Here is a 576716-nt window from a genome sequence, read left to right as displayed (position 1 = left end):
TGACTAGACTGCGCATTTGTACGCATTCCTACATTTTTATGGATATACTTGAAGAAAGGGAATTTACGTAGAAATTTGTTTCATCTACCAAATATTATTATAACGAATACACTCTATTTTGAATATTTTATATAGGCATCTTTGCAAAAGTTTCTTTTTTATTAGATCTAGCAAAAAATGCATAAAATTCCGGTAATTTCGATATTATTTTTCCGAAATTTCTCATCACCTTGCTTTCTTTCCAATTATTTATCTATTTTTGCTTAAGATATACAAAAAGCATTTCTCTCGTCAAAGACGAGCTGATGGTCGAGTATCTTTGAACGCATTTTCCATCGGAGAAATTGGAAACGAGCGTCTCGTCTAAAATTATCATGCTTCGCTATGTCGTTTACGTTGCCACTGCAGAAAGTTCAGAACTTGTGTGAACAACCGACAGGTAATAGCACCGTGACGTCAGGCAATCCTAACGAGAGCAAACCAGCGATCGGTGGTTGCGAAATCTCTGACCAACGCGTAGCTTTCTACGTTCGGAATGAAAAGTGGTCACTGTTGTTTCGGAAAAACGTAGCTGCCTCGGTGCGATTGGAAAGTTAAAGACCGACCGATGTTGATCGTTACACGATTTCGATTTATTTAAATGTTAGTTTTGGAATACGAATAAACGTACGTTCATCGGAATTGGAAGCAATGTAAACGATATAAGTAACCATTTCGTCCCTTTTACGCGAAAACCACGAATATGCAAATTTTCACTTTTACGGCAACGAAGTATCGATATCTTTTTTCTTTCGTCCTTAATTATATGAATTAAAGCAAGGAAGCGTGGGATGAGAAAGGTGACATTTCGCGTATTGAACGTACACAAGCATTCGCCACCAAAGATCGACGAAACGGACTTTAACGCCGATATCAGTTCGCGAAGCGCGCGCACGAGGAAGTCTGGCTCGATGATAAGAAACTGGTCGCGTAAGTCTTTTGAAACGACAAACACGTCTCGAGTCGTTTGCCGAGCGGAAGCGGTCGTTTCTCATCGGCCGCGACCTCAATGTGTCGCGTTCGCCGACGACCCGCGCATGTGGGTCGCCTTTAGCCCACTTCGCGATAGTTCCAACGACACCAGCGACTCGTACCGATCCCACGTGGAAGATTCCAGGTCGTCACGCGTGTGTCGCGTGTTGGATGCGACGGTGACAGTACTTTTTGAATTAGAGCGACAACTCTCAATGCCGTTGACCCTATGTCTGATCATACGTCGAATTAGATTGGTGATTCTATTTCATTCGATTCTTTTAACTCCTCCCCCCGCCCCCTCCAATCTCTTTGTAATCACTTTAAGAAAAATTCGATTTCACCGTTTAAACTGTCTTGAATTCTAAATAAAAGCTAAAAGAAATGATCGAGCATGGTTCGTATTCCCTTTGTCCAGACGAGATCACGTATTTTTAATACGATAGCACAATGCGAAAAAAAAAAAGAAACGAAAAGGCTTGTATCGAGTGCAGAAACGCGAATTTCACGTCGTCCTTGACACGGGTCTACTCCGGCAGGGATGCAAACTGGCCTCTAGAAAAATAAGCTTCGACGAACCTCGACCCAGTTCAAACTTGTTACATCGCCGACAAGGAGCAGAATAGCGTCTTCTGCGGATCGTCTGCTGTGTTTCAATAATAACCTTCGATCTGCGTAACGATGGTCCACGATGCTCCTACGGAATGAAATTGAAATAAGAAACGGTTCGATCGTTACTGACAAGATGGTGTTAGCCGCTAAATGATGTTGAAATTCAAATATTTTACGAAATCTGAAATATCGAATGTCGATGCTCCATAGGTATGCACAATTTTTCACTTTTTGGAATTGTACAAATTGAGTAATTTACGTTCAAGCTTAACCCTTTGATCCAACGAATTGGAATATAATATCTTCGGTTACTTTTTCAAGAAAGTCGGTAAACGTGTCCCTTCGTTACTTGCTTCAAATTTTTAATTTACAAATATTTAAAGCAAGTATATTATCATCTTACATCGTCGTACTCGATCGCAAATTAAATTATTTACTCGTACGACTAGTGTAATGTTCAATGAAGTTCTAACCTAAATAGATCAGAGTTTCAACTAGGATTTTGAATTTCTCTTGTATAGGTTGTGTTCCATGTTATTTCAAAAAAAAAAAAAAAAAAAAAAAAGAAAAAAAGAAAAAAAGAAAAACAAGAAACGAAAATGTGGGAAATTAGTTGAAATAATACGTTATTTCGAGTTGTTATTTGTCTGGCTAAGTACTAATGAAAGAAAAGATCGACCGCTATCGGAGAAACACATCCACGTGACAATCAGCTGATCGGTCGTAGCCATTCAACTGCATAGAACCGAGGACCATTTGATCTTGACATTCTCTATAGCTGGCCAAGTTATCGACGTACGAGTCACGAAACAAGCAATGGGAACAGAATGTACGCGTTGGGTACGAGGGAAATATGGTATTAGAATTCTGGACAGAACAAGCATTCACGCTTGTTAAAGCTGTCGGGATTCCTCTGCGAGCGGTTGCGGGACGAGAAACTGGTCCCTACAAGGACAACGAGGTAAGGGGAACGTATGATTCGCCACAGGTCGTTTCGTCCACTGCTTTTCAGCAGGGCCCGTTACTTTTTACGCTCGCAGTTAAACGCACGCATGCAACTTGCCCTCGAGTCGAACCTTTTATGCGGAAAGTGTCAGTGACCTGGCCGACCATTAACCTATTCGCTTGCCCACTTCCGGTGCATTGTGCTACGCTTTTGGTTTTCGTTTATTCGCTGGAATCGGGATTTTCCCTGGTGACGCACGCTTCGACCGATCGTGTTTCGTTTTATTGGCGAAAGAAACTTCCTAAACAATGAAGGTAGTTTTTCGTTCTTACAGGGATTTCAGCGTATGTTTTGTAGATAAAGATACGGCGTGAAATTGGTAAATTGGCTATCCGTTTCGGTAAACGTGGTGGAAATAGCGTAGTAGTTGAGTGAAATTGGATCAACTAACTAAAATAGGTATCAGTTTCCGAGGAAAACGATACATACGTATATGTATAAATTTTCTCTTGTATATTTCGAGAAATGAAATGCTTTTATTGGTCTATATTAGCGTAATTAAATGGTAATACAACGCGGTTACATCGGGTGAATATACACGATGATGTAAACTATCCATATTCTATCGATATACGTTAGCCGCGCAGTAACGTAATATGTAGTACGTTGTCTTGATCGAGCAGAACGAGTTGCCTATAATTAATTAAACGCGGATGAATGGCGATGAGATTGCTTTAGGTCGTCTAGTTAACGGTGAATGTCGTCAGCGATGATTTTAATGTGTCACAGGGATTCGCGATAAACAATGCTTGTGTCATTTGACGTACGATGTCGATTTCATGAACGTTGCGTTTGACTTTTGACAAGGAATTTTTTCCCGATCAGACAATAATGTTCCCTATGTCGTGATTGATCGATTTGATATCATTTATAGTATACTTTGTTTTTTACAAGACAATGATATAAAAAGAGAATTATAAATATGCATTCGTACGGGATACGGGTAGATGTTGGACCGTTCGCGGAGAGACGCGTTTGCGGTGGATCGCGTCAACGAGAGTCGTAAATTCTCGTTACTATTCGACAATCCACGCCACGAATTGGTCGATCTCCTATTTCGTTTAGGATAATGGAGGTGGTTGACTGATCGTAACACTGAGGTAACAGGTTATAATATATACTTTATTCCAACAACTTTGTACATATAAATAGTTAGGCAACTTGCGTACAGACCTATTCTCAGAGGCGTATAAATAGTAAGTTAATACCGATGACTGATCAAGGAACGAAAAACCAGTCAAGACATTGACTGGTCAACGGATGAAAAAGTGGTCGAGAGATGTTGACTCTAAGGCTGACAAACCAGTCAAGTTCGGTGACGATGCTGTCCCAGAGAAAAACTATTGTTGGAGGTCGGTCGCCCCACCATCGGTCGCTTGCGGGTGGAAATGACCGTTGAACATGGGAAAAAGTCGACCTTTCCTGATTTCTTACCTGACTGAGCAATAACCATAAGGAACGTCTCGACTTGAATGTATTTTATAACATTTAATTATGTAAAATACATGTGCTTAGTTTTATGACAGTTCCTTAGGATTATTGCGGTCCGATTAATTATATTTGCACAGCTAGCTAGTGAATGCCTCGAACGTGGGATGGTTTCTTATTTATGTAAAGAGCCACCGGACGTAACAATAGACAGAGATTAAAGTTGTACAGGTATGTCGGGTTTGTCGGATTTGCGCTGGTTTTAGGGGCGCGTTGCGTTTCTTCATTAGGACAAGCCATTGTAGTTGTTCAAAGAGGTTTACATTTACAATGGTATATACAAGTGTTGATTTAACAGGGGCTAACAATTAAACATGATTGTTAGACACTCTTAAAGCGAAGACAATGTTCTTAGGTTCAAACGAATCCACGGTCAACGGGATAACTCTTTGTACAATTGGATATGTTTTGTAACTCAAAGTGACGTTAGCTGTGACGTACGGTATCTTTCAGACTGACTGACCAGACGTTGTGTGTAAACTCTCCAAGGTGATCATAAGAATAAAAGACTGACACGATCACACTTGTCAATTGCGTATTGATCGGGGTTATCGACAAAATTCCAGACGCCGTTACTAGGCCGACTCGCGTAGAGCCGTCGTTGCTCCTGCCCCGGGGCTTGTTTGTTAATACGGCGTGTGTCCCTCGATATTGGTACTTCTACTGTTAAGTAAAACGTTCATCCCGTGACCGTGGCTACGTTCGGTGACCAGTTGTGTCACCTCGACCCCAAGCACACTGTTATAATACTATAATGAACAGCTATAACGAACAGTTTAGACCAAAGTATTGGGAATCTCCCCAAAATTCTCTACATCTCCGACAGGTATCTACGTGTAATCATATTTCAATCTTGATAAGCCAACATCGATCGAAAGTTAACGTTAATTTTACCAAAAGCTTGTAAGTGTCGATAGTAATTTAAAAAAAGGTGGGGAGGGGAGAAGGAAAAATAAACTGAAACGAGTCGTTTCGTCGAGTTTGATAGTTGCGGTGATAAACCACGTGGCAGTCACGGACCAAACAGTGCTCGTGTGATACTTATCGCGTAACATTAGTGGACGTAGTAGTGGCAGGATAAATTGATCGAACCTACGCAACGTCGGAGCGTTCGTCTGGAGCTGAGATGATCGTCCGGAATATCGACGTCAACGTGGTTTTATCGGTAACGCTGACCTTACGAAATCGCGGAAAAGCAGTGTCGCGTGGGCGACGATAATTTATCGCGATAGTTCCGTCCACTGAACGGGAGAACGATTTATAGCCGCAGAAGCGTGTTTTAGATCCGGCCGAACTTGTTCTTTGCTACTGTATCAGCCATGTACCGCGACAGAGTTGAACGAAATTGGACGTCGCGTCGTGTCGCGTCGTGTCGCGTCGTTTCGCGTCGTGTCTCAAAAGCCAAGTTACCATAGGGAGTTGATAGGAACCGAGGAAGATTATATGTATAATGCGGCAGTTAGAAAGCAAGCCAATTTTCCGGATTTTTGTCCATCAGTGGAAAATCCGTAATCATCTATGTTTTTGAAAATGTAATATTTAATTCGAAATTATGGTAGTCTTTCATAGGAGAGCTGTAAAAGGAATTCTCTCGAATGGTAGACGTGGCATAAAATGTACGAAATAAAATTAAACGACACGAGTAAATATCGATAAAATTCTACTTCGAACCGTAAAGGAACATCTATCGAACGTTATCGGAAAATCAGAACAAATCGTATAATTTATATTTACGTTACGTTATGATGAAAATCACCATATAGCTAATCAGCTATAAAAACGCCATTCACGATACTTTTATTTATTTGACCGATGGGAAACGTATTCCTTTTAAACGTATTTTATATTCTTTCGTCAAACAGATTTTCTATTCACGATGAAGCATCTCGTCGGAAGTCAACGAGTCTAATTTCAATGTTCGAACACTCTCTGAACAAAACTGGGCTATCTCGCCACTCGAGCTCTGCTAAAACGGGTTTTACGACCGGCTTCTGGCCACCACCTTTCTTGCTTCTTTTTGCTTCTCGTTCGATTCTTCTTGCCGCGCCCTGTTCAATTTCAAGGCACTGGTCTCGTGAAAATTCTCTTTTCTCGCCCTTCCTTCACTGTCAGAGGCGTCGAGATTGCCTAACGCATAACGCAGTCCACTCGTTCGCACGCATCAAAAATATCTCATAGATGGGACAAAGGATCGTTTAAAAAAGTCTCCTTTCCTGCCACTTTTGCCAAATTTAAATTTACGTAAGATTGTCGTACGAATATTCTGACTATTCGCGATATACTTATTATACAGTTTCTTAATATAGAATATACCTGATTCGTAGCAAATCTCTTCTTTAATTTCTTTCTTCTTTAATGCGATTGATCATTGACGATAGCATAACGTTTGGAGAGCGCCTTTGATCGGTCTAATAAAAAGCTTGAATCTTCTTTTTTATTTTCTAGATTTATACACGATTTTTCTTTTCGCGTTCCTACGAAAAGTAGCTACCGAATGAATAATAGCTTGCCCAGGAAATCAGTGACGTAAAATCGGTCGGTAAAATACAGTAGTCTGTCTCAATACCGTTGGCCGTTTTATTCCGACATAAATCCCGTGAAACGAATTTCTTCGAATCTTTTCGCCTGGACACCAGCCAATGGCCATTAAGCCCAGTCCGCCTATTACGCGATACCGTGACTTTTAAGTAGTTTTTCCGATCTGTACGTCCGGGTATGTCCCGTGAAGTGAACGCACGCATTCGGGCCACGATATACGCACAAGCTGTTGGTCTCAGTGTCTTTGGTACCTGTTCACCTTCGCTCCAACAGGATGCCGTGAATTTGCAAACGCAGGTGTAATTGGCCTGTCCGGCCGATCCTGCGAGTACCCACTTGGACGCGATGATAAGACCCGTGTTTCCGACCACTTTCAAGATTTACGGTACTTTTTGGTGGTGGTTTCTCGTTTTCGCATTGTTTCCAGAGAAGATAAGTTTCCAGAGAAGAATGTATACGAGCGCGAAACGCGTGAAATCGATGCTATGCTAGGTTTTAAATTATGGTACTTTGGTATCGTTAACGAGATTTGTACACTTTGTCGAGAAACATTGAAAGGCAGAACAAAGATGAAACGTGGAGTGATTCGCGAATGTCGTTTAAAATCTTTTGTACAATACGTTCGATATATTTCACCGTATGGATACCGATTTAAAAGGATTTCCGCAACAAAAACTTGTTGCGCGAAGGCGGGAGGTCGTTGGTTAGCGACGATGACAAAGGTTCGAAGCAGGGAAGAAAATTCGCGAACGGCGCGATTACATAAATAAACGATGGTATCGCAGACCCGTTCGTCACGGTTCGCGACGAAGCAACTGGTCCGCGGACTTGAGCGATTCCATTCGCTGACAAAAGCCACGGTTTTGCAACCGAGCCGTGTCAAAATGTGCACGCGGTGCTCTTGATATAATCGCGCTTGCCTAACGTGAGAAAAAATACGGTCTCGTTGCGTAATCGGTGATCCACGCAGCGATTTCGACGAAAGCCTTATTTTTCTTCGGTAATCGCGAAAGAGTACAGAGCTTTCGGGGTTGATAACGGTTTTATGGCTATAGAAATATATTGGTAAATCGTAGAAAGTAATTTATGAGCAGATGTGAGATAAGGTGTCGATAATAAATATGTTGATTCGTAAAGTATCAACGTGTCTGTTAGCTAATTAAAAACTAATTTCAAATGAAAACCTTATCGTTGATTAATTCTATTATTTGTACATTATTTTATCGCATTTTTGATTAAACGAAGATAATACAGGAGCTTGAATAATTTATTCAAAGTTGTAAATAATATTCCACCGTATCCGACTAATGGGCGGTACATCCCTTTTAAAATTTCGCTAAAATCCTCTATCTACTCTCGTTCTTTCAATCGTTAGTCAGTTTTAACGATCCACTTTCCTCTAGGCATCCAGGAAGCGTTCAACGGCGCAAAGTCCAAAATTGAAAGAACGACTTTGATCGAAAAGTTGCAACACAACTAAGATGAAATATTAAAACTCTGACCGATGGAAGCCACGTACCAGTAGGTGCATTCGTTGTCGTCGAGCAACGCTGCTCGTATCTCGTCGACTTATAATTACTCGGGTTTTTACGCAGCGCAGAATCTCGGAGGACACCTGTGCAACTGGAACGAACATTCTCGGACAGTCTGGACCGCATCTCACAGAACTGGCGTTCGTTTCACCGATCTGCTTATTAGCTTGATAAAAACTCGTTAGTCGAGTCGTAGCCCGTCGAGTTTACGTGTGTGTACGTAAAGCTCGAGATAGAAGTCTACTTTAGAACGGGTTGCGCGTTCAGTTAGCGGTGAAATAACACTTATCCGTGTCTGTTTGTTTCCTTTTCACCGGATATGTATCGCGTTTGGTTCGGTCGTTGTTTTATTTTCTTTAAAATAATATATACTAGCACGAGAAAATTTGTGATATTGTTTCAGCGTGCTAATATTTCTGATGGTTTTTCGTAACATTTTGTTAGGATGAAAATTAAATATACCGGAGATAACGATGATTTTCAAAATTAATCTGCTGTTGGAAATCTGGTCAATTCTTGGATGAAGCGAAGAAGCTTAATCGGAAGTCTTAACTTGAACGATAGGTTCTATCGAAATTCCGAACATTCTCTTTTCGCGTAATTAACACCTACCGAGGAACGCGCCATTTTCTCTTCGAAATTTTCTAAAATATCAACCGAACAGGTGTCGTAATTACGAAAATCAAAATCTATTCTGTCGATAAAAGTTAAATAAACACGACGATAGGATTCTCGATTTATATTAGAATTTCACGATAATGAGATTTGAAAATTATTCAATTTCAAAACCTTGGGATACGTAATACGATATATTCCAGCTATTAAACGTATCTTCCGATTCTCGTTGTCGCTTATACGATTAATCTTTTTTGTTACGCTAATGGTTTGGTATTTTTCGGACTGTGCACGAATTTTAGAATAACTAATCCGTCATGTCGGACCATGATTTGCGTTTACCAGTCGACTCACGTGCAAGTCGTTACACAATACCGTTACTCGTTTGACGAGCAGCCTGGGAAACGCTATTTATCGTCAAATACGCTTTCATAGCTACGATACAATGAACCTGATTTTTCTCATAATCAAGAAAATCATACGCGTAATCGGAGGTCAATGAAACACGGCAACAGCTTTGCTTATATAGCTTCGAGAAAATGGTTCGCTTCGCTGTAACTTCCTGATGCACCAGATCGCCACTGCGCTCCACTCTTTTATGTATAGACTTTTTCTGTTCGCGATCTTCCTTCAGATATTACGCATATGAAAGAACATTGTCAGCAACGATCGACTTGTAACCGAATTGTATACTAAAGGATTACATAACGGTAAGTAATAATAATGATAAGAAGAGCATTCTTCCGTCTTTTTCTAGAATGCTTTTATCCGTGTGCCCATAGTCGTATCTCTAATGGATGCTAGATTCGGCAAATTCTCTGCAGGACGTGTCCGACAAACTCCTTCGTGATAAATCGCCTAATTTTTGACGGATTAAGCGCTAATCGTGTCACTAGCCTAATAACGAAATCTCTAACGAACAGAAAGAGCGATAGTTTAACTTTTCGCTTACAAGATGTAGACACGAGGCGTTTGAAATAAACTGCGATCAGCAACAGACTTAAGTCTTAATTTTCACGTATACTTACTGACTATGAATATCAGATCACTACGCTCACGAATTTATGTTACCTATATTTACAGACAAGGTTATCTTCCTATACACAAGTATAGAAGTTTTATCTATCGATAAATGCTTCGATTTCAGAATATCGCTTATAAAGAAATAAATAAATAAATTAAATTTAATGTTTAACGAATTGTTATACTCACGTTATACGACCGAACATTATAAAAGTCGAATCAAACGAGGAAGAGAGTAGGAAACGATATCACTGACACAAGTAAAATGCATCGTAATTACGTAAGTAACGAAACAACTTTTTCTTCCGCAATGAGAGAGCAGAGCAAAAAATTGTGAGTCATGTACGAAGCATCGTATACCAGTTAAAATGGAACCTAGTTTTTTTTTCTTTTTTTTTTTTTAGTTCAGCCAGGAATTATTTTCAAAGAATATTGATATATAAAAGTACGTAACAATCATCACGTTTATACAATAGGAGAAGAAAGTTTAGCATTTTATTAGTTACGTTACTTTGAACTTTATGAGCGATAATATATTACTCCGAGTTTTCAAATACCATACAATTTAGTTTAACACGGTTTAGATGTTATATATGTAGTACGAATATTTATTACGATTGTTATGTATTAGGAATTGCAGTTTTGCGATAAATGTTAAAGTAGAATCTTTCGTGATTTGTAGTAAAATGATTAAATCTAAAATGGATTTTGAGGAGAATTAAACTTAGTGTCATTACCATTTCTAACGAATTATATCGGTCATCCGATCCAAACTTTTTTTTTGAAACGAGAGACGACGAATAACCATCGAGCTGTTGTTTTCCTAAATTTAGTTTTAAAATATAAAACATATAATTTTAAAACGGAGCATTCACAAATCCCGCAAGCTAAATGAAAGACATTTGATAGACGACAGAACCATTTTTCATCATTTTCACGTAATGTATTCGCTATTTTCGTTACGTGACGAGCATCGACGTGAAATACCTATTGCATAACGCAAAACGTGAAAAAGGTATCGATCTCGCAGAAGTGAAATCTCTGACAGTAATAAATATCGTGCCTCTCGAGAATATCGTGATGAAAAAATCCGTAATAGGATAGGAAAAACAAAGTGACTCGAAAATAGGATACTATTGGCAATCAGACCGTTGAAACAATTCATTTTATACTAGAAAATTAAGATTAATTAAATTAAGATTAAGATGAAAGAAACGGACGAAAGAAATCTAAAGATTCTGGTTAAATGCTTATTATCTCTGTACCTCTATCTTTATATCTTCGCCAAATATTATTATTGGTTTGAAGCATAGCAGCACGAAATTAAATGAAAAAGAGTGGGGGAGAAAGAAACGAGAAACGTTTAATAGCCATGAGTTCAACGTAAATCGTTTGACGAAGAACGGTGTTAGCAAATACGGTGGAAAAGTGGGACAAGCTCGTAAATAATACCAGAAAACATGTAATTGAGTAAATGGAGTGATTTTTCCAGAAAGTTTGTCCTTTTTACGTACGATTCTCTGGCCGACGACTTTCTATCGAGGTTAACAGAGAGTACAGAGATATTGTCGTAACCGAGTCGACGCGACGTTATGGACGAGAAAGACGCGTCCGATCCGTTGACCTCGATGTCTCTTGGTCGTACAAGATGTGGACAAAGTTGTGGTGTGCAAGAAATCACCTCGTCTGTCACGGCCCTCTTTCGACCAAGAAATTACTCATTAGACCAAGTATATTTTAAGTAGCTTCGAATTTGGCCAGAAAACTTTGAATATTTCACGAGCACTTTGGAAAAAAGATCGATACGTTTTGTTCGAACTCTTCATAAATGTCTTACCGATATGAATATTTCAAGAGATAATATGTGATCGATAGTTTCAAGTACGATCGAACATGGAATTAAAATTATAATTTAACTTGTTTTCAAAGGTTATGTCGTAGAAAGCGTGTGCCAAATAATAAAAAGTAAGTCACTTTCATCGCTAGAGAGAGAGTGTTTTTTTGTTTTGTTTTTAGAAAATAACCATAGTAATGAACATTAAGACGTCGTTAGGATAGACCTCCTGTCGTCCAGTGGAAAACGAATTAACCGTAATTAAGCACGGCGACATTGGGTTAAAAGACAACGTGACGCAGAACAGCTACGGCTAACCTGCCATCACGACATCCGATAAACTTGCTCCACTTTCGAAAGGGCCGACACGACGTTTTGCACCCGTGAAACTGGTTCGGCACGAGTTAACTCGCTACACCTTTTATCATGCGCGGGCGCGCGCGCGCACACACACACACACCAGCATAACAATAGATCTCGAATGTACCACTCTTGGCCGTTCTCATTTTTCTTCTTTCTATCGACGACTAGGGATTTTCAGAGGTTTTTAAAATGCTGTATTTTAATCGCAGAATTACAAATATATATGGTAGATAATTAAATATATTATTACTACATTTGTTAACAAATAATTTAAACTTGATCTGACGATCGTCGGACACTTGTAAGCGAACGGCGCTGAATAGTACGATACGATCCAACGATATAAAGTCAACGTCGCTATATTATGAATGCGTAAATTTGTGATCGAAGCGTGCATCGATTACTCTTGTTCTCCGATCGAAAACCGACGGATGTCTGCGGTGAGCCAATACTCGCGAATACTTCGTTCTCGTGTCGCAAGTAATTGGATCGTCCTGAGAAAGTTCACTGACTTTCGGAGCTCGTGTTCGAATCGGTCACAGTTTCTTGCTTCGACCAAATGGAGCCTCCTTTTGACCCAGTCAGCATACGTTTCCTACCCACTAACAGAGGGTAAGAAATTGTTTCGTTGCTCGTATTGGACGTAGATACGCATTTTGGCTTGAGTTATTTCGCGTGAATGAGTTTAGACTCTTGATATTTCCTGGCGTGTGTTCTTCCCGCCTGCGCGAGATTTACGGATAGAATATGCTTCAGCTTATTTTGTTTCCCGATAAAACAAACCGTAGGATGATGATTAAAAGTAGCGCTATCTTAAGGTCATGTGTAAAGTATACGTCATCGTGGATGAGCCATCTAGCGTTCATTACCCGTTATAGCTACGTATTAATTCGACACGTCCATTTTTAGTGGTTACATTATTCTCCATATTACTCGATGTATTCGTCGTTGTGCTTGTAATATCGCTAGTATCGCTAGCATCGCTAGTATCGCTAGTATAGCAAACTAAATTACTACGTTTCTATAGAAGAATATATGTATTTTGTCATACGTTTTAGCACAACGCACTGTCTTTGGCACGTCTAACCCTTTCACCGCGACGATGTTATAACAGGGATCGCTCTCGGTACATACAATGGCGTTAGCACACCTGCGAGCCAAGTCTCGAAACGATCAACGGACGAGCATGCCGCATCATCAGCGCATCATCGCGATCGTTGGTGACTTATGACAAAACTGATTTCTCATGTTGCCACCCACCGTCCGACCGCGATCTTCGTTTCCCAAAAGCTGGTGCTAGCTTTCGCGAGAACCACGTGGCTAACCGAAGACGTCGACATCGAAACGCGATCGTGGCTTTTCCGACCAATTATTTCTACCGGCCTCTTAACAACGCGAGCTGTTTACCGAACCGTTTACCGGAGCCACGTCCACCTGTACCGTATCAAGCAATAACGCTGTTTGCGACACGATATCGACGCTATAGCGTGTACATCTCTCAAAGAGGAATATGCGAGTGTCTAGCGTCGAAGGTATCGACCATGATTTATTGTACGATGAAGATGAAAATAATAGAATAATAGATACCAAATATGCACGAGATTGCTCATCATCGTACGAACGAGATCAGAGACATGGAGCGCTTTCAAGCTTTTGGCCGGTACTGTATCAGCTCGTTCGCTCGTACGGCCATTTCTCGATGTATTATTTCGCTCACACAACGAGAGAAGGAGAAAGAGAGTTAGTTGTGTATAGCGTGGGGTGATGGTAAGACTCGTTCGCAGAATGGAACGAAGCGACCGTGTGAATTTATCATCGATCGCGAATAGAAAGGGAAAAAGGAGCGACTGCGGTGAGGGGAAGCAGTGGATCGGGAACCTTTTAGTCCTGACTTCTGGCTGCGGGGTCCCGTTCGATGATCCGAAACGACGCGACGTCTCTCAACGATTCGCTTTCGTTTCACGACGCTGCAGCTGCACCGCGGCGACGCGGCACGCTCACGAAGCACAGGCATCGTCGATCGCGAAACACTTTCACGGTGGCCTTTCGCGATTCCTTCTCGTGGGATCCTCGTGGGATCCTCGTGGGATCCTTGTGGGATCCTCGTGGGATCCTCGTGGCTTCGTCGAATCGAATCATCTCGAGCTCGAGCAGATCCTTCTTTCGATCGCGAGACACAGATAGCGGCAGGTACGGCGTGGTGGGATTGCTCGAGTCGTCGCACAAAATCCTTGACGCGCTTGAAATTGAAAGTGAAATTGTGTTTAGTAGCAAGGCGTACGATATTTCAATTACAGATCCTAGACAACGCTATTTCTTTTATACAGGGTGTTCCTACAATTGTTCCTACTATGTATTTAGCGCAGCATTTTTGCGATCTAGAATGATATTTATCAATTATTCTTTGTTTAAATTAAAAAATAAAATTGCGCGAAGAAATTTCAAACGATCAAACGTACACGTGTGTACATGCAACGAAGTGTGTAAAAAAAATATAGTGTAACCGAAATTTGTGAACCAGTGGTATCAACCGGTATATTCGGTAATTTATCGACTACCGTTATCTAGCCAAACGAAGATCGATGTATTCTCGGAATCGATTTTGCAGAAATCAGCTTCGGTGGCGATTTGCGTGCTCTTTGGGCATTGGCTCGTGTTTCTTTTCGCGACCGATATCTCGAACTAGTTACACGATTGCGTTTCTTCTCGTCACGCGCGTAATCGTATGACATAGGTACAACGACCCAGTTTGCTATCCTGTACGAGCTGAAACGCATTTTCTCAGACCGAGCGGATACAACGCGCGTCTACGTTGCGATACTAGATGTGAGATTGCGAGAGACTCGCTCGTACGGACTGTTACGGTTCATCGGCCAACAATGTCCCGATAAAACGATCGAAGCTGCTCAACGATTAGACGTTTTGTTTGGTTTAAACGCTGCAACGACGATATCTCGCTGGTTTTTATTAAGAATCATAGCAAGTTGCAGTCATTTGACTGTAATAACTGGCGAGACCCCGAACGTAAAAAAGGAAAAGGTATATAGCAGCGAGTAGGAAGAAACGATGGTCGCGTCAAAGCTGGTCAGCGTCGAAAGCGAGAGACGCGCAGTCGGACATCGAGAGGGAGAGTTTGATACGGGCAGAGCACGAGTTGCAGTTATACGAGGACGATAACATCTCCAGACGTTTCTGCCGAGCTCTCAGACGACACTCGAAAGCACGCTGCGTGCCGGCCACTGCTCGCGTCTCCTGCCTACTGAATATCTTCGGTTCTTCGTCACGCGTACGTCCTTGAAGAGGGCGAGTTGAGATGAACGCGGGACGAGTTATCCAAGGTCGCGTTTGCCAGCCACTCGAACGCGTTCTGGCCTTTTTCCATATCTTGCTCTCAGGTACGCGCGACAAAAGGGCTCGTGCGTGTTTGCGAAACACTCGGCAATTGCCTCTTCCGGCGCCAACGTACCGTTCCATCGCCTTCGGTAAAATATTTTCCACCGAGAATGCGTTACCTGCATTTGGATGCCACCTTGTCGCCACACGATCTCTGTCAAATACATGGCGGAGAAATTGTATAGCGGAAAACTGTGTGTACTTGTAGTTTCGGATCTGTAACTTGATAATTTACCAAATTATGCAAAATATATACGATTTCGAAGAAAAGGAAACAAACTTCTCCGCGGATTAATCCGTTCGACTGGATAAAAACATAGCGGATGAAACCGGGAGTATCTAATTCGAGATAACGTTTCTAGACTCGAACTCTCGTATGATCGTCGTTCGATGTTAATTTCCGGATGCCGTGATAGCCGTGTAGCGGCTGGAACGAAAGACAACGTCGAGTCAGACTCGGTGGTTAATTACCTTTATCGAGCGATTTTATTCGCTAAACACGCGTTACAAAACTTTGGCAGCTAAACGCATGGCGGAAGGAAATAGGCATGGCTGCTGATGTTGTCCCATAAGGAGACGCGGCCTGCCTAATTAACCGTTTAACAGGGTTAAGTGTGGATAATTACTGGGCCCGGAAGTGCAATGTCCCAGCAATTGAACGCGCCACCACACAAAATGTACAGTCAACAGCTTCGTATCGCCAGTTATATTTCCTTGAAAATTTCACCGATAACGAGCAATTTGTTTATTTTTATGCTTTGCTCGCTTTCTCGTGCAAAATCATCCGGTTAGATGCTTATCGGATACAGTTTGCTGGACATTGTTATAAAGAAACAACATCGGTCGGGTTGTTTTATTTTAATTATTTTCTGCCGCTTGTAGAATAGCGTTTCGTGCAATATAACGATATAACAATGCAACAAAGTACATATACCAGGCTATCTGCATAATTAGATATTAGATATTTCAAGCAGTTAATCGTTGTAGTTTCACCAGGAATAGGAGTATACCTACGTTCTCGGCACTTTAAGCTCAATTTCGTGAAAAAAGACATTTCTCAAATTTACACAGGTAAATTGCGTTGAATCGTAAATCTTTACTTCCTTTGTTTCTATTTATTTTATCTAGTTTGTTTTATGGTGTATGATAATTATAACTTTTGTTGTAGTTGTGAAATAATATAATGGAATGTAGACTATTAAACTTCGTAAAGACTAGGAAAAGTGACTGTTTCGTGGCTTCTCAGAAGCAGTTACGGTTCGTAGTAACTCGAATAACAAAAGGAAAACGAAAAAGCAAAACATCCTACCAGGATGTTCTTACCGTAATTTCCTGACGCTGCGCTGGTTTCTTACCTGTCTCGGCTTCGCTCGAAAGTGACTTTACTTTTTCCATACTTCTAGATGCAACCTGCACAGCGATCGAACGTCGAATTTTTCAACGATACCGTTCATTCTATATTGTTACACGACAGGATCCTATCTCGTATTGTTTTCTTTCAAATAGCAAGCCGAATCAACTGCATTGCAAATTTGGCGATTATAATTCCCTTTCTTTTTTGCTAAAAATTGCTATCTATGCGTGGTATATCTCTGATCTTGTATGTCTAATTATTATGAAAATGTTGGTCGAAGCGTGGTAAAATAAAAATGATAGAATAAAGCAAAAAAGGTTTGTGGGCCTAGTATCGAGCGAAACTGTCGATATGTACGATCGATATTTATCAGCGCGTTTATCCACTAAATTCGGAATTTACTAGCTTCGCGATAGAATCGAGACATTCGGTTTCGGTTTCGGTTACGGTTACGGTAACTATAGGAACGAAATATTTTATTTTATCACCGTAAACACACCTGTCGTATCGGCGAATTGCAAGCTGAACTTGTTCGAAGGAGAAATAAAAACAAATTACTGTAACGCTCGTAGAGCGAGAAATTTATACGCTCATGAGAAAAAGAGTGCTACGGATTGTTGGTTGTTGTACCGTACCCGGAGATTCTTTACGTTTCGTCGCTTCGTTTAGTTTAATTAGAACGAATTAATGGACTGACCCAAAAGGTCTTACGCGTTATGTAACCTAGACTGCGTGTTATTTAAAAAAAAAAAAAAGATGAAGAAAAGGAGAGCCGTAGGAAACGAAATTCTAAAAATTGAAATATCGTTTGTAAGTCGACTGTAAATTTGATATAATTTTTTAAATAGAAACGATTATAGTGGATGCGCAGAGCTAACATCGACCGACAAATCAGTATTATGTTCGCGATGCATGCACTTTACCATTCATGAACACTTACTGATGCGTTTTATGAAGTGAAAAAAGATTTCAACGCCTCCTCTTCATTAGGATCTTGATTTCCATTCAGACAACGAGCCGAGTAAAATATTCGTTAATTCTATGTGTTTTTCTATGTTCGGTCTTTGGATTTAACTCGGTAAATTTATTCGGATATTAGGTAAACATTTGCTTAATATCTCGATAAGTAACAGTTTACTTAATATCCGAAGCTATTGATTTAAAATATTATAATTCAATTTTTCTACCCATTTTAAATGAAAATTAAATTTCCGTCTAGAGTCATGTTTATCACAATATACAATGTAAGATTATTACGATTTATAATTAATTCCGCCGGTACTTATCGATTCAAGTACGTATAGTTTACGACAAATTAACTTATTAACCAAACGGAAACATCAAGACGACAAACGCGTCTTATTCTGTATAATATTTGATCCGTCGTAACTAATACCACGTTCCCAAGGAATTTCTTAGAAATCTCGACACGCAGTTATTACTTTTCCGTTTCTCTTCTCTTGTTGCAACGAAATTATAGTCGCTATCAGTCGTAGCTCGTACAAAGAAAGAGAGAGTGGTAATAGACGTCGGGTTTAATATCGATATCGATAGAAGCAGGAAACAGTGGCGAAGCGGAAACGGTTGGGAACGTTACGGTTGTGCAACCGCACTTCGCGATGTCATTAACCTGCAGGAAACTTGTGTTTCGCGAAACGCGACTTTGCGATTGCGATTTCTGGTCAAGTGTACAAGGTCCGACCAGAATCCCTCAACATTTTTATTTCTGTTTCCTCTTTGCTCTTCGTTGGGCCTAAATGTTGCAAAAATACTGTCTATAGTTTGTGTTGTTTCATGTCCGTACTCTATTATGCTCTGTCAGATGGAAAAGAAGTTAAATTATAAATCTAAATAGTATACCTTTCTTGACTAAAAACGAATATCTATGATAGATGATAGAAATTACTGCTGTTTTGCTTTCTTTTTTTTTCTTTTTTTTTTTTTTTTTACTGATTTACGTCTTGATAAAACGAACGAAGACGGAATTAACAATGGAATTTAATTTCGCTACCAAAGAATTATATACGAAACAAAATTTTAGCAAATATCTTTGAGAATCGACGATAAAAAGACAAAGTTCGATCGTTCTTTTCAGTTGGAAGTGTGCTTGACCGGAAGTTTAATCGGGCGTTCGTAACGTTCGTTTTGATTTCAGGCGGTGAAATTGGAGTCAGTGCATCCAGGAAGGACGAGATACCTGGTCGTAGTATCCTGCACTGGGAGGCAGGATGCGGAGGAGAGCTGCCTTCTTGGTATCGATTGTCACGCTAGGGCGACCGTTGGTCTTGTACTTCGGGTTCTGGCCGACACTGCCATTACTCTCGACGGCGACGGGTATGTTGGCTATTTTCGAATTTAACCCTGTATCTCTTGCTATCTTCCTGTCCGTTGCTTGCTACTTTATCGTCCAATCATCGCGATACATTCTTCCTACCTAGCTTTCGTTTAAACGAATCACACACACACACACACACACACAAGTTACACGATAAATTACAACGTGAAATTTAAATAAATTTATTCGATCAAAGTTCAAAACGAGTAGTCTTTTTCGACGGTATTTTAATTGCATCGATATTTAACAGATCGAAGTTTGAAAACGCATTACATATCGGCATGATAGAAATGCGTAAGACAACTAGACGATAGGAAACGAAGAAAATAAACTCTTGGGAATAAATTAAATCTGATAGTTGATTGACAGGCACGTCGATATGACGGAAAGAAATTGCTACTGAATGTTTTCAATTAGTTACAGAAGTAAGTACATGCGGTATATGATTTTATCCTGTTTTGTATGTGTATAGCCTGTTCTACACGGTTTTGTGTAAGTTTCCCTCATTCCCGATTCGTTGGAGGCACGGCGAAAGTACGCCGGATTTTACAGGTTATCAGATTTTTGCTCCAGCCGGCAGATAGTTCCGTACTTTCTCCTCCAGCTCGATATTCCTCTATTCCGCGTCGAATAAAAACGCGACGTAGCCGCGCGCGGACAAATCACTCGACGCCGCGCCGCGCCGCGCTGCGCCGCGCCAGCCTAACCCGCAATTAAAAGCTTGCCTTGCCATGCGTAACGGAGATTTTCGATCTCGCTAAAATCTGCCAATAAGGTATCCGATCGGTGAGCCGACCACTTTCTAACCGGTCGTACTCCGCTCGTCTCACGCGTGTTCATGCATGTGTGTGCGTACCCGTTTATGCAGTATAGTAGAAAAGTCTTAGGCCATGTGCGATAACCTTCTTGCAACGGCGAGGAAACCGATCATTCTTTTAGAAAACCTTATAGGAACCGCGTTCTTTCCATTACTAATTTTCGTGTCTGTCACGTAGTAACGATATCGTTTGCCGTTTCAACTTGGCAATTAAGTCGACGCAATAACACAGACATACCGACATACAGAGGTATTTTTATATTTACTCGTAAAAAGACAAAACGTATCATTTTGTTAAACGATCGAAGAATTTTGCGCGGTACTGTATAGATACGTGTACGAGTGTCCGGTTCCTTTCAGCTCAGGCAGTGAGTCATTAGCGTGGCATGCGGCCGTATGCGAACTCTCGGTAATTAGGCGAATAAACCGCGGCTCGAAACGGTACATCGGGCCGTGGATCGAGAAACGAACGCACCGCTCGAGCTACCGCGGAGCGGAAAGGTGAACGCGAAGGTCAGCACCGCTCTCTTTTGCACGAGACTCATACGTACGTACGTACGTCGGCTGTAGGGAAATGGAGCGCGTTACCGTAAGCCGTGTTAGAGCAGCAAGGTGCTTGACAGGTGAGCACCAAGGTCACGATGGAAGGTCGTGCTCCACGATTGCCAAGCCATTTTTCAGAGTTCGTTGGTTTCGTGATCTTGAAAGTGCCAGGATGCTCTTGCCGAAAATCATACCAAACGCAACTACGTTTGAACGAATTCCAATAGCACGAGATCATCTTTATATCGTTCCGACTTTGTATTTTTTTGATTTTTCACTCTCACTCTACTTCACTCTCGACTTCGCTCAACTACCAACTAACGAACCGAAGGGACGTAACAAATCTTCGATTACAAGAACACCCATCGCGATTAATAATTATGATTGTATAATTTTTCTGATGTCATATATATCGTTATATACGTATGTAATTATAGCCAGAATTATTAACTCGCTGGAAAACTAATCGAGTAAAAGCAAATGTTCACGATCAAAGTGTACGGAGTTTGGAATTTACCATCGTCGTAGCATGTTCATTCGGTGAAACAAAAGCCACTAACGATGACAAATTTCTTCTCGTTTGCTCCGTGTTTCTTTTGCTCGAGTATGCTATATAGTCGGTTCGCCTACACAAGAACGAATCTAAACGGTTTGAGACAGTGAATCACGCGAGCAATTCGCGGCAAATTAGCGATAAAGAGGCGGCCGTTCGCCAGAAAAGGATCGAGAACGAAAAGAAAATGAGCACAAGTACCGGTCAGCTCGCGTTCCTGCGTCGTGGATCATTTTTGTATCATCTTTTTCTCCGTTCGTTCTTTCCCCCTTTTCTATAAACGCTCGGCCGTCGCGGCAGTCTTTTTCCTTCTTTCTTCCTTTAATTTGCACGTGGCTCGATAAGTCCTTTTTCCATTAATTTCTAGTCGAGGCAACGGTCGTTGGTCGAAGAATTTAAGCGATTATCGTGTATCGCTTGTATCGTGCGCGAAGTTTCAAAGGTAATTGTGAAAGATTTGTTTAAAAACGTCGATCGCAACAGATATCGTACGAGTTAAGAAACGGCAAAAGTAACGTAAAGCAAGTCTCGTAAAAATATACAGCGTTGATGGCTGCGTTTCAAAGTACTTGCCGAATAAGAAACAAAAAATTCATAAGATTCAACGAGATTTGCCGCTTGAAAAGATTATTGTTTAAAATGATAGAGTCATTGCTTACGATATTTGGTAATATTGGCTATTATAATATTAACAAAATTCGCTTACGTTGAAACGTCACTTGTCGTTAGTTGTCAAATATCCTCTAACATTGCATAGACGACTGCATAGACTGACATTCCCTCGTTCGAAGCAATATGTCTTTCTATCGATACGTTTTCGACCGATAATTTTTTTGCAATTGACATTCATCAAGTGGTGAAAGTGGTCAAAGTGATCAAAACGAATCGAGAACGAATGTCCCGTCGAGCCGTAAAATTAATTCGGTGTATCGTTCTTAACGGCGTGCGTGGCCGTAATGACGAACCAGTACCGTTTCCTCGGGGAAAGCTGATCGCGGAATCGACATGGGTTTCCCGGAAACGTCGGTCGAGAACTTGTGCCTCTGGTCGGAATAAAGCGACGCGGCGGCGTGACGTTCACTTGGTCACCGATTTTGCACGAATCCCTCCGCTCTTTACATAATGCGTAATTAACGGTTATGTTGGATGTGTGTAACGCGTGTCGTAACGCGATGCAAGAGGGGAATTGCGTTACCGTTGTAATTTCGAGTTGAGAGTTTGCTCGACCGCGTGACCACGATTACAACTTGGAAATCAGGGCTCGGAGCTGTCGTGACGGAAATCATTTTAAAGTAGCAATAAACAGTATTTTAAAGTTGCAATCGGAAGGAGTAGACGGTACAAGCGAGTGAAAAAGCGTGCGTTGTTATGTTTGGACAGTGAGAGGTGATCTTTTTTTTTGTGCGACTCATCGTGCTCGGTTTTAATCCGAAGACGAGTTAATCGATTTATCGCTCTATCTCGTAGCATGTCGTCCGTTTCTCTGCGAGATAGAAGTCTAGATTGTACGTAGTACGGGCATATACGAAAAGCAACGCGTTCTTAGTTGGTTGCATTGGTTCGTTTTTAGAAATAGATACGCGATATTCGCCGGAAATGGCACCAACTTTAATACGAAAGTTATTTTTACGCGACAGAGATCCGTTCCGTTGTGCGTTGTTTAATACTGCACGCTCGCTTCGATCTACGATACGTGACCTCGGAATTATATCTGACTCTTTGTTAATCTTTCATAATCATTGCGAGCTACGTAACGAGCAAATTGTACGCCGCTTTAGGATACTCATGCAGCAACCTACGGCTAACTTTAGAAGCCCTTTCACTCTAAAAACGTTCTTTGTCTGTGTTACCACTCCTTGAAAGTATTCGAACGTGTAATTTGGCTTCTATCGCGCTCTGAATGTTGTGGTTTACCAAACTGGAAAACTCGTTTTTGCGGTGTACGATTTTACGAACGATCGTATATGAATCGAATTGGTTATGAATTATATTTTATAAAGCTAATAATTAGTGGCAATTAATAGCAGAGAGCTAACAATTGAAACCAAGGCTGCGTACAGTTACATTTCGCAGGTTTAACGAATGAATTTATTAGTTTAGAATTAGAAAGAAAGATATTATATATAATCGTGTAATTGCAAATTTTATATTTGAAATTCTAACGATATTTAATCCTGTAGCGCAGAAAGATAATTGACGTCTGAATTTATTAAGATGCTAACCTTCCCACTTCTTTCTTTCTTTCTTTTCTTTTTCTTTTTCTTTTTTTTTTTTTTTTTTCTTGCGTTAATAGTTCTCGTTTTGTTGGGAAATATTTTCATCCTATCGTACTATGAACGGAATACATTTTATTCTCGAAGGCTTTACCACAACGCGAGGGATAACTTTTGGCTCTTACGTTTCTGGACGATACCCGAATCATTTAAAAACGATCCCTAGCACCTGCTTCGGTAAGTAGAACGTCCCTGAAAGGTTCGAACGAAGTCTCGGTACGAAACGTAGGAATTATTACGTATCACATAACGAAGAAAATGTCCCGATTTTTTCTTTTTTTTTTTTTTTGCCTAATAAAGAAGAGTAATACATCTTCGTCGACAATTTTACAGGACTAAACAGGATTAAACATAGGACTTGGAAGATTTTCTTATCTTCTATCGATTTTGTCCAAAATTTCTTACTTTACGAGTGGATCCGCAATTTTCAGAAACTTTTACAGTGTAGGAAAATCGCGTTTCCAAAGCACGAGGGTTACCTGTAACCAACCGAGCTTGCTCGAAAATAACCAGCGAGTTTCGTAGAACGGAGAAGTTGGCCCGCTTCGGCGAGCAATAAAATAGCTCGTCGATACGATCGGCTGACCATCCTGTATAAGGTGAATGGTGTGACCCTCGATGCTTCCCGAAGGCACGCGTTCTGATTCTTTTTCTCTTTTTTCGTTGCAGAGGCTTCAGCGTCAGCGTCTGCGGTTCGCAGCACATCTTCAAGCCAGTATCGGTACAGGCGATGTGGTGAGTCGATTTTTTCGATATTTTACAGCTCATACTCCGTGATTAGAAAAGCGTGGCCTTAAACCGTCTTTTAAAATAGCGAAATAACGAAACGATTCCTTCATCTTGGAGTTGGACGATCGTTGTTATTATTAGCAGTTGTATCTTACCACGTTGGCAATGACCGTTTCGTCGCGGTTACGAATAGCTTCGCCAATTTCTCATTGTAATCGTAAGAATGTTTAATTCGATCGAAAAGTTGCACGCGCCGTTTCGAAAATAAACGACTCGGTTGAAGAGGAATGGTCTCATCGCGGTATACCTAATAGCCGTGACTAATAAATAACCTCGTATAATTACAACGGGATGGTCCGAGACACGACGCGACACCCACGGAAGACATATAGGGTCAGTCGATAGAACGTATGAAAGGGTTCGACCCACGTAGGTACGGGCTGCGATCGATGTTCTAAATGAAACTAATAATAAGCGCAGTCCTGTTGCACATGCAGACGTGTCTTCCGCTTTTTTCTTGCCAAGAGACCCATTCGTATTAACACGATTCACATTCAAAAAGAGAGTAAACGTTTTCATGGAACCGTAAATTAAGCTGTGAGCGTTGAGAAAATTGTTTGATTATTCCGACTGAATATCCCATTTTTGTCAACCAGATCTTTTTTTTTTTGCGCTTTATATCTTATCGTAATTTTAGTCACTCGTTGCATAGCTACAGGCTACAACTAAGATTGTAAGATCCATAATTATCAGGCAAGCCATGGAACGTACGCTTTTGCTTTTTTAGTATTTTTCGATATTCCTACTGCGTTCCTGCTGTATTTCTGCCGTGTTCCTGCTGTATTCCTGGTGTATTCCTGGCGCATTCCTGTTGTATTCCTACTGTATTCCTACAGTTCACTGTCGTACGAAGATAAACTTTTCCGACGAAGCCTCGAATTTATATCATAGTATGTACATACAGAATAATAATTGCGCCGAACTGTTCGTACTTTTATACTATAGCCTTGTGGATTTGACTCAAGATCAAAGTTAAACTACAGAGTTACCACGAAGATTATATCGCCTAAATTGATATCAGGCAACGGGTTACTAGGAATTTAGTAAAGAAATTAAGATTCGATCGACGTTGCTTTAGTGGTCTGGAAAAGAAATACCTTATAGACTTGGCGAGTCGATTATGGATGCTTTTACGACTAAACAGAAATGATAATGCCAGTTTGATAAAAATTCTATATAAAATTACTGCAACGATATTTCTGATGGTGCAATCCATCATTGAAAAAAGAAAGCAGAAAAAATAGTGTAAAATGTTTGCGAAGCTTTATAATGGTTAAATGCCTATTGTTAGAATAGATCGCAGAATCTGGGCGAAGAAAAATCGTTTGTCAACGGAGACAGGAGGCTGGAAAAGAAGAATCGAAGCGCAACCGAGATGCTATCGATGCGGAAGAGGATCGAACTGAATGGAAAGAAAAATGAAGCGTGGGCCGTGGCTTAATTGGTCGGTATCGCAATTGTTTTATGCAGGACTGGACGAAGAGGAACTTTCTTACCTGCCCAACCTCTTCCGTTCGCGGATTTTTCAGCGCGGGTGAAAACACGCTTGCTCTGCCCACGTGAATTCTCTTCTTGCGATTGTTTCGCTATAAACAATGACCGGGAAAAATAAATTTTCAGGAAATGAAAGTTCGAGACGGAAAATTACCCATAATTCGATCATTTACCGATGAACGAATCTTTTTTGTTTTACAATTTTCAAGTAAAATAGTCTTTGAGCTTTAAGCTATGTCGCTATGCGACAGTGTAACAAAGTTAACGATATTAAAGTTGATACTGCAAACTTTAGAACGACGAACCGTTTTAAACGTAAAGACTTTTAGTTTTCGCTGGTATAGAACATGTTGATTTGAAAAATCAGTTGGCTTCGTGTGGACACGATAAAGCGTCATTGACAAGTTGCAACAACCTTCGTGGCATCTATTGTCGGGAAACAGACGGCGTGAAGTTCGTCACGGCACCGGGAACTCCGTCGGTCTATCGTCGTTGATGTTGTCGTCGTCCTATTTTTGGAGAAGCCTCGTTGGACCCGACCATCATCGTGGTGGGGTTGCTCGCGACCATGGACCACCGGCCGCGCCATTTATGGGCGCGCTGCGTCGCGTGGTCACTTTGTATAATTCTACTTTGCAACCCCGAGATTACTCGCGTTCTTGTCACCCCAATTACTACAAACGTTATGCTCTGCTTTAACTTTCGACTCTGTTTTATCGAGCGTAACGTTATTATTAGTAGCAGCAACTCGTTCGATCGAACGTTTTCGATAGAATTTTAACAACGAATGAAAATTTATCAGTTTTTATTAGGATTAAAAAATTAAATAAACGAACGAGAAAATTGTCGAATTGTAACGAAAAAAAGTACGTATCGGATGGATCGTAAAAGTAATTTCATCCCGGGACGATAATTTCTCACTCACTCGTAAGGAAAGTTCTCTGCTGATGAGACACTTGCCTGACAAATTCTAGCACTTTCTCCCACGGGTCATGTTTCTCCGAGAAGTTCTTCGCCGCACAGATTTAAAGAGTCAATATATTTAACGAGTTCCAGCAACAAGTCAATCTTGCTCGAACAGATAATCGAAAAACCATGCGATCAAACAAATCGACGATCGTTACATCGTCTGCATAAACAAGATAAACGAAAGTTGGCGAACCACTTAATCTTTGTTCGGTTATTTGCAGTGAGTTTTCATTGACATATCGTGCATTTCAATTTTTAACTAATCAGTCGCAGGTATATACCGCTGTTATAAATCAAATCTTCATCGGATTTGTAAACATACTGAAATATATGGAATATGTGGAATACGCTATAATTTGCCATGTTTAGAGCTATTTTTAAGAAAGGAAGCACAAGAGATCGATGGATAGATCGGTCGAAAGAAGATTTAATAACCCGGTTATCTGTCCACGTATATCGGTCGCATACGTCCTCCACTCCCATTCTGCACTTCTATCTAACTACTATCGAGTTATCGTAGTGAGCACGGTTTATGGTCGAAACGCCATAGTTCTATCCAAATTCATATTCAAATAACGGTAAGAGATATACTGTGATTTGCCAAGGATGTACCACGATCGATGACTTATCAAGCTGGTTTGAAAAGCTAGCTTATCCGACAGATAAAAACGGGACGTTTTTAGGAAGATATAGGACGCATCGATCTCTTTCCGAGATGTTCTCATCGACTTTTCTTTGGCATGGCGCTACGGCTTGACACATAAATCACGAACGAGCTGTTAACCGGTCCAATAATAGACAATAATAGGCAAAGAATATTTTAATTAATGCGCATAACACTGCATAATCCTGTCGCTGAAGAGGAAAAGCTAGAATCGAGACTCGATGTTCTTTACGCCTAAAATTTTCATAAATTACATCGTTAGATCGTTTCGTAAGAAGAAAACACGTTGAATCGAGAGGCGTATTGAACGTCAACGAGGGATAAATAATTATCGCACCTCGCGATGGTATTTACATAAGTAATTAACGATCGTGAAGGAGGAGACTCGTCGAACTCGAAGGCAGGTGACTTATGGTTCTCTTGGCCCGTCTACTTTCACTGTACTATCGCTGCTGCACGTTGATTCACAATGCTGCATAGTACGTATCGGTACGTTAGATAATCTATGAATAAACGGAGCGACAGCACAGAAAGAAAGTGTTGCTTCGTCGAGGAATTTCGAGCTTCGAATGTATCGCGAATCAAAAGCGAGATTGTCGACGGAGAAAGAGATTCCTCGGAGCAGGAAAGTAGAGAAGGAACAAGGGAAAAGTTGTTCGGATCGTCGTTGTTGTATACGCTAGTCTGATATCTTTTAATATATTTTTCGACAGTTTTCGAAAGCACGTTTTAATGGAGGGAATATAGCTTGAAATTACAAGATAATTCGAATTCTTAAGATTCTTTCCAAGAAATTTCTGAAATTTCAACGAATCGATGTACAACGCGTTATTTTGTGTCGTTTCTGTCACGAGCAAGTTCATCGAACCAACAGAACAGATTTGAATTAACTCTACCTGAGATTCAATTCATACAGAAATCCCAAGCCTTGGTAAAAATTCTCAACGAACACGAAGTAGACCTCAATTATATTTTTATCGCGGTTAATTAAATTTCAGTTTGCATTAAATGTAATTCGAGCTTTATCGGCGCTTCAGATCTTCTGGATCTCTGGATTATTAAATATAATTATTCGTCTGCGAAAGGAATACCGTTTACTATAGAATAAAGGGAGAAAGAAAGATCGTAAGAACTGCGCTTTATCTGTTTTGCAATATTCCTCGTGATAGATAATTGTGGTTTAGCTTAGATACAGAGGATTAATGCCAGTTGTTTTTTTTATCAATTTATTTAAGCATTATTTAAACATTCGATTAACTTAAGTATTCTTTATCCAGCAAACGGATGTATGTTATTTCATAAATTTAATCTCTAGTTCATAATTATCGTTTTGTTATATTCACCATGGATTGATTACTTACTTTCATTACGTACTGCGATAAATATATATTTTACATTTTGTGGAGTATCTTTCGAAACGATCGCCAATACGACGGCCTAGTTTCTTTTAACAGTTATCCGCAGGATAGCCAGTTTGCTTTTGCTTAATTTTACGATTAGAACTATTCCGTACAATCTTGGCGTTTTTTCTCCTTCGTTTTCGCCGATAATGTCTAATTTCCTACCAAATATTTTGTATCGATGGCGGCTGCAATTAGCAGTGGCTCTAAACGAGTAGAAAATTGTTGGCTAATTACTTAGATCGTTAAACAAACTGCAAACACGGCATGAAATTTTATCAGATACTTTTAACGATCCTGTTGCTTATTATACAGGATAAGCATCGTAATTAGAACAAGTTGGTTTCCCCGTTTTTATTGGCATCGAAGAGGAAACGGTAAAAGAAGAGAATCTATTTAGGTATGGCCTAACGTCTGCTAATTTTAACCTTTGAGATAAATATAACGACGTAGCTGTGGAATGCTGTTTCATTGTACTAAACTTGAGATATTGTTTACGATATTTTACACGCGATTATTAGAGTAATGTATTCAACGAAGTTAAGATGACGCGATCAAGTCACCAGAGCCCGGTGAAATATTCTAAAGAAAGTAAGTGAAAAAGAAATGAAATATCGTCGGCGCTTAAGCCCTGTACTACGAAGAGCACGGTTTTATCTCAGTAAACGTTGGTATTAACTTTTTGTCGAAAGCAACCGTATACCTGTCGTAGAAAGAAAATTTGTCTCTTATAGCTCTAAACCTATTATCGTTAATGTGCGTATAAAAATCATGCACTTGGCGAAAAATACGCGAGAAACATTTCACTATCAACTCCTAAGAGTTATAGAGCTATAGAGCCATAGAGCTATAGAGCTATAGAGCTATAGATCTAAGTCTTTCTTAATCTTCTTCTTAATCTCGCAGTATTTCTCATTCTCGACTAATTCGAATTAACAGGCTGGCAAACTATGTGGCAATTAATAAATATCAGTGTAACAGCGTAACCGTGTAACAGACGGTTCGCAAATCGAGTACATAAATTGCCGTGAAAATCTCGCGCGTTTCCTGCAACGTTATTCATCGTTCAGCATCCAGGTAGCCACTTCTCCGAGAAGGCTTCCCCTTAGTCCGGTTTTTATTCTGCCAGCGCATAAAAGATGTCGAGTTTGCCGGTTTCCAGGTCGCCACTAACAGGTTTGGGCGTGGTGACTGTCCAGAGATAAGTGTGTTCCTCTTTCTCGGGCATGCAAAACGTTCCACCTTCGATTCTCATTAACCATAAACGTCGATTTCGATTACGGCTCTTATCCTTCGACTTCTTTATATCGTATCTCGACTTATTAACGCGACTATTCCTCCACTTTCTTCTTTCCCTTTCCGAATCCTCTTTTTAATCGGAGCAGGAAGAGCTTCTCGGATTAGCGAAGAATCAATGAACCTTGGCGAGTCTCGAACCGGTTTCCAGCCGGATGACGTTACAACGAAATGACACCTGGTTCCACGATAAGGAGCCAGTGATGGGATCAACTTCCATATAGATGGATAGTTATCGATGCGAGTCAGTTGCGATACAAATATTTTCCTTCGCGATACTCGGAGAGAATTCTCTTGTCCGGAGCAGGTTCGAGTCTGCTTTAAAGTCATTGTTTCCTCTTTTCAAACTATTCGTAAGTTATTCGAAACTTTCTAGATAAACACGAGGCTACTTGCAATGCGTGTACGTATGCATACTTGATTCCATCGCTAATAAGATCCACCGATATTCCATCCACTAGATATTCTCGATCTGGTCTGGTCGGACCTGAGATTTCATAGCTTCGGCCGAGCCTATCGTTGCTGCTTCTTTGTCGATTCGATTATAGGTTCGACGACCAGCGTGATATCGCGAGACGCAACTTTCGTCAGAGTCTCCTTTTTACGTCATCGCGAGAGACTCGTTCATACTGCGTGGCGTTCACCGATCTCTGCTGGCCGTTTTCACTTTTTGTCAGAGAAATCGCCGTGTCTGTCCCTGTACGCCACTGTACGTCACTGCACGCCACGGGTACGCCACGTACCGAATACCTCTTGGCGACCAGCGTACGAACCATGCCAGTTTCCCGTCCATGAAAAAAATATGGAAACTAACTTCATTCGGGAAACTGCTGGTCGTGTCACTCGAGCCGAGATGCACCGGAGGAAGATGGTCGAAATTTGTTTGTTGGAGATATCGTGTTGATCTGCACAGATGTTTTCCTACAATTAGAAATCGCGCGAACGAACTTTGAATCGTGCAAGTGCAGTTTGATTAGCCTGTTAACCGGATTCTCTGTTAGAAATTTTCCTAGACATGGAATTATCAGAGAATTATCAAGCAAGCGTCGATAGAGCCGAATTGGTTTACGCTACCATTCAGAAGTAAAAAATAAGTCGAACGAGGATTTTTGTTGGCTCGGTGAAACGACAGTGTCACGATCAGGCGCGATACCGAGAGGAACGATTTTTATCGGAGACCGTTCGGTGGGCGTGAATCGGCAACAGCTTTCGAAACTGGTTCCGCCTATCAAAGCGGCGGACGTCAATGGATAACAACAGGTTGCTGTACGTCGTATTATCAGAATAATACAGAACCGAGCCAGTGATAATGACAGCCGATGAAAACGGATCGGCACAATGGATCGTCGTTGATCGACGCCCATCGGCTGGCTCTGCCAACCACGGCCAACTCGCGCTCATCCATCCTCCTGTGACCACTATAGTGGTCTATGTCTACTACGCATATAGGTATATGCGTGTACCTACTCTATATGCGTATACCAGCTCTGATTAATAGACTGTGGATGTTTATGCAAGTTAAATACGCAAGGAACACACGATGCTTCTACACTTAAAATATCTATGCAGATATACGTGAAAAATACGCGCATGTTATATACGAGCGTTATACATATATTTAACACTGGATAATATCTAACTAACGTTTCGCAAAAACGACAATCGCAACATTTAGTAATAACGTTACTCGCAAGTAACTTTCGCACGTGAACTCTGTTAATTGAGAGGATTCTTTTGCCTGTACGAGTGTCAATCGCCGTGTATGTGGCTGAACTATGACGACGAACGATCGTGACGTTTTTCTTCCGCTGCGTCCGATGTGTTGCTAAAGTATCATCCTGTTATGATTACTTCCGTTTCATTGTTTGCCGCGTTTCAATTGAAATATCGATTGTATAGTCTAGCTGTGCGGACGATTGATCGCGTCGTTGTGTTTAACAATAACCTATTGTATAGATTCTTGTCGGATAAATTTTCGTGTTCTGTTCGTTAAAAACGCAAATCTATTACAGGTCTGTCGACGCAGGAAATACTTTTTAACGGTCGAGGGTTTCGTTTCGAGAAGAAAGAAGCGATAAACGTTGGTAAATTTATTCGTACGGTAGACTTCTTTGATTCCCGATAAAATCGGCACAAGCGATGATCTCGATGTCACGAGTATCGCTATAGAAGCGTGAATGGAGTAACCGAGTGATTAAATTTTAAATGACTGGCGGACGATCCTCAGGTTTGTTACGACTGGTGAGAAAAGTGTACAGCGTTTGCCTCGACAGTAAAGAGACTCGGGGTAGATCGTTATCGACGGTAGTTAATGCAGCGACTACAGGCATTGTTGATGTCACTGGCTGTTCTCGCCGCGTCCCCGTGTGCAATAACGCGCGTGTCACGCTATAATCGCTTCTATTCCTTTCACTGTCGTGACTACGACATAGAACAGGTTGGAGGGTTATAACACGAGGAATCGTGCACGCAGCTCGTTCTGCTTCGCGGAATAACCGCTCGTAAGCCGCGTTGTCACGATCTAGATCCATTCGCGGATCATTACATCGGATGATCCGGGAGAATAGCCATGCCATGCCGAGGCGATCGGACGGTGTGTTTCGTCGCTGCTGATGGACCTTCCTCGATGGACGCTTTACTCGGCTGTTTAATCTTCTATAACTATAAAGTATATGCGATTAAGATAGCAACTATCGGTCCTAAAAGTATAGAATTGCGCCAGTACACGTTGCATGTTCATTTAAGACGCAATATGTACTAAATATGTCTATTTTTTCAGAAAAATAACTACAAGTTATCTAATTTTATTTTACGATTTCGGTAGTACTAGTCGTGCCGCCTAACTTAACTTTTCGCTCTTAATTTGAGATGGTTAGGTTTTTTTTTAAAATAGCTATCGGTAATTAAGAATCTGATACATTCGGTCTAGATCTGAAACAAAGGAAAAGTACGGCAGTATTGGAAAGATGTTTCATCACTTCTGAGTTAAGTGGTTTCGATGCTTTCTCCACCATTGTAAACGATTCGAGACGATTCGAAACGATTCGACGCGATTCGAAACGATTCGAGACAATGTGATACACATGTGTACATATTCCGAACGCGCTGCTTCACTTTCGATAACCACGCTCGATCGTCTCTCGTTATCGCGACACGCGAAAGCTCAGCGACCCGTTATCCATTGTAAAGTGACGATCGGCAACAGCGGAGAAGCCGATCGCTGGCGACTTTCACGATTCTTTTAGCAACGGGCCGGCACGATTATTTCTGGTCGGGATTGTTCCACTTTTGCGACGCGCCCGCAAACTTCTCGCGCTGCGAAACACGAAGAACGAGTCCGGCAACGCTTTGAAACTCGGTCGAATTACTCTATAGCCTCCTTACGACGCTACGACGAATTTCCTTCGACGATCGGAGCACGAAACAACGTGCTTTATGATTTTCCTCGTTCCACGTATTTTATGATCGCACCCGATGATTGTTCGTTGTTCGGGCATTATGCGTGCACAGATTTCTAAGAAGGATTACAAAAAATGATCGACCTCGCTTACTCGTAAATTATGAATTTCATGAACGACTCTGAGCAAAAATTTAACAACCCACCAGTCTCGCTTATTAACTCTTTGTTTTCTGTACATTTATTTATTTATTTACGTCTCCATCGATACATCGTAGTTTTTGGTTACGTTCGATTGTCCTAAACCTAAAACAGTCTTAGATCATAAACGTAAAACCTGGGACCTACAACTTATAGACAGCTAACCTGTACGGTATGAACTCCTTAGTTAGGAATTTCGATTAGTTACTGCTCTTAAAAGTGCTAAATTTAATAAGAGCAGAGCTACATGCTACATACTCTCAAACTAGAAACGATCGTGTAGGAACCTCAAAGGTGATGGATTAATTCCTTCACCACGAGTTTTCAAATCGACCAAGATTTTTGTTCATTGTTCAACATCGCTGTTCCTAGACCCATTGATCGATAAAACACATCCAAAAAGAACCAGTCCAAGGTCAAACCACGAACAAATCAAGATTAACACACTTCCGCGATATGCATCGACGAGCAAAACTTTCCTTTTCAAGGAACGATAATTAAATTACAAAATGTTGGAATGCTTCTCAGACGTCCGTCGTAGGTTAAATCGAAGAGAAGATGGTAGATTCAGCGCGTTTCTCATAATTCAGCCATTGTTAGTATCAGCACTGGTGGTCACAGGTTGAACAAGTCCATATACCGTATGCGTGCTTCTAAAATGACTCACCTTCGCTTCGAAGATTGCACAAACGAAAAGCATAGTCGCAGGTGCGTCCTCTGGTGCATCGTGAGGTGCATCTGCCTCGTCAAACAGACTTCCATTGTTTCTTCGACGATAGCGAATGATTTATCGGAGATTATTGTTGTTCGATCGAATTATCCGATAAATATGAAATAGCAGACGCTGGAGGTGAAGCGAATTCTTGGCCACTGTTCTTACGTAATATTTGAAAAATGGTTATCCGAGCAACGGAAATAAACGAGCGAAACAGGTAAAATAAAAATGCGGATCTAACAGCCCGGTGACGATTCTGTAGCGCGCGTATAGACTTTCAAGAAACTTGTCCGCGAAATGAGCGTAAAACTCCGATTTCTTAAGAAGCGTCGATAACAAGAACGACGATCTGTGTGACAATTCCTCGAATTGTAAAAGACTGCGACCCACGCGCCTATAGTCCCCAACCAGTGGACTTGTAAAACTTCGCCCAGGTCAAGATCCACTTTCTTTTCCGCGACGAGAGATTACGCTCCTTTCTCCGGTTTCCGGTACTGACGATGTTGCGCGTTGTTGATGAGACTGGTCTCTTTTGAACACGCGAAAAAAAACCGCCGGCACATCGACACTCTAAATATGGCTGGAGTCGGTCGTTTGTCACGACCCCACCACTCGGCAAAGCCTGTCCTACGCATACTATTCTGATTTGCCAGATCCTACGATTCGATCGGAGCTTGTTCCGCCAGTCGACGGAACGTGGCCGTGCTAAGAAAAACTCGTCGAAATTTAGACTCTCAGCGTCTGTTGATCCTCGAGCTATAGACGTCTGGTTTCTCCGACTGCTCGTGGTCTTCCCAACAAACACCGGATATTCGGAAGTTTCCCGGCCATGTTTTCACAAGCATTTCTTCTATTTTCAACCATGGAATAATCTTTGAACAGATATTACGAGCTTCGTTTATGCGCGACGGCGAATCAGTTTCTATCACGTATACACGTGAGATCGACGAAAGACATAGTAGGCGACGTAATTTGCGCTGGATACGATTTTATAATCGTCGTAGCTTGCGATAGTTGTAAGCATACAAAACCGGCTGTGAAAGCTTCTAGTTTTTATCTAGAATTAGTTCGATTCAAGATTATAGTTGATTCGAAGAGGAGTGTGTTCGGAGGTTAGGAAAGCGAGTAAGACGCTGGAGCCGGAAGTTGGTTGATTCGACCGAGCTCGAGGAAGAGACGGGTCGATAAGAAGAGAGAGGATCGCTCTTTCGTTCCTAATGCCGACTGTTAGTTGGTCATCCGCGTTGCGACAAAGGATACGTGGAAAACTGATGCGAATTCAGCATCAGAACGGCTAGCTTGGATTTACCTGGAATCGAGCTAATCAACGTTGGAACAAAGCCGTTGGAACTAGTCTGAGAAAGGGGCAATGGACTCTTTAACCGGGGCGGTCCGATGACCTTGACGAGAATAACTCGCAAGGCCGGACATCAGCCTGAGAGGAAACATGGTGACGCGTGGTTCCGTTTACGTGGCGGTTCTCTTTGTTTTGCCTTTGATCCTCTGGGTCTTTGGAAACCACAGAAGAAGCAAGATCCTCGCCGACGTCCTGGAAGCCGCTAGGTAAGAGCCCTTGCGGAACTCTGTCGGGTTTCCTGTCATTGTTGGATTTCCGCGAAGGAATGTAGCCAGGGAACACGCATTGGTGATGCGTTAGCGAGATGTGGTGGATGAACGATGTTTCTGTAATGAACGTACAGCGTGTACATCGATAGCAACGAATGCGGCATGCGACGTGTTGTTTAACTCGGGTAGCACGATAGTACTGTGGATACTTCGGTGGATCGTAGGTAGCTATATTATAACAAGCGTGTCGAGATAAGACCGGTTAATTTTTAATCTCTTCGGAGTCGAATTCTTTTTACCCTTGAAATGAATATTTCTTCTATTAGATATTAACGATAGAAATGAAAATCCGCAGGAACCAGTCTTACCGTAAATAAGCGTATTTATCGCGTAACTGATAATTTGCTAAAGAACGATACCGCGTACACACAAGCATGCAACGGTTGAATAGTGTTTTTCTTCCTTTGCGTATACGAACACACGGTGTTCGTATAAAGCGTTAATTCGAGCGGAAAGGCGTAAATATCCGAATATAGGAAGCTCGGAAGGGTAACCGCAATTACATCGCTCAAGTCTCGAGTGATTTTATAAATAAGAAATTTCAGGCAACGCGTGACTCGCTCAGATTTATTATTTTTATTCCACTGGACTATTATGTCTCAGGTATTTCAGCGTGAACGCGATTCAGCATGTGCCGTTGCTCCGATATTCTTTGTCCTTTCGTACGCCGATCCGTTTTATGCTGCTCTTTCTCTTTCCTCTCCGTTGCTCTGGCAGCTGGCCAGCCGGGAATTCGCCCAGGAAAATATGCGCGTGTAACGAGACGTTCTTCTCGGGCTTGGTGCACTGATCTTTTTGCGATTATCGCCTTCTGTTTCGAAATTTTTTTTTTTTTTTTTTTTTTTTTTAGTAAAATAACGTCGATACGTGAAACGCAGACGTATCGGACGTACGATAGATTAGACAAAGGTATCAGTGAATTTCGAACGAGATAAAATTACGAAGAAGAATAATATTAAATTATCATAGATACCGAGGGAATAATATTACGAAACTGTAAAAGCAACGTTTGAGTAATTTTTAAATTGCAGCAGTAACGATTACGTTGCAGATGTGGTATGAAAAAATTGTACGTTGGAAAAAGTGCACGGAATATATCATGTGGAGATTATTCTTATTTAACGTTAGATATATCCAAGAAATTATGCGCGATTAAAGCTTTAATTGTGAAAACGGAATGCATCTACCCGATACGATAAAACACTCTCACTTATCCGCAACGAAGATACCCTGCTCTAACTAATTGCCCATCTAACGGTCTGCTTTGCCGTGGAAACAATTCTTCCACGATAAAACAGTGTTGCTCCTAAAACCTGTTTTCACCTGTTCTTAGTTGTAACTAGCTTTATAATTATGCAAATAGTAGTAGTAGCATTCAGTTGTCGGTACTTGGAATAAACTTGTCAAATCGTGCGAGAGCACTACGTTCGCCGAAACGATTCTCTAAGAATTCGAATCAAACTACCTGTGGAAATGTGGAAAGGGATCGAAAGACGGTTCTATAAATATATTCAAGTCCATTTCCTCAGTCAGCGTTAACAGGTTCGCGGTAAGTTGAATTCTCGTCGACTCTTGTCGATTCTCGTCGTCTCCGATCAATTAACCGCATAACGGATGGACGGCGACGACATCGAGTTGGATTCGTGATCGAGCAATCGAATCGTCATTGCTTGCTTCATCGGCCGTTCCATTTAGGATCACCCGATGACGCGACACATTATAATTACGATGCTACGCCTCGAGTCTCAGTCTCTACCGTGCTATCGTCCTCGCTTGTTGCGCAAACCGACAGAACGTCCACTTGCAATTAATCGATCGTCCGTGATTCGTCGTGCTTTTTACGCTACGTTTACCTGAACGTGAACACGTGGACGTCGAACGGTACCAACGTGTAAAGCATTCGTAAGTTTGACCAGTATCGGCGAATAGAAAATTCGATGACTCGAGGATTCTTAATTGCGCTATCGGTAAACACAAGTATGTTTTGTCATACCTCGTCGTTTCGATCATAAGCCACAAGCCTAAATTCACGTTACTTCGCGATAGAAATATCTCTGTATAAATAGCTTTTCTCTATTTCTATCGCGTTAATACGACGATCTATCAGTGTCTGACGTTCCATCTTTATCTTCGCACACAAGCGTAAGACGCGTAGAATTTCTATGCAGAAGAAAGATTGTGTTTTCGAAAGCCGCAATTGGCATCGGCCAAGCTGAACCAGGCTATCGACAGAATCGGTACCGGTTAAATGTGAACGCGTTACGTAAAATGTTTAATTATAAATACGCTTACCGTCCTCGTCGTTGAGGATCGTTGTCACTGTTGTCAGTTACGCAAAACCATGCGAAGGCTTGTTCTCGATCGACAGGGCGAGGAACGAATTAAATCGACCAGACCTCCGACGGTCTTGGCATGGTTCGCGTCGGAAGCGTAAAAAAGCCGGAAACGGTTTTATCTAATCACTGTGCAAGAAGTGGAAGGGAAAGGTCTACGCTTACTCGACGATCCAAGCGTATCGTATGCTATCTCTAGATACCGATAAAAATAAACTGCCTCTTAAGCGTACCTCGTGGTGTCTAAATTTAATTCTACGTACAACGAGACACGAAACTCGCGTTTTTCTGGATGATATTCTAACTTGAAGTCGATCCGTCGATCCGTCGATCCGTCGATCCGTTGATCCGTTGATTCATCTGCTTCGCAGACCCTACAATCTCGGTTCGCACTCAACGTCGTAACAGTTACGAAACGCTCGATACTAAGATCTTTAAGGCCACGTTCCCTTGGGGCTGTACAAGCAAAAACGTCTACCAAACGTAGGTACCGCGGATTTTCTGCGTTATCGATCGCTTTCACCGTTAGAACGATGCTTAACATAATGACGCAAGAAAGTATTAAGTATTTTTCAAATAAAGCAGTTCAAATGAGAGCTATTACTACCTTTATACCCAACTATCGCATTGGTAAATATTATAAATCTACATACGATACTTGCTCGTTGTAACACAGAGCGATAATTTTTACGTGTAAAACTTTTACGTAATCTCGGTGTTGGATATTCAGGGAGCGCGGGATTTCCAGCATTTTACAAGCAAGCTTCGATCGTTGAAAGATCTGTTGATTAGGAATAAACCACGCCGCTCGAGGCGGTCGTTTCGTTCGTCAAAAAACTGCTGATTGTTCGAAAAGTTACCTCACAAAGTTGCCTAAGAAGTTAGTTTATACCGAATAACAGATCACCAAGTTACGTCACGTTTCTTAAATATCTTGCAACATTCGTTCCGGGCTTGTGAATCGTGAGAGGATTTCTTCGGCTTCGGTTTCCCTATTACCTCAGATTCGCTTTGATACATTTCTTCGACTTTCCTCCGATTATTACATAAACGCTATACATACTACGCTTTTCGAAATGATCGAAAATAAGATGAGAACGCTTCGAGACAAAGTAATTTTGAAAGGCAAGGCGATTGGATAAAGGTGATATTTTCCCCAATTAATTATAGAAGCACGTTGTTTGTTTGCGTATATGAAACTCAGATAATGTTACGTACATTGTTCAAGTAAATAGAAGTTGGTAGACAACGAACGAACGAGGACGTAAAAGCAGTTACGAAGCAGTTACTCTAGCTCGAAATAAATTAGATAGAAGGACAACAAGGATGAAGGAGAAAACATACGCATGCACGCGCCGTCAGGTGCAAACAAATCGAATCGTTGGACGCTTAACCACGGCCAACTGGTTATCTTTATCGTAGAGAAACGATGCGATCGTCCGTCTTGTGCCGTTTATCGCGGCTAATCTGTCGTTAGCGGTTTCCTAAGGAGCGTGGTTCGTAAATTCTCCTACCAATCGCGTCGCAATACGATCTTCTTGGGTACGGTGCGTGCGCTCTTCCTAGATATCTGGATCCTCGGAACGTTATGACTTGGATTTTCACGGGAATTTCCGACCAGCCGGTTTTTCCTTTCGCCGTTTCATCGACGGGCGTGAGAAACGCGCGAACCTATAGCGAGAATGCTGGCAAAGAAAACCAAATCGCATTCTGGCTCTGGTAAAGTTCAGCTGCAGTCGTAAAGGATCGACTTAGCATCGGTTCAAAGAGTTTTATCCGCGATGAAGTTTTACGACGAAAGATTTGGAGTTTGATGGTCAATGACGATGGTCTTGCGCGATGCGTAATACTGTTACTTGAAAGTGTCTTTCGCGTTTGGTAGATTCGATAGATTCGACTAGATCGAACTTTTCTTACTGCCTAAGCGTGTGAATGTTTATACTCTTGTCTCTTCTCTTTCGATAAACATTGCTTTCGCTAAACTCGCCACATTCGTATTTATTCGAGGCTGTTACAAACACAGATTTAACATTTGCCTTATATCTTAGGTTAAGAAGAGCTCGACTCGATGAAAACTTATGTTGAGAGATTTATTAAGTTACGTGGATCGTCGCGATTCTTGAAGAAAAATAAATATGTAGTTAGGACTGGCGATGTGAATTTGCGATGCGATTCAATTATGTATATATTTATTTATTTATCTTATAAGATGCGTAAGGATTTCGTTCTGCAAATCGACTATTGGAAAATCCATCGAACGTTGGCATTCCTCGACATTTCGCGCAAACCTCAAAGTAGAAACTTTCTATTATTTCAAAAAAAAAAAAAAAAAAAAAAAAAAAAAAAAAAAAAAAAAAAAAAAAAAAAAAAAAAAAAAAAAAAAAAAAAAAAAAAAAAAAAAAAAAACCGCAATTCGCTGCGATTAAGGCGAGGGTAAAAAGACAAAGTATGTATATGCATCTAATATCAGCGGCCATTAATATGTCAACTTTGATCGCCACTGACGATCGAAACTTGTCAAAAGTTTACACGCGATTACATCGAAAAAAAAAAAAAAAAAAAACAATAGGAAAACACGCGTCAAACGACAACCTTCGAACTTTAAGAGAAAATTAAACGATCAACTGGGATCGTGTAAGAGGCGAGAAGAAGGAACGTTCTCTCTTCGTACGATACTTTTTGCTCTCTTCGTCCTACGGTCGAACGATCACGATGAGCGATCACAAAATTTCGTCATTTATCAAGGTAGCCAGACATCGTTGCGAACATTTGTCATTTGCGCGTTGTTACGTTTTCAATGCAAAAACCGGACTGCTGTTCGAGTAGAAATGTTCACAGATGGATCTCTCTTTGACTAGATACCGTCATCCAACGATACACCGGCAATTTTGTCATCCGTTTAACCGAGACTGAGTTCGATCCGAGGCTCCAGGAGTCTCCGATTCATCGTTCAAAGGAGAAACGAAAGGATCTTTCGCGATATTTGCGAGAAAATATTGATAATCAGTCGCGCGAGATTGATCTGGAATTATGCCGAAGATGGAGGAAAAGAATAAAAGCGGAAAAGAAGGGGAAGGGAAAGATAAAGATAGATGAAAAGGGAAGTTACCTGTTAGCTTTACTCTGCCGGGGCCAAATCAATATCGATATCAAATATTACGAAACAGCTGATATAATTGCTGCTCTTATCGAGCAATGTTCCTTTGTTTCGCCTGAAGCTTTGTGCACCGAGTAACTTTATAGCGCATATCTTAGATACTGCGAAGCTTTTACATATCATCTGGTTGATATGGTTTCCGTATTAATGACTTGATAGAAACACGCTGTTGTAATTTTATCGGTTACTATCTTAACCGCGAAACGATTACGTCTATCCGTTTAAAGCGTCGGTATTTTCCTAGCGATGTCCGTGAAACGGCAATGCATTCGCCGATACAGAGCTCTGAATAATATATTTAATCGTTAAAACACGATCTTCCTTATGACCGATTGCTTGAAAATGTAAAAATCGTAATTTAAAAGTTGCAGCGTAGAAAGTGTAAAAGTGCGTAAATGGAATCCAGTTATAGATGGAAGCTGACGCGAAATATTCCACTGTATCGAAGTAAAATCATACGAGTCGCGATACGAAGAACTAATTTCTTTTATCCCGAATATAACGATCTCGAACCACTGAGAAAGGAAAGACAACCAAGTATGTATTTGCTGTTGCCTGGAAGCGGAAGCGGTTTGCGTTCGAGATAAGTAATTCTCTTTGACCATTCGGTCTAAGCTTTGCTTCGTCACCGAAAAGTTGACGATGACTTCTCTCTCACCTCTTCGAGGGAATGCATGTATAATCCTTTCGCGATTACCGTGCTGGAATGTTATTTTCGATCAACGATAAGAGACGCGAAAATCCCTCGATCTTACCGCGATAAAACATTCCATCGAGTTTTCTGACTTTCTTGCAGCATATCGTGGTAAATGGTTTCATGATGGTGACCAAAGCTTTCCTAAACAAGGAGGCCATCTTTAAAATGCTCAAACCTGCAGAAGGATAGCAAGCGATTATAATAATTTGAAATTTTCATGCAACTTTTGTACAGGTCGGCCTTGCAGACGTTGCACAAAGTGTCGAGTAAGGCACGCGAACAGAACTACTTCCTGGGTGGGCTGTCACACGACTGGGTCAGTTACTATGAGCAACGAATCGAGAGCGATCGCTCGTGTCTTAACGAGTGGCATACTATGGACAACTTGGAATCTCGAAGACCACCGTCGCCGGACAGCGTACGCACCAAGTAAGTTCGTTAATTACCATCTCTGGTTACTTTATAGGACTATTTACGCCATACTGCTTATGTTAAAGCAAATTCGTACCTTTTTTCGGCTCGACTAAAAAAGTGATACCCCCGAGTAAAGATTTCTTTCGTCCCTGAAATATCGTAATGCGTATTTTACTTCGGACATTTTGGCCTTTTTCGTTTCTAAATATGTATTCGTTGGCGACAGACCCAGAGAAAGGGACGAGACTGAGCGCGTGATCCGATCGACGTTGAAGGAGATCATGATGTCCGTGGACCTCGACGAGGTAACCTCGAAGTACATTCGAGGTCGTCTCGAGGAAGACCTCGACATGGATCTCGGGGAGTTTAAGCCATTCATCGATCAGGAGATGCTCACCATTCTGGGTCAGATGGACGCGCCGACTGAAATATTTGACCACGTTTATCTAGGAAGCGAGTGGAACGCAAGCAACTTGGAGGAGCTCCAGAAGAATGGGTGAGTTCCTTCCTTCCTGCTATTACTCGAGATCCTTCCGTCCTTTTAGCTTTATCCGATTTGCAGTTGACCGTTCTGTCCATTTAGGCTTGCGCTGTTTACTCGAGAACGACCTCATTTTTCCAATTATAGTAGAGTAACGTTAAATTCGAATATATCGTAATAAGGATTTATCTCGTACAAGTATTCGTTCCATTGTTATCGAACCGCCAAGAACAAGTTTGGCTACGCTACGTACAGATTGATAATAATTCACAATTATCTCTGAATAATCTTTCCTGTACTAAAAATTCTTTAATATACAGTGTCAGGCATATCCTGAACGTAACTCGAGAGATCGACAACTTCTTCCCCGGGATGTTCACGTATTTGAACGTACGCGTGTATGACGACGAAAAGACCGATCTGCTGAAGCACTGGGACGATACGTTCAAATACATCACGAAGGCAAAGAAAGAAGGTTCGAAGGTGCTGGTGCACTGTAAAATGGGAGTGTCAAGATCTGCCTCGGTAGTGATCGCGTACGCGATGAAAGCGTATAACTGGGACTTCTCTCAAGCCTGGAAGCACGTAAAAGAGAAACGGAACTGCATCAAACCTAACAACAGCTTTCTGCTGCAACTGGAGACCTATCAGGGTATACTGGATGCGATGAAAAACAAAGAGAAGCTTCAGAGGTCCAAGTCGGATACGAACTTGAAGTCTCCTACGTCGACGAAAGATCAGTCGAAGAAGGAGGAAAAGTCTGACAACGTGGACAATGATTTGCAAACTGTATCGGGCTTTGAATTAAAAAAGACCAGCCAGAGGCCGAAAAGTTGGTCGCCGAATGTGAAAATTAGCGAAACCATGTTGCCTTCTGGTACGTTTACTACTCGTTTAATTCCATTTTATTAAATATGGCATGCTATTTTTATAGGTTATGTTTATATTGTAATCTCGAACTCGACCTGTTTCCGCTCCCTTTTAGTTCCCCTTTCGCAGTCCCTCGAAAGCATCGATAAGACAGGAAGTTCGGAAGTGACCAGAGAAGATCTGCTACGTTCCAACAACCAGAAGACCAGTATGTCGCAAGAAGCTCGGAACGTTTTGATGCCATGCGGCAACGGACAATCTTACAGCGTATCTCAAAACAAAATCGTCCACCTACCAGGTCCCTCGCCAGACACTCCGACCGTGAAGAACCGAATTAGCAAGTTAGAAACGCAGCAGGGTCAAAGGAGGAAAGGATTGGTGCTGAACCTGACGAATCAATTCGAAGCAGTCAGCAGCAAGCCGTCTTCTCCGAGTTCTGATTCAGACGGCGGGAAACCGTTGCCACAGAGTCCGATCTCCGAACTGAACGAGAATGGACTCGGTATGCAGAAGCCTTCGTCGGAAGCTTCGTCTACGGTGGCAGTGAAGCAAAGCGTGTGGGATCCCGGCGAGAAGCAAAGCAAGAGAACGGAAGTCGGTAGTAATAGTGAATGTCTAGTCTGGACTGCATCATCGTCCGATGCAACATGTACCAATTCGTGTAGTAACGCTAAGACTAACAGAGAAGTGAGTGCGGAGAGTGAGTGTATCGCGACGACCACGACGACCACGACAACGACAACGACGACAGTGTATCCTGGTACGTTAACGCGAAAGACCAAGAAGGACGGTGACCCGTTTAGTACGCACGTTGACCGAGTGTTCGATCGGGAAGAAAGGCAAGGCGAGCCGGTTACGAGAGACTCTCCGAGCCGACAGAGCTCTTGGAGCAGTTACGACAGTGCCGTAGTCCTCGACAACAATTCGGTGCACAGCTCCTGGGCCACGTTACCGTCGAGGAACAGTTCTTGGGGCTCGTACGACATGCGGCCTTCGGATCTGCTCGGATCCAGTGGCCTCTTCCCTTACGACAAGGAGGAGATACCTTGGCACCCAGGCACGGTGAAACGTACCAAGCAAAAGCTCGAGGAGAACACCAGCTCAGGGACGGTGAAACGCGTGTGCACGCAAAATTCCGACACGGAAGAGAAAGACAGATTACCAGTTGAGGAAGAATCGTACAATCCGGTACTTCTTCAGCATACCGCGTCGCCAACGCCACGAAGGAGGGATTCCTCGCCTAGCCAGGAACACGGTTTGAAGGTAGATCCTGTTAGAAATTCTCCAAGTCCTATCAGAGGAATAGACATCTCACCAGCGTCGATTCGTCAAGTTGGAAGACTATCGACGAGCGCTCCGGCGCCATCTTCTCTCTCTTCGGACTCGGACTTACCCCTATCCTTGAGATCCTGCAGGTCAGAGAGCGAAACATCCAGTCCGTGCGTGGTCAACACTACTCAGTGTCTTTCGGTGAAGCAACACAAGATGGTCTTGGAGAACCTGAGTAACAAATCTATATTTAACAAACGTTGTTTGTCGGTAGACGACTCGCCAGACGCCGAGTGTCCGCGAAGTACCTCCGGTATCGTAAAGAATCTCAAGAAAGAATTCGAGGCGAAGTCGACGAAGTTGGAAAAGAGTCCGGAGAACAGCTTCGAGAACGACTCGCCGATTACGGTCTGTCGACCGAAAAGGGACGTAAAGATCAGAAGTTTGCCCTCCTCACCGGTGATTCCCCACAACGAATCGAAGATTCAAGCCCCGTCCGAGGTCAAAGAGAAAGAGAAGTCGAGCGCCGACTCGACGACGGCTACTCAGGACAACTTGGAAGACAGGTCGGTGAGAGTTTTGGTTGGTAAGTACGAGGTGAAGCCCGAGTCCAGGAAGTCCTCGGAGATCCAGCTGCGTGTGCACAAAGACAAGGATTGGGAGTCGGTGGACTCACAACACAGCAACAAGTCGAAAATTGGTGTAGAATATAGTAGGAGGTCTGCGCCGATCATGATTAACAATCATTCATCTACTCCTCTGTTCAATGAAGCGCCGGAAGCACCTGGTAGGCCACCAGTCCCATCGGCTGGTGTTGTGGCAGCTAGTAAGAAGCAGCAACAGCACGGCAGGACGCATCCTCTTGCCAGGCTGCAGGTCAGGCCTAGGCACAGCAGTCCGGTTTACAACACCATGTAAGAAAGAAAAAAAGGGAAACGTTTACGCGTTTGGTTGTTTCTCTCTCCCATTGAGTCGAATCTAAGCGCTCGTACCTGAATGCATGGGTATGTTGCGTTGTCGTGGCCACGATGTGAAACTGTGTGATCTCTATTTGATGCCAACGAGTCGAGGATCGTTTCTCTTCGAGCTCGACGACTAAATCGACGGGGACACAGGATTTTTCTATAGATTCGTTTCCCACCATCTCTTCGATGTACAATTCTAATCTTTGCGAGAACGTCCTATACTATGCTGTGCGACGATACGACAGAGCACCCGTATTTTTTCGATGCTTCTTCAAACGGACACGGTGTACAAGCTTTTCGTATCTACCTGGCAGAGCCATGCTTTTTGTGCGTGCGTGCGTGTGTGTGCGCGTGTTGTGCGTGCGTGCGTGCGTGCGTGCGTGTGTGTGTGTGTGTGTGTGTGTGTGTGTGTGTGTGTGCGCGCGCGCGCGCGCGTGCGTGCGTGCGTGCGTGTGCGTGTGTGCGCGAGCGCCTCTGTGAGTGTGAGTGTGCGTGCGTGCGTGCGTGCGTGCGTGCGTGCGTGCGTGTGTGTGTGTGTGTGTGAGTGAGCGAGTGAGTGAGTGAGTGAGTGAGTGAGTGAGTGAGCAAAATCATTTGCGATGTTTTTGTATTCGTTAGCTTTAGTGTTATTGTTGGAGCAAAATTTACACGGTTTGTATTCTTTAATTCCTGTACGAGCAAGTATTAATTATTTGCGATGTCGAAGAACAGCCCGAATAATGAATAATAGCTTCTGAAAAACTACGTTTTGTCCAAATTTTTAGGTAGAAATTAATGTGAATTAGAAATTAATTGTATTTATCACCGCCATCCTATTTAAACGCTACATATTATGTATTCGTCCAGCAGAGTATGTTCGCGTGGAATATTTAATAAGCAGTTTGATAAGCAGATACATAGTTGATAAGCGAAGTGAAAATGAAAAAGGAAGAAAGACAAAAGAGAAACGACCAGTTTCTACGTTGGTATAGATTTCAAGGGATATCGAAAAGATACAAGTGCCTTGTCCTACCGTCAACGACTGTATACATATAATTGTAAAAAGGCACGTTCAAGGTCCTTCAACGTTTTATGTTCCTTCTTCGTCAGACGTGTCCTTGGCCTGCTCTTAATTAGTTCAATTATTTTTTAAGCTGGAAATGCAACAATTCTCGGAGGACGCGGAAAACACTGTTATTCCTACGACGTGTCGTCACCTAATAGACCTAATATGGGCTTGGAATCAAACGTGATGTGTTGTGTATGCGGGGATGTTGCGTAGAAGTTGGAGCCAGCGTGTTCTTGAATCGGGACACAAGATAGCGTCGGCTCCGGTCAGGCTGTGAACGAAAGGTCCGGGCCTCGCGTTATGTACTAAAATATCGCTCTGACTCCTTCTTCTGCTGTCTACGTTGTGATCGCCGAGGCGTATGCAAGATACAGATTCTATACATATAAAGAGACGCACCTCGGAACGACGACGTGTAACGTTTAAGCTGTACTAATTAGTATTTTAGAGTGAAAGATGTGATTAGAATGGTGCACAGTATGCGAGGAGAGACGAAAGTAATAACTCGCCCCCACCCTACACTCCCCTTTATCCCGAGGGGAGCTGCCTCGAATCGTTTGAACGATTTGATCGGTTCTTCTACTCTCTTTATACTCATGTCAGTTTGTATATCGTGTGTAAAGCATCGTCGCGCGAATCCAATTTCTTTCATGTATATTTCATTTTCGCTTTTCAATTCGATCGTCCTGTCTTATTTCTTCTTCTATTCTTCTCTTTCTGTTCCCATTTCCCCTCTTTATGCTCTTTGTTCCTTCTCCCCTTTTTCTTCATTGACCAGTGACGATAATTGTTTATCGAAGATTTTACCGTAATTGCAACTTGAGAAAGTACAATGAGAAACGCGGCTCGATATCAACGTTCGTCGTTCTTAGACATATCATCGGACCGTTCATTCTTATTTGCATTCGCAAAGCCATGTCGACCAATTTTATACTACTGTCCTAATATTGATGATGATGTTCATGATGATGATGATGAAGATGAAGATGAAGATGAAGATGAAGATGATGGATGATGATGATGTTCATGATGCTGGTGATAATGATAATGATGATGATGATGATGATGATGATGAGGTTGTTGTTGATGATGTTGATGATGATGTCGATGATGGCGGTGGTGGTGATGATGGTCATGATGATGATGATGATGAAGATGAAGATGAAGATGAAGATGAAGATGATTGATGATGAAGATGAAGATGATTGATGATGAAGATGAAGATGATTGATGATGATGATGATGATGATGATGATGATGATGATGATGGTGGTGGTGGTGGTGATGATGACGGTAATGATGATGATGATGGTAATGATGACGACGGTGGTGGTGGTGGTGATGATGATGATGATGATGATGATGATGATGAATGCGAGGCTCATTTTTTGATAAGATGCGCCGTGACCGTTGTGTGCGTAGAGATATATTTTATTATTGAGATAATTTTGCGGATAATTTTCTCATACGTTTGTTCTAACCTCTGTTCGTTCTTCCTCGGAAGAAACAGATCCGGGGTGTGAAACTATCCTGAGACCGAATGCTACTGAAAAACTGTAACACATTAAGTTAGAATAAAAATGTTACATTGCCAATGCTGTGCTTTACGACTGATATTCAGCACGAAACTGATTATTCGTTAGATCGTTTCCTTTTTCTTTGTGGCTTCGCGTTGATATTCTTCTCGAGCTGTGTGTACCATCGGTGGCTCGTATCGTCATTTTCGAAAATTTTTATCGAATATCGGTGTTCTGCGTGACGTTAAACACTGGAACGTACCAGTCGACTTAAATATTATTATTTTCGCTATCACGAATTATTTACTTCTAAAGAGTAAGATAACTGTTGAACGTCTTCAGGGACAGATATCCCTCGAGACGTTGAAATAAGAGTAACGAATATATTTCAGAGAAATGTCAAGAAAAGTAAGCTCTGGTATTTCTAGCGTCAATGTGCTAAACTAATTTGTATAATTTATACAATTCCGATACGAAACGAACCAAAAATTTCTCTTCATAAATTATCTTCGTGGTGAAAGAAATAAAGAAAATCTACGCTATTCGAATTATACTATTTCTTAAGCGCATATCTAGCATCTAGTGTCGTAATTACAAACTAGAAAAAGAAAACATCGATTCGCTTTCGTGGCAGAGTTTAATTTTCACGGACAAGACATAGAACGACCGAGGAAAGATGGACGATCAACTTGGTTGCGCGTCTATCTCGAATATCCGCTTGCCAGCACAGAACGCAAGTTGTGGTACGACGGAGATGGTCCTCGTTTTCTTTGCGTGCTTTGGGTTTATCGGGCCAATGTCCAAGCTGTACGTACCACCTCTTAAATTCCTGATCATCGCCAACGTCTGTCGAAAAAATAATCGTCGTCGTCATCATCTGCGTAACGAGTATACTCGACGGGAAGGGATATAGTCAGGTTATTTAAAAATACGACGTTTCGTTATCCGTACGAGTATGCGAAAGTTTCATGATGCGTTCGTTGATCATATCTTGTTTGACTTACTAATTGTCAACTTTTTTCTGCAAATTATTATGTAATTCTATAGGCTTGAATTTCAGGCCAGGATTAATCAAAATCTATTTGTAAAATATCAGATGCACGGAATGCTGGCACTTTGATTTTAGTTCAATTTTGGCAAAGTGATCATTTTTAAACATAATTTTAGATTTCATGCGACGAAGAGACCAAAACTATTTTCAAATTTATACCTGTTATCTTTTTTATGTTACGCGTTGCATAGATGTGCGAACGAAGTGTGTGAAACGAATGAAAGTGCCAGATTCCAAAAGTCTGAAATCTCGATGCACATTTAATGTTTTATATGCTATCGTATGCTACGTCTTATTATTTATTGCCGTATACTACAAAATATGGAATATCGACAGGAGGCTTTCGATACTTTGAAAACTTCCGATTAAACTTCGAAGACGCAACAGCCTTAAGAATCGAAGCATGTTCGAAGTGTTCCGATTTTATGCCGCGTGTGCATACACACATACATATGTGCATATTCAGAACGGATCGCTATGGTTCTGAGTTTAGACGCAGATTGATATTTTAATTTACGACTTGACTATATCGTTTCTACCGAAAGACTGTGCACTGCGAGCGAACGAAATCCGTATGAGAAATCTGTATTTACGGCGTGAGATCGCAAGTCGATCACTCTGAAGAGATTGGTATCCGTGCCACCGCAAGCGATGAACATGTTCGACACGTATTTGCCACAGTAGAGCAGGGAAGGATAGCTGTCGGGTTCCAAGGAAGCAAGCAACTTTCCGCTACCGTAGTCCCACAATTGTATGGGATTCTCTCTTTGCCACGCGCACGACAAAATCTGTTCGTAATATAGTTGTTTGTTAATAAAAAAGAAAAAAACGAAGAGAACACCCGCAACGTCTGATTCCTAAGCGAAAGATTAGCATGTGTAGCGTATTCTTTTAATAATTTGTAAAGATTCCTCTTACACGTTACGTTTTACTTTTCGTTCGAACACCTTTCATTCAGGTGGTAAACCAAGAGGTTAAGAATTACGAGCGAGAGATTGTTGCATGACGATGGCTTAATCCCGGTAGGGTGAGTGTTGGGTCAATTTGGCTCATTTTTTTCCAGTATGTATATAGAAATTTAATGTTACGCGTTGAAAAATTTGGCGATTCATTTGCTAATTCGAAAGATGTGTTCCTTTTATGTTTTTATACAAATTATATATTTCTAATTTAGCTATCTCTATAAACAGTATTAATGCATTTTTGCTTTCTTGTGTCGTTGGAACGATATTCAAATAATTTGTGGATAAAATTTCGAATTTTTGTATCCACTTTGACAGAATTACGGCGTATGATTTTGTAAACCGGAGAAAGACTATAGCTGCTTTTTCGATGCTATGTTACTGCCAAACATAATTGCACTCTTTGTTACGTAGAACTGTGGATTTTGGTGCGATAAATCAATTTTTCTCGTTGATCTGTACGTAAAACTATTGTTAAAATGTGATCGCTGACGAATAAATCGAACAAGAAATTACAGTAGCGCATATTTTTGTATGCGACAAAACAATGAGAAACGTCGATATTCGATTATATTCGAGAAAAGTACAATGTTACTGTCCGAAGAAAAGATGCGATATTTACAATACATACAAATTTTGAAAATACGTATACTGCCCTCTTTTAATGTTTTTCTACTCTCATCTTGGGTGAAAAGGAACTATAGAATCATCTTTTCTATATCAAGTAATATTAAATCAAACTGACCCACCGTTTACCGTACGAGAATTGACAAATGTAAAATATCGATTATCCGATATCGCGAATGATTTCCGACTCGTTGAAAAAGTAAACGCGACGAAAAGCGTATCGAGAGAGCGGATGCGTCGTTTCAGGACCAGAATTTGGTTTGAAGAGACGAACTCCTACAATTTTTATATATTTGCCGTGTGAATAAGAACGTGTTAAGGTGCATATATAGTTGGACTTTGAATTCTGGATATAAATACGTGTACCTCTCTTCCATTCCTACTGATATCGAGTCCATCGCCGCACATATGCACACCCGATATTCTCCTGAGTGCGTATGGTTGCCTAGTGTCCCAAAATTGAATAGTATTGTCCCAACCACCGCTTATCAGCTCATGTGCCGATCTGGGGTTGAAACACGCGCTGAACACTCTAGATTTATGACCGTCCATGGCTTCCAATGACTCGCTAGAATGCGATAAAAAGCAGGAAATAAATAAATAAATAAATAAATAAGAGAAGAGAACGTACGAAAAGGAAATATTTGTATGTGAAACTTCTATCGGGATTCGAAGAGATGCTGTAAATAGAAAGAGGGTGAAGCAAGTTGTAGCGAATATATAATAGCGAATTTAGCGAATACCGCTAAAAAGCTTGTTTTTCTCTACATAGATCGAAAAAAGTGTGTATGACTTGTAGTCGGTGATATTTTTCTATCCTGTTGGATAAAGTTGTACAAATTGAAACGTAAACGTAAACTGGAATCGTTCTAAATAACTATTAGCGAAACTACGGTTTGTAAATAGGAACGAATGTTGGCTATTGTCCGCGTGGCGGGTAATTGCGTTTAAGATGGTCGTCGAGTCGTTCCGTTTGTAAATGAAACGTAACTGAAGAGAACGCGAATAAAAGCGCACATTATCTTACGCGCGTTGTGCGTTACACGTGCGAAAACGTAATCACTTTTCCTTGTAACGATTATTTTATACCGTGATGAGAATATCGATAACGATATGCAAGATTTTAGTTCCTTTTTACCGATCCTCTGTTAGTACCGTTTCTTAGTAGTCTATTAGTACTACTGTACATATTAAGAGAAACCAGAGAAATGTGATCGTACGAAAGATTTTTCGTCAAGTGTCTTTGGAAGTTGTGGACCACTCGCGATACGAGTGACGAAGAAATGAATTTTATATCAAGTTAAATGTGTCGTAGCAGAGCGATCAATCTATCTGTTTAACTAGGAAATCTACTGTCAGTGGACACCTGGTGCGAGTTTATTTGATTCGAAGCGACCCTGAGCAGAGTTAGTCTTGATCAGGAACGAGCTACAATCACGTTTAACGAGATCAAGGTGACTTTGAAGTCTTCCACTCTCTAGGACGTTGTTACAAGACGTAGATCCGTCGAAACAAATTGATTTTGATCTAAAACGTTTGAATCGTCTGTAGAGATTGTCGTACCCGATGATCGACGAATATACACAGCTCTATAGCACTGATATATAATAGCATCGATTCTATATAGAACTGTTCGATTCGTTGTCATGTCTAAATTATCGCAGTCTAAATTATATGGTTGAAAGACGTTTTAAAAATAAGGAAAACCTTGAAATACTGTTTTTACATTTTGCTTTTCCACTGCAACCAAGACAATAATGATGAAATATATTTCAGTAATGATAGGAAACCTTGCGTGAAATACTCTTTCCTGCGTCTTGGTTTCTTCGTCGTAAAGAATAAGCTTCGCATCGTCGCCTAAAGTTAGGAACTTTGGCAGACGAAAATGGTAAGCTAAACCCAGCACCTGCCTCTTTTCCCGTATCGTGTAAAGACACTGTGAAGTTGGATAATGCCAGCATTTGACGCAGCCACTAGCATCTGGACCAACGAAATATGGTAAAAGGAGAAAGAACCGAGCGAAAAATTAATCCTTTATCGCTTCACAGCAATATAAAAAATAAACTGACAATGAGTACTAACAGGTTGCAAGGAGGGTACGCGAGATCGGATGAGATTTGTGGACAGGTCTGTGCTTAATCGCGGTCGTCGGACTTGGTTTCTGCATCATTTCAGTGTCACGCAGCGTCAACACTTCGTCCGATCTGGTTTTGTACAATTTTACCGTACCATCCATAAGGCCAGCGGCCAAAAAGTCATAGGTCTCCGTGTAACAAATGCAAAGAATATCTTGCCCGACCTCTCTAAAACAGTATCCTTTTATCGGCTAAAGTTTTATCGGTCGAAATATCGATAAAATAAACTTTGCATTGCTTAATTTTCGTTAATCCTGAAAACATTGCCAGATGGGCAATTTTTATTAATCGTTATTAAGGCAATTATTATTAATTACTCGACGTGTTGTTTGTGATTTCTTAAGAGTAGCGAAACGTTTGTTAACAAATGATTCTATAATCGGCGATCAGTTTATACCGAAACAAACGAATCTTTAACCACTAAATTTCGAAAAATTTCTGTTTAAGTTTAATTTATCACAGTAAGATCCCAAAGATGTTCTCTTAAATCGCAAATAAGCGCAATTAGTTTCAAACAACTTACTGCGTCTCTTTTATTTTTGTTTAAAGGAAATTTTGCATACATTTGTCTAACGACAGTTACGTTGTCATCCATATACATTCGTTCTTGATCCATTATAATTATTATTGCTTTCGGCAAGGCTGGCTCAACTTCATCGACGCTATTAATAACATACAGGAAACAAATTACCAGAAAATATAATAAATTGCACTGTTATACATTGTTTAGGTAAATAAATAGCGATCACGAATTTAAATAAACGATGTACTGTATAATAATATGCAGCACGCTGTTGAACACGATTTATGGATAGATGCTGTTGTTAAAGTGAAATAAACGTACCATTGCAGACGGAATTGAACTTAAAACTTTGTTTTCGACGTTCTATTCGGTGTCAAGGCATTCATGCTATTACATCGATTACGTATATTACTTTTAGACTCATCTTTTATTGCCATTTAACGAATTTGAGGCTATAATTTCCCCATATTAAAAGTGACGATCAGTTTTGGAAAACTTCAATCGCGTTCGGTTCAAAATCGTTCGTCCTTCGATTCTATAAATCCGATACGTTATATTTACAGTCGTTCCGAATCGTATAAAACGCAGCGTGGTATTCATAAACTATCACATTTCTTATTTCGTACGATCTTTTGTCATTCTAATTCTTGGATTCTTTAAAGAAAAGGTTTTCGAAGATATATAACGACCGTATACGGAGTTAATTCGAAAACGATAGATAGTAGTCACCTTTCTTATCGATATCGGATAAAAAAGTTTCCTAGTACGTCCGTTGGTATATATCACCGACTTACAATTACTAATTAGTCACTGGTACGTATGTAATTTCATTGACTAATCGACTCTCGTCAGAGGACTAACGTTTCTGGTGATTTTTCCTATGATTAGTTACGATGGTAACGTCACGTAACGTTTCGTGTCATCGAAAATAAATTTCAAATTTTAATACGCATTCGTAACGATATAATCTTCGTTACGTTTTCCTCTGACTGAACATTGAATTTGGCACTCACTCGTTCATAATACACGCATATAAATTTACCAGCTCGAAATACAAATATTTGCCACGTTTGATTATTTGCAAATATTTGTCCGATCGAATAGGTCAAACTATCGTTGATGTTTAGTTGAGTTTAAATCGAATATAACGAATATGAGTAACAGTTTTGCATTGGTGTTAAAAGTAGTTTTCAAAAAGTCGCCATCCAACGGATAAAAATAATATAAATAATACTATAACTACTATATTCATGTACAGAATATGATATGTATATTCTGTACGTAAATAAATAAATAAATAAATAAATATATATATATATATATATATATATATATATATGCACATATATAAAATATTCAAAATAACGTGCTCGACAAGTATGTATGTATATTTAGTGAGTTAAACGAATCTCTAAGTCGCGCTTCTTTAATTTAATTATAATCATAAAAGTACGAATATCTATAAAAATTCGGAGTTTAAGATAATAACATTAACTTGCCATAATCCTTTCGAAAGAATATATATACATATTCGAATAAAAGTAGAGAAAAGCTGAAGAAAAGCTATGATAATCCAACGATAAGGGAACTGTTAGTGAAATCAAATTAGTTCGTAATCCCTATGATAGGCGTCGCTAGCAAGCTTGTGAAAAAGAGAGACGAACGAAACACAGAGCGATCCACCAATCAGCACACAAATGCGCGCGGGCTCGAGGCTTCGTAGCTCTCTAGCTGTCAGTCGGTAAGCAGTAGCTTCCCTACGACTTTGTCCATGCCCATTGTCGTGAATGACCGTGTATAAAACCGCGTCTCGGTTGCACGTTCCCCGATCGTTTTCGTCAACTAAAAAGCACTCACAATGAGCAGTTGGAAGATCGACTCTGTCTCGCCCGCGTGAATGGTAAACAAGTTGCGCGGGTGATTGTGTTGTGTTCGAAGGGAGTGTCGTTAACCTCGAGCGGAGAGAGCTCGTCGAATTAGTGGTTCCCTCGGTAGAAATCGCGCGTAGATACCCGACGGAGCTGTCAGTCTCGCGAAGTTCGTTGCACGTCGGTCGTTCGATCAGAATGTCGGCGTCGGTAGCGTTCCCGGCGTCGCGACAGTGAGAAGAACACGTACGCGACAGTGAACCGAGTGTCGTCGAGAAAACAGCTCCAGGGTGAGCCGTGTCCAACATCGAGAGATTTAGAGACCACCGAGGAAAATGGCGGACCTCGAGGCGGTGCTGGCCGACGTCAGCTACTTGATGGCTATGGAGAAGAGCAAGAGCACACCGGCTGCTCGTGCGAGCAAAAAGATCATCTTGCCCGATCCTAGGTATATCTCGCGATAGTTGTCGATCTACCGTCGCGTTTTGCCCATACGACCACCTCGTCTCGTAGTCTCGATCGTAGCGATGGGAACGACCAACTCGTGAGCGGTGCTTCAAGTACTACGTGTATATACGGTAGAGTCGCGTTTATCCAAACGTGGAGATAGAACAGTTTAGATAATAGTAGAGGTTACCGCGATACAAATTCACTAGCTACCTCCTACCATTCTTCTTAGTTTAGATAATAAGAGACGATACGTGGAAAATCGAAATCGAGCACGCCCGTATAGTTTGTTAACGTTCGACCACGGACGACTAATGTATAAAACGTGAATGATATGGCTATGACGAACGAATCTATACGACACAAGAAAAACAAGCTTTTATCTACGATCAGTCGTAAAAGTCTATATACAACGTTACACGCCTTTTAGATATAAGAGATTATATTAAGAACGTTAGCTGTACGAATCCTTTGATAAATGTAACACGATTTATTCAGAGTCTCGAAGGCTTTGCTGTTGATTCGAATAGTAACGATTTATTCATATTCACCTTTGTTAAGAGAGGAACAGAAATATAGAATACAGTGTTACAAAAACTATACACACGTGTTGTATCTTCGCGAAATTATAAAAATAATAAACTTGATATTATATTAGTATTTTTCGTAGAATAACAATAACGTTCTACCATTATTATCTTATATATTCTTATCGTCTAAAGAACCAAGGGCTTTAAAATTTTCTGACGTGATCTTATCCGAATATTTTGGCGAGTCAAAGGTTTCAGTTTTTGTAATTTCTTTTCGAATAATCGATATCTAAGCGTAAATAATTTTGTAACAAAGTACGTTTTTGTTTTGTTCGGTAAGCCAGATACGCAAAGTTGGACAGGTGTACGTAAGCTATCGTGAAAGGCTGCGTATGTATCTAGACAAAAATTATTCAACTTACCCAAAATACACGGTTAAATCAGTTATAAAATTCTTATGAATAAACAGAGTTCTACCTACCGTAGTGCCGCGTTAACTGACCGAAATTTTGTTTCCTTAACCGGCCAGCGTTATTCCTTCCATATCGGTTCTTGAAACCGATGAAGCGAGCCTCTAGCATCGCGTATATGAAATAAACAAAAAAAAAAAAAAAAAAAAAAAAGGCCTCGTTAACTGACGTCCGTCATCCCCACGATTTCACGGGTATGTACCTTTACATCGTTCGTTTGTTAAGTCGTTGATACTCCGGTTCATTGTTGATAATCGTTCGGATATTTCATGCGATATATCGATACATATGCGTTAGATAAATAGTTTGAAATGGAAAATCCGTTTGCGATGGAGCTAAATGATCGTCAACGGTGTAGAGGCTGATGCACATTCAGAAATGATAATCGAGTTACACCCATCGCTACGTCTCACCACGTTTCCTGTCCCTCCCTTCTTCTTCTTCGAGCACTTCCTTGTCTGGTACAAGCCCAACGTCTCGGTTTCTCTTCGTTTCTTTGCGCATACGTAGCGACGCGATGCCTCGGTTCTTTGGCTTCGTTCGCTTCAGCGGCGCGCCATTCCAGAAATATGTTTACAAACAGTGGGCTGTGTCGATCGGAAGTGACGGAAGTAACAACCAAGGATGATCGAAATATTGTTTTTCCGATCGGAAGACGAAGAATTTCATTGATTAACGCAGCTTCGTCTTTCTATTTTAATTTAAAATCGCATCGCTTCGTACTATTTATTACGATACAGTGTTTAAGAAGCTACGCATGCGATCTATTATCATATTTACTCTTAAAATTTGAATAAAAGTCGATTTAGTCCGTAAATATGTCCACAGCGATGAAACTATAAAGACAACGACGAAAACGAATAACGGAAACGTGCAAATTCCACGCGAGCAACGAATAATCCAAACGCTAGACAATATTTTCTCTGATTCGTAATTTCGATAAGAATTCATTCACTTGGGTATTTCCTAAATTTAGATATAACCTACCAATGACATCGTTAATTTCCATGAACTTTAATTTAGGCGTATATGTGTATATATGTTCATGCACTTTTTATCATTGCCTAATCATTTATTACCATTGTAGGCAAACATATTACATACTACCGTTACACAGATACTGGGTTTCTAAGATAATTGGAGTAGCTAGAGATTAATAATTGTAACTAGAATTCCTATGTATATGCACATATATGATCCTACGATCTATGTTTACGATCTTTCGTTATTTTTTCCCGGAACATTTACAACCAACAGAAATACATAGAACCATTTTATGGACGTTTTGCCGGTTGATTTCCTTAGAAGGAACGATATTTTCCTTGACAAGGGAAGAAAATACTTGGATACAGGATGATCAATTCTAGAAATTGTCTGGCTCGGTAGTGGTGGGATGTTTCTCGAGGGTTGCGGTTTACCCTAGCGCCTTGTTTGGTTAGTCTCGGCAAAAGATAAGAAAATCTTTCTCGTATACCGTTCGAACTGTATATTACCAGGAATTCCATGTCGAACGTCACGAATGGAGCATCGTATTTCTTCGAAATATACGAGGAGATTAATTTTGTGCGACCTATCCTAATTCTTGAAATTACGATCTGGTCCTGTGAGGAGGTCTTGAAAGGAAATTTAAGGATTTTGATTAAGAATTACGCATAGTATCGTATTATTATCGTATTCTTTTCGTCGAATATATCGTGAAATAAAATTGTCAATTGTCAATTGATAACGCTGTCCTTCCGAGACCACCGTCGAGCATAAACAGCTCTTTTACCAACTAAGGAAAAAGGTGAAAGTGCCTAGTTATATCGGAGAAAGTTGCAGGTGGGAGCCTCGTCGCTCCGAAGAAGCTCTAAAGAAAAGATATCGTCGCTTCTCTTGTTTTTGTTGGTGGAAGGTAGTATGTTCGCCGAAATTGTCGGTACAAGCCCTCGGTCCGGTAATAGCGTAATTTATTGCGAAGCAAGATTTAGCACGGGATAAAGCATTTGAAAGAGGAAAGAAGTTTCTTGCGTGTGACAAGGAGAAGTTGACAAGGCCTTTTATCATCTGAGTCATTGGCGCGATGTAAAATTGGTTAAGGATGTAGTCAAAAACGTGTCTGTCTAACCGAATGAAAACCGTTTATGAGAGGTTGGGCAAAGGGTATTCTAGCTTTCAGAATCTCGTTTTTTCGCCTTAATCGTCGATCAGACTTTTAGATAATACCTATGGATAACTTACTTTGAGTCAACGAGTCAAAAGTTCTGGATCTCGATGTATTTACAAAATTAATGATTTTCGTTTGAAATCGTTTGAAATCGTTTGAAATCGTGTACTAATAACGAGCAACTAAGCTTCGATATTTCGTGTTATTAGCATTATCTGCAATGTTCAAGGTTTGGTTGCGTTCAATAACAGTCAGATATCAACGATTCGGCAATATTACAGTGTAATAGTAAAGACGTATTCCGACTTTGATGTTCCTATTTTTATCTGTGACTGCGTCATGTATCGTCGAGTGTTCTATACAGGGAATACAATTTTTTACTACATCGTTTTACCAATTGATTATTAATTAATAAGTAATTGCTCGAATCATCGATATAAAAAGGTGCTGCACGTAACTTTTCTCTGACATTTTTTTATCTTCGTTTATACTATACTTTCGAAATTTAAAAGCACGCACATATTTAAAAATCTTTCCTCTATAATTCCTCGGTAATTCCTTGATAATTCACTGTTTGTCACACGAAGAAAAATTTTCATACGATGTTTTAAATGTTTTAATGTGTGTCTACGTAGTACTTGGACGTTGATCGAAGTTTCGAAGACAAGTATCAATTCCTTTTTTCTTTCAATATCAAATGTAACGAAGCGATGAACGTACAGCAGTCTAGTTATTACAATGCTATAGTTGTTTCAATATTTGAAACTCGGATAAAGCTGTAAGTTGTATCCGAAAGAAGCATACGAAGAAGGATACGAAGTCGGTCCTTGAAGTTCTTTTTCATAATCACGATGTCGGCGAAGAGAATCAAATTACATAAATCGAACGAAGAAAGGTAAGAAATACGATTGACCGAGTAAAGTGTTTGTTGGAAGATATAAAATGTGCAAGTCAATATGTAATTTTAAACGATAGAAGATTGAGTAACAGTTCTTTATAAGTTCATGGAACACGTGTGGTGACGATCGATGTGTTTCTAAGAAAATACGATATAAAATCAGCTGATTACGAGGAAATATCGAAAACGCGTCATAATTAAATTCATAACGTTACTTTAATATTCGTCCAAACTCAACTATACAGAGAAAGAGAGAGAGAGAGATAACACTTAAAAGCTGCTGTTTTTTTATTTATAGCCGCGGTAAAAAGACCAAATTTTATCGTAAAATTGGATTTTATTGCAAATTCTGTGTATTCGATGAATGTGACGTACATTCGATAAAATATTTCACCACTAATTTAAAAGTGAAATGGAAACTGTTGCAAATAACGTAAATACGTGCTACGATGTTTCGGTATTTCGGTATTTCAGTCCAATTTGAATAATTCAAAAATATTCAGAAATTATATCTCTTACAACGAACATATCATAATTGAAATAAATAGTTTTTAAAATGGAAGTAACGTTAAAATTATGGACGAATATAACGTTCCCTGATATTTTTAAATTCTTTGCCTTGAACGGTAACGATAGGTATATCGTTTACGAGTAACTTTGATATTTTTAAAGTAATTTACATAAATTGTCCTTAATGCCCTTGATTTGATCTTTCGGTTAATATTTCCTTATCGCTTTTTCAATTTTTTCTTTTTTTCTTTTTTCTTTTTTTCTTGAGATCTGCATCTGTTCAAAGTAAAATATTAATTAAGAAAATAGGCAACTAAGAAATATCGCGGTTTTGACACTTAGAGAATACCATTTCGTTGGAAATCGATAACAGAAGATAAGAGAATTTACGCAAACCACCAGATGTAAATAAAATCTCAAAAGCGGCGGAACTTGGTCGCTCAACCTAACGTCGAATTAATTCAGACTCGTGTACTTACATATTCAGAAGTTATCCCCGTCGCTACTATGATTCATTGAATGCCATTTTTTTGCCTCTGTTCGTTGCTTGGTTTTCCCAGGTGAGTATTAAGAAGGCCTTTGAATGTCGGGAAGGCCAAGGACCTTAGAAAGGCGCAGTTGATGGCTTCTTTATGGTGTTGGTTCGCTTTGCTAATTCGTGCTAACATTTAATCCAAAGAACAATCGACCATCGTAAAAGAATACAAATTCTTGCAAATCACTCGTTAAAAACTCCTGTTTGTACGCCTTCTTATTCCATTTATTTTTACTTGATAGATTATGAGAATTTAAAAACCCGAGAGAGGAGAGAGAGAGAGAGAGTCGTTAATTTTTTATTTCCTTTTCGATTTTAAGTGTTTCCGCAGGGTTGTAACGGAAGAAGCGACTGCAATGTTTACGTGCACGGATAAATTTATTGCTGGCATAAAGTGTTTCTTTCTCCATGGGTTTAAACGTTTAAACGTTACCTTGCGTTTTTCGGCTGGCGAGGCAAAATCGATTATCGGATTAAATGCGTGCAAGTTCTTATGCGTTGCAAATGAACAAACATTCGTTCGGGTAAAGGGTAATCTACGAGAACAATTTGACTTTATGTAAGTAACGTGTAAACGTAGCAGTGATTTTACGTAATGTTTATATTATTTATCCTAGATACGAATTCGTTAAATCGATAGCACGCTAATCCGATTATATGTATCGAACGTATATTTTCATCTCTGTGTATACACTTGACTACATTGTATAAGATAAACGTATAATTTATTTACTTTATGGAAGGATTCCAAGTTCAAGATTTTCAAGTTGCAAAAAGTAAAAAAGTAAATTTAACTTTCAAATAGAATCATAAAGAAATTCCAATATATCGTATGGGTATACTTTTAGGCTGAAAGAAAATAGACATTGCATGGATTAGAATAACTTTGCTTTCCCCTTCATGGTGGCTTACTTTGGGAATACACGGTCTTCCAAACCTTTCGACAAAATGAATTCTTCAGAAATCAGATCCGTTGTTTCGAAAGGGACGCAACGCGTCGACGATAGGTAAATGTCCACGTGATCCATCGAAGGATAATACAACACGCGTTGAATTCGATTGTCTCGCGCTAATCGTATTACCGTTCCGCGAATGTCAAAGGGAGTGTAACGGCTTCCTGTACGAACCTTGATCGATACTGCACATCGATTATAATGTGCCAATGTTTACACTGCCGATGTTATTTTCGATCCGTAAAACACGGACGTTACGAAGGTACGCCGTGAATATAAGTCGATTCGATAGCAGGCTTCCTCTTTGCTGGCAGTTTGCCAGCGTCTATACCAAGATCTCGCGAGCCTGAACGAGCCTGAACGAGCCTGAACGAGCCTGGATAAGGCAAATCGACCTATCAGACGTACCAAGAATCCTTTAACAGCTTTTACATCTATTTTACACGTATTTATATCGCACGAAGCGAGTCACTGTTTGTGAATTTTTCACGCGTTTACATTTTTCTTTCTTTTTCTATTCCTTTCTTTTTTTTTTTTTTCTTCTTTTTTCTAATCTTGTTTCAATAGAAAAAGGTACGATATTCGCAAAACCTTAGGCACTCGTTGACTCGCTATGAATTTTTAAACGTTGCCGTCCTGTTTAACGTTTAAGATGACGCGTTTGAGATTCGTATCCGAAGCAGGTATGTTCAAATATCGAAGATCTATTCGCTCTTTAAAGATATATCTTTATGGAATGTGTTTTTTTACTCTTTACATTTCGTAAAGTAATTCTACTCGTAGAATTGTCGCGAACAAAGGTAAAGACGCGTTATCGAAGTATGTCTTGAAGACTAACACGCAGAAGAGTACGCTGAAGTTATTTTCATTTTTATCGTATAAGATAAACTACGGAAAGTCGTACAAATATAAAAATACCAAGGAGCGAAACATTGAAAACCGTCGATATTTATCCACGCTTACTATCGCCGTGTGTATTAGAAATTGCGAACAATGGAACGAAGAGAGGAAGAAACTATGCCATACCCTTCGTACTGAAAATTTTCAAACGATGAGAGTTTCGTTTAAAAATACAGCATTGTATAGGTTACAATTAAATATATTCGGTCTGGTCGACTGTGTCAAAGTAAAACGGGAAATCGAGTCGTATCGTAGTTCATAAAGCGAGAGAAACAAATTCCTCGAAATTCGAACGCGGTAATAATTTGCCATGCTTTCATAAAGCGGTTCAAATTTTTACGCACGTTGTTTGTACTCGGAGAAGTCAGCCGTATTTCTCGCGGTAGAAGTTGAATAGGATTATTTCGCTAACTAAAGCTAAACGATATTTCTTTCCTAACTTTCTCAATCGATGACAAACGTAGTCGTAGTTCGGAAGTATCTCGAGGATAACGAACATTCGTAAAAACAGATAAATTCTATTCGAAATAAAAGTAAAAAATCACAATTTGAAACGATAAATATAATTACTTGGTATAGCTGCGCAACGGTGTATAACGATATAGCGACCAAGTATAGTAGCATCGCGATAAGTTCTTAAACTTTACAGTCGGTCGTTCGAAAATTTGAGCCATTGCTATTACGCGTAATTCACTTACAGTTAGAACTTTGCTACATCGAACCGACGAATGTTGGAGTCATTCGACGATTGGAGCTTTACACGACGAACGAGGAACGCGCGCGTAGTTGCTGGAAAATTGGAAGCTCGCGGTTCTAAGAAATGGAGATTGGTACCATTAAAGAATCGGGCGAATAAGAATGGCTCGGATCTCTGATAAATCGTACATTCCACCTGGTTCTGTTAAACCTCGGACCGGTTCGCAACGATACGACAAAGCAAGACAACGCTCCCCTCCAATCAACCACTACCCCTTCCCCTATCGTCGTCTATCTATATATGACGTACGTATGCGTGCATGTGGATCTGTGTATCTGCGCGAGGCAGATGCGCAGAACTAGCACGTTGTTGAACGTTCGATCAAACGGATCGAACAAAAGCATTTGACGTGTATGTGCGATAAATGCGATCGATGTGTTTCTATCTATTTAACTCGAACGATAGAATGGTATAACTGTATTGATCGAGAATGACCCCGCCCCCCTCCCTCCAAAAAGAAGAAGAAAAGAAAAAAAAAAAGGGAAAAAATGCAGCAGGATTAAATCCTGTATATTTTACAGGGAACGAAGAGTTGGAAAAATTATTCGGCGTAAACTCGGCGAGCAGGCTGAATACAGCTCGCGCATTAAGGTAGACTAAATCGTAGAATATGGAGGCAAGTATCGCTACAGAGAAGTAGAGCGGCAGGTTTCAGAGTATTTACAAGTCCCGATCTAAATTTATGGCGTTTCTTTTTTATTCGGAACCTTCGGGTCGGCACGTGCTTACGAAATCGCACTTATTTAGGGGAAAATTTAAATATTTAGCGAACGTCAGAAGCGGTTCCAGCGAGTAGAACCGATACTGGTTTTCGTTTTCGTTTGGCAACGTTTGGACTAGCCGAGAGAATTGTTTTGATTGTTGGCCGCGCGTGAACATATACCAGTGGAACAGCTAAACGATTTCTGCTCACGGCGATTAGTGTCGGAACGATCCGATTAATTTCCATTCGTTTAAGATTTCTTTCTCCTTTTGTAATTTGTCTTCTCGTTCGATTTATCGAAAGGAACATACATTTTTCAAGATACTCGCTTGTCCCTTTCAAGTGCTTATCGGGAAAGTTACATCGATACAGCGAACAATCGTAATGATTAAACGGTTTTATCAAATAACGATCCATACTCGGTAAAGTGCAAAGGTATCGTCTTTCATCACGGTGGTAATCGATCATTCAGTCCAATAGAAACGTAGACTAAACATGTTAAGTACGCCTGAACGAGAAACTCTATTACACCTACGATATATATGGTATCCAGTCGTTATAGATATCCAATAAATGCCCATTTGTTCCGTTACAAGCTAATAACGAAGTTTCACGCTCTTGACGCTAAAGTCGCAAAGAAATTTAGTATGGTAAAAAGTAGCATTTATCTTTGGAAATCAAAGAGAGGGGAAAGAAGAAAAGAGACCGATTGATCGATCGAGAAATAGGGTCGAGAAATAGAAAGAGAAGTCGAATCTTGCATCGATTCGTGCGTGTTACGTTGAATCGTAGATACGTTACAGTTGCAATTGTACAAAGCTTTTACATAATACACGACTGATATTACGAAACGAACTTTTGTTCGACCGTTTGCGATTTCTTGTATCTGGCAATTCACGTTTTTCGATCTTGTTTTAATAATACACGATTTTATCCAGAAAGAGAGCGAAACGCGTTAAGCGATCGACAACCTTAAAACGGAGCCGGATAAGAGGCGGTCTGTGGTTATAAGCGCAAGATAACTTCATATCAAAAATGTTAACCAAAGGGAATTTCACCGTCGTCCGTATAGATACTTCTTTTATAATTTATACGATTAGTCCAATTTATAATATATACAATTAGGAAATAACAATTGTCCGAATTTAATCGTTACACCGCGTACTTTTTTCTGTTGCAGTGTGAGAAGCGTAATGCACAAATACCTGGAAAAGAAGAGGGAAGTTAACTTCGATAAGATATTCAATCAAATGTTTGGTGAGCAACTTTCGAGTATACTTTGTTGTTATCGTGGTGTTAACGTAATCGTGTGGTTCCATTTAGTGTCAATTTACGTCGAAATAACGATCGTCGACGAATTAACGCAGAAAATGTATTAACGCAGCCATTGAAAAAGAAAAAGAGAGAAAGAAAAGGAAACAAAACGGCTCTAGCCAACGAATCACAAGAGCGGTCATGGTATTTGGAATTAATGGAATGTCATGTAACTACCGATAGAAACAATAAAATGTATTCGTACAGAAGATCCAAATTAACGACAGAATAGATGGTAAAAACTTTGCGAAATCCTTTAATCTAGGTCGACTCGCGTTTCGTTTTTTTTTCTTTTCGTTTCTTTCCTTTACCAAAGCACCTTTGTTGGAATTATCAGATCCAGAGTTAACAAGGATTCATTGATTATATAAGAACAAGTCGACGAGATAAGAGAGCAGTCAGACTCCCCTAATTAAACCTTTAACTACGCCGTGCTTAGAAGGAAAAGTCGTTCGAGCTGTAGGTTAGGAGCGTTAAATTTCCCATCAGATTTTTACGTTTTGCATGCAAACGACGCGTCTTTCGTTACAATCCGTTTGAATCGCTACGAAATTTCCTTGGAAAATTTAGAGCAGCTTCGAGATTACCACTCGTCGGTTTAATAAAATTTTTCCGATACAAGTACGTTGTACGTAATTAATCGCCAGTTCGTGCGATCAGAATGTCAGTTACGCGGGGTTTCACAGTGGAAGGAATAGGAATATTCGATTTACAACACGAGACGACACGAGACGAGTACTGGATTTGCGTTCAAAACGGCGGGAAAAGAGAGGAAAATCAATATTTGCGGTGAATTTTTCGTTTTTTCTTTTTTTTTTTTTTTTTTCCTTTTCATCGTACAGATCATTTCTCGTTCCTCTAAGTATAGTTGGTCTGCAAATATCTCCGCTTTTAACGCGTAATTATAGCCTCGCAACGATAGTCATCCCGCAAAGAGAATTGAAAATCAATTTTACAACGCTCATTGAACTGTACGCTGATTGACCGACAAAACGTATTTCTTTCCATTTATTCAGATAGTAAGTTCCAGTGATCGAGCTATCGATTAAGTTCCCGTTGAAACGTAGAGACGATAAGAATTCTTACTTTACAAGAACCGTTGCTTTCGAAAAATCACTTCCTTGGCAAATTATAGTTCGTTTTTAACGTACAACGTATCGTTGGAAGGAGCTGATTTTACATTGTGTCACTGATTAAGCAGTTCTTCGTCCGTTAATGACTATTACAAGCCATTAAAATTTTTAGACCTTTATCTTTTTAAACCTCCCCATGTTGTTTAAACTACAATCGTATTAAAAAAAAAAAAAGTATTACACGAAAGGATTATTCGGCGAATGTAAATGTATATGTGTTAGCTCGTAAATACGTATTTACGAAGTGGACGACTAAATAAATAATCCTTCGTTGAAATTCTTAAAAGACATCTAAAGCAGAAGCGATACATTGCATGTAAATGAGGCAAAATCAGGGAACGGTAGTTTTGTATAATGTGGAGTCTAGCGTCTTTATTGGGATTCCTCCTTTCGTTGCAATTTAAAACGCTTCGATTTTCATTGCAAAAGGCTGCAACGTTATCGATCTGGCAGTGGTTTAAAATAAGATTCACCTAAATATAACATTTAATAAAAGAAAAAAAAAATGTAATTTGTATCAATATACATATTTTAAGAAAAAGTCTACGTATTTCTATTTACACTTTTTCTTTTTCCTATAATGTTAAATACACAGGAATAAAAATAGTTTTTTGCGTCAGCAAAGTTAAGGATCTCGTTAAGCCTACGGTTAAGCTTTCGGTTTAATTCGAAATAAAAAGGTTGCTCGAGCGAGTTTTAATGAAAAAATTTGCTAAAACGATCGCAAAGATCACGTTGGTCGAACCATCTACTACTGCTACTTTTATTTATTTTGTATCTACGCATCGTTGGATTCCTGTCACACGAAAGTGACACATTTTGGCAATTGGCAATCTTCGGAGCAATCGTCGATTTGCCTACGAAAATGCTACTTTGAGAGTGGAATAGTTTCTAAGATAAGTTATTATTTTTTATGATAAAGTTGCGCTACTTAATAAGAAAGATATAGAATGTCTCGATCCGAAAATTTAGTTTTAGTAGCCCATTTCTTACGTACGAATATCACAGATTATTAGCTAAATTGTACGAAATATCAAAACTGTGGATGGATAAAACAGTTTGAACTTTGTCAGCTTATACGTAATTGCTTCTTTACGCGAATTAACTTTACTTAATACCAAAACGATGAAAAATAACCGTTCGATGTAATTTCTTCACTCGTGTCACGTACGAAGGTTTGCAAGGTTCCAAACGTATTACGTTTAAAGGTTGGATGCATGTTGAAGTCGCGAAAGCGTCGAAAAGAAAAAAAGAACTGCATACATATGTAGATCGAATGACGTCTTGCTTCTTAATTACATTTTGTTTTTCTTCTTAAAGTGCCTGTGGACGACTGTGTTAGACCTCTTCACAGTTTTCTGTCCTAATTAGAAAACAAAGTTTCTCACGCGAATAGTGTCTGATATCGATGTCTTTGAAATGTAAATTTTTAGACATACCGCTACGAGGTAAATCGATATTTCAAATATTACGAGGAAATATATCGAGGAGGTGAATTAATAAAATAACGCTTTATTGGCCAGTCACGACTGTACTCGTGTTTGCTCTCGTGGATCGATTTGGGCAACTATTAAAATATGAAATTGCGTAAATTGTCGTTACATTATGATATTGTTCCTTGTGTCGGATATAATCTGTTTCAAATTACTCGTATTACATGTTCCGACTCAATTAAGATATCGAAATTTATCCAATTTGTTTTATTCGAACATGGAACTAGCCGGTGGCGTGCTTCAAAGCGTTAGTTTTTATTTTATCGCTACGTAAGGTAGCTGGTCAATAATATGTTAAAGGATATAGTCGCTAACAAGATAGCTAGATAACTAACGGATAGCAAATAACCGAATAACAAGCGAATAGTTTATACGTGCGTTAACGTAACCACTCTAATTTTACAGGCACGACTAATTAAAGTATTATTTTTGTCTTTACGATTATGTATCCGTTTTAATGTTAATGATCGCGTATAAATTGCCGAGAGCCAATTAAAATTTTGTCCGACGAATGATTTCTAAAATCAACAATTTTAACAAGTAATTCCAATTTCCAATTATTTTTAAACAAATTCTGTACTTTTTACATGTTGCAAACGATAATGATCTCTCTTCGTAATCTGTGTTTGCCGCGAGAAAATCAGATAAGTACACAATGCACGCGACAGGAAGTGTGTGCGTGCGTGTGTGTGTATGTGTGTGAAATAATTCCCAAATAATCACACAAGTGGCAAGTTAATTCGTAAAACTAATCCCTACGTGTTTTCCAGTATCAAAAATAAAACAAAGTTAAGTGCATGTCATAAGTCTACCAAGTGATGTAAACGATTATCCTTAAAAGCTAATAATGCGCCAATAAAAAACAATTAATTATTTACATATGTATATGTATACGTTTTAGTTAAAGCAGCTAAGGCGAAGTAGAGAGCGTGTAGCTTCTTTTGCATTCACCGCAACATGCCAAATCGATGCATGATGTAATCGGGGACTGAGGGAAAAAATTCGTTAAATTATCGATCGGATATTCTGTTTTGTTTTTCTTTTTTGGCCTTTTTTTTTTTTAATTTTTATAGAGTTTCTAAAAAATACGATTCTTTCATCGAAAAATGCCAAGATGACGTGCACGTGTACAAAACTTCATCGAATCACTTTCGAGAACAGCTACGTCGTAGTAAAAATTTCACTATTATAAACAAGTAGCGATAAAACGCTGCGTAATACGTTTGAGTTAAACCTATGTATAAGCATTACGTGTAGTATATTATTTATCTTGCTGAGAGTCTTGCCGAATGACCTAATCTAAAGCATTGCGTATAAATACGTGCACGGTATATCGAACAAATTGAAACGTGAATTTGCAGAATCCTTTCTTGTCGATTTATAGAACGAGTGCCTGTAAATGAGAATAGAATAAAATTGAAAGAGACCGACTGAGAAAATAACGTGACTTTCGTGTTCTCGTTCGTTAATGTTAAATATCTCTGCGGGAATTATACTAAAATAGGGCGATGATTACATACATACCGATTAAGCATTGTTCAGGACAATGCCGTTTCGAGCCCTTAACGAAATACATCCGTTGCTTAACGTCAAGTCTCTGTATACACGAAATCCGCTCTATCGCGCAATCGATCCCTGAGACCATTCGTTTCGAATAATTTCCAATCGTTATCTATACTTGACTATAATTGACATATGACCGACGTATAATTATACTTGACAAACGTAGATGCTAAAGGTAGTTTAGATTTGACTTAAATTACGTATTTTGCATAGTTCTAGCTTAGTTTAGCTTGGTCGTTGTCGCTGAGCTGTACCGTTGATGAAATTAATCTTTTTATCGAACTCGACGCCTCGAACAACTGCTTCGTACTTGGCAAAGAGTAGTACAGCTCGATAAGCTAAGAAATCAATCGGCCGACCGATCGTCGATATTATCACTGCTAATTAATTTGCGTGATAGGTAATTTTATTTTGCGATTTTTCAACGTTGTTCGCGCTTTTGTAGAAATCTTGCTTGAACGTAAAGAAGATTAACGCGTAAAATGTACTTTCGTAGATACAGCCGACAGGTAAAATTAATTGGACCGATGGAAAGTGAATTTTTTGGAAAGACGCGAAGAATCGATCGATCGAAGCATGCATTGTTTTTTCCCCCGTTACCTTGTGATTGCAGGTTACCTCTTATTCAAAGACTACTGCGAGAATGTGGCGGAGGAGCCGATTCCGCAACTTAGCTTTTACGAAGAGGTTCGTTTTAGCTCGCACACAAAACTATTTAAGTTGCAGTAGCGTGGTGGCACGCATCGTCATCTCCGACTCCATAAGGAATTTCTCATTTATGCATTGTAGATCAAGGTGTACGAGAAGCTGGAATGCCCGGAAGAAAGGAGGATACTTGCCAAAGAGATCTACGATAATTTCATCATGAAGGAGTTGCTGGCACACTCCCATGTGAGTAACATCTCGTTCATCGAATGTAGCTTTTACGTTAGCCAGGAGTGACGATATAGCAACGGCGTAAACGAAATCGTCCACGAATGTAACGCGCTTGTAGCCCACTCGAGATCGTACCTTAATATCCGAGAATAATTTTATTTCCAGTTCGAACCCCGATCCACGAGGATAGGTCTTTCTTTGAAATTTCCTGAAAATAGATTAGATTCACACCTAGCTGCTACGGTTTCACATATTTACGCAGTCGTATATCTGTTAATTTCTTTTATCTCGCAAGTACGATCATCTCGATTCTAGATCTAGACAAACTTTTCCAATTTCGTCCTACACATCGTCTCCATTTTGCCTGATAAAAGTTGTCGTTGCTCGCGCAAGGACGTAAGGACAGTGCCGGGCGAAAAAATTTGCCGATATTGTGAAAGCTTCCTCCTCCGACTCCATTGTGTTCGCTATTGTGTCCGAAAGTTTACCACGTTGCACGTTTATCCACCATCCCGATGATTATATTCTTTTATGTCGGCGAGCTGCAAGTTCCAGCACCCGAGATCCGAAGATTGAAAGCTCGAAACTTTTAAATCGAACAGACGTTGATGTATATTGAAATCGCGAGTCTTCGAATAAAGCTACAATTTGCGTTAGAGCCTCTCTCTCTCTCTCTCTCTCTCTCTCTCTCTCTCTCTTCTATTTATTCGTTTTCATCTTCTGTCTCTATGGAGATTACGCTATGAGTGTAGGCTTAAAGAAAAATGAGGCAAATTAAAGGATTTGGGTTCGTAGGTATTCATATTGAAATTGATTTCATCTCTGAATGAACATTTTCAGCGTTGCTTGGAGGAGTCGGGAAAACGTTTCCACCCGTGCATCGGTTCCCAAAGGAACTGCTTTGACGGCGTTCGCTTCGATTCTTAAAAACGTAACCCAGAAAATTCATAAATACGGTCTTGGTACATTGACAAACGACGTAATCCAGTTTTTGTTTTCGCAATTCTGCAAAGTACTTTTGAAAGCCGATTTAAAAATCTTAAACGTTCCCTAACTTATCCGCAAGCTTAAAGATCGATTTTCTTTCGCTTTTCTAAGCGGTATATCTCCTTGAAACGCCCGCGATTACCTCGAACGCGTGCGTTTAAGATGTTGATTGAAAAAGAAAAAAAGAAGAGAAAGGTAAACACGAGAAATATAGGCTTTTTATCCGTGAACTGGCGAGAAAGCGGCCGAAAATCGCTTTCTCTAAACGATGAAAAAGAGAGCCGCGTAAAAGATTGAACCGCTCCTCTGATTCTTCAGGCTCTGCATGAATGTTTGAATCCGAAAGGATCCGAAATAGGTCTCTTCGCGGCGGACGAGGGCTCCTAATCTCTGGCCCTCGATGTCTTCGCAAGAGCAACTATTTCCGTGGCTTTTTCACGCGACTTTTCCCCCGGTTAGTTTGCCCCTAATTTTAGCCTCGACTTTGATCGCTATGTGCTCACAATTTTCCCCTTCGACACGTTACGGAATCTTCTTCGCTGGCACAAGTTTCTGTCCATGCTAAAGCGAACGAAATAATCGTCTTCGATCGCTTCTACACAGTTATTTTCAAGCGTAGCGTTTAGTCGTTCGTTGTTAAAAGCGCAGCGATCACGTAAAATGCAAAACGCTAGTTTTTCCATCGTCCGAAGTATCGTTACGTGTCATTGGGACGAATAAAATACGCGATACAACTGCATTTATTGAAACCGAATTCGCACCGATTGAATCCGCTTAGATACGAGTTCCATTCCTATTGTCCACGTTTTAATAAGGCGTGATAGGCCTACATTATAGAAACTTTAGTTATACGATCCGCGTTTATAAATTATAACTTATAAGTTATGACCGGATATGTTTCTACGAGAACAACTAATAGAATGAAAGAGTTTTCAGCGCGCAATGTTTGAAACGTCGTTTAGAATTTACCATCGTGTTGCATATTGAGTAAAGGAAATCGTGGTACTGTCTTGAAAGTATATAGACGGATTTGAAGAAATCTTCATATTGTAACAATTAGAAGTCTATGTAAGAGGATATCGCATTTTACGAATGAAAATTTCTATGTAAATCTTGAAATGTCTTCGAGTTAGAACATTTGGAGGAAATTATTCGACGTATCGATGAATAAACCACGTGAAAAACCTGCGAATATATTACAAAAGTTATCGTTATTGACATACTTCCAAGAATTTCCTCTATATATGACTATCAAATTGGTCGTGTAAGATGTTTGATATCTATACATAGGCTGTAATATAGCATGCGAGGTGGTATGTCTAGTACGTATACCGACTTCTCAGAATCCCTCGTCTGTCAGTAATTAATGCGGCGGAAAATTGTTATTGCCGACATAGAAACATCGATTTAAGTAGCTTCGTTTTCTTAATTTTACTTGTTAGCATCGAACGAAAGCAAAATTCTACTTCAAACTCGTATATATTTCCAGACCAGACGTATCTTTTCCTAAATGTTTCGTTGTACCAAGTATTCCTGATGAAATGGATAGTAGTCTCCTTGTGTACGTAAAAGCAAAGGCGCGATATAATAAAACGCTTACGAAAGAATCGACAAAAATATTTCTACGTTCGTAGTAGTTCGCCTGTAAGCAGGCTATCCTTTTTAAGGGCACTATAGATAAAAGAGAAAATCAGTTTATCATTTTAATAGTACGGTAATTTTGGTTTCAGGAATACTCCGCGGAAGCGGTGTCCCACGTTCACAAATACCTTATGAAAAACGAGGTTCCTGTTAATTTATTCGAGGTTGGTTCCTTTTAACGTTTTATTGCCTTGCGATTGTAAATATGTGAGATTGTAATTAGAGGTTCCTATTTCACGAGAAAATAATTATTTGCTACCAATACGATGGTGTAACAATGCAGCACGATTTGATAATGATAACTAAATAAAAATAGAATTAATCTTAGAACACTAGTGTAGTGGGGTAGTACGTTTGCCACTCGATTGCCTTCCTGTAATTATTTCTCACAGATGTTAGTTTATTTATGTTATACACACATAACGTATTTTTCGCTAACAGCATCAGGGATACTGTGCGTATCTCTTTATAAAAAGAGAGGAGTAATCTTATTCTTACGATAGGCGGCAACAGCGTGTTTATTTTGACCGAAAAAAACGGACATTTCGCGTGTGAGCCGCCAACGCATTTAATAATGTGTATTATCGAAATCTTATTCAAATTAGAAATTGAATCCTTCCAGCCGTACATAGAAGAGATTTTTAATCACTTAAGGGGAGAGCCGTTCAAACAGTTTCTAGAGAGGTATGTCGGCCAGCTGGCAAAAGAGAAACAAGTCGTTGGAAAATTTTTAAGAAGTTCTGTTTCATATTTTCAGCGAGAAGTATACTCGTTTCTGTCAGTGGAAAAATCTAGAACTGAACATGCAGGTAAGCGAGAAAGCTCGTGATCGTGCTGTAATTACAACGGAATTAAAATTGCAATAAATAGCGGTTAATCGTAGAATGATAATTTATATTCATACCGTTGAACAAACTATTGTTTCAGTTAACAATGAACGACTTCAGTGTGCATCGAATAATAGGAAGAGGCGGTTTCGGGGAGGTTTACGGGTGCCGGAAAGCGGACACAGGGAAAATGTACGCGATGAAGTGCCTCGACAAGAAGCGAATAAAAATGAAGCAAGGCGAAACTTTAGCGCTCAACGAAAGGATAATGCTTTCGGCAGTCAGTACCGGAGTAAGCTTTACTCAAGGATGTAATATCCTAAAAATATGGTAGACTGTAAACCGTAGGATGTAGTATAGTAACCCTTCGCTCCATCTTGTCAAGTTTTTAATCATCCAGCGTGTTAAAAAGGACACGTAATGGAGATTCGCAAGAGCACACTAGAGGTGTCAAACTCTCGTCGTTTATCGCATCCGCCATAGGCGTGAAACAAGTCGTAAAATTAACGATAGTTCCAATTTCAGAGATCGATACTGAAAGACTTTCCTTCTATCGCTTTTTTTTCTTAAATCGATGATACATAGAGACATTATACAAACGAACCATGCGCTTTAACAAATCAGCTACATACGAACAGTATGAATATAATTCGCGAAAGAGAAAAGCGCAATTTTTAGAAGACAAAAAAGAGAAGAAAAAAGAAAGAAAAAAGAAAAAGCAAGAAATACTCGGATAGAGAAAATCGTCAATTATCGTTGAAAGCAATATCTCATATTTTATCCATAAATCTTTAAATCGTTTCTGAAAACGACGTATAAAATAAATTACTCGCCTACAGTCTAGATACTCTAAACGATAACGATTACTTTTCAGGTGGATTGTCCATTTATAGTGTGCATGACATACGCCTTCCAAACGCCGGACAAGCTCTGTTTCATCCTGGATTTGATGAACGGCGGCGATCTTCATTATCACCTTAGCCAACATGGGGTGTTTAACGAACGGGAGATGAAGTTCTACGCGGCGGAAGTGATATTGGGATTAGAGCACATGCATCGTAGGTACATCGTTTACAGGGACTTGAAGCCGGCGAACATTCTCTTGGACGAACACGGTCACGTCAGAATATCGGATCTGGGACTAGCTTGCGATTTTTCCAAAAAGAAACCGCACGCCAGTGTGTAAGTAACTGTGCACATTTGCGTTACAATCTCAGACGACTAATATTCTCGTCACGTATAATGAAAAATATTCCGTTGCAGAGGAACACACGGATATATGGCGCCGGAAGTCCTCTCGAAGGGGGTAACCTACGATTCCAGTGCCGATTGGTTTTCGCTTGGCTGTGTGTTGCATAAATTGTTAAAGGGACACAGTCCATTCAGGCAACATAAAATGAAAGACAAACACGAGATAGATCAAATGACGCTAACTAAGGTTTGTTACTTTCGTCCTACATTTACCTGACTATCCATACTTTGATTGCAGATCGATTTCTGATCGCTACATCGCGATTCATATTCCGTCGTTCTAACGAAAAGGTTAAAGAACTGATAAAAATTATTTTAGAACGTCGAGCTGCCGGAAACGTTCTCGCGAGATTTGCGCTCGTTGCTGGAAGGTCTGCTACAACGAGACGTAAATAACAGACTCGGCTGCCTTGGCGAAGGTGCGGACGAGTTAAAAGAACACGCGTTTTTCAGTGGTATCGATTGGCAACAAGTTTATCTCCAGAAATACACGCCGCCACTTATACCACCGCGCGGCGAGGTAAACGCCGCAGACGCCTTTGATATCGGCTCCTTTGACGAGGAGGACACCAAGGGTATCAAACTTACGGACGCGGATCAAGAGCTGTACAAAAATTTCCCTCTAACCATCTCAGAGAGATGGCAGGCTGAAGTAGCCGAGACTGTATTCGAGACAATCAATAACGAAGCAGACAAGGTACGAATCGTTCACTCGTTCGGCAATTTCCTTTTATCCTTCAGTTTTTCCCCTCGCCTTTCTTTTTCTAAACCATCTTTTCGTTTCTCGTAGTTGGAAAATAAGAAGAAAGCTAAGCAGAAGCAACGGTTCGACACGGATGAGAAAGGTACAATCATTGGTAGTTTATCCGTTCGATAATGTTTCAAATAAGGATAATCGTCATATCGAAAGGTATTTGTTACAGGATCTGATTGCATTTTACATGGTTATATTAAGAAATTAGGCGGCCCTTTCGCGAGTGCGTGGCAAACACGTTATGCAAAACTTTATCCTAATAGATTAGAATTGTACCCTGAGTCGACGACGAAGCCTGAACTGGTTTTTCTTGATCAGGTAAACGGATGAATAAATTTAATAGCGATGCTTGATGAACATGCTAATTAAATCTCGCGATCAAACGAGTGACATAAGATTGAAATAAGCGAGGCGAGGCTAGGAGTACGATTGCACGTAAACTAGATTCGTTAACTGAAATTATCGTATGATTCGAAAATATAGCCTTTAAAAACGTTATTTATATAAATACCGTAGTATTGGAAAGTTAGTTTTTTCATCAGAGGCAAAAGGATTTGAAATGTAAATATAATCTTGTTACGATCCTCTCTAATATCCTTCTCTTTATTCAGCTACACTTTTGCAATTTACTCATTAATATCCCTATGACTTTTAAATGTCTTAATATTTTGCTAATAAAATCTGAAATATACATGCATTATATATAGCGTTTACTTTCGCGTAGTGCACTAACAGGCATATCATCGTCATATGATATCACCGACGATTTAAATCTTAGAAAATTGAGAATAGTAACTATCACGCTTCTTCTGTTTTCTTTTTTCTTTTTATTAGATAGTATTTGTAAAAGCTGCAATCTGTTAATACGATCTTGAATAAACTGTTAGGTCGAGGAAGTTAGTGCGGATCTTCAGCACGTGAAAGGAGAACAATGTATCGTCGTCCGTATGAGAGACGCAAAAATAGTACTTACGAATCCCGTAAGTATATTTTTATGGCGTATCTAAAAGATGATTATTACTAGAGTACCATTATATTAGCCGACGATGTATAAAAACGATAGTTGTATCGCTGTAACTAAGAAATTTCATTTTCAGGATGAAATCAGTTTGAAAGAATGGGCATTGTCACTGAGATCCGCGCACAAATGCTCGATGGAGATGCTGGGTAGCATGGCAAAGAAAGCTGGTAAGATTTACGGGACTGAACGAGACGCGGTGATTCCGGCAATGCAGCGTTCGACGAACGGCAACTAGCCCATTGCTAAAACGTACACGCCGTCATCATACTCCAGTCCCACTGCCCCCCAGCAGCAGCAACTTTTTTTATACTGATAATCAACGCAGAGAGACGAGACACCTAGAAGAATGTTCAACGAGTGAATCGACCGGGTAATTGGGAGGCGATTCTTCCAATGTAGCCGGCAACTCGGAACCCGAAAGCCGGAACCCGATAGCCGGGACTCGGAACCCGGAACCCGGAACCCGGAACCCGGAACTCGAAACCAGTACTATCTCTAAGACTCGAAACAGCCCCAAAGAAAAAACTTCCCTTGAACGGCGGGTAGCGTCGCGCTGTATAGAGACTATAGGAAGTAGTGTCGTACGAATCGTCGCGTCGTTATATTTGTACGTTAGCTGTATGTGCAATGTGGCATAGGAACTAGCGACTGAACAATGCCCATCGACACCCACGCGAGCGCGCGCGCTCACGCAAAGAATCCACACGAGAGACATACATGCACGCATACACGTACACATGTACACATAAAGAACACGAAAATGCAACCGGTAGTGTATTATTGTTATATCAAATACGAAATACACCCTGAATCCCGATTATACTTCTATACCGCTCGTTTACTTAATTTATTTACTAATGCAGGACGATTTTATATTGTCGTTACGTAAACGGTAACGCACGCGCGCGAATTCGTTTATTTATTGCGTTGAAGGAAACAAGAGACAGACGGAGGAAGAACTCGATACAGTTTGTGTACATTGTCGGTAGTCTATCGAGGACACCTGTAATAACGAACAAAAAAAAAAAAAAAGAGTAAATAAATAAATAAAACGAAAACATCAATTATGTACGCTCGAGTGGATAAAGACGAGTTCGCTCCGGCAATAAAATTGTGCGACGAACGCAGATTTCACGTCTATATTTTTTCATTCTTCTCAGCCCTATGTCCAATGCACGGAAGTAAGTAGGTTTTAAGTGGATCGAGTAACTCGACACGAAATAAGAAACGTCTTCGACTTTACTTTCTTTCTCTTTACGAACAATTACGTTATCATCTAATATGTAATCTTTATATATTTCCAGCTAAAGGTAATCATAATAAAAAAAAGTAGACACGAAAAAGTTTTCACCATGACAAATATGAACAAGATTTGAAATCGTAATAAATAAACGCTAGGAAGTGACACGATTGATACGGTCGATATCATCACTATGGCCCGTATGTATTTGTGTTTACTATGAAAATATTGTATAAATTGTTTTATGTATTTTTACATGTGCATAATTTAATTACACCAAGTTTTATTTATACGAATACAAACAACGATTTATTATTGTTCGAAGATTCGTCTAAAAAGTTAAATGTTTAACGGTTTAATAAGTCCGTACGATAATATTGCAATAATGTTACAACAAATTTTTAATCATTAATAATTTAAAAAAATGTGAACTCTACGCAGTTGTATTTTATTTATTGTTTTTTAATTCAATTTTCACGATTGATTAGAAATTTCCTAGAAAATATAGCGTACGTAGAACATGTTCTTTATATTAATTTCTTAGACGTACTCTTAGTAACGTGTTTCATTTCCGATTTGCATAGTTTTTATCGCGTTGTCATAATTTTCTGAGATATTTATTAGGGTAACAAGAAAACGTATCTCTGACAGAAAGAAAAACAAGATTTATCGACATAACATTAAACGAAATATAAGATGAAATTCTTATTGTTGTCTGTTGTTTCCGGACTAGTCCGTTTATCATTTTCATGCCATTTGCGATATTACCGATTTAGCATTGAATAAGATCTTAGCATTACTAGTGGCTAGAATTGAAATTAATATAATGTTAATGCTAATACGTATCTTAGGAGAGCGAACTTTCTTACCGTTGGAGTATCGCTTCCAACGTTACCGATTCGCTATAGAATAAGATTACAACATTAGTAGCGATTGCTGTTAGTACTAAATGCCATTAATAATAGTTTCTAGATTCTAGATTCTGGATGTTTGGCAATTAGAAGCTGCGTGTACCGTGTTAAATATTTTTTTGCAACTTCTTGAAATTTATACGAAGAGTATTTAACTTGGTAGATATTTTCGTTATTAAATTACTCGAAATTTGGCATATGCGAGTAACAGTTAACGTAGCGTGCACTTGTTATAGCAGGATCGCTACAGAGGGATCGATTACGTTTCGGTTATTCGAGCAAGGAGATGAATAGTCGAAAGCAAATTATGATGAAACTTATTAAAATTAGTAAGGCGTGGACGTGATTAGGTTTGATTATGCCGAGCCATGCGCCTCTAGTTATTGCGTATGCCTGCCTTACACATTGTCTTCGTGACAGCTCTTGACACAAGTAATCACTGTACTACGTAGGTTCCGCTCTTTGAACCTACTCTAGGGTCAATGGGCGCATGAATTTTAAACATCGTCACTGGCTTCCACGCTCTAATTAGACCCTGTCTTAGATCTTTACACTCTACGTCACAGCTGTTTCCAGCGGTATCTTTTTTATCCTTACGTAGAATTTTTATCGGTCTATTTCGAAAAAGGTGGAAGCGCTAACGAACGAAATGGGTTTACAACACAGCTATGATCCAACAACACTATCGATAAATATATTAACTATATTAAATGCATTCCTTAGCGTGTAAACGAATAGTACTTTGTTCCAATAAACCGGGCAATATTAATTAGCGCGTAGAAAAAACAAAGTAGGATAAGGATACTTGTCGGAAAGACTGGAAACGGAAAGAACGGTTTATCGAAAAAATTGATGCATCCGTATATTATTTCGTAGCGGTTGCCTCGCTTGACCTCGTTCCATGATTCGAACGAGACCAGTATTATGGATCGTTATTAAAGAAACCCAGTTTACTCTTATGCGTCCTGCGACGAAACACCGCTGGACCGAACGAAGAGGGAAGGAAACGAAGTTGGAAGCTACGCGTCGAGATCGTTGTAGAAAAATGACCGGTTATTAACGCTGAACACTCGGCTTCGTACACACGGGTTACCTTAAGGGTGGAGATGGACGTCCGGCGATCGCGTTCCGGTCGTTCGAAAGGGTTTGAGCGTGAGAGCTTTTCATCGGGCACGGTAATTACCCCCAGCGGTCAGTGTCGACGGGAAAGCGAGGCTTCAACCCCCTTCTGGTTCGGTGTACCAGGATCCTGCATTCCCTCGTCGTTGCATTAAGCGGAACGGATTAACGAACACATTGAATCCGGTCGTATCGTTCGGTCTCTAGCTGCGATCACACCCCCTTCGGCTCGCGCCTCTTTTATCGCGTTTTCGATAGTAGGAGATGGGAAAAGGGTTCCGAAGTTGGTAGAATTTTCCACCCGGTTGTTTGACTTCATCCGCGCATAGTCATTGCTAATAAAAGTATCGCTACAGATCGGACTAGCGCATCGTTTGTTCAAGACATTTTATTTTAGTGAAATATATTTTGTTCGAACGAGTATTTCTTGAAATTATCTCTGAAATAAAATTTCAAAAATTATATCTCCTCTAGTTTTGTTAATCAACGGTTCCGATATAAACGAAACGACGAAATCCGGCAATATTCGAAGTTTCCAATAGACGTTGTCAAAAACACGCTGCACTTTTCTTGAAGGATTAGGGTGTCACGACTTGGAAATGCCAAAGCGAGGAATCTCTCTCTCTCTCTCTCTCTCTCCCTCTCTCTATCTGCCGTCGCCCCTTCAGTCTTTGCACCCTGGTCGAACACAGGTTGCGACGAACCTCGTGCAATGCGATTAAGTTCATTGTCTCCCTAATTAACCGGCAACTTGGGCCAACTCGTGTCGAGGAATCCCTTTCTTCTGTTTACAAATATTTAATTATACGGTGACACGCGCGGGATTGCAGAGAGGGCTCGTTCTCGTGTGTTCGCAGGACGCGTTTAAAGTAGATAAGTAAGTACCTAACCGAGATTAGCCGGAAGTTTGCACGCACTTGATTGCCCGACGTCTGAGAGTTCGACAAGAGCCCGAGGGATTAGCTTCATCGTCCTCCTTCACGACTACGCTGGTCGTCTAGTAGAACCTGATAAGCATAAAAAGTCGAGGCTTGGCCTCGTACAAAGTACAAAACGTCTGCATCGTCTTTTAAAGCTTGCACGTTAAGGTTTAAACTGGTTGTTCGATATCGCGTTGCCGATTAGCTCGTCATTGTTGTCGATCGATAGTTAAATTTTATTAATGTGGCCGGTTAGGTTGCAAAAATATACGTATACTTTTCTGTTGGAATGTTATAGAAAATCAATTCGATGGAAAATCACTCGTCGGTGCAGAAAGAAAGCCGCTAAATCGCAAGCATCGAAAATAAAATTTGTACGCGTAATCGTTGTCGTTCGATGATCTGACGAGCGGTCGGCGGGATCTGACGTAAAATTGGAAGGCAAAAGAGCGACGAATAGGAGGCAAAGACGCGTGCACGCGCGTGCATATCGATCGACGCACGATGCAAGCAATTCTCGGTGCGAATAAATTTCCCGATATCGTTTCAGGCAGCATAAAAGTCTTTCTTAAACGTAGTACACAGGCCAAATTGACTGCGCGATACCCGTGTTCCCGTTATTGCTTATGCGACTCCGTCGTTGTCGCAGGAGCTCGCAGTTAACAGAGTGGCTGCTAAGCAACAAATCTTCGTACGGCCGTTTAGAAAGGATAAGGGGCGGGTTAAGCGACACTTTAAATCAGGCTAAACAAATTTTACGTTCTCTCGTCTTTACGAGCTAACGAAACGTCGAGAGAAAGAATCGATAGTACGCGATGTACGCGAGCGTAGAGTCGCAAGGAAAGATAAAAGAAAGGGAAGAACGTGAGAGAGCGTGGAAGGAATCGGAACGTGTTTCGCGTTCCTGGCAAGACGCACAGAAAATTCAATTTTTTTATAAAGCAGCGTAGAACTTTTTATTTTATTACGCGTACCCAGATACCTCAACGGTGAATTAACTCGTCAGCGATCTTCGAATAACGTCAATCGCGATACTTGAACTCGTAACCGGCTATTTAAAACGCGTCGTTCAACCGGCGATCGTCGGAAATTTATCCGAGTCCAACGAGGGAACTTTTGCCGAAGTTAGCAAAGTTCGTAAACATTTCTCCGATTTCTGGCCACTGTGTCTTCCTAGTTACTTTAATTAGAATCCGCGTTCGCTGCTCGTACACGTACTCTAAAAAATTCAGTAAGTCGTCGGTAAGTGCAAGCGACTAAATCGGGACGGTCGAACTGACGCTAAGTTCAATCGCGTTTTAACTCTGCCCTTGATACAGTTCCGACGATACGGTTCTTGGAGGAAAAGAACGGAAGAACGCGAAACGAACAGGCTCTGGGAAAGTAAGTAATTGTCTCGATAGTCTACATAGAAGCGACCGATAATCGAGGAAATTGTGTATTTTCAAAACTGCGTTTCGAAGCGAACGCTCTCTCCTTGCTTTCTTCTCGCACTTGCTGCGGGCTACCGTTCGAACGTTAACGCAATGGTTAACTCGGCGAGGTCAGGTTCCAATCCCGGTTACGAACGAGTCACGAACGAGTCACGAACGAAAAGCTGCAGTCACGAAACCAACGATTCTCCATGCTGCTCGCGAAATCGTTATATTACTGCGTCTCGGGCTTCCCTCTGCGTGTAATACCTATATAATCGTATACCATAAACTAGGCGAACGTTACCAGGTTTTTACGACGTTTTCCTATCTAGCGTAAAAATGAAAAATCAAAGCTTCCGCGTGCCGTAGAAAATTTAACAAATTACGATGTACACCTGCTTTAAATATCTCGTAATATTATCCGTATAGCAATTCGATCACTCGAGAAAGGCAGAAAATTATAAAAATAACAATCTTCTCATTAGCGGCAAAGTGCTACACAGTGTCTAGATAGGTAACTTTAATAAAATATCAAACGTCTTTACGTAACGAGTCTCTATGAATCTAGAGCAATTAGAAATTTCCATCTCCAAATAAGAAATGACAAATTTGTACGGTAAAATTTCGCTTCGGCGAGAGTGAAATTTTAATTCAAAATTTTCCCCAGAAGACAGGAAATCTTCAACATCGACCACGATTCCTCCCAACACGTACTTTCTATAAAACAACCCTTAAACCGAATCAACGCAGCAACGACTGATCGATCGGAAAGATTTTATTTCGAAAAGACTCTATTTCGAAGAAAGAAGGGCTTAGCTGATTCGTTGTATCTCGGTGTTGGTAGGAAATTTGGCTTAAAGTTGCGCAGAGCGTTCTATGGCCGTCTGCCTGTTCCAGTATTAATGCTTGTAATGCATTTTGAACCGGGCGATCTTTGCGGATTCGTTTGTTCGTTCGTTCGCGCTCGTGACTCGTTGCCAGACGAACCAACGAAAATACCAGACCGAACGAAAAATTTAACGTCGCTGGTGGAAAGAAGCATTAACCGATTCGACGAATGGCCCACTCGTCTATCGAACAAAGCTCGTGGAAAGGCAGAAAGATCGAAAGCGCGTCTTGACACGAGAATGGAAGAATAGGCGACTCGTGGCCGTCGTCCAAAATCAACTTTATGACCCAGGAGAAATATTAATTTGTAGCTGCGTTAAAAGCATCCCATTCTGCTACGTTATATCGATCTTTCTTTCGTAGCGATGGCGACGCGCGTACGCGTTTCTTATGTTCTGGAAATTCTCTTTGATCGATGTAACGCAAACATTTTAGAATAGATTATTGTATTTGCTTCGAGATTGGAAAAGGTTACGTAACTTTTAAAGGGTCGATAGACTCGATTCTTTACAGGGAAAAGATCGCCGGTCGAAAATATAAATGAATTGTTGGAAATAGTAAAAACGAAAGAATGAAATCGTACAATTTGCCGTCACGGACTAAATTATACGCGATAGCGTAGATGAAACGTGTTTTCTTCTTCTTCTCGTTTATCTATCTTTTTTAAGCGGTACTTTGAAGATGTGCTAACTGTTTCAGTTTGATATATAGGGGTTGATTTTAGAAACTGGGTCGAGTTACTTTACTTTCTTTCTAAGGGAAACTGGGGAAAATTTGTGGAAGCGGAAGTTGCATGATTTAACGAAGACTATTCCGAGACACGAGACTTTCCTTAGGCGCGCTGGCCAACAGATCAGTTTCTTAATTTGTAGTTTGCAGTCCGACATCTTGTTACGTAATTATTTTATGTTGCATACTATTTTGAGCGTATGGTATATAAGAAGTTACATACGAACGTGAGTCGAACGGTATTTACGAATGTAATATAACGATATCGTAAAATCCTGTAGCTCGTCTACGATCGAAATATCGTAATCGACGAATAATTAAGTAGTCGTTTAAAGATTTAGAAACGAAAGTCGGATAAGAGGATTTGACTTTGCATTCGTTCCTGCATAGTAATAAATATTATATCGACAAATTTTCCGCGTCGAGTTATGCTAAACTTTCAGACATAATTTCCGTTGGATCGCACAGATGGAGCTCTGTACACGAGATCTTACTTCCTTCGCGCGATACAAACATAAGCGTCGAATGCTCGACGACGTTTTACCTAAACTAATCGTATTAGTCTTCCTTGTGCTATACCGTACTTAGACCATAATCGTTATTTCCTTACATTGTAATTTCGCTTACACAGGTACTGTAGATATCGTTTGGCCCGATCTCGACCGAACCTACGTCTCCCGTACGTCGCCCGTACGTCCACCGTACGTCTGCCGTGGTTGACTCATCGCTCTTTCGATAGGTTGATCGCGGGCGGGAATGGACCGTGCCATGGCTCCCACCGGTATCCACGGTACTCGTCTCCGGAACTTTGGTAAACGTCTTGCGAGACGTGATTTTCAAGGTTCGTCGAGTCCGTCATAAATGGAGCGAGGGAGGAACGTAGGCGGCGAAACGTGGAAGCGGGGAGAACGCTCGCGAAGAAACGCAGAGAAACGTACGGAGACGGGTCTAAAGATGAAAAACAACGGTCGACTCAAACCATCGGAGATACTAGTCGAGTTATTTTATGTATTCGTGTGAGTTACGTAGGTGTAATACGGTCGTGAACGCGTTACAGGAGAAGCACGGGGAGCAAGAGGCGAAGGCTGAGGCAGGACAGAGAGAAATAGGCGGAATGAGTTCATCTCCGCTAATGCAACGAGCTAAGTTAACTCGCACATCCTTCTTAACGTGCATAACCTAGCGATTATGCGAGGCACGCCGAGTCCGCCGACCGGCGAATATTCGAGTAATCGCTCCGCGATGTACGATCGTCGAAACCCGTATAGACGATGCCGTGTGTCATCGCTCGGACCAACCAGCGGAATTTCGAAAGTGACACGCCGCTCTATACTACGTTGCGGCTGAATTCTGATAACAGAGAGTTGCCCTTCTCTAATGGATTTTTCCCCGAAGCGGCGTATTTTACCCATCGAAAATTATTATTGCTCGTTTCGCGATAAATAGATTCCTCGTAAACAGATCGAAGAAAAATGCTATGAATTTTTAGGCACGCTTATTAGAAAACGTAGTATTCCGGACTCCGTTCGACTACGTTAAATTTCATTAGAATCTCGAAAACACGAACATTACGATGTTCTTTCGTTTGGAAAGCTTAGGAGATTGCTGTTGCAACGAAGACCGAGACCGAGAACGTATCGTCCCACCAACGCCTATAGTCCGCGCGAACCCGTTTCAACGCGTTTTCTTCTTTTTTCGATAATTCGCTCGTGGAAACGGAGCTCGAGTATAATTTAAGCGTTATTTAATTCCGCCGTAGCCCTGCCGAATAGCCGATTTGATGCACGTGTCGAGTTTCATTTCGGTGGATATAGGCTCGCGTTCGATCGTTCTCCGTTTTCCAACGGCTTCTCGTAAGATGCAAATTACGGTATCGCACGAAATATACAACATCGTTCCGAGCTGTACGTACGATGACACTTTATCCAAATCTCTGATGTTTCGCTTATGTAACTGCTATTTTTCTTTTTAATGAAATAGACAGCGAGAGATTCGTGCGATCGTAATTGTTATGCCGATTTAACTAAATCGAACGTAACTTGCACGATAGAGTTACTCACTCCAGTAATTCCTGTATTCCGTCTCGCAGACTTATTTTTACAAACGACTTTCACACTTGCACGATCGATCGTCCACCAAGAAGACGAATTATACTTTTTCCGCTTTCTCTTGTGTGTTTTTTTTCTTATCTCCGCTGTATGTACATGTATACGTACGTTGTGTTTCGGTCCTGGCAACCCGAATGGCTTTTCTTCGTTCAGGGTCCGTTTTACGCCACGTGCGAATGCGAGCTGCCCTGGGGGAAACGTACGCACGCATACACGCACAGCGTGTTCAGCGAATAAAAGACGATATGTAAAATCGTTAAATCCTCCTACGTAAAATTCTCCCATTCGATCTATGCGTTACGTCGTTGAAATATTTTGTACGATGCCGGAGAACCGTGGCTCCCGCTTCGGAAGTTTCATCGCTATGGGAAGGAAAAGATGCGCAGGCACCGGGTACGTCGAGTAGTTTATGAAAATATGGCAGCGCGATGCTCCGCGTGACCAATCGTTGATGCGGCTGAACAATGTTCCAGATAAATAATTTTTTCCTATTTATTAGAACGGGAATTACTAAGAAAATATCCATGCGTCGAAAATTTATAGTTATTCAGGACGAATAATTTATAATCGATTCGCGTCATGGCGATTCTGCGAATATCGTAGCAAAAATTTGACATCGCGGTAGAGAGATACGAGATAATTTCGCTGATATCTTTATACGTAGCTTTTTTGCTAGATTCTTTAGTTGTATTTTGCGTGTACACTGCACACTGTACACGTTACTATCGTCGAGTCCGAGGTCACGCTTCGTTTGATGGTTCCATGGATTATTCATCGGTGAATTGTATGCAGGAGGCACGTATTTTGACCGTTATGTTTCAGCAGGGGAATGATGTTGTTTCGTTTAAAGAGGCGAATTTTTTTCCTTTCTATTTCTTTTTTTTTTTTTCTTTTTGCACGAAACAGAAGCCACCATTCGTGAGTTCTCTTTATATTTTACGTAGTAGCGTTTTTTAAAAGCTCCGATAAAACGAAAACATTGATACAATTGGCCGGCTTTTATTTTCTACGTTATGACAGTTTAGAATAATATACGTCGTACATATAATATAATAACGTACCGGTAATTAAGTGGAAATAAAATTCCGATTAATGTAAAATTTCTCAAAGTCATGTCTGAAAGTATCATATCCGATTAACAGAGGTTAAAATCAATTTTATAGTTCCTTCGGTCTTTCATTAGCATCTCAGTTGAAAATTCGAAGCATCAACCGAACGAACAAACTATCCTACTTTCTCCTTTGAAATCTTCTTTATCCGATATTTCCGGATGCGAAAGACGACTAGTTTGACAATTTGCGAGCTCGAACACATTCCTACACCGAGAAAAACTACGTTCTTACGTTTACGACTTTTACTCAAAGCGCAGCTAACGCGGCGAATTTTCTCGGCTACGGCCAATTTATAACGAACGTCTAGCATCCAATTAATTTTACGCAGTCATCGCGTCGGTTCGATTCAGACTTATCCAGCTTTTTTAATTAAATCAATTACCGCTAGTTTAATGCGCAGGGAATTAGGTAAGCAAACCGCGTGAACGTTCTTTAAACTTTAATACACTCTTTGCAATTTAATAACCTCGCTGCCACATTTATATTAATTTTCACGGAGCTAATTAAGCTCGAATTGCATGACACGAGCGTGCAATACCATGCACGGTACGTACAATAATATGGGTTATATCTTAGCGACGCTTAAAAAAGGAAAGAACAGTAATAAATAAGAGGACATTGTATCGAACGAATAAAATTTAATATTTCTCGCTATACTGAGAAAAATAAATTTTTCATTGTTCGTGAAATCGGCTTGAAATATTATAGAAAGTTTGAAGTAGAAATCAATTACACAACTGCGAACAAGTCTTGTTCATACATTTTTTCACTTACACACGCTTTAAGCTCTTAATAAATGCGTGAACACTCGGTCTAATTCCAATACTCTTATTCTAGGAAATAGTTTACTTTTAGAATTAACGTTTGCGGATATGTGGAAAGCGTCGATTTTTTCAGATTCGCTGCTCTTCTATCGTGATTGCACTTTGACCTAATAAATTCGATTAAAGATTTTATCTAGCGTCCCCGCATGCGTTCTATATTTACGTGTATATTGTAACCGTCGAATCGACGGTTAATTTTAGAATTTTGTAATCGACGCTGTGCGGCATTTCACGAGGTTTGGACGCGTGTCTGGCCAAAGATCAAACGAAAACTTGATTTCAATGAAGCGCCGCCAATAAATACATGGTTACACGACAACGTAATTGTAAGCCAATCGGTCTCGAACGATGCATTTCACCGATTCCTAACAACGTCCTCCAATGAACCAATAAATCGCTACATAGGCGTCGCTTAAGAATTTAATCGACTTTTTAGACGGAAATTGGCCGAAATCCAACGATCAACTTCGAAGTTTATCCAAAATCTCCTGAAACAAACGATCGGTATGGCTTTACATGGTCGTGTAACTTTGTTCGTTTAAAGGAAACTCTTTTCTAAAGATACTAGTATATGATCGAGCTCTATCCCTACAGAAGAATTTCATGTCATATTCGTACCTTTAAATAAATTTCGCCATAAAGTTGAAACGAAATTTAATAGATATTGTAACAATGAAATATAATTATATCGAGAATCGTGCTTACTCTTGCTGTCGGAAATCACGAGTAATGCTTTACGTCCTTAGTTTATTGAGATAGCACTCGTTGAAATAAAAATTGCACCGGGAAACATTCGATTTTCACAGCAAGTCTCTCGTAAAGAAAGATTACAACGGGCAAGCTACAAGAAGGGAAATACAGTGTGAAAGGAGGTGTAGGTGGGTTACTCTGGAAGAGTATATAGAGTTCTGGACGCTAGCCATTTCCTAATTGTGTAACCTTTCTGGCGTCTAGCCTGGTAAAGGTCTAATAGGTCTAATAGGTCAGGTAGAACAGTCTGCTCCTGCATCTGTGACCAATATTCTGGCTCACCTTCGCCTCTACGAATGCAATTGCGCGCAAAAGAATTTTATTAACTATAGATACTGATACAGTTTTAAACGCGCGAAACGAGCGAACTTTTCACAAAGATTTAACGTTGCGTCGATTTTTTAAAAGATAAGGCCTATCAATTTCTAAAAAATTAATAAATCATATGAAACATGCGTAGACGAAATATGTACATTTTACAAAATTAGAAAACTCTTAGGTCAAAGAATAACGAGTACAGTTAGTCTTTTCGAATCTTTCGCCGTTCTATAATTGTTTTAGAATGTATAGCTTCTCCCGACAAATCAATTTCAGAGATATTTCTTCTCCGTGCACTATGCAGATTCGCTTTCTCTTACATCGCCATTTGAAAGATGTACGTTGTTGGTCATAGCCTCTCTACCTTCTTTTCCGGTGACCTATCAAAGACCTCGAAAGACCGCCTTTTCTAAATCTGCGTAGGAAATACACATACGTGCAAAGGACTCTGGTAAACGAAACAGTATATGCGACTCAATTTTGTGAATGATCGAATCGTTGTTTCGTATAAATTTTGATTAAATTTTATTTATGAAGTACGTTATTTGTCTACTTACAGTTTACACTAGAGTTTTTCCTATACAATTTAGATAAATATCGTGCACAACACGTTTATAATAATTTATCACTTTCACAGTTTTGCATTGACACATACATATATTCGATGACTGAATTTATATTTTAATTTTCATGAGTTCTCGGATGGGATTTAAGCTTTACACGACGAGGTCAACGAATCCGAAAATCCAATCGTCTCAAGAAACATCTTGGAAATGTTGAGAAAATCATAACTGAATCTGAAACCAAAAAAATATATCTCGCAAGACAAATAGGTACTGTACAAACACTCGCTGAGTAATTTAACGAAGATAGCAGTACATCACAGATAAAATCAACATCTTCACGACACATCTCGATTTCCAGTAACGCACCTTTACGGAAAGAACCAGTTCGTCAAACTTCTTTCCAAACAAATACTCCGTTTAACGACACGGCACTTCGTGAACAAGATATCTTTAACTTTCTCTGAAATATCGATGAGACTCTTGACTGAGGAGCGCCCGAACTAACCACGACTAACACGAACAAATCAAGGAAAACTTAAAGTTGCAAAGTAAACGTTCGAGACAGAAACGCCCCGTACAAAAAAATTACCTTTAAAGTATTTCCATGGTCTACAAATCGGATTTAATATTCCTTACATTTATATACGATCCACTATATATAGGAAAAATTTCGACAAGCACATACTCGATCAATTTTGGCCAGCAATAGAAACGATATTGACCAACTAGACCGATAGCCTTATATTTCTAATAGCGAAATCGCACGCTTTTGTGCATTGCATCGTTAAATATCCCATCCTTAGTCTTAGACTAAACTACCGCTTCGAATAGGTGTAGTCAATATTCGTGCATGGCTGTTAAATCGACGATCTATTTCATTGGCGACAAAAGATCGACGCCGGATGCCGTCTCGAGTCCGCGTCTTTCGAATTTATAGAGTATATCCGGCAAAGCAGCTTAATACCTACTCCTAGCGAATCTTGTCAACGTCGTTAGGAAAAAGATAAGATGGATCCGTGGCTGGAGTAGCGCCAAAACCGGTCTTATCGTAAAGAACTAGAGAGGAGACGCCGGCAATCCTTCTTTCGATTTATATTAAATGCCGCGTAGCCCCTGCGGTAACCTGTCTGCAAGAAATTATGCGCATGAATAAAGCTGCTGCCCAGCTATTTTTCGAGGGTTGATCGCAGCTTGTTGCTGTAACGTGCAAACGTTGAACGGCAAACGTCGTCCGACGAAGACCACCACCACCATCACCAACTGCATTGAAATTGAAAGAATCGACGTTGAGACTGGTCATGGTTCCTCTTTGAATATCTACTGGAACAAGAAGCAATCTGGAACCGATGAAAGGCTTTGGACCGGCCGCGGGACTAGTAGAGGTCACGTATGATCGGAATCTCTTAGGCGACAGATCTTTATATTTATCATCTTCTTGGCTCATTACCCGTGGAACTTGTTCCATGGCCTCTCTGATACCGGGAAAGACGTGGTGTATGTGTCGAAATTGTTCGAGGTGAATGTCGTTCCTTGTTCGAAGAAAGCAGAAACAAAATCGATGAATTAAAAGAGAATATCTAATAACAACATAATAATGTCTGAATATGATATATGTAATATGAATCAACGTTAATAAAAATTTACGTTATATCGAATCTTTAATAAACGGGGACGACAAAATATCGGAATTTTAAGTTTACCAATATTTCCAACAACATTTTTACGAGATTATCATTTTCGAGAAGCGGAAAAGAAAACCAATAAATAATCGATTTGAGAAACATCGAATCCAATACCATAGTTTCGATACGACGCAATATTGTAGCGTCGAAAATAAAATACAGCGACTGATGGTTCTCCATGCCCATCGTGTAATCGTATCCCAGCTGTTCTTCTATGCAGAAAAATGTCTCATCGGTAAACGCATCTGGATACGCGCCAGACATGTGCATGTGTGTGATGTTATTCCGCATTGATTTCCTGCTATCTGGTCGGCACTTAGGAAAATCCTTTTCGGATTTACATTTTTCATATTGTTAAATTATCTTATTAGATTCGATACACTTCAAGAGAGCAGAGAAAGTTTGAGCTATAATAATAGAAATATAAAAGAGAGAAAGAAAGTATTTTATACTTCGTAATGTTTAAAAATCTCGAATTAATTTTATTTAATTTATTAATTTCGAATTAGCGTCTAGTCGGCGTGACACTTAGGAAAATTGTTTCGCGATTAGGACGACGCGCAATATACCGCGCGTGTTTTATGTACCAATGCGAATGGCAATAATATTCGGAACGAATGTTTCTTCGACGTAACAATGACAGATACTCGTAAATCGAAGGTGGACATTGAAAATTGGCTACGCTATACTGGCACGTTAATACACGAATTAACTTAATTAAGCATACGAGAAAACTTTGTTTCTACATGTTGTTCCTATTCTCAACCGAATGACGATAAAAATGTAATATCATGCAGAAATTCGATAAGTTGCAGTTATATTGGAAACGTCGTTAATTTGTGTTGGTGAAATTTATACAAGTACATACTGATATATAGTCAAATTACTTAATTATAAGTAGTTTTGTACAAGATTACAGTTACATGTTCAATTGATATTTTCATAGGAAAGATTTAGAAGAACGATGCAACTGTTCGAGCCTATATAACTGCATGGATATGTGCGAGTGTGTGCATAAATTATCAGATATCTATATTTACATAACATAGAAGCCAAGCAGAGTTGAAAGAGTTGAAAGAAGGAGATACATATGTAGAAAGATTGATGTTGCAATAGTGGATTAACGTTCCTTCCAATCGTTTGATTGCGAGTAATTACTCCATTATATATGTCAGATAATTGTTAAATAATAGAACAGTATTAATTAGAAAGATAATTCAGAAACTATGATACAAACAGTATGAGAATTAAATAAAAATAAAATTAAATAAAACACATGAGAAAAATAGTAAGGAAATAAAATATTATAGATTCGATAATGGAAATTGGTAAAAGTAACGAAATATTGAGAAAGCCGTCTTAATTTAAAGAGCAAACAGAGAGTGTATAGAGTAACTATAGAGTATATAGAGTATAAACTCGATACAGTTATTAACGATAATTTTCTCTCGGTATAATTAATTCTCCTGATCCTAATCCCCAGACAGAGGGGAATGGAGAAAAAAAGTTAAGAGAGCCATTGTAGTTTCGATCGATGCGACGGACTTTCGTGTAAATATTCAGTAACCGCTCGTTCGTTTTATCATCGTTCCAGGAAAGAAAAAATTTAAAGGAAAAGGACGCGCATTGCACGGCAGACGGGATTCCTCAAGAATGTCCATCGTTTTCCTTCAAGAAGATTCTAGGGAAAACAACGTGCTTGGCGGACGTACGCTCGACGAAACATGAAAAATTCTCTTTCGCTGAAACTACGTTGACGAAAATTGATGAAAGATCAACCAGGTATCGTACAGTTACCATCGGAACGAAATAGGAATGATTTTGATGACACCGCGAATCTAACGGTACCGTTTTTTCGAATGCGCGTGTAAGGAATAAATGTAAACGGCTAAGTTAGTCGATAAAAAAGAAAAAGACGAATATAGAGGCGAAACGAAGGAGGGCGTAATACTGGCAAAGAAACTTCTAATCTGTTCTGGTAGAACTACTCTTACGTCGTAGAAGTTTGTTATTTAGTAAAGTAGACCGAAAAGAAGAGAGTGGAATTTCCTTAAAAAGTAACTACTTTTCTCATGGAACCAAGATTTCGTGGAAATTTTATCTCCGTTCACGTATACAAAAGACTATCGACACTATCCTCGTAGAGGCTAACAAGATCAGCGATGGTAGGACACGTGGTGAGAATAAATTTCGACAAAGACGTTCCGTCATCCAGCGTCATCGGGGTTCTAAACGCGTTTACGATAAGACTGACACGACGAGGATTCCTAGTAGAAACGGCCAGGACGCAACATTACTTCTATTCGTTTGTTCGTTGCTGTTCGATCGATCGTAATTTCCGTCAGTGACTCATGAAAGAAGAGGGACTCGAGCGCGTATATACATGCAACGATAGAGAAGAGACACACAGGGTGTGTAAGCAAGGGCTGACTAATCGTGAAGCTAAACTACCCCGCCCCCCCCTCCGTCCGTTGATTACGAGCCCGGTTTCTTAGAATCGGTCTCGGTCCTCGTCCTCGGTATTACCCACCATTTATAGAAGAATGCCAAATCGATGGATATTAAGAGAAACTTCTGACGGTTATTACCGTAGTATTTTGGTACACGGAGCAAATTGCCTTGCGTCATCGCGATACGCGCTAGATGAAAATTACTGTGCGATCGAACCGAGCGAACATACTATCGCTGTTGTACTATATTTTAATACGTAACGATTCCGCCTGCTTGACCCTCCTCGTGTCGTTCATTTATCGTTCAAAATTAAATGCAAAAAATACGATCGGTTGGCGGAAACCGGTTAAAACTGTACCGGATAAGATATACGGTGCTATAGTCAATTTTTTGTTATCTCTTTTTAATCCGAACTAACGTTGTATTTTTAGACGTACAGGGGTAAGAGATATCATTATCCGACGGGTAGGATAGATTCGAAAGGAATATCAGACGCAACGACAACATCGTAAAAGGACGAGATTTATTTCTTGAAAATTTTCCTTCTGCCACGAATCTTCGCTTCATTGCCAAACTAAACATCACGTCCCTCTTTCAATTCAGCTAACACCGTCTTCCTTTTCTTCCTCTACTTTTACTTCTACCCCTTCTTGTTCTTCGTTTTCTTCCGCTCGTTTCCGATGACAGGAGTAATTACATTTTTATGTTGTTTCGACACGAGACCGTACGTGACTGCAGCGAGATCAATTTGTCTCGAAGTCCGGCGTGTTCGCAATGGTAAATGTTATTTACTCGGAATAACGTCAAGAAAGTGAAGAGAAAGAAATATAGGGAGAGTAATGAAAACACGATTGTACGGCGCAACGTCTGCATCGGGCTTTCCTCAGGTTCGTCGGTCTTTTTATAAATATAGTACTCAAATATTTAGGTGTTTGCACGGCATAATGAAATTTCTTCGAGAATGATTGGCAATCGTCAATCGATAACCTCATTCTCTCCGATTCGTATTAAGACGAATTATTAGGTCACTCGTTCCGTTCAGAAACTTTTAATCTTACAGTTGATCATCGCGGTAATCTCAATCCACTATTATTTTCAATTATCAAATAAAATTAACAAAAAATTCTAGTTTATGAAAATTATGCAATTACGAAAATGTCCACCAAAGTATTATTAATTGCAATGTACCTGTTTATGATTTATGAAATGGAAAGATAGTTCTGCGTTGAAGCTCGCAGGAGATACCTATACGCAATAGTTTCGCAAATTTATTACTAAGTTTAAAGCATGTGAGGCATATTTTATCGCTAATTATTGGTCTTAGATTTTACGAGTGAACATCGTTGCCGATTTTCGCAATAAATACTCCAAGACCGCTTATTTCAGTGACGTTGATGCGCCTGGCCGACCGGCCGTCGCGCAAAATGTACTTCAATTAATCGATCACCTTCAACGTAATCCCGATTGACTTACAACTGGGTCGTTTATAATCCGTAACACGGCAAATGCTGTCGGATGATTTAATGTTTCGATACTTAAAATGATCGTACGAGCCTGTAGCACGTGATGTATCAAGAACATTTACGCCAGATCGCCATCTTGGTGCATGATACTGTAACCCTATGGTCGTGAATTCGCACGATGCGAAAATAGAACAGAGATACTAAGGCAAGTTGAGAAAAATACGATGCAGCTATTTTAATAAGGATGAAGTCGTACGAACGAAGCTGACGAAGACAAACGACAGCTCGTCGTTAATTCCATTCAACATTTTAGCATGGCGGAATAATTAAAATTAATGTACTCGGCGACATTAATGCAATACGTACTATTTCGCCTCGTGAACGTCGTTTTACGCTGGGAAAGCCGATCGAATGAAAATTACCCGTTAATGAATTAACAAAAGCTGTTGTTCTCGCTTTTCGGCATAATTACCTGTCTAATATTTTATAATTTTACGACCACGTACATCTTTTACTCGATCTAAACGTTGTTTCTTTTCTTTCGGTGTCATTACCTTCAACTCATATCTCAAAGTTGTTTCTGTCCCTTCGAACGGTGTCTTCCCGTAGATCTGTCGACTTTGTTCTTTAACTTCTCAATGCAACTCGAGTCAATCGAGCAATTGTATTTGCAATAACTCCTTTACACTTACGCAATTCTTACACGCGTTTATATAAATCTATTTAAATCTTCTCACAAGTCTATTTAAAACCTAAAATACTGAAATAATTGATGTTATTCACGTACCATCGTACTTTACATTTGTAATTTACATTTGACGCGAAATATGTATAATGTACGTATGTGTTTGTCAGCATCGTTCGTATAGTCGTTAAACTAGACAGATATGACTATGATTCGATTACTTATATACCTGATACGGAAGAAATATACTGGAGCGTGAAATTTCTTTGGTAACTCTCGTTACATACAAGGTTATGGTTACTACGGCGAGTGCCTGTCTCCCATGAGATGGAAATGGCACGACCTCGCGTTGAATAGCAGGCAATTTTATCGCTTGGAGAAGATTATGAGTCCAGCGTCTTCTCTGGTGAAGATTAGGCTGCTCGTGGGGGGTGTGGTGGCTGGGGTACGGTGGGGGGGGGGCAAAATATCGTGTGTGGAACGTATTTACGGTGCCAAGGAGCACGTCGAGTTATCCACGAAAGTCAGGTTAGCACGGAGAAGCCCTCCCCACAGCTTGTTATCTTATTGTATTGTTAGTATGCCGCGATGCGCCGTCTTGGAGCAGGTTTTCTTCCCCTTAATACGTCCTTCTCCCTTTTACACTGGTTCCCTTCTTGCTTTGTCATCGCTGTTTCTCTCTCTATGCTCCTCCCTTTCTTCCAGGGCTACTCGACCCTTTACTCTTGCGCGTTCTTTGCCAACACTCATCGCACTGCCAAACTATAGATCTTCTTCGTAAACCCGGGACAAAACTGTAAGAACCTATTAACGTGCAATTAAAATCTCTTCTTACGTTATTCGTCCTGCAAATATTCTTTGTCCGTCGAATGTTACAATTTACCGTTTATTTGTTAATATAACTAGTGTGATTTCTTTGGCTTGGTATGTAAAATGTAAAATGTAAAAAACATACAACAAAATTTAACAATATATATCCCCTTTACATTATATTCCTATATTATGGACAAAAAATAAAATGTCATTCGCTAAACTTTTGTCTTGTTTTTTTCTTCCTCTTTCAACTTATTTAATGTCTTTCCTTTTTAAGCTTTATTCAGAATTTTCGCGTCGTTACCGCAATATTTTATACAAGCAGTTTAAATGGAAAGAGGAAACAGATGATCAGATAGGTGAATAGACAGACATAGAGAAGAAAGAGGGAGAATGAACGTATGTGTATGTGTGTGGGTGGGTGTGTGCGTGCGCGCGCGCATGTGGCGTGACTGGCGAAAGAGAGGGACACGCGTTACCCGAGAGAACGAGAAGAGACGAACTGTCTTCATTATGCTAATGCCGTGCAACTACAGCTGACCGTGGCCAAAAATAGATGTAGATATCGTGGGATGCTGACTCGAACCTCGAGGGGGTTTTTATCCTCTCCTCACTCTGTCTTTCTCGTAGCCCTATGGCCATCCTTCTATTTCATTCTCTTCATTCGCTCAACGTTACGCTTGTTTCTCGATTCGGAAGATTCCCCGGCTTTGTCCTGCAATGAAATGGTTCCGAGGATGAAGATCGAATCGCACTTCTGCTATTCCTACTTTACGCCGTTGAAAATTTTGTCTCCCCCCTCTCACTCTGGTCGGTTCCGACTGGCGGTCGATTTCTTCCTTTTTGTATGAAAGCCGCGCTCATTAGCTTCACCTTTGCCGAGGAGCACAATGCTTCTACGAGGGAAACTTCCTTTTCAAAAAGCAATGATTAGTTACGTAATGATACTTGTTTTTCAGGGACGTTGTGAAAACCATTGGTCAGCGTCGTTAAATGCTTCACTTATCAATTTGCCAATGGTTACACGAGTCATAAAGACGATTCGTTAAATATTAAATATAAAATTATGATCTCTAACACTGATGAAAAATCACGAAATCACATCCAAATTCATCTAAGCTATTCTCACCTAACATTCATTTAAAATAACGGTACGCTAAATTAAAGGGAAAAGACTGCTATATCTAGATTCTATATGTCCAATAAATATGTATATCCATCGAAGAAATGTTTATATCAACTACCACGTTAGTCAAGCGTTAAGAAATTAAATTTTCATGATATGTAGAAATTGCACTTCTTTATTGACTCCTCTAAAATTAGCCGACGCTGTGTCCGCAATAGACTCAACCGCATTTCCGTTTTACATCCCGTTTACGTGGTTTGTGGTCACGTTGATACCGTTGTTACGGAGGAAACGCGTGGCTGCATTAACAATCTTCCTTCGTTATATTTTCGCTAAATTGCGAGGAGGTTTACACCGTTCTGTGTTCATAAAACAATACTGTAAAAGTGGCGCAGCGGCTTAGCACGTGAACATTAACGTAAACCGAATCACGCTCGTGCAATGGATATCTACCACCTACCACTGTCAAACGACGCTCGTACCGCATATAATTACCTTTCCAACAAACGTACGAAGAAGGGAGAAAAATGATTTGCGAGACTTTAACGTCGTTGTTCTTGATATTTTACCGACCGTACTTTCAATATTTCACGAAAGTTACATACAATCGTGCATGCAGATAAATTTCACCGTGTGATGGTGCTTCAAATAGGGGTTCCTCGTATTTTCGGTAACGCGGTGTCACTCTAAGGAAAAAGAAGCGACGGACACTAAGAGTGAGAAAGATGCCAGCGGACTGGTTGCAGAGCAGAAAAGAAGGAATAGAAGCTAGAGTAATGTAGCGAGTCAGCAGTTTTTGTTAAAAATTTATTCGGTTCAGTTTCATGAGAAATATCACCTTGTACCCCCTCGACGTTCCGTATCACACCTCAGCGGCTGCCTCCGGCCCCACTCTTCAGTCTTGCGTTCCACAATCCACCCTCCATTCGGCGCTTTCTTCTTCTATCTCCTCTCTTTCTAACTTTTATGTACACGTAAGTACGTATACCTGACTTGCTACGATATATCTACCGCCGCTAGAACGGGCTATTCATTTTTCAACGGTGCGAGAATATTCGATACGCATTGCCCCGGAACGATTTCGACAGAATTAAACGTAGATAACTGTGTTCTCAAAAATTACATTTCATGCACCGGTTTTACGATTGATGATTCGTCGCACGACTAATAGGACATATTGTCGTTTCTTATCGAGAGCCGATGGATATTAAGATAACGTGTTTCAAGTGCGACGCGTTGGATTTTCGTATTTTGGAAACGGAAAGTACGTTTATATGTAGGTAGCAGAATGCTTGGCTTATCAGAGTCTGCGAGGCGAGAATGGTGCGCTTCCGCTTCCGCCTTGTCGTTGGTATCGAGAATCCCTCAAGAAAGAGTTTCGAACCGGAGGTAAAATTCGAGTTTTATCCACTATTTATCGAGGTTATAATAGTCTACGTAGATAGGGATGCTATTAACGACTATCAATAATTGATCGATACTTATTGAAATATCAATAATATTGTCAAGATGACAGTAACTGAAGTAGAGTGACACGTAACATAATTTATCACTCAGTCCCTTTTTACATCAGAAATTTTTCTCATCGTAGAAGTTAATTCTTCGACATCGAAGAAAAAGCTTCTCGATATCATCGATATGTATTAATATCGTTACTAATAGCAACATTTTTAATTAGTGAGCATTTTAAGATACAAATGAGAATTCGTATTATGCGGCTGTTAGTTCCTTTTTTAGTAACAAGAGCGAGAAGGCAAAATATAAAATGAAAGTGAACCGAAGAACGAATCGTAACAATGGGTCATGATAAGTTTGTGTACGTAAAGTGTACGTGCAATGTACTGTCAGAGATATTCGTGCAAACGATATGCACGGTCCTTCTGTATCAGACACCAGGATCTTTTCCTGCTGTGAACCGTAACACACAGAGACCGTCGGTGTTGGTCTAAAGAATTTTCTACGGATCTCACTCGTTGCCTCCCTCGTACATTGTCACCTTGCCCCCTTCTTTCCTGTATGCCAGGAGAACGAGATTCAGCAGGTGTATAGTATGCGCCAGAAGTTCCTTCGTCTTTTTTTTTTTCGTTACGAAAATGCGCTTATTTACTTTGTTACTCGATGCATTTTCACGTAGCGTCAATAGGAAATCAAGCGTGACGTGTGAAAGTGATCTCTATCGAAGCGACGCTGTAGTACGATCGCTACATGGAAGAACCGGTATCGAAAAGAAGGATCGATTGTGAACTGTGAATCATCTCGCAACATAGTGATTTTTTTGTGAGCATGTCGTTCTTGCGTATATATGTATGATACTTATACAACTGGTGTATCTGTGCGAATGTTACGCGGTGGTCCAGATCTATCGTATCTAAGAATCTCTGCTCGTTGCTCGCAGTGGCATATTCAAAGAGCATTGCTATGGAATATAAAGAATTTTCCTTCGGATCTTACTACCCCTTACTTGTTTTTTCTTTGGTCGATCCTTCTCTTGCTCCGTCTTTTTTCTTGAGCGCGAGCGCATGGAGAAACAAGATTACGCTGAGGTATAGTACATGCGTTGGAAGTTCTGTTTCCTAGAGGCACAAACGAGAAGAGGAGAGAGAGAGACAGAGTGTGTGTGTGTGAGAGAGAGAGAGAGAGACGGGAAAGCAAAGAAAAAGTAAGAAAGAGAGATCGACTAACCCCCTTTCACCCGCGGCGAGCGTGATAGTCAGTGGGCGATGAGCGACCAAACCTAACCTAACTCCGTTGCCGGTTCTCTACCAGGGTAAGCAGTAAGCAGGCTGGGTCGCCAGGCGACGTTGGAGAGAAAGAGATAAACTAATAAAGAGTGTGGGTGGTGGGGACTAGATCGGCGCATGCGCGCCAACGATGCTTATTGAGCCATGGAGAGGGGCGGTTGGTGCCTCATCGTCGGCGGCGGCGGCGGCGGCGGTGGCGGCGGCGGCGGCGGCGGCGGCGGCGGCGGCGGCGGCAGCGGCAGCGGCAGCGGCAGCGGCAACGGTGGTGGCGGTGACGGCGACGTGGCATGGTATACGGCCGCATGGGTGCAGCGAGGGGTGAGACGGGTAGCATATTATGCGGAGGAGGGGATCATGGCTCCTCGTAGTCGGAGAAAGGAGAGAAAAGGAAGATAAACGATGGTGAAACAGAGACAAAAGGGGAACGAACGAGACAGAGGGAGAGAGAATGAGAGAGAAGGAGAACGAGACGGTGTGTGTCACGAAAGTTCGTACGTACGATCAAGCGAGACGAAGCCGGGTGATCCAACGAAGATAGGGCGAGAATGATAAAGCGAGGGGGTAACGGAAAGGGGAGTGGAGCAGTGAGAGAGAAAGCTTTAGGGGGTTGAAATTAGTGAGAGGGTGCATAGTTGTGCGATAGATGGTAGAAAGAGAAAGAAAGAAAACATAAATCTATTGCATATTAGACGAAGAACGAGAGGGACAAAATGTTGGAGAAAGAGAAGCTACGAAATGATGGTCGAGTGTGTGAATCGTGCAAGACCGTAGGTGTGATTAAGCGAGACAGACGGAGGGGAATACAGAAAAACGAATGAAATAGAAGGAGAAAGCGGCTTGAGAGAAGGAGAGAGAGTGAGAGAGAGAGAGAGAGAAAGAGAGAGAGAAGTAGGAGAAGTAGGTTTGTGTTGTGTGGTATAGAAAAGAGCGAGAAAGGTAGAAGGCGGGCAAGTAGTAGTGGAGGAGTGGTGGGACAGACGAGGTGGGAGCGAAAGGGGCAGGGTAGAGGGGGGGGGGGGGGAGGGGAGAGGGGGCGCTGGCATCGGACAGTCGGTGTCGCGCCAGGCCCCCGCTAGCGGCTAGCCAAGCAAGCAGCAAGCAGTCGCAATCCCGTCGCCTAACCAGCATTGCTCGCCTTACCTTTTCACCCTCTTACAAAATCGCATTCGAGGCTTCCGTCAGCTGCATATATTTGCCCCGTTCCATCAACCGGTCCCTCCGACGTCGTCCGTCGTTGCACGTCGTCGCCATTGCCGCCGCCACCGCCGCCGTTGCCGCTGCTGCTACTGCCGTCGTCATCGTCGAACACGCAGTACGTCGTCGTTATTGCTCTCGCAATCGTCGTTTAGTCGCGCGTGGTTTCTTAGCAGCGGCCGTACTGAAGGGAAAAACGCGAGCGAATATATAAAAAAAATACGGAATTCTTTTGTGATCGAGTAAGCCGATTATGAGTTGGAACAGTGCAGCAGTTCACAGCAAGCACGCATCATCCGGGCCAGCGTTGTTCAAGTGAGAAAACAAGTTTTCGTGGTTTTTGGTGTCGCGAGATCCGGCTGATCGACCGGAACTGTATGGTGAGAGTAGTAAAACGGAAAGTACCTTTTTCGCCGTTTCTTCTATCTTTAGTGAGGAAGAGAGCAAGTGCAGCGTCCTTAAAGGCTATTAAATTCGCAGCTCGTATGTTACACGTTCAAAGGACAAGCCGTGTCATTGTTGATATAAGTGCTGACAAATAAGATATATATATATACATATATATACATATCTTATATATATGTATCTACTATTGGTGTGTTGTTCGTTACCACAGTGAGAAGTTGCAAACTCCAGAAGAACCAACGAGAAGGCTCGCCGACCGCCTAACCTGTCACGGTGACCGACATCACGGCGAGATCGCGGCTGATACCTCCGCGTGTTCCGGCGCAAGGTAGTACAGAGCTCTCTCTATTTTACGATACATATGTATGTGTACGCGTACATCTATATACATATGTTCGTATATACGTGCAGCTATAGAGCAATAAGTCGTACACGCCATTGCCCGCGCGTGGGCGCTGTGCTGTATGCATTTGGACATATATTACGGTTCACGTCGTCATACCAATGACGTCATCGTTTCCGTAATTGCGTTTTTACGCCGTTGCGGAAACGATGATGTTACTGTTTCCGTTGTTTATGCTATTCAAGAGTACGTAGATTACTTAACGAAATTCATTTTACACGTTCCTCATGTCCGAGCGTTCATCTTGCTTATCGTGTTTCGATTCATTCGAATTAAAGCTGAGATTGGCAGCTGACTTGATCATTGCTCCATATTGCACGGGTTTTCGTTCGCCATACGGAGACGGATGTTATCATACGAAACATAACCTTCGAGCTGTAGGTATGTTTGTAATTATCGAAATACGCGCGTGCGTTATTGCTGTTTTCTTCGTTACCATTGCGACGCAGAAAAAAACGCGCGCAAGTTTGTGTGTTGTTATAGCTGTTAGTTTTAAACGTGAAATGATAGACAGGCATTTTGATCTGTCACGTTTTCGTCTGGGACGAATCATATATTGACAATCGTTTTAACGTTCCATTGTACATAAGTATTTTGCAAAACATATGAATTGAAGCCGTGTAATGCGCGTTACGTGCGTAAATGTGAGTCGACCGATTAACCACGTGTCATTAATTCCTCGTTTCTTCACGCTGTCGAAGTACGAGATTTATTTATTCAAAGTAACGGTTACTAGCGCGGCAAATTTTATTTGATCATATTTCGATAATGTCAATTCGGTTTTTTTTTTATTATTATTTTAATACTGGAACTACCAAGAATTTCTTGCATAATAATACCAATGAATTGATGAGAACTTTACAAGTTGTAGACTTTTCTTTTATAATTTTACAACTTTAATCAAATTCAATGGAGTAATTAATTAATTTGTAATTCATAAAGTATGCTTGTAGAAGTTAATTTCTCTCATTATCAAATTTGCCAACTTCTCACTTATGGCTTGTAAAATTTAATTAATAATGCTAGTTTACTTACGCAATAGAAATTTTATATATTTATAATACTTCATTTTTTGGAAGTTTGAATGTTCCGGTAAAGTGTATGGACGAAAGCTCGTTTCTTTTCTTGCTGTGATTTCTTTTTAAAAGTTTTATCTGTTAGTCGACGGTAGTTCTAGTATTTTAAATTGATGCATAGTTTGTCATTTTCGTCGCTTTCGTAACGCGAATAGTACGTATATAATTTAATGTTCCGGTGTTCGTGATCTTTGACAAAAGTGTTCGATGATGTAATTCCGTGAAATAATTCTTCCGCGGACAAAAATATTCCCGTGGACGTAGATAGGTCCGAAGCTTGGTTACCGATGTAGATGCATCACCTGTGCCATGCACGTTCCTAAAACAAGATAACGTGATGCGTGAGAAAAACACTCGCGAAATTCGTTACTTTAGATCTATCTAAGTATCTAGCTGGTGGCTGTGATAAATATTCTGACCACTATTTTTTTCACAAACAATATGTAAAATGCTGTTTGACCACTTTTCATGGCATTTTCGTCGCCATAATCGTACATAATCATTTCTCGATTAGAATTAAAATACTTTTTGAATATACCTTCCTGTAAACTGTTCTGAACTTCTGAAAAGCATGGACTACCAATCAAGCTCAGTTATATTTATATTTCATAAATATTTAGTTGCGTGGCAATTGACGGATGAAATAATCTACGTGCGATTAAAAATTTAGGTAGATTATTTTCTTAGGTAAATGAGTAGCCGGTTTAACTTTGAAAAGTGTTTCGGTTGTATAAGACACGGAGGCACTTCGACCCCCTCGCATTCCAGTAGAAACAGGTATATGACCTGTTATCCTTAGATATAATCTTACTTTTTCAAGATACTGGACTTTCGAAAATCGCTTGTCTTATCCCGACGTTTCTCTAAGTTATTTTATCACCTGCGTGTTTACTTCCAAATATGTAGGAGACAATTATATTTCGCGAATGTTTCACTTCCACTACTGGATATAAGTTTGAGACCAAACTTGCAATTGGATATCTTGTATAAGTTTCTTTAACTCGGAATGAAAGATATCGTTTGTTTTATTTATATCAGTCACATATCTTACGTATCTTGTAATTAATGTCTTATTCTGTTTCTAGATTCTTAGATATAGTTTCTGTTAATTTAATTAATGGTATATCTTCATTTATTTTCAAGAGAATTTTATTTCAAGAGAAATAATTGCAATCAAAATTCTATTAAGACTACGACATTATTAGCTTTTGCAATGCTTCATCTTAAACATTTTTCCTTTTGATCATTTCATTATGCTTAATAATAATAATAATAATAATAATAATAATAATAATAATAATAATAATAATAATAATAATAATAATAATAATAATAATAATAATAATAAATGCCATCATGTTGATTATGCACTTGAAAATCATTTGTACGAATTGGCGGATTTGCCAACTGAAGAATGTGCATTGTTTCGTATATATTTGTTTGTATTGTTCTCTCATTCACTTTAAATACTTCAATAAAGAAGTTAATCACGATACGAAACGATTATTGTAGCGTTATTCTATGTTATTCATTTTAAATGAATGGGACATATAGCTGTTTACTGATGAGGATTACGGTCTCAAATTTATACTGTGTGTAGTGTACGGCATTATAACATCATTACTTAAACAAGATTGCTTCAGGATAGTTGTTGGATTTGAGAAAAACTCAACTTTTCTATTAACCTGTTTGAAACTAGATTCAATGTGCTAATAAGTTTGTAATATATGTTAAGTTTTCTTTGATTACTTCCTGCTTGTTCTTGAAGTCATTGGAGTATTGCATTTGTAACGGCACAAATATTTTAAAATATTAAAAATGTTTTCAATATTATGCATTTTGTGACCCTTAGCTTGTAGAATTTTCTCTTTGATGCCATTACACATAAGGTGTTAACGCGTATAAAATTAATCTCATATTGAATGCTAAATAGGCTAAATAATGGTAAATGATATGAAGTTTTTGGGTAATAAATGGATGTTCTACTGTACCGTCGATAGTCGGAGGATTAATTAACGGAATACAAGGCGAATAGATAAATGATATCCCCGTAATAGGACATAATGGAAGGCAAATTTCTACGTGGCGTAAGGATGTCGAACGAATTGATGTGTAAGTGTGTGGAGTGCATCCTACACGTATCGGTGTGCGTGGCCTAACGCATCGAATTACAGTACCATCGTGGGCGTGTCCCACTAACATTCCGACCTCAGTGTCTTTTATCTTATTGAGTCTTACTACATACTACTCCATGCCGCGAACCCTTTTTAAAACGTGATGTCCTTGTTTACGACGGTCGCAGGAAGTCACACCTATGGCGTTGCCGTGTAGGCTGTATGCATGTCAGAGGATCGTTGCAGATCGAAACGAGTATGTAATAGGAAGAGTAATAAGATGAGTAATAGAATGCAAACTGCTCTGCGCTTATGGCTGGAACAATCGTTGCGCCGCGTCGCGTCATTTCTTTATATCCGTGTTTCTGATTTGCTACTTACAGTTCAGTTTGTTTTAGATGCTTGAATGATGTTAAAAACAACTCGGTTGATTGATGATTCGACTAGAATTGAAATTGAGCTAGAACCCGTGTCAGTTGTTCATATAGTATCCTAAAAACACTGGAGTTCGTTCTGATTATTTAGAACTACCTTAGAGTTACTGGCAATCGATACTAGAAATCTGGATTCTGTTCTGACTCTTCCTCCTTCTTCCTTATTCTCAAGTATCGTATAAGTATCTAGGATATTTTTATTCCAGTGTTGTACACCTACAGTTATATATAGACACACACACACACACACACACACACACACACACACACACACACACACACACACACACACACACACACACACACACACACACACACACACACACACACACACACACACACACACACAGTGTAAGTACATAATACAATATATCAATTTAAGTAATTTTTATGAATATGATTGCTTTGATAGTACTTATGTTAAAGGAATTGCATTTTTTTAATCGGCTTCAAGTATATCCATAAATAAATGATAGACATTTTTCAGTCGATTTTTCTGATACACCTTGACAGTTAGATTGACAGTGTCGACACATATTTGCAGCGCCGGAATTTTATCTTCGTTACGTCTCTATTATCTTCGCTGCGCACGTTGATGATTATGGCACGGTAATTTTTACTCATAAATTGATAAGCGATGCACTTGTGTTAAACCTGTTTATTGCACACAGTAAAATATTTGTATTTTCTTATCTGAACAAATTGTTGAATTGCATAAAGCGTATCACTAACTGTTACTATTTCATATTTCAGAGATATTATCTGTTTTATTGTTATCTTCCATTCTGATTATCGTGTTTGCCGTAGGTGACGATAGTTCCAACTTCAATTTCGCCTGCAGGAAGATTTAAAAATAGATATCATGTATTTGCTATTACGCTATGAATTTCATTTTATCATTTATTAGAACTACCAAGTTTCAATATACGTATCTTAACGTAGTTGTCGTGCACCCCTGTATCTTTTTAGTAAAAACAAACAAATCGTAAAAACAAGATATTTATGATGCGCCATTTTAACACATTTGGCAGTTTAGTGTTAAAAGGAAATTTCCAACGGAGATGATTGTGAATAGTTCTTCTAGAATCGGTAGGAATTACCCCATGACATCATCGTTCGTGATCACGATTCACGATATTAAGATACAAGAAGCGAAATACATAGAAGTAAAGATAGAGAGGGAGAAAGACAGAGCAACCGGCGTGTTATGGATTGTGTGACGTAACTGAGTCGAAATTATCTTGGTTAATAGTGTGTCAGAAGTTCTAGTTCCCCGTGAGCCGTTCGGCTCCACGCGTTTTCACGTTTTTGTCACGCTTTTACGGTCAAACCGTTCCCGAAAATAAAACACAGAAATTGTGTATAGAGTTACAAACGCGGTAGGGATCCCCGGCAAGGAACTTCTATTTATACCATTTCGTGTTGGTCGTGTGCCAAACAGAAAATCACATTTATATCAAATGTCGTTAATTTACAATCTCCACAAAACATCCGTGGACGAATTTTCGCTGGGTCGTGGCTGTGCAGGATCTATACGTAGTTGGCCCACGAAGTCGTAAATCGTTTCACAGATCGCCCGGTCGGTTACACGCGACGCCACGACGTGGCGTAAGGCGTAAGATATATGTCCTTCTAATCGCGGTATTTCTGCCTCCGTGTAGTCGCGCGACTCTTCTAGGACAACATAATCACCACAATTCCGCGGTCGGTACGGAAAACTTATCGACACTCGGTCGATCGATAACGCGGGAAGGCCATCTAGATTACGAACTCTCTACGTCCGACAAAATTTCGTTTTCGTGCAATATATATATATATATATATATATATATATGCATAGAGATGCTCGCGCACCAGTTGCGTCTATGTGAACTGCGAAAGCGTACGAAAAAAAAGACGTGCGCGATGACAAGAATCATCGTAGTCGTGTGACACGGTGAAAGTGAGGATATAGAAGCAGATACGTTGTGAGCGTATAACGTTGCATGCGCTTATTAGAAACTCATCAAAGAAAGTCGATGGGGAGGGAACAGGAAGAGGTAGTGGCGCGCGCAAGAAGTACACTTGCGAACGACAACGCAATTCGTGAGACATGGCATCGCTTTGCGTTAAAGGACAGGCTAGTCGTCGAGGCTGAAAGCACAAAGGGGGTAAGGAACAACGACAAGGGACGAACGTAAAGTGCAGGATGTATCAAAAACTTCAGAAGTATGTAATACTCGTCAAAACGAGCAAAATAGCGGTAGCAGGCGCGGGTTCAGGTATCACTAGCTCGGCAATTATAAGACATTTTTATATCGTTCGTTTAATATGACTTCTGTTCGACAAGGATTTCGATGCGTTTCCTCATAAAAGCACGCACGCGTTGAAAGATCACTAGCTTTCCCCTTGTCTTTCGATAATAGATGATAATCTTCGATTCATCGTGTCAATTTATCCAACGGTTAACCGGTTTACTGTACGCCATATTTTTCTAAATGGCGTGGCGGACAACACGATAGTTCGTTAGACTATTACAGGCTCATAGTAGAAATTTTCTTACAACTTCGGAACCAACGATACCTAGATCCACGTTTGATGATGTATTTTTCCTTCTTTTGACGAGCACCAGACGCCTTTGAAGTTTGACCACAATTTTTTGGAACACCCTGTATATATGTAGTATATAACGCGTTGCCAACGTTAACGACGAAAAAGAGAAAGGGAGAGAAAGCCCGAAGCCTTAAGGTCGATTTTAGTGTCTGTCCCTGAACATTTCTGGGCATTGCGTATATGTGTAGGCGGGGTGGGTGTGCCTCGTTTTAATTTTAGTCCCGTGACAGCCTGCTCCCGCGAGGGAGAGATAGGTGGCGTTGACCCGCCAACGTAACCTACAAATATTTCTCTCTCTCTCTCTCTCTCTCTCTCTCTCTTTCTCTCTCTCTCTCCTGTCATCAAGCCCGATCTATCGGTGTCCCTTTCTCTCCGGACCACTGGCGCGCATATGCCTCGAGCGATACATCAACGAAAATCCACGGGCGTTCTTACGTTCCCCTTTTTCGGACGCTTGAACGAACTTATAGTCTTACTACATTCCTTTCTCTCTCTTTTCAACCGAATCTTCATGTGTATCTCGGCCTGCGTCCCTCTTTTTCCTCGTGGCTGACCTATCTTTTCGCGTTACGTGTAGAAACCAATCGAAAAATTGCATCTTATGGAGATGAATTTTTATTTCACGTTTGGGATGTATGTATCTGTTTATTTTCAAAGCGCTACGAAACATAGTTTTATAGAAAATTAGGCTGTTGCGTGAAAAATTCGGTAGTATTATATGGCTAGATGTTTGTCGCTTACAAAATTACGTATTATGTGTACTTTTTTCTATTTTTTTTTCGCCTACTTCTCCAAAAGGTGTAGTAGTTATATGTATATATTTTCCCCCTTATTTCCCCCTTATTTGTAAATTTAGTTATTTTTCCCCATTTGCATAGTATAATTCAAATCGAATTTTTAATAAAATTATTATTCCAATTTGCGTTACTTTAGAGAAATCAACTAAAAAATTCCTTAACAAGTTATCCATAGGTTCGTATTCCTAAAGCTATGTATGTATATTTCGAGTTCGTAATAAATTTTGTCCCTAGTGATGCTATGTTTTTCGACGTGGCTTCGGAGCAGAAAAAAGGGAGTTCATAGGGGTGGGGGTGGAAAACGGTCGGGTTGTTTTTAATTTAAAAGCGGGCCGATCGTAATTCTGTTTTCCTACCGAACTAGCCGGGGCTGATGGTACATTCATTGCGATAGAATTTGATTTCGCAGAAAACGATAAATATTCAAGGGCACAGGGTCGAAACGCGCTCGCCTAGCTGGGTCGTTGCGCGCACGCGTGCACACGACTGTGCAGAATGTTCCCATGTGGAATTTCATCGTTGAGAGCATTTTGCTGTGACGGTACACGTATAGCGGCCGACTTCTCGACAATGAGTCAGAATGAATGATTTGCAAGCGTTGAAATGCATGAACGAGCAAGCCGAGCGCGACGTCCGATTGGACGACTGCCTCTCCGTAGTCGCGCCCTCGCCATCCTGCACGAATTTATGGCTTCAAAGCGTCCCGATGCATCTACTCTGTGGCGTCAAATTGCTTTCCAGCGGTTTTTTACCACCCCTCCACGTCCTTGTATATTGCGACAGTTTTATGTTTTATCTAATTATATTTTCCCGACCGACGATAGTTTGGTCAGGGCTGGGAGATGTGTACATTAACTTTTCTACTTTTTCACCCCTTCTTTCTACGATGTTGTTATAGGCTCGAATATTTGTTTCATCTGCAAATTATTTCTCGGTTTTCAACCTTTCGCTGTTGCCACTTTTTCATTTTTATTTCTATCGCCTTTCATCTTTCGAACGGTGGAAGACCCGGCATAGAAGAAAATAATAAAATTACATAAATAACTCTAATACAATGTTCGCACATCTATACCTAAATAAAAAATTTAATCTATCAGCCATATCCTTTAGCGTGTTACAATGACAAGGTGCTAAAATTCAATAAGCAATCGCGTTAAGAAAATATAGTAGAAAATTCAGGAACGATGTATCTCGTGACCCGTGCTGCCGCGTAGTAAAATTCAAATTAGTGTAACGTGTTTCGTGGGGTGTCCATCCCGACGAGAGAAACAGCTACCTATCGAAAGAATGGATTCGGTGTGAGGAAAGGCGACTCGATACGTTAGTTACGACGAGTCTCAACGTATCGTAGTATCGTTTTCACTAAGCTCGACGACGCAACCACCGTACCCCTCGACTGTTTCTCTAGGAATAGCCGTGTAATTACGCAGCGAATATTTCCCGTCGGAACGAGTTTCTATGCGCCGACCGCTTTTTTCAACAGAAAGCGACATCCCATTCACCCTATCCACTTTCGGAATCGAATCAGAGAATGGGATAAATTACCGAGAATCTCTTCTGTCTATGATATGAGACATGTTTTAGGAACTATAAGGAAACGAAAATATGGTTTTCTCTTTAGTAACGGATACCTAATTCCGTGGAAGACAAATTAAAATGTGAGCTTGTTCAGAGAGGAGTACATTTTTAGCAAAGGAAAATTTTCTTGGAAAATCGGTAATGCCCTCATTTGCGAGTCAATTTTGCTTAAACGTTTGACAAATTGTGTAGAGTGTCTGGTCATCTTTATCCTCGATATTTTTCGACTGTACTCTCTTTAGCTAGAATGTCATTGATGATGCGGGTTGCTGTCTAAATATTGTGCGGGTTAAAAAAAGAAATACAAAACATGCGTTAGAATCGATAGTTTATTGCGGATAGCGGAAGTTTATTGGGAAAAGTTAAGAAATCAGCTCGAAAATCTGTATAGCACGAACGTTAATAGAATAATAGATATATTTACTCGCATTTTCTACTTTTATACATTAAAGAAGAAATCAACGATAAACCAGAAATAACTCGTTAAAAAATGGGAAAAAATATATTAAGATAAGAGACCAATAATAAATTATAAATAAATTGCTTCATTTCGATCCGTTCGAAGAACTTGTGATTTATTTATAAGATGACATGATAAATTTCTGTTGCAATGTGAATTTCAAATCGATAGCAAAATCAGTTGGAAATATAATGTCTGTACGATCGGACAAACCACGTGGAACTTTCCACCAGTGTTATACGAAGCCAGAAATTTTTGCAATTTCGGAATTAAAAGTCGATAAGGACACATTCGTTTAGGTCAGTTTTAATCTTCGTACGAATGTAAGTGCACAATTTATTTTTTACTGAAAGGAAACGACACGCGAAGGTAGGTGTAGGCAATCCATAAGTAAAATAATTACTAAATTTGGGAAATTGGAAATCTGACTGACAGTTTGTTAGTTTTCCCGAATTATATCCGAACGATCACACGCTGACAGTCGCATTTTTCTTCGAAGGAATTTACCGCGGTATCTGCTCATGGACAAATACAAATTCAAAGGGTAGAGATAATTCTCCAGAGTTCACCGGTATTTCACGAAATGTGCGGTAACTTGTTAATTCATAGGCACTTAAATTCCGAAAATGTGGGTGTAAAGCGGAGCGTGATCGCGCGTGTGCGTGCCACCCACGTACATTACCGCCCAAAAGTATCTGGACGCTCGATTGCCTTTGTCAGTATACATAAGACGAGAGATTTTTCCTCAGAAGCCAAAGTGATTTTTTCAATAATTTTTTCCAAGTTTATAAACCACATCGGGCAATATATCGTAGTAGATACTTAAATTCTCAATAATTCGAACGACTCTGTTCGATAACTGCTTTAGTGTGAGCAGACGGTAACATATTTAACTAAAAAAATGAAGGAAATTATTTCAAGCAGGAGAAAAATGACGAATCGATTATTGCTGATTAATCGTAATATGTTGTTACTGAGCTTTTAACTGGAGTTTATAAAGTTTATTATGAGTAAAGAATTCATATAATAATTGAAATTTATACAGTCTGCTAACTCTACAAGGACTCGTTAAGTACCGATAATCGTTTAAATTTACGTATTGTCACCAGAAATTCGCCAAAAGCGTCCAGATATTTATGAACGGTAGTGTACACACATAGACGCAGACATACGTGAAATGGTGTAGGTTGGAACCGATGCCCGCGAATCGCCGATCAATATCGCCATTGTTTTCCATTCAGCTGATAATACCGGCGGCTTTTGGAGTATGGCGTTCGGTCTTATTGTAGAAGTTGGCTCGTTCAGCTTAGTTCCACGAGGAAACATTTCAGTTGTTTTCGCGTTAAATACTTAGCAAACCAGCGGGGCTATTATATTTAGTTCGGTAACTTTCCTTTCGTCGTAACGATTGATCGTTTCTGATTATATCGTAAGCGAGAAGCGTGCGCGCTAAATCGTACGCGTTTCTTTCCTCGTTACATCACTGCATCGCTTACTCGGAGGTTTCGGAAAACATCGAAAAGTTTAACACTTTTGATGACTTTGTTTTTCCATTTTTCTCTTCTTTGTAGTTGGAAGTATTTTACGCGAACAATACGCACAATGATGTTAACGAATGTAAATTTGAGACAAAAATACTGGTGGATGTATGGTAGCAGGGGACAAAGTGTGCATTGAAGTCTAACGCGGATGATATCATGGGTAATTGCTGGATGAAATCACCTGTTATTTGGAGAACTTGCGTGGATTTCTAGTTTCAGAATAGGACATTGCGTTGGTGCGATATGGGGTATAGAATAATTATCGGTAAAATAAGAAACAATTGCTACGAAAATCAAAAAGTAAATACATGCGCCGTCGTATTAATACCGTTAACAATTTCCTATAGATACGTTATATATAACAAACGCTTATCTCCTTATACAAGACGTCCTACGCAATGAATTTGGCGATAACGAGCCCCGGAATTTAACAAGGTGCGACTCTTTACGATTTGATTAATAGTAGAAAATATTATGGAAAATCTTAAACGATTGGATAGGAAGGAGTCCAAGCTGTGTAATTACCAGCAGATTACTCTAACTAACATCTGTTAGCGATTAAAGTCAATACAATGGCCTATAGGGACAGGTCGCGAGGTCGCAATAGACTCGTCTGAAATGTTTTCCTAGTGAAATCAAAACCGTCGAGGAGCACGCTTTTTACCTTTCCGTGATGTTTGACTTTTGCTAACCTTTTAAGAAGATTGTCGGGTTGTAGGTATACTTCTATAGAATTGTGTTCTTTTGTGCGGGGCCATAGAGGGAAGGTACTTTGCAGGGAAAACCTCTGTCTGCGGAGCAATAAAAGCTCAAGGTCTTGTTCCGATACCACTGGATCCTTTCATCGATCCGCATTCACCACAGTTGACACGTATTTCACGGTGAACCGTTCTGACAGGTGTTAGACAATCATCGATTATCTTCGGTGTGTTTGTTTTCTATTCAACCTGCGGTTTCTCGCTTCTCCAGGTTGCATTTTGCTTTCTTGTCCCTTTTCTCGGCGACCTTAACTCGGTATACGATAAGTCTAACAAGTAGATGTCTATATAAATCATTTATTTTATAAATATCTATGTAAAGCGTCTGTTTGAATTTCAGCTATGCGTTTTGTTTCTAATAAAATTTCGGCGGATGAAATTATTCGGAAATAATATCAAATCGGCATTAATATCAATCGATTAGGATATATCAAAATGTATATTCACAATTGCTAGAATTAACAACATCTTTGAAAGGAAAATGCGAGATCAAATTATTAAATTTTGTCTTTTACTTTCGTGGAAGCTCCCTTGTCCGCTTTTTGGCGAGTATTTGTAAAATAGACGGTAAATTCCACAGCCAATTACTTTTAGCGCGTTTATCAAGAATTTCGTACGGTTGGTAATCTCTTTAATGAAGGAACTTGGAATCGACGAATCGTCCGTGAACGTATGTCTGCGGATATCCTGGAAGTTTCTTGAAGTTTCTTGAAGTTCATCGATGCAGAAGAGCTCGTGATCGTCGCGCGAGACGACACTGTCGTCTTCGTGTTCCTATACATATATCCAGATGCCCTGGAATGCGGGGATGCATATGCAAAAACGAACAAGAAGAAATACTTGTTGTCGGCAGGAAGACATCAGACCGCGTTGGAATTCGTGCGGAGGTTTTAGACTTGCGTACACAGATGCACAGTATTCGCACAGTGAATGAGGAAGACGTCTTTCTCTTCGCTGCTTGACTAGGTGAATTTCAAGATCCTTCTAAAGAATTTGTTTCTCGTTCGTTTTTTCTAATATCCTCTCTTTCTCTTTTCTTGCCTCCTGGTGCACATACCGCGTTCAATAGAATGCAAACGTACGACGGCGGTGGGAACCGTCGTAAATATTGCTGCCCCCGAAAGTATCAGAAATAACGCTTCCACCTCGGCGACTCTGACAATCTAAAAATGTATTCCTCTCCTTGCGATTTTATTCTACCGTTTTGCTTGAAGCTTTCCGCTTCGGCGAAACGATTTCTTCGCACAGGCTTTCTTACAAACGATCTATGGACACAGAGTGGATCAATTTTTCCTTCGAACGGATTATAACGATTATTCCTTAACACGGTTTGACGATGTCGATGACACGATTTTGTAAATTATAAGATAAGGATAAGAATTTTAAAAGTTTGATTTGCAATATCGTTAAATCGAAGTAAATACTTGTAAGAAATTCTCTATTTCTAGCACACACTGATATTAATGATATATCGTTGGCACGTACGGCCGTCCTTTTTAGCCTCTTAGTCATTTTAGAAAAAATTTAATCGCAAGTCGGTTGTCGTTAATGCGTTAACAGCCCATTTACCAATGTTTTATCAGGGATTTTATTTCCTACCAAATCCGCTATTTATCTCGATTTCGAGAACTCGCGCGATAATTATCTCGATTGCCTGATCTAAAAGAATTTATTTCACCCGACTAGCTAACGATAAGTATCTAACAGGATAATTTAAATTTGTCCAGTTAAAGTATGATCGGGAATCACCTCGTCTTTTTCTTTTTTTCACTAACCTGAAAGCATTTTCGATTAACTCGCCCCCGATGGGAAATATTTCATGGCGGTACCGTCCCACGATCCCCGCTATCATAATCTCTATCCATCTAATTAACGATGTCGTTAATTTTACGGGCTACGTGTCGGTGTACACGCAGCGAAAGAACAGTTTTCACCTGTAACAATATCGAAACCGGTGCACCGTCTACCTCGCTGTATGCCCAAAATCCTTTTAGCTAATTTAATCGGTTCTAATTCCGTTACAGCCAGCGACAACTCTTAAGCTCGTTGCGTGGAGAGGGTACAGACCGGGATGGTCGTTTTCATTGTTTCATTCCGTTAATTCCAATTCCTCTCTTTTTATCCTTTTCCCTTCGTTTCTTTTTTTTTCCCCTATCCTGGACATGCCGATGACTGGGATATCAAAAATCCAATACCTGTAAACGATAACAGTCGAAATGTTTATTCCAGATTTTTCCCAGTAGAATTTAACGTTACCCAGAGCTTTGCCAAATAAAGATTTTGTCATTTATAACGTCACTATTTTTCACGGTATTTTATTTCTAAATTTTATAATTCTAAAATCTTGGTTCAGACGTAGATCGGGTTGGTCAGAGGGTTGATCGAGGCTGGGCGAAGGAAAAATCGTGGAACAAATTCGCACGGAGTGACCTACCGCGTGTGACGGCGTTGTTCGCTCGTTTCAGTCTGGTTAATCAGGAGCAGTCGATCGGAAAGGTTAAAAATTATTTTTCTCCCGTCCGCAATTTCTCTCGTTCCTCTTCATCCCCTGGCCTATTCGCCGCCCTTTATTTTTGTTCTCGCTCTCGCTCTCCGTTAGACGACGCGACGTCAACAACCGTGGTACTAGCATGGTTATCCGGATCAGTGGACGTTTACAGTCGAACGGAATCCCATAGCAAGCCGTGTTCAATTCTAGCAGAGGCATTATAAAATAGACACGAAACTATAGGTGCAAAGTGAATGCGCCTCGAAGGTGAAACGTCAAACTCTCGCGTGATCTGCATCAAAGGGGTGCAGTCGTTCGTGGGATGCGATTAACGAGTATTACCTTGTTTATTTGCGTTCTTTATGGATATCGAGATGAAGAGACTTTACGAGGTTCGATCAACGATCAAAACATTCGACGATATTCTCGACATTCTTAAAGGCACGTTAAAGGCTGATATTCGATTGACGCATTTCGTTTGCAAGTGAATCAGATATCTTATATTCTACTTTGATATGCATTTTTATGGGAGTACGAAAAAAAAAAAAAAAAAAAAAAAAGAAAAGAAAGAATACGCTACAACGATAGCAAATTTATGCGTGATAACCGTAGAAAGGCTCACCTGTCTCCTGACGTCGATGATTTTTGGATATCTGTCTGAAACCTATATAAACTGTAAACAAAGGATAAGAATTAGGTTTGGATTAGGCGTTATTTTATCCGGATGGCTCGTAGGAGCCGATAACCAACGATAGCGGTGCCACAGACGCACGACTAGGGGCAGAATTCGATGGCTAGTATCGATAGTATTTCGTGAACATCTCGGAAACTAAGCGACTGCAGACCTTATACGTATAGGAGAAAGTTGCTGAAAATATCGATTTCTACGACGTATCCAAAGATCATCGAAATCGAAGAATAGTCAGTCTTTTTACGGTTTCACCAATTTATCGTTCCATTTTAGATGATTTCAAATTGATCAAATGAATGTAATTACGCGTAGATGTTTTTATGCAAACTTACATTTCATAATTCAGGTTATTCCTCATTCCTGGACTTGAACGCGAATTCTGATTAAACTAAGAATATCAATGATTTGGAACACGGATGATACCCTAAATTCCCAGTTAATCACGAAGCAGTATCTAATTTGTCGCGATCCCTGTTCGTAGTTGGACGAAGCTGGTTGTTGTTTAGTGGGTGTAAGGTTTCGAACTCCGTTAGACTGTCATACAAAGGAACAATTAGGTATTCAGTAGATCGCACGAATTCGATGCAGACGTCAAGGACGTCCTTCGATGGTAGGACGAGTCGAATGCGCTGTGCGGCGTCCCCGACGACGTCGACGTCGACGTCGACGTCGACGATCACGAAAAGTCTGTGTGAGATATTGATTTGGTCGTCCCTCTTTTTCTGCGGTAGTCACGTGAAAGAAGTGGACGAAGCTCGAAGCCGCATTCGTGCACGTATATCGATTCGACCGAGAGAGGCGAACGAAGTCTTTCGAGAGCACGCGAAAAACTAGTCACGAGGCAGAGATACGTGGTATACCATGCCAATACGTGGTTGATACTCTTGATATTCCATTGCTCTTATCTTTGTTCGCAGTACCGGCTGTAACAGTTCATTCATAAAGTTATTTTATTATATTTTAATAATTGGCTGTTCCGTATCCGTTGATCACTACGATTGAGTCAATGGATCGAAAGGTCGTATCTGTTAACCCTCCAATTCTCACATACCTCAGATTATGACGCAATATGGGAAATTGGACCAATTTCTATCTCTATCGATACGAAACGGAATGTCTCGACAGTTTATTTCGAAACACGTATAAATTATTATTTCTTATTTTTATTGTAAATTAGAAGTCTGTTTGCCGTATTCCAGTGCACGTTTTAACGAAGAGATTTAATTAAAATGTTAGCAAATAGTGTATAAAAAATTGTAGGATAAGGGAACAACGATAGCCAGCTAGGAAATATCTTTTATCGAGTAGAGCACCAATCGATGCTGGTTAATAGGTTAATTTGCGAGTAATCTTTTAGATTGAATTAGCTGTGTGAAAAGGGGAAGCTACTCGTGCTAGTGCAATACACTGGGACATTTGTACTGAATATCGAAGTTCCACGAAGTACAGGTTGCTTGGACGTTATCGAGTATCTTTCGAAACGATAAAGTTCGATTATCGAACGATAACGGAAGTCTTGATAAAAAAGAAGTCTCGAACGAGTGTCGCTATCTTCTGTTACAGTAAATTCGTTTCGTTTTAGCTTACCTTTCATAAACATCTTTTCACTAGTTCGTCGATTCGACGCTAAAGACCGGACAATTGTTATCGTAAAGCTGAAAAAGTATATATATATATATGAAAGCAAAAGAGAAGCAGCGAAATAAGAACACAGAGAGAGTTCGCGTTTGTTCGTTACGCTGTATGAATAACGTTATACGAGTTTTAGTAGTTTCCTTGTTTCATCGTTTAAAATTATCGCGAAACAATAATTTAGCGAATTTGAACCTTCGCTTAAAGTTACTATAGAAAGGTATTTCGCTGAAGTTACCTATTTATTATCATCTATCGTTCGATATATCGCTGTGTTACGAAAACGAATAACATTGCGGCGTTCTAACGAAGAGAAAGAAGAGAGGAAAAACGACAGGAAGCAGCTTTTCGTTCGCAGCTCGAGGGCAATCTTATTAGCAAGTACCTCCTTAGGTTTCGTAGCAAGTTTCAAAATCTATCACAGCGAAAATTCGACATTTATTTGTACGAATATGTTTGTTAGATGTTACGAATAGAGTGGTTAGATGAGAAGTTTCGAGAGTTCCATACTAATACGATACTTTTCATAAAGAGTTGTCTTCTTGTTCGCATCGGGGATAGAGTTAACATAATTACTAACGGCGCGATCGTTTCGTCGATTTTTACTTAGGAAGCGATACGAGCAATTCTTTTTATCATCGCGTTGGAAAATGCCAGTGACAAGAAAATTCGACGAGATCTTATTTAATCGCGAGAAACTCGGGTACGATTGCCGCTGGTCGGTCAGAATCGACGCGTCGAATCGTTTCGAATGGTAACGATTTTCGTGGCCACGAAAATCCCCGCGAAAACAAACGGTTCGAACGAAAACGTTTTTCTTCCCGGCATTTTCTAGCGCGTTGAACGCGCGCATACGTCCCCATAACTCTTCCTGGGTAACATGAGAAACGAGTGGAGCGCCTCGGGCCCGCTTTTCGTAAGCGGCTTACTCGCGTGACGGAAAATTGTACTATGTTTCTCTCGCCGACCCTCTTCGGCCGTTTCTTTTTCTTTACCTTAACTGTTTCTGACTCGTACATAAAGCAAATGCTAGACCGTGTATAGTTGCCGACAGAGATGCCGAGCGAAGTCGTAAAGTTGATATCGTTGGTTTGTCGGCAGAGAATAGAAAGTCATCAAATCTGAGATATTTCGAAAGATTGATCAAAGACTCTGAAAGTTTAAAGATTTATAAGCTACGTTATAAAGGGGCAACAAATTTTTCGTTGTCGAGTGACCGAACGATCGGTATTCTCCCGCTTCAATTCTTTATCCGAGACTAATTTCTTGGAAAATTTACGCTACGCGTATGTCTGAAATTACCGTTCCGGTTCTCGAAACGCGTAAACTTAAATATCAGACCGATTTTACGACCTCGCTGTATCTCTTTCACCGACGATACGCTTACATCAATGAGAGGGCCGCCATTTAGTACTTCGATTTACGATCTCGCTACATCGATTCCACTAACTGTACTTACGGTAGCGTTTGCTCCCGAATCGATTACTCGTGTCGCGCGCGGCGAAAGTTTTCGTCGATCGGTCATCGCCGATCACGCGAATTCAATTTTTTTTTGCGAGATATTGATAAGAATCGCGAAATTTTGCCCGTTGATTACCTGCACTTACGCAATTTCATACCTGACGACTCAATGATCGAAACAGTATCCCATATATGTACTTCTTATTCTAATATTTATATCGTAATCGTACGGAATTCTGAACGTCACTCTTTTTATTCGATCGGTATACTTGATATTTCTTCTCGAGTATTGCACGAAATATTAAACGACAGGAATTGCGCGCACCAGACGTACATTTCGTTGTCTGGACGTGGTACGTGTCCATGGAATCGCGTTATAAACATTACGTTGAGAAAGCATCGTTAATTGATTGATAGAATTTTTATATCGCGACTATCTCTAATCTAATTAGCATTTATTTTTCGTTTCCTTCGCGCGAATGATGGAATTACACCCGATAGAAAAACCGTACGATCAGTTTCGTTTTTATCGTGACTCCATATACAATGGCGAACGAAAGATGATAGAATTTTAAATATAGATACGTATAAAATATCGTACAGAGATATATCAATTTTAAACTTTCTTTTGGCCGCCATTGCGTAATAAGTTATCGATCGACCAAGGATCGCGCGTCCTCGATGCCTTCACTTACTCGATTAAGCGTGCTTGCATTGGTAGTCCTGCGCTTTTTCTATTTTACCTTTGCCCATTCGCGGCCTCTGCTTTATCATCCATTTACACTTGGCCCTCTACACGTACATATACAAATCCCTACGAACATATATCCTTTGTCTATCTCTATCAATCTATCTATCTATCTATCTATCTATCTACGTATCTATCTATTTATTTATCTGTCTATCTATATCTATCTACGTATCTTTCTGTTCGAAAGCCAAAGCCTTTCACCGAGTCTGATCGTCACCCTTCCCACAACCCTCCACAAGCAGCCCCCAGAAACAAGAAGCATTTTAAGCCTTTGCATCCGCAGTAACGCGAGTTTTCGCTTTTGGTATGTTTCCAGAACAGCAGAATCCGGAGTTCGACCGCGGGAGGAACCAGGAGTGCGCCGAATAAATGACGTAAATCCGAGGAACGGAAACGCAACGTCACTCGCTAACTCGCAACCCCCCTTCCCCCTACCGAACCTCCCCCATTCTGTCTTTCTCTTTTACCGTTTCCACGTTTCTCCTATCCCACCCCCCTTCCCTTTGCCCGATCCAGCACACCACCACGGCCCGACCCTTCCATCGCATACGATCTCCACGATCCGACACACGACTGGACCCCTGACCCCCTGCCTCTTTACCCGCTTTGTCGCCTACCGCCTTCTTTCGTGCTTACTCTCAAATCTGCTCCAACCTTCGAGTCTTCTTCTCCCTCCGTTTCTTTCCAACGTTTCGCTCCGACGTTTTCCTCCCATCCACCGTTCCTCAGCAGTATCACGCCACCGTTGCTCCTTATCTCGCCCCCTTATCTCGCCCCTTCTCCAAGAAGCGCAACCGTGGCTAAGGTGATCTTTCCGAAAAATTCGAGAGCTCCGTTTTCTCTTACGGCCTACTACTACTAGTACTACTACTACTACTATTACTACTACTACCTCCTCGGAGTCGTCCTTCCTCGTCCAAGTAGACTACACACAAGACACGCGTTAGCTTCAGAACCGGCTTGAAGGACACCACGACCGGCTTTTTGACACACACACACACCTCTCTCTCTTTATATATATATATATATACATATTATATATATATATTATATTATATTATATATATATATATATATCTCTGTGCAACAAAACTCGAATGCAGCAACAATCAGCCTATATATTCGATAAAGAGCAAAATCAACGCGTTCCTAGAGAGCATACACTCGTTGGTCGACGTTTATAGCTTCTCGAAGGCTTTCAAGCTTTGCCCAAACTACTACTACTTGCTCTAGTTGCTAAAGCGCCCTCCAAAAAGCTCTCCGAGTGCATCGTGCGAAGATAAAAGGAAGATCGAAGCAAGTTGAATATCGGTAGGAAGAATCAAAAAGGAGAGAGAGGATCTTTCGTGCGCTAGCTTGTCTCTAGAGGCAAAGCAGGTCGACCGTGGCAGAAGCTCGACGCAAAACGCCTAAAAACGCAGAAAAGCCAGAGCGCCTAATCGCTGACAATATACACACATAAATATCACCATAAATATCTTCTACTTCACTACTTCTTTCTCACTGTGAGAATATCTTCCTCTGCCAACTTTCCTCGAGTAGAAGGGTGCAACGCGTTCCTCTTCCAGCCAACCGTTTCTACGTGAATCATCGAAAGAGTCGAGACGCGACAATCAACCTACACGTCTACCAAACTAGCTGGAATTACAAAGTCTCTCGAAAGAAAGAAAAAGGAACGGAAACAGCTCTCTTTCTCTTTTACGCCACCTGGCAAGCACACAGCTAACCGAAACTCGGTCTCTGCGTTACGACTGAACGTACTGCGATCGATAACAACTGTGTTTGATAAAGAGCAGCCAGGCGATAACGGTGTGTGCGTATGTGTGTGTGTGTGTGTGTGATCATCGGCGGTCTAAATATAGTTTAGAATTTCTCGTAGAACTGGCGCTGACAATCGCGAGCCTTTTACGCTACGCACGGTGTTCGATAATACGCGACAACGAATCATAGGCAATTAAAACGGAGCAGAGGAAATCGAGAAATTCAGAGAAGGAAAGGATAATCGAGAAGAAACGTGTAACGACGGGTTAATTCGCGCTCAAACATACGGATAAAGTAAAATCTTCGTTACGTCGTCGATTACGTCGTCCGGTTTCCGCGAGTTTTTAATCGTGATTCATCTACAAGGAAGATCGTCCGAGCTCTTGGAAGATCATCGACTCGCCGCAGGACTCGTTCATGGGACAATAAGATCGCATCCTACTGAAAGAAATACTTCTTGCGTAAGGTACCACTATTTACCATAGTATCGAAGCTCGAGGCACCTGCGAGCATTTCGACGAGCTATCGTGCGAATAGGTGTGAGCTTTTGAACGAACGTGGTCGAAAGAGCGCGGATATTTATGCATTTATGGAAACTTCACTTTTTCATCAATTCGATCACTTCCTTTTAGTCGTAGTATGCTTTTATTATAAAATCATTTTAGATAAATATCTGCACGGTCATTTGCTTGTATCGCTAACGAAGTGTCTCTTTCGACTCTTTATCTTCTGAATTACGTTCTACGTTAATACGTAAATATTCGTTAGAATCGGTACAACGTAAACGAATATATAAAATATCACGAGAGGAGCGCGTATTTCTAAAAAGGTTGCGTACCGTTCTAACGAAAACGATCCTTTAAACTACCATCGAGGCATAAAAGGTTAGATAACGCTTCTCCGACGGTATATCAAACTACTTTCGTCAACTTGGATCTCGATAAAATTGAATTTTCTACTATCATAAAATCGGCTCGTTTCGAGCATCGAACCTTTATACCCGTCGAAGTCGTTCCATTGATGAAAAGACAAAGGGAACGAAAGCGGACGCTTCGTAGGTTACGATTCATCGGTTGTGCACGCGAATGAAAGGCCTGGTGTGATTGAAAGCGGAAGCAATACGTGTCGTACCGTAGTCGATAGTCTGAAAGAACCAACACGCGAATCGAAAGGGAAAGCAAGAAAGAAAGAAAGAAAGAAAGATAGAAAGAAAGGAACGAAGGAAGTAAGGAAGAAAGAGGGAAAGAAAGAAAGAACGAACGGATATGAATTTCTGTAGCTCGTCGAAATTCTTGTAAGTGCAAATGAGCGCTCGCGAGTCGATTTGAATAAAAAAGCGAAACAATTGTATCCTTGGGAAGATTAGCCGGTGCGAGTGAACAAGATTAAAGAGTCGAGGCTACGTGGAAGAGCAGCATACGGACAGCCACGGTTTACGGAGGAAGGAGGATAAACTAGAGTCGGTAGAAAAAACCAGACTTTGTGTTAGTCCCTGCCTAAAGAAAGGAGTCCCGCGATCTTCCAGGGCCAGAAATTATGGCAATGGTCAACATGAATAACCTACTGAACGGCAAGGACTCTCGATGGCTTCAGCTAGAGGTTTGCAGGGAGTTCCAGCGCAACAAGTGTACCAGGCCTGACACGGAGTGCAAGTTCGCCCATCCACCAGCTAACGTCGAGGTGCAGAACGGACGGGTCACTGCTTGCTACGACAGTATCAAGGTAACGAACAACACATTGTGTATAATCGAGTTTCCACATCGGGTTACCTGATAATCCATCTTTTCGGCTACTCTCTGTGGCTGCTAAGCATTATCTCCTCTTCTATCCATCTCGCGCACACGTATCTATTATCGTAGGTACACGTATTTGCGTCACCTATAGGATCAGTGCTGTCCTTAATCAGGTTTTAATCAGGTCCAGAAAGAATCACGAACAGCCACGATTAAAATAGCCGATTTATATGTTGACGATTTATTTGTTATTCGAGTTGTTCGTTCCACGCTTGAGAAATCTTTATTCGTTATTCGTTTTTATATTTCCTTTGTATCGTGCACAAGTATACGTATATACTTTTTCTTGTATAATAAATGACGCGAAGAAGGATGATATTGGGTAAGTTTGCGGATAGCACTGACCTACGTGAATAATCACCCTATCGAACTCTCGAAACAGGTAGCTGCCATTTTTAGACTGTTTATATATGTGTGTTCTATATCCCATGCAATACGCGAATCGCGAATTTCATGGATTTTTAGACTTGTAACTCGTTCTATACGTATGTAGTCAATTTTATACGAATGTATTTGTATCGTTAAAGGATTGCTAAATTTCCCATTTACGAATTAGTATACCGCATAGTAGCTCTCTCGCGCTAATCGGGCGAGCTTTCTCGTTGAAATTCATCTCGGGAACGTTCAATTTCGCGTAACGAACAGGGACGACTTCTAATAAAGCTGTCGTTGTAGAAATGTCTCCAAGAAGAGCAAATACGTACACGCAGGAGAGAAAAAAAAAGGAGAGAAAAAAGATACGACTAGGGCGCGGCTCGATAGTCTCGTCGTCCCGTAGATATTAAATTCGAGGATTGAATTTGCAGTTATCGATAGCGACAATTACTCAACGCGTGATCGGACTAGATGAAAAACTGGCTCGACGACTTTGATGAATCAAAATTGATCTTACCGGCGTGGATCTGGCGCAAAAATTTGACATCTTTTTGCTAATAGTCCGACAGAGTTTACGAGAAGAGTTTGTCGCGATAATGATACGCGCGAACCAGTAACAGCGACGAGATAAAACGAAAGGAAGTATTCCGAGCGTACCCTCCGACTCGGTTGAACCTTGGTATTTCTTGTGAAATGTGTTTCAAAGTTCTCGGAATTGACTTCTACGATGTTATTCTAAATTGTACTTTCAGATCAAACAAAATTTTAGCGTCGTATATGCGAAGTTTTCTTGTTCGTTCGAAGTAGGAAGGTATTTAAACTGCAACCAGACGAGTAATGGCAAACGCGTCGTCATCGATTCTAGAGTTTCGATGGGGAGCGTTCGCTCAGAAACGACACGACTTGAGCGTAAAAAGCAGGAACGACTGTGTGCCGGTTTTTCCGAGTTGGCTTTACGTTCTCTCTCGCAGTCTGCGAAATTAAGTTGGATGATTAAACGGTTAGATTATTCTTGGTATCGGTCACGGGGACGATAGAGAACGGCGTGCTACGTACATCATCGTCGTACATCAACGTGCGACAGCGATGTATATGTACGTCGGTACGCGAGTGGTGCCACGTTGCCCGAGTCGTGGTTTAATTCTGGAAACCATTAACGTCGATGAAGACTCGGCTAAAGGTCCGCGTTGTTCGTCGATCCTCGGCCATCTCTTCGCATCGTTCGGTGCTCGCACGTTCTTACTCGATAGTGGCACTCGTTACGTTTAATTGTTTCGACCGGATAGAACATCGCGTCTATGCGGGCCTCGCGTTTAATCTGCCTTCGTGCCTCTGCATCGTGTACTGGTTTGTACTCGGCCACCGGTACACGCAAGAACTCGTCGAATTGTCTGGTTACTGTTTTTTTCTTCGATCCTTTTTCTATCGATGTTGGCGATGTCGATCGAATTTTGGAAGTATTTTATACAGGCTGTTCTGGCAAATGCGACACTGCGTTGGTTTAAAATTCAAAAGAATTAATCGAAAACGTAGGATAGTTTTTGAAGAGAACTTTGTTTTTCCTTCCGAGAGGATCGAAGCTCGTGATCGAAAGAACCGAAATATTATAAATACTTTATAATTATAGAATAACCGAAACAAGATCTCGTCGATGAACGTTTACCTATTATTCGACGATCTAACAGCGTATTCCATTTGTGGGATAGAATGCGATAAAATTGTTAGATACTTTCGTTTTACGAATGTTCGTTCGGTTTCAAATTATCCGATGGACTGTGTAAAACGCGAATGTAAATATATCGGCAGGAACAGCGATAGAAGTTGAACGAACCGTTTCTTAGAGCTCTCCGCGGAATATAAGAGAAACTTGTAGCTTAAGAGGCGCGAACCAATATTACTTGGAAGAAATATTAACGATAAACCATTGCATTAGGTAGACGAAGACTTTGGCCGAGGGTGGCAGCAGGGGGGAGACCATACCGACTTCTCCGCTATAACAGAGTCTACTCCTCGTTTCTTGCGCCGTTTAGGTGGCAGAAGCGCGGCTCTCCTTACGCTCCACCGATGAAATAAAGTCTCATTTTTCGAGCTGAGAATAAAAGGGGAACAGGCTATTGCCGTTTCGTACGTCTACCATCCGCGTTTAATGTTCGAGAGAGTATCGTACGGTAAAAGCTAGATTAATTTGCTGGAAGGAAGGAAATTGTGGCCGAAAATCGGGAGCTATTCTTTCGCGTACTATCGAGGGAATCGCAAAGGAGGTTCATGGCGCGTAAGTAACGATTCCCTTCGGACTCGTAGATTATCCTACGCGCATACGAGTAATTCACGCGATCGTGCCAATATCCGCGGATTCTTACAAGAGAGAGTATTCTCTCGTAAGAGATGCGTGGACCACCTTTTCTATCGGTTTACTATCAACGTCGGGTTAGTCGTCTCTGCTAATTCGAACAACGTCCATCCTGCATACGCGGTAGGACTGCGCGTAAATTCACGCTATAGGAGCTTGAAATTGAAAATGTTCCGATACGTTTGACCCAAGCATCGATCGAACCCCGATCTTCCGAGACACGCTGTGTACAGGACTACACGCGCGGCGAAACATTACGATTTGCCAGACCACATCCTCGTGAAATTCGTACGTTCGATTCCAATTAGACCGATTGGATGGGAGCGGGATATTAAAGTAGACCTGGGGCCTAATCGTGGTCGTTCTCCACTCTGCTTCGCCGGAATATACAATATCAGAGGTAGCGGGTGTAAGAGAGGAACCATTGCAAGAAGGAATATGACCGAGTTAGAGAGAACGGTTTCAACGATGTTCCCCCTCGATCGTCTCTGTCTCTCGAGGCTCTTCCTGATATTTCCGGTGCCGCCGGAGGACTCCCGCGAACCCTTCGACCACCTCCGAAGGGCCGACTGCCCGCTGCTGCCTCTTATTCACCTCGGCGTTATCGATTCCAATTACCTTAAAACTTTCGATTAATTTGACTGTCAAGCGTTTTACGCTTGTCGGAAAACGACATCGGGTGCCAGCCATTTCTTGGTTGCAGATGTCGCGGGCTCGACGTCGAAAACTCCTGCCAGTGCGACTGTTTTATCGGTTCGTCACGCCCCGCCGACGATTGGACTTTTCTTTCTTCCTTTATCGCTCGTTCCCTGCTCTGTGGTTCTCATACACGCGCGTATCTACCTACAAATGTACATACAGGGTGTTCAGTATCTTTAAACATTTTGCCCTTATACGATCTAAAACGATTAGGCGTTATAATTTTCGTGACGGTATGATTTTTCTTGACTGTGAATCACTCTGCAGGGTATTCATAGCGTTCTCTGTTTCTCTTTGCAGTGATACCAAATCTACGTAGTGTACGCATATCTGTACAAGCTGATTCGGTTTTTCCGATGTCGTTCTTTGTCAGGATAATATCTATAACGTAATGTCTACAAGATGATAATACCTATACTAACGAACATTCGTAGCTTAATCGTAATAACTTCGAGTTTGTTGCCACTCCCTTCGTATTTCCTACTTTTGTACAACTGCACGGTAAAATTTCATACCCATACGACATCCTAAACTCCTGAAAGCTTGATCGGAAAAAATTGGGATACCCTATATAAACATACGTCCACCTACACCATGAATAAAGTGGTGAATGTACACGAGGATACGTCTTTTTTTTTTCATTCGACCGTTTTCCAATTCGCATGCGTCCGGTACGTGGGACGATAAAGCCTCGTTCCCACGTTGATAACTCGCAGCCGAGCATACGAAATGGAACGACGCGTTTGGTGATCTGTGAACTGTTCGCCGAAACGATTCGTTCAGTCATAAATGCGAAAAAGGAATTAGCCGAACGAAGTGTAACTCGTTATATGCTGAACGAACGATTATTAACGACGAGATAATTTTCAATATATACATAAAGCGTTCTGTAATTACCAGTACAATCGGGGGAGCGGGGGGAGAGGGGGGAGGGGGGGGGGGAGAGGAAGGAAGTCAAAAATATGGAATAAAATCTGTTGATACCTGATTTCATTTGTAATAAAATTGTCTATGTTGTCCGATCTAATTCTGTAGAATTTTGTTTATAGGGTCACGTGAGATTAACTTTATAATCTGAAAGAATTACAAGCATCGTACACCATCGTTACGAGTATTCTACTTTACGCATTATGTCTGTTCTTCGAAGCAACAAATACATAAATTTGCGGTCTACTCGCGAGAATTGAGTTTAAATACACTGGAGTATATTCGCGACGTATTTGATCCTATCTCTAACGATCACATTCGATGATGTAATAACGTTAGGCAATCGGGTTGTACAAAGAGCGTTTTAATCGATCGAGATGTATTCCGGTTATCTTCGGGCGTAGTATTTCAGGTGGCTGCCACCTATGCGAATAATTCGTCGCCGGGAGACACGGTAATTCTGTCGCTATCCGGTACACGCGACCAGTGTGTATCGTTCGTGTCTGCAGACTGTTGAGAAGCCATGGGGCGCAGTGGCGCATCCTAAAAGTAACAAAGGATAAGATTATCGATCTCATCGCATTTTGAAAAATTTGTCAAGTATACATTGGATGTGAATTTTACTATTCAAGCTATAGTATAAGATAGAGATATTAAAATATACATTACGGGCAAATTTTCACTCTTGTAAAGGAAAATTCGCATATTCTTTCTAAGGTAAATCTATTGCCTCTCTAGATGCTTGTCGTTTCACTCGTTTAGTTTCTAGTCATAAATAATTATAATTAACTTTTGATAGGCACAGTATTTCCAAACTTATTGAGAAAAAAATAGTTCCAGACTTTAATCAGAATTGGCAATCGTAAAACTGAATGTTTAATAAGGTAATTTAAAAGGATAAAAAGGTAATTCGTAATTTTTCCACGAACAGTTAAAAATTTGCTCTTTTTTAAAACAATACCGTCCAAGATTCGAACGGTGCGGTTTATCCTTGGCCATGCGTACAAAGAACGGTACTTAAACGGCTAATGCACGACCATCGAACGCGTAAGAATACGAAGGAAGTGGTCGCTGGTGGTACAGAGACGCAACGACGTCGAACGAAAGGTTTTGTTCCGTGAGACGATTCCGCTCGCGAGTTACGTCGCGTCGTTTCGTATTTTAGTCCCGCGTTAACGGACGCGACAGGTGCCGGAGGGAAAGATAGACGAAGACAGAACGAAAAGAGAGTGCAAAGGAGGGAAAGAGAGAAACGACGAGACGGCGGTGGCGGCGCGGCGATGGTGACGGTAGCAGCTGTTAACTATGTTTTTCGTGTCTGCTACCGTGAAACGTCTCTCCTTCTCTCTTTTCTTCCTCTACAGCCCACCAATGCGATTTTCTGATCCCGACACGGAAATACGACGCTGTCGTTGGCCGGTGAATCCCGCAAGAATCTAAAGTTACTGTGCAAGCTCGACACCGGACCCGGGGAAATACATACTCCTGCATGCTGTGCACACCGCTCTGCGTCGATCGCGCCACGATACAATCCGGAAACATGATTTTTGGGACCTTGCCAGTTTTTACCGCCAGAATCGCTTTGATATCGGTTCTTTGATAGCGATCAACAATAGATACTCGTTACAGTGTTATAGAGAGATACCAGGTGACTACGGGTGTCTCGTTAAGTGGAATTTTTGGAAATTTAATCCTTTGGATTTCTTTCGTTTCGCAATGGCAACGAATAATTCTAGCTTTAAGCGTCAATCCCGCGGACAATCCTCTTTTGGTGTATCGCAGTTCGTAATATTACGTTACCGTATTTACCATCGAAAACAAATTTGTCACGAGAGAGACACGAATCAAAGGGACGATCGTTTAATTCCAACTACGTACCATTACGACTACATACGCGTGTACCAAACACGCGGAGAATGTTCCGTCGCGAAAGAACGGACATTCGTTCGACGATTGGCCACCGACGAAAGACACTTGTTAACTGCGTGCATCGGAGCAAGAGGTGAACGTTTTTCAGCCCCGTCTTTCGTTCGGGGTTAAAGGCCGACGCATCGCCGAAGTGCTTGACCTCCTTCCCGTGTACGGCACGCGAACTCCGACGTGCCACGAGTTGGTTCGATTCGTTCGTTGGCACCGCCTCGTGGATGCTGTGCGTTGTTGCAACACCATGAAAGAGAGACACGAAGCGAAAAAGAGGGATGGGTCGAGGATTTATATTTATCGCGGTGTACGCTTTCCCGTTGGTCGGTTTCTTTTTTTCACGGGCGCGCTCTGAATTTCAATTTCGGAGAATTGTCGCGTTAATGCGTTTTTAGGGATGGGGAGCAGTAGAGAATAGAAAATCGAAAAGTCTCGTGATATATGTTAAGGAGAACGATCAGTGCGGGAACAACTAGAGGGACGGAGAAGCGTGCAATGGCTCATAGCCCGTGCATTGTTAGTTTCGGAATCGATTCGAGTTGGGCGACATAAGGCAGACAGACAGACGGGGCCGTACAGTGCGCTGCAAAAGCCTCGGACCATTTACCAAACGGACATGTTTTCGTTTACGAAAGAATAGGAGGATACTTGCTGTTATTTTACGTCTATCGTTAGTTTTTAAGATGTATTTCGTTTAATTCGTTAAAAGAATCGATTCTAATATCGAGATTAATACTCTGTATTAATACTTGCTTGTTTCTCTCGGTAGAGGGGATCGTTCAAGGATTTTCTTAAATAACTCTTTAGGCTGATTCGTTTCTGATTATGCGTTAATTTGTTCGTAATATTTTAAACGATTCACTTACGTTTTTCATCCTCTTTCTTCTCCGAGTATTCTTTAAAAACCTTAGGTAACAGGAAAAGTTACGAAGACAATGCGCGAAGATTCTTTTCCGTCCAACACCGTGCGATGTGGTAATATTTCTTAGAAATATGTGATTAGTTACCGTTATGAGATCACCATGGCAGCTGGCCTATGCACGGTGTTGTAAATATATCGAAGAGACCGACCTCGACCAACCTGAGCTGAGAGACAGACAGTCGTGCGAGCAAGCAGGCAGACTGGCAGGTTCTCGTGTATTACTTCTAGCCCACAAACTACGTCTCTTCTCCTTCCCGATATTACCTCTCTGATATCTCGGAGTGCTCACCGGAATATCTTACGTAGGAACCGTCTCTAAACGTTTGCCATTCTAGCCGAGTGGAAATTCATTTAATTGCCTCGAAAGATCAAGAGCTCTTCTCTCTCTTTGGCGTATCTCTTACCTGCCTCTCTCCTACCACAGACTTTGGCGTTCGCCTTTTTCCTCTGTTTTTCTCTGTCTCATCCGGTCCCTAGAGAGACGCGGTTTTCACATGTATATATGTATACGTCTCTTTGTGTGTGTGTACATCGTCGAGTGGACACGCTTCTGTCGCTTTCACGTTTCTTTTTCACAGTCTCGGAAGATCTATAAAAAGAACAAGAGTGGAAAGAAAGTGATTCGACTTGCATGCTTTTTAACGTATCGTTTGGTATCGTTGTTGGTGGTTATCGCCTAATGGCGATGGTACACTTCCGATTGATCGAATTATTTCTCATTTTGCGTATGATATCGCAAGTATGCAAAACGTGTGGGAGTCGATTCGGATCGTCGGTAATACGATTGATTCGTAAAAAATTAATGTTCACCCGAGACAAGGATCGGGAACAGGCAACGAAAGTTTATACAAATTATTCGAAAAGATACGTCAAAATGATGAAAACATCTGCTGTTGCAAAACTTAACGTATCGAAATTTCGAAAGCAAAGCTCGTAGTATCGCAATCTTCGACGAAATAAACGAGCCGAAAAAGCACGTTATTCGTCGTCATAACGATCGTTTGTCAAAGAAGTCTCCCGTTGCACCTTTATTAACCAGTTCGTACTCATATTTTTCGATTCAGTGGTTATTCGAAAGAAGGGGACGCGCGATCGCGATATCTCTGTTGCGTCTAGCTGCGCACAGGCACCTTTCGATACCTGCGTACCTTTCGAAAGGGTTCCGGTGTGCCCGGTTATAGTCAGCTTCGGAAGCCAGATACCTCTATAGCTGGTGTATACGTCTGTGGTCGCGTAGGTCAGAGCGAATCGACCTGAGTGCACCGGGCTAAGGGCGAAGTTAAAAATCGTACAGGTGCGGTACCACCTAGGTTACCGTCTATCGCTTGCGCGTAATTTACGGCTGAACGGCATTAGCCGCAATGCCTGTCGCTGTAATAGAACGGTCGGAACGGTTGGCACCAAAGGTTACAAGGGGATGGAAGAGGTAACGTACTGCATGGTCGAAGGAAGAGTGGAGAGGCGGACGCGAGGCCATGGGATGGGTGGCTACCGTGCCTACCCGTGCACACACACGAGCGGTGAGCTGCACGGGCGTGCATTTCCGTGCGTGTGTGCTGGGGATGCAACTGGCCGGGAGGCAGGGGTAAAGAGGCGAGTTAGGGACACGAGGGTGATGGGAGGTGCGCGGATGGCATTCTGTGGTCAGTCCAGTATGTGCCTATATGCCGTCATGTGTTATCGATTCCTGGCCCGTAGCCCTGCTGCCTTCGGTGCCTATGCCCGTGCCAGACGATATAGTTGCTTTCCTGTCTTGAGCTACGCGAGATAAACCCTTCTCTCCGAGTCTCTGGATCGTACTCCTCCATCTTCTTCCGCCTCTTTTTTCTTCGTTTTCTATGAATCTGTCTTCTCTTTGCACCTCGATAAGAGCAATAGGAGCGTCTCAGATAGAACGTAACGTGTAAGTAATAAACTTTATCGCTCGACAATTCCTCTTTGGTACAACGATGTTCTTGGGTTATACGCAAAATGGTCGGATTTAGACACCAGGCCGCGGGCCATTTAGAGAGATAGCTGGAGTCTGTCTGTATAATTTTTGCGTCAGGTGTAGAGTTTACGTGTGTACGATATGGAGGGGATGACTATCGATTGGAGAGCATCGGGTATTCGTTCGAAATGGATGCCGCGTAATAAATCAAATAAATTAAGTCTCGACTGGCAGGTCGGCACACTTGTTACGTAACCAGAACACTCGATTCGAATCGGATCAAAAATGGCCATTACCCGCGTTTCGTCCGCTCAAATGAGTATTAACGTTGCATTAATTTGTTATGACACTTTTATCTCTTTCGCGAAAGATATATACACAGATCGTGGCGAGATCGGTGGTACGCTTCTTTTGAAAAAACAACGCCGAGACTCGGTCTCGATTCTCCTCGTCGACGGGATTGCGGCGTAGGAAGCAACTTTCCCCGAAGGAATTATCTATCCAGAAGGCTTTCACGATGCCAGAGTTTTGTCGTTCATAGTCGTGGTAGTCTTCCGGGTGTAAGCCGTATCCTTTTAGAAGAGCGTTACGACGTTTCACCGGCGCGGCGTTGCAGCTGGCTTCGTCAGAAGTCTGAGAACGCGCTAATGAAGTGCTGATCGCTGCTTTCTCAGACCCTTAGCGGAACCAACTACAACGACGGAGAAACTTTATCGTAAATTCGCTCGAGTACCGATCGGTCTTGCATCCGGAAGCTGACACAGAGTGACACAAAAGTAACGCCAGTCTAAATTTCGACGCTTCAAATGTGTTATCCGGGACGATAAGTTGAAAGTATTACGGCGTGTAACGGCAATGGCGAATTACTTTAATGACTGACATTTTAATATACCGAGTGGCCGTGAAACGTTGTTTCGGTGCGATGAGCGGAATTCTTTGCGAGAAAAGAAATCGTGAACAACGAAGATATAAATTTACCGTGACTACTATATTATATCGAACGTAGAAATGCGGCATCGACGAACAGTTTGTAGTTTTTTCTTGTTTTCTTTGTAAAAAAAAAAAAAAAAAAAAGAAAAAAAATAAGATAAGTCGTGAGAAAAAGAGGTTAATGGTGGAACGCGAACGAACGATCGAGAGGCAACGGCGTTTCAGAAGTAAATTCGAAACGCGTATGGTTTAGAGATGGCTACGAGTTCTATTCACGAGGGAGGAAAGTGTACGTGACTCGGGTGTATTTAAACGTTGCGTGACTCCATACGTCACTAGGTATTCGCGATTGTGACGCGCGTCCTCCATTTTTAAATACAATAAGAGACACACCGGTGCGTGTTCAACGGTTAGTTAGATAACATCGTTGCGAAACTTGATTGGACTGGTATCATCGATGAGACAACGCGTCGATGCTCTTTGAAATTCATTCGTGAGTCATCGATTATGACACGCGGTATCGTAAATACTGTTTCGGTGTTTTAGCTTTCGTTGCGCGTTCAAACGATGATTTCTAGAGTTTTGAGTATTTTTATGGATAAAGTAGGTAGACTCGCTGTTTGTGTTAACTTTCACGCTGCATAAATTTGTGTATTTTAGAATATGATTCATTTCGCCTTTTAGTTTACACCTACGCGTTCCTTCAGAGTTTAGACCGTCATAGTACAAGTTTAATATCTCAAATATTTATAAGAACGGAATTCCTGGAACGATTTCAGTTCCCGTTAAGAACAACGTCTGTTCGCGTTTAAACGCGAATCAAACGTTTTACTAATTTTCAATAAGAACAGCCTCTTCCAGTTGTTACTGCGATATATTCAATTGATACGAAAAAATCTTTTCGAAAAATTCTGGATACTTTTACGGAGGTTGGTAGTCGTTAATTTCCAAACGGACGCCACTTTGTTTCGTTAGTTTTACAGGCAGGTGTAACAGAGAGCGAAAGGGTGAAATTTTTGTCGGAACGGGCAATTAAAGGTTAAATATCGCCAGCAACGGAGCAGTTAATCGAATTCCGGTGCAAGCCACGGCGTTGATTCTTCATCGTCGTGCGTTGAAACGCGTTTTTACACTTTGTTTCGTTAGTCACGTTCGATGTCGTTCTTTGCGCGGAGAACGACAACGAGATGGAATACACAGGAGTTTTCGTAACTTGCGGGATACCTGTTTCAAGATGGATAGTCTGTTTCGTTTCCGTATAATAATTACTGATCAGAAGGATACTTTGACGCACCTGTTTCGAATCCTTCTGTTTTTATTAAAGTTAAAGTAAACGAAGAAAAATAAATTATAAATTCGTTCGGATGAATATTTCATTGCGCTCGATGCGTTATTATTTCGTTGATGTAATAAATTTATAAGAATTTTAGAATATATTTGTAAGAAATTTATAAGAATTTCTGTACATTTGTATAAAGCTGCAGGCTATATACTTATCGAAACTGAAATGTGTGTGTATATATGTACATTTCAATGCACGCTTGCCTGTCGTTATATTGCACAAACGAACGATAGTTGGCGACAAGTGGCGAACAGACAGGATAGTACCGTATCTGGGTCGCGGTAGATCCAGGCGTAATACGACGAGGGTTAAAGTTAAAAGATCGAAGTAGGCCAGGCCGTGGGCCTGATGCTTGCAGCTGATAGAGAAGGAACGTGGTGAAACGGATTTCCTTCGTGTCGAATATGCGGGGAATACGCTTCTTTCCGGTTTCGCGCGTACGTGTAAAGATAATAAAAGCCGCTGCTGGAAAGAGTCGTGGCCGCGCGCGATAACGGATGAACTGGTGCTTGCACAATAGGTACGCGCACATTCGTGCGTGAAATACGCTAAAGTGCGAAGGTGGTGGAGGAGTTTTAATGATCCTCGCTCGTCGGTATATTTCACGGCATTTTTTCCTGTCGCTCTTTTCCTTTTTTCGCCTCTTTCGCCGTCTATTTGCGTGTCTCTGCGTGTGTACGTGTCCTTGTTCTTTTTTTCTTTTATTCCGCATCCGCGAATTCCCATGGCGTACGGAATCGTCCGCGGCGTCCTATACCGACGTAAATTTTCCCTCCGTGTCACGGTGTTGCGATCTCGACAGAACAGTGCCTGGTTTTGGTCAGTTTGGAACCACAACGGGCATGTGTAATGCCGTTTTAAAGGAAGTTTAACTCCCCGTAAAATTCTAATCCGTTGCAATTCGTCTGAAATATTTCCAATGAAAGTTTGATCGGATCGCGGCATAAGCGATTATTTTAATTTTTGCAAATAATTGGAAAATTTGACAATATGTTTTATTCGAATTTTGTCATCTTCGATCGTGAATCGGCCACTTTGTACTGACGAACGGAGATGCAAAGTTACACCTACTCTAAACGCTAAACGCGCTTCTCTCCTCTCGTGGCTCGGAATCGATCAAGAAGGACAACGCTGTGTTCCGTTTGCACGACGAAACGCATGGAAAAAACACGTGACAAAACATATACGGGGGAAGGGGATGAAAGTTTCGGGAATAGTTTGGCGAAAGGGAGATAGAGTAACGCGGTTCCGTTGGTTTCTTCCTAGGCCGGTCTGCCACTTGCTCGTTCGACGAAGAGGAAACACGCGACGATATATCCGAGGGTATGTGGCGTGGTTTAATAATAGTACCCGGCGCGTCTATCCTCGTCTGTTACTCGTTGCCAGCCGCCAGAAAATACTCACCATATTTCCCGCGTGTGGTCCCCGCGTAGTTACATCATTTGATGCTAAAATGGTCTTGAGACGGTGCCTGAGTACAAAAACATGTTACCACTAAAAACTCTGTTATATATAGGCGGTTGTTTCTTACGGCGGGAATTTTCTTTCACGTGGCGCATCCCCGACACGACGCGACGCGACGCGACGCGACGCGACGCGGTGCGTAGCTTTTGGCGTTGGGAGGCCACCGTCATTCACTCGCACTCCTTCGAAGGAACGAGCAACCTTCTCCTTTCATGGATAATATTAGGTCGCTGAATAAGTTCCGCCCGTCAGATTACGTTTTCTACAAAATCCGAGTTTTGAAATTCCGAGTCAGATTACGAGACCTAATAACGACACGTTCTTTCCGAACTCGTTGCATAAATACGACGGTATTATACTAATATCGTTTTATATATCTGCATATTTCCTTTATGAAACTTCGTCTTATAGCGAAAATGAACACGGATCCCGGTCGTAATTTTTCGATACGTAGAAATTAAAATTTTTATTCGCCCGTCTTATTTCGCCGAATACCTTCTCTAGACGAAACTCGATTATATATAATTATCGCTCTGTGTCTATAAAACGCGCCACGAAGAATACAATCGCAACACGTCGCCTATTTATTTAAACGACCAAACGTTTGTCCGTCTATTTTCCATTTGATCTGGAGGAAAGTCGCGGGTGCAGCAGCCATTGAGAAGACAGAGGTCTCTGAAAAGTGTACTCTGTCGCGGAAGATATATTTTGTCCCTTCTCTGGGTTTTCTCTTCTTTTTTTTCCGTGGTTCCTCGAGTGTATCCGCGAACGCGTCGAAAAGCCTCGACAAAGAATTTCCTTTCGTTCCAGCGCACGTCGATTTCTCTGATAGCGGCTTGTTACGCGAGTCCTCTGTAGTATACACTGTACGTGGAAATTCTTATTTCTCGGGTAGAAGATATCGACGCGTGTCGAAGCGATCGTATACGCGGCATATGCGGAGAAGCGTATTCGGCATATCGTATGGCATGCAGCGAGAGGCACTTCGTGTCAGCCAATTTCTTTAAAAGCACAGGCTACGGTACGTGGCCCGCCGGCATACGATCTCCGACTTTTATTTCAATTTCGGCTGTTCGCTTTTATTTATCGCGTGATCCAGCGAACGAGCGTGTTTTCCCGCTCCGAGTAGATTAGTACCTCTCTTCAACGATGCTGGATATCACCAGCGAGGGTTGATAGCGAGGGAGATACGTATCGAAAGGTCGCATAAACGGGATCGTGTCAGGCGTCGATCATAATTTGACGATGTCTGAAAGCGGCGATGGTACGGAAGCGACGAGACGATGGGTGCGAGGACTGTCGTTTCGGTTGCGAAGCTATCCGCTAAAATCGAGGAATCCACTGGAAAGAAGACGCACGTCGTAATACCAGAAATTTAAGACGAAAGGCGAGTTTCGAGCAAAGTAATCTCTTTGAGATACGGCGATTATAGTCTGGCGATTAACGTTGTCTCGATACGTTTTCAAGCTACGGTAAGATTCGCTACGAATTTTGAACAAGTTGCTTAATAACTAGTAAGGAGGAACTGTCGCGTGATTTACGGTATTTGCGGTGTATTTAGCCGAGTCCACTTGGCCGCTTATAGCGTGGTGAAAAGAGAAAGTGGAGAAAAATTCCGATGAAAACGTATATAGTAAATCGACGAAGGGAGAAAGGAAGGCGTGGGAAAAATTGCTGCAATTACGACCTGTTATCTATCGATATATCATCGAGTTAGGATTAGGGTCAGGGTTAGGGTTAGGGTTAGAGCGATCGAGTCAGAAAATAGACAAAATTAGAGGCTGGACTCTCGCGCAACGGCGGAACGTGGCCGTTTGAAAGTTTGTCGAAAGAAAAGTACAAGTCGATAGCGGACGAAAAGCCGTTGAATTTAATTCCGGCTATTCGACGAACATCGAGACGTCCGGACACCTGTTTGCTTTCTTTTTTTCCATACACATTCACGTATGTAGGATGTCGAAAACTTTCTAACATATACGAAAAAGCGTTTAACGCGTTGTTTCGTGTAATCTCGTGTTGTGTAAATCTTTCGATTATACCAGAAGAATATCGTACCTATAATACGACTCTTCGATTTTCAGTGATCGTACAAGGGTATAAAATTCGTGGCAAAAATCTCGCAACGTTTTATTCTCGTGTCGCGAGAAGTTGAACGATTCGTTGACGGATACGATACGAATGAAACGGTTTTTTAGTGGCGCGTGTCGATTCTCGCGGATCCTCGGGCTTGTAATCGATAAAACGTAAAACAGGATCGCGGGTGGCGCGGATCGTGGAATTTTCGTGGTGCGAGAGAGGCGCGTGCTGGGAATATTCCGGCGAGCTACGCGCACGCACACGGGGAAACGGGGAAAAGACAAGTGGTTGAGAACAGACAGGAAGGTGGAAAAAAACTCGTTGGGTGATTTTCGAGCGTTTTATTTCCGTTCTGTTCCAGGCCGCTCGTTCTCTCTTTCCCCGGACTGCGGGTGTAGGGAGCGGCATACTAGATTAACAATGCATTAATTACGTTTCGCGGCGCGCGGCTATCCGAATTTCCAAATTATACGCCGACAGATTACTCGAATAAAATTCGACGCGTGCACCAGTGGATTTGTATGTCGCGATATACGATATACGATGTGGCGAGACGCGTTATACGTTCGCCGTCTTCTCGTTATTCGCCCGTCTTCGAATACTGTTCGTTCGACTTCATTCGACAAATGAAATTTTATACGTTTTATTCGTCGACGCAAGATATATTACGATGTAAAATATATCTTAAACGAGGTAAAACAACGAAACGTTTCACTAAATTGATCGTACCCGAGACCCAGCTAACGCGAGTGTAGAGAACGATTGAAGAAGATAAGATGGTGGATGAGCCGATTAGAGCTGTAATCGCGCTATCATAAATTGTCAATTTGCCCAAGGTAAATAGCGATATTACACAATTTTCTCGACAATTGTCCCGGGACTGCGTTCACCGTGTCTCTGAACCTGTATAGTCACGAGACTAGGCTGATCGTCTCGTTTCTTTGTACGTTTATAAAGCAACGGTGTGCGCAGTGTTGCTGTACATGCCTTCACGTCGATGATATCAACGTAGCGAGCAGGAACGTTCTTCGAACTTTCAAAGTTCTTTGTTCGCGTCGCCACTCGGCGGCCAGAACAGACTCGTCATTTTTTCGTGGGTCGTATTTTCTACAACAAGCAACATCCCGATGCATCGGTAAAATTATTTTTCCAGTTTTCGGTCGATCGCTGTAATCGCGAAACGGACACATTCTATCGGTAGTCTTAAAAAGTCTATCGTCTAAATCTATCGCCAAAAAACGAAGGAAGGCAGAGTGGAAAATTATAAAGGAACAGACAGTTCCTTAGACGTTTAGGGCGTTTAGACGGGGTAAAAGATCGAAGAGAGGGTATATCAAAGAGGATAAAATTAAAATAGAAGTTGAAGGGCTAGGGTAATGGGGATTGAAGTTTACAATAATGGTAGAATAACGGTATAGCGATAAGATAGATAGAACAGTCAAGTTTCGACCAAGTGTTGTAGTAAAAGCGTTCTAAAATTCTACGAAACGATCGTCGAGTGATTTATTTCAAAATTACCAGTTTTTATAAATATGTACGTAGAAATATATAGATATAGACGCGTATCGTGTTTCGTACGAACAAAAATTCCACGAATGCATTGTCTGGTCGAGGGCTAGACGACGCACCAGAATAATAAGATAATAAGAGCCGGTTATCCGTTTCTCGAATCGCCTTTAGAGAGAGAACGATTACGTTGAAAAATTCAGGAAAACCACGAAAGTAGCCGGGTATATTGCCAGACCTCGGCCGTATCTTCGGGATTATTTCATCCCGTAAGACTCCGTCGGCATCAAATCTCCTTAAGATAGTCTCGAGTTTGCGATACCAATGGCCCGGCCCCGATGCAAAGGGGCTGAAGAAGAAGAAGAAGAAGAAGAAGAAGAAGAAGAAGAAGAAGAAGAGGAGGAGGAGGAGGAGGAGGAGGAAGGCGGAGGCGGAAGATTTAGAAGGAGTCACGGGATAGGGAAAAAAGAAGCAAAAGAGATGGAAAAGGCGCGCGGTAGAGAAGAGTAGAGCGGTGGAGCGGAGAGGAGAGGAGAGGAGAAGTGGGAATAGTGACGGGAAGGGAAGTCGATATTCTGGGAGGTAAGTACTTGGTCGAAGCGACTCTTACCTCGGCCATGCACGCGTGAGAGTGGGAGAGAGAAGAAGAGCGAAAGGAACAGTAACGTAAAAAAGAAGGCCGGTCGAGTGCGAAGAGGAGCGAAAAAGGAGAAATCCTATCCAGGAAGATTATTGTATCTCCGCGAGGAACGGTAGTGCCGTTTCGAATTTTTCTTGCGATAATTCGGGTCAGCGATATCGGTGTCCCGTTTAGCGTCCGACGCACGGTTGACGAGCAAGAGAAATGGAGTGAAAAAGTGGGAGCTACGAGCTGGAAAATGGACCCCGTTGGCTCCCGGCACCTAAAAAGATGTCATCGATGGATGCAATAACGTCGTCAGACTTAATTCGTAGCGGACGCGGTTCGTTCGACCGATACGTGAAAAATCTTTTTAGAAATCTAGAATCTACGATGCTTGTCGTTGAGAAGTAAATTTCTATACTTTCGATTTCGACACAGACGCGTAATATTGGTGTTTGCTAGAGATATCGTAGACGTTTTACATATTCGTGAACAGAAGATACTCGTTGATTTATTCAGCCGGTCATTTCGTGTATTCCTCTTGTTCGATTTTCTCCGTTTCATAGTGGCCAGTAGTAATAGGAACAAGCCAGTCCATTGGTAACGAGCAAATAATTATTCGTATCCAAATACGAGAATCAAACCGAAGGAAAAAGAAAGGGGAAGGTGAAAAACGTGGACGTTGCTGAGAGCTATCGTCGATTACGATAGGAACTGAAAGGAAGTAGAGAATTATCAAGACTGTAAGAGATCGCTAAACCGAGAGTGGGAGGATAATGCTAGGTGCAGGCTGCTCGACGACGATCGAGATAACATTACGGACGGCGATTGAAACCACGATCACACGCTGGAATCGCGCGATTCCACTGAAAAATTCCGGGAGGCTGCGACGACGGTCAGTCTGTTATCTCGCGATCGTATCTCTCGGCCTATTTAATTCCTCGAGGCGGCGCTGACTCGAATTCCTCGCCAAAGATAACGCAACTATGCTTCGCGAGTATCAAAAAGAGACAAAAGCAACCGAATCAACGAGGAAAGTGCGAAGAAATTGGAAAGGATCGCGCGACGTTTCCAAGAGGGAATGTTGCTTCACGAAACTACCTACACGCTGCAACCATCTGTAATTCGTTGTAATCTTCGCCTTCTTCTCTCTTCTCCTCTTCCTCTTTGTGCGGCGTGTTTATAAAACTTATCGCAAGGCGATGCGATCGATGAGAAAGTAAGTAGGAGAATCGATATCACCGTGGCAGTTGTACTGGAAGAGAGAGGAGCAAACTCGAGCGATCTTTGGCAACAAAGACGGAAGGGTAAAGAAGAAGGAAGAAGAAACACGAGGGAGAGAGAACGAAAGAAGGAAAATATGGCAGGTGGGGAACGTGTGCTAGAGCGAGCAGGCGAGGACGAGAAGCGAGGGTAGACAGGGGCGAAAGACAAAACGAAGGGGGAAGGGGCGTGGACGAACGAGCAACAGTCGCTGCTCTTTTGTTTTCTGGGACAAGAGGATGGCTTCGTTGGCTGAAAATCTTCGCTAGACCAGATAGCTCCGGCTAGATTCGCCTTTCCTTCTTTCCTTCGTCTCCCTATTTCTCTCTCTTCTTCTCTATCTTTTAAAATGAAAAAATACGTCTATCAGTGGGCCGTTCGTTCCATTCGACGTCTCTTCCGTCGCTCTCTATCCACTTTCCTTCGGCCCGTTATTCTTCTCCTTCTTTTTCATTCTTCCTTGTCTCTAGCTTCGCGACAATTAGTGGAATCGTCCTGGATCTCGCGTTGGTTATTGTCTCCGCGAATTTTCCAGGCGGTATTCGCTCGATGTTGATCCGTCCGAACGTATTTTTTCCTTTTCTATCTCTTGGAAGTCGAAGTACTACTCAAGCAAATCGCTCAACAGTCTGCAGTTTACTTGGGACGAGCGTCGATAGCGGGAAAAACGAGCGGCGGCAATCTAAGCCCCGGCACTTTGCTTCTCCATTTAGCCGAGACCCGAGTTTTGCTCGAGGTGTCTCTGGACGATTAATAGAAAATGGGACAAAAATTGAATCGGACGAATCGAACCTCTCGACGTATCTGCTTCGAACACGGATGGTTGTGGTTTTATTTTATACGATAGAGGATGTCCGGGAACGCGCGATGAAGACATGCTAGAACGCGTGAAACTTCGCCTCGATAGTCCGTAATATGATCGCGGAAAAAGGCTATTTTGGAGCGAACGTGTTACGGTATTGGCTACCGTAAGATAACAGTTAGTCTCTTGGACAACAGCTTTGGAATTTGTAATTCTCTGCATACTCGATGGCCGAACGTGTATCGTAAGAGTTTCTAAAGGAAACAAATTGTCTTACACGATAACGGCATTTGCTCTGAAAACTTCGCTTGTTCTCGCAACCTTCGAACGTTAAGTTTACGCGAGATAGCGTTGCGCTCGCGTCGTATCTCATAGAAAATTGAATTATTTTAAACGGAAATTATTCGAGTGACAAGGTTGGTTTAGTGCCGCGTGCGTGGCAGATTAACGGCCTAAAAAATGACACACGTCGTTGCCAATGGTTGTTTGGTGGGTTTCTTTATCGTAGGAACAAAAAGACGCGCTTGCACAAGCTGATAAAACATCTGGCAGTTTGCTACTGTTTGCTACAGTTTGCTACAGTTTGCTGGCTATACGCTCGCGATATGTACACATCTACCGCGATATAATGAGAACATTGTATCCGGAAATGATAGTCGCATTGTTATTCCTGTCCTTTTTTCCTCTTTTCCTTTTTCCCACTTTGGATCTCTCCTTTACTTTCTGGCACGCGACTGTTTCGTCGCTGCCTACTCTTTCTCGTCTTTTCTCTCCTCTTGTTCCACCTGCACGCGAACGTTCCGCAGTTTAATCCTTTCTTCGGTGTCTCCTCTAGACGTACAAAGTTCTGACAGTGCGAGAAACAAAAACCTGATATCGCGCCGGCGCAAATATTAACCTTGGCCATAGACGATAAATATTTCAATTCAAAAAACTAGCGAGTCTTAGGTGCATCTACCTTTAGTTTATATCGTTTTTAGATCGTAGCTTTCCAAGAATAGCAACGAAAATTAATTACGTAGCGTAAATGTTAAAATATAGTAGATCCTACGTCCTCTTGTAAAGTGGACCGAAGCCTGGAATCGATTAAGCTGTCGAGGATCGAACGAGGCTGTTCCTGGACAGGGACACGGTTTAGCCTGTGCATTTTTGAGCATGGTGGATATACGTACGAGTGAGACTGGGGAATTTAAGGGATACGTTATACGCGAGCAGCAAGGGCCAGTTTCAGTTAAGCGTAATCAATAGTATTACCCTGCCTCCATTATAGCAGCAGGCTACAGGCTACAATGGTGGATCATTAGGAATAGGAGATAACACCGTAGCAAGATCGATTCCGCTTTGAGGTTACTGGTTGGTTGGTTCGAGCCGAATAAATTGCTTCCGTTATAATAGTATTAAGACGCATTTTCTCCCCAACTATGCAATTATATAGCGTATCACTGCAAATTCTCTCAGACGGTCCTGAAATTTGCATTTTTCACTCTGATATTACGTCGTTAAGATCGGCTTCTTAATTACAATATTTATCGTATCAAGTAGCAGCGCCTTATATACCGAGCCAAATGTAACGAAATGCAGTCGCACGAAAATCTATCGGAACCTCTTTTTAGACAGGCAACTGAACTCGACGATTCTCCGAGTCACTTTCCTTCCATTATCCAACATCTCGACAAAGCTGAATTCCAACAAAGTACTTCGTTGCTTCATCTTCGGCCTTCGTCGGCCGATTTGTTAAACATTCTGCCCTTCTTCTCCTTTCGTCTCTTAATTACTCTTGAAATCTACCTCCCGTTGAACTGTGGCCACTAATTTCCGTGCAAAAGCTTGATCTCGATATTAGGCTTTTCCTTCGTTGTCATGTCAGAGAGAGAGAGAGAGTAGAGGGGGGAGACGGAGGGTCGACTTGGCGTCGATTTAACCTGAGTTTTGTTTTTAACGTATTTGGTGGCTGGATAGGAGGCGGCGATGGCTGGATGGGTGGTTCGAGCGGAAAAAATAAAGGAACGAGCATAAAATCTGACGCGGAGATTCGGCGTTCCATCTTCTTAACGTGGCTGAGGTCAGTTGCCAGTCATTTGTCTGGCGGGATAGAAACACTCCTTAGGAAGAGTTTCTTTCCCCTGGACTGGCATACACACGCGTCCATCTAAATTAGCCTCTTCAATCACAGTACAATGGTTACACACCAAGGGTAGGGTTTTCAAAGGCAGCACCGTGAATCGTTGGAAGTTTCCTATTGGCTGTTTACTATCGAGTCGGTCGAGCCACGGTACCCACTGCCGAACTGGCAAATGGCCAATAGAGATGCCCCTATATCGCGCTGGCACCGCAATCGCTCATTGCGAGAATCGAGCTTTCGCAGGCTTGTTTGAAATTCGTTAACGATAAAAGGCTCGAACAAAAGAACCAGCCGGTTACATCCTCATCAGTCATAGCTCCGATCTTTTTTATCGTTCTCCGTGTCTCCATATACAGCGTGTTACATAGAGTACATGGTATACAGCGTACAGAATGTTTGAAAATGCTCGTCATCGAGCGAAAATGTGTACTTATGTGTACTACTCGAGTCGAGTAAAAATATCTTCCAACTTTCGAGTCCGTTCTTTATTCTGCCCAATTTCTCAACAAAGAATCGACCAGTTGTCGTTCCGTATGTTTTATCACGATCCTTTGATAAAGCCTATGCGCGTCCCACGTTTCCCACTCTAACGTATGCACGTGAATCCTGATCATCTATCTTTGAAGCACTCTGTAGTGTATATCATGGTCTGCGTTCTCTCTATGTTTGTATCTTTAAACGGGAGATCCACTGGATCCGATCGGCAGGTTCGACATCGGCTCACGTGAATTCATAGCCGCGTGTTTATGGGCGTCGAATCGCGTTTACGCATCCCGCGTAATTGCGGCACGAAAAGTAATCAGCTAATTCGTCGGTTGGGAAAAATATCGCGTATCGCGACCAGAGATACGCTAGCTGCAAAGCGCGCGTTTCGTTTTTAGAGAAATTGCCGTTCGATCTCTCTCTCTCTCTCTCTCTCTCTCTCTCTCCCTCTCCCTCTTTTGTCTTGCTTCCTCGCTTTGCTCGCTTCCCCATTCAGAATCGAAGCGACCATAAAATTCGGCCTGGCAACGAATCGGTGTTTTTTTGTTTAATTAAGCATCACTTGCATTAATCGAATCGAATCGTCCGAGCTGAAACGTTTCAGCGTTATTTTCTTTCCCTCTTTGTTTTTTTTTTTTTTTTCATCAAATTTGTATTTCATCTCGCCTTTTCCCTCACTTTTTTTATTCTTCAGGTATATTTTTTTTTATTTGCCGTTTAATTTTCGATAATATCGACGGGTCGTGGAATGATTAATTAATTTTCTGAAATCGCTACGAGTCGTTGGACCGATGTGAATTCAAAATCGAAGGATTTCCCTTTGGCTGGTTGCGTTTATTTGCGTATATTCAGCTTTTCGGCTAGTAAGCTAGTCGTTAAAGGGAAACATTAATCAAATCACTTAATGGAAATCTGTTTTTAGCGAAGCGACCCGATACACCGGACACTTCTAATTTCGTTAATTTTTCCACCTGCGAAAGCTATCGGTTTTCCTAATTTAATCAACTAACAGGCATAGTAAAACCGACTTTATGTGCGCGGCTACACTCATTGTGTTTTTCGTCCTCCTTTTTTATGTCTTTTGTGCCTTGCGACCTTTAATCTTCTATGCACATATATATAGGGAATATGGAAGGTTTAGATGGAACATTGTATCCGTCGATAAACATTTTACAGACATTTGTTTACTGTTCTGACAATTATACCTTGCGAGAGAACGTTTCTGATATTACTTGACAAAATATTAAACATTTGTCAAAATACAAGCGTTTGGAATAGGTATCTGTCGAGAAAAGGATCCAAAATCTACATTGGAAGAAATAATGGGCAGAAAAGTTTGAGCGATATTTCGCGGTATATCGAGAATTTTAGTGGAATAGAAGAGTAATTCGGCGTCTCTGAAAAGTATTTATTCCGGATGATGCTTAATTTAGCAAGTCCATCGAGGATGTAAAAATGTATTAGGCAACAATAGAGTATATCAACGAAATGCCGTTTAGAAACTCTTGGCGAACGAGGGATTCGCGCGCAGTCGCGCGTTAAATTTCGATGACGCACCGCTCGCGTTTATGCAACTGCCCTGTACAACGAAAAATTTTGATTTATTCTTTTTCTACTGTGCGATGAAATTGCCGTGTTTCTAGCGTCGTGAAAGTTGACTTTAATTTCGAAAAATTCAAATGCGATCTCGAGATAGAACGTTTGCTTTGAAATACTCGTGCGCATTTCGTCTTTTGAGCAGAATATTTCCAAGTGGGGTTCGCGTGAAACATTTTAGTATACAATTAGCAGACAAAGCGAGTAAGTTTTATCTTGATATATTTGCAAAATTATTATAGTAACAAAGCTTTTTTTAAAAATCAAAGAATGTTCTCGTTCGAGGGACGTGATGCATTATGCGGTAAAGTTTAAATTGCGCTAGCCGCGAGCACAAACACCCCTTCTTTCGTCACACGCGTGATTTTATTAAATCTCCGGGCTCGCTGTAACGTCCTGGTCGCGCTTGTTAAGCGCGAGTCGGCTCTCTCGATCGGCCGTTTCATCACGGAAAAAGTTTCCCGAAGGAAATCCGCGTGTTATCCGTCTCTTCGTAGCGGAGATCGTTCCCTGACGCGTCTATGTGCGTCGTCGCAAGTTTGTACCTGAACGCTCGAATATCCATGGTAAACCGCGAAGCGAGTTACGAATTATTTGCAAATTATTAAATTACGAATTATTAGAACTCTTCGAGTAATTTCGTAGTTTCGTTTCGACGAAATTGTAGCGTACAACTGTATCGATGGAAAGACTGGGTGAGGAAATTTTCTTCCATTTATTCGAACTGTTCAAGCATCCGGAGACTCGCGATGCAGAAGCTTGCGCGCGAAGCTACGACGATCGGTTGAAAATAGAAGCGGGACGTTGAATTCGTAGCGGTTTCCACGGCTAGAGTTTCTCGCGAGCAAAGATAGATGCTGGTAGGTAGCCGCGAATGCTATTACCAACGCTATTAATGCCGTGTGTGGCGCGGAGAGGCAACGACAGCCGCGACAACGGTGTTTATCGCTATGGTAAAGCAACGCGTGCGACCTAACTGGCTCCCATGGGTCTCCTAGGCTGAGAATTCTAACAATGCTCGAATCAGCCAACCATTGACATCAAGGAACTGTTCAAAAGGACCTGTATCGGGTTTCCGTGCTGTTTATTTCTAATATTCTGATGTTAATTGCTCGGTCCCGATCGATGTGTTAGAAAAGTGGATAGGTCACCCGGTGCCTGCGACGCACTGCTTTGGTCGTTCGATTTATATAATAAACGTTTTTGTATCTGCCAGCGGTCGTTAGTGGTTTTTTGTAGGGTAGTGTATAGAGAAAATGCTGGTATGGGATTTGAAGGGAATATTTTCCAGAAATCGATATGTATTTCGATACTTTACGAATCGAAGTTGTTGAATCGAAGTTTGTTCTTACGTTCGTTATTTTTTTCACCGCGCGCGAAAAAAAAAAAAAAAGAGAAAAGGAAGAAAAGAGTCATTAAAGTTTATAATTACATGGTATAATAATATTTACCTATAATCGTATAGATTGCGATTCTGTAAATTTACAGCTTGACGTTCCAAAAATAGTTACGTCCTATTAGTCCGTCGTAAGCCTGCGACGAAACATCTTAGGTATGCCTTTATGCAACATTTTCCTCGTATTTTTACCCTGTAACACCTGGTACGGTTTGGTCGATAAAGTCTGGCACACTCTGCTTTTGTAAGTAACAGAAAGAAATAAGAACTGAACTCTCTTTGAAACGAATAACTTTTACCTTCTCGAAATCGAATGCACGCGACGCGACGACGTAGAGACACGCGTATTTCGAATCGCGCACAAGATTATTTTATGCTTTTTATATCCAACCGGCCTTTAATTACGTCTATTACCCGCATAAAACTTTCGACTTTTGATAAAAGTCTAAATCCAAGTGGGAAAGTTAGACTGTAATTCTTTAAATTATGCTAAATATTTGACGCTTTTCTTTCAATGCGCTAAGAAACTGTCGGAGAACGTTTTTACCAGCTTGATAAAACTTTCTTCCCGGGATTCGACATCGTGGAAATGCTTTCCATTTATTTGCCTATTTATTTTCAAGCGAGGAACCGAATCACGTTTAACCGAGGGAAAGTAGTAAAAATTTCGACGATGTATATTTTTTACATTTTTCGTGATTTTTGATTATCTTTTGCCCTAAAGTATCATACAGATTTTGCGGTAACAGTATCTCGAAAGAAATAGACGATTCACACCGAGTGTCTCTGGTATCAGGCTTTCCAAGCGAATGGAATATATCTGCGCACGGGTATCGCGTTCTTGGCTGACATTGCAACTTCTGCGTACGACTCTGTGCACATCGGTTCGAGTATATTTGCATAGCAAAGAAATTTTTCACCGGCTAAACCGCGATCGTTTCGGTTGCTGCTTGGCTTGGCTGCCGAGCGGAAGTTGTACGTAGAACGGAAGAACCGCGTGGTGATACGTTGGGTCAAGAACGTTTCAGATTTTACGCTCGAGTCAAAAATCGTCTAGCAGGCAAAAACGATTTAATTTTGTTGGGAAACGATGGTCGACAGTGGTTGAAACTAGACACGAGGAAAAAGAGGCGAAAACCGGTGAAGGGTAAGAAAGAAGAAGCACGAAACCACGGCGTAACTGGAATACCCGATCGATAGCCGCTGTTCCTCCTACAAAAGTTGCCTTATATATTTCCTGCGAGTATATTTTATTGGGCTATGGATCATGTCTGTGCACGTGGCACGATGCTAAATCCGATTAACTTCTAAGGCGCTGCGAAGGTCGATATTGCTATACATAGATACATTGTGGTCGACGGAAATGGAAAACTTTCGCAGACAAACGAGCGTTCTCCATGCTGTTGCGATAAAAGCCGTCTGTCGGACTGTGGATTATATTTTACGCGTGATCGAGATGACGTCCGAAGGGATCGGAATCGTTCGTTGGGAAAGGAAGTTTGTTACGGAGGGTCGATAGCGTAAACATTTTAGACAAGATATATTTGCGCTACAATTAGATACGACGAATAATATAGCCACGATAGTAGCTAAGTGCGGTCGAAACTTACGAAGTTATCGAACGAAGTTGGTCGTTTTCGTTGCGAAAAGAGAGCACCGTAACCTGGATCGTTTATTAAATCGCGAAAGGTTTTCATCGGGGAAATCAAGGTTTCGGAAGTTTATACTTTTTCGATGGCTCTTTGTTTCGATGGTAAAACAAAATATCTAGAAAAATCCATGCAAGGAATACGATTCGATTCGGATATATTAATATCGCGCATTGATTCGACCGTGGCGATCAACTTCTTCACAGCCATTTATCTCTCCATACCTTCCATACTACCGTCATCGTCGCAGACGCCGCAGTCGCGTCGTGTAAATTCACCGGTATTCCTCATCGACAACGTGCCTGTTACGACCATTCCATTCGAGTCGAGACAAATGGAATAGAGAATGAACCGGAGTTGACGCGTCGAGTATTGCTTGGCCAGCTTTATTTCCGGGCCGTTCACTTTCACCCGGCGAGACTGACGAACAGACTACGGCGTCCTCCGGTTTTTCTTTCGTTGCCTGTTCGTTTTCATCACGGCACCTTCCAGCGTAAGCGAGAAAAGAGTCGTAGTCGAAGGTGGGCCGCGAGGATATTTTATTGCCCCCCGAAGCGTCTCGCCTCCTCTCGTCCAAACAGAATTTGAAAGGATGGGAGTGTAGCGTGCTATGATTCTTCGTTTGGACGATTAGGCGTACGCGCTACTTTCCCGATATTCGACGTCGTGAATTTCCTCTCCTACTGCCTGCGCGTCCCCTGCCCACGTTCCTCGTGTCTGGTTATGAACGAATTCGTATTCGACGCAGCGCATAGGGCGTAGAGCGGTATTTTAGAAATCTGCGCCTGGCTCCACCAAATTACTGAAATAAAAGATCAATTTTTTAATTCATAGTCCGTAAAAGAATTGGATCCAGTTTCGGCGAATAAGAATAATTCAAACGTGCAATACCGGAGTAAGCGCCGTGGACGCAGGATAAGATCGGCTACGAAGGACAATTCTTTTTCGACGATAGCTCTTGTGCTCGTGATCCCCCGAAAGGCTTTGCGCGTCTTTGTAGTCTCTCTGGTCTCTCGGTCTCTTTCGCGCGTCTCCTCTTGACACGATCTGCCGCGTTATCGTTGGTAATTTTTCCCAACTACTAGCCAGCCGCTAGGAACTCTACCAAGGACCGATCCGATAACGTGGAATATCTTTGCAGAGCCAGCCTCCGTTCCAATCCTTTGAGCGCTCGTTCTCGAGTATCGGACGCGACGGTCAAAGTCGTATCGAAAGCACGGTCTGTTTCGCGGAGAAAACTTTTATCCGAAGATCCGAGTTCCTTCTCTTCCTTCCAGACGTTTCGATTCGATGTTTCGGTTGCCCACGCCGGAGGGGGGAATACATCCCTCGCGAAAATGTTTCTCGCCTTCTCCATCTCGTAAATACATTTCCCAATATACGTATTTAACTTGCAACGAAAGTTCCGCGTCCCTTGCAACGTTTCTATTAAATATTTCATTTTCGGCAATGTATTTCGTCTAGTACGAAGCTGCATTTGTCATAATTATTTCTAGCTAGTACACCTTTTCTGTCTGTAGGTTGGGCGATATGCTCCGTGCGAGAATGATGCATTTTGATGGATGAAGGAGAAAGTTACAATAATATACTAGTACCATATATATATTCGCTTTTTATTTGATATTGATATATCCACGCGAAGACGAAGATATATCGCAGTCGATCGTTTTTGTCTCTGAAAAATGTGTACGGACAGCGAACGTGAAGTTGAAGCTTACCATGGCAAATTTGCTCGTCTTTCCCACGAATAATCAAAAACCCAACGCTGCAACTGTGTTGGCTGCTCTCTAATATTCAAGCCTATCAAAGCCACGAAACGTTCAAATTCACGTTCCGGACGATTCTCTCAGCACCTCCATTGAGAACGTTATCCTGGAAGATCTGGTGCGAGCCTCGAGCGGATTGCTTCGGGTTTAACGGCCTCTTTAAAGGCAATCGTCGTACTGGCACGATGTATCCGGTCGTTTCCACGCGAAACACCCGGTAGATTTTCGGCGCGGTTGTACGAGAGGCGGTGCGCGGGGGGCTTAATTAAAAATTAAACGAGCCCTCCGGGAGCGTGGCGGTCGGCGAAATTCGTGGCCGCTCGGCCCATAAAGTCGAGGATCGTCGCTCCTCGCAATGTCGTCTCTCCGCAAACGAACGCTTCGTTCGTCTACGATGTACGGTTGCCATGCAGTTTCACTCGCACTTGCTCCGGGACAAGCTTCGAAAGGACATCCACGTGTGTTCCCCCACCGGAAAGATTCGTCGCAGATATCAGCGTTGTCGACCAGTCATTAAGTTCGAGTAAATACCATTCCGCCAATTGGCCCCAAATCTTTCACCCGTTTCCGTAAATCGTGCTCTCTGATCGCGCAGGTTTGCGATCATTTGTCGCTTTCCTTATTTATTCAACGTATTATCTGATTTCAAGCGCTATCAATTTTCTACCTTTGCTTGTTCGCGTTAGGTGCGAGAATTCGATGAATCGAGTTGATTTGGACCAGAACGAAACTGCATGCGACTCGACATCCGCTTTCTCGCTTCATCGACAATTACGTACTATGAAGCGATGTTCTTTCGACCTAATTCGTGTCGCCTATTCGAGTTCCTCTTCGCGAGTGTGAATTTGTTTAATATCGCAACACAAAGTCAATTTTCTTCGTCAATTTTCTACATTCTTCGTAAAAATTAAAACTTGCACTTCGCTACAGCATTATGCAAACTCCGTTTCCTGCTGCAACATTCTCGCCAATATACAGTTTTTAAATTCCTTCTCCACATCTTTCGATTAGAGAAAATTTTCCAACAACGGAACTCGTTTACTTCGTTCCCCTCAAACTCCTTGTCTCGTCTTTCCGTTTCTTCGTTGCGAACCATTTTACCAAAATACATGTACATGTGTTATGCTTATACATATGCTTGCACAACGTTTCTCGCGGAACGCCAAAGAATTAACAATGGTCGCAGCGTAGACAAAAATTAACAGTCGACGCGTATTCCTTTCGAATCGTCGCTCGATTCACCGTGTTTCGACCGGAAATCGCAGCGATCCGGCTATCCGACCGCGAAGGCCGGGACGCTCGTTAAGAAAGTTTCATAAAACGCGAAAAACAATTGGATTTATTAAAGGAGAATGGGAGAAAAAGGGTATCTAGACCCTTGGATCGAGGCGATTTCACGGCCGCGGCAAGCCAGATCCGACCGATTATTTCATCGACAAGTTTTGCGAATATTACTTGAACTTTGTTTAGTTTTCCATTTACAAATCTTTGCTAATTAGAGTCTTTGTTCTTGCAATTTGTACCTAAAATTTATTACTAGGTCGCGGATGTTGGTTTAAATGCGCGCGTTGTAAAACGCAGGTAGAGGTATGAAAGCTAATTAGAAAGTTACGCGATCAGAAAATTATAAAGGAGGTGTTTCGATGAAACATCGTAAGCGATATAGTTTCGATGAAATTTGCAATTTAATTTTAAAGACTCTTAAAAGATCGAGAAGATTTCGCTTATAACGCGTACATCCTAAAATAGCGTCTACACGAACAGATGTCGCGCCACTTGATGCTTTAATTTACCGCTTCGCTATATGCGATTTCGGCGACTCTACGACAGAGTCTGTTTTTCACGAACGAATGACCCATTTATACCATTGCTATCTATTCGAACAAGCTCGAGGCGAATCTCGCTGCTAGTAGGAACACTGGGGAGTTGCTGGATTACCCTGCGGAAATCCGTCCTCGCCGAATGCCCAGACTTCCGTGCTCCGTTACAAAGCAAACGTTAAACAGAGAGAGATCATCCTGTTTCTGGTGGTTCTTCGGCTTCTGGACGCATCGTACTCTTCTCCCTTTTTTCCCCTTCTTTCTTTGTTCCTTTTTTACGCGTTTGCGAGCGTGTCCATGTGCAAGGTAGGTTTTTGCTTCGTTTTCGACCAGTTGCTTTTGTTCGACTCGATGCGATGGCAAAAAACACGCGACAGAGAAACATTTTTTCCTTCCTTTTCCTTTCTCTTTTTTTTCGCAACGAGCAGTGCTGAAAACTTGTGTTTTCGAGCGGTTTGATGGTTCTCGTGGATGGTATAGGACTTCGATATCGCGGGCCAAGCGACTTTGTCTAAGCGGGTAGCAGGGATGGGGAGGGGGTTATACGGCAAATATTAACTTTCAGATCGGGCCCGTTTGAAACGTGGTCGAAGCGTTACGGGGTCGATCGGTAGCAACGATTCACCAGATCGGATCGAAAGGAACTTCGCGCTCGCATTGTCACCGCGACTACCGTTGAATTTTTAACGACTCGTCGCTATACGGTTTTGTTTAGATTCGCGTTATTGGCTTTAGGGAATATGCGCGGGCTACGGTTGTCTGCTTCCAAGAGTTTCGAAAACACCGCAGGGCAAATTGATTTTGTTAATTTCATTTCGAGATTTGAGATTCGAAGATTCGAGTTTTCGCGAACTCGTTTTCGCCATTACATCTCTTCGACTTTCATTCATTTCGATCATTTTCACAGACAAAATCGAAGGGGTCGAAGAAGAAAGAAAGAAAGAAAGAAAGAGCTCGTCCTAAGGCTATCTAGCAGGCTTGTGCCTTAGACACGGGGATAGGAGAGGTCATATCGAAAGTTGTATTTATGGGAACAAGTAGTTGAAGCGACCGCTTGCTAGTAAAGCGTCGGCGTATCGTAGACCTCCGGTGGCAGAGTAAGCAGTGTCCCTGCAAGGGAATTATTAAATAATTTGTTTGTATCGTTAATTGTTTGCGTCATCCGTTTCTTATTTATATTCTAGCGTATAAGGGACGTCGCGAGTAACTGAAAAACTTCAGCAAAATTGAGATAATATGTGTTATCCAGTAGTCTGCCCGGAGGTATCGGAAGTGCTTCTTCTTGTCAAAAGGCGCCGCGCTGTTGAGCGTTCTCGTTAGAACTGGACCTTCTCATCGTCTTTCTTACCTGTGATCGGTCTTTTAACGAAAAATGTGCCGCAAACGAACGTTGAAATGAAACTAAACACCGGTGATTCTGTCTTATCAGCGTAATGGAATACATACACTATGTGATATAATATGACGTAAAATATTATCCCATACTCTAGCTACGTTAAATAAATCGTTCGCAGTCGAAAATTTTTATCGTACGTTCATGTAGCGGAGATTTTCATTTTCTATTTATAACCCGATGCGCTATTATGCTTCGCTTCTGCGGAAAAAAATGAGAGGTCCTCGGTTCAGAATCAAATTTCATCGAGATATTATCCCGCGGACACAAAGGCGAGTTATGCAGAGATAGAGTTCGAAGGGTTTGTTTTAGGACGGCGAATTCTTTTGTTATACCCTGACGTTTCCCGAAGGGTTTACTTACCGGGTACAATCGACGTACAGTCATCTTGCACGATCGAAATCAGTCATTGGCGCAATGAACTGGCGCGGCCGAAATTTTTTTGGCCATGCATCGGAAATCGGCCCATACTATAATACGTTTTGAATAGATATTAGCACGAGTGTTTTTGCCTTTGTATCCTATTAGATACATAGATACTGTTACAGTACCTTTATAGAACATTGATGTATCATAATGCTATCGATGCTATTCATGTATCGTCATTATTATGCCATATAATTATATATCGCTATCTGCTATATTAACAATTACAATATAATCTCCGTTACTCTGTAATCTTTAGTTAATCTGCTAATATTCGAACGAACAATAGTACGATTATATACTTATACGTATGCTAATTAATCATGTGTCTATAGTCCAGCAGTTGTGCTATAATCGGCAATAGAGTGATTATACGTGAAAAAGCACGTGGAAAATCGACGTAGAATACAGTTCTTGCGTATGACGCTTCATTTTTCAGAAAATCGGTTTTCAATATTTGTCAAGCATATCTAAACTTGGCTAATTATAGACTAATAAGTCAAAAAAAAAAGAAAATAACAAAAAACGACGAAATAAGTAAGAAATGTGAAATAAGATGTTTCTCTTTTAAGCCCTTTTCAAGCTTTTTCAAGAAAATGGGGTTAAGAACTGACTTGGTTGCCGGCATACGATTTTCAAATTTTCCTTTCTCTAGAACGAGATGCGTCTTATGAAAAAATTCGATTCTACGTTTTTCACTTATTCGCGTGTAGAACAACCTCCTATTTTTCCACGTAGAAACACGCTGTCACCGATTGTACCGCAGTTATCGGCGGCGGGACGGGGGAGGGCTTTATATAGAACAATTATGGGACAATTATCGTTCCATAAACACCTGACAGTCGACACGATCCGATGCTCTGAAATTCAAAGACATCTTTACGGAATTGAAAACAGGAGTTCTTCGTGATTTTACGGTCTTGTTTGACCATAATTAACAATGCAAACAGAAACGAGTTCTCCCTGTTGACGCAGGCAAAAGTTGACAAGCTTGGCACTCAAACTTTTTCGTTTCAACTTTTAATCGAACTCCGAGGAAGCGCTTATTCGTCGACCGTTAGATATCTTAATCGATACGTTGTTTAGTACACCTAATTTGTAGATTCAAAAAATATTTCAAGAAATACTTTCCAACAAATACGTTCGTTTTTCTAAGTTACTTATTTTCACAAATGTTTCAATTTTTTTATAATCAAATATTATACCGTAACCGTTTGAGGTTCTTTCGAAAACAAGGACGATAACTGCTTCGCGATTTGTTCCGAAATTTCGACACTTGCCAGTGAATAGTCTCTATCTATGCACAGTATCGCGAGAAAATTAAAGCACGAGCAAGTAAAAACCGAGGGACAAGAAATGCGAGTCTCGCTGACAAGGAATGAGAATAGGCGGAGCAGAATCGAAATTCGAGCCGGTTCGTTTCGTGTCGATTATTCAGCGGTAAGAACAGGCTGTCTGGCGAGAATTTTTTTTATGGATCGGGTGTCTGTAAAATAATTTCGCCAGTTGCACTGAAAGATCGCCAGGCGTTTTTCCATACGGAGGAAAATTTTAAAGAGCGTTCTGGTCGGTGATCGAGCCGCGACTCGATTCGCGCCGCGCAATTGCTAATGCGAATACCGCGTCAACTCGGAAAGCGATCCAACGAACGTTTCCTTTCTCCGTTCTCTCCATCCTTTTTCCCTTTTCCAAACAATCCTCTCGTGTCAAATTCTTGGTTCACGTAAGGAGCATCTCTCTATCCTGTTTCGAACGCAACGGTCTGACAGGTTGGCTAAATGATTCCAGCTGTGCGGTATATATTACGAGGATTTGGAGATTGCTTTTGCTTCTTCGCGAATTCTGTAATAGGAAGAGTCAAATCGATCGAACGTTGAGAATGCAATTCTCATTAGGTATTATATAACCTAAACGATTTTATGACACGAGAAAGTAAATCTAAGTGGAGAGATTCCGCTTCGAAGACGTATAAGATATTTCATCTGGAATGTAGCGCTATTTTATGCTGCATGTATCTCATCGTACAAAGGATCAACAACAAAAGATCGTTAAAGATTTAATCTACATATCTAACGCCATATACACATTTAACGAGAGTGTATGATCGTATCGCTATGAATATATAAGACGACGGTTAGTCGTATAAATCTGGTTACTCTTAAATTCTTCGGCTTGAAATCCCCGAGTTAAGTAACGCGACCAATAAAACTGAGCAATAGTGCGCGTAGATATATGACTGAGCATTTACCGAGCTATTACCGAGCTATTACCGAGCTATTACCGAGCATGCTCGCTAATCTGAGAATTCTAGCAATCCAAACGCATAATTCGATCACGTTTGATAATCCTCGTACGTTCGATCCATATAATTCTTTATTCTTCTCGCACCTTTCACCTTCTACGCGTTACGTCATCGCAACCAGACGATCCTCTCGCACCTTCGTGTGAATATCAGCAACGAATATCAGCAACATGGTGTTGACGAAACATGGAGTGGCCGAGAGATGGAAAGTCTGACCGAAACATCGGCAGACGTGGTTGGACGTGGTTGAACGGCGTCGTTGCAACGTTTCGTCGCGTCGTTTATTCCGTCGGCGCGAGTCGTTTCGCCGTCGCTCGTCGTCGTCGATGCGAATACCGCATCGGTTTAGCCTTGACGTAAGAGTCTCCTTGCCGGCAGTAAACTCGATCCATTCACGGTTACAGTCGTACCGGTTCTCTTCAAATTGTAATCGCGCGAAAGAGACGAAAACAAAGATAGCGACGCGGGGAGTAGAGAGCGAGAAGAGGCAGTGAAGGGGATAAGAGAGTGAGAAAACACGAGCAGAGGATTGGAAATAGGGACGACAGAAGCGTTTCGTCGGAAGGATTTTCAGAGGTTTAGGTCGGACGAGAGGAGATCACTAGACTTCCGTGTTTCCACCCTTCTCGAGACTGTAAGCTCGTCTCGCAACATGCTTCAACTTACACGACAGTCTTCCGGCTTATTTTTAAAATCGTCGCGCGGATAACATCGCCGTTTCGCGTCTCTTTTTATTAGATGTATCGTAGGGTGGTTTTGATTCGACGTTCGGATTTCTAGCTCTTTTGAACGACGAGGAAACGTAGAATTTGTCGTAGCGTGGTCGTAGTTTTCAGGGCGCGGTACAGTTCGCCGTTAGATATTTGGTGCATTTGAAATGCATAAACGCTTGCATCGCTTTCGGTCATCGATCGGTCGTTTGTCGTAGCAACGTCTCTGAATATTCGCTGCTAAAGGTTAATCGAGTATCTAGCTACTTTTGAACGACGGTATATCCACGAGCAATCTGTGCGATGTACCTATGCATTGCATTCCGTGTAACACGACGCAGCTTCGAACGGTAAAAATGGTCGAGTTAAAATATCGAAGACGTTCGTCCGAGGTTCTTGTTAGAACACCGTTCGACCATAATAAGGGTATTACATGAAAGCAACGGCTGCTACCGGGGAAACGAGTTTTCTTACAAATTTTACCCCGTGTAACGCACAACAAAAGCGCTATCCAGAAGTCTCGTCGACGCGATGTTGGTTTTTCGGTGGAAATTCGTTGAAAATTTCATCGGGCCCGTCGCAATGGACGTTGCGGGTACCAGAAGCGTAGTCGCAGCTGCAGTCCTCGCTGCAACCGTTGCTGCTAAACTCCGCCTCGGTTATAGTACAGCAACGAGAACGTTTCTCTGGGTCCGTGGGGGATTTAAGGGGTTTACGTTGCGCTGTAGCCTGCTGTTCTAGCTTGTAGAATCCTGTCGTTTATGGTCCAGCCTCGAGTTTCGAAGGAACGATCGATCGAACCGCCTCTAAAAGGTTTAATTACGATGGAAAATGCAACGGCCGTGTCACGTGACTCGGGTCAATCGTCCAGTCCTTTTTTCTCTTCTTTTTTTCTTCGCTTTTCCTTTTTTTTCAGATAGATAGATAGATGGGAGGAAGATCGAACGATGGCGATGATGTACGATGTTGGGGATACGCTTTGAAGTTTTCGGGGAATTTGAACAAGTTTCGTGTCGTGTGAATCGTTGATAGCTGGCAGGAACGAAACTTTTATCGAGCAAATAAAAATAGGTATCCTCTGTTATATCATTCGAGAAAGGTGTAATGTCGTTGATATCTTTAAAAGACTTAACTTTGTCCGAATATGTATCATAAAGAATCGAAATTTCAAACATTTCGTACGGTACAATGTCAGCTAAAAGTTCCATTTGCGACGATTCGCTTTGTATAATTTTTGGAAAAGCGAAAGCTCGATGATTGCCATTGATTAAAATGGAAGAAAAGCTGTTCATCTATTGCTACATTTACCACACGACGCTACTCTTATTCGTGGCACATCTTACGCTGTAAGCGATTCATCATTCGTCCAATGGAACGTTAAAAAGAGTTCTCACAAGAGAAAGTATCGTATTTTTCTCAGACAGATGCCAACAGTAATGCATTTTCTCTCTATAACCATAGACACAGGTATCTGTATCTGTATATGTTTATACGTACATGTACCTAAAAATTATTTCGTCGAAACAGTGGACCTTTAAAGGAGAGTCAGGAAGGACTGTATAATAATATTTTATTTCGTCGATTATCTCCCGAATCTATTTTTACATAAGAAATCAGCCCTTGTCCGCTTATTGGTAACTTTCTAGTACGTTTTACGTGACATACGAAAGCGATTATAAGATAAATTTTCTATCTAAAACCAAGAAATCACGCGCGATTAATGTTATTCCATTTGTAAAACCCAGCCTGTATAATCTTGCGAGAAGTGAAAGTTCAATCTCTCCCTCTCTCTCTCTCTCTCTCTCTTTCTCAAATAAAACCCAATAAACAGGTCGTCGATTAACGTACAACATCGTTCTCTTTCTCGATGAATCTTTCGCTACTTGACGGTTCGTCATCCATTCTACTGAATACGTACTCGTACTCGTCAGTCGGTATTTCTTCGCCGCAAAGATATACGCTTGTAAAAGCTCTACAAGCTATAATTCGATGTACCAGTTGGAATCTCTGTGAATTTATCGGCCGCCGTAGATGCGTAAATCGTAATTCGTCGGTGGACATGGCGTCTCGATGCCGCGCGACGAGTCGCTGCGCTACCAGTTTACATCAGTCCCTCCGCGAAAATTTCATTGTTTATTTTCTTATTTGTCAAAGCACGAACAAAGCAACTGTCTGTCACAGTTTTTAAGAAATATTTCGTTTGCTCGTTCGTTAAGAAATAGAAGTAAAACGACATATTGGGAATGAAGGGGGGAGCGTTATATAGCAAGAAATTACACAAAGCTTTTAAGACAAAATGTTTTTACTTGTATTATTCATTTTGTTCAGTAATCGTTTATTACTGTCTGATTGGGAATATTTGCATGCTGTAGTAGTTTACGAGCAGCCACGTGAATAATTGCAGGTTAGATAAAAGAAGAACGAAGGGGTATATTATAGCGGATTAAAAGTTGGGACGAGTTTTTTGTCGGATATACGGGAAATTTCGAACTTTCAGTCATAATTTTCTCACCAAGTTTCGCGTTCTCGCCGAACGATCGGAAATTTTGCGTCTGGCTATGCCGGTTGCTGTGGCTAACAATTGCGAAATAGCCAAGAATGTAATTGCTCTTGCAAAAACGAATAGATGTTGTTACATAGAATAGAAAAGAGGCTTTGCTTACGGGGAAATTGGTGTTGAAAATTCGCAAATATTCGCGCATTTGTGTGTCTAGCGGCAGCAAAAATATATTTATATATTTGCGCCACGCGCGGCATCGACTAGTGGACGTATCGCGTAAAATTACGTACCCTTACGATCTACTGGGTGTGCCGTACAAATTGAACGCCAACACGATCCAACCTCTGGCCGTAATTCACGGTAATTACGGTGAAAGACACAGGAGACACGGCACCGGTGTTCGACGAAAGACGAGATCGCCTGACCGTCCAAGTATAATAATTGATTCGTTTGCACGCTGGTAATTACAGTAATTGGAATAATGATCATTGGTGAACTAGCGATAACGAAATCTGTCTGACGATAATACGGCTCGTTCCCTGTGGTAACTTGTGATCGGGCATTGGTCGAGGGATTGCTTTGCTCTTGTCGAATCTTCCGAAATTGCGCGATTCGAGCTTCCATCGAAACGATTGGTTCCATCGATCGTCTCTTTGTCTTCGTCGAATCCAGGTATCGAACGTAGAATTAGAAATTAACGCGTGTGTGTATGTGCGTGAACTTGAATTGCATTCTCATCGAAAGTGTTTATTTCGAAATATAGAATTTAATATTTTAAATGATATTCCACATAGGCATTTCTCGAGCCGTTAAATGGACGAATAAAGAAAGAGATCGTTAGATACGAAACGATATAATTCTTATGATTGTTTCATCGCTTTTTTCGGAACACGAACGAAGAAAATCGGTGAAAGGAACGGTTCGCGTTAAAAGAGACAAAAAAGGGGAGGCAATTTCGGCTGAAGCACATTTCCTACATCCCCCTATCCGCAACTATAATTTCCGAATTTCATCACCGAAGATGATTTCGTGGAAGATACTGGCGACTCGCGTTTTAAGCTAGTCGTAGATTCGAAACATTTTAATACTTGGCGTAATTAAAACGGTTATCCGACTAATGGAATGCACGGTCGTAACCTCGAATTTTTTATAGCTCGTGAGATCCCGAGGCGGCGAAAGACTGGATCGAACGTGTACCGAGGAAACGTGGCTTTAATCGTTCCACTTGGCGCTTTTGCTTTTAACAATTTCCTCGAATTGTATACCGTTTCTCGGAACGGAGCTTGATCGATACCGCGACGGAAAACTTGTCGGAGAATATGTAAAGATATATGTAAAGATATGTGAAAGAATATGTAAAGAGTTATGGTATTTTAATTTTAAAATTGTCCAAGTATAGACGGTATAAACAAATATATCCTTTGAATATATTTATATTGGAAATATATTCTATTTCCATTTGTATGTTTGAATATATTAAAAGATACTTCGCAGATATGTCAGTCTCGTAATATATACATGTACTAAGTTAACGAGTATTCGAACCGTTGGTAGTTGAATAGTGTTTTGTAACCAGAGCGTCAACGTTTATGCATTTATCGTGTTCGTTTTGTTCGACCGCATAATAGTTGATTATCAAAAGCGTGAGATGTACTTTCACGAACACCCTGTATGACCGTAGACGACGTGGGCCAGCGAGGAAACCGGTCTCGAGGCTCTCTTGAAGTCGTCGACTCGTGACCTTCAAAGCGGCGAGCAGCGGAGCACGCTGCTATGCAGTTACCATGCAATATCGTGCTGCCCCCTTCGAAACGGCCCACGTAGTCTCTCCTCGTCTTTTACTGCTTGCAAAGTCCATCTCGAGCTATCTGGAGCTATCTCGAGACGCTCAGCTCCGCTCTTCACTCGAGATAGTTTGTTCCCCAACTTTGAAATATCGTATACACGTATATACGTGTATGTAGGTATATCGGACGCGCTTGCCAGGGAACGGTTGATTCCGCCTTGATTCCACCTTGATTCCGCCTTGATTTCCACGCGCCGCGTCGCGTCGCGCCTCCACGGAAATTACACGAGGAATACGGTGCTTCCGTGTGCTACGAACCAACTGCCACCGACTCGATGGGATGGCTTCTTAATTCTTAAACGATCGTGAGAAAATCGCCGCTCGTTAGACGGGTTCTTTGCGTAATTCGTTCCCTTTTTAAATCGATCCTTTGTTTCTGTTTCACCGGCTTGGGGACTTTTTCCTATCTTTTGCCACGTAAGATTTAACACGTGAATTCGAGTACGCAGCAAGTTTGTTTCTATCACGCAAGATCTTTTAGCAACGCTTCGTTTAATATTTAATAACGCATATAGTATTGCGTTTATTCTTTCGTTCATTTTCCTAATATGTTTCTCAAACGTCGAAAAGAACGATCGAACCGTTTCACGATCCAATTTGCAACCATTGCAGCGGCACAAAAGGCAGAAATCTCTGTCGGGAAAATTGCGAATCGAACGTTCGGGCAACGAGCGCGGCGCGGCATTTCGTCGTCGAAATCCTATCGAACGAACGGGCTTATTACCCCTGCAATTAAAAAACCGTCGACCAATGTTAAAGGAAGAATTCGATCGATTCGTTAAATCGGCACCTGGACGGAGAGAATCGGATAGATGGAAAGGAAAGAAAGGAGAAGGTAGAGAAAGGGAGAAAGACTTTAGAATTTGGAAGACGATCCGCGTGACATCAGGACCTGGAACTCTGTACCGGACTATATACAACTGGTATAGAGAGGAATGAGAAAACGAGAGGGAGGGGAACAGGGAGAAGGATTTTTTGCGAGCAAAGTTCGGCGGTGGGACGCGAAGACAGAAAACGGCGGAGATTTTTCGCGATGGCCGTGTGGCTGGTCTTGGTCGCCGGTATCCAGTGGGAGGACCGGTTTTACAGTGGCTTAAATCCTGTTATGCCCGCGCGAGCCTCTCGCTTTCATGGACGCGCGTCCTCGCGTACACCCCCGTTCATAAGTATTAGCACACTTGCGGAGGATGAAGTAAAACTCTTAAAAAAAAAAAAAAATGCGTAGCTCGTTAAAAAAAAACACAATTACGTCGCGCCACCATCTCGTTATTTAATCGATTTTTACGTTTGCTACCGATTCAAGTTCAGGATCAGACTTTCTCGAATTTTTTATCTAATTTACCTCAAATACCAACGTAGGCGAGGTTCGATAGGGAAATTCCAGGACCACGAGAACGCGTAATTTATACATTGTTTTCTTAAGAGTCTCTGGCGATTGATCTTTAGAAAATTCCCTCTATATTTCCTATCGTCATCTTATTTTATCAATAAGTTTCTAATTCTCTGCTTGATAATTTACGTCGATTCGCGTACCACATAATATCAGCATCGATATAAGCCTCGATACTTACATACGGGAGTGTACAGTGCGTGTACGTTGCGTCGTTTCCTTGCTTCTTCTTATCGTTCTCATCGTTGTCGTCGTCGTTGCCGTTGTCGTTGTCTCTGCGTCCTTGTTCTTTTTCTTTGCCCTTAATTTTTTACAGTTTTTCTCTTTTTGGTCAGGCTGTTGCTTCTCAAGAGTCAAGAGCGGCGTTACCTGGAAGGGGCAAAGTTTCCGCTAAAAATACGTACCAACTGGATGTTATTACACGGACGGATCGTAAAGATCGCGAGGGTGGTGCGAGTCGGAGGGGAGGAATTTTTCTCGCGTCGATAACGACCCATTGTCCGACCGTGCCACCGTACCGGTAAAAAGGATGGGTTTACCAGCCGGCAGTGGCGAAATTTCTCGGCCATGCGTTTTCATTATCGATTCGACCGCGATCTCGTCGGTGCCTGTTAACTTCAACGTCGTTGTAAGCTCCCTGTGAATGAGTTATTGTAAGACGAGGAAAAAGGCCATGGCCTCGGCCTATCTGTTTCGCGGATCGTTTCCTTGTAATTTCGAACGGCGAACGATGGTAAGTCGCGACGAAAGACGAAATCCGCGGAAGAGGATGGGGCGGCTTTATTGGTCACCGTGGACCGCCCGCGAACGATTATCGCTTGGATACCGATAACGCAGTTGCGAACACGTAAAGTAGGGGATTCGAAGGGTTTCATGTATTTCTTTGTTCGAAAGGATAAAGCTTCTAGTTGCAGAAAATATGCATCGATCCTACGTGACTTTTAGATCTGCGAATTTGAAGATCAATGGTTTGCCTATGCAATTGTGTTGTATTTACACCTTGCCTTCGTATTTTATCTCGGTCGAAGGATGGTAATCGTTCTTCGCACGTTAGATATCGTCGACGCAATGGCGGCAAGAAGCAAGGAACGTCGGTTTTGTATTTGATGTCTGCCGGTCTAAATACATTGTTAGTCGCGATATATCAGCAGGGTATAAAACGACGCTATTATCCCGGCGGTATCTCTTGGCGATGGTGGGCAACATATCCGAGCGGATCGGCCGAAAATTTCGCTGTTGCTCCCATAAATGTTCCCCGGCGGCGTTTCAGAGAGGATTTAACTGCGATCGTTTGCTCCCGAAAATACTTCGTTCACGGTGGGCAAAACGACGATTGTAAATCTTCGTAACGCCGCGACTCGGAAAGCCCGCGATGGCGACAATGTCGTCGTCGAGGACGACGATGTCGAGACCTTGACACACGCGAATTGGACAATATCTCGACTATGGCGATGTTACGCCAGCCATGTATGATAATTTTATCGTGATAAAATTGCAGTGGTACACGGTCGGTAGAGATTGAGACGCGCCTTTGGTCGATTTGCATCATCGGTTGCCGAATATCGTGAAATATACGAATTCGCGACAATTGATAGACGAAAGAAAAATATCTATCAGCGTTTTATGAAATCGACGAATCGTAGATATAAATCGTTCATTGAAAAGTTTACCAATAAGAAGAGAAGTATTTGTATTTATAAGAAAGTATTTTATAAGCACAGCGTGACACAGAGCCGAGAATAGAATAGAAACGCGTCGATAGGTAGTGGTCAATTTCGCGTCACCGTTCAATAGAAGTTAGCGAATTGCGCGCACAGGCGAATAAGCGAGAACGAACGTTCCGATCATGGAAAATCAACGATCGAGAGAACTTCGTTTTGCTTCTTTGTTAATTTTCGATATCGAACGGCGCGGTGTGATCGCGTCCGTTGAAATTAGTTCGGATTTTATGAAATATCGTCGCTCTGACCGATGATTCGCCGCGCACTTGCGGTTTCGTCAGCGTTTGAGAGGTGAACCGGAATATACGACAAAGGGAACGTATCTAGAAAAATATAGGCCCGCAGAGTTGCAAATTTATGCAATGTATGTATTAGGTGATAACTGAAAATCGATTTAACCAATATTTCCACTTGTTCCTATCGATCGAAGAATCTCAGGCAATTATATTTCATACTTTTAGCAACATTTTCGCGGATTAATAACTTTTTCGTAGCGATGCTTCGTGTTGTCCACATAGAAGAAGGGAATTCGAAATATGAGAACGAGAACGTTCGAATTTCTCTTTCATAGCAGAAAATATACGTATGTGGAAAAGTCTATGCGAAAATTTGGGACAGATTCAAGTAACTCGACACAATCTAGAAACACGCCGCGTTGCCAAAGATTCTCGACAACGTATAAAATGTAATTTCAACATACGTACATATTGTACGTGCTTTGAGGACGATCTTTAGCTTAAATTACGCGTGAAACTAATTCTTCGTTCGAACACGAACGCAGTGCGACCTGGAGTAAACGAATAAAAAAGACCAGCTCTAACTACAGTGAATCATGGCAAAGAGGTATTAACGGGCGTGTTACGTCTTTCGTTGCGCAAGTTACACGTTAAATACATGCAACGCGACTCTGTTTTCTCTGTGTGGCGGATGTTATATCAACGAGACGGTTCGGTCGTTCCGAGAACGAAGCAGCGTGTTCGAGATAGAGAAAGATGGAAGAGTGAAAACGGGTGGCGTGGGTGGGTTGGACGGAGTTATCGCGGCAGCTGGGCGGGGGTTAATGGGTTTCGAGGACAGTGTGGCGTTACACCTCGAAATCTCACGCTTCGTCCGTTAAGAACGACGAAGCCGCCGCACCGCCTCCGCGAGGCGTTTAGGCTGGAGGAATACGTGACGCGAAAAGGATTTCTTCCGTGGCGGCTCCGGCTGGTGAATTTAAATCGGCGGATTGGCTTCGAAATCGAAGGAAAGGGTCACGGCCACAGTTGCCCACGGATAACCACGATTCTCATCGAATGGTTTTCAAAGGGCCACGAGACACGTTTGCGAAGATTTTATCGCAGGATAGACCGTGGGAAGGTGCGATGGAAATAGCTTTGTTAGAAGAGTGTCCTGCCTCCAGTGGCCTGATCCAAGTTTAGTTTAGTTTTAATAGTTAACAGTTACAGATTTAAAATACAATTTATTACGACCTTTTTGCTAATTTTGACTTCGACTTCGTCTCTTTGAAACTCTCTACACCGATATATTTGTCCGTTTTGACTATTTTTACCAATCGCAACAGTCGAATCCATTGTGTCGTTTCGTTTCGAGAGTCCGTCGCCGGTTGGAGCACAGTGTGTCCCTTTATGGCTAGTCTGGTATTGAGAGGCACGCGCGAAAAGCCGCCATACATCAGCGCCATGTACGCGGGCTCGAGGACACTGTGTGACTCACCGCGGTGACTGATTAGATACCGATCCATCTGCCGCCGATAGCCGCATCGAGCCAGGGAGATTAATCGCATTGGATCCCCGTGATAAACGACTCGGCCGCCGTTGCTAATGATATTACCGACCCCGAACTTCATTTTACGCGGCTCGACCGCGCTGAAAACTCCTCGAACCCTACGACGAATCTGACCGATCGCGATCGCTGAAACGATAGATTAAACGAGATCTCGTTTTCTTCTTAACTCGTGACCGGTGGTAACTTCGGTGGTCCGCTGTCCGTGTTATTGGAATTTTTGTTTCACGGCGTGTTAAATCCAAACTTATCCAAATCGATTCTCGATCGAATTCAACTCGCGCCAAAAATAAAATCAATCCAAATCTATCCGAATTGATCCTGTTCGATTCAGATCGACGTAAATCGGGCCGAACAGGCCTAAATCAGTCCGAATAGATTCGATTCTGTTCACATCGGATTGCAAAAGGATCGATAAATATATGCATACATGTATATATAGTGGGCCGCTGGAAAGAAATCTCGCGGGATGGCACAGGGGCAAGGCAGATATTCTCTATCGCTCTCCCTTCGCTTTACGTCACGTTGTTTTATTCGTATACGTGTCTCTTTTGGCCAATACGCGCGCTTATCTTTACGATTGTGTCGAGTCTGACAGAAATAACCAATCGAACTCGCATTCCTCCCGCGGCACTTGTTCTTAGCAGCGCACAGTAGGTACATGTAATTATAACGTAAAACTGACAAAATAAAACTATTAAAAGGATTAAAAGTAGAAAAATTAGAAGAACCTTTTGCTCCTACATACATTTAAATATTCTCTGCAGCGATTCTGCACGATCTACGTTTCCATTACGGTTTGATAATCCCAACGAAGAATTGAACTGAAGTGCGCGTTTATACGCGAGACGCTTACGTTAACAGGCAGCTGCTGGTTGCGTCATCGATTCGTTGAAAAAATCACAGGTCCATCGTTCGTTCGATTCGTACGTACGTCTGTTCGTGCAACAGGAACACGAATGGTGGATGTAAACCGAGAGTGCATATATTTAGCACGGTGCGATGTACAGCGAACCCGTGGTCGAAAACGTTTCCGCGGTATTCTACGTACGCGACTGACGATTTTCACGCGAGTATCTCGGGCAAAAGCAACACGCGGTTCGAATAGTCCGAGAATTTACGAGCACTTGCCGGTTGCATGGAATCAGTAGCAGATGTCACGAAGCCGGGCGATACACGCTGTTCGTCGAATTTCTTCGGTTATTCTACATTTGTTTTTATGATCGTTAGAAGTTGGATAGAAACGAGTGCCGACGGATTTAATGTCGATTTTGATAGCTACGAAATGTTTCGATTACCCTTAGGTAAAGTGGTCGTAAAAGCTACTAAAATATGCGAACGTTGGCGAACTATGATTTTAGTTTTCTTTTCTTTCGTCGATCGACACGGCATTGGAATGTGATCGTTTCTTTTTCCTCTGTACCAGATAATACCGAAATAATGCTTTCGTAAGAAACGAGGTGTCAGCGTTTCCCGATACCAGATGTTAATCGTTAGTGATCATCTTTCCAAATTCGTTGTTCTTTGCTTTTTGCCACGGTATTGGATAATATATTTTATACTAACACTGTTGGCGCAAAGAACGATAAGCTAGAACTATCGCTTTCGAACACGGACTCCTAACTTGCAATACGAATGAAAAACCTTATTTGAGATGCAAACGTTGCGCAGAGAGATATTCGTTCGAAAATCCGCGATCGCGATATGTTAATAGTCACGTATCGATGAATCGAGCGTTGGTGCTACACGAGCCAGATCAGGAACTTGGGAAAGAATTAAATAAAAAGAAGAAAGGAAAATATCGAAGTCGTATCGGAGTGAAAGGAAACCACGCGGAATGTACTCTACTGAAATAAGATAAAAACGTAACGGAGGAAATTTGCATCGTTAGCGATAATCGTTTGCTTTCACATCGCATGCAACGAACGATCGTAGACTGTTAAATCGGGCAACTCCTATAGGCAGCGCTACGTTAACTAACGTTATTAAGTCGAAACATACGAAACAACCATTTTCCTCATTCGGAATAAATATATTGTCGTTTTGCATTTTATTAAATCTTCGTAGAACTATTAAGCTTAAATTACGCCTTAAGTAAGCGATGCAGTGAAGCTTAGCGTTTCAAAGGAAAGATACACCTAACGAAAGAGTATAAGTAGACGATCGATTTTATGTAAATTACGTCGTAAGCAAACGATAATCCGACATCTCTCGGAACAAGCCAGATGACGAATTTGATGCGTTTCATATACACCGACCCAGTAATTATTTACTAAACGGACTTGCAACAGTACTTAAACAACGAAGAAGGATAGGAGGATTACGTTAGGACAGCCGGAGTAACGGAGAAGCAGGGAGCGATGCTTTTAACTTTTCGGCCTGACCTATCTCTAAGCGACGATACAATCCCTCGATCCTTTCGAAAACGAAACTTTCAGATTTCTGCCAGCGGTACCGCGATACACTTGGAAGCGCGTGGAAACGGCCAACCGGGTCGTCGAACCCTTCAAAATTGGGAACAGACTTCTTACATACGTATCTTACGCACGCGAAATTTATATCTCGCAATTACTTGTCACCGCGCTTTCGTTCCTTTCTCATTGCACGCAGCCGTTCTATCGATCGATACGAGTGCCCCGCGTTCGTTGTAGATTCTATCGTGCGATTCTTTGCGCGACGTGTGCGACGAGACAATTTCACTTTTTTAATGTAAAAGATGAAAAGTAGCGGCTATTTCTCGATGTTCGAGAAAAGTAAAGTTTTTTAACTCTTTTTACTAAACGGAATTTTAGCCGCTATTTCGGAACAGTCTGTATAATCGTGCAATTACAAGTAAATATAGGATATAAATAGCAATTGATTAAATATCAACATGAATATTTTGAAACGATTATTCGCGTTTGAAATCAAAGATTCCCGAAAAGTACTTAATTTTCAGCGAATGAAATTAAAAAGAAAATATTCAGGCGATTTAGTTAAGTGATGAAACGTTTCATCGAATCGGATTTGCTTGTATTTTACATGGATTTTAGGAACTCGATATACGTCAATATTTAAATACTCCGACAAATATATAATTCATCAAACAAATGAAAAAAAGAGAGAAAAACTGTCACGGTATGATACACAATCGATATATATTATAAACCCAAATTCCACGTTGTATCGTTTAAACGTTCGATCTCTTTTTCACTGTTCGCGAAATAAATTCAGATTTAAATCGGTTCAAACCAAAGTGAAATTGATCTTTCGTTTTCTGGAAATTATTATATAACGATTATATAATGATAATTATAGACGATATCAACTAGTACGCTGCCCTTAAATTAAAGTCCCACAAATACAATCGACCCGACACCAATCGCTAATTCCGCGATACCCTAGAATTATCGAAAGAGTTTCTGTTCATCGACAGGTTCACAGTTTTCAAGGTAATCGAACCATCGCTTCTCCAAGAGAAACGCGACCCGAATGGTCCAATTGACTCGGCGGTAGTCATCCAATAAACGAAAAACCTTGATCCAGCTGTCCGATCAACCGTTTCTTCTCCCTTTTGGTCGTGTAATATAGAAACCTGACAAGGAACCAATTAAGACTTCAAAGGTCTTTTCTGACAATGAGACGAAGAATCGTCGCTGTGGAACAACATCGTGATCAGAAAAGTTCAGCAAAGAATTACTCTTCCACGAAATGTTTAAACTTACGATCGAAAAGTAGAGACGATAAACGATGCGAGTCTCGGAAGCGAAAATTTCCAATAGAAACACAAAACGCTGTGGACTTTCGGCATTTATCGCCTTTACAGAGTTTCGTTCATATAATATCTATGTACAATGACGTGAAAGTCGAGTACTTGCACTTACGAACGGTAGTGTATACACACGCACGCCTGGCAGATAGTAAACAACGTTAAAGCTCGATTCCAAGCAAGTAATACATAGCGCGCGCACGTAGATATAAGTACCGGTAGTTATGTGGTCGCACGATATCGGAGGTCGATAATCGTTAACGTTGGTTAACGATAGTTACGATGTTACGCGACTGTTATAACGTTGCCAGCGACTTAAAAAAAAGACGCGAGACCAGGAAGAAAGTGAAAAGGTGTAGTGGCTTGCGACCTGGAAGCGGTAGAAACGCGATCGTTGCGATCGATGTAAACCGGGTTACACGCTGTTACATCCGTGAATTTTGTTTCAATTCGTAATCTAAAGGCGTACCGTTATAGTCGTCAAGATCCATATATTTGACAAATATCAATCGCGACACTTTGTGCAGCTACGGTAACTCCTTATTCGCCGATCTATTGTAACTTTCGTTACGATTGAGATTGTACTATTCGGATCTTTTATCGCCATTGTAATTTTAATCATAAGCAAATCTATCGAAACTAGAACAATTGTGAGAGATTGGACGGATAAATAAATCGTACAAAGAAAAGAAAAGAACATTCGGTGAAAAAGTCAGGAGTAAGAAAATCAGCGTAACCCATGCATACCAATATCGTGGAATACGAATAGGAATACCAATACCGAAGGCGACGTAATGGTTAAACAACGACACCGTTGAATAACGACGAAGAAGACTGGGTTCTGAAGGGTCTGTTATCGCGAACGTAGACCTCTCGTCCCGTGAAAAGAGGCATAAAATCCAACGGAAAGAATCGCGAACAGCGGCCAATGAACGGAGTCGTAAACGCGCGATGCAAATGGCGCGGGTGTTATTAAAGGTTGGCAACGAGGTTCGAGGAAACGTAGGAATAGCCGCGGTGTATTTAAAAGGCCGGATATACACAGCTTCCAAGAATCGAATGACACCGTTCTACGTGAAAAGCGAGGGCATAGAGTGAACTATGCCAAGCTGTGTAGAACTAGCGACTACGAATCGCTGATAACAAGGCCGCTGATATCGACGAGTCGATAATCGTTAGGGGACGCTAACGGCCGGGCGGGTATTCCTTCCATGATCGTTCAGGCACGAAGCTAGAGAAAGGAACGAGTCTCTGCTCTGAACGAGGGCGAATAAAAAATGGTCGTGACTTTTGCACAGACTAGTTTCGTACGGACGGACGTAACTGAGAAACGTTCGTTAAAAAACTATCCCGTATCTTCGAAAAGACGAAAACGATACACGTCGTTTACCATTGAGACTTCGTTGTTAAGATTTAATAATTTTGCAGCGTATTCCTTGGAATAATTAGAAAGGTACTTTGAAAATTACGATTATAGAAACACCCCCTTAAGATGCCGACTTCGTCGTGACAGTCGTCGATGCTCGTTGCCGGCTGCGAGCTTAGCGTGGGAAGCCGAGCAGCGCTCTTTAACGATCGGCACAAGCACGCACGCACGCACACGCACACACACACGAACACGTACGTGTACCCATGCAAATGCAATAAAATGCAGTGGGACATTGGACGTGCGAGGCGGAGAATTGTTTCGGTGCTGGCCGTGCACCGACCTGTATACGCTTACCGCGTGTGCTCATCGAGTCATGCTGGTCACTGACACGTACCAGCCATCCCGTGCTGCTGACTCTGTCCGATAATCACATTTCGTCGCTGGATAATCATCATAGAATCCCGTGACGGATGACGGGGATTGCATTGATTCACACCGCGCGCATCCTGCTCCTGTTTTAAGCCTCGCTGCAAACGAACCAGTTTCCACCGTCTCTCGTTGCATCGTATTTTTCTAACGATTCTTATTGTCGGAATTTTTATTACAGTATTTTTGTAAAGGCAATTCGAAACAGTAGCATTCGAACACGGAATAAATTCTGTAAAAGTCTCTGATTTACAGTTGCGATTAAGTTAATTTGTCGTTAAATGGAAACTAGTTGACAAATATAATGGCCACAAATATCGGTACCGTTGTTATTTCGATGATCGTGAATATTTGACAATTTACTACGAATTCCTTTACGAATTAGGAAGGAAAAATTTATTCGACTTAAGCGAAAAGACTCGGAATAAATTAGGAATACGTGCTTCGATGACTAAATGTTTCTCCTTCTTCTATTTCGATACGAATGAAAGACGTTTGAATATAGCGCAAGTGCACGGTCTTGCACGACACCAGGTCATCGTTGCACAACGGTCAAATAGTGGACCGGAGAGAGTTGGTGATTCGAATGGTTCGCAGAAAATACTGGAAAATAGAAGTGACTCGGTGGCATGGGAATTACTGGCAAGTATAAAATAGGTCTGCGAAGCCATTAGGGGCTCACGGCAACGGAGGAGGGCTGATCGTATGCGCACCTGCTGTCGTGCCTTGTTTCTACGGTACGACCAGCATTTTCCTTCGTCTTCGTTTAGCTCGTGGTCGTCTCTCTCGCGAGCACGATCGCACCCCTTCTCGTCGCCAGGCAAATGATTTGATTAGAGAACAATGGCTTTCCATTAACAATCCTGTCTCTCCTTTCACCCTTTCTGGCCATCCCCGGCAAGCGTCGGCGTGCTGTCTGTCAGCTGACTGTCGACCCCGACGGCGAACGCTTTCTCCGACGTCGCTGAAAATCGCAGCGCCGTTAGCGAAATTTGTTCGAAAATCCAGTCTCCGCACCAGCAGGAATCTCGCAGACGCCGTTTGCGTATTACTGGACGATGGTCTTGGATAAATATACGTACGAGCGGCGAGTGAATCGATTCGATACTATTTGTTTCGTTTTATAGACATAAACCCGTCTAGAAAATAAAAATTAATTATTTTCACGCGTTTACATCGAATATTTCTGCTAATTGTAATTAAGGTTATTCTACGAAGAATAATCGTTTAAAGATCGACCAAGTGATCTGTTATTTGCGAAGCATACACCTATAACGGGCAGGTAGATCGATAAATTTATTCGCCCGGAGTAATATTCTTTGCGAATATTAACTATCGGCAGTTTAATGTGATCAACGATAACAAGTTACGGTAATGCAAACGATTGTAGTACGTAGAATGATAGAAGAAGTAGCAGCAGTACCTAATTATCGTAATATGCTAATGTGATAATACCAGTAGATAACGATAATCGTCAAGTCGTAAAACGAGAAAACAAAGGACCGTTATTGTTATTGGTATTATCGTTGAGACGACGACGTTTCGACTATAAATTTCTATCATTCGTAAATTTTCATAGAATAAAATTTCGCAAGGTTGTAAAATTAGACGACGAAACATCTCGTTGAAACGAATTCTTCTACGAATGCTTTCAACGTTAGATGTAACGTAAGAAAAAATTTTACGCAAAGTATACGTAGACGGGGTGACACTACGTCCTCCATCAGAGAATTGTGTACGCGTAAAAATAATTTTTTTCTTGGACAAGCGCGCGCGCGGTCATTCGTTGAAATTTCACCCTGTGAGAGAGCGGTTAATCGGGAAGCCGTGTCGAGGAAATAGGTTATCGATCCCACGGACAGTGATTCGTTTTGACAATGCATCGAGGAGCGACGACGTCGCGATAGCCGTACGCGATAACAGAAACAAATTTCCTACGCCATTTGCAGCGAATGCCCGTTCTGCGTGCGGTTTTCATCAGCATTCGGACTGACGTTTGAATCAGCCAGCTTTTTTCATCGACGTCTCTCTGTTTCGCTCCTGTCCTCTTCTCCTCTTTCTACCTGTCTGTCTATCCCTCTATACCTGTGTTGTGTCGCGTGTTCAACCGTGCGTCCAACATCTTCTAGGTTCAGGAAAGGACAGAGAAAGTCCAATTTACGAGCGTGCAAGAGCCCATTCGAGTCGCAATTTTTGCCTCGAAATTCCACGAACTTTGGCTGATATGCTCGTAAGTCGATGACGATCAACTACGAGGAACGTAATACGTAATATAACTTTCTTATTCCGTTTGAATAGAATATGTCGTAGAATCCGTTTCTTCAGAATTGTATATTTCGTCGTATATTACATGTTGTTTAAAATATCAAAGTCGCGAGAACCGTAGGAGGTCTCAAATGTCCTACTTATCTTCGAAGGATATTTATCTCGTGTAGCTCAACGTTTCCATCGTTTGCATGATACGCGTTCGGACGACTAAAAATAATTCCACTATTTTTTTAATGAAATCGGCGATTTATCTTTTCATGGCGCCACATGGAACCACGCGAGAAGTATTCTCCACTCGAGCGCAGTAACAAAATCCACGCGATCTCATTGTGCCTTTTATCAGACGCGAAAAGCAGTCTCGTATTCCCGATCGGTTTTGTTCGCTTCGAATCGTTCTGGCAAATGAGGCGCTCTATATCTCGGTGCGCTACACCCGCTTCCCTTTCTTCTCACATTGTTTTTCCCTCCGTTTCCATCCCACTTGTCCTCTTTGGACGCGTCTCTAGTCGTTCCACACCCCTTCGATTTTCCCGGTGTGATTGCAGCCACGTTGCACCGTTCGTTTCCTCGGTATCTTCTCGTTCACCGAAATATTCGCTGCAAGTATTGCACGTTGCAGCTGCGAGCGATTGGCAAAACTCGCGAGATGAATATTTGCACCGGATGGACGAATTCATTACGTTTCCGTTGTCTCACCAAATTTCGCCAATTCCTACTTGCTGTTCGTATCGCTAAATACGTATTTAAACGCGCTTCGTTTCTCCCTATTATGTGTATTTCTCGTTAGGATGCTGACAGGATGTTGGCGTTTTTATGTGCTATTTTATACGATGTTGACACAACCCGTTACTATTTATCTGCTAGTTCGGTCGAGTATCGGTTTCACGAGCGCAACTAGAGAGATGAAACGTAAGTAAGAACTCGGCTAGATCGTTAAATATTTTAGCGGCACTTTTAGTCTGTCTGGATATCGTATAGTATAGTTTTCTATATTTCTGATTTTCCAACAAATAATAACACCTATATATAGTACTAGTTTTTTAACGTTTTCCATCTGTAGAATATAGTACTTGCGATAAAATCGAAATCAATGGACGACTCAAGAAGAAGATTTCGCGACGACAATTCAAATCTCTATTAAGATTTGTATTAGCATTTGAGAATTCGGTGTTTCCTGACGAAATTAGACGCATTATTAGGAACAGTTGCATTATTGCAGAATGTGCTCAGTTTGTTTGCCGCATTAGGGGAGCTTCTGCCGTTCTGTAACCGGGCGTGCCGACTTAATCTTGATTCGCGACAGGATTGTCGGAGCGCATTATCGCGGGCTTATATATTTCGCGCTGCGCCACTCAGATTAGCACAGAGGAAATCACTTCACGGCGAGTCGTTAAGTGAATCGCTAAGTAAACACTGCTTGCTCAAGGACGTGCGTAAATATTGTATCCGTTCTGCAAACACGTCGATGCAAACGGCCCGCGCGAAATTTCTTCTTTTCAGTAACGCTTGAATCGCCATGGTAATAACGCTCTTACACAGCCTTACAGCCATTCACGACTAATTTATCATTTATCATCCTATTACTTTGTCCTTGTTTTCCGTTGTTTCCCTCTTGAGAAAGATATTCCAACTTCCAGCGATTATGTAATAAGACGTTAACCAGGTGAATTTGTTTTCGAACGATATACCATATTCTGCAAACGTGTTGGGATATTTAGCCACCGGTTTTGCAACGCCGACTAAACACATTTTCAGGATATGCTTCTACCGATCTCTACATATGATATACGTACATGTGACTTTGCATATGTCTTAGTTTACGAGTTTTCCTTTTTCGAAAATTGAATATGAAATCGAATGATAAACACGGTCCCGAGTTAAATATTACAAAACGTGTTTGTGATCGGACAACGAGTCAAGAGTGGAAGATCAGCGCTTCAAAACAGATACCAAGAAGTGAATGGTAGAAAATGCAAAATAAGTTTGTATCGAGTAAGTTGTTTAAGTGAAAAACTAACCACGGACACGTACATAGGCAGTAAAGGCGATAACGGATGAAATACGCTGGTTCGCGAAACAGCATCTCGGCAAAAGGGAATTCTCCCGATCCATTCGCAAATCGCGTTTACGAAGTCTGAGTTGGAAGCAGTAGAAAATGTCTGACCAGACAGTAGTACACGGCGTATACTACTAAGCGCGTTTCCACACAGACAATGACCCCGGTTATCGTTCGGTCGACCCGTACGTAATTTCGAATCGCGTTAAGTGTCAACCGATTTCGCATTTACGCCGGCCTGTCAGTTATTACCGAACAGAACTATGACGCAGCCGACAGTGTAAATAATTCAAAGCTCAATTACGCAAATTGCGAGGCAACGTGTCCCTCTTCCCCTAGTCTTTCCCCCTCTCTCTCTCTCTCTCCCTCTCCCTCTCCCCCTTTCGATCCCTTTCTGTCAAGCCCCTCTCTGATACGCGCTCTACGCCGCATCATTCCGTCGTTCTCTCTTACTTTCTCTTTATCCTTCCTCCACACACATCGCCCAACCCTTCCACGTGCAATTAATAATTAGTTATAGTTTCACGAGAGCTGCCAACTTAACAAGATTCGTTCTTTCCTTTATTTTCATTCGCGATTCCACTTTTTACGATCGCACAGTATATTTCAGAATGGCTAGGTACTTACGGCATCACGTATGTAGTATCACGTATCACGAAAACTTGCTGGATGCACGGAGATGAAAATAGAAAATGATCGATTCTTCTGTAATACGAAATTGAGAAAGAGAGTTTTTCAGCGATTTAAGCCGAGATTCTATAGATTTGGTTGTTTTTATAGTCTGTAGTTTGCGTTTTTCTATCGGATGGTTGGCTCGACCGTAGATCGTTTCTTCGAATCGATTTAATTCGATGGTGCGACTGTTTCCATTCGGGGAACGATACGCTAGAACGATTTTGGTATTTACGGGGGTGAGGGTTAGAAGCGAAAACGCCCTTTTTCGATGAGTCACCCTGGAAATTACAGGACTGATGAGCTGTTTAGACTCTGCTTCGAGGGGTATCTGATCACTGATCGCTTGTTTTCGGGATAAATGGCGTTGAAAGTCGCAATCGAGGATCTCTGCGTTCATACGAATTTGTACAATTTTCTGATTGACACGAATTTATACCATTGAACGAGAGCAGCTGCTATTGTGTAATTCATCGATGCAATTGGTATGTATTAGTCGCACAAACGTTTTCCGAATCAAACGTTTCGATGAATATGTCTTGTTTTAAAAAGAAAATTGAAATTTTACCATCGTGTATTAAAGCTGTGGAAAAACTACCAGAGAACAGCGTGATAAGGAATAGGGAGAGTAAAGAAACTTGTATCAAATTTATAAACGGACGTTTTAAGAACATTTAACGTTCTTATCAACGCGAAGTCTTGTTCCACAGGCGAAAATGCTTAAGCGATGATTTCACGTGATTTTGGTAGTATACCTGTACTCGTTTGTAACACGCGTTAAGTCGATGGAGAAACTTACGTTCCTTTGTTCGTGCATCGTGTAAGACTTTCTAAATATCACTTGCAACCGGTGAACGTGATTCGTGATTGTACAGATCCATTACGGTGCAGCGGTATAAGACAGAGGAAAAATACGAGTTTCGCAGTCGATTGTCTGTCAGTTGACCGCTGCTCCTTTATTTAGCGCTCGTCAGCTTCGAATTAATCTTCGTAATAGTGATTGGGTTTCTGTAACTGGAACTTGTTTGGCATTGTCGAGAGATTTGGTGTAATAGTAATGGGATTAGAATTTTTCCTCTTTGATATGAAGATGCAAATGGGATTTGCGACGTCGTTAATAACTCGATGAACGACGATCAAAGTACATATATTCTTTCGCGTTATGCCGAATCTTCTTTAAAATTATGAATTCTTAGCTGAATTTTTATACGAAGAAAAATTGAATCGTCTTAATTCTCATTGTGTCGAAAGAACCAGAGATTCGTTTGTGAAAGTTTTACATACGATTCATGACATATATATTGATGTACGAAGTTGCTGTTACCGGTCTTCGCTGATTCAAGCGCATTTAATTGAATTATTCCGAGTAACATAATTATTTGCATCGGCGAGACTTTACCAACGTTTCACAGGCAAACTGACTAGTAAGGAGGATGTAGTGTGATACTCTATCTCTCAAGAAAAAAAAAAAAAAAAAAAAAAAAAAGAAAGAGAAAATAAGGAAGAAGGAGGGAAAAATAAGAGGGATGATAAGGGAGGATGGAAAAGAAGCAGGAAAGGGAAGAGATTCGCGAAACTTTGGAATTAACGAGGATAGAGGTTCGCGACCAACTGAAACTTTTGTAGAGACCATTCAACTTCCAGCCATATAACCTCTCAGGGTTGAAGACGCGTACCATAATCTGGGATAACAACGTGCCAGAAAATACCTCCCCTTTTCATTTGCATACTCGCAACTGCTATACCATCGAACGCAAAACGATACTCACCCGCTTGCTCGAATTTATACCGTCTGTCCTCCCTTCGTCTCGTCTAATTTCTCACTGATTATTCGTTCAATGCGTCAATTAGTCGTCGGCAAACGATCGGATAAATATATGGCTCGAATTAGCGCCTGAAATTTCCTGAAACGCTGGCCATTATTATACGAAAAAAAAACGATCTGTCGTTCGTTTATGCGCATCGGTAAAATTAGATATTTATTAATTAGATGTTTATTAATTAAGTTATATCTTGCTAGCATACCATGACATTGGAACCAAATGATCTCTCCAATAATTATCAGACTGTAGATTGTATACCAAAGTGAAAAATTATAGCGAATTATAATCTCGTTTTCTCATAAGCGAACCAAATTCTGGTTATAGGGGGTTAAGTCTAGATCCCACGAAATGGAGCATTAATAACGCGTTTCGTAACGGACGATCTATTTATTCGTCATTCTCGAAGCTTCTTTAATTTATCGATGTCTGTACGGCCGTGCGTCGGTGAGATCTTGAAAGTAATTCTCTGCATTTATCAGGAGCGGTTACGAAGCGCGCTTAATGATTAAATTTCTTTTTTTTTGTCTAGTTCCAATTTCGTTTCGCTATAAAGATTATTGCAGGACGAACGAGCTCCGACTGAACTTGGTTAACTGACATTAATTGTGAAGAATCGGAGAAGATTGATTCCGGCCGACGTATAATTGACTCATTAATTCCCAGACGTTGCATCATGCGTAGGCGCGATGCTTGCAACGTTTCATTAGCCGCTAATGAGATCATCGGTATAGGGAAACGTTTCGAAGAGAGCGATTTTGCTCTCGGCCCTTTCGCAATTGTTTTCGCCTCGTGCTCTTTTGCCGAACCGTTGCGCGAATCTTCTACGTTCAATTGTATCAAGTTGTCTCGTAAGTTAATTTGTCTTATTTTGTAATTGAAATTCCTCGAGCAAAATCAAATGGTAGTTTGAACGAAATTCTATCGAAGTCTAGTATCGACAACTCAAACAATTATTCACAGTGTTAGCACAACGACGAATGGCAGGGATAGTTAGTAAAATTTGCGACAACCTTCGACAGTCTTTACAGACTTGTAAATTCGTGACGCGATCGGCTTGTTTGCTTTGGTTTCGTCTTTCGACGGTTGTACGAGTGGTTGGTATTTTAGGAACGGGAATAATGGAAGCAGTGTTACGTTTTAGTGACGCAACCGAAAATTTGTCGAGCGTCGAATACCAGCGACGAAAGAGACTAAAAGCAGCAAGCTGTTAGCATAAATATCAATGGCTATATTGGCTTGTTATTTCCAATGACATTTATATTTTGGTTGAAGATGTTTTAAAGATGTAGATATCTTTTTCGCTAATAGTATTTGTCTCAGCGGGCAACAGTTTTCGTTCAAGTTATAAACATAACTGTTAGAAAGAAGAAAAAGACCGAACAGCTTTCAGAATTTTCTAAAAAAAAGCTATCGCTTTCTGTTTCAGGTAAGTCAATGGCAACTTTATTTAAACGTAAAACATCGACGTTCGAATCTTCGTAAACGTAAGTGACAAAATATATTGAATTCTCGCTCTTTCCAACGTCCATAATTATTGTCAAATGTTAAAGCACCGTTCCATTGTGATTTCAATTTTGTATTCGTGCGTTGCAAGTTCTCCCGACAAAATTAGCGGCTCTATTGGTAAAGTAGCCGATTATCCAGATTAATGTTTCAAGAACGATCCCATAGTTGTACAAACCCATGCAGCATATACGTACTACAACCGATATCCACCACTGAAAATATTCATTAGGTTTCCAATTGTGGATCTGAATAGCGTCCTTCGTTCAGGGGTGTCGAGACGGCCGCGTGCCGCTCTCGAGTAAATACACGTTTCACTCTTTTCTCACCGCCTCGTCGTCTGGCTTTTCCCTTTTTCCCCCTAAATGCACGTGTCGCGTAACGCGGCTTCGCCTCCCTCTTTTGTGTACAAATGACACCTCTCGCATCGCCGGCCTCCTCCGGCAACTCCCAACCAGTAAAGGGATATACCTTGTAGTCGCTGGATGCGCGACTTGCTAGATAATCCACGAACCACCTCGTCCCCTTTGCCCTCTCCTCCTCTTCGCCTTTTGTCCTGCATTTTTCTCCTCTTTTTTTCCCATGGCACATTTCATCGCCATTTTTGCTCGCACGAACAACGAGTTGCCAAGAAAATCGTGGATGAATCCCGTGTCGAGTGAAACGCATCCGTGCTTACGCTATTTGTCCACGAGATGTTCCTCCTCGAGCGACCCAGTTTGACAGATAGCGACTCTTTTCCGTGTATGATAACTTACCGCTTGGGAGTCATCTAACTTTGTTCCATTCATGGTAAACGCGAAGAAAATGCACGTATGGCATGTTTCTATCTCCCCCCCCCCCTATCTTCCTAATTACATCAGGTGATGACGCTTCATCAAAATTGTCAAAAAAATTGTGTCTTCTGTTAATAGCTTATCGGCTAACTTTTCTTTCTATTTACTGTCCTCGCGAAAAAGTCTACCGGAAATAAGTGCCATACTGTTATTTTATTTTTACTTAAACTATAAATTATTTTTTTGTTTTAATAAAAATAAATTATTTTCCTTTGGCCTTATTAAATTTATTTTTTATGCTAATTTATTATAACATTAATTGGCAAATACCTCTATAACCGCTGCACATCGTACAGCAAAAGAAGAAAAATGATGGAAGAAATTTAATTACATACTACTTTTAGGAAGCTAAATCGAAGTAATACCCAAATTATATATTCAAATTAATATTTTACGTGGTTTTAACGTGAAACATCGAGCATTTCGACGATCATGATTTTTAACGAGCTATTGATAGCGACGATTAACGTTAAGATGCTACCGATTACCAAGAAACAGGGAAGAAATAATTAATTTGATGAGATCGTGCTGTTGTTACCTTGAATATAGTAATACATGGATCAATCCGGTTTCGATATTATAGCCTCCAACTTCCTATTAATTCGAGGGCTCAGCTATCTTCTATATCAAGCGTATTACGAGGTATACGTATACTACTTTCGTGATATAACGCTCTTCTGTTTGTTAAAGGAAAATAGCATATCAGAAATAATTCTTCCCCTTTATAAAGGTTGTAAAAGCTTAACACGGTACGACATTTCCCAACGTAAATTTAGTGGAAATTGTAAGCTGCGCAAGCGTTAAATCAAAAGAGGTTCTGCGAGTTTGGTCTGAACAGATGCGTATGCGACGTATCTACTTTGCTCTTTATGAAATGAGAAAATAGTTTTTACAAATATATCGAGTAAAGCTTATTTATAAAAATTTTAACGACTAATTTTATTTAAAAAATAAGCGATTCAGAGCGACAGTTTAATGGAGGTAACGTTGTGCAACGGTATCGGTAGTACGTACACCTTTGTGAAATTGTTAAAATATTACGGCGGATAACGTGAAACGACGCGAAGCATTTTCTAATCATTTCGATTAATTTGAAAGTTGCCGAACGGATTATTAAATCCTTGCTACCTAGCATTACTGTTCGAGTCGCCTAAAAGACATATCTGCGAGTGTACGAAATCGCGTCGAAGAAGGAGTGCCGAGAGACTGTCGCAAAGCATGAAGAAGAAGGAACAGCGTGCGAAACGGTCGCAATTAGCGTGACTGTTTGACTGGCTAACAAACGGTGTTAGTCGCTCGAACGAAATAACACCCACGCGATAAAAATCACGCCGGCAGTCACTTAACGCACTGGAACCGGTGGAAACGTTATTAGGAAGAGTCGTACCTTCCTAGTTACATTCCATTTCCGCGCGTTCCATCAACCGAGCTTCTCTCTCTCTCTCTCTCTCTCTCTCTTGTTTCTCACCAGGTTCGTTCGCTCCCTTTTCCCAGCTACTCGAACCCACTTGTTCCTAACCCCTCCTGTCACCCCTCACAGTTTTTGTTTCTCCTTTGGGCTTTCATCGGGCCTGCTAGCGAACGACTTCGCCGCTTTTATCGGCTCGTTCCTTTTTTTTTTCTTTCGTTTCTTTGGCTGAGAAAGGGAGGAACGAGGGTAGTTTGTTGGGGTGACTTTGCCATTTAATGGAGTGTTTAAGTGATATGCGAAATATCTAGCGAAGTTGGTAATAATACAGTATGGTTAATAATACAGTATGTCGATTGATAGTCAAGTACTCGGTGATAATGGACGTAACGATGAATGTTCTGCGTCATATGAGTTGCATAGATGGAATGTTAAATTTCTCGTTCGTAATCGATAATCGATAGAATAATCGAATATAATCGTCAAAGTGCTAAAATTTAGATTTTTAGATATCGATAATTCCCGTTCATGAACGTGTTGCGAATATGTCTCTACGTATCGATTATTTATTAAATTTTCATATTAATGTGACTAATTTCTTTTATGCTAAAAGAGAAGTTTCGAATTTCATCATTTTATGGAATTTTTCTCGTTTTAAATGAATCAAACCGAGTTCACCATGCACGGCTACGTCACCTTGTAACATCGAGGTAGAAAAGTACTCCCAAGAGCGCAAGCATCAAGTATATAATTAATCATGCCGCTCCACGGGTTCACAGTCGCAGTAATTAAATTCCTAATTTCATTAACAAATTACGGTGACCTTTTCTACTTCGTTTTTCTACTTGACATCTATGTTTCATCTACCAATCGAATTCCCCAAATATTTCACAACATACTTGTTTCTTGAATTCCCTAAAAAACGTACGTCTATCCACGAATGTTTTGTTCTCCAAGGGCTCGCTTTTTATTCGCTGTTTAAATCCCTATTTAAACTTCGAAAGATTCGTTATTTAAATTCTGAAATTGTTAGCAATTCATTTAATACTTACCAACTTTCTCCGTCTTTTCCGTCTTTTTGTTTATTCGAAAGTGTCGCGTACCATCCTTCCCTACGAGAATTTATATTCATCTACCCAGAACTCAATTCCTAAGTAAGACTGTTGCCTGCGTAGCCATACAAGCATATAAACCCTAAGATCAACTCGATCAACACTGCTCTATGGTGGCGTAACGACGCCCGAGTGGAGACAACGAAGATTACAGTGTCCAAACAACTGGCGTCGATCGTCCACCCTATCTTCTCAACAAATTCTCCTGCTAACCCTTACTCTACGGCAAACTTCGTCCAACGAGTTTTACTTCTTACTCGTCAGTGGTCCACGTAGCATGTAACGCGTTAACTTATCCAATTTTATATCCAGCTGTAATTTTGTTTTAACCTATTATTGATTTCATCGAATATTTTAGTTGTAATTATTGTAATTGTTACTCAATTATAAATAGATTGTAATAATCTTTCACGAATCTCTGTAATGTTCTTAATTAGATCAGAGTAACGTAATGCGAATCTCCATAATGTTCCTAACTGGAAAGAAGAGATTTTTCTCTTTTACAGCTGACGAGATATAACTATCCGTACAGCCTGTATACGGTATGACAAAATAGCAGATGCACACTTACGGTCCCCATATCTGCTAGAAAGTAATTACTTTTTGCCAACAATCTGAACGCACTTTAAACGTAATATACGCATATATGCGGCTACGAGCCAAAGGGACCTTCTTGCTCTGACCCCATATATGCGCTAACAGTGCTCAAAGGGTTAAAAAGTGTATGATAAAAGTCGTTAAAAAGCTGGATTGCATTTACTGGTTAAAGTAACATTTTACTTTGCTTCAAAGTGGACTTATGTCCACTAAATAAGCTTTCTTCGTATTTTACCCTACGTTGAAGTGAAAAGTTCGATCAACTCGTGGAACATACTTAATCGTTAAAGTGGACAACACTGCCTACTAACAGTCAGTGAATAAATCAAAAACACGTCGCTTCTATCTTGATCTAGATGAAACGTTATTTCCTATGTAATCGTTAAAATCGACGAGCGCGTGTTCTAACTATTCCCTTGCTAAGCGTAAGTCAATCACCCAAAAAATATAACGTTTTTCACGACTAAACTCGATCGCGATATTATAAGGGCCAATAGTAATAAAAGGGTTGATATCACCAAATCGCATTCATTTCGAGCGTCTCTCATTGGTTGTCGTTCCATAGCCATCGTCTGGCGAGCGCTTCGCTTCTCGTTAACCTTTTTTATTATTTCGTAGCCCTTTTAATTAAAGTAACCGCGAAGTTTCTTATAGTCGCTTTTACGAGCGGTGCTATCTTACGGCGCGTATACTTGCGTCGCGATAACTCCTTAACTAGTTTGGTGCCTATCTATGCATTATACGTATGTACAAATAGGGATAAAGGAATGTGCCGAAGGTAGCAAAGCATGGTAGCAGATCGATCAATTACGCATTAATTGATTTCCATTTATGTATACAGAGTATTTAGTTTAATATTTCTTTACCGGGTTAATTGCACTTGCGAGACAAAATTGGATATTTTATAGTTGATAATTTAATATTTAAGTTAGTGTTGGAGCAGTGATATCACATAGTAATTTAGTATGTACGTATTATCGAGTATCTAATACGGTATCGAATTAATTGAATTTTATTAGCAGCAAGAAGAAACTCGTACATTTTCGTAGTTCGTGTTGTAGACTGTTTTCACGGCCGGCCTCTGCCCGCGAAAAAGATACTTTCTTCTTCAAGCTGGTCCTCTTCAGCGACCGCGAAAGCCGGAGATAAGTAGATAGCCCACTCGTGGTAATTACACGCCTCTCTCCCCCGTGGTTCTGGCACATTTTATACTCTTTTCCAGCAAACACCGCTAATCCCAAAAGTGGTGGTAGCTACTGGCCAACTGGAACCGTTCCGTGCATTCGATTTTAACCGATCGCCATCCGTCCTTCTCGCGAATAGGATCGATTTAGATGATTCGGACTTGGTCTATCGGGAATTCCTCTCAAATAAGAATTTTGCGACGAGAACACTGCAACAGAGTAAACAGTGTACGATAAAAGTTACGTACCGATGTTATTTCGGGTTATTCCAGTTTGTTGGAATTATTATGACCGGTTCTTTAATCTACGAAGGTTTGATATTTTTCATATTTTTTGCCTTCATAACGCGATAGTTCCTTTTACGTGGTCTCTCTTAAGAAGTAGCCTTTTCGAGCGGAAAGAATATCGTCAAAATTTCGCAGCGAGAAAATAAACTATATACGTGTCCTATCTTTAGTTTGCTTTGAATTCTAAACACGACATTACTTGGTTTATTTACTTTCACGATAGACATTATTTATCTCGTCGTCGTCGTGATAATCGTGATAAGAGGAACGAATTGTCCTTGTAAGACGGGAATTGCAACTGCTCCTACAATGTCATACAACGCGTCCAGATCTGAATAGGTATCAATGACAGTATCAGACAGACCACAATTATCATATCTGTCTCCGTGAATGCTTGTTTCCGATACGACACAGGCGATTGAATGTAATTGGAAGATACGTTCAATGGCAATTTGAATTACGGAATTTACAATGATGTTCTTAATAGAGAATTTGAAGAATTAATCGAGAAACGGATGAAGGATACTTTTCACTCTTTTGTACGTTTCGTTACGTCAGCTAGCTTTTTCGCTTGTCCTTTTAGCTGCTTCGATTTGTTCGTGCTTTATCGAAATTTATTGTTCTTTTTAATTTGACTGGCGTAGTTGTCCCGATTGGTTTGAGTAAGCTCGTTTACAATTAGTCGGATTCCAATATGATAGAACTATTAGGTCGTTCGTACGAAATGACACGTCTAAATAGTACATATCGTCGCGCGCCAATTTCCAGCTGGACAATATTCGCTATAATATCATATTGGCAGACAATAGGTATTATAAAAACTAATTTACGACATAAGCGTTTGTTACACGCATTTCTTAAATATATCGAACGTATGACATTTTAAGGAAACTACGAGTAATTAGATTTTTACTAGAGAAAGAAGAACGCGTCATGCATGTATATCAAGCCAATGCCAATTTTTATGGCAAAATTTTACATTTATAACTCGGACGAAAAAACGATAATGTCGAGTAACCTGACGTTCCTCTCGACTTGCTCCGTTTCTCAAACAGAACGTAGAGACTTCATTCACCAAGGTTCGCAAATCTCGGTGAACTCCATTGGTTCTCGCGCGGAATCTTTTCGCGCGAATTCTAGTCCGGCTCGTAAAGTCGTTCAATGGAATCCCGATGCAATCACGCTCTCCTAGCCGTTCCTTTCCAAAAGAGTTCGCTGTGCCGTAGAGTAGAAGGACAAGGCATTTGCCAGGAAATGCAGTAATTAGAAATTGTAACGGGACGGCCGAGCTATTATCGCTTATCAGCCACCCTCTATCCCCTTTCTCGTCATTCTTTTCGCCTTACTAAATCCCTAGCCGCGTGTCTTTTCCCGATGTACTCTTGGAACCGCGTATTAACGAAACACCTGCTCGGAGGTGTTTCCTCTCTTGCATAGAAATAGTCCGTGCTACGTAGTTGACCTTTCGCACTTAACCGGAAATATCCGCGTGAAAGCGTTCCAGTGTAAAGGACAGCCACTGGCGCGGCGCGGCGTGGCGAGATTCTTCACTTTCCACTGAAATTGATGGAAATGAATAAATGCTTTTGTTATGGTTTTTAACGGGCACCTTGCCATTTCCAAATTGAAAGAAAATTTAAGTTTCCTTTATCTCTGAAAGCTAAATTGAATAGGTTAATTAAATTTTTGCTCCGCTAACTTTTCCCGGGAAATAATTGCTCATTTTTTTTTCAAAATACATATCTACGTATTAAAGCGAGATAAAGGTTTTTCGAAGTAACTGATTAATTAGAAAATTTAAGCGCGTTATTTTGAAATTAAGAAAATAGCGCAATGAGTTATGAAATCGGAACAGATGACAAATGGGTACAGGTATCTTTTCATCCGGTCTTTTCATCCGAATGTCTTTATCAAAGAATATTTTCACTCGCTCGAAGTTTTATCTTCGGATATCTGTTAGAGATTATTACCAGTCGTCCTGTGATGGAAATATTACATTACGAATATGTAGCTATATATTTCGTTCAAAGTTCACGTGGATACGATAGCGGAACGACGTCGGTAGGTACATCTGTTTCGACCGTTCGCGGAGAGACGCGATCGCGAGATAGCACGTCAACGAGAGTTGTAAGTTCCCGTTACGATTAAATAATCGACGCCACGAACTGATCGATTCCCTTATTTCGATTATGATAATAAGGGTAGTTCAATGAAATTCCACAGAATTAACACAAATAAATTAACGTTTATTTCAACAACTTATTAACTAGAAAGACATAAATGGAACAAAAAAAAATGTAACTGCGTTTTGGTTGATAAGTAATGCGCGATACATGAGATGTGTTGACAGTTCGACTTCTCGAAAAGTTCTGAACGCCTTTCGATTTTTTCCGTTTTTTCTGGAAGGCGACCCCCACTACGTTCGGATCACGCCATATTCTTTTACGCGAGGTAAAATAACGGCCACGAGTCGACGTTTCTGGAAGTCGCCCTGCTTAATGAACCATGCGCTTGCCACTACAATGTTTGTTTGGCGGGCAGACGCGACGATCCGTCTGCGATATTATAGTGCCGCGATCGACAGTTAAGAATATGATCTATGGTAAGCCGCATGGCGTAACAACATCTTTAGAAATAATATAAAATAACATAGAAAATATTGCATCGAATAATAAACTATCGATTTCGAGCGTAAAATTTTAACATATTTGCTAAATTTTTGTTGATTGTTATTTGTTCGTTGATCGAATTAGTATCGTTTCGTTCTTGTCCGTTATCAATGTGACACCATATTCGAACGTCACTTTCTTGCACAGTTATGTAAAATTTAACTGGAGCGCGATTTGCAGCAAGGTCGTTTTATTTTTATCAGCGACCGATAACGATAAACGGATAGTATCGCTTCCGCCATTTTGGCGCGGACCATCAATCTGTTGAAGCAACTAATTAACGCGAGGTCTACTTTACGCTTCGAAGCACGTACAGGTATTCATATATTTTTCACCGTGCAGTTGTGCACGGTGACAGCTGATAAAATATAAACACGGTCGAACTCGATGTAAAGCGGGCTTAATGTATTTCTCTTGGCTTGGATTCCCGTGGCGATGATTCGCGGTAAGTTTCCTGTGGAAATAGCGCGTACGATTCTTATGCAACTGGTGTGGCTGTATCGTAATACCAGCTAAGCAAAAAGCTTGCAAATGAAATACTTGTTGGTAGGTAACGCATAACTAGAAGCCAAAAGTAAACGAGGCTTTGCTTCTTTTTCGGATAATGATTTCTTATTTTCAACGGGTCATACGTTTTCCACGTGGTCAAACCTTATTCGGATCAGTCGAGTTACCCGAACTTAAAGAACTCGAATTCGAGTATCTCGAAGCCTCTTTACCGGTTAATTAGAAACGGAACGAAGTTAAAGTTGGTTCGTTTTCCAATTTCCAAAGAGGAAGAAAAAAGTCCGATAATCCGTGGTAACTCGCGTAAATTGGTAGTAGACGTCTTTTTCGGAAGCATCAAAAACGTCGATGTATACTTTTACTGCTTTGTTTTTGACTTAATTAATCTTTCAGTTATCTCCTCTGGTTTATGTAATCTTTCAGCTAGCCAATAGCTTGGCGTCGTTTATTACTGGCCCGAAACTTTTACGATCGATGATTTTAGTACTGTTTCTTTTAAAACTTAAATATCAATTACTCGATGGAAGAAACGAGCGTCAAGGTATTCTAGACGATTGCTCGCGTTTTTAGTATCCAGTATCGAGCGAAAGTTTGCATCAGCTTCGATGTTCATCGGTAAACCGGATTTAGCGAAAGATAAGATGCTATTATCGCGTCACTCGCCACGACAAGCACAGTTTTGCTGCTCGTGGCGCTGTCGTTGATTCTTTCGAGGACCGAACATGATTTACACGGAAAATGTAAACGGCAGAGGTTAATTATTTCGAGAAAAACGATATAAATTCGTTTTGCATCGATAAGCGTAAAGATCGACACAGTTATCGACGCTGTGAGCTGTCGTAGTAACCGAGTAATACAATTTTAATCACTTTTATTTTACTATTATTTCCATGAATTGGATGTATTCGCTCGCGTATAACGTACGTTGTGTTGTGCTCGTTGATCGATAACTGCTAGTTTGTAATTGTATCGCAGTTTATTGGAACAATGGAGATCTTCTGATAGATTGATGCGACACTCCATTTACTCTAGTGACGTCTTCTGCAATAAAATTCGCATTTCTCGCGCCTACACCGACCATTCTTTCCTTTATGAACTGCAATAGCGTTTTATCGCACTTTCCTGGCATTGACATCTATTTCTTGTCCATTCTATTTTAGTATCGAACAATGACAACGAGATAATGCAAGCAACAGAGATACGTTATTTATCCACCAGCATTTATCGTATTTATGATATCGATAAACCAACTGCACAATTTGTTTTTCTACGTCCGATATCTAGATGCATTTACGATCTTTCGGAGTTTTCCCTCGTTGAACGTATACAAAACTTTTCTTTCCTGTCGCAGAAAGTTGCCAAAGTAAATGTAAACATGCTTGTTGAAGGACGCACTAACCACGAATGTTTCGATGAAATAAAATCCTGTTTTCGTACACGACGATCTAATGTCGATGCGTAACGTCGCAGTTTCGAAGGAATCGGTATCGTTCCGCGTCTCGCGTGCTTCGTTTCATTTGGTTGGAACGAATAAAATCGTGGAGAATTATACGTTTAACGAAATTCTTGACAGCTTTGTCTTTGGGAGAACGTGGACAAAGTTGTAGAGCAGCTGCACACCTGTTTAAGACCTGTAAAAGACTTTCGAATCGTTGGCAGCCGAGCTACGTAGTCATTCGCAATTCTGATCTTTGTGGTTCTCTGTGGTCGTGAGGGATCTTTTTCATGATACCGTAGCGGGCGTTGTATAGGAGATTTACTGGACATTCGGCGAGGGAAGAGAGACACGCTCCTCTAAAAAGAAAAGTTATATCGAAATCTTCGGAACAACAGCATCGTAAAGAAGTTTCCCTCCTCGATACGCAAAGTAAGTTTTATTTGGAATATTTTTTCATACAACGTGTAGCTCGAACGTCGACGCGGAATAGATATATCGAAAAATATCACTTTTAATTATACGATGCAGTAACACGTAGCCGGACTTATTTCACTGGTAAAGCCGATTTCTATCGTTCGTTTTACAAAACAATTTCGTAATAGTTAATCCATTGGTGAATCAAGCGAATTACGCTCGCGAAGAGTTAATTGTCCTGACGACTCAGTGGCGGACTTTTAAAAAGCAACGATTAATCCCGACTTACCTCTAATTACCGCGAGACAGGGTGAAAGTGGGTGTAATTAATCCGTCGTCGGTCGACCGTTCGGTAATTCAGTGCAGGTTCTCGTTCGAGCTTTCAATAAATCGCGGCGAGCGTTTTTTATTGATCGTCGGAAGACACACGGACGCAAACAGTCACGGCGATGGCCATCCTTGTTAAAACCGATGCGGTACATGACGTACACATCGTTCCCACGCGCAATAAAATGTTCCAGGATTACGCAATGAAGCTTATGGCCAAGTCCACCGTGTACTGCGCAATTCCGCGTGGCATAAAAGTTCTCTCCTGCCCCGATAATGTATCATACAACGAAACGCTATCGTACCATCGCGTATATTATTTTTCCCTCGGCTTTTCCTTCTCTTTCTCTCTCTCTCTCTCTCTCTCTTTCTTTGTATTGGTTCAGGTTTAGACGCTAGGTAAGGTTACCAAAGATTCGTTCGGTTCGTACCGAATTGATAAGAGGAAAGATTATAGTACAGATACAGAAACTTTGAGAGATTTTAGAGTTTACGATGGAATATAGGAAGTTTGAATTTTTAATTTTGAAAGAAAGAAAGAAATTCTAAATACTTGTAAGTTTATGTTTCTATTGATTTATTCATTTTTACTCATTTTTATTCATTTTTATTAATTATATCAATATCTCGTATTGTATTTCCAACGATCTTTATTTACAATGAGATTACAATAATAGCAGTCATATAGCCATTGATAAAGCGCATCTTTCAACAACAGATCAACGTAAAAGCAGAGGAATTTAGATATATTCGACATGACATTAATGTCATTAATATTTCGCGATTCTTTGGTACGTATTTCGTGTTTATAATAAAGCTTTCACAACGTACGCATCTTCCATTAATACCTATTACACCATGCTGTTGAACGCTTTCATGGCAGAGCCCGTGTATTCACCCAGAAGGTTTCATCGTGTTGCCCGCTCACCTGTTATTTAGCACACTCAGTCGAGTTATTCGTTTCGATATCCGCGTAAGTCTGAGGCAGGCAGAAACGAAGGAATTGGAAACCCGGTAGTAGAAACGCACTCGTTCCTCGTCGGTTCGTAGAGTTTAGAAAAATACTAAGCTCGTTCAATCAGTCGGACGAAATCTGCTTCATCGCCATTGGCCGCCTTGTGCATGACTAATTCTAACTAGCAATTCCGATTGCTAATATTCTGATTTTGTTGCCTGTTTACTGTCTCGGTTTACTATTCGCGAGTACAAAATCTTAGCGATATAATATATTCCACGCTGAAACATCTCGCGTGTCGCAAATGCTTTTGATATAATTTTCAGCTCCTATTCTTCTTTTTTTTTCTTTTTTTTCTTGAATTCAATTTTCTTCAAGCGTATACCCATTTATTTGAGACTATATGCTGGATAATAAAGTAGAGGGAATTCTGTGCTATCGATTCGAAATTTTTCACTTGCTCGACATCGTCAAAATAAAGCTACATTCGATATTACATACACGTTCCAGCACTGAGACCAAAAAATCCAAGAGTCGCGTATATGCGTCTACGTCACGGGAGTCGCGAATAGCTCAGCGACCACTTGAAATCGTGAAGAGGTTACACCGTCAACGACTAGTCGGCCCAGAGGTAGAAACTTGATACGAGATCTCGCGATTTCTATCGTTGGCGATAGTTTCTCTGCAACGATAGATCTCGCTCGATTAACGAAAAAACGACGAATACTAAACCGTTTAATCTCGATACAACGATCTGTATTCTCGAGCGGTGTACAGATTATAATCCCTCTCCGCGCTTCTTCATCCGACCTATAAATTTGCTGTAAAGGGGAGGAAATCCGAAAATTGAAGATAGAACGTTAACTGTATAAAAATAGCGCTCTGCTCTAAAGTGTCTATCTACTTTTGTACATCTACGAAATATGTATACCATTGAGTGAATTCGCATGCTTGTATCGACCTTCTTGTTCCTATCTTATCTCGGCATTCTTTAAACAAGAATATTTATAAGAGCGTTGCTTTAAACGTGAGGTAAAAAGGATCGTAGATTGACACGAATGAATATAACAGGGGAATGCGATTAAATATTATTGTAACAGCACAGCAAAGTGTAACGTATACATAAATGAATACCGAGAATCTAAAATTAAAGTAAAATGTCGGTTGAACGTGACTCAAGAAGTGGACTAATCCGTGCAGTATAATTCGTTCCGAATATGTATAATGTATAATGTATACGTAAGGTTGTTTTATGTGTCTTTAAGTGTCTCGAGACTTAAAATAACGCTTAAATTACCGGTGATACGAAGCATCGACGAAGGAATTTTCATGCACGATTAAATAAAATAATTTTATACTCGATATACGTTCGTGTCGCTTTGATCTAGAAACTTATTGCGCTCTAGGTTACACGGAATTTTCTTCAATACGCAATTACTTTCGCGTATTCGATACTCTCTCTTACCTCCTAGAAAAAGAGTAAAATTATCGAAATCGCAACGTAATCTAATGGTCGATGAAATTCATCAAATAATCCGGTTGGGCAAATACGATAATTTCAGCGAGACGAAACGCACGACCACGGTTCTCTCGTATCGGCGGATTAGTAATTAACGGCGGCGATAAAGTTGTCGTTTCTGAAGTGTTGCGTTGTCAACCTACCGGACATTAAAACGACATTTAACAGGAAAAATTGGAACGGTCTGCAATTATATCGCTTCGTCGAGTCGGTTGCTTTTTTTTCGCGACGAGACGACGAAAGATTATCATTTTTTCGCACGATCACGTTATCATCGTTGTCGAACGATAAAATATCTCATGCCGTAGAACGATTCTCCTCGTTACCGTCTACGTGAGACTCATCGATAAGGAATATTTACACTCACTCGACCAGTTTTTCTTTTTTCCCCGCCATGTAACGAAGTCATGATCGAGTTAAACGCTTCAGATCCGAGAACGCGAAAGCAGAATTTCCGAAACTCGTTACGTAACCTTCTGTGATAATGTTTCGAGCGATTCTAATTTGGTGTATTAAGTAATTCAAAGGTGATTTCTAATCTTTGCGAGTACAAGCTTTTCGTATAAAATTTCTAGCATTTTTTTTTTTTTTTTTTTTTTTGGAAGTCATTTCCAAATTTTTGTACGATTTTCCTAGTCGCAAGATTTCATTTCGAATTAGCGTAACCGCAAATTTCAAAAACTTGCTCGAGCAACTTGTATAATGAAACGACCATTGTATCTACGAGAATGCTATCTAACGAAAAACCCAATTTTTTGTTTCAGGTAAGTCAACATCCAATCTGCTTCTGCATTTTTTTCAAACGTATAAAGCGACGTTGTCAAGCCCTCGAACGTAAGTAACGAAACGTTCCACTCTCGCTGTATCTCGCGCGACTGGTATTGTTATTGAACTTCGAACCACCCTCGCGTTATACTAATATAATAAAACGAAGGGAAAGAGAAATAGAACCGGTGCTATACGAGCTCCGCGGTACTCAAGCACGTCGTTCAAACGGTCGATTTACATTCAATGTCATTCTCCATGTTTAGCGTCATTGACGCGTCGCGTTGGAGACGTGGGTGGTACTCGCGAGTTTTCGCCTACGGTGTGTCGGCCGCGTTCCACGTTTAGATCCACTAACCAGAATTTAACTGGTTATCGGGTCGTTTTTTGATCGAGAGCAAAACTTCTACAAGTATGAAATTAACCGTTTAACCGAGAATATGCTCGATAAATTGTACTCCTATAGCCTTAGCCTGTATCTTTATACAGACTGTATTCGAAATGTTTGATTACAAAGCAAAGAACTCTCTTTGCCCTATTTAAAAACAATTATCGGTATGACAGCGGTAGTAGAATATGCTATGCAGTAGAATATGCTTTACGGTTGAACGAGTCACGGAGTAGAAAATTCCGCACATGCGCGGCCAACGTTTCTCCCTTTATTCCTATATTCTTCTATTAAGGAAATTATTGTAACCGAGAGAACTTGGCAGTCCGAGCGACCGGACAAGTACTTTTTCTCGGTTAACAGTTTAAAGAATCGCGTGATTCGATCTTTGTCGTATCGTGAAATAAAGACGAGCGGTTGTACTCGCGTATAAATCGGTCGAACGTCGTTCTCGCGAACGTATGGCACTCGATTGCGTAAGAGTTGTCGCGCAGCCACCCTAATTTACGAGCTCCATTTAAGTTCCACGAGAAATCAGAGCCAGACGGAGAGGAGGCGCGGGGGAATGGAAAGGAAGAGCGGGGAGAAAAAGGAAAATAAAAATGTATAGTCTCGAAAGAACGGCGGGATAGATATCATCTCGGACGAAGGACGACCTTGCTGTTAGCCACGTAACTGCTGAGACGTCTCTTTCTCTTCCCGAGGGCGTGTTTTGTCCGCTTAAGGACGAATGGCACGATTTTATCGAATTAATTTATTAACTTGGCTACTCGCGTCCGCGATATTATGGCGTAAAGGCGTTTGATTTTTTAACGAAAGATATCTTACGGGGCTTGGCGCTTTTTTACCATTATCATCGATTATACGATATGGAGTTGGTCCAAGAACTTTGAATCTCAATTTTGTTTTGTCGAAAGTGTGGTTTCTAAGTTATCGATCGTGTTTCTGACAGAGTAATACAGTTAGCTTGACAGAATTTAATTACTGGTTTACTGCATGAAAGAATTGTTTCGATAAAGATCGCGTGTTCTTTGTATCCGGATGTAGAGGTTAGTTTCAATTTATTAAATGGAGCGTTCGACGTTTCATCGTGTAATCAAAAAGAATATGCAATCTGAAGAATAGTGCGATATATTGGTACAAAGCAACGTTGTTAATTTTACTGCAGTTTAATTAAATAATTAATAATCGACACGAGTGTAATATATATTTCATAGAATATATCGAATCTGTTCAGGTCAATGATTAAAATATGCAAAGCGTCAAATGGCTGGCGCACTAGTACTATGACGTGTACGAACTTTTTTTTCTAAATGTCGCTACAAACATTCCAGTCAACCCCTTTTACCATTCAAATTTTCCTAACCTGTCAGTTTAATTTCCTTCTGCCGATCGAGTCACTTCACGGATCGTTTTAACGCGCCACTCGAAACATTAAAGATAAAAAGGAGTGTCTTTCGTTGCTAATGTCGCGTTCCCTTTTGTACAACCACGCGTTACAATTATCATTGGGAAAAGTAAAATCGATATACCACAGCCATGCATACAAACGCACCGAGATTAACAGGATTCGAAGTAAATGACAAGGCTGACGATCAAGCTGGCATCGAAGTGGTTGCAATTACTACCTCGTTATACGAGTCGATACGAATCGCGTTATCGGTTCACCTTGATCCCCTTGTCGCGATAGATTTAATAGTTTCCCTCTGTTAATCTTCGAAAACTCAACTGTGGTGGCTCTCCCTAACGGAAGTTGAAGATGATGAAAGGCAGAGTTGGCTGTTCGCGCGAGTGACAGAAGAGAATCCAGAGATAGGAGGTGGATCTGGCCGGAAAATCGGGAGTAGGAGGATGGAAGAAGGTTGTAGGGGGAGGGGAGGGGTGGGGAGACGAAAGGAAGGAGTTAGGGTTAGGGTCAGGTTGGGAGTTGGAGGAGCAATAAGGAATTATTGCGGTACGATCGACAAACGGCGACTACGTGGCTGCACTACGGAAGATTCTCGTCGGCGTTTCTTCGTTTCTGTCCGTGTCTCCTCTCCGTTCCCTCCTCTGTCTCGCCTTCTGTGCCTTTCTATCTTGCTTCGCTTTGGTCTTGCAATCTCTTCCTTCTTTCTTCTCTGGCACGAACCGGGAAGAAAGACAGACTCAGACCCACAGACTCGTCAATATGTAACATTCGGGACCGCTGTTCCTCGTAACACGTTCGTCATACCGTGCTACGTGGAATGGCGAATTCCTTCGAATTCTGTGTATTTCTGTGGATGCGATAAACCGACCGTCGGCGGCATCATCCCTTTCCAAGTGCATACGATATCCGCGTCAAGCCCACGGCTTAACGTTAAAAGTCGGTGTTTCGCTCGTTCTTATTAAATTCTAATTCTATCGTTTCTTTCTAACTCTCTGTACTAGACGTAAAATTAGTTTACACGGTACCTAATACATTTATGTCGCTCTGGAAATAAAAAATTGCCAACTATCGCATTTATAGAAACGACTTGTCACCGATTCTTAACAGGTCGTTTTGGCCGAATTCTAATGTTTCAGAAAAAAAAAAAAAAAAAAACGATTAATCGACAGAACGGTGGCATGCACGAGGATTTTGAAAAAAATAGCAACACTGGTCGCCGCTGTGTCACAGGACATTTTTACGAGCATTCGTGACATATTTTCCGAAAGCTCGACGACGCGACGCTCGTAATTCTCGTATCTGACGATTGTTTTAATTGCTTCTTTCGTTTCTTTTTTTCTTCTTTCTATCCCTTCTTCTGTTATTTCACAGTCCCCTTTTCACGGACCACAGTGTGACGGATAAAGCGCGGCATTTTTGGAGAGGTAGATTATGAAGCGTTTTGTGAACCTGAAATCCGTTCGTTGTTCGGACAACGAATTAGGAGGAAATGGTCTGAATTTTATCCGTGGTTCTATGGCGTGGTTTAACGGATTCGTTCCTCGTACCAGAGAATCAATTTCCCTTTTGCCGGTATGTTTATATGCACGATGCTCCATTTATTCGTTCGTATTTCTAGCTATTATATACACAACGGTATTTCCGTGTACAGATACCGTAAAGCAAGATCGATTGGATTTTTTAGGAATTGGTCGAACGGTTACGCGTCGATTCGAATCGGCTAATAGATCGAGTCAGAAATAGAGATACAGACAAAACATTTACTGAAATAGTAACTGGAAAAATTTTAAAGGAATCGTAGGTATACTTCGATGGTACGTAACGAATAACAAGTGTAGTTAAGTAAGTCAATTTATTGCCGAATCCTCTAACCTCGAAACTCGAATCGGTCGAAACGTTTTCGGGCAAAAATGTCTGTACATTGTTCCAGCGATTGTTCTAACTTCGTTCCAATCCGTTTAAAAATGAACACATCCAGACAGACATTGTATCGTCCATCGCCTTACGTTCGCAAAGAGCGAACTTCTCCATCCATCGACTAAGCAAATACGCTCCAATAAGACAAACTTCCCCTCAAAGCGTGGGCGTTTCTCGAGTCCACGTCGAGGCATTCCATCGTCTGATTTATCGACGTAACAAAAGTCAGCCGGTCGCGTTTCCTTTTTCGATAAAAATCCCAGTGAATGCGGTTGAAAACGGCTTCTTGAGTCATCGATGCATGATTGCGAGTTGTAGTCGAAGGTCGGCAGGTTCCGGCGTCACGTGCACCGTCGCTAGTGACGGGATCAAGTTCGCTATGTAGTTACGAATTCAAACCAATTCCAGTAGAAAAGTTTCATATCGTGCGACTCGATTACTATCATCAGTAAGACGATGTTTCATCCTCTTGTATGCAAATGTACGAATTCATTTTCACGTACAATGTTTTTCTCTAACGAGCAAATTGGATTTCTATCTCGGAGGATCAAAGTTGGTGCTCTCGAAAGCTAACTTGCAAAGAATTATTTTCTCTTTTCAATTCATCTATGAGAATATCCTTCGTTCGAAACTTTATACTCAGGTTCGAACCTACTTGCGTCGTACTTAATCCCATTGCTAACCGTCCCGAACGCGTCGAGACGAGCAACTCTGTCTAAGGTATCGACTCATCGCGTTCGTTATTCCGCTATTATTCGCGATCCCAAGCGGGCTATTTAAAATAACGATAAATCACGAGCGATAAAAAAAAAAAAAAAAAATAAGAGAAATAGATACGTCGCGGTCGATGGTTGGAAGAACGTTTCGCTGGTAACGGCGATCGACCGGACAATGGTTCATCAAGTTAGCGCGCCGTGCCGTCTCCAAGCTGTCGCGTCGCGTCGCCGTGCTGGCCCCAGCGAAATTTCGGTCATGTCGATATCGCGAGGCGCCACGGAAATCGTCGTCGTCGTCTAGCAAATACGCGCGTCGCGTCGCGTGAAACGGCACTGCTACCGGGTTCAGCGTTTCGCGCGATTTTGACCCATTTTTCTCAAAGCTTCTTCGAACTGAAAACCAAAATGTTAATTTCAACTACTCGCGATATTCGAACTCTGAAAGTTTTGATATCGAGTTCGATAAAATCGAGGTAACTGTACATATAATTTCGCGAGCAATTTCTATGCAACGTTTTCGAAACATTTACAACATTCTAAATCTTGGGAATTGCGACCATAATAGCCATACATTATTACCCCCATTACTATTTCCCATTAGCTCGAAAATTAAACATAAATTCCGTACCATTTAACATGTACAAAAGACCGCCTAATTTTTCCACCACGTTATTCGGCCGAGAGCTCGAAACTACACATATCCATTATTTCCCTTGTCAATGTGCGATACAGCATCCGGCAGACAGAGGATTTACGGCTCCCAACAGACCGTGTATATTTGAAACGTGTCCACTTCGGCCAATAATTCGCGCGAAAGCGCGTCCGGACAAGGTACGGTAAGTGTCGCGATAAATTCCACGATTCTCGCGAACAGTCAGGGATTAATCGAGAAAACGTTACCATCGTTATCGTCGTCGGTGACGAGATTGCAACGTATTCGGCGTTGTATTTATACGTATATATGTATAACGTACGTTCGTAACGAACGCAAGATGATACGAAATACGCTAACTTTCTACGCGAGCTTCTCAGATATCTGCAACTGTACAAAGTGTAGAGGATAGAATAGAAAAATGTAGGCAGAAGCTAAATAATAAGAACAGCGACAAGTTGCCCTGCGAAACCTATCGCGCGCTCGTAGAAGCACGGGCCGGGTGTTCGTCTAAAGTGCAAATTGCAGACGACGAGGGTAGCGGAGAGTGACGACGACGGTAATGTAACCAGGGTGAAGCTCGTACAGCTCGAAGACCGCGATGGAACAATACCTTATCGAGCAACATTGTCTATGAAGCGGAGAACCTGTCTCTTACCATCTTCCACCGTATATGTATTCCTTTCTCTGTCTCTAGTCGGTTTCACCTTTGTACCGAGTCGAGCAGCGACGATGGCACAGACCAGAGAAAGGAGGATATAAGCGAATCAGGCCATAGAAGAGAAAGAGGGGTTCGTCTCTCCCTGTGCATAGTGTACACACATTGTCCGACTGTATGGAAGGTCGACCGTAGACGCTGCGGTCTTCCGATCAAATTGGATCTACTGAGAGTTCGGAGTATCGGGTCGACCGCAGCAGTGCAAATCCACGGGAACCACGAAATATCCCGTGCCCACAATCCTGTCTCATTCCTACAAACCGACTGCTGCTATATTTTCCGGGAAAATGCCGATCGACGTTACGCCCCGGATACTTTACATAATATTGGGACGGTCGGCCGATGTCTGGATGCAATTTGCTGGACCGTGCGATCTACGCGGAACAACCTCTACCGGGGAGAGTGGCTGGTTATATAGTACGCTGGAAGAAAAGAGGGAGGATAGGGTAAAAGGAAAGAAAGACGTTCCGATAGTCTCTGTCCGTGGGGATAACCGTGGTTCTTTTACTTAACTGCCGAGCGAATATAGGACGAAACGTATTCAAGCTATATTGAGAGGGGCGCTGGAACCAACCATAGAACAACCAGTTTTTACCAATAAAATCAGGATGCTGCACGAGTAGAGATACTATCAAAATTCTTTCCGCGTTAAATTCTCTATGGCTTTTATCGGAGATAATTTAACTTTTACTTGAGAAAATATTCCAAGTAAAATTAATAAATTTGATACGAAAATCAGATGCGGTACAGATCGTTGTACGTATTCGTAACGTCTTCGAACTGTACGTAAGAAATCTCTACACAAATACCTACAGCAACGATAACAACGATAGTAACTCCGTGAATAGGGTGTGATTCGAGGTGGATTTAAATTAGATACCTGCGCGTGTTTAAGTGTGTGTTAAGACGAATCGGTGATGTAAGAGACGAGACAATTTCTCGAGGCAATTAAATTCGTTTTAGCACATGATAACGTACATACTTGTCGTTTGCGGTTGATATTTAAAGCGAATCGAAGCTTAATCAAGATCGATCCACGGTTTCGTTCGTTACTATACCATCCTTGCCACTTGGCATATTACGTGGATGTACGGCTATCGACTATGAAACGTATATCGATAATGAACTGTTTGAAGAAAGAGGTTTCGTCCAAATGATAAAAAAGGTCGATTTCTGTTCATATTCGTTCTTGATGATATTTGAGTTTATCGTAGGTTTTAGTTTAGTTAGCGGAGGATTATGATTCTTTTCATTTCGAGAAATTAAACGTTAGCCATGAAGGTTAGTCTCGCATGTAAATCACAGTCGTTGAGCCACTCTCTATCTGCAAAGTTACGTTCAACAGTAGTACAAAAGTCCATTAGTTTGCTCATTAACAAAAGCAAATTCGGTACAGTTCATAAGCCCCAGTTATTTCAGCGTCTCGAATGAACGAGACGGCCCTGAAACTCCCACGCGGTAGTCAGTTAATTACTCTTCCCTTGAAAAACTTGCTCGGCCCACCTATGCCGACAAATCTCTTTGCTTCCGAACCTCTATCCAGCTACCTAATTTCCCCTATATATGACGCCTAGCGGAGAAGGGGAAGGAGGAAAAAGAAAAACGCGGCCACAAAGGAAGTAGGCGACGATTTTCCTCGAGAGAGGGAAGATTAAAGGGAGAAATACGTGTAAGCGGGAAAGACGGAGAAGGAAAAAGATATAGCAAAGGAAAGAGGGAGGGAGAATGTAGAGTAAGGCGCGTGACACGGGCTAGCAGCGTCGAGTAACGCCTTCAGAGGGTGTCTCAGCCCCTCGTACTCAAAGTGCTAATGAGTGTCGCCTCGTAAGCCAATTAATACTCCCCTACCCATCGAGGCGGCCGCTAGTCTGCGAACGAGTAAAACAGAGTCGTTGAAGGAAGACGGAAGTATCTCCCTTGGAAAGCTAGGAACCCGTAGCCGTTACATGACCAGAATACCCCGCGGATTTGGTATGCTGGCCACGCCTGACCGTCGCACACCACCTCCTCGTCGAGTGAACTCCGCCGTAAGGCGCTACCAAACCACCCCACGACCTCCACGGACCTCCGCCGACCTCTGCCGACCTCCGCCGGCCTCCGCCGACCTCCATCGACCTCTGTCAACTATCAATGGAATCAACTTTGACATATACTCGTTGATTTCACTCGATTACACGAAGAATTGCAAATCGTTTTACATTTTTATCGTTGCGTTTATATATCGTTATTGCACCGAATTATTTTAATAATTATCCAGAGATTTAATTCGGTCCTATCGTTACACGCAACCACCTACGGCGGTTCGAAACAGTTCCGACCATAGTGTTTCCATGGCCACGCTCAACGTTAGATTGACTAGGTCTTTAAGATCTCGCGTTAAAGCTTTTCCCTTTCTACTTCTTCCTCTTCAGAGCTAGTTCTTTAGCTAGTTCTTACACTTTGTGTGTGTGTGTGTGTGTGCCTGGACTAACAGGGAACGGTCGTGTTCCATTGAGCCTAGAGTACTTACCAACTCGAGTACTCGGCCGTACGTGAGAAGGCGCGACGTTGCTTCTCACTTAAAGACGGCTACAACTTATGACATGGACGTGACAAAATTTTCGACACGCGTGAACAACCTTGGCTATTTGGACTGGAAGATCGGACTCGATATCGTTCCCGATCTCCTTTCTTTCGTTGAGGAACGAGGAAGCTTTCGCTTCTGCTTAGAATTTTTCAATGACGTTAGAGGAGAGTGTGAAACTTCACTTCGATACTCTAGTAGGATGTTAGCGGGGTTATATATGAAATAGAAGCCAGAAACGCGGAAATATGTCAGAATATGTCTTTCGATCAACCTCTGCGAAGTATATTCTTCGATTATTATACGCGATTTTAATAGGCGTGGCAACTGTCCTCTCAGAAATTTCCTCGGTACGGCGTGATACGCCCAAAGATGTGCCACGTCAGAAGAGTTGCGCACCAAGTGGAGTCTGGAGTGTACGAGAAAAGCGACGCCGACACGGTGTTACTCTCTTACTTAAAGACGCGTAGAACTTATGACGCGTACGTGACAGAATTTTCGACACAGCCTCGGTCAACCGAGAAAGCGCGAGAAAGCCACCGCCTTTCCGATGGCGGTCTTTCCTTTTCCCGTTCCCGATCTCGACCTGGCTTCCAAGGCTTTTCATTCGTCAGCACTCTTCCCGCGACAATAAAGTTACAGGGACGTCGAGTTTACGGGAAATTGAAGTTTTTCGCGTGAAATTGTCGCCAGGCCACCGACTTCCAACCCTCGTTGACGAACTCTTTAATCGTGCCGCCACCACGTCGATTGCACTCCATACCGTTCCTTTGTTGGCTCGTTGATAGTGTTCAGCGAATAGGAAGTTTTTCGTTTTATTAGCTGCCAGTTGCTTTCTACTCGAGCAATTATGGCTCGAGATGATTCAAGGAGTAGAGGATGGTTCTGTAACCTTTCTTGGAAATTATTACACGACGTGCCAACTTTTCCGGTACACCACTTCTTTTCATCGTTCTGGCATGTTCAATTTTTAGCAAAGGAATATTCTGTTTGGAACAAAAGTCGGTATTGTTTCGAAAATATTATACAGACTATGAAATAGATGAGGTAATTAAGACAAAATATTGCGTAAAATTCAACGTTGCTTGTCTGTTATCCTCGCAATGGTACAACAAGCAACCTGGTAGCATTCTTTCGTCGAAATTGCGTCGGTGGAGCAAGTCACGTGTACCATGAGGGTTCGTCTAACGCCTTGCCTCTTGTTTCGGTAGTTTACGAGCGCCGTGTTCATCCGATTAACTTTGAGCCAAATTACGCTCCTAGCAAAACGCTACACTCGTCCCTTCGTGATCGTAGGGTAGATGAAAGTACTGTCTGACTTCTCGATCAGATTACACCTCTAGGGAACGAATCGTTATAAATAACACAACTCCCGTGAACGTCAACATTTTTCTAAAATACGCTTGTTCTTTCTTCGAATAGGACCGTGTTTTTGTTTGTCGAGGAATTCGTTCGTTTTCAATCTGTTACCAATTGCTTCGATCGATCAAAATATGTGAATTAAAAGCCCACTTTTATCTCGATACCACGTTCCAATATCGTTCATCAGCGAATTAGCGTAATCCACGCAGCACCGTTTCAACTTGTTCGCCGGAAATACGTGGTAAATCGTCGGGATATCGCACGAGCGTGCCGTAAAGGGTTAACGGTGAAGTCAGATCGAGCGAAATCGCGAGCTTTATGGAAAATTGCAACGCGAGTCGTTTACTTTGGTCTTCTCGGCAGGATCTGCCGACGAGATAATGGGCGTCGTTTCCGTTTCGGAGATGACGGGTGTCGCGTTTTTCCCGTCGATCACGAACCGACATTATAGCCTCGCAATTTGTCGAAATTAGATTCGCTGGCGTCATGGAACGAGCACGCGTACGATCGACGAGAGCTGCTCTAGCTCTGCTTTACGAGCGGCATGTGCTCGAATTAGGCTTCTGGCATACGCCACCTGACGGTACCGGTCGCATTGTCATGCGACCAGCTCCCTATAAACCGAGATTGCCGAGGGAAAGTTATAGCCGCTCTCCTCTCTCCTTCCTTTTCTTCTTTCGTTTAGACTTTGTCTCTCGTCTATAGCTTATGAGAGAACAGGTGACCATCCTGTTACTCGCGCTTCTTTTTTCGCTGTTCGATCTACGACCGATTCTTCTTGAATTTTCCCGAATCCTTCTGAATTTCGTTCTTGCGTAGAACTAGCTTCATTGGCGGTTTGATCAATAACATTTGGATACCATGATTCATAAACGAATGGATGAATTATTACAATGTGTTTTAAGACTTCGTTAAGAAGCGATGTTTAGTATTTTTCACGTTGTATATTTTTAATTTACATTCACGATTGTGCAAAATTTTCAAGTAGCGCAAAATTTCCTGTTGCCTAAACTAAATTATTTTCCAATATACTCGGGTAAATAAAATTCTATCGCTGTTCGTCGTCTTCCAGTTTTTTCTCTTTTCATATTGGAATGCCAGCTTCGCCGAAAGCGGAGAGCTCGCGTTCCTTGCTTCTATACGGGAGAACGTTTCACCGGATCTTGGACGAATGTATGAATTTCGAATTTAACGTTGGTCGCTTTCCACGTTTTATAGCTTCGAATCGTTTGCCAAATTTTTGGGCAGACAAATTTCGTTCATGAACGGTTGATCGTTTAATAAAAAATACCCAGCCTGACGAGAGAGATGTTACGTAGTGGTATAAAGTTATTTTTGCAAACTAGATAGATCATCGAAAGACCACTACTTACGCGCTATCTAAATGTATGACAAATCAAACCTATCATCTTGCAAGTATAGAAACTTGAAAGAAAGGACCTATAATATACAATAGTACCGATTTTCGACCAGTTTCTTAAAATACGACTACTTAACAACAACTACTTAAAACAAGCTGGACGATATGGACTAGTCCGAGATAAATCCGGAAACAGACTGCGAGGTGGCTCGTTTCGGGTTGTAGAGAAGGTGAATCGAAGGTAAATGCGGCAGACCAAGCAGAGCCGAATCGCATGCATCTGACTGACGGTCTTGCAGGCGTCGTCGACTCGGGTAGACTTCTCGTTTAAAGCATCGAGGTCGGTGGCGGCCTTGGAGAGATCGAAGTAGGCTTTGGAACTGGCCATGACGGATTTTCCTCCGGTGACAGAAACACCAGACAGACACCGGGGACAGTGTGCTGGAAGAAGCTCGAATAGGCTGTTTGTGACGGCGGCTGTAACCGTAGCCAATTTAGGATACGAGATGGATGAGAACGAAAAGAAATACAGAGAATAGAGCGGAATAGTGAGAGATTAAGAGTACATATCGTAATTTAGACGTACGATGCAGAATAGGGATCGAAACTGTAATACGAAAGAGGCAATAAGGAAAACGATGAAACGAAATTCATCGATAATTGGAAAATTCGCCAAACCACGCGACGAAACGAAGCGGAAGAGACACGAGCCAAATCTCTCGGGAAAGGACCGCGAATGCGTGTCGTGAAATGAAGCGACATCGGCTAGAAGCGTTCTTGGGTCGCTCCTAGATTCGTTAGAGGATTATTTAACCGAGTTGCTCGTGGAACAATTCCGCTCACGGCGGAGCGTATCGGACAGTCGCGCGACACGCCGATCCTGGATGTAGCTTGAGCTATAGAGAGCTCGTCGTCGCGTTTCGAAACAACTCATGCAAATGAGAGGGCGATAGAGACCAAGCGATGTCGAGTTCGCAAAAGACGAAACGGAAGGGCGGCATCGGGGCCTCGGCTCGTGGAATGGAAGGTGAAGGGAAGGGGAAGGAACACAGAAGACAGAAACCAACGTGAGCACAAAGATAGGCACGGCTGACAGATTCTCGCGGGTAAAGGGGACTCGGGGAAAAGAGCAGTTAGCAGAACTCGCTCCGTTGATTCCTTAGACGAAATACCTTTCCCCGATCCTGCGCCTGCTAGCCTGTCTCGTTCCGCCTTAGCTCCTGCTCCTTCTTCATTTTCTATCGCCACCTCTGCGATCTTCCTTCCTTCCTTCGACTCGCTCTTTTTCGCATTCAGCGAGTCTCGAGGTTCCGTTGTTTCCTCGTGGCTTGCTAATAGTCAGCTCGTATAGTGCTCGTACCATTTTGCAGCAGATCGTATATGTTATATTCTCGTTCTTTTGGAGTTTTCTATGTGTTGCCAACTATCGATAAACGCTCGATTTATCTTTATGTTCTAATAGATATTGAAATTGTCCCTGGCCCGAACGAAGATTCGTTGTAATATCGTAACTTGTTTTCTCAATCTCGAACGTTTCTCGTCCCATTTCCCTTTCGCGAGAGTGGAAAATGTGGGAGAAAATGAAAATTTCTTAATTGCGACAGACGATCGAATTGGCAAAAATTCTGCAACATTGGCATCCCTTGGATTCACCCTCTACAGAACTCGAAATTCCTATCAAGAAGTAGGGAAAAGCCCTGAATTCTTTGATAGTCACTGGAAATTCGAAGCCTCTCCAACGATAAACGAAAAGAAACGTGAAAAGATAAAGACAAGTACCGAATTCTTCGTTCGAAGAGTGGCAAAGAAATCGCGTCCGTATCGTATACCTAACGTTAATTATTCTTAACGATATTAATTGACCTCGTAACTCGTTTCGCCGATTATACAACGGCTGGCTAACGTTAACCAACTGACGCCTATGGCCTCCGTCCATGGTCAGTGATTTTTCCCCAGATATCACCTTCGTCCGGTTGCCATGCTGTTCATAGTCAAATGAGTTCTCCGTTAAGCTTTCGATCGCATCTCTTTGTTCGCGAGTCGCGTTACGCTTACTAACGAAGAAATAGAGAGAAACTCCTTTCCATAGGTCGCGTAGCTGACCGAAACATTCGAAACCGTGTTTGTTACGAACGGAATTTAACGGTGATTTACTCCTGTCCCATTCGACTGATGGTTGCGGTTCATTAATAACGCTTGTTCCGCTGTAACACGTTGGAATCCACTGGAATGTAGAATTGGCGTCGAATCTGTGGCGAGCAAGTAAAATAGAACTACTGTTCCGAAGAAGACTTCGTTTTCAAAGAAGAGCGATCGAACGCGTTTCGCGTTGACTTCTTTCCTGCCTTTTTCTCTTTGTGTTTTCTCACTGGTCTTTGCCAAGGAAGAAAGCGGTGATTGCGCCAGGCGTTAAAGGGGGCCGTTCGCGTTTCGCTCGGTGTCGTAATGTCTCTTTTAAACTTGTTTCGGAGTAAGTGTTTCTGAATCATTTGAAGTTCGGGATTATCGTGGACGTAGAAAGTAGAATTTCGTTTGTAAGTTTTCCCAGTTAAAAATTCCACATCACCTGGGGCATTTCGATCGAGAATTTTTGAAATCCATTAATAGAAATCAGCGATCCGATAGCGACTCAAACTCTGCGCGCATCGCCTTAATTCTATTCACAACGGCGTAATAATTGTATCGTTCTAATTTTAAGAAATTCCATCGTTTTAGCGGTGAAACAAATTTTCAAGATATCTCTCTAATCTTCGCTAACCTATCGAATCGTTCGACTATATCTTCTCCGTTTCACCTCGCTTCCTGCTTTCATAAAAAATAAACCGCTGGCCGAAACCTTTCACGAGCTAGCCTTTGAAGAAACTCCTCTCACAGAGTCGCAACGTGTTCGACCTTACGTAACCGTCCTTTTTACGCGATTAGCCGCGTCGAGTGGACGTAATCGCCGGTGAACGTGATCGGTAAACTGTCTGCAACATTTCGTCGGGGAACAATAGCGACTTAATACGCGAGGGTCGAAAAAAGGATCCAGAAGAACAATGACGGACAAAGAAAAAGGGCAAAGGACGTTTCTGGTCTTTTCAATTTCCATTTCGCGAGGGCAACGTGACCCGTCGTCTTTTCAAATCGAAGGTCTTTCACCTCTCCCTGACCGCCCCTTCTCGATCTTCCCCCTGTGGTTCCTGCTCGATATCAACGAGAAGGAAGACAGGCTTCCTCGCTCTCCAAAGACAAAGTATATATTTGAGGGAGAAAGCGGCTCGACTAGGTTAAATATGCAGGATGTTTGCCGAGTCCCCCGACGAACGGCTTCATTGGCTCTAATTGCAGTAATGCTCACAGCCCATGGGCACTTTGCTCCGCCTAACTTTGACCAGCCACGAAAAGCGTAATCGTGGCTCGCGGTTCGCGCTCCTCGCTCACCTCTGTATCAACGACTGATTAATCCGACCTAAAGTTTGTCGACTCGGTTCGAAATCTTCCCTTCTCGAATCTTTCGTGGTCGAGTCCAATTCCCAGCTTCGTCCGAACGTTCATTGCCAACAAAAATACATATATATCGTATCTCTCGATGGAAGAAATACAGCGAGGTTATAAATTACAGCGTTAGGTGGCGACACCGATTACTAACGTCCAAAGCTGGAGCCCTGCAAGCTTTAAAACTCGACTATCAACTAAAATTTGTTTTCACTTAGAAACAACGATCAATGTTCTCGATCTTGTCATAAACCGTGTTAGACGCGAGTGCTAATAATAGCCCTTTCGTGACTCTTTTACAGATACATTTCATATCCGTGAACTGGATTTTGTTCTTTCATGCAGTGTCCTCCTTCTATCAAATTCTAGGCTCCCTCGTCAAGATGATAGAGATCTTGGTGTTAGGTACACACGTATTAAGAACTAAGAACGTGTTGCAAGTTTAATGTCGATACGGATCGTACGATTGTTAGTAACTTTCTGTATTACCACTCTTACTACTTTATTTCGAAAATTACGTTAGTTCCTCGGTCCTCTAATCTGTCTTTGAGTTACATTTTCATTTAATTGAAGGAAAATTTAAGTAACAGCGCAGGTGTTAAGCGTACGCGTCATGGTTAATTAGTATCTGCCAGAGTATGCGGTACGAAAGTAAAAATTTTATTCTCGGGAATGGTAGATCGTGCGTTGTCTACAGAGAACGTTTACCGCAGAGTGTTGAGTGCACTCAGGCGGTAAAAGCGGGGATCGAGATTTGCGCAATTTAAGTAAACATCAAACTTGCAGACCCGAACCATAAAATATACAGTGTTTCGAGAACTCCCGAATTTTTCTTCTTTCTCTATCTTCGGTCACTACCTTCGGTGAAAATTGGCTAAACTCGTCATTGAGAATAATTCAAACAGAAAGTATGCAATTATTCTCTTGTTAATGTGGTTAATTATATCGAAGAAAGAAAACGTGTGTGAAGTCTGACTCTGGAATAGGTAAAGTGACATATAGTAATGGTTTCCATGGTTAAGCGTTGAATGAACTTTAGTCTTCGTATCTCTTCAGAATTCTTGAATTTGAATCAGATATCGAAATGAAATTTTTGACGCAAAGTGTAATTTTATTCTATTTCTAAGATAAAGAGTCTTCGAAAATAAAACGTAGTATCTATTCCAGTTCGTAAAATAAATATAGCTAACATCAGTGAGCCCCTTTAAAAGGGGAAGAAAAACAAAATGTTGTAAATAATGCAATTATAGCAGTTTCTCCAAACATCGTAGAATCGAGCGTATCGTTTCTCTATGCACTATGTTTAATGCGTTTTCTACGACCTTCCTCTCGAAAGCGACGGCGAATCCGCTTTTTTCACGGGTTAAGACAAACAATAGCGCGTACCGGCGTAGCTAAACGTACTTAAAAAAGGGGCAGAGCACGCGTATAATCCGTTCGCAACCCGTTTGCAACCCGTTTGCAACCCGTTCGCAACCCGTTCGCAAGCCGTTCGCAACCCGAGGCTATTCGAAATGTGTTAATAAAGTTGGGTGTATAGTTACGTTCGGACATAAAACGTCGAAGAACTAGTTTCTGACGTTTTGGTTAGCTGCTCGATGGATATAGAATAGAATTCCTTTGAGTCTGGTTTACGTTCCGTCCCTGCGTTGGGTTACGTTTCTCCGCTCGCGCTCTCGTCCTGCTTTCCTCTGTCTCGTAGCAGAATAAAGTCCTATGAGCTAGATGAAAAGACTCCTCTTTTCTTTGGTCCTTTGTTCCTGATTCAAAGCGGCCGCGGTAATTAGATTTGAGTTTTGCAAAGTTGATTGGACCGAGCGTCGCCTCGGGCCAATAGGAAATTTTATTATCGACATACAAATGACGGACACCGTCGAAACAATTGGAAAAAAAACTCGTCGTCGAGAATAGCGTTCTCCGAGCGATGGAAAGAACCTTTCCGCGGGAACACGCTTTGTTCCGATTCTTGAATAGCCGAATCTCCGTTTGTTTCGTTGGCCAACCGCGAAACGACGAAGAAATTTTCGGTTTAACGATCGTTGAGTTACTTGTACAATGTATAATGCTGTGAAATCTCGATCGGTTAATCGGACAGTTGAAATTGTTAACGATGTAAGACGAGAGGCGAAAACGTTTAATCGGAAGAACAAAACGTATCTCTACTGATAAAATAAAATTGCGATAAAATCACTATATACGGCCATGAAATTCCCCACTTTGCCACATTCAAATCTCTTCAAACTATCCACTTTCCAGACGATATACCATCGAACATCACATCGCATCGTGTCCTCATCCACGAACGAATTAGCCATTTTTTCATTCGCTAATAACCGCTTGACGAACCTCTCCCCCGTGATACGCGATGGCCATTTCCTTGAATGGCGTCGCAACGATCGTTAAAAATAATCAGCCGGCCACGACGAACGGTTTTATTTTCTCGCGAGTCTAGGCATCGCGGAACAAAATTGCGGTGAATTATGTTCAAACGTTAATGATTCTCCGTCTCAGTTTGCGTTTCACCAGCGACCGGACAGAAGCGAAAGACACGAAGAGGAGAGCAGATTTTCAGGAACGTCGACAGAGGTTCGTTCTTACGAAGGCAGCATTGCCTCGCGGACGTCGGTGACCGCTTCTTGCTAAATGAGAAGTTACTCGCGAGAGGACTTCCGGCGCAATAGTCTGGGATCGGCGCAGCCAGTAAACGTATTCCCGTTGTCCTCTTTCAACTTCCTCCTCTTTTTTTATCCTCCTCTCTTCGACTCTCTATCTTTTCCTTTCCCTCTCTCTCTCACTCACTCACTCACTCACTCACTCACTCACTCACTCACTCTCCGTCGTCCCTCAGTTCGTCCTTCGTACAGCTCGGTTATTTTCAGTCCGCTACTTTTTCTCCGGCTCCTGGTGCAGGCTCCGCGTCGTAGAACGCCGCCAGGTCCGATTTCACTCGTCTCGCGGAAAACGATGTCCTGATTGCGAGGAGAAATCTTCCGACGGAGTCTACAATGCTCCCTTTCTCTCGTTTTACCCTGCTCGTTGGTTTCTACTCGTTTCCTCTCTCTTTCTTTCTCTTCTCTTCCTTGTCTCCGATTTATTTCCTCGATCTACGTCGTGTATACCCTCGGTCATAAGCTTTTCCACACTTACCGTGAATCAAATTAACTTCTAATAGCACTGAAGAATCGTTACAACTTTTGTCGGTATAACTACCAACGACTAAACTGAATTAAATCAAAACGAACGGTATATTAAGAGTACGTTATTCGTTGAAAAACATGAGCTTTTATTTACTCTATCGAGTATTCGAACGTCGAAAAGTAAAGATACATATTTCTATAAAAAGTTACAAATTGGTGATTTTGATTAGTGTGGTAGTTGTAGCGAAACTTTTGAAGGGGAATGTACACGTACGTCGAGGAATGTCGTAGCCGACTATGAACGCGATCGTCAGGCGTGTCTGCTGCTCTCTTCCATCGTCCAAACGAAGGACAAACTGTACACCTACAAGTTTTAGATCTGTACGCGTGTGCTTGGCGTTTCGATGGTAAATCGCGGAGGATTTCTGTAGTTTATCAAAAAGACGTCGGTGGTTCCTTGGAGGAGAATGGTTGATTCGTCGGAACCGCGATTTTCGAGACGAAGAGCACTCGTATCGACGAGAATCGTCCATTGATCCTTTTTGATCCTTTCGCTGATAGCGTTAGTTTCCAGGATTACCGCGGCTAGGTTGCCACGGATGATTGAATTATCAAGGGAGACTAAGCGGCCGATACGGTTTTGGTTTGGGGTTTCGAAACCGACTGTGCCTGCGAAACGTCCGATTCTAAAAGAGAGATAACAGGGATTCGGTGTTGCTTCGCATACTGATAGCCTGGCACGTGATCTTTTACCACGTTCTAACTGCAAATTCAGTGGAATCGCTGTCCGAAAATGAAAGGTAATTAAGTCTGAATGCTCTTGGAAAAATTATTCTCGTACTATTCCCCGGAATCTCTTCTCGACGTTCGTCTTAAAAAGTTAAAATTCAAAGCTCGCGCTCTTCAACCCTTTCGTTACTCGGCAATGCTCGACGAGCTTAGAAGCTTTTTAAACTATATCAACGATCGATCATTTGCATCGTATCGCGATGGATCTCGCGTGCAGTCGCGAATCGATTTTCACAATGTTTTAGTCCCTGCTTCTCGAATATTTTTTCGCGTTCTCGCCGATTCTCTGAACGAGATGCGCCAAGCGTAGCAATAGCAGTTTCAAGACGAAAACGTCGTTCCATCTGGTTTATCGAGGAACGTCGATCGGCGCCGCGAGCAGAAGACTGCAATTTTGAAGCGAAGCTTTTCGCACGGCTTTTCGTCGACACCTTCACCCTTCCTTCCTCCCTCCATCTCCGCCTCTTCGTCGTGCCGCCTTAACGTTTCGTCCTGTTCTTATCCTCTATAACTTGGCTCCTCTTTGCCCTCTTATCGCGTTTATCGTGCTTCTCGTCTGACACGTTTGCGCGAAAGTCATTCCTAATCGATAACCGACGTCTGGCCACCTCCGTTTCGGAGAATGTTTTCGTCGAATTGCGTCGGGACGAATGTCGATTTCGTCTTCGTGGCTCCTTCGGGGAATTCGCGCCACCGATCGAATCGAAGGTTCGGTCATGGACGCGTGACGATGGAAAGACCTCTGGTTCTCGAGCATTTGCGGTTCGAGTGCTACTTAGCGTTTAGGTTTCGTAGAAATATAAGTCTATTGTTCTGATTTGTCAGTTCTAATCAAGGAGAGGGTTTCTTCTGTTAATCGAAACAGGTAAATTACCAATGGTGGTACGAAATCGATATAAAGGCGGTTTGGCAGTAAACGTCAAGGCGATTTCGCAGCTCCGCGAAATATTCTCCACTTTAGAAATGCTGGTATTAGGCTCGAGTCCGCGCGTTGCTTTTGGGCGAAATTATCCTATCGAATATGGCCACAGCTTCTCGATATCATTCTCCATTCTCCAATATTACTCTTTCGTTCTGTTTCTTGGATTCCCGTGAAACGCGTCGACATTTTTCGAAGCAAGTCATTTCCGATGCAGCGCTTCTTCTCTCAATTCCGTCGGTTCTTGAACGGTATTCGTTAAACGTCCCTCCACTCGTAGAAGAAAATAGTCGGATCGTTAAGACGAAGCCGACTCTCGATGCAGACGTCTTAACCTTATTTTTCCACGGCCGCAATGGACAGGGAATAATTAGAAAGATAATTAGAACGAAAGTTACATCTGCTGGATGAGAGTCAAGTCTATCTCTGGCCATTATTTTACTTCCCTGCTACGTCGTTTTGTTCTTCCCTTTAGCTTCTTTTCTCTTATTTTTTCCTGTATCACCCCTCTACCAGGGGTAGAGACGTTTAACCGTGTCTCGTATTTTTGTAACTTTAATTATCACGTGTTCCCGGCAATTCCAGGCTACCGAGATTTTCTAGCGGCCTCTACGTCCCTTTCTACCCTCTCCCTCGTACACATGCACGCGTTTACCCATTTACCAGCGAGGCCATTTACTGGCAGCCGTACTAAACGTAGTTATTCACGATAGCAGAGGCGCAACGAGCCTCGTTCAATCTCCATTGGGAATTCGGTACGGCCAGCTAATTTCGGAGTCTGTTATCGACGTCGTAGGATTTTCAGCTCCCATTTATTTCTACGCTCTACTTCGGCGCGACTTCGAGCTAGCCTGGCCCGGTCAAACGGTGGAAGCCAAATTTGCGCGAGGACAGCGCGATCCTTGTTACGATTTTCCAAGAATTATCATTTTTTCTTTGCTCCAGTTCTTTTTCCAACGTATCGTACGATTCCAGTCTATTTAAGTATCTAAATTTCATCGTAATACCTAGCGGCATAAAATAAATTTTCGATCCAATTTATATATTATTCGTAATAATCGGATTTCCGTTAGTTCTGGCTTTCGGATTAAACGGAATTCGATTAATTTGTAACAGCTATAGAAAGAATCGAGATCTTCGCAGATTATTATATCGAAATGTCTGGATATGTATGAGACGTAAATAGCTGGAGTAACTAGATTCGCACATTAGAACGAATTACGATTTTCGTATTATGCACGCGTACGAAAATATTCCTTTGTCAGCGAGCGCGTAGCTTGAAAATAATGCAGTTAACTTCGTCGCGGGTAGCGGCCGACGTCGCATCGCGCCGGTCAGCGACACCGGAGAAATTCATTGCGTTTTGAATTTGTTCAACCGACTGCCTACTCTACGGATACCGCTGGGAAACTTGTTACACCGTGTAACTTGCCAATTTGCTCGTGATAAAGTGGCTGAAAGAGAGAGGGAATCCGGCGGACACGCGGATAATATTTTCGGCTAGCGTCGCCCGGTGAACGCGAAAATATCTGCTCGTTCTTCTTTCCAGATCGAACTGCGTTCCTGAATTCTTAAAGCGTTGATAATCAGCCACGACCGTAATCGCCTTTGCACATACGTCAGTTTACGCAATTATCGAAATACTATATGTATGTATGTATGTTAAAAAAACACCGAATGAAAGTACACTCGATTGAAACGTGAAACTTTACCCGGATCGACCTATTTTCTCGAATTACCTTCCCCCGCGAATGATTTTTCAACGATTGAACAATTTGTTGTATCAAAATTTGCTGAAATTCGATTTGCTACTAAAAAATTTGAAGAAAGTTGCTAAATCGAGTGCGCAAGAATTCTATTTCAGTGGAATAATATGAAATACGCGTATACTTGTGAATTGTAACAATCGAAAGGAATAAAAATACCGACCGTTTAGGCTAGCATTTAATTAGGAAACTTTTGCTAAAACCCATACACACCTTCTTCTACCTCTTTTCGTCTTTTCCATTCGCGATGCTTTCCCGGCTCTCTTTTCATCGATCCTCCACGTATTTTCCCTCCTCTCTCTCTCTCTCTCTCTCTCTGTGTCTTCCTCCATGTCATTCTCATCGGTCTCTCTCGTATTATTTTCCTGGTTTGTTCCCCGGTCTCATCCTCTGGAGCCTCGGCGATCTCACCTCTTGTCATTTCTCCGCACTGAAATTTTTATGGTGTGTCCAATTTCCGACGTAGCTAATAGGCATTAAAGCCGACGTTTCTCGACTCTTCGTTTTAAAGCACCCACCCGTGGGAGAAGGGTGGAAGAAAAAAATAAAGAGAAAAAGATCACGACCGGTGACAAACAGAATGCGCGAAATTTATCGTGGTCTCGACAACATCCCTGCTCGGGTTTGTTTGATCGCTGTTCCCCCGTCGTTCCAAGTATCCCCGCCATGAAAGACATATTTTTCGCCGAGATTTTATCGAGCACATGTTGTCCGACTTTAATAACTCTACGTTCTTTTTGCTTTGCACATTAATAAGTAAGTACCTATGTTCGTATTTAATATAAGATACATAGACATAGATAGGTAGATATAAAGTGTACAACGAAGATAAAGATTGGAAAATCGAATCAAATTATTTCTTATGCATTTCTTGTTTCATCTTTTCGCAATTTAAATTCTATTTTTGGCGCAATTTAATATCGCAATGGAGAAAGCTGAGGCTGCCGAGTACTACAGCTGAGTAATATAAGCATAATAATTATATTGATAACGACTTGATCGCTGATAAAGATAGTATTTTAGATAATGCGGGCCCGAGTATCTAGTTTACAGCGGTATAAATTAGTGCTATTACAGATACAAATTACCATACGGAAGTAACAACGTGAAATGATCGCTAATGCAGAGAACTTTCAGGCGATTTAAGCTGTTATAGAATAAATTACAGAATCTAGTATCTTTTATTCGTTGTACCTAACAGCATACTTAAAGTCCGATTAAAATTAGCAGCTAATTTTATGTTTTATACCATTACGCATCGTTTTCCCTCGTGTACGTATATATCTTGCTAGTTAGTTAATTTCAAGAAATTCTATTGCATTAAATTTGGTATCTGATATTTTAATATTTTCATGAGAGAATATACTCGATTTAAGTAAAAGTTTATCAATCAGTTGTTGTTGCTTAATAATCTAAAAAGGAACACGAAACATCTACGTGTATGTATTGTATCGTATACTATATATATACATCGAAGGAAAGCAATATCACGAAAGATCGATAGGGCGTCTAGAAGTCGTGCAGAGACGATTTTTCCGCGAGTACTTTTCACGTTGATCGCAGTTTCAGGTTTCAAACTAGCGGATGATTAATTAAAAGTTGGCACATGCCTAATGGGGCACAGATTAATGCTCGCTATGTTGCAAGAGCATTGTTTACCTTGCCGCAATCGGTAATAAATCAGCGTCTCATCGACAAGAGGAAAAAGAGTTGTACGTTCCGTTAAGAATAGTCACTTTCGCGACGTAGCTGGTTTTATACGCAGAGCCCTGTTGATCGATCCTCGGACGAGATCGCCTTTCTCGTGGAAAATCTCGAGATAATTCACCCTTCAATCCGGTTAACCGGCGTTACTCTTTCCTGCAGCATAAATTTCACGTCACCCGGAACAGCAAAATAACTGGCTGAGAAGAGACTGATTAACTGCTTCTTCCGCTTAATTAACTTCTGTCACGAGCTACACGATTGGACTAATGGTCTTCTTATTTTAGTTTTATATTATTTCAGCTTCTGAATCACCGAAGCTAGAGTCTGCTCTACTATAATCATGAACGCTACCTCGCGATTCCCTCGATGTTTCTGAAGCCGATTATTTGGAAAATAACGTTCATTTTACGATACAAATGTTACGAAGTTGAGAGTTTCAATGATTTCTCGATGTTACAGTTAGAAATATGTACGTCGAAGGAAAAGTAAAATCGCCACGAAAAATGCAAGGATTCGACCATTGGCCGCTATTGAAACTTTATCGATACTTCACGAGCATTCCCTGTATCCAGTCCCATGAAAAATGAAAGGCAAATGGATGTACAAGTCTGACCACGTAAGACGTTGGACGACAGTTTCTTTGCCGATCATTAATTTTATCGACATGATCGATCGAACGAAGTTCGAACGAGCGTAGATATCGACCGGGCTGCTCAAAGATTCGCGCGAGTTCGGTCAAAAGCTGGGACTCGTAGAGGAAAAGCTTTCCTCGACGTATTTCGTCGTAGTTTCCACGTGACTTGCTATATTTCTGTTTCGCGAGCTGGTTTACTTCGGCGCGTAAATAAACAAGCCGAGTAAGACAGTAAGTCAAATGTGCAAACACGTTTCTCGTTGGTGTTGTTCGTTGCTACGAAACTTCTCTCGCGGTGCTGCGTGGCGAGCGGATGTCGAACGACGACCACGACAGGAAAACTATGGACGAACGAACGACAGGATTGCCGTCGATTTCGAAAGCGTTGCATTTCCGTCTTACATCGCATCGCTTCGAAATTCTATGCAACGACAAATATCTCGACTCGATCGAAACGAACTACACGAGCACAGATTTGCGGAGGTTTGGGTATGTAGGTCAAACACGCGGGATAATCTCGCGACGCGGCTACTAGTTTCATAATGATTGGACAGGTTCGAGGAAATCGTTCTAGTTGCTTGGTTTTGTGGTCAAGGTAAATCTTTGATTGGTGAAATGGTGTTGGGAGAGTTTGAATGTTTTCAAACGATATAGTGGTTGCCGGTCTCCGTTGCGGTTGTTCGATTGTTTGCAATTTTGGTCGGCCAGATGTTTATTCGTGGAATGTCGTTTAAATGGGCCGATGCTGTTCCATACGAGAATTTTTTGACGCGGAAGGAATGGGAATTATTTACGGATTCCTTACTATTCAGACACATAAATCTCCCTCTCCTCTCTATGTTTTATCTTCAAAAATATTTCAACGTATTTAACGCCTGGATAAACGCATCAACGCCCAATATCCCGTCTGTTTTCCTATTACCTTTTTTTTTCTTTAGAATGGAAAGCAGCCAACGCTTTGCCAATTACGTAAGAATCGTTTTACACTAGCAGTTGAGGTTGAACGCTGTGCATCCGCGATGGCGAGGCTGTTTCTTAATTAACCGTGTCCTTGAACGTCCCGCCAGCGTTAATAACACCGTTCTCTCTAATGGAACGACAACGTAGTCGAGCTGTTTCGATAATTTCACGCTCGAAACTCAGACACTAGCTATGACCAGATGGCTAAGCACATCCGAGTCCGTTCGCCGACCAAATTCTTTTCGCCAGGGATCGTTTAGCTAACTTTAGCAACATAGCGTTCGTTCCACGTGAAGATACGAAGATCGATTATATGAAACGAAGAACTGAATAATTATGCGCGATGTATGTGGTCGTTTATCGAGGCCAGCGCTTTCAACCGCGATCGATTTCGAGCCTCTTGTAGAATTCGAATTCGTTGCTAAGGATGGGGGTCCTCTCTTTCGTTTCATATCGTCGGTGAGGATCTGCAAACTGTGATCGTCGTGAATACGTGCGTTGGTGCTCCTCTGCACATTCTGCATATTGCTTCTACTGTGAGCTTCAATTCTATCGATTCGTATCTGTTTTCCCTTTTTTTATTTTTTTTTTTTTTTTTTTGCGAATATTTGTCGGCTCTGATGCAATTATAACATAACTTTTCTTATAAGCTCTTAATGAACGATATCAGATGTAATATAGATCTTATAAGTATCTTAAATGTTATATTAAATATTCCTCTGCAAGGCGCACACTTTATCGAGTTAAATACCAATTAAAGTTCCCGGAAAAAGTTCTTAAGATCTGCATCAGTTGAGACGAAGAAAAGAGAGAAAACTAGAGAAATTCGATCCTAATTACGAGCTGCTATTTCAAAAGTTTTGTAACATCACACTTTTCATCAATTACGGGATTATATCGGATTTATCACTTTCTCGGAGCAATTAGCGAATTGGTAGGATATTTCTAATTTTTGGTAACGAGTGAACTGCGTCTTCTTTTTAATACAATTTTTTTTATAGCGACTATTTGCCTAGTATCGTACATATTACTTTCCTCGTTTCTTATTATTACTACACTCGCGCGCGATTCAACATCCGCTTTCTCACAACTCGAGACACTTCGCTTTGAGTTATCAAGAAAATCGATAATTTTTGCAACCGCGTAAATTACCAACTCGCCGTCCTCCAAATTCACGAACGATCCTTTCTTAACCGCGTTAAAACGTGGCAAAAGCGCGAACGTCGGGCAACGAGAAAAGACGTGAAAGCGCGTTCACAGGGAGTTGCCGAGGAGCGTAGACGTTATTCCCCCGGCGGAAGTTGGAAAATCGACGGCGTGTCGAAGGTTGTCGCGTGTATCGGTGTCTTATCGGCATGGGAAGCAGGTACGAGGCGGCGGGTTGACGAGAGAGCTCCTCTTCGCTTATCGTCCTTCCTCAAGGAAGCGAGGCACGCGTTTTATCAATTTTTTCCTCCCTTGAGTCGACGGTGCATGGTTCACCCAGTGCCACCGAAGTTTTCGTGACAAGAGGTGGTTCGCGAGACGTTGATCGAACGCTTCGAGCCGAACACCGAGCCACCAGCGTCTCTGCTATTCTGTCCTGCCTTCTGTCCAAAGATACTGGCCGTTGTCCTTCTTCCTCTCGTCCGCCCTTGCGTTATTCGCGATTTGATTAAATTTATGGGTGGCGGTGGGAGAAAGCGCGTAACTCGGTCAGTTCGATAAAACGCGGCGTCGAAGCTTTTCAGCGAGGATTCGCGCGTTGTTCGTGAGACAAATACAGTTTATGTAACCTGACTTTACACTTATGCGACAACGACGCACAGTACGTATGTAACAAGCCACTATATATTCTTGTCACTTTGATCATTTGGCACTTTTAGCCTTTTATTTTTCAAATATTCGAAATTAACCGATCTTTATAGCGACAAGATCTTTATTAAAATTGCTTCGGACGCGACCCTCGCTGATTTTGATAACATTTCCTAGAGTGGCAGTTCTGCGTCTCCCAGCGTGACGGTAATTTTAGCCAATTTTAGCTGAATCGGGCTTTGCGACAGCTTGTTTCTCGAATTAAGGGACTCGCAAAAGTCTTAGCTCGCGCGTATAAGACGCTGCAACGTGGATCGAACACCCCTCGACCAATGTCCTTCGATTTTCCTCGTAACGCGACGTGTCTTTAGGATAAGCTCGTATCCGCGGATACGAGCCTCGTCGTAAAAGCGACTCTGTTGCTACGTGAGATCGTTCGTGTACTTTGCTTGTTTTACCGAGCCTTACGATGTCTTGGAAGAGACTCGGAGACTCGGAAGGATCCGTTTCTTCGCGTGGTACGTACGTACGTACTTGGCATTACTTTTTATTTCCCGCAAAGCCGTAAACGTGACTAATAGCCCACTGGCTTTTTGGACGATAATAAAGCGAAGGACAAGCGCGAATGATCCTATCGTCACCGTTATCCGACGTGGTTATCCGTTGCGTGTATGAGTTTTACGGGAGACTCTTTTCAATCTACCGCGTTGGCCAATGGCTATGCTGCGAGTTGCCAGAGGATATAAAGATTGGTTTTCTGGTATTTGTTTTATTATATGTCCAAAAGCAAGTCGGCTGATACCGTTATAGGAGGCCTCAGACAGGGGACTTAGGCTTTTACAACTCTTAAAAACTCTCTGAATCGTATTTTCCAAGCATTTACCCAAATTCTCCGAAAAATCGTTCTCGTTCTTTTTCCATATATTACACGCGAGAAAACGTTACAGAAATTTTAACGTTTAGAAATTTACACGATTTTCCCATTCGAAAAACATACAAGTGGACCGATTTAATTTTCAACTTTTCGCGTAAAATATTCCACTTTTAGTTTGTAGAAAATTTCACGACAAATGCCGTACGTTTCTTTTATACGCAAACGAGTTATTATAATTCTCTTTTTGTACTTACACTGTCAATGCGACGTCTGTATCATGGCAAACAAATTTTTACTCAATACTTAAGAATGATTTGCGTATATTCTCATATATTATTCTTATCTCAAGTTGGCGATCACGTAGCTGTGAATGTAGAAATCTGTGTGTATCGACTGCATCTGCAATTACAATGGAGACCGGTCCTCGAATCCATTAGTCACCTGACGGTGGAGGTGGATCGGTTTGCAGTCGTGCCATGGAAGGAGCAGAGTCTAAAAGAAGGATATACCGGGTTGGCAATATTAGAGCAAACCGATCGAGACACTAATGACTAGGATTACTTCTCGAAAGATATTGCCGCTTTCTTTTCTCCTTTATCCGACCGATGCGACGCGACGTCTTTCTTTTTTCGCTTTCTCCTTTCTCCTTTCTTTTTCCCTTGTCCGATTTCTTTGGACCAAACTGGTCCGTTTCGTTTCTCACGCGTCTGCCGTGAATATCGATGAACCTAGTCTCGCCTCTACTCCTCAATTTGTTCGATATTCGTCCATTCGTGTATCGCCGTATTGCGTTTACTTAAGATGAATCACGGGTTTCGTATCGCGTAAAATTTGACTGATTCAGATAACCGATAGGACATTCTTGTCGTAATACGATAATCCACTATACGATACTTGTCTTCTCGTTAAATTTGTTGAGTAGTTTTTGTCGACGCGACATTCTTACCTCTGGCAGTGTATTTAGATTCTGAGTATTGATTAATAATCATAAAGACGTCTCAGCAGAATATTTCAGCGGAAAGAATTTTATTTTCTGAAATGGAAATTTGATAAAGGCAAGCTTCTCAAAGTCTGAATCTTTATCTTTGGTCTAAGGTTTGAAGATCATACAATACGATTACTTTATAAAGCGTCGTAATATAAATTCTCAGAGTCGCCTTTTCTCGAAAATTCCTTAGAAATCGAGTTAATTAAATTAATCGAGTGCCATATTTCACCGCGATAAATTATATACAAGTACGTGCCTTGTGCAATCTCAACAAATAAATCTATCAGTCTTGTTTAAACAAATCCATGAGTCACCGCAATTACGTCATGTATCGTTCCTCGCAATCAGCTCGGTTTTCATATACACAGCTACATTCTCGTGCAAACATACGCCTTACTTACTCGAAGTAATTCTTTAAACTCTCTGCAAACTTCATCGTTGTAAACCTATATTAACAACTAGCTGTTTGAGATCGCATTCGTTTGCCAAACTTCGAGACCAAAGGAGAAATTTATTTTCGTCGTTCGCACAATCCGAATATCTGTCCAATTTTATGAAATCTGCGAACATATATTTCGAACTAAACGACGATGTAAAAATATTCGAAACGACAGTTCGATCGAGCAGAAATTATTCTCGAATTACGATCGTAAATAGGCAAACATTTTCTCCTCTGATAGAATAATTCTATGTCTGAATGGCGTTATGGAGTAAGAAAAAAGTGGCTACCTAAAAGCCGAACCGAGAAAGATGAGCTCACGGTTAAGTAGCTATAATTAATCTCGAGTCACGCGCGTACTCCGAGTTTTTAGATTTTCTAGTTGTAAGTTTTTTTTGCATAAAGCGATCCGATTACATATACGGTTCTCTTGTTTCCTACGACTCGGGATCGATCAAAGCTTGGGATGATCTCATCGGCTTCCAGCACGGTTCAAAAATAGAAATCCATCGTAGCAGATGGACGCGTTTTCGCGTCCATCACCGAATTAGTATGTCGAACGTTAGTTCCGTGATGGAAATTTGTTTCGCATCGAGGTCACGTAGCCCGGGTAGAGGGATATCTAACCGAAGACGAAATCGACGACTTTATTGGATAAGTTTCGGGCCTGGTGCGGAAATGAAGAAAAAAGCGATCGTTGATCTTAACAAAAGTCGCGATTAGTGGGGCGGACGTAATTGGACCCGCTATTTCTACGTATAAAATTCAATCGGCTTCGTTTTGCATTTCTCATCGCAGGTCCTCTTCTCCTCTCTTCTCTCTTTCTCTCTCTTTCTCTTTCTCTTTCTCTTCTTTCTCCTCTTTTCCTTCGAGTTCTTTTTCGCATAGTCATTCACGAAAACCGCGCCTCCACCTCGCGGGGATACATCCTCTCTGCTTGGTCGGTTCTCCCTTGGTTAGATCCCTCTCTTACCTTTTCCACCTTCTTCTTCTTTCTTCCGCTTCTCTTCCTCTCTTACCACCGCCCCCTCTATCAATTTATTTTTCTCTCTTCGGAGCAGTGGACCGCGTAACGAGCAACGTAAATCAATCGGTTGGCATTGTGGCTTCGTTCCTCCGCCAGTGGTTCTCCGTTTCCCTCTGATATTAGCCTTTGCACCGGTCGTTCCACTCGTGCTACGATCCCCGTCGAGGGAGAACTCGATAAGTTTTTTTTGCCCAACACCTTTTCTTTTTTACAAGAGAAAGAAACGGTTCGTCGTGATCGACGAAGTAACGTTGTCATCTTTTTACCCTTATTTCTGCTTTACAGCGAGGGATTTTATCGTGATTTCTGCGTACTCCCTGTTTTGAGAAAACTCGCGAGCTGAATCAGGGTCGAGGAACCTCTTCTTTGCCTCCTTTTACGACAAAGAAGAATTGGGATTCCTCGTTATTGACGAACTAACGTTGCAATTCGTTTCCTCGAAATTCTCGTTATGATATTTAATAAATGGAGCAAATTTAGTAACGCCCATAAAAAGATGAATTTACATAAACATCCGTAGTAAAATAACCATATATAAGAATTCTGGAATGACTGGAGAATTGCGAGCGAAATCCAGGTTTACAACGATCGGAAATTTCACCCCTGATTCCTTACTCATGAATAGAAAGGGGGAGCAGGAGAAGGGGGCATAGGGCGTAGAAGAGGGCGGCTGTCGAAATATGACGAGAATAAAGGTGGGCAGGGGTGGTAGAGATTCTTGTGGGTTCGATCAGGACCGTGCGAAGTTGAGGACCGTTTCGTTCCTATTCTTCCAGGCTCGGCTACTACGTGCCGAACGCTTTAAGGGGCTTGCCTACTTTCAGAGAACGCTCGCCTCCTTCCTGCGGAAATCGAATATTTTCATCGGCGTTTTACTTCTACTCTATCGCGGCCAGGAAAAGAGGAAAGCTATCGGTATCAAACCCTGATCCGTGCTATGAGAACGAAACTCTTGTGTTTCGCGCTCCTTCCAATCTTCCGATAAGTCGCTTCAATTTCGGCTGTAAATGAGAGGAATAAGATTCTTTATGTATGTAGATAGAAGCCAAGTTTCCTTTTGGAATGGTTTTAGATTTGAAAACGAAAGAGACTAGTTGGAAACTCTTACGAGTTTATCGTACGACGATCGTAATTTTACGGGTTGTAATAATTTACTTGTGAAAGATCGACGAGTCCTCGAGGACTAAAAATATTTTTTTGCATTCTCGACCTATTCGAACGATTCCTTTTTTAAATCGTTAAAAAAGCTTCGACGAAAGTTCCTCCAAAATCTCTAATTCGATCCACGTTTCGATGAAAAAGAGATATCACAGAAATCCTTATGACGATGAAAGTAAACAGATCACGCTGTCCATCCGTGTGCGAATTCGGCGCTTGGATTATTCGCAGCCTGAACCAATAATAACGAATCAGCCGGCAAACTGATTAACGCGGGAACGTTCTATCGCGAACGAACACCGGCGGTAAGCCTTGTCGACGAAAGAAATACGAAATTAAAAGCGTTTCGTGTGGTTCTGGCTTAATACCATATCTCGCCCAAACAGAGAGAAACGGATAGGAAAGAGAGGGATATGAGATTGGTTTATGTAAGGTTCACGAGACCTCGTTTCGGCTCGATTCGCATATACGTACATATACCGTATATGTGTCTCAGACCTCACGTCGATGCCTCCGTGTCTTTTTTCCTCCTCTTGCCATCCTTTCTTCCCTCCTCTTTTCCTTTATTTTTCAATCTCCCTCCTCCCTCTCTCTCTCTCTCTCTCTCTCTTTCTCTTTTAATAGATGCGCACCTCTGCTTGCCTTCTGCTTTATACACCCGGTCCTTTCGTGCTCAGTTTACATTCACCTTCGTTACGTCGCTCTCTCTCGCTTAATGCGATTTCAGTCTTTCGCAACGATTTTCGCTGGATGCCTTGTAAAGGAGGCTCGAGAGACTGACTCGATACAAGAGAGACAGACTGGTCACGAGCCCTTTGCTTCTTCGATCGATATAAGATAGTTGCGAAACTTTTTCCGTTATTCCTACGTGCAGATCGTGTCTTTAGTACGAGTTGTTAAGTTCGAATTAAGGCTCGTCGTTTTATGCTCGTTTTATGCTTGTTCTATGTCGTGACGTTAAATTCCATTGCGAATATGTAAAACAGCATTTGGATGCACAAATCGAGCGAAACATTACGAGGTTCGTTAGAGAATACGAGTTAAGTTTTGCGGAAAAATTTCACCGTTTTCAACGATTCCGACATGTATTTATGGAAGTAAAACTAATTACTCGGTCCGTTAATCGTGCAAAAATGAAACTGCGGATAGTGGAATTGGGAATCCAGCATCGTTGGGATCGAGTTGAAGGAGTTCTCGTGTTTTACGCGTCCGATGATTCCTGGCTGTGTTTCCATTCCTCTTTTTTTTTTTTTTTTTCTTCCTTCGACGCGAACTAACGCGTTTCAAATTATATAGATATTAAACCGAAAGCCCCGAGGTTTAAACGTTTAAATCGTTGTCTTTGTTCGAAGTTTTAATTGCATCTTCGTCGCGAAATCAGATGAACGCAGCAATATTTTAATCATTTGGGAAACATTTTTAATTAATTAAACGCCGATTAACGAAGAAATTAATATGTATCGTTTAAATGCTGTCAATAATTGTTCATTAAACTACTATTTCCATTAATCGAATCACAGCATCTTTGTTGGATTTCTGCTCCATTAATTTTGCAATCGATATTTTCGTATATATCGTACGCTTCGATGGGAATATTGTAAATCACGTATAACGGATTTTGTAATCAAATATTTAAGATGACCGTTTCCCTAAACACCGTAACATCGCGAACTTTGTTCGGAAACTCGATATTATCACAGCCAAACGTAACCGAAGAATTTCAAACCGGTGCTCCGATATATTTGCCGAATTATTATACCTTGAAAATAAGAAAAATTTCGAGATCGAGCGCCGAATTGTACCATGTCAGTGCATGACGAACGCGCGTAAACCAAGAGGGACAAGTACCGTTACTTCGCCGCGCGGGCGAAATTGTGTCCTGGAAGCGTAATAATTCGGTCGGACGAGCACGCTGAAGATAGCATGTCGGGTCGCCGGGTAATGCACGTAAGGCGAAAGAGACGCAGGCCTTTTCGCTCCGAGTTCCGCGCCGACGCGACGCGACTCGACGATAAGAAAATATTAACGGGGATGCAGAGGTTATTTCGTGTGATAGGATAAGGTGAGGCGGAGGCGTTAAATAGGGCGCGTTACCCGCCATTACTTGTAATTCTCTGTCATTAAATCTCCCTACCGTTTTCTCCCCGTCAACTCTCCATCCCCTATTCCTGCAATTTGTTTCTTACACCGCGCACACTAGAACTTTCCATCTACCTCTTTCTTCTCCTTATCCGCTTTTCGCTATTTTTTCGCAACTACTTCTTTCTTTATTCGTTCCTTCGAGGGTTCCTTTTCTCCGTCCTTTTTTTCTCTTGTTAGCGCCGCTACCCTCGCGGCTCCGCCCTTATTATTCCTCTTCTTCTTTCCAACCCAGTGGCGCTCGATTTACCCTTGAGACTCGATTTCCAAGACGAACCCTCCCGAACTCGGTGGACCTGTCCAATAGGAGCTTCGAGGCGTACCTCTCTCCCTCCCTCCCACCATATCTCTCTCTCTCTCTTTCTCTCTCTCTCTCTCTCTCTCCGCACTTATTCACTCCCTTTTATTCTCTGCATTCCTCTTTCTTTTTCATTTTCTATTTTGCATAGAAGCTCGTGTGCGCACGTGTGTATAGGTTACACTGGTCGGCGAACACGCGTCGTTTCTTTTCTTAGTCACCCTTCGCTTTCCGCGAAGCCGAACCCTCCTTCTGTGCCTTCCGTGGCTCTCTTATTTCGTACTATTTTTTTTCTTTTCTCTCTCGTGTTTCCTTTTTTTTTTTTTTCATTTTTGGTATGGCTCGTTCCCTGGCCGGTCTCCCCGTGTACCGGAACAAATAGGAATTTCAGAGGGCGGTGACGTGCTCGTAAAGCGCAACAAGTTGAGCCCGAGTTGAAGGGTGTGTCTCGAAAAAATATTGGAAATTAAAGGAGCGAGCGACAGTCTCCGGGCCTCTTTTTCTATCTTTCACCGCGCTCTTTCTCCGGTTCCATGGGCTGAGAGGATATTTCGCGTAGGTAATTTTCTTTCGCCGACTGTCTGTTTACGAGAGAACCAAGAGACAGGGAAGGGAGGAAACGAGACGCGCGAAAGGCGTTTGCGTTTAATTCACAATTTCCCTGTAAGGATTTCCGCACGGAGAGTAAGAACAGGGGATGCCAGACTCGGAAGACGGATGAAGATTTGTATTTGCGTGTCTACAAGTGTATTCGAGTATATTTCGTTTTTATTATATTAAGTTTCGAAGAAAAATCTTCTTGATTCTATACAATGATTACAAGGGAGAATCGCGACAAATTATATTTTACATTTTTTTTTTTTTTGCAGTAACTTGACTATGTTGCGTGATCTTCGCATTATTTGCAGAGAAAACACCGATTAAACCATTTTTTGCCTGCGCGAAACGACTCGTTTACCGGCATAAATAACCGCATTTACGCGTACTACCATTTTCCATCGTTCGTTTCGCGAAACGAAATTAACCGTTCGTTAAACCGCTGCCCGACTAAAGTTCTGAATTTTCTTCTTTCCTTCCACCGATAGCTCCACTCTTTCCCACCGAACAACGCTACACTGAATTACTGTTAACAAACATAGCACGTCCACTTGGTCGAACTTCGTGTTCAATTTCAGTCGCGTACGATCGAATTATCAACGCAAATGCCTCTCTATTACGTCGCCACTACATATCTGATCAGCCATTGTAGCTAGAATAGAACAGAGAGGGTTAAAATTTTAGTGCGGGTACCGCGAGACAAGCGAGAACGCGACACGGTGGTTAAGGGACCATGAAAAAGGCGTAACCTCTTTTTTCCAGCCGTATTCCGTCGTTTTACGCCTTGCTTGAGATTACCACCCTCTTCGATCCCCTTCATGGCGCCGTATATGGTATGAGCCGCGACAAACTCTCCAGCCGCTAAAGTAGCTGCAGGCTCGCGTTCGGCTTACGAGGCGACACCGGGCGCTCGTAAAAGCCACGAGAACTCGCTTGTAGGCGGCATTGATGCTGGTCCAACCTTAACTACGACAGATATAACCTCCGGGTCGACGATGTAAAACGGAAGAACAATTTAGGTGGATCGGTGACTTTCGTATCGAATGGATTTGGTTCTAGCTGTTGATTCCGTTAGATACTTCGCTAAACTCACCTTGATACGCCTACTAATAAGGAATGTCTCGTAAGATCTTGAATAAAAATATTACAAACGCTTATCCTAGGATACTAGCGAGTTAATGTACGTAGAAGAATAACTTAGATGAATCGATGTCATTGATATCGAGTGGGAAGTCGTTAACGGATGCGTTCGTAGTTTTCGTTTCGTTGGATACTTGATGTTCGACATTGGGATACTAGCAACGTAGATAATCCGAAAATCTGTAGAAAATCGGAACGTACGTTTATGCGTTCGAATGCTAGGTGAATGTTGGCGATGCGTAGCTGTTGGAGAGAATAGGCGTGGGCAGAGAAAAAGAGGAGGGAAAAAAGGCTAAGGATGAAATTGACTTTGCTGTATCGTTCGTAAGAGCACCGCAATATTAACACGTAGAACGGCACGTGGGTCACCCAGCAGCCCACGACATTTATCGGAAGCAACAGTTCCATTAAGCGAAAGAGGGTATTCTTCTAGCTTGACTGACGTTGACGTTAAAAGAGCACGTGAAAGGAAAAAGTATAAGTACGAAAATTATCTTCGAATTTTTCCAAATATTTGAGAAGCAAACGAAACGATCCGACAAAGCGACGTTCAAATAACCTGTACTCGACGTCGCGAGTTAAAGCTGAAAATCGAACCACATCGACCACGGTGCAGGCGTTCTTCTCGACGCGGCGCCGAATCCCTCGAGCGAATAATTGCTCGTGTCGAGGCTGATCCACGAGCCACTTGGTTTCGTTCCAGTAAGCAGGACTTTCTTCTTGTTAGATACGAAGAGAAAGAGAGAGGGAGAGATAAGTTGGCCTCGCCAAAAACTCGTACCACCTTCTCTTCTCTCTCTTTTTCCTCCGGATAAATTATATTCGCGCGGGCAGCATCGCCGCCTCGTCTCCGGACGCACCACAACCTCGAATCAACTCGATAATCGCATTAATGAAAATGCTCGCGCGTACCGGCACGGAATTTATTCGATATTATTGGTACGTCGTGGCGCGGCCGATAATTCGACGTTTATAACGGCCGGCGAAAATCGTATTTATGGGCCGCGTGTCAATATTTGATCGTGAACAGCCGATTTTCTCGCCATGTTCTCTCTCTCTCTCTCTCTCTCTCTCTCTCTCTGCCTCTGGATAATTCGCAGAATGTGGCTTGGATACGCTGTTACTGGTCGATCGCGTGTAATTCGATTTCTTTTTTTTTTCCCTTTTACTTTACTTCGTAGAGAGGGGTTTCGTTTATGGTGGGTAGTAGCGTTTGACTGTTTGTCGGACGGTTGTTTGTCGCGATAATGGAGATTCGTTTGTGCGAGTCTTTGAAGGGTAATTCGTTTCTCGTGATTTGCTATTTGACTGGAGCGCAGAGTGAATGATGGAATGTGACGAGAAGAGGTAGAATGCGTCACTTTTGCATAAATATATCATTAACGGCACACGCGTTTTGATTTGCGAATACTATATCTCGCGATGCCTGGAAAACTGTACAATTCTCTCAAATTAAACATTTTCTTCTTTATACGGTTTTTCTTTCCTAATGTGTGCGACTTCTACGTCACAGAGCGACGCGTAGCGAATTGATCGTTCCGATAATTTCGAAATTAAAAAGCGTAATGGATCTATATTAATGAATGAAAATGCGCGTGTATAGGATCCGAGCGCAACGTGGTACTCTCCCAAGCGATTCGCTCTTCACGATTATTTTATAACTCGTAATAGCTATGCGCTCGTGGATTATGTATCTGGCGTGCAACGTTGTTCGATCGGCGTGTACGAGCCTGCACAGCTCGATCGTGAAATTCTGGTCATCCTGGCCACGTCACTGTGAGAACTAAAACCTGTTCGCTCGGCAGGAACCGCGCTCTGGCATCCTTCGCCAAGCTTCTTCTTCTAAGAACGATGCCTCGTCTTTGTTGCTCGCCTTCGAAGTTCACGATGAAACCTTAGACGCAAAGCTTCGAGATACTTTTTCTGGGCGTAGTTTCAATTTTATCCGCGATTCTTTGATAAATATGCCGTGGATACAGATTTCCACACGTTTCTAGCCACTCTACCTCTGTGGATTTTCGTTTTCGAGGTAATTCGCTGCTTGCAGATTCGCTGAATACAGATTAACGTACCCAAAACTAGTCTTAGTCCTGAGAGGAATAATAGCCGAGTGTTTGATCCGCCGTATACCTAGGCGTTGCGTCTCTCGGGATGCTACAGTGTATACCTAATATCGTTCGTTGATTATAATTATCGACTCGAGTTCGACTTCGTGTCGGGTATCAGGGGCAGAATGTTATAAACGAAGGGTGAACTAGCGAAGGATGAACGATCCAAGAAACTCGCTATTCGTGCAGCACTCTCGTTTACGCAAGAATAGGATCACACGCAACGCATTAGCCTACAATTGCTGCGCATCGATTATCGATTACGCCATACCACTGAAGCATCGACTCGATCACCCACGCAGCTTACACGATCTTCGGAGCAACGTATGCGCGTGGTAGCCAAAATTGGACGATACTAGAAAATAAAACGCGTCTAGCAGCGTAGGACGTGGAACACGGAAGAAACTCGGAAACGAGAAACGCGTGTGCACTCACGAGCACGTCCCACACGCTCGTACGTATACACGCGCAGGGGTAGAGGAAACAGGCGCGGAGACCAGGCGGAACACAATATTGCGGATCAATAAACCTCAATAAAGTCAATTTCTGTCGCAAAGCATCTGAATACGGGAATTTTGTATTCTGCCGGCTAGGCAGCCGACCGGGCAGGGATCGTGTCCCGAATACAGATTAAGTATATTTTATACGGTATATCGTGGAGCTCTTGGCCACGCATACGTTCCTCTCGCGCGCTTTTCCACCCACCCTTACACGACAGCGCCTTCGCTTTCTATCCAGCTACGACTTTTTCGACGTACGCCGAAACTACCAAGAAATAGTATTTCAAACATTACTTCCATACCTCTATTCAACCGAAATATTCATCGAACCGAATAGACTGCCAGTTTTCTAAAAATTTAATTTTTATTTTTCACTTTTTAACAAGTTTTATAACTTTATTACGTACTATAGAAATATTTGAACGTGGCCCGTTCTCCTTGTTCGCGGAACGATGTAACAAAAGAGGGTTTCCCGCGTGGAGAGAGAAGAAGAGAAAGAAGGAGAAGAGAAAAGTATTCGCGGATCTGTTCGAAATGCACGGCTTTGCGGGCGTTTTCGCGAGTCGACGTGCTTCGTTCGTCTTTCTTTCGGTTCTTTTCCTTTTTCAATGTGGCTGTCTCGCTCGTCACCGCTCGTATAATTTGTTTCGAACGACTTCGCGACTTTAAAGGCTCTTTCAACAGTGCCCACCCTCCTCGCGGAATTTCGTTGCGTCGACATATTTTCCACGGGAATACCAATATCTTTCCCCCTTGGAGCGCGCCACCGGAAAGATGGATTAGAGGATGCACCACCGGGAAAGCGTAATGAGCTCTGACTGTATTATCGGATGCTGCTTGTTTGGTTGGTTGGTTGGTTGGTTGGTTTATTTAACCACGGGCGATTGCTGTGGGCATTGTTGTCCTGAACTGGTGTTGCGAAGCGTTAATGATAGAAATTATACTTTGGACGGACTTTTTATCGTATAAAAGCTAATGCAAATCAATTCTCGTTGTCCCTTGTCTTCGTAAATTGAAATAATGGTAAAGAATCAACATGACGAAAAAATAGCTAGTTGTTTTGCAAATTCATCCGTTAAAGTTGATGAAACAAAGTTTCCGTATTTTCGCATTGGTCGAACAATGTACAAAGTAGATAATTCAGACTAGTTCATAGCGATTCATCGCTAAAATTACACTTTAAACTTCCATAGAGTCTTCGACGTTGTTTATTCCTCGGTAATACACGAATCGATTGGAAATGTTCGTAGCGCGATTGAAACTTCTTTCGAGTCCTCTGTAACGACGCAACGTGTATGGAAACGACTCTTTGGAACGAGGCCGCAGTCTGAATTTTTCGAATTAAAAGCGTGAACAGCCCTGACCCGCGACATTCGTTCAACTATAGGCACGGCGTTGCGTCGTTCTTTCCCAGTTTATACTGGTGTATAGATGTACGCGTGACCCGTGGCGAGCCTTCCAGCGATTCTTCCATTAACGGACACCAATAACGAAACACCGGGCCACCCACTCACGGAAGTCTCAATGGCGAATGAGCGTCAAAAGCCGGGAACCTTTTCATTAGACGCACAATTCCTCGTGACATCAATGCTCGCGGCGTATCGTCCGCGATCCGCAGTAAAGTGTATCGTCTTTAACTCAACCTGAATTGCTTTCGAAGCACGAAGATATATATTTTCACGAGCATGTACGAGGATGTGTTTGAGACTAGAAGAAGGAAAAGAGAAGAGGGGAAAAAGGTTTCGACGGAATAGACCGGAAAAGGAACGAAAAAATCGGTGACGCGTCTTTCCGGAGGAAGCTGGCACGCTGCTTTTAACGTACTCTCGCCAGAAAAATTAAATCTAAATACAAGGACGTGCACGCGGACAGGAGATTCGCACGAATGCGTGTTCGTGGATTCAGAACGCGTCACAATTGCGATTGGATCTATATATTGGGGGAGGGGAGGGGGTTGATTGCCCCGCCCGACGAGCTGAATAAATATCGGCGAAAGAAAGGATGCAGCTGTTGCGAGTAGGTTCACCGTGCGATAGTTCATGCGATAGCGTAGCTTCGTTTCGGCGAGTTTTAAAGCAGTGAACTTGTAGTATATCGAAGAATATACTAAAGTATATGTTCTTCGTTACATTTTTACAAAATTCGTTCCGCAAAATTTAACTTTTAGAATCATACGAAGGTTCTATACGCTATACCGATACTTCGTAGCGAAAGGTTTACTCGTTTGTTTACTTTTGTTACCGAACGGGCATCGAAGCAGGGAATCGTTCAAAAATCTCGAATCCACCGCGTGACAGCGTGCACGCGCGTTTATTGTCTGATTCACTGAAAAATAAAGGAGACTGGTTGTTTAACAGCGGCCTGATACACGGCACGATTATATCGCACGTGAGTCGCATTTAATGTCGCAGTGGCCAATAGTTCGTAAGTGTTCTACCGTGTCGTTTTATGACTATGGCACGAGTACCTCGAGTCTCTTCTAAAAAAAACACTAGGTGACAGGACGCGTGGCTGCGTGTCTGTGGTTCGTGTGCACCTACCAATATTTGCTGTAATATTGTTAGGAACCTGATAGGAACCCATTCTAAACGCTCCCTCTCTTCTCATATTGCTCTTTTGCTCTCTGCTCCGTTCCCTCCGCCACAGGGGCTTGCGCTCCTACGAGATTTCTCGAGATTCCTTTTTTTCCAAGCCATTTGCCGCCTCGTTTCTTCGGCACACGCGTCTACTTCTCGAATATATTGCCTGGTTGGATATACCTATCCTTTAAATAATTCACGCCACGATATTCCGATTATTTCGATTCATCGACAGGGATCGAGAGGTTAAACGAAATTACCAGAAAATTAATCCTTTTTATAGCTTCTTCCTTTTTATGTGCAGTATTGGCTGTGGATAAAGCTCAAACTATTTAGGAACAAGTGGGTTTGATATATTTTTCCTTTAATTCTGGGTTTCGGGATATTCTTTCTTTTTCTTTATTTTTTAGAACCTCAGGAGTATTCCCGAATTAGTCCGTAATCAACCCTTTTCGATGATCTGTAGTCGATTTTTCGAACGCGTAGAATACGGGAGACGTCTTTCTTTGGAAAAATAGAATAAGCGACTTCCGGAGTTTTGTACTTTTTTATGGAAGTGTTTCGTTGCTTTTAAGAGATTTTTGAAAATAACAAGAAGAATAGGAGAAAGTATATACATATATATTATAGAGGTGGCTTTAGCTTTTTTTAGCTGATTTTAGCAGTAGCGGTTACTGTTTATATGCTGAATTATGTCCCTATCGTTTGGTATACCGATTCTGTTCTATAACGTAAGTCTTGATTTTTAAATCTCTTAAAAATAGTATTTTACTCGAACATACCTTGCAATGGTAGTATTTAACTCTCGTCACGTTTAGATCATTGGATAAGGATTTTACAACGCTTTTCCGACAAGTTTATTTTATCAGTATCTTTAATTCAAGAAATATTTCAAAACTTTATTAGCGATCGATTACGAGCTTTAGGTTATCACGCTGTCGTATCGGTTAATACTGCCTTGTTCTTTCAATTTTCTTCGTCGGCTTTTTTCTCCCGTGTTAAACTTTCTATTAAACGATACTACGTTCGAAATTATAAACAAGAGAGATTCGCGAAGATGCGTTGTAGATCAGCTCGGTTCAATAAGGATCATCCGATAAGTCGATTTATCTGAAATTTTACGTAAGACGATGGAGTTCAACCAAGTGTTCGCTAAGGTATAAAGTATGTAGCTCAAAGTATTTCGATATTCAATATCAACGTACGATATGCAGCAGACATTTTTGAAAATCCCTATCCGAGAGACTTTGTTGACACACGGTTAACAAGATCAAATAACATAGATGACAACGATATAAAGAATACGAAACTCCGTCAATATTTTCTTACGTGCTTGACCCTCCTTTAATTTTCCTTTCATCTTTTCTCAACTTCCATTCTTAAGTCGAGAATGGAGATTTGACAAGTCTGGGCTCTCGCGAAGGATTAATCTCAGCATCTTACGTCATTAGAGTCTGCATCGGTGCAACTTCTGCCGAGAAATTTTCTTCTTTTCCTTCCACAGTTATTCCCTCGTGGCCGCGTGATATACGTGCATCGAATTTACCCACGAAGCTGTGAAAACTGCTCGAAATTGTATCGCGCCGTGAATCTCCGTGAATTTTACATACGCGACGCGGATGATTCACGATTCGGGCCGACTCAGCAAATCACGCTGTCTCTGCCTACCTTCCTCTCTCCCTCTCCCTCAACCCCCTCTCTGTCCCCTCTCACTCTTTCTCTCTCGCGATGTAATAAACGAGCGCCATTGTCCGTCTCTGTTCTTCTAGGAATCCCCTCCCACGTAAAGCGAGGGCGCAGTCAGTGAATACACGCGTCGTGTACGGTGTATTATCTATAGGGCGGCTACTACAAACGGTGTAGGGTCGGAACAGAGACAGCTAATTATTTAGACACGCTTGGACGCCACCCCATCGATCACTCCTCCAAGCTCCCTCTGTCTCTCTGTTTCACTTCTCCTTCCTTTATCTCTCTTTCTCTCTCTAGTTCCCCCTCGCTAACGTTGACTGTCTCTTTCACGCTGGTTTCCTCTTCCTTCCTGCTTTACCTTCTGCTCTTTCCACGGACGGTTACGTAGACAGCCACGCAAACGGGTTAAACGCGCGCGAGCGCGTAACTCGAAGCACTTTCCGCTCGGTTCTCCGGAGGAGGAGAGCTCGTCGAGTCGAATCGAGTCGAGAAGAGCAAAGCAAACCGTAGAACAGAGCAGAAGGCAAGGCAAGGATTAGGATGGGTGAGAGAGAGGGTTGCAGGTAAAAGACTGGTAGACGCTGGTACACGGGGTACGAGAGAGGGACAAAGAGGGAGAGAGAGAGAGAAAGAGAGGCGACGAGTCGGTGCCAAAACTATCGTTTCCTCTTAGCGCGTCGCCGCTGGGAATAACTTCCGGCATATTTACTCGAATGCCCGGTATCCTGGTATCCTGTGCGCGCGATATTACTCTCTGGAACCAAGAGAGAGAAAGAGAGAGAACTGGAAGAGAGGGGGAGGTAGCAACGTTACGTATGCATGTGAATTACGAGCGGGCTAATGTATGAGCGCGTCGTAGAATGAAAACTGTAGCTAAAATACAACGTTACACTCGCCGACGACGCTGTACTTCGTGTCGCCTGATAAATCGCGTTGCGAACTCTCGATATTAAGTTGGAAACGCTTGAACGAATCTCCCCCTATGTGATTTATAGAATTTTGTTTTTACCGGAGTGGGTTAGATTCGATGGTTTGCGAGTTATTACACACCTATGAGTTGCTGCGTGCTATGTGGATCGGACAGTGTTCGCAAAAGGTTCAAACCTATCTCGCGTAGGTGTTATTTTTTTCCAACTACTCGTGAGTTACACGATGCTTTTCAGGTGAATTCGAACCTATTTGCAACGTGCTTGATCCCATCGCTGTAACCGATATCGCTATTTCGTCAGTTTTTCTCACCCTGCCTGCGTCGTTGTATTTTCATTTTTACTCCGTCTATGATCGATCAGTTGTGTCGCAGGCTCGATACAATCGTTGCCGGACTGGAATCGGTAATGTCCCGAAGTTCGCGGCTTATACATCGCGCGAGTCGTCGGATAATGTGCAAATCAGGCAACATAATGGGCCATTATGCAGGATCGATGCCATGGAAGGGCTGTTGTGCACCGCGCGGCCAACGCTTCACGGCATGTACACGCTCGTGGATATGCAGATGGCCGCGTGGCTCTGAACTCGTACTATTCGACGTATACGCAACCGCACGTACACACAGGTGGACGAATATCGTCGATGTAGGTATATACTCGCGTGTACCATATAACGTAGCGAGGAACCAGACGCTTAGACGGACCGTGTTCGTGTCCGTGACCGGAGACTCGCACCCCGTGAAATTAAAATCAACCACCTTTAACGGTCCAATCTCCGTCTCCCTACCCACGTCCCTTTTTTCGTCTGGCCAATCTTCTTATTCCTACCTGTCGTAGATACCAACGAGATTAATGAAACATCTTGTCAATTCGAAGGACATTGATTGCGTAAACGATGACATTTTCGTAGGTTTCGAGCATCGACGAGGTTCACGGCAATGACGGATCGTGGGTGTGCGGGGGCGAAGATGATGTTGGATATTTTGTAGCGTAGGATGGCTGTCTGTTTGGGGTGGAAAGTCTCGTTAGTTACAAATGTTAATGGTTGTCGCGGCTACTCTCGGCGAGCCAAGCGGAAACGGTTCATTCGAAAATGCGTGCAGACAGCGTTGGATCGTCGTCTTGGTATCGGATAGTCGACTGATATTTGAAGAACGTTAATTTGAATCTCCCGCGAGCAGGCGGAATTCATCGAAATAACCGAATCGTGCGATTAACCGAAGATCGTCTCAAACCATGTACGACGTGTCCAGCAAACAACATGAAAAACTTTCACCGCGAAGCTTATCCAGCAACGTAAAAATCCCAACTCGACCGATAAGTCGATCCCACGCGTTCGGACATCAGAAAAATTGTTTCTGGCGTCGTCTCGCTTGGAGCCACGGCGTGGGCGTGTTCCGCTATAGTCGGATAGGTGCGATCAGCGTTAAAGTAACGACGTCTTAAGACGTATGTAAACGTGTCTTATCGAGCGTGGCAGGCATCGATGGACTCGCGCCCGCGCCAGTTTACTCGTTGACTTACCGACCGACTATCCACCTCGTATTCCACCCCCGGACAATCCTCAGGCTGTCCGCTTTCTATGTCCCGCGCAATTTCGTATCGACAGCTATTTATTTTGTATGCGTAACGTGCTGCTTATTATACGTGAGACACGCCGGTACCCGGGGATTACGCGGTTTTCACGTACAGGAGGAAAAGTTGTCGTGAAAATTCTGCTTTGATTACGGCCGGATTACGTAAACGCGCGGTACGATTTCTCAGAAACGTTGCCGAGGCGTGAGATGTTCGGATTTCGAAATCTCGTTCGAACGTTTTTCAAAGTGTAAGGTATCCGTGCATTTCCTGTACTTGGCACCCAGATCTGGAACGACGCCTATCGGTTCGATCGAGCAATTAAATATCAAGCAATAAGAGATAAATAGAAATTTCTCGAAGACGATCAACGAGAAACCTCCTTCGAAAAAGTCAGGCTATTCGTACGGTGAGCTTTCTATCGGAGCTCGGACGAAACCCGCGTAGCAGCGTTATTCGTACAATGCGACGGCTCGTTATACGCTCGATCGTAGTAGCTGTTCCACTTTCTTTCAACCTGGGGATCAGTGCCACGAAGAAGCACGCTGAAACGGCCGACAACAATAAATCAGCTAAGAATTTTTCACTGGAATATTTATCGTCGCGCCGTGCGACCGGCTGCTTTTTTGAATTATCCTCCAGCGAGGCCGAGTCCTCGTCATAAATAACGCTACACGCGATTACGAAATTATCGATCTCCTTCCGGGCACTAGTCTGCGGGTATCGCGTTCCATGGTTCAGTCTTGCACACGATTGATACTCCTCCCGGCGTTTTACGAGGAATTGGTGTCATACGAATATACGAATGGCTGACTGTCGTGAGAGGATGGCATTCGCCTCGTAATTTATTTCGGTCGATCGCGAATCTAAAGCGAAAAGAATTTTTGTTAGAAGTCGGCGGCTTTCGAATCGAACAAAGTCAGTTGGACAAATTTAGTTTGAAATAACGCGACGAAAAATGTAATTCCTCGTTAGACAAGACTAAGCAAGAACAAGTTGTAGCTGGAATATAATCAAAGCCTATCCGAGATCTAATTTATACGTAACCTAATCTAATGAAATCTAATCCGAGCATAATTTAGTATAATGGATCCTTAACCTGGACTTAACGAAGAGCTATTAGTTAAGACCTAACTAGTCAAAACCAGCTTAGCAGAAGCCGAAATACGATCTAGTAAGCACTTGACTGCTACACTGGAATTCCTATTATATAATATATATTAAGATAATCTTTAATTAAAAATTATAAATGACAACGAATTCTTACGATGTCGGTTCGCAATTCTACCATCTTGGAAAACTCTTTCGGCAAAGATTTACCAAAGTAAAGGAAATTTCTATCGATATTCATAGCGACAACGTAGGTGTAGTTGAAAAAATAATTCCACATTTTTAACCAGAGTAGCGTGTAATAGGCGCGTGTGTTAGGCGATGCTCTGTTTGATCCACGCTAATCCATCCCATAGGTATACCATGTTGCACGAGTAGATGTTGGGAAGCGATTCGGAGATTCGTATATACACAAGATGATAATCGGGATCGCGTATCGACGATTAGCTTTTGGTGTGTTCGACGTAAGCCGATTTGGCAACGGCATCGCGATGGTTCGGCAGCATCGAGGGAAAAGGGGCTTAAAGGCAGTCGGATCTCGGAACATTTCTGAAACGCGAAGTAACCACTTTCCGTTTCGACAGATACGATTACGTGGCTCCGTTTATAACGACCGACACGATCGAAAATCGTTTCGAGCCAGTCCGTTTTAAACAGTCTCGACTGGATCCAACAGGGACAGAGGTGTATTGTCGTATTCGAGGAAGCGTCTTCTTCGCCAACGCGGCAGAGTGGAACGCGATTCCCCGGGATTTAACAAATATTGTTTCGCGGCTGTTGCTAAAATTGACTTTCCTCGGTTGCGTCAGTTTACGCAATTGCCGAGCAGGAAGTGATTTGTAGCCTCGTCGAGAGATAATCTAAATCGTTGAATCGGAGAATAGGATTTTTTCGGAAATACGTCTGTTGTCATTCGCTAATTGGGAATTGCTGTTTATTTTCGTCGGACGAGCATGACGAGTCGAGGATCTGGCAGAGTCGGTGCAGTAGCAACATCGAAATTAGGTTAAATCGAAAGAGAAGAACTTTGTAACCTAAACGTTCCACGATATTACAGCGATCTTGGTTCTCTTAAAAATGTGGAACGATGCTGCACGAGATGATTTACCACGATTTCTGCTATTATCTGCGTTAATTTGGCGGTAAATACGTATACTTCTCGTATTATTAATACACTTTTGGCACGTATATACGTCTTCGCGTGTACGCTTAAATATATTCGACTCGTCGGCTAGTTACGCAAGATTATGGAAATTCCAAACTTATTCGAGGGTTGCGTCAAATACAGATATTTTCTGTATCGATCGTAAAGCTATCGATACGTTACGTATCTCTATACGTTGCGCGATGCCTTCGTCTCGACGAAATGATTAACCGACCCATGATCGCGACTTTAATTACGAGGGGGAAAAAATAGAGAAAATTAAATTCATCGATATTTCGCGTTTAATAATTTCGAATTTAAGGACTGACGATTGCGACAGAATGCAGTAACGTAGCGCACGAATAAAAGTTGCTCGATTTTTACGAAGAAAGGTGCCGATTTCGTTGAACCGATGATCCCAAAGACACGTTCTCCCTGGTGCACGCTCGTAAAACGCTTCTTTCGGTAGTCGATCGTGGTAGCACCTGAGAGTCCACCAGGCATCTCGTATTTCACTGTCGCGAGTCAAAACTCAGGACGCGGTTCAAGTGAAATAATGCACGTTCCGAGGTTATTTATGAGAACGCCTGGGAAGCAATGGTGCTGCCAGTACGACCGGTGAATTGTGGAGGTACCGTCGGAGACGGAGAATTTGCTGGTGCGCCAAGAAAAAACGAAGAAGAAGAAACAGACGAGAAGATGGAGGAAGAGGAAGGAGACGAGCAACACGACAAGGACGACAAAGACGACAACCACGATGACGGAGACTGCAACGAGCAAAAGTCTTTACGGTTTCGAAGCACGACTTTTTCACTGGCTGAACGTTACAGTTTCCTAGTGTCAATTCCGACGACTATTGGATCTTTTTCGTGACTCGGAAAATGTCTCGCTGCGCGAAACATTCGCGACCATGCGTGCAGGAATTTCTACTTTAAAGTAGGTACGCGAATAAAACAAAACAATTCTAAAATATAAGAGTATAGCGCATTGAAACCCAACACAGTGGAATTCGGCTTGATGGCTACCATTGAAGAGAAAATTTCGCAAATTAGAGGCAGTTCGTATACTTGAATCCCGATCTCTGTACCCGTGTATCCCGTGGACGCATCGACAAACGCTAAATCCCACGATTTTCATTTACTTTGGCGACGTCGTTCGAGAGACGAGAACGTAGTAGCACGGTAGTAGAAAAATACAAAAGTTGGTAGCGTGGCATGAGTTTGAAATTCAGTTATCTGGCGTAACGTGGTCCCAGGAGATCCTACACGCTCCGAGGGCCAGTTGTTTCCTGGCGGGGCGCGAACGTGGACCCGAACGTGGCGTGTTTCGAAGGCATCTAAATCAAAAAGAATATTTGCATCGATAAAACTTGGACGAGAATTTGGTTTTCTTTGATGTGCACGCTCTCCGGGGATCGGTGGCTCTAGTTGACTTCGTCGCGAAACTTTCCATCCCCTCGTTCTATCCCCGTGCTCGCAGACGCGGCAGGAATATCTCGGTCAAACCGAGATCACGTGAAACGCGAAATCCTTTGCAGCTAACTGAGGATCTTTCGTTGGAAATCGGATCAGCGTAGCGGCTAGAAACGGGGATCTGTTTCGGACTTTTCGGATGATCGCTGGAATAATGTTTTCGGTGTAGCTGCGTTCTGGAAAGATAGCATTTCGTGTGTCTGGTTAACTACATACACAGATATACCCACTACGATTATTCGCGAGTAGTCGAATACTCTGGTCGGTCTTGTATCGGAGCAAGGATATTTGGATTTGACCAAAGTAATAGAAGTAGCATACCTCTGTATACAAATACCTACTCAAGGAAATTTAATCTTTTACAGAGGCAGCTCTAATTTACCTCAACTACGTCGAACTCGTGTAATTGGAAGTAGCTCGCATTTTATCCGACTCGAATCCGTTGCTTGGTTACCTGCGAAACGAACTCGAATTTCCAGTTAACGTTACATATTATTTCGCATTCCGAAAGCAGACAGTCTTCGAGTACTTTCTCGTTGTTATCCTCGTTTAATCCTTCTCGCTAGTTAGTTTCAATAGCCGCAAACTGTCGCGATGACAAGACTGTGCGCGATTTCCCTAAATTATCCTGAATGGCTCGCAATAAATGCATCTCGTCTTTCCGCGTGGAATCCGGCGACTCGCGGATCCTGAATAAATTCGACGAGAGAGAGACTTTTGTTGCCAAACTTCCGGCGAATTTGAACGCTGAAAACTTTGCGATTCCGAACGGCTCCACTGAAAGAATAATGTTCCGTATAACCTTAAATCAGGAAACCGATCTCGCTCTTCCTTCGACTTCACGGATCTTACTACTTTCTTCGATAAAATACCTACTTTATGTCAAAAATTCAGATGTATGGTATAATAAAAAAATGTGTACTTATTACGCAACAATATCTTCTATAGTTCGGTGTTTCAGTCTTTATCGATCTTTATACGTATGTTGACAATTTGACAATACTGCTAACGTTATGTTATTTATGCTGCATCGAGTATCGATACAATGTACGTGCACAAGCACACATAGAGCAGAAGGAAATCATCAAAAACTCATCAAGACACTGTGTGTGTCGAGCGTTAAACATTCCTCGAGATATCCTAAACGTAAACACGTTTAACAACATTTTGAACTAGTAGAATAGTAGGAAATTTTTTGAAGTCAAAGTAATTAGCGATACAAAGAATTTTACGAAGTGATACGCGAGATTCCGATAAGTAAAAAGAAATATACAAGGAACGTTCGACGATTTGATTCTTCAAAATATATATGTAAGCAAAATTTGGCGACAGAATTTTCTAACGAAACAAATGGAAACAAAACGCGAGACAGGGTACGAGTTAATTCCGTCCAATCCCAAGTCCAAGAAATTACACGATGGAAGAAGAGTATCGCGAAAGGATACGCTATTCATCTTTAAAGCTATCAGTAAACAATTCGAGACTATCGACGTGAAGATTAAGCGAAGAAATTGCACTGGATCTTCAGCCAACAAACGACGAGGAAGATCGAAGAAAGGAAACGGTACGAAAGAGAGATTCTAAGGTAAACGCAATAAATTAGTTGCAGCAGTTCATTCCGTAACACAGTCGCTTAACCATCGGTGATCAAAACCTAAAAGTTTTCTTTCAATGCCGCTCGTTTCTTGGCGTAACTTTCGTTCCCCCGTGCTCAGAGGTATCTGTCTGGTTGTGCTTTCAGTCGGAGAACGCAAGGACATAAACTGACTCGGTCGCTGTTTCAGCGTCGCGATTCGACGAAATTCGGGTCGTTCGCCAAGTAGGTGGTGTAGCGAAATTTTGGATTTCGTTGGACCGCGTTCTGTAGCGCTTCGTCAGCGTTCGTACTTATACTCCGAAATAGTCGATCTCTGTCTTATGACGCAACGGTTGATTTATCGCATAAGAAATCGTAATTATTTCACGGACTAGTCTCTGCTTGGATCTCTTCTGAGAGACGATTTGATTATTCGATGTACAAATCTTAGAGATAAATAAAAGATTAGAAAAGAAACCTGCGCATCGCTGCAAGATCCAGAGAAGGCACCACCTTTCGCAACGTGGATCAAGCTGGAGAGGATTAAACCTTCGAAAATTTAGCGTCGGTCGAAAATCGCGTGGTTCCGCTAAAAATGGAAGTTTCGAGACTCCCTTAAAAGTTTCTCCGTCAGTTTATAGAGGCTATTTCGCGAAACACGTAACTGTATAGTCTGTATCGAGCGAGCGCAGAGGAGTCCTTGGTTACGAAGGAATAACTAAAGGGTGCTGCAAGGGCGGTCGACGTGCGGAGGAATAGCGCCGGGAGAAAGAGGGTTGAAGGGAAGTGTACGACGAAGGGCAGAAGGTGTCGGTGGGCCAAGCTAACGACTTCCTGATGAGGCAATGTAAACCGCAACTTCTTCGTAATGAACTCCCCTGTCCTCCGATATCGTCCTTAAAGTGGCTTTACAAAGCTGCATGGCCATCGTACACGGAGCTAGCTGAAACGTTCCACGAACCTTGTCACGGCTATCAGAGATATCGGCGCAATTTGTACTTTCTCTTCTCTTCTCACACGTACACGGATCTCGGAGTTGTGCCACCAACACGATCTAAGCTGCCAGAGTACGCGTGCACAAGTTCGTTATTTCAAGAGTAATACGAAAACTTGCGCGAGGATTTGATCGATTTCGATCGTTGCTGATCTGCCTCCAAGACACCAAGACCTAACGGTATCACGAACACCCGATATCGAAGCGAATATCTTCTAGTAACGAAAAGTTAATGACGATCGTTTTTCCGTGGAAAATGCAGTGGGTGAGCGCATCGAAGTCGTCGTTTCTTCGAAGTTTAAGCAGGAAATTGACTAAAATTTAAGAATTTGTCAACTCTAAAGTCGATCGTTTGCACGAGTCCGAAGGATTTGAACTAATCGATGTGCGTCGCATATAAATATACGATGTTTCGAAGAACCTGCGTCGAGCTAAAGTTTTATTCGAGAAAACGACGTTTCACGCGCTATCGTGATCCGATGGAATTTCCATTTATTAAGAACGGTATTTCGAGCAAGTCGAACGAAAAATATACGATCGACGAAGCAGATTTCTCGACATAAGATGAAGTTCCATCTCTCGTATCGCGTTCGCGGCGGAATCAATGCGGCGGAAAGTTAGTTTCGCACACAGAAAAGTTAATTTCATTTCATTGACAAGCAGAAGCAGGATCGAGTGGGTTCGAAGTTTCGGCACGTAAGAAACCGGCCTTAAAAGCGCGCGGTATCCACTTAACCGGCAGTCCGTCCAATTGAATATTTTACGACTTTATCTCGTTAAGTCTCCTGGCTGAGTATCGCTGGCAAACGTGGACGTTCACGAGAAGTTACTGCCACTCCGGTACACCTTTTTTCATTCCTTTCCTTTTTTCGTAAATGGAACACGGTCTGCCCCGTTTTCAACTGCGAACGATCGTCGACTTCCAACGAGCGTTCGAACTTTTATTCATAACGCTACGCCAGTTTCGCATTAGTTCCGCCACGAAATTGAAATTATTCGGCTTGTTTAAATTTGGAAACTTTAATTTGTTCTGCCGCGATGAAAAAAGAACACGCTTTCGGCCGGTGCTGTAACGTATAATCCCTTGGTTGTAATTCGAAGCTTAAACGTTTCAAGATTACAACGAAGGAGAATAAACGAAGCAACGCCAAGATTTTGACGACAAATGTACGCGTATTGAGAACTTGAATAACGTAATAAACGTTTACAGTGAAGAGAAACTTGATTGTAAATTTAATTTATACAAAATTCCGATAAAGTATTTACCCCTAAATTCAAGTTTGGAAATTTGCTAGTTAGATATTCGCGAATAGCGGTAATACCAATCACACGCCTCTCGATTCGTCGAAATCTCGTTTAATTATTTTTTTCGTAAAGTTGTCTCGTCTAAAGACGCTTGGCTTCGAAACTTCATAGAGATTTTGAGCGAAAGTAGCAAACAACTGTGGCGAAAATCGGACGAAAAAGAAAGGGCGGCCGCAGTCGAGAGAGAAACGGAGACGAGGGGTTGAGAGAGACACACGGATATATCGTAGCGTGAATTATGAAACAACGTGTTTAATGACGCGCCGGATCCAGCCCGCTGTAAATTTTCCACGAGGGGTTGAAGTTTTAAACCCTCTCTCGGTGGCACCGGCTAGCATTGTCATTCCTCTCGTACGACTCTCATTCCTACGCCGTCTCGTCGTCCGTGGCCGTCAGCCCCTCATTGACTTTCCCCGCACGTTCTTTTCTCCGGTCCCCGGTACCCGGGATACCAGGACACATTTTTCAGTTATTAGATACTCATTCCTAATTTTCTACGGTTCCCTCGTTTATTTTCCCGTTTCCTCATTTTCTATTGTTCCCCCTCACCGAGGGTGAGAGAGCGATGGAGAGGATAGCCTTGGCTTATCCGTCGAACAACCGCTATGCCGCACCGCATTATTCTTCTTCGTGAAAAATATCGCTTTTCCTCTCCCGCCCCCCCCCTTTTTTTTATTCTCGCTTTCTTCAATCTTCGTTATTTCCCTTTGTTAGCTTGATTTTTGATCGCATTAATATTGCCGCGTCCGAATCGACTATGTACTCCAGATTAATTTCACGAAACCGACCAATGCATCTTACTAAAAGTATACAAAATTCGCTTAGTTACGTTAATAAAAATATGGAATGGCACGAACCTCCACTATCCAGATGCAATGGAAGATTCTTTTCCTTTCTTTTCGCCTTTATATTCGCCTTTTCGTACGATTTCCCTCTTGATCCGCTCACGACCGTCTGTTTTCTTTTCCACGAGATTCGGTATTCGCCGGAACGATCCGTTCCCGATCCAGGGCGATAATTAAAATCGTATTAAAATCGTAATGAACCGCGCCATGGAAAGCAAGGCTTTATCCAGCTGGGACACGGGGATTTTTCTATTAAACGAATCGATTTAAAGAGTATTGAAGATTTAATTAATGGGATCAGCGGTACCGTGGCCGGGGCGCCGACGAGACAAAGCTATTCATCGAGGGATGAACCGAGGGATCCCTGACGTATTAGCGGAGCTCCTCCGATCCGGCCGACCGCGGACCGCCAGTTTACCGGTATATACAATTTTCTATTCATGATAATGCTCGGGGATTCAGTCTGGCGTGTTCGACAATACGAAGGCCGACGAATTATACAGCGAAGAGTTAAGCAATCACGAGGTTAGGTTCCTCGAGAGTCGTTTCATCGTGCCGTATTAAAACATCTTAATATTTTTCTCGACGCCCGACCCGTGGAGCCTCTTCGTAAGGAGTCGGTGTTTCTGCGAATGCTGGTCGGTGGTGCATTTCTGCCAAATACTTTTTACCCTTTGATTTGAGATAACGAAACTGGCTAGTTTTTAGCAAAGCCCGTTGAGTTACGTGAATATTATATAAAATAACTATGTAACTTTAAAAGTTTATTTGAAAAAAGATTTTATATGTACCATATGTACCATATGTACCATAGTCAGGAATAACGTGACGAGCTTGGAATGACCAGTAAGGGTCTCACGATGTTAAAAATAACGACGTTAGAACCAAACGAGGAAGAATTCATCAACGATCTGAATCGCGAAATCGGATCCAAAAGACAAAGGATTCGCGTTCAGCAATCCGATCGGTCAATTTCTTTTCATCCTACATTTTTTAAAGGTCGAATTTAGCCAGCGAACATTCATATTACTTTGAATTTCCATTCTTTTGTCTCTCCCTCTCTCTCTCCCTCTCTCATGTCTTGGATCCTATTGTCCTAACTGTAGAAGCTATAAAACTATCTCAGTTCAATTGGATATATATCCAAAAGATAGTTCAATCGGATTTATGTAGATGTATGATAGTTCAATTGATACAACCTGACTCCGTTCTGACTAGTTCATTTCTTTCCTCCTTACGGCGAAATTCTCGCGAATAAGACGCCTAAGGTTACGATTTAACGTAACGAGATTCGTCGCTTAGAATATAGTCGCTATTTGATGTAATGTTCGAATTGCGGATATTTATGCATTTAGAGTATACATGAGTATGCAAAATAAATAAAAATACATACGCTTTAACCGGTATATATTTAGATTGAGTCGAATAGGGTTGCGTATCTAATAACGATAGCGTTTCAATTCTGTTAGAAGATGTACCGGCGTATAATATATTAAATAGCGATGGAAGCAATTATTACGTCCTTTACCTCTGCGAATACTAGACTCGTTAGAGAATATAAAATGTTAGCTGTCCTGTTGGTGTTTGAAATAATTACAGCGTTGTCAAGATGTTAGAACGTTTCGTACGTTCAAAATGCCACCGGCACTTGAAGAGAAACATACTACTCGCAAAAATGACAGTTTCTCAGGTCAATACATGTGTAAAAAGTGCAGAAGTTCGATGCGTATCTTCGCTGAAAGATAAACTCTTTTAAAAGCTCTAATAACATCAGGTTACGAAACATCGCGTCGTCCTGTTGTTCGATCTCTTTCGCGTTCTCTGCGAGGCTCGTCGTTCTACCGCGTGACAATCTATACTCAAGGGGTCGCGTGTTCTTTCCTTTCCCGTTCCGTATGGTACCTACGGTCGGTTCGTACGACACATTTTTCAAACGTCTTCGTGCCAAAGTAAAAATCTGACGGAGCAAGGATCAGGTGATCCCACGACACGGCGAGCTATCCTGAAAAATCCTCACGAGCGAGCCATAGGTTTCGGAATACGCCAACCGTGTCCTTAAACATCGTCTACGAAATGACGTGGCGTGGCTGGCATCTGCCTGAATATTCACCGTACGTGCTGAAGGATCGAGCCACAGGTCGATCACCGTAAATCTAATAACGTATTTCTTGATGAAAATCAACGATTTATTATTGCCAGCATTAGTTCGAGACGATGCGAATGTTTGATCACGAGCTACTCACGGTAATTTGCATAGTACGAAAGAAGAGCCTTTAACTGATTTCGTCATAGAAGAAGCACTTAGCACAATCTAAGGAGAAGAGATTTATGGAACTTTAGTTTCTTTCTTAAATAGTTGATTAATTTAACAATGATAAGTTTTAATAATAAATTATAATAAAATAAATTTGTTACGCAATTAAAACTTTTTAATTCAGATTTATATTTTTTGTACTGAGGTATCACCGAGCGCTATTAGACGGTTGATGCAAATTGCGTAATATGTTATCTGTAATGTCCAAAAGTTGCAACACCTCGCACGATTTCCATTCTAGAACGATCTCTCTCAGCATAAGAAAAAAAGTCATATCCGTTTTCCCCGCTATTCATAACTTTCCATCGAACTCGTTACATTCGCGAACTCTTTAAAAATTCCCCGGTAGATTAACTATCGTTCAAATTGCGCTATACCATAGGCCGCTGGGTAATTGATCCATACGTAACCGATCGCGTACAATAAAATTCGATTGCCGGCGATCCGTGGCGAAGCCTGGCCAACAGCGATCCATCTAAGGATCGTTGAGATATTTTCTGTGAAACTTTCATCGATGCGCCGCCAATTATCGTTAAAGATCGTCGAACAGCGTCGATACGTCAAGTGCATCGCGATTTCCCTCCATTGAGAGGCCGTCTTAAATGCTCTCCACTGGCTTCCTCTTTCCCTTTCTCTTCCCCATTTTTTGCTCGAAAGCATAGCTTTAAATATCGTCTTGAAAATTTGCGGTAACTAGTAGTAAGTTTAATGGTATCGCGCCGCGCGTTTTGCCGCAGATTACAATTAAACTTCATTGGCTATGAAACATTTTGTAATACGAATATCGATATCGATACGAAACATAATGTTGCCATTTTCGTAAGATCGTATTCCAAGGAGTTATTTGAACAAAATATATTTCAAAATAATTATTTTGATTATATAATTGATCATACAGATAGTCCTACTCGTTAATTATATTTGATTCTTGCCAATACTTAACGAGTAGATAATATTTAGTTAATTTAATATTCCTGCTTCATTGTCGAGAAGTGTGCATGGAGCGTGTTTTACATAAAAACCTTCAATTTCAAAAATGAACAACTGAAAACTGCTGGAACTTTCGAGACATCCTGATAGAAAGTTTGGAATCCATCGTATTATCAGCAGCTAGCGTGTTCAACATTCTGCGTGTACACGGTTCTCTATGCAAATGAAAGTCGTTGGGGTATTTAAAAAAATATAATGAATTAAACGAAGAAAAAGAAAGAAAAAAGGAAAGGAAAAAGGAAGAAAGAAGCGCATAAAACAAAAAGTAGCAGTAAGCTAAAAAGAAAATAGAGAAAAATACGAAATAGAAGGGAAGTAAGAGCGCGTGATATTAAACGTTGAAAAGAATCCAGAGTGAAGAGAGTTACGGTTCCCCAGGGTGAATTTCCCGTTTTTCGTACCGAAAATCTGCGCGCAAAAAATTTCAAGTGGAACACACGAGCGTGGTCAGACATAAATTCTACAGAATCTAGAACTCGAAAACGCAGCGTTGTGTGCCAGACTGCGTGCGTTCGACCATCTACTCGGTCTGGCGTCTGCCTGTCGGTGCATACAATTGCAATAGCTCTAATACCATATACCTAATTAGGTTAATGGGGCGATACTGTGCAGTATGTTTGTTAAATGCGAGCCGTTAAGTATGAACTACGGCGTTGCCCGGAGAAGCAGTAACTTTTCCAACTAGCAGCATCTGTTTCGATAAAGGGGATGGAATTTTTGTTAGTTTACGTTCGCGATGTTCCTGGTATTTACGATAAGAACTGCTGTCTGTTACGACTGTTAAGTGATTGGTAATCGTTTCGCACTGTTGGATAAAGCACGGCCTGATTTTGACGAGGTGTTTAACGCTAGAGTACAAGCGAAATGTTCGTCTGGTGTAATTTTCGGAAACGTTAGATCGTAGATTGAATGTGTGAGAGTGGAGATATTGGAAAACTATAGGGGTGATTCAGTTAACAAGATCGCGTCGAATTAACAAAATTATGAAAAAAATGATTTAAAACGAAACTTTTTATTACAAGAATTATCGTTGCGTATAACGGATAGTTTGACGTCCTATGTCTTAACTCTTTCAGTCCCGAATTGGGCTTTCGCTTTACCACGCATATTTCTCTGTAAATTTCCATCGAACGAACGCTACCTCGCGTTTACCATCGTTTGGTACCGCGTCTACCACCAAAGCGTTTTTACCACCGATATATGTAATTGCAAAAATGTGCAATCAACGATAGACGCTTTCCAACATTATTCAAATACTGGAGACTCGCAGATATCTGCGTAACCTCGGCGAATAATAGCACGATACCGGAATACTCGAAGCTCGTTCGTAGCAATCGTAGCATTCGAGTAGCCGCGAAATATTCGTATATTAAATTATTCGAGCTCGTCTCACCCCACTCGCGTACTCGAGTGGCCGCGTAAACGTGGCGTAGAGCCGACCTAACTACGCGCCCTCCGCCATTGCTCTTCCTCTTTGTTCTCCCGGTTTCCGCCCTCGGTCGCGCGCGCGTGTTCCACCACCTCCATTCTTGGCTTCTGAAATTAGAAAACTTTTTATGTACGCCAATTTTTAACCAGCGCCGCCCTCTTCACCGGTAATTACTTTTTAAGCTTCTCTTTTGCATATTATCTTCGGCGTTTTCTGGCGGCGGCGGCCTGTAATTTCGAATTTGTATCGCCGCGAGATCGTCTCCGTTTCATAACGTTATCCATCATTTTTCTCCCCCTTCGTTCAACCGCATGAAAACGCTTGTTGTAACGGATCATTTATTAAATACTTTACAGAGTATATGCAGATCGACGACGATACGGCGAGAAAATATCGCGAGACATCTTCCGTTTGAATCGTTGGTATTCCACCCTCCTTTTTCTCGATTGCTCGGTCCACGCGATATTTAGCACGCGTCTTGGAAACGTTCGCGTAATAAACAAAAACCGTCGGATTAAAGTCGGACTGACGGCGGTACCGACCAGTTTTTATCCTGGAGCGTTTCGTCCGAGATTACGTAATTATTCTTGCCGCAGGCCGGACGTTTCCGTTCGAGCCGCGGTACGAGTTTTTTGCCACGATCCTTCGACGGTACTTTCGCCAGCGCGCTCGGGTCCGGTCAGAAATACATCTGCTAATTTGCATGGTAAATTTGCCCATGGCAGCGTAACGTTTTCGAGGAGAGGCTACGAGAAGGACTCGTAAGGACGTCGTTTGCGGCCTGTTTGCCCGTTCTGTGCGTTTTCACGGTCCACCTCCGCGACGCCCGCTGGACGATGAAAAGAATATCGTTTCCACGAACGTTGCATACGACCGAGGAGACCGTGGACGACGAATTCAGGACAAGGCGTTATTATGCCGCACTTGTGTACGCTGTCTAAGAATCGTATGAAAAGAAACACGATCCTACCATATTTAAGACGGATTTAATCGTATCGTGTCGTTGGGCGAAGATAAGGGGATAGCGAATGGGAAATGGGGGCAGGGGGCTGTTCAGCGTATCTATCAAATTTGCGAATGTCCGAATTGATCAAATTCGTCGCATTAATAAAATAATTATATTCCTATATATAGACATCAAATTTACGCTTTTTTGAGCACACGAGTAATAGTATATTTTATTTTCCAAATATCGTCCAATGTATCTTACACTCGATATCTCGTACTATCTTTACATTTGTCATAAATGCATAGACATGTGCACTCTACTTCTAGGCAACAAACAAAGTGTCACCATTAAAAATATTAGGATATTCGATCATTTAGCTTTGGTTAGAATTATTCCCTCTTCCTTATAACAAATTTTCATCGTCCCGCTCAATTTATTCCATCGCATTGTACTCGCCGCGGTCGTAATTAATTTTTTTCCGATATGTACGTCGCATCGTACGATTTACAAAAAGTCCATTCGTCCATGTTTTTCATCTACATCGATCTTGGTGTTATCGCTTCCAAAAACACGAACAGTGTCCGTTTCTTCGATTAAACGACGCCGAAGGACAGTCTTGCACTCTCCGGTATTAACTCCGGTATTAACTCGATCGCTCTAGTTATCCCGGGAATGTCCTGTTTTGTTCGCCGGGGCAAAAACGATAATCGAAGAAGTACTGCTCGCTGCTAGTCGGATTCCTGGATCCGTTCAAAAGAACTTTTGCTCCCTTTTAAATTATTTTCTGCATTGAGCGGGCGCATCGAAGCACGAATCGGACAGGGCTATAGGGTGCACTAGCCGCAATTCGTTTGGAGAACAACCGTTTCCGTGTCATTTCGTCACAGTAATCGCGAGATGCCCGAATACGAAGCGGGAAGCTTCGATCGGTCGATCGTTGTGTTATTTCTCTTCGCTGAAATCGATGACTCGAAGAAATATAAATATAGGAAAATTTAATTTGCGGCACCTTAATCTCATTACGAACGAGTCGTATAATCGTCGGATATTAGAAAAATACTCTGGAAAGAAAAAAACGTTAAATCCTTAAAGGTAGTCTTATAATTATAGTCGCCTCCATATAAATGTCGAAACAATGTAACAACGCTTAATAAAAAGCATTTAGCATTTAGCATCTAGCGCTTAATGATAACTATCGAGATTATCTCAAATCATCGTATATATATATGTAATCTTTTATATCTACACTTAATGAAAAATCAACGAACAAACGTTAAAGATACTTCGATCAACTACGTTCTGTTACGCGTAATTGCTCGAGAAAATTGCCACTCATAATCGAATAATTTCAATAACTACTTTCGTATTTTGTTTTTCTTCAATTTATTGTTTAACTCGAAGCACAATCTTTTCGATTACATTGATTTTCAATAGCTTTGGTATTAAGAAGATTGGACTCCGTTGTTTACCAGTTCTGTTCGAAGGAAGCAGTTTAAACGTTTCTTAAGTCCTAATTTCGTGCGATTTCGTTTTCCACATTTTTCTCCTCTTGGTTCCCCGTTCTTCTACCTCTTCGACTCCAGTCAATTATCGGTTTTTTGCACGATTAGTCGCTAAAACTGTCCGACGTCGCCAGACAATCCAGAATTTTTGCTTTACGTCTTTGTTTTTCATCCTTGATACCCGTTATGCGAACATGTGTTTCATCCTAAATATCGTAGCGGGTACTTCACCTTGAATATTTTATATATTTTTGCATATTACGTATATTCTGTGCATATTTGCATCTTTAGAGTTCCTCCATAAATGCGGAAACATTCGAAGTCTAAAAGCCGCAATACGTAGCTGACTGTAGCGAGGCAACTCCAACTTTAATTCTCTAGCGTCTTTCTTTTCTGATTCGTTTTTAGTATATCCTTTGAATGGCATTTCGTCTGAAGTGGTCTGTCCGTTTGTCTATCTGTCTCTCTCTCTTTCTCTCTCTCTCCCTCTCTCTCTCCCTCCCTCTCTCTTTTTATCTCGTTTCACCCTTCTTCCCTTCGGCGAAATTAGAAGGCGCAGTGACATTAATAACCCCGATTTCATCGCGCGAATTCGACACGGGAAGATATTCTCAGCGTTGACCGACTTCTGGACCGTGAACTTTCGTGGAAAATAGAAATGCAAAAGCAACGCGACCACGGCAGGCAAAGTATAAAAGATAACTAGAATTGAGAATAGTAGGGAGAAAAAGTTAATACACTGCGATCGCGAGATGGTGGATTGCGATTTTGTGATGTAAAATGCAATTTCTTTGAGATCTTGTGTGTCTTTTATCGAACGGTTCGATGCATGAATTTAAGGATGAATAATTCTCACAAAAATTAAATTCGATCGACTCGATTTTTGTTGTTAAAAAGTTTCTCTAAAGATTTATTACATTCTATGTATTCAAATGTTCCAAAGATAAATGATTTATGTTGGATCAAATTGTTTGTGGATACACGAATACTTCTATACGCTCCATACATCCAACTTTAAATCGATCATATTGTCACAATTGTTCGATTGTTTTAAATATACGTATTATTAAATTTTAACAAAAAAATATTATTGTTTGTAAAACAAGCGCGGTACAATTTCGTCATGAGTGACGAAGAATAGAGGACCTCGTCCCATTCATCGTTCACGCAAACTTGCCAAACCAGTTAACCATGAACCACTCTTTGATAACGTTCCGTGTTATCGGATTATTTCCCCCAGTTTTCTGCAAACATTGCACAGCGAAACCACCATCTAACATATTCTTATCTTTCTGTTTCAGGTAAGTCCTACATGCGGCATATACGCGAAACAAGCTCGTATCACAGGGTGGATACAGAGGGAAAGGGGTGAAGAACAACAGGTCGCGATAATGCGGCAATTAACGCGGAACACTGGCGAGTTCCGAGCGGAATCGCGATGCTCTCCGACGCTGGTGCATGAAACAGGTAAAACGAAAGGAGAAAAAGGAGGAGATTGGGAGGCGGGGAGGGGAGAAAAAAAATCGGGGAAAAGTTGGTTTCGAGCTGGCGAGCCACTTAGAAGGGCGGTTCCGCGTAACGACGTTACGCGAGGAACGCGCGAAAAGTCGTTAACGACAGTTTAAGCCCCGACTGGAATAATGGATCGTACGGTTGTTCTGTTTAACGATATCCAGCTAATACTACGGCCGTGTCGTGTGGCCATAAATAAAAAAGAATCCAATTTTCTTCCACTTTGCTTCTCGAGACCCGTCCGTCTTTCGACGATAATAGATTTTTTATTTATTCTTTTTTTCCTTCGTCGCGAATCGCGTATAAAGCTGTCGGATGAAATATGAAGTAAAAGTAAAGCGAGGACAATGGCTCGGTAGAAGGGCTAAAGTCACGGATTCTCGCTTGTTAAAAGTGCATATGCTTTTGATAAATTCGTTGCGATATAGTATAGTACGTGTTATCGTACGTGTATCTAAGAATTAAAAAAAAAAAATCTTTCTCTACTTAAGAATGCTGTCAAAGTACCCAACTACTACCATATTCGATAGCTTTTCGCATTTTATTTGTAAATTCCGGCAATCCTCGGGGAATTTTCGCCGGTCTATTAGAGGCTTTAATGATTTTCAATTTTCGGTAACGAGGCGGACACGGGCAGGAAAAACGGATTTTAATGCCGAAAGTTCGATAGTTCCCGCGGCTCGTAATAAACGATCGAAAACGTTTCGTCGTGGTGTGCAACCGAGGCACGACCTCGTCACTTTTTCTCCACGAACGTGTTTCACGCGCCATCGTTATCTCTCCCGTTTTATATATATATAAAACACACACAACATACAAACGTTTTGTTTTCAAATTTTTCCCCAATTACAACGCGACGCGCTTACTTCGAGCGTGCTCGACAGTTCGTCGAGTTTTAACGATCCGCCATGGGAAATTAACTTCGTTATTATTATTACGAATCTCATCGACGTGCCACGTGCAACTTATTTTTGCAGTTTAAAGACTGCCGTCCCCCGCGTGCTGGATGTAAATTGTTTACGGCGATCCTCGACCCTCGTTCAGCCTGCTTCCAAATTACGTAACACCACGCTTAACGATGTGTTTCTTCTTTTTCGTTTTACTTTCTTTTTCATTGAAATGTCGCCTGACGTCGATGAAGATAGATATCTACGCGCCATTGAGAATTAACCGATGGAAATATCGGGTAGAACGATTTTATCGTTTGGCGGTTGATGGTTCTCGATGAAAATTGCACAGACTTTGAAATATTTCTTTTGCGTTTGTCGAATGATGTTTTAGTAATTTTTAAGTATTATTACATCGTTGTACAAGTACTGGTACGATAGAACAAGTACTTTAGAATTACATTGCATAAATACTTATAAATATAAATACTTACTATAGATTATGGATTAGGTTACTCAGATAGTTAAAGATTGGACACAATAGCTTGGATTGTTTCCTTCTGCTCATTTTTTCAAAAATAATTTTAAACACGACCCAATTTCTTCGTGCAACTTTCGATCTTCTCACACACGCGTTTCTCGGATCAAATGTTCGGAAGAGAAAAGCTTACAGATCCAAGTAGCGCAAGCTCCGTTAAACCAAATCATCCGTTTCGCTAAATTCGGTTTCGGAGTCGTGTCTAATAACCGGATTTTCCGTGGTTAGCGCACGTGCCACTCCTGTTTGCGACGCGGTTCGTTAGGGTGGTATAATTTTTCGTTTACGACTTCTGTAAGTCGCGAATTGGAAAACACAACAAATAGTTTTCAATAAGGAAGTTTCCTCTTGCCGGTGCAGGTGCACGGAACTCCTGCGGCAAGAGTTTAAGACACCAAGGGAATAAAACTTGCACCCGAGTTTTTCAAACAGTTCCGCGCTTTCCGCCGCCACTTAAAGGCCGCATCGCTCGAGTTTCTTCTTCCATTTCTCGAACACCTTTCCCCGCCTTTTCCTCTCTCACGAACGCACCAAGTCGTAAGTTCGACGAGATCGGTGTAATCCTCTTAATAATTTCGCGTGTTCCGTGAGAAACGATGCGTCGTTTGTCCTTAAATCGAATAAACGCCGGGCGAAGATTCTTCCACGATGGTCGCTGACACAAATTTCTTTATAAGGAAACGTGATAGAGTTAATTTTGCATATCGATCGTAAACATTTATGAGCTTACTTCTTCCTTTTTTTTTTTTTTTTTGTATTTTTATGAATTATTCAACTTCTATCGCTGTTACAATGCAAATTATAATACGAGCTTGGTCGGTTAGCGTGGTTTAAGATAAAGGAAGAAAGAATTATATATTATCGATCGATTTTCCTCTATATCTGCGTCATTTTCTACGCCTTTTTCCGTTCGCATCTCCTCAACAAATTACCTCGTCTATTTTCTTCAAACGACGAAAATCTCTTCTTTCTTCGGACAAATGCACCTCGCGCTTAATTCTCGATTCTCAACCCAGGAATCCTGGTCGTTGGTCGATTGTTGGAAAATTATCATGCGACACGATCGTTCTCGGAGTTAGTAGCGGCTCGAATTCACCGCGGGAGCCAACGTTGAAATTAAGGTTAATACAAGGCGGGGAACGCGGGGTTATTCGTCGAGGTCGGCAACAGGAAGGAAGGAGACGGTCCGACGCGTTTCGACTCCATCCAGATATTCCAATGGCGTTTCTCGAAATAAAATAATGACGGAATCGCACACGCCATTTTCTTCTGCAGCGCTGCCTCTCTCGCTCCGGCCTTTACGTGCCGGCAATATCCAGGTAACTTATGTTATTTGAAAATTCCGTGGCTAGTGCTTTCGCTGGTACCTATATTCCTATTATGTCTCCCACACGATTTTCTCTTTGAGGGTGCAAACGTAACATAGCGAACGCTACTTGTTCGCCGTTCCGCCACGTTTTACCATCGAATCGTAAAATTGTTCGTTCTGTTATAGGCGAAGGGGGTTATCGAAATTTCCTTTTCCGGTTACGGCTGATTTTAATTCGGAGAACTCACCTGCCCTTCGAATTTCTCACGCTGCATCGTCGAGTACAACTAGAGCGCTCCTCGCACTCCGTTGCGTTCCTTTCATTATTTATTTTCGCCCAACTATTCGCAAACGAGAGCTTCTGTTTCGACGTTGGAGAACAGCACGGGCGAAATTACGCTTTCTGATTAAACTTTAACGCGCTTCTCGCTCGGTGTTCTTCGCGTCGGTGTACTTATCGTCGATACGCCGAGAAAAAGGCATCGCGCGATTTAAAAGGCGAGGATAGACTGCGTAGCAAGGATACCTACTAACGATGTAGATTATCGGAGGGTTTACGCGGTAGACGAGATCGAGGTCTACGTTTTACGTTGCAACGATAAAAAGAATTGCTTTTGCCGTTATCGCGTGGCATAAATCCAAAATAAATAAATGCATCGTGTCGATAAAGTGGATATTTTCTTTTCCAATTTTACGATTCTGCCGGCGCAAAAGCAAACGACAGGCTTTTTCTTATGTTTTCACGTACTTTCCGGTAAATTCTACGAGAGATGGAATTTTTTTTGCGAATAGAATTGCGAGCACGTTCCACGCGACGACGCGCTTTCTGTGCGATAATGATAGACAAACAGGCGTTGTCCAATATATTATTTATTCGCGTATTAATAATCGCAGAAAGAGGGGAGAGCCTATGCTTTCTCTACTTTTATTAAACAATTTTAATATCCGTGTAAACACGCGCCACGATATATCATCCGGTAATACTCTTATCGCGAGCCGTGAAGTAGGGAGAATTGGATAGAAGCGGAACATTTTTCACTTCCCGAATGATATACTGTTCCTGGCGCGAGGATGCTGTTATGCCGACCTCTTATGCAGACGCGTATAGCCTTTGAATTTCTTTTCTGAAATTATGAAACTCGCTTTTTCGAGTTTCAGAGAAATCGTGGGTAATTTTCATCGATAGGTGGATCTGGATGCGCGTAAATACACGTCCAATTTCAATTCTAACCGTTATTTGCAATCTCGTGGAAACGAGAACTTTAACGCGTTTCCTCGAGAAAGAAAAAGGGAATATATTTTTCAAACCGTTTTAATCTTGTTACGATCGATGCGATAAATATAATCGGTCAGCTGGATAAGTTTGTCGAGCAAGATCAGATATATACATATATACACATACTTATATTATAACATTTTTTGCTCTTTATCCGCGATAATGATCGGTGTTGTCAATTGGCTGAATCGATGAAAGTCGAATCAGAAGAGTTAAAGGAGCATTTTTCGAGGAATTCCAATTGCTGGAGGTTCGGTTTGCTCGGAACAGGCATCCAGATAGTAGAACAGTTCAGACACCCAAGTATTTGGATAATGAGAGTTTGCATAATGGCGGTTCTACCGTGCTTCGTAAACTCTCTCCTCCTCCCTATTCCCTTCTTTTTTCTTCCTTTGCTTTCCTTTTCTTTCGCGTCCATTTAAATTCGTTTCGGGGGGCTTGAATTTATTAAAACTCGATTCGTATTCGTACACGTTTAATACACGAATTCTGGCCTGCGCTTGTATCGAGCAATTTTCTTCTCTTCGTTTCGAACGGAAATGTGCTCTTTTGAAACGGTCTAAACGAAGTCGATGTTCCACCGTTGTCTTCTTTATTCCCTTTCCGTTCCTTCGTTTTCTTCCGTTGAACGTCGAGCGCTTCACGACCGACGAAAAAATAATAGGAGAAAATAATCGAGGAGTCGAAACGGTAAACTACGTAAACTAAGTAACGAAAGAATACGGATAAAGGTGTAAATCGCACGCATAACACGGCGAGGAAGTTACAAGGTCTAATTTGTAATTTATTTCGGCTTTTGGAATAAATCCTGAAATAGGCCCCAAGGTTCTTAATTCTCCTTTGATTTATCGATCGCTGTATCGTTATATCACGTTGATGTACCATTGTTTCGCGTCAACCAGTCACAAACAGAATTTCTTTTCTCGTAAGTAAACAAAATTCCGGCTACAGAGGGTCAAATAACAGCCTTACCGTTGCAACGACGCGCCGCGCTGCCATGCCGCGAGCGTGTTCACGTTCTTGTCACTTTGTATTCCGTGCACAATGCGCTATGGTAATAACAGATCGTTGAGATAACAACGTCTGACAATCGTCGTTGCACTCGTGACACAGTAATTCTCGATGACAAGCACGAACCGGCTATCACAGGATAATAAGTGCATCAGAAATGGATGGAAGACAAATGTTGCTTGCATGAGTCAGAGAAACGATGCGACGAAACGTCGACTACGTTATAACCGTGTATAATTTTTGACGTTTCGCGTCGACAGTTGCAAGAATTTGGATTAACGGAGAATTGGAAGTTTTCAGTTGATTTTTATCGATAGGTATCTTTTGCATTTAATGCGCAGTTCATATCGATTTTGCAATTTTTCATCGAAGTTTACAGATTTTTATAAAGGTATATTTGTAATTACAGTTTGAAAGGTATTATCGACGATAGAAACAGATATCTCTCGTACGTTTTTATCGCGTATTTCTTTCGACGCTTTTTAATTCGCTTCAATTTAGGTACCAAACGAAATTATAATCACCCGTTCCGACGAGTGATCATATTCGTTCGATACCGTACCGAAAATTACATGTAAACACCTCAATCAATGAATTATAACAGGAAAATATCGTCGCCTCGTAATCGGATCATTAATTTCTCCGTATACAATTATTATTTCTTCAAACGTAGTAATACGATTTTACCTCAAAAGCAAAATAATTGCGAAGGTTAATAACATATTTCGTTGAAAGCGATATGCCCGATAAATTTTGCCACGTTGTTCGATATTAGCAAGATATCGCGTGTTTGACAAATCGTAACGTCGAACATTAAAAATCAATGAATATTTATATCGTTACGTGTATTTAGTGTATATCTATCGCTCGCGTTACTCGATACCTAACGCCGCATCGTTTAAATAATCATGAACGATGCCACGTGTGTTTCTGTTATATGATCGAGGGACTAGAATTATAAAGTTCAGCTGAAACCAAACGTGCGACGCTGCGATGCAAAATTAACCAGAGATATCGCTCAAGCGCAACGTACAGCAATTTTCATTTTTACTTTACAGATACACGATACAACCAAACAATTGTATCTCTCTTAATTTGCAAAAGATGAAAATTCTGCTTTGTCCGTATTTTGAGTTTCGATGTCTGTGGTTTTCGCTGCTGACATTCGAAACGATCGAGATATCCCGCGGCTTTCGGTCATGTCAAGCTTCCAGGGGCTCTCCATTGTCCTGCACCTTTCAGCCTTGGAAACGAAGTAATGGAAGCGCGGCTCCAACTCTCTCTTCGTCGCAGCACGACACGGCTCGTTTTAATCTTTCTCTCTTTGTCTTTCTTCCGCTCTTTCTTTCCCTCCTTTTTGCTCGTTACCCTGTCTTTCCTTCCTCGTCCCAACGTCTTTTCGTCGTGTTTCACGATTCCATTCTGGTACGAACGATCGCGATAGAATCGCCGCTACTTCGCCTCGTTTTCTTATTTTTAAACGCGGAAGTCGTAATATCTTTCGCTAAACGTGTCGATTATTTGGAAAATATGGTGTTCTCGGAGAAGGTTGAGATTGCGTAGAATTTTGTTACTTTTGTTACAAGGTATTGCAGTCTCTTAATTAGATAAATAAAATCGCATTATGTTTATACGGAATATTTTATTCTCATCGTTGACAATGTCGAGATACTTTTTTCTTTGTTAATATCAACGAGTTTATTTTCCCGGTTGCCTTCTTAACGTTGTTGCTTTAAGCAAGTAGCATTGAAATAAACATCGGTATCGTGTACTAACATACATGGCAACGAAACATATTTCGCAGTAGATAATTAACACGGCAACTGTTGGAGTCATCGTGCTCCAACCTTTTTCACTATCTTCTCTTATTTCACTATCTTCTATCTCTTGATATACGTGTTACCGCGCTTAACGTTTGCCTCGCTAAGAATATCTCAAAGGTTCTTGAAACGCTTTCGCCTGAAACTTACTCTACGTACAGAAACTGTGTAGAAAAGTATTCCGTTAGGCCTATTGTCGCATCACCGTAACGACAGATTCTATAAACGATTCTTTTCGAACAATCGATGATTAATCTGAAATCGCTCCAAACATTGCGAACGCTAAGGAACAATGTTTTCTCGACAAATAATAATTACCTCCGTTCTCCAAACCTCTTTACAATCCATCTCTGTCACTAATATCGTCTCCACTTTCTTCTCGTTCGCTTCGATCGGTCGCTCGAAGCCGCAGCGATCGTATTAGAACCGTCTTTCCGGCAGCGTTATAAGTTTATATCTTGCGCCACTCCGACTTTCTCTTCCTCTCTTTCTCTCTCTCTCTCTCTCTCTTTCCCTCCCCCTCTCTCTCTCTCTCTGTTTTTCTCATCCAGTTTCCTGAAACGGGCTGCTTTCCGTCCGTCTAGTAACACGTTTCCCCGACGAAGGCTTAGAAATACAATAAAATCCTCGCGACTTCTTGATCTCGAGGTCAGGGGTTGGGGGTAAAAGGCTTTCGGAGATTTCGAGTGGTAATTTATTTCCGGCCGATGAGGACCGTCTGGGGCGTGTGTGACGAGGCACGATAAAAGAAAAAGAAAACTATCTGCTCCTGAGACTCGTCGATGTGTCGTTTCTCGAATCTCCCTCGTCTCCTTTTCATCTTCTCTCCCTCTCTTCCTCTCTCTCTCTCTCTCTCTCTCTCTTTCTCATTCTGTTACCCATCCTCGACCTTCGTTGGTTCCGAACCTCGAGCTCCTTCTCCTTTCCTTCTGGCAGATTCTCTCGACCTTCGAGCTCATTCTTGGTTCTGGTCGAAAGATTCTAAGGGACGTCCACTTCGGAGACTTTGTCGCCGCAAATTAGGATGAAAAATCAGTCGACGATGGCGCACGGTCCATTAGAAGTGGCTTCTGTCACGAGCTTTGAACTTCCACGCGTAGAAGCCAAGCTATTTCTTGTTTGCAGTGGAACCAGTGGCGGCTGGGATTAATCGGGATTTTGTTTTGCTCCAGGATTATGTTTCTCGCGTATCGTTCGTAAAGTTAGGATGTCTTTTTGTATTTTTCTGATAGCGGATAATTGACCTGATTGGAAATGGTCGTATATAGGATTAGCGCACGGTTGAAATGGTATACGGAATTGGCTGGAAATTAAGACACTTGTCGATCGTTCGGAATGAAAGGATTGGTGCGTGGCTTTGATTATTATGTACGATTTGTAAATGTTAGGACTTTTCATACTACCTGTTAATCGTTTTCCATAATCATTATTTGAAAATAGACGTGTAGACAATTTTCGAAATTACGAACCTAATAAATTGTGAATTTAGAAACAAATTAAAGGCAAATGTCACTAAACGTTATGCAATTGTTACAAAGAAATTTATACTTTTATACGTGTAGAATCAATAACTGTATATATAGTATATCGAAGAATATCTTGCTGTAGTTTCTAGAAGTAATCTTGATGAAATAACTTTGAACTTTCATCGCGTCAGCCATGTTCTAACCCTTTGACGTTCTATCAACATCGTAGCTAACTTTGCCAAGAGTCTGACACAACGTCGACAATAAGCCCTTCTCTTACGGCGTGAAACAACAGCATCGTCTTCCTAAGAGGCGTAGACTCGAAAGCGTCAAAAAGTATTAATTACGAATAGACGGCGGACGTTTATGAAAATTTATATTTTTACGCATACAAGTAAGAAACAGCGACTCGAATAGAGATTTATTTGGTCGAATCGAAACGAGACACTGTAACAGCGCACACGCTTGGAAAAAGAGTGCTAGGCCCCAACATACGAATAGCAACCTGATCCTCTTTATTCGCGAGAAATTTTAGTAGGGAAAGTTGAAGTACATCGTGAGATAGCGCGGACGACGGTCGACAGTTTGAAAACGAAGGTGCAAGTATCAGTAACCAGGGCTCGATTATAACGAGAGAAGGAAAGCGAACGTACACGAATAGATGCCCGCTCGCATTGTCACGTTCATTAATTATTAGCATACGAAACGCGTGGCGAGCGGCGAGCAATTTATCGAGACAATGAAGTAATTACTTTCTACCGTGCAACGACAATAGCATTACCCGTTCGTTGTATATTAAACGACGTATCTGGTCCATTGTACCGCGGTATAATGGATATTATGGCATGCGGGGAAATGCCTCTGCGTAGTTTGTCGAGCTACTGTTTCAACCGCTCTTATTCCACGCGAATCTTTTCTAGGCTCGTTTACCAACGACGAGCTCTCGCGTTCTGTTACCACTATTTATTACCGTTACCACTATTTATTACCGTTACCACGGTCTCATTTACCTTTCGGCTTCGGCTCATTCTTGCTCCTCGCTCCTTTAAATCAATTAAATTTCAATTTAAATGACTCTTATTTTTAAAGAGATATTTGCGTAAGCGAAACAACTTCGTTGTCTGTGTCTGGTACAATTTGTACACCGTTGCTAAATTATTGATAAATCGGAGGTTGGAGTTTTAAGTTTCGCCCTTAAACGTAACGCAAAGGAAACACGATGCTCGGGAAAACTTTACGCAGGCAAGTAATTGGAGATTGAGTTCTGGAAAGTTTTGAAATTCATAAGATTGGAATGTCTGTTTCGTTTAAATGTTAACATAATTTCGTCGAACAAAATTGCACGGAATCGGTATCGTACGGACTTTCCTGTAAAAGAAAGTCCATATATACGATTCATTTGCCACCAAAGAAAACGCCTTATCGAGTGCAATTACAGCAAATTCACGAAGCTGTCGAGCGCTGCTCGTTGTCGGCATTCGTTCGCCACATAGACCAACCGACCAACAGGTACGCCGTGCACCGCGTCGTAAAGAGCCTCCTAACCGTAAAGCACCGACGGAAGTCTAATTTTTCTACCGGTCTCGCGGACCGCGGAAGTAGTCGTTCAAGCAGCCGTGTCTGCTCGACAAATACGCCTCGCCATTCTTCGAGCTTCTTCCAGAGAAAATTTTAACATCGCTACGCGACGTCCTTACGACGAAGCTTTCCGACGATCATCTTCTTCGACACCCGATCCAAGCCACGCTCTTTCTCTCTTTGCCTCTGACCCCGCCCGTTCTCTCCTTCACGAACGCGAACGTAAAGAGCGGTACACGAGAATACGAGTGCCAGAATTGACTTTGTAACGAGCAGTGTAATAACAAACGGGCAACGACGTGAGTCAAACGAATGGCTCTTTTACGAGTTTCGAGGGCGATGGCGTACACGGTGGTAGCGAGAAAGAAAGAGGAAATGACAAAGTCGAGGGTGGCAGCGAATGGGATGGACGGTCACGTATTTCTCTTTCGTGGCTCGAATATGCCAGGATCGAACCGTTAAAAGGATATTTCGTACGAATTTTTCGTGCATCAGGAAGGCGGATTCGATAAGACGTCGATGGAGTCGACCAAACGTTTCGCGTGACAGCCGATTTTCTACCTCCCTTTTGTTCCAACGCGATGATTTTGCGATTCGGTCACGTTTCCGAAGGTCGTGTAATGTGTCTAATAACGGACGTGAGATTTGCTAGGAAAGTAAATGATTTTTCGTAAACAAAACGGACGAAAGCGTCCTCCCGCATCGTTCGCGCGATGTGTTATCGGTGGAAAATTTGGCAGTTGTCTGTGGTTACGCCACCTCTGGCATACATCGCGTTTGTGAAACTTCAAAAATCTCAAGTAAAACAAACTTGAAACTAAATATCTAGATTAAACGTGAAATGAAAAGATAGACGATTCGAATAGACAATAGATTTCTGCACGTTGCACCTTCCCATCTTGAAAAACTCACGATTGCTAGCTTTCAGCTTGCAGGTGTAATTCGCGCTTTTCATTTACGACCGCGGAAGAACCGCGCGCTAGCTGCGAGCGGCGAAACCGTTGCGTTAAATAGACGTAATCGCGCCGGACGTTTCCCAGGCGTCTGGCACGGTCTACGAATTTCAGATCCGGCGGATTTTACACCAGCCGTAGGATTTTACGAGAAGAGCACGGTTAAGTCGCTTCTTTCTACCCGAAAGAGAAGAAAACAACCGAAATATCCTGCCTTTTCGACTCAAAGTAACACCATGACCGAGCTCAGAAACGCTTCTCGCCTTCGAATAGAAAGTGCAAAGGAAAATAGAAAAGAAACTGTTGGGCAAGAAAATCACCGACGATGAGAAAAGGGAGTTACTAGGTCTATCGTGCTAAAGTTCGTTCGAAAATTCGCTCGTTTTTATTACTATTGTTTTGAAAAAATCTGCGATTCGAAAGAAACCGGAAAGAAACTGCAAAACAACGATATCTGATATTGTATCTCCGACCTACCCCATGACCGAAGCATATACAAAAGCATGGAGAGCAAAGCGAAAGAAGATAGAGAGTAACGAAGCGACGACGTCGTGTCGGATACGGAGAGTTTAACCCAGTCGAGTACACAGGGTAGAGGAAGGTGGAGTCACGTAAGGGCGTTATTAAAAACGTGCCAGTAGGGTGGTAGTTTTTGAGGGCAATATGCGGCTGTTTGCTTCTCGACCAGAGCCAACAAGTATTCTACGGGCAACGGCCTGCACGTGGAGGCACGAAGCTGTATGGCATGGAGGCTCAACCACGGGGGGATGATACATCGCCGGTCGTCGTCGGTAGGTTGGACAAGGGGGTAAAGAGGAAGTACCCGAGTCCCTTTCTTCCTCTCGTTTCTCTCGCACGTTCTAACCCATGCCTTGTCCTCGAGGAGAACCACCCCTCTACCCCTCTAATTCGAGCCCGAACCGCCAACTCCCAATCTTCAGCCGCCACTCGGTTATTACTGGTCGGTCTCCTGGGAAGACGTTATTATCCGTGCGGCTCCTTCGCGATGAGTTTCTACGGGAAGCTGATTGACGGCGCGGAAAACTGCACCGGAGAACGTCTTACGTATTGACTCGACCGTGTCGCGACAGTGTTATCTTATTACTCCAGCTCCATTATGGTTCTCTGTGCCGTTGTTTCCTTCTTCTTCTCCCTCTCGTTCCTCCGCTGCTTCTTCTTCTTCCACGTCTTCCTCTTCTTCCTCCTCTTCTTTTTCTTCTTCTTCTTGTACCATAGCGAAAATCGTGTTTTATGCGGGCTTGATTGTTTCCTCTTTGTCGCGATTAGCTGGAGGTCGACTCTGGTCGACGAACCGAGAGTAGCCTTCCTCCGAGGAGAATGCCGTGGCTCGTGGGAAGCTGATTCGTATTGTTGCTAGGGATGTATCTTGCTTCGTAGTGGATGCAATTTGTTTCGGCAAGATGTTCAGCATCTTTGGGAATTGGGCAGGGTCATTTTGTGGAACCAGAGTGGCAATAAAGAAACATCGATACACGTTGATCATAATTATCGACAATTACGATAACCTGATACCCGATTATGGATAATTATCGATCGTTTCCAATGGTTTAAATTACGGATATTCTTACTCGAGGAGACGCGAAACAGAATTTTCAGCATAGCGGTGAATTTCTTCGATACGGATTGGTATATCGGTAAATATATCGAAAGATGTTTTTAACCGCAATGTAAACTGTAAAATACGTTTCTTTCTCGAGACGAAACTGCGAGCAAGATTGTCGAGCAGATAGAGAAGAGACCTCTCGAGGAGAAAAAGAAAAATATCGGCGGCAAGCTTGTGTTTGAGTTCGATCTTGACCACGTTAATTTCACTCGACGCGGGAGGTGCCACCGTTTTTACGATAAAATTTCCCTGGGAACGGTCTGACAGCGCGGAAAACTGACGGAAGACACATCGTATCGACTTTCTCGTCGAGTCACCGCATTAGCCTGTTTTCTGTCTGCGGTTTTACTTCCCTCGGAGCGGTGTATCGCTTTCTCGTTAATAATCAAGTTAAAAGATGTCTCAGCCGACGCTGTCGCGGAAGTGGGACGACATTTAAGACGAATCGGAACAGTTGGAATTAATTCTTTCTGCGTCGAACAACCTGATTTCGCTTAGAGACGTTTCAAAAGTTTCGTCTTATCTCTTTGTACTAAACGAACGTTCATTGTGTGTAAGGCATTATGTTTCCATTTTCTTTCGTTTGTTTTCTCTTTGCATAAACTAAATTGCTTGTTTATTAACATTATAATAGTGAGAAAAATTACACCTATCTGTAGCGTAGCGAGCGAATAATCTGGCAATAAGTTGGCAATAAAAATCGTCACACGTAACGATGATTCTACGATAGAAAAGTGTTCTGCCAAATGGCAAATATTACTATCCGACGCGTTTTCAGTACAATGGAAATTCGAAACGAATCCTTCCGACATTCTGCCACAGATCGATGAATAGCGATCGTCGCAGATTCATCGATGGGCGCTGGCGCGAGTAATCGTTGGAAACAGTTTTCTTTCGCGATCGTTGCCACGGGTTTTCCGAAAACCGACGTGAAAGCTCCGGAAAAAAATGACGAACACCTGCAGCTAGCCAGTTCGATAAATACCTAACTACAATAACGGGGCACCGTTCTACGTTTGACATTTTTTATCGAATGACAACCTTCTCCCCGTCGAAACATTTATCTTTCGATAAAGCGGTCCGACGCCGCGCCAGTTAATGCACAGTCTCCCGTCAAACATCTACTAGTGTAAATGTTCCTCCGACTATCACTACTTGAGCTTTCTTTTATTCTACTCTCACTTTGACAGCCTTCCGGATAATGCGGATAGTTTGCGATGCATCCAACCTACTTTTTTCTCTGTTCTCTCTTTGGCCATCACGTTGAATTCTATCAATATTCGTTCGTTATTTATCACGCCAATCTTTCATTTCTGCATTTATCTCTATATTTGCATTGCCCGCACGAAAATATAGAAAACAAGTTAGAAATCGAAATAGCACTCGGCAGAAAATGTCACCGTGTCGTAATTAAGCTTATCTTATTCGATAAAAAGTTTGCCTCGATTTTAAATTCCACGACACCGTCCACTTATTTCGCAGCACACGGTGTTCGCAAAAACAGGTACACGTTCGTCACTGGCTATCGTTGGTCGGTCGATTCAAATATCAATTTCGAATCGGAACAGCGTGTACGTACGGACGATAAAATGACTCGAGATAGTAGAAAGAGAGAAAGACAGGGAGAGGGGACGAAAAATACAAAAACCAGGGGGTAGGAACGAAGAGAATCGCAGGTGGTGGAAGCAGGCGCGAGAGGACGAAGAGGAGTGACTATCAACAGATGGCGTTTTAATCGTGACACTCTGGCTACAGGCTGAGGAGAAAAAGAGGGCAACTGGTTGGATAGATGGAGGAACACATCGAAATCGGGACGGAGTTGCAGAAATCACAGCGAACCTCCCGGAGAAGAGAAAAGTGGCGGAGAGACAGAGATAGAAACAGAGAGATAGATAGATAGATAGAGAGAGAGAGAGGGAGAGGGGGGGGGGCGGAGAGGGAGAGAGGGAGATGCGAGAAAAAGAGTGGAGAGAGCCGATGCTGCGCAGCCGGATAGTAAATGATTGTCGATTAAAGTGCCCCTCTCTCCCGTGCAGAAGCGGGCAGGGCCAGCGGCTCGATTGACAAATGGTTTGCGAAATCTGCATTCGCTGCGAAGTATTCGCTTGCCAATTCGGCTGGAAGTCGCGCGCGTACACGTAGCCGGCCATTTGTTCGTTGTCCGTTCTACCGTGAACGAACGGAAGAAATAAAAATGTACGCTCTCTCCCTGGACTCGGTTGGGTTCGTTTGTCCGCCACGACTATGCCGATCCATCCGTCGATCCTTGCTTCGCAACGATCGATTCGACCAAAGTTATTGTCCCTCTTAAACCCTCTATCGCAAAAATTTTGTTTCCTTATCGAAGGGAAAAATTGTGGTTCGTTGTACTTTTCTTTTTCTCTGTAATCTGAAATCTGCCAACTAAAAATGGAAAAAGAAACTCCGACGCTCTAAAGTTCAAAATCGAAAAAACAACCAAGAAAGCATCTGACCGAATAAAAGCCAGGCCATAGAGAACGCTAAATGCCACTAGAGCCGCGTAGGTTCCATTAAAACATATTTCACTTCGGTGCAGTTCAACGGGGAGCAAAACGCGAAATGGAAGAAAACAGAATAATTGCTTCTCGAAACACACGAAACTTTGAAACGCATAACGCGACGTTCCTACGTTTCTACGTTTGTACGTTCCTAGAATAATAGAAAAGACGAACAAACGAAGCAAGTATCGTACGCAGTTGCGATGAAATAGACACCGTTTTATCGCGATAATTTTCATCGTACGCAACGCCCACGCATCCTTTGTCAAAGACATCGGAAAGAACGAGAATGGCGGATCCTTGATAGGCCATACGACAATCATACGTCGCGATTAAGTTTCGTCGAAAACACGTGGAAAAATTGCATTCGACGCTTGACTAATTTCCTGCAATTATACACAGGGCCCGGTCCGATGAAAATCAAGATTGGCTTTTCAACAGTTGTGTAAAATTACCGAGAGAATTGATTAATGTTGATTGATGTTTCGCTGCGATCGTGGATTAACAGTGATGTGGAATTACGGTTACGTCGGCTATGTATTGGTCGACAATGATCGCAAATGTGGACAGCTGGGATCAGCTGATGGAATATTAGTTTTGGAAGTGGTGAATGATTTTAGAAACACCGTTATATCTGTATCTGGAAAAATATTTCTATTGTATTTAAATTTAACGTCGGATCGTTCCTCTGCGTAGATTAGCAATATCGATTACAGCTCAATTATAACTCGGAGTAAAAGATCAGTTTTATTTTTATATCTACTAGTTTTATATCGCTAGTAATTATTGATATCGATAATTAATACTAATTAGTCGAAAGCAAGTCTGTTTTAGACCGATAAAAGAGAAGATCTTTTACCTGCCTTGCTTATGCTACATTATCCCTATTACATAATATATAGGTACTTGATATTGCAGTTTAAATATAAGCGTAAGATATCCATAACGAATTGTACGTTGAGCTGTGTTTAAGTCACGGTATGATGATTCTTTTCGAGTTTCAGTGAAGATCTATTCTACTTGCAACTGAAACTCGAAGCGTTTTACGTAATTTCACGAGTGACGCAAGAAATGCTTTGAATTATGATTAAGTATTATTGTTGAATTAATGATAAAACATTTAGCATAAAGAATTTGTAATTATCAGTTACAGTTTTAGTTTTAATCGCATACTTTTAATACAATTGTAAATAACAAAATTTAATTTGATAATTTTTAATTAGATAGGAACGAATGAAATAGAGTTAAGACAAGTGCGGAATTAGAGTTAACAAAGCAATTAATTCGATGAAAGTAAGATAGGAAAATTGAAAAGAAAAGATTCGAGTTATTTCAAAACGAGAAGTACAAGTCGGTCTTTTTCTACTTAAATCCCGATTTATTCGATACTTTCGTAAAGAGCGTTCGCACCTCGCCAAAACGTTTGCTGTCTCGCGTATATCGAAGTTGTCTAAACAAAGAAAATCCTTCTAGCGCATCGAACAGACTCGCGAACTATTTTTGTCACAAGTAAATCATTCGCAAACTATTCGAAGCACGTTCGAACGGTTCCCTAAGCATTTGAATTCTAAAGTCTCTTTCGAATTCACGATCGTTCGATACATCGATGGTGAAAAACGATGCCTTTTACGCAATAGGGTTTCTATTACACGGGGATAAAGAACAACGAAGAGCGCGTTTAATCTTCTTTTTCCATATCTTTAAAAATTCGACACAAATTTTGTATTTGCCAATAATCTTTATTTCAGTTTTTGTTTGTTCCGTTTGACCAAGGCTTTTTAATCAAGTAACTTTTATTAACCTGTTGCTGTATAAAATCGAGTTACTATATTCGTAATGGAGATTATGTTTTAAATAAAACAAAAACGAGTTGTTCTTTCGTTTTTTCTCTACTGGTACATGCAGTTTATATAATTGAGTATTATCGGATATAAATACGATATCTGTATAATATGCATATTACAGTACTATATTATATCTACAATTGCATCGGACGTGTATTTTGGTATTTGTAAAAATATTATTTCAATAAGGAATTAATTTAAGATATATAAGGTAATTATACGATATAAATGTATAAATTTCTTCCCTCTGAAGCGAGGTAGTAACACTAATTTTAAAGGAACCAGAATTTTTTCGCTATAATATAATTTTTCATAAACTGACATTTAGTATTCGTTAACACAACCGTAAATCAAGAACTAATAGTATAGAAATAGTATAAAGAGATAGTATAAAAGTGTACAAATTACAATAATTATTATTGTAATAAATTGCCGGGGTAGTAATAAAACCAAAAAAACGATTAATTTACTGATTATTGTTACAACGGAAAATTTATATTTCGCGCTATCGAAACGAAGAGCGTTAACTTTTTCTCCTTTGCAAATAGTCAGGATGACTTTGAGCGGTACCGTGGCGAAACTCTTTACTACCTGAATCTTCACCGCGTACACATCGACACTTCGAGAAAATTTCTAAATATTTGAGATTGTTAAACGGTATCTGATACTTCCAGTAATTTATAATCCATATATTTTAAGAATTTTATCTGTAACTATCGAATCGTTAGTTTGTTTCTATAGTATTTAAATACTATTTAACGGTAAATATTGCCCAACCCTAAATTAGGATAAAGCTGACATGTAAATTTTGACGATCCGCGACATTTCCAAAGTAAGATCTGGAACGTTGTAGAGTTTCGATGACTTCGATGAGAAACTTTCGTCAGTTCATCTGAAATAATTCATCCCGATTCGTCCGAACTCGCGGATACGAATTCCCTCCTGTAAAGAGAGCGTAATATCAGTGAAAGTTGAACGTTTTGTTGCTAGCTACAGTCCGCGCAATTTCGAACGTTCATCTTTCCGACTCATTGACTCATTGGAGAAAAGTAGAAAACTCCTCTTTCCGATCGGACTTTGACACGTGTTACGTGTCGAATTTAAAACTCTACCAAAGTTTCTTTACGATTAATTAATTAATTTTCCAATCATGGAAATGAATACGTTTCATTTTTAAGCTTAAAAAAGATTACGCCTTATTTTTACTATCCACTTCGCTTTTGTTCTGAAATACTTTTGAATAATTATTTTTATGAAAATATGCATGCTGTAATTGTATTGGTTTCGGAGAAAAAATTGGAGATATTCCTACAACTGCGAGTATCAGAACTGTTAAAATTTTATCTGAAAAAAAGAAAACAGTTTACTTGGAGCAACCTAGTAAACCAGTTTTATGGAAGAAACGATGGAAATTGATCGAAGGTCCTGCGGTCACGAATGAAACAACGTTAAAAGTTGCGATAATTTACAAGCGACGGACACAGACAAACGTAGAACCATCCGAATTTTTACAAGATACAAATATAGGTATATCGTGTATAGGTATCTGTCTGTAGTTTCGACGTGGATTTCTCTAGCTAATATTCCGCGCTCACGGTGGTAAACCGAGATTTGAACACGGAGGGGCTGGGGGTTGGTTTCATGGAGAAATCATCGGCCGGATAGACTGGCTATTCAACGATCAAAATTTCCAATCAGCGGTATTAAAGCTTGTTCGCTATATTATTCTGTCTGTTCCGATCTACTACCACGATATTCATTACCAAATATTTGACATTAAAATAGAGAATGGCTCGATGCTTTTTCTCCATCGATCAATCGTTTTTCCATAGAATTCATCTCGTTTCTTTTGTTTTCTGCTTCTTTAGGACCGTTCTTTAATATTTGCTTCGTCTATATGAAAATTTACTTTAGCAGAAGCTTTTTACCATTCTCATATAGTCGACGGATATTAAAAACAGAGATGTGTAATTATTACTTATCGATTTTAATCACAAAGCTATTTTTAAAAAAGAAGTCGCCGTTTTATATTTTTTACATACGAACGTACCTAAATATTTCCTTTCGATCGAAACGATTAATTAAACGAAATTAGTTGTCTCCCGTCGTAAATCAGCAAGTCTGCCAATCAGTGGCTGCGCAGTTTGTTCGATTCGTTAAAACGTACGATATTCCTTCCAATCAGTCATCGTTTCCTTCTTCGAGAAAGCCTGATTTGCCTAATTTAGTTCCCCCGGGTAGCCCCAGGAAAACGACGTAAATCAGACTCGTCCGGAAAGAAATTGGAAACCTATCAGCCGGCTGGTTTATTGGTTTTGTAAATCGGCGCGTAACTCAGAATCGAGTGGCAGACCGTTTGACGGGGTGGCAATAAACAAAAACGCAAGGCGTACCGATGGCACAACACCTTTCGCCTGCTTGGCCCGGCACCGTCACCCCTTCCTGCCCTCGGGGTGATAAATCCAGCCGGGCCGTACTCGCCGTTCGCCGCCTTCAAGTTTTTAACTTCCGCAACTTTCTTATTTATGTGCGGCACGTACAGGAATAGATTTTACCCGTTAAAGTTCCTCGCGCCCCGTTGAAATAAACGAGACCTCGACGGATCGATCGTACCAGGGGTTCTTCGCGCAACGACACCTTACCTCCCTCTTTTCTTTTTTCGTCTTTGCTTTTTTGTTAACTGTCTTTCCCTGACGAGGAAACTTTTCCCACGCTAACCGTGGGAAAAAAGAGGAAGTTGGTGTAATTTTGAAATTCATCGTTATAGCAGATAGAATTAATTCGCTGATCGGAGAATCTTGGAATTGTCAAACTGTTTGCACCGAATTAGCGAACAATTAGATCGAGAACAACGGTTTTCCAGATACCGAGACGAATGTTGATTAATCGTTCATCGGTAGCTGTTTGTTATTTGTCAAGCTAAACACGACGAAATCAGGTTAGCTCCCGAGACACCTTGGCCAGCCCTTCCAGTGCTTTAGATGGCATCCTTTCATGCAATATTCAAAGCTGCCAGTATCAGAGATCGCGTTGTGGTTCCAGCATCCTTACTTCCGATACAGATCCCGTGATTCGAACGATCAATTCCGTTGGGAGATCGTAATTCAATAAAAGTAAATGCAATTTTGGCAAATCTACCATGTCTCTGTAAATTCGCTGAATGTCCTGTTCGATGATCGCGCGAATCTTGCTTTGCGACGATCGGTTCAATGCTAGTTAATCGTCGATTTTCGAATATCCGCGATAATGAATTTTAAAAGCAATTTCTAATTTCTGGGATGCACGGTAAATACAGCAAATCGAACTTAATGAACGACGAACCACCGGTAAATATGTACGTTCCTATAGACTTTCGACAGGATTTTGTACTTTCGATTGTATTTCAATTTCAAACGCGCTATGATTTGTTACATTGTGTGTATTTGTTGAGAATTTCGATGATTTCACGAGTGACTCCCTATCCACGACTACTGATTCGACTTTCGCGTACTGCGTGTGAGTTTTAAACGCAATTTGATAAATCTCGTTTCGATTCAAACAAACGTATCGGAATTCGTTCGTGTTATTGGATTTTGCTAGTATCTGAACGAGTGAATTCAAAACTTTTATATGCAAGTTCAAAGTCGAAAGACCGCGTTACAGGGATTTTCGGTATTTCCAGGATTACGAGTACTGGATTCATAGTCGCGGTATCGTACATAGTTATGAAATTGTCGATCGCAGAAGATTAATATGCATGCAGTGTATATCCAGATAACCTTTTCGATTTCTCCGTATAGGATTTAATTTCTCGCCGTTGATGCAATCGAAATTTCTCATATCCATTGTTAGAAACCTTTTCGTCTTTTGCTCTATCTGAAAAAGCGTTAAATGTCTTCCTGTGAAATCTGATAGAATTGTCCGTTCACGAGGAGATCGCTGGCTAACGACTCGAAGAAGAGCGTTCAGAGGATAGCTACGTAGATATTTGTTGCTTACATCTCCGAGGAAGAAATAATTTCATATACGATATAGCGTTACTAATAGAAAACAAGTTTTGATTCGCTTGTGTAATCTTTAAGATGAATTTGTTGCTGAGATACCACAGGCATCTCACGTACAAATTCACCTTTGAGTGATCGATTAAGAGGTTAAAAAATGGGATGCGAAACGAGCCAGTGTGTAGGTTATATATGTATCTGATGTATCATGTGTGTATCTGATTAATTATCTGGATACACAAGTATATAAGTAGTATAATACATTTTACGAGCAGACATATCAAAGTTCTTCGCTTTAAATACTCCTCGATAACCGTACCAGTACAAGTTCGACTTTCGAAAATATTAGATCCACACTTTGCTAGATCGAATCCACAACGCTTATCACAGCCACCCCTTTCCCCAAACCCCTTCTACCTATGACGTGCAATTTCTCAGATTCGCTTACCATAAAATTGTCTTTCTTTGTTTCAGGTGAGTGAACGGATTTTGAAGTAAAGCGTATCGCGGTATTCTTATTTCGTGCAACACGAAACGACGAAACACGGTATGACGTCAAAATATCATTTGACGAACGGCTGCGATCGTCGATTCGTAGGTGAGTTTTGACCGATACGAATGTGCCAACGATGATACCGCGTCGTGGTTAGTATTTCGTGTCCCTTTCTACTTTTTATAAATTTTTAGAAAACGAACGGTCCGTTAATTACGCCAATTTAGCTTACAATGTGTTATATATCAAAGACATGCAGGTTACAAAGAAAAGAAATCATTTCTAGCCTTACGTGGTTTTCTCGTTTACGGTTGATTATCTTGGGTTACCTAATTTAGCCCGAGTATGTAATTAGAAATTAACACGTGTATCTCTTCCATTAACAAGGCTCATACATAAAGAAAGAAGGAAACATTAAATGAATTTTAATTTGAAACAATGAATGATAATGTCAATTTTCATAACTCCACTCTTATACATTATATAGATATTTATTTCTGTTTTGTCTAGTTTGATATAATTTAACAATTCGTTTGATACTTTGGATAACCATCGATAATACTTTTTGTGCGAAAACATGTTAGAACGTCACTTTGAATTGTCTATTTTGCGACTGTAGTGCTACATTGATAAAAATCGCGCAGTTATTTTCCATTTTTCTCTCGTATGACATTTTAAACGATTAGTAGCAATTTAAATGTTAGAAAATCGCGTGAAACGGGTTTTTAAGGAAACAATATTTTTGTAACCGGTGATAACCAGAGCTTGTATCGTTCTATGGACGCTACAACGATTTGACTTTCATTAGTTCTCCAATCTTGCTTATCCAACTGAACTATCCATCTTCATCGAGTCTTTGCAATGGCAGTTCTGCAAAGTTTTCGTCAAACACTGGTTTCCAAACATGTTGCACAATTTCGTCGGTAATGGACTGAATAGAGCTTAATCGTCTACCACGAAATTGTATACTTTAGAGCGTTCTTTCCAACTCGAACTTCATCTTTTGATTTATTATAAAATTATTATAAAGTACAAGATTGAAATTTACCACGATTCGATTTCTGAGCGTTCGGTCTGTCAAACTACGAGCTATCTCGTGAACTATATACACTTTGTTAACCGAGAAATTGCAACAGAGTTGTGCGAATTACCGATACATGGATTATTCCGTGGAAATTCGAAACTATCGGTTAGTTAGTTTCGAGTAACCAATTGGCATTCTGAAAACGTTGAAAATAACGATCGCTTACAAGAGTAACATTTGCAAAAATTCGGGTAAAAATAAGGAGGCAACGTTTTCAACGAATATTAAAAAGGCTAGTGATTTGCTACAACAAATGATAAACGTTAGATCGTATATTTATCTGGTAAAACGATCGATTCTTTTATGGAACGAAGTGTTCCATATAGAAAAAGATTATTCCACGATACTAGATATTCTACATCGTATTAAAAGAATCAAAATTTAAACTTGATACAAGAGGAATTTAAATAGATGAGAGCACATGTATTTTCGTTACTGGCCAAAGTAGTCGTCGATCCACAAACGGGTCATCGATAGATCGAAGAATCTACTTCTCAGCAAGAAGCGAGAATGAAGCTAGATAAAAGAGGTATTTTTTCACGCTCGTGTATTATGCATACGCGTATCGGTGTTATCGTGGATCGGTGGTAGATTGCACGCGACCGATAAGAGAGCTAGTGGAGGCAGAAAGATGGGGAGAAACGCGGAAGAACGCGGAGGAGATTGAGAGAAAGGGCGAGCGAGGTAGATGAAAGCGAGAAGAAGGCGAGAACTCTCCTCCGTGAAGATGTACTATCGCTGCTGAATTATTGAACAGTGCACTCTGGCTCGGCTCGTTCGCATATTCCAACATCTATACCGACTCAATTTTGCCCAGTATTATTGTCTCGTAGCTGGGGCTGGCGTCGCGTTGGGGTCGAACGAGAGAAAGAGCAGGAAGATGGCGGAACGCTTGTGCGCGCGACGTGTCATCGCAAGGATCCGGTGTAAATTATTTCACGATTTTTTTCGAGGAAACTCGCACTCGGAATTTGCGTAATGAAATTCCGCGGCGTCTTACGGAGGCCTGGTTAATATTTTATCGAAGCCCGGTATATCCGATCTCGTGCGCGCCTTCGAGTGGTCCGAGACTTTGACTAGATCCTCGACGATACGTTGTTATCGTGGAAAGAGCGAACGTTTACAGCTTGAAGTTTATGCGAGGAAGATGAAAGGGAAGACCGAATGAAATTACGATGTAAATTCGAAATTTCCATTTGTAAATGGGGATGACCGATGGAGAACGAGTGATTCTTCGAACGGATCAGCACCGAAACTCGTGCAAAAGATCTCTTTTTCAAAAGAACAAGGAAACTATCGACCAACTATTCGTTTCATAGACTACACTTCTAAACGACACTTTTAGCAACCACCGAACGACGTCTTAAACTATCGGCCAGATGACAGACCACGATCGTTGACCGTGTTCTTTTCGATGTGTCTTGTAATGCAAACTCTGCGCTGATCTGCGATCAAGGCGTAAATTTCAAGCCACGAAAAGCCTCGAGATTCAGCGGTGTCGTTACTTTACGCGCGGCACGATCTACTCGATGGAGTGCCACCAGAGAGTGGAACCGAACAGAGGGTAATTCAGGTTACACGCTCGGCTGTAATGGGTGGTTTGACCGGGTTGCCGTGTTCTTGGTGGTTAGTAGCACGTTGGATGTTACTTGGTGTAGGAAAATGCAAGGGAGAGGCAAGAGGGCAGAGTTTGGCGTGGGATGGTCGACAGGTCGAAGGAAAAGGAGCGACGAAGGCGGAGAAGAAAGGGGGATGAATGTATGAGCTTCGGTTTGGCCGGCGCGGCGTCGGGATTCCTACGAGCCCGTAGAAACTTGCTGCTTGCTCATAAAATGCAAACGGGCAGCAAGTTAAAGTTTAGACAGCCTCCCCTTTTGCACAGCCCGCTACCAACCCCGTGTCAGTCCGTTCAGCCATTCTGCGAAGCGTGGCGATCCTAGTCACCCGGTGTAACCAACCACCGCCAACAATAATGAAATCCATAAATCCGGAAGAGAACAGGGAACACCAGTGCGCAGACCAGCCATCTCTGCGTTCTTCTTCTTCTTCTGCTTTCCTTCTTCTTCTTCTTCTTCTTCTTCTTCTTCTTCTTCTTCTTCTTCTTCTTCCTCTACTTCCTCTTTTTCTTTCGTGTACTTCATGGGTGTACATTTTCTCTCTTTCTCTTTTTCTTCTTCTGGTTCAGTATCCTTGAGGAGGTGTTCGTTTGTGTTTTGCCTTCCCGCATTGTTCTCTTTGTGAGAATTCTGTCTTCTCTTTTGACTACTTCTCTTGTTAAGATGCTTACACTTTTGTGCCCTCTCTTTTTTTTTTTTTGCGTTATAAGCCTTGGTGCTATTCATACCGCTGTTTATGCTGTAAGTTTAAAAGGTAACCTGTCGTCCCTTTGAAGGGAAATTTGTTTTGTACAATACGAGTTCGTAATTGCTACTTTTCTTACTTTATTCGAGGATATGGAGAATGCATTAAACGAAACGTTACGGAAACGTTGAGTCGCAGATAGGTTTCGTAAAATATAGAATGAAACGATAATAAGTATATTTAACGGTAATAACGATTTAATCGCGCTATGACTCTTGTTTCGTACGATTAATATACTCTGCCACGTTCCTTCTCCCTGCCTAAATGAGTCATGGATTTTCATGTTTTGTGATTGGTTCATGCATGATGTCACGTATGAAATGGTTCTGTCTCGTCTTCGAGGTCATGAAAATTCTCGTATTTCTCGGTAATCGTACGAAGAACCGGTATCCTTATAATAAGAGATGTTTCATCGGGCGACCTACCGCATTTCACGACTCGTTGTCTGGGTCTTGTGGCAAGTGGTCATAAAACAATTGACCATTAACAAAGACTCGAGGCCAACTGTGAAAATAATCCTACGATATGTATACACTGTGTGTAGTATACACGTAGATATATACCGTCGGTCCTTGGTATCTTTGCCATCTTTCAAATTACAAAGCGCAGCACACGTCTCGTTTATTCGTTTCCTCGTTCAGCTTAGCCATCGATCCTCAACTCGAGGTCGAAATCTACTTGGCCGAAAGCGTGTTTTCTACTTCCCTCGTGTCACCGTACGAGCTTACGTATTATGTACTTGCATATACACACTCGCGGTGTACTATGACAATGTGTGTCGGCGAAGGTCCCCGTAGCTTCTAGTTCCGCTTAGATGTACCTCCGTAGAGAGTACGGAACATGTGGGTGAAGTGAAATATCGATTGTCACGTGGTTTCGCGGCTCGGTTCTCCGGCGACGTCGAACGTGCCTCTGATTGATTCGACGCCGCGTCGCGCCGCGGCGGGGCAACCCATCTACCGTCGAAAGAGCAAGGGAGAGGGAGGTAGCAGGAGAGAGAGAAAATTGTGTCGAGGAGAGAGTATTGTTATGCTAACTGAATCTCGATGACTTCCCATCGATCGAGCTTACCGATACGGAACACTTGGGAATCGCGAATTTTCCCATTCCCGGGGCCTCGTATCGCTGGCTCCTTTGCCCTTTTCTTTTTCCTTCCTTTCTCCTTTTTCCATGCACGAATAAAGGAATCGTTTCGTTTTAGAGTCGCCGTCTGCCTACCTCTCTTATCCCCCATCCCTTCGTGTCTCCTCTCACTTTCCGAGTTTCTCGTTATTAGTTTCCTTTGTATTATATTCCAATAATATGGCCAGGGGCCGTGTATTCGAGAATAGGAATGTTTTCTGAAAATCCTCGAACAATGATGAGATTCCATGGGCAAATCCGCTATAAATTTTACGACGAACTCGTTCCATTTCTGGACGAGGGATAAGCCTAATAAAATTCGACGCGTGAGACGTCAAAGTGCCAAATTGTGCAACTATCTGACTATAGATCACCGAATCAACGAGACTGTTTACGAATCTTGGACTATTCTCGTTGTAGTACTATCCACGCTGTATTATAATAGCGACTAATCGTTCTTTCGGAAGATATCCGTGCGCAGAGTTATGTGTGTCCCAGACGAATCTTTGTAGTGAGTTTAATCGATGATGAGCGATCGATCACAACGAAAATTGATATAGGTGTTTGATTGGCGTATTGGATATTAAATTGCGCGTTTAGGCGGAAACCTATGCGATTATATGCAGGCTGCTCTCGTATTGTGTACGGTTTGTTGGACTTGGATAATTGTTGGAATTGGACGACGATCAGGATACGTGTAGTACGAGGAGATCGCCTGCGCTAACTTCTCTCTGTAAATTTATTGCGTTCTACGAATGTAAGGCTTTTGAATAAGATTCCTTGAAACTCGTGCACGAAGCGACTGACTTGCCTATGGGAAAAGCTACGTTCTATTTAATTCCCACAACTCCTACATTTACATGAGAAATACAGTTATTGGCCATTTCTTTTACCAAAAGTACATCCATATAAGACGTAAAATCGAATAAATTTTTACGATCCTTTGTACCGGAATTCTTACTTATACTAATGTTGCTCGTATCTTACGTGCAGCAATCGCAATTCCACTTTATCGCACACCTGTGTATCGATATCTCCATCGATAAAGGAAAGATTTTGATTCCGGTACCTTTTGTCGCTGCTGAATCGATATGGACGGTAAAATCGGAAACCGTAAGGTCCATGATACACGAAACGTAATACGCGTAACAATATTCGAATACGAAAATATCTAAAATCTAGTTTAAAGTATATTTTAATTTGATACATGCCTATTTATTTACAAGTCGACGTTATTAATGCATAAAGTGACTAACGAACTAAGAATTGCAAAAATTGAGAAAGAAACAGCCAATGTATATCAAAGCAAAATTAGATCGCAGGAACGGAAAGGCGCGTGTTTACTCTCCTCCGCTTTGACGAAATGTTTCGAAAGCAGGGTGCAAGAAAACGGTGGTAAATCCGGCCACGATGTTTCGTGATATTTCACGGACGAGCCGAGTTCCAGCGATTTCCGTAGCAGCAAAGTTGGAAGAAAGTTGAGCTCGTCGCCTCTTCCTCTCGTCCTTCAATTTCGGTTTTCACATAATTTATCCCTCACGGTAGCTTCCGCCCGCGAACTTTTCCCCCGGCAGAAATTAGTGGGGTGCCCCTTCGATCCTCTTCTCGCGGCCTTCTGTTGACATTTTCCCCGTGAGAAGAGACAGCCTTCTCTTCCAGCCAGGGTAGAACGGAACTCTATGTTCTTCTGTATCCGTGTCACGAAGCGAGCCGACGAAGAAAGTGGCAAACTCGCCAATTGCGATTCTCTTTGGAATTAACGTTCCACTCCCGGACAACAATTACGACTACCATCAACGTCGCGTGCACGAATACACCAACGGCGTGGACATTTACATGGAAAAGGTCCTCCTTCGGAGCGACCCTCTTCATCTCCTTTACCACCCATTTCTTGGTAACGTAAGTCTGAGTAGTTGAGAGAAGCGGATTCCTCTAACTTTCGGAATTTCTCGAGAACGCCTTCGTTCGTGACAAATTTTCGAATTCCGATGCCTTGAAATTTTTTCAATTGGAGCACGTGAACTTGTGCAATTTTACATAACTGAAACGATACGTATCGTTAGGGAACTGATGTGTTTTCCTTCGAGCTCGAAACCGATAATTACCTCGAAAACGCCGCTTTAATTACATGGAAAAGTGATTAATTAAAACCTAAACCAGCTCTGTACTTGCCACGTTCGTCGAGAAAAACCACGATTCGCAGAAACAGGATACTCTCGATCCCGTGCAGATCGAATTTGCAGCATGTCGACAGTTTCGTCATGCTCGAGATTACTTAATCTATATTCTCTGCGTGAACCTCCCGAAGAATATCGAAACTGAGTAGGGGACCGGCGACAGAAAGAGATTCGTTGAAACGTCGCGTTCGAAAAGTGCGCAAGGATACGCTGTGTTACGCGTTCGAACAGGATATACACGCGATTTCGTGCCGTTCTTTCCATCTCTATGAGCTATACACGCGCACACGCGTCTGTATGTACGTGTGCACGTTTCGCCACCGATACACGTACACGGTGTACACGCGTGTCTAGTCGTCGTCGTGCCGAGGAACGAATGGAAGGAGGAAAGCCGGAGAATAGAATGTATATTTGGGAACAAATACAATTTGAATGAATTAGCAGTAAACTGGAAATGGGCAATCCAGGGTTACCTGACCCGAGGGTTACCCCTCGCCTCGCCAACCCCTGTCTTCGTTCCCTCTTCTTGCTCACTTTCACTGCAGCTTCTTCTTCCGCCTCCGTCTTCTTCCCTCGCGTTCACCGTCGTTCTGGTTTTCTTCGTTGCGCGTGCCACACGGTTGTCGCTCTTTCTTCCGCCGTCTCGCCGTTTCGAACCTCCCCCTCTGGCTTGTGTAACCCCTCCGCCGATCTAAACGATATTTTCGAAGGCAAATTCCGCCACAACAGAGGGAAACATCGTACTTGGAGTGCTTTTCTCTCCCGGTTACTTTTCTCTTCTCCGACCGAGGAATACCACTGTCGCTGCCATCGCATCTTTGTCCCTTTGTCCTTGCAGCAGCAACAGCAGCTTCCTCCAACGCGAGTAAACAGAATTCGACTTCTCGAAGATTCGTCGATACTTTGCGCCGCCCCCTTGTTCGCTTCTACAGGTTCCACAGCCGTGGAATGGCTCTTACTTAGCCTTATAAGGGTTGTTCCGTAACATCCATCGTTCGCCTATGTACCTATATGTACATATATATCGATCAGCTTTGACGCGGAACGTGTAAGCTCGTTTCTCTTACTTCTCCGCACTTGTGTATACTTGATAGCATACTTTCCGGCGTACCACGATACCGACTGACACATGGGGTGTATAATGACACTGAGATGTAGGAATAAAAGTTGTTGGAAATTAGTCTGATCGTTTTCAGGAGTTTCAAGTTTCTCGGCGCGGTGATCTTGGAATTTAACTCATTCGACGCGACAGCTTACAACTTAGGATTAGTAGAATTAACATCTTAACGAGGATTGAATAATCGTTTCACCCCGAAACACAACGATATAAGTTTAACGTAGCTAAACACTGCAAGACTAGGGGGTTAATCAACGGCTATTTTTCACAAGGACGTTAACTCCTTAGCGCTTTAAAAATTCCTTTTGCTACACCCATCGTTCCTTTCTAGTGGCTTCCATATTTGACGCGTCATTGGTAAATTCAAGTTTATAGAACCACCTTCTTCTCCAACCTTTTCCGCTCGAGAGGGAAATTAGCTACGTTTCAAGACTCAAGATAGCCTAATTGCAATCTCAGAACGGCACTAATTCGCCAAACCACTCTGTCTCATTGAACCAGTTTTGCTTCGAGAGCAAATAATTAATGTATTTACGTTAGGAGCAATCATCGATACGATAAGTCATCCGTGACAATAGCCAGTAGGGCTTTGACATATCAGTACGTCATCCGTTGCGGATAGATCAATTTGTATTTCCAAGGAGATTAGTTATCCGATGCTTAACGTTACGTTATCAGACGATGTGTTCGGTTACTGGTTTACCGAGCAATTTATTTTCGATCTCGTTAAAAAGCGGTTAGAAGCGCAGCTATATGTAGTTTTTAAAAATCTGCCCGGCTCTCGCCCTCGTTACGTATTCTCTCTGTACTTTACTCTTCGTGCACTTGTTTCCGCTATCTTTTGTTCCTTTTAACGCGTACTCGTTTAGTACATCTAGGTTTTCGCTTTTTCGGCGCTCGATCGTTCGTTTGCCCTGCGTTCCATGGGTCTTCTGTCTTATTTGCATCTTGGGGAAACTTCTGAAATTTCATTATTTAAATTATATGCGCTGATATTCTAAGATTTCTATTCAAAAATAGCCCTGCACCGCGATCGTGTTATAAGCTTTGGCAAGAAAGGCCTGGCGCGTTCTTTCGCGTGTCCTAGGACGGAACGGTAACGATATTTCTTTCGAACCTACACTTTATCCTTCTCCATTCCACAAAAATGTCTCGATTTCCATGGAATCTAGCGCGTAAATGCTCTTCCAACGGATTTACATGTCGGCGACGTCGGCAAAACACCGGTCACAGACGGGAAAGGGAAAACGTTTTCTCGTCGACGAAAAATTATCATTTTCGCCCGAGCGCAATAAGTTTCCCGTTAATCTGGTCGCTACGCGGACGTCCTTGCATTATTCTCGGGGAAAGATTCGTAATGCTTACCCCATGAATAATGCACCGGTCCCCGCGGGGCAAAATCCCACCGCTACATACTTTCAGTTAATCTGACAGTTCGAAGTAGTTTTCAAATAGTTCCGGCGGACGTAAGTCGAGTTGAACTCAATCTTCGCATTATCCACTTTCGCCAGGTTATCATCGTCCTGCTCTCAGCCAGGGTAAAGGAGACTGGATAGGGAAGAGAGTCTTTCCGTGTACGGAATCGATACGTGACGTAAGAGAGTCGACAGAATTAATAACGCGACGGGGGAACGAGCGTGGTCGGTCGCCACGTAAAAATGCGCTCGTTCCTTCGAAGATCTACCAATTTATCGAGAATGTCGCCTTTATCCGAAGAATTACGATCGTTCTTACTTCCTTTGAACTCTTCCTTTTCAAAATATAATCTTGAACTAACCATTTTCATTTCCGAGTTAAAGTTGTTTCCATCTTTCACAGCATTCCAATTACGTACATATGAAATACTTTTGTATCGTCTCAACTAACGCAGATATTCGTCCAGAAACGTACGAGTTTTGCAATACATATGTAATTCCATTAAAAAATTTTCGTAACGCTAAATCACGAAAGCGAGTTTCAGAAGAGCGTGTACGTTTTCTTTTATTTTGCAGCTCCGACACTCGTTCGTTCTCCACCTTTTCCATAGATCACACGAGAACAGGGGGCGTCTACGTTGACGGCATTGACCCCTTTCGGAAGTTCATAAACCGTTAACGATCGTGTATCTGACGATAATTACTCTCCACCGTGAAACGTCATAAATTTCCCGTGAAATTTGCCATTTACGCCTGACCTTATCTCATCGTGCCCTCGTATGCTCGTTCTCTACCCTCCTCTCATCCTCGCGTGTACCTCGCTACCGTCTCTCTCTCTCTCTCTCTCTGTCCCCCCTTCTCTCTCTCTCTCTCTCTCTCTGATTCTCCGTTTCTCTCGGCGAAGCCGCACACACACGTGTATATCGATGTTAAAACCACGGGGTAAGCCTCGAGGGTAATTAGAGTGCGCGGTGAACGAGACAGTACGGAAAATTGAGGTATCGAACAATACGATGATCACGCCCGGACTTGTCAGTGTGTCCGTTCCGTTCATCCGTCTGCTTTCTCCGGCGCAATTTCTCCATTATCATTCGCGCTGCTTGCATCGATTCTGCCAGCCTTGTTCCTTTACTCTCTCTCTCTCTCTCTCTCTCTCTCTCTTTCTCTCTCTCTCTCTCTCTCCCTGCTTCACGAAGACAATCCTTGTTGGAAATGTCGCACGTGCGTCTGCATTTTCCGTGACGCGAAAATCGATACGAAACCACGATAGTGCGTCACGGTTGCTGAATTTCGCGAACATGGTTTACGTTGGACGAGCTTGATGTTTCAACAACACGCGGTTTTTCGGATATTTCCAAACTCTCCACCCTTTATTATCGGCGATATTGTCATTCACGAAGTTGTGGTTTTAAGCAAAGTGTCCGAAATTTCGCGAGAGATCTTTGTATTTAAGACTTGGATCTGTTAAATCGAATTAATTGTTTTCGTCGTAACTGTACGGTACAGCTATCGGTGACTGCAAGACAGAATTCATAATACAATGTAGTAAATCCAGTCTAATATCTTTTCAACATATTGAACATAAATTTGTATTACCAAATAACTTAAAAGTCCAATAGATCAGGGAATCTATCGCATATAAAAAATCTAGGAAAACGATTAATATATTACTGCGATTAATATCTCCGAATAAATTTCATAATTATAATTATTTTCTTATATTCGTTAAACGATGACCAAACCCGAACCATATTTTCCTTGAAACAAATCTGCACGTAAAATGTATAACGCTGGCCGTTCAATGTCACAGCTTCCACCGAAAATATAAGTACGATCACATAAAAGTTAAAAAAGGAGCAGAGGAGGAAATCTCCTTCGAAATTCGAAGGCGAAGATTGAAAGGGAAAGAGAGGTATTGCGTGGAAACGTTAGTCTCGGGGAATATATGTCCAGGGTGGGCTCACGATATCGTTTCATCCATTAAGGCTGTATACAAGCACTCGTGTATAGCCCCAGGACGATATTGTGTTTTCTTGCAGTCCTCGTATACCCCATGCGGGTAATCACGACGACTTGGCAATTTCTTTTTTTCCCTCGCGAATGGCTGTTAAAGCGGCAGAGAAGTTGGTGATCACGACCTTCGATCAAAATGCCGTGCAGGATATACGGGTGAAAAGTTGCGGTTTGCCTTGTACTACGAAGACAGTTTCCTGTTTAGTCGAAACGACCCTGTCTCGATTCTCGTGTTCAAGTCCTCTCTGTCAGCTCGAGTTCGGCACACGGCCAACGATTATTTCTAGCCCGTCGTGTCTGTACCTTTCTAGAAAGTTTAAAGACGCAAAAGTATACATCGCGTATATCGTGCAAAAATATGGAAAATGTTCGAAGTAAAGCGCTCGTGATATTTAATAGGTGAAAGAAATCTCTGCTTAGTCGCATCTGTCAAAACACTAATTTGCTTGAAATTCTTTGTCCTAATTCGCGTAAATCTCTTTCTTGTAAATCGAAATATAGGATCTAAAAGCTGCAGGGAATAAATTTGAAAATGTGAATCAACTCGGATGTGTCCGTCCCTGCTTTAATTCGGTCAACTGTATAACTAGTTCTCGATGTTAACGTAACACGGACAAAGATTAAACGGTTGATAATCGATCTGCAATACGCATTAAAAACGGCTGTTTAGCAGTTGTTTTGCGGCGGTAACTTATCGTAGAAGCGGATGTTTTATTCAGATATAGTCACATAAACATTCAGGTGTCCTGAATTGCCTACTTGTTAGTCTAGTTGGTTGTTTCTGATACGAGAAAAATCATTTCCGTGATATATACAGTTAATGGATACTTTCTAGCACGTTCGTTGTTATTTCCAACGATCCATCATTGTTTTTGTACAAGGTGCTTCGTAAAGGTAAAAGTTGAAGTCACAGCTTCACGAAGTTACGTAAACGACGAACAGTACCTATCCCTTTCTATTTTTTGGATTGCTTAAAGCGATAGTAAATTCCCTTTTTATTCCTTTAATACGATTGTATATCTGTATATTCCGTCTTAGTTTTTTGTCTTCTTCTTTTCATCTTTCTTCTATTTCTACGCTGTTATTTCTGGTTGTTCCTAATGTAATCAGCAATCTCCCAAAGTCATTTGCTTTTATCCCGCTTCTTCTCCAAAAAAATCCATCTCCTTGGTTCGTTTGATAAGTAACGAGACTGCTTTATAACAAATTTTACTAGCACTGTCTTTTAAATGTACCTTGGAATTTATCATTATGTACGTCGATCGCAGAAGTGGAATCGACCGGCTTGGCTTCTGACAGACCTATCTATTCACGACATTTTTTAATACACTCGTAAAAGCATAATATTGCCATAAACTTGCCTGCACGTGAAATACATATAGGCTACTGATTTTTATTCGTTCCAAGATATTTAAAGTTCGAAGTTACCTATGAGGTATTGACACGAGCTTTCGGTACAAGCCAGAAACGTTACTCGAGAGCTTAATAACGACGTCGTAAGGATACTGTTCCGATCGAACGCATCGATCAAACATTACAAATTGACGATAACCACGGTGAAAGGTGAAACGGAAATGGAGGAATTCCCGATTCCTATTAACATGGGATTCAGGACACTGGCAATCCTCTTACGGTCGACGCATTACAAATTCCCTAGTGTACACGATGCCAGTCGATACTCGAAACTCGTGTAAGTATCCCAAGCATCGCGGAGCGCTTCGCGGTTCGCGTATTTCCGGTTAACGGATCGGTGTTTTCGAAGAAGCACGCGTCACATAAAATGCATCGAATGGATCGAACAGGTCGTGCGACCGTTCGCCCTTTAATCCTGTAACATACAAAATAGTGGGACACGCTAACCTGGGATCCACCAGCGTGTTTCTGCGTACACACCTGGGATTCCTACGTGCGCGCAATGCGAAATTTTCCGTTGTTAAGAGACTCTAGCTCGCGATCAGACACGATGTTGTCGATCACTGAGCGCACCTGTATGTATCTCAACGTACGAGTTGTCACTCTTTCGATCTTAACACAGAGAAGTGTTGCCGCTTTTTCGTTACACGTGTGGAAATACACGTATACGTTTTAATATACGTTTTATGATACGATGCATGTAGATGTGCCAGTTAATCGCGGCATTACAAATCATCGACGATACCTATGACATCGCAATTCTAACGCCAATCGTCGGTGTTGTTCGTGACAATTAACGCGTTAGCGGTCAAGGTCCAAATTTTCTTCGTTTCGCTATAAGTATAGTGTAACAGAGCAGTAGCTGCTGTCAGAGTTATATTTAGGATCAACATGTTTTTAAAGATACTTCATATTTGTATCTGTTATGCAAATCAAATACCATTTATCTTGGCTGCTGTTAATTTCGTTATCGGCTTTATTTATTTTTCTTCCATCGTGTTTGTAAGATTGTATTTGTAAGATCGGACATGCGCCGATGTATGTGTATCGCGAGCTAACTCTAATTATGAAATATTTTTGTTTCAGGTAAGCGAATCCGAAAACGTAATCTTAATGGCGCTCGATATCTTCGCGTGATTGGTAAGTCAAACCACGCTGTCTTATCTAATAGAAGAATATCGCATTGAATAATAGAATGTTCGGATAGTACAGAGTACGGTGGAGGGACAGATTCGAATCTGGTTCGAACAATAGTTTTATAACGATACGAGAATCTGAACTCGATGCTTCTGTTTTAATATTGCTGGATCAGCACAATTTTTCTACGCTGACAACGTAAACGATAGAATGTAATTGCGATCGACTTTTCGTCAAGAAAGCTCTATTCATCTCAGGATTCTTCCAATGAAATCTAAATCGAGTTACGAATACCAGAACATGATTATTAATTGTTCATCTTCTTCGAAAGCTGGATCTTCTTGGAAACAATCGGAGGAATTAACTACTCAGCGTTTGAACGTAAATGAACTTATATCGTCGTGTCCGGTTTACGAATGTGCCGTCAGATTCTCCGTTTCGTTAGCTACGTTTCCGAGAAGCGTGCCTTCGTTGGAACTCGCGAGGTTACTCGCTTGCTCGGTGTCGCGCGAATAGACGACCGCGGTAAGCGTAGTAGGCGTAGTAGCTGCGTCATCAGACGCGTGCCGCAACGATGCATCACGGAATGACGGGCATCGCGGTGAAGCAGTTTGGTCGGTCACAAATCACACCGGTTGCCTCTTGTTACGATGCATATGCTCACATACATTGTCGGGTGAACCTGGTGCCTGTCTCTGACTATCGTTTCGGGAAAAATTCATGGTAACGCCGCCCTCGCACGAATGTTCCCAATTATAACAATACCTTTATTTGGTCAGCTGTCGTGATCGTAATGTCAGTGTGTCATCGTCAGTGTGTCATCGTCGGTGTATTGTATGATTTATATTTGCAAAATAATACAGTGGAATGCTATGAAATTCTAGATATAGACCCTGCGTTAATCGAAGGCTAATTATTTCGAGTCATAGTGCTGTCTATCACTAATTAATTGCGTTTTCTTTTTCGTGGGTTGCTTATGTCAAATTCGTCACTATTCGAGTTTCGTACTATTTTCAACTATCTTGTAGAGTATCTAAAATCTCAAATCTTCCTATAGACGATTTAGATTAATTCTAAATTAAAGTTCATTTATCAAAGCTCTGCAATATCGAAAACTGCGTTCGCGATTCGCTCTCAGCTACGTCACTCGTGTTTTTCTTACGTCGTCCACTTAACAAGATTCTCCTTTTGTCTTTGATCCAGCTGGCGTTCCACCAGTGGCCAGGTAACTTGATTGCCAGCGCACAGTCGGGCATGTTTTCAAATTGGACAGGACTCGAGTTAACTTTCTATTCGGGGTGCACGCGACGCGCCAGGCTAACGTATGTATGGTTATCCCGCGTCAAGTCGAATTATATTTTCTTCGTTCCCGCGAGCGACGTTGCGCGATAAACTCGTTTCTTTCCTTTTGTTTGCCACTCTTGCCTTGGTTTCGTATATACCGTGGCCTTCGTGATTTCTCGAGCGAACACGAACGAGCGTGCTGGGACTGCCGAGTCACCTACCGATACACGAAGATCGTTTTTCGCTCTATGCCGCGGCCTGACTTTCGATGCTCTTCCCTACCGCTTACTTCTTACTTCTTCCACTGCCTTTCGCTGGATACTGTTCCGAATTAGTACTTCCGGCAAATTATTCCCTTTTTCGAAGTTAAATCGGCATTATCGTAGTTTTGTATTTTTGTGACACGTCGTCCTATGATTACGATCCAATGACCTGTTTCAAAGTTACAGCATACCAAGGCAATGAATTTCTCTTGACATCAGCTTCGACGCAACGAGATAAAAATATATAGGATCGCTAGAAAAAAAGAAGCTCCAAATACCCTGAAACCTCTTGAGAAAATAATCTTGAAATAGTATAATTTTAATACTTAAATTTACTCGGGTGTTTTATTTCTCGTGATTTATACGTTCTATATACACTTTCGCTAGAAATTTTAGGTTTACGATTAATCTCTTCGGATTCGTAGCTTGTTCGTTGTCTAGTTTCCTTGATCCTACATATGCGTTGTAGTCGAAGAGCAGGATCAGGAAGAGCAGGTCGAAGAGGAGGTAGTCAGTGGCAGTAGTCAAACAATCGGTTCTCACCTTTCGACGAAAAGACGTGCAACGCTGGTTGGCCGATCTCAGCGTGAAACACGCGAATGCTCGTGCATATCCTTCTCCGTGTTCGGTTTCTTCGTCTCGTCCTCGTGTTGCTCGGCTGAGCCGTGGGAAGCGTAGGTGGTCTCGGCTGGGCAATGCCTGCCTCTCGATCTCCGACCGCGATAACGGGCCGTTGACTCTGCTCCACGTGCACGGGAGCAGAAAGGGCAGCGAGGTGCCGGTCGGGTGAGAATTCGGCGCCTAATTTGGGAAGGTTCAGTACCGAGGCTCTCTCTGGCCTTCGAGGTTCGAAGGGGCGGCCACCGATAGAATGAGATAACGCGATTCGTGACCGTTCAGCCGTCCCTTTTCCCACGACCTTCTTAAAAATCGCGCGGTCATTATTTTTACAGGGGCCAGCCTACGCTACGCGTACCTGGAGGCTTCGTTCTCTTTCTCTTTCCTTTCTTTTTTTCTTACTTTTATTTGGGCTAGTTCTTTGGAAGAAATCGTTAACTTTTGCGAGACTTTAATGCGTCTTCTTGGATTTCTCGATGGACGCGGAATTTTAAAAGAGAAATTTTCAACAGCGATAGGTTTGAACAAGTGGCTCGATCGCGTCGAGCATCGAAGATCAAATTGGTAGAGCAGCGACGAAAAATTTAAAAGCATCGGTCATTGGTGTTTGAGGATTTACGAACAAACGAAATATTTATCGCAGTTGAGTCGTCGTCTATACCATGAATTTAACGCGGATCGTCAGACAAGCAGTTGAATTGTATTATTAGTAGAAAACATTCTGCCGCATCGTCCGAATCAGAAGCAGAATATTAGCTTAACGATCTCTGAAGATATTCGTCCTCGACACCCGGAAGAATTGTCTGCCGTTAGAGCGGTAATCGGTCCGTTTTAATCGTTCCAAGATAGAAAATATCGATTTCCTGGTCGTAATTTCGTAGCAAACAAACGCTTCGTTAACGGCTATTTACTCAGTTACTCGTTTGTTTTTCATTCTTACCAGGTACCGACCGGTCCCTCCCTTATTTAATTAGGCTCCGATTAGCTGCGCAGTTTTGTGCAAATACTTCTTTAGCAGCGCGCTGAAAACGCTCATTAAGGGACCGGCTATCGAGTTACCGTGCCTAGTAACGAGCAGCGATTGTTTACGATCTTAGAAAATTCCACCGCGTCCTCGATGGCTGTGCTGTGAACGCGGTGGACGTTGGTCCTTCTTGGCAAACGCTGGCCAACGCGAAAGTCGGTGATAATTGCGCGCCTTTTGCCAGTCCGTCTTCGTTTTCGTTTGGTCGTACGCCATAATATTGACAAATGACGGTCCAACGTTCAGCAACGACGAGGTCCTCCGTTTAGCATGAAATTCACAGGAAAGACGTGTTACTGAGAGCGAAAAGTAAACCTTTATTCGGAACTCTGCTTCGTTAACAGTGGATATTATCTATCAGTCGCTATCACATTATTTTTCAATTCGATCAATTTTTATTTGATCGTAACGTTTATTTTATTTGAATTATTTAAGGTGGAATGTACGTTTCGTTGACTTAAATTCCTGGCAATACTTCCTGATAACTTTTAAAAGAAACGTGATAACAGGCTTGTTTAAAATAATTAGGTGGTTTGCAAGATACCGTAGTAAGTTATCCGATGCTTTGGAAGCCCTAACGCGCTAGATGTGCTACGTGTCGATAAAGAGCTACGGTATTAAGTGCGTATGTGAACTTTGATTTAACCTAGTCTAATGGCGTATTTCGTTTGTGCGTCTTTTAAAACTTTGGAATATCGCGTTGTTCTTAATGTTTTTGAATTAACTATAGTATTCGTCTTAGTATTCCCGTACCAACTATGCTCCTTCGACTCATCTTCTTTTTAAAAGCAGCAAACATATTTCTTCGCTATAACGGAAGAACGTAACTTGCATTTAACCATGCGTGTCTGCGTACTCCCGAATGAAAACATGAAAACGCCAGCGTACGGTTTATAAGCCAATTTCGGATATCGTCGCCGAGCCATTATGTTTCACGGAAGAAAGATGAACAAAACGCGTCTTTCCCTCTTACCGAGGGAGATTATTTAATGTAAAACGAATTTTTCTCGCGAATTAGCAGCCAGTGGAGTTGCTGAATTTACTATCCAGATTAAATGGCCACCAGCTGCGGTAGAGGTTTAATTCAAAATCTTGGCCAACGTCTGATTAAATTGCCAGTCATTCACTCCGGTTGATTATTTGCTCTTCTTAACTGAGATTAGTCGGACTCTTATTACCATCCCCCTCGTCGTGCCGTTCCGATTCGACATTTCCTCCATCTATTCCGCTTTCTTCGGCCTACAAATTACGAACTGCGTTGGTCGTTGTTACAGACCGAACACAGGGAGAGGAAAGTTTTACGGCGATATCGCGTTTGCCGCTACGAATTGGTCTGTTTCGCCGACAATACGCCCGAATTTCGCGATAAACGCGAAACGAAGCTAATTACTGAACGTTCAGGCTTTTGATTCTCTCGTATCTCAAGCCGACTTTGGTATTTTCCACGCGACGTGGTTGAAATTGCGGCGCGCAAGAAAAATAACTCGGATGGTTGTGTCGATCGTTCATAAAATCGTCGTTCCGGTTTCGTTGGTCACCGAGGCCGCGCCAACGCGAGCTTCGCGTTTTCCAATCTCCTATTTTCTCGCGCGTTATCGACGCGAAATTGCCCACCACGGAAGCAAAGTTGATATTTGCCGGGAAAAATACAACGTAGCAGGCTCGACCGACTTCCTCAACGTACCGCCTCTCAAACCTTCTTCGCAACCTATATGTAAAGTTCGAGTTGGACAAAACGTGAAATATTAACAAATTCGAAATTTGAGATTGCGGTCGGATAGTTCTTCGCGTTATAGCTTTTGCACGATCCCACGTTACGCGACTATCCAAATCTAACTGTGATCCTGTTTAAACGGCAAACTAGAGGGCTTAAATTGTCTTGTTTTAGAGAAAGTGGTAAAAGGAGCGTTTAATTTTTTCTTTTCAAGAGGTTTCAAGAGTGCTTTTGTATGGTAGAAGAGAGAGAGAGAGAGAGAGAGAGAGAGATTGAAATTTACAAAATCGATGGAGGAGTTATTAAACAAGTTGTTATTAATTAATAAAGCACAATATTATAAATATATGTTACATATTACAACGACGGTATTTTATTCATTCATTTGATTTTTCTGATTCGTTGAAAATTAGAAGCTTTTGAAACTCGTTGAAGTGTTTGCGTATTGAATAGCAGTTATAATAGCGATAGTTACTCGAAAACATGCGTTCGCGGTAATAGCCACTCAATTTTCTTGCAAACTTTTCCATACTCTTTGGTCGAGGAGAAAGTTCAAATTGCTTCAAACGTGATTCGAAATTAAAAGTTCCCGGAGGTGTTGAAAAATTTTGCAAGATTCAATAGGCTTAACGAACTTCAATGTCCCAGAAGTCTGGAAAGTTTCGAGCGTTTTGGAAAGATCTTGTGCCTTAAAACATCAAGATTTTTAAGAGCTTCAGCGGTGAAGTGACTAATTGGTCTTATGCTATCGCGTTTAATCCCGTTTTAAAAATAAGCAAGATGTTCAAAACGGCGCGTGTAATTTCTTCCAAATCTGTTCACTTTGCTCTGAGACGTTACACTCGAAAGAGCATCGTTACGCGTTAGATAACACAGATAAGAATTTCTCGATCTCACGAAGGTTCTGGCATAAGTGCTAAGTTTTTTTCGACTCGACCTTCTTGCCGGAGAATTCGTCATCCTGCTCATTCCGTGGCCAAAATCCTTCTAGAAAACTCTTATCGCTATCGGAGCATCGTGAGCCCGAGTGACCCCGAGTGACCCCGAGTCATCGTCTCGGTGCACGCGTTCCTCGGCAGCGACCTCGTCTCCCCTAGAGAGAAGTCGCCGCTAACACGTAGCTACAAGATCATGCCTAATTAAATGTGTCAACCTTTCATAAAACGAATCTTTCGTTTTTGACGCGTCATCGAGTTGATTTAAATTAGAGAAAGGCAACGTTTTTCGAAGATTTGTACTTTCGCGCGATGACCGAAGATCCCTGCCTTTTCACTCCCGACCTCGTCGACGATACAACGGCCGATCTGCGTAAAATTTACTTGCAACCGAACCACCGCCATTTTCGGCAACCACCCGCCGGCAAAAAAAAAAAAAAGAGAGAAGGAAAGAGACGAAGAATAACGCGAAACGAGGACGAAACTTGGAAGCAGAAAGGGGAGACAAGGGAACAGAGTGCGGCGGCTCGATCCCATGGGTGTACGATGATCGATTGAAACGTTAACGAAATAAAGCGGCGCATCAGTCGCCGCGAAATCCATCGTGCTCTTTTCTGCCACGTTCTCCCGCGTGTCCGCTCGGAGGTGATTAAAATTCGCGGAGGGGAAAGCCATGCCGTGGCGGCGGCCTCGCGTGGCCGGAGGAGGCAGTGATGGCTCTGGACGAGAAGTCGTCGGTGTCGCGTCGTCGCGTCCCTCCGTGCTCCACGGGGCCACGGGACATTAATCATGCGAACTGACGCGGACTGACATCAAACGCGAATTTACAGCAGGCCGCCGCGGAGCCTGTTCGATTTCACGGGGACTGGGGTGAACGCGAAATTTGTCAACCGATTCTTCCTGCCTCCAAGCACGACAGCAGATTCGTTATTGCGTATTAAATCTGCGCGTGTAGCCTCGTGAATCCATTTCCGCGTGCCCTCTCGAATAAAGATCCTGACTCATCCGCATAAAAATCACTTTGACGCGGTGGTGACATGCACGAGGACCGATATTCAAACGGCCAACGTAGCATCCCCCTTTCGTCAACCCTCCTGTTCCATCGACCTTCCATCCGCCAACCCATTCACGTTTCGGTTCGAACGATCGTAACGCGAAACGATCAGCGAGCGATCGATATTTCGCGATAAGTGGACACGACGGTTTCTTTGGCAATCTGCTTGGCAATCTGCTGTGCGGATGTACATACATATATAGTGACCTTAATGAGGATGAAAGATGGTTCTCGACTTTTTTTACAACATTACGTTTGAAACTCGAGGTCCAGTCGTTTCGACGTAGAACTTTTGTATTCAGGGAGATAAAACGTATGTACTTGCGAAGGCAAAAGTTTGGAATCGCTACGTGTTCCATGGAACCTATGAATTTAAAAAATGCATCAACTTAGACTTTTGATATCTTACCGTTTGAAAGTTGATATTTCCATAGCACGCGAGAAGTCGATCTGTTCGTATCGATTCGGTCCAGTTTACGGGTCGTCGTCGACGGATAAACGCGAATTTCACAGTCATCTCCCCTTTAGTGGGGTTGGGTGTGGGTAGGAAGAGTTCGTATATCGAGGATGATCAGCGTATCCGTGCCAATCGGTCTCTTTACCGTTCTCACTACCCCTTCCCTATTTCTCTCTCTCTCTGCCTTTCTCTCTGTCCTTTTACACAGCAGATCTGACAATCGGTGAAATTAATGACGCGCTCTCAAAGCGACGGAATCGGAGTAAAAAACTGTCGAATTGGTCAACAAAAACGAGCTTTATCGAGAAACGTCAGGGTTGACGAAGAACGTATGAATCGATTCGCTTGGTCTTCGCGCGAACGATTTTAGGAAAATATGGGGCGTTTACAAACAACTTTGCATCGTCTGGTATCTTTTTATTAACTGAAATCGCTCTTAATCACTTATATTTGTCGATATATACGAATATACGTCCATTCGTAATTGTTCGAGTTTCAAGTTTCGTCGTAAAACGCGAGTCAGCTTGTAACTTTTGTTGCGAAACTCGAAGAAACGTTATGTTTAATAGAGCACGCTTTAGATAATTCTATCACGAGTCTTGAGGTATGGTAATTTGTACAATGTCAAAGCTATTAATTCTTTTACGTGGAAATCTAATAGCTTACTACATACTTTTACTTGTAATCGTTTATATGGTTCGTCGTCTAATCGTTGGTCTTCTCTTGTCAAAGAACTTTTATTCCCATTTTCTACAAACATTTCCTCGCATTTCTACATCGATCTCCTCTAATACGAACGAGTTCAAATATCAGCCAGTAAATAGAAACGAGCATAAATCACGCGTGTCACGGGACTGGCGAATCAAAGGGCCGAGACATGTCCCGATTTGCGTTTCAAAGATCATTCGCTCTTCTTCATCGAGCCTCCTCCCCGTCGTTCGAATATTCGGTATCAGGTGTCACGCTTCGAAAATATCCCGTTTGGCTGGTTTGGCCGCGTTTGTCAGCGTTCCAAGATTCACGATAAAACGACTGTCTCGATTACGTTTCCACGATGTTTCCGCACGACAAATCTGTTACACCCGATATCCTATATTATCGTCCGATAATATCGATTAAGGACGTTAATGCCAAATGGAAACACGAGAGAAGATCTTTTACCTGACAGAATCTCGCGATGGGAGAAGCGTTCTTAAATTATGAGTTCGGAAAACTAATCGGGACGCTATAAGTCGTTAATCCTGGCCCGGAGGATGGAGATTATCGTTCGAAGAAGGAGAACTTTTCCTTGGCTAGACTTTTAGAAGACCGAAGGGAAATGGTAAATTGTAAATTTCAGATGTCCAAGGAGCCACCGAACACTCCTAATGGGATCAAGTTCGATATTATGCCCTCGTTGATCCAGACTAATTCCAAAACAAAAATTTTGCTTCGCGATTACGTATTCACGAGTAGAGTTATCGAGTACGATAAGAATACACTTGGAAATAATTCAGTTTATGCGTTGTACGGACGTATGTACGTGCTCCGACAAGCGTTCGTATTCGTAAGAACTCGTCGATTGCGATCTGGAAGAGATTTAATAAAGGTTTCTGTATTACTTTGAACGAGGAAAAATTGAATTTGAAAGGTTCCTAACGTCGCAAATTCTATTATTGAGAATTTCCATTGTTAAACGGAGAGACGACGAATGAAAATCATTATATCTGATAGATTTGAGCCATTTGGATGGGATGTTTTATGGTTAATAACGTTTAAAATTAAATGTCACGGCTTTGCATAATGAGGGCACGATAATTGTTCGTGTTGAATAATAATTATATTGTAATTAGAAACGAGGAAAGAATATTTGAAGGATATACTGTTACGTATCTATCGAAATGTGTTATACATATATCACGCACAGTTTGTTTCTCAAATTATTTCCAATAATTCACTATGGAACGTGAATTTCAAACCGCAATTTGCATTAATCACAAATAATCAAATTGGTTAATTTCATATTAAATTTGAATAACATGATAATAGCCGCAAATTCAAGTATTAATACGTTCCACCGTGTTACCAAATTCACGATTCCTGTAAGTATATATACAGCGACGAACTTTAAAACGCCGAAGTTGTTAGTAAATTACCAAATTGAAAGTTGTTCCGTTCGTGGATCTAATTTTGATAAATTTGGAGAAATTATCGCTCGAGAAAGCTCGGTCCCCGGATCGTACGTTCGCGAAAGTTACTCGCCGCTGAAGGCGTTAAACCCGCCAAAATGTCAAAAGTCCGAAATCATAAACCTCGTCGAAACGCGTCACCTCGTTGGAAACCCGAAATCATCAAACGAGGAATTTGTCCAATTAATCTCCCATGACGCGGACGATTATAAATCGTTAATCCGATTTACGTAATTATACGGCATTTTCCGTGGACGATGGTATCCGTATCGGAGGAGGACAAGTTAGGGGTGGGTCGCGGGGATGATGCGAGCGACTCGCGAATCGCGGCGCGAGCAAGTCAAATGGTCTGTCACGAGGAGCGAGACGAGCATAGTGGCTCTGGGAAAAACAGAAAAGAGACAGAATGAAGGAGAGGTTGTGGAAAGCCGTTAGCGGAGGCAGCTCGAGAAGCGAGAGGGCAGCGTTATCGAGAGTACCCGGTATTGGCAGACCGTTTCCCAGCAAATAATTGGAAATGCAAACGGAACGAGCCTCCCTGTGATAGTTCGATAATTGAGTCTCTTATCAGTGTTTGAACGCCCTCTCTCTCTCTTCCTCCTTCTCTCTCTCTCTCCCTCTCTCTCTCTTTCTCTCTCTCTCTCTCTCTCTCTTGCACTTGCCTTTCCCTCATTTCCCTCGTTCGAGTTTCCTCGTTCTACCGTGCATATGAATCTCCGTTGTCCCTATTTTCCTGCCGGTTGCGCTTCTTTTTCTTGGTTTTACGTTCGCTCGACTCCGGGGGTAGCGGATGGTGGAGAAGCGACCGCGTTATGAGATGCCACGATGCAGCTGCACACGTGTTGCTCGAGCAGCTGCGAGTATGGTGAACGTCTGCAAACATTGATTGTACGTATCTCGCGTACGAATCGCGATTCCGAGAGTCATCGAGGGCTTTATGCGAGTCTGTGGTCGATGCCTGGTAGAATGTATCGCGTCCGCTTATTATCTGCGATCGGTTGTTTATGACTGGTGTCACGAGTGCTAAATAATTACTTTATAGATTTCTATTATCGGACGAAGGAACATTTTACTCGTTACTGGATCAAATACGAATAAAACTTATATAATTACGGTGGTAATAAACAGAAGCCTCGAAAACGATGTAGAGGCGTTTGTCGGGAACTCGTTAACCGAGGGTACTCCGCGTTACCTGAGTCCGATGGCAGCGGTTCAACGCCAGAGGGAGGAGTTTCAGTTTTGCGGTGTCGCGTAGCTCCGCGGTATTCGCGTGAACCGCGTGACCAGCCGTGTCGCGTTTCCCGTGTTTGTTCCGTCGGCCGTGCAGAAACGTCTGCACGCGCGTAAATACACGAATGGAGCGGAAAACGACGGTATATCAGCGAAGCGAGCGCGCGCGCGTCCTCGTGCGCTACCCTATCTAGCGTAACGTTACTTGTACCGGGACGTTACACCGGAATACTCGTGCGTATACGGTGTGGCGGTGTGTGCGTGGCTGTGGGTGCACGTAATGCCCGCCGCATGGTTCGTTGTGGCGCCATAAACACCAGTGTGACGCCAATTACGCAAAGGGTCGACCGCGATGTTTTGTCGCGCGAGAACCGAAATTATGCACTGCTCTTCTCTTTCCCTCCGCGACCATTTCGCTCCTGCGCGCCAGAGGACCGCCCTTCCGCTACCAATTCCTGCGAATTTCGGATAATTTCAGCTACTGTTACCCGCTCATCGCGCCAATCCTCACGGATTATTAACGCGCTCTTGTTCCGCCTCCGCCACTTCCGTTGCGAGAGGAAAAAGGGCGGTACTCGCTTGTGGAATCGTTGCTCGTCCATTGAACCGATATACGCGATCCTCTTAATCTCTTGGAGTGAGCCTCGATCTGCTTTAACCCGTTAACCAAGTTGTTTCTTAACCAAGAACTTGCATAACTATAGAATTAATAGTTAAGGACGAATCAGTTCCAGTCAGGTTGATTTTAGTCCAAATGTAATTAGTACCTTCGATTAATTAGCGAAACTTCGATAATTTTCCGTTGCCCATATATTCAGAACGAACGTTATACAAACATTTTATCTCGAGTATCGTAGAGTAATTCACGATGAAACGTAAGGTCGGTCGATCGTCCAATTGACGAGCCATGGACGAAACGTATTCGCTTTATTAGGGACCAATGTCAGGCACGGTCAGTTAATTGCGAAACGCGGCTAAAAGACGAGAGTGGCGGCGCTTTTCCGCCCATTGGGAAGGGGAGGGGGACGCGAACGAGCAAGCGAACAAGCTTAATCAAATTCAAGATTAAACTTCAGAGTTTCGTAAGTCGCCCCGCGCCAATATTTGTTGGGGAGCAGTTTTAATTTCCATAAGTACCGTAATCTCGGAGTTTCCCTCTCCATGGCATCGGGCCAGTATCCTCCGAGTCCCTTTTCCGGCCCTTCGGTCTACGTAGTCTCGTGTACTTATTAATATCGTTAATAACACGCGTACACGCGTTGTGTTTCGCGTTATAATATTGAAATTTCCGCCGTGATTGGATGATTTGCGCTCTAACGAGCCACCGGGACGCTTCCTATCTTTCGCAGAAGGAAAAGAAGCTTTCTTTACGCGCCTCGACTTGATTAAGTTTTCCTCGATCACCTTATATCCCGATTTCCGAATAAAGCGTCTTCGTACACGTGCCATTTGACTTGAAACGCGTCGTACCTCGAGGAAAAACATAATAATTTTAGGTAAACGTGAATCCAGACGCGAAACATGAATATTTTGTAATTACTGAATATTTAGTAATTACTTCGAAGAATATAAATAATATCTTCGAGCGTAAAGATAGATTAGATTCGAACCTTTAACCGTGTAGAACCAGAATTCTTTTTCACGTTCTCGAAAGATTTCCTAGCCAATCTCGGTTTTCTCTGTCCAACGAAATAACCTCTCGTCGTTTCGTTCTTCGACACATTCCTCAAACTCGAAATCCAGTTATTCGAGCATGGCAAGAAACGGTCGCTTCCAACGTGTCCCGAAAAAATATAAAAGTACGAGCAAACCGTACAAGAATATAAATTCCATACATCTCGCTGGAGCGGAGTAGCGGCAGTTTCGCCCGTGCGAGAATTCATTTTTACGAAGATCTTTAATCGGCCTCCAGCTGTGGCTTATAGCGCGCGGAATTTAATCAGCTGCGCCCGTTACGACCGATTCGCGAATGCACCGTAAAGCGTAACAGTCTGTAACCGATCCTTCCCTGTCGTTCTCCCTCGAGAAACCCCATATTTCGTCCTTTCTTCCATTTCTTGGAAACATAACCATTGAACTTCGTGTAGAATCTCTATAAAGGATCGACAATATCGAACGAACCATTAAAATACAGCTATAACTGTTTGAACTAGAAATTTAACGAATCAATGATACCGAAATAGTTACAGTTTATGTAAAAGTTTCGACCGAACCTGATTACATATTGTACGAGTAGTGAAAGAAACATAAGGGGAGATGGACCGTATTTGTTATATTATGTCCGAGCAGGGTTGAAATCAATGCGATTGACATTTTCTATGAGATATTTTCTATTCGATATAGGTATGTACATACGACCTAGAAGCAAAGTTAATTCGAATTAACACGTACAGATATGAAACGTACGCAAATGTAGAAATCGCTATAGATAAATAAAATTCATCGCTTGAAATGTTTTCAAAACGATTTAGAAAACTCTGTTCCGCTGTCTGTTCCGCATAAACCGCAATATTATCAGGACAACAATTTCGAGTTATTCGCGAACAATTCGTTCCTTCGCACTTCCCACTCTGCGCGGCTCTATAATACGCTCCATACCGTATTCGAAGAATTTCACAATATGCTAATGGAAAAAGAGGCGGTCGCCGTAACACGGCAGAGGATAATGATAATTAAACAGTCTCCTGGACGTTATAATACGCGCAATTTGCTTGAGAAACGTGCGTGCGAAATTACACGGCATCGTGCTCGCCGCGCCAGATACAAGGGAGTGAATTAACGAAATTTCATTTGGCCAAATTCGAGCGATACAAGGGAGAACGTTTGGTTGTCCTCGTCGTCGTTCGACTCGATGAAGCTCTACGGGTGCCACCAGCCGACTTCTATTTGCCGTTCAAGCCAGTTATTACGGCGTTATTTCACCAGCGCCCGCGAACACGGTATTAAATTCTCATATTGTCGTGCTCTACGAGCCGTTGGAACTGTGGTTACCGGCATCGAGCGCACTCACTGTCGTGTGGCTACTGTAATTTTTATCGATGCACTGACGGGTACGGTTTAACGCGCGGAAAATGGATATGCCGAAGTGTGAAGAACGTCTGATCTACATGCTTCGTGAAAAAAGCGTCGGTTTTCACCGATTCTTCGATTTTACGTAAATTTAGACGAGAAAGATGGTTTCGGCTAGATTTAGATCAGGTTTTGAGAATATATTTTTCAAGATACGCTACGGTAGTGGAACCGAAAACAAAAAGCAAAATTAGCTGTCTAAGATTGAACGCCGTTTTGGGGCTTTTACGAATTTTCGAAATAAACCAACGTAATCCAGGATGGAAGACGGTACAAAGAATAGCAAAGACTCGACACCATTTCCAGCACGAGTTACAAATTAATTGGATAGGTTTTCGAATGTAAAGGCAACCGTAGAGACATATACGAACTCTAGATATCGTATGAAAACTGGGTCTTACGCAATTGGGAAGTAGTGGTTTAATCTCGTGAATGGATATTACTTCGAACATGGTTTTTATTTTTGCGCCGGTGTTCCATGTTACGTTACGAAAACCAAGTTCAAAACGGAACCTCCCGTCTCCTCCTACTTTCTACGATTTTCTTGGCTATGCGAAAGAGCTTGTAAACACATAAATCGTCATAGAATGTTTAACCATTGTATATTATCGTTAAATTATCCCGATTCGTTATCGACCGAATTATTATCCAGATTTTATGAATCGTTGTTATCGTTTTAGAGCTCTAGAAATTTTTCTTTCTAAATCTTTAGAAATATTTACGTCACATCGAGTCTGTCGAATCGAAAATTCGCGCATTCGATATTCTACTAGAGAAGCTTCGATACGTGATCGTGACTAATAAAAATATTTGCCGGAACCACCACGAACACGATATCTCATGGGATGATTCATCGTCTCGTAAAGATTACGCTAAACAAGCAGGGACATTGGTGCCGGGCAACACGCGATCTTCTTGTAATACCTCGATATTCTTAACTCTGGAACTTTGCTGAAACTTGAGGAGGAGGGTAGCGCAACTTCGAACCATGTTCTCGCGAGGCTTGTTTGGCCGAGCCGTTCCGTGATCAGGTTTATATCGTACACTTGAAATCGATGTAGACGCTCGCGAGGAAAGAGGAACGGGGAGGGTCCGTTCGAATTAATTGCATCGCAACGAGGAACATCGCGAACGAATGCGCGGCATGCACGGCACCGCTCATGAACAGTTTGTCCAATTACCGTTTGCTGCCTCTCGTCAACTACGCCCAGTCGATTATTTAGCGTTTGACAAACTGCCATCGTTTTATTTATACGTGCGTAAGTATACCGCACATTGACAAATCGAAATTCGTCGATAACGTTGCTAACGGGGACTAAGTCGAGACGAAAGTGGAGAATTTAAGTTTCGACGTGTCGGAAGCTAATTGCGTGCAGGGATCGTGCGACCAAGGAAGGTCAAAAAGATTGGAACGGATCAGCCAAACGTGTAGATTGTGGCGGAAACTGAAGACCAAATATCAATTTTACAACGATATAAAGCACAAAGCGGAGTGTTTGAACGAATCTATCAATGCCCCGAAGCAACGACTCGCGTAAAATTTCCAGGGGAATCGAAATCAGAGCAAGAGAATGGAATGGAATACGTTAACCTAGAACTTATTATTCGTCTTTCGTTGCGCAAACTGTTAATTTCCAATTCTACGCTGAAACGTTACATCGATTACAACTTCATTACTTCCTGAACGGTTGAAACGAGCAGCGAGGAGCATACAAATTCGTGCACGCACCAAACGTTTGTTTCCAGGCAATCAATTTACCTCGCTCAATTATCGATCGTTGTACGTTCTACGAGACTTCCTTCGGTTTGACGAATTTCATCCCTAAAAAAATTTTATCTTTTTATTAATAAAAAGCACGCAATGACGCGTCGTTTATAAAATATACGTTTTAATCGTTTCACTTCGAAAAAATTAATTTCAGTTGCAAGAACGAAGGACCGGTGAAATAAGCAAATTGCCAAGGCTGTATCCGTCGTAGATTTTACAAGGTATACGTTTTAACATTCGTCGTTGTCTCGCGTGACAATTTCCTAAAGCGAAGGCGCACGCAAATTTCACGTAAATACAAAAGAAAAATCGTTCCTTTGGCGTAACGATGACGCGACGCGATGCGGTCGCAACCGTAAACGAAGAATCTCGAGGTTCCGCTCTCACAATTAGCGTCGGTGTTGATTATGCGGTTTGAACCCTTCCGTGCTTTATTCAACCTGAAGCTACTCGCCCCCCCCCTCCTCCCAGTTTGCTACCGCTCACCCTCTCCAACCGTTTTTCATCTCTGTCTTGCATCACGGACGTTTGCTCGTTCCGTCTTCGTCGGTGTATTTATCGTGTGTACCTAGCAAGCTCACGTAGGTAATCGCGTACGTTTACATGCGTGCTGCGGATCACAGGTCCTGATTCGTGTGCGAGCTGCCTCGTGATTACAGCGTTAAACCGAGCGATTCATTTGCTACGTGTGCACATCAGGCGACCGGCATTTTCTGCTCCATACTCGACTGCATCGGCCACCATCCACGCGACACTGTTTTGTCTCGATTCACGCCACGCGAGATCGACTTGACCAGGCTTTTTGCTTTTCTACCTTTTTATTGATAATTTGTTATCGTTCGTTCGCGATCGATAACTCGAGTAACAAACTTTCGATACGGTTGCGTAATTCCGGTTGACGCTTTGATTTTTCATAATATCGTTTTGTTTTCTTCTCTTTAAGTTCAAAGAACGTATATTTATTTGTACGAATAAATGTAACAATAATTAACGCTATTTTACGCGATTATACGACTATGCAGTACACCTCAATTCGAAAATTTCATAAATATAAATATTCGTAAATACGTCTGGCTGACATGTATCGACCTTGTTCTACTTGCTCTCGAGCCGTACGAAATCTACTCGATATCTGCGATATTTGGTAAGAAAGTTTGAAGTATTATCTTCGGAACGATAGAAAGGAAGAGATTACGAAACATTTTGTAGATAAAAATAAAATTATTTATTGAGAATATTATACGATTAACGTTGAAGCAGAGTGGAACAAATATCTATTTAGATTCTACTTCTTTCGAACATGGAATGCAACAATCTGGTTTCTCGTCGCGAAGACACTGGAAGTTTGCGTAATTAGCAGCTTTGCTCTAGAAGTTATCTTTCCAAATTGTTATTCATCGCTTCGTTCACTTTCTGTTTCGACCAAGTTTAAATGCACGCAAGTTTAACTTGCACGCTTGGCAAGCACGAACTAAGATTACCCTTACTCCATTGAACGCTATAATATCTAATGTAGTCACTTCGCGTCAATAAGCGTCAGTTAGTATGGCGTCAGAAATTCGTCAAGTTGATCCTTGAACTTTGGTGTATTTCGCGTTATCGCGAGAAGCTGTTGCCAGATGCGGTCTATTCTTGCAACGAGTTTAGCAAAGGAAATATTACTTCCAGCCACTGCTATGCTTTGCTCATCTTAATATGTTATAATTAGAAGTAAATATTTCTCGCGAAGAGATCTTCGTGTAACAGACGAGTGTATAAATTTTGAGAGAAAACGTTTCGTGTTTATCGCGATACAACCGATTTCAAGTTACAAAGAGAAGAACTTTAAAGTACAGCGCGACTTAACGACGATTTTGACAAAAATTATAAAACACGCTTTTGAAAAAATGGAATTAGATCAACGAATAATATTTCCGAGTTTTATTAAAGAAATAAATAAATAAAACGAAATCTTATTCGTTAATTGCATCGGAAGGAACGGTCGGCCCTGCAGAATGATAAAAATGAAACGCATGGAGTCTGCAACAACAAAGCGAAAGACGGAATATATTATATTCACGTGAATCAGATGCAAAAGCATGAATTAATTAATTCGTCCGGAACAGCAGACACGACGTTCAACATTTCCACGAGGATATCGAAGAGATATCTGACTAAAAATTAATTCCATATTCGAAAGTGGAATTCTCTCTACACATTTGGTGTATTTAGCGTTTCTAGTTGCTCGAGCACGAGGAAATCAAACGCGTTTGCTTTCCATTCGAACTATATGAACATGTTTGTGATCGTTAATCGGCGTCGTTTTGCGTTAATCATGGCTGCAATTACATCGACTGATTATTGCCAGTGATATTGCTTTGATTAATTAGCGGGGCAGCATTGATTCGTGATGGATCGCGACAGAATGTTACGGTAAACATATTTACATCGGCACATCGATATTTACCTCGAAATTGATCCCCCGTTACCTTGTGAAACATCACTGGATTTCTCTTCCCGTAAACATCTGTAATACACTCGATGATAGATCGATATCGCGTTTTTGACTTTAGATCTCGCCCATCTCCCTACAGGTTTTCCACGACGCAACCTAGAACTTTATCCTACGAGTTTCGAAATTCGAAAATATTTTGTTCCGAATTGAGAGCTAGTTCATAGGATTTATCAACGGAGAAGCAGCGTAAAAGGCAATAGATAGAGCTGTGTAAATCAAATATTTTCTGTACAAGTACACGACAAACGGAAAAATATCTAAGAAGTTGGAAACGAAATATGAAACATCGAATGATCGTTGAATTTCGATTTCAAACATAATATTGCGTATTCGGATGCAGGTGAAAACATAGCTTCGGTTAAAATCACTCGGGCAGCTATTGTTCGCTTCGATCAAATTATTCCCAACAAATCCTTCGGGACACGTCATTCTGGAAAGACATTAGGAGAAACACGGAGGCGCGTATCAGCAATGCGACAAGACGCACAGGCCGTAATTTCAATTAAACACATTCCAGGGGATACCGTGAGCTGTGAGCCGAATTCTCGGCCGCGGAATATCGACATCGCGGTTCTCAGTGGTCTCACTTACTCTGATGAATCCACCGCGATCGATTGACTCGAGTATGTTAATCAGAGTCTAACATGTGGATCGTTCGACCCAATCCGTCCGATCGAATTATGCAGCATGTCATCGTTAAACGATGATCACTAGTTTCTCCCTACCAGACAATGATTTTTGATACCATGATTTTAGGCAGTGATCCTGGGCATTGGGAAATTTTCAAGATTACGCACATTATCGCGCACGTTCTTCGTACGTTGCTCTCGTCTCAATAGGACGAACCCTTATTTGTCGTTAATTAATCGTGAGAACACGATGCAACGCAATTTTTAGAAATATATTTCGTATCCGTATTGCAACAATGCTCAAATATTTTGCGGATTTTTCCAAAGTTTCTGACGGGAAACACGTTAAAAAGAGTACCATGTGATAGTCGTAGATTATTTCTTTCGTAACGTACATAGGATGGAATCGGTTTAACGATGAACGAACAATGAAACCGACAATTACGATTGTAGTGGTAATTTCACGGTTCGGTTCACCGGTCAGAGAACATGGCGATCGTTTTCGCGGCTTGTGATCGATTACGTGCGTAGGTGAAACTTCCGATCACCTAAGGGACGCGTGCGATGGATGGGTGATGTATCATATTGGTAACGAAAAGAACGAATATACACCGACGACGAAGCAAAATAATCGATTTCTACTTTATGTAAAATCTACGGATTTCTTCCTTAATTTTGTGTTTGAATATGTATTCTGCAATGCTTTAACGATAGATCTTGTAGAAGGAAATATTTCAAACGTTAACGTTTAGAGACTTGACGTTTAGTTGCTTATGAACTAAAAATGTTGAATAAGTTATTGTTACTAACTGTAATGTACGTTTATTCAGCGAAAGACTAATAACTTGGTGTTTGAAGAAGACCGAGGTTAATCAAACGTTTGCTGACTTCTCGGAACATAACTTCGAACTGCATAGTTCGCATAGACCGTTGCAAATATTTCTGTTGGAATAACATGGATGTGCATCGAGATACAATGCGATGCGTGATTATTCGAACGATGTTATAAAACGTAGACTAACTGTGTATTTTACTGGAATAATTTGTTTGCCAGTAAGCGTCTCTTCGTCCGTATCGCGGTGTTGCTCAGGTTTAGGTGCAATATTCATACTAATAAACGACCATTGTGCATTCGTCGTTCTACGTAGTCTTAGCTTTCTAATTAGTAAGGCGACTCTTCGATCGAAATAATCAGCGCAGACGTACAAAACTCGAAAGTTGCAGCAATCGCGAACAACTAACGACAAGATTACGCGCGTTGTAACGACAACCCGCTATTTTGTAATCCTCTGTACTCTAAATACGGCGAAACAGTAAGTTGATCGAGGGACATTGGGCGAAATGAAAGAGCGCGAGGTTACGGTTATTAAAAATCTAATCTGACTGAGGAAAGGAAAGGAAGGGGGGAACGCCTTATGCCTGGCGCGACCTGGTCCTTCATTGTAAGCCTCGTGCTAGCTTTCTCACTTAAAGATAGCCGACCAAGGCTGTATATAGCGTGTAATATGGTACGAAGAAGATAAGGACGACATGTATGTCGACGAGTCACCCAAGATAAGCCGAAGAACCGAGACGGTTACCGTGGGGAAACTTCCTCATTTCTCAACCCCTTCCGCACTTATCGTCCGGGTTATGCGCCATTTCCATACGCCTAATGGTGCACCGCGAATAGCGAAACAGCATTTCGTTTTAATGGGGAGCAGTGTACATAGCCCTCTTACAACAGGGTTTTGGCAAGTTCCTGTCGTCGTCGTCGTCGTCGTCGTCGTCGTTGTCGTCGTCGTCGTCGTCGTCGTTGTCATGGCTCCGAACTTCCTCTTCGTTAAGTACTTTGGCAACACGTCTTTCAGCGTTTTTACCCTCGATGAACTGGAATTTTCTAGCGTTCGCCTTTAACACTTGTCCAACCCGCGTTCTGGGAGCAGAGGAGACGTCTTCTCGTTGATTACTTGACAGGATTCCTTTTCCAGGGAAACTTTCTAACGCGAGTTTTTATATTCTCCGGTGAAGAAATTGATTGGACTAACTTGGTGTGATTAGTCCAGTATCGGAGAAGAAAACTATGCTGCTATGCTATCATAGTTTATTCTTAACTTGTGCGATCTTTATTTGTTTGAACTAGAAAATGGAATATATTTTACAATTATAATACAATTCATAAATAATTGGATTCACCAGACTAGACATTGAATAAGGTATATTATACAGAAGCATTGTCTCGTTTCGTTCGGAGAATTCATCAAGGAGTTTCGCGGAACAAGCTCTTCTCACGCACGAGAAGCCGAAACTTTACTCCGCGATATTTGCAAAATTGTTTCTGACATTCTGAAGCCAGTTTCTCCCGACATGACCGTGTTTTATCTCGTATATTATACAATTAAATTCGTTGACAACGCAACGAGAAAACATCTTTCCTATGAATCAGAAAGGTAGACGATATGTTTTTCAATTAAGAATACGTTGCAACGTGTTCGGTTAGCTGTAGAACACAGATACGCAGTCTGGAGAACTATTTCTCGTGGGAAATACGCGTATCGGAATAAGTCTTTGGCCGTGAAGACTCCAAGGGACGAGAAGCTATCTTTGAAAAATTCAACAACGAAAAAAATCACCGGATATCGATGGCAATTTGATTTCGCGTTGAAATCGGCAAGTATTTTTCCTTCGATTAAATTTTAGCGAAAATGATTAGTTTATTATGTTTATTATGTTTATGATGTTTATTAAATGCTCATCTTCTACTAAAATTTTTATACGATTTTCTTAACGTTCTCTCGATATTTTCTCAAGAATTTGTTTAGAAACTTTCCGAAACTTCTTAGAATCTCCTTTATAATTTGTTTAAATTTTCCTTAAAACTTACTTAAGGACGTCTTTAGGATTTTGTTAGAAATCTACTTGGAATTTTGTTTAAAGACCTTTAGATATTCCACGGTGTATTTTCTGCGAGCATTCTTAAAACTTTACTTTTTCTCGAGACATAGAGTAAACATTTTCTTGATCTTTTTTTTTTTTTTATTCTTTGGATTCGGCTATTTATTTTTAACGCGAATAGGGGAAACGTTCGTACTTTCGAAAAAGTATCTACAAGCCAAGGTCAGTAATTTTCCTGTTCGCTAACGAGTTACGAATATTTGCATTCGCGCAACTTGTTCCCGCTCGTATCGTTCATTTGCACGTTTTATCGCGCGCATTATTTTTTTGTGTTCGCGTCTCGTCGAGTATACATATTCATACGGTACGTATGTGTCGCCTTATCTTTACACGTTCCTTGGGAACGAACTGATAGGGTCGCTGGCTGGGAATTACATGAATGATTTTAGGAGAGGATGCGCCTCGTTTCGGCGACGATAGCATTAGATTTTCCACTTTAATCGCAAATGGAGATTCTTGATGCTTTGAATTTGAAGACGCGTTGACGCGTATCAGATACTGAAAATTAGATGAGAGTATAATTAAAATTACGGTTAAAGTAATCTGTCTTCTTCGACTAATGGAATCATTTGAAATGCAAATTCAAATCCTACGAAATTACTAAGTAGAAAGAGTTTTCCACGTTTAATTTTATAGAAACAGAGATATGGATTAACGTTCCGTTATGAAAGATTTCATTATGTTTTTAATCTTAATGCAAATATATTTCGTTTTAATTCGTACGACAGCTTCCTAAATGTAATATTTCGATTTGGAAAGATCGAAATGCTTCGCATCAAAGATTAAACGTCCATTGTGGGTGATTACTTTGGCCATGTAACTTTCGCTTCATAAACAAGAACGTTCGCTCACGCGGAATAAGTGGTAGACATCGTGGAGGAGAGCTTTAGAAAATTGCGAAACTTGCAAAGACTTCAAAAATATGCAGGAACTTTGATTTTTAAAGATCGCATAAATTATAGAAAATATTCACGTAAGTGCAAAAAATTTCTAACGAAATCTCTCCTGGTTCGATCCCAGTCTCGTCTACGTCTCAAACTCGTATCCAACCGTAATTCGTGGGCCACGCAGCCGCTATGCCGACCAAAATCACCGCGGAAAACACAAAACGGATGCAGCCTAGCCACGGACGCATCCTCCACGGCCACGTCACGGTCCAGCTTCGAATCGTCCATTATTTCTGCCGGAAAACCAGCTCGATCCGTTTTCCACGAGCTTCGGTCAGAGACCGAGAGAGCGAGAGAGAGAGAGAGAGAGAGAGGGGGCTGAAAGCCTCAATTTAGGAAGAGTCACCGAGCTGAATGCATGCTGGAGCGTTTATCAACGCAATTGCGGTAATCTCGAAAGACGTAATAATGACGCGAGTGTACCTATGTACTAGCCGCAGACGTTGGCGACGTGTGTAACATGCACGGTACACGAGGCTTCCGCCTATTTTGCCTCCGACGTTGAGCAGGAGTGGCTGGCTGTTGATGGTCCGTTCGCTCGTCGTGCTGTGCCCACGGATACACGCTTCGTTGACCACCTTAAGCCGCGTCCGCAACACTGATTGTGAGCCAGAGCCAGAAAGGAGGGAGCGAGCCAGGAAATCATTGGTTTGCTCGCGTTGACTCTCTACAAATGGCGTTTGATTTGCTCGTGAGAATAAAGGCGATAATTGATTACGATTATTCGATTTATTTCGATTTAATTTGAAAATCGTGAATCGATAATTGCAATAATTGCACGTACTATATTCTTGATCGATGGCTGTTGAAAACTAAAGAATCGGAAGAGACAGTTTGTAAAATAAGAAAATGAAGATCGAAAGTAGCGACGGAAACAAGTGTGATTGGTCGTTTCGTTGCACCGACTATTTTAACATTTCTAGAAATTTCCTAGAAACTTCGTGGATGTCGGTTGGAGAGCGTTAACGGCTGTTATTCTAGACTAGACGGCTTTAAGTCTTCGCTGCGAAACGGGCCGGAAAATTCCGCTGCATCCTTCGGGTTCGATGCGATCGACGAGACGCGATATCGTTGTCGACTAATTACCATCCTTCCGCTAATTGCGCATATAACGAATCGCATTTTCGAGCTGCTGAATCGTCTGTCTTTCTTCCTTATTCTTACTGTACTCGCCGTTCTTTCTGCTTCTCGGGTCATAGACGAGTTTAAAATGTTCCACCGATGGACGTAACGAGGTGGTAGATCGGAAACGGCCGGAAATTGCACGGTCTAAATCTTACGCCGCAGGATTTATCGTTTATAGAATTAGAGACGATCATTTTGCGGCGCCGCGATTTAACGACCGTTCCACTCGATGCTTCCTGGAATTTTTGAAAAATTTGGTTCTTCTCTGTACTATTGTACGACAGAAATAATCGAACCGCGATAGATTACTTAACTTATTAGATCGTGTACTTCGAAATTCAACTTTAACACAGACAATTGTTTATCGCGATGTAACGAATCGTCGAAAAATACGAAATTTTCACGAGCCAAGGGAACTGCAAGGTCGAAGTAAACGGAAAAGATGGAAATATATGTCGCCGCGTATGAATTTCACGACAGTCATCTGTAAAAGATGAAAGCATTTACCTGTGTTCACACTTGCACCGATCGGCGGAGAATTTTCGCGTGTGTAGCCCCGAGTCTCGTCCGATGGCAACGCACGACCAATTAATCAAATGATGCGAAATATAAAAGGGTCGATTGAATTTCGAGGGAAAACGTCGACGCGACCGCATAAACGTGGCGAAACGTGACATTCACCGAACCATCGTGTCCACTTGAGTCGCATAATTGAATGGAGTAAACTCATCCTGTGTGTTTCGACTCTCGTTCCTCTCCCTTCGCGTCATACCTCTTTCCTTCTCTATCCTCTTTACGCCCCCGTTCCCACACCCTCTTTCCTATTCCCTTCGTGAGTTCTCGTTTAACGTCAATTTCAATCGGGTGCAGTTAATTGACGTCTACCGTCGAAAGAAATGTATTCGATGGCGGTTAAACGAATTCCGTTTTTCCCCTCTTTCACGGAACACGTCGTGAGAACGAAAGAAACGAGAGAAACGAGCGGAGAGAGGATTAAAAAAAGCAGGAAAGCAAAAAGAAATGGAGGAAAAGGGGAGAGAGAGCGAGAGTGGGTATCAGTATTTTATTCCATCGCGAGAGACATTTAAAGACGAGAACCGACAGTGCTGTATGCATATAAACGGCAAGCCGTTGCTTTGAATACGCTTTGTTTCCCCCACTGCGGAAAGGGAATTTCGTTAACGATAGGTAACGAAACGAGAATCGAGACAGGCAAGAAGCGCCGTGATTACTGTGTGCTCGTAGGAAATTAGCGATACCGTTGCCTTTGACGATCGAACTATTCTATGCTTGATTATATTTTATCGTTTCCCCTTTCCTTCTCACGTCCCTCCTCTTTTTACTTTTATTTCTCTTTTTCCTTGGTTTGTTGTTGAACATTCAGATACCACCCTGCGTTTGCGAACTCGCGAATACCGCAGCTGCGATCAGATAAAAGGAACGAAAAGAAATGGTACGGTACTAAAAAATTTTCTTCGATTTTCCTATGAAGTTTGAAAACAACCTGATACCGTTTGCGACAGAATTATGGAACGATCGTTCGAGCTTCGCACATCGGGAGGATCGACGAGAAAAACAACGTTAACGTGGCGTTCTATTGCGCAAACGAAATTTCGACAAGTTACGAAACCGCATGAAAATCCCATTTCCTAAACTTTTTACCCCCTGGCTACGTACGTCCGTTGACGAAAATAAATTTCGTTAGCCCTCGACCGCAATGAAATCAAAACAGGCTACGGGGGTAGAGGTCGAGAAAGGAGAACGGAGAACGAAGAAGGCAGAGACAATCAGAGTGTTTTATGCCACATCGTGAGACACTCGAAGCGAAGGGTGTAGCGGTATGCATATAGACGAAAGCTCGTTCGGCGGTTGAATACGCTTTGTTTTTCGTCGGAAGACAATTCAGACGTCTATGCGAGTGTAGAAGAGGCGGAACGATGAATTTAAACGGACCAGAGAAGCCAGAGACCGAGAGAGAGAGAGAGAGAGAGAGAGAGAGAGAGAGAGGAATGGAGAAAATCGAGCTGGCACGAGTGGAGAGAAGGAACGAGCGTTATAGACGAAAGCCATAGAAGAGCACGCGAGAAAGAAAGAGTAGTGCAACCAGGGGGTTGCACAAAGAGAAGAGAGAGGGAAAGAGAGGGAGGGGGGTGGAAGGGATAAAGAAGAGGAGGAGATTCAAGGCGAAGGGAAAGCATAAGAACACGTTGCCGTCGGATAGAACGACGATATTCTCAGGCGCATCCTCGAAGGGTGCCTGTGCTACTGGATGGAATCCGGGTTCCCTTAATTACAACGACCCTCTTCTCTCCCATTAATAAGCGGCCTAAACAAACTGCTGTCATATAAATACTTGGATTTCTACCTCGTCCAGTCTACTCTCGTGCACGGGTACACGGGTGCACGGGGGTACAGCAGCATAGCCGGCAGAAGCAGAAGCAGAAGCAGAAGCACATCCAGCACAGAGGCGGCAACCAGGATCGGCATCGTTCTCTCTCTCTTTCTCTCGTTGTGTCGTTCCTTCCCCTCTGCCCTCTCTAGCCTGCCCTTTTCCCTATAATTAAATTTGCACTGCGCTTCGTGAGTTTGGCTCTTCCGTTCATTTAATCGGACACCGGGCGTTAGTATAATTAAAAGCACATCTCTTTTGGAATTCGCCTCATCCAGATCTCCCTTCCTCTCCCTGTCTCTCTTTCTGCTGGCCCTCGTGCCGTGAGCTTGTCTTTCGAGCATGCACCGACTCTGTTCCTCCGTCTCTTTCCATACGCCTTGTTCGATAGACAAGTCGAGACCGTGTCTCTCTTTCTCTCTCTCTCTCTCTCTCTGTCTTTGGACTTCAGCTCTGTGCCACCCTCTTTTTGGTTCGCAGTCGTGCTCTCTCTTTTCTAGATGAGCATCCTCTTGTTCCCTAATTGCGAGCCACTCCGCTGTCTGTACGTGTTTTTGGCGTCTCTATGCGTCGTGTAAAACGATCCGCCAGCCAAAGCAGGCTGGTTCGTTCGCGAGCCAGGTTATAGCGCGAGGAACTCTCTATGCCCGCCATTTTACCTGTCGCCGTGTGCAAACTTGCAAATTATTCGCACCCCATCGACGATGCTAGGAGACTAATGTGTGCGCAAATACGTATACATCGACATTCTTGTTCCTTTTAGATGTGCTGCGAGAGGTGGGTGGAAACATTTGCTCTTCTATTATTTCGTGCTTTAGTCTGATATCTTTTAACCTTTTTATATCTTTATCTCCGTTGCTTACCATAATACGTATGTTGCACTTCTGGAAATACTCTTTTCCTGTAAAGTTAGTGTTTCGTGTTTTATGAGCATCGGAAATCAATTTACTCGCGTATTTAGTCTATTCGATTCGATTTTAATATACACGGAAGAAGATACAAGGATTCTTGCCTTTATTTTATCGTTGTTAGTTTTTGAGCTGATGGTACGAACGTCGAGAAACGTAAAAATGGGAAAATATAAAGACATTTTTGTATAAGGAACGAGCGAAGAATATGAAAAGTCAAACACGTGACGCCGTAACAGCTGTAAACTTAAATCTTATTTCGAGGTGGCGAAGTTTTCCGTTATGAAACACGTAAATCTTGTTATTAACCGAGTCCATTTGACCGAGGCTGTTTAAGCCTGTTTAAGCCTGTTTTACTTCTTTTCATCCTTGCGAGACACGTACTTACCGTACGAGTCACGTTTAAAATAAAATGCTGTCGTACGCAAGTATTATATTAATAGAAACTCCGTAAGTTAAGCAAAGTATAATTATCACGGGCATAATGATCCTCGCAGCAAGCCACGGAACATATATAAAACATTATGAATCTTAACATTATGTCAATAATTACGATTACGATTACGAGAAATTATTCGATTTACTTCCATTTGTCGAATGCTCCTAAGTCAAAATCGGAATATTCCAAATATTCTTAATGTGAATGTTTCTCTTAGATCAGGAAACATAAACTATATTTTAAGAATTCTGTTGAATCCGAAATAATTCGAAAGCAGATTCTTTATCTCGTTATAACTTTGAAATTCCTGCATTTCCGCTAGAAATTAGAAGCTCGACTCATAATAGACTCGAGCTAGACAGCCGTCGATTAATTTCCAAAACGAACTTCTCCGGTTGGTGCTCAAGTACCCGTACAATTTCCCTTTGAATGCACACAGCGCGCAACGAGCGTTTACGCTATTATTTTTGGCATCTGCCTCTCCCCCGCTCAATAATTCACCCCTATTTATATTTCACGCGGCGACGTTCCATTCGTTCGCGTTCATCCCTTAATACTCCTGATTCGTAGCACTCAGTGTCGTACGGTCCGCGCGATTTAATGATCGCGGAAGGACGATGTTTCCGTCTGAATATTTCATCGAACCTCGTCGTTTGATCTTTAATTCCTTTATCCTCTCAAGACTGCTTAGCCGAGACGCGAGCCTAGCGTGAACTCGGACAACGATGAAATTCCCTACTCCTTTTGTCTATTTACCGTTCTTGCTCGCTAGCGATGGGATCGACGTCGGTATAACTCGAACTATGAGAAATACAAATTTACACGTACTTATGCTTGAAAGCATCACCTGCGTTTCGCAAAATGTTTACAGCGAGCTTCAATATATATGTATTTCGTCTAGCTACTAATCTGCTTAAGAGCATAAGTTTCTTTCTTTTCTTTTTTCTTTTTTTTTTCTTTTTCTTTAATACTCACACCGTGAAGTTAGATCGAAACCTACTTACACTGTACTTGATGCCATTACTAGCACTCGCGCTTTCTCGCGTTTACGCTACCTCAACCTACCGGATGGATTCTCGCCTTGCAATTTCACGAGTATCGAGACAGTACTCGTATCCAGACGCTATTAAATATTGATACACGCTAGCAGCTTCGAAGCTCTGTCGCTCAGACCTTCCTCTGGCCCTGGACGAGAGCTGATCGACCGCGTTTCGTGAAAAGAAGAAACCGACGTCGTAACCTTCTATGGTAAGAAAGAAAAAGAGGAGGAACGAGTCTGGATGGAGAGATCCTGGACGGAAACTTCCTGACAGAAGTTGTACGGCGAGGAAGCTCGGTAGAAATAAAAAGAGCGGCAAGATAAAGCAGACACTTGTAACAAGTGGAATACGTGTCACACAGAAGGCAAGGCTAAAGTCTTCGCGATGTTCGTGCAGAGCATCCGGATTTTCTGACACGTAATTACCGCGTGATGTACTTAGGCGAGTGTGTAAAAGTGTCGCGTAGCGTTAGAATTAGTTGCAAGCAATAGGTTGTTGCGCGCGAAATAGTTTTTTCCAGATAAATTTCCTTTCTTCGAAGCACCTCGCATATTTGAAATTTTGATACTTCTATCGTATATTTCCCGAGTATCTATGGTTAATTCTATTATATGTAGAGAATTTAACTTTCGTCTAGAATCTTTTGCAAATACGCAGCTTGGGAAAATTATGAGAACTTAAGGTTTAAAATGCTCTTTTTCCTTCGGAAGCGTTTCAAAGCTCGATGAGCGAACTTTCTCAACTACCTTGAACTTTGACTTTATTAAAGCCCTATAAACCGGAAGACCTAAAAACCCTCCAACTTATAATCCTGTAACGAACCTATTTTCGACTTTTTCTAAATTTCGGCCTCGTTTTATTTTCACGAGTATAGTAAATCTATTTCCAATCGTATATAACTAAAAATTCACTTAGAGTAATTAACCGACTTCTTCGTTAGGATAATTAATTTTTGCATTTGTTAAACATTCCTTCGTTTCTAACTTTACCATCGACCAAATTAACCGGTTAACCCCTAGCCATTCTACGATTAGATCGCGAAAACGTTTGCACCTCCTTTACTCTCGGTCGATAAGACTCGATAGATCGACGATACCTTCCCTTCCGAAACGATGTTGGTAGTGAAAAAGCGAGGATGTCGCGCGCAGATCTAAAGGGAAAGGAGAGAAACGCCGTCGCAGAGTGTCACGGCGACTTGGCAGTAGAGGAAGAGAAAGAAAACGAGAAAAGAAGCAAAGAGGAATGGAAGCAGGGTGAAGGAAATGTAGGGAGATTGGAATACCTATCTACGAAGAAGACAGAGAGACGGGAAAGGGAGAGAAAGGATAACGATCGAAAGGAGAACAGACGGAGCGAAGAGAGGGAGAGAATGGAAAGGGCCATGGCGGAGACACTTTCGCGAGATTGAGCTCGAATTCAATAAGGGATGAATAAAATATAAACCGAGCGGCATTGCGATCCTGTGTCGGGTCTAAGGGTGGCCGACCCTTGTGTAAATAAATAAAAACTATATCCGACCTGAATCGCGAGCGGAGTCAGACGCTCTATTGTTTCTCTCGTTCTCGTGTCTTTTATTTTTTCATTGCTTGGATTTCTCTGCAGGACTGAAAGTCCAGCAATTAAACACGCTTGCTTTCTCTATTTGATTTGTTAGAAAAATAAGCAGATAATTGAGTTCGGTGGTTCGTGGATTGTTCGAGCGCGTTGCAGATTTTCTGTAATTGTCCGAGACATTAGGACTACGGTCGAAATTATCGTACAGCGGAAAGAGTTAAATCGAAACACCGTTTTCAAACTCGATTTTCCCAAAAAACTTTCTGCATATTTTGAGGCAAGAAGCATTCTTTCGTTTCCAATTGTGTCAAAATTTTATCTCTACCTCCTGTGCTGCGACGAAGATGTGTAGTAATCCCTAATCAAAAAAGGAAAAGAAAACGCGAAGAGAGTATTTTGTAATCTATTTCGACGATTACCTTGAAACGTGGCGTATCGTCACGATGGATATACCTGCTGCAGATATCGCAGCGAAAGGGAAACAGGTTCGAAAGCGGCTGAAAAAGAGAAATAATCGAGGATCGGATCAGGAATCTAACGATAAGTGAACGGGCCAAAGGCAGATAAATTTTCGTACTCTTAATTGTCGGGACGATCGCAACGAGCGTCGCAAGTAATTGGATCGCGTAGTCAAAGGATGTGTATCGTTTGAATGTAATCGAATCAGTTGCAGAAGTTTTCTCAAAGAAAATTGTATGTCGCGCGGAAACTCTCGATGCTCTTCGCCGTGGCCTGCTTTGATCTTCGTCCGGCGTTAAACATTATTCTCCCGCCGAATTGCTTCTTAATTAAGACGAAAGGACTGTCCCGAGGAACGGGTCAAGCTCGAGAGTGAAAAGTTGTTAGGAAACGTTTCGTGAAAATAAAAAGTTTTACTGCGAGATAGACGGATCTTGATATTTATTTAATCGTCGTTGACGAAGAGCCGAATCGAGCGTCCTCTCTGTTAAAACTTGTTTAACGCGAGAATTGTTTATAATTGAAGTTTCCACGAGTGGATTTAGTTTCTTTAAAACATCGTGCCACTTAATCAAAATAATTTCCACGTGATCCGGTACACTTTCAAGTTACCTACGTGTTTATTAACCGGATTACGCAACTGCGCTTTCCAGTTGAATCAAGGAATTAAGTTCCAAAGACGTTAAAGACGAGGAGATCGTTAAAAAGATGTATCTCTTGTTGGATTGTTTGTATCTTGCGAAGAATATAGAAACTATGGCCTACGGTCTGCCACCATTTTAACGGAAAATTTGTCCAAAATTTGGTCCGAAACAAAGATATCCTAGACGTGTGATTCTCGCGCGCACTCATACTACGACACTGTTTTCCTCGAAGGAGATTGGCTAATAATTATTCTGAAGAGTGAAGAAGGCATCGCGAGGATATTATACGGATAAGTACAGAAATCGATTATCGAAATGTCGAAGTTGCAGAGCAACGTGTAGCAGTATTTCAGCATTAAGCGTTCGTGAACACAGACAGGCACACAGGTTACGGGCTGGTTGGGTCATCGGGGAAAGAGCCAGAGATAGAGAGAAGATGGAAGGAGGAGCGCGCCAGCTAGCAATATTTCGCGTTCATAGCGTTACTAAGCCGCAACTAACCGCCTTGTTAGGAAGTTACTCCTCCTCTCGACCTCTCACATCCTCTTCCTTCTGTTTGCTCTGTCTCTTCCGGTTTCTCTTCTCGTCCCTCCGTTTCCGTGTCTTCTCTTGCTTCGTCTCTCCCTTTCTCCCTCCCTCCAGCCATTGTTTCCTTCTTCCGTGTTCTCACACCGTCTGCTTCGCTCCGACTATTTCGCGAGCGTGCACGTTCCACCATCGCGCGTACGTATTCTCTTTCCAGCGGCATATATTAGATTTTTTCATTACCTTTGTCGCCCAATCTGCACTCTTTCTTCCGGTCGCCATTCTTGGCTCCGTTTCCTCCCGGATTTATTATTTTTCAAGGCCGTTTCCTCTGCCTATCTGCCTCGGTTTCCTTTCGTTGGAACGGAATAGTCGCGTGTCCACTTTCGCCTTCGTCCGTGGTTTTCTCTGATATTTCCGACCGGCTTCCTCTCGTTTCTCTTCTTCTCGTTTCTGTCTTCATTGTCCAACATATTTTCACACCGCGCACACGATCTCCTGTTGCTTCTCAGTCTATCGTCTGTCTCTGGAGTTTCGTTAAAAAATTGTCAGTACACCGCGTATTGATTTAATTTTACGCAAGCTTTGCCTAAAGCGAAGCAATCCTGATTCGAATTTGATAAATCATATTCTCTCGTACGAATATCGAATCGCCGACAGGCTTTTAGTTTTATTAAATTATCATTTACGTTTCTCCATGCGTCTGCGATCAATCGCTTTCACTCGTTCGATTCGCCTTGCTTTTCCATCTCATACGTGCGTTCTCGTCTATCTTGCTGTGCGGGGCCTTCCAGTGGTTCTACGTTCTATGTTGATTCGACTGGTTGGAACATTCGGTATCTGGCGAGATAGTTTCCTCTTTCGGTTCGAGCCAGCGAGTACTATATCATAACTTGAGAAATTCGCGTGGTGTGCGCGGGGCCACCCTTAAGGTCTTAAGAGAAAGCTCGAGGAGGATACTGCTGCCCTTGCAAACCTTTGATAACTAAGTACGTGCTGCCTGGCAGCTCGCTATCCCTAGCGATGCGCGCTACCTTCTCCTACCTTCTCCAAATAGCTATCGTTCTATCCTGTATCTTGATTGTATCTACGCGTTGTTCTTGAATGTACGTGCCAGGTTTATCCGCTGTTTCGAGATATTCTTCGGAGATTTCGATTTCTGCGGGTATTTTTAAGAAACACTTTCGATTGGCAGAGAGTGGTTTGTAAGATTTCGTTGAGAATCGAGCAGGATTTTTATGTTTCTGTAGGATTGGATCTCGTGGATTTGATATTTCGAAGGCTTTACAGGATTCGACGAATTGATTTTTCATCCGTTCTAGTCGACACCCACGAATCCCAGCATGTAAAATAGTAAAAAGGTTAAGCTTGAACATAAAGGAGCTAATTTGTTTGTACATAAGTTTATCCGCGGATGATTAACCGGCAACGAATCTCGAATTCTCATAGGACGAATTCCATAGCCAGCACCAACGATCGAGGCAGCGTAAATTATATTCGATCCACGATCGTTTCACACTTGTCAGGTTCTCGAAACGAGACGCAACGAATCACCACGAATTGTCGGGCTCAACTTCGAAAGAAATTACTATCGTAAAAAATCGAGCGTATTTCGTCACGTTACGCAGCTCTAGTCGCCTCGATCGAACCGCCTGCGCGGTTTCATAATAAGATCGTACACTGCAAAGATAGCTACCGCTTGCAATATCGTTTTACGTCAGGCGTGGTTGGAAATGTCACGGGTTAACGTCGAACCTCGAGCAACAGAAAGAAAGGAAAAGAACGCGTAGAGAAAGAAAGAAAAGGGAGAGAAAAGAAGTAGAAAAATCTGTCGCAGGAGCAACGCACGCATGGTCAACGAGGCCGTGGAACAATACGTATCGATTCGAATATCGAGAAGATAGAAAGTGAGCTGGCTCTATCGGATTTCTTGGCCGTGTGCTCGAGTGCCGTATTAGAAGAAAAGTTTTCAACGGGCGACGCATTGTCTCGTCGAGGATGAATGTTCTCCGTCTACTCGTAGTATCACGGCTGAGCGCATTAATCTTGATACGTGTCTTATCCAATTTATCTCAACCGATATACGGCGTTATTAAATACGTGACCTTAGTCGGTCTCGCGCTTTATGCCGCCATCATGTTGTAATTCCGGCTCCATTTTCTTCTTACCGCTGCGCGCTGTGTCGGTGCGATAAGTTACCCCGAAAATGCAATTGCTGGAATGGAATAAAAAGGCGTAAGAGTGTCGAAGGCACGGCTACCACCGCAGGATTATCTTATAAAGCGAAAGAAAAAAGAGAGATACACGCGCCTTGCGCGCTCCTGCTGTTGCTCCAATAACGAACCCTAATTTCGCCGCTGTTATGCACTCTGTTTTTTTTTTTTTCAGTTAACAACGTTATCGTCGAGACACGAACGCGTCCTCCTGTACTGTGTGTTATGGACGTATTACGGGATCGTAATTCCGCGGTTCTTCGATACAATCGTGAACAGTTTCGTTCGATATTTGAGACGGTTCGCGTAATAAACTTTATTAATTAGAGTTACACGAATAATTAGGCTAGACATATTCGTTTCACTGTGTACAGGTATAATTCATTTAAAGTAACGTTATTACGCTTGTCTCGAGTGTACAGCTGGCCACAAATTGTAACGAAACGCGCTAGTAATTTGTATCGAAATAAGGACGTAGCATGTACTTGGTTGTTAGAATTACACGAACAAAGTTTTTACGATGTCCTACCTGACTACGTGCCTTAAAAGCGATGCCCGTTTTTTCTCACTTCCATCGTACAAATTAGATCACCGACGATCGTGCTAATCGCTTGTAAATCGGCAATCTTCTGACGTTGGAAAAAGAAGCAACCAATCCTATTAACTGTTGCTCCAGTACCAAAAATATATTTCTTCTCCTAGCCAGGAAATATGTCCCGAATAAAAGACGGGATCGGTAGCATGCATTTTGCGCGCAATTTCACAGATGATTAACGGTGCGTCGTTCTTCTATATTTCAGGTACGTAATTCAAATGGATTTTCTATATCGTCGCCGCTTAGCCGCTTATCCATCGGTCTGTGAGTAAATGGAACTTGTTGATTAATTAAGATCGCACGAGTGTACCACGCGTTCCAAGAAAGGATCTTCAACGAGACCTAGATAAGAGTCTAAAAAAGGAAACGATCTGAAAAAAAAAAGGAAGAAAAGAAAAGCTTGATTCTATTTCGTACGATGATTCGGTTACTGGCTGGTTAATAAGCGAGTGAAGAGGCCCGTGGCTATTATCTCTGACATGAGACGCGCTACGAACATCACGATCGATTGGTTTCAATTACAAAAATATCTATTCTACGCGCTGGTTACACCGTGCACGTTATGGACGATAGGTCGCGTGCACCGGAGCCACTAGACACGACGTCGCCACGTATTTCTAAATTTGCATCTGCCGAGTCGATAAGGCATGCAACGCTGGGCAAAGGGGTTATACTGAATTCGCGAGCTCCGGCTCGCACGGCACAGACTAATCGGCGACACATCGGCACAGAAAATTTTTCCACGCGATACAGTTGGCCCCTGGCTGCTCGTTATTAACCATACCCACTCTGTTCTTGTCGGACCGTGACTTCTTTCCATACGTTCGTTTCTATCCCGGCAATTTTCGATAGTCGTATAACGAGTCCTAGATGTCGTGCAAATGAAGGATACGATGCCGATATGATTTCGCATTAGCGAAATTGTACGATTCTGCAGATTACTAGAATATAGAATCGTATATGAATGGTATAAAATTAGCGAGAGATATTAGATTAGCTGCGTGTAGCGATATCGTAACAACGTACCGTTGCTCGTCCGCATCGAACATTCTAGCGCGTACGAAGGATAATATAATATGATAAAATTACATTTTAATCAATGTGTCAGTAGCCATTGTACGTTACACGACCCTGCAGCTAGTATACATTTTACAAACAGTACGCTGATATATTCGGATACAGGCACGTAACGTTTTTAACGACAGAAAAACACGATCAGTTGAAAAATGTTTCAATGGACGCACAAGGCTTGACGTTATTCTCGGTGGAGTTATGAAAAACCTGAAAATGTACGAGTGTTAAATCGCTCGATTTTCGACGCAATGGAATTTAGCATAGGTTGGTTTATCGAAACAAGAAACTACCTGAAACGTAGCTGGATCGTGAATCGGTATCCTAATTACGAGCGCGGTTTGAGACGCGCTCGCGGCCTCGGTCAGTGAAATTTGATAGTCGGTCGAACGCAAACCTGGAGTTCTCCCTTTGGCCCTCAGCCTCTTTTGCATGCACTACTACCGTTCTCCTGCGAGCAAACAAAAGAATGTCTATACGCGGCGTTGTACACGCCCTCGGCAAGCAAAGGGCTGCCTCGTTCCGTAGGTACCCTCGACTATAATCCAACAACGGTAGTAGGGTTAGGTCCTCGTCTCGGTTCGTCGCTACACCGATGCAAGAACAGCTTCGTGTGTACGTTCGCCAGCTATATACGAGTATACGATTGTTAATCGGGAGCATACAAAGGAGTGGCCACCGATGACGTCACGGTGAACAATGACGACGGTTACCTGCCTGGCAACACCAAGGTTCCTCGATATTATCGTCCGTCGGCGCTTAATGATCGCGAGTATATCGAGTGTGCACGCGCGCGCGCACCGCCACCCCTTGCTCCCTATATAGTCTGTACACATCGTTCAATTATTTTCTTATCGCCGCCCTGTCGTACCCTCCACTCGTACTTTTTTCCTCTGGTAATGATGATTTTTAAAGCCGTTTTCGTGGAATCGTTTTGATACCAACGGTGCGCAACTGCACGTGTACATTCCCTCCATTCTCTAGTGGGTTCTTAATGTCAGCTAATATTTCGTTTTCTCTCTCATGCTCCCCCGCAGTATCTAATAATAACGTTTGTTCGATGCCGTTATTATAACTTATATGTACGTTGCGATAAAAATAAGTATATGTTTTCTCTATCTCGATCGAAGTTACAATTAATTTTGCCGATCTATCTGTATCTTTGACCAAGCGAAAAGCCAGTCCGCTCGTTATAATCGTTTCAAAGATGCTTCTCTTCTACGATCTTCTTCTATCTTTACTGGTAAGATATACTAGCGTCGTTTCTCGAAAAAAGCTAGAATACCCCATCGTTCCTCAAAGCCGAACCTTATCCCAGGATGGCGATCGATTTGTAGGTATAGTCTCGAGGACGCATACCTTGATTTCAATGCTAATCTGCCAGAAGAGTCCTTTTATCGCTGTTGGCTCTGTGTTTACCGAAATGTCGACGGCCATTACCGCGAATTTACCTCGAATTGCAAGATATTAGCCAGCCCTTCTCAGTCATTGATCGATTCCACTTGCGTTTGGAGGAACGGGAGACCGACGAAGCATCGAAAAACAGACGAATTTCGAAGGCGAACAAAAATTTAAGTGCATCGTTAAAGCTGTCGGTAGTGCGACGCGATACCGCTGTCGTTAGATTCCAGTTGCGGTTCTTCGAGTGCTAATTAGTTCGACCTGCTAGTTGGTAGCAAAAGAAGGAGAGCGTTAAGTGTTTAAAACGTGGAGTGCCGTGAATTGCGAAACCTTGAAATCTAATGGAAACTCGAACGTATCGCTAAAAATACTGCGTCGTTGAGATATTCTTGCTTCAAATATGTTTATCTAATGATCGGCCTGGCGTTCGTTGGAAGACGGGGAAAAGATATGCGGCGTTCTAGGAAAGTTGGAGACTGTAAATTAAAGAATGCGAGGAGAGTAAGATCGGAAAATGGTAATGGAACGATTCCAAATTACGCATAAGCAAAGTTTCCAAATGAAAATAGTAAGGCGTAAAAAATGATCGTATCTAGGTAAACGCGATATCGAAATGGCGTAACAACCGTGCCATTATTTCAAGGAACAGAGATTCGAGTAATCAAATAATATTCATTGCGATAGTTGAAAAACTTTTAGCCTCCTCCCTAACGGTTCGTTTCAATGATCGTCGATTCCACGACGAGTGCACCATGAACTATGGAAAGATTCGTATCGATTCTGCCCAGTAATACCGTTCCCTCGTTCTCTGTTCGATCTCGCGTTACAGCTCCGGCTGAAATTGCCGGCCGGAGCATTTTAATACATCCTTTACGTACTGCTACCGGTAAATGGTGATCGTCTGTCGATGATAAAGTAGTCCACAAATGTCCCTGTACGCGAATGTTTCCGCGCGTGTATTCGCCGGTATGGCAAGACCGAGGGAAACGTCTACGCCGTGCAAATATGACACGCCAATATCAATATCTGTTTACGACATTGGCCGAAGCCGATGTCCGGGGGTTAACGTCCCCCTATACGCCGCCATTATTTTATATGGATACACCGTGTGTACGTATCGCGTCTTTTTTTTCCACGTATAGAGTATGTTTGTCAAGAACAGAGGCTCTCGGTTTTGTATTTTTCATGGAAAACAACCCTCTCTCCGGTTCGTTTCAGTCATCCCTCGGAATATCAGCGACAGAATTCCACCACCGACTTCTCCGCCTCCGTCTTTATCGTTCTTCCGCCGCTCTCGGAATTTGTTTTCATCGTTACGCTCCTATTTCGAGTCGATTGTTTCGCGTTCTGGACTCTACGACGATCGAAGTGATCTCGTTCCACCGCGGAAGATCGATGGGCCGTTTCATCGAATGAATTCTCGTTCCACTTTCTTCGAACGAATTTAGTTATGTTGCTGCTGTGTCGCGACGCTTCTTCTTAATAAGGATATTCCTTTCGTGCGACATCTCCGAAAGATATTAATCAGTTAGATAAATTTGTTTGAATTTTATCTTGTGACGAAGACTATGGAAATCTATTCGACGAACAGCAAGATATTAGATATTTAGATCGGAATTGGGATTAATGGAAATTTCGTAGTAAATTAAATCTCGATGATCAAAAATTAATGCAGAAACGTCAGTTTCAGGTTTACAACTTCGAAGTTCTCGAGTCCGCAACTTCCCAATTTGACTTTACCTCCACTATATCTTAAAGAATTCTTCGTTAAACTCGAGTCTCGTAATCTACCCAATCTCTCCTGAGACAAAATCCCAGTAAGCCTCATCACGAGTCATCGCGAATCTAAATTATTCTAACTGTGAAACGTCACAAATACCCGAAACGAAAACTCTCCAAAGCTAGTCTCGTCTGCGCGAAGATTACAAGATTTCCCATTAACGGAATCCAGCTTTCTTAATCTGACTTTGGTTGAACGCGTTTAACCCTTTCTCTCTCGCCATCCCAACGAATATGCACGTAGAAATCCAACTAGTAGATAAAGAAGGAAGCCAAGTAGTAACCATAGAGGAGGACGAAGAACGTAGAAACGGAAGGCGCCGATTTTCTCAAGAAATCTCGTTCGAGATGTAAGAAGGTTTCATGAAATTTTCGTGAGTGGAGGCAACAGGGACAGAGATCTAGACGCGAGGAATGCCGATAGGAAAAGTAAGAAACGAAGGGAAGAAGGAGCTTGGAGAAGAGAGGGGATGGATGGAAAGAAAGGGACAGGTGAAGCAAACAGGTGAAGAAGAAGCGAGCGAGTGAAGCAAGCATCGGATGGTAGGCTGGATTCAATTACTTGGAGAACAATACTGGCCTCGCCGTCATTGTTTGCTCGAGCACTCGGTCGAGTTTTCCTACTTCGGGACCCTGAGCACGGTATTCCATGTCCCGTTACGCCACGATATTTTGTTTGCCCTCCATAATACCGCGTCGACGATGTTGATTCTATACATAGCTGGTCGACCTTGCCATCATCGATGCCCCTTTCCCGGTCGGTCCGGCTTCCTCGCGTCTCCATAGTTTTCCGCCCCCGACAGCTATCGCTTTAGCGTTAATGGATGCAGGTTGTTAGCCTGGCGAACAAACGATCGACAGTCCGCGACGTAACTTCGATTAGCTTGATGTTGCTATAGATCGGACCGGAAGGACTCGCACGGCTCGTTGCCTCTCTATTCCCGTTCCTTCTTATTGGATTGTTCCTTCTGATGTTACTAATTGATGGAGCTCTTCGTTTAGAAATTAGTAGACCGTGCCGAGACCTTAACAGAGGCATTGGATAATGGGTTTCGATACGATGACTGTTTAGCCGATTAATTAAGCAGATTTGTCGAGATGATAGAGACCAAATAGATACTACACTAAGCTGGAAAGTTGGCCAATGGAATCGTGCAGGATCGAGAGAATCTCCTCAGATCCGTAGAGGTAGATAACTGATTTGTAGATGTAACCGGTTCGATTAGCGAGGAAAACGTATGTGCCCTGTCTTTAAGATATAGTCGTGAAGGGTATAGCAGTTATATCGTCGCTTTATCTCTGATTTCTATAGATAATTGATCATCTCTGAGAACAACCTCGATTTGCCCTGAATAACAATCGACGCGTGATAGATGATGGAAAACGGAGTAACGAGAGAAGGAAAGAGGATCGAGAATCGTTGTAATTCCACTGTTTTTCTAATGTTTGCGTTTCAATTAATCGTTTGCGTTCTTAATAAAAAAAGAACGAGTTACACGCGGTTCGAGTTATAATGATGACAAAGGGTGTACATTATTGGTGTAATCGAGTAATAATCGAGCGTGATATACGCTTGTGATGCACTTTCAATTTTCAAAGCTTTTGATTTTGATACGAATGGATTACAATGGTTTCAAATGGTTTCAAATGGTTTCGAAATACCAAACAATGTTGAAGCACGTTACCTCCCTGCGCACGAATTGTTAGTTGAATCCAAACGGCCTGCTCGCAACGTTGCTTCTGTTTATATTTCAATTGTTTATGCAGTATATTTAGCTAATAGAGCACTTCGTTTCGGTAGTACTAGAATATAGTAGATCGTTTTCGCTTCACTCGCTCTACCCTTGAATCGACGATCGAACAAGCGATTTGTTAGATCTCATGATTTGGAAGTATTTCATAGTGAAACGAATAGGGTTAACTAATTAGTGATTACGATAATTTCGTTGACGCGTATTTACGTAATTTTACGTCGACGATAATATCTAGGAACATTTTACGTCAGCGATGCTGTAGTCACAAAAGTCAGTTGTCAACGTTTTCGTTGTCAGCAGAAATCAACAGGATCCTCTACAATTCCCTGGCGGAACGTCACCACTCGTCGTAATTTCTGCTCGTTTATCGCGGTCCTCTGTTTTGTTATTCAGAGATATTCGATTCGTGGTTGGTTTCCGGTGATTCGGGAAAACGGAGAAACTACAAGCAGAGAAAATAGGAAAAACGAGAAAAAGGGAGACGAAGCGGTAGAGCTGTAAGTTCCTACGAAGTTCGTGACCGGATTTTTAAATAAATTTTCAACTATTCAATTTTTGCCAGGAAACCAACCTCTTGCAAGTCGATCGATGTAACTTTCAGCAGCCGCGGCGGGTTTACGGATGAAGTTGAAAAGTGAGCGTCGCGAAATGGGCAAAAGGGAAACGACGATGGGGACGAAAAGTACCGCGAACGAAGCGGGGGCTATGAGAACGAGGGGCGAGGAGCGTAATGAATAATTCCAGGAGAGACTCGTCTTACAGCCTCCGACTACTTGGGCGATACAGAAACGAAATTTCCCTCTGGCTGGCTGTGGATGTTTCCACCAGGAGAAGAGGTTGAAAGCGTGTCTGCATTTGCGTCCGTTCGTCGAAGAACGTCAGTTTTAATCTTTGGGAATGTCGGGTGAAATTGCGGCGAATCCGTGCCGATAACTCGCCGTTTGTCTCTCGCTTCCAATTAAAAAGTTGCCCGGAATATTCGATTCTCGACGAAAGGATTTTGGTCAGGTTGGTTCTCAGTCTTTTCCATTCGTCGTGCGCTCGCGATTCACCATCGAAGTTACGAATGAAACGTAGAACGTACAAGTTTTTTTTTAAACATAGTCACGTCGAAAGAAAACTTTTCATACGCGTACGTACTCGTGTTTGAATACATCGATGGATATATGAATTTTAGCGGAATGTACCAAATGATGGCAGATTGATGCTGCGTAAACGAATGGCCAGAATGATCAATTTGTGATTTTGCGTGAGAATTTCATAGATTCGCAATCTTATATTTTTGAAGATTTCTTCTGACTCTTTGTAAAGTACATGGATAAAGGTTTGTTTTATCTCTGTATTATGTATTTCGTTACACGCCTTTCAGGTAATACGCGCAATTGCATCCCGTTAGGTGTTTAGGGTATGCTCCCGATTTGCGCAAATACGTTTAATCAAATCTTTTAACCAGTTATTCTACGTTTTTACTCGAAATCTTTCTTACTTCTTTTTTAGCTTGCAATTATCATTGGTTGGAGGTTATCGAGTGTAAACGAACGGAATCTTAATTTCATAAATAATCAAACGATCCCGGTATTTCACGGCACGGTAGTCGAGAGAATCGCGAAATCCTAGTTGAGAATCCCTGGGTTAACTCGATGATTCTCGCGTTACTTCGCTTCAAAACTTCCCCGTTGCTCCTGGGAAATTTCCAAGCACGATTAAAGTCAGCCGCAAAATTTTCTTATATCTGTGGATGCCGACCATTTTCGAATGCCGGGCTTAAGAGGAAGGAATTTCCAAGCAAATTATTTACATTAATTAAATAGAACGGCGAATAAGTAAATTCGAACTGGGATTTCGCCAGTTCGCTAATTTAGCTGGTTCTCGGAACTTCTTCTTGAGTTATAGTTGTTAGTTATTTTTAATAAGTTAGCTATAGTTATTTGTACATCGTATGACAAATTTCTTTTCGAAATTCTTTTACAAAAGTATTAAGCGTGACGTCTTTAATAATAAGGATTATCAAAATCGACGATCAAACTTACGATGCTTTTCTCTAATTTCGTATCAAACTTTTCGGCCATAGAGAACGACGAGACGTACGAAAGAAGAAACTTATATTTTATTTAAAGAAAGGACAAGAGAATATTTCGCGCCATCGTTAATTCCTGTCGCGTGGCCAAATATTAGATCACAGGACGCGGTGTTCCTTTTTTTTTTTCGGCAAATTTTCCATTTCGAACGTGCCGTGGCGAACCAGGACGTGGACGACGGTGAACCGAGGGGACGCCGGCTGACGATAGATAAGGGATGGCAAAAAGCAGAAATGAGAAATGCTAATGGCATTCCGTTCTCACCGCTATCATCTTTCACGGTTGAGCCAGACGTAGTACGAGAGAAAGACGAAGAAGGTGGTCCAGTGTTTGCACAGTCGTAAGAACGGCACGGTAGCATGATATTGGGGGTTATTTTATGCAAGAACTCGCGGTTGCGTTACTGCTGCTCATCTTGAATATTTTATGTGACGCGCCTGGAATAAGTTCGTGGTTTGTCGTTCTTTGCCCGCACCACACCGCTGAAATCCTATGCTTTTTACGAAAATCAACGATCGTCGTGATAAATGCTTTTCTAGCGAAATTGAAAATTTGACCCTTACAGAATCGCGACAATGGATATATGCATAGGGTACGCACGATATTATTCGCTAGTATTTTTTTTTTTTTTTTTTGTAATTGGCGTGGAAAAGACGGAGAAAAAATTAGAACTTTGTCGCGTATCTGGCATTGCACAAAGTCGTATTATAAAGACTTTCAACGTTTCTCTTGCACGCTTGACCAATACGAGTTTGATAACTTTTTGGTCGTGGCTAGCGATAATGCCGCGAGACACATATATCCAATAGGTTCCACTCTAAAAAGCCGGCTATATGATACAGGAACACAGGCTGCAGCCAACAATAGGGAGCTACTTGTTAATTACATACAGTTAATAGGACGTTATCTTTTGCGTTACATAGAGTCACGATATTTCGACCGGAAGAGGCTGTATGAAGTATTAGAAGGGATACGAGTGGAAAAGAGAGAGAACGTGAGAGGCGGAGAGGAGAAAGGGAGAAGGAGAGAACACGAGGCAAGACAATGCACTAGATACGAACTAATTGCCGGATTCTCCTACCGTCTAGTGGACCGGGAAGATTAACTGCACACCCAACCCTCTCTTTCTCTACGCCCACACCCCTATTTTCTCTTCGTTTCGCCCCGCGCAGCCACTGAACGCGGTCTCGGCCCTGAATGAGACGGTATATATAAATTAACCGAGTTTACCTGCTTTACCGCGCGTTATTTTCTCATGATGGCGCCGATAGATTTGTTGCTCCATCCTCTAAATTCGTTCCACAAGCGCGAAAATGGACGAAGGGCGATCGTGTTTCGTTTTATCTTTTCTTTACGTTTCTTTATTTCTTTGTCTATGGGTTTGTATCAACGCCAAACAAATGGACATATTTTTTTACACATTGGTCATACTTTTGTGAAATTCTTAGTTATTTTAAGCGAATGGCAAATCAAAGCAACGATAGGGTATTTTATGATCCTAAAGCGACTGAAGCAAAGATCCTTTTGAAGATATTACGCGTTTATTGTGCGACCTGCTAGTTCAGTTCCTTTCTTATCTTATTATCTCGCTAAAAATGAAGTTTCACGCAACACCCTCGGGAACTCGAAGAAGGCGGTTCGGGTGACGTACGTAAATATGGAAAGAAGAAACGGCTAACGTTGGCAACACCATGGCCGCAACGGCGCGGCGCCGCGGCGGCGGTCCGACACCGCAAAGGGCCAGCTTGTTAAATGCTGCAGGCTACAACGACTTACGCCCGTTTAATCTTGAACGCGAATTTTGCGGTATCTCGCAAGGGGTTGTAATTCAGCGTGGCTCGTTCTCCGTTCCCGCTAGCCAGCCGACAGCGTAGCGTAGATTCTTCCTCGACATAAAGGAGGAAACGAAGCCGAAATGCCGCGTCTCTCCATTTTCCTCTTCCATATTCACCAGGTGTCTCTGCGCATGTGTACGTATTTCTTCGGAGAAAGCAACGCATCTTTGTCTCATCACTGTCATCGACTTTTATTTTAACTCTCAAATTCTTCTGGGCACCTACGGATGTCATCTTTTGTTTATTTTGTAACATACGCGGTCGCGCTATACAACGGTTACACGATGGAACAGACAAAATAGAGGACTACAAGGATTTTTGACAACCAACTATTTACGAGATTTTTAGAGTTGCGTGCGATCGAATTGTCCAGAAGCGAAGATGATTAATTGGCTCGATTTCACGGTTCGTCGTCCAGCGTGGGTGACGGTTAAAAATGATTCTCTCGGCTCGTAGTCGAGCACGTCGCGTTCCACTCTAGAAGCGAAGATTTAGAAACATCCCGCAGAAGAGACAAACAACTCGAATGCAGTTCGAAAGTGGAACGCTTGAGAAAAGAGTTACATAGGAATGCTCTGACGAAGTGTTTCTAGTACTGCTAACGATTTCACCGATGCTTAAACACGGTAATCGATAGAAGCGTCCCGTGATACCAAAGAGATTTCCTTTAATTGATCCTAAGAGTCTCCTTCCTGGTTCAGCTTGGGGCTGAAGCGGAAGCGTAGCGAGACTGCCACTCCATTAAATCCATCTGCATTCGAAAGACTATACGAAAGCCGAGTTTCCGTAACGAGGACGATCCATCCCCGTTCAACCACCCTCTCTCGCGGCCTTCTTTTCCGTGCTTTCGCCTAACCGCGTCGCGTCCCTCGCTTTTTCCCACTTCCTCTCTCGCGTCCAATATTTACACACGGATCGATAGCTCGACGAGTAGACAATACTTTTCAGCGGCGTCATATCGAGAACTCCGTTGGACAGGCGACGCAAACGGAGAAAGCGAGCGCAAACAAGAGTGGAGCGAGAGAAAAGGGGGAAGAAAGCAGGGTGGGCGGAAGAAAGACAAAAAGGGAGAGCGGAAGGATGGATGATAGATAAAAAAAAAGAGAAAAATAGAGAGAAGTAGGTGGTGGTGGTGGTACCGATAGGTTTGCACAATATTGATTCAATAACGGTTGAATTCTTCGCCGCTTTACGGAGGTCAACCTGCCAACTGTCTTTGCTGTTCTTGCGTAGGTGAAAAGAAAAGTGGACTTGAAATTCCCATAGCTTTATACAGCTTAGTCTTTATCGATGCCATTAATCGTAATGACTAGCGAACCTTCTGTTCCGATACTTCAATCCGAAGAATCGACCATCTAATTTTCAAAAATTAAGTCACAGGACACGGCGATTTTAAACGCGGCTAGATAGCACGCGCCACGTGTTTGCATAACGTATAGAGGGTGGAGGAGCAGGCGACGCAACAATTGGAAAAAAATCGTGCGTGAACGATTCGAGTCTGGCTCGTTCGATACGGAAAAGTTGATTTTTCGCTCGACCCACGAACATACAACCTCTCCCACTACCAATCGCATCGCCGTTTTTCCTCTCTGTTTCTCTTCTTTCGCCCCATTCTCCGCTCTTCGTCTTCCCCCTCTCTCGGTCTGTTGATTCTTTTTTTTTTTTTTTTTAAACCGGCACAATTTGCTAGCGTTCAAACCGCACGCATGCCACCAACGCCGTCATTATAAAACGCGCTTCCGTTTACGTTTCACGCATTTTCTATCGGTATTTTTCATAGCCCGACGTTTATTTGTTGCCTCTTGATTAGTTCCGCCCGTACCACCATCGCAGACTCCACGCTTTCCCCACTGCTGGTCGTCGATTCTTTCTTGTCGCGCGTGTTTCTCCTCTATACATATGTATATATATACATATACTTCTGTAGGTAGAGTAATACGAGCAAACGTTTGTTTTTTCCCCCTTCTGTTGTGTGTTAGAAAGTCTTTTGTTCGAATTCTTTTCTTTTTTGTCACGTCGCTTGGCTGCGGATTCATATCGCCATCGATCTTGAATTTAAAGGCCGCGATGCATTGGCACGCGTAATTTGGCGAATCGCTTGCGATTGATTTATGTTCACTGCTGGCGCTGAATCGAACGCTGGCTTTAACCGTTTCGGTGGTAATTTTTGGCCGACAGACGAGATCGCGTCTATGCCTGTGTTTGATAATTTGGTTCTTCGGATGCTAAGTTTAGTGAGATTTGCGTGTGTAACTGATAGAGATAGTAGCGGTACTTTCATAGTTATTTATCGTGACATCGCTAGTCATCGTTTATCCTTACATCGGCGTGTCGGTACCTTTAATCATAAAATAATTCATCCACGTGTATACTCGCTCGCAAACAGCCATTAATCTATGCTTCGATTAAAAGTTGCTAAAAGAAAGTCACCTGCGCTCGACTATTCGTCGCTCCATTTATAAAATTATCGTATTCCATTTACAAAAGTCAAATATTCCTCGGTCGAACACGAAGGAGGTCGAAAGTAAGAAAAACTACAGTGTCCCGCGAAACACCAGGTTCTCTGATGCGTCTATCGATCCCACCGACCCCTTTCGATGCGAAAAAGCACTCTTTTTTTCCGCTGCATTGTTCGCGGTTCGCGTTTTGTTCCCGTTCTCTTCCATTAGACTCGCTGTTGCGACCACAGCCGTGAACGATATCTCGATGAGCGATGATCTCTGTTTCCCGTATTCTCTACCCTCGCAATCAGGTACAGTTTTTTCTCCTCTCGCTCTCTTCTTTCCATCCACACCGTTGTTGCACGCGGTATCACGGCTGATCGGTTACTGTTTGATCAATTGGCCATGTTATTTCTATTAAAAGTAGGTGCGAGCGACGGGAAGCCGTGGTACATCGATTCGAGTGGCTCGCGTGAACGATCGCCCTCCAATTGAAATTATTTTTCTCTCTTTTCCGCCTCTCTGTTTTGTCGTTCTTCTTTTTTTTTTTTTTTACTTCTTTTCGCTCGTCTGTTTTTCATAGCCCACTCTGTACGCCTGCGATGTCGGTGAATTTATATTTTTCCATTCCGTCGATCGTATTATAGCCGGAATATAGGGCGTGACGTCGCGTCGTCGGTCGGGTAGACGGGAATCACTGTAATGGCATTTTGCTCGGTGATCCATTACAATTATCGTGGAAAAACGGTTCTCACCGATCCAGCGAAATTTTCGCGATACTTCTACCGAAGGCGCGCGCCGATCATGCCGTTAATTGCCAGAAAATTCTCGTTTCGTCTCGCTTGAAATACGTGGCCAGAGATAAAAAGCAACATCGACGATCGTGGCACGAATATCGAGTAATTAAATTCCGCTTTTTGTCTCTTGTTTGTTTAATTCGATAAATTATCGACACTCGAGGAGAGATCAGATGGATTTAGCGACTAAACGAAACGATTTAGAAAAGAGAGCGTTATTGAAATTAGACTTTTCTATCTTTCGTTAAAAGAGGAAATTCTTGTCCGATATAAAAAAATCGCTACATCGACGAAAAACATAAACAATTCCGGCGAATGAACACTCGATTTCCTGCGAAGCAAAAGCTGCGACCGCGAAGCGGAGGAAAAGCGAAGTTGAAGCGGGCAGCAGCGCATATCGCGAAAGCAACGGCTCGCAAATAACTTTATTTTTCATCGGTGTCGTACAGCGTTTAAGGAACTACTCTTGACGTTCGTGGAGGGTAAAGAAAGGCCTCTTAATGCAGTTGGAAAAAGGACAAGGTGGCGCGGCCGAGCAACTTTCAAAGTGGGAAGCGTACTTGGGAATTCTCTCTTCCGTTGTTCTGTCGAGAATCGAAGCACGCGTGTTCTACGTGACTCTTCTCGCCCCTCCGAAGGAGAAAGAAGAAAGGGGGACGGAGAAAAAGAAAAGTTCGTCCCTCTTTTCTCCTGGCGTCGTCAGACGGGTTCGTCTTTGTCCTCGCGAACGAGTAATTAAATTTTTGCAATTCAAATTTCCCGCGCTCGTTCGTCCATGGCGTCGAGGTTTCGATCTGTTGTGTTTTAATGGGCGTGGAAATTGCTCGTTATGATTTGATCGTAAGTAGGCAGGGAATTCGGGATATGCTGCAGTTCGATGTTTTTATTTTCTATGAAAACTTTGCGATAGTCGGTAGTTGTTAAAATTCTCCAGGAACTTTGAACGAAACGGCAATGCGTACTTCTGTCGAAGATTGAAGCACGTTCTGGCTGCAATACTACGTGACTCCCTGTTCCTCTAAGCGCAGAAAGCTTCTGGCTTCTCTTTCTCCGCTTCCTTCTCCGTTTTTTTACTTTTTCTTATATTTCCTTTAATACGTCTTAAGTACGGTGTTTTCTTTTCTTCTTCTTCTCTTTTTTCTTTTTTAATGCGGTTACTATATAGAAAAGAATTCTGATTTAGGCTTCAGCATCAAAGGAAACTTATTGTAAATACGTCTGATAGCCTAAACAGCCTGTCGATGAATTTGTTAAGGATGAAAATGCTTTTGTTCTTGAAAATATTCTACCGCTGAGTTAAACGATATTCCTATTTCTGAAAATGCTTTACGAAAATGATCCAACTACCCTCTTAGCCTCTTTGCTACGTAGATCGTGCATTATTCGCTAACAGCGTATGTATATGGTTTTTATAATAATTCGGAGATACTTCGAAGAATAACTAAAGAAACGAAGGACACGCGTGAAAGCGGTTTTATTTCCATGCACCGCAGCCGCCGATTGTTAAACGTTCCCCGGCAAGTTTGAAGGAAGAAGCGTAGTAGCGAGCCATGGAGACCGGCGTCGTCGTCGTCATCGGCGTCGCCGGCGTTACTTGCGCGACGCGTTGTTCGTGAGTCGTGAGTGAGAATTGAGGCACGTTTCGGCTGCAACGGTACGTGACGAGTTCCCGCCGCCTCCGCTCGAATACACGACAAAATACGAGACGCGAGGTACAAATCAACCGAAACGTATTCATATTTCACGTGTCTCGGCTCCTTCGTTCCATTCGAAGCAACTTTTTCGTTCTGCCTAGCTGTTCGAGCGCCCCTCCTTTCTCTCGTCGGCCGTGAATCTAATAAACCAGCCTGTAAAACTCCTTATACTGTCGCACGTGTGCATGGAACGTTGCACGTTTCGCGAGAATATTTTTTACGCGTCAACGCGGAACGATTCCTCAAGAAATTTCCCGCTGCTTTCACGTCCCTCTGCTTTGTTGGTAATGGGTTACTTTTCAGCGTTGCCCTGACTTCCAACCACGTTTACCACAGTCTCCAGCAACTCCGATGTCTGGCTTGGTACAGAATTTGGTCAGGATTAGGTTGCTGTAGGAAACGCGGTCGGATCTTACGATCGTACTGCCCCGGTATCGATACGTTCGAAAGTTTAGTATCTTGGTGGTACAAGTAGTTGAAATTAAAATTATTTAATGTTCGACTTTCGTTAGAATTTTTATGACAAAAGTTAGATAAAATCGCAACTACGTGATTACTATATGAATATATAAGGTAAGAGAAATAAGTAAAAAATAGGAAAAAAAAGAAACAGAAAATAATAATCTTTCCAGCAATCAGTAGTGAATTTTCCCGCACAGAAACGCTTTAACGTTTCGCGAAAGCGACGTTAGTATTAACACGTAGTATATTTAATATTCACGTAAATCGCACGTGTTTCCTTTTTCATTCTTCTAAAGTACTTTCTCGGATATCTAACAAATTTGCGTCGTATTTCAGAGAGACCATCTCTTCGTAAGTCATGCACGTTCCGTCCCATTTAAGTAGGTACAGTTTAAATAAGATGGTAAATATCGTCTTACTTTTACGACTCCGTTAACGAAAAGTTTATCTAAGAGAAAAAAGAGAAGTTGAAAATAATTGGGGGAAAGATAGTTGAAATATGGTCGCGTTTCGTGCGTCCGAAGCAAACTTCAAAGGCATGTGGCCGAATTCACCGCGCATTTAATAAACAAATTCGAAACTCTTTTATATCGTCCCACACGCATACTTGACCTCGCTCCATGCGGTAAATTTTGCACGTTCGGAGTGAACACGCGACGTCACGTTATCGTTTCGTTCACTCTAACTCTTATAATTGTGATTTCGAAACGACTTAGGGACTAATTTTATTCGCGTGTCGATGCACTCTATCGATCCGATCGTAGAAACGTTGCGTTTCTACGTCGAAAAATTACTTCATAGCACAAGGCCATATTCTTTGCCGCACAAGACGTCACAAGTGACCCCCTTTTTCTACGATAGCCATTCGAGTCTCTTGGTAGCGTTGCAAAGAATATACGACAATTTTTTACGATATACGACAACTTACAATGTCGTAATTGTGATCTGCGTTCTAAAGAAATATTTAATAATAGATAATATTTAACTGTACGATTTACGTACGGTTTCTTCGGTTCTAAAACATAGTATCGTCTATTTGTTCATATTAGTTTTTTACTTTGTGCGTGTAAGAACATGCTGTATGTGGAATTTCGTTTATAAAACGCGAATAGAATATCGAAGTCGTTGGAAATTGTCAATATCACAGCGATCGCAAAAACTATAACGAAACTGCGAAATGTACACAGAAGCGCCGATTCTACTCCGCAACGTTAGAACGCGAAGGATATTATTGAGACGAAGCGAACGAGAAGTAGTTTGACTCGAACCTTCGACGTAGTATGTACATCCCGGCATCGTTACGCGGTGAATACGGTTATAATTATAATATACGTAGAAAACTAACAATTTATTTCGTTCGTACCTTCTTACCACGCACACACACGCACGCACACACACACACACATACACGACAGGTATTGCAGATGACTTAGATTATTGTACGATTTCAATTAAATATACTTAAAGTTTTCTTCTTTAAAATATCGAAGAATATATTTCAAAGTTTATATTACGTATTAGATTCTTTTATTCTGTATACTTTGCGTTATTATACGTACTTACGTACGTATATGAAGTTACCTGAAACTAATTTTCATTTCATTATTTTTGTTGTTTCAGGTAAGCGATTTCTGATGAAACGTGATCTTAGAATATGCTTGGTATCATCGAATGAAACACGGTTGGTAAGTCGAACAATAAATTTAATCATTCGTTCAATTATTAAGATTTGTCTATCAGGATGCAAAAATCATTTGTAAACTAATCGTAAACTGTCACGACGAATAGGTGGAATCGCAGCTTTGGAATTTAAATTATGCAAGACGATTTCGAATTTGTATCTGTTATAAAAATAAAGAATCTCGTATCTCTATCGAATGGTCGGAGAAGAGGATCGACGAGCGATTTTGTTTCCGCGGAGTATATTTCCGTATAATCAAATTTACATGCGCAGAAGATCGTTCAATCTCCGACGTGGTTTTATTTTTCCGTCTTCATCTAGTATTCATCTACGCGGTGGAAATTAATAGGTCGGATCGATTCATCACTTAGAATTTAGTTCTACTTTTAAAACATGGTCGAGTAGAATGCAATCCCAGATCGTCGAGAAAGATTACTTTGGCGATTTGTTACGGAAAATTAGGTCAGGTTCTTAGATTAGAGTGTTTGAAAAAGATCGAATTTAAGAAGATCTTCGTCGTTCTACTTACTATTATTATTGTTTCTTTAAAAATCAAACGATGCATAAATTCCTCTTACTTCCAGTTTTACTCTTTTCGAAAATTGTAACATGTGACGCTCCAAGTTCGCTATTACGTTCTAACGAACTAAGCAGTAATTATCGTTCTCTTCGTACATCGGATGTTTCCAAGTTGTGCGCACGTTAATCGTTAATCACGGAAGATTAAGTCGTTACGTTACAACACGTGGCTTGTTACGGCAGTGTCCAAGAGACATTTACTTAGTTCAGGTTATCAAATTCGGTGCATCGTGCAGTGACTTGTATTCAAAGCGTTTGAAATACTTAAAATCGATCGTTTAAATTCTATTTGGACTCGATATCTGTTTGCAATATGAATTCAGTGTCAAGTATCAATCGAATGGAGAAAAACACTCGCCTCGCTGTAATTCGGATAATCCAGCGTAGATCCAGGAGAGATCGTAGGGGACTCATTTTTTATCGAGTTAGCGCGTTTCCTCGGTCCTTACGGAAGCGTGGATAAGGTTCGAGAGGATGTACTAAGAGGCTACACAGGAAGAGAGAGACTTACAAACCGCGTTCGAGCCACTTAATCTTCTTTAGTTACTGATCGACAGCTTCATAATCCTCTCTCGGCGCGGAGTTTTTTGGACTTAGCGGCCGACCGAATGACTGGTCGATTTATCGCGCGCCTAATAGAAAGGTGATCGGGAAGAAGAGTGGTAGGAGTGAAAAAGAGCCCTAGATCCTCGTCGTCGGGGCTTTATTTTTAAAAAATGAACCGAGCCCTTCACGGTGAAAGCCCCAACGACTGAAACGGCAACGATAATGTCGATGATGAATCGACTACGGATCTCTCTCGTTAAATGAACGCTTAGCGGAGCTTGTCATAGAGTTCGTGGAATCGATCGTTCGCCAACTGAAGTGGACACTTTATTTGCAAGTTCAAACGCTTGCTAGATATAGTTGCGTATTCCAACTGAACGATCATATCGAAAGATCCGATGTGTACCTACGCATATATGTAGCTGCAGTACGCGTGAAAATTGGTCACGAAAGCGATTGAAAATTTGATTGTGAAATACGACGTTTGAATTTAATGTCACATCTCGATTCGTTGTTATAATTATAATTCGTTGTTTTAATTATTAGAGAGGAGAACTTGTTTTTGCCACAGTAAATTACGATTTCTCCGTTTATATTTTCTCTGTAAGATATTACAGACGCGATTCGTCTTTGATTTAATTTACGAACGATAGGTTTGCAAGTTTTAAAACCTCGTACCATTCGCAATCGTATCGTTGAATACAGTAAAATTGGTAAATTTTTTTCTCTAGTTGTCGTTGGTGCGCCTGATCGACCGTTGTCACGATAAGAAAGAACTTTTTCGCAGTTCGCTGCTAGTCACCCTTTTATCTACTAGAGCGGCGTATAACGTGTCTAATTATTATACATCACAGCTGCGATGATTCTAATTCGATTTTTCATCTTGAAAACCTATATTATCGGAAATCCATAATGCATAACGAATTAACGCGATAACTTCGAAGCTTCTACGAGCTATCGATAATTGTAAATTCCATCGTATCATCCCGTACCGTTTCATACGTACGAATAATAATATAGACAGGCAGTATTTCGCGATTGCGCCAATATTTAATCAACAATATTTTCATTCGGTTGTGTATACTTTTTACTTGGATGGAGAAACAAGCTGTGTTTGCGTTGCGTGTTCCGTCCACGGTATTCCCCTTTTAATCTTTAAATCGTTTTCAATATGGAAATTGTTCACAAACGTGAACAGTGGTACGATCCACGAAATCGTGTCTCGTTCAGGGAAACGATACTCGAGCGGATCGAAACATTTGCCGCTCGTGTATCTTATTGCACTCTGTAAATAAAATCGGCTCTAAGTTGTTACAGCCGTGTAATTAGATATATTAAGTTTTTGATGGCACAAATTGCATACTTAGCGTTAAGAAGATTTATGGGAGGAACGTTAAAGTTTCGTTATCGATCGTTTCGAATTATCAGATTATTCCTAAGATTTTCGTATAGAAGTTTAAATTCGGAACAGGTGATAAAAGTTAAACGATGATAACGTATCTGGATTAATGCGATAAATTTATTGCGTACAACCATGTGCTTTGTACGAGATGTAAAGTCTGGTCTAGCTATAAGGGGTTCAAAACATTCACTAGGATGCTCGTGAACAGAGAAAGTTGATACGAAACGTAATTGAGTTCAACGCAATTACTGCTTTTCTTCGATCAAATGTTGCAGTGCTGATTTTCTCGGATTTAAAGTTCCAACTGAACGTTCTTACTTTTATCTTTGGCGCGTAGCTTGATTTTAGGATTTTAACTGGAAAGAAAGAGAATTTTCAAGAAGCTGGTATTTATCTACATATACGCGCACCACAAAATAGTTTACATCGGGTTCAATCATAAATTTGCATACATTTTCGAAAGCATAATACAAAGAGAGGAGAGAGAATAATGTTTCCTGTTTGACCCATATTTGGCCAGCACATAGTTGATTAACCCATAGTTGACTTAGAAATCGTATAGTGATAAGAAAGTAAAGTATGCGAGAAAAATAGATTAAGTTGTAAGAAAGCAGCAAGAGAGACGAAGAAGAAAAATAGCTAGATGAATAACAGAAAAAAATGTTTTGATGTAAGGTAAAACATTTTGTTCTATGCGACTTGTTATCTTTAATAAAACGTTATAACTAACTACGCATAATAAAAAAGAGTAGTAGAAACTTAATTGAACGTGTTTCTCGAACGCGTAAAGTTTCAGGACGAATATTACATTACGTCACTCATACTTATACAGAAGCAAAAGCTACATTTGTTTCCTAATACAGAAAAGAAACCACTAAGTTTCATTCGTAGAATTTTCCGAACGCGACGGCCATTAAATTTCCATGAAACGGGCCACAGCTTTCGTTGGCTGGACGTTCCGAAATTGGTTGTCGATAACCCTTATTTATCTCTGTCTTGCTGTTCGAAACAATTTTTATCGAATCACGGGGCCGGAAGTTACGCGTCCGTAATTTCGAGTTACCGTTTATGGAAGTTTAGGTAGCGGCGAAAAACTGGGAGAACTTTATCAATTCCATGGTGTTGGAGGGATGCGGAGAGCACGTTTGTATCAGTTTTCTTCCTCGATGGCTCGACGTCCCAGCGGTAATGACGTATCCTCCTGCCGTGTACCATATGGTGTCTGCCGATCTAAGAGAATATAACCGTCCCTTAAGATTTCAATATAACGTCGATCGAGGCGTCGTTTGTCACAAATCCTTCGAGAACTGTCTTCGCAAGACTCGCTTTTTTTTTATTTGTAACTATCCTCTAGGGTAGTATAGTATCCTATGCATTAGCGTGTGCGTGAATACGACAAGCAAAAGGTATTGGTTTATGACGAGACAGTCTAGATTTATAATGGTCAATTGACGATGAAAGCAGCGCGATAGTTTTACATACAATATTTCAAAGACGATAAAATGAAATTTCATATTTGTTTCTAAGCAGCGTAAAATGTATAAAAGTATGAAGATCGGCATAAAAACGGCTCTGCTATTTATTTAAATACAACCCCTATAAATGAGTCTTGGGATCGTTTATTCCAACTGTTTGCACCCCTAAATCGCGTGTCCCGTATAATCGCCTTTTACCGTAACTGGATCGTTGTTGTGTGTTCGCTGGTTCGACGTCGATCGTGCAACGGGACTAGAAAAGAAAAATAGCTCGTAACGGAAGGACACGGTCGATTTGTCGGATTCTAGGAAGATCCAGCAGCGAACAGTACGGCGATTCCTCTTGGTTCGCCTCTGCTGCTAGCTCTCCTTGCTCGCAATTTCCATGAACGTCTGCGGGGATATTCGCGGTGAATTACGTCGTGGACCGTTGAAAAGTCTCCGAGGCAGCCTCGTCGGGGAGCAGCCGCGAACTTTTGCGATAGGAAAACCGAAGAAGGAAAAAAGAAGCGATGGTGGCCTGGAGAGAAGGTGGAACAGATAGAGCGCGGCTTGTAAGGATGGAAAGAAGATAGGGGGGGAGGAAAGCGAAGGAAGAGACGGTACGCCGGCTATTAGACGGCACTAGCTGCCGCAAAACTTGGGAAAACTTATGAAAGTGGGATTGGGTTCGAGTACCATGGCGGACGAACCACCCTCTACGTCTCTTCCCTCCGCCTCTGTCGCTCGTTCTTTCTCTACTTGCTCTTGTTGCCTTTCTCCTTCGCCATTTGACGCAAAAGAAAGAAGGAAAAAGAGGAGGGACTTTGGGGAGAGACAGCAAGTGGTAAAGTGGGATACACGAAACATATTAGAGTCTACAGCACGTTCGTGAATCGCTGGCAATTTTTTCTTCCACCTCGGTGACATTAACCCGGATTCGGATCTTCTGCCCTCGCAGAGACGGAAACTTCACCCGCCAGGAAAAGAAGAGGAAAGCGAACCAACGAGGGGTGAGTCGTTTTTTTGTCGGCGTTGACGAAATTGAGCCATCGAAGAACTTTCGAAATCGTGCGTCGAATTCTACCGACGTCACCTCGTTCGACACACCGTCCACGTGGCGTTAATTTACGGCCAACGTAGGAGCGAGGGGCGGGGGAGAGGCAGGGAGATCGTTATTCGAGAGATCGTTAAGACTGCCTTCGAGATCGCCCTCGCCTTATGTCCTTTCTGCTCCACCTTTTTTTCCCTCGAATCGCAACGAGTCCGACCCTGTTGCTGCTCGATGAATGCAAATTCTCCTCTCTTTCCTTTTCTTTTCTGTCTTGGGACTGAACTCGTCCTGCGGACGATTTTCGCCGTAGGCACTTGATCGAACAAGGTACTGTGGCAGAGGATTTTTCGGAAGTTTTGGAATTTGGTTAGGTGTTTTATGGCCAATGTCGAATTTGTGTTTATCTACGTGGCTAGCAATCAGAAATTCCTCCGAAATCCGACAAATCCATCGCTTTGATTCCTCCTTTTTCTGCATCAAGAACGTTTGACCATTCACCTTTACGATTCAAAAACAAATTTAACGAAAAACTGATCCAAGAAATATATTTCTCGATGGACGCGATACACGAACGATACTCTTCGTGCAAACCGTGCTACACATGGACTCTCTGTCACGACCGCGAGTAAATTTTATTCTCTGGCCCCGTATCTCTCATCTTTTATTTTCGCATGGTGTTTGTGGTGGCGGCAGGAGAGGTAACGAGGTACGAACGCGGCGTTGGAATATCTTCGACCGACGATAGCGATACCGAGAATTGGAACTATCCGCCCTTGGCCTGGCAAAAGGCACGCGAGTGACAATCCTATTAGCGAGTAGGCAGCCGGCGAAATAGCTTTCGAGATAATAAAGCGATGCAGAGGGGGTTGCCACGGGGTTGGTTGGCTGCTACGGAACTTCGGTACCGCATTGCCGGTTGGTCTCTCCCTTCCCGTGTGTCTGTCTGTCTGTCTGTCCCTCTCTCTCTCTCTCTCTCCCCCCCCCCCTCTCTCTATCTCCTTCTCCCTCTCTCTCTCACGCTCTCTATTTCTCTTTCTACCTTCGTACTTGCTCCTAGAGAAATGGAAATGAATTTACTTTATTACCCGCCTCCGCTCCTGGTGCACGAGCGTACGCTGTCTCCACGAAATTAATATTAACGAAAAAGTAAGACGGTCCGACGATATTCGCCAACTTCTGTAACCGTTCCATGGAAATTAGTCCAAGTCTTTCCACGTCCTGTTAGCTGGATCTGTGGAGAAACGAATCGCAAGGATGTTACCCGAAATTTTGCTCTAATTGACTGGTAATTAGAAATGTGAGCGGTTTTCAGCGGATAAGGTAGATTTTTGGGTAAGACGGTGCGGTTCACGTAGGATTGTATTATGTTTTACACACGTACGCGCACGCGTAGATAGCAGATGTATCGCGAAAGGTTCCGAGTTTGGATGGCTGTGAAATTGCCAAGAATTCACAGATCCCTCTGATCGTATTTGTTAATATAAATATATTTTGCATCTTTTAATACCACGCAAAGTTGACCACTGTCGGAAAAATTTCCAACTGGAAGTTTTACCTTATCCACTTGTAAATGGATGCTTGTAAATGAAAACTCCGATACTGCTAGAAATTCACAACAATTCGCCATTAACCTGTGCGATTAAGAATAAACTCTGGAAATTTTTCGATACGGCCATCAACCGATACTCTTCTATTGCCGAGGACGAAAGCAACCTTGGGTCGTAGCTTCTATTCAGCTTCGTCCGATTTTACATAATCTCGCTCGTAAATACGGGACGGTATAAAATTTTAATAAATCCTTAGGTTCACGAGGACCTGGAGCGTATTTCGGGTGTAGCGCGCGAGACGAGCAATAAAATCTGAAAATATATATCTTTCGAAATAAAATAAAATGGTAAACGTAGCGTGAAACGGCCTGGCCGCCATATAGCCACGGCGCGATGCAACGGCAGCAGTAACGGAGAAACCGGAGTCTCTCTGTCTTTCGCGAAAAACATACATTTTCCGTACCGCTTCTACCCCTGTTTCTTGTTCGGTTCTCGTAGGTGGTCGAATTTAGCATCCGTCGTTCTCCTTCTGCTCCAACTCTCTATTCTCCGTCTTTTCTACGTTCCACGTGCTCTTTTCATATATCCGATCCAACGAGCCTGTATCTATCATTTCCCGTCGAACTTTGTCTTCTATTTGACTTCGATATTTGACTGTTGCAATGGCAGCGCTTCTCTCGCGTTTATTTCTTTTTCGTTCTTTTCTTTCTTTTCACATTTTCTTCGAAGATTGCTAAAGACGAAAGAGAGTTATTGCGTTACGGATATGTTACATCTTGACCGGTATCGGTTCTAATAATTATATACGCGTGATCTGTACATAGAAATTGTACGTCGGACAAGCATCGAACGATGGTTTCATCCCGTAAACTGTGGTGTACATTACGCGTAGTTTGCACCGTAAATTTACAGCGCAAGATTATTATCGTGTTTTTTATATATCGTACATATTATAAAACGATGAACGTTCCCGATGGATATCCACGTATATGTACGTGCTTGAAGACCAGCACCTGCAACAAACTCGATTTCATTTGTTTCGAGAAATGTGTCTTCATTATTCAGAAAGTCGTTTCGTTCGTGTCGAGTTAGTTACAATTTAGTTTGCTGTAGCGAGACCGGTGTCGCAGAATGTTAAACTTAGAGCTGCTCCGTCTGCGAAGTTAAAACGAAGAAGATTATCTGCATTATTTAACGGATGTGAAAAGTACTCGTATCGAATATTACTCGTGCCTGAAACGTTTTTATCGAATTTAGAGAAAGTAACTTTTGTCAACGAGAAACCGTACAACTAGTTGGTCTAAAAAAGTTGGCGTAAGCAGCTGGACGTTAGAGCGGGTCTTACCGTAAACAGAGTGCTTTCGATTTTAATGAAAAACTTTCAGGGTATACTAAAGCCACCGAGACGACAAAAAAGTTTCTGTAAACAGCGGTTCGCGTGTGCTCGACTGCTCTGCTATACCGCAAACGAAAAGAAATATAACGGAAACGTTAAAAAATTAGTCAGTAACTTGTATTTAGGGCGGAAAGATACTTATATTTCGTAAAAATTTATATTTTCAAGTTAATTTATCGTACACGTTACTTATAAACGAGGCTGTACAAAGACAAAGTTTTTGTTCGTACAATCAAAGACTAAGAGTGAAAAGAATTTCCGTGAAACTGACTAATGCAACAGATATCTTCTTGATATCGAATATTTTTCTCGAAAATCATTCTATCTCTACTTGTGCGACATTATTTTCACTTCGGTTATTTTAAAGAGGAAAAAAAAGTCTGCCCTGCAGGCCAGTACATCCTCGTTATCCTTTTCTCCTTCTCGCAGGGGTTTAGAACGAATAATCGTGAGTTAATTCTCCTCCTTGAAAGCTATCTCGTCGACGTCTTCTGCTGCTTCACGCTCATTTCTTCTTTTCACGCCTTTATTCCAGCAACGATTCGCTTTTCCCCTTTGTCTTGTCACGAGATTCTTTCCTTCGTTATTTCGTTCTGTTCGTTTCGGCAAAATGTCGCCAGTTGGCCAGGGAAAGGAGTCGGCAAACAGACTGGTCGTGTTCGTTCATGCACAAATCCTCGGTCGAACAATATTCGACCAAGTTCTCCGTAAATTTGATATTCCGTCTTGTCCAGGAGCTTGTTGTCCGCAGGAATTTTCGATGTTTCCGAGAAACATTGACCTACGCTACTGGCCATTCTCTTTCGAATACATAATTGATATGTAGGATTATTGATATACGGGAAAGAGCGCGTTATCAAATTTTGATGGTGCAAAGATGGTTGGGTATTGGAAAAGATTTTTGACGTATAGGATCAAAGCTGAAGCACGCGCAATTACGAGATTAATTATCGATTGCTTGATCACAAGTTATCGTATTTATTCCAGTTCTAGATATTTTTTAACAACGTCTTATCAATCTCCTCGCTCACCATCATTTGCTGACTATATTGCTTCGAATCTTAGTCACGCGTTTATAAAAATTTTCTCGTTCGGCCTTATATTTCTTTCTCCACTTACTCCAGTTGTTCGAAATACTGCCGATCTAGTCGATGCATAGACTCTGGCGATCGAATCATCGAAACGAAGCGAAAGATACAGCAACGAAGAAACCGAGAAAGAATTTCGTTTCGAAGGCCCTTTCATCCTTCGCGAAGCAACGGAGGCGGTAATTGCGTTAAAGTGGACGTGGGTTACACAAGAATCACCCTTTTCCGTACCTGGAATAATAAATTCTCAACAACACGCGGTAACGAAAGTTAGGGTCCTCGGCTTGTTTCCCGGTCCGTTAACGGCGTGCCAGACCTAACTTCCCTTCTCGTGCCACCTACCCCCGTTCTCAACCTACTCTTCCTCGTTTTACTTCCTTTTCTCTTCATTACTGAAAAATCTACGGCTCCGAGCGGGGACATAAATTTCAAAATAATTTGAATATTGTTTGTTACCTTGGGGCGCGCTAGGAAACACGCTCTCTTCTTCGCAACGCGGAGATCCACCTTAACGAGAGTGAAGTCTAAAATTACGGTGGATGCTCGAATTATTATAATCGGATGGAAAAATTACGAATTTTATGTTGGCGATCGTAACGCATGTTGTTTTTTGCTCTGAACACGATAGAAGATTCGACTGGTGTTTTTGATATGTCGAGAATATTATTTGTCGTTGTACGCGGTAAGACACGTACTTACGACAGGCTGTCAGTTTTCGCTTCTGTTGTTCATTTACGACGGTGTCACTCGATATCGGTGATTTGTGAGAATCACCAAAGATATATCGATATCTTTGTGGTGACCGTGAAAAGATTTGACATCGTTCTGTCGCATGTTATCGTCGATCGGTTTCGTTAAATTTCATAATACGGTAGTATCTATAAGAATTTTAATCTTATATCGGGTAATAACAGGGAACACCTAGCAACTAGATCGACCTAGAAACACCACTGTGTATATAAGTTTCTCGAGAAACAGGACAACAATAATATATCATATTATTACTACATATTCCAAGAGCATAATGCATTAACTACGTGTCTTCAACGATAGGGAGCGACGAAGACAGCAACGACGTGGCGCTTTGCATTTTATAATGGGTTTCCCGGTCGTTTGTCGTTGCATTATGGAAACATTGAAAGACGGAACTTATTGCGTGTCATCCGACCCAACGTAAAAATTTCCTCTTTTGTTCTCCTGGGATCCAAAAAATCTTGTTTCTCTGATCTTGTTCAAATTCCAGTCAGGCGTGACTGGGATGAGAGGGAAAACACGAGAAACGAAGAAAAATCAAGTTTCAGACCCCCCGCGAAGAAAAAACCAGAAGGAAAAAAGATAAAAACAGGTGGAAAGAACGACTTTGTTAGAAAAAGGGAGTAGGAGGTAGAAAAGGGAAGGAGGACGCAGGAGAAGGTCCGTTCGATGGTCAGCCAAGAAGAAAATTCAAACAAGATTTTATAAGAGAAAGAAGATGCCTTAAGGAAATAAGGTAGAGGAAAAAAAAGGACACGTCAGAGGAATCGAAAGATAGGATCGGACCGTGGAGAGAAATTGGAAGGGTGGCGTGGGATGATGAGAGCAAAAAGTCAACCAGGCGTCGCGCCGCGTCGCGTCGTAGCCGTAGCCATGGTCGTCGTCGACGAAGACGTCGCGTCGTCGGCGCTGCTACTTGCGACTGCATTGCGCCGTCACGTCTCACGGGACTTCGGGGGTCCGTTCCAAGACGGTTCATTAGTTGTCGCAATGCAGGACCTTTCCTGTGTCTTCCCTTCTTTCTCGGTCACCGTGAGAGTCCTCCTCCGTCTATCCTCTTTCCCCTTGGATTCTCGCGACGAGGACGTCGCGAACACGTCTGTTTCATCCTTCTCGTCGAGCAGCCGAGAATCCGTCGCCGTGCAGGATTTGTCCTTCTCTATGGAGGCTGTCGAGTCCTCGAAACCCTGGGAATAGCAATGAAGGATATTTTACTCAGTCAACCGTGTCCGAGGATTTCGCCGAAATCCCTGTTTTGGATGCGCTCGCCCTCTTTCCCTTTGCTTCTGTGCCACGGGGGCTGTCGCTCCTACTCTTCTACAGTATCGTGCAAAAGTTTTCCAAGCTCTAACTAATCGTATCTTTCGGAAATACACGTTTTCATCCGTTGTTATATGGAACCGAATCCTTAGATATTTCCTTCGTCGTGTTGCCCGTTTCTGTATAACTTCCCCTCGTCAATTCTTTGAAGATACTTCGATAAATAGAGTATAATTATCTTTTAATCGATATTTTTGAGCAGATTATCAATAATTCTTATATTACAGATTTTTTTTAGCAAATAATAACGATTATTCGTAAAAATAGAATATTTCCGATCGCTAGGTAGCTTGAGACTTTTGCACGTTACTGTATATCCCCATCCAAATTTCGATTCTCTCACTTTCGTTACTACGTGTGCTTCGCACAGCGTAAACTCGTAAAACCCTGTGGACTAGCTCGCGCCCCGTTTCTCTTTTTCCTATTCTCTCTTCCCCGCCCCCAGCCTCTCTCTCTCTCTTTTTGCCTGTGACAACATACGCGAATATTCGAGGGGCTTCTTCTTATCCGAAGAGAGACAGACAGAGAGAGAGAGAGAGAGAGAGAGAGAGAGAGACGATGCTTCGTGCATGGAACGTTTTCTTGGTCGTCCCCGCGCTTCAGGGGATTACGAATTGGCGTAGAGTCGCGGTCGGCGCGCTCCGTCGAACTCTCTCGCAGACACGATGCTGAAACAATTGCGCGCTCTAGCGAGCCAGTCGCGCGGAAGCTCGCGCTCAAAGAGCCCTGTGATCGAGGGTAAACCGGGAAGTAGCCTGCCAGAGGAGTTTTCTTGCGCGATGTACGCCGCGCGACGAGAACACGCCCCCGGCACCTTTTACAGGATATCCCTGTAATATGAATTGTAGTAAAAGACACGCGAACCGTGAAACGATCGTTGCTTTGACGCTATGGTTTCTTGAGACCGATTTTTCTTTGGTTACTTCGACTTGTCGATCGATCGCCCGGGGAACGATCGGGGAACAAAGTTATCGCCTCGTAAGACGCCTGAGTTATTTCCGTTCAAACTTATTTTTTACCATTTCGGCTTATCCAAAAGTCTGAAAAGATTCGTCGACGTTTATCGAGATCGCTCTTATATGATCATTGGTTAATGCGTACTTAAATGTTGGAATTCTTTTTCCAACGAGGAGAAGAAATTAAGCGATAAAAAGTTGTGTCGTTAGAAATATAAACATCCGTAGTTAAAGGCTAAGAAAATTTCCTGCGGTGCCAAGTACAGGAGTTTTACAAATTACGGCCTTATCGATTGACCAATTTGTTCCTTTCTTCTGAAATTAGAAAGCTAATCTCGCGGAATAATACGAGCACGAGTGAATAATTAACCGATCGATAGCAATTTAGAAAAGAAATCGCTCTACTCGAGATTATCGCGAGAAGAAAAGAGTCGCTTGCAGGATCTTTTCTCTTATTATTTCTTATCGTGCAATTTCCGACAAACTCGCTGCAAACTCGAAACAAATATCCGTTTCCTTTCTCCCCGCTTATCTCGTTCCACGGTCGGCGAGCTCGCCTCCTAACATTCTTTTCAGCTCGACTCTTCTAACCGTTCGAGCAATACGCTGTCGAACTTTAAAGCCTAGCCCTCGGCTCTTTCTTTCGTTATCCTTAATCTTTTTTCGTTGGTGAAACATCGTATAATTGTTCTCGATTGTCCGAGGGGAAATGCAAACCTTTCTCCTTTCGAGTAAATTCGAAAATGTCTCTAAAATGAAATTAGACGTTAATCTAAGAATTGAAACGATGAACCGGAATCAAAGATTTCTCGTAGAAACGAAAAATACATTTCCGTTAATTCTGTCATATTAATTCTGCCGAAAATGCTGGCAATTTCCTTGATAATTATAAAACAAATAGTCGTCACGTTTCCGCAACGAACGATGTCGTCCTTATGCTACATCGAGTATCAAAGTCGTAAAGTTCTTCTCTCTTTCGAGGAGAAGTTTATTGCCGTGCATGCAGTTCGATTTTTCAGACACTTCGCCAGATCCTGTTTCGCTGACCTATCTTCGCGTTTACTACCGGCGAATCCATCGATCTGGAAAACAGTTGGCAGGCTTGATCCCTGGTCGAATGCATTAGAAGCCCAGTTTCTCCGTTTCGTGTGCACAAACGAGATATCGTGGTCTGAGAATCATGGAGGAAAATGTTTAGGGAAACGTTAGGTTGCAGTGTGCTTTCGCCGCTCACTCGTCCAATGGAAAATAAGAATATCGTGTACTTGACGCGATGAACATCGTTCGAGGAGCAAATGGTGAAACCGTTCGAAATAGAGCAGCTACCGAAGCGTATTTAACACTTTATGACCAAAATACTATTTTGGGAAGGAACTACAATCGATCAGAGTTTTTAATCTCGTCTCGATATACGTGTATTTAAGTTATTTTACTCGGAATCTAAGAGTTAATTTCTCTTTGATGCGAAGCAATATTTGGTACAGTTATATTAAGATATTAATATTCGGATATTCGATTAACTTTTGATTAGTAGAAAAATTATATAGTTGTTGAAGGTCCAAAGCGGATCTGGTATTTTCTGTTCCTCAAAATTATTCACCATCTTGGAGACACTTTGGAAATTTCCTCTCTTTATTTCGAAACGACGAGGTTCTTTATACCGGCAAAGTTTTAAAAAACTATATGTTTGCATTGTAAATATATACATAAAAATTCCTTCTTTCTCTGGAGCAAAGACGGTAAAATCCATCGTGGTGAATTTTATTTTACGAGCAGGATGTTTTTTTTTTATTTTTAATTTACCAAAGCACGGCACTTTCGCGGCGAATCGGTAATGTAAACGAACGGTTATTTCCATTATCGGCAGAAAATAATCTCGGCATTAAAGTACCGGATTCGCGTGTCGTTTCGTTCCGCTTCTTTCTTCTCCGTTCCTTCTCATTTTTTCGTAATTACGTTACATAATGGTGCGTCTAAAAATTCAAAAGTCTAAAGGTTCAATCATATATTCGATGGATGATTTATTGAATTTTTTTTTAGAATTTCGGGCGATTTCGATCGATAGGAGACAGGAAGGAAAAACGAGAGAGGAAAAGAATGTCTAGTGGATCGCTAATTAACGATACGAGATAATATTGCGAAAAAGATAGCGGTCGGTACCATTAGCACTGTCTATTAAAGAACGTGTCGTTAACGATCTTACTTTCTATTGCGTCGGTAATTAGCCGGCCGATTAACGATAATTATCTCTTCTGTACGATCGAAAAAAAATTCTATCTGCCGATCGATAAGAAGCTCGACTTATTGAATTTCAACGTTTATAGGGTCCTTCGGTTTTTATTACAACGAGTACTTAATTAATTTTATTACAATTATTACAACTTCGTTGTGCTTTCTTCTTTTTCTTAAATAAGTATACCCTTTTTACGTCGTACAAAGAACGACTAGAAAATAGCTGTGCTCGTAGTGACAATAACAATTTGCAGATTCGATATTTGCTTGAAACGACACGATCGTTTCTTTCCTAACATTAACTTATCGTCTAAATTCAAAAGCACTCGCTTCGCATGGTCGAATGGAAGTCCGACAAGACTTTCTATACCTTGAACAACTACGTTTACGTACGATATCGTACGATTAAAAACTTTGCATTCGTCTTGTGAAAGGATGCTCGTGGCATATCGCGGACGACGAGCAATTTTCATCTCGTTTGATCGCGTTAACACTCGGATTTTCACGATTCGTCGTCCGATAATAGCATATATTCGGTAGAATCGTGTACTCAGAGACGAACGAGGAACCTCGACAAACACGTAACTACCTGTCACGTCACTGTATCCAAATCAACCAGAGACTACTACGGAACGTGATAAGTCCCGTCTCTTTCTCACCCTTCTCGTTCTCCAGCTTCTACACCTTCTCTCGCTCCCGTTATACGCGCGGGAACGACGAGTTTTCAGTCGGAACTCGATCTCGAATTCAAGTCGACCTTCGAGTTAATCAAAACTCAAACCCTGAGCGAGCGTACGACTCGACAAGTTCGCGTCTCCTTGTCGCTCTTCTCCCTCAACAGGAGGAGGCACTAGTTATAGAGACCGACGGAAATGGAAGCGATTCCCTCCCGTTTCTTGAAAGAGACCAGTTGCCTCGTCTTTGTCCAACTTTTTCTTGCGGTTTCCTTCCCTCGTCCATTGTACGGAAGGAATTCTTCCTCGCTTTTCCGTCGTTCGTTCCCTCTTCTTTTAAGGGATGGTTACCTCTTTGGTTCCTTGGTGCTTGCTGCAAGGCGAACTCGGCTGATGGGACTGAATTCGATATAAGTTTGTTAATGCGAGTAAATCTTTCGTTCGTGACAGCCTATAAAACCAGCACTAAAGAAACTTCGTTATCGATCGTTGTCGGGTTGATCGTGAAATTCGTAGCGTTTTTAACGGTCGAAACAGCATCGATAGAATTTTATTAGCAGCGTATATCGACGAATGGTAGCTGACGGGGAAGAATCGAACGATGTAAAATCTTGCGAAACTCGGGTTAGACCGAAACCCACTTGCGCCATACTTGACCCTATCGCCAGTGAATTCCATATCCATTTGTTTTAGCCCATTTATCTACTGCTGTCCAGGCTGTGCGTGCTCGATGGTCACGCGCCTTCGCGACCCTTTCCCTCCGACTCTCCTCTTTTTTTTAGCGTCGAGTGGATTTTCCATGTTCCTCCGGTACTTTCCGCGTCTCCATCGGTGTTTCTTTATTTCTTTCTCCGACCGTGAATCGTAGTCGAGTTAAACCGAGCGCAACAACCGGTGCCTGCAGACGAAAAAGGGATTTGGTCGTTGTTCCTTTTCGTTCCCGCTGCCCCTCCCCCTCTGCCGCTGTTCCCGTTCCTCTTCTTCGTCTCTCCTCGGCCGAGCAAAGACGATTGCGCGTAGTTACTTGTTCGAAGAAGAAACGCCTGTGTGGCGCCCGCCGGCAGCTGAGAGGACTCCTTTCTTAATCTTTCCTGAGACAATCGTCTCGGCGTGATAATTTAATCCGGGAGTTACGGAATTAAAAGTTTCCTGCTGAGCACGGCGCACGACCAACGACGTTTCTCTCTTTCTCGTTCTCTCCCCTTTCTTTTCCACCCTCCCCACACCATCTTTCTTTCATTTTCCTCTTTATTTCGTTTCCTCTCCTCGCTCATCCCCTTCCGCTCTCCTCCTCCTTTCTTTCTCCTCCGTTGGCCCACCGGTTTTTAAGTCTAACTATCTATTTCTGCATCCCTTTGAATGTTTTTCTTTTCTCCTTCGTTACGCTACCCTCGCTGTAACCGGATCTCGTTGCTCATGTACCTCTTCTACTTTTTACCGAGCTTTCTTCCCCTTTATCCCGTCTTGCGTTCCGCGACCAACGATTCGCTGATCAGTCTGTTCCAGCGCTTGCAGAAATCGTGAAATTCCGAATGCGATTCGCGGCTGGGAGGAAATACTTCATCCGTGAAGTTTTCCCCACCCGTTGTCTCGAGTCTAGTTTTATTCTCCGTCTTCGATCTTAGCTGTCGATGTAACGCAATAACGAGCACGTGTGTTAAGCGATAAATGAAAATAACTGTAGTTTTTGTTCTTTGAACGAACCAAAGGAAAAAGTTAAACTTTCTCCGCTGCTAGAAGCTGGAGTATAAACATTACTGTAATGAATTCGTGAAAAGAAGATGACGCTGGTAGGAGGTACTAATTACGCGACGTCCGCCTTCGCTTCTGTCGACTCGGCTTATTAATATTTACGGCAATTCGTGGTATTCTAGCCGGCGTGGCGCCTAACTGCGCGATATACCAGAAACTCGACGATTCTCATTTTTCCGAGTATTTACTGCCGGCCGGTTAGCTCGTTTTCGACCTCTCGCGATGCGGCGTAAAAATATAAAAATACAAAAGAGCAAACGATGAAAAAGAGAGAAAAGGACAACGGGGAAGAAAGAGAGGGGGAGAATGGAGGAGAAGCGTAGAAGGAGTGGAAGATATGATAAATAAGGCTGAAGCGCGGTTATTAAAATAACAAATGCGTTCGCGTGCGGAGAAAAGGGCGAACCGGCATTTTTATGCCCTAACACGGCTTTGCCCAAACATAATAGCCATGGTGTAAAGGGTGTCCATATGTCGACGAGGGACGCCGTTTTGTACAACGCCAACTTCGTTGGTCCGTTTATGATCTCTAACTCGCACGATGCGATCAACGGAAACAGACTTCTCGCGCAAGAACATCTGAAAAATACGAAATATGTTCGTTTTTTCTGAGTTTCGTGTTCTTTCTCGTTGCAATTTTACGCAAAAATTACCCTTAAAGCGTTGATCAAAGGTCGTTTTGTTTGTTAAGACGAAGGGAAGATCGAATTATAAAAATTCGGAGGGTGTAATTAATAAAATTGTTTGTACACAAGGTGTAATAAGACGATTTGCTATAAGCTTGGAAATATATGTATGTCGTATTTGTAGAATGCATCATTATTTCTCTTTATGTGGGCAATGTAATAGGCAAATTATACTTCAACCGGGAAATTTCAACAACCGCCGGATATACTTCTTAAAAGGCAATTCTTTTATGACTAATTAATTTTAAACATTCGTCCGGCATACGTGCGAATGAAATGAAACGCGTATAATTAATTCTTCGCTCAAAGACATTGTTGACAACTGCAAATTACGTCCTGGCCAACTAATGATTCTTCGGGGAAATTAATTTTAAGCATTCGTTGGATACACAGACGCGGATGTAGTATCTGCATGATAATTAATTCTTCCCTGAAACATACGTAAAAATTCCAGAATAAATTTTCTGCTACAAAACTTGTTTTTCGAAGGAATTAATTCCATGCTGTTATTCGTTTTTTCTCCACTTGCTTCTACGTTTTAAAGCTAACCGTGTAATGTACACAACACGGAATATCATTTTTTCAAATACCGAAGTATTGCGTGCGAGAAAAATTTCAGTTGATAATTTTAGTAATAATTTTTAACGAGTTGATTCGATAATTCGCGAAGCTGCACGGATATTTACTCGGTGTTCCACTATGACCCGAACGAGAAGAGGGAGAGAAGGGGACGGAGAAATGGAAAGAAAAAAATGGAAAAGCAAGACGAGATAGGAAAAGAAAGAAGGAAAGATAAATCAATTAGAACTGACACTCGAACGTTGCCTGGCCGCCAAAGAGATAATCAACCGATCATATTCTCTTCTCTCTTGCAGCTAGAATCGTTTTCCATGTATATCTTGTTTCTATCTTGGTCACAACGATAATTGAAGAGCAATAGCTTCGAACGGTTTTGAGCGCCCCTTTGAAATCGAAACTATCGACTAGCCGCGAATAAGCCATGCGTTAATTACGGATAATTAGCGTTCTCATGTCCACCGGAGGTCGGCAAAGTTTTCGCCAAAGGAATACCCTCGTCATAAGATCAACCTAGAGTGATGCTATGTTAATTAATGAGCTCTGCGAGCCTCTAATCAGACGTACCTTCTGATTGGTGGTGACGCGAAGCTCTCCGCTGTCGCGAGCCGTCTGTAAACATGAATCTAATTTGAACGTGTCGAGGGTAATTCATACAACGTGCTAATTATCGTGGAAAGAGAAAGCGAGAGACAGATGGATAGAGTCAGTCGTAAAATTCCACGCACTATTCATCCAATTTTCTATCGACCGATTAATTAATTCTTATTTTTAGAAATTCATTGTTGAAAGGACAAATTCTTCGAAAATTGATAACGGGTATTATTCGGTCGTATAAATCGCGATATTATTTCTACGATATAATTCTAGAAATGTACAAAAATCGTTCGATAGAATTCAGAGCGGCGAGAACGTTGGTCGAAGATGATAGGAATCGATGGAATCCTACCATTTTCTCCTGACCGTTGTAACGATAAAATGGCGTTAAAAAAAAAGAAGAAAATTTGTCACTCGGTATAATCCTGCCACGGGAAAGAAAGAGAAATATGCCGACGAGCAAACGTTCATTTGGATTAATATTGTTACACGTGGCTGTTTGCTCTGTCGGGCGTAAACTCACTACTTCGTCGTGTTTACCGGTGCGAAATAAAATACGATTCTCTACCCAGCAATTTCCGGTTTCTCCGGTGTGGCTGGAGCTCGCGAATTCTCTGGCAAAGATTCTGCCGAGATCCGAATGATCGTACTGATTCCGGAAAAAGAAGAGGAGACGAGCAAGTATCTTCTCTATTCCAAACTTGAATTATCGAATTTTTTAGATTTTTTTTTAATACTTTTATTAATTCAACATGCGAATAACTTTATATTCCTATCTATTTAATCCCCCTACAGAAGTTAAATCGACGCAAGCATTTAAACGAGAGGCATCCTAAAATTTTAATTATAAATTAATTGTTTGATTTAATATGATTTGATAATAATGATTTGATAATAACGCATTAAATTAGCAATGACAAAATATCAATTAATCCGTAACTAGGAGAGCGGTATATTAAATTAATTCGTTTATCATAAGTATCAGTTAACTTTAAATGCGGATGATAAAGGAGATAGAATAACGAACATTATAAAAGAGAGATAATTGAGTGTAAATGTTATTTTATAATATTATTACATCCAAGTGCTACAAATTACACTTTATTCGTATATTTGGAAACGCTTTGCAATATCTATATTTCGATATTTTAAAGTGTCAAGCAAGATGAAAGCTTCTTCGAATAGTATAATCGTTTGAAGAAAATAAATATTCAGAAAGGAATATTGCGAAGAACGTAAACTAAACTGGTGCGATGAAATGAAAATCCGAGGCGCCCGCTAATTTTTTTCAAGCGACGAAAGTAAGTATCGCGTTTAACTTGGGCTCTAGTCGTTGGCTACAACTTCTTTTGGAACGTGTTCAAGCGTTGATGGAGAATACCGGCTGAAGCTTGTACTCGTTCTCTCGGTCTCGCGAAACCGACGAGTTTCGTGGATGGATCGAGCGCGCACACGCTATGCTGTCCACTTCTCAAACTCTAAATTCGTTGCTATAATCCAACTGCGGAAAGCGACAGGAAGAAAAGTAGGTTATAAAAGATGGCATTTGTTAAAGATGTTAGCTCGGCTGGGTTTTTAACACCGAGCGAAGATAACGAAATTTACGAGAAGGAAAAATCGAAACGCATCCGAGTAAAAAAAGATCGAGCGGACGAGTTATAACGAACGCGTTTAACGCGTTTCAAATCCAGGGACGAGTTTTTCATTATGCGCGACGGAATTTCAATAGCGCGCTGAAATAATGGTGCAATTATGCGCGCTTTGCTTGCCCCCGTTATTTCACGCGCAACATTAATTCTCGTTCAAACTTTCATTCAAACCTTAATGACATTTTTATTTCGTTCGAAAACCGTGATCTCGCCAGCTTTTTCGCGATTCATTGAATTGTTACGCAAGCGTTGGGATGATTCACTGATTTAAATACAGTTTAGGATACAATTGTCGTCATTTGTTTAAGTAATATCGAATATTTCATCGTAATATCATATGGAAAGGATGCTAAATACAAAATTTTGTAAGTTAATTATTATTATTTCTTTTATATCGAATTGCAATTACCTAAGTAATACGTAATTAGATAAGTTGATCAGCGAAAGAACAGTGCTGTTAAAAGAAAAATGAAACATTATTTATTGGGGATTGATAATTGTTGGATTTAATTTCATTGGGACTGCGATTAAACATAAATTTCGTGTAAAGCCAGCGAAGAAACAGCGCGAACGAGAGAAAAGGACGGATGGTCCGGAGGAAAGTTGTCCGGCGTATTCTGGTGAACCATAGACGAGGGGTGCGCTTTGCTAGGTGTTTGCGAATGCAGCACGCGCGTAATAATCGCTCTGCAACGGAATCGCGTGCGAACCATAAAGGGAGCGTTACGACGTGAGTCACCAAACCTAGCAGCGTGTATGACTCACGCTTGCAATTTGCCAATTAGCAAACTTGGGCTAATCAGATATAGAGTTGCCGGGAACCGAGCGTGCTTCCGTTAACTACCAACTTGTCTCAGGACCAACGTTTGCGATCTCGTTCCCTCGAATTCGCATGTTTCCCGCGTGACTCGTTCGATCGAACAAGTTTACCTTTCGATTTTTCGGCATTTTGTTTACTCGCTTGAGTCATTAATATGTGTTTCTTTCGTTCGTAATCGAACGGCAAGCTGATACAACAAATAAGAAAAGCAAAAATTAAGAGAATCTAGTCTTTCTTAGTCGTCAACTTCTTTAACACGGCAATCATCGTGTTTCTTCCGAAGAAACTAAAATCTTTTCTTTCATTTTGCTGGCATCAAGATACTCGAATATCATTCCAAATGCGATATAGTTCAGTGGATACTGAATATTCTAGCGATCGATTAAACGCGCTTTAAAGTTGCACGAGATCGATGCAAGAGAATTTACATATTCATACAAATCTCCCTTTTAGAATCGATTAAGAAATTATCGGTATCGTGGTTAGAAGTGAAAATAAAGTTCGTGACACGTGCACGACAATTATTAGACAATTATCAGACGTAACCAGACGAATACGATTTAATGGAAGCGTCTGTTATCTTCCGTTGTTTCTGCTCTGTGCTGCCTTTATTATATCTTCATAATTCAGTTATTAGATCGCACTACTAGGTGTTCCCTTCCTCTCTTGTGGCCTCTTTAAGAGGACACGGCACTCCTATAGATCGGGATACAGCTTTTAGGTGGAAGTTGGAAAGTTTGGATGGTTGGAAATTGATCGGCGAGAGGATATACTCGCGTATGCCTCAAAACGTGCTCCGTAATTTCTGTCGGGGCTTACCTTAGATGTAAATTGACCCAATTATATTCATGGAAAAACCATTTGCGCCGTATCTGTAATTTCATGAAATATTCGATATTGTACTGTGACGTTGATTTCTGAAAAGTATTGTATTTGAAGTCATGCAGATAGAATCTTCGAATAATAAACAGGTAGACTAATGGTGCATAAACGGACTCGTTGCAGAAGAACGTAAAATAAGGTGACAGAAGAGGAATATTAGCGGAGAACAATAATAAAAAATAACCATACCAATTAATGAAAATGAACAGAATAAATACTCCAACGTTATCTTATTATCGGCTACGGTATCGTAAAATTTATTAAATTATATTCCTCGTCTTTTGATATTTGTTTGCTTTTGATATATTCGTCAAATATGCGTACACAACGTTAAGGAGAATGAATTTTTCTTCGTCTTCTTATTCTCACATACATTCAAGATAGAAATGAATCACACCGGAAGTATAGTCTGCCGTTGCTACGCTTTTATATCATGTTTGAACGTCGATTAATTCGCCGCACAAAAAGGTAATTATAGCCCGGCAAATAAGGTCGTATCTTTATTACAATGCCGCATTCATAATCCCACGATAAATGCCTATTCCACATAATCTGGCCGCTGTGTTTCTGCGCCAATTTGAATACAAAGAACCATGATAACTAACTCCGGTTTCATTGTCGGAGATATAATGTAACGACTGGCTCGTCGGCCGTGATGTATGCGTCCGATGCCCGGAATCAAGTTGAAAAATTTGAACGAGCTTTCCGCAACTTTGAATGACATCTATCTTTCTTTCTACTCTTTTTTTCCAACACCTCTACTATTGTGAATGGTCGAACGTTCAGAAAAGAGAATACAGTTTCGATTTTTAAAACAAATTTATCTTTCTTGCTTTTTGTAACGATATAGTAACCCAATATCAAAGAGCATTCTATAGAATACGCAGTACGCAGTAGCGAAAAGTTTTCACGTTCGTAGTATCGGTCACGCTTCGCATTAGAGTTGTTCGCGTGCAAAGGGTCGATCGTAACTCGCAACGGCGATTGTCCAAAATCTGTTCGGACATTTCGCATCTATCACGGGGAGCGAAATGTTGCGCGTTCCGCGCATCTCGCGGGCAACAGCTCGTAACAGAGCGATGTCTCGCGCTTTGTTAACCACGCGGCTAGACAGCCAGCTCTTTCCGTTAGGACACGGGCCGTGGATACGGCCAGGTCGAGGAAACTTATGCCAGCAGGTAACTTTTGATCTGAAAAGTGGTGGCAGGTTGGCGGGGGTAGCCGTGGACTTGAATGGCGAAGTGCCTGGAGGGCCGTTAGATGCATTTTTCATGTCTCGTCCAAGATATACACAGCGAGAGAACGATCTAGCTAGCCGCCTAGCTGCTCTCTCTCTCTCTCTCTCTCTCTCTCTCTCTCTCTCTCTCTCTCTCTCTCGACCTATCGCTCTTTCGGTCCGTTTCCTTTTCTCCGACGATGCGATTCTTCGACAACACGAAAGTGGACTACACGTCCGCCGTTTCTGCTTCGTTGCGTCGTACGAAAAGTCGTCTTCGCGAGATAGAGACCCGGTATATTCGAACGGCATAATTTCTTGGATCGTTCTTTATCGCTTCTCAGTTGCTTTATTCTAGACTCCCTTCCTTCGAACGACCGGCACGACCAAGTATAGCGAAGAACTTGCGAGATCGATGGATCGTCCAGACTTTTGTCTCTCGATTCGTCCTCCCTTCGAATTTATTATTCTCGATAACTTTTCCTCGACACGGATTGCGCCGCTAGTCCGCTGCTACGCGAGACTATACCCGCTTCTTCGCGACTCCATAGTTCGAGTACGTGACGCCAGTCTCGCTTTCTTACCTTGTTTCTTATTCTATTTCTGTGTATATGTATATACTCTATTATACTATATACAGTGCAAGAGATTTACACCGTCCAATCTACCGAGTGGAAATTTTTATTCTTTGGTTTTCTATGTTTAAGGACGAGCGAAAGGATATAGTAGTGCGATACTATCGATATTTTACAGAATGTTTGACGATAATACGCTGGATGATTACGATCGAATGAAAACACTACGAACAAATAATTTGGGTACATTTTGACGTGTCAACGATACTCTTCTATTTCATCGTTCTATAGCTGGAGACTTATGACACGTTGTCATTTTTTACTGCCATTGTTCATTTGCAACGGTTTCGCTTGATATTGATGATTTACGAGTTTGTTTTTATTCTCCTGTATTTTTCTAGTTTCGCTCGTAAGAATTATTAAAATAAATGGAAACGAAAGAAAATTCTTTCTCTCTCTTGACACGTTTGAATTCGCCCCATACATATTTTATAACTCTTGGATCAGCGTTCTATTTTCAAAAAATTTGTCGATTGGAAGAAACGAACGACACATACATAGGTAGTCTAAGCTAGGACTTTTGCAGATGTCCGTATATGCGCGTATAGAGAACGTAAGGGGTGGTATACGCGTTTCGCGAATGGATATAGGCAGGGGGGTTGATCGATCGTCGTGCTTATCTTAAATTCAATGGGGTATCGGGCGATTGAATAAAATCGAAACCCGCTGGCAAATCGACGTTAATAACGTTTAAAGTTCGCAGACCGAGATGAAGGAATCTCTTGCCCGATAATGCTGACTGCAACCGACCGCTGCCTCGATAACTTTTTATTGCACCCTCAATTCTATTCTTGCCGTAACTCTGATTTCTCATATTTTCGTTTGACGTCCACTTGGGATCTCGTTAATGCGATACTCGAGCGCAATGGAAATAACTTAGTTTCCGGTAGAAATCGAGCGTTAGGTACAAATTGTTGTTTGCATTTGCGAAGATGAATTTGGAGAACGGTGTTATTTCTGTCAAACGTTCCTAGCCTAATTGACGTCGTTTGCTTATAAGTGATAGAGTTTTGAAATTAGACTGTTTAACTTTAATTCGTACTTTCTATTTACGCGAACATTTTTACAACCATAAGTCGTACATTTCTCTTTATGCAAATGCTTTCTTTTTTCTGTTGCAGGTAAGCGTTCACAGTGTGTTTCGAATTCTCCGCGGTATTCCTGCGAGTTGAAGGTTGATTCTGGATGCAGCTAAATAAGTACCAATTTCAGTCATATATACATATATTATACGTTGCTCGAGATAATTAGGAAACCTTGTATCTCCAGGGCGAATCAAATATCAGAGCTAAAGGGAACGTTATACTATATTACGATATATGAAATACTTGAAACGAGGTGATTCGTCGTATGCGAGTAAATCAAGCACATAAACCGAATTTGCTACGAATTGAATATAAAAAGATTATCTGGAATAATTCGTCTCGACACATTGCCATTCATTTACATTACGCGAGTTTCCTAATTGTTTCTGACAGTCTACGTAATTAGAATACTGAACGAGTCGTATCTATACGTATAGACGTATGTATTTGAATCGGTATCTTAAGTACGCCTAAAACTACGATAATCCCTCTCCTATTAACCAGCGTTCGAACAATACCGATACCACGATGATTAGATAATCCGCGAGTTACACCGTTCACAATATAAAACTGTATCGTCCGTTTATCGTGGCGGCGTTCGTCGATAAGCAAAACCGTTTAATCCGATGATGTATTTCTATCCTATAACTCGAACTATAACTGACTATATACGAGTGCTTCTAGTCGTTTCACGACTATCAACGTACGGCCAACGTGTCGCTCGCAAATCCCTGACATTCCATCGACCACCACACTGAATATAAAACGTTACCTAAAATCGCTAAACGAAACGACTAGTGGAAATTCACACGAACGAGCTTAAGATTGGTGTCGAACCGTGATAAGGGTAGGTATATCTAGGAATCGAAGAAGTTAAGCGAGAACTCGGGGCGGAGGGCAAAGGATCGGTAAAGTGGAAAGCGAAGAGAGAAGGCGAAGAAATTGGGAGTGAAAGAAAGCGGAGGAAAGTAGCTATACGGTCGACGATAGAGGCTGCTTAAGATTTCGGACGCGTGCTGGCTCTTCTTAACCTTTGCCTCGTCCGCGTTTTTTAACGCGAAATCTCCTTTTCCCCACCCACTCCCACTGTCACGAATCTCCCCCCTGGTTCGTGCATAGAGGGTCGTTCCGAGTTCTTTCAAGTTCTCTCTGGGGTCGCATCGAGCTACATCGTGGACCGCTCGGTTGCAAATCCAATTGAACCGGGTCTCGTCCTCGTGTCACGCCGTGATTTTTTTACTTTTCATCGTCGCTTACCCTTCCCTCGTTCCGCTCTATAATAGTTGCTCTTGCCAAAAAGGGAAGACGACCAAACGAGCTTCTATCCGAGCATTTCTACGTCTTTTTAGCGTCGCTTAGAGCAGACTAGGACGTCGTTTAAAGGTTCGATCGTTCTTGAATGAGAATGCCGAGACGAGGTTTTGGGTTTGCGTTGCGCCTCACCGTTAGCGTACTGTGAGCGGATAAGTGACGTATTCGCCACAATGACGTTGGGATTGTATTGGCAAAGAAGAGATTATATCGACAAATCGAATTAAACCAATTTCTTGAGAACTCTTTTTATACGACAAAGTCCCTTTGCTCACCGATATCCTCAATAATACGATTTGCAAAAGTAATTTACTGGCGCGTGACGCGTATTGGTTTACAGGGATGATAAGCTAAATTTATGTGTTTCGTTCGCGAGGGCCATTAATGTAAAATGGAATACAAGTCTGAAACGACCGAGTAACGTGATTACGACGTTACGACGTTACGGGTATCGATGGTAATCATTTGTTATACACATAATATTCATTAGGTGGCCGACGATGTGTAATCGATCCGATCTTACGTGTCAAAGCAATGTTTTAATTCTATTGGCAAATGCATGGAAGAGTGTTTATAGCTTATTACGAAATAAATCTTATCTCATCGTTAAAAGCATCGTGTCGTAATATCAAAATATCTACGATCGGTGGATTTACGCTTTTTTCAAATGTTCTATTCAGGTCGTGCAATTTCATTGGTCCGAAGCACAGAATGAAATTGATACCATCGACTTTATCCTTCCTTCGGCTTCCGTTTACCCCTCATTCCACCTTCGTTCCTCCAGCAATTTACATACACGCTTTATCTCGTTCTCTCAGCGAAATTCGTCTTCATCTCTCGATCCCTTTGTCCGAATAGATGGAACGTTGAATCAAAGGCGCGGCCTTTCGTCTTTCTTGATACATAGACCGACTTCTTATCGCCATCGAGTCGAACAGGCAACTTTTCTCTCACCTCGTTCGACCCTGACCGAAACGAGAGGGCGAGCGAGAGAATCTTTGAAGATGAAGTGCTCGAACATCGGCATTAAGAATCTAACTTCTTTCCGGATGTTCTCTCGGACACGTAGCATATAAGATCTCCGCGCACTCTTCCTCGTCGTTTTTCTCCCAGTGAGAAACTTTTCGAAGCTTCTTCGAACCTGGTCTGCCCACCCCATTCGACAACCTACACTTGTATCCTCGAGGACGTCGAGCAGTCTACCTACGTGTGCAGATACCTATGTAGATGAGCTGGTTCCACGTTACCCCTTGGATGATGAACAGCGACCGACGCGCAGCAATGAAAGTTTTACCGAATGTTCGACGATCGAGAGCAATTTCTCGTACCAACGGCCATGGAAAAGTATCCGTGACACGTGGAACGTGATATAGTGGAAGAGGAAATTTTCGGAAATATTTCTTTCGTAGAACGGGAGAGAATATTTGTCTTGCTCATTCGGGTTAAAACGCGTGCGATGCTTTTCGAGAGAGTCGTAGGTCGTTACGACGAAAAATTGGGAGGGTTTCTGGTAAACAACGCGATAAATATCGCGCAGAACGGTAGGCGTGTAGAGTTTGTTATTCGCGAGTGAAATTAGGTCGCTGGCAAGGGTGGAAATGGAATCGAGCTTCCTTTTATTCCGATCGCTTCTTTTTTGATCGCCAACCATTCTTGCCATTGTTTTAATCAAAATTATAATCACCGATTTCGTGACGGTATTTTATATTAACTCGTTAAGAGGAAATTTCATTCACGGTTTCTTAGTCAATTTTTATTATTAAATCCTGCTTTTTTTTAACGCTGTAAGTATTAAGAGGAATGCAGAGTTCAAACCTTAAAAAGATGAATCTCTCTCTCTCTCTCTCTCTTTCTCTCTCTTTCTCTCTTTCGATCATGTTGGCTTATTTTAACGAGCACTTAAAGAATCAATTTGCAAAAGGGCATAATATTACCATTTTCAATTTGAGGAAGGATTTACTGCTTGTAGTTAATCGTAAAAATATTAAATGATCCACATCGCTTGAAGATAACCAATTGACGATTCGAACGGAGGCAGCCAGGTGTAATGGCAAACTTAAGTGGATTTTGTTTTATTGCCAAGTTGGCATAATACGCCATTATTAACCGTGTAACGTTAGCTCGCTCAAATATTCGCGCGTATAACTAGGTAATTCTATTACTCGTGGAATAAGTGCCGCGTAAATTGCTTCTGTTGCGTTTTATTTTTCGCGTGGTGTGCAAAGTAGGAGGATAAGGTTGCGTTCTTAAAAAAGAAAAGAGGAAAAGAAAAGAGACGGAGAAAATGGGACGTAAATTCTTGGCCTTATTGAAAGCAGGTCGGATGGTTATAATGAAATTTACGACTTGCCTCTGAATGGTCAGTTTCGCAAAGTGTATGGAAAAGTTTCTCCGTGGTTTTCTTTCCGTGAGTTTAAATCCGATCTCTTCTCTTAACTCCGCGCTTTCGTAATAAAGAAATTTTCACCCTCCACCGCGGGAATATTTAAATTGAAGCCACGCAACTGCAATATTACTTTTTTATCGGCTTGGATTCCAGTTCAGGTACAGGATGTAAGCGTTTAGATGAAAACGAAGTGGCAGGTCTTTCTCCACGAGTTTATTTTGCCTCTGTGAACGGTCGAAGGTGATAGAATCGTATAGTCGAACCGTAGACTGTACGATATTCGCGAAGATGACGAATGGACACCGAACCGAGGAATTGTGAGATACGAGTCCGTCGAATCTCTGCTTTTTGAGTCTGTCATCGTCCGTTTTAGAATAGTATTTCTCGCTTATCGTCACCTTTTCAAGTATTTACTTTTTTGACACGGAAAGTTTTGAAACATGCCGTATTACAAAAGTTCCAGGTCGAACGAAGTGAACAATAGCTCGCGCTCCATTTTATTTCTATCTAAACAGTGTAAAACACTTTTCGCCTTAAGAAAACCCGTTCTTATCTTCGAACGTAATCTTCCTCCTCTCCGAAGGAATCCTCGCAAAGAGACAAAAGAGGATACGAAGAGAGCGGCGCGCTCGGTTTCCCTGCATCGTTGCCTGCCCGAGTTCATCGAAAAGATCGCTCTGCGTTTCGCTTTCTTTCTCCCCGTTCGCTCCTGGAGACGATGTTTTTACATGTGTTCGGGCAACCAGCACGGATTTATAGGTCGCCGTCCCAGAGAAAGAAGCGAGAGTTCCTAGAATTACTTTTTGGTCCGTTCGAAGAAGACCGGAGGATGCGCGATTTCGAGGTTTAGATGTCACGGTTCGCGATAAGAAGCAGAAAAAGGGTGTAGAAGGAGAAGAAAAGATGGAGGTTGAAGGTTCGAAGGTAGCGGAGGAAGATCGTGCAGGAAATGGGAGGGGCGGAGGGAAAGAGATTGCTGAGACTTTCGTTTGGCGAGGACGGGGCACCGGTTTCTATCTATGTTAATTACCGAGGCGAACGTAAATCACGATCGCCCAGGTGCTCGGTCGGCAAAGTAGGTAGCGCAGTCTGGGCTTCCACGAACCGACACGAGCCGCGGGATAAAAGCTGTAATTAATTACGCAATTATCCAACCTGCCTCTCCCCTTCTAACCCCGGTTTTCAAGATAAAAACCGTATTTTTCGCTTCGATGCGGATTACGACCGGCTACAGCGTTCTCCGTCTTTTCCCTCTTCCCTTTTTCCTTCCTCCGCAACGTCTTCGTCCAATTGTTCCCCTCCTTTTTTCTCGCCTCTTTACGTTCGTCCAAGATCTTGCTTCTCCCCAAAGGTTCTCATACGTATTCTACTTTACGAGTTCGATAACGATACATAATTTAAACGATCATTCCTCAAACATTTTCTAAGACTAACGCCAAAGTATACGTTCGCTACTCGAAGGAGAAGGAAACGATGTTTTCGTCGAATGGAAAAAGGATTTCTCGATAGATAGCTTCTTTGGGATTTCGTTGGCTCCAAAAGCCTGCCGTCTCATACTTTGTTCGTATCATTCGCAGCTTCCACTTCTATCTTCTTTTTCTCGCATCGTTCCTGTCGCGTGATTCTACTTCCTTGGTTCTACAGATTCTCGTCCCATCCACTATCTGTCGGGCGGTACGTTCGCGCAGCTCTTTTTGTTACACCCGTTTTCCCAGGTATCCCTGATTTACAGCTCATTTTCGTCGGCCGAAAGCTGTGCCGTTCTCACCCCTGAATCAACTTTGCGCCCTTCACAAATCACCGTCGGCCCATTATGTCGCTCTCTTTCCTGCTTTCTCCTTCTTTCCGTCTGTCCCTGTTTCTTGGCAGGGGACGCGCTCCTAGCTCTCTCGGTCGGGAGTTTGTTCGAGCCAACGGCCGGCGGGGTGTAACAGCGCGCTTCAGCGACGCGGCAAATTTTTCGGGATGGAACGTGCGTCGCGCGTCATTTGGGTCATCTCGAGTCCTTAGCGATCTGGAAACGGAGAGTCGCTTTGAAAATTTGCGAGAAGAACGAGACCTGTTCCCATCGACCGACGAGATATCTTCGAAAATAGTATCTGCATTGGTTCGATCGAATATGATCGAACAGTAAAATTAGGATGTCGAAAATATATTTTTATGTTCCCGTAACCACAACTATTTATTGTTATTATAATTGTATCGCATTATGTACAACATAGCATCGCATACGATATATTTTAAACTTAAACTTAAAGATTAAGGGGCGTCGGAATTTCTGGAATCTCCTTGGCAAAATTTCCAACTGACAGAATTTGACCAGACAGAAAACCGGTGTAGTCGAATTTCGTTTGAAAAGAATTAATACCCGGTCGAGTTTATCTTAAACCAATTCGATGGAATTACGGCTTGCTGGACGTTATTGCTCTTCCTCGTTGCTCCTTCCCAATCCGGCTTCCTGTTCCGACGTAATAAATCGTCGTCTTGGGATCACCATCGTAATTATCCTTTAATACCAATTCATAAGAGCGCCGACCATTTTCAAACCCCCGCACGTAACTCTAGGAGAAGTACAAGGATGTACTTACTTAGATTCTAGCGCAACCAGCCGTCGCTGTGTGCGAGTTTGTCCTAACAAACACGTATACACATACACGCCGACTCTTCTCTCCAGAGACCGATATACGTGTATCGTTTTTCACGATAAGAGGCAACCAAGTACCACGTCGAAAGAACGTCTTGATTCTCGCCAAATTTTCTTTTTCCCACCCTTTGCCACCTTTTGTCCCTTCGCCTCCCATCTTACCTTCCTTATCGTTGTTTTCTGCTTTGTCCGCCTTCCTTTGTTCTCGTCATTTCCTTCATTTTTTCATTTCTTTCCAGAGACATTTGTTTAGTAAATTTTGTCGGATTTTCAATGTCTAGTTGAAAGAAAATATATTATTTATATCTATATGATTTGTTTAAAACCTCGTTAACTCTGGAATCCAACTTTCTCTAGATCTTTATTCGCGATACGTAACATTTTTTTTTATCTATATAAAAAATAACTTTTACCTAGATAAAAAAATTACAACGACATTTGGTTGGACGGAACTGGAGCATCGTATTTCCTTTTTTCATTTTTCTTCGGTTCTCCCTTCGAGTTCAGCTCCTTCGCGGCGATTTTTGTTTCCGGCCAACTAATCAGCCAAGAAGAACGCGGCCTGATTACCGAAGCGGACTTAACGGGCCTGGAAACGCTGGATTCGAGACAGCAACAACTGGCTGAAGCAGCAATCGGGGAGCCCGGTAATTCCAGCTACCTTTCGGAACACGAAGAAAAGGAGAATCGAATCGGGGCTCGCCCCGTGGCATTTCTGATGTGGCCATCGGGTGCAGGCCATGAATCTTTCATGTGTCAATCGCTATCCGTCCTCCTTCTTCTTCTTCTTACTCCTTTATTGGACCGATTGTTCGTCTCGTCTTTTTTCATGAAATCCTAGGGAGTCGATGCTGCTGCGAGTTATCGGTCAGCAGAATCTGTCAATCGACGGGTTAACGTATTCTGGTTGATTGTACCGCCATTGCCACCAAACAACGCCGATAGCATCGCACGGTCCATCTTCCTCTACTATTTCTCACTCTCGTTTCGTAAATCAGGATTCTAGCGATGTATGACATCGAGAACAAGGATTGCTTTCCAGTGAACTGGAAACCATGCCGGTTATTAGGATGAATATTTTTCACCAATTTGTAGATTCGTTACTTTTTGCTACTGCGAGAGATTATCGAAAAGATTAGAAGAAAGGAAGCATAGAATTTTGAAGGATTGGAAAAATCGATCGTGTGATACATTCGCGATATCGGGTTCCTAGAATTCGTATCCAAACAGAGAAATAATTAAATCGAAGCTGTGAAAGTTTGAAAAAGTTTATCCAATCAACGAATCTTTGAGAAACTCGAAAGTTTATACGGTTAATAAAAATTTATTTAGAAATGTATAAAGAGAAAGACAACAGGAGTTAAAAACGTATTCAAACGGCTATCGGCGGTCGAGATACGGTAGGAACAGTGAAAACATTTTTAATCGTTGTAATTCGTTTAATTGCATCGAAAGTTATATATGGACCATGTTTTCGAGCTTCGATCACTAAAAATCGATAAAAGTGAATTTTGAAATTTGATAGAAATCGGACCCGTGTGAAATCAAAAGCCGAAAATCAATGGAATTCTAGTGAAAAACATTCGAACGCTTCAAACAAATTCTCGAAGCTTCATATCGTTTTTAGTCTATGGCGTTTTCAAAAGTACTCGCCTTTTCGCCTTTTTCATTAATCTACGACAAATTTATTTTGTCTGTTTCTTTTTTTTTTTTTTTTTTTTTTTTTGTTACAAAGAATTGAAAACTAGAGCGGACAAATTAAAAAGAAAAAGTTAGTAAACGATCGATCGAGTAAACGATCGATTGTTCAAGAAACTTTTAAAATTTTAATTCGGTTGGTATGTTATAGATCCGTCGAATTCTTTGTCAAATTCAGATTGCAAATCGTAACTCCGTGAAAAACATATCCAACAGAAGCTTACGGGATAGTTTCCTTTACAACATTTACTTTATTTCAAATCAGCGTAGGTCTTATCGATTGCACTTTTCTAATTTACGACATTAAGAGAATGGATTTTTAATTCCCGTCGTTCGTTCAATGTCATTGTGGCCTATTCTTGCGCGCTGAGGTAACTCGCAGCTGTTCACAAAACGACATTAAACCGTATTAACTTTCGTCGAGGTCGAGGGAATTCAGTTAACGTAATCGCGTTCATTATCCCTGGCATTCATAGGATACTTGTCGCGATCTGGGTCGGCCGGTTACAGACAGTGAACCGGCAGTCACACAGGAATTTCATATAGTATATCGCTGGTATATTAAGCTTGCATCGTTTACGTTCAAAAATGACGAAGTAGGTGTTAATAAATCCGTTTAATCCGGCTCGATCGTAAGATAGTAAATTATCATCGTGTTTCTGGTGTACGATCGGTCAGTCGAATCGAAAGAGACACGGAGAACAGACAGAGACAGAGGCAGAGAGAGAGAGAGAGAGAGAGAGAGAAAGGGAGGGGAGGGTTAGTGGAACAGAAAGCAGGCTCGATTATCGGAAAACGGTCCATCACGCTTGCTGTTGGTGACCCACGCGAATCGTCTGGCCTTCGTCTCGACGCTGAGTTTCCTTTCTCTTGTGCAAGTGTTCCCCTTCCTTTTCCCGTCTTCCGTGTTACTTTTCAAAGTCGACAAAAACTTCGTGTTATTGGTCGTTTGATCTGGTTTCTGAGATCGTAGAGCCACGCGCACCACAAAAGCGAATCGTCCGTATTACTGGTTACCTATCTCTATCTCGACCAAAGATATCCTAAAACCAGATCCCTCTTTACGTTATCACGCGCCAACTCCTTTTGCTCTCATCAGGGCCATAATTATCCTTCAAATTCACACATCCACGATCCGCTATCGTTGCCGAGGCGAGAAGGTAATAAGGATCCGTATCCATCGACAACACAGTCTAATCGCAATTCCAGGGAGGCCACGGGACCGGGGTCGACTCTAAATCCGATTCGAATTCGCAGGAAGGGCGCGCTTGGCCGGTTAACCCGGTAGAAGGAGGCAGAAATGAAGCAGGCGGTGGATCCTCGGCCCCAGGGCTCATCGTTCATTCATGGGGCATTTACTCGGTATCCCCGTAAAGCCAAGCTCGAGCAGACTCGCTTTCCTCCTTCGGGCAACCCCTTGTGCCTCCTTACATCATTCTCTTGTCCTCCGGAATGGATCGGGATCAGGCGGATATAATATCTTCCTGAAGGATTCATTTTCGAGCACAGCTGACCACCGGCAGCCCGTGTCCTCGGCATTTTCGAGTCGCAATTCGTCTTTCGTGAAACATTGTTCCCGGCCTTGCTTCGCCTGGCTACTTCGGCAACTATTCATTCCGCCCGATGCGCGCCTCGTAATTGCTTCGTCGTTTGTCTTTATCACTGCAACGTGTCTCGCGTGTGCATCGCTCCAGGCTCACTGCACACCAGCGATGCGTCGCTATTGCAATTTTATACCTGGTGGCGCTGCCCGATTTCGATTTGCTCGACTTTTACCGCGCTGTCTCGAAAGACTTAGGTTAGCTCTAGGTCAACGGTGTTTTTAGGTTTTACGGTGCAGACAAGAGTGTTCGCTACTTTCAACTTTTGCACTTGAACATTTAATTTATTTCGGACACATATGGATAGCTTTGGTAGAAAACTTAAACCAAGATAACGAAATTTTATTTATCGCTGTGTATACGTTTTATCTACCATTTGCACTTTCCATTTGGCAGAATGCGTCGTTTCTTGATATTCGTGTTCGTCAAAGCCTCGTTAAAGTACTCGAGGTGAATGGGTTGCTCGAAAGAATCGCAATGGTTCTGGAAGTTTCGAAGAAAGATTAAATTAGCATCGTAGCTAGCTGGCTCTTCGCAGGAAACTCTGTTCTTGACGCAGACCTCCGAGTTACCCTGCTTCGTGTTACTTTGTTCGCGGTGAAAATGGCAAATCTTCGAGAAGTTTGTATCTGTCGATCGTTTCGCAGATCGATAAATCTGTTTGTGGAGTATAGTCGGTTGCAGAATTTCGAATCGGCCAAGCAACGTCGCGATTTCAGAGTGCGTATCGAGTGCACAACGTTGGATTAAGTGGTCGATTAGGTATTTGCAAATGTAATTAAACGTCATGAACGAAGTCAGTCGGATCTTTCTGGAATTATTAGTATCGCTAGCAAGGAAGATGACAAAATCGATTTCAAACATAGATTTAATTATCCGTTCCGTCAGTTTTCGTACGAAGGAATCTGGCTCCGACGTTCAATTCGAAAAGAAAAAGATTTATTCGTAGCTTAAGTTGCTCAATTACTACGGTAATTGGCAAGATCCAAGTTCGCGTTTAGGTTCGGTAATTCGATCAACCGACTTTCACCAAGTCTTACAGTTTCATCCGAGCAATCTACACTAATCTTTCCTGAATATCCGACTCGGTCAGGCAAATTTGTCTAGCCGGTCTAACGAGTCGAGTAATTGGCCGAACATTCTAATCTCCAGATGCTTAATTGACCTATCGACTTTGTTTCCCTGAAATACGAAAAGAGAGCAAGATACTATCGTTACGAATTCTACATATTTTCTAAATTGCCACAAGACCATAAAGTCTACACTTTCACAATTTACATTAAACTTGCAATAGCGATTCTTCGGCTCTTTTACGAATAATATTCCTATTTCAGCGATAACATCCAAATTCCACTACATTAACACGTTAACTGCAAGATATCGAAATGACACGAAGGAATAGAAGCAAAGAATCGATCTTTCGCGGTATTAGTTTCAATCGAGACCGACAGAAGGCTTTGCAGTCAACGTCATTTATCACCGCTGTCATACGTGAGAAGGTCTGAAGGAAGCGCTGGTAGGAAGAGACACCGTTCGGTAATTGGCCACTCTTTCTATCGCGGCCACCGTTGCTATCGAGCGAAACGCTCAAAGACCATCGAAGTAGCAACTAAATCTTTGTGACTCCATTATTGGATCCTCATACCTCGAAAGTGGGATGGTGGCGATGGAGATGGCGGCGGTGCTGCGGCGGTGCGGCGGCAGTGCGGCGACGGAGGTGCAGTGGCGGGTAGCACCGCGATATGAAATCCGGGGGAGTAGAACCCCCTCTTGTGTCTGTGGAGGCACGCGCGTTCACGAGCACGAGCACGAGCACCGTCGTGCGGTGAAACGGCACCCGGATCGAAAGTTATTACAAATTCCAATCATAAAGGCCAATCGATAAGCCACGAAGCTTCAAAGAAAATTATAAGTTGAGCATCATGGATCCACGGGATAGGGGTGGGTCGGTTTGGATAGGGGATGAGGGTAGTTGGAGGCTAGGGTGAGTCGATCGAGGAGAGAGGCAAAGGGGGCAGCCAGGTCGTAAAGCCATGAAAGCGCCTCCAACAAGGCGGCATTGCAGCCAGCTTTTAAAGTTAATAAATTCGTCGGCTTGCTCTACTCTTCCAACGGTTTTCCCTTCCGCTCTAGCTGCGTCTCTTTTCTTCTTCGTCGCATCGCCGTTCTTCCGTTTCGTTCTAGCTCGTCTCACTCCCCCCCCCCCCCTCTGCCCTTCGTTTTGTTGGCCTCGCTTTCTTTCTGCTTTTTTTCCTTTCTTCTATCAATGATGGAGATTTAAACTTAGTTTGAGCGGCAGAACGAGGTAAACGGATTTAATAATATCCCGTATCAATAATAAATCGGATTTATATTTAGGTGTATCGCGGGGAGTTCCTCGGTCCTTTATGGCGCGTGCCACTGGCCAGTGGATTCCGGAAAATTAGCCTCGGGTACGACGTCGATGATTTCTTGCATTTTGCGATTTAGAACCTGATCGAATATATTCGTAAGACGGCGATAAAAATTTCGTACGCAGCGAAGGAACAAAACTGCACCGACACGGATCAGTTTCTCCTGCAAAATCCTGTGTGTAAATTCCTAAAAAATTGCCTGGAATATTTGTATTTTGAAAATCGTTTTTAATTAACCTATAAGAAAATTTGATATATAGGTTGCTTTATTTTAACGCGATTAATATTATGAAAGATATACATCGATATTTGTTTAATCGATTACCGCAGTACACATTTTTAATATTCACCGAGATCGGATGCGTGAACATTGAATTGATTAAAAAGGATTATTTTAAATGAAATGCAAATACCAGGCCTTAACACGATGGTTTTAATTTCGATAAAATTCATATTATGTTTGTTAGAAATCTTTCGTAAAAGTAGTACTTTGTTTAAACGAATTTCCTGTAAGTACTAATCATGCGTGTACAAGAACAAATAATATCATGACCCGTTGCTTTTGTTCGTTCTCGCTTCAAATGTTTCATGCACGATTTAAATCACTCTACAAAAATTTTAAACAGAAAAAACACGTAAGATGTTAATTCTCAATAATTCGATTTAACGATCAGAAATCCAGCGATTATAGAATTTTCTACAGCACTCGTGGTCGTTCCATCGAACGCGCGAGAAACAAAGGATCCGCGACGAATTCGGTGGCCCAAATTTCGCACAAAGCACGGCTGGCCTGTCGACGGTTCTTCCTGTTTCTTTGACTATTCGTAGTCCATTTGTCACGTAGTGTCCATTTGTGCGCTAAGGCGGGCCGGATGTAACAATTTGCGTCGCGACTTTGATCTTCTCGCGTCATTTTCACGGATCCACCCGCATAGTCCAACAAATTCTCGGCTAACAAAGCGCATCCATATTCCACCCGGAAGGACCATCGGGTGACCGGGCTTTGTTATACGATTATTGCTCTAATACCCAGGTGGATCTACCCTTGGTAATCGTGTCGAGCCTTGGTTCACCCCTTCTCGCTTGTACCAGCTTCTACTAAATCGTAGAACGCGCTTCGCGTTTGTGAATGTGTTTCTAATGAAATATTTTAATCCTCGAGTCAAAGCCCAATGTGTAATAGGTATGCGTTGCAACAAGGTTAAGGAATATTTCTATCGAGCAATTGTAAATACGTTTCCGCTGTAAATCCGATGATTTTTATTAATACGCCCTCTTTCCACCGTTTTCCGTTGACACTGGACCGTTCCTTGAGAACAAGAGATATTTTTGTCATCGGCAAATGAACTGTACCTTTGCTTATGGATTTCCTTTTATTCTATCCGTTCTACTTTCTTCTTTTTCCTTATTCTTCTATACATATCGTCGCTTGAAATCACCGTAATAAATTTAGAGCACAATTTGGCCCGCAGCTGTTAGAGTTCAGAAAATTTATTTTTCGTTTGTCGGGCAAGTATTTGCATTCTCCGTGATGTAGAATTAACGAACTACCGGCTTTGTATGTGGTTGGTTCGTTTGCTGCCGGAAAATTGCATTTTGTTGCGTATGGCACAGTGCACAGCGCGAATTGTCGAATTTGGCTGTAGAAACCGCTGTGTTCTGTTGGGTTAATAAGTATGTATAATGTTACGTGCAAGACAGTGAGCAAGTGGAACGTTTGGCACAAAGATGGGAAAATCGAATGTTCATTGAGGTATAAAGTAGCTTTGGGCGTTAATTCCTCAAATAGCACGAAAGGCAGAAATCAGAGGTCCTTGCACAATCGAATTGCAACTATTAGCGAAATTTATAAGTCGAAAGTTACAAATTACATGCAACGAGAGCGGTAAAGAATTATTGAAAAATTATTTGAAAAAAGGTGTATCTTACCCTTTACTAGATACATAGTACCGAGACAATATTCGTTTCATTAATGTCATCTTTAAAATAGATTTATCTTTTCAATATGATTTCGTCTAAATTCGATTTAATAAGTAAACCTGAAGCTTTTACACGACCTAAAACTATTTAAAAAGATACATATCTTTTTGTATAACAATTTTACGATAGTTCGAGAAACATTCAGTTTTGATGCTATAATTGTCAGAGTAGATCTTCGTGTGACTACGTTCATGTACACACCATAGAATGATTGATATTTCGAAATTTCAACGTGTCGATAACTAATGGATGACTCCGAAATGGATATGTCTTGTTACAGATTAGCTGTGTTCGCGTTTCACTCCGAATAGTGCCATGTGCCATTTACAATCCGACGTCCTCTAATAATTTATATGCCAAAAACTGAGTAACTCCGAACCTAGAAAGAGACATTTTCAATATAATATAACATCAATAACTCGTTTATATTTTATACGCATCCCATGCTCTTTAATACTAAGAACAATATCACAATTCCATGCTACAAGTATCGAGGAAAATTCCACTCGCGTGCAATTTTTCATCGCCATAAAGATAAAAAATTACAGGATTCCACTATAGAAACGGACGATAGGGGAAGATATTCCCTAATTTCGAAACACGTAGAGGAAAATCCAATCTTTGGTAAACTCTATTCCCGTTGGTTTCGGTTCCATCGACTATATCACGAGGCATATTTTTTAATAATTCGAAAAGAAGATCGGCAAGGAGCGATCGCGACCGTATTACATCAAACGTATCCGACGGGAAACGAGCACGAATGTCAAAGTTTAATCGTAAGGAAGCACCGTGCGTCGTATAACGTGTGTAGGCGTTGGACAGCGGCGCAAAGAAATACGTATGATCCGGGTTATATTTCAATCAGACATAGTGGCGCTTTATACGGCCGCTTCTTATCCGTCGAGAGACCACGGATGGATAACTGATAGGGGAACGAAACGCTGCGGACGATATTTTATGGAGTTCCCCCGGTTTTTATTGCGGCAGACTTTTAGGACATCTCTTAAGGGAGTCCGGTTTGTAGTTACGCGGAATATCCCGGAGGCACGGGATGTTCCTTCTTCGAGACATATCGAGCACCGAATGTGCCGGCGGTTGCACGCGATCCGTTGAAAAATTCAATGGGTACTGCCGCGAGGAAAGTTGCCTTTAAACGTGTCGCTGTGCTACTCGGAAAATAATTATCCTTGCTGGGTTTTATGGTGGCGGGAATTTTATGGCATTGATTTTTCCTGGAACTGCAGTCGAAACTCGCCAGAGAGATAGACCAGGCTCGGAGAAATTTTATTCGAAATACGGATAAAAAGTAATCGCTTGAAACAGCGAGCCATACTTCGAATACTTTATTATCTTTTATCGCAGAGGTATAACATAGGAAAAGTAACTTTATTTTGCGTTAGCATCGAATGTCCGTACATTCAACAAAAATAGTATAAGCTACCATCCACGATGGTGAACACGAAAGATCCAATTATGAAGGAAACGTAACTCACGAAAAACAGATCTTGCAGAGACCAGAGACCTTTTCTGCCAAGAAAATCCTCGAAACTACATGAATACCATAAATCGACTCAAAATCTACCTTCTACGAAGCAAAACCTAATTCCGATCGAGCACAGAGAAACGAAAAAGTTGAAAAAGAGAAGACAAGAGCGTTCGTAAGAAAAGCAACAACTGCGAATAAAACGAACGAAATAAACTAGAAAAGAAAGAGGAGAAGAGAAAAGGAGAGGAATCTGCGAAGAAGTAAATGGAGATAACGGAAGGAAATGCTGGAAGGAACGGAACGACACTGCGGAGGGGGTGAAGAAGTTGAACAGTTCCGCTGATGCATTAACCGCAGCCGGCGTAACGAGTATTATCCGGGACGGCCGGTCGTTCGCGAACTTTGAATCAGATTTTAATTAAACGAAATTGCGGAATGATATTTCACGGTCAGTTACGCGGTCTAAGGTACGCTAGCGCGCGCGCGCGCGCGCGTACGGTAGCAGAGGACGATGAGAGTACAAGCTAGCACCGCTGCCTACGGCGAGACCCAGCCACAGTCAGGTGTGTCTGAGGAACGAAATTAAGTTTGATTCCGTTTTCTTCGTTGGCAGCTGCTAGCAACGAAATCGTTCGACCGCCGTAACTTCGGAGGTAACCGTAGAGACCCGCCACCGAAAACGCCGGGAAACTTCCGAGCCGATTTCAAACGCGAGATTACGTGATATTTCATTGGCCGGCTGCTCCGAGGTAATTGAATCTCCAACTACGCTGGGTAACGCTGCGCTGAATAAATACCGGTAAAATACGCGAAACGATACTGTAATAATAATACACGATACCGTGCTTGCGAGAAGATTTCCCACATTTATATTAGATCAACTAATAAATTTATGTCGATTATTACGTAGGGATCGAAAGTAAACATTTCTCTTTGCATCTTTTTGAATTTTATTTAGTAATTGACGATCGATCTCGCTGACGATGTACTTCTTCTTCTTGCCTAGTTTTTGAAACAAGTAAAATGAAACGTACGAGCAGGAGGTAAAATATCTTTTCTGGAAATTCGTTGAGTTGCGTCGATTTCGGAATTGGTCGTTGGGGTGGAGAAAGCATACATATATGCATGTGTTTTGCTGGCTAGTATCGCAAGTCGAGCGAGTCGGCATGGTAGGTGGAATTTTAATAACTTTCCAGGAAAGCTGTTCTAGTTTCTTTCTGGTTATCCCGAGCTGCCAATTTACATATGTTCTTTTCTTCGGACTGGGTTTCCCCGTTCTCGTGCTTCGTAGCACTTTAAAATACGTTCCGCGAGATACGTTTGGATAATTGAATGATTACATCTCGTAGCGTAGAACGGTCGCATTTGTTAAGTAACACCGTTGATAAATCAAGCACGGTGCATATTATTTAAATAATCCCCCTAAACCTATTTCTTTTGTTCTTTATCTTTCGAGGTGTTAACTTGCCTACGTATTTTTTCCGCTGTTATCTGTTCTACGACATCTTTTCGCCCTCACGTTCTATATGATGCGCCGAAAATTGTTTGTGCGTCCATGAATGTCTTTATATAACTAGACGCGACAATATGTTCTTGCCAATTTCTTTATCATATATATCGTTTTGTCAAACATAACGTAATCAATTTTTATTTAGCTTCCTTTCTCGTAACGCAACGAAACTTATACCGACGAACGATCGATAACCGAGGATAAGACAGCGAAATAAAAATGAAAGATCTTACGAAAGAAGCAAAGGTACTTTCTGGCGAGTTGATGCTACGCGATTATTCGATTTTAATAGAACGAAGTCAATAATGTTTTACGAGAAATCCCGTTGCGTCGAGGCAGACGAAAGCGCAGGAAAGCGTAGAGCGGGCAAACAGGTGTTTCGGCGGCATTATTAAGTTTGATTCACTGTGTTTCCCTTGCAGCTGCGGCGTTGAGGCGTGCTCTGGCCATAATTTCCATTGTAACTTCTCGCTTCGAGTTTCCTCGAAAACTTTGAATCGCATCCGTGAAATGATATTATGGAATATTACGCGAACGATTGGACTGTTGAATCGTTATCTCCTTTGCCAGTGAATGTTCGATTCGTTCCACTATCTTTGTATATCTTGTCGATAAATCGTCACGGTATTTCCTTTCACGTTTCAAGTACCAACTCTATTACCAAGACGACACGGATATCTCTTTACCTTTAGCTATCGTATCTTTTTCTTGCTGTACTCTATCCTATTTTTATCGTACGACGCTATAATTTTATATAATTAATCAAAGAAAATCGTAGAATATAAATGATCGGCGGCGATGTGTAATTATCGACAAGTGGACACGGAACGGGACACAACTGTTGGAAAAGGGAGAAGAAAAGCGAAGGAAGAAAGAAAAAGAAAAGCAAAGTAAAGAAAGAGGTTGAAAGAGAAGGAGACGTAAGAGAAAGAAAGGAGAAGGATACGGTTTTACGAGACTGAGTATGTTTTATTCATGCCGCGTACCGAGTCCCACCCGTTTCACTAAACGCGCACACCGTCAACGTCGTATCAAACTTCAACTATAAGCCCGGCTGAACTCGAGTTTTCCGAAATGCGCCGGGCATGTGAAACTAAGGGGTTCCAGACCCCTTAGCGGGTGGCCTCTGACCTCTTGGCGCGTATCTTTCTCACGTTTTGCCTGCTTCGAGTGTCTTACGAGGTTGCAGTCGCGCTTCGTTCCACTTGTCCCTCGTCCCAACCATTTCTTTCGTATTTCGTCTTTATTTGCATTATCCGTGTTACCCGGACTCACGGGGGATCCCGCGTCATTTTGTCTCGTAACCGAATTTAACGCCTACCCGACAACTCGTTCCACTGTTTCGGTTTTCTTCCTTCGATTTTATGACGGACCTGGAAGGTTCGCTCGTCGGACGAGCGATTCCTCGTCCGTTCTCGCTAGTTCTTTATGCCTCTCCTAGGGACTAGGGTAACGTCTCCACAATGAGAAAAGATATTTGGTAGGTTTTTCGAGGATTTAGACGCCAGACCACCTATATACTCGGCTGATACGACTGCTACCTTACATATTTCTTATTTATGGTGTGTTTCGTTTTGTAGGGTTTCGGGTTTTACGGTATGGGCTGTAGGATTTTAACGTTAGTTTGATAGAATAATTTATTCAGACGGTTCGACAATTTACAGTTGGATAATTTATGGAAAAGTAAACGGAATATTTATCGATACGATCTTTTATAATCGTCTGAAATTCGTAATGTAGTATCGTGGAAATTAAGATATAAATTTTTTCCCGATTACTTACAATTTATTAATAACGAATCGAATATACAGGTATTAATTGGACAGAAAACGATGTTTGTTTAACTGAAACTAAATGCGATACTCGTATCTATCTCAAATAACTTTACAGTTATTTGGCAACTCTCGTAACAACGAATCTAACTCTCTCTCTCTCTCTCTCTCTCTCTCTCTCATTAGCAACTCTAACAACTCTGCAACACATTTTCGCAACACACACACTTTTCGACTCGCATACTCTGACCTCTCGGTCATCCCCCCTTGAAACACGAAACCGTCCTTCTGCTCTAACGTTGTTTATTGTTTTTCTCATATCTCTGTAAAAACTAGGTGACTTTAGTCACATAGGCGCCCTTAAATGTAAACAAACCACAGAAAAACGACGTACACGGTTTTTTCTAATTTCAACCGACCTCTAATTCAAATTACTTTACGATATTACAGTAATCATCGGTTTCACGTTAAATTTCTATTTCCATTTATGAGATCTTTTGACACTCGGCATATGCAAAGTATACTCGCGTCGCGAATCCCGAATGAATTCTAACGCGAGCAATTCCCGAAATGGAATTACGCGCCTAAATGACCGGACACGAGATCTAGAGAACACGCTCATGTACCAGAAGCTATGGTATTTCCAGGAGCGAACGACGTCGATGTTATCTGCAAATAGTCACGTCTTTATCTAACATTTATGGCACGAGCACGGAAACGAGGCTTTAGCGTTTTCATCTCGGCGCTCGATAAAGGAAAGATTGGTTGCTTTTCATTTAACATCGCGGGTTGTTAGTTCGCGCGCCAAGCATCCTCGTCGATCATTGTTTTTTCATTGAAATATTTCATGCAACCTTGTTTGTAGCCTAAGTTTGCACATCGAGGAAAGTTGCGCGATAAAGTTCGCGACGAGGGTTTTTATTTTTCATTATTTTCTGTCCATGGGTATTGCCATAAGTAAGTTTTAAGTGAAAAGGAACGAAGAGAAATGTCGTAATATTCGTTGATATAGATTTAGAAAGTCGAGAAGTTTAAGAATGTGAAGACTTTCTTTGTTGAAAACTTCGAACTTTGTTCGGTGTAACTTGAGCGTAAAGACATTCTCGACTTTCGTCTTGTAAATGGACTAGATCAAATATGGGTACGTTGTTTCGAAAAGTGTTAGAAAAAGAATCGAGCACGTCTTAGATAATTTAGAAGAAGAGGAGTACAAGTTTCAATGGAAACGTACCGCTCTTCTCGATTCTTTTGCGAATTCAAGATCTAAGAAACGCAGATTCGTCTCTTTGGAGGATGTATCCTGGCCGTTTATCAGCGCAGCTTTCCTTACTTTCCTAACGAGCGAGACGAGGTAACGATGATTTATACCTGCTGAACGTTACGAAGTACGCTGGAGCTTAATATAATGTGCCGTTTGGGGATTTAAATAATTAATATAATGAGGTGAGCGAGGGTACCTAAACCGACGACACCTCGCGCGTCTCATTCGAAGACGCAACACGCTCGGGGAACGACAGGGACGAAAGAGGAAGAGCCGGAGATCGTGGGATGAAGGTAGAGGGGCTGAAGGGAGAAAAGGTGTTCCAATTTCAAACTCTGATGTCAAGGAGCAGAGAAAGGACCGAGGTAACCGTTACCGTACCTTTCTCGTATTACTAATTAATTATTTGCGGGCTTATGCCGTGCTTGTAACCGAATTTACATTACCCTATCTAAGACTTTCGTGCTTGCTTCTACAACTACTCATACACGTATAACTTCTTAATGAACGTAGGCGGTGAGTATAAAAAACTGTTCGAGATACGATATCTCGATATATAATATTGTTAGGAATATTTGACAGACGCAGCGTACGAGGCTAACGAAGGCGAATTGCGACAGAAAATTAAGAAAGTGTCGTTTGTTCCCAAAAATGAGTGTCCCAAGAATTTTTGAGAAAAAGAAGATTTTATATCGCATAAAGTTTCGGTCGTATATAAATCGGTTGCCTGAGAAAATCTTATTTCATAATATCTACATTTCAGATTCTAGTCGACCTGATTATAGGATCAACGTTTCGTACAACGGTATCAAACATTCCCGTGCGAATTACGGTACGTTTGCCAAGGTGTTCGAAGCAAAGAACAGGAATAGAGCGGAGTCATCCCCCTTTCCTGTCAGAATATTCGGACTGTGTTCGTTAATTACTACGAAGTAACGTGGCGTGAGTAATAATAGTTTTGCGACTACGTGGATAGACTCGAAGGCAGGGAAGGGTAACAATAGCGGAGTTAATTAGCTAGCCTGTCATTCCGGGGTGAAATAGCTAAAAACTCGCCGACTATAAATCATTTCGAGCCGGCCTCGGCAAAAAAGTTACCAATTCGTGCGTTTCTCTGACTAACAAGCCACGGCGACCCCAGTTTAATTGACTGCCCGTTATTTCGCTCGCGTATCTTGCGTTAATAAAGCAAACGCACACGAGATTTCATTCCTTTCGAGTGATAACGGTGATAGTAGAAAAAAGAAAAAAGAAAATGCTACGAGGAACTGTTGAACGAGTATCGGCGAAAGCCGACGATGAAAACGAATGAAAGGGAAAATATCGTACGACGCGTCTTTTTTTTTTTTTAATATTTATTAAAATTATAATCAATTCTCGCGTTGAGAATTTTCAGTAGTTTTTCTGGCGTGGCACAGTAACATGGCTAATTATTTATAATAAGTTATTACTTATTATAGATAAGTATAATTTGTACGTAAGTATTATAAATAAGTAAATATTACTTAAGCGTACGACGCGTGGCTTTGAGAAATATTTTTCATCGGGAATTTATACAATTTTTTTTAAGTGAAGGATCGATGTATACGACGTTATTAGGCAAAATAAAAGTGTGGATAGTCTTCGCTAGTTTTCCCGCGGTGGATGAGAATGAAGTTTGCGGTAATTAACGTTTTGGTGGATTTATTTCGGATCTAATTAACTGTTTTACGTTTACCGTATTAATATCTCACTGCTAATTGAGCAATCTAGTAGCTTGCGATTGGATAAGTAAATTTGTTACATGTATTTTATTTTGCTTCAAAGTATTTTTATAATTTGTTCTATCTGTGTGAAAGATGAGTCGAAGAACGTAGCAGAGTTAATAGGTTCTTTGTCGTTTCTCTACAAAAAACGTATCTCCAGAGTATTTCATTATCATTTTGTTGATGCAAATTCATAATTTTGAAAATACATAATTTAGAAACTAGACCTTGGTAGAAAATTATTTTACCTACTAAATGTTGCAGAAAGCGCTTCATATATTTGATATATTTTGCCATAATACGCGTGTTCTATGTAATTTTGCGCTTCCAAATTTTCTATAAACGCGTAAAAATTCGCAGTCTAATTATCGAGTTTAATGCATCCTCGCGCAACATTTATTTGCGCGCCTGCGTTTTTACCCTCCATATTACAATAATTCCAATAATACTCAATAACTTCGTAGTTCCATCGATCATTCACTGACCATGATACACCGGACCGTGCTTTTTACGCGCGGATAATCGAGTTTTCTAGTTCGTTTCGCTCGAACAATCGTCATCGCGTACGCCACTTTTATCCGGTCAATTTGCATAATATCAACGTTTCGATAGTTGAATTTTACCGCAACTACGTGCTAGGTAAAAACGAATATATCTTTCGAATCTTCGTTTCTTCCGATAGTCAGCTGTCGTATCGTTCACGTGGCGTTCCTTATCGAGCTTGTCTTGATACACATATGCCGAATGCGTGACTGCAGTCTATTTAATCGTATCCAGGACCGGGCTTACCGTAAATTAGATAAAATTGCCCATAAACTTATGCCTATCTACCTGCTTACGTTCAAGACACTCCTTCGTATCGTTTCGTGACGGTGAACGTAAAGCGGTAGATCGAATAAAAATATTTCAATTATGACAAAGATTTTCGATTTTCTTCTCTAGTGCGTTTCCGTTCCACTTGGTTCTTTGGTGAACGTCGTATGACTATTTGAACGCGTCAAATATACACAAAACAAAAGGAAAATTTATTTTGTTATATTTGATATAAGGATATATCGTAGCTCTGTTTTAGCTTAAGGTTTTCAATTTTTTGATACTTTGTCGATCATTTTTCGGAGTTACTTAAGTTTTCATAGGTGTTTCAATACTTATCAACAGAGATGTACCTACATGTATTTGTTTTCTAATACGCAACGTTTTATAGTATTGCAACTAATAAATTAATCAACACTTTTGCAGTTGTGTCGCGATTTCAAGTTTTCACCTCGACGTAACTCTTTCACCCCGAGTTCTCACGGCTTTGTCATCTTTCTGGTCTACCGAATTTTGTCCCGAAAGTTGCTCTCTCTCTCTCTCTCTCTCTCTCTCTTTGTGTTTTAGTTCACAGTTTAGTTCATTTTGTGATTAGTATTTTCACGCCAACAAAGTTTCTGCGGTATCTTCGATGATGTAGTATTGTTTAGGTTTCCTTAGATTTAACGAAAAAACCGAATTTTTGGGGCTGAGAAGAAATGATTGGTATTTGGTTTCTAATTTAATTATGGGTTTGCGTGAGAAAAATAAAGGAACCCAACCCATGTTACGGGTGAAACAATACCGGAAGAATGTTGAAAAGTCAACTACACATACGCTTCTCGTCGACAAAAGCCCGACATAAGCAGCTAACGAGACTGCAGAGCAAGCAGACTAAACCAGGCAGTCGGTAATATCGCGTGAGTCGAAAGTTCACCGGTCGACAAGCATGGCAAACGTGATTATTCGACGGTCCACGAGCCGAGATTTCAAATGAAGCCATTCACAGCCTAAAGTGGCTCATTCTCGGATTAATAACGTTTGCATATTACGCGATGATCTTAACGCTTGGCAGTTTCTCGCACGCGCCGCTACCACTGCGCTCTGTCCAGAAGGGACAAGGGGATCCAGAGGCCCATTGAAAGCAACTCGGCCGAGGTTGGAACAGTCCCGTGGAAACGCGAAATGGCCAACACACTGGCTCTAACGTCAACCATGGCTGCCACCGCAGCCCTCTTCGCGTTCACACGCGCCAAGTCGATAGCCCTCCAGTTTAATAACGTTTGCCAGCCGTTCTCTTTCCTCCGCGTCAGTTTTCTGTGTTCGCTGGCATTTATGCGCCGTGCGTGCACACAGTTTCGAACGCAGCCTGTTTTTTTTTAATATTCATGGTATCGTCTGTGGTTTGGAAATCGTGCTAATTAAAATAGGGAAAAGTTGATTTTTACTTAATTCCGCTTTAGAACGCTCTTTGTTACATTGTTCAGAGTTTTCGTGACATTAATAAAGAAAGTTGTTGAACACACAGATAGGTAAATCACAATTCTAGCCTAAGTCTCCGTCATCCGCGACGATGTCAGTGGAGTGCAAGAATTGACCTATTTTTGTATAATATATCGCGATCGCAATTGATCGAATCACAATTGAATTAGTTGTTGTATCGTTGTCGCATCAACCTATATAAATAGAAACCGTGTGTAATACGAAAAGCTAAGCTAGTGGGAGTGCAAGAAAAACGAAGCGAAACGTTTGGAGAGGGAAAGGGAGGCGCAGAGGACAGGGAGATAGCGTAGAAGGAGGGCTGTTTCGCATGGAACGCTAAGTACAAGGGCGAGGTATAAATGTTAGGGTACTCCCTTCTGGAGGTGGCGAACGCGTGTTATGTGCCTGACATTTAAATATCGTACTCGAGAACTTCAGGCTGGCCGTACTATCGATTGCAATTGCAGATAGGGCTGCTCGATCCCCTCTAGTTTTTGCCATTTACTCCGTCTGCCAACAACCCCAGTTTTCGACCTCGATTCCAGTGATAGTGTCTTGCCGTCGCTGACTGAAGTTTCCAGGCTTTTATCGAATGTAATTAGGCTCGATCGGACCCTTCACGATTTCAAACGAATGTCAGGTATGAGACGCGTGCAACGTATTCACGAGGAATGCAGTTTGAATCGAGTTGTTCGGTGATTGAGTACTTAAACGTGTAACATTAATCTGTAACTGGTTTCTAGAGAGCGAATTATTGTTATAAAATATATTTAAACACGCCGTTCGGCAAACTGTAATTTGCAATTTGCGTTAAAATGCTGCACGAACCCTTTGGATCTTGATCCCAATTACTTTAAGCAACGGCCATAACGGAGGCGTGGCAGAGCCTGAAAAGATTTCCAAACTGCGTTTGCCAGCGGTGAATCGCGTTTAATGGAATTATCCGTATCGTATCCTGAGTCGGAAGGTTTACGGGCGTGCGCGACTTCGTCGGATACGTTTCTCGATACGATATATACAGATTAAGCGACCCATCAATAAAACGTCCCTCGAAAGCGTAAGTAACTTTCGAAGTAGATTGCTTATCGCTCCTATCGTTAGAAGTTGCCCAGAGTCTCGGACTAACGCGATGGCCGAATGAAAATTAGACGGTTATCGTTGGATATATTTAAGAAGCGGCTTGTGACTCGTATAACTTGTGACTCGTATAAAGACCCATAAAATGACGATGATTAGTTCATTTTCTATGCATTGAGCACTTTTGACATGTAAATTCTTCGATTATGAAACACGTTGATATACGTTGGTTTACTATGGAAATGGCAGAACCGAGGCAAGTAAATTAGTCGGCAAATTGAATAGGAAAATAAACGGAAAGTCGAATGAGAAGTTTGAACTTGCGAATGAATCGCATCGAAAATAATATACGATAATTACAAGAAATCGCAGTAAATATTATTTTTCTCGTAGAAAATGACGACAATTTCCAGAAACGACATCGTCTCGACGATAATTCTTCCCAAATGAATTGCTCTCTCGTCGTACGCTATACTGGCAAAAGCAGCATTAATTAGAGCAGGCTGGCCGATGCACTATGACGGAAATCAATCGCGACGGAGGCAGTAACACGCGACTGGTACGGTACCAGCTGCATTGATACTGAGAGAACGGAACTTTCGGATAGGAACTGGTTTCGTAAAACTCTGAAAGGGTTCACGGGTGTGTGTGTGTGTGTGTGTGTGTGTGATAGAAGAGCGAGCAAGGGGGTGGTAAGCATCGAAACTACCCCTCGTTGGTTCGTATCGCGGGGTCGGCGTGAACGATTTCGTTAGCTGACGAATTTTCCAAACGAACCCGAGAACTCGCGCTAACTCTTCGCCTAACCGGCATCAATCACCTCATCCTGCTTTTTTCTGACGCAGGACGATTTGAAAAGTTTGGATTCCCACGCTGGTGAATCGAGTGATTAACAGTCAACGATTAAGATCGCTTTCGAGCTTCGATTTAATTCCCGCCCGGTCGAAACTTCCTTGCACCGATAATTAAATCCTCGTTTTACCTCGTCTCCTCCTGGTAATTCGCTTTAACGCGAAGCGGAAGCATGTTTCTACCAAAGCCTTGATTCGGCGACTGTGTGCAAAGAGAATGTAACACGACCCGTGTACATAGTAGAGAAATACTGAAATAATTTTTTAATCCGACGTCAAATTTATCTACTGGTATTTATGCCTAATTTATCTACGCGTGAAGTAACTAGAAATCGTTTTTAGACAACGTTTGTGGTTAGCATTTTATTATGAATTTCCAAATCTTCATGGCTACGTATAGTAATGTATTTCGATGTTTGGAAGTTTCCAGAGTTTCTTCGGAATAAAGATTTTGTCGTTTATAGCACTTTAGTTCCGAGTTCCTCGATTACAAATCCTAAATTTCATTGTAGGCCAATGATCGTCGAAATTGATGCGGTTTTTCGTATTGCCTTGTCATAGACGTATCAGAGACCATGGAACGACGAACGTAATGGCCGATGGTTCACGGCGGTCACGTCACTTCCGGTTGATAACCGCGGATTACGGGAATTTCGTTGATAGAACAGTTAATCATAGCAATTATGCCTACTTTTAGCATTAATCGGGCACGGGTAATCTTGCACGATGCGGCTTGTCGCTAGAAACAATATGCCTGCGCTAATGGGCTTTCTATTACGTGCGAGGATAATCCAAATTCTCCGGATAATACTCAGGCCACAATTTCATTTTCCATGAACGCCCGTCGAGAGATCGATTGCCTCGCGATCGTTCTCGCTACTATTATCGCTTTGGCCCCGGCCAGTCTATACGGCGTACACGGACACCGTATTCGCGATTAAACGCGTTACATTCAACTAGATGCAATTGGACGAAAAAATAATCGACCGAATATTGCCATTTTTGTCACCCTTTTCTTCCAGCGTCGCGTCATCCTGTTCGAACGCCCGATTTCGATCTGGCGTTCGAAACCGATATCTCGTCTTCTCGTCCGCTTCGCTTACTACAATCGGTGGCATTAATTAAAAATTTGTAATCAAGTAACGCGACAATATCGTAGTCGCAACGATTCGAGACGCGATCCGTCTTCAAATGCTCGATAGAGACGTTCGACACTCATCGGTTTTTGACCAGAAACAGTGTACGATCGCGTGGAAATTGAGTTTAGCGAATGAAAGCTCGACTATGGTTTCGTGGAAAGTTCTATGTTTTTTCTGAATTTATCTCCGTGCAGATGATAAATACGTAGATTCGACGCTGGTCGATAGAGACGTAAATGTGCGAAGTATTCAAGTTGGACGACGGTAGGCTGTTGGAGTTGAATAACGAGTCGGTAAACGGGTTTTGCACCACGAGATAGCTAGTTCTCAAAACGAATAATTCGTGTTTGTAAGCAGAAGCAATTTCACCGATTCCTTGGGCGTATCGTTTCCTGCCCGAACTTTTCGTATAACTGGCAGACACGCTTCCTGCCAGTGCTAAGGATGTTAAGGACAGGTGCGACAGATGTGGCAAACGAGAGGGAGGCGAGTCCGGGGAAAACTCCAATAAGCCACGCAATAGATTAGATGTATTTCGTTTTTGATAGTTCGTTTCGTCTTCGTTGGCTATACTTTTTTGCTTAGGCCTTTTATCTATCGAACAGGGGATCGTTACATTTTGTTGGGAAATTATTTTACTTATTACAGATTATTTCATTTTCGCAACAGTATTTTGAACCTCCCTATATCCCCTGTAAATCTTCCTTCGGAAAGCGAATTACGTCATTTCTCCGAAAAATCGAGCATACGACGGACCTAGCCCTTTTTCATTTTCTCAAGCGAAAGGCAGAAAAATCATCGGGACGAGACAAAGCCTGTCCTCCATTCATACGGATTAGGTATGCATTCCTCCTATCAACGTCCACCACGATCTCGAACAGTCCTAGATGTTAAATAGATCGATTCTCCCTTTATCTTCGTCCTTTTTCCTCTGTGTCAGGGATAAAGCCGTCTGTGAAACGGCGTACCGTCGAACCCCATTGCACATACCATTCCTGAGTCTCAAGAAATTTTCAATCAAACGTTTGGAATGCCCGGGGCCATCTACATCGAATGCCACGACAGGAAATAATGCGTGGTCGCGAGGAACCCCTTTCTATCCTCTCTCGCCCCTTCTCCATCGTTGCACCACCGTATCCCAAAGACGACTTGGCTTGACTGGCGATGGCGTTGGTAATGGCGGTGCTCTACGCCACCGAAGAAAGTACCCTCTTATTCGTGACGTACCAATAATGGATGTGGGATTAAAGGGGCGTAGGGTTTACGGATTCGACTCTCGTATACTCGCCGTGGAGTGCAGACACATTTGATTTACGAGCTTGTTCGCGTTTCTGGATTCTTTTCCGCGTCAGCCTTGGGATATAAAGCAACCTCGGTTTAGGGGGGAGGGGGTGGTGGTGGATCCATTTTTGTTTATTCTGGAATTCCTCCGACACGGTTTACCCGACAGAAATGACTTTCGACTATCTACGCCGTCTTTTCCACCATTTTCTCCGATCTTCTTCCTCTTTTCCTTTAGAGCCAGCCTTCCTTCTTTCCTTTCTTTTCCCCTTTCCCCAGTTCTTGGCATCGTGGCAGTTCCTCTTCGTCCTCCTCGACATCCTTATTTCCGTACGGTCGTCATGAAACGCCGCTGTCGCCCGAATAAAGTATGGCGCGACAGGTGAGAAAAGTTTCTCCAACTAAAATCCGCGGGCTTTTCCCTGTCTATCCTCTACCCTCACATTCCGCGTCTTACAGTTTACCACGAGATTCGCCGAGAAAATATAAGAGACCGAGAATAGTTTGTTAAACCAGTTTCCTACGCGTTACGTAATTCCACGGTGGTTACAAGAACGAGTCAACCAAATGCTTGGCAAATTTGTAAATTCATAAAAATTACAGTTCACACGAAACAACGATGATTTCGATAAACCGTATAAAAGTGGGATTTCACGAATAAAATAACAGAGGTTCGTGTCACGGAAAATGACAAACATTCCAGCCGACACCTCGACTTCGCATTGTGGAAAAAGGCAGGAGAAATTGAGCGCGAAAATTTAAGCGAGCAATCGATGTTCAATTGTCAAACCGGATAATTAAATTTCAACGGAAATTCTGAATATTTTGGTGAACGTGTGGCGGAACGTAACAAGGCAATCTGCCCCCGAAATTAGAATTCTACTTTCGCAATTGCGGCCATTTTAATGAATACAATCCCGATTGTTATTACGTGATTATATATCAGGCTTTCCTGTTATTTTGGGTTTTCTTCTTATTCGCGTTGTTGAGGGCAACGGTGGAGGATTTACGATGACGGCTATCTTTATTTTATCGTTCTATTCGGTTGAATTGTAACATCAGGACCTTCGTTCGTTCAGGTTGAAATAGAAACGTAGAACAGCAGCTTACTTTTTTATTGGTTGTTTAAAATTGCAGAAATCTCTGAAGTGGGTTAACGAGTTTCAGGGGTTTAAATTCCTTTCCGGTAAAGTTCCGTGTTTCTGCTAAATGTAGGGTAAATGATTAGAGTACTTCGATCTGACTGAGAGTATCGTTAATTCGTAGATTGTTATCGATTACGAGTATGGAATATTTATCGCGTAATCAAAATTTAAAAGAAGTTCTCTCGAACAAGCTTTCGTATAAATAATTCTGATTGCATATATATTCCTACGATTTGAAGCGTAAAATGTTAAAAAAAATTCCTGTCTCTATATGTCAAAGAAACGTATGTGGATTTTTTATTGAAATTTTTGCCCTGTCGTATAAAAGTATTGAATATTCAACACGACAGAACGAACACGAATAAAATTTTTATTTCGATTTTATTTCGAAGGTACCGAGGAAACTACGATACTTTGGATTTAGTAATTACCATAGACCTTATTATACCACAATATCTGCTTCGCGTTTCGTATAATAATTCTATACTCCAAAGTGACGCAAGAGTGTCTTTGCGAATATTCCCAGTCGATATTTCCAGTCTGCGCTTGTTTCGTGCACAAAAATACGCTATATCCGCGGTGACGAGGCGGAGTCACGAGGTCACCTTCGCCATATTCCGCGGTTGAAAATTTAGCGCAACGGCAACGACCGACTTTCGAATCAACGCCGTCAGGTCACGCGTTTACGACGATCGAGAGCAGTTTTATCGATCCCCGTCGAGTAAAATACGCGGATTCGGCCACGATTAATTGAGTTTTAATTGTCGAGCGTGTTTACCGTTCCCTTTACTCGACCTACGTTCCTTGCAACGAAAAATCTATGCTGTTCGAATGATGACACAAATCGATGTCGACATTGGGAGATACGGTCTCGTGTTCGCGAGACAAGTGACTGTGAATTGTTATTCCACGGGGAGCGCGAATAAAATGTTACGTATGGATACTGTAGGAATAGAACTCTTTCAAGAGAGAGAGAGAGAGAGAGAAAGAAATTTTAATATTTTATAATTTTTGTATTTTATACAGACAGGAAAATACATGAAAAATAATTTTGATAGAAAAATATCGTGTTTAGACAACTCGATGAATTAACCGAAAATTCTATAGAATTTTATAAGTATCGTAGAAATATTAATAAATATGATATTGGGCCAAGGAAATTGTACAAATGCAACGTAATCCCACATGCGATACGAAAGCTAAGGATATTGCCAAGTAAAGAAAAGAAGCGGAATTCTGTAGGAAGTTCCAATAACACTATCTATATAATACCACGCGTTTACTCGGTGCAGCGACCGAAACCTTTTAAAGACCGATAAAATCCGCGTCAGCAATATCGGGACTTTACTGTTTGAGCGTCACGTTGTCGTCGTGGTAGCGTCGTTAGCGGAGTCCTGTAATCCGGCTCCGAGACGAAGATGATCTCCTGTCGCCCGTGCTCCGGCAAAACTTTTATCGAGACTGAAAAATTCCGTGACCATCGTTGGAGTCATGCGTACCCATGAAATCTCGTCGTGAGATCGGTATCGACCTCGACGATGACCGACTTTCGAATCGGCAGGTCAAGAGTTCGTCTCGAACCCAACGACTAATGACCGTCTCCAGCGGCGCTTTAACGAGCAGAAAAGCGACGAGGCCGGGAATGAAGGGCACATAGGTCTCGAAGCGACGCGCACGCGGAGAGAAAGGGTTAGAAATGCAACGACGATCAGGCATGAAGCAAAAGGAAGTCGCTCATAATTTTTCTGGGCGTAAAATATTCGGATTATATACTACATACGTTCGTAAGAATCCAGGCACTGGTCGATCTGTAGTAACGGCATTTGAATTTTATCAATATTCAAATTAATAATGAATGTACTATCCCTGATTATCTATTTACGCTATTTAATAATCTAACTAATCTATAGATATATCTCCAATTGTACAATCTTCTTACTTCGTCGCTAAAATAATATCGCGGAATTTGACATATTTTACCATTTGCTCTATACGCCGCTACATATATTTTATATTTTATATTTATATTTACAAAACACTCGGAAGGTGTTCGAAACTTTATAGTTTCGTTCGAACATACTGGTAATATAGTTGATCGAATCGTTAAAGGCGAGGAACCGAAGGAAGAGGAAAGGGGGTTGTAAGCGATGCGGTAACCCGGTTGGATCGAGTCCAGGCACTTTTAGAATCCGAATAGACGTTTTCGACCAGCTGATCGACCAATGCGAACAGGATGAACAGAAGAGGAAAGAAACGGGGAAACGAGCGAGCTGGCGGTATTATGGACCGCGTGGGAATGGGGCTCCAGCCCGAGTGGCGCCGCGACGCTTTCCGGCTGCTTGTCGCGCGACACCGCGAAGGGTCGCGGCGCGCCGGGGGAAGGCATTCAACGCGACTGCTCGTAAAATCGAATTATTAGTTACCAGAGCACGGGCACAATTCACGAAAACATCTCGTTAAATCACACCCTCTGCACTGTGCATCCTGCCCTGCTCCTGCTTCTCCACTGAATTTAGATTCCGGGATGCTTGTTTGCTTACGAAAAGCAACATTACCGTGCCTTTTCTCTGATTTGCGCGCCTGGCCTGGAGACAGTTTTTCAGGTTTATTTATTTTTTGGGTTTTGGTTCTCGTGAAATAATTTTATCGTTCGCCCAGGACTGGGTTTATCTCTTGTAGTCGTTTACAGAGCAACGATCGATTTACCGTGGCTTTCTAAATATCCGCGAAACTGAATTCCGAAAGCGGTCTACCTACCAGGGTAGGGACGTCGTAATAAAAGATGGGCTTGTTTTAACTGCTTTTTTTGTTTAAATAGAATTGTATTGGAATTTCGAAAATAATTGTAGAAGAAAAGATATTTTGCTTCGTAAAATTCCTTATCCGTGGTGATTCCTCTAGAAAATCGACGATAGATGCGTTACGACCTAATAGTTAGCCGACTTTCTTCCCTCCCTAAACCTTCGAGAAACTCTACTTTCGTCCAACTAAACAGGAACACAATCTCGATGAAGTCGATTGATCGAATTCGATTCTCGTGTCGGCCGAAAATACTCGGCTATTTCCACAGTATCATAACGCGAATCTCATGGAGACGTCGGTGGACAATTAGAGAAGCACCAGAGACCGGTCGACTCAAGAATGCTGTCGACGTATCTCGTCCAGTGGAGCGTACGGGTCGGAAAGTTTGCCTCGTGTCTGCAAATATTCGAAGATCCAGTCCTGTCTGTCCATCGTTCGTCGTCGACGTGGTCGACTCGCCGTGGCACAGAGAGGAAACGAGAGAAACGTAGCAGCAGGTAGCAACGGAAAGGACACATTGAAGGAGGGGGCCGGAAGTGAAGGACCATCGGTGCATCGTGGTAGCAGAGGGTGGATTCTCGTCTAGCGAACTTTTCCTCGAGTAAACGCAATTAAGCGATGGAGCAGCGGCGCAATTTGCCCGGAACACCGAGCGGAGAAACTCTCCTTATGCACAAGTGGAATAATCTCGAGAGGAAAATCGAGAGCTCGAGCACGAGATCGATTAGTGGAGGCCGCTGCCCCTTCGTCCTCGCGACGCTTCGTCGTTCGCGGAATAGGATTGTTCCAGGGCACGTTCCCGCTGAATGAGATATGTAGGTTGTCGTTACGAAGAATCCGGTCGCAATTTATCCATGGATCCTGTGAAATAGAACGCTCTTTCTGAAAAATAGTTAACAGCGATAGGAATACTTGACGAATACGTTGGATTTAGACGTGGAAGAAAGAGCAATGCCAAACTGTTTCCAGAGTATAAAGTGTTACGATGGAGATACCGCAGGGGCGAGTATTCGAAGAGTAGGTCGTGAACGTACGGAACGAACGAGAAGCTAAAAATGAGGCGTCCCCTTGTTGCCGAGCGTCTAACCACGCCTTCGAATGCATCGTCGTCCGATTGGGTGTAAATTCGACACCCAATATGCGAGTTGATCGGAACGAGTGATAAACGGAGAAGCACGTAGGATCGACTAAACGGAAAATTGCACAAAACCATCGGTGGTCCGATGTGACGTTAGAGTTTGTTTAAAAGTGGAGCTGCTCGAACGGTGTCAACGAGTGGAAGGGGATGCGAGGGGCGAACTGCCGATGGTGGAACGGTGGAAAACATGGGTACGGAGAAGGGGGAATATTGGACGTAAATGAAAAAGGGAGAAGGCGAGGTGGTGACGGATAAAGGGGTAGATACAGGGTAAGAAAGAAGGCAAACACTGGAGGAGATAGAGCGAGCGAGACCGAAGGGAATACAAGAGAGTGGAAGGAGAGAAGAAAGGAGAATAGGTGTGCTTGGCGAAGAACGATAGAGAAGGTGGAAACGACCGAAGCTAAAGAAGGGCAGCGCGCGCGTGGGCGGTGAGAGTAGGTTGAAAGGAATCTTTTCGATAGAGGCTGTGTAAGCTCGTCTCACCACCACCCTGTCTCGGTGAACGGGTCGTACACGGCGCAGCGTCGAGTCTTTCGTCCGGGCATCGGTGGAAGGAAGTACCGAGTGCCCGAAAGGCGGCGTGCTTGCGCGGCACCGGTGTGTGTCCGATGTTATCTGTGGTTGCCATGGGGATGCTATTGATTGGCCGACGCGCCGACAGACGTCACGGGAGTCGCGGCGCCACTCCGACTATTGCCTGCCGCCTGCACCTCTCCTATACACTGCCACGTCCACCACCTCCACCTCCACCTCCATCTCATCTACCTCCTACTCCTCTCTCACCCCGATTCACCCTGTTTCGCCGAGCGCGGAGGGCAAGCCAGCTCACCGCCCTCCGATCTACCTACTACTTACGTATCCCTCCCGCGTTTACTAGTCTACTCGCATGCTACACTAAGCCCTGTTCTACGCGTTCGACCGCGCACAAACCCGTCTAAACACACGAGAACCCACTCTGTACGCGTCCATCTAACTGACTCGCGGTTCCTACCCTTCTAGATGCTTTAGGTAGTCCACGCAGCCTGGTAACCCGAACTTTCACCCTGTCCCTCCCTCTGTTTAGTGTCGACATCCCTAACCCTCGACGACTGCTATACTTGTGATTAGCGATGGGATCAACTATGTAGCGATGTCGCTACCACGTTCCAATCTAACTGTGTATATGAAATTTCGAATACCTCATCGGTGTTTCGCAAAAAAAAAAAAAAAAAAAAAAAAAGAAAAAGAGAAAAGGGAAACGAAACGATACTTTTAAGTATTCAGATCCGAATTCTTTATCATCAAACCTTGATCGAGCAGGTTCGAACTTTTACGAGTAGGTACTTTAATTCGCTGTAAAATTTCGTTCGCCTTTTATCGGCGGTACTCGAATCTCGTGAAGTAATACTTTTGTATTGGAATTTACTTGGTTTCGCGAGTACATATTGAACTTGATCGTATCACCGCGATGTTCTCGAGCCAGAGGAGCGCTTCTCTTACGACAAACAGAGAGTAATTGTGTCGTGTTGTCTGCATGTGAATAAAGGCAAACTTAAATGTCTCTCTGGCTATATAACAGCGACGAACAGACATTGGCTCGATATCAGCTGAGCGGTGACGGTACGACACACCGATTTCGATTATCTCGGCAACGATAGGGACTACGTGAGCGTTGGTCGAGCCAGAGGAGAAATTTCTAACATTTAACGTGTCGTCCCTTCGCGCCGCTGTTAACGATTACGCTTCCCTAGGAAATAATTCGCAGATTAACACTCGAACTTACGGAGGTCTGACTTCGACCGGGTTCCGACTTGTGTCGTGTCGTTCGTAACAATACGCATAACCATACTTGGCAAGTGCACGCTACCGTAGGAGAACGATCTGTACAGAAGGTCCCAGTAATTAACGGGACAATGCAAATTTTTGGTCGACCAGTAAAGAAACGGAATTCGATGAAGTTAGCGGTATCGCCGGATGTTGAATTTTTCATTTTCGTTGCCGAAATATTACCCCAGTTAGATTATTACGCGTGTTTTGCAACTTATTACGCTTTTTAATTTCTTAAACGTCAAAAGAAAAATTCTCATTGCTAAGTGTCGAAAAGGAATACTATCGAAAACAAAAGCTCGTACGAAGAAATTTTATTCCACTCGCTCTCGTGGTGGTACAACGATTACTAAACCACCCTATAGCCGTAGCGAAGAAGGGTTAGCGGGCTGCGAGTAGAGAAAACCGTCAGCACGACGACTTCTACGACCGGGACCAGCCATCCTGGCGCCTAACGAGTCGTATAAAACACGGTAGCTTGCGCCCGTGTGGTGGCCGCTATGCCAGCACGCGACTTCCTTGGAACGAAGCCTTCTCTCGTCAATGAACGGAACAAAGAAGGGGCGAAGGAACGCCCTCTGCGGATGAATTCCACATAGCAAATAGCTCGATTAGAATCTATCTAATGGATCGTGATCGATCGTGGCTGCGAAGGGGGGATGGATTAAGGGGATTGATAGGCGAGTACCTGCTGTTTTAGGGTCGAATTAGCAATTTGATGTAGGTTTCGCGATGACCATACGGTAGAAATATCATGTATAATTATCGTACGTGCATAGAGCTGGTAGAGGATCGAGAGAAAAATACGAGTTCCTAGCGACGAAATCAATTTGATCGTCAAATAATCGTTTCGACAATGAGACAATTAATACGATCGACGATTTCGAAAGCGTTTCACGCGTGGAATATAATCGCAGACCACCGACGTTTGTGCGAATTCATATTTTTATAGGTATTCCGTTTTAAACATAACGTGGCATGAAAATCAGGAAATTAGAAGAATACACCTATTGCATACTTTCTGCATGGTCTTCGATGGGAACGTAATATAATTATGATAAACTCGTTAAGTTGGTTTTCAATTTATTTATTGTTTTTTCATTCTGCGTGGGTCGTTAAACCGGGAATCGTAGAATTAATTAGAATGTTTGCAAAATGCAAAGCGGAAACCAAATGAAACGAACAAGACTCTTGTTAATTGTAACACAGAAGGAGGGATTTTATTAATATTTAAACGTTAAAATTATCTTTCCGTTTCCGTCGCAGTTAAAAAATATGCAGTTATTAATTATGGGAATTCCAAGTATTTGACCACTTTATCCAGCGAAGCAGAATTATTATATCGCAGAAATTTTTGGTGATAATTAAAAGATTATCGAGGTAAAGCTGACAATTAAGCCGAGTTTGTTAGAATTTGTAACGACGAATTTTCCAATTTCTATTAATTAGCAGATACATTTTATTTCGTAAAAAAGAATGGCGTACAAACTTTTAATTACGTTATTTAAACGTTTCTTATTCGAATATTTTTCATTTTCATAAATTCGTTCAAAATACATCTTCTTTTTTACAAATATCGTACAGTATTCGGTTAATTTCCTAGGCTATTTCACAATGTCAGTTTCTACGAAATAATCTCGCAGTCTGTCGCCCCTCGAGTTTATTTATTTCTCTGTGGTTTCATTTTCAAACTCGTTTTGATACTTCGCAGTACGCACAGTTCGGATTATATCGGACGAAAGTTCGGTTTACTTTGTAACGCCTGTATGTAAGAATAAAGATACCGATTTAATAGAACGTTTTTTCTTTTGTATCGGATTAAAAAGCTAATTATCTTCTTGCGTTGTTGCTAAAACAACGGACCTTAGTTAATTGAAAATGTTCCAACCTTCTCCAGCCGCGCGTATGTCAAGTTAAACGTAGTAAAAACTAAATGAGTATGTGGTTTCGAATATGGAACTGTCGCGGCTATGTTCCAGCAACCATTCGTTTTCCGCTCTTTAAACAAGTCTTCGTTCGAGAGAACCTACGTGGTATTGGTAGAGAAATTTATAACTGTCGAACAATTCTGTTGGATTAAAATTTCTTATAAAGATTTTCATACAGTTCTAGACGAATGAATTCTGAAATTTCCAATCTGCTGCAATTAGTAAATATATTATCATCGAACAATTTCAACGAGGAAAATACTTTGCACTGGAAATCTCCGAGAAACGATATTAAAAATCTATCAGTACATTCTCCTTTTACCCTTATGCGATGAAATTTTCTACATTTACGCTTCAACTACGGAAAGGAAAAAAGAAGAAAAAGAAACGAGAGTGGCAAACTCTGCGTATCACGTTCTCAATAAGACCATAAGAACCTCGGTTTCTCTTCTATCGCAATAACAGTCGACTTCCAAACTCTGCATACAAGCTCGCGTGTACAACACACATTTGCACACAGCAGAATATTCCGCGCATCGATGTCTCGGAATTAAGATTCAGCAGACAGGGAATAGAATTTCATTATTCGACGTGCAATTAAATTGCACTCGCGGACGTCTTCCTTTGATATAATTCAGCCAGCGCAACGTTTGTCGCAATATATGCGCTCCAGAGTTCGTGTTCTATTAAAGACAAGTGTGTCAATAGGTGTTGAATTACAGTCCGTCGCGCCATGTCGTAAACCCAGATGCAGTTTCCAAGACACGACAGAGGATAAATCCTTTATATTATGTAATCGGGCCGCAGAAATATATCCGATTCGCGAATATACGCGTCCAGAGCACACAGATTGCCTCTGATCTAGAAATTAATCCTACGATACTACCGCACCTAAACGGAATTCCGTCGACGCTAAATTGGAGAACCGACTACCGTGTAACCGTGAAAGTAAAGAGAAATAAAATTTTGGACGGTCGAATAGGTTCACTCCGCGATAGTATTTCAGAGTTTACAGCTTATGTATGAACGTGTATCGAAATCGAAGATATCGCGATAACAAGCGAGCGAACAAACCGGGATCATGTTCCTATAACCGCGTCGATATCTTTGTTACAGGGAAATTCAGTTTCGGTAATATTTCATCGTTTTCACGTTCATTTACGACCTATTCGTAGCTCGTCGCATCGACGCGTTTAATAATCGTGCTACGAAAGATTCGCGATTCGTTTATTTATGCGTACGCCGTTACTGGCATATCCCTCGTTGTCGACGATAATATCTCGAATAAACGCGAACCAAGGAGTATCTAACTGGGATAGAAATTGGCCGATTAATTAAACAGAGCAGCCTTTGCGATCGTTGATGCGCCGAGTTTTGTGAAATTTACAAATTTATCACGTCCGAAATTTGTTTTTCAAATTAAAAAACATTTGTTCCATTATCGATCCTGGATTCACGCGATATTAGAAAATTCCCATTGTTCTCAAGTTGGACGAGAGTTCGCGAAATCTTTGCGGCTGTTGACGAAGAGCTAAGTATAACGAAAGAGAAGCAGCGAAAGCTTGTGTTCGAGGCACTAGAAGCGATGACGTTTCGCAGTTAGCGCGGATAAACTAAAGCACAGAGAGCGCATTAGCCGAGTAGCTTATGTCCTGCTCGTCGGCTGTCGTTACAACTTCGAAACAACAATTACTATTCGCATACCAAGATGTATATTTGTTGGTAGACCTTCCAAACAGCCGTCGGGACGCTAATAAAACTGGTTGCAGCTGCAACCGCGGTACGAGCACGAGCGTGCAGCGAATATTGTCAGTGCGGCAATTAATAATCATTACATTAGGCGGACGGCCCTTGCGCATATTAAAGTACCCATCGCTATAAAATCTATCTGTTTACGATTCTCGTGGGGCGCGGCTACGAACCGGCAACGTTATTTCTAATTCCGTGAAAATTACATGCACCCCTACCGTGGGTATCCTAAAACCGATGCAAAATTTAACGATATCGTGTCGACGTTCGAATAACAGATAAAAATACTTTAGAGACGGGAGTGATATTTTCTGGTAAAGTCTGGTACTTGATGGTCAGTTTTTTCACGTACTACTGGATCAATGACTGGATCAATAAAAATTCTAATCGTATAGCGTTATTAATATTTCACGTATTTCACGCTGTGCCAGCTGTAGTGGCAATAAAATTAAAATATACGAAAGAAAAAGTGGCGATTCGCATAATTTGCGCGTTTAAATAAGGTTTCCTCTTATTCGATGATATGCCACAGGAACGGCTGTAAATCTGCCTTAAGTGGGATAAGTAGAGGAGCGTGCAAAGAGTTTTAAGCGCAACGTGACGATTCTTCAATTTTTCTCGTTACATCTCTCTCGTTTTCTACTTCACACCTTCTTCACTGTAGAGCAGTGGAGCGCAAGATGGTCGTTCGAGCATAAAAGTAAAAGAGGCCGACCGAGGCGCGCGGGAAAGAATGAAACTAATTGCGGTGCCGACTACGAATGACTCTATAACGACGACTGCTTTCATTTCAGCCACCATCGCCTCCTGACGTATTCTTAATGCTATGAAAAACTTTTTATTCGCGCGATTCTAACGATGCCACCAGCAATCGTCGGAGCTGTTCCTCCATCGTCGGATATTGTCATTGTTAAGTTCACGTCGCGCCGAGGCGGTATCAACCTTCGTTTTATAGTTCTTCGTATTGTTGGACATACTTCGGTGGTAGAACGTTGGTTTAATGATATAGCTGATTTCGCCAAATAAAAACTGACATCTAATTTTTCCTTTTTATATGAATCACGATTTAGCGAACAAATGATCGTAACTAGACTATGGTCGTTTATACATTTTTGGCAAATTTAAAGATACAGAGAGTACTCGTTGCAATAGTCAGTGAGTGAACCAAATAATGGATGTATTTCAATTCCATTTCTATGGCAACGTTTGTAAAAACATCGATTTGCGATAAACCTAATATTCAAACATAATCAATGCATACAGCTCCTCCTCCACCCACCCTTCGGATCAAGTCCAAACGAATCGGTTCATTTCCCACGAAGTAATCGTTTAAAAGAAAGCCTGTCCCTCCAAAGTGTTCTTCTAATCGAAATAACTTTCCGATATTTTTTACCGGATCTCGGTTAATTTATAGCCGAGCCTGAGGTCTGGCAGGGGCTTCCAATGCAAGACACGGTGCCGATTCTCATGCGGGCAAAACGACAGTTCGATTCTCTGCTCTGTATGATTTAGATATCGCGTTCCTCCGGCTGCCAAGTTATCCTTTCCCATATCCTCCCACGGATTCTTCCTTTTCCCTCCTTCTTCTTTTCCTTTTCTTTTTTTTTTCATTTTGTTATTTGTACACCGATCCAAGTCGAGATGTTGCAGCACCGGCAGCGGCAGCGGCAGCAACAGCAACAGCAGCAGCGTCGCCGATAGTAGCAGCAGCGGCGGCAGCAGAAAATCTCAAATAAATCCTTTCGTAATCCCGCATCGCTCCTTTCAGCCAGTCCGGATTTCCACTACTCGCTTTTATGCCACCTCCGCGCCCTTCGAAAACTCTCCTCCCCGTTATCTGTTGCTATCTCTTTTCCTCCTCTTCTCTCTTCCTCCTGTCTATTCTATCCTCGCTATTCAATCTATTCCTCTGTGTCTCCTTTCCTCCCTTCTCTCTCTTATTTTTTTCCCTTCTCCTTCTCCAGCTATAGTTTCTCTCTATCTGTTTTCTCTTTCTCGATCCTCGCAGCTCGAATCTCTGGCTCGTACAGCGGCACGTAGCTCTCGCTCCCCCGTTTCGTTTACTTTTTCCGTATGGCCGTCAATAGCGACTTCCTGCACGCGGCATTCACGGCTACCGTCATTACGATATCTGGCGACGCAGACGAGCATTCGTGTTCGCTATGTTCCGGCCTGGCTCGTTGCAAAACAATTTTCGCTGCAGCTCAAGCCTGCCTCGCTCCATCCTCCATCCACCCCTTAGAATTGGATATTGTAAGGTCCTTACCGAGACTTACTCTCCGGGGACCAGGGGGGAAAAACGCGTTTATTCCACGACCTGCACGCTCCTATTTCACGTGCCGAGGCTCGAGGTCGACGAGTTTCTGGGTTAGGATCCTCGACCAGCAACCCCCTCGGTTTTGGTTAAACGATAAATTCGCTGCGAACATGAGAGGAACCAGCTCCACTGTCGAAACCAACGTGTATTACACGCCAGGCAGGAAATTAAAAAGGACTCTTACGAATCAAATGCGATGTATACGAAAGTATAATGGGGGAAATTTTTTTAAAAGAATAGGAAGAGCGAGTATAGCGGAGAACGAACGTTTTCCAGCGTTACTTCGTCTTGGTCGAGGGGGTTGCATTATCGACAATGTAGTTTCAATTGATCGCGAAAGCTTACGCTTTTCTTTGGCAAGTACACGGACGAAATTTCGCCCATCTTCGTTCCTTTATATCGTTGTGCACAAAAATCGGTATTGCTTTTACGATTAATTTAATTCCGTTAAAAATTAGAATCTCGTACGCGTATCTCTCCTCGGTTTGTCTCCAATTGTGTAAGAACGTCGACAGACCAGATTGCACAGGTTGGTCGAAAAAGAAAAAAAAAGAAGCCGTGTTTTTAGATTCGCGTTCTGCCACTTCTATCCGGCTTACGTTGAGCCACTTTTTATGCTAGCCCTTATTCGAGGCTTATCGTGACGAGATGAATGCAATATGATATCAAAAGAGGAAGGAATTCCATAACGGAGTACACACAAGTCCGCTACAAAGAAGCTCAGGTCTCTCTCTCTCTCTCCCCCCCCCCCCCTCCTCTATCTCTCTCTTTCTTTCTTTCTTCACTTTCTCGAGCGGCACACCCGTCTGCCTCCTTCGTCTCAGCGTTTTATTGAAACCTCTCTTGGGGACCGTGTTGTATGTTTAAGACGGAATTGCTCGAATTCGATATCGGACCCCCCCCCCCCTCCCGCCGATGTTGTCTAAGACCGAGTTCGCGATTAAATTCGCCGGTTCCGATTCGGTTCTAGGTAATGCTGTTTCGAAACGCCCACTCTCTTGGCTTATCCATCGATCGAACGCCATTTTTATCTGATTCTGTTTGCTTTCTTCGGAGAGAATGTCCGATATTAGGTGGATGGTATTTTAATGGTACTTTATGGAGGGTGCATTACGGAGCGATATCAAAAGTCTCGAGATTTCGAGATTTGGCGTACTTTACAGGAGAATAGATATATCGACGTTTTATCGATAATATAAACAATGTGTGAGCATAATAAATATTTATTAATATTCTATTATTAATATCCCGTTGCGATGTCCGAACTGTCGATACCACATTACATAATCCCGACCATGATCTTGACTGTTTCTTCGTAAAAACCGTTTCTACCGTTTCACCGTCGTTAATGAGTCACGTGAGTGAGATCTCGAGCAAAGATTACCATGCATCCCTTGTGAGAAGTACCGAGCCTTTAGTTATCCAAGACACTGTATTCGAAAAAGCATAGGGAAGCAAAGAAAAAAATATTCGCGAACGAAAGAATCTCTGAAACGTCAAACGAAGTTTCGCATAATCTGTTATTTCCTTCAACTCGCGTGGGCGTAAATAGAGTATCCGGGTAACTCGTTTCCTTGAATGTTTGATAAACGTGGACGTAATGAGCTGCAATTTCGCCGAGCGTAGTGAGCTATACTTTCGAATTATCCGAGACAGAGACTTAATTAAGGGAGAGAAGAAAAGACCTGGCTATAACCATCGAGCACAATGGTCACGTCATGTTTGAACGATAGGGAAGAAATCGATCGACGAGACGACGGAAAGAAAGCGGCCAGCCGTATTAAAGGGCGTGCGATGAAGCTTCTTCGCTTTTATCGTAAGAGACCAAAGACCGAGAAGATTTTTGATCCAGTTTAACGAACGATTAGGTCGTTCTGTCAGCTGCTTCGTATTAGTCGTTTCGCTCTTTTGAAAAGTCCTCGTGAGAAGCACGTTATTAATTCTTGGTGAACTTGATGCTTCCCAAATGACGAGTTGACTCATAACTCGGCTAAATTTTCTATTTAATAATTCTTACTTTTCGTTACTTGTTTAAATCGAAATTACAATTTCAGTGGAATTCTAAATATCTAGTCCCAGTTATAGATAAATTTTAAGCAATTCGAAAGAAATTATTTCGAATAAACGGCCAAATTTCAGCAATTTTACGATAGAATGTCCAACTACTCAAACGTTTCGAGTGCTCAGACAGCTCGTCTAGAAATACGTACTATACATAATGAATTTGAGTTTGAAACAGACCCTCAAAGTACGAGTTCTAGATACCTGAAAAGCAAATTCAATCTGTTAGTCAAAACTTGGCAGTTTCAAACCGACGGATCACCTAGTTTCTATCAAAAGTGATTTCAGTTTTAAACAACGATTATGTATTTTGTAATATCGGCGTTAAGGAGTACGAATTCCAACAGGATATAAATTAACAGAAGCTTAGGGAAACGTTCAAAAACTAAAGCAATAAACCAGAGGACACACCGGCCTACACGATTCAGTATGTTAGATTCGCGAGCGTTGCATAACAAAACAGTCTTTTTAATTACTCCCTGAACACCACTTCAAATTCTCCACACCAGCACGTTAACTCGAAGGCAATAACTCCTCGCTCGAGCAACCTATTACGACTAGAATTACGGCGAGTAAAGTACGATATTTGTATAAAAAATTGAAACGTTAGATCTACGAACAAATACATATATATATATATATGTATAATATGAAAAATTACACAATTTGTACGAAAAATTACAAATTGATCGTATCGAGAATTTTGGTATTTAAGCGTTAAAAGTAGCTTGCGCTTCGTTCTTCCTTTGTTCTTCCTCCGAAGCATTTCTCGTTCGATACCAGAGATGTACATTTTCCCCGTACCTTTACTACCGTGCTACTAGAAATTCAGTTTACTCGAGCGCAAGATGCTAAAAAATTGACGAAACTACGGATAAACCGACCGATGTAAAATTTAGCCGGCTAGCACGAAGGCCCGCGGACGAGGCGGGACTGGAACGGTCAACCGGAGAATTCCGCACGAGAAAAATAACGAATTCATTCCGAAAGCGCGTCGTAAACGATTCCCGGTTCAGCCATCCGGCTGGAGAGAAGCGGCCGAAGGTTTCCTAATTTATTAAAACGTCGCAGACGCGGAATTCGAACGGACCTCGCGCAGCCATACTCTCGCACACGTACACACATACACGATCATACGTAGACACGTTTCTTCTCTCTTTCTTACTTTTCCCATCGCTGTCTCGAAGTTCTTCCTCTTGCCATTTCTCCGGCTAAGAAAGACAGAGAAGAGTCTCCCAAGTAGTTCCTTCGTTCTGGGAACGGCGTAAAATTTTCAGCAGGTCTTGCGCGAACGAAAAGCGTACCCGGTTGGTTGTACCGAGCTCACGTCTACCATTTACACACGGCCGAATCGTATGTAAACGTGTAGCTGGCGCGTAAAACGATCCCGGTGGTCTGGTGAACGGTACGCGAAAACGAGAGGATAAGAGGAAGAAAGACAGGGGTGGTAGAGGACGGTTGGCTAGGGGGATACGTGGAATAAGAATCTAAAAAGACCGAGGCGAAGACTCGACGACGAAACGACTCCCGTGGGCTTTCTCCAATCAGCCAGGCTCTCGCTCCTCCGCGTTCCTATTCGGTGAAAATGCATTCTGACTCTGTATTTCTGACGTGGTAGCCTTGTATACGTGCTAACTCGCTAATGTACCGTGCTTCCCCTCAAACCTTTTCCCGAGATCACGTTTCCGCAAAGGTTAGTTGACTACCTGGATAGTCGGACAACCACTGACGAACAACTTTTATACGCTCGTATGGATTCCATTAGTAATCTTTATGCGATCTGTTAACGTGCCGTGAAAACCAGGGAAAATCCCTGGAGTGTGTTAACCTTTGCTACATACGTGGTTCTTTTATACAACTTTCCAGGATATTACGTCACGCGTTAAACAGACATCTCGACTCGTTTCGAGGAACCAAAATGCTCGCCGCTGAACGTTACGGCTTAACGCGCTCTGGTCTCTCTTCTCGATTGCACTGTCGTAATATGGATAAAATGTAAACGCGTGTTCGCATATAGCACCGTGCGAATATCTGTTACCGTCTCCCTCTCAAATATTGTACATCGTGCCCTATGACAAAATTTGTTTCAAACTTAAGCGAACAGCGAACCAGAATATACGTTTCATTTAGAGCAACGTATATTTTGAAAACGTTATTACTAAAAATATGTATGTAGGTCACATCGTTTTAATCTTGACGATTTCTATTAGTTAATCGTGAAGCATCCTTTATATCGTTGGACATAAAAGCGTTATCAATTTGCATTTTTCGTACAATATTTGTATCCAAAAGGCAGGTGAAATTACATAATTTCTGGAAAATTCTATTCAGAGTGTTGTCGGCTCTGACTTACGGAATTTACCTGCGGCTCCTGTTACACCCGAGCAATTTTCATTTAATAACGCTCGCGAGAACAGCAGCTTGAAAATTTTCGGACTCGTCCGGTAGCTCTTTGTGTAACCGGCTGAATCTTTGATGAAGTCCACCGAGAACGCTTCGCTTTATATTATGTTAGCCATGTTTTTTAGCTCTTTATGGGCCAACCGTAGTTGCACCTAGTATGCTTCACGCGAGGCTATTCGAATGAATTCGTGGAAAGTTGCCGCTTTGTATTACGCTATTTTTAATCTTGTTGCCAGATAATTTCATACGTCTCTTGTTTATGATTATTTGAATCACTGCGTGGATGGAACGAACCCGAACTTCGCGTTGGACCACTTTTATAACGCGTTCAAATTCGTATACATCTATCGTTGTTTGTTGTTTCTTGTCTAAATTGTTATAGTCACGATTTCATTGGGACACAAATTTTAAGTAGTAACACAAGCGGTACGATAGTCGTTGCTCACTCTCGATTCAAGCAGTATCGATTAAGAAGTAGATACTTTTACGTTCTCGTTCGTGTATTCTTTCCTCGTCCCTTACGTTTTGTATCATCATTATTATTATCGACAACTACGTTCGTGAATATGAATGACGCTGATAAGCAATAAATAATAATATACACGCAAGCAACGATAAATATATCACTCGCTATAAAATGTTTTATCGTTGCTATCAGAATATTCTCTAACGTGAAGCGGATATGAAATCGAGGATGTATATACAGGTATTTTTATCAGCAACTCGTTTAATGATCATTGCGCGATAAAAATTAATTTAACACAACCGTTTCTCTTTAACTAAGTACATTTCGTCTTTTTTGTTTCAGGTATGTGTTCAAATACAACTTCCTTTTCTTGCGATGACATTAAGTGGTTTCTGGCGGCACGAAGAACGCGAGTAATTTAAACGAGGTAACAAAGATAGCCCATAAGAAATTTAGCAGTAAAACACCATAATTAACTGAGCATCGATCGTTACACCCGCAACGGTGAGTGTTGTAGTTAAATAGGAATATCCAGCCGATTCGTAATGTATCTCGTATAATATCTCTACGAGTAATTAGTAATTACACACTAGATTATTTGCCAGGTAAACACATATTTGATTAAACTGCATTCGCGGCGTATTGTAACGACCATTTCGAATTCAACGTGCTTAAATTACTACTCGAATTATGTCCCTACGCCCCCTATGCCGAACCGGTAACTATGTATTGCAGTTCTATTCAAGTACCAATAGAACGAATCGATACTCGATGGCCTCGTGTACATCTTTGCCAATAGAGCGCAACTATCGACAATGTTATTACTGCTCAGCTTCGCTGTTTCGTTAATTATCAACAATTCGGAACATTTGTATATTAAATTGTCTCACCAGCAACGTGGGCCTTTTAAATAATAGAAGCGATTTATTCACGAGTACAGGTCGCCAATTCTTTTCTTCGTTTATGTTATACGCGAATTACATGCTTCTAATAATTAGCGTAATACGTTGCTATTATTATCCATAATATACGTCACTGCTCGCGTTTCGACGTGACTTTATCGGCACGAAGCGTACAACTCCTTGCGTATCTCGTTAAACGTTTGACAGAGAATCTTTCTCCGTTGCAAAACAATTTCAACTTTCGCCAGCGATACCGAGATACTTTGGCCTTTGGACCAAGTTAAAGAAAAGATCTAAAATAATACGTCGGTGATCGTCGTTCCGTTGGTAGTAACTTGTAGTCTCGTATCATTAATTTCTTACGACAACCAGCCGTCTATATCTGCTCTAAACTCATCCTGATACGCCCCGTTACGTTCTTCGTTTTTCTCCGCCCCTAGCTTAGGCCATCTCCCCCATATGCCGCCTCATAACCACCTTGTAAACCATCACTATACCAAAATCGCATCGCCTCTTCAATGACCCAGTGTAGCGTGTACGAAGAACGGACGGCGATGTCGCTCGTTTACTGCATACCAATTCCGCGGCCTGGTATTTTCGAGCTCGCGAATGCCGAGGAATACGCTTCACGCACGGCTACGTGATTACGCGAGATTGAATTTAAAGGAGGAAGCCGATGGAAGAGGAGGAAGGTAGGGACTAGGAAGACTGGGAAACAGCGAAGTCGCTTGGGAATCGATCGGTCGGGCAGCGGGACGATAGACAAAGGCTCTTTCGAGTCGGTCGAACGGAGATTGTCTCCAACTTGCACGGTCTAAGACGTTCCAGAACGATTCGAGGCATGGACAATTAGGCGATCAAGATCGATTGGAGCCATGGAAGCCGATGGATCGGATCGGTCGTTGGCAAACTTCGTGTTGACGCTTCGTGTGTTCCCTTGTCTATCGTCGTTATTGCCAATGCACGTGGATGGATTTCTCTCTCCCTCTCCTCCTCTCTCCCTCGCACACGCGCGCGCACACACACGAATTTACACACAGACAGGCACTTAGTCTCCTATTCGTGTCCTTTCGTTCGGTATATATGCCAGGCTTCTAGCGTTACTTACGGATCCGCAAACACGAGAAGGTTGATAAACTCGGTACACGACGGAGGTATTGCCGCGCAATTGACCCCGTATCCTCCTGGTATTACGCTCTATGATATTAGATTAGATTTCGCCGAAATTGGACTGGTCCCCGAACATTACGCGGACACATTAGCTGGCCCAGAGCCCGCACAGCGCCAAACTACGTCTCTTTATCTTGCCGGATATGGAGGCAGGATCTTGTCTATCGTGCTGAAGAAAATTGATACTATTTTGAGAGAAGCTTTCGAAAGTATCCCGCAGTTTCTGGTGCATCGTAGATCAGTTTCGTAGAAATGGATCTTTTTTGTTGTAAAATCGTCAGATTCGTCGTCGATGGTCTTAGAATACTTGATTTAGGTATGAAAACTGTTTGAGTTATTACGTAAGATAGACTTTTGTTGACGATATCTTTGCCGCCAATACGAAGCAACCTAGGATCAATTGCTCAAAGTATCCCAGACAAGGTACTCCTTTGCTTGCTAACCTTGTGTCCTCTCTATCGTTCGAAAGACAACGAAACGACAGAATCGATCACTCGACGAACCACATCCAAATAAAATCAGTACTTTCGTTTCCCAATCACGCGCCATCGAGATTCCACTAATAACAGGCCATCGAAAGCCACGTGACACTCGCTCTCTGCCAAATCCTACACAAGGAAAGACGTCGAGCAGCGAGTGGAATCTCGGTCGATTTTTCCATGTGAGAAGGAGGTGAGGTAAGGCTCGCTATTCGTAATAAGACGGCTAGATGAGGCGGGCGTAGGTACCGGAAACGTCGAGACCGCGCGTCCACGACCATCCGAAGGTTGTAAGGAGAGAAAGAGAGCGAGGACACGGTGGTGTGCGTTAGTATATACCCCAGGGGTGTGATAGTCGTACGATGTATGGTTATTGGCCGGCTGGCAGCATCGATTCTCACGACGAGGGAGCCACAGATCACCCGGAAACTGAAACTCCCTCTCCTACGCTTCCGAAACCGTAACCCCGCAGCCGCCCCTTTAGCGGGCTAGATCGCGCTTCCATCCGTCGGCTAAATACTTTATTAGGAAGTTATACGGTTTTCCCTTGGTAGTTCGGATTCGAATTCAGCCACGAAACGCGATCCGATCCGTCGACCAACTGGGAATCTCTCTTTCTTCCTCTTCGTCTCTCGCCTTATGCGCGCTTCTTCGGCAGATCAAACAGCTTTTAAAACAGAGAAAGTCGAGAATTTTCCTAGTTCCTCTCCCGTTGTTGTAGGTGGAGCCCGATCTTTGAGTCAAAGCATATGATTACGTAAAACAAAATGCGAGCGCTTGTGCATTTAGATGGCCGATGCATGAAATAATATGCTCGTACCTAGCTTTCGATAGATCGTTCGAATTTTTAACAGAGAGGTTACAAGCTTCCGTAAAGTATAAACATACTGAATATGCCAAGTACTATATAAAACGAAGAGTATGATTGTTTTCACGAAGCAAACAGAACGTTCTCTTTAATGCCAAAGGGTATCGTTCGGTTTTCATAAAATCAATGAGCTTCTCGAGAGGAGAGACGACCTTTTCATAATAGAATTTTATTACACTGCCCTTTGTAGATATATAATAAAATTGTAATGTCACGTTTTTACACAAAACTAACCACTGTTACGGTATATTTTCTTAGAAAAGGTATTAACGTTTTTAGCAAGGGAGGAAAGAGTATATTTTGCTGAGAAAAATTACGTTATGCGCACGTTGGTCTCTACAAGAGAGAGCACGAGATTTTTCAATAGAAATAGATTCGCACTTTGTAACTCTCATTTTGCAAATTAAGAGCTGCATCATTCGTATTTTCCGACAAATTTTCTTGAAAAAGTTGAAATTAGATACCGTACATTATTTTCCTAAATGTGTCATATTGCATTTAATACCACAAGTATGGAATAGCACTCCAAGAGAAGCCAAGATGGCGATACTACCAATAAATAAGAAGTTCCATTCCTTCACAGACCTTTCGTTGTCAAACTTGTCAAAGAATTAAACTGACAGATACGTTACTAATTTTCTTTGGAAGCCGATATCAAGGTTGGTTGAAAGGGGGGTTCGAGCGTTCATCTTTTTCGGGCGAAAACATCTCGCAGCGAAGAATCTTCCGCAGGTTGTCCGTCAGGTCCTCGTAAATATTCATAGACGAATGGCGAATAGAACGGAGCGCATGACAAACGATCTCAACCTTCACCCGAATTTCATTCCTCGATACTGCGTAATTGGAAGTCACTCGGGGCAAATTGGATGCGGCGAAGATGAGTTGCTCTCGCGATTCTCGTCGACTACTTGAAATCAAAGAAAGTGAAAGATCAGGGTCCGGGTTATCCGTCTTTGTCTCGTCACGCGCACCACACATCTATCACTCTTACAACCCGTAGAATCGCGTTATACTTTGTAAAATTGCGTTTCTTCCTTTCGATAGAGATCCGATATGATTGCACCTATGATCGAACTTGCAGGAGTAAGGGGATTTTTAAGTATGAAATTCTTTCTTTTTCGTCTGGGTATTTTAAAACAGTCGTCCCACCACGAAAAATCTATACTCTTGCTGTTACTCTGAAGCGATACGAAAAAGGCGATAGTCAATCGAGGATAGGAAAAGATTGTATTTTCAGTTTTCCAACATGGTTATGCAAAGTGATAGGAACTGCTATCTCGTTGGCAAGATCAAAATTGAAGCAGGTGTATGTACGTACGAGAGTAATACGATCACTTTGGTGGGAAGACCTACGAGATTTCAAAACTTCGAAAGCACCTGCCGTTACAGAAGTCCTATAAATTGCTGCAGTCTCGTGGAAACTGTGTTAAAATTACCATCCTCCTCCCCTCCGCCAAGATTCAATCTTCTTTATGTATCCACTCGAAATTCGTATACTTCTTGACATAAAAACTTGATAGAAACAACGAACTTGTTAGTTTTTTTTTCCTAATTCAGATTTTTCAGTTTTAGAATTTTGAGATGCCGTGAAATATCATAAGATTGATGAAAATTAAAAGAACAACTTTGTAACGCGAATATATGTTATCTGTACAAGCTTTATAGTTTTTAGCATAAAATTAACGCGAAACAATGATTTTCCTTGGATCGTGAAACCTTATTTCTTCGATATCTTACAAACTTTGCTACGATTGACTAGAAAAATATTCACCGCGCGAAGAACACAGTCTGAGGTTGACAACTGAAACAAACTCTGAAAATTGTACGCATATTACACAATATTACGGTCTCTGATTCACCACGAGTTCTTCGCTTGGTTCGAGATACTTGAAAACGAAACAACAGACGAACAAAAAGATACGAAGGAGAACACGTAATAGAGCGGAAGGGAAACATCAGAGAGGAATATGAAGAGCGCGGCGGAGTCGAGATGGGACGCGATAATTGCGGGAAGGATAATTTAACGGGCGGTTCTTTTCCACCTCGATCTCTGCTCGCATCCATTTCGCCTCTCCCTTCTCATTTCGCGTTCCTCTTTATCGGCCATGTTGCGCTGTCGCGGCACGCGGCATGGCCGCCTGGCCAACGATAAAGTCTGATCTGTCGCATTACGTCTTCCGGGATGGCTCGACAATCGTAAAGTTCAAATGGTAAACGATACAACTACCGAAAAAATGAAGCGTAAGCTTTCTAATGCTAAGGGATAGACGAAAATTAATTTCATAAGGAATACAGGGATCTGCGTTACAAACGCTAGAACGATTTATATTTGTAGAATTTTTAGCAAATCGACAAATTCCCATAATTTAAAATTATTTCCTAATTTCGTCTGTAAAAATCCGCGATAACTAAAAAGAAACTATCAAAAACCCTTAAAATACCTTGCTAATCAGAAATCGGAGAGGAATGAAATTAAAATGCTAGCTGGTCATGAGGAGAAAGCCACTACCAGAAAAATAGTTTGTAGCTGAACTGCGACGAATCGAGCTTAATAATTGCAAGGTCTTCGCTCGATATCGATCCCCATCACCGTGTCCACTTCTCGATACTATTTCACCTCGGTCGATCCCTATGAATAATCGAGCGAACGTTGTTTTTCCTATCGCGCGCAACTCATTGATCCAGCTGCCGGAATTTACTAACACGCTACTCTCTCCTTGCCACTCTGAAAATCGTGGTCGTGAAAAAACGGCAAGAAATAGCTGATAGGCAAATTCCGCGAGCACGGCGCTCTCCACCGGTATTTCCAGCATTTGTTTCCGTTGTTGTTCGTCGTCTGACACGGGAAGCACCGGGGGTGGCCACCCCTTCTGCTAGTAGACAGTCCACGTAGGACAGTACGGTAGTATTTATGGAAATGAACCGAGGTAGTTTGAACCCTCTTTTCGTCCAACGTTCTCCTCGCTAACCGAGTAAATCCACCAATCCTCTCCCCTCCGTCTTTTCCTCCTCTTCGTCCGCCCGCTGTCTTTGTCGCGACCCCTCTTCTTCAAACTTGCTCCTTTTCGCCTCTCTAGACACGTTCCCCATCCCATTGCTTCCTCGTATCGTTTTGCTCGGTTTTTCCGGCTGTTTCTTCCTACGGGTTACCTTCTCTTTAACCACGAGTCAGCGTGTCTGTGTTTCGCAGGAGAAAATCCGAGCCCAGCTGCTTCCCCTGTTTGGCCACGTAATTACGTGGAATTCATAAGTTACGAGGCAGGCACGCGTACCGCTCGCACAGTTACTTTTATTCTTCTACTATAATTCAGATGGAAAGAGCTCTCTCTCTCTCTCTTCCGAGACTATTTCTTTTAAAAAATTTTGTTTAAAAAAAGAGAAAAGAAATTCGAATGAACCGAACGTTTCAAGATCCTGCCTCTCGTATCGAACGTAAGTCCGCTTTCGTTCCGTTTCTTTCTGTCTACTTGCCTCCGTTCGTTTTATCCTTCTCCGTCCTCCGTCTGTTAGTCACTCGGGTGACTCGTTATCACAGTCGGTTTATTCCCGATAACACGAGCCGGCTATCTTCATTAATTGAACCTCGAGTTCCGCGAGAGAGTTTACCTTCCACGATAAATCCGCGGGATCGACGCAACGGCGAGTTTTAATGGAAACGCGAGAGCACGCCAGGCAGTTTCGGTTTAATGACCTTCGGTCAAATGAATTCGCCTGATTTTACCAAACGAGACGAGTGGTCACGAGAACGATATAATTGAATCGAATTATTATACCCTACGTTGCGGAAATCGTTTGGGAGATGATCACGTATATGCGAGCGTGCAAATGAGTCGTGTTATTTTTCCGTCGCGTTACTTTCCGCTGCCCCGCGTTAATTCAACACTACAAAAATACCGGAGGAGCACACACTGTTTACGTAATTAACCTCTCGCTGGCCTGACCATTGTTTGCGACAAATCGTGGAAATTGCGCCGCAATTTCCACGAGACCGCTCTCTACCGTTTTATTAACTAGCCCCCTCCTTCTCTCAATCTCCTCTCTCAAACCCCCACCGCTCGACCCCTCTTTCTACCACGCGTTTAAACAAATTAATTCGCTCGTTAAATTCGGTCGAATTCGTCAAGTCTCTCTCTCGTGAAGCGTATTATGGAATGATTCGAACAAGTTCTGCGGAGTTAGCTGCTTTTGAGGTTAGTTACTCGTTTAATCTATTCACCTTAGAGAAAAACGTTAGTCGATATTCCTTTGTTAACTGTACGCGGTACGGTCGGAAACGATATGTTTTTTCGGATCGTTTTCACGAAATCGACTTCTGTCCAATCAACTTTGATTCGCAAATCTATTAAAATTTTATCATTCCCATATTAGCGTATATTTTACGGCAATAAAGATGAGAGGAGAATCCATAAAAGATACAGCTATCTCTTGTATGCGTACCTTAGAATAGATATACAAAATCTACTTAGTTAATCCGTACGATATTCGGAATATAGTCTTCTTGACTTTGGAATAAAAAGATAGCCAAAGCTATCGCGATATATTCAAAGAGGTCGATTGGCTTTTACGATTTTTAGCTTCAAGCCGACTTAATCTTCGACCGAGAAGACACAGACTCCGGTATATCGAATAAATTTAAATTTGAAACACGAGTCGCCGAGCAGTTTCGAGAGAGTAGCTAGTCTCTCTCAGAGGGGTAGATTTCTGGCGTGTTCTAGCGCGTAAAGGTAAATTTTCTTTTTGCTAGCTGGTACAGGGGTTCGTACAAAGAGATCGAACAACGCTCGGATTCCGTGTAATCGAGCGCAAAAGTGCTTGAAAAGCACGATTCGATGGCAAAGGAACTTATTGCCCTTCGATTTTCATTTAATATATTTTTCAGTACTATAGATGTAATTAGAAGCTTTCGAGAACACTCCTTTTTTCGGCATTAATTGAAATACGGTAGAAGACGAACTATTTGCATCGTAAAAGAAGGAAGTAGGTTATGAAACATTTTAACAATTGAAAAGGATGTATATATTTTTATACCTTTACAGTACATTACCACAAGTCCACCGAAACAAAATAAAGAATGATATCGATAATTGCGCATCGTGGTCATTTATTTCTGAGATGGTCAATCAGAAATCCATTTATAGGGAAGAAAGTCGCGCTTCAATTTTAGCCACGAAATGGAAAGATTCTCGATGAATTCGCTGCGCAACAAGCCGTGTCAACCACAAAACGCTGAAAGCAAAAGCGTGTTTTTGTTTAATTTTCCTCCGATCCCTTCTTTGTCCCTGCTATCAACGAAATACCAAACACGCCTCAAACACGATACGAAAAAACACGAGGAGAAAAAAGGCGAGAGAAAAAAGAGAAGAGTAGCAGAGAAGTGTAAAAAGCAGAAGAATCGGAAGGATACGCTTGTAATTTAAGCACTCATAAGGGGATCGATACAGATCGCCTTGAGCTACTCTCTGCTGCTGTCTTCTCTGAGTTGACATCAGCAAATTCTGCTTGCAACCTGTTGCTCTCCCTCTCTTTCTCTCTCTCTCTCTCTCTCTTTCTCTCTTTCTCTCGCTGCCTTCCCCCCGGCACCCTCTTTGCACTCCTAATCTGTGGTAGTTTCATCCCCGAGCGAAGTCCAGAGACGTAAGTGTATCCTGCACTTTAAAATCTTGCCTTGGTATCACCTTTCATAATCCCCTTGAGGTATTCGCGTAGTCGAGAGCACGAAATTTGCGGAGTGCGCTTTTAAATCTGCTTTCCCTGCTACGAAATGTACACGGAAGATGACGACAAATTTCAGACGGTGTTTCGAAGGTGGTAAATCGACGCTTGCTGTTTATCGCGATAACGTTTGGCGTAACTTCGCTAGGAAGCATCGTTGTTCTTGCGTCTTAAACTTGCGTTCTCTTTACTTTGCACTTGTTTTCTCCTAGAGAAATTTCAAAAATTGATTTTATTTTACCGCGGTTTGAAACGTTCGTTCTTAACTGGTCGTTACGATATAACTAAGTTTCAACACCACTTGGAGCTAATGAAACGAAATAATCGAAAGTACTCGATAATATTTTCAATACGATTTTTTTTTTATAAATCGTTATATTCGACAGCAAAAATTTAATTTTTGAAAGTGGGCAAATAACTTTGCACGCTTTCGGAACAGGCGACATATATTTTTATATTAATCTGATGCTTTATGTGTAACACGCGGTGTATTTCCTAGCCATTTTTTATCGGTGTCATATAAACGCGTATGTATCGTAACGCGTTACAGACGTTAATCGAGTTGTTAAATTTTTTGAAAACATCGATCCGGCCATAAAACCATCGCGTGCAAATAAAAAGCAATAGCTGTTGTTAAAATACGTAAATAAACGGAAGCAGCATTGGCAAATGTTTTCACTGGTCTGTGTGTTAGGGTTATGTAGTGGTGAATGGACAGAAACGAGTTACAGGGGTATAATCCGAAAACGATTTTGTACGCGCCTCATTAACGTATTATACATATTTTATTTTTAAACCGTGCATCTATCTTTGCGTATATTTCGTAACATCTGAAATATTCTCTTTTCAAATTATAAAATTTGTCTTTGTGCTTCCGATTTCTGAGGTGGACTCGTACAACGTATCTATTGTCTAACGATGGTACTGTTCTAATGCATATTTTATACTTTGGCAAAACATCGACTTATTTTATTTACCCCTGTTTAATAACGTTACATTTGGCAAACTTTTGCATGTCACTTGGCTGCGTGGTCCTTGGTAGGTTAAATGAAATCCTCGTCAGAGAGCGATCAAACCTTTTCCCGTAAAGTCAAAGCCTGATCTTCGAGCGTTAAAAACAGTCTGCTTTGCTTCCATTGAAAGTTTCTATTAGAAGGTGAGGAGTTGGCCTCTGATATCCGCGCCCGATCGCGCCATAAAGTCGCATCCATCCTCGTGTTCCGTAGTCTCCGGCAGTTAAAGTTACGCGTACGTCGCCACAGAAAATTTACATGTTGCAGAGACGTCGGTAGGTTGCATGTGACGGCGCTATACGTTAACTAACCGGCGACAAGTCCGGTTGACATCTGTGTGTGTGCCGCAGCCACCGGTAAAGTCCTCCGCGGCTGGCCGTAGCCGTTGCTGCCTCCAAATGGAAATGGCTATAACGCGAAGGCAATTTAACATTCATTGAAAGAAGTCTCGGTTCCACAGGGACGAGTGACGTCGGGCTTCCGTGAAACGACCGCTCGCGGAAACTGACCACCTCCCTCGTCTGTCCCTGTCTATCGCTTTCTCCGTTCCTCTTGCTCAGTCGCCGTTGGCCGCCGGGGAAGCTCGTTATTCTTCTTGACAATCGGGCACCGAGTACCGCGATAATAAGCGAGACCAGAGGAGAAATTATTGCCCCTGTTTAATACTGATTACGCGCTCGCCCTTGCGCCACTGGTGCACGCGCGAGCACACGTGGCACTTGTCATACTGTCACGAACAAGAACGAGGGCGAAGCTTGAGATTTAAGGATCCTTGAAAGATCTTGATCGCTAGAGTTTTGAGAAGCGTCTTCTTTGGGCGTGTAGTTGCTGGGATTACAGCGGTGTGGTATTCGAACGAACGATTTAGGATCCTTGGTCTCTTGATCGAAATTTATCCCTCGATTCTTCCTACTGAATTTCGAATTTTCACAGTAATATTACTGATAAAACGTCCGATTTATTTTAACAAAGATATGCCAGCTATGCGTTTCGTAGTAACCGTTCGTTTCGTTCGATAATTTTTGTTTCTGTCGCAAATATCGTGCTTTCGTGTTTCTTCGTGGATATCGCAAAGTGAATATCAAATTGAAGAAAATTTTGCATTTACTCGATCGTTTCGTAAATTAAATCCCATTCGAGAGAAGTTTCCGCTCCTCTTTCGCGACTCAAGAAATCAAGCAAAACTCTTCTGTATCGCTCGGCGTATCTCGTATCTCAGGTTTATTCAATCACTTGGCGGGCCCGGCAGAGGAAAGGTGGTATACTTTTTCTTGTTGGAAGAAACTAAAGAAGGGAATCAAGGCCGACTCGTGTAATCTCGCGAGGAACATCTGCGCGGATCTATGTCCGTTGAAAATGGAGGCATTTTAAGCCGAGGCGAACTCGTCTTTTCTGCTTGGCTCCCCTTCAAGGAATTTCAGTCGATGCAAACGTTCAATGTATATAAAGGACCAGATGTCCTGCCACCTCGACGCAATCAACTTCAAATGCCTTCTCCAGAATTCACATGCGACCGTAACAAACTCTCTCCTACTCTCTCCCTCTGCCTCCCCCTCTCTTTCTCTCTCTTCCCTTCGTTCTGATAAAAGTAGACTAGACTGGTAGACTTTCGAAGCGATAGGAACCAGAGATGACGATAGAAAGGAAGGAAATCTCTCTTCGGAACGCTCTCCAGCGAACAAAGCACCACGATATACAACCATTTTGTTTTGTGCATGATACCTCTCGGATATCTTTGCTTCTTTCTCAGAATCTTGCTTTTATCCGCAGAATCTTCCATGGCATTTGAAAGCATTTAAGATTTATGACTCTTTTATGCTACATCTTTTACATTATTTCCTTTCAATCGGAAAACCAACGACGAGAGAATCAACATTATTCTGTTATTAGTATTACTTTAGCTGTATGTTGTAGAAGGCGATAGCACGAAGAAATTGACTTTTCAAAGCTAATACGCAATAACAATGTTTAGTTCTACATTTTTGACGAACTGTACAGAGATTTCCACCCGTGTTACGAAATACGAGTGCATTTTAAATATTTATAGTTTGCGGAATTTGGACTGGACGTGGCCAGAATCAGTTAGACCGATGGTAAGTAACGTCTTAAATCCAGAATGCGAAGAAAATGGAGATTATGGTTTAGAATGGTTCGAGCGTGGTTTTATAAATTCCTTGCTTCTCTTAAACCGGAATAATTCGAACTACGGACGCGGATAAAAACGCGATAGCTCGAGCAGTCCAAGATTACCTCGAGTAAGTATCTCTGGCGAAGTTAATTCGCCTTCAGAATACGCAAACGGAATTTTAGACAGCGTTCGTTGCGCCAAGTTTAGTTTTTGCGTTTTACATGCGCGTCGGCGCATCGTATACAAAATTCTTAGCGGAAGGGCAAACCAAAATAAATTTCAAACAATCTTCGTCCGTTTTCCTCTATCTTCGTTCGGATTCTGTATTCCGCGTTTTAGAAAGATTATATTACGAGAAACGTTGAAAAATATCGTACCCATATACCAGCTTGCAAAGATATTTGAACGCTGATCACAAAATACCTTTATGTCCAAATTGTACGTGTTATAGAAAACATTCTGAAATTTCATTAGCGTTGTAACGAGATACGAATGTCACGACTATATCGGGCAAGTTTGAAGCCACGCTGGAAATCTATGTGGAAATTACAAGATATTTACTGCGAATATATATTTGTTGCAAAATATACGCTTGTACTAAATATCTTGAAATTGCCATGTATATTTCCGGATTCGTTTCAAACTTTACCAATATAGTAGCATAATAGTCGAATCTCCTAGCGTCGCTAATGATATTTCAGAATGTTAAAGGTGTCTACAAGCGTTCGAATACTTTGTAATTTATATTTTTGCTTCTAATAAAGTCTCGTTATTTAACGAAGAAAGCCGAGATACGACGGAAAACGGAATTTCGACGAATTCAGACGATCGACGATATTTCTTTTGCGAGAGGTAGTCGAGCACCAGATGTCCTACTAGCTCGGTCGCGATCTACTTCGAATGCATCCCCACGAATTCACATGCGGACGTGCCTCATGCAAATGTCTTTCTTATCCGTGGCATTCGCGAAAGAAGAGGCTGCGCGCCGTGGCGTTCATTAAAGTTATTAGTTTTGCAAGACTCTCAGCTCGGCTCGTTCCGGTATTCTCAAAGGGTTGCGGCGCGCGCGCGTTTCGTGAATATTTCATGCGGATAGCGGTCTAGAAAAACCGATTTAACCACATATCAAAGGGGGACCAGCTTGGGAATCGAAAACGCCTTTCGCGTTCGCCGCGCCAACACGACCTGACTTTTCTCGGATTCGAACGGCTGAGCGAAATTTGCGACCGGCTATGCGTCGAGAAATAGGAGATTCGATGCTAACCCTAATTCGATTCGCATCTTGTGCAACCGTAAATTATGGATTTCACGAAATTCCGTTTCTATAGGGTTTCAGAGATATTGGAGAATTCCTGTAATTCTCTCGAGCGAATTCGAATTGGATTTATTGGGATTTGTTTACTTTTCGGAGAAACAAATTTCTAGATTCTGATGGATGTCGATTGATTTTATTTCGAAGATAATAGAGTATTTTTTTTATAATTCGACGCTTTCGTGCGTCGAATCGAGAAAGATTTATTAATTGGTGAAATATTTCAGGATAAACGCCGGCAGCTATTTATTCCCGGAACAATGTTTTCTAAAGTAAAATTTCTTTCCGTGTTCTTGATTCTTTTTACCTGTTACACGTCACCTTCTGTGTTTACTGAAACGTACAACTTTTTATTAAATTGCATAATACCCTCTTCCCTGCTTCGTCGCAACTCACTCGTTACATTCTCCAAGTTTTCTTCCGACAAACTCGCGACTCTTTCCAACTCTGACATTCAATTCTAGCTCGTACAGATCGTCCGAAACTTACCATGTTTAAAGGTCTTCAGAAAGTTATTTTCGAATACTCACGCTCTTCCCTCGAACATCCTTCTTGTCGAATGATCGATCCTTGCAATTGCAACTTCGCTAAAAAATAATCAATCTCTTTTAAGCTTGCCACGCGAACAGCAGCAAATATCGGACTCTCGTAAATGTAAAAAATATATTTTTACACTCGGTAGGGAAACTGCATCCTTGACAATCTCGGTAAAATTTCACTCTTAAATATCTTTCCTCTGAACGTTTACTTTTATAAAAAAAAAAAAACTCTAATATAGCGAAAGAACTGTTAGATATTGTAGACTTTTCTCTCTCCCATTTGCAACAATAATTTAAAAAAAAAGCTCGGATCGGTGGCAGCGTAACTTTCTTCGCGGCACGACGGAAATCCAGTAATTAGAAATTATTCATTTCGGTTCTCGCGCGGCTTCGTATGATAATGTAATCCAGTCCGCGGGGATGGGGATGGGGGAGGGTGCGAGCGGAATAAAGGCGCGCAATCTGCCACGAATCCGGCAGTCTTTATTCAAATTTCGCGTCACTCGATTAAGCAGTCGATTTGCTCTGGATTTGCTTTCGCAAGAACTTCACCGGCTGTGACTTCGACCACGTGCAAATTCGCAGGGATCTACTCTAATAGCTCGCGCTTAGGCGCGCGCGCCGTTTGATGGAAAGGAACAGGAGACAGAGGGAAAGAAGAGAGTTGGAAACGGAAAGGGGTTTGGAAGAGACGGGGGTGGATCGTACGGTAAACTTACGGAAGGTAGCCTTTCCACTACGATCCTCCTGTACACCACCCCACAGGTTTCAGAAGAGCTCGCATCCATGGCGACCGAATGTCTTTCCCACCTTGACGCAATCTACTTCGAGTACTTACGCGTCCCCACGAATTCGCATCAGACGGGAAGTTCGTCTCGTCCGCGCAAATGGCATTGTCGCATCGGCATCCATTAATATTATTAGCTTAAGCCGCTCTGGAATTTCCACGCGAGCAAATCGATTTTCTGTCCACCTCTGCCAAAGACAGAACACTTGGATTTTAACACCGGTTTTGCCCGTTTCTTTCGGCGAACGCTTTTCGTTCCACGCACATCTACTGGATCATGTTTCGCACGACGATCCTCCGCGCTACCAACGTCTCGGTTCGCAGAAGGAAATCGCGGTTAACGAATTGATCGTCTGGCTATTCTTTGTCGAGCGATAAATTCGAGGTTCGTTTGCAGTGAAACCAAGAGTTTCGTTTCGCGAAATGATACGCCATAGGTATTTACATAATTATTTATTCATGAAAGATATAGTGGACTTTTTTTTATTCAATCGGTATGGATGGTGTTTGTAAGGACGCGAGCGAAGTACGAAAGGTTTACGAGACGTACTCATAGAAACTGACACATCGTTTCTGAAACATTTTAAAACGATCGCGCGTCTGTTGTATCAAACTGTTAATCCTTCGTTGGAAAACTTTTCGTCGTCCGACGAACGCGTGTCTCTATCCAAGAGATCGTTTCAATGAGCAATAATCCTTTACCGCGGCGTGCAAAACGAAATAATAGCGGGCGAGAAGAGGCAAACCGTCGAGACAATGGCGAAGGACATGCCCGTTTCAGCCCTTTTCACTTTGAAATTGTCGGCAAAGGGTACGACGGCGGCACTTCTCTGCGTGAAGGGTCAACGCGGTTAGCCGCGTGTGTCGTTAGCAATTTCGACTCCCTTTCTCTGATTTTTCCCCTCTGCCTATTCACCCCTTTGCGTGGTTAGTAGGCCAAAAAAGGCGAACGAGCGCGTCTACGCCCCCCAAAAAGATACCATCGTGCAAGTCGTCCAAAGAAAATGGTCGACGATCGTTCTAGTCGGTTAGGTTTAGGACGACCGTTCAAATCGAATGCAATCAGGGAAATTAAAAACGAGAATTATTTGGAATATAGAGATTTCAAAGTACAGGCTGTAAATATATGCGTAGAATTTCCACTTTCACGTATTTATCCAAAATCGTCTCGTTTTCGAATTTCTTGGACATTTTTAGAAATGTTTAGAAACGTTTCTGCCTATATATATATAGCCTATAAATTTCTGTCTGGTCTTTTTGCATACATCTTGTAAATATTTCGTCTCTCGTTCGTTTTAACTTTCTCTCCCTCTCTCTTTCGAATTCTCAAAGCGTTTGCGTAAACTGCCGGGTCCCTCGCGAAGTCGCGTTAGTAATAAAGTTTTCGCGACTGATTGCGGAACATTTGTACGGTAACGCAGTTCAGCGATAAACGACGCAGATGATTTACCGTGTCTAGCAAGTAAAACGCGACCGTTACGATATACCATTGAAATTTGTTTGTTTTTAGAGCGTGAACTCTCCGCGATAGTGGCAACGAAGTAACTTGAAGTGTGTAATCTTATTACGATTGTAAATCTATGATAATTGTTTCTTATCGATGTTATCGAATCGCTTTGTTACTCGAAATTTGCAAAATCGAGTTACTTCGAACCATTCTAATTCGGACTTAACGACAAAACAAAAATTTATCGAGGATATTACATCGAGTGGCATATAAGCCGGCATGTTTTACTCGCGTATCATAAAAATCAATAAGTTCCCTGCACTTCGCAAACAACTGTCGTACAGGTTGCAATTATCTACACGGTAGCTTAATTCTACGTTACTAATGAGTAGATATAAAATATACACGCGATGAGATGTTAGCTGGCGATACTGCAGCGTTAGATGGCTCACTTGCAGCTCCCTTTCTACCTTATTACGACCTTTTTCTTCGTCTGGCTCTCTAATTGTTTCATTCGAAACACGAAATTAAGAAGGGACTTGAAATTAAACTAGAGAGAGGGAGAGAGAGGGAGAGAGAGAAAGAGAGAGAGAGGATCAATCCTTGAAAGTATTAAACGAGTTAAAAAATTATCCAGAAGATGTTCGTATAATTTTCTTTACAGCTATCGGGTAAAAGCGATACAAGTGTTGTAATAATATTTTTACGTAAACGTAATCGATATGATTATTAATCGCGATATTAATATAACATTGCTAACGAAAAGAAAAGATTTTATGTTCTAATACATCGGACTATCGTTTTTTCTTGAAACGATCGAACAAGGCAGGGTTTGGTAAAACAAGCCGTGGCACAGCCGGAAACGGCGGCATTGTGTCTAGCAACTGCCTATTCGTCGGCTTCCGGTCGTTGGTAATGTTTCGTCTGTCTTGCAAATCGCGTTGCGAATTTCGATGGTGGCTGGCGTCAGCAGCAGGTGGCCATGCACCTGGAACCATGGCTGTTTCGCACGATTGTCTCGTGTCCCAGCTAGAACGGTATCAAGGGATTCATGGCTGAAATATACCACGAACACGCTCTCTTCCCTGGCGGATGTCTTGTGCTTCCTATTTCACGTTAAACACCCTGGCCATTTTGTCTCAAACGCGTACCCTTAAATATCGTCTGGACATCTTACTTGCTTGCGAGTGTGTATATTCTCGTCCGTTGGGACTTGCGCGTATGAATTAGTCGAGAAGGTAGGAAGAAATTGCGTAAATCGTAGGTTAAATTTCAGAAACAAGGTTTTGCCGAAGATTACATTTTCTGCGTCGTTTTACAATTTATGGCTTCGCGTCATTCTCGTAAGAAATACGTTGTTAAAAAAACTTGTACAAAATTTCGGCCAACAAAAACTGTTTCCAAAAAATAACTATTTATAATTCTAAAGAAAGATCGGTGTAATATTTTTTATTTGTAGCCTCCGTGTCCTGAATTCACCCCTGAATTGGTGCATACGTGTTACGATACCTCGCATAGTTACCATACGATTTACAACAACGTAGTGTCACCTGTATTTACGTTGCTTTCTTAAGTACCTACCTACCTATTAATTTTTCCCTTTGCTACATTTTTATTTATGATATTACACCTTTATACACATAAGATTTGACAAAGCAATACCCGAACGTCCTATAGGTAATGTCGCGTGCGATTTTATATTCGACGATGTCGGACAAAATTCGACAGAAAATTAATTGACTCTGTAAGAGATGTATCGATCATCATCGAAGAAATTAAAAGGGGGAAACTAATAAATGGTTGTGTCGAAATTGAGCGGTGAGAACATTGTGTACCCTACGCGTCGGAGAAGGGAATTAACGTCAAGAAGAGGTAAAATATCTAAGAAAATCAGAGTAGTCCCCGGGGACCAGGAACAGCCAGCAGGGACGCAAACTTTTTCTTAGCAAATAGACGAATATAGGGTTGTCCTCGGAGAATGATTCCTCGTGATGGACACAAACGGGGAAAGAAAGGAAGGAGAAAGAGATGCTTTATGGAGACCTTCTCCGGCTAACACGCTAAGGGCCACCTTGTTATCCAAGGTCATTTTTGGTTTTATTAGCCAGAATAAATCGCACTGATTAGGTTAGTGAACACACTGCATTCGTCGTACGAGAAGAAGCTTTCGCTGTATGTTTTCTCCCTTTGTGGGTTCTTACGGAGGGGAATTAAATATCGTACGAAAGAAAAGAAATTTCTATATACAGGATGCTTTCTCTAAATTTGTTCTGTAGTGACGCAAGAGTCGCCGTGTGATTTATTCCAAGAGCGAAGAATTTTATTATCGAACATTTTATCGTCAAAGAATTATTTAAAAATTATTAAAAGATCACAGGTGGAAAATTGGTTTAGTCGCGATAGAAAATTCTTAGTGGTTCTTAGATACTTAGGTAACTGGTGGAAGCCGCGATTCGGATGCTCGCCTCATCCGTTACGCTCAGCCGATAATCCAGATCGAAAGTAGATGATGAACATCGTCCCTCCGATTGCTTTTTTACGCAGACTGGTACGCGGCTCACGTCGCCTCGATAGAATCGAGGATTAAATCAATGTAGCGTGCATGCGATATGAGCCCATCGAAACGTGTATAATGCGTTCATGAACACCGGCAACACGGCGCGGATCCCGCAGATTTCGAAATTTGTTTTGTCGGACCGCTGCCCCGGGAATATGCTTGAAACGATGGCTGCGATAATGGAAACGGAATTACACGGGGTTGCTTTATTTTCATTCGAGGCGTTAAAAGCCCGCCAACTTCGTTTTTATTACTACTATTATTATTTATCGTTTCGTTAGCGGCACGATTTATTCCTCGATGCGAATGAAAATTGGAAAATTGTCGGAAAAATCTATCGCGACAAAAATTCGACACGCGGAGAACGTTAAAAATTCCATTGGCAAGGAGAATGCGAGACATTCGTGTCCATCGATTTAATTGAAATTGTTGTTAAAAAGTTATCGTGTATTTTATCAGCATGTCGTTGGTTATGTCGACACCCCGTGCAAAAGAATGGAAGCGTGTATAAGCTATTGTTAAATTCTTTAATAACGAATAACTAGCCTATTAAAAATGATTTTATAAAAAGAGAATGCAAATCTGTTAGAGCGTCTGTATACATAGTTGCGAGCAATGATGTAGCTCGATTCTTGTGTTAGCGCTATCTTCTAAGCGTGCTCACCACCTGCTTCCTTCTTTCTACTCCTACGCGCGCTCGTCTTTCGTTGTTCGATAATCTCGCGTCACCTCCGCTCAGAAACTTCCTTCGAAAATGAAAATTGAAAATTTCACACCAGCACGATGGATAAATTCGTGTTCCACCGCCGAAAGGCAAGATCTCAGTAGATAATTATCGATCGAGACCGATTCGAATCAGGACTTTTCGTGACCCGGGGCTTAGTGGTTTGCCTTTGGTGGATCGTGTCTGTTTTATTCGGCGCGTAGACAGAGTCACGAAACCCTTTGATGTTCGGCAAAACTCTTAGCGCGACGAAGAGCTTGGTTTGGAGAACGCGAAAAAGACGGAAATAGAGAAGCTAAGACCTTGGCAAGAGGTAAAAAAGGACCAAGAGACACAGAGAAAACATCGCGAGGTTTAACGTTTCCTTTTTCGATCGCTTGGAGCTCGGGAAATTTTCTACGCCTTTGAATCCCTTCTTGCTTTATTCTTACGTATATCCTAGCTCAAAAGTACGAGGCCATGTGCTATTTTCAATCACGTTACGCTTTGAAATGTAAATCGTTAACATTAAATCTTTCCCTTCTTTTTTCAAATTTCCATTCGATCTTTTAATTAATTTTGAATGTTTCATCGGAGAATCTTCTTTGATACGACCGGCTATAATTAATTCGGAATCCAGCAGATTCTGTTTCACGGACACAGTTATCTTCTAGGTGATCGGACTTTATAACTTTTAATTTTTACTTATAAGCAGACACTCCGAAGCACAAAATATAAAACCTTTTTTAAACATTTGTCGTAAATGAGCTAGTGTCCTCGTACTTTTGTACGGAGATATACGGCGAGTGCAAAAAGTATTCTTGCACACTTTAAAACAGAATAACCTTTTTAAAATTCGATCGGACGGTTTGATCCTTTATGAGAAGTTTGAAGAATTAGTTTGTTAGACGACGAGTAAAAAATTTTGTTAAAAGGTGCAAAAAGAGGATTCCATGTGTTTATATGAAATTTGGTCGAAATAGATTGACGCGCCCAATTTCAGAAAATCCACTCTGTTTTAAAGAGTGTACGAATGGAAAAGTGTTCTCGTTCTTATCATCTTCCTTTGTTCTTTCGTTATACGTATTCGTTATATGTTTCTCTCTTTCCTCGCGATGGTTGATTTGCCGCTTCGCGAAGGAGCTAGACTCTTCCTTCCCACGAGGATCAGCGCACAGCCGCCACGCCGCCTTCTTTGAACCTCCTAATTCGCTAAATTGTTATTCTATAAAGGACGGACTTCCGCCAGCCTTTGCGTCTAAATTCCCGGCGCATCGCGAGTGCGAAAAAGAATTCTTGATGACGCCGCGTCGCACCGGAGGCTTCTTTTTCCCTTTCTTTGTAGCCGCGGTCTAACGTCTTCCTTTGATCCAGAGGAAACGTCGAAAAAGGGTATCAACGTATGTAATTCTTTAATCTACGTGCAAGTACATATTTCAGTCTACGATGTTTTTGATTTCGTACCGTTTGGGATCGAGCTAACGACGTTAGCGAAATTTTGCAAAAACGGCGAATTCGCTGATATAGAATTCAAAAGAAGATCGATCCTCGTGGTCCTCGAGCGAAGAATAGACGAATTCGCGTCAAGTTTTTTGGTTAGCTGGATGGCCATTTGCGGCGGGCGGAAATCGGTACATTTCCAAGCAAACTTTGATTGTTATCCTGGTTGTAGTGGAAGAGACGACGGAGATGAAGTGGCGGGGATTGAAATCGGCAGTGTCGAGGAGATTAAGAGGGACGGAAAACAAGAGAAAGAGAAAGAGAAATAGAAGAGAGTCTCCTCGCTCCTGAGTAGGGGTGGTTGAACGAGCCAAGCGACGCCTATTAATTCGTTTAATTGTGCTGACGAATCAAACGCTAAGAACTCAAATTTCTCTTCCTTCGTCCATCTCTGTCTATTCTCGTCTAGCCTCTTTTCTAGCTCTCTCTATCTCTCCCACTGTACAAATTATCACGACTTCTCAGGCCCGGTTAACCGTCGAGGTCCTGATACGAGCTCGCGAAAGGGAGCAGTAACGCGTGTAGAAGGAGAAAGACGACAGAGAGTTGGGTGAGGAGGCAGAGAGAGAGAGAGAGAGAGAGAGAGAGAGAAAGATAGACAGACAGAGAATCAGGGGGGTTGGCAGCCCTTAGAGCCTGGAGTGGCAAAGCCAGGCCCGCACGCTGCACTAGACTCTAGGGTGCTTCAACGTCCCGAAGTCGAAGCGGCGTTCATTAAACGATAACTCACACTCGGAGAAATGTCTTGTTAAATCGTCGATCCGACGACAATCACGGTACCCAGTGTTGTATATAGTTGAAGATCGGCTGAAAGACGCGTGGCACGCGGTGAATTTCCCTTCCATTTCGAACGGGTCATTGAGATTCGGAATAGAAGAGGACTGATGGAGAGGCAAGGAGAACGGTTGGACGCGCGCTTTCCCGCATAATTATTCCCATGTTCGTTTTCCACCGGATCTAGATAGGGAAAATGGATCCGCGTGTGTTTCGTCGTTCGCCTCAAAATTGGAATTTAATCTGTCCCTCGGATCGATGACGGCAGATCGCCGATGATCCTTAGAATTCGGATAACGAACCATCACAGAAGATGTTTCGCGCGAGATATAAACGTTGAAGCTTTCGTAGAAATCCCTTTTTCCTTCTCGAAGCGAGCTGTAAAAAACGTCGACCGATATTTGGGGATAAGAAAACTACGACGTTAAGAACTTCGGATACGCTTCGGTGATATTTCGAGTATTTACATCGGATATCGGCCATGATACAGCATCGAGAAGAAAGAAAGAAAACGAGGGAAAATGGGGATACGAGCAGCGAGTAGGCGCAAGTGATTAAATTCGATATTTCCAATTTCGTTCTAATGGCGACCACGAATAGGTGTAAAATATCGTGTACGTTTCCATACGCAATTTTCGCACGTGTTCCATCGGCGTTTCGTTCGATGACGCTTCTAGCGCAATTACGCGACCGCTACCTGTCCATCAAAGCTAGTTCACGCGGTTAATTAGTATTTACAATCAGACGTTTTCAGCAGTTGACGTACGTAGTGTGCCGCTGCTTGAAATACCTGATTTACGTTATCCGCGAGTTTATTCGCCGGCTTCGGCATTGATCTGTCATATCCTTTCATGGTAAGGCGCATTCACGTGTATGCAAAGCCGTCATGCCGATATTCCACAACTCGTTGTTACCAGAAGCCCTTTTCATCTATCGCCACGCATTCCGCACCCCGACAATCGAAATCTGTCACGACGTTTTCCATCGCCTTTCTCAATTTTTATTTCCGGCTTTTCTATTTTTCTACTCCCCACTTTATATTTCTTCTGCCGGTTCGTTTGTGTTGCGACGTAGAATTTTTTTTCGGATGCGTGATAAATTAATATGCCAGCCTTTGGATAAATTAATATTCCACACAAAATCATCTAAAAGGTGATTACTTTATTTCTACTTTAGTCGTGGTTATTTTGTTTCAATTCGCAAAATTCCGCGAATATATATTTGTACTTTTCTGACCGATTAACTGGTCTATCTTTAAATATCTATCTTTGAATTAACCGAACGCTTAACCGCACGTTAATTCGAAAACCGGTACTTCCAACGTTACTTACACCATCGTTGTTTAGTTACGTTCGTTCTCTTATTCTTTCTTTCTATTTTTTTTTTTTTTTTTTTTTACTTTTTATCCACGAAGTCGCTTTAATGCCTCATAGTTCTCCGATCGGCGTGAAATACGGATTGGCCTTCCGCACATAAATTTCTCGCGTTCGGCCGTATTTCAGAATCACGTGTAATCGCGCACACGCGCTGTTTCCGTTCACCACACTGTCGCGGGTCGGGTTTACGATACGGGCGTGACTTCTTCGATGTTTTCCAGATTAAAGCTACCAACCGTGTTTGCCCTCCGATGCCTTTTTCATTCCGTTCGTTTACGGCCAGGGAAAAAGCGAACATTTTTATGAAAACTTTGTAATATCGTAGAATTTTCAGATTTCTTTAAAGACAGGAACTTAAATTTAATACGAAATTGGTTAGAAATTGCAGTACGACGAAAGACGAGAAATGTTAAAAAATTTCGACTGGTCTTAGCTGGCTAATATTTCGTCGTCGTAAACTTTTCGAAAACTGTCAAACACGTTTCCCTCGTAGCGTTAAAATTCCTTATTCACCTTGTACGTGATACAGTACGGACGAATAATTCGCGTTTCGCACGTGATAACTCGAAGCTCGGGCAGAGTAAACGTGGTTAAGAATTTTGCAGATTCGAGGCGGAGACGGAGTAGAGAGATAGACCTGATATCAGACGATCTTATATAGGCTAGACTAATATAGTTCGTGATCTACATAAATGATCTCCAGCATCGGAATTAACTTTTACGCATTAATATGTAACGTGCGGAGAAGCGGAGTCACCTTTACGGGACTGTCTCCTTGCCCCCTTCGGTGGCGGAGCGGCGGAGACGCGAAATTTGTCAGGATAATGAGAGACGCGCTTGGCCAACTTGTTCCTCTAATTTAGTTGGAAAGTGTCGCGTCCTTGCAACCGTGCCGTTAATAATTCCACGCTGTTATCCTGTCGCGTTCCTGTTAAAACGAACGAACCACCAATGCCGGCTCCTTGCACCTCCACGGCTTCCGGGATGGAAGTTTCAGACACCGGGAATTCTGTTTTTGCATATTGTGGGCACGTAACCGCGACAACCCCTCTTACGCGAGGATATGATATCTGGAAATTTCGCCGTGGCCAAGATTTCATTCCACGATCTTTCGCAACGGCGACGTTCGCGCCCACGTTTCGCTTCGGTTGCACGACGTTCGTCGAGATTCGGGGCTGGTCGAAGCCGAAATGTGACGCGTGCGGTGCCACGAGCCGAATCTCATTTCGATGCCGAATAATTCTCGGCTTGGTGTATCGAGTCGAGGCGGAAACGATGGGGACTCTTGTATTCCGAGAGCAAATATCCAAGCGGTGGAAAGGCTGGAATAATTTACGCGATATATCACGAGCTAATGCAGCGCGCGGCCTGTGTTTCCACGAAGATATACAATATCCGATTAACTCGAAGTGAGACAAATTTTCTAATAACAGCAGTTACGTTTGTCTGAATCTTTGCTCGATGTAATGAGACAAAATAATAATAAGAACATTTACTATTTCTCCTCCTAACTAACTCTATACGCTCTTCTAATGATTATTATCCCGTTATCGAACACAGAGACGCTACTAGCATTTTTCGATTTTCGATCAACGTCGTTTAATTTTTTTAATTCTGTCGGAAAAACAGCGAAAGACGAGATCCAAATGAGCGATCGCATTACTTCTATTCAAACGAATAGACGACGAGTCACTATGTAACTAACGGAGTGCTTGATAAATCGTCGCATTTTCCTCCTTCCCTCTCTCTCTCTCTCTCTTAGTCGCGATCGATCCATGAAACGTTCTTTTTTGTCGTAACATGAATTGCAGATTCGCTTTATTGTACGTATTACATATATATCGATAGCAGAACGGGCAGACAACGGTTCCTCAACCACTTGTCCGTTTCTTCACGATCTACCGCCATTTGCCTATCTATCTTTCAATTTCAGGAATGCAAATCGTTTTCGCGTTCAATTAATGTTTGCTTTCGCATATCCATTTGCTTTATTTACCGCTGCATTTATCGCGTCATCGTCAAAGATCGACGTTTCGCAGGGACTTGTTGTTATTGTTGCTGTCGTTATTGTAGAGATTTCAATGGATCCACTTGCTTTTGTACAACGAGAAAGAGAGAGTCAGAGAGAGAGGGAGAGAGAGAGAGAGAGAGAGGAAGGGAGAGCGTGATTTTTGCTTCGGTTTAAACTTTGTTCCCACTCGTCACCATTCGCGATTCAATTTATTTATCGCTAATAATTTTCATTTGTTCGTCGTCTCATTAAGAGCTCTTGAATGGATCGTTGTACGTGCCGATAATACACTGCCCCTCGTGTCAACAGTTGTTCAACGAGAGATAAAATACGTGGAACGTTTTTCAGCAATTAACGGCTAATAGGACTAATACAAGGCTTTATACAAAGGAACCGAACGATTTGTGATAAATAGAGATTCGGGAAATTGAATTTTAAGTTCGATATAAATAATATATAAACTATAAAATAAATAGAAGTAAAGGTGCAGGCATCCCTATTTAAACAAGGAACGCGAGTAAATTGAATTGCTATCGACTCGAGGAAATTGCATCTTTTTACATTTTTCAAGGAAAGTTCAGCGACAAATGAAAGAGGGAAGAGAATTTCAGGTGGATAACTGCGACGAACAATTGGATAGAAATGCTTCGGAGAAGTATTGGTCATTTAACCTCATCCTACGAACCGAGCTTCCCATACAGAACGATCCGCTCCTGTTGTTCGTCATTGAGAAGTAGTTTCGTCAAGCAGAAAGTTGAAGGAATTATATCGACGCTGCTGGTGAAGCGGTAGACAGCGAATTCTCGTTTATTCGCCGTGTTCTGCGGATATTGTTAGCCGACTATCGTTTGCTTGAAAGTTCGTGGAACTTTCGCGACGAAAAATTCAATCGATTCGAAGCAGTCAACGTGCCTTTTTCTCCTTTTCTTTCTTTACAAGCGACGAGAAATTATAATAGCGATTGTTTCATCCTGGGCGTATGTTTGTAATTAACTTAAAATACCACCGAGTTACGCGTTTGATAATTAAGTTAAGTTAGCCGTTTACTCGAGTCGTTGCTATCTCGAGGATTCTATTTTTGTTGCAAGAAAAAATGGAACGGTGCGTTATAATTAAAGACTCTTCCAATAATCTTTTTCCCTTTTTCGTCGAAAGAGATCGCGTATTGATATACGATCTGAAATATTTTTGTCATTTAGCGACTCTTGCGTGTGTCTGAACGAACGGTCGAGCAAACGGTAAGAGGTAAAGAACGCTTTGTGGTACCGAGAAATATCTTTAGCAGCTAACGAAAAGAGAAAAGAAGAGGAAGAAAAAGGAAAAAAGGGCAAAAAAAAGGGAAATTTTTTTTTTTTTTTTTTTTTTTATTTGTTTGTTGAAATTACAATCAATTCTCGCGTTGAGAATTTTCAGTAATTTTTCTGGCGTGGCGCAGTGACATGGCTGTTTATTTACAATAAGTTAATACTTATTATAGATAGTTATAATTTATGATCTATAAGTATTATAAGTAAGTGCATATGCTTGATTTGGATAATTAAATGAATCTAACGTTTAGGTCTAGCGGGTAGTGCCTCTTCAGCCTGCGAATCTGGTCCGTCGTATCGAGTAGTCCAGTGATTAGGGGGTTTCGGTGTTTGTTGATTCTTTTGCTGTATCTGTTGCTGTATTTTGCTATTTCCTCTTTGACGGTGGGTATCTTGAGGTCGCGGTGTATTGTTTCATTGGTTACATACCAAGGTGCGTCAATTAGGGATCTTAGCGTTTTCGATTGAAAGCGTTGGAGTATTTCGATGTTGGAGTTACTTGCTGTTCCCCATAGTTGGATTCCGTAGGTCCAGACAGGTTTTATTACGGTCTTGTAGAGGGTAATTTTATTCTGTAAGTTTAGTTTGGAGCGTCGGCCCGTGAGCCAGTAGAGTTTTTTTAGTTTGTCATTTAGTTGCTTCCTTTTATCTGAGATGTGTGTCTTCCACGTTAGTCTCCTGTCCAGGGTCATGCCCAGGTATCGGACTGTGTCCCTGCTAGGAACTGTTGCATTGTTGATGGTGACCTGGGGGCAGGTTTGTTTTCGGAGCGTGAAGGTTACATGTGAGGATTTCTTTTCGTTGACTTTGAATCCCCATTTGTGAAACCACTTTTCCATGGAGTCGAGACTTCGCTGGAGAGTGGATGAGGCTATTACCGGGTCTGCGTGGGAAGCTAATAGCGCTGTGTCGTCTGCAAATGTCGCTATTGTTATATCGTCTGATATAGGTAGGTCGGCAGTGTAGATGGAGTACAGTAGGGGACCGAGGACACTACCTTGGGGTATGCCGGCTTCTATTGGGAATGTTGCGGAAGTGGCGTCTAGGTATTTAACCATGAATTGTCTATTGGTTAGGTATGATTTTAGGATGGAGAAGTAGGGGTGGGGTAGGATCTTTTTAAGTTTGTATAGTAGCCCTTCATGCCATACTTTATCGAATGCCTGTTGGATGTCTAGGAAAACCGCTGAGCAATATTCTTTCTTTTCAAGTGTTTGGCTGATCGTATGAGTTAAGCGGTGGATTTGCTCTACTGTAGAATGATGTTTTCGGAAGCCGAATTGGTGATCTGGGAGTGTTTTCAAGTTCTCTAGGATTGGAAGGAGTCGGTTCGTGAGCATCTTCTCGAATAGTTTGGACAGGGTAGGTAAAAGACTGATTGGGCGATAGGAGCAGGTTTCGTGTATCGGTTTACCGGGTTTAGGGATGAGGGTAATCAATGAGATTTTCCAAGCCTTAGGATAGTGTTCCAGGCGAAGGATAGCATTAAAAATCGATGTGATGAGTGCTATCCCTTTTGTGGGAAGTTCCTTGATTGCTCTATTGCCTATTAGGTCGTGTCCTGCTGCTTTCTTGGGGTTTAGGCGACTGATTGTTTCTATAGTCTCAGCAGAGGAGAAGGGTTCGATAGGAGGGGACATTTGGAAGGGGGTGTGTAGGTATTCAGTAACGTCCGCGGCGGCTTGGGGGGAATGGGGTTTGAATACTTTTGTCAAGTGTTTTGCAAACAGGTCGGCTTTTTCGATAGGGCTTCGCGCCCATCCACCTTGCGGGCGGCGGATAGGTGGGATTATTTGTGGGGGGCGTGTGAGTTTCTTGGAGGCCTTCCATAGTGAGTAGTTGGTGTCGGCTGTGGGCGATAAGCTGGCGAGGTATTTATGGAAGCAGTCGTTGTTATATTTTGTTAAGGTTCTGGTTAGCTTTCTAGTTGCGTTGTTAAGTTTTCGTTTGTCCTCCGGTGTTCTGTGGGTCTGCCATACTCTTCTTAGTCTGCGTTTTTCTGCTATTTTTTTTAATATGAATTGTGGATATTCTTGTTTGCTGTTGGTTGGCTTTGTCGGTGTGGAGAGGCGGATTGCGTTTATTATGCTCGTGTTTAAGTATTCCGTGGCTGCTTCGATTTCTTCCTTTGTTTTTAGTGGGGTGAAGGCTGAGGTTGAGTGTGTAAAGACTTCTCTGAAGAGCTGCCAGTTGGTGTGTTGGTTGTGAATGGAGCCATTAGGTGTACTCTCGATGATTGTTGAACTGACTGTTGCTATCACGGGAGAATGATCAGAGGAGAGATCTGCCGAGGAGTTGATCTGGACGTGTCTTGATGGGATATTTTTAGTTATGAAGAAGTCGAGGAGGTCGGGTATTTTGTTGGTGTCAGTGGGCCAGTATGTGGGTTCGTATGTGGTGAGGTAGTTGAGGTTGTTGTTTATTATGCTGTTTAAGAGGTTTTTGCCTCTTGCTGTAACCAGTCTGCTGCCCCATTGGATGTGCTTGGCGTTATAGTCTCCTCCAACTATGAATCTGTTGCCCAGGGTGTCCAGGAAGTTATCAAAGTCTTCTTTGGCGATGGAGTGTCTGGGAGGGCAGTATACTGCTGAGGTGGTGATTGAGCCATGACAGTCTTCTATTGCTACGTTTGTTGCTTGGAGGTAGTCTTTCTGGAATGGTGGGAGTTCGTAGTGCTTAATACTTGCTTTGATTATTATTCCGGTGCCACCGTGGGCCTTTCCGCTGGGGTGTTGAGTATGGTAGAATTTGTAACCATTTATTTTCAGGTAGCTCTTGTCGGTGAAGTGGGTTTCCGATACGAGCATTACGTCGATTTGCTGGTGTTTTAAGAAGAGTTCTAGTTCACGTTTGTGTTGCGCTAGACCGTTGGCGTTCCAGAGAGCTATGCGCCTTGGTTTTATTTTGAGTCGGGGCGTGCTAATTTTTCCACGATGAGTGTTAGTAGCGATAGCAAGTGATTTATTTGCTCCGATTGTTTCTCTATTAGCTTTTCGAGCCTTGAGGAGTTGTCTGCGTTTGGTGGGTTGGGGACACTGTTTTGGGGAAGGTTCCTTTGGCTGTTCGGGTTATTTTGGATGCCTTGTAATGCTTGGGCATAGGAGGTTGAGGTGGAGATGAAATTGGTAGGACTGGGTGTTTGGTTGGTTGAGGGGGTTGGGGTAGTCGAGAATTTCGGCGGGCTGGTTGTTTGGTTGGATACCTCTTTTGCTCTGAGCTTAGGGTACCTGTTCGTGTATAGTGTTTTATATGCTGGGCAGCCTTTGTAGTTGGCAGGGTGGTCACCTTGGCAGTGGATGCATTTCGCTGGGGTTTCCGGTGATTTGGCGCACTGGTCAGTGGAGTGAGAGCCTGCGCATTTAACGCAGCGGAAAGTATGGTTGCAGTATTTCTGCGTATGACCGTACCTTTGGCACCTTTTGCACTGCACTATTTCTTTTTTCACGAGCGGTGGCTCGATCTTTACTATCGCGTTCATTAGGCGACTGACGCTGTATATTTCCTTATTATTCGGTTTTTGCTTAATGTCTAGGAAGAATAAGGATAACGGATCTTTCGAGACTCTATGCCTTATGTTACTTACGTTGATGACTTCGTGGCCGAGTTTTGAGAGTTCGTATTTTAGTTCGTCTATGTCTGCTGAGTGGTGTATGTTTCGTAGGACCACCCGGAAAGGCCTTTCCTGTTTGAGTTGGTAGGTGTGGAAGTTGGCGTTCAGGGTCCTGAGTGTCTTGGTGAGTTTTCTGTAAGCTTCTGGGTTCGTCGGTAGTATTTTCACCTTGTTGTTGCTTATCTTAAGGTTATATTCCTCCTTGCTGATGTCTCTCTCTAGGGACTTGGTCATTGTCTGTATGTCAATGACGTCGTCTACAAATATTGGTGGGGGAGGGGGGATTCTCTGTGAAAGTTGGTTTGGTGGCGGTTCTACGATTTCCATGGCGTCGTTTGAGGATTCCAGTACGGCGAACCTGTTGTGTGTGTTTATTTGCGTTGCTGGTTCAATTTTCCTTTTTTTTGTTGTATTAGCGTCGTTAGTGCGGAGAGTTCTGCTGCACTTCTGCCACGGGGGGGGTAGCACGGGGTAGCTGCGAGTCTGCTCCGGAGAGCCTGGTCGCGGTTGCTGGGCCATCATCGAGCTAGTTAATTCGGAATGAACAACTAGTCGTGAGGCTGAGAGGCTAGTATTCGGGTTGGGGTTAGGTGCGTGGGATTTTCTTCTCCCTAGAGGGTAAGGGACACTTAGCTGCGTTCTCTTTCGACAGTTGGGCGACACGTGTTGTTTTCGAACTACGCTGGGCACTAGAGACACGTCTGCACGCTTCGGCACTCCACAGCGAACTGAAAAAAAAAAAAAAAAGGGAAATAACGGAATTCCCTTTACACCAAGGGTATATAGCCACTGACTCAGCTGGGCTTTCACGTTCTCGACGTAATGAAACGGGACCCCTGATGTCATTTGGCCTGGCTTTCCACCAGCGTCAGGGAGCTTTTCTAAGACGACCAACACGGGAAGAAGGTTGTACACGTGGAGAAACGCACGTAGTGTGCCGGCACTTTTCGAATTAACCAGCCGGCTCGTCTTAGCTAAAACTCCGCGTTCGTGAGAAGCTTTAGAGACGAAGACAGAAACGGAGATATGGAAGGCTGGCCAGGAAGAACGAGCAAGAAGAAAGGGTGTGAGTAGTTGGACAAGATAAGGGAGAGAGAGAGAGAGAGAGAAGCTTGTCGGTAGTTGTAGCCACAATTCTAGGAGCAGAGCGTGACAAACTCGCCCGGAAACGTATGAAACTCGGCCCGAAACTCCCCTTGTCCCTCGTCGACCACTTTATCCCGTCATTCCCGCCGCTCTTTGCGAAAGCGTATAGGCATCCAGCTGTTGCCTGTCCATCGTTGCGAAATCCTGTAAAAAGTTTCTTCGCGTTGCGCTCTTGTTTCTCTGTTTGCCCGAGATCCAAGGTGTTCGTCCGTTGCTATTCGTTTCGTGGCTAAAAGTTTCTCCAGTAATTTTCGGTTAATCGCGGAGTGCGTTTCGTTAAAGAGCGATTGGCCGAATCGTTCGGATTTATGGGTTGTTCTTACGAGGGAGAATCGGTCCAATTTACCAAAGAATGGTTATTTGAATGATTAGTAACATTTGTGCCAAATTATATCCACCCTTTTTGATTTTAGAATGTTTTGCATGCTCCTATGCATATATATTTGTAGTAAAAATTCCCGAAAGAGGATAAAATTCTCATCTTTGAGAAAGAAATGCCAGGCAAGCGTATGCTTTAACTCGATATTACCGTTAAAAAAGGAAGGGTGTAACAAAAGGGTAGGAAGGGCGTTGTATTGACCTTCGTGAGACAGCGTTAATTTCGTACACGTAGAGAGAATTAATCGTATACAAGGTAAGGGCCAACGAAAAGGCTCTCTATTTCGCAATATCCTTTCTCGGGAGCAAGTAATGCGATCAACAACGGAGCCTCTTTTGCCGAAGGAAATATCGAGATGGCGGCACGGGACGCAGCCAGCGGATATTGGCGCGATGATAGGCCAGATTGAGAGGAACTTTGTTATCTGGATTACTTAGGGGAAAAACATGACGTTGTTCCCTGATCAACGTCGTGGCATCTGTATGTATATATGTATTTATGTATATGTACGTACCAGCTAGCTAGCTGGAATCTACGATCGCTCGAAATTTAAGGATAAACGAGGAAACTTTTTTCTTCCTTTTTCCTTTCCTTCGACCCTTCCTCATTACGCAACTCCGCGTACTTTCGAATCTCATCTCATATCGGCTAATACGATTTTTTCGTATATCGTGTTTACGTCCTGCCGTGGTTTCTTAACAAATCTCCCTTACATCGTTGAAAAAATATAAAATATAGCTGTTCGATGGAACCTTTGAATCCTTCCATAACAGGCGTATACAGTTGTGTAATTTGAGTATCGTTATAAAACACGATATCTTTATCTTACGAAAACAAAGACTAAACCAACTAAAACGAGATCGACGCTTGACCAAAATCCCGAATATTTCGAAGAATATCCAGATCTTTTAAAATTTGAATCATACTTGATCGTATTTGACAGTGTCGTTGTACGGAAAAGATTACTCGGTGATATTCGACTGTATCTCGACAATATCATCGATCGGAGAATTCCCTTCGAATATCGGAATGAAAAGTACTGTTCGAAAATTTCTCACGTAAGAATTTAAATACTGTGATAAATCTCGGCCATCGCTGATTTCTTCTTACTACCGTTCTCCTGAGTTCGCTATGGTAATTTCGGGGAACAAGATGAAAAATAGTATCGTCGCGTAACGGATCGCATTTAACGCAGCCGTGGGACTAATGTCCCAGATTTTCTTCGACGTCCGGTCATTTTTCTCTACTACTGAAAAATTAAACCGAAACGCGCACCCTCCTCGCCGACTTTTCGATTCCAATCGAACAACGTGCATTCTTTTCGCGATTTTTATGCAGGCTCATCAATTTATCTAGACGTCGCGTCGCGCCGCTGGTTTCCACTCTTCGAAGCTCAAACGATCCAACTTTTACGATATTCTAAAGATTTAATCTCATTAATGCCTAGATGCTTCGAGTTTCTCAACGAGTATAATTTAATTAATTTTATTATTTTGACTGGACGTGCCCCTCTTGATTGTTCGTAGTCGAAACGAGTAAATACTTTTCACGCGAATGTAATAACATATCATACGACAAAAGAGCAAAATTGAATTCATATATTTGTATAATCGTATCTTATATCTTGTTGATTAGAAAGAATTGTAGAAAAAAATGACATATAAAATACTGAAACTCGGAAAGTTACTTTAGTTAAAAGCTGATCGAAGTAACAAGAATGATCACACCTAAGCGATACATGTTTCATGATTAAACGGCCTTTGTTCAAATTAATTCGATTGCTTTATTACGCCGTTATATCTTTTACGCGTTTATCCGTGTTTTTCAAAATTATTTCTCGATGCGAGAAAACGCAATTACGTTTCCCGGCATCGAATAATTGTAAAATGATAACGCCTTTAGTTATTCTTATTTCGCGCGAAAACGATCAGCTGCGATTATAAATTATGTCAAAGCGATTGATTCTAATCTGAAAAATGATAGAAACACGCCATAGTTACAGACATATCGTACGTGCTACGTCTCTCAACTTACAATATCCATCGATTAACCTAATTCCATTCGAATGCCCGATACTTCCACTTTGCGATGCAAATACGATTTATACGATTGTTACAGTAGTTAACAGGATTAACACTTTTATGAGCATCAACGAACAGAGAAACGCGTACACGGCGAACCAAATACACGTATATACGTAGAGAGAGAGAGAGAGAAAGAGGAAGAAATTTTGGCAAGCTATATCGGTGTGAAACAAGCGTGTTTAAACGTAGCCACGAGGCTAATGTCGTAGCTAGTTCCCTCGACGAAATTAAGGGAAATCGCGCGCCGCTTGCCGTCATACGACACCGTTGCACAGGAAAATCGATATGCAAATCTACGCGCAAATCCTAGTAATCTTGGCCACCCGGCCTTGCAGCCCTTGCAGCGCTCCTCTGTGCTTTCCTGCGTCTCTCCCATTTCCTCTCTACCACACTCCGCCTCTTCCTCCTCCTTCTCCTCCCCCTTGCCCTTCATCCGCTTCTTCTTCTCCTTCTAGCTCTTCCTCTTCTTCTTTCTCGTATCTTTATTCTCTTTCGCTTCTTCGTTTCGTCGCTCCGAACGCCTCTTCTAGAAACGTTCGATGTGCCAGTTACTCTCTATCATCCTGTCTATGACGCTTTTGCTCTTTCAACGACAACCGATCTTCCGCTTTCGGCGTGTGACTCCACCCTCGCGAGACGTGAAGCGCATCAGAGGCGAAGGGAAGACGGGTGAGAGGTTATAAAGCGGGGTTAGCCCGGAGTCTGAAGGATCGTGTTCGTCGGCCACCTACGACGACAAGGCTTTATCGAGGTGAAAAAGGTTGCTCGACGTCGACCTTCTGCAACCATGAAGCGCGCATCCCCTACCATCCCTCCTGCTGCCTTTATCTCTCTCTGCCTTTCTTCGTTTTTCTACATTTCTCACTTGTTTGTCGTCTTACCGCTCCGTCTACTTTCTTTCCTCTCGTTTTTTAAGGCTGTTGGGAGGGTATGTTTGGTCGGGATCCTTTTTGACGCTTTCAGGAAGATTTCCAGAGAAAAATATTTGATTTCGTTTGTCTTTTTGGGACGATCGCGGGGTTGTAAGAATCGAGTTTACAAAGTTTTCCGACTTGCAAATATTTTCACTCGTATTTTTTATATTCATACTTTAGTTTCTTCCCTTCAAGCTTTTATGTCTATATCTATCATCTTGCTTGGCCCGTGCAAACAAATCCGCTAACACAACCTAAATTAGAAATTAACTATCGCTGCTCTAGTTTTCAACCACAAATCCCGCCTTTCGATCGTTCGATTCGCTATTCTTCTTTGACGAAACTAACGCGAAATTTGACACGGACATAATTTCGTTCAAATTAATTTCGCCGTTGAGAGTTGCGAATTTTAGCGTATGAAAAATCTTATACCCCGTTACTTTACCGATAGTGACGCATTTCAAAGGTTGACATAGAAAATGTCACGCGTGAAATCTTTTTTCTTCGATTTTTTATTCTACTCGATTCAAAAACGTTCACGGCGCTCCTAACAAATGCAAATGCAATGAGACTTTCGACGTGTATCCCTCGAGCATATGTTTCCGTTGCGGTAACAATTTGTTCGAGAGGGGCCGCGACCGTTCGCACGTTCGAGCTTGGGTGTAGGAGCGGAGAAAAGAACAGGCAGCAGTTGTTTTCTCGCTCGCGAAAGGTCAGACCAACGGAAAGGAAGACAATCAATCTTGATCCCAATTATCGCGTCGTTCAGCGACTGTAATTGAGTCGACCCCATCTCGCACTCTGTCTTCTTTCTCCGCCGCTCCCTCAGTGACGCCAGAAAGTCGAAACTGTTAGAAGGTTCGAGTTACTTGACCATTCTCCTCCGAGTGGAATATTTTTTGCTCGTGGTACACCTGCCCGCTTTGGATCGATGATTTATGTACGAACGAATGCCAGCTGAGGTGTCGGTAACCTTCGATTTAGACCGTCCGGTTGATTTTCCATCCCCTCGATTTCACCTTCTTACCCTTGCCTCATACTCTTGTTTCCGTAACCAGCAATTTGCTCGTGAATGTAGCGAGATCTACTTTAATCACCATCTTCTGTTACGCCATGCAACGGATGCGTAATAATAATATACTCGCGTATTTATATTATCCAAAGTTTGTTCCATTTGCTGGTAATTTTACTAATTCTCTGTAATCGGTATTTTAATCTAGTTACATGGTAACGTACCGTTTTTGATTAAAAGGTTAAACTAACAATTACTATAAATAAAGCGTTCGGTACCGGTAAACATTTTGTATTTCTCGTTGTAAAGATTGATTTTAGAATTTACGTGGTATTTACATACTCTCGACGAGTACTGTAAATTCGCAAAGCGTTAAATCTCTTTATTGTGACGCCGTATTTATACATACATATATCTTCTCCTCCCCTAAATATCATTAAAGTTTCGTTAAAATTAGGAGGGAAGGAACATTTCGCATGGTTCCCCGGAGAATGCTGTTTCTTATCAGTAGACCCTTTAAATCAACTTTAATACTACGCTCGCCAGTTAGCACCGTCTAAAATATACGCTCGCTTTAAATTCCAAGGAAACTACCGTTATTTGCATCCCGATGATAATGCGCTCCTCTGTTTATTATTAAGTTCAACCGACGCCATGTTAGAGTCTGGCAGGAGCTTCAGCGCAGCAATCGAAGATTACGTTCTTCGCGATTGCGTTCCCCGCTGCGAAGAGGAATCTTTTACGAGAAAGCGCAGGAGATCGTCCCGAAATTAATCGAGGCTTTGGAATAACGCGTGTATCGCGTGATATTTCAGAAAAGTTTGACAAGTGTCATTACCCGAGTGGAACGCGACATTTGCGTCGCAGTTGCGTATCATTTTCGAGCGTTCGAATCGATTTACGTTTATTATTGCGCTATAATCGGAAAGTAGCAGGTTATCTGTTATAGAATCTACATAGTTTCTCACACTCCAGTATAATACTTCCTATAAAACCTAATATAATGCCTTTTTCCGTGAAATACTGTTGCAAGTAATTGATCTGTCAAACTAAATATCGAAATAGATGTTGGACTAATCGCAAGAATCTAATGGAATCTATGAACTATCGATTTGCGCAATGTGATAAATTATACGAAAAGTAGCACGTGTAGATAGACTATGGTGATTGATGGAAGGCCAAACGAACAAAATACAAATCTACTTTCGTTGTTGGAAATCAAATTTTTCTGGCTCTCTGTTGCAATCGTAAAATCGCTGAAACATCGCAAATGAGCTAGACAACGTTCCACAACGTAGAAAAGAGTTCCGCTTCGACGTTTATGAAAAAACTCGCGGCTAGTTCGAGTTAGTGTTAGCGGCGATAGTTTTCACGCTCGACATTCGTTTATATCGCAGCGAAGGTGGAAGGGACGAAAGGAGGTAAGTGCAAAGATGAAAATCGTGGTAAAGTGGAAAAGTACCTGTACGTATAGTAAAGAAGGTAATAAGCAGAAGAAAAAGAAACACAGAGAAAAAGATAAAGAAAAGAGTGAAGCGATAAATTGAGTGGAGAGCGAAGTGGTACTAAATACGGAAGGGAAAGCAAGAAGATAGAAGAGAAAAGTTAGAAAGGTTGATAGAAGATAGAAACAGCTATATGTAAAAGCAGAGAGAAGACAAGGTAGAGAGAGAAGGAGATGAGGGGCAATTGCGTTCTCAGTGGGTCGAAAGTTTCTCGCTGGCTGGTACACATTATTCCTCGAAACTCCTCGAATGTGCTTAATTAGGCGATATTTGAGGAGGCATCCCTTCACAGACGAGCCCACCCTCTGAGGTCGGTTTCACGCTTGCAAGCTGCTATTATGGAAAGCCACTGGATTTCCGTAAGAAAGCACGGCTGCCTACCGGCTGCTGTTGCCTCACCTTCGCCATCCTAGACGTCTTACCTGAACTAATATTGTTAGGGTCTAATTAGTACCATCGTGACACCGCCTGACCTTGTTCTTGACTCTCTCTCTCTCTCTCTTTCTTCCTCGATCCTCTATCTCCGATCTTCTTCGTATCTTCCGTCCTCTCCGCTCCTTCCTTTCCTATAATCTTCCTTTCTCCCTTCTGCCTGTAACTCTGCAGGGTGTCGTTAAAAAATGATGTCAAGATGCCTGCACGGCAAGATCGATAATCTTAGCCGATCTAATTTGACAAAATTACTTTCAATTCAATAATATTATCAGTGACGATAGTCACTACTTGTCGATATCGTCACTTGCAATTAAAAATTGTCGTCATAAAAAGCTTCTAATGCGTGTTTCACGCAAACCAACGAACGAGTTAGGACAAAGCGAAGAAAAATCGACAGGATGCATTTTCAACGAGTGTACATTCATTTGACGCAAACGCGTCTTGGCACTTGTTTCACGATGCGATGAATAGGGATTACGTCCTATCGACCTGCTTATCCATCTCTGACTTCCATGCAAACTTCCGTGTCATGGTTGTCGAGATGTAACCTGGCTTAAAAGTAGCTTATTCGAACCCGTCGTGTCGAATGAAACGCTATTGTAAGATAGTAAATCGATGTTAATTTCGTTGCCTTCGTTGTTGTTAAAGAACCATGAACACCGTTTTGATTCCAATATTTCGAATTTCCAACGAGAACTGCATTTTTCTGAATCGTTAATGGGAACTTTTTGAATCATATTGCTCTCTCCTTTTCTTTCTTTTTTTTTTTTTCTATTATGCCACTTACTCCCACAGCAGTGCAACGATGCGCAGAAGCCTGAAATCACGTTAAAGCTCGCTACGGCACCCAAGTTACGAGAGGGCGGAAAATCTAGAGAGAGGAAGGCAGAGCTTTCGATATTAGCTGCATTATAAACCACTTGTACGTGAGCGTGTTTCACTTACGGGCAAATTGCAGATAGGCTGTGTGCGCACGTAAGATTACCGCGCGATTACATTGCGACGCGTGTAATGGTGTCGCGTTATCGCACGCGTGGACCTTTCGTGGGAATATTGTTCACCGTGGAGATGGGTCTGTAATTAAAATTGCGTTTAATCGTGCACCTCTGCCACTTGTACAAGCTCGAGTCCTTATGTGCTCGAAGAGGAATTTCCTGCGTTAACGTTTCTTGTTAATTCTATGCTATCCTTGAATCTTATCTACTTTTATCGATGATAACATTTTATCCGCGCCAAAGGCGACAATAATCCAATATATCTATTAGATACATATAGAAAGGAATCCCGTTCGTTTGATTTGATAATCTCTGTACTTATACGAACGAAACGTAGCTAATATATGCGTGAAAGGCAATCTACGTCCGTAGACACGATGTCCAGAGTGGATCGTAATATATTGGGTTTTATTTCTGTTTCAGGGCCGATGTAATCGCGAAAAGCCGCCATGCAAATATTTCCATCCACCGCAGCACCTGAAGGACCAGCTTTTGATTAACGGGCGTAATCATTTAGCTTTGAAGAATGCGCTGATGCAGCAGATGGGTCTTACACCGGCCCAACCATTAGTGCCTGGTCAGGTACCAGCAGTGGTATGTCCGAACTTTAACACATTCGTTGCACCACGTCTTCTGCTGTTCACACATCCACACATTTTTCTTTTTACCACGATCGAGAGATCTTGAGTTTTGTCTGTGTTAGTCGACGACTACCACTAGATTACCTTTTTGGTAGGTAACGCCATGTAAATGATTAACGATAAGGTGTACCGCTGCCAGTTTCTTATCAAAAATTATATTTCTGCTATGATAATTAAAGATTCTTTGACTCGCTGAATACTCGACCAAATCATTTCTTTGACAGATTTTATAGTTGTTAATGTCTCGATAAGATATACATTTTAAAAATTAGCATATTCATATTTTACAAAATTTAGACTTTATCGAAGAATATCTTGTTTCGTGTGCTTCGATATCTAAGTTAGACTTGGACGATATGAATCGATTTAAGCTCTTGAAGAATATCACACCTAGTCGTTCTTATTTGCCGACGTTCTTTATATTTGCGGGCATTGCACCGAAAGATAAAACCTCAGAGAGTAAATTTTAGCACGCCGCATGTTTTTGGTCAGTGTCACCCCCTATTCCTTTAATTTATCCATGATTCTCGATAGACAGTCAATATTTGTTGAAAAATCAAATAGCTAAATAGAGAAAAGACCGTAGTTACAATTATTAGTTCTCCTAGATTGCCGTCGGATACCACGACATTATAAATTATAAAAGCAAACGATTATTTTGTTGGTTCGTCAAAGTATTTCTTTTTCTCTTTTTTTTTTTTTAAATCATAATACATACCATTTGGCGAATCCACAAAATCTACTGCAATTATTGAAAAAAGAAAGAAATTATAGCGATAAATATGTAAATTACGAAAGATGATCAGTCGTTTAATCCCTTGCCTGTAACGATGTTTTCGTGTTTGCTGGGTAACCCTAAAACACGAATGTTGCTAATTTTTGCGAGTAATGAAACTGCTCGAAACAAATTATTGACTAAATAACACGTGAACTCGTTGACAAGAGATAAAATATGCATCGTCGGATCTTGAAAAGCAAAACGTTTGAGTAACAAGTGTTCCGAATCATACCTGTGTTTGTACTGCAAGAATGTTGCAACGCCGTATCAGACGCGGTATATCGACAAATTGTACATATTTATATACTTGTCGATCTGAAACTAAAGTTAGAGCCTGCCTTCTTTGATCTACCTTCGTTGAACAAGTATATTACGACTCGATATTATAAGGCAAGGAGTTAATAGACTCGTCTCTCTTTCGAATGCGTGCACGTGCAAAAAATGAAACGTTTAAAGGTTGCGAATAACGAAAAATTTCGTTCCCCAGTAATGATATCTCGGCGTCTAAAGGAAATTTTCACCAAGAAATCAAACCATCATAATTACGCCCACCTACTTCTTTATTTCATGACATAATAATTCATAGTCGTTGCTACGTGACATCGAACCCTATACTACTCGTATGACTGCCTGTCTGTCCCCTATGTTTGCCGCTGTGGCTCTCGTGGTTGTGGTTGATTGTTGGTGTGTTCTCCAATTACGTCATTGGTGAACAGGAGGCACCGGCACCTCCGGCACCACACCATCACCTTCAACAGCAAATCCAGCAGCAACTTCTCGCTACCCACGCCTTTATGGTAACTCCTGGTTTTGGTTGGCTTCCACTAATTTTTTAGTTAATTAAAGTGCACGCGACGGCGCCGACCCTCCAAAACAAATCTACTCGAACTGTTACATATGTTCTTTTTTTCTTATTAATGTAAATATTATTATATGTAAATTTTGTTGAAAAAAATCCTTAATTTTAATACGTATGATTAGAAGGTAATTAGAAAGAAACAGATTTGCAAGATGGCGTCGCTGTCGCGCAAGTTAGTGTGCCTGTAAGTCTAGTAAGCGTTTGTATGAAAGCTTCGACTTGTTTTTAAAAGAGTGCCGCACTGTAAATTAAGATTGAGACTTGATCTGCATGCTTTACGAAATATTTCGTTTTGTTTTTATCGAAATATAAGAAGTTTCTCTGTATGTCACGATAAAGTTTTTCCTTTAGAGGGTTTTCCTCGAAAGCATGAATTATTTTGCGGCCAACAAAGAGTTAAATCGCCGAGTTTCTCTCGTTCTCCATGAAATATCTTTCAATTCGATAATATCTACTTATTCTATTCTGCTTATTTTTCCATATAATACGTTTTAAGAACGCGCACCTAGTTTTTTTCTAGAACTTTTCAATATGCCATAAGATCGTATATGTATGTACGTAAAAATTATTCAGAACATATAGGAAGAAATAATAGATTGAACTTTTTTTTTGTAAAATTATTAATTATAGAAAATTTTGACATCGCGTTTTTGGAAACAAATATATCGTATATACAAGGGATTTATAGTATAAACAAGACGAATGATATGAATATCGTATATGTTAAATTTTTATTTTTTTTTTTTTTAATTTATATGGACAACGTAACTGATGCCTAAACTGCAATTATAAACAACGCATATACCTATTATTATCTTATGCGAGAAGAAGAGAACAAAAAATATATTTTTTCGTGTTTAAATCGGGCAATCTTTGTCACTTTGAACAGTTTCGAGCGTAATTAAATGTATACAAGATCGTAATATGTCATTTGATCCAGTAAGATCGTTGGACGCAGCGTCGATTCGATACGGGAAATCGACCGAAGAACGAGAGAAACGCGAGCAAATGGCGAATAATCGAGGTACGCTGACTTCCCGCCAATAGATTATTGTTTGCCCGGAGAGTAACTCGAAAATCGTTTTCCGGGTCAACGACGATTATCGCGCGGTTGAAAGTTTTTCGGCGGTTAGCGTTCCTCGGTTGCCTTGGAAGCTTCTATACCACGTGATGGCGTGAACTCGGCGAAAGTTCGAAGGATACAAGCACACAGGTCCTTAAGAAGAAGAAGAAGGAACGGGCGTTCAGCTCATTCGGCTGCGCTTCAAATTACCTGCCTTCGGTTCTGGGAAGCCCGTTCTCTGCAAAACCAAACGCTTCTTATGGGAACGCGCGCTTGTCGTTCAAAGTAGCGGTTACCACCGAGAAAGAAACGAACGATTAAGACTTGGCGAGCCATATATCCTATTCTTTTCTTCGCTAATTTCCACTCGTTACAATTTCCCTCTAGATTGGTTAAAATTGTTGTTAGCTCGATTCATACGGCATAATTTAACGCTCGAGGTAATTCGATCCAGATGTCCGAATCGTTTAATTAAGCGTTTACACATCGTTGCTCGTTGTTTAGCTTTGAAGAAACGGGAAAATCTTCGCCACCGAATTTTACTAAATTTTGAACTAAATTTCATATTCTTTGATCTTCTATAATCCTTTAGCTGAATTTTTTTTTCTTGCATATATATATATGTGAATTAAATTCGTTTGAATTCTGTACGAGTGGAATCGACCGTGTATCGTCACGGTCCTTCGCGATGGTATTCAATTTTTGTTCCGCGATGAAAAGAATAGCGTATTCTTCGATGGTTTATAAAAGGAGAGATATGATACTCGTTGATCGAAGCAAAGTCCGTTTGCGAGATATTTTTAATCGTAAATTGATTCTTAATTTTAATACTAATTGTCTCTCAATTACCTCTCGCCAAGTCTCGATCACATTGACCGCAATATTGACAATACAAAATTGTTGTTCACGAATAGCACAGCTAAAATAAGGGTGGGGCTACTGTACCGCGCTTATGTCAGGGATAGGATAAAGGGGGTCGAACAAGCGAGGAGCTCTAGCATAATAAAATTGCGGGGCACATACGATGACGACATCGCGTGGAGCGTAGGTGGGGATAGGTTTGTTCTAATCCGTGTTACCTGGATACTTTCCGGGTGTGTTTTCGCAGGCGACGAATCCGTACCTGACTGGTATGCCTCAAGTTGGCAACACGTACAGCCCGTATTTTGCGCCCAGTCCGATCATGCCAGCGATCATGGGCCCGGCGGATCCAACAGGAGTCGGAAGCCCATTGGGCGTGGTGCCGCAGACGGTGGCGATGCCGCAGAAGATGCCACGTACCGACCGCCTCGAGGTATGTCTACCACCAAACTACATTCAACAACAACAACAACAGCAACAACAACAACAACAACAGCATGGGGCCCAACACGGCGCAGCCGGGGCCTCAAGGTGCCCGATGGCCGCGCCCAATACCGTGTACCAAGTGCCGGCCGGTCCCCCCAATCAGGTGTCGCCCGTTTCCACGATGCAATCTGTCAATCATCCGCCATCCCCAACCACTATCACCACTACCTCCTTCTGTACCCCCTTGCACAATCCCCACGCCCACCATCACCCGATCCACAACCTGATCTACGTCCACGCGTATTATTGAAATCGATCGTCGATGCAGTTCTCTTCTTTCCTTGTTTCTTTTTCTTTTACCTTTTATCTTCCTTTCGCGCGTTTATATCATTGGCGTGGTTATAGATCGTTCCATTTGTGCCTCGTTGCTTTTTCGCGGATTTTCTATTGGATCGATGTCTGGTCACCTACCATATGCCGAGTTTCCTTCGATATCGGACGAATTTTCGTTTATTTTTTTATACTTTTGGCAAGAAGAGACCGGTTAAGGTTAATTTTGAAATTCTTCGGGAGAATATCGAGATTTTTTAAAGGGAAAAGAGGCAACAACCCCTAGGCTGGAAGGTATTTCTAGCTGGCTCTCATTGATCCTTCAAAAAATCACGAGGAAGATGAGGAGAAATACGTTCGACAAACCAGGATAAATCTTATATTTATATACATTATATCCAATAAATAGCGTAATCCGCGTGCGATGTGAAGCATATGTATAACCCCCGCTCCCCCAAACAAAGAAACACCTCGCGAAATATTCAGCTTCGTTGTCGTCCATTCCGGCTGGACGAGCAAATTATTTTTCGATGCTGTTCGAGATCGAATTGTCGGAAGCTTAATTACATCGCGCCGGATCATCCGTACGAAATTGCACCGTGGCGATGATTTCACAGATCGTTCGTAGCCAAAAGAATTGGAGCGAAACGAAGCTCGTTAATGACAAAACAAAATGGAGAATCGTGTTCCTAGACAAGGACACGAGGTTCGAGAGTGGAACTAGGCAATTCTATCGGATGCCTTGATAAACGTTGTGACTCTACGATTTCTATATAATCTTTTTAGTAATCACTTATGGTTATTATAGCACTGTACGTATATGATGTACGGAAATTTCGATTAAGAGTATTGCATTACACGACGGTAGAGGATAGAGTTCTCGAGGATAGCGTCGCCAGTGGCGATCGGTTCTTATTCTTTCTTTCTTTTCTTTTTTTTTTTTCATTTTTTGGAGATTGTATATTGGATAAGGTTCGTTCAAAGCAACTATTAGTGGCAACGATAAAAAAACGTGATGATAATTACTATTATTATTAGAGAGGAGGGTAAGTTGTAAGATACTGGCCGAAATATGCAACGATCTTCGATGAGTCTCTTCGAGAACAGTCGATCGAAAACAAAGTAAAATAAAATCCAAGAACAGTACGTAAAGCATGGGCAAGTAGAACGACGATGAAAAATTAAGAAATATAAGGGATAAACTTTAAGAAGAACCGTATTTCCATTGCATCGCGTCTCTGAAGCAACGTCTACGAGGTACGGTGTAGATATTTTCATCCCGCGAAACGATAACGACAGATAACGACGATTTTAGTTAAGACTCGCAAATGTTCCGATCTCTTGCTAAGGAACGCATGTAAAACATAAAGGGACGATAATGTTTCTTAACGCATGCACGAGCGTTTGCATAAGTCTCGAAAAAATTGGTAAGCGTTTGTCTTGTTACGAGTTTTATAACGTTCGAGTTTATAGATTTCCCCGGAGTCTGTATCGTTTCTTTCACCCGATGGCTTTCGCGGAATTAGCAAGTTTCACGCGGCGGTATCGCAGAGAAAATGAATAAAATCGGCGAGCAAAGGGGCGGCTTGGGGGCTGGTAGAGTATCGGCGCGCGAAACTCTCGCGGATCGTTTGTGAAATGGAGCTTCCCTCTCCGTTTTTTCTCCGGAACAAGAAACTGCTCTTCGTAGAAAGCGAATTTAATACGTTTTCCGTGTATTGGACCGGTAACGAGACCAACTCGTGCGCAAATGGACAGCTACAGAAATCTCTGCTGTTCCTCTCTCTCTCTCTCTCTCTCTCTCTCTCTCTCTCTCCCCCGTTCTATCCTCTTTGTTTTCCTGCAAAAACAGAGAGGAAGAAGAAAAATCGATGGTTAGCGATTGTTCAAACGACTCTCGAAATATGTAGCTATGTATTTGTACATAAACATTATTCAAAGAAAAATTCTGAAAATTAAGAATTTTCAAAAATAAAATTTTTGACTTAGGTAGAAAGAGAGTTCTGATTTACTGTCGTTCAAGTAATTATAAACACCGAGGGCATTCGAAAACATTATTTTAACAAAGTGCTGAAAAACTTCTATATCTGTTGGATATTTGCGGTTAATAAATAAAGTTGACGAAGAGGCGTGTTCGTTGAAGTTTACTAACGACGACGAGATAAACGAAAGTACGTACTTGTTACATGCACGCGATGTTTAATAAAGAGAAGATTAATCGATGAGCGGTAAACGATATCGCGGAAGTAACATATAGGCGACACAAGGAAAAAAATGTTCTCCAAAAGCAAAACTTAAATGATATGTTGGATGTAACATGTTCCGTGGAGTTACCGGATCGCACGATTATGCGATTCAAATAAAAATCATTCGTCGCGATTCGAATAATTAAAAACTGTTCTAAGGTTATTATGTAGCGTTCTTTTTTCTTTAACAAAGTTTAATTCGTGTAAAAAGGATGGTTTGAAATGGAGGTAAAATAATGAAACTTTCGTCGTACGAAGTTTTACATTTTCCTTAGAGGAACATCGAAGATCGTTGCACATATTTCCAAAGTGGTATTTTAACAACGCTTTAAAGAATCTATGCACTTACATACGTATACAGAATACGTTTTTATGCGCCAGCCATGCAGACGCGCATAGTAACACGTGTACATAGTAGGTAGGTTAACAAATTAACTGATTGTGTTTTGTATGGAGGAGAACGAGAGCTGAGAATAAACTGCACTTAGTTTGATACATTCCACCTCTTTGTGGCATATTCGATTATTTCTCGTTGAATGTTTGATACTTTCTTTTCGTAGGCGTATCGATTGATCCAACGATACGTTAATTTGAGATTTTATCATCTTTTTAACGAAATTTCCAGCCTGGGATTTATAAAAGTGTCTTTTCTTTTTATAGATATTGTTTACGCGTGAATACGGCGTGATTTATCGAGCGTTTTTTGTTTCTTTTTTTTTCTTTTTCATTCAATTTTCGTACGACATTTCGTGGTATTTGACCTTCTCCTAGTACCTTCCACAATTATTCCGTATGTCCAAGAAAATACTTGTTTCAAGTTTTTGTACTGTCCTCTCTCCCTCGTCTAAAGTAATGATATTAGGACCTTACGATTAAGTACGAACGAAAAAGAAAAAAGAATACGGAAAAAAGGAATATTATGAATTATTATGGAATATGTAATATCGTTAATTAAACAACAATTATTGCAAATAGAATTCGGAAACTATTATCGATCGACTTTATCAGCTAACCAACAAATTGGTCTTTAACGGTAATAATTATAATTATTATAATATTTGGTAACGTATGATTAATGATGATAATTAGTATATCGTAAACGATATATCTATTTGTGATGTAAACCACTCGAATGACTTGCACTAAGTTCGGGTCAACAATGAAATTTATTGACGAATGAATTCAAATAAAAGAAATATAATTGAAATTGAAAAAAACAATGCACAGACTGTTTATTGAATCTTTTTTTTTTTTTAAGTTCTCTCTACGACAAGAAAGATACAATAAGTAAAAGGAAAGAAAAAAAAAGACAAGTATCGAAAGTTTGTGTGCTTTTTGTGTCTTACTTACGATATTTTTTCGGTTTTCTTATTATACGTTTCTTTATTTTCTACGATTAAAATCTCTTCTTTTTCCAGTTTTTTTCCATTTTTCAAGTATTACATACATGTATTACATATATATTTTTATCTTCACCTTAATGTAATGTGCCTTTTGCTCTTTTAGTCGATCGAATACATGCCAAGTATGCTAAGAACTGTACTACCTTTTGTTTCTTTTCCTCTTCGAAGAATTATAGACATTTCCGTAGTGCATACATGCCGCTTGCAAGAACAAATAGTCTCTGCATATCGTAAAAGTGATCTTCGTTTTTCTATTGTTCTATTATTATTAGAATTTCATTATTTCTGTATCTTTGTTTAATATTTTTTATTTTTTATTTTTAGTCGTCTCTTTTCGTACTTTTTTTCTTTTCGATCGCAATCGTTCTGTGAAAAGCCAGCGCCACAGGCTACTACCAATCGGGTAGAAATTTTCGCACACAGGTCACGCTGAAAAATTTCCGATAACTCTTGTTATTAACGACGAACGAAACCGAATCACGCCCAATTTCATTCTCTTTCTCTCTCTCTCTTTTCACTCTCTCTCTCTCTCTCTCTCTCTCTCTTTGTCTCTCTCTCTCTCTCTCTTTCTCTCTCTCTCTCTCTCTCTCTCTCTCTCTCAACTCGATCCCGTCTGAATAATCTCAAAGTTCCTCGACCTCCAACCCTCTAACCTTTTTTTCACATCCATATGAGAAAAAGAATAAAAGAAATAAAAAAAGAAGATATACATATTTTCCCGGACGTTACATCGTTGATGGTCTTTTCAAATTATATAACTGCCTGCTGCCTGTTTATATATATGTATGTATATACATATATGTACATATATAGTATATACATATATCCATATATAATGTTATTAATTTTCGATATGAACATATGTTTGGATTTTTGCTATTTAGATACGTTAATTAATCTCTAACCTTGATTGGCCGAGGTCTTGTTATCTTTTAATTGTGCGGAGAAGTGGAAAATCACTAGTTAACGGATGTTTAATCTTTTCACAGTATAGAACGAGAGACGAGAAAAAGATTTAGGACAGTTATAGTGCTATAAAATTTACATATGAAATTTTGATAACGCGTGAGTTATTTTTATCCTGCTATTTATTTTTTCTCGTTATTGTATGCAAGTTTTTAAGCGTCACAAGTTACTTGTGTTTGCCGCGTAAATAATTCTCAATAAAAGAAATTCGTTGAATTTCGTGCTATTTTATTACGCTATGAAAGGATTAAATAAAATTTCAGTAAAAAAAAAAAAAAATAATAATACTTTAGTATAAGAAGCTTGACCAATCAGGGAATCAAACGCCGTAGAAAGCAGAAACGATGATATTATTTATTTCTTCTAATCGTACACAGTAGTGCAATGACAATATAGTTGAATGAAGCGTAGTGATGTCAATTAATTCGTTCCCTTTTATTTGGCTGTTCGTTTTCGTTTTCCTTTCTTTTTATCTGTTCGTGTATAATTTGCATCGATGTTATACTTTACGATCTTGAACTTACTATTTGCGCCACGTTCACAATATAGCGAACGATCCTACGATGTAATACCGTAACCTCGTAATAATTTTGTTACTATTATACTACATATTACTTGTGTGAGACTTCTTTTTATATACAGGCCGGCACTTAGATATAATATAAAGGTCCCTCTGTTTCTATTTATCTTACTCTTTTAAATACGGTATCGTTGTTTTATTCTATTTATATTTTTCTATTCGTTCGAACCAAAATCGAATTTAATCGATAATTATCTTTCTTTCGATAAACATTGCCCTGATTTACCAGATTAATTTCCCATGTTCGTTACCCATGTTTATCATTTTTCTCTCTTGTATTTATTAACAGTATTAATTTTGATTCTTTCTTTCTGTAGCGAATACACGCATTTACTTGTTTTTACTTCTGTTAGCTAGCCCAGAGCTGCAGAGCGTGACGATGCTTTCTCAACGTGAAACCTCGCTCTGTCACGTTTCATTTCACAAAGTGCTATTCTAAAAGGGACTCCTGTTGAGAAGTCAATTTTTTCAAGTTTTCATCCAGTGAAGCGATTCGTTTCCGCATGAGCACGCGAAACACCGAAACTATCGTTGGCAAAGCATCGATCGCCGCGACGTTGGCGTAATTGTATCATAACTGCACTAAGCTAATGCTCTTTACAGCTTCTTCTAATTTTTCCTTGTGTCTTTTGACATATATATATGTGTGTGTGTGTGTGTGTGTGTGTATATATATACATATGTATATCTTCGGCAGTATATACAAATTTCTTTTTGCAACAAAAAGGATATATATATTCTTTTATTTTTTAAATCTATATATATTTATTTATATTTATATATATACACGTATACATACTTGTCTGTAACTGATTTTTACAGCGCCAGATTTATATTTATATTTATCGTTGTTTTCCTTTTCTCCCTTTTTTTAAGTCAACATACATACACACACTCTCTAGTTTTTTACTAATTCTATTAATTGTTGAACGTTGAACTGCGACTTATGTGTTTACTTTTACAGCTAGGAGGAGGTGCTTTTACATTATGTATACGATCGCATGCAAGTTTTTTGACATTTTTATATGCATCTATCCGCAAGAACACGTACACATAGACACAACAACGACGAACAAGCGTAAAATATATATATATATATATATACATACATAAACATACATATATATGCACACGTACAAGCACGGTGAACATTCACGATACATGTATACACGTGACAATTTCAATAAAACGCAGTCATCGTCATCATTTCCACGCCGTTATGTTCGATTTTGTGTGTGTGCTTCAGCGGACAGTATGTAACTTTTAACTTCTTATTTCTCATTTTTCTTCTTTTTTTTTTCTTCGTTTTCTTTTTCTTTTTTTTTTCTTTATACTTTCGTTCCACCGTTTTTTTTTCTCTTATTTGTGCTAATTACAAAAGCTGGGTATATATATATATTTATTTATATATGTTATATATATGTATATATATAATATATATATATATATATATATATATATATATATATATATATATATATATATATATATACCTTAATCGCGGATCGAAAACGGAACGGCGAAGAATACGGAATAAACGCGTTCATGAGCACCGGAAGTCCTCAGCATCGACGAACAGAGAACATAGCGCTTTGTAATTCGATTAACCGCGTTCGTGAATCCGATTTCGTCGGTGCGTACAGATCGCGATGGACTAACTAGAGCACACACGAGCACACACAGCAGCGATTACGCGTCCCGTAAAGCAGTCCATGTTTCCGACGTGAACGTGCCGGAAACGTGGTAATCAGAGAGCGCGGCTACGCATATCAATGTACTCTATGGTATTCCCTCTTTCACTTTCTTTCTTTCTGTATCTATATTTCGTCCTCTTTGTGTGTCTGATCATGTGTTCCCGTCTCGCGAGGCATTCTTTGCGAGAGTAAATACTCTGTCCCGTGTTCTATCGAACGCACAGATCGCTGCGAACACGTTTCATTCTTTCTGTGGTCAAATTTTGGGAACGGCAATCGATTCTCGTTATTTTCAAAACGACGCTGGGTCCACTTGCTTGATTTACTTGTTCGAGCACGAACAGCAATGTTCGTATTGTACGTACGTGCGACTTTAAACAGGAAAAGAGACGAAGTCGAGCATGTAGCTATCAACACCAACGGAAGACCTAAGATATAGCTGATGATAAATGGAGGGTTCAATGGAAAAGTGGTACAAACGCATTTCTTTCGCCTTCTCTTCTCAGAAACGAGATAGGTTAATGATTTCTCAACCATTTCGGAGATGCTAATGCGAAAGTACCGATCTCCGCAGAGATTAACGATTGAGAACTATTGATCGAGCGAATTTTGTTCTGAATTTTTCGAGCCTTTAGTACGTATAGTAATGTGCTTTAATATTTAGAAGCATTCAAATTTTTATATTAAAACGTTTGAAATTAGAGATTTTGTTACTTGTACTTTTTCTCTAAGTTCCTCAAATAATACATGTATGTTTATATGGCTTCTGATGGCTGCAAATGCACATACCTAATATACACGCGTCTAATCAACGTTAGTAAGATAATAAAATTAAAGGAGGGGTTCATCGTGCCTGTTCTCTTTCGCAATCTTTCTCTCTCTCTTTCTCTCTCTCTCTCTTTCTTCCCCTTCTCTTCTTTCATACTCTCTCGTACGAATATTTCTTTGTCTGTCTGTCTGTCTGCCTCTCTCTCTCTTTCTCTCTCTTTCTCTCTCTCTCTCTCTCTTTTTCTTCCTCTTCTCTTCTTTCATATTCTCTCGTGCGAATATTTCTTTGTCTTCCACTCCCGTTTCCTATCTGTCTATCTGTCTGTCTGTCTGTCTGTCTGTCTGTCTGTCTGCCTCTGTCTCTCTCTCTCTCTCTCTCTCTCTCTCCGTGTATATTTGTTCGTATATTCGTATGTTTGTACATACATATATTTGTATTCGTATTCGTATCTTTATGTATTTATATTTATATACATAACATATCTATGTGTTTGATATATTTGATATCGTTCTATGCGATTCGTGTATCGCCTGTGTACGTGTGTGTGTGTGTCTCGTTAATCGTTCGATTTCCGTGCGTGCGTTCCTTAACGAGCTCCCAGGCTTAAACCCGTGTCGAGATCTCGCCTTTTCACTTCCGATGAAGAGCGCGAGCTGTCGGCAAGTCGCGAGTTCCAAGAACAAACGAACGTACGAAATGGACCGAACCTTTAAGTATTGTGTCTCGTGGTGCATGTTTTACACTCACACACGCTTGCTGTCTTACCTTCTAACACACACGATAAAGAAACGATGCAGATCGTTGGTTGCCGCATTAATCCAACCCTGGACGTTGTGCGTATACGTTCTACGGCTAAATAAAACATACCGACTTGCATGGGTCTACGGAATGCTAGGTGAGTTCGCGATGCACCGTGAAAAATATATAGTCGACGGAGAAGAAACACGATTGCTCGTGTTAATTACGTTAGTCGATAAATTTTCGACGTTAATTTGTATTCCGTATGATTTTACATTTTGTCTTCTTCACTGATACATACCGGAAAGAAAAATTACAGAGAAAAGGATCATTTTGCTCTAGTTCCAAAACTAGCGTATTACGTAGCGATATTTAACACTATTATCGCGTTATTAATATCTTTCTATAGCCCCGGTAAAACTTATTTCTTGATTTTTTAAGAAGTAATTTCGTAATATCGAAGTATTTCCAAAGAATACGAAAATTACGAATATGACAGCCCAGGAATAGAAATTTCAAGTTATCTAGAAAGGAAGAAATGTCGCGCCGTCTGACTAATCACGTACCTACTCTACTGCGAACCCGCGGCAGGATACTTACGACTTAATAACATTTACATACCAACACCGAAAGAAACTTCTAAGCGTGTAAGCATGATTTATATCTGCTGAAATTGTATCTAGAGATCGCATATCAATAAGAATATCGGTATTGGCTTGCAATTAGATTCGTTAGAATTTTCATACGGAAAATGTTTCTGACGATGTTTTAACGAAAGTGAGCAGAAAATTCCATGCAAAATATCGAATTTCACATTTCGTATTTATATTCGCAGTATTCGGTATTCTACGCTCGTGTCGAAGAAATTAATTCTGGTAATTCGTCGAATTTGTTATTTATTTATATTAAGGCAAAAAATTAAATTTTCCGCTTTTGTTACATTTCACCGAGTAAAATATTCGTTATTTCAATTCGTACGTAGTAAACATAACGGTGTCCAGTGAATTAAAAGATCTAAAATTTTGTATATAAAATTAATTTTCGTACATTTCAAAATCGAATATGTTCTTAAAATTTGGCGATGTAATCAACGAAACAGAGTAAAGGGATACGATAACAGATAAAAACGACAACGGGAAAATTAAAAGCCATTTGAAACAAGCGTTCTATCTCTAGTTTTATTTCAATTTTTCTCTTTTTCTTCTTCCGTTTCATTGTTTCTCGTTACTGGCACTTCTTCGCGCGACTGGCGTATAAATCGCGGTGAAATATTACCAAAGGTTCATCTGACTATATATTTTTTCAAAACGGCGTGCATTGCAACACAGAAGACAAACGGCCGGAAATAGTAGATGATGCATGCGCAAGGAATCCTCTAACATATGTGCGAATTAACCCGATTGATAGAACACTGAAAACTCGGATGCATCCGTCGAGACATCCGTCATACTACACCACACCACCACCAACCAAAGTAACTCCACCATCATACACCCACCCCTACACTCCCATAATTTGTTTAGTTCACCTTCTCGAAATATAGCCGTCCAATTTTCCGTGTCCTCTGACCTTATTGGGCGGGGCGAGGTACACTGAAACCAGTGAGCGATGCCTATTTGACAATATTCAACACGGTATTTAGTTCCAACGTAGAGAGTAGTGATTAGATGTTTCCTGTTTTTCTCTCTCGTCGTTCTGGGCGTTGATATGTCTCGCTCTCTGACGCATCGCGTTCGATCTTCTCATAAAATTCAAATAAAATTAGTTGCAATTAGATAAACAAATTAAACAACTTTAGTAGGCTTTCGTCAAGTTTATCGTAATAATTGGAGAATTTAATTGATTCGTAGACACGTTCATAGATAAAATTGAAAAAAAAATTGTGAAAGTACGTCATGGATATCGTAGTTGTGAAATGTATTGCAGCGAAGTCAGTAGATCGGGGTACCGTACCAACGGCCAGAAGCAATAGACGAAGAACCAAAAAAAGTAAGGTAGGCTGTTTTTTCGCCTTCCAGAACAAGCCCGTACGTCCAAAAATGGGGCGCTCTTTCGCATCATCCGATCCTCTTGCCATCACCGTACACGTATCTTCTTCTTTTCACTACTTCACCTTCACAGCCGTACATTCTTTCCATACTGATATTTTCGTCTTCGTCTACTTCCTTCCGCTCTTCCACACGATATCCCGCTCTCTGCGTTCTCCTTCTCATACTCTGTATATTATTCCATGTTCCTACGTTGCATTCCAATAGCTTGACAAATAATGTTTCACATGGTCATCGATTTAGCGATAGTTAGTCGAAAATCAGTTGCGTGTCCCAGGTTGTCAAATAAATTTTACCTTTGTATCTTTTTGTCTATCGTCACGCCGACTCGTCTTTTCCATAACAATTGTCAATGAAACGTTGGCTTCGGAGTTTCATGTTTTGAGAAGCGGCATATGTGCTCGTATTTCGGAAAATCCTTCATTTTATAAAATTGCAAGATACCACGAAACTATCTATTCACGGTTGATATTTCCAGTGAATCGAAGCTCCAGTACCAACATTTGTTTAAGCATACCATACCTGCATATCTAACCTCTTTCATTCGCGACACGCATATTCGCTAACGAATCAAAGACCCTTCTGGCATCAACAATTTCAACGGGACCTTCGGAAACCAAGCGAAAATCATTCACGTTTCTAAAAATTTCATCCATTCTGTAAACGTTTGTCATTGCTTCGCCATTCCTAAGATCAACTCCTAAATCCAAAGACCACCCACGATCCATGTCTACGTTTCAAAGGTAAAAACTCGACATAAGCACGCATACACGAACGTGTCCAAACGTATCATTGAAATATTTGCGAACGTGCCAAACGCATTATATACTCATAGTACACTTACAAACAACGTATTCGAACATTTCCAAACCACCTAATCGTATTACAGACTCACAATATAGTATTTCCAAAGAGAAGCAATACAGGTACAGATAGACCAGTTTATCGCCTCACCCAACTGTTCCTGGAGCTGCCCCCGGTTTTGCGCCCCAACCCCAAGCCCCTCAAACCCCTTTGGCCACATAGATAGAGTGCCATGCCATGCGTGTTCGCTCTTGCTGTAGGTATGTCGCGAGTTTCAACGCGGGGCGTGCAAACGCGGCGAGACGGAGTGCCGGTTTGCGCACCCCCTCGAGACGGTGCAGGCGAACGAGGACGGCTCTGTGACGGTCTGCATGGACGCTGTCAAGGGCCGATGCAATCGGGACCCCTGCCGCTATTTCCACCCCCCTCTGCACCTTCAAGCCCACATTAAGGCCGCACAATCTCGGGCTAGCATTGCGGTAATGCATTCTCTCTCTCTCTCTCTCTTTCTCTCTTTCTCTCTCTCTCTCTCTGTCTGTCTGTCTGTCTTTGCCTCTTTCTCTCTTCGTTTCTATTAATCTTTCTGTCATCGCTAATTTTCTCTTTTCCGTCGTTTGTTTCTAATTTTCTTTCATCCGTCATTCTATCTGTTTCTAGTAATTTTCCTCCTTTACATTCCCGTAAACCTTCGTTTACTTTTATCATCATTTCCGGATACCTCTTCGTCTTCCGTTTTGGTTTTCAATTCCACCTTGACCCCTTTTACTTACACCTCTGTGACTTGGCATTCGAATCACTGAGAACGTTCCGATATACCAAGACTTTGGTTTCTTTCCTTTAATCCGTCTACATGGGGAGGAAACCTTTTCAACCTAATATCCGATAAGCCTCCCTAGTTGGTTCGAGATCCCTTTGAATCTTTGTCCCCGTAGCACCCGCCACCTCCGCGATGACCAGGCGACAAAAGCCTCGCTGTCGTCATTAAACGAATGAGTCAGACAGATACGGAGCAGACGGGTGGATAAAGAATCGACGGAGGAGACAACTACTGTAGTGGCAGAAACGTCTCCCAGGAGTCGCGGTTTCTCTAACGCGAAACTAATCGCGATCCTGTCTCCATTTTTGCCCGTCCTATTAACGAATCGTTCCTAAAGTGAATTTTTTAAACGAATCCCTCTGTCAGGCTACCTATTCACGTTGACACTCGCGCGACGGTTGCTAGGAGAATTACGTAAAAAGTCACTATCCTTCTAAGCTATATTTTCGAGACTTGTACTTTTGAGACGCACAATCGTACTTCGATGCGATTAATTTTGGCAAAAGAACTCGAAGAAAAGTCACGAAGCTCGTCGTTTCGATGGGTTTGATGGTTTTGATAAAAAATTACAAAAAGTATCTTGTTGCGAAATCGAAATGATCCGAATGGATGGATCGAAGGTCGCGCGAGTGTTAACGGATCCGATCGATTCTCTCTTCCATGATTCACACTCTTTCTTTACTCTAACTCTCTTCTCGCCTCTCTGTTTCTCTTTCTTTCAGTTCCATGTGGCGTGTGCTTCATGTGCAGATGTCTTGTACACGTGTCTTTTTTTTATTATTTTTGTCTCTCTTCGTCCTCGCTGGAAACTGGTTATCAGCCGGTCTGCTGTTGTCTGTTTGAATCTGGGCTGAGCTTCGCGAAAAAGATGCGGTGGTGGTGAAAGTCTGGCCGTTACGTGTGTATATACGTGGCTTTAATTGGCACGCCTACCGACGGGGAGAATCGTTTTGCATGCGGACAATCGAAATTTCCGATCGTGTCAAACGAAAGATATTGTTTCGAAATGTTCAATCTCCGGGCGACTTAACCTTTTCGTTGCATAATTCATTGTCAAGTGAATGTCAATGTTCGAAGAAAAAGAACGTTGTTGGATTCTCAACCTAAATACATGGTGTCTCGTTCGAGTTGAACGAGTCAACTTATTCTCGATACGATGTAAACTCGTCTCAGTCGTCTTTTCTTTTTTTTTTTTTTTTTTTTGTCTTTCTTATATTTTCAATCTAGATAAGATGCCCTGTGTATCGTTGCTTCGTTGTCGATTCCTCTCGGCGAAGGAAAATAAATTTTTATCGCGCGCAAGCTAAAGCAGTAGAGTCCCGTGACGAATCTCGTATACAGTGGTGTTCGGCTGTAATTGAACGTAAAGGTTAACGTTGACCGGTGATGAAACGAAATGAAAACGGAAAGACGGAAGGAAATATTCTTTCGATTTGTTACACCACGTACCGTTCGTCTAACGATCGAAAGGCAACTGTACAGAGGTGTTTTGAACGGAGCCCTGGAGGGCGGGAAAAACGGAAGTTACGTCGTTGTCAAAGAACAAAAGACTCGAAGTGCACGCATATCCTACTTGTCCGAACATCGAACCCTTCTTCCCTTTTCTATCTCTTTTCCCCATACTTCTCTCTTTATCTCTCTTTATCTCTATCTATTCTCTGTTTTCGATCTTTCACGTGTACTGTCATCCTCTTTCAGTTTCCTGGGTTTGCGTCAAAAGGAGCTTTCGTTGCTGCGCTGCTTTTCGCCAATCTACGTCGAGTATATACATCGGGCTTCCCCCTTGAACGCAGTAGTCCCTCTTACGTACTCTTATATATACGCCACTACACACGTATCGAACTCTCTATCTACCTATCCATCTATCTATATCCATATATATACGTATTATTACAACGATACGTATATATATAGATATATTCCTCTGTGTATAGCACTGTCGCACGCGAGACAGATTACCGAACCACAAGTAAAATTGGCCAATAGTTGCGCAGTGCTCGAATTAACGCGATAACCGTATCGAGCATTTCGTGGCGAACATTCCGCATTGTCGTTCTCAAAAACTACAACTTACATCGATCGACGATACTATTTCTCGACCGAGCAATCACGAATGTAAAAGAGCAAGAAAGCAGAAACGAAACGTCAAACTCGATACGGTTATCGTGGAAATGTATATTATATTAGTTTCTCTCATATTGTACACCCGTTACTCCTCCTCGATGTCTTTATTTTTTATTTCTTCCGTTCTCCAATTCACTCGTTCACGGTCTATATATCTCTCCTCCACTTTTCTTTCTACCTCCGATTATTCTCTTTTCCCTTCGTTCTTTTCTTTTTTGTTCTCTCGCGTTTTCTCACTCCGATTCACGCTGTCCTATCGATCATACACCGGTCCTACGTTCTTTCCACCTCATTGTTTGTCGCTTTTGTGTTCGTCCAATTTTCTATACGTTATTCCTTGTATGATGTTCAAGCCGTTCTCGTAGCGTGTAGTGAGTAGTACACGAGGCAGAATTCTTGTTTAACATCACCAAAAACACCACTGTTCTATTTCTCTCTTTCTAGCAGCCTATCGCAGCTATCCAGGTGCAAAGAACTAGTTGCAATACACCAATCACCTGTTTCGGTGCCTAGGTCGCAATAAGTACAAGATGTTTCCGCAGCCACACGTGACCGCTCCATTTCTATCTATTCTAACATAATGCATTGTCTTTTACGATTCTTCTTTTGATCGATTATTTCCATCCACAGTAGATATGTTAGCTCAGAATGTCATACTAATAAGCACTATAATTATTACGATAGCTCCCTGACGTGTGATTACGCTCGACCAAAATTTCAACCAGCAAACGTCGAAATGGAGCGTGATCACGATTCTTGTAAATAAGAAGTAGTAGTTAAAGTGACATGTCTTTCATGAATGACACGTACACCACTCTGCTGACAAGCTGTGCTGCACGAACCCCGGCTATCAACCCTCGCTGCTGTTTTGCTGCCCCACACAAAAACGCTACACTGAGAATCGTCGAGCCTAAAAAAAAAAAAAAAAAAAAAAAAAAAATAGAAATTTTTTACAAAATGTACAGTAACTGTATAAAAGTAAAAGATAAAGATATAGGCACGTACGTAAAAGCAAAATATAGAATATACGAATTTGCAATAGGTCTGAAAGTCTCAAACTCGATCATCTGGGTTTGTTGGGAGGTGTGTGTGGGCCAAGGCGAAAGGGAGTGTGTTTCTCGGATCTTCTGTCTTCGTTCACGTTTGCACTCGACCGACTTCGTAGATTACCTTCGCGTTCGTGTAATTACAAATGAAACAAACTAGATCGTTAGTGGAACGTTGCTCGGCCGACTCGTCGAAACTCAGCATCTTCCCTCGACTATTTTGCGAAAATTGAAAATTCTACGATTACCTCGATGTAATTTCACCATTAAAAGTAAATATTTCTGACGTTCGTCCTGGTCTACGGGCGCGAATTTCCCGACAAATTCAACAATTTTCGATAGTTTTATCGATAATATCGTACAAGTCGAGGGACGGTCAATGAAAAGATAATATCCACGACGTACACTGGCGAAAAATCATGAAATCGTGGTCAAATTCGCCTTTCTTTTTAACGCGATAGTACGATAAAAATTTCGATAAAAACACTTTTACAGAATGAAAGATACGTGCTAACGCGATCGAAACCAAGATCGCTGTTAGAGAAATCTTTGATCTCGAATTCGCAAAAATTCGCCTGGGTGCGTCGGTTGATTCGAGAGACGGAGGAGGGGGAGAGGGATAAATAGTAAGTTCGTTTAAGAGAAAGCAAGTAAGTTGGAGATAGCAAAATGGGAAAGCGCATACGTGTCTCGAACGACGGTCGAAGAAGAGATATTTTTCTGTCCGATCGTTCGCGAATTTGTTTTCCGGGGACTAAAATTGTCCACGGGCCGAAAGACAGAGAATGAACGCAGATAAAAAAGAAGTAGTGAGGGAAAAGTCAGAAAAACTGGCAAAGACAAAAGAGGAGAAAGAACGTGAAAAAGGAAAAAGATGAAAGAAAAAAGAACGATAAAAAGAGAAACGAGAGAATGCGAGAAAGACATTTTCAGCAACGTCGCGCGGAAGACCTGCAGCCACACCCGGAACACAATGGAAGAAAAGTCTCACGTGGATGATTGCGGCAGACCAGCTTGTTGGCAGGGAAGTCTCATTCTCTAAAAGTGGTTTTCAATTTCCCAAGGGTGCATACCGCGTACCTACGGAGTAAGGAAAATTTTGTTCGAAAATTTGCCTCGAGCTTGTATACCGATGTATGCACGCCATTTTGACCAGCAATTTGAAATTTGGAATTTCACCAAGATGGCGAAATTTCGTATTAATACCTCTGCATCTCCGAATCTCTCTTCCGTTAACGTGGTCTTCTTTTTTCGTAATTGGGGAAACACGTGCAACGTCGTACGATTAAGGATTCCAGATTTATAAAGCGTTAAGATTCGAAGGTTTATAAAATAAAATCAAAATGCTCGAAAACGGAATAATTTCGACCATGTCCAGAAAGCGATATATTTGTAGAGTACATTTGTAGAGTTACAATTTAACAAGAAAAATGACGTTGATAATTTGACGTAACGTGGAATTATCGTTCGACTTTATAACAGCTTGAAACCTTTATGACTCGTGTAGGATATTGCATAGATTTCCCCTGAAGTAGCAAAATATGAAACGGAGTAAAAATTAATTGCAAACGCTTGACTGTTCCAATTAGAATTACGACTGAAAAAGCCAATGGCGTTCGGTCGGCGAGGCAAATTTGTCAAATAAACCGATTTAATAGCCAGCTCCTTTGATTCGTCAATTTGTTTCGAGTATTCATTCTCTCGCTCTATGCCGATATTCCATTAGATCGATTAATCCGGAGTTCTCACAGGCGTATCATCATCCACGCGTTCGACAACCGCCAAACATCGTCTAATCAAATCTAATGCATCTGTTCGAAATGCACTCTTCGGAATTGCTATGCCACGATCTCTGAATGTTTGTCACATTATACGACACGAAACATGTCCTCTTGATATCTGATACCACCTACAGAAAAGAGAGTACGGATCGGTCGCGAGGCTACGATGTACGTACGTAGGAATACGGTGGTCCAGCCGATAGTAAGAATTTTTACCCAGCATTTCGATTCGTACATACAAAATGTTACACACGATATGCACGCACATGTGACACGCACCTACACGTACTTACATTCGCCTACACATTTTGATACATTTCGCTAAAACGACGCCATCTACGAAGAAGGGATGCCAGCGACGAAACCAGCGGACGTCGAAACAATGCCAACCGGAAGCCTGTGCAGCGTGATATAATTAATTAAACGTTATATGTCTTTTAATGAATTTTCCAGGGATTAACAAAACGTTTCTAAGGAGACGCCTTCTTCTTTTCAGTTCGTTCCCTTTCTCTTGTTTTATCTATCCTCTGTCAAGTATCGATATATTCTATTATACGTATAAAAGGCAAACTGATTGACTCGAGAAGAATCAATTTATCTCGCAAATGTTTGAAAAATCGAGCGATAACCGAGCGTGAAGTTGATCAGTTTGCCACGTGCCTGAAACACGTATCCAATTCGTATTTTTCTTATTTCTTCCATCGAAATTCTTTGTCTTTCGATGGGCAAAGAAAGAAAAAGAACTGGACACAACGGAGGATGAAACGAGAGGATATCACGGCGAAACTAATAAATTTCGACAGATAGCTGGCCGATTATTGCAGGTGTTGCCGGAGTCAGAAACGCCAGTCGATATCCCGATGGACGATCAAATGGAATTCTCCGGTTATATTCTTTCGTCTTTTGCTCCCCGTATTTCACACCGCTTCTCTATATATCTCATTTTTACCTTCCCCGACTCCTCGTCCATCTTCTGTTCTCTGGATACTTTATTTTCAATTACCAGAACACGCCAATTTCTTCCATTTTAGACGTCTGATCGGGGTACACACGGACGTTCATTGCCATTATTTCGCAGATCTTTGCCGACGAGCAGCCGACGCACGCCTATCGGTTCTATTATCGATCCGACGAATCTCTGATACTATTTGTTGTTACTGTTAATACGATTATCGCACATTGTCCATTTTGAAAATGTTGATTGTCTTTCTTTTAGGATCACGCCCTTTTGCCACATGTTTTCGTTGATCTTCTCGTTTTTTTCTTTTTTCAACGTGTTTCAGCAGGATTCGACCGCTTTTCGGTCCGTGTAAACGCAGTTTCACATGGAAACCGCGCCATCTCGGTTATTTTCTCCAACGAGTTTCTCTTTTTAACTGCGTTTATTGGATCAAAAACGTGGTTGCTCGCGCACAATCGCGACCCGACACTGTTTCTCCACGGGTTTCTCTGCCGGTGGTTCCACGGTGAAAAACGAGATCACGGGAAAGAATGGCCGATCGAATCGCGGAAAGACGGATGCGAGGCAATTACATCAGCCTCGACACCGCGTACCTCGCGAGAGCAACCCGAGAAGCGTGTCGCGTCTGCATGCGTGGCACATTAATTTACGTGTCGTTTTACGTGTGTCGCGCCACAAAACACACGTGGCTGCGGCTGTATGTGCACAACACATAGTACACGCACGTGTAAAGGAAACTTTGGTTACCCTTTACCGTCTACATGTATCGTATATGTTACGGGACAAGACGCGAAATTTAAACAAATCAAGTTTTAACCAGACGAAATTCGAGCTGTCTAATTAATCCTTGCTAAGTTGTAGATTTACAGCGGAACAAGACGCGTAGTATCGCAGTACGTGGCAATAGACAAAAAAAAAGAACGTGTCTTGAAATACAGCAGGTATACGGTAGTTAATATTCAGCTTGAAAATAATTAGTAAAACTATTTAGATTCTGTGTCTTTAACGATTATAAATAAAACAGACCGTTTTAGATATTTTTACGAAAAAGAAGAACCGTCGAAGATATTGGCATGCACGTTGAATTTGTTCCTGTTGATAACGATAACTCTATACCTACGATTCAAAGGATTTTACTTGTTCGCATTTACGCGAATTCTTCGTTAGACATTTCCCATCTTGTCTAATGAAAATCCGACTTTTACTCGTACGTATCTTATTTCGCGTCTTGTCCGTAACATATATATTTAGTTTTTGGTCGATATAGTTTATTGTAAGTTGTATATAGATATATGCACATAAATAATACGACGAGAATTTATACGTTATATGGGATCTGTTTTAACTTGAACTACTTGGATTTTTTATATATATATATATGTATATTATATACGCGATTCTGTCGTTTCTTGCCTTTAGCCTCAACTGGTCTGTTTTTCTTTTTTTGATTTTTATCTTGCCCTCTTCCGCCTGACGATGCTTCTTCATGCTTGCTGACAAAAACCTTCGTACGCTTCGCTACCTGCCAATTAACGCCTGCGAAATTATGCCGACCAAAAACCCTCTGCGCCCGGAATCTCGAACACGGGGACACGAACAAAAATTGGAAATCGAACTGGGGGAAAAAAAAATCTTAAATCACGTACACACGTATATATAACGCCGAATGCAACGATGAAACGGATGGCAAAACGAACTGCGTGTACAACGAACACGACGATAATACCAATAACGATGATTATCGCCAAAATAACGGAAAATAATACCGAATGATTATCGAAACCGCACGATGTTCGTGATCGATACGGAACGTGGAAACATCCCTGACGAATAATCTGCTCGGCGTACCTATGGCAACCTGTCTATGGGGCAAAAAAATGTGTATATATAATGAAATAAAAAAAATATATGTATTCGTATACATTTAATGGGAAAAAATGATGGATTGACGGGAAAATTTGAACGGTCAATCGCACGCACGTACGAACGAAAATACACGCAAAACACGGATACGAAATAAAATTGAATGAAACACGAAAAAAAAAAAAAAAAAAAAAATTGAAAATGAAAACGCAGACGGCGACTATGCCGACGAACGTTGCGGGAATGGGCGCGTTGGCTGGCGGAGTGTCAGGAGTGCCGGCAACTGCGGTTCCCGGAGGACTTCAGAGCGCCAGTATAGCAAGCATCGAACTCGGCAAGAAGCGGATGCGCGACTCCAATGATGATCTGCTAATGGTACCACGGCTTATGCATGGAATACACTCTTCTTTTTTTTGTAGCTAAATTCCACGAAATTGGCCCGAACATTTTTACTTTGCTTCTTCTTTACTTTCGATCGTTACTTTATCATTTTGTCCGTGATGTTCCTTTGTGTTCTTCAATGGATGTTTGCTAGGTTACCTGCCGACATTGAAGCGAGGTGAGTAACTATGAATTAGCACCTTACGTAGCTTTATTTTTGGTTTTATGAGAAATTCGTAACAGATATAGATCGATATATATAGATCTGGAGATAGTTCCTTTGGTTTGACAGAAGAGCGCCTTAACCTTTTTAGGGATGCATTTCTTTAGATTACAAACACAGCATATCAAACGACATAAATTCAAACAAAAAATCACATACATACGTATATATATATATATATATATACACATATATCGACGTTATCCCTCAAAAGATTAAGTTTTCTGTTGTTTTATATGCAGGCTATTTTCTAGGACAAACTGTTTGTTTTCAGACCGCGATCATCGTAATAAATAATAAATGTTAGCTGTTGTTGAAACGTTTTATGCTTTTGTATTTGATTCTTTTAAATTTTTTTTTTATGTTAGAGACTCTACCAATGCTTAAATATTACTTCTTCGATACGAATATCTCGGAGGCTTTATAACGTAAATATTTTATTAATCCGGATGAAATTTTTTTTCTTGGATTTCTGAAACATGTATTGAAATTCTCAATGTTACTACGATGTCTTCAAAGAAAAGGCATGTTTCTTCTTCGCGTAATCTTAACAGAAGATAAACCGAGATTTGTAAAAGATTCTATAAAAAACATAGTAACAATAATATAGAACAATGAGAAACAAAATTATCGTGTAATATTTTTGTAATTAATAGATGAACTTTTGGTAATAATCCAACTAAAAATTCCATTAATAATTAAAAGATGAAATTAACAGTTTTCATGGAAAACGTATTATTAATGTAGATAATATCAAATATTTATAAACTATAGTAGTTTAGATACATACATACATATTAGTAATTACATATATATATGTATATAGAGTTAAAAATAATTAATCCTTAATTACTAATGGTGCTAATTTATAGTAATTCACCCTTATGCTACTCAAAACATAAAATTGAGTAAAAGGAGAAGTTTAAACAAATGATACGCATAAATAATAGCGATTTTCCGATATTATATCTGGCAAATTATTGCACTATATATAGGTACAAATATAAATAGGTAGATGGCAATTTAAATGGATTAAAGTTTTGTTATTTTCACATGTTTATATACTTAACCCGCTTGCTGCTACAAGCATTTAATATTTTCTTCTATTTTTTACTTCAAAGTAACCTAAATAATTTTTTATTCATACGTTAAAAGAATTGTTTTGAGTAGTATATCTTCTTAATAGCACTAGGAAAATGAAATATTTTTTATCGATAAAAAGAATGATCATACGCAGGGAAGGAAAAAGAAAGAGAATCTATCACGAACATCATTTTTTGTGATCCGATAGTAGATCATGAAACATATGTAGTCACAATCCTACTCATATATCGCTAGACACTATATAACATAATGTTATGTTTCGACATTAAAATTTTTTATTCAATTATGTCGAAGATTATAAAAATTATAGCAAATCAAAGTTCCAAATTGTAGAAATGGCACGCCATAAGATAACTGTTCAACAAAACGTCACAGTAAGATCTTCAAAATTTAAATCAATTTGGTTGTCTTATGATACATACGATTCGTTATTAGGTATCACAATTTCATTTTTTAATTATACAAATTGATTTCTACCTTTTGTAAACGTGCTGGTTGTAAGTGTCTGAGAGATTTATAGATGGTAGTGTAGATTATCGTTTCTGCTTCGATAAAGCTTCCAGACATCCGCAGTCCGCTGAGCAACACTCGCACAGCGTATTCCGGAAACGGAAAGGATAAAATGAAGAAGTTCGGGCTATTTTCCGGAAGTTTCTCGTAGAATGTCATATGTTTAAGTTACGAACATATAATTCATTGCGATTGTGAATACACTGCCGAGCGCGCTTAGAGCTCTAGCTCCTTTCTTCTCATATACATATCATGTATATCTTTTTTCTTCTTTCTTTCTCTACATTTTGCTTTCACCTTCTAACAAGAGGAATATTTGTGCGTGTTTCGGATGTACTCTTCGCAGGGCTTGAAATCCGCGATATTCTACTTGATACTTTTTAATTTCCTCGTACTTTCGACTCTATTTATAATAAATATCGGTTTCAGGCAAATTTAATTGTTAATCACGATCGATGGATAAATATATCAGCTTTATTATAATCGTTATTCGTTAATTGTATCAAATATTCTTCTTTTTTTTCTTATACTTTCAGTTCCTTCGTTTCATTCGAGCTTCTTTACACCCATTATTCGCGTTAATTGCTTATCACACACGGTACCGTATGACTTATTGGTTTTCTTTGTTCTCAAAACTCACTCGCGAATTGAAATTTTCAGACTATTTCTCTCTCTCTCTCTTTCTCTCTCTCTCTCTCTCTCTCTGTCCCATCATTTCTACCTTTCTGTCTCTTCTTTTTCATTCTCCTCGTTGGTTTCTTCAGACCGGTTACATACTTACTTTCTACGTTTAATTTCGCTTCGTATTCTGTCGTTCGTTGCAGTGTTGTCCGTATCAGAGCTTACGCCTCGTAATGTATTTATAGATCGCTTGGTTGTTTGTTTCTCGATCATCAACCACGAATCGATACGAGCAGTAAGCGAAACGATAGAGAGGAAGAACAAGAAAAGTTAGCTGTTCGCTTTACCAATGAATTTTTTTCATTAGCCAAATTTAAGAAACGTTCAAAGCTTTAGAAATAGAGGAGGTTCGTGGTTGTTGATAACGTACACGATCGATTTTCATGTAAACTCACTCCCTCTAGCGAAACCTCCACGAAACGAGAGAGGATCCGCGATCGACGAACGATCGTTCGTCCGTGATCGCGATCTGATCGATGGCTATTGCTTCACAGTCTCGAGTCACGCGCGCATTTCCCTTTCATCCATTCGAAATTCAGATTTAACGAGTTCGCTTCGACGAAACACCGTCGATCTATTTTCCATTTCGTGTTCGTGTCAATGTCGTTGAACGATAGAATCGTGCCTCGTTAAAAAAACGGGTCAACGACCATTATCCAAGGCAATTCGAGTGATTTTGAGAATTCATAGGATATATTGATAACGTGCGCGCGTGTTTCGCAGCGAAACATCGTGACGAAATCCTTGAAACTCTAATCTCCGTATCGTCAGCACCTTCATTGTGAATAGAAAATACGAAAGCGTGTAAAATAGAGAAACGTTACGGACGAGATTGATCTCCACTCATACACGGTTTATTACAATACTATGACAGCCGGCTAATTTCGAGCGTAATGTCTGCAATTTAACGAAGAATTATTAACAATTTTTTAAATATAGAGTAAAGAAAAGCTTAGCTAGATAAATAAATATGTACATATGTATACCTATATGATTTACATGCATATGTATATTGTGGACTAAAAGTTAACATTCACATAACGTTGCTGTATATCGCCGATCGTCATAGTATTAGTAAGAAGGAATACGAGTGTATGAGGGTTTCTGGGAAAAGGTGGTACAAGTGACAAGATCTTTAATTCGTGAAAACTACGATAGAGAAATTCGTATCGTTCAGATATAGTTATAAAGGGTCGGAGATTTATCAGAAACTCTCCGCCGTATGTACGATAGTGTCAAATAATACGTATCGTTTCCTTTGCGAAGAAGATGTACTTGTATCATGTTCTCACTGGGCTTCTTATACGATACTTTGACAAACGAGAGATGGTTCTTGGAATATGGATGAACTGTGGCGAAACACGATTGGTACTGCGTTTACGGAGCGTTAGATCTGTGTAAATTCTGAGCTTGCGCCGATGATGCATGTTGTGCTTAAGCGACTACCGAGGTGATGGTGTCAAGCGTCACTCCCTCGACGCTCTGGACGATGACCCGAAATTTTTATCTTTTTTCTATAGAGAACCAAGGATCGCGCGGTCGCGCGATCACGCGCAATTTTCTCACTCACTTTTTGTCAGAATATCCATTTCCTCTTTCTTCCTCGTTATTTTCTTCTCTTCTTTTTTACTTAATTTGACACAGAATGTTCCGTAACACGTGTACAATATTTTACAAATTGACTCCACATCTAAAAGTATCTAACGAAAGAAGCTCGTATCACACGTCCTATTTGACCGTTTCTATGAACTTTTTTTCGTTCTTTTTAGATTTTTGATCAAATCTTGAAATATTGCTCACGCGTTATAAGACGCCATGTATATATCGATTTCTTTACCGGTCGCCCAGCATTTTCAGGATCACGTCGAAATTGCTAAGAGCACAGTAGATGCTTGACATACACAGGCTAATTTTCTACGCTACTACTTTCTTTTTTTCTTTTCTTTTTTCATTTAGTCTATCTGTGTGTTATCTTTCTTTCGGAATTTTCCTTCTCCGCTTTAGTCCGTCTCCTTCGACGTTTCTTGGTTTTGTCGCGTTATTCGACTTCTTTTTATTTTTTTCGTCGGTATTCGATCGAAACTTTAAGCTTCTCTATCTCTAGTTTCAAACCGTATCAAATTTTTGTCGCGTCTCTCTTTACGATATTCGTTTATTTTTCTATTCCCATATTTCCGTCTTTTCTTTGCAGAGAAACTAAATTGTAATAACCAAAAAGGATGGACAGATGTTGTTTCACTTGTATCTTGCACCTGAGCTTGCCACGTGTTTTCCAACTCCTCTCTGTAACTAGCCAAAGAATTCTTTGCGCCACTATTTACATTTTACACACCGAAAATTTGAACTTGTATCTGGTCGATCCGCTGTTTCGTGAGCACCTTTTTTTCTTTTTTAATTCTGTCGCATCGATATATACACGCAATATTTGTACACGTGTGACAGTTCTACTCACACTCGTTCCCGCCTCTATCTCGACAACGAACCTTCTTACCAGCTTCTCAGCTTTTGCATCTGAAACTCTGTGCAGCTTCCTCTATATCTTTCTTCTTCTCTAACTTAACCTTTCGACACTTTTTCTAGAAAACGATAAAAATGAAAGAAAAAACACATTTTTTCCTTTCGTTCCGCTTCTTCTGTCCGCCACTCGATCGATGATCCATCGTATCATCGTGTTTGTATCTGCTCAGAGCTTTTTCTTCGCGAGTCCGTTTCTGTTTATCTTTTTCTCGTTATAACGTTGAGCAATCTTTTCTTATTTTTTTTTTTTTTTTTTTCAGCCAGGAAGCTTTCGATCAAACGATCCCCGATTTTTCGTCCGATCCTTCTTCGTTTAAAGATTTTCCGTCTACGATTACTATATATACAGATACACGGCAGATTATCCAAGGGAACTTCACGAGATCGAAGCAGGATTCGATTTCGATCAAGAGATCGAGGAAAACTCAAATTTCTCTGTTCTCTGTTATCTTTTCTCTATTTCTCTCTGTTTCTCTATCTCTGTCTGTCTATTTATCTCTGTTGCTCCTAGGCTACCTTAAATAGGAAAAAAAAGCGAACAGTATCGTCCGTGTTTGCGTTCGGCGTTATACGTTTTTGTAATGGATCAACTTGACCTTGAATTCAAGCAGGATCAACGATTCTCTCTTTAATTGGCCCCGTGACACGGTGTGTTCCATGTAATAATAACTAACTGGCTGGTCTTTCTGACACGTTTCTTCGATATCGTAGAGGCAGGGATCGTCGAAAACGAAAAGAAACGAATGTCGTTGCGAAATGATAAGCAAAAAGATAGAGCGAAACAGCCGAAACAAAAGAATGAGCAAAAACGAAAGAAAAAAAGAGCAGAACAGAAATGAGAATCTTGCAGTTATACAACAACGATCGTCGTCATTTAGGAACGTCGCCGCAAGCTGCGTCATCGGCACAACTTTTACACACTACTATCACTACTATTTACTACTAACTACTAACTAACTATTATCATTGGTACCGTTACTACCACTATTACTACCTATTTTTGTCGTGATGTGTTTTACCCAACGATTGAATATACATACCTAATTCTATTTCTCTAAGAACCGATACCCCTCTTTTTATGTCTCATCTTCCCACAAAAATCCAATTATACAGACGCAACTCGTACAACCTCTTCCTCGAAATTAGTTGAAACCGATCCTGTCTTTGTTGCAGATGGACATGAAGTCTGTCGGATCGTTCTACTACGAGAACTTTGTAAGTGCAGAATCTAACCACTGAATCATTCAAAAAAAAAAAAAAGAAAAAGATATAATAATAATAATATAAAATTAACGATAACCATATATTATATGTTATATGTAATTCGTGTAGTACCTTTTCCTTTGTTCCGATCTCGTGTTTTTTATGCACATGTACACCATAGATTGTTTCCGCGCGTTTAATGAATCGAGTTAAACGAAAAAGAACGAGAGGAAACGATTTTATGGTACTCTTCCCGCGTTGTGCCGTATATTCTTGCATCCCGTGAAATTTTGTCGAAACTCTTAACCGTATTAACGATAAATATCATTGTCTCCTGTAAGATTTTCGATAATATTTTTTCGTGAGTAATAAAAATACACGTATATTTATTTTTTAACGCGAGTTAACGTCCAAGTGTTTCTTGCTGCGACGACATAAAAAATAAACAAATTTACTTAACTCAAGCCACGTTTGTACTTGAAAAAGCAGTTTCGTACGCAAAACGAATCTCGCAGCACCGATGATCGTTCCCTAAACGTGAAAAGATAAAGAAAAAACGAAAAAACAAAAAAAAAAGAACAACGGGAAGCGAAAAGACCTGAAAAAGACGGCGCGTGTTGCGTTGTTTATCCGGAGGACTCCGCTCGCTAGGCCCACCCCTGCGAACGACGAATCGTTATCCTTACTAATCGCAACCGTTTTCCATGATTCTGTTTTACAGGCCTTCCCAGGAATGGTTCCGTATAAACGACCGGCGGGCGACAAGTCCGGCATGCCGGTCTATCAGCCAACCGGCGCGACGACCTATCAACAGTTAATGCAGCTGCAGCAGCCGTTCGTGCCTGTGTCATGTGAGTACACTGGAACACCACCCCTACCCACTCAAACCTCTAACCAATCGGTCGTGCAACCCCCGAACGTGCAAAGCAACCACCACGCGGTGGTGGTTCAGTCCTCCTCCTCCTCTCAGGGAACCAGTGGCGCCACAGTGAATAACTGCGCCGACGCCAACAATGGCGTGCTGATGGATCCCTGCAACAATCCACCGCCACCACCTCCAACCGCCGACAATAACAGTAACAATAGTAGCGGCAATAACAAGCAGCCGAATGCGACGCAGAATCACGACGCGTCAGAAAACGCGCATAACTCCCCCGAATTGAATCACGCGAGTCCCTCGACCATTTCGCAACAACAACAACAACAACAACAGCAACAGCAGCAACAGCAGCAACAACAACAACACCAACAGGCACAGCATCAACAGCAACAAGCTCAGCAGCAACACCAGCAGCAGCAACAACACCAGCATCAACAGCACCAGCAACATCAATTACAACAGCAACAGCAACAGATACAGAATCAATTGGCATTGTCAGCTGCTTCCGTGCAGCCCGCGATGAGTCCATTGACTTCAGTCGCTGGTCTGAGCTCGATGCCAGGCGTGGTTAACATGGCCTCCATGGCCTCCATGACGAACGTACCATCGGTCACGAATATGGTATCGATGCCCAACTACAATGCCTCGAACGTGGCTGGGTTGAACATGCTCAACAGCCTCGGCATGGCTTCCGGATTGCCTACGCACCTTGATCCTGCCGCTCTCGCGAAAGAGGTCGCCCAGAAGAATTACGCGAAAGCCATTAAGCTGTCTCAGGCGTCGCAATCTTACGGTATTAATCAGCTTACCGCCCTGAATTATACCGGTGTAGCTTTGAACAAACAAGCTCTGGTGAATCCAGCCGCGGCAGCTGGAAGTGCAGGGGTCGCCGGATTACCGGCGACAACGGCGACACCTAGGCCGGTGATTCCGAACCTAGCGGGGATTCCCGGCGCCTTGGCCTCTCCGCTCTCCGCTGGAATCTTGGCCTACTCGAGACCACCCACCGGCGCTCCTATCAATCCTTACTCTTTGATGAGGCAACAGATCTTGCCAAATCCTTACGTTCAAGCCTCGATACCTGGGGTTCCTGGCGCAGCGGCCGCGGTCCAAGGTAATCCTTACGTCCAAAATCCCTACACGGTTCTACCGGGTGTCGCCAGCATGCCTGGAGTCGCGGCTGGCGTCGCGGCGGCTGGTGTACCGGGTGTCCCACAGATACCGCAGATTCCAAATCCGGCGACGATCGCGGCGCAACCGCAGGTTGCTATTCCAGTCAGCTCGGGCGTGATCATGCAGCCGTACAAAAAGATGAAGACCTCGTAAATGAATTTCGTCGGACGTATGGAGAGGGGGCAACGCGTTTCTTCCTCTTCCACGTCTAACGAACGTTATGGTTCCTTCTTCTGGGTCCTCTGCGTCCTCTCTTTCGAATGGGAACGCCGCGTGCCGACTCTTTCGGATCTTCTTCGTGGTCTGGCGATCTTCGAGATATCAGGGCCGAGGAGTTTTTTTCGTGTGTGTTAATTTTTATTCGTTTGACGTAGCTACGTAGAGTGACTCGTAGAATATGGAATTGGATATCGAAGATTAGATCAACGTTGCCGACCTATTTTTTCATTTAGCGCGAAAGATAAATACGGAGTTTAGCTAGATATAAACGTGTGTCGTTGTAGCGTACAAGGAATTGAATATGTAAGGTGAACGCGACCGTTCCTGTTGATGAAAGAGAGAATTATACAGCGAGCGGATGCGAAACGAGAAATGAAACGTCGAAATAAGCGATGAGAAACTCGCAACAAAGAAATAAACAAACAAACAAGAGTTCCGAAAAATGTAGATTCATTTTCTAGTCAGACATTGTCGGTGAACAGTGCCTTATCGACTCGATTCCACTTGGAGTGTTTCGTAGACATGTGTAACGCTTATACGCGACGAATAGAAAATAACGATGCGAGAACTTTTGACGAATACGATTCAACCTTTTTTCATTTCTAACCCGTTTCGTTGTGGCGAAAGTAGCAATGCTGAAACTTCCACGCACGGCGGTTCGATTTGATCGTTTCGCGTTTTATTTTCCCCATTCTTTTATCTCTATTATTTTCTGTTTTAAATAGAGCAACTCGATACGAAGACTTGCCAATTGCACGAGCCATCGAAATAAGTTTTTAATCGCGACTATCGCTTCTTGTTTCTCATTTTTATTTTCTTTTTTTTTTTTTTTTAAACACGCTCCAGCTGTACACTATTAAACGCATAACGTTTCTTTATTTCCTTTATTTGTAGCTTCGAGAGGAAGAAAAATGCGAGTGATTTTACTGCTGTAGCGTACGTTATTTTGTACGATAAGTATTAGGAGTGAGACGAAAAATTTATTGAAATTTATACCGCGTGACACCACGTAATCCTTTGTTTTTTTTTTTGTTCAGAATATTGTTTCGTTTGTTGTGACCTATCGAAGAAAGAATATCGTTCCTTCGTCAGATCATCAGATCGATTATTGTATTCTATATATATATATATATATATAGGTGTTTGTTCTATATTACGTATATAATATATTCTATATATTTTTTATTTTCTACGTGAAGATGGACGGAAGCGATGCTCGGCCTAAGCCACGTTACGCGGGTACACGAAACTTGCCTTTTTAAGTCATAGAATATTGTTAATCCCGTCGTAATCTTTTCAGTTGGCCTGTTGAAGTCCATTCTGAGTCGATTACCGATTAATGTTAACTTAATTGCTTGCGTGTTATTAAAAGTACTGCAGTCCTACGTGAAATATTTACAGAGGCACCGGAATTCGCGTACGCTGTAGCACAAAACTATTCGGACACTTGTTCTTTCTTAGTACGCGGTAAAGAATGATACGAGTTTTTAAAACTAACGTGCAATAATAAGAATTGTTCTGTTATTCAAAATTATGTCCAGATCGTTTGATTCCTGAGCTGTGAGTCGGATAAGAAAAATTTTTTTAAATCAGAATATTTGACAATGTATAAGTTGTTGTATTAACGTGTCTTGTTGTTAATTTTATTGTTGTCTCGTAAGATAAATTTATAATCTGTCAGCTACCAGGAAATTTATAATTTTAGCTACGTATATTTTCAATATTTGTCGCGGCAACGAACAGCGCTTTTACCTTTCAGGCAAAAGTGCCTGAATACGTAGATCTATCAAGCACGTAAGAAAAGAAAACGCTTGAAATTCGCAGGTATAACGGGAACTTTTCCCACTCGCCGTGAACAATGACACACATAAGTCGTAACATTCGTTATCACGAATCTAGCCTAGCGTCAGAAAAGTGGTTGCCACTGCGAATATTTCGCGTTAGTCTGCGTTCAATTCTTTATAGTCGAAGTCTGTGGAATTTTATTCGCTATATATTGTTCGTTTATCGTTTCTCAGATTTTAATTATTTTTAATTATTTATCATAGGTTACTGTTAAAGAAACGGAGAGGCGGAGCGGAAAAGAAGGAAAACAGTGAGACAAAGAGAAACGAATTTTCATTCTTTACGAATCTTACATTTACTTTAGTAAGGATAATCGTACTTTTTCAGCATCGTTTCGCCTTGATAATTAAATCAAATAATTAAGCGCGTCGCGACGTTTCAAAACCGCCGATCATTGATACTTGAGACTGGTGTCATCGGAATCGTCACTGAAATTTCTACCGATCCGAACTCCGCCCCTTCCACTTAGTTTTAGAAATTAATTGCAACTATTATACTAACGTATGTGTCCTAGAAACACCTTGCACATCGATGAGATTGAAACAGAAACGCCGTCGTGTTCCGGGCGATACTTTTAAACTCGCACGATTAACGTACGTGCATAGATTTTAGCAAACAGACTTCGTCCTGTCTTATTTTATCTAGCGCTATGATTGTACACACACAGCCACACACTCGCGCGCACACACATACATACATACACATACATACATATATATATTTATCTATTAGTATATAATAGCGTGTGAAACAGCTGAAGACAGTCTGCGCTGTCTTTTACGTATTCAATTCGGGGGAGTATAATTTGCATACAGTGAACCTCGTCAATTGCAACTCACGAGCTTATGCATTTAGCCGAGAGGGAAAACGAAAAACGGAAAAGAAAATAAACCGATCGGTAAGGAAAATACAAAAAGGGCGTAACGCGGAGTGATACGATGGAATTAACGAACGATTAAGAGAAAATCGATTAAAATACGAAAAAAAAAGGGAAAAATAACAGAAAAAGACATGCATTTACGCGATTAGCGGATACGAATAGAAAAAAAAAAAACAGAGACGAAACCACGCATTAAGGAAAAGGCTGAATTCGAGAGAAAAGAAGATACAGGGAGGAAGACGAGAGGAGGCTCTCGATAATTGTTGTAACGAAGAAAAGGACAAAACAAAAAGAAAACACTTACGCAAAAGAGAAACGTATATGAAACGAGTTCACATGCGCATTAATGGTACACGACCGCACAAAAACGTTCAACAAATACGCGCGAGTAATCGTCAAGAGGACAAAGAAATATATACATTATATATCTATACATGCATACGCGTTAAATATAATTAGCATACATATATATATATACGATATATATTTGCGCACTTCTTATCGAACAGTAATTAATTCGAGTACATGAAAGAGAAACATGACCGAAAATACGGTTATGTTACGCGAAAAAAAAAAAGGAAATATCGCTCGCCGATGAGTAAAAGAAAGGGGAGACAGAGGATTTCTCTGTCTTGCGTATTCGTACTTGTGTCTACCAGTGATTTGAAAGTTCGTTTAGTCGAAGTAGCGATTACGCTGATTACAATGATGAGGATGATGATGATGATGATGATACGATAATAACTAACGATGAAAAAAGAAATATATATAAATATACGTATATTATATTTAAACATATTGTAGATCTATATATGTGTGTAAATAATAATTTTCTCTACGTACGAAGGAATAAACAAGAGTATATTGTATGTATAGATATTCATATATGTATTGTATATAAGTACATACATATTAAAATATTCACTGGCATATACAGTGAAGAGGAGAAAGAGGTTAAAGAAATCAGATAAGAGTAGCTGTGGAGTACGTGGTACTACGTGATGGCGATTATTTAAACAAAATTGGAATTAGTATTTTTGTAACCAGGAATTAGTTTCCTTTGATCCGTACGGCATTGGTAATTGTCAAGCGAATTGTAAAAAAAATTTTGTTATTCTCATTTTGTTAAAAGTTTAAAAAGAAAGTAGGAAGTTGTCGAGTATCTGAAAGAGGAAGTTCGCGAACGCGTGTTCTCGTTTCCTCCCGGTTCCTTTCGTTTTGGCCGCGAAATTCGAAGGCAATTTTTCTGCTGCGATTGAAATAGAGTATACTATATACATACTTACATAGACACAGAACATATGTACACACAGAACATATGCACAGAATGTGCGCGCAAAATACGACACGCACAAAACGTCGAGACGATTCGTGGTCGATTTTTACGGCATCCTCCCATTACGGGAGCAACATTGTTCAGGAAACACGGTCTTCCATAGCGACAGAGTGTAAACGCGGTTATTTTGTATTGACAGGCGAAACATAGAGAAAGAGATTGTCGTTAGTTTCGCGGCCAAAGGCGAAGAAACTCTGGAAGAAAGCAAAATGATAATTCGTTGTGATGGTACTTTTTTGATGTACATATAACGCTGACAAATACGTATTCGCAGAGGACACGCGACATGTATACACGTACTCTGGCATACACCTTGCCATTTACATCTTTACACACACACATACACATACACACACGCACACACAGATACGGATGCAGGGTGTATCTCGTAAATATCGCAATTCGTACGTAGACGTAGAAAACTTTACAGCGAGCAAATCAAAAACCACGCTGGAAAATTTAAAACTAAAGAATTGTCATATAATACTTCGTTCTTTTTAAATACATCGGACTACTTATTTGTCTTATCGAGAGAAAATATTTTCTTGCTAAAAGATTCTAAAACACGATAGTTGAAATATAAAGACTTTCGCGCAACATATCGCATCTTGCTGTAGCTACGCTAAACCGAATATCTCTTGAATATCGTGCTAGTACCGTTGGATACACCCTGTATACAGAGATACGCGAATAACGTATCGATATACACGGTTCGTGAAGGAATTCGAACGGCCTCGAAAATGCCTCGCACAGAGGATGCGCATAAGTATCGTAGGCGTATTTCCGGTTTCTAACGAGTCACGCACATGAACCGACAACTCTAGGGTTCCTCAACTCGCTGTTCACACTTGTACGTACACTACCGAGAGGGTGGCTGGATTTTTCCTAGATCCTCAGCGAAATTCTGGAACTGCATCTTTCTGCGAGTTCGATTGTTCAACCGATACAGACGCGATCGATATGCCTGTGCGGTATCGATGTAGAAATTTCAATATTTTTTAAATATTCGATGATAATTTTATAAATCTTTTCCCTTCGTTTATTTTCTTGCTTTTTAACTTTTAACGGACAATCATCGACGAAAGAATACGCAGTGCCAAACTTTCCACGAGGTGTCGATCGAAAAACAGCGCAAGTGCCTTCCCCTTGCACTCGTACACCGTTGCACACAAACGACACACGTGTACTAGAGTATACAAGAGTAAACTGGAGAAAAACACATTAAAAAAGCATCCAACGTCTAATATACATATATAATACTTACATGATATATAATAATTATATTTATATTAAATACGAACGTAAGCATACCTATTGATTAATGTTGCATCTGCATAGATATCGTGCAACGAAAAAAAGTAGTCGGTATATGTCGCAAGATAATCGACCATCGTTGCTAAGGTGGTAACCATATTATATTACGAACTATGCCGATCTATTATACATATATACATATTATACATATAAAATGTGAATTAAGGATTATAAACGATATAAGAAAGAAATCCACGTTTCACGGCGTACTACATACAGATAGTATTTATTATCATGTACCGTTTTGTCTCTGATTTTTTCAATTATACTCGTACGTTATTTCATGCACGCCACGTCGAAAAATCGAATGTCGAAATAGTCGTGTATGCAATCGTCTGAAACGACGTCGGAGGAACGGATTACAGTCTCTTTGACGCTATTAACGTTATACCAGCGACAACCTCGGGAACGTAAAAAGAATGTAGAAAGAAAGAACGTAGAATGTCGACGAACGAGAAAGATGCGATTTAACGATTGTAAACGGATTCGAAGGATTTCTTGACCATTTGTATGCGTGTTGGTGTTCACATGAGTCACACATGATTATGATATACACATACATAGACAGATACATATACCTACACATGGACACGTAGGTTCACGTTGCACGATATCGTCACGTCCATGAAAGCGAAACGATAATGATAACCGCGAGACGAGAAAATTCGTCCTATGAGAATAGAGGAGAGAAAAAGAAAAAAGAACGACACGTCATTCATTTTCCAATGTCGAGGAATCGAATTAACAGTTATCGATGGATTAATAACTACGTTACACGTACATACCATAGAATACGATAATACGAGTATATGATATAGCCGCGTGTAGCCTGCGTCGTCGACTCACAGATAAACAGCAGAAAAAGAATATACACGTTTATGAATCGAGAGAAAATAAGGGATAGTAAGGAAAGAGCTAGTGTTAGGTAGAAAACAATTTAATACGAGAAGGAAAAAAACACGAAATTTTAAGAGAACGAATGAATATGAAACGATGATGCAAATGAGTCTTCGAGGTCCCGAATGCGTTTTTGCGCGTGCACGCTCACGGGGTTTGTCAAGGAGTCAGCCAGTATTTGTAATAATAATGCTTGAGAAATGCATGAATATTTGTTTTATTAATGCTTCTTATTTCATCTCTTTCTATCGAAACGAAACTTCCCGAGAACTCGCTAATCCCTTGTAATATTTATATCTATATATATATATATACATATACGTTATATATGTTATATATGTATATGTATACATATACTCATGTATTACTCGATATTGCGCCCCTAATAGCTCACAGTCTTAGCCTCGCTTCCTGCTTCCCTTGTTTTTAATATCCTTTGACAATCTGTTCGACTTGGTGCTTGTATTGTTACTTACTTTTTCAGCGTTCTTTTTTTCAAATTTTTTTCTAGTATTTATCTTCAAATTTATCGATCAATTTTCAAACGTAGCATTCTTTCGCAATTTATTTAGCGTTCGTGGAAAATCGAATTATCGGCAGTGACCCAATTATCATTTTCAATATTTCATGTATTTCGTTCGCCGGTGTTTCAATTTCGTTTATCATTTGCGCGATTTTATTTCTGCGATTATTTATTTCGATTCGTTTTCAAAGCTGTTCGCGTACTCGATGGATCAAAAGAGAGAGGAGAGTGAAAAAGAAAGTGATTGTTGAATTTGTCGTGGAAATTGTTTTTTCCGCCTCGCTTCAAAGGGCGCACACATTAGAATTTAGACGATGCCAAGCACACGGTCGTTTTCTGAAACCTTGTATGTAGACGTTAGCCGCTTCTTTATTATGACGGACGCCGTCAAAGCGAGCGTACAGCTCGCATTTTCCCTTTTTTTTCTTTTTTTTTTTTTTTTTTTACTACTCTCTATTTCTTTCTCGTCTCTCTAAACGTAAAATTACGTTATATACATATGTACAGATATATATCCTATATATGTACTGTACATCTATATATAAATGTTCCTGACCTTTCCGCCTCTACCACAGCTTCTCCTGCGCTTTAGTTGCGAAATTCAGAGACACAGAGGAGTAACGTCTAGGTATATTATCCGTATATCTTGTCACGTCGAATTACCTCTCCCTCATCCACGATTTTATCAACAATCGCCACATTAGAGAGAGTTCTCCTCTCCTTCCATTAGGATTTTACTAATAATCGTCGAGAAGAAGGTCGATACGAAACATACGAATTGCGTGTACGTTGTGCTTCCGATCGACTGTCTTTTAAAATTATCTTCTTTAAAATTAGAATTAAAAGAAGTCATTTGGAAATATAGTTTTTTAGCCAAATGCCAAATAGACAAAGTAAGAGAAAGTAAGTAATTAACGTTTCGAAGAAACACGTTGCAAGATACGTACGCCTAAGAGGCAGAGGCGAGAAAGCCGGATTTAATGTCATCGAATTAGATCGAAATTGCACGAAGAAACATGGGACAATCTGATACGGATAATCGGCGATCGAACGAGAAACGTAGAAAGGAATGGAAATCGACCTTCTTCGAAGTAACTTCCGATCCAAGTAATCCACCTTTGCGTTCGGTCGGCTTCTTATTCAGCTTCGATTATTATATTATTTCGCCGCTATCTCGCCTGTGTAAGAAATTCGCGCGTGTGCCTACTGAATTGTTTTGTAATTGCTTGGCACATGGAGAGAGACCTTTGCAACACGAATCGAGTCTCGGTAAACCAGAAGCAAAACCGGGTATTACCGAGAGATCGTGATTCCAAAGGGTGTGTTACCGAAACAGGCTGTATTCATGCATCTCTATTTACAACCTATGTATATTTTATACATATCTCTATACATACATATATATATATATATATAATAATCCACGCTTTTGATCGCATCAAGTATATATATATATAAATATACATATATATATACAGTACTATAACGCGCCGAGGCCTCCTCACCTGTTTCGATCGCTTTAAAAATTGCCTTGCGATTCAAAGGCGAGAAGAGTGCTACGCAGAATTGTTCGGCGATTTCACGAATCTTAACGCTACGCGACGTTCTGTGTCATCGAAACTATAAAATGAACGAAAGAGATACGAAAAAAGACTATAAGAATGCGAAATAGCAAGTGACGAAAAAAGAAAAAAAGTATCGGTGTCAGAATGAGAGAAAATATCGATCGATCGAACGATCGATTCTTTCCTCGTCGAGGAATACGCTATTCGTTTTCATTATCGCGACGCTACTTTTCGAATCATTCGTTAACCACGCATATATGTATAGGTATATGCCGATGATTTTCATCATAGTATAAGAGTGACACGAAACGTACGCGCGACTCCGCGCGGCCGCGACCATTTCAGACAAAAAAAGAAAAAATAAACGCGAAAAGTACTCGTCGATGCCATTACATATCGCGAATACGTAAAATAAATGTTCATGGCACCGCACGAACAGAGCTGGAGCAAATTAAGCCGGAGCTGCACTCGAATGGCCAGGACGATTTGACCGATGGTTTATCGCCGCACTCTAACGTCCAACGTATGACGGCCGATCGGTGGATATGAATGGACAGAACCGATTCCCCCTGTCGTCCAGCGTAATTTCGTTTTGAATATCTTGAAATACGACTCGAGCGATCAGACTATTAGCTTGAACGATACGTTCGAACGGAACCAACCGAACGCACCGAAAATTATGATAGATGCTTTCGAAGAAAAAGACAATATATAGATATACGTATATCGTGTTTGGATATCGGGTCAAATCGTAGTTCTGTCTAATCTGTATACACCTGTGTCGATATAGAAACCGATGTGAAGCACTCTTTCCGATGTAAGTATCGCAGTAGCACTTTATTTTGTCGCATATGCAAGCTTCAAGCACCTCGACGCTTCACGATTAATTAATTCGTAATAATCTCGTTTTACCGAGCGAGACTGTTTCTTTAGACGCGTATATACATCGCTTCTTCTCTGTATTTTGATTAGCGCGCACGTAGTTATAAATATATATCGTACATTTTTTTAACGGCTTTCAACACGCGACACGCGTTTCGTAGATAAAAGTGACATCGATGGCTTGTGCTCGTATCTTTTTTCTCTGTATCTTTCACCGCCTATCATGTACGAACGAAATAAAAATTGTTTCTTTGCTATATCTCTTTATATCTATTTCTATGTCTTTCTCTCTCATGCAATTTCTATCTCTGTCTCTGTTTATTTTAATTTCATAATTGCGATTCTGTTTTAACGCTGCGACATCGTCGTTAATTCATACACGTAGTAGGTATTTACGTACATGTACAGCACGCTCGTTGTTTCTCAACGTCTCCTTCGTAAATGGATTCGCAAATCTACCATCGATAAATCAGAAGAATAAAAAAGGATAAATTTGCCATTTACGAAAGAAGCGCCGATTAATAGCGTGAACACACTGTATATGTATAAATTTTCACACAATACGAACGGGATACATAATCACACGAACATAACCCGAAATAACGAAGCTTAAGCGCATGCGAATATAATCTTTTTTATTATTTACAAACGTCTATATCGCGGAAAAGCACGATTGCATTAAGATCGAACAAAATTTGGTTCGAAATCGTTCATTCTCCGCTTTCTCGTAACAAGAGTTGCTCGTCACGGAACGAGAAACCATGTTAGACACGTAGTTAAATATTTATTGCTGTGAATTGTACTGTATTTTGTTTGTTTCTTGAAGCGTAAAACGTGCTCACATACATACGTATACACAAGTTACTGCATATTAGGTTGTTACATGATAAATGTCATCGCTACACTTTTTTCTCGTACAGCGCGATTCTTCTACGTTCTACAAACTCGCTGGTTTATGCAGATGACCGTCGTTCTAAACGAAATAACGCAGACGGAAACAACCGCTGCAAATTATCTTTATATTTACGAATGGTTGAGACAGCATCTCGACGTTTATTTACAGAACAACCTAATATCTATAAACGCATATACATGGGTACATACTAGCAAAAGGAAACAAAGAGAACAATTCACTGCGTGTACACACATATTCGATCCCAGATAGCAAAAGCAATCAGTTGCACGTTGAATCGCGCGATCGTTCATAATCTTCTCTTTAAACTTTCTGTTTCATGCTTGCCCTCGCCTGGATTTCCACCGCACGTCTTTCGATCGAAAATTACCACGCATACAATTGTTTGATCTCCGTCCCGTCAACGCTTACATTCCGGTTCCGTCGACGATTACTATTCCGGCTCTCTCTCTCTCTCTCTCTCTCTCTCTCTCTCTCTCTCACTCACTCACTCACTCACTCACTCACACACACACACACACACACACACACACACACACACACACACACACACACACACACACACACACCACACACACACGCTCACTCACTCACTCACTCACTCACTCACTCATTCTCTCACTCTCTCTGCCAACGTCCACCACGACCGCACCACACCGGCCCTCTAACGCACGTGCCCGAATCACCCTCTCCCGATCCTGAAATTGATCCTGAAACGCCGTACGTGCCTGAGTTATCCACCCGTTCCACGGAATCTGCGACGACTGCTGCGAAATCCAATCCTGAATACTCCTTCTCCGATTAATTACATTCATGTGGCGATTGTGACCATTTCCCGATCCGTGCGCTGCCAACGAACCTCTACACGTTCGACCGATCCTCACCTTCTCTCCTTCTTCTCTCCTTTTCTATTTTAATTTTTCTTCCTTTCGTTTCTATTCGGCGGGGATTTTCATTTTTCCCTTTCTTTCCTTTTCCTCCTTTTTCTTTCCTCTTCTTCCCTACTTCCCGTTTTGTCCACTTTCTATTTCCTACTCGAATATACCCCTACTATCCTCGCCACCGTCTTCTCTCTTCTATCCCATTTTCTCCGTGAAATTCGCACTCGTTATACACACACGGTTATTCGATCTTTTTCTGCCGTCACACGTGCTCGCTTCTACATCACGACGATAAAATAAATTAAATATACGCGATATTACTCGGTCGGCGAACGAATCTCGGTGATGGGCCGTTTCACGGAATCATTCCTCGAACCGATACCGCTCCACTTCCGGTCATCCTTTTTTCTGCACGTGTTATCACGCGGAATCCATCTGTTTCTCGATCGTCATCGATGCGTTCACGCGTGGTCGATACACGATACTCACACACGTACACACGTACAACTAAATATTTGAACGCTGGCTTGGTATGTGTGCACCGCTGCCGCATTATCGCCGCCATGTCCGCCCATCACCCGTGAAACAACGACGACAATCGTAATTCACGTTATAATTTACCATGTTTTTTTGGCATATGTATGTCCGCGTATATACATTTTCTACACCCTGGTACATGCATCTATTCTTTCTCATTAATGAAACGTCAAAAATATCAATAAAATACAACAAAAATACAACAACAAAAAATGGAAAATGGTGATATATATATACATACATGAATACATTTGTACATGAAAAAACGCATCATTTCATGGCTTCGCGAACATCTTCGACTCGCGCGACAATTTTCGATACGCGTATAACGACGATGATAAATGTACATATATACACGGATAACGCGCGTGTCGCACACAATTTTGATCATACATACGCGACATACACACAATCATTCTGTCGCAACCCCTTGGCCATTCCCCGCCGCCAACGTTGACCATTTTTATCCATAAACCGATCGTGAAACAACGGAATAACGCAACCGCTGCGACGATGTCCACTACTAAAAAAAATATTACTAAACTTCGCGAAAAATAAACAATAATCGCGAAAAACTACATCTTCGTGTTCCCTCTTTTCTGGCGGACATCTTCCTACGAACGATGCGACGACTAATACGACAATAATTTAAAAATAATAAAATATCCACCTTTGAATCGATAAAACCAACAACAACAATTACTGCTACTACCATCACTACTATTACCACTACTACTACTACAACTACAACTACTACTACTACTACTACTACAACTATTACTACTACTACTATTACCACTACTACTACCACCACTACTACTACTACCACTACTACTACCACCACTACTATTACTACCACTACTACTACTACTACTACTACTACTACTATTACCTACAACATACTCGAATTCTTTTTTTTTCCGTGTACATGTACCTGGGTGCTCCGAGGGCACGTTCGGCGTACTTCACTTTGATTTTGGTGCCTTCTCCACCGAATTCGATCGACTGCTAATAAAAAACCACGAATAAAACCAAAAACCAAATCAAACCAAATCAAATTTTAAAAAATATATATATACAAAATAATAATATATGTAATGATAATAAAAAAAAACTACTGCTACCAAATACTTCAAAAAAATATATAATAATAAAAAAAACCGTACCGAACACTGCCTCGTTTGCTGCATGTGGATCGCCTTAGCAGCCTTAGCCACTGTCGGGGCCCAAGTGGTCCCCCAAAACGCTCACTGTGTCGTCTACACAGACAGCTGCGGACAGGTAGACTCATTATTGTAACCAGTTTTTTACCCAGTCTCGGGTCTGCATTAGAAGCGCCAGACGGTGATTGAACAGGTGAAACGAAATTCGAAATGCATGCGTGGTAATGTGCCTGTGTTACCTCTCACTCTTATGTTTTTTTTTCTCTTTTTTTATGTTCCTTTTTAATCTCTTGTTTGTCAATAACGATCCTGTCGGTATGATCAGGAGAGCGACGTATTAGTCCTACCTATGGTGTTTTTGTGGTATAGCAAGAAACTAGGCGGCCAACTACGGCATGGAGACTTCATTGGATTTCAACGAAACCCACGACGATCTCCTGTCCACGGTCTCGCGACTAAAAGAGATTGTTTAACATTCATGCAGATCGTCTTGGTGCTTTGATGCAAGCCCGAACTTTTAATGCTGCTAACCTTCAAGGTTAACAGGGGGGAGGGAGACGTTCGATCGCTCTGAAGTTTCTTTTTACCATTTATTTACCATTTGGTTTGTTACGTTTTACGTAGGAATTGTTGTTAGCTTGCTTCTTATAATTTTCGGAAAAGAACTGGAACGATCGGACGTGATACCTGAACCTTCGGTAACTTTGGCTAACACGTAGCTTTTGGGGGCATCTCCCTCACGACTGCTCACCGCAACTATAACTGCGAATAACCACTGCCTTATCTGGTGTTTGTCTATTATTATTATTATTATTATTATTATTATTACGTCGATAAATATTATTATTATTATTATTATTATCGTTATTATTATTATGCTATTTCGAAAGCGTTGTCGTCACTCCCCCTTAAACAAAGAAAACCTTATTCACGAAGAAAGAGATGCACGCTTCTTATTCAGTAATTAGTACGACTTTGCCATATATGTATATATTATATAGATTATATACATATATATATTGTTATTGTTATATTATATACATTATTATTATTATTATTATTATATCTATCATGCCATTGTCTTGATTACGCTTCTTTCATTAACGTTGCGCGTTAATTGTGGACCTTATTGTCGGGATACGCATTTGAAGAGCATTGGGTGCTTTGAGAATAGTGGTGTTTGAACCAATATTTAAACTAATGTCTCTATCGTTTTTGCACAGAGAGAGACGGAGAGGGTGCAACTGATTATTTTACTTGTCCTTTTTTATGTTGTCCCAAAGTTCATTTCATATCTCTACATAGAACGTTATGTATATATTTTGTTACTTAACTTTGATTTATAATGGATTTACAACGGATAAACGAAGATTATTATATGTAAGAAAAGAAAAAATATTTTGTCCGGCAAAAAAAAAATCGAATTTTGTACTTTTCATTTATTTGCCATTGTTCATCTTTCTCGTAAATAAGTAAAGAAAAATCCAGTCTTTTTTGCCATTTACCATTATACAACTGTTAGTTTGCAAACTATCTCAAATAGCATTTACCTTGAAGCACCCTGTATATTTTTTTTCTCTTTACCCTAAAACGCTTCAGTACTTCGATCAATTTGTCTCTTCGCCCCTTTTCTATGCATCTATCGTTTTTTTTTTTTTTTTTTTAATTAATTTTTTAATCGCATTAGAAAAATTTCTCACGGTTATGGACCGTTGTTACGTAATGTCCGAACGTGTATTGCATGTATATTAATATTAGTATATAGTCCCTGTATTAGCATCGGTTGCGTGTTGCTTCGAATTTCATCGAGCCACCTCGAAACTCGCGTGTCTATATTACGATATTGGCAGGATATGATTGAATTGATTGCGCAATTGATAAAAGTGGTGATTCTTTATGGAAACACGAGTCGACGATATAAGATAAAATTTTCTTGTAAGAAACGTTGTATCTTGGAGATACGAGACGATGCGATGTTAATATGTTAGCAAAGTACACGGAAAGCAATTGATTTTCTTGAGAAGAAAGATTGGCGCAAGAAAATTTTATTAAGAAAAATGTTCGATCAATTTCGAAGGAATCGCTCCTTTTACAGTTGTACGACAAATATCATCATTTCCTACGTTTTCAACCCTCCTATACGGTTCTTTCAAAACAATCAAGTTGAATTCTATAAAAACGACAATGGCGTGATCCTCTAAATTGAACCGCGCAGAACACGCGTGTTTTAACAAGAGCAGATAAAAAGAAAAAGAGGAAAAAAGTGCCATCGCGATAGTAACAGCTTTTTGAATTTTCAAAACGATTCTCCACGTGACGTGCAACACTTTTTTCCCCGCTCTCTGAACGCTCTCCAGACCATTCTAATTTACCGCTGTCGCCAATCGAAAACACGGAACAATCCTGTCGCTTGCATAGAGAGCTTCTGACGCATTACGTAACCGGGAAAACGATAGGTAAAAAAAGGAAAAAAATAAAACAAAATCGGACTACGGGGCCAAGAATCGAAAACGCGTGGCCGCGGGCACAGGTTTCTCGCTGTAGCGTGTCTCCTTTTTCTTCTTCTTTTTTTTTTTTTTTTTTTATTTATCAACGCGCAAAACGCAGAGAACACGTTGACAAAGCTTTCTAGCTAGTACATAGAAGAAAAAAGAGAAAGAAAGAAAGAAAGAACGTGAGACGATCCGCAGCGTCGATCGCCATTTTGTTAGCATTACTTTTCGCGATCTCTCTCTTCGAGTCGGGTGGACGTTTTTCTCTTTTTTGTTTTTTGTTTTTCGTTTTAATACTCTGTCTCTGTTTAACGTTCAATCATACGTTGTATTCTCTATGATTGAACCTACACTTTTATTCGTGAGCGTAATTAGCTCTTATTGTTATGGTTGCGGAGTCGCAGTTGACCTAGCGTTGAACTTATTTGCAGTAGAATATTATTAATTTGACAGCTTTTACGACATCCCATCTCCACATTTTTTATACGAATGCCAATAACCGCTGACTTTTGTCCAGCCACCAACGGGCGGTTTGGTTCGCTGGCGTGGATGATATTCTCGTCCACCGATGGATATCTTACCACCTTTCTTTGTCTCTTCCCTGTGTCTATCTATTCTATATATTCTCTATCTATATTTACTTTTTATTTCTCGTAGCTTTAGTAGTGAGTGGATGTGTGTGTCTATAAATCTCGTAATTCACGCACGCGAACCAAAAACCCTTTCGGCGGTCCTCTCAAGTCGGCTTTTGGCAGCACACGAATTGCTTGGGTGATGAGGAGGGGCTCCGTTGTCTCTGCGCGATCCCCCTCCCCTCGAACGAATCGATCGATCGGTCGTACCAACAAAATTCGTTTCATTTGTTTCACTCGCAAATTTTTACTACCTAAGGTAGTTTACTTCCTTCCGAAGAGACGTTAGACAGTACGAAATATAATTAGGTACATCGCGCTATCATCCTTTTGCAAGTACGTACAACGAGTATATCCGAGTTAAGATCATCGCGATCCACATATTGATTAGACGATTTTCCTTAATCGTATTTAGAGGGAGGGGGTTTACTTCCTTCCTTTTTCTCGTGTTTATTCGTTTTTTCGGGAAAATTCACTGCTAGAATTCTGTCTGTTCGATCGAGAGATAACACGCAAAAGGGACACGATCTTCGTGAAAGAAAAAGAAAGATAACGTGGAAAATCGCGACTCTAATCGATCACCCAAGCAGAATGAACCAACCCCCCTTCTCCCGGGCCATTATTTGCATGACCAGACTCTGTGTTTGTAGCAAATTATCTCTACGCAGTTGCAAAAGTTATTACATAGTTATTATTCTTACTCTTGTTATCGTTATTCTTCTGATTATTACGATTGACGATTAGTCTCGTTACTCTATATCTGTACCATTATTCGTTGTTACCATCTTATTATGTCTTGTTTCTCGCGCAAAGGTTCTTCATTATCCATAATTTTCCATTTTTCTTTCTTTTTTTTTTTATTGTATTCTCTGTAGCAATTTCCAATTGGTTGTCAATTTCCAATTGCATAACACGCGAGAAAAATTCGATCGATGATCGCTTCGTGACGAGAGAAGAGTACGTAATTTAATTCCAGTCGTCGCTTTTCTTATTTTTTCTTTTTCTTTTTTTTTTTTTTTGTCAGTACAAGTTCAGCATTTGTTTATCTTAATCTTTTTCGTTACAAGTATATTTTGCACGCTTTTATGGTGAGCCTATGGTACTATTACTTTCGCTCGCGACAATTATCATTACGATCCATTATTTAAACGATTGATTTCGTTGTTTTTATTCTCATTGTTCCCCCTCTGTTTTTATTTTTCTCTTTTCTTCGTTTTGTTTGTTTTTAATTATCTCTCATTTTTTATTTCATATACATAATACTCTGTCTCTGGTAGGTTGTTAACTGCTTCTGACCTAACGTTTTTTGCTAACACCAATACCAGTTCTCTGGAATTTGATGTTTAATCTATTTTTTCTTTTTTTTTTTTTGCTGCATTTGTCTATATTCATATATATATATTCTCTCGGGCATATATATATATATATATATATGTGTGTGTATACGTATATATATACATATATATATATATATATGTACATCGATAATCTTTCCCTAGATACGAGTGTACGTGTGTGTTTCTATGTGTGTGTGTGTACATATAATATGCATAACATCTTTCGCTCGGGGGTAATCAAAGGAACGGATAGTAACGTAGTTGGGTAGAAATGTCTCGCTTCACCTGAGCCTTTTTATTTTTTATTTTCATCGTTCGAAAATTCCTTCGTTTATTGACTCTATTTTTCTTTTTGTTTTCTTTTTTTTTTCTTGTAATTCACATTTTTCGTTTTGATAATCTGGAACTGGCATTTTTTCGTGTCTTTTTCTCTTACCAATTTTTTAATTTTTTTGTCTTGGTATTTGAGAAATAGTTTCTCAAAGTTTGTCGTTCTCGTTCAAATTTCTGCGAAACTCTTGAAACTGAAGAAATCGTAAAAACGTATTTCGACTAATCGGAGCTTGCACGAAGGAAAGAAAAAGTAGTGAAGGATATATTATCGTGTGTTGTTCAACCACGCTCATATTATATATATACATGCACACCAATTTACGTATTACGATTGTTGTTCTTTCATCTTGCTGCAGCCAGGTTTTTGCGTTTTAAAGTCACTGTTTAGCACCCTCGGTTCCCAGTCAAAGAATCGAAAAAAGAAAGGGAACAGCTTAGACGAGCGATGCTCGTTGCCTTCCTGTATTCCATACACAGATTTTGTTAACACTAATACTTCAGTCTAGTCATTGTGCTGAATGGCCCGCTGAGAAGAGGGCTTCCACACCTGATTCGCAAATTGATTGACTCTTTCTTACGTAAAGAACGAATACCGATATATTACATTTTCAACTTAATTTCGTTTACTCAATTTTATTTCATTTTTACCACGTAAAGTAACTGAAAATCGACTTTCAGCAAGATACAGTTTTTTCTAGCGCAATAATTCCTACGTCGAATGTCTCGTGATGAAAATTTGCGAATCAAACGATCCTCGTTTATAGGCACGCTCCTTGCACACAAAGTGTTGGGAATGTTGAGAAAAAAGAGAAAATCGAATAGAGAAAAGATAAAAAACAGATAGATAAAATTGTTACATATATGTCACAGACTCACCGGTGAAAAACAGTTCGCATAGAAAAGTGAAACGAGTCCTTTGTTCTCGCCCATTCGAATCACACCAATTCTTTCAATGAACGTGTATCGTGTCGTGTCTTGTCGTGTCGTGTCGTGTCGTGTCGTGTCGTAAGAACGATCACAGTAGTAGCAAGCTAATGATCGACTTGCTTCACGTCGATGCCGAATGAAAAAGTAAAGAAGTAATCAGTCTCATAGAGTACAATGTCTCGACTCACGATAGAGAAAGTAGGGAATGACCAGTTTGAAAAAGAAAAGTTCTACTGCAAATTTTCTTCTTAATTCGATCTGCACGAACAATCGACCTCCGCGAATAACTATTTTTCAAATCAGACGAACCAGATGAAAAGAGTCGTTCAAATCGTACAAGATCTATCACGCTCGGTCGATTATTCGTGTGCCAGTAGCAATTAATTAATATTCATATACGATCCGATTTTTTAGAGCATGTAATGTACCGTGAATATGCTCTAACACTGAAATGAGTTTGAATGTGTGTGTTCAATGATTTTCAAAGAACATGTGTGCGTGTGGGTGTCTCTGTGAGAGAAAGACAAGACACTTGTCTTCGCTCTGTTTGTGGAAACGCGCGAATGGCGTCTGCTTGTGAAGAACGACTGATGCGAGACACTGTTGAAAGTTGTTTTTTTTTCCCTCCTTTTCCTTGTAACTATCGTTCGCGTAAATCTCGAAACTATCCGTTTTATAAAAATACCTGGCACATTTTCTTTCAGTTACTGGACACCCTCCCGGTGTGCCAAGATTTTAATCGACAAGTGTGCAACCGTCCCGCCTGCAAGTTTATCCATCTCAGTGACGGTGAGTTTCCGGCGCCATTTGCCGCAATTCCTCTCGGCAACTTGCGGCGATTTCGTAGAACATCGAAGCTTATCGTTCCTTTGCCTTTTTTTTTCTTTTTTCTAACAGTTCCTTCGTTTCTCTTCTCATTCTTATTCCGTTGCGCTTTTATTCCGTTGAACGATTAATTGAATTTTCTTTCAGCGACACAAGATGGTGAGTACAATGCCATAGGTTGTTATTCCGCGTTGTCAGCGAGATTAAAAGACTTTGGCTGAAATATAATTTTTTTGTTCAAATATGAGCTTAAAGTATTTGAAGATTCAGTGGCAGGAGGTAAAAAGAATCGACTAATCGGATTTTTCAATTAAAATATTACTTTAAAACCGATTCGATGTAAAGAGAATGTACAAATTTCTCAAATTATGTATATTCCAGCACGATGTATTTGTGCCGGCCTAGATATCGTATCGAATGGCCGGCCAAACAGCATTTGTATTTTGCAGCCATTTTGCAGTTGACGACCGCGCATTCGCCACAAAACAATCATGCTCGTAATGTGCGACGGATGACAAATCTATTGGTCACCGCTGTTTCCAACTGCACGTAACTTCGTCAAAGTCACGAATTACTAGACTAGCTAGCCGCGACTAATAAAAATGATAGTTTACTGCTAAACTGTTCGTGAATAGTCTGTAAATTCAAGGAATGACCGGAGAAGATTAGAAAAATCTAAGAATTTCAAAAAGAAAGAAACAATCGTAATGTTTATCGTATAATCATAATACCATCTTATTAGATATATATACATATCCATTTTATAAATATTATAAATATTACATATATAATTATAATTAACGTAGTATAATACCTTGGCATCATGGAGAAAGAAATTAGAAGCGAAATCGAAGGTTTGCAGATATCCTTAGCTAATCATAAAGCGTCGTTATACGAAGATCATCGACACATTAAAATTCACCAAAAATTGTTATCGATTTTTCCATATGTCTAATCGATGACCGTTTGAACATTTCCAGGAAACGTGGAGGTGATCGAGAATCGCGTGACCGTGTGCAGGGACGCAGTGAAGGGCGCGTGCATGCGGCCCCAGTGTAAATATTATCACATACCGGTCGCGTTGCCGCCAGCACCTCTCATGGCGATCACATCGCCTGCGACGCCCTAGTTACTCCTTCTCGTTTAGCGGATATATGTAATTCACGACGAGGCGAGCAAGAAGGAACCGACAGACAAGAGTGATACAGTAGCAGAAGCTAGAGAGCGGAAAAAAGGGACTTGACAAAGAAAAAAAGGGACAAAAAAAGAACAAAAAGAAAACTACAAAAAAAAAAAAAAACAAGTAACGAACAAAGACGAGAACGAGAAAGAGGCACTACCAGAAAACGAACAAACACAAGAGCTTGTCAAGCGCAGGTTTTGCCGGATCACGATCATCCTGATCGTTGAACAAGATCGACGAGAACAAAAAGAAAAAGAGAGACGTATCAAGGGGAATGTGTGTTTCAATGTTTTCGTCCTCATCGTTCTCTTCGTCGTCGTCGTCGCCGTCGTCGTCGTCGTCGTCATCGTCGTCGTCGCCGTTGTCGTCGTCGTCGTTGTCAGCGACATCGAAAGAACCGAGTTTCGATTCTATTTCATCCTCCTCTGCGAATCTCCTCCAATGCGTAGGTTTTCGTCGAGCCAGATAGAGATCAGGAGAAAAGGCTAGCGTATCAAACGCGAATCAAAGAGGAAAGGTCGGACAGAGGAATGAAATCGTCGTTCGTCGTTTCACAAGTTGAAAAAGGAACTGTACGAATTCGTTTCTCTTCCTGGCCATTCTCTTTCTCATGTCGTCCCTTGAAGATGAAAAAGAAGAAACGCACGAAATTAAATTCGTTCGTAGAAACAATTCCCTCGTCAAAGCAATTCTGCGAGCTTCACTCCCAATGGATGGAAATTTGCTATCGATTTCTAGCAGACCATTCGTAGATTATTTGCGCGTTTAGTCGCCACGAAGCGTAATTTACTGTTCGAGAGTCGAGGTTAGCCGATTATCTCGCGAGAACGAAAATTTCTCCATGCTGAGACGATAAAAGCGTTTCGTTCGTGCGAATTGGTCAGAAAAAGAGGATACGGTATTTCTGACTGAAGCAGACATATCGAGTGGTCGTTGAAATTGAAAATCAGCCAAGTCGCGTCGCGTCAGCGAGAGAAACGTCCTCGAGAGGATGCTCGAAACACGTCACGATCGAGTGCCAGTACACGAGGTCTTCCTTAACCTTGCCTTCTTTCCTTCTTCGTTCACTTAGACTTCCATGAAAGAGAGTCGCAAACCTGTCTAGTCTAGCTCGCTAAGAGAGCAAGTGGATTTTGACAATTTCTGCTTTTTAAACGTTTTTATTCGTTTGAAATTTGCGTATCGTACGAGTTAACTGATCTTGCTTTCTAAACTTTGATTATTATTCCATATGCCATTCGTTTCTAAGCGACTGTTATCGAATTTCCGATACTTAATTTACAATAGAATTGCCGAAGGTAGCGAGATAACGAAGATTTAAGTCTTCGTATTTCTACCTAGTATCTCACCGTCAAATTTTTCAAACCAAATCTCCGTTTTCCCTGAAAACTCGTTATATCTTTTAAATCGTATCCTCCATTTGTCGATTTCTTAACTACATCCACTTGGAAGTATCTTTTAATTTCAAAATACCTTGCAAAAAGCACACATTTTTTCAAAAGCACACATTTTTTCAAAAGCACACATTTCCTTTGAAAACTTCCATTTGCCTCGAGTGTCTTGTTGGATTCGAGATTTCTATGTTCTTCCACGCGATTGCTGATCGAAAACGGGTAAAAGAAACGAGACGACGTAGCTGGCAGTTCATCGCGAGACACATTTTCTAGACAGAAAGGAGAATATTCGCGAGAGTAAAACGAGGGAATACGCTGATAGAGCGTTGATGTTCCGTAAAGATCTTGGTACTACTATGTGTACGTATATTATACACGTACTATGCATACAGAGGGAAACGTGGTTAGGAGTTATACGATCTCCCGGGAACAGAGAATTCCGAGTTGTAGGATCGTAAAATTTCTCCACGTTCGTAGCAATCGAACGAATTCATATCGTACGAGTAGGCTGGCTCAGACCGATGGGAATACTTGATAGAATTATTTAATCCTTTTGATGTTGGTTCGGCTATTTTATCGTATTTCAGTGAATCGGTAAGAACGCTGGGAGAAGTTGATTAATGATTTCGACAACGGGCGAAACGTTAACGCAATTTCTGTTTAAACGTTATTGTGATATTTTATGAATACTTCATAGAATATTTTATATAGTGCGTAGCATGGATAAATATATCTAGATAAGTTATTAAAATGAGATAGTTTAAAGATAATTTACATCGTAAGAAAGTCATATTGTACATAATATGATATCATTAATGTTGTTATCCTAATGTTGATTTCGACTCGCTGGAAAATAATTTCTCTGCGTTCTTTCGTCGAATTGATTTACAAGTTCGAGCAAAGTTAAATAAATTACCATCATCACGAGGGTTAAAGATGTACATTGGTCAGCCATAAATCCAGCAACGGCAATCACTGAATCTAACAAACTTCAAGGGACGTATGCGCAGTCAAAGAAGAGAACTGACCCCGATATATCGAATAACGAAGTTTTTTATACTCGTATATACACTAAACTAAATCCACTGATATTTTGTTTCTACGTCGATATAATTGCGCGTATGCACGCACGTTTCAGCTGATCGATCGAATGTACGTGCACACGCGCCAGGCGGCATTGACTTCGCAAGAAATTTTACGGCAAACTAAAGAAAATATAGAAATGGAAATCTTAAGGAAGGAAATAATAAAAGCAGAATTACAATCGTAGATTAAACGACGAAACGAATATATACACGTATATTACGCGTATTATATATAAATATACATATATATATTACATATATTATATATACATATATGTGTATATATTGTGTATATATATATATATATATACATACGTAAAGAAAACAAAAATGAATGTATCCTTCCGAGGAAGGTACGAAGCCTTATGACGTGGTTTCCGGCGAGTCTCAAAGTTTCCGCAACATTTTTCATTCACTTTTTCCCTCTTCTTTTTTTTATATTTGTCTCCATTTCGCGAAGGGAAACACCGATGATCGACATACTCTTAGGCGAGTGAACGCTATTTAAATATTAACATTACGACGAATGTACGTGATAAATATATGTATATATATATGTATATATATATATATATACATATACATATACATACCCACACACATACCCACATATATACATATATACATATTATACAAGAAATTATATTTAATTAAACAGTAATGGAGAAATGATAGATAGAAAGGAAGATAGTACAGAAAAAAGATTTAGCACGGACAATGGTTAAAAGACCACACACGAGAAATAAAAATATTGTTTTTTATATCTATCGCTGTTCGCAAGACGAATTCGACGTGAAATAGCTTTTCGGTTCCTACGTTTCTTTCAAACACGTTGCGTTTCCAATGATATTTTTCGATAAAGTATAGATTCACGTGCGCTATCAGCGAACCATTAATCGCGAATAGAAACTAAATTGCGAATATACGTGCAAATTCATATTTTTATGCATAGAACTAAACAAACGGAATGTAAACAGAAATTTGTTTCAAATTTGAAGTAGTATAACGAGTATTTCGTAGATACTTTCTATATTTTTGCATAGGGCGGATGTTCCTACAACTGCCATGTCTTTTGCAAAAGAGAAATAGTTTTATGCCCTAAGCGTAAAAAATTGATTATAATCTGCGAAAGATTTCAATGTTCGTATGACTGTCAGCCAATAATTGTCAGTCCCGATGACTGTGATCAGATGACTGCCGGACTTTTTTATTGACTGTCTTACTCTGTAATTACTTTCTGCTTGCGTAGTGGCGTTTTTAATGCTAAAACTATACTATGGTTTTTAAACATTGATTTTTAAATACTAGATACAAACAACATCCGTGCTGTCCCTTTGTCTTCGTGTAAATCTAACTTGCTGATAAAACCCTTTCTTTGATACGTTTTACTATCCCATTAAGTAGAATGTCATGGCAGTTGTAGAGACGCTGACAGTTATAGGAAGATGCATTCTGCGCGTTTTTCTATATTTAAATTTTCCATAAATGCATAAGTATTCATAGCCTAACGACTAAAAGAACGATCGATCGATCGATCGATTTAAGTTTTTCCCGGTGTCGCGCGAAGGACCCACCGTCGACAACGAAGTTTTTCGTCGTCCGTACATACCTTTGCACACTTTGTCTTTCGCTCCTTCACCCCGTCTCTGTTTCACGATATTAGCTATACAATTAATATTCGTTTTTATTTTTTATATATCGCGTAGGAACGTTGACCGATATATCTACCGTACTAGTATCTAATTCCTTAATTCTGTCCGTACGCCACATTTATTTCAACCTTTATTTTACTACACGTTTATTTCTTTTAATGATTTCCTTCTATCCGTTTTTCGTTCGTTTAGCGTAGCAATCGGAATAAAGGTAACAATGTAGTGCAATCGTCGTGCATACAACGTAAAGAGTATTATATCGCGATTGCGTATAGTTCTTTCTATCGGCAACTAGCTTACAAAAAAAAAAAGAAAAAAGAAAAAAACAGAAAAAGGCAGTGAGAAAGTATAGAGAAACTATTTCGCGATGTGAATGAAGTATTTATTCCGTCTATCGTTAGTTTCAATTGACGAGTTTTTTTATTCTTTGAGAGACTTTTTTTAATCGCGTTACTTTGATTTTTTCCATGTTTAGTCGATGTCTGTTATCATTAGGATTAACTATTATTATTATTATTATTATTATTATTATTATTATTATTATCATCATCATCATTACTATTATTATCTAACTATTATTATTATTATTATCATTATTTTTGTTATTAACTCTCTATAGTATTCTCGGTGCCACTTTGTTTATTTAAAATTTTCCAATGTTCGAACAAGATATTGGCTCGTACCCAAACGAATCGAAAGGTGCTACGGAGAGTTAATATTATTACTACTATGATTATTTCTCTTGTTATCTGTTTCTTAAGTTCGGTTACATATAGAGTGAAACAAAATAAAAGAACATGACCGTCCAGGAAAGACTTTCACCCACTTTCCCGACCAAGTGGCTCAAAGAGCGAGCCGGTTCGTCGATCTCTCGGATTTAAGATTGCAAACGAGAAGACACGTTGCTGCGCTAGTCATTATTCGCGATGGGCCGGGGTCCTTTGCGCGCTCTTTTCAATTCTCGATAGAGATGCTGTTATCAGTAACATTATCGATTATATCGTTGGTTTATCGATAAGTCAAATCGAACTAAACGCGCGAGATGTACGGTTGCACGCAAAGCGGCTTGGAACGAAACGTATTTTCTGCCCGAAGATTCGTTTCGTAAAGAGTGAGATGGATCTGCAAATTTGTCTATTTTAAATTATCTACGTTTTCGTATCTTTAAATTCGCGATAAACGCGCGGTCTAGCGATCAATTCGTTGAGCGTTGTACAGTGTTTGCAGTCGCATCTGTTCGCCGGATATCGTATCATCGTTGTATACGTTCATCGGATATTTTATCGATAATATAGCGATAATCGCGGCATCTCTACCCGCATCTCTACTTCTCCGTACACGCAAATACATACAGAGATACAGACACTCATCCACAGAGCGAGACAGTCGCGTCGTTTGTTTTTTCTAAGACGATTTCGAAACAAACTGTTTTTCTTTTAATTGTTAATATTTTCTATTTTTTTATTAAGATCGATTTGTTAACTACGATAACTCGAGAAACGGGACATTAGCGTTAATTATTTAAACGGACATAAGTATAACAAAGTACTCTAATTGACAGGATATAAGCGTATTATAATAAATATAGGTTATTAAAACTATTATTGAATACAAAAGAGCGAAAAAAAGGAAAAAAATATGGAAAGTGCGATCTAAACGATTAAGCAAGTATAAATGTTCCTGTACAGCATTTAAGAATCAAAGAACACGTATATACATATATACAAGAGAGGAGAAATTAAAGCATATACGCATGCTCGTGGATAACGAGCGTGTACGAAAATTATGTGAACGAAAAACGAAATGGAACAAATCAATCGAAATATAGATATATATATGTGTATATGTACACACACATACACAGCGACGTTTTTCGTTTTTTTCTTTCTTTCTTTCTTCTTTTCGTTCACATTCTTTCCTTCTTCTTTTCTTGCTTTCTTTCTTCTTGTACGTTTCCTTTTGTTTCTTCGTTGGTATTAGGGGGGAAAGATTCACGAGCGAAAGTTCGACACTTGTAGAGTACTCGTGTATATAAGGTAGAAATGTTACTTCGAGAGAGAAAAAAAGGAAAGAAACTTACCAGGACTTACAAAGTATCGAGAATTCTTAAAACGTTGGATACGTCTACGAACGTGATACGAACGATCTTTTCTTTTTCCATTTACCTTTTTTCACCCGCTCTTTATTGTCTCTAGATACACAGCGATCGGTTGTCAACTTTCCTTGTACGGTCTAGCGCGAATTAGTGGAAAATACGGTTTCTTGAAAATGTTTAAACTCGGCTCACCTTACGAAATATCATCGAAGGAAAACTCTGAACAACTGTTTCGATTTTCTATTTTCCTTTTGGGCTACTAAACGTTCGATAGACGAGTTACCGCGACAGATGACAAAGGAAATCGATAATAGACGGACGAGTTCCTCCGTGCCCGCAACTAGCATATGCATGTACATACATAGAATTTAGATAAAGAAAAAGTATAATAAACTCGAGAAGTACGCAAGTACGTTGTATCGTGTATGTATAAAAACTAAGTACAATAATTAAACGAATGTCCATTTAAGTGGTTCAATAGCGCCGTGAGTAATAACGGCGAGATGTTTTTAATGTGATGTTATCGGTAGGCCAGATTTTTCGACTAATTTTTCCGTTCACGTGAAACTCGATGCCTCTGCTTCGATCGTGGGTGAACTGAGATCGTTGTCGTTAGATAAATTTGTCGATAATAGTCCAAGAAAAACGTTCAAATACAATTCGTCCCGATTGCTGCCAGTCTTTGCAATTAAAAACTTTTATTTTATAACGTTTTCATTTCGTCTGTGAAATATGCGCGAAGAACGAAAGGTTTGCCCTGTCGAAGCAAAAAATAAAACACAGAGATAAAAAGGAAACCATAACCGAAATTCCAATGAAAGATTTTCCTACTGTCGATCAACGAATTTTTCGATTTTTGGATCGGTGATGCGTTGAATCTTCGAACGAACCGAGATAGAGTAGACGAAAGACAAAGAAGAGAAGAAGAACGAAGGAACGATCGAGCAAAAGCGTGAAGCCGTCTTTCCCTTCGATACCAAATCAGCAACCGTATACACCAAGTAGAAGTATAACGAATGATAGTAAACGGCAGAAAACGAAAGGAGAAAGAGAGACGAAGAATAGGAACGAAAAATGCTACAAAATGCTACTATTCCGTTACCGTTCTGAAAATGTCAAAAAATAAAAAAAAAAGAAAAAAAAGAAAGACGAAGGAAGAAAAGAGAATTAACAATAGCAAATAACAAAGCGACATATGTGTATATACGTATAGGGATAAGAGAACACGCGAGTTAAGAGAGAAATATTATTAGAGAAAGAAAGGACGATTAAGAAGAAGACAAGAAATCTCGAGGAAGAAAAAATATAATAACGATACGACAAATTCACTGGAGTTTAAGCTTCCCAACTTGAGTCAAGGGTTTTAGCTGTTGCAGCAAGCAATCACACAAAGCGATAAAAACAAATTATTTGTAAAACAGGCAAAGAATTCGCTCGCGCTAAATGCTGTGTCGCCAGAGGTAATACGATTCTTTTTTAACCGATAGGGAATCGACGATTTTCAACGATCGTCCAAGTTTAGTCTGGCGATAACGGGTTCGTAGGACGATCTATAATATATGCTGTCGCTTTAACAATGAACGCAGCTTTGCGTGGCTAACGAATAACCCTGGTTCACGTGGATGACGTGGATATCGAGTAAACGTGGATGTTCGGTATTGCGTTCGATATTACGGCCGTAGTACGTCGAATATTACGAAAGATAGGAAAACTCGATCCCGTAGGCCACTTTGATTCACCGTAAGATTAACTTTGTCTCGATGCGGTAAATGCCGATGAAATTTGATTTTTTCTTTTTTAGAGAAGAACGTATAATCGATCGGTAGTCGTTCTTCGAAGAAATCCAAATATACTTCGGAGCAACCGTCCACGATTGCTCGCCTCGTTATCACGCGTCCTACCGTTCAACTAGCTGCAAAGCATACTGCTCGCGTGTACCTACTCATTAGCTTCTATTGCGCGCAACGCATTTTCGACTATGCCGAGAAAACGACAGAACAGAGAGAAAAAGAAACGAAAGAAAGGAAACGAAGAAACGATGGAGTGGCTACCGGTTTGAAAGTTTTGCCGACAGAAAGAGATGGAGAACGGAGATCGACGAGATCGAAGGAAGAAAGAACACCGTTTCGCTCTGCAGGGAGAGTAGATCGAGTCCGAAAATTCGTGACGCATATTCGAACAAAAACGCGGCCGGATGTTCGGATATTTTGGCGCGCGCTTAATCCGATTGTCTCCTGTCGACCGAGCCGAGCCCCATCCGAACTTGTCGATACGAACGTCCGATCGGATTTGCTCGGATAACCCGTCCACGGCTCGTGGAACTCGAATGGCCATAATTGCCACTGTTACGCGTTGAGAAGCGTGTTTCTCATTGAAAGGAACGGAGTAGAAGATATCGAGGAACTAGCGTCAAAGGAACGAAGAAGAAACGAAGGAACGTGGAAAAGGATGAACGAGAAAGCGCGGATATATACCGAAATACAATACACTACAGACCGTCCACACCAGGGACAAGCTTGTCCGCTAATCGACGAGAGAGTAAAAGGATAAGGATCGAAAACAAGGAACGATAATAGCGATGCGACAGTCGAAGGAATTTTGTTCAAGCTGCTAAACGTGCGAACCGTAAGACACGGGAGAAAAGGGAGAAAAGGGAGAAAGAGAAGTAGCGCTAAATCGACATGCGGTGTAATCTTGAGAAACGTGAGGATTGAGAAACGGCGTCTATGTAAAATGGCATCGCGACACGGACTCGCGCGTACACGCTTCTCAGTACATACATTAGAATAATTAAATATAGTAGGCTACGAAACAGAACGAAATATATATATGAATATACATAATGATAATATATTTTTGACTTTTATTCTACAGTAACTCGTAAGCGGACCGTGTACGATGTATAATGTATATTTACCCCTAGGACAACGGACAAGCCTCCTTGGTCGCAATTTACACTACACTTGTTAGTTTGATCGACGATATTCGACATTGATACATCGCGCTGGCAACGAGCATCGATGAAAAATAGCAAAAACAAAAAAAAAAAAAAAAAGAAAGAAAGGAAGAAAAAGTGAAAAGCTTCTCGACAAGAGGGAGAGAGATGAGAGGAGAAGGAAAGCGGGAAGGAAGAATTTACCTATACTCGAAAAAGGATGTGAAAATAAATTCGACGGGGTGAAAGCGATTGAATCCGCGTTTCTCTGTAGAGCGAGGTGTTTCTTTAATGTAACGTCGTTTGCACGGTGGATGTAAGTATTTTCCTTGTCGGTGGATTGGTAAAGATTGACGCTACGAAATGGAAAATCGACGGGATAAATGAACGAAGGTGTTGAACGCGGTTCACGAAGAGTACGAAGAGCGAAGTAAACTGGATTTTTACGTTATACGTGCATTACGTGGCAAACTCACGCATACCTATTTACCACATACATTCACGGATACACAGACACGTACACGTAGATCGACAGATAAATGGACACACACGCGGTATATATTATACACGTATAAAAATATATACCCAGAGATGTATTGATCGAGCCGCCGATGCTCCTTCGACGCTATGATTCTTTAAGAGAATTCCGTTTTCTTCAGAATATCTCACTGCACACACAAACTTTTTCCAGAACTGAAACGGACGATTTTCCCGCCGATGGCGCGAGATACGAAAAACGATAAAAATAAGGGCGAATCGTACTAATGCGATCGTGGAACGAAAGGAATGGGAAAAGATCGTTAGCGAGAAGATCAATGCATACCCGGACAAGCACGGAGATGTTTCTTCGATTCTAGTAGCGTAGCAGAGGGAAAATTGTCTAGTTGAACATGCACACGCACGCACACTCACAGAGACACGTACACGCTAACACACAGCGTTTTAAACTTGAACTTTCTAGGCAAACGAACAAAATAGAAAACGAAGATGAAAAAGAAAATAAAAACGCATTTGACATTAATAGTTTCGATGTCTAAAATCTATAGAAAGAGAGAGAGAGAGAGAGAGAGAGAGAGAGAGAGAGAGGGAGAGAGAATGAACACTAAGGAAGAGAAGAGTTAGAAACGTAACGACGAATAATTAATTACTTTTTCTCGAAACTAAGTTAACAAAGACTAAATAGTATTTTTCGAGTTTAAAGTTACTAGAAGAAAAATCAAGTAGTTAACGTTATAAACATCGTAGAAGTACGCGATTCTTAGCTGATAGTTGACGAAATGAAACTTTTACTAGCTCGACTAATTGCATGGTAGTTGTATTTCAGCCTAAACGCCTAGTATGCTTCTGATAGTGTGTCGTAGAGAAACTTTTTAATCCGCCATGTCCGCCCGCCGTTTCTCCTTACGAAGACGGACGAGCAAATTACGATAAATATTAAAAAGAAAAAGGTAAAAGAAAACGTCTATAGAGAACGCTTTCCTCGATGACCCTAACGATTCTGTCCAATTTTTCTTATTGTACAACGAACGATCCCCGAGCACATTCTCTTTGTCAGGTTTCAACTTCCTGGCATCCGCTTTGGTTCTCTTGTGATCGCGACTTTGTCCCTCCTTCGATATTCCTCCCGCTGGACTTTGTTTCCACGTCTTCTCTTTACACCCTTTGCTCCTTTCTTACATATCCCTCCCCCTCCCCCACCACCACCACCACCACCACCACCACCAAACCAATCCTTCTGGGTTCCTCCTTCTTGTCCAATTTTTTAAGAAAACCGAAGCTGAGTAACGCTTAGTGTCTAAATATTAAATATTATTAATGAAAAAAAACAACGTACTCTCTAAATAACGAGCAAGCGAAAAAAAAAGTAAAATAAAATAAACGCTAAATAACTACATACTTAAAGATATAAACACAATTTAGATGACGTAGGGTATTTAACGGGAAAACTAAAAGATAAACAAAAATGGATGAAAACGAGGTTAGAAAAATGAAAAAACCGATCGCTTTCACTATAGTTTCCTTGTCGACAGGCGGGGACTAGGTATACAACCGCGAGTATACAACCAACCTACACTTTGCTCTCCGGTGCAGGATCTTCTACAAACGAATACCTTGCCTTGAACAAAGAAAGAATCAACAAAAAGAAAAGAAACAAAACGAAAACACTTAAGACGATATAGAACGAAAGATTACAGAAAGAGATGCTCCGTTTGAGGAATATTTCGAAGCTTCGAATAGCGAAAAGAAAAAATATCGATAACCCTTCCTTACCCCTGTACACCCAGCCCTTAACCAAACGCATAAATCACACTCTCCTTGATCTTCGTTACGATAAAATAAAGAAAATCGGATCCTCGTTCGTCGAAGTTGAACGCGACAAAAGCTCTAACCCCCGCTTGTTCCGCGCTAGCGATGTAGAATGAAAGGTTAAAGTAGTCGCGTAATCGTTCGTTTAATAGTAATCACACCCACGAACCAACTTGTTCGAGGGAGAAAAGAAATTAACGAAAGTTAATCGAAGAATCTTGGAATCGTATACAATAATTCCCAGGATATTATAGATACAACCGATCATCTGATCGATCAATTCCGACGATAGGTCCAACTATCGATCCTTTTTAATCCATCGCTCCACCATTTCCAGGAACGTTCGCGTTTTAACGATACTCGAACAACGCCAAGAGCGCTCGTGTTTTTCCCTTGCTTCACGTATCAGCTTCTGCACCTATGGCTTCGTTAGACACATTTCGAAGTTCTACGTAGAGGCACGTGTATACACGATATTATACACACATATATACAGACACACACGAGTATATATTACTATAATATATAATATATTATCAGTACATGTGATATATTATTAGTATAGTAATATATTATTACTATGTATTAGGAAATAGTAGGTGTTCTTGATCATTTGCGTGTACGCGAACGCGCACGCCTCAGCTACGCTACGATTAGACGATTGTCGTTGATATATTATATCTATTATACGTGTATGTTAATCGCCCAGGTGTTTATACTCTCTAGAGATAGATAGTTGCTTAGGAAGTTGCACCGTGTCACTTTTGCTGATCGCTAGTTCCAATGTCCTCGTTCCGCGTCGAGACCCCCACTCGTCGTTGCTGTCTTAAACACGTTCTTCGGCGTCGATTTTCCAATATTCGTTGCTTTCTGGATTATAGTTAATCCTTCGTACTCTATTTTCTTTCTTACCGTCACATCCTGACGTATTTTCTTAACGTTCTGGCCTTACAAAAATTCTACAAACGTTTCTGTCCCTTTGTTATTCAACGGTATTTCGTTGTTAATCAATTTTTTTTCAATACCGATCGAAATATTCGGAAGTCGACCTCAGGGTACTACGAAGGATTACATTTACCTCAGCAAGTTTATCGCATACATTGGTTACATTTTATCGTACAGATAGATTTTTAACGCGTCCATTCTCCTCTGTAACTTTGTGTAACAATTTTCTACTTTTCGTATAACGACGCGTTAAATGAGTTCAACTCGTGAAAATTCATCGCGAACAATATTTCCGTTATACGCGATGATCGCGAACAGTTTCCAAACAATGTCTATCGATAAATTGGAATTTGCGATAATCGTAATTATAATTTTAAAATAATCTCTTCGAGATTATTACTCTGTGTGAAAATAATCCGAAGAATCAACGCGTTAGAAAGTTATCGAATTGTTCGTTAGTCGAGTATTCTTTTGCCATCGATTCGCAGCAGTGGTAGCTTTTTACAGCGATAGTTCCAGGTATACAGTCTAGTTACTAATAAGGTGATACATTATTCTCTTTAAAAATAACTACGCGAACGATTGCAGCGTAATCTCGATATATAGGTTCCTAGCTGGTAAAGTTCCTCGAACGAAATTTCACCGCAGTCTTGCTTTTGCTTTGTTTCGAATTCGATTCGAAGGTGTCGTTTCCCGGCAGTATAATTTCCGATTAGGAAGGAAAAGAGCGAGAAGACGTTAGAACGTTTTTAACTCGACAACGATGCAATCCGGGTGCTCGACTGGTATCACGAGAAAGCACTTTCGTTCGAACAATTGTTTTCTCTGGATATTAAGCCCAGTGTCGGCCGATTGAACGTTAGTGTACTTGATTTTCGCTGTCTCTATGGCGAAACTATGATAAAACGCCTATATAGCCTCGAGAAAAGCAGAATTAATTCGATGTTACTGTATCTCGTTGTAATACTTGAAAAGAATTGCTTGATTTCCTCTGTCCTTGATCCCTCCACCCTCCCCCTCCCCCGACCTTGCCATATCCTTCAGACGTAATTAAGAAACACGGTTGCCCCCCTTGACTACAAGTTTTCTAAAAAAAAAAAGAACGAAATAAAAACGAAAATTGAAGCGAGTGATAGAACGAAACAACAAGTTTCTCGGAATAAAGATAGACAGATAGAAACGGAACAGAAAGGGAAGAAAGGAAATATCGTAAACGTCAAAATTGCGTATCGATCTATTGGGCATCCGCGATATAATTCTATCGTTACGAAAGGAAGAAAAAATGAAAAACAAAATGAAACGAAGATTATTAGGTAATATAATATAATTATAAATATATACTTTTAAGGTAATGAATTTATAAAGATATTTACAGTTTACGAGTAAACGAATAAAAAGGAAAAAAAGAGAATCTTCTGTGGCAGCATAATAAACGGAAAATAAAAAAAATTTACTAGTTCGACAACTTAAACTAACCGTACGTTGGAGACGAGACCGAAGAGTTTTCGTTGAACGCTTCCAAAATTCGCGATTGTCCATCGAGAACCCTTCGGAACTAAGCGTCTTCCGACAGTGATGTAACTATTAACATGTAATCCCTTAACGTTATATTTTTCCGGTGGTAGCTTCAGAGTTCGTGTCAAACGATTTATCACGACGCTTCGAGGCAAAATTACGTAACAAATAGTTTGCCCAAGTCGAAGAATTTCCTTTTTCTTTTTTCTTTTTTTTTTTTCTTTCTCATCGAGAACGATCGAATTCTATCTACGAGACGAAAAGATATCAGCGGCACGAATGATAAACGATTTTAGCACGAACTCGGGCGCTGCACTAACCACCGGCAGTTTGTGATATATTTAGTAAAACAAATTTAAAAAAGTGATTGTTATTCAAATTAAAAAAAGAAAAAAAAGAACGAAGAGAACGAGAAGAGAGAAGCGCCTAGCGGTTTTACATCCACACAAACACACTAAATGGATTTAGTTACGTGACCCGTCGTACTGCTGAGAGAAGCAACGAATAACGTTCCACTGCTGAAGAATGAATCTTCTAGGGCATTCCGTGATAACGAACGGTCAGAACGAATCGTTCGATGATCGACATTGACGGAATTGTCGATTCGAGTCGATCGTTCTCGTCTGGTTCCGCTTGTGATTCGTTGAGTCACGCGAAATGAACTTCCCAAACGAAAAAAAAAAAACCGCCGTTTGTAATCGTATCGAAACTGAATCACGAAAATATAATAATTTTTTACTATCGTATACACACACGCAGCAGATACGCTGACCGGAAACACAGACATCCAGCTGTGTCCTCTTTATCGCTAAACGAAATTTTCTCTTGTTTGCCCTCTCAGCAGCATCGTCGTCGGTTTATAAACTAATTGTAAATTTTAGATACTACCGCGCGTAATAATAGGAGAAAGAAAGAGATAAGAGAGAGAGAAAACGAAAAGCGCGAGAGCGAACGAGCGAGAGAGAGAGAGAGAGAGAGCGAGAGAGCGAGAGAGAGAGAGCGAGAGAAAGAGAGAGAGAGAAAGAGAGAGAAATTTTAAAAAAGCGATAGGTAAGCAAAAAGCGAGGCGTTACTATCATGGAGGAGAGGAGGAATAAGAAGAGTAACAAAACAGCAAAAAAAATAATAATAATATGATAATACACATAACAACACACACTATATATTGTAATATTATTTTTCGAACATAGTAATGTAATGTAGAATATGATATATGTATTATATTATATATTATATATATTATATATAATATGATATTGTAACTGATCATTTCGTATAACGCCAACGGCTGAACGAAGTGTTTGGAGTTTAAAAGAAACAAAGGATGATTAACGAAACAAGAAAAAGAACTTTAAAAAAAGAAAAAACAATTAATTAAGATGGGCCAGAAACGTCGGCGAGGCGAGTGGCGCAGGGTCACGGCACGCAACATATTTTTACCAAGGTTTTTCGAATATTCAGTCCCCCCGACGATTCCTTATATAAACGAGATCTTTAAAAATAAAAAAAAGGATAAAAAAAAAAGAACGATCGCGTACCCGAGCGCCACTATCGCTTCGCGGCATTTTCGTAGCGCGCGGCCGTACATCGGTCGTTGAACGGTCAGATCGCGTCACGATCTCGTTGTGTTCAGGAATGGTACCGTATCTTCGTACAAAAATTTAAGAAACGAACGAAGAAAAATAAGGAAGTGAAACGTAAAGCTGTCTTCGGCGTATAAAATAGACGAAGCTTCGTGATCGAACGCGTCCTAACGAATGAACTGACAAATTATAAAATTAGTAACAAAAAGACACAAAGATAATCGCGCGGTGAACGGTGTTTCGTACGAATCTTTTCGACGACGTTCGACTTTTCTAAGATAGATCCTCGTATGCTTTTCGTGTGTCACTGGGACCTTGAACGTCGTTAATAGGGTAGACAGAGAGGAAAAAGGAAAAAGAAGTGCTCGTCGAACGGAGAAAAGACAGACAGAGAGAGAAACAGAGAGTGAGAGTGAGAGAGAGAGAGAGAGAGAGAGAGTGACGAGAAAGAAGGAAAATCTTGTTGTTGCAAATAATTCGCGAACGTTCGACGACCGAATTGCGGCAGAATTTTCAATTGATCGAATCGAAGAATGAAACGAAGGCGTGACAAGGATGGCAATGTAACGATATTAACGTCGATACGATGATAATCGATCGACGGACAAGAATGGCCACCGTCCCTAGAATTTCATTTTTCGACTTTGACACGTGCGTATCCTAATTTTTCAATGTCCACGAGAGGACGAAGAGTCGTGCAGAAGCGTGTACAGTGGGGGTGGTTGGTTACTATAACTATAATAAAAAAGAAAAAGAGAAACGGAAAGTCACTTCCCCTATCCCAATTCTTCTACAACCTTACCGCCCGTTTCGGGAGAGAGAGAGAGAGAGAGAGAGAGAGAGAGAGAGAAAGAGAAAGAGAGAAAGAGAAAGAAAGAGAGAGAGAGAGAGAGAGAGAGAAAACGTAAAGAATGGAAAAGCATCCTGGATCGTTCCCTATGTCCTTCTCTCTCCTACTTTTATGCCCACTCAAACACACTTTTAGAAGCTCCTCGAATATGGAAGCGAGACGACAGAACAAATGAAAATAAAGAAAAAAAAACAGGAAAAAATTACGAAAGAGGATGAAACGAGGAAAACAAAATAAAAAGAATTTTTAAAAAGTGAGAGAGAGAGAGAGAAAGTGATAGAAAGAACATAAAAAAATATTAAAGAACAAACGATGCGTTTTTTCTAATTGTCGAATCAACCGTTTCGTATTCGGCGACAACTTTTGTAATACGCGAACGTTACTAACGCTAAGTTGTGTTTTAACCGAATACATTTATGCCTCGGATATACATATTATATATACATATATATATTATATTATTATTGGTCATTGAGCAGAAACACGATCGAACGAACGAACCAGAGAGCGAAAGAGAGGAAGAGAGAGAGAGAGAGAGTGAGAAAGGGAGAGAGAGGAAGAGAGCGAGAAAGAAATTAGGGAGAAAGGAAGAGAGAAAGAGGGAGAATGAGAGAAAGTATAATTGAAAACTTCATCACGTTGAACAATACATTTCTTGCGATCTATAAATTACCGATACAGCGTAGCAGATCATTTATTTTTATTTTTTTCTTATCTTTTTCCTTTTTCCGTTTTGCGTTTTTCTATACAGTTGTTATATTTCGATGTTTTGTTGTAACGGATATGCTGGCATGTTGATCTTGTGGGTGAGAAACCAAACACCGTAAGAAGCTGAATGATTATTTATTTTCTGCGAGGCACAATCTGCTCGTGACGGGTTTGTACGCAAGACTTCGCGTTCGTTTATTACGTGTGGATCGTATTATTTCGAAAATGTATGAGAAACGACGAAACTGAGAGAAAGGAAACGAAGAACGAAGAGAGAGCTGAGATTTCTTAATACGTTTCGATGATTAATTTTTTAATCTTTCAATCAACGAGAATAAGAAATAGGAAGGAGAGGAAAAGAAAATGAAACATCCGCGTGCAAAGTTACCGAAATCGATGAATACGTGAAGTCTCGGTGTTAAGAAATTCATGAAGAGGCAAAACGGATACGAGCAGGTTGCGCGTTGGTTTTAATGGAGAGAAAAAGAAATTACAAAAAAAGAGAGAGAGAGAAAGAGAGGAAAAACTGTACGGACTAGAGGAAAAAGATAACATTGTGATGTTTACTGATCAAATATGTCAAAAGAAAAAAAAAGTGAAAAAAGAAAAAAAAAGAGGAGGCCCACTGGTTGAGGCCCAACATTTCTGAGTACACTATAAATAATAAACATTATGTAAAATTTACACGAGGTTTTTTTCTTCCTTTTTCCCTATATGTATATATAAGTCTAAAGTTGCAACATTGTAATCTGCTTTTTTAAGGAAACGAACAGTAGATAATAGACGACCATATGTCTGCACCAGGTTATTCTACTTAAGAGCACTGTGCTACGAATGACATCATCTACTCCTCGGTATCTTATTCGGAAATTGGATTATATCGATCAAGATCTTGACAATTTTCAATGAAATATAAAACAACATTAATTTTCCACTTAATAAAAACGTTCGTATGTCCATAATACGCAAATAATACGTACGTCGCGTTAAAAAATGACATAGTGCTATTTTATAAAAAAAAAAATCTCCTTCGTTCGGTATCGCGTTTAAGTTTCGCAGAATTTATAATTCCATCCAAGAGAATGTAACTCGCTTGGTATCGTTGATGAGATAGGCGCGTTAGTCGCATTTCTCGATAAGTTCTAACATGTTATTTTATGAACGGCATACGTCACTGCGTATGATTGGCACGACGTTGGAAATAGTGCAACACGGTCTGACCAATCAGGCATGATTTTACTGGCGGAGAAGAAGCGATCCGTGCCGCTACCGATGCCGCTCATCTGGTATGCGAGTTTTCATGGCGACGGTAGCGATGGAATGGAGCATATGGCAAATATGCGATCGAATACGATCGTAAATTTCCAAATACCTTGAGAATACTTGGAGAAAAGAATATGTTGAAGCAGATTCTTACTTATCCTGGACAGTTTCGAATTGCGTATTAGAATCGCAATAGATCGATCTGCCATCGAATAGATGTATAATTGAATGTTAACTCGAGGTAATCTCGAATTTTTACGAATACCTTATCTTCTATAATATATATTAATACGACAGGTTCGAGTACCATTTTTTAGCGATACGACCTTGTTAGAAATAAATTTTCGAATCCTACGAAGTGAAACTGACTTGGATTGGTAAAAACATGTCAAACTTGATTCCATCGCTAGGCGGTAATGCATCGACAAGACGCGTCTGCGCACAATGGGAAAATGCTTAGCGTCCATTATCATGTTGGCGAATAATTTGCTTGAAGTTAGCCGCAATCTAACACACTTATCAACGTCCCTGGTCCATTCGATACTCTGTTGCACGCACTATCGCGAGACAAACGCTGGAGAAAGGAGATACGATGGTAGATGGTAGACACGGTGCAGCCTTTCTTACGTTCTTTAAATATCATAAAGGAAATTTCGAAACAAGGCGGAAATTTGTCTACATTGGGGAATAATAAGTTTGCCGTTGCGACTATCGTTTTGTGGTTATCGCAAATAAATTTATATCGTAATTTAAAGTAAATTTTCAGTTTATAGTCGAGGTAGCACGATGACGTGGGAGGGAGAGGGGTATCGGAAATATCGATATAAGAAAAATACATTTTCGATCGCTGTCTATGAAAACGTTCGATCAAGAAATATATATCGATGCATAAAGTTTGAAATGTTATTGTGTCAGCAACGTAGAACGTTACGTAAAAATACATAGATGAGCGTCGGTAAAGAATTTTACGTCACTAGAATATATCTGTCTGTAACGAGCTTTCGATCGATCAGTCCGATCGAATAGTATTCGCCTATAAAACTATGCTTTCGTTTTTTATCGTTTGAACTTCTTATTAATCCAAGTAATAGCTGTTTAAGCTAATCTCGGTACGCTATATATTTATAAACTGGAAAACCATATCTATAAACTCGGCGAACATCGGAAAAGAATATTGGGAGATTCTACGAACGTTAGAGAAGAAAATCGTGCAACGGTGGAATTTGACGAACGAAGCACGCAGTATCACTGCCATTTCTGTTTTCAAATCCGAGCATGCGTTCTGCCATCGTGAGTTCGCAGCCGTGTTCTCGGTATTAGAGCCCCGCAGAATTGAGCGCGTACAACTTCAGACGGTGCAACGAGAGACCTTCCATTGCGAAGTCGTACGTAAGCGTCGCACGTACATACGTGCATGCACCGTAAGCTATCTCGTGCGATCGTTAGAGGCTTCATCGACGGATTTTGCTGGCGCGCTAACCAGTGACCCGTCTGTTGGCGCGTGTCGTTCGAAAAATGTGTCGGCGCTTGCCGCGGAAGTGGCACCCCGAGCTTGTGAATTCTACGTGGTCGACGAATACTCGTCAACAGGGGAAACCTCGAGAGAACGAGGATCGCAAGATCTGAGGCTACTGATCGACGGCGTGTCCGCGACAACACGCATACACGGACGTGACAGCGCACATACGTCAAGTTACATGGCGAGTTATTCACGAGGGCGATCCTCCAGACAATCCGAGTAAGTGACACGCGACTATTAGCACATCGTTCAACGAATAATAACAACGATACTGTTTATCGACCGTCTGGAAATTCAATAAACGTGGACGATGAAAATTGGAAAATTTAACGAACGATGGAAAAGCACGTCAGCCCTGTCGATCTATTACGACGAAATTCGATAGTCACCGATCTGTTGATATCGTTTGTCATTTGTTTGGACGTAGATGATTTTTATTTCGCTGATTGTTAGGAGCGGTGCGAGCGTCTGGTCAGGACTGGCACGATCTACTGTGCTCCGTTGAACGTTCCATCGATCGATACCGCGAATCGATATTTACGATTCGTTGTCTTCGCCGTTGTTATCGTGGCACGATTAACACTGCGTGCAGCGCACGACCGGTAGATCGATGCCGCAACTTGATTATCAACGATTGTGCCGCGATTTATACAATCGATAAGGTTGAGCTTGGTGCTGTACACTACGTTGCGTTGGTCGTCCGACGATCGCTCGCAGACGTCTGATCGCCAGGGACGCGTAACGTGTTCTGATCGATGCACTCGCGCGCCGATATTCCTACACTCGAATCAACGACTATTATTTTGTATCGCTCCGAATTTTTTTAAGGAATTATACTTTGTAGCTTCTCTGTTCGATTCCTTAGAATATATATATTTCGTTTGATGCATCGTTTCCTATTAATTTCGATATTTAGTCTTCGCGATGATGCATTCCTACATGAAGTCACGGTAACTTCGTTGTCCTCTGTTAACGTCTTGCCGTTGACAATAAATATTTAATTATTAAATATTTAATTTACCTGGTCGATATAATGCCGCGTCAGAAACATGGTTTCTGTTTTATTGTATTATGCTTTGTAAATTCTCTTTGCGATTTATAGACGAATTAGTAATTTTAAAATATCGACTGAACGATTTAACACGAAAGTAAATAATATTTCTCGAGATACACGTTTGACGATGTATTAGATGTCCGGCAATCTCATGAAATAACGTTATTCTAACCAATATCGATTGCCAAACCTGTTACACAATAAGCAGTTCGTGGTATTGATTTTATTGTAATGCACGTGTAGTATCCCTGTGCCGAGTGAGAAAATCACAAACAGATGCGTTTCAAATTATCTTCTTCCTCTCTCGACACCCGATGCTGATAATCTAATTTTACGATTATTATATTCTACATATCCTACATTTCTAACTTCAATTCTAAATCTGCGATATCAAATAATTACGATATCATAACCATCGGATAATTCTACGTCCGAATCTAAATATCCATTCAACGAAATACATAGTAACCAAGGAGCAAATAATATTTCCTATTCCTCTTTCTTCTTTTAATCGATAAGAAAGAAATTTATATTGGAAAAATACGTTCTGGTATATTAATACCGACGATAATGCTAATGTTACAATGGTAGCAACATTGGTAACACCGATGCTTCATAAATTTATAATATTTTTTCTTAATATATTCATGAGCTTCCTGTCCAGTGATACGATGGACGATGACGTTGACGAGAAGGATGACACGAAACGGTAAGAGTTCAATTAGAAACGTTATTGCTTTGTGCAACGCCTCCGAAGGTGGCAAACTAACCGTAGAATGTTTTACCGCCTTAGAAAATCACGAAATCTGAGCGAAAAGAAACGGAGAGATCAGTTCAATATGCTCGTGAACGAACTTGGTAGCATGGTCAGCTCGAATACGAGGAAAATGGATAAATCCACAGTACTGAAGTCCACCATTTTGTTTTTAAAAAATCACAACGGTACGCATCGTTTAATAATTCGAATAATTTAACTCGTCTTACGCTCTTACTCTCTTCTTCTTTCAATGATTACGTTTAATTGCGAATATTATTAATTTCGAGCTTGAAAATGCCGTAGAAATAGCTGTCAGATCGAGGGTACACGAGATTCAAGAAGATTGGAAACCGTCCTTCTTGTCCAACGAAGAATTTACGCATCTCATATTAGAGGTACGATTCTTCTATCGAGTGTATAGTCATCGATTCGAAACAGTGTCGCTGTTGGTTATAAGGTTGAGATCGTCAAACTCTTTAACTCGTGTCGTTGTAATTTGTCGCATAGAGAAAGAAACGAACAACTTCTGCGATATACTATCTTCGTTCGATTTCGCAACGAACTCAAGCTTATAAAGATGTTACTGAAAGTAGCACGATCGATATGACCCGACTAAAGATTTTACCAATAAAAACACAAACGACGTTTCTTAGGCTCTGGACGGTTTTATAATGGTATTTTCTTCAAGCGGGCGCATTTATTATGTGTCTGAAAGCGTCACGTCTCTTCTCGGGTATCTTCCGAACGAACTGGAGAACACGACGATCTACGATATCACTTATCAAGAGGATCAATCTCCTCTCTACAACGTACTTCTGAATCCTGCAATCACAAAAGACCAACGAAACATTAAACAGGGTACTATTTTTTAAGAAATACATTTTTTGGAAGAAAAAGGACATCGAGTATAGTACATCGGTAAATGTGTTAAAATCGTTATGCATATTTACAGAGGAGAAAATATCTTTTTCCTGTCATATCAAAAGAGGAGGCATAAATGTTCAAGAAAACCCAATATACGAGCTTGTGCAATTTGTCGGATATTTTCGTACGTAATTATATATACATATAATAATATAATATACGTATATATATATATACATATATCTAAACATTTACGTTTACCTATTTGCTTACAGGTTCTGACGTCGATACGGACGCGGATAACTTGCTTCCGAACACGAAATTCAGCAATACTAGTGGAATAGATACGAAGTAATTTCATTTAATAAGATAAGACATAAGTAAAACACCCGTGTACATTTATTTGCTTTCGATTTAACTGTATCGTTGTCGCTAGTCAATACGTTATCAACAGATTTGGAATGAAAGAACTGCACGAATGGAAAGCACGTGCAAACATGTGATCTATCGAACCGTCGCAATAAACTCGTTTGTGTTCTCTTAGATTAGTTTTCGTGGGTACAGGACGCCTCCAGACGCCACAGTTGATTCGCGAATTATCGGTGATGGATAACACAAAATCGGAATTCACTTCGCGACATAGCCTCGAGTGGAAATTCCTATTTCTGGATCATCGAGCGCCGCCTATTATCGGATATTTGCCATTCGAGGTGTTAGGCACGTCTGGATATGATTATTATCACGTGGACGACTTGGACAAGGTGGTTACTTGCCACGAATCACGTATGTATCCGATAAAGGCAGTAAATATCGCGAAAAAACGATGAGTTTGAAATTATGAGAAATTTATTGGTAGTGATGCAGAAGGGTGAAGGAACCTCCTGTTACTACAGATTCCTCACGAAGGGGCAACAATGGATATGGTTGCAAACTAGATTTTATATCACGTACAATCAGTGGAATTCGAAGCCTGAATTTATCGTCTGCACGCATTACGTTGTCAGTTACATCGATGTGATTAAGGAATTGCGCAAGGAGTCGGAAAGTTTTAACAAGGAACAGAGTCAGGATGTTCTGATGCCAGTGGAACAGCAGGTGAATTTACTTGTGTAAATCTTATACATGCCTGAACGTAATGTCGTGGCTATTAAATTCCATGATCGTACTATTCCAGACATTCTGTAGAATAACGTGTGTGCGATCTTCCTACAGGTGACCGCGTCTCGTCCAGTGCCTCCGACACAATGGCCAGCGAAATCGTCGAAAACGTCGAAATCGATAGCGTCGAACACACAGCCACGACATCACGTGGAGAGCTCCGATAGTTCGTCGATGTCGGCGTCTATGCAAAGCTCGCCGCATTCGCAGATAACGCACGTTTCACGATCGAAAGGCGCCTCGGCGAACAGCTCTGTGCCGTCGAAAACTCAAATGCCTCAAATCGATAACAGACAACAGCAGCAACAACAGCAGCAGCAACAGCAGCAACAGTCGCAACAACAATCTTTGTTAGAGGTTGATCAAAGTTGCATCAACTTTATGGAACAGGCGCAGTACACGACTGTTAATTTGCAACCTGTGGTTAGCACAGGCTTCGTAACTCCTGCCGCGCCAATTATATCCACATTGCCAACACACGAGGTAAAGCAACGATTATTAGGTTGTTCGAAATTGAAACGCAGCCAATATATTTTTATAAAATCAGTTTGTCGTTGAAACGCTGCTGAGGATACAGCGTATCGTACATAAGTATCTGCGTATTTGTAGATGTTACATCAGCAAGATATCGTGATGACACCAGCACAGAATCAAATTCAAGACGAGCTGCAACGGAAACACGAAGAACTGCAACAATTAATAGTGCATCAGCAAGAAGAGTTACGAAGAGTGTCGGAACAGTTGTTCATCGCTAGATACGGTATTTTATCGCCGTTGCTCAATGTAAGTATTTTTATAAGCACGTTGATGTTTTCTACGATTAGATATCTTCATGCAAGTACGCTAAGCCATCATCGATGGGTCAAATCATGATTCACATCATTTGTTTTGTAAATCACAAATACTTTTTTAGACGGGCATGCCGTACAATACTGCGAATACGTGTCAACAGATGAATAGGTGCAATACGAACAATTCGAACGTTCAGTTGCCAACGTCTAGTAACGTTCAAGGAGTAAACGTTCTTCCTTTACCGATTACCGTTCCAGTGCCAATCGTGCCTACAGAGTTGTTCTCTCATCCATTGACGGTCAGTCCAGTGCCAACGATGTCGACTACAGCGCAAGGTAACGTAGGTACGATGATCCAAACGCAACAGCAGCAGCACCAGCAGCTGCAACATCAGCAACAACAGTCTCAACAGCAAGCACCAACGCGACAAAATGGCAACCCACCGGATCTCGTGCCTTTCCAAATGTGTCCACATCAAGCGGACATACTGTATAACGAGATAGAGCCATCCGCGAATCAACAACAGAGATCGTCGCAAAATTGAAAAAGTCCCTTTCTTTGATTCTCTATCGGGGATCTCCGTTGAAATTCTTCGGTTAAGGAACTGATATTTGAAGTTGAAAAGAAATTTGATCGGGGATTCGTCCAAGATGGAACGGATATCGTCGCGAATCGAAACGCGTCATGCTATTCCGTTCGCGTCTCGCGCAGGAACGAGACACGAAGGATTTCGTATTTTTATACAAATGTGAGATGTATGTACAAAAGATATTCCGTGTAAGAAGCGACATCGTGTTTGTAACGCAAATTATAACGCAGATGATGAGAACCTCTGTTTGCTTTGATCGAGCAAAAATTTGACCAAAATGAGAGATTTTTTGTGCTAAAGAAAAGGTAAAGAATTCAGATCTATGGTACTTTTTATCGTTGTGGCACATTCTCGAGTGTCAAAAATCTCTTGCATATCGTCTATATTTGTCTGTTCAATTTATGTAGAAAGTACCATACTAAAGAATCGCTGCAAAACTCCTTCGTTATTTATTTACGATCGACACGAGATAATTCTCCGAAACGTCGACATTTATCCCTCGAAGTTTAAGGGGCCATTTTGTATCTCCCACGACGTATATACATATGTGTAAAAATTCTGTATAAAGTTTATCCACTCGGTGACAGCGTATGCGTGAACTGACTCTTTGAGTCGGATAATAACAAAAGAATAGTCGTTTGATTGATTTGAAAAAGTACAAAACACAGGTAAAATTACTTGGAACTCTGATCGAACGCTTTGTGTTCAAAATACATGTGCATCTCGGACGATAAAGTTTGAGAATTATTTTTGTTATTCACCGGACCACATAGAAACTAAAGAGAACCGAATTTAAAAAAAAAAAAAAAAAAAAACAGGGTATATTTACATATGTATGTATACAAGGTATTTTTGTTACGAATTCTCAGCGTCTTTTTTTTCGTAAACGATAGATTTTACGACGAAAGAGAAACAAACAGAAAACGCGTGTCCTATTTTTCTCACGAACCTACCGCTTGTTAGAAAAACACTGGCGTCTAATACAACAAATTTACCTTGTATATATATATGGTTAAGAAGGCGAAAAAAGGAAAGTACAATAATATATTTTGTTGTAAATGTATCACGATAATAAGCTATTTGTAAATGTACGTGTCTATAGAGAAACAACGTGTATTATACCCGTGTGTATGGCATCGAAATCGATATATTTTACGATCATGATCGTGTTAGATGGATTATACATATGTATGTATACATATTATACGTATTATACATATATTTATTGAAACATAGGATTCATATACATTCCGATGAATTAGCCGAATCCCGATAAACGTATCTGCAGGCTATTACGTATTAAGACAATAACTTTTCTCACGTATGATTGTAAATTATGGTATAAAAATTTGAGAATTATATACATATTCAACGTGCAAATAAAGGTTCCTAAAAACAGCGAGATTATCGTGGTCATATGGTTCGTCTTCGAGTCATTAATCGTTTCTTTTTCATTTCAGGTTGAAAAACAATTTCCCTCGAAATGGACTAAATTCGAAAGTATTTCATCTCTTCTTGCTGTTTTATTTTATTTCATCGTATAAACAGTTTCGCATTGTTAAATACCTACTATATGTAACGTGGTTAATCGATAAGATTACGTGAAAATTCTATTGCCTCAATTTTCTTAAAGCGTCCATCAAAATTTGTACTTCTTGATTCACGTTGTGCACAAGATCCTCGATTTGATGCTTGCTGTCGATTATGCTAATGCTCTGGGTATACGGGTCGTATCTCACTCCAAACTTCCTCGGTATACTCTCTGTGAATTTACTGCGAACAAAAATAGAATAGAATAATCGTTCGATCGATAATTCGATAAAACAAGAGTGGAAGGAAGAACTACCGATTCTCCCTCCCTTATACTGTATTTATAGCAATTTATTGTTTAGAATGGCCGATCGCATAAGTTAAAAGTCATTATACGCAGTAAGAGGCAAGAAACTATGGATTCTCGTAATTCTGTGGCGTAATAGAGATGAAAGTTACACGAATCGTTATGTTGCGCGATTATATAATTGCATGCATACTTTTAAATCGCGTGCATCGTTGACTAACGATAAATTTGACGCAACTCCGAAGATGAAAAGTTTTCATAATAAATAAAAATCTTTCTTTCACTCGCGATAAGACGATAAGCATGCTGAAAACTTAGATCGGTCAACTTTACATCATTTTCTGTTTGGCATCCTCGAAGTTCTCGGCAACGTAATAGACAGGCTGGTACTCGGTTATCGGATACTTTTGCAACGCTGTCTTTGCTGGTTCGAAAGGACGCAATTCTGGTTTGTCGCTCAAACAATACTCGAGTTCGCCGAAAGACGAAAGCAATCCAGCACCGTATGCCTTTAGCTCGCCATTTTGTTGGCACAGGCCGTACTCGACCGTAAACCAGAAGCACTGCAACAAATTTTACATGTTCTCTTTTCGTTTACGACATAGCCTACGAAATGGATAATCGGATAAAGAACTACGAATAAATAGCGAATGAAAGGAAATCTTTCGAAATTACCGTAGCTAATTTTTCAATGTACTCGTCGGGAGACCCGAGAGACGCCAAGCCAACGACTTGACAAAATTGTGCGAATGACGGATCAGCGAACAAGGGAACGTGACCCAGTACTTCGTGACAAATGTCAGGTTCAGGCGTGTACAATGGTTTACTACCGTGCCTAATGTACTGCGTGCAGTGAAATACTCTGAAAGCCAGACCAGCTAGGAAGTCACGCGAAGATAGAAGGCCAGCCACAGGTCGAAGAGTGAAACCGGTGCAATCTATGCAGATATTTAAGAATATCGGAAAAATTAAGAAGAACAGCTGATAATAACGACAGGTGAAAATACACAAATCTCATTGCTGTTATTTTATGTTGTTTCGCGAATATCGTAGAAATTCAGTATCTCAAAATTGGAAATAAAAGATATTACTATCGTCTATCAGGTTGAATAAAACGACTAATACCTTTTAAAAAGTTTGATATGTCCTCCAATTGTGGAATATTGTCCTCTCTGTAGCCACAATTTTCGATCAGCAAAGGAAACACGTGATTATGTTCCTTGCAGGCATACTTTGGATAAAGCTTCGTTAAGTTTCTAAAAACTACACCCCACGTTTCGATTTCTTCTTTGGTATACTCCACCCTTGGTATCGGTTGACCACTAGGAAAATATAAGAGTAGCGTTACGAATGCCTGTATATATTTTTCATTTCCTGCAATAGGACTCACTATTTGTAATTGAACGCCAAATCTGCAAAGTATTTGCGCCTTTGTCGATAAACAGGATCCGTGAATCCAGGATGATCGCTGTCCAATTCCGCTCCATACGAGAGAATTTGATTGGCAAACTTGTCCAGATCTCTGATTCTTCTTGGAAACCATGGTACGGTTCCCATGTTATCTTTGTGATTTCTATAAATATGAATAACATTGAAAATTAAAGGACATCTGCCTAAAAATGAAAGAATTCTGTAAAATGTTAGTTCTCAAATATTTATGATTCGTAAAATACGTAAGATTATTTTATGTGTAAAAGGATATTCAAAAATCCTTCTTCATTATTAAACATTCACCTAGAAATGATCGAGAAGTAGCTGCATTGTTGCCGCAGTTTTTCAATCACTGTTCCAAGGTCTCCGCCAGGCACGCATTCCACCATAAACTCGTACATATTCGCTCGACGGAGGGAGCTTCTGGATTCTATATGCGACAGATTAACCTTGTGTTCCTGCGAATGAAATCAAAGTTGAAATTATTGCGAAAAAAATCTAATTTCTACGTTCAATTTTGTCGCTACGATGATACTCGATGTATTTCTCGCTAATGGACGACACTGATGGTACTTACAGCGAAAAGTTTAAGATATTTGCTCAACGCTCCGACGGAGTCCTCTTCTTTGAGTGAAAAGATCAGGCAGGTGCTCTTTGCCGAGTCCTTACCTTCTTTGATGTAGTTTCCCCCATGTATCAGCGTAGGCTTTTGAAAATAGTAATATCGTTAAAGATGCGTAGTCCGATCGTTTACGTGACCGCATAAAAATTCGCTTGTCCCGAAATATCAATTTTAAATTTAACAGTTATGTTAATGAAGATATCTCATCGGCTAAATGTATTTCCGAGAGGAGCCGATTATAAACCGAACTTGTTTTCAAATTCTTCCATAGGTACGTAATATGGAAAAAGGTATATTGAAAGAAGGATATGTTACAACCGTATTAGTTGTCAAATTTAATACTGAAAATAGTTTCTAAGTCACATCGAGCAAATCCGATTGTTCCGAGTACAAATAATCTACGACGCATAGCTGTAAAAATAAAAATCGTATACCGGTGTAATGAGATTAAAAAGGTCGGGAAAAACGTTTCGCAAAAAAAAAAAGAAGAGAAAGAAAAAGAAAGGAAACTTCTAAATTAAAGAATCCTTATGCAAAAGTGTTAGTCCTTACATCGTGCATCGCTAGCAAGACTTGAGAGTGATTCTTGCAGGTGAACGGAGGTAAAGTTTTTTCCTCGTAAACCATGTTACGACTTATCGTCCTGAGACACGTTTGCAGAAACTACGCTCCATTAATCCGTCACAGGTACTTATACATTCACCGACAATTTCCCCTTCCCCCTACTTTTTTAACTATCGTTCCTGATTTCTCGAACCATCTTGGGCATTTTACAAGAAAGAAATAGGCCTTGTAATTTTCCCGATAGCTCGTTCCTTGACTTTGGACTCGTTACATTATCAGGAAGAATGAAATTCGTGATAATCGATTAAATTTTCTAGAAAAATTGGCTGATGAAAAGAATACAACCTGTTATAGTGCAATTTTTCGTTATTTTTGCATCATGCTGACCATGACGAAGGATTGCTAGATGTCAAGGCTGATTTCACTGGACGAAACTTTTTGCTCGACAAACAATGCAAAGAATGCGATGCAAAGTCGTCGACAGTCATCACTGTTGGTCGCTTCGTGATCGAGGAAACATACAATACGTGTCCTCCTTGCAACGTTTGACTTTGGTAGACGATGGAGGAAATTATTTTCGTTACTTTATGATAAAATTAAAGGAGAAGAAAAAGAAGTGAAAGTAAATGGCGTAATTTTTCGCCGTTCGGATTTCTCTTGGACAAATCGGAGAGTTCGTTTCGCAGAGAATACTTTGAAACGAGCGATTCGACTTCGACAACTTCGTTTTTCCGTAAAAGCGTATCGTGTATTTTTCGAAACGTTTAAAGATCGATAATCAAATTTGAACAAGAATGTACGAGGTAAGTAGTTGTATCTACAAATTACTGTACTTTTAATCAAGCATGTTATTAACAGAATTATCTATAATCTGATGTTCACATATGATTAATTTCTCAGAGCTTTGGGAAATGTCCGATCGATGATTTGTGCATGCCAGCACGCAGACTTAAACAATTATATAATAATTGTACTTGTTAATAATTATATAATTTACTTGTTAGAAGAAAAATTTACTGGAAAAGAACTTGTACAAAAAGCGTGCAAACTCGTTCTCTCGCTAACATATATATATATATACGTAATAAATATTTTATCGCCGTGTTGCAAAGTGAATCATTATTTACATAGCAGGATTATAATCGACATTGCATAATTAGTGAAAATCGTTCAACGATATATGTAAATTGTCATGTAAATGAAAATGAATTACGGACTTATTTTGTTACTCTGGATCAAGTATCGTGACAAATAAAATACGCGCATTCGTGTATTATAATTCACGATATACTGATATACATATATAATAGCTGCTTCAAGGTTTCTATGATGTATAGTTCAGTTACATAATAATTGCATGTTTATGCAAATGTTTAGATTCATGTTAGATTAAGCTTAAATTACAAAGAGGGAGGCTTATAAACATTTAGCTGTTCTTAAGAAAATAAATATTATTATGAATATTACCATAATGACGATACAGATAGTAGTGTAACAACAATGCAATGCGTATAAACATAGGTGACGTACAAGTTCTCTTGCGATTTATTCGAATCGTACTTCAGAAACTGTATCAGCGTTTTCCTTTCTTGCTCGCTTAAACGGGTTTTCTGAATTGGCCGTGAACGTAAAACGCAATTTAGAGCGAAACTGGTCTCGAGTGCATTGTGATAATCGCATAATTAAAAATCTCAACAACAAATAATTACGCGATTGTAATCGAAGGTTGCGAATTTCGTGAATGTACAATCGAGAATTATATCGAATGTCGAGGTGATTTGAAATGAAAGTAAATTAGCGAGACAAAAAATGTATTGTTAAATTTTTCACCGTATTAACAGAACATTGTCAAAATGTATTATTAAATTGCTATCGATAAGAACTAAAATCGATAAGAACTATAATCACTTACGATGTATACGTAGTGACAATTAATTTCTTACCGAAGTTTCTCCGTTTCGTTTCAGTTTACGTTTCAACGACGTTGGGGAAATTCCGAAGAAAATTCATCTTTTAAGGATAAAGCTGACGATACACAGAATAAAATGTTTATGTACTTCGTTATCGTGCTAATTCATTTACTTCCTTACGATACGTCAAAGCTAAGATTTTCATTCTGTTCTCAATGTTACCTTTTCGTAAATTTTCCCTTACCTTGTCAAGGATCGAAGAATCGCACGTGTCATTTTGAGACATCGGTCGAGATTTTGCAATAGCTTTCGCGTACATGTCACGATCGACGGTATGAGGCTGCGAGAAGAATTAAAATAGTGTCACGATTTTCTCGAGACGAGCGTCTTGATAGGACTGGTTCGTGTCTCGTCGAGCTGGTCTGTTTTAATGAGATGCCGCTACAGGTTTATATATGAAATATTCGATCATGAGAATAAAGCAGCGAATAAATACCAATATAACAAAGGTGAATTTTAAACGATCAAAACACACGATGTCTTGGTTGAACAGATTGAAACGTCTCGAGTAATGTCTGTGAGTGATTTAATATCGTTATATTTCGTCACATAATGATTTTCACATAGAGCCTACTTTTCACGATATTGATAGCCCGAGGATGTTCGTGACTCTCTAGAAAATGTAAACGTGCAAAAATGTAACAGCCTAAAGTTAAAGTAAAACGTTTATTTTAATTTTATTGTAATATCAAGAGAATAAAAGACGCAAAAAGATGATAAGTCGGGAGCGTGATCTTTCTAGTCGCATAAAAATGATTTGTAATGATCAGCAATTTGTCGTTGCAATACATACAAGATGAACACTCGGCCATTCGTTTCCATCGACTTTAAAATGCGCGATATATCGCGCAGTAGATATCATCGAGACAACGTGGAGCAGAGAAAGTTACATTCTCTCATTCATTAAAATTTACGAATCGAATCACAATTTCGTAGAAGAAATAGTGTAAAATTAACCAGTTACGTTCCACAAAATTTACGATAAGGTCGTTCACAGATATATCGTTGTTAAGCGAAATCGGAAAATACAATAAAATGAAAAATTTTCCGAAGCAAATAGCTCTTCTTGAAGCTTCTACCGCTGTTTAACGTCGTTCGTCCATTCTTAATACGATTAATAATAATCAAATCGCGGCAATGTAATCGAGCCCGAGTAACTGTTTACCAAATATGAACGCCAATAGACGCCAACGAACGCCCAAATAATTTGATTGGACGTGCTGTTATCAACGTTTGACCCTCATACTGTGTCTTAGCGATAATAAGTCACGTGGGGATGCGCGAGAGTTATTAACCCTGTCGTAATATAGCGAAGATTTTAATATTGGTAGAGCAACAAAATGATGATAATTCGAGTATGATCTTTGCTCCAAGAAAGGCAAGAAACTCGTTGAAACGTTAGTATCTGTGAAAAATTGTGTTCGATCGCAAGAGCATGGAAGAAACTTGTCTTCTCTCCAAAGATTTCTAGTTAAAATAGAAACGAATTTCCAATTAAGCGAGTCAAAACGCTATAGAGAACGAATCAACACGTACGTTAGTTCGGCCCACTTGAGATGTAGCGATGCTTTACTACTCGGTAAGTGGATATTGGCTTTGTCATTATGGAAATCGCGTTTGTCCGCGTTTCTTCTCGTTTCATCGCTTGAAACCATTCTTTCCGATTAAAATTACACGCTCGTTGTTATCCAAACGAATTTGATTTCGTGACAGGAAATTTGTTCGAAGAAGATTGTATATTTATTTATAAGTTGCGGGAGAATTTTAATGGAAATTCACGTTGCAGGCACGAGTACGACAAAACTGTGATCAATCTTACATGGATTCCACTTATCCAATAGCGAGAACGAGCCGATCTGCGATTTGTATTTGCGTCCATGCTTCCTTAACAAACGTAACGGAAAGATTTTACGAAAATAACAACGTGCAGAATTCACGATCACCTTACGGGTGGAAGAAACGGGTAGAGATAAGCAATAGACGAGAATGGCCCTGGACTTTTTCGCCGGATGTGTGGGAGGTAGATAATTCGCTTCGTTCAATTTCATTTGCATTTTTTCTTAATGCTGCTACAATCTCGAAATTTTTATGTGCCAATCTCACTTTTGTTTCGACGATTAAATTTTTTGTAAGAGACTGGAGACTTTCACGTCCCGAATTATCACATTTAACAACGCGTTTCTAAACTTTTGAGTAGAAATCGCGTGCAAAAGAATTTCTTTTCTTATACGCGATGTCGTCGTTGAATAACGTTAAGCGTGTACAACGAATCTTGCAAAAAGACGAAAATCTTTCGAATAAAATGAATATTTACGAGCGACTATAAAATTATAAAAATAATGCCGCTAGAGGATAACAAACAATCTACGGTCTTCGATGTACAACGTGTCGAACGATTATAATTCTCGTCGTAAAAACGATCGTTACGATTGCTTTCATTGATAATTTGTTAGCTTTGCGCAGAAGAGAATGTAACGTATGTGATTGAATTTTATCGGCGGATAAAAGGTTGGTGACGGGAGGCGAGAATAAGAATGGCGAACATTTTTATTTTTCTTCCATTTCTTTCACGATTAAAATATCTTCGTTTCGCCGAATAATCTATACAATAACCATAGAATAAAATGTTGCAGGAAAAATACAAGCGTGAAATAATTTGTTTTAGGGTGCGCCGGTATTGTGGTGGGATATCCTTTGGACACGATCAAAGTGCACATGCAAACGCAAGACTATCGCAACCCGAAGTACAAAGGCAACTGGGATTGCTTTCGGACGTTACTCGCAAAAGAATCGGTATTTTATACACGCAAATCAAGAAACTAACGATCGAAGGATAGCACTGATCGCAAGAATAGTCAGAGACGAATATTTTTTAATAACATAAAGTGAAGTAAAAACTGTTAACAGCTATTAGCTACTGTTAAGATACGATTGGAATTAATTCTCGTCGTACGATAAATCGATCGATCATCAAATTTTAATACAATTCTCGAGTTCCAATCGATACGACTAATTGTTCTAGGTAGCAGGACTTTACCGGGGTATGTCGTCTCCGCTGGCAGGCGTGGCATTGGTGAACGCCGTGATCTTTGGCGTCTACGGTCAAACCCAAAAATACATACCCGATCCTGCCTCGTTGACCTCCTACTTCGCCGCTGGTGCCTTAGCAGGGATTGTTCAAAGTCCCATTTGCAGTCCCATTGAACTAGCAAAAACACGTATGCAACTGCAAGCCTCCGCCGCTCGATTCTCAGGTCCGCTGCAATGTCTCAAACACGCGTACACGCGCGAAGGATACCGCGGCGTATTCAAAGGCTTGAACGTCACGTTACTCAGAGAAGCTCCAAGTTTCGGTGTCTACTTCCTCGTGTACGAAGCTTTGACCAAAATGCCGGATAACGTTCCTGTTTCGACGCCGCGCATGTTGTTAGCCGGAGGACTGGCTGGCACCGCTTCTTGGGTGATCTCTTATCCTCTGGACGTGATCAAATCCCGAATTCAAGCAGATGGAAATCGTTACGCCGGATTGATCGACTGTGTGAGACAGTCGGTGAAAACGGAAGGATACTCTTGCCTGTACAGAGGACTCAGCTCGACCATCGTCAGGGCGTTTCCAACAAATGCCGTGACGTTCACCGCAGTCATGTGGACTTTCCGACTGTTGGGTCGAGAGAACGTGGAAACGAAGAAAGAAGAAGAACAGATATCGATGGAATCGATCGGCGAGAGTCTGGATATGCGCGAACCCTTCTTGGAACAGTGGAACAATTTTTTAACCAGCGTGTCCAGAAGAATGGCGACTCGTGGATTACCATATTCCACGTTGTCGATGACGTCCACGGACGAGTTGAAGCTAGAGTGGTCCGTCCAGTACAAGGATAACGAGAAATGGACAAAGGAAGGGGTCAAGTGCGGGGAACAAACTCGAGGAGACAAATTTGGCAGAGAAGAGGATGAGAAACCGACGACATCCAAGGAGGATGTCGAAAATTCGAAAGAACTTGTTGAGAAGAAAGTGGACAGAACTGTAAGACGCTAAACACGATTTTCTGAGTTTCAGAAATCTTAGAAATGTACTAGTTTTATAAACAAAACTGACGAAAGTACCGATGAAAATATATCGTTGAGAGGTGATATGTGACGTAATTCGACTGACTCTCGAGAATTTATTTTATTTTTATATTCGTGTTATGATTTTGTTTGTTGTTGTTGTTGTTGCCGTCGTCGTCGTTGTTGTTGTTATTGTTGTTGCTGTTGCTGCTGCCGTTATCCAGCAACCATTTTTCTCAAATAATTTTCCTCGAAATAAAGAGCTTCGAACCGCTCCATGAACGTTAACCTTATCGTGTTTAATGGATTTCAACGTGACATTATCTTTGATATATACGTATGAAATTCCAAAAAGCATCGACCTACGACTAAATTCCCACTATTACATATCTTCGTCTTACATATTTCGTCAAATATCTCTTTTCCATATTCGTAAATTATTTCCTCGGTTGTCGCACATTTATCGAAATCGCGCGCTAAATATTTCCATAAATGAATTAAAAGCCGGTTTACAAGCCCGATCTTCCTACTATAATATAACTATCTTGAATCTTGCCATCAAAGTGCTCATTTGTTAGAAGACAGTCCTAGACTGAACGGCGGACATGTAAGACCTATGTCACAGCCAGAGGCGACATTTACTCTCTTTTAAAATCACACAAAATAGTTTGTATCTGTCTGCCACCCATCTCCTCCGCTCCACTCCGCATCGTTTCCCTTCTTTTTTTTAAATCTTCATCGTACAATTTCTGGTCTTCGAGTCCGTCCGTCCACGTGTCAGAATCATTTTTGACACATACGAAATTGCAACGCGTACAAGTATCAGTCAAAGACATTTTCCACTACAATCGGTACCGAATCGTAACTCGACCGTCGATTACGATCAATAGTATTTGCTCGATCGAGTTTCGAAGAGTAAAAATCGTAAAAATTGCACCGTCTAATCGATAAAAATCATTGCCAAGCACTGGAAACTCTAACCTCTTGGACGATTTGAAAATTAACCAAGTGACCGGTATTCTTCGTTTCACAGGTATGATCACGATTATTCGTTAGTTAATCGATAAAGAAACTAATTCGATTATACGATCAATGACAATTTTAGACGATTCGTAACGAACGAACGAACGGATCAAACGTTCGTCTCGGTAAATTACTTTTCATTATCGTGAATTACCTTACTTACTTCTATATCAATTGTCTACTATTTAAAAAGAAATACGAAAAGTATTCAAGGGATGGAAATCGTTAATCGTTAAAATAAAAGATACGATTAGAAAATTTTCAAGCGTCGCACGATCGTCGGAACTGGATAAAGTGTTTCTCCACCTTTGTCGTCGCGGATCCTCGAACAGATTCGTGGCCGAATTTTGAGGAAATTTGATATGGATGTAGACTCGAACGACAACAGCAGGGATATCGATTTGCACGAAACCAACACGCAACGACTGATTGCCGAAAGCGGTGGCCGATGTATGAGCACGCAAGCGATGCAATCGCTTTACGACTTCCGACAAAACAACCTTCTCTGCGACGCGGTCTTAAGGCTCGAAGATGGAGGCGTGTTTCCGATTCACCGTGCCATTTTGTCAGCTTGCAGTCCGTATTTTAGGTCTCTATAATTGCACACAATATGCTACCATATTACGTATTATGTATTTTTTAATATCGTATCGATCATTTGTAGAACTTTATTCACGACCACGTTGCACTCGCGCGAGAAAACCGACGTGCTTCTGCCTGGTGTCAGTAGCAATATGATGAATCTGCTTCTCGAATACGCGTACTTGCGTTCCATCAACGTAAATAACGAGAACGTGTGTCAGCTGCTGGTCACCGCCGATTACCTAAATATTCTCGGCGTTCTCGATTTCTGTTGCGAGTATCTCAAACAAAATCTAGCGCCGGAGAATTGCATCAGCATCATGAGGTTCGCAAGGGAACATTTCTGCAAAGGATTGGAAAACAGCGCGTATCGTTACGTTATGAGACATTTTGTACAGGTCATTACGCTTTCGTTACTTTGTTAAGATTCTTCCATAGCGCCTGATGACGCTTTTAACTTTGATAACGTTCACGCGGCCCTTTACCTTTTCCTTTCGACAAATTGACAAATGTCTGCGATCTTTCTCTTGGGAAATAAAATATTTCGTTCTAAAGGAAAAAAGTGTAGCGACGTTACTGGTGAGTCGTATCAAAATTGAATGTCGTCAGTGACATAATAAAATTAGTATTTTATACTCGATCGATTCTTCGGCTTTTTGTCCTTATCGTCCGCGAACTCGGCGTAACAAACAATCACAGCGACGGTTCGATTCGATGCAGGTAGCTCAACGAAGCGAGGAAATTCTCGACTTACCGATCGAAGAGCTAACCGCTCTGATCGGAGCCGACGAACTCAATGTTAAGAGCGAGGACACGGTTTGGGAACTGGTATTAAAATGGATCGACTACGATCCTCAATCTCGAAAAGAATTTATCGTCGATCTGATGAAGAATATTCGCCTTGGCCTCTTGGATACGCAATTTTTTCTCGAAAATGTTAAAGATCATCCGTATGTTACTGGAAACGAAGCCTGTCGACCCATCATTATCGAAACCTTGAAATTCTTGTACGATTTGGAGATTATTACACAAAAGGATGGAGAGGTACCAACGCCGAAAATAGCGCGACCGAGAGTTCCCCATGAAATACTGTTCGCTATAGGTGGATGGAGTGGCAGAAGTCCTACAAATTTCATAGAAACCTACGATACCAGAGCGGATCGATGGGTCAAGGTAGATATTTCATTAAGTTGAAGTAGATTACGCTTTTAAATAACAGTTGTTAGGTCGTTTCGCGTTTAACGAGGAAATAATCGTAACTATGTAAAATGATGAAAAAATAAAGGTGGAAGAAGTAGATCCGATCGGACCTCGTGCGTATCATGGAACTGCGGTGGTCGGTTTTAATATTTACGTGATCGGTGGTTTCGACGGTGCAGACTATTTCAACAGTTGTCGTTGCTTCAACGCTGTCACTAAAATATGGAGAGAAGTCGCTCCGATGAACGCCAGAAGGTTACAAAGATCAAATTTGAAAACTAAACTGTATAAAAAACGTTCGATTCCCTTCTAACGGATGTGTTCGATCGTGAAATTTTGTCAAAAATTTCCACACGATGAATATCTTCTCGAACAAATTATCTGAAATCTTAGGTGTTACGTTAGCGTTGCCGTACTCAACGATCTAATTTACGCGATGGGAGGATACGACGGATATTATCGACAAAGCACCGCGGAACGTTACAACTATAAGACGAACCAATGGTCCTTGATAGCACCCATGAATTGTCAAAGATCGGATGCCAGTGCAACTACTTTGAATGGTACGACTCCGTCTTAATCGCTTTCTTTCTGCCCTATACATACATAGCTAATCTAACTAATACTAACTATCGCTACTAATATAGACAAAATTTACATCACGGGCGGTTTCAATGGCCACGAATGTTTAAATTCCGCCGAGGTGTACGATCCAGAAACCAATCAGTGGACTATGATAGCTCCGATGAGATCGCGTAGGAGTGGAGTATCCTGTATAGCTTATCACAACAACGTATACGTTATTGGTAATCATTCAAATCCTTATCAAAAGAATTCTTTTCTGCGCATTTCTTACCGATTGAATGGCAATTCATTTTTCTAGGGGGTTTCAATGGAATATCAAGAATGTGCAGCGGAGAGAAATACAACCCTGCGACGGATATTTGGAGCCCGATCCCTGATATGTACAATTCGCGTAGTAATTTCGCGATCGAAGTGATCGACGACATGATTTTTGCCATTGGTGGATTCAACGGTGTTACCACGATATATCACGTCGAGTGTTACGACGAAAAAACGAACGAGTGGTGAGGATACGAAAATTCTTTTAAATCGTTCTAATCTTGTTTCTCTTCTCTTCGTATATTTGCGTTGAACAGATTTGCCACCATAATCTGTATAAATGGAATTCTGAACACAAATTATTGCTCTTGATGTGCCTTTAAAAAGAAGATATTTTCCTCTGATCACATTTTTTATTTTATTCACGCGCGAATGGATACCTCGGAGTCGATCGCTGCTTCTTCGAAAGTGTCGAACCTTTAAAAAGTGTCGTTATAGATTCTTTCTCGAGAAAATGAGAGGCAGAAAATCGTGTAAAAATAGCGACGACGATGTTACGCTCGTTATGCCCTCTTTACTTTCTATCGTTACAAATTTCTATCGTTAGAAATTCGGAATTTTCATACCATGTATTAAGAGTCTGGTTCGTTCAACTATCTGATTCGATCGCTTCCTACAGGTACGAAGCAACAGACATGAACGTATATCGTTCAGCGTTATCAGCCTGCGTAATCATGGGTTTACCAAACGTAAACGACTACATTCATAAACACCGTGAACGTTTGATGGAGGAGAAACGACAGAAACTGTTAGCATTGGAAGTTCACCGCAGTCAACATCAACCTCAACAAGATCAAATCCAGCAAAATAGCGAAAATTCTTTCAACAACGAGATACCCACACCACCACCGATGCCTCAAAATACTAGTTCCAGCAACGAGAATCGACAAAATTAACGATAAAGATTTAAGGAAATATTTATAGGACTATAGGTTTTACGGTCAGTCGAACGGACGATAATCGAAGTAATGGAACAACGAATGTTCAAAACGATTTAATTAGCCTACGATTATGTTGGAAGAAAATGCTAACGCGATTGATGGCATCCGTATTAACAAGAGAACGTTTTACAGATTTTATATCTTCAATTTGTTGAGAGTAATGCTGGCAAATGTCGAGGATGAAACAATCTCATTTTTTTCGATTTCGAAATGTCTCTTTTAATATAATCGTAGTCTCCTTGCAAATTTCCGGTGGTAGAGTAAATCTTAAACGTGATCCTAAAGATCCTAAAGACGAGAAAATGTAACGATTATGAAAGATTTACATAGCGTAAAATATCCTGTTGTTAACGATAAAAAAAAGGGATAGCTTTTTGAAATGGAATTTTAGAATCGATAGCATGCTTGTTAAAACAGGATAATATTTTCAGATTCGTGTTTACCGGAGTTTGTTAACCGACATGTGTTTTATTTTTTTATACGAGACATATTTTTATTGCCTGTTTTTGTGATGCAATTTTTTTACCAAGTTTATTGAACGATTGTATACATACAAACGAATTATATGTGTGCGTGAGAAAGCCAATTCTAATAAAGAGAAAGGCACGATCTACGATATATATTTTTAAAGTCGATGAAGAATATCGACTAAAACTGCTGAAATGGAACTTTACAACGATCAATAAAAAGAAATTAACAAACAAATTACGCAGCTTTTACTTTGTATCGATGTTTCTGTGTTTTTCAAAAATCGTTCATATTGATCGAAACAGCTGTTTCTCTCTTTTTTTTTTTATCAATTGCTATACAAGTGTTTTTAGATTGTGCTCAAATTAAAAGAATTTGTAATTATAGATAAAATCATATAACGCTTTCGTGATCTATGTAATTCGGACATATACTTTTTCCATATCTCATCAAATTTAAGAACTGGTTTCAAAAAATTAAGTAAGCGCTTACGTCTGTTACAATATTAGATACCTGTTGTTCAATATGCACACACATATATATGTTTTATATTTCCGTGATTTTTGTTCGTTTATATAAAACTCCTTGTAGAACGTAACGCAAACTATTTTGTTTGTAGTTTGTGCGCAAAAATATATTATATATCTGTAACTAATTCTGGGACATTTGGAAGTAGTATATCTAGGAACTTTTCGTTGTTTGTTGGTCAGTATGAATTGTGAAACGTGTTATATTTGTTAAAGAGTAAAGAGCGAGACTATGTTCGACGTGTGTTCGACGCTGAACGATAGGGAATAAGTAGAGTTACGAAGTAGTTGTCAAAAGTTTAATTACCGTTTGCGGACTTCGATGTGCTGTAAATTATACAAATCGGTGACAGAATGGCGAAGTAAAGTTGCAAATGGAAAATGGCGAAAGTCGTGAAAGTATCCGAATCGCTACCTACCGTTCTGATTTGTGAATATTGTACTAACCTTACGTTCAAGCAAATAGAAGATTTCATAAGGTGGGTCCACCTGTCCCTGATCTATTTGTCATAAAAAATATCTTGTAAAAAATGGCTCTAACTTTGGTGCATTTTTAATAACCTGGACAGTACAAATCATTTAAAATTCTCGATAAGTTTTGTACACGTATTGTATCGTACTTAACTTGTATCTAAATCGCATGAAAAATTAATTATATCGCTCGCGGATCCGAATATAGATTTTATAAAATAAATTACACACCCAGAAAGTATAATATAGCAACAAATGAACTACTCGGAAACTGAACTGATCAATTTCAATTTCTGAAAACTTTTTAATTTTGATACTTCTTAAAATACACGCGATTAATGTTTAATTTTTCAAACACTAAGCGATTGACCGTAATTTGGTTGATTAGTTTGGCTTCTGTACAACTTAAACGTTAAATGTTATTAACCGCCAGTATGTAATTTGATTTCAGACATTTAAGAGATCAGCATTGTTCTAGGGAAGGAGGTTCGTTTGTGTGCCTTTATGGTTATAATGGAGTATGCACTAGTCTTCCTGTGGAAGGTGTTTCTGACAAAGATTATATAGCACATGCTACTAAGCACGCAACGATGCAACAACAACGTAAAAGCAACGGTCAATTGTCAGAGCCTTCTTCCTCATGGACTGTGTATTCCGCAGCACAGAATTTACCAGCTGTTTTAAATGATCCTTTCAAAGGAAAACAAAGTAACTTTTTAACTCGTACTTGGGGAGACGGATTCGTAGAGAAAGTCGATATACCTAAAAGTCCTTACCTTCCTGAAATCACGATGCAACATTTTGAATCATATTTAAAGAAAATTACAAGGGTAATTAATACATATGCTTAAAAGTGATATACTTATTCCACCGAAATATAACTAATCTAAAGATCGTCTTTATTACAGAGATACCGAAAACATTCTCGTATGAATTCAAATGCCAATAAATCGACTACGCCTAACGAGTTGTTACAAAATTTCCCAAGTTTAAGAAAAGTTAAATCTTTAGGTAAATATAGTATTTATATAAATATTATAATGAAATAGCGATATTTTTTTTTTTTTGTTACATGATATAGAATTCTTAAATTGAAAATTTACAGATCAAATGCAATTTGATTTATCTAATATCCCAAAAATCTTCTTGATACCTAATTTGGATCTTTCTCAGAAAGATAATTTTTATGCTGTATTTCCATTTGCCAAAAATGGATTATTAAATGAGGATTCTAATATAGTTCTGAATGTAAAACAAATGCAAGAGAAGGTATACCAGTGATATTAAATATTGCATAAAATACAAGAATTAAAATCAATAATGTATTTTAAATTTGTTTGTGGAATAGCTAAGTCATTATTTAGATGTTGTTGAAGTTAGAATAGCAGAGCAAGTTGCTTCCAAATCTCAAGCATTTTTCCATGCTATGACTTCTCACGACGCCCTAATGGAGCAACTTACACAAACTATCACAGTTTTGAAAGCCCTTAGAAAAAATATACACCAAGTTGATAAGCATCTAGTCAATGATTCTTTGGAAATTTTAAGGTGAATTATCAAATTATTTGACGTTTCACGGTATTATATCAATTTTTATTTGGATATATTTCTAGGTTGGAACGAGCGAGATCTAATCGATTATTGGTTCAAGAAAAGCTGAAACTTATGGCTACGGTACACCAAAGTCAACCAATGATACAACTGTTGTTATCTACACCCGATTATGTTGCAGCCTTAGATCTCATTGCTACAACACAAGAAATACTTTTACAGGAATTGAATGGAGTACATAGTTTTAGGTATATTTATATAAATAAATATTCTGCTAATAAGATAAATATATACATGTGCATATATATAGATATATATATATATTTATATATATATGTCTTATTTACCTTTTTTCTGTCTTGCTTAGACATTTAAGCTCTCAATTGACAGAAATGGAAAAACTTGTTGATAAAATGTTATCTACAGAATTTCAAAGATATGCAACTGCAGATTTAAACAGACCATTAGGCGAGGAAAATACAGTTTTGGATGGTGTAAGTATATGTAAAATTTTTACAAATTTTACATACTTAGTTTGTAGCAAACAAACCTTCATGCATCTCTTCCCAGTGAGATCATTTGTACATCCTCAACGAACAGGATAAACTTGTTTCCATCATTTCTGGTCTCCTACGGCAAAAACATTTTCAATTTGTGGATACTTACAAAGAGGAAGCTGTAACAACGGTCCGAGCTGTAACAAAACAGAGGGTCATAGAAGCTTTAGCAGCGAGTGATTGTTGCAGTGATCAACAAGCTGCAGCTTTAGAAGTTGGTGGACTTTCCCTCGCGGAAAGATTGACATTACTTCACAATGCTATACAATCTTTAACATTCCTCTTGTTACGAGTTAAGGTATATACTACATCATATTTTGAAAATTATTCTTTAATAAAATATAATCTTTTGACACAATACACATTCCTAGGCTGTTCACGATGTAATGCGAGATACAGTAGACTTAGCGGCAGGCCGAGTACGTGACGGATCATTCGATGATACGATTCCCGATTGCTTATTAACTCAAGCAGAACATTCGCGAGTAACGATAAAACTCAATGATATGATAACTTCGATTTGTGATTATTGTCATGAGCGAATGGGAAATCTGCTTTCTGCAGGTACAAATGATAAAGATAGATTACAAAGCGAAAAAGAGAAACTAAACAATGAAAATTCAAATAATAAACAAGAAGAAAAAGAATATCAAAATTGGAATGATAAATCATCATGGTTGAGCAAAAGGGCAACAACAGCTCAAGTATGTCAACTAGCCAATTTAGTTGAAGAGTTTACAGAAACTTGCGAGAAACTCTGTGGTAAACAATGCACAGGTTTACGATCTGCGTTTAAGGTGTGTGCTGCTTATATATAAATTATATTTTATAACTTATAGTTTCTAATATAATATTTTTTATAGGCACAAGCAGGTAAATTCATTCAAAGATTTCATACTGAGCTTAAGACAAAGCTTACCCTTTTATTAGAATCTGAGCGGTGGAAACAAGCTGATGTACCACCAGAATTTCAGTCATTAGTAACATATGTATATGAAAACAAAGCTTTTCCACCGAATCTATTTAAAGTTGATGATAAAGTCAAGAAGGATAATGTCCAAAACTTCATTATGATAGAAGATGAAAAATATGCCATTGTTGGTACAGCTTTAATGCTTATACAAATGATACACGAATATTGCAGGTAACATTTTAATTCTACATCTATGAATATTTTGTGAAACGCTCATTGAAATTTTATTTTTAGAACTGGCAGTGAACTGATAGCTTTATCAGGAACAATTGGAAGACATTTAGCTGAATTACTGCGGCATTACAATTCACGTTGTTGTCAACTTGTCCTTGGAGCTGGAGCAATGCAAGTTGCTGGTTTAAAGACTATTACTAGTACAATACTTGTATTAGCAGCACGAAGTTTGAAACTAATTTTGTGGTTTATGCCTTATGTTAAATCACACTTTCAAAGTAAGTTGATTCTTACTTAGCATTCAACTTACGTTACGATTATGATATTAATACTAGAATTTTCTTCTAGCGTTTGCAGAACAAAAACCTGGTCGTGGACTTGGTGCATCTAGTATAAGCGGTGGCGTTGCATTACTGGATAGCGTTGAAAAAGATATCCGTGCACATGTGAAAGAAATTGAAAGCAAAATTCTTACTATTGTCGACAATCTACTAGGTGGTCAAATATCAAAATGGACTGCAAGACCACCAGTACCATCAAAATCATTTAGAAATATTTCTAGGTAACCATTACACGATTCAATTATTTTATTATAACTATAATTACTATACATCTGAAATTTCTAATTACAGTTATTTAATGAAATTACACGAAGCAGTTTCTGGAATTCTTCCAGCAGTTGAAGTACAAACTCTATATCGTACAGTAAATATATCCTTCAAAGAAAAACTTAGAGAACAATTAGTCAAAATGAATATAGTGAATAACGGTGGTCCACAGCATGGTGTAGTCACATCTGAACTTACATTTTATCTAGAGGCATTACGAAAATTAAAAGTGTTACCAACTAATGAATTAGATGACAATTGGATGAGTGATATATGGACCAGATAACATGCAGAGCGCGTGATATATTGCATAATAGAAGCAATGAAATATTGTAGAAAAAGGTGACTAATCTTTATTACAGTCTTCCTTCACATGCGTTACATCTCAGTGATTATTAACGTTTTGACGGATTTTTAAAAATGTGGCTTGTATTGAAATTATCCATATAAATATGTCTAATTATTTTATTTATAAGGTTGTATGGAATACAAGATTATGGTTTGATAATATTAATATGTGTATGTATATACATATATATAATATATTCTTATATAAATATATATATGTATATATATATATATGAAGAATTAACAAGCAGCATTTTTATAAAATGCTCTATTCAATATTTTAAAAATATGTGTAAATAATAATCGGTTTTGTTTAAAAAAATATGATATTACTTGTATTGTTTGTTGACATCTCAATACAAATTGTAAGTTAACAAGATTACTAATATTCGATTACACATATTTTGCGTCTCCCAAGTAATCTTATATGCCATAGTGTTCAAATATAAAATTTCATATGTAAGTATGAATAACTACACAAAGAAATCTATACAAATAGTAGAAAATTATTTTCTTCCATACCAATAAGATTAAATATACGAAGTTTATTTGCAATTGAATACAATAGTAAGCATGTCAGAAATTTGTTATTAATGAAATGATTCAAATGAATTGAATTTAGCATGTACGCAAAAGTAAGCATGCAGTAGAAGGACCAAGATAGGTACTAAATTACTTGTTCATTTTTTCCATAACTATTCATGCGTTATTTGGATATCTTTTATTCTTCAAAATTAGAATTTTTTTTAAATATAATATTACAGAATAAGAAATTAGAAATTTATACATTTTGTTAATGAAACGTATCAAGACCTAAAATATGCATAAGAATAATGAAAGATGAAATATGACTGCTTTTATTGCTGTGTTCATTACTCGAACTGATTATAAAGAGTACGTTGACAGATAGATTGCGACAATGATTATTTAAACATTTTTATATATAGCATACTGTTCACATTAATCTGTTTTTATTGACAGATTATTGAATGACTAATTTCTAAATAGTAAGCATATCTTACTGTTGAACATATTCTTTATTAGAATATATTAATATGGGGATTTTTATCAAAGTTTTTGAAATACCCTGTCTCTCATATTCTTTTTTGCATATGAATGTATATGTATATGCAACAAACGTATATATCATAAAACTACAATTGCAAAAACCTAAGTAATAACTTGCAAAAAGATTAAAAAATACTCCATTTCAAGTAACGTTTAATTTCTTATCACGTGTGTTTATTTCTATTCAAAGATACTGAAAAGAATTATAAATTACAGCTTAATTACATTGTAATGGGGATTTTATAATGGATTGTAAATATTTCTTTCAACCTCATAACCAAAGATAAGGTTACTAATAGCTAATATTCTTCAGTTACTAATAAATTATACAGTTACGATGTGGCAGGCTTATATGACTTTCTGAAATTATGTTTGTTTAGAGTAGTTTTAATTTATTATAAATATCTGGTATATGGTGCATTCCGTTATTAACTTCATCTAGTCCATTTTGTACATAAATAAAGACACTACAATAATTTCTTGTATTTTTCTAATTCATAAACAATTTATTTAAAGAAAAAAGCAAAAGCATTGTGGTATAATAGAGACACCTAAAACAAGTTTCTCTAACAAAAGAAATTTTAAATTAGCAAGAAAGTGACCGCGATTAATTAATGTAAAAAGTAATCTTGTAAATTTAATCGTCGAAATTCGTGATGCCTTGTTGGATATGTATGTAGAAATAAGAAAATATAACTACTTCAATATATAACATATTAAACGTCTTCATTTCGCCAGATAAAAGGAAATCTTGAATTTTATTTATCTATCAATTTTATGAATGAAACATTCCATTGCTCAGTTGCTATAACAACGAAAATCAAAACATTTTCATAACCTATCTAAGTACAGAACGATATAGAAAATATACTTACATCACTGTGCGATTATTATAATATTTGTAAACATTTGTTCGAAATCTTTGGGTCAAAAATAAAATGACAGATCAAAATTCGTATGTATCTATTAATATGTACATATACTGCAAGTTATTAACATTTACGTTAACTTGAAATATTTTAATTATATATTTTTAAAATGTCGAATATTTTGTACATTTATGAACACTAATGCAGACAATGAAAATACATAGATATTACGTGGTTATGTTTTAGCGAACAAAATGTTAGAGATCACGCTTTGCGTCTTTGTTTAGAAGAAGAGCAACACCGTAAGACTAATCCAATTGAAACACATGAACGTTCATTTATCATTGTTGGTAGCAAGAGGGTCGTATGTAATAAATTGATTAAAACTATTAAATAATGATCTATCGATAAAAATTACGTACTTATAATTATGAAGAAGAAATATGTATTCTTAGGGTAAAACTACGATCGTACATCGATTTCTCGAAAAAGATGAGGCACCGAAACCAACTATCGCGATGGATTATTCTTTTGGACGTAAAGCTGGGAAGAGTTTAGTAAGTTTTCATTTATTTTATGATACCATATCATTCAAATAACAAATAAGTATGAAATTAAGTATACAAATTTCGAATAATGTTTAGAGAAAGTTAAAATTAAATTAATTGAATAGAAAATAAATAAGAAATATATCAGTCGTATACGTTACAGCGCAGAAAGTATCATTTATTCGCAAGAATCAGTTAAGAATATTTCATTCACTAAAATATAAATAATCATAGTATATCAATAATTAAAATAACAAATCGAAAATGTATTTAGAAACAGTAGAAATAAAAAAAGACAAAACATGTTATTATGTAACTGTGTACACACGTTATGACGATGACGACAAATATTTAACTGTATCTTTATTTCTTGTTTAATTCTTATTATCGGCGCAGATAAAAAATATCGTGCATGTTTGGGAAGTAGGACATTTAACTTCTTCATTAGTATCAGCCGCAATGACAGGTTCGTCTTTGACTCATTCTCCTCATCATGTCACGGTATTGATTATGTTGGATTTATCGCAACCGGAGATTTTATGGACCACTTTCGAAGAAGCTTTCTCGGTAGTTCGAAATGCAATGAAAATGAGTTATGACGATAAAATAATTCAGGAACTCAAACAACAGCGTATTAAAGAACGAAAAAAAGCGGTGGAAAGAGAAGTCGATCCATTTCCGATGAAACTTTGCCTTATTGGTGGAAAATATGATCAATTTAAGGTATCTTAAGCATATTTTCCAATGTAAAATATATCGTTATAGATGGTTATTAAATTGAAAACTATTACGAAATAATAAATTATCTAACGATTTTGAAATAGGATTTAAGTTTGGATAAAATAGAATTAGTTGGGAAAATATTAAGAGCTACAGCTCACGTTTTAGGCGCAGGACTCTATTATCATTCTGCAAAAGATAAATCTTTATTACGAAGAACTAAAGACTTGTTATCTCACTATGGATTTGGTATTCAATTTTCGTAAGTTTCTATACTGATTATCAAAATAATAGTTATATATTTTGATGTTGCAAAGTTTTGACATTGAATCGATATACTTTGCCTTTTCTTGAAAATTACAAATCAGCGATACCAAGTGCACAGATTTTGAGAAGCCATTAGCGATATCTGCCGGTGCAGACTCCCTCTCGTCGATCGATTTGCAATTTCCTCAAACCAGACCTTCGGCTATCTTAGATACCATCAAACAGATTTACGTTACTCGTATACCGCAAGAGTCAAGAAGCAACGAAATTATTCTGGAGGATCCAAGTAACGACCCCAACTTTAATGAACCGATCATCGACAGATTACGAGCTCAGAGAGAAGAGGTATCACTGAGTAATTTAATTTATACGTTGCAAGGAAGGAGAGAATTTGTTTTTCTTTTTTAATTTTTTTAAACAGGATTTTTCTCTTCCAAGATTAATATCTTAAATGGCTGTCTATTGCAATCTTATTACGGTCTTTAGCTTAATTTTACTAATACTATTCATCCAAGAAACTGAAAGTAATTTATTTGTAGGAAATCAATATTCTACTTCACGATATGTTGGAAGGACGAATACCTCAAATTCCTATTCCGGATCCATCATAGAATTAGATAACCTGTGTGTCGTCATATGGATTTATCACAAGTACATGTAAAAAGGGGAAGAGATCTTTCGAGCGAAAGAAATCCCCCTAATGCATGTTTGTCACGTACTTGATCTTATTGAGATTGAAAGAAATCTCCGACAAGCGAAAAATTTCAGTTTACCTAGTTTGTATTTAACATGTTACTATCTGAAAATCTTATTTTACTCAAAAGGCTTATTTTACATTTTTACGTTTACATCAACGTAGAATCTACAAAATCCTGCTTGCGACATTGTGCTCTTTCTAGTTCACATGTTAAGCTATACTACAAGAGGCATGAATGCCTACAATGGTAACGTCGATAAGGCTTACGATAAAGTGTATTTATCGCGTTTAAAAAGAGTTATGGTATAGATTCTTGTACAAGTAATCGTACGATGATTCTACTGAGTTTAATATTCTTGTACGAGCAAAATATTCAAAAATATTAATATTAGTAATCGATGAATCTATTAAATCGATATTTGTAACTAGCTATGTGTATATATATCAATTAAAGTACTTTTATTCCTGAATATGCATATTATGGTTTCTAATAAGCGATTATTTTAAAATTCAAATGTTTTGTCGAAGAATGGTCATACGAAATTTTATGAATATACAGAATTACGACGAATGAATCCATTAATAAATTATTCGTCTACTAGATGAAAAATATCTTAAATTCGCCGTAATATTAACACTAATTTAACGACACGGTATTAAAGTTGTTTCACTGGAACTTACTTTCATCGAAATAAAACGACTGATCTTCCTCGAAATCAATCATTCAAATCATACGATTTCGATTCTCCGTAGCGATGAAATTACCCATACTCGTGTCATCGCGCACGCGTCTGTTGTTTCGCCCTTTCCCAACAGCGGTTCACCGTGAAATCGAAGGGAGTATAGGGTATAGGGTATAGCGAGAACGAGAGCGTAGGGGAAAGGTGGGGAGGGTGTCGTCGCACGGTTCCCGATTTCTAGCGACAGTGGAGTAGTGCGCTGATAAGAGCAGCGGCGGCGAACGGTGACGCGTGCGCGCTGCGGTGCGATGCGCATGCGCCTCGAGGTACACGGGTCGCTCCCGATACGCGGATAGTCGGAGTCGAGAGTTTACGAAAACGGGATCCGACTGGGGGGGTTTTCGCTGCGTCGCGGGCCTCTCGCTTTCTGGCCTCGGTTTCCTCAGTGAAAATGCCGCTGTGATAGAGGCGCGCGCGGTGCCGTGTGCTCTGTCCGGGCTTGTCGCGCCCCTGCAACGAGCCAACAGTGTCAACTGTCCACACCAAATTTTATTGCGTTAGTGGTTCCACCGATTCGCGACTGTTATCTTCCCGGCGCTTTTCCCTCCCTCGCTGTCTCCTCTGTCTTTCTCTTTCGTTCTACTCTACTGCTTTTTCCACCTCGTGCATTCTATCCTTCTGGTTATTCGCGCGTTTTTTTACTATCTCGCAAACCATAGATCGGTCGCGCTCTGTGTGTCCCCACCTTCACGAAACGATACCGCAAGATTTGACACTGGAAGATCGTGACAGTGTAGAAGTGTCGCACGAGTTTCGTAATCGTTTGTTAACGGAGTTGCACCGACGATTCGAACAGGTGAGTTGAAAAAACAAGATCGACATGGTGTCGGTGTCAGTGATTGGCTCCTCCCAGATCAGTGTCGTTGATCGTTACACCTGTCACTGCGAATCAGGCTTCGGTAATTCGATCGTGTCGAATCGATAAAACCAAGAATTGATGGTTGGTTCTCGTCCGACCGACACGATGTTCGAAATGTATATCGCGGTGATCATAGACCGCCCCCTCCTGCTACTGCTTCTCGCGATTATCGATTCCGGTGTGAACGCGCCCTGTCTGGACAGTTATCTGGTCGTCCTTCTTGCACGCATCTTTCTTATTTGCGGGATTAAGTTTTTTCAATGATCAATATCGGCCCGCATAAATACAATACTGCTTCGCTAACTGGTCACGAGTAGGGACCTTATCTGGCTATTTATCGAGGAAGGTATACTTTTAATAACGACTAATTGACATAGACGTCAAAGGCTCCATCAAAGTCGACGTACAGGCTAGATAATGTGGTTAGATTTCGTTTCAAGACACAAACATTTTTTCAGTAAATAAGTCGGTGAAATTCTAAAAGACCACTTTTCAGGTTCGGAGAAAACATTCCCTTGGCGCTGCAGTAGAATTCAATTTATCTAAACTCGTTACACGACAAACAATTCATATAATTAGAGTTTGCCAATTCTTCCATCGTTCTTTCGTCATTCTTTGTTCAAATAATAGAAATTCACGGCCAGGTACATAAACGAATTCGACCGACAGTAGTTTGGTTAATCGAGCACTAAGTACGTTCTCGTCCGAATAAGTGCGCTTCTATTCTACTAAATATCACTTACACGGCCGATGCGTTCTTTCGTAGTTTCATGTGCGTGCGGAGAAAGCATAGAGGGTTCCCTAATCGCGTTCGCGAACGCGTGTTAACAGTTTAAGCGTGATTTTGGTACCGTAACTCACGAGCAGAAGGTAACGAGTCTTTAATGAGAATTAATTACACGCATCGTGACGACTGAGTTATCGCGAGAGTGTTTCGAATGTTTATATGTATTGATAGCGGTGCTCTATATGCAAGTGTACATTGTACATATACGCATATAATATACCGGTGGAGAAATTTATTTCCGAATTTGTACACTCTGTGTCTGAACATGCTTGTCTGGGAGATGCTGATCAATCACTGGCGTGTCAACTTATTCTGCTATTCTCTGATTCACTGATTTATACGGAAGTATGTAGATTGGAAATCTAACTTAATTATATTATATACGTATGATAGGACGAGACGCATCGTATGCGAAATTACATATCTGGCATGGAAATGATGAGATCGTATGTACAATATAATATGACTAAACGTTTGATGTTAAATATCGCGAAACGTTTGATATTTTTATTAAACGTCTGAATTGTACAGGTGATGGAATCTTTTAAGTAATCGATCGCGATCGACCCATTGGATCATATTTAGAACTATAAAAAGATTAAGATGACAATATAAAAGTGTCTAGTATAAAAGTATCTATATATATATATAGAATCGAGCGATAAGTTATGCAGAATGTTGAAGATTTCGAAATATTATCTCGTATTTGGACGCATGGGACGCATTGCGCCCAAAATCACGTATCACAGCGATGGAAGCTGAATAAAATTTTGACCCAAGAATTTTAACTATCTTAATTGTTATTTTAGTCATTTCTTTCTCTGCGTCCTGTGCAGAAGTGAAAAACTATCTGTTCCAAAAAATAAGTCTATAATTCCAAATATGGGTTGTATAATACGTAAAAGGTATTGCATTTGTGCTTGCATAAGAAGTAGCTATACCAGCCTAATATCAGAAATGTTTGTTGCATCTTTAGTCAGATAAATATAGCGTGCATTACAATGTCGAATCGGTCGATATACAGACCTATTGCTAACTTTTCTCAGTAGGTACTGTGCTCGACGTTCAATTATAACTCCTTATTGATTGCTCAAACTATACACTACAGGAGCAAAGCATTAGTTATTTGTAACAAAGTGGACGACGCGTAAAAAGATAAAAAAAAACTCTACGTAACGAAATTATCATACCCAAGTGACGAATTAATTCCTGTTTCGCAGCTAATAAATTAACATGAATTGAAAATAGGTTGACTTCAAACTGACATAGTTAATAGAAAAGCAACTATTACTTTCTGTTCGTGAAAAAGAGTCACGAGAATTAGCGAGAAATAAAAATTGTCCACGAAATCGGGTCAAGATCTGATCAAAATCTTGAGTAATAGATCCATGTTAAAGCAACGTGTATATATTTTTCACAGTTCCAGTTCCACCAAAAGAGGTACAGCTGCCATTTAGTCTATGCCTCGTTTACTTCCTACGTTCCCTTACTTTATCACATTTCGAATTTGTTTCTTTGCTTTACTCAAAAATTTCTCGCTCCACTACCCGCTAAGAACTACCAAGGATGCGTTAGCCTATGAGATCAGGATGAAGATAGCTATCGGACGAAGATTTCATTTTGCAAACTGTTTGTATCTTTTATTGAACAAATTTAAATTTGGTAGATTGTAACCAGTGGATAAGATCTTATCGGAGCCAGAAGCTAAATACACTTAACATCTTTTACGAGACGAACTACAGCACTCTGTGGGAGCATTGATATCTGAAAAACCAAAGATATAAAATACATTTGCATACGGGAGCGTTGTACAAGCAAAAATTAGCGAATAAAGACAAAAACGTTTCTCGTCGACGGTATTACTTTGATACGCAGCTGAAAATTACGCTACTAAAATGTTTATTACGTGAATCAAATTAACCTTTGAAACTTAAACGACTCCACTATACTACATGCTACAACATGTTAAGAATAGATAGTAAATCTAGTTTGTAACAAGAGTTGTTTCGGTGCTAAGCGATACTTAATATGCCTGCCTTTCGCAAAGGAATAATTTACGAGTGGTCGTGATAAAGGAGAGAAACTAGCGGTAATTACGAAAGGAAGCCTCTCTGAATCTGACCGAAGATGGCAGTGAGAAAGGTAGATAACCGAAGGATACCGAAACTTATTTCTTAATCTTATCTCGTTGTATTAATCATAGTCGTGTTGGTTCGATTTCGATTAGCGTTATGATCTTCTTTGTTCGTTTCTGGAAAGTAATTGTGTCGACAAATATTCAGATAGGTTTCATTTTTACGTATAACGTAGTTTACAACAGAGAGAGAGTGTTGAAAACGAAGAGCAAAAAATTTGAAATATATTTTATATATTTATAATACATAATATATATTCGAAGTATATAATTTGGTAACTCTATAGATAAAATGAGTTACATGAGGACATATAGCACAATTGAAATAAACGATCAAGTCAATTTATTGCTTACGAAACTAACATTTTTCGCATATCATTCAGAGTACTGTAGTTATTTCAAAACAGAGCGCATGCAATTTTATTGAAATTACGACACTCAAAGAACAATGTGAGTCGCGTTAGTCTCACATTATCTATTGGGCATTAATATTTATATCTTCGACTATACATATCAACTACCGCATAAAGTATGTAACGAAATATAATTATAGGTATGTTTACTATATTAAAACGATAGAGTTCCCATGAAATCTTCTCTTATTACCGAGAATATTCGCACGTAGTATCAGTTATTCGTCAGTCTTTAAGAAAGTTGTTACAAAAGATTATTAATGTTCGTTGTTCTTGTCCAAGGGACGAATTTGGATGATTTAGAACTTCTTGTGATATTGTTTATTAATAATACCGATATAGCTTCGATATAGCGTTAAAATCTTAGCGTTATTCCTGAAAAGATTCAAACATTGGTGAAACGACATTTCATGCGCATCGATTTGATATTACGTAATCGTAACATCAAGATATAAGAAATTGTAAGGACTCTCACGCAAGCTGTTTCTCAGAGCAGCGCAAAATTTTCTCGCGATTCGTGCGTTGATTTAACGAATAATCGATGAAAGGTCCGATAACGATCTTGCTGGGTAACTACGGATAAATTGAACAAATACTTCCAACAGACTGTAGGGCACGTAGATACGTGTGTGTGCCACGTGGCAACCGGGTCAATTGTATTCCATAACGAAGCAAATGCTCGTTATCCTCCGAACAATTCGATCATTGTCCTAGGGAACGCTTTGAAAACGTGGAACGTGCGTCTGACACTTTAAGGATGAGTTTTTCGAGCAACGTAGGTTGCATTGTATCGTAAAAATGTTTATCCCTTAATTATAGACAATTCATCTCTGGAAGAAATATGAATTTTTATTTCATTAGTACAGTGCAGCGATGAAATTTTAGGATTTGAGTACCTCCGGTTGTAAAAAACCAATATAAAAAATAAATATACCTACACAGACGTATCGTTGGACAAAATAGTTGTAGTAATAATCAATGACTGTGTATTCATAACAGAGATTAAACCGAAAATGTAGGTAGAATTGTTCGTCCCTTCGATGTCTTAAGTTTGCCTTTTGTCTCGACGCTTCCTTAGCCTACGATCCAATTAGATAGGCCATGCTATTGTCCTTCGAAGGTTTATTAATTCTACGTCCAATTGTACGAAGTTCGAACCTCGACTCTTCGAACTTCAAGCTGTGTATTCCATAAATATGCAGGAAATGCGCTTATGTATATTATCTCATTATCATATCACGTATATTATCGTTTTATTTCATCTTTTGCCCCGTTTCCCCTTTTTCTTTTTGCTTAGAAGATCGACTCATTATTTGTATTCTATTACGCGTGGTAATTAGAGATAGCCATAATCCACCGGAACGATATATATATATATATATATATATATATATATATATATAGGTATGATCGATTATTATTATCGTGTAATTAGCATAGCATAGAAGTATCGGCGACTTACGTAAAATACGTAATATAATAAAATATACGTGTATTTGCATAATTACACGCAGTGTATTAAAAAGTTTTTCTAAAAGGGAAGCTAAAAAGGTAAAGGTAGTTGAAAGGAAAGAGAAATATTTGTTTGTTTCCATATTTCTGAAAGAAGCTACATTTGCATTGTTTTAATTCCATCAAGTCGAAATGTTTCGTTCACGGAATTCACGCCACGATCATCTTCTCGCTGCGCCGTGGAAAAATTTCATAAGCCGAGTATGCAGTTTGTCGCTGTTTTATCGTGTTCAACGAAAAGATTGTCGCTGTCAAAGACCTTCTTTAATAATCACAGCTGAAAACATCGCGTCGGCCGTGTCTTCGCATATTTGCCATAGCTTCGTACAAATTAAAGCAGGACTCGGGCTCAAGTTCATCCCTTTTGTACGTAGCAATGGGCGCATTCGTGTGTGTTCGCACGATAATTTCAGATGCACGTTGCTCGCGACAGTGTCTTTACTGTACACGTGACATTTATTATGCCAACGTACTTCCTCTGTTTGTGTGTCAGACGACACTGGTATTCGTGACGAACTGCAATGCAGACGATTGCGGTATCGCCATATCAGAGACCTGCCGATGCGAAAACTTTGTGAATCAGCTAGCTCCGCTAGACCTCGCAATTAACGCGAATTCACCATGATCACTTCAGTATCGAAATAGAAGGACTGGCGTGCTTTCATGCGAATTACGCGATCGATGGTCTCAAGGAGATTAGACTTATTTATGAAAGTTCCAACTTTTCGTATTTTATTAACAGACTATTTGTAGATATTAACCGGTTGACCGATATATATATATATGGTATTTAATCGTATTGCAAATCATCAAGTATCCATCTTTATCCTTGGTTTCTCTGATGTAAAATAACCACGACAATGTCTTTATTTTAACAAGATCAGCGTTTAACGATCGTTTTTCAACGATTGTTCGTAAAGTCATAAAGTTTTCGACATCGCTGAAGTACATATATCTGGCTCTAGTATACTTGCTTTTGAATTTACATTAGATGGTGATCTCTTGCATTTAAATCGATCCATTATTCTGTGTATTTTTACGAAAGCAAACTTTTTCTCCGCTAATGATATTCTTAAAGTCGTACTATTTTATTACGTAACTAAATGTATCTACGTAAGATTAAATTTGCTTCGATTCGCGTATCTCCGTAACATTTTATCAAACTTATAAAAAGACATTCGGCGTTCAAAGCCGGAAATGTACTGAACCGATGAGAAAAAAAAGCGAAACAATGAAACTTAACCGCGTACAAAGTTATAGTATCGACTGTAGCTACATATTAGGTTGTTCGAAAAGTTTCTTTCGTTTCATAAGGTGATAACAGACGAACAACAATTTCTGTTTTATATTATTTTATCGAATTAGGTATGATCTATTTCGTTCTATTTCTATTGTTGTGTTCGTGCATAATTCAATAAACTAATATAAAAGAAAAAACATTGTGCGCCTATTATTTCCTTATAAAACGAAAGAAACTTTTCGGACGACCCAATAATATGAAGTAAAATGTAACGAAGGATCGCGTCGATAAATAGAGTTCTTAAGCGTGAAAGAAGGTAGAAAGGATAGAAGAGAAATGCAACGCGTCTCGATTCCACGATCGACTGTCGCTCACTGTTGGTTAATTTGAACGGCTTCGTCCTCTTGCGTTTTGCCATCGGACAGAGTAACGATGGCCGGTTAAATTCGACGAAGTAACGGGCTTCTTGAAAGAGCATCGCTCCGGATACGGTATACAGCCTACCGACTGCGTGTTTACGTTACGAAACGTGTTCTCGCATTGCCGCGTAACCGTAAGAGCGTGACGAAAACCGAGCTACGTGGGTGACGGTCTGTCGTCCTCTTCTAAGCAACCTCCACCAACGACAACTCTGCCTTTCACGTAAAGTCGATACCGTGCAATCGCGTCGTTCGAGCCACGTTCGATCGCAAATCGAAAAGATTAGTTTTTAAATATTTTTTCCCTCTTCGAAACGAAGCGTACAAAAATATATTAGTTTGAAATTAGAACGATATAGTTTGCTTAACGTTAACGTTCTAACTTTATTCCATAAAAATGGAACGTTAAATATGTAAATCGAACTTAATCCCTCGCGAAAATGAAAATCCAATTACGTCCATATCGTACAATTTGAAAAGCAGGTCACACGCGTAAAGTTCCTTGCCAAAACAAACATGCGAAGGCTCCATAGCGAACCCGATTATTCATCGACATTGTAAATTTCATGAAACAAAAAAAAAAAAAAAGAGAATCGAAGAAAGAACGAGGTCGTATAACGTGTTTCGTGTCCTTTGAAAAAAAAAAAGAAGTGGGTGAATCGCATAAAAATACTCGGCGAAGTAGCGACCTCCTTGGCTCTAAACGTGCTATTACGTAAAAAAGTTCTCTCTCGACAAGTTCTATTACCCCGATATACACGATGGATTGCCAAACGTTTCCAACTGAAATTTATTATATACCTGAACTATCTAAATGTGCAAAAATTGACTTTCGTCAGTTGCGTCGTTCTTTCGCCAAAACTTATAGCCGCGATACACGTCTCGCCTACAATGTACGTAATAAGATCGGCTGATTGAGATGACCAGAAAGTCGAGTTCGTCGATGGAATTCTCCTTTGCGAAGATTTGCTTCGCCGATTGCACGTTACAAGTTACCACGTGTATGACGTTAACGATTGGTAAACAAAAGGTTGTCTTCGGACTTGATAGTTAGCACTGAATAGTTTCAGTGGCTTAAAATAGCAGTACGTGAAATATATTAAAACGTCGATTAGCTGCAGTAAAAGGGAGATAAAACGTTTCTGGTAACAGGATTTTCGGGTCACCGATGTGGAAGGGCCAAACACGGGGAATTGGATCATAAATAGCTTATTCGGAGAATTTATTCTACGAAAAGAAAGATAATTTTTGCGTATATCTAAAGAATCAGATACAGATGGCTAGCTACGCTCCATCTTTCTAAATGGGTTCGGAAAATATAGCAGTATGGGATATAAAAGCCCGTATCTGATCCACGATGAACGTACAAAGATACTGACAGACGACGACACTGTTGCGCGCCGCTTCCAAGAGCAAAGACTTCGCCTTATGTCTCGCCGTTATGAAAAAAAAAAGAAAACAAAAACGGGGCAAAAATTATACTCACTTTCCATGATTTTTAAACAAAATTATCTTTCTATGTCTTTTTTTTTTTCTTGTGGGTTAAATACAGATGAAAGCGTTCCATCAAGGTAGCAACATTGATCGAGCCTTGACACGGGTTCTTTTTTTAATACCATCGAAACCTTGCGTATTACCAACGCAACGCCTTGATACGATGGATCTTGTCTTTGGATACGTCTTTGTCATACGATGGATACACAAATAAAACGCTCGGGTCTATAAAAGAGCCAATGGACCCATAAATATTTACCGTGCGTCGTATTTTTCTTTTCCATCGCTCGCTTCTCTCCCCCGATACTGTTTTAACGAGACTACTCGCTACAGGAGGTCACCTGTTTATTTATCGATGGCAATTAAGGCGCGCGCAAGATAGATCTCGTACGTGTCAACCACGTTGGATATTTTCTTCGATAACGGTGATGATAAATCTAATAAATATATCTAATAATAATAATAATAATAAATAGTTGGCGGATATTTATGCAAATGTATATTTTCGCGGAACCTTACGTTTCCTCGTAAACGCGGTAGAAAATACATTTTGTTCCACGACTATCACCGCTAAACTCTACCGAACTAACTCTACTAAATTTGGATTCCGATCGACCGATGAATTGGATCCGCTGTAGGTACTTCCTAAAATTAGATCGTGAGATTTGTTTTAATCTTACAAATAGATCGAAATCGTAGCAAACCGAAACGTTTTCTTCTTTTTGCACGATCGGTATTTCAGTTTATATAACACGAAGTATTATAAGATGATAGATCCCCATTTTGCGCCTCGTTCATGATGCTAGATACGTCATATAGAAGAGATATATAAACGATATCGTTGGAAATAAAAATCAATGGATATAGCGAACAAAGATTCGCGAGCGTCGGCCATTTCTGAAAACGATCCGATCACGATCGGCTGTTGTCCACTAGATGACATTCGTTTTCTATAGAATTTCTCGCGAGAGCGAAAGGATAGCGGAGCCGATAAAATTTCTCGCTAATGGTATTGAATTATAACTTACTTGGCGCGGAGGATACCGTGATCACGAAGGCGGTTCCTTCTGGGCGAGGCTCCTCCATTGCACTTGGGTAGAGCTGAACCTTGCGAATACTCCTAATGTGGGTATGTCGAGCGCACAATTTTTGGTAGTCGGGACCTGCGTTCGCGCTGTCCCGGATTCACGAAATCGAAATGTAAAAGTTCCCTTTCTATTTTTTATTTAACGAGAGAAAGATATTTCTCGACCGCGACGATCGTTTTTGTTTGCGTTTAGCGGTTGAAACGTATACCGATCTTCGATACATAATACCACGAATATTTTCTCCTCGTTACAAACGTTTTCCGTCGTGTAAAACGTGCGAAAATATTCCTCTCAGCTTTGATATTTCTTCTATTTCGAGTTTGTCGGATGAAATAGCGAAATAGTCTTACTCTTTCGACAGAAAGATATATCTGTCTCGAGTTCCTGACACATTTTCAAGAAAGAATAATAGACGTGTCTTCGACTCGTGCGAATTCGGTGAAAAATGTATACACACGGGAAACAATAAAATTCACGTACGCGCCTCTACCTCGTCGATAGACAGAGTTGTTCGTTGCTGAAACAGTGGTTTCTTGTTAGAGGATGTATGATGATAAACGCGGCAAGCGCGACAAACGATAAGAGTTAAGAATATAACTATGTTCTTTTTTATTTCTAAAGTTCTATTTTTCCTTCTTTCGCTTTATTCTTAAACTTTTATCTTTGTATCGGTCGAGAGACAAAGATATCTCATAAACGGAACGTCTTGGCGTAAAAATTTAACAATGTCCCAATTTCTTATTCTCTGAAAATTATTTCGTTCGCGTGCCTCGGTTTATGAAAGCGAAACATATCGATTATTCTCTTGCGTGAACACTTTATGCTTCTATCGAAACTTGCAAATTTTAAGTAAAGGAAGCTCGTACCGGTCGCCAGATGTGACCCTGACGAATCTTAAGATACTGTCAAATGGCAAAACGATACCGAGTTTCGTCGCAGAATTCTATTTTGGTAAAATTTAAAAGCTTAAAAGACGATGGTAGTGAAATATTATTACCGTGTTCTTTCCCTTTCGTATTGTAAAGTTATTTCAATTTGAAACACCGCTGTCTTCGAAAAAAGGAACAATTCGTTACTTTATTTATGCTTAGACTAGAACGTGTCTCGCGTATCTTGCGGTTTCGCGTTTACGTGCCTATGTAACGTTTACTGATATTACCGAGAAATTGTTGGAAATACAGAACCATAAGCAAGCTACGAAAACACGAATAATAAATAATAAGTCCTAGATTATTATTTATTCCGTGACGTCTCAAACAATGTCAAGTCTTCGCCATTTACATAGTTTATCGTTTAAATTTCGCGATCGAACGTTTTACGATTTTAAAACGATTGGGTAGCATTATTTATTATACAACTTGATACGCGTCCCCACTGTAGTCCGTTTATAAGATGCTACTTTATGTATTAAGCTTGGAAAGAATATTATTTTTAGTTTGTTCTAGACAATTTTCTCTGGAAGGCAGTAAAGTTCTGTAGATTCTGGTGACACAAAGAATATAACGCGCGAAAGCATTTTTTACATCCCACGGAATTTTCTTCGATACCGTGACAATAGAGAGCGTTAAGTTACCCTTGACATATCTTTCCCTCGATTTTCTTAGTATCTCAAAAGGTAATGCCTACTTAATGATAAAAAGGTGTGCTTCTTATTAAAGTGCTTTCCAATAGCACTCTTTGTACGTGCTTCGTTATAATAAAAAAAATTGTTATTTTAATTATCAAAACATTTCATAGTTTTTAATGTATGGTAAGTATAATATATCATATCAGTATAATATACATATATAAGGTTTCGAAACGATGTGATTATTTTATTATATAATGTTCCATTGAGAGGTAAATTTTACGACCGTTTACAGACATTCGACAGAATTTAGAATACGATTTAATGAAATTATTGGAAGAGGACTTTTGCATTTATCCTTGATCTTTATCACGCAAACCCAACACTGACGATGAAATAAAGGCATGGCGAACAGGCCGCGAGTCCTTTCATTGAAATATGTACCTTTTTTTGTGTCGAAAGCAATTTCATTCTTCGATTTCCACGGTATGTATTTTTCATCACGGTTCTTGGAATTTTATCTTTTCACTCGTTTTTTAAGCTCTATAATTTCCTGCGAACGTCACGCTATCTGTCGTGCAGGATTTTTACACTCTGTTGTAAATGCAGAAATACTTGTATGAAAATAATTCCAATGGAATATACAAGGTGGTTGGCAACTGGTGTTACAAGCGGAAAGGGGGTGATTCTACGCGAAAAAAGAAGTCGAAAATATAGAATACAAATTTTTCGTTCGAGGCTTTGTTTTCGAGAAAATCGACTTTGAATTTTATCGCGTCTCGTTACAACTGATCTCACTGTAGATCGTCGTCTCGATGGAAAAATGAAAAAAAAAAATTGTTATTCTATATTTTCGACTTCTTTTTTCGCGTAGAATCACCTCCTTTACGCTTACCACCAGTTACCAACCACCCTGTATATACTACAAAAACTATTATAATATAAATTTGCTTATCCGTCGTCATTCTTCAATTATTCAAACTATTTGATTTTTGCTGTTCATCGCAAGCAACCGACAATTTCTAATAAAAATCGTTCAACAATTATTTTGATAATATTTATACGATGGATCATATAAATTCATGGAATGAGTGCTACTTTGTATGCCAAATATATGATCTTTTAACGGAATTTTATTCGGATATAAATTCACGGTAGAGATATGTATTAAAGATTTATGAAATAAAAAGCAATTCCAAAGTAATTTCAACATTTTACTCGTCAGACGTTTCAACAAATAACGCTGAAATAACTTCGAACGAAACGTTTCTATCGAATCACCTTTCGCGTTATTCGTCTCTTCCTCCTCCCTTTGCGACTGTTGGAGGATGCTACGGTGACTGTTTCCCATTGCTTGCTGGAAAAAATACAACGATGCCTTTGGAAGAGCCGTGAAGGACGTGGCTGGTCGTCTCGCGTGCCACTTATTTCCCTTTCCTGGCGTGAAGCACTTTTCCCTTGAGAATCGTGGCTTATGATCGGGGAAACGAGTCTACCGCAACAATCGGACCAACGTAAGCAGACGAAACGATCCAGACTTTTGTTAACGAACGAGTTACTCATTCGTTTTGGTCTTATCTCAATTATTTGTCCTATGAGATTCTTCAGAACGCGAGGATGAAGCAGCCACAAAACGAACGTATCGATGTAGGTAGATTTATAGGAAATAAAGAATACTAATACATAGTTAAATATAAAGGTTATTCGATATTTCTCTAATATTACATGAAATAAGGCGATCAAGTAGCCTATAATTCATGAAATTTACGCGTTTTACCACATTTATTACTATTGTACAAGAGAATTTATTCATTTTGGTAACTTGTAATTTAATTTTTCAAGTTTTGTTAACATTTTGTTGTTATATAAAATAATTTACAAAAGAAAAAGAACCGTTACGCTTATTGCTTCGTTTTTCAAATTGAACTTCCAATCTTGTTTCATGATTAAGCGAAGTTGACTGTAGGCGCCGTAATGTAGGCAACCGATAGCTACAAAGCAACGGCATGCAAACACGTTTGACAATAGTTAGGCGTAATAACATGTCGCAAACAATATGTACATATATTCGAGGCTAATACATTCTATTATTTAGATGCACATTATATGTGCAATCCATTATAGAAAGATATGCATTCTTTTACCATTTAGATTGATTATTATCTATATGGATTTTATACGGATTCATTGATACTGTAGAAATTTAGAATACGTAAGTAGATTCTAGATAATGGTTCCGATATTATAAATACTAATTGAAGTAGAGTGCATAAACATTACTAAAATATTAGGATTCCCTAAGTTTTGCTAACGCAATATAATAGTGATTCCCAATTTGATAAATATTTGGCTGAAGCGTAGTGTCATCTTTTCAATATCGCATTCTGTATTTTATTCAACCGGATAAAAATGATAAAGAATGATGCATTAGAAAAAAATTATTATTAGATTATGGATTACAGTAAACAAAATTAAATGGTAAATAAACAAGTAAATTTAAAGTCCTTTTTACCATAGTTGTTTGTTGCACTATTAATATTATACCAGAAAAAGTATCTTGTATAAGAAAAATTGTATCATATCTTCTTCTTTATTAACGATTATAGTACAGAGGAACAAAGCAATTTATGGACTGACCTAATATATTTTAGAAATTATTGTGCAAACTTCGATTCTTCCATTGACTTCAGTTAGGAATAAATTGATATTTCCTTCAATGCTCGTTGTTGCAACATTGTCCCTGGCTTGTATATAAATTACAAATTCTCATTTGTTCACTATCATAATTATGAAAATTATGATACCTCGTTCGAGCCTTTCGCTAATAACTGACTCAGTGGACCAACGTTAAATAGACATTGTTCTAAGATGAAAATTATCTTGCGCCCATTGACAATTGAAATTGCATCAAAATTATGCTTTCTTAAACAGCGCATTAAAGATGCATACCACATATCCCGCGGTGATTCAGTAGTACTAGGTTCAGCAGTAGCGCATGAACAACCGCTAGATGTTGTGGATTTTGTAGTGCTATTTGCTGGTCCTTCAGTACTACTTGAAGTAGATTCTTGGGTAGTGCTACTGGATGGTCCTTCTGTGCTACTTGAGCTGGATTCTTGGGTAGTGGCAATAGCTGGTCCTTCTGTGCTGCTAGGACTCGATTCTGGGGTAGTCTTAATAGCTGGTCCTTCTGTCGTGTCTAAGGATGATTCCTTTGTACTAGTTGTACTTGGACCTTCTGTGTTGCTTGAGCTGGATTCTTGGGTACTGCTACTTGCTGGTCCTTCTGTGGTGACTGAGGATGATTCCTTTGTACTAGTAGTACTTGGAGCTTCTGTGCTGCTTGAGCTGGATTCTTGAGTACTTCTACTTGCTGGTCCTTCTGTGCTGCTTGAGCTGGATTCTTGGGTAGTTCTACTTGCAGGTCCTTCTGTGCTGCTTACGGTAGATTCTTGGCTAGTGCTACCGGCAGGCCCCTCTGTGGCGCTAGAACTGGAATCTGGGGTGGTGCTAATAGCTGGTCCTTCTGTGGTGTCGGAGGATGATCCCTTTGTACTAGTAGTACTTGGAGCTTCTGTGTTGCTTGAGCTGGATTCTTGGGTAGTGCTACTTGCTGGTCCTTCTGTGCTGCTTGAACTAGATTCTTGGGTACTGGTAAGAACTGGTCCTTCTGTGGTGCTAGAACTCGATTGTGGAATAGTGCTAATAGCAGGTTGTTCAGTGCTGCTGGAGGATGATTCCTTTGTACTCGTAGTGCTTGGACCTTCTGTGCTGCTTGAGCTAGATTCTTGGGTAGTGCTACTCGCTGGTTCTCCTGTGCTGCTTGAACTAGATTCTTGGGTACTGGTAAGAACTGGTCCTTCTGTGCTGCTTGAGCTGGATTCTTGGGTAGTTCTAATCGTAGGTTGTTCTGTGCTGCTGGAGGATGATTCCTTTGTACTCGTAGTGCTTGGACCTTCTGTGCTGCTTGAGCTAGATTCTTGGGTAGTGCTACTCGCTGGTCCTCCTGTGCTGCTTGAGCTAGATTCTTGGGTAGTGGCAACAGTTGATCCTTCTGTGGTGCTAGGTCTCGACTCTGAGGTAGTGCTAATAGCAGGTTGTTCTGTGCTGCTGGAGGATGATTCCTTTGTACTAGTTGTACTTGGACCTTCTGTGTTGCTTGAGCTGGATTCTTGGGTAGTGCTACTTGCTGATCCTTCTGTCGTGTCTGAGGATGATCCCTTTGTGCTAGTAGTACTTGGAGCTTCCGTGCTGCTTGAGCTGGATTCTTGGGTAGTGCTGATCGTTGGTTGTTCTGTGCTGCTGGAGGATGATTCCTTTGTACTCGTAGTGCTTGGACCTTCTGTGCTGCTTGAGCTGGATTCTTGGGTAGTGCTACTCGCTGGTCCTTCTGTGCTGCTTGAGCTGGATTCTTGGGTAGTTCTAATCGTAGGTTGTTCTGTGCTGCTGGAGGATGATTCCTTTGTACTCGTAGTGCTTGGACCTTCTGTGTTGCTTGAGCTGGATTCTTGGGTAGTGCTAATCGTAGGTTGTTCTGTGCTGCTGGAGGATGATTCCTTTGTACTCGTAGTGCTTGGACCTTCTGTGCTGCTTGAGCTGGATTCTTGGGTAGTGCTACTCGCTGGTCCTTCTGTGCTGCTTGAGCTGGATTCTTGGGTAGTTCTAATCGTAGGTTGTTCTGTGCTGCTGGAGGATGATTCCTTTGTACTCGTAGTGCTTGGACCTTCTGTGTTGCTTGAGCTGGATTCTTGGGTAGTGCTAATCGTAGGTTGTTCTGTGCTGCTGGAGGATGATTCCTTTGTACTCGTAGTGCTTGGACCTTCTGTGCTGCTTGAGCTGGGTTCTTGGGTAGTGCTACTTGCTGGTCCTTCTGTGGTGTCTGAGGATGATTCCTTTGTACTAGTGGAACTTGGACCTCCTGTGGGGCCTGAGCTGGATTCTTGGGTAGTGCTACTGGCTGGACCTTCTGTATCGCTTGAGGTAGATTCTTGGGTAGTACTATTAGCTGGACCTACTGTGCTGCTTGAGCTGGATTCTTGGGTAGTGCTAATGGCAGGTTGTTCTGTGCTGCTGGAAGATGATTCCTTTGTACTAGTAGGACTTGGACCTTCTGTGCTGCTTGAGCTGGTGTTCTGGGTAGTGCTACTTGCTGATCCTTCTGTGCTGCTTGAGCTAGATTCTTGGGTACTGGTAAGAACTGGTCCTTCTGTGGTGCTAGAACTCGATTGTGGGATAGTGCTAATAGCAGGTTGTTCT

The 576716-nt window shown here is 41.1% G+C and overlaps 12 protein-coding genes, 1 long non-coding RNA gene and 1 other non-coding gene across 47 annotated transcripts in view; 11 read left to right on the top strand and 3 right to left on the bottom strand.

Moving 5' to 3' along the window:
• Positions 1-48670, top strand: part of LOC126865548 (protein phosphatase Slingshot) — a 75011-nt gene extending 26341 nt beyond the window's left edge. For 4 of the 8 annotated variants that reach the window (XM_050618182.1, XM_050618183.1, XM_050618181.1 and 1 more), the window contains 6 exons: positions 18925-19103; positions 23960-24025; positions 42263-42457; positions 42669-42938; positions 43244-43800; positions 43909-48670. In XM_050618182.1, coding sequence (XP_050474139.1) covers positions 18925-19103; positions 23960-24025; positions 42263-42457; positions 42669-42938; positions 43244-43800; positions 43909-45980 — 3339 coding nt within the window. In that variant the 3' untranslated portion in view covers positions 45981-48670. Of the gene's footprint in view, positions 1-18924; positions 19104-23959; positions 24026-37577; positions 37744-37848; positions 38658-42262; positions 42458-42668; positions 42939-43243; positions 43801-43908 lie in introns of those variants that run through there. The other 4 variants (XR_007689588.1, XR_007689589.1, XM_050618185.1 and 1 more) reach the window with 4 other exon arrangements.
• LOC126865560 (uncharacterized) lies at positions 46863-54237 on the bottom strand. Of its 4 annotated transcripts, none has more exons than XM_050618225.1 (4): positions 52371-54237; positions 51599-51800; positions 50237-50431; positions 46863-49438 (listed from the first exon to the last, which is right to left on the bottom strand). In XM_050618225.1, exons 2-4 carry the CDS (start codon positions 51782-51784, stop codon positions 49277-49279), a joined length of 543 nt encoding a protein of 180 aa, XP_050474182.1. In that variant the 5' UTR covers positions 51785-51800; positions 52371-54237; the 3' UTR covers positions 46863-49276. The 4 variants fall into 4 exon arrangements, with proteins under 4 accessions (XP_050474182.1, XP_050474181.1, XP_050474183.1 ...); XM_050618224.1 differs by having other exon boundaries at positions 52388-54237; XM_050618226.1 differs by having other exon boundaries at positions 52420-54237.
• Positions 54238-55595: 1358 nt separating this feature from the next.
• Positions 55596-78596, top strand: LOC126865553 (G protein-coupled receptor kinase 1). Of its 3 annotated transcripts, XM_050618208.1 has the most exons (15): positions 55596-56206; positions 65788-65864; positions 70724-70797; positions 70900-71001; positions 73704-73778; positions 74237-74298; positions 74372-74423; positions 74542-74733; positions 75316-75623; positions 75705-75879; positions 76012-76389; positions 76483-76537; positions 76616-76764; positions 77334-77426; positions 77544-78596. In XM_050618208.1, exons 1-15 carry the CDS (start codon positions 56094-56096, stop codon positions 77700-77702), a joined length of 2064 nt encoding a protein of 687 aa, XP_050474165.1. In that variant the 5' UTR covers positions 55596-56093; the 3' UTR covers positions 77703-78596. The 3 variants fall into 3 exon arrangements, with proteins under 3 accessions (XP_050474165.1, XP_050474167.1, XP_050474166.1); XM_050618209.1 differs by lacking the exon at positions 55596-56206 and having other exon boundaries at positions 65806-65864; positions 70876-71001; XM_050618210.1 differs by lacking the exons at positions 55596-56206; positions 70724-70797; positions 70900-71001.
• Positions 78597-100135: 21539 nt separating this feature from the next.
• On the top strand, positions 100136-498217 carry LOC126865549 (probable serine/threonine-protein kinase yakA). 12 transcript variants are annotated; one of them, XM_050618189.1, is made up of 10 exons: positions 102356-103255; positions 122020-123925; positions 124831-125186; positions 455443-455613; positions 457155-457235; positions 459469-459654; positions 471486-471704; positions 480031-480192; positions 486407-486448; positions 487158-498217. In XM_050618189.1, exons 3-10 carry the CDS (start codon positions 125001-125003, stop codon positions 488640-488642), a joined length of 2532 nt encoding a protein of 843 aa, XP_050474146.1. In that variant the 5' UTR covers positions 102356-103255; positions 122020-123925; positions 124831-125000; the 3' UTR covers positions 488643-498217. The 12 variants fall into 12 exon arrangements, with proteins under 12 accessions (XP_050474152.1, XP_050474146.1, XP_050474144.1 ...); XM_050618187.1 differs by having other exon boundaries at positions 122020-123930; XM_050618188.1 differs by having other exon boundaries at positions 122020-123930; positions 124826-125186.
• Positions 498218-528536: 30319 nt separating this feature from the next.
• On the top strand, positions 528537-535642 carry LOC126865551 (circadian locomoter output cycles protein kaput). 4 transcript variants are annotated; one of them, XM_050618202.1, is made up of 12 exons: positions 528537-529243; positions 530731-530787; positions 530872-531020; positions 531139-531230; positions 531489-531693; positions 531788-531883; positions 531975-532050; positions 532244-532482; positions 532556-532794; positions 532912-533340; positions 533467-533640; positions 533771-535642. In XM_050618202.1, exons 1-12 carry the CDS (start codon positions 529203-529205, stop codon positions 534191-534193), a joined length of 2220 nt encoding a protein of 739 aa, XP_050474159.1. In that variant the 5' UTR covers positions 528537-529202; the 3' UTR covers positions 534194-535642. The 4 variants fall into 4 exon arrangements, with proteins under 4 accessions (XP_050474159.1, XP_050474160.1, XP_050474158.1 ...); XM_050618203.1 differs by having other exon boundaries at positions 528539-529243; positions 530743-530787; XM_050618201.1 differs by lacking the exon at positions 528537-529243 and having other exon boundaries at positions 529250-530787; positions 531145-531230.
• On the bottom strand, positions 535440-541169 carry LOC126865554 (protein henna). 3 transcript variants are annotated; one of them, XM_050618213.1, is made up of 9 exons: positions 541099-541169; positions 540847-541024; positions 538084-538212; positions 537810-537964; positions 537466-537648; positions 537201-537397; positions 536751-537013; positions 536409-536638; positions 535440-536011 (listed from the first exon to the last, which is right to left on the bottom strand). In XM_050618213.1, exons 2-9 carry the CDS (start codon positions 540919-540921, stop codon positions 535849-535851), a joined length of 1395 nt encoding a protein of 464 aa, XP_050474170.1. In that variant the 5' UTR covers positions 540922-541024; positions 541099-541169; the 3' UTR covers positions 535440-535848. The 3 variants fall into 3 exon arrangements, with proteins under 3 accessions (XP_050474170.1, XP_050474168.1, XP_050474169.1); XM_050618211.1 differs by lacking the exon at positions 541099-541169 and having other exon boundaries at positions 540847-541066; XM_050618212.1 differs by lacking the exons at positions 540847-541024; positions 541099-541169 and adding an exon at positions 538681-538819.
• Positions 539003-540756, top strand: LOC126865563 (uncharacterized). Its single transcript, XR_007689590.1, has 2 exons — positions 539003-539495; positions 540660-540756. It is a non-coding gene; the product is annotated as an uncharacterized LOC126865563 (long non-coding RNA).
• A 154-nt stretch (positions 541170-541323) lies between the features above and the next one.
• Positions 541324-545000, top strand: LOC126865556 (mitochondrial basic amino acids transporter-like). 3 transcript variants are annotated; one of them, XM_050618214.1, is made up of 4 exons: positions 541324-542241; positions 542449-542682; positions 543328-543455; positions 543685-545000. In XM_050618214.1, the coding sequence occupies exons 2-4, from the start codon at positions 542649-542651 to the stop codon at positions 544699-544701; spliced, it is 1179 nt and encodes a 392-aa protein (XP_050474171.1). In that variant the 5' UTR covers positions 541324-542241; positions 542449-542648; the 3' UTR covers positions 544702-545000. The 3 variants fall into 3 exon arrangements, with proteins under 3 accessions (XP_050474171.1, XP_050474172.1, XP_050474173.1); XM_050618215.1 differs by lacking the exons at positions 541324-542241; positions 542449-542682 and having other exon boundaries at positions 543413-543547; XM_050618216.1 differs by lacking the exons at positions 541324-542241; positions 542449-542682; positions 543328-543455 and adding an exon at positions 543509-543552.
• An 85-nt stretch (positions 545001-545085) lies between these two features.
• LOC126865562 (kelch-like protein 10) lies at positions 545086-550062 on the top strand. The gene is given in 7 exon segments (XM_050618227.1): positions 545086-546715; positions 547038-547490; positions 547603-547772; positions 547911-548080; positions 548165-548323; positions 548401-548605; positions 549040-550062. Coding segments are annotated over 7 exon segments (2052 nt in total). The 5' UTR covers positions 545086-546097; the 3' UTR covers positions 549317-550062.
• A 486-nt stretch (positions 550063-550548) lies between these two features.
• LOC126865711 (vacuolar protein sorting-associated protein 54) lies at positions 550549-556582 on the top strand. The gene is made up of 13 exons (XM_050618540.1): positions 550549-550835; positions 551279-551657; positions 551736-551838; positions 551933-552096; positions 552176-552375; positions 552441-552626; positions 552746-552872; positions 552979-553233; positions 553307-553732; positions 553799-554079; positions 554143-554360; positions 554431-554644; positions 554715-556582. The coding sequence occupies exons 1-13, from the start codon at positions 550738-550740 to the stop codon at positions 554974-554976; spliced, it is 2913 nt and encodes a 970-aa protein (XP_050474497.1). The 5' UTR covers positions 550549-550737; the 3' UTR covers positions 554977-556582.
• Positions 554884-559677, top strand: LOC126865717 (cytoplasmic dynein 2 light intermediate chain 1). 2 transcript variants are annotated; one of them, XM_050618558.1, is made up of 7 exons: positions 554884-555032; positions 557222-557339; positions 557431-557532; positions 557920-558246; positions 558348-558505; positions 558612-558855; positions 559050-559677. In XM_050618558.1, the coding sequence occupies exons 1-7, from the start codon at positions 555013-555015 to the stop codon at positions 559119-559121; spliced, it is 1041 nt and encodes a 346-aa protein (XP_050474515.1). In that variant the 5' UTR covers positions 554884-555012; the 3' UTR covers positions 559122-559677. The 2 variants fall into 2 exon arrangements, with proteins under 2 accessions (XP_050474515.1, XP_050474516.1); XM_050618559.1 differs by lacking the exon at positions 554884-555032 and adding an exon at positions 556915-557061.
• A 677-nt stretch (positions 559678-560354) lies between these two features.
• Positions 560355-576716, top strand: part of LOC126865713 (protein numb) — a 59103-nt gene continuing 42741 nt past the window's right edge. Inside the window, exon 1 of one of the 2 annotated variants that reach the window (XM_050618547.1) lies at positions 560355-560743. The gene's annotated coding sequence lies outside the window, so the exon portion shown is untranslated. The remainder of the gene's footprint in view (positions 560744-576716) is intronic. The other variant, XM_050618546.1, reaches the window with a different exon arrangement.
• Positions 569826-569988, top strand: LOC126866234 (U1 spliceosomal RNA). Its single transcript, XR_007689821.1, has one exon. It is a non-coding gene; the product is annotated as a U1 spliceosomal RNA (small nuclear RNA).
• Positions 574009-576716, bottom strand: part of LOC126865709 (mucin-5AC-like) — a 6249-nt gene continuing 3541 nt past the window's right edge. For both annotated transcript variants that reach the window (XM_050618538.1, XM_050618539.1), the window contains 3 exons: positions 575800-576716; positions 575416-575703; positions 574009-575031 (listed from right to left, as the gene is read on the bottom strand). The exon at positions 575800-576716 is cut by the window's right edge and continues 43 nt beyond it. In XM_050618538.1, the coding sequence (XP_050474495.1) occupies positions 574256-575031; positions 575416-575703; positions 575800-576716 (1981 nt within the window). In that variant the 3' untranslated portion in view covers positions 574009-574255. The remainder of the gene's footprint in view (positions 575032-575415; positions 575704-575799) is intronic.

This window comes from Bombus huntii, chromosome 5, assembly GCF_024542735.1.
Source record: "Bombus huntii isolate Logan2020A chromosome 5, iyBomHunt1.1, whole genome shotgun sequence".
In the NCBI taxonomy this organism is placed as follows: Eukaryota; Metazoa; Arthropoda; class Insecta; order Hymenoptera; family Apidae; genus Bombus; species Bombus huntii.
Note: the sequence above shows the minus strand (reverse complement) of the source record. Positions and strands in the feature narration are given on the sequence as shown.

Bases quoted from the DNA above. Each gene is read 5' to 3' on its own strand.
- LOC126865560 (XM_050618225.1), bottom strand. From the start codon at position 51,784: ATGGACGGTCATAAATCTAGAGTGTTCAGCGCGTGTTTCAACCCCAGA. The intron at 50,432-51,598 runs GTACACGTATTT...TATTACGAACAG, and splicing joins TCAGTAGGAATGGAAGAGAG to ATTTTGTCGTGCGCGTGGCA. The intron at 49,439-50,236 runs GTAAATACAGAT...TTTTTTCGACAG, and splicing joins TCGACTTGCGATCTCACGCC to ACGTTGGCGATGATCAGGAA.
- LOC126865553 (XM_050618208.1), top strand. From the start codon at position 56,094: ATGGCGGACCTCGAGGCGGTGCTGGCCGACGTCAGCTACTTGATGGCT. The intron at 75,624-75,704 runs GTAAGTAACTGT...ATTCCGTTGCAG, and splicing joins AAGAAACCGCACGCCAGTGT to AGGAACACACGGATATATGG. The intron at 77,427-77,543 runs GTAAGTATATTT...TTTCATTTTCAG, and splicing joins AAATAGTACTTACGAATCCC to GATGAAATCAGTTTGAAAGA.
- LOC126865549 (XM_050618189.1), top strand. From the start codon at position 125,001: ATGGCAATGGTCAACATGAATAACCTACTGAACGGCAAGGACTCTCGA. The intron at 459,655-471,485 runs GTATGTCTACCA...CTCTTGCTGTAG, and splicing joins CACGTACCGACCGCCTCGAG to GTATGTCGCGAGTTTCAACG. The intron at 486,449-487,157 runs GTAAGTGCAGAA...TCTGTTTTACAG, and splicing joins CGTTCTACTACGAGAACTTT to GCCTTCCCAGGAATGGTTCC.
- LOC126865551 (XM_050618200.1), top strand. From the start codon at position 530,663: ATGGTAGCAACATTGGTAACACCGATGCTTCATAAATTTATAATATTT. The intron at 530,788-530,871 runs GTAAGAGTTCAA...TTACCGCCTTAG, and splicing joins GAGAAGGATGACACGAAACG to AAAATCACGAAATCTGAGCG. The intron at 531,021-531,138 runs GTACGCATCGTT...AAAATGCCGTAG, and splicing joins GTTTTTAAAAAATCACAACG to AAATAGCTGTCAGATCGAGG.
- LOC126865554 (XM_050618213.1), bottom strand. From the start codon at position 540,921: ATGTACGCGAAAGCTATTGCAAAATCTCGACCGATGTCTCAAAATGAC. The intron at 538,213-540,846 runs GTAAGGGAAAAT...TATTTTCAAAAG, and splicing joins ATTCTTCGATCCTTGACAAG to CCTACGCTGATACATGGGGG. The intron at 536,639-536,750 runs GTAATTTCGAAA...AATTTGTTGCAG, and splicing joins ACATTGAAAAATTAGCTACG to TGCTTCTGGTTTACGGTCGA.
- LOC126865556 (XM_050618214.1), top strand. From the start codon at position 542,649: ATGGCCCTGGACTTTTTCGCCGGATGTGTGGGAG. The intron at 542,683-543,327 runs GTAGATAATTCG...AATTTGTTTTAG, and splicing joins TTTCGCCGGATGTGTGGGAG to GGTGCGCCGGTATTGTGGTG. The intron at 543,456-543,684 runs GTATTTTATACA...TAATTGTTCTAG, and splicing joins CGTTACTCGCAAAAGAATCG to GTAGCAGGACTTTACCGGGG.
- LOC126865711 (XM_050618540.1), top strand. From the start codon at position 550,738: ATGGCGAAAGTCGTGAAAGTATCCGAATCGCTACCTACCGTTCTGATT. The intron at 551,839-551,932 runs GTAAATATAGTA...GAAAATTTACAG, and splicing joins AAGAAAAGTTAAATCTTTAG to ATCAAATGCAATTTGATTTA. The intron at 552,376-552,440 runs GTGAATTATCAA...ATATATTTCTAG, and splicing joins GATTCTTTGGAAATTTTAAG to GTTGGAACGAGCGAGATCTA.
- LOC126865717 (XM_050618558.1), top strand. From the start codon at position 555,013: ATGAAATATTGTAGAAAAAG. The intron at 557,533-557,919 runs GTAAGTTTTCAT...TTATCGGCGCAG, and splicing joins GTAAAGCTGGGAAGAGTTTA to ATAAAAAATATCGTGCATGT. The intron at 558,856-559,049 runs GTATCACTGAGT...ATTTATTTGTAG, and splicing joins TACGAGCTCAGAGAGAAGAG to GAAATCAATATTCTACTTCA.